The following is a 460,671-nucleotide window of genomic DNA, read 5'->3' on the forward strand; positions in this document are numbered from 1 at the left end:
AATATGTAAAACAGACGATAGACCAGACGATGCAGTCAAGTGCTGACATCTGTTGTCAATAAATTCTATTTCGTACGGTTTTGAGTTATTTTCTATGTGAGACTTCTTTTATGCGGTCCCTGTTGACCGCATAAAAAAAAATTATTTTTTAATTGTGTTGCGAAAACTATTATTTACAGCCATTCGTGAAGTTTCGTGAGATTTTTTTTATGCGTTTTTTTTAATGCGGTCCCTATCCCCCGCATAAAAACAGGTTTGACTGTAATTAGTAACTCAGTCCTAGGAAAGAATGAATACTTTCTGTTAATATATTTATATTATTAACTGTTTAAACACTTAAGTTCTTAAATTATTTTGACTTCAAAACAAAATTTAGTTAGTCTGTTATTGATTTGTGTATTGGATTTTTATTAAAAATAGCTATATTTTTTCCTATTTTAAAAATAATTTTTTGATTTTAAACTTATCTAAATAAATAACTCTGAATTAAATTTACAAATCTTTAATACGACAGTTTCGGGAAGAGTAGGAAATGAGAAGATGTTTATTTCAATTTTTAATCAATTTAGTAATGTGTTGTGTACATTATAAAACAATGAATAACTATATAAAGTTCCTGATTATAATAAAAGAAACTATAGTAATTAATAAATTTAAAAAAAACTAAAAGTTTTATTATTTCTTCTACAAATTATGATTAGACTGATTATAAAATAAATTTAATTACTAACTAATTACATACTTAATAATTAACAATTTTTATTGAGTTACTAAAAGTTTGAAAAGTAAACTTAAGAATTCTGTTGATTTAAAAATATTCAAAATATAATTCCATTAATAACTTCTGAATTATAAGGCAGAAACTGTGGGTGCCACATTCAGTAACTATGAAATATAGTAGCAGAAACGAGAACAAAAAAAGTTAATTTGAAATAAAATATTTAAATCTTTTTAATATACAGATATGACTCTCTTAAAAAAAATTGAGAAAACATGATTGTTTCTTTTTTCCTCATGTTAATGGAGATATTTGTGGATTACTATTCAACAAAAGACATTTATATGAGTGAGTGCTTGCAGTGAGATCTACAGGTTTTGTTATATACCAGGCATGGGCAAACGCGGCTCTTGCCGAAAGTGCTATCCTTCCCTGCCTTACCACACTATCCGCTACGACAGTACAGAACTGCGGCTCCCATACATTTTGAGAAACCTACATTTCGGCTCCCACTGAACTCTTGCTTGCCCACCTCTGTTATATACAGTATTTTAGTGATTATATTACATCTACAGTATATTAAAAAATCTTAATTCCTTAAAAATTTTTCCTTGCTGTTTATGTTACTAGGTTTTATAGAAACTGGATAGGACAGACAACGTTTTTTGTTTTCTGATATAAAATCTCTGTTGATGGAATTTTGTTTACAGTATTTTCTAATTGTAAAAAAATTTTAAATTAAGCATATTTTTTCTTTCAAACTTTTTATTAAACATCAAGCCTGAACTTTAAAACTAAACAAATCACTAAATGCTGGATTATTTCAGACTGTATCTTGGTCAATTGATAAAAAAAAAACGTTTGGGGCTAAAATTAGATGATGCCTATCTCTAAACCAAAATGTTTTGTATCAATTAATAATTGGCCAAGAAACAGTAAAGTAATCCAACATTTAGAGATTTCTTTTTATTAAATATAACATATTAATGATGCATTAAAACTAAATATATTCCTTTTATTTTTAATATACAACATATAAGCTATTGGCCTGTAATTGTATAATTGTCGGCTAACTAATAAATAAACCCTGATTTTATCAATTCGTGTTATCAAATTTTGCAGATATTTTTTTATCATCACAGTAATAAATAATTAATGAGAGTAGACAGTGTAGTAATTCAGGAACACAATAAATTTTACTTTGATAAATCTTTTCTGTCATTTGACTATTTTCACTAATATAACTTGAAAATAAGATAATAGAATAAATTAGAATACTTATTAAAATTAAATGTAAAACTTTTTTGACTTCTTGAATTATACTGTGTGTAAATTGAATTTATATTTAAGACTGTATTTACACATATATAGTGTACACTTCTTTCCAAAAGTATTACTCAAATATTGGGGGGTGGCATGTACTCTGAATAACTCAAACACATGTATTAACTTTAAAACAATTTATTGTTACCAATATTTGTATGTACAGTACATACCAATCATAAGTGTAAGAAGTGCCTCTATTCCTTTGATGATGATGATAAATTACTGTTCAGAAGAGATTTGTGTTACATGGTGTTATCGTTACTTCAGCCCATTGAATTAGAAATTGATGTTACTTTAAAATTTTTGGATATCATGTCTGTAGTTATTGACACCCTATCAGACACAATCCATTTACACATTTGAGACATTTCCAAAAAATTTCACTTCCATTTGTGATACGGCTATCGTAAATGTGCCTTAAAAGGTCAGTTTATTGATGTATAAAGAGATTGCAACGTACACTCATTCCTCCTGGTATTATCATCATTCCATATTCTTCTTTCTGCAGTTTCCTCTTCATACATTCCCAAATTCCTTCAGAACATTAGATGTAAAAGCAGGTCCGGTCGTCAAAACTGAAGTGATCGTAATCAGTTCTGGAAAATTTGTTATATCATCCTGCCATTATATTGCACCTGCATGAAAATTCTTTCTGGTAATTTCACCTTTAGGAGCATTTTTCATTTAAAAATCACTTATGTAGTGTTGCCATCAGGCCAGTTTTTAAATTCATGGTCTGGATTAATTATTGATTTGTTCAGTTTTCGTAGAAATTGTGAAATTATGATGAAACAAAATAAATTTATAAAAAAATTTTTATATACTTATTTTTATGTAACTTTTCTTAATTATTTTATATAATTTATTAATATATGTATCTATTACTCATGTTAGTTTTCAAATTTCTCTATTTATATGATATATTGCAAGGGTGACCAACAAGTCGATTGCCAAGCCAGTTTTGGTCGATCGCTAGCGATGTCTTGACTTAATGTATTATATTTGTAACCGAACACAACTGTATGCATGCAGTTATGACTCGACTCATAAGCAGTGAGTGCACTTCGTACTGAAACAGTGTATAAACATAGTATGTATTTCACACTTCCCCCTCCCCACTTAGACTATGCCTATGACAACAAGTCAATCGCGACACATTTTTACGATAAAAAGTAGATCTTATGTGCACAAAAGTTGGCCACCCCTGATATATTGTATCAGATACAATGTGTCGACTTCAGACTGTTGTTATTTATTTTTGGATATGCTGCTACATGTGACTATTGTATTACTTTAATATTTATATCATGTACATGTTTACCTTTTAATAAAAAAAAATATTTATTTTCTACTCACAATAGAATAAACTCAATTTTTTTTTATTTCTAAGTATAACATCCTAATTTTAAAATGTCTGGGCCAGCCATTTTGAAAAGGTGGCAACACTACACTTATGCTACTAACTTGTTTCCATCAGCAGTGATGACTAGCATGATGATATAATTATTTTGTAGTGCTTCTTGAAAATTTCTTAAGAAATTTAATTTTAAGAAAATTATTAAAGAACTGACAACATGCCTTACTGCTATAGTGACCTTATATCTGAAGAATGGCTGACAACACTGCTGTGGTGTCTTTAAACAGCATCAGCAATGCTAGTTGCATGTGCATTCATTCTATTATTGGTGTCATTACTTTGATAAACAGAATTAAGCATTGCAAGTCTTGTATTTTATTTTACTTAGTCTCTATCCAATTGTTACATGAAAAGTAATTTGCATTTATTATTATAATTATTGTTATCTTATCACTACAGATAAATGTTGGGAATATTTCAAACTAGCAGAAACAAAGAATATACCACTAGTAATCTTGTACTAAACAGCTTTTGTGCAAAGGATTAGTGACTGTAGGCCTTTACAGATATTTTGTTTATGGTTATCAAAAATTACATGATGAATCAAACTGGTTTAATGCTGAATTTAAGAAATGTTTTATTAGTCAGTTGATAAATTCATTTCACAACTGACTTTACAGGAAATTGTTTCAAAGTTGGCTGCTGTTGAAAGGTTTTCATTTAAATAAATAACAAGTCAGTTTATAAGGCAAAGTATAATCTAGAAAATTTAGCCTTCCATCAAATGTAATGTAATATTATGGATAATGATGAATTATTATAAAAATCTACATACATCAAGGAACACCGGAGATGTAACAACACTTTCTGGAACATTGGGCAACATTGTTGTTGACTCCCCCGATACGCCGAGGCTCTTCGCATTTGCCAAGACACACAAACAAGGTCGGCAATTACGACCGGTGGTGGATAAAGCTAGAGCCCCTACTCGTAAACTCGAAAGGGCCGCACACTCATTGATAGCCCCCCTAATGGAGGGCTACTCGTTCAACATCGCTAACTCTGTGGACCTCATTTCTATCCTTAAGGATCTTCCCTCTCCTCCAATATTCATCACCGTTTTGGATTTTAAATCTTTGTATTCATCACTGGAGCTCCCCCCAGCGTTTTGCGCTCTTAGGGACCTCCTCCTCGGTATTGTTGGAGACCGCACTTTGCACAAACAAGTACTGGAGATGGCCCATATGCTGTGCTATGACTCGTTCTTCATGTTCAATGGAGCTGTTTACGCACAGAAAAGAGGGGTCCCTATGGGGAGCCCGGTAGCTGGAGACTTGTGCGAGATGGTCATCAGACAATTGGAACATAAGGTCCTGCCGCACTATCTTCCTGACATCATGTTATACAAAAGGTATATCGACGACATCATCATATTATGGAGAAATATACCTGATGTGTCGGCATTCGTGGAAGCGGTTAATGACAACCCTTATGGCTTGACTGTGGAATTAGAACAAGCTAACAGCACTGGGGTCCATTTCTTAGATCTAAACATCAGCATTGAAGGCCCATATATACACACTTCGGTCTACCGTAAACCTGGTATGCCCTCTCTCTACATCCCTGTTGGGTCATGTGACCCATTCCAATACAAGTCCGCCGCTTTCAACACCTTAATTAAGAGGGCGTTTTCGCATTCGTCCACTCCAGCAGCACTGGCCACCGAATTGGAGCATGTCAGACGCGTAGCAACCATCCACGGATACCACAAGCTCGTTAACAGATTGGTTAATCATCACCGTCGCACAGCACGTATCTCCGACATCCGATCCCGTCTTGCCAATCAACCTGAAGATGAGTCACGGATCCCCGTCACGTATAATCCGTATGTGGCGACGTTATATAAGAAGATTACCTGCAAGCGCCGTATTAAGATCGCATACAGAAGACGTCCCACCATCTTGGACATACTCCGTAACGGGAAGGATCCCCCCGACCCCAACAGGCTTCCGGGCGTTTATTCCATTCCTCTTAAGGATCACAGGTTTGACAGAAACCTTGTTTACATTGGCTCAACCAAGAGATCTTTGGGGATCAGATTACGTGAGCACAATGCTGATATTCTGCATGAGAGAAATTCTACGGCACTCTCAACTTACGCTACCGATCCGGACATCGAAGCGGCCCTCAACCAAGCCAGGCTTATCATTGCATCGCCTCACCCTGAACATCTGAGGTGGTTGGAGGCTATCTCCATTTACAAACACAGCCGCACCGCCACCTGCATTAATTATAAAGAGGAACTCAATTTGTCCACCGCCTGGCAGACCCTCATCGACACGGACCTTTAATCGCCATCTGCTTGCACCATATGCGCATGTCTGACCAGCTGCATCGTGAAGCATTCGATTTCGGTTTAAAAATAACTCATTCTTTTATTCGATCTGCGTTCCTCGTTTTTTACCGTCTGAAGAAGAACTACAAAGTTCGAAAACGTTAACGGAAATTTTTTCGTTTTGCGTCTAACACCGGTAAAAGGTTCCAGAAAGTGTAATTATTATAAATGGAAAAAAAAGAAGTGATAAAAGTAAATGAATTTAAATTAAAAAATGGATAAGTTCAGCATTTTTATTGGATCTATTAATGTATAATCAGCTTGCTGTACGGTAGATTCCAATGTTAATCTGTCTCTGTAATCTAAACAAACACTTTGGTAGATCTCACAGCAAAATTGCTGTGAGATACGTCTACCAGAGTGTTTGTTTGAATTACAGAGACGGATTAACATTGGAGTCTATTAATCTTGGATTAGTGTTGCCATGAAAGCTGTACATCTGAGACAGTTTGAGTTAACTGATGCTAAACTAACTTTTAATATTTCATTGAAACATGACATAACTGCTGTAATGAGTGATGGAGCTTCTGCTATGCAAAAATTTAGACAACTTTCCTTGGAATAATCATGAATTGCATTTAGCAGTCTTGAAAGTACTTTATGTTAAAAGAATAATGTTCCTAATGAGCCATCATTGCATAATAAAACGTTGAAAATACAGACACAATTACCTTATAATGAAGACAGTGAATCTGATGTTGAAACTATAAAGATTGTTGATGTTCAATTACGATCAAAATTAGAGAACGTGAGTACAAAAAATTCTCCATAAAGAATGATATACTACAGACATTTGATAGAACAAGAAAATAAAGAATTAAAACTGATTTTGTATTGTAAGACCAGATGGAATAGTATGGAGTTGTAAGGTTTAGATTTGTGAGAATAGGAGGTCCAATTAAAAAAGCTCTGATTGAATTAAACATACATGTTATATGGAATAAAGATTACTTGAAAAGTATTGAAATATTATTATCAACATTAGAATTGCAGTAGAAAATTAAGCAGAGATGATTTGATGTTATTAACTGCTGAAGGTACTATTAAATTTTTAAAATTCTTTAAAGATCTTTTCTAAAATAAAACTGCAGTAAGTCCTCACTCATATACAGACTAACATTTTTGATCCTTCCTCTGGATCTTTATCAGGTCAACAATTTTAGAACTGGAATGCTTTTAGAAAAGGTTTTAATTCCAAAACCTAGGACTTGTTGGAGTTTTATTTTAGAAGGTTCGTTAAAGAATTTTAGTACCATCACTCCAGTCTAAAGGAATTTTGAGTATTAAATTTTTATTTAAAAAATTAGATAATGTGAATAATGAATACATAATGAATTTTTGTTGTAGTGAAAGAAGAAATGCTTAAAAATTGAAACAAGACCGTTGTCTTTCTCATAAAATTTCTCCATAACCCTGAATTGATGCAAAAACATACAATCTTTTTTTTTTTCCAATTAAGATCAAAACCAGAAATGTAAATAGCTAAAAAAATTTCATAACAGACTTTTTAACAGCAATACTGACTCTTTAGAAGAAGTTAGAAACCTTGTAAACCCGAAAATGAAGAACTGCCCCTTAAAAACAATTGAAATTAGAAATCAAAAGAGTGCTTGAAGAATTTAAAGTGAAACCAGATGATGATAAATTTCAAATGTTGACAAAAGAATTCATATTTTGAATCTAGTGGATAAATGTCATCCAATCTATCACAACTTCTAGAGAGACTGTATGCTATCAAGCCAACATTCACTAAAAAAGAAATGATTTTGTGAGAAAAAAAAAAGATATTCTATAATTGATATTTTATCTGTTTATATATTGAATTCCTATTTTATTTGGTTAGGTCGTCCATTAAAAGAATTTAATTTTATTGCAGTGCTATTTAAAATTATTTATGAAAGCATCTGTTAAATAAATAATAAAGTAGTACACGTTTATAATATATTATTATTCTGATGATTAATGTAAATTAATCATCAGAATAATAATATATTATTATTATTAATGATTATAAATTTATATTAATATCCTTATGTGCTTGGAAAAAGTAATTTAATTTAATGACAACAATTTTAAAATTTTTTATTAAATAGATTTTTTGTTTGGAAAATGGTAGAAAAGAATTATGTACTTTTTTGTCATTTTATGTTAAATCATTTATAACAATAAGATATTATTTTGAATTTTGTATTCGTATTTATAATTTATTTTCTTCTATACATAAAATCTAATAATTGCAGTACTGATTCAATCAGATTCTTTTTAAATGATACAATACAATCAAAATGCAACCATTATTTACAGTGTATGTGTATTTATGGCTTCAACGACATCCATGTAACATCAGTACATTGATAATCTTTTTCATTTTGTGAGCCAGAGTATTAATTTAACTAGTATTTTAGTAAATTCTTTTTTATTTAACTATATAAAAAATACAATGTTAGGCCTGTAGTTTTTAAAAATAAATATTTAAAAAAAATAATATAAAATGCTTAATTTAAAATTGTTAATAAAAATTTAAACAGGATTCAACAGATGATAAGTTATAAAATTTTAAAACATCAGGAAATGTTTTCAGCTTTGCCATAAATAGCATAGTAGAAAGTTTTATTTCGGGTACCGACGATAAGAAAATTTAAAAAATTAATAATAATAAAAAAGGCATCTAAACATAATTATTTATCCGTATGAAAATAATAATAGTATACTTAATTGTTTTTAGACTAAATACATTTGATTGATATGATGTGATAGATTTGCAATATATTAATTGTTTATGCTAGTTAATAGATTTCAATGATTTAATCTCTTGCGGTTATTATTAAAAATATAGAAATATAGCTTGTTATTTATTTGACATTGGTAGTATAAAAATTTCGCATGGTTTTAGCTTATAATAGCTAGACCTACAGTAATGCATTTAATTTGATAACGGATGATGATGATGATATTACTGATTTTGCTGTTAAGCGGAGTGAGTAATGATTAATAAATTTTCAATTAATTCAATTAAATATTTAAATTCAAAATTTGTTATTTTTTAAATGATTCGGGTGTACTATAGATTACTCCCTATGGAATTTCACGACTTTGATTATATATTTGAACTCAGGGGACCGAGACGAGTTCAACAGTACCCTATTTTTGGACCGGAGACGAAAAATAAAAAAGTTATCATACTTTTTCACTTACCATACTTTTTTAATGCTCTCTTGAAGACGGCACCATAGTTGCTAGTACTGCCATCTTGCGGTAAAGTCTGCAAACCATGACGTTGGACTACGGTCATCTCCCGGAGGGTTAAACACGCGATACGAGAGCAGAGAGAGCAACGTGACTTCTGATCATCGCACGATCGCCATTTCGGTTAATGTTACTTATGGCAGCGAACATGGCGGCCCGACTGACCTCTCGTATGGACACCACCACACGCCGCCATGTGCTAAACTAGTGATCGATTCACGGTAGTTCTTGAACAAAGTAAAAAAAGGGGGAAACGTCTACTAAAGGCAATTTTAACGGCAAGCGACGGGACTCCCGATTGCGATAGCGAGGCCGACTTAGTGGAGAGCGACGCGACTTCCTATCATCGCGCGATCGCCGAAAAAAGTATGATAACTTTTTATTTTTCATCTCCGGTCCAAAAGTAGAGTATCGTTGAACTCTTCTCGGTCCCCTGAGTTCAGATATATACCCAAACACACGAAATTCCATAGGGAGTAATCTATAGTATACCCAGAATGAATATAAACATCCAAACCCAATAGATATACAGGGTGTTCGGAAATTCCCGTTACAAACTTCTAGGACTTGTAGAGGGGAGTGAATACATAATATTTTGATTAGGAACCCATGTCCAGAAACGTACCATTTCCATTCTACGGCGGTTTCAATTCAGATGTTTAACTCTTCCACTTCTGCTTGAGGAATTTGAATTAGCCATGATGCAGTGCAATTATTAGGTAACTATTCGAAAGGAGGCATAACAAAACATCCATTTATCACTTAAGCACATTTGTTTTTATTAACACTTAAACTTTACATGTTTACATTATTCCAAAACAAAAAAGAACTCAGCATACTATATGTACAGAACAGTACTGATGCATTACAACAGCGGCTCGATGTGGCGACCACCAACATTCTTACAGACATTGTACCTACGAAGCATGTTCTGGTGCACTCTGAGACTTTTCTCTTTCCCACAGCAGAAGTGGAAGAGTTAAACATCTGAATTAAACTGTACGTTTCCAGACATTGGTTCCTAATCAAAATATTATGTACTGTACTCGCTTCTCTCTACAAGTCCTAGAAGTTTGTAACGGGAATTTCCGAACACCCTGTATATTAAAGCCATAACATTTGTCAGTAGAACATTGTTAATAATTGATATTATAAAATAATTATATTGTTAGAAATATTAATTTTTATATCTTGAAAGAATATGAATTGGTCTAATATAATAAATAAAATTGAACACATGGCATAATTATATCTTAATGTCACATCTCATTAAAAATGCACAATATATAAACATATTTCATTATCATTAATTATCTAAAACTTTATTGCTTCTTAGTTAAATGTCTTTATATTTTATGGATACAGTTCTCATTGGAATTTGATTCCTCTTAATGGAGGCATAATTGTGGTACTTGAGTTAACTGGAATGAAACATCTATATGGTATAGATAGATTAAATTAAATACTAAAAATTTAAAAATATTGTAAAATACAAGTATTTTACAATAGAGCAAAGTGCAAAAAGCTTTATCACTTTTGAATTCTAAAATATCAATAAACTATAAATAAAGTTCATAATGATGGAACAGTTCCATAAGTGATAAAGAAATGGGTTGCAACAAACTCTTTCTTGTAGACTATTACTGGGGCGGAGTTTTATTTGCCTTGTAGTTGACCTCTGTTGAAACTGCTGTAAGAATTTAGATAATGATAAAAAATTACAAATATTGTAAAAAACATGTAAAGGGCAATGTCACACTGGATCCAACTCCAACAGTAAACTACAAACTTTCGCTCCAACAGTAGCCTGTAAGAAAAGGTCTGTTATGAGTCGTTACTTCATCAGTTGTGGAACTATTTCATTATTATTAAGGCTAAGATATTTTAGCACTAAAATTATATAAATATGCATGCAAAATAGACACTTAAAAGTTCAAAATATGTAAATTATAGGCACTTTTACCGAAAATAAGCTTATAAAAAGTTTCAATATTAATCAAATCAGGAGCTATGGAGAAATTAATCTTAGTTTCATAGAGGTTACCAGCATCAATCTGAACTGAAGAGTAAAGGAAATTATTTGGAATACATCTAAAATTATTTTGAACAAACCGAGCAGCAAGACATTGCAACTTTTGTATCCCCAATTGCAAATGAATTTTTCATTTACTAAAACATATAAGTAAATAAAGGATAACTGAAAACTGCCATTCTTTAAAGATAATCTGGATTGGACATTGAATTCAAATTTAAGAGGCAGCTGTATCATTCATGTACGTACATAGGCAAGTCATCTTAAAAATATTTATTGCTAAATATATTTACAATATGAAATGCATAAAACTTTGTTGGAAAATAGATACAAAATAGATACTGTCTATTTGTATTGTTTTTAAAATGTTAGTTAACTAGTTTTTTTCTAGCCAATCACAACAGCAAATTTAAGAGAAAGTAAGTGATTTTTAAAAAAATATGGTAAAATATGCAAACTTTAGGCACTAATGAACAAAATAGGCATTTTTAGGTACTGTTACTTTTTGATATATCAGTCAGCATCCTCTGATATACATTTTAATACAAATGATCCTAAAATTGAATCAAAGGAACAAAATAGGCATTTAGAGCAATATCCTACCTTTAGTTATTATAAATTTGTTTTTATAGTATTTTGAACTTTTAGAAGAAAATTCATATTAAATTTTTAATAAGAATTTTCCACTAGACTCTTAAAATTACAGTAGAGCATCGTTTATCCGAATCAATTTGGGACTGGGGTTGTTCGGATAACCGATCATGTATGAAAAAATATATTAACCTATCCAATGTTGAAATTTTTCTCCGTTGCGTGTCGCTTTGCGTTGAATTTTCGTCGATTTTAAGCCTAACGAAAATTTTTATAATAATAATCGAGGCTATTGTATCGTTAAAAATTATTTCTTTATTTTGTACAAAATATATTGAAAAATATAAAAACAAAAAAATTATACTTTAGAAGTTAATCTAGTATCAAAAACGTTTGATTCAGCACGACACAGTCTGACTGGAAAGCTTTCGGTTGACCAGTTTTCAGATAAACGATGCTCTACTGTAGCATCAAAATACAGAATGTTATGTTAACATTGATTGGATAATTAATTTTTACATATATATAAAACAAATTTAAAACTTCAAAATTTCTTTTAATCAACTTTACAATCAATTACTTTATTAGATGTTAATTAAGAAGGTATGAATAAAATTAATCTGAAATCACTTGGATTGTCATAATTTTCTGATTCTTAAAATGAAAATCAATCATAATACTCAATAGCCTAAACTCCAGCAAAAAATCCTTTACTTACACAGACATATTCATCCATATTCCATTGGACATCATTAGGCTGTAGAATTGGAAAATGGAGCTGTGATGTTTGAAAATTTGAATGCAACATGTCATTGCAATGGCTCCATTTTCCAATTCTACAGCCTGATGATGTCCAATGGAATGTGGATGAAAATGTTTGTGTATTTTGCTGGAGATTAGACTATTGAGTAGGGTGATTGAATACGATATATCCAGCATTTAACTGTTGTCTTTAAAAAAAAAAAATTAAATTTTTAAAATTTAAAACTGAAGGAAAAATTTTTTGATAAAATTATAATTATAATGACTTTCTCATAATTAATCTATTCAAAAATCATTGGCTTTTACTTACCATTATTAGTGATAATTTAGATGAACAGATCTGCTCATAGTTTGGTGGTGGTAATAGTCTAGTTCTGCTTATTTTGAATACTGCTTGATAAAAAAAATTATTATTATTAAACATGATGCTTTATTAATGTAGAATGCACTGAACATTTGTTAATTATAATTTTACATTATCCAGATTAATCAGAAAGCATATTATCTGAAAAGAAACATTTTCAGATAATTATTAAGGTTCACTACTTGAACCTCAAATAATATTTTGTAGTTCACAAACTCCTAGAAGACTCCCACTATTTACCAATGCTGATTTGTATTTCCACTAAAAAGTGTGATAAGAACAAACAGATACATGCACACTCATAACTTTTTGAAAATTACACAATGTATTCCCTCTTATTTTTTTCAATTTCACTATATTAGAATGATGTAAGGAACAATCATGACCTTCCAGGAATGTACTACTATGTCCCAGTCAAGAGTTACAAACATCTGTTTTGAGAGTCTACCAGCAGTGTTCAGTGGTAGGCTCTTGGTTTTATCTGAACACTTCAATGGTTAAGCAATGCATTGCTGTTAAAATAGCAAATTCTTCTTCTTTTTAGCGTTGTCCCACAGATGTAGGGTCCGCTATTCGGATCTTCGAACACCACTTTGTTCGATCCAGGGCATCGTCTGGATTCAGGTGCAGAGCCTTTAGGTCTGCGTCGATAGCATCTTGCCATCATTGTTTCAGTCTTCCGTGTGGCCGTAGGCCATTCAAAATAGCAAATAAAAGTAGAATTTTTTAATATCAGGATTCATTTTTAACTTTTATATTATTTAGAGTTAAAATTATTATTTTATGATAGAATTTTAAAATTGTACTTATAGTAAAATTATTATTTTATATAAACGTTAATTACAAATAAAAATTAGCACATGAAATGGACAATGACTTTGTTGTTGTGTTATTGACAACTATCAGCACTACATCTTCTAAACCTAAATTCTCTCTCAGTACAATTGTTTCATCCTGTTACCTTCAGTCAATTTATGCTTCATTAACAAATACTAATGAATGGATGATGAGAGGATAAAAGGAAACAGAAAATTAATAGATTGAAATAAGATGAGGTATTAGTAACAAGAAAATTAAAAATAGAACTATAAAATATATTTAATGAATAAAATACTTCAGTTATGAATAATCACTGTTTTTTTCCTGCAACTTTTTAAGATAAAAGTTCCTTATCCAACCACAGGTACTGCCTAAATCTGATAAAAGAATTCATTTATCAATATTTTAATGTATTAGAATTAATCTCATAAATTTAATTCATGTACTATAATCTGTTTTATGCTAAGTATCGATATTGTTTAATGATATCAATGAATTTGTTTTAAATTTGTAGTAAACTTTTGGATTAATACTTCTTAAATATCAATATTTTTAAGATGTTTTTTTTTTATACTATTTTCAGTTTGTATTTAATTTTATATAATTTTAATGCTATGAAATATATTGTGATATCTTATATTTTTCTTGAAAGTTTATATATCTGTTTATATTTTTTTTAGGGGACATAACACAAAAAGGTTATGAAAAGAAGAGAGCAAGGTTACTTGCTCCTTATCTCCCATCATATGGTGCAGGTCTGTAATAGAATTAAGAGAATAAAATATATTTATTTCATAAAACATTTTTTATATATTATTATGAAAGTTATAATATTGCTTTGGATTGGATGTTGGTTTAAATATGGATGAAAGCAATTATTCAGCTCTGTTTAATCTTGTAGATTATAGATATTTTAACTTATGGTTTAACTCTAATCCACATGATAAATTTAAGATTTATATTATCTTATAATGTAAATATAATTTAAAAATAATTTATTATTAATAATTATATAACATTTCCCGGTTTATTTTTATTGCAGTTATATTGAAATGATTTTTTTCAATAATTTATATTATTGCAATGAATTACTTAACACTGCTAGGCATTGTAGGAATTCATAATGTTAAGGTGCTGCAATAAACCATAAATTTGTGTAACTGTTCTAACAGCTTTATCAGAAATTGTCGTCTCCACTCTTATTTGTGTCAGTGTGTACCAATGAATAACAACGTTTTGTATTTCAATTTTGTTTTGGTGTTTCTTCTGTTTTTAAAATTATTTTAAAAAGAAAGTTGCATCTTTTAGTTTCTGATAAATAGCAGCTAGATTCAAGATAATTACCTAGAAGTTCTGTACCCTTCTATAAGATTACTAATGTTTCAGCTGGGGATATAGAAGTGGATGAGCACTTGTTTTATAATTTCGCAGAAATATAATTAGCAATTTACTGTATTTCTTTGCGACTTATTGATACATTATGTGATTGATTAGTGCTATAATGCCTTTACACTTAGCGTTCTAGTTGCTTATTCTATACAAAAATTTTATAAGTAGATGTTATATGTTGTTCTTGACCAGATTAACGGACTTGTTCCCGCAGATTTGTGACAATCTGTAACAAAATGGATAAGTTTATTGTGATGAACCAAACTCCAGCACAGTGAACATGAACTGTTGGCTTCCAACTGACATTTTAACTTTGACATTGAAGTTTCTCCTGACCTATCAAGTTCAAAAGCTGACAAAGGAAGTCTGATTTCTTTTTTAAAGAAAATGACAATTTGGACAGTTATTTATCATATGGATTTTTGTGGAACACTGATTAGGATAACCTTCACTTTATGTGTATAGTTTTTGGGGAAACACTCAACAATCAGGCTATAGTATCCAACAAGCTGAAGTGGCATATTACCAGTAAGCACACTGGTAAATCAGAAAGAATTTATTTTATTCTTTGCATTTATTAGAGGGAGACAAGAAAACAGCTGCTAGCAGTACATGACTAATGAACACCCTTGACTGACCACTGAAACAACTGATTGCCAATAACTGAACTCCAAGGACAACTGACCACCAAAAGTTTCTAGTCATAGTTTGTTAATTATCTTTGGAAAATCAGCAAGGTTTTATAATGCTTGGTTTGCTATATGGATTAATGTTGACACAAAGACAAGTAAAATACAAAACTTAACTAATTTTCAAATTTACTGGCAACTTTTTATTCTGATTAGTATTTGAAAATTAAGTATTGTTATTTCTTTATTCCTGACTGACAAAAATAAGTAAGTTTTTAGAAAATTTGAATAGGGATCTTTGGTGAAAATGTTCGTTACACTTGAATATGTTGGAAACTCAAGTAAAGCATGTTTATTACCCTTAATTATGTTGGCTATTCATGAATATAAGCCAACAATGAGCCACTGTTAGTTTTGCCACTTTGTTCAGTACCGTGACTATACTAATATTATTGAATATTTGCATGGATAGCACAAAATTTTGTCATGGAATAAATGAAACTATTTTTTAAATTATTTTTTACATGTCATTTTTAAATCTCTTTCAAATAAATTGCTTTATTAGTCATTTATAATTTTCATAGAAATTATGGAATCACACATTGGAAATTATTCAGTAACTAACTGAATAAATTCCAGCATTCTGTAAACATTGGAAGAGTGAAAAACACTAAACCTGCAACTGAAAATTTTTTGTCGGTTACTAGAAGTCAGTTTTCATGATTGTCAGTTGTTCTGGTAGTTAGTCTGTAATGGTCATTTAACTGGCGATAAATCTGTGGCAGTCAATTGTCCTGATTCAGCTGTTAGAATGGTAAAATGTTACCATAGCTGACATAGCATAGTCTTGAAGCACTTTTAAAATTGCAGAACTGATAGCCAAAAATATGAAACTTTACAACAGTACTCTCACAAATGTCCAAGACACCAAGAGGCTAGGAACACAAACCATGTCAAAGTGATTAATTTCAGCCAGGCATCAAGAAAAATACATAAGAAGATTGTCTTAACCCATTTGTTTCTGAACCCATGTTTAGTGGAACATTATTACAAAATGTTTTAATTTTTAATGTCAGTTGGTTTACGTATGGACAGTTGAATTAGAATTGTTAGAACATCAAATATTGTCGATGTGACGATGGATTGAAAATCCAGAAAAGTACTTAATCTGAATAGATATACTGACCCTTTTTTAACCCTTTCAAGTTTATTTCTAATGTTTCTGTAATATTCAGAAACAATTATTGTTTTTGGTGATTGGCTATTCTATTCAATTGTTTTTACTACATTTGTTACAATGGTTAGACACAGAAGACAACTCTTACTCCTTTATTGAAATTGAAATGCATTTCAGATTTTTTAGTCCCTCTTTAGTCAATTTTACAATTGTTATTCTGACATTTGATAATCTATATTACATTTATTGCTTTAAAACAATAATAAGTAATGTTTACAACAAGAGATTAATAAATATCCTACCTTACAATAAAATTTAAAATCTTGTAAAATATTGTATATAAATATACAATATTTTACAAGGGTTTTATATTTCGTATTTATGTTAATACTCCATTTTTGTTTCTGCTCTATATTTTGAACTGTGTTGTATTTTTACTCATTCTTTTAATATTTATTCTATTTGTATGTGGTCTATTCTATTTGTATCTGAAGATGGCCATTCAAAATGGTTAAAAACATTCATAATTAAAATTTATTTGATGGAAATTTATGATTGTTTTATTATCTGTCATATTAATTTAAAATTATGTTAACCTCTATGACTAATTCTTAACACATTTTGATTAAAATGTGTTAAGAATACATGTGTGACCAGAGGGTCGGCACCTCTTTAATGCCTCTTCAGGAATGACACCACCAGGTCTTGATTGATTCAGAATCTGCAATGGCAATTTGATTTGAAAGTGTGTCATGTGAATGGATTCGAGATGGAGTGAGAACAGCACAGCGGAAGTGACTCACGCAGAGACCACGTTAACGAAACAATGTTTATTGGTAAAGGACGAAAAACTCATTATATTACAATACATAAATCCTCAATAGTGAAGGCAATAGCCAATATAGGGTTTGATAGGCCTAATTTTATGGTACTTGAGAGAGAGAGAGAGAGTTTACATAAGATTCGCTTGGCGATAAATACTTGAAGTTTGGTTGATTTGCTTGTAAGACAAAGTTAGTCCAGTTAGGCAATCAAGTATTTCGATTCGGCGACAACGTAAATCAAAAGGGCACTTAATCAGTTCAATGGATGACAAAGTTACTCCAAAGGGAGGCACAGAATGCACATGAAGGGTTACGGAGCCAGAGATCACAGCAACTGTAGGATGGGGCGACGACTCATTTTCTGGCCGACAACGTTGATCCCAGTCTGTTATCACCTGGCTAAGAGGTCAACAGATCATGGGAATGCGTCGCTTTCATTGTCAGGAAAGTGTAAGTGGAGATTTTCTCGGGTAGCTGAGGACAACAATTGTGAAGCATATATGGCGTCGTCGTCGATTAAAATAATTTTTTTTTTTTCTTCTTTCTTTTGTTAAAGTTCGGATTCTCACACACGTATTTATTTCAGTGTTGAATAAAAAAGTTTGTTAAAATGTTTGCAACAATTTCAAGTTTTGAAATACTTGTAATAAATTTTGTAATAGCATGAATTGTATCTTTGCAAGTTTAAAAATAGACAGGTTTTATTTCCAGATTAGATCTGTTGGAATTATTTGTTAGACTAAACATGCATAAAAGATAGATAAACTTCAGTTTATATATTTTGAATGTTGTTTTACAACTTTGTGGTTGAGCATTTTGTTATATCATTAATGAATAAGAAATTAGAAATTGCTTAAATCTAAAGTTTAAATTAAAGTAAAAAAAACACCATATTTATTTGAATAATACATGCTCTCGAGTAATCCACACACCCATTTTGAAGTTAATGGTTTAAAATAAAGGAAGAAACTTGACCAATTTAAACTGTTATATATTTAAAAAATTTTACTAATTTACGGTTGTAACACAATTGTAACCGCTTGCTGTTTTCCAGCATTCAATGTGGCAGCACCCAGTTTAAAAGTCTACATTATATTTAAAGATAAAGATACATTATCTGCAATTTGTAATAATGTATTTTATAATGAATTAACTTACTAATTAAATTAGAGTAAGAGTTATTTTTGTTGTTTAATTCAAATTGAAGGTATAAAACTGCTAATAGACTTATAGCTTAAACAAAGAGATAACATAGACATAAATATTATTTATTGTTCATCTCAGTTCTATATTTAATGTACTTTATTACTTTCTTGGCTATTATATATAACAGAGAGAAAGTATGGCAATCAGTCAAAAAATTACCCCCCAAGATTTTTACATTTTTGGACTTAGGACACCTTGAAATGTTGAGAAATGCAAACAATTTTGGGGTTTTTTCTGAATGTAAAGATGTTTGTTCATGTTGTGTGGGGGGCACAATTTCATTCACCTTTGAAGCTGAATAACTTGTGTTTTTGTCAGAAATTTCTGAAATTTTGCAGGGAGGTTTGTTTATCAGGAGGATTGATTCTATTAAATTTTGGTGATTAAAGGTCAAGGGGGTGGGAGATAAAGGAGGTCCTATGTATCTCCAGTAGGTCAGACTTAAAGATGGTTTTACTTGTTATTAGCATTTAAGACTTTTTATAAAACCCATCTCTACCCTCAAAATTAAGCTTTTTGCCATTTTACAATAGTTAAAAATATGGTAACAGATGGTGCCAAAAAATGTTGTCATGAAAGTTAAGCAATTTGTTACTGGATTTTTTTTAAATCTATTTTCACAAAATTAGTCACACAGAAACATTTAATTCTATTGCTTCTATCAACTGCAGATGGTCATTACATTAAGTAAAGAGATCCAGTTAATAAGTAAAATATATCACTAGTAAAATAAGCAAAATGCTTAGTAATTGGAAGCACCCTGGACTTGTGGGTTGCATCATTAAATTTGTTGCAAATAAACCGCACGCTTGACTTTATGTTAATTTTTTGGAAAGTACACAGATTATTCGAAGCCATACAAACTTCTGAATTATTGGGTTAATTCAGGTTGTTTTAACAACCTGAAATTAACCCAATAATGTGTGCAAATATAAATATCTTATAAACCTGACTTTTAGATTAAAGCCATATGATTGCCAGATTATATCAGGCTATATTAATTAGTGCTATTAATGATTAAATGTTAAGTAATTTGGTCAAGAGGTAGGTGTTAGGCCCCATTTCTTGATAAATTTAATGATTATATAATAATTAAACTAATATTTAATAATTAATTTAGAAAGTTCTGGAAGAAGTGGAACGCTAACCCTTAACTCCCACATACTAAATTAGGCCAAATTATTTCATGTTTAAACATTAATAGTAGCATTAACAGATCCTGATATAATTCAGCCATTATTTGGCTTTAATCTAAAAACATGTGATCACATTGTGTTCCAGCAGCATCAGCATACCGCAATGTGTCGTAGTAGTTTCCTGTTTATGCTACAGTAGCAAATAGAGAGTTCAGACAATTTGATTACATGTGTGTAATAATTAAGAATAATGTCCAAGATCAAGTATTTCTGCTGGAACTCTTAGAACAACAATAAAATTACAGTTTCTATCTGTTGAATGACATTTGCACTTATTATTGATGCAGTCTCTCATAGGAAGTAAACCCTGCTTACTTCCTTAATGAGGTTAAGATGGCATATTGCTGTATGCATGTGCGAAAAAAATGCCAACTACACATTGTAGTATGTTGACAATGCTGGAATGCATTGCATTTATTTTTTTAACAATTGGCATTTTTCAAAATGCTAAAACATGTTGTGAATGCTTATAAGCATCCATGATGTGAAATTTCTAGTTGTGACTGTTTTTGTAAAGCTACAATTCACTCTGGTTGTTTTTCCATTCATTGAGTATTTTTGATCTTTGAACCTAATACATTTATATACATTTATACAGATATGTTACTAATATTTGATTATTTAAGTTTTTCATGTCAGTTTATATATCTTTTTCTACGTGAGAACTGTACATTTAGAATAAATGTCAAACTAGGTTAAATAATAATTATGGCATGTTTTCCGGCTTTTTAATTTATTGAATTTTTACCCTATCATTCATATTTGTTTGAAATAATAAACATTTTAATTAACAGTTAAATCTTTACACATTGTACCTTTATTAGCAAGTAAAATTGTGGCAATGTATTATCAGAATTTAACAGATTGCACTAAATAAATTATTCTTTACAGATTAATAATGATTTTAATTGCCATTGATGATTATTATTCACTTGCAATTAATAATAATAATTTACTGCTGTACATAAGCATTACTGATATTAAATATGATCTATTTGTTTTTAAAACCTTAAATATATTTTATATATATATATATATATATATAAAGAAATGGAAGTGTTTGAACTTTGTTGTCAAGTGAACAATGACAACAAAGTTCAAACACTTTCATTTCTTTATAAGGACATAGTATACAATTAACAACTTCAAAACTAATGAAAATCACAAAAATAAATACAAGAACTGAATTAAATAGATACACTAAATAACTGAACATTTGAACACTTCAGAACTGTCCTAAGTTCAAATGATTCCAAAATAGAATAACTATTTTAATACATTCATGTTTTTGAATATCCATTTTGAAAGATGCTGTAGCCTTTGCTCATTGGCTGAGAGTCACAACTTTGGGAGTCCGTAGTTTATTTAGTTTTTTATAAAAAGATATGCAGTAATACTAAAATAGTATGTTTGTAATGTTAATTTGTGTGACAGTTTTTCAAACAGGTGTGGGGTTCGGAGATGTTAACATGTTTTATTGTGCACGTTTTGGGTAGGGTCCTGCCACCAGGTGTGTTTTACCGAACACACTGCCGATTGAGATGAAATAAATGATTAAGGCGCGAGGGTAAGAGTCACTCCGAAGTCCAGGAATGAGCCTCTCAGGAGGAAGAATACAGAGTCAGATATAATCAATTAAAAGGGAATTTATTAGCAAAAAAAAAATGAAAGTTCGGAACAAAGTTATTGAATCCGATTTTTGGAAATTTGCCTATCTTTATCTATACAACGAGTTGGGTACCTAACGGGGGGTATTCGAAGTACGCGACTCACAACATACCAGGTAAACAAGATGTCTTCTCTCATCTGTTCAGACACTCTGTCAGTCTCTTGGTCCTGTTTCACTCTCTCTCTCTCTCTCTCTCTGTCTTTCTGTATGTCTTTCTTTTTCTGTCCCTCTGGTTTTCCTCTGTCCTGGTTCTGTCTGATCGCCTCTGGTCAACTCTCTTATCTGTTGTCCTGAGTGTTTTTCTGGTTGGGCTGGAGCTCTCCTTTTAAATACTTTTAGCATGAGAAGGTTTGTCATCCGGTGATGATTTATTGCAGTGTCGTCATCGGGTGATGATTTATTGGTGGTGGTGTCATTGTAGCTGAGATGATTGTTTTATTTTATTTGGTAATGACATCGAACTTTTGTAGAGTCATCGTCGAGTTGATGTGACTCATCTTTGTTTTGTGACAGTTCTCATCATTATTCATTGATTGCTTTGACTAAGTTCTTCATTTAATGTTTAAACATTGTAGAAGTCCGAAAGAGGGGGAATACGATGTTTCCCATTTTTATGTTTTTAATCCTTTATAAATTAGTTTAATTACTTAATTGCTTCTTCCTCTTTTCCTTGGCATGTTGTGAGATTTGGATAATAAAACATTTTATTCTAATTTGTTTATTTAAATTGTTTTAAGTTGATATTAAAATTTGGAAAAGGGGGAGTCCCTAGATCGGTAAAATAGGAGAATTTCCTCTTACAACTTCGGTTGTTGTTTAAGATACTGTTAAAGTTCTAACAAAGTTTACGTTAGAACTTTAACTTAGTTCTCTGAAAAATTGATTAAAATAGAAATAATAATAGTAAATAATAAATATTGATAGTGATTAATAACTTACTGTTACTATTAACATCTTCAAATAAACATAAATCAATTGCTTAAAACAAAATGAACACTAAAACTGGAACTGTATGAAATAAAGTACACGAGAAACTTTTCTCTTTCCAGCAAATATATAAATATAGAAACAAACATTTTTGGTCTGATATATAGACCTACATCAGGTTCACTAACATTCTTAATTAAAATTCTTTTTTGGAATATCAAATTACAAATTCAAATTAATTTTTCAAATATACAAAAATATTTTTTTAAAACGTTACTATATATATACAAAATACAAATATAAGAAAAAAATTTTCTTGCGTACTTTATTTCATTTGCTTAATTGAAGCATTAGATGGATATAACAAATATGTAAATATTTTTGGCTAATCGGCTGTCTTTAGGAGTCGGAGAACAATTCAACCAAACAGCATTGCTGTGGATATGGAAATGTATCAAAGATAACAAATGAACATTAATAAATTTAAAGTTATACCTAAAGACAGTCTATTGAAAAAGGAGTCAGCATTTATTCACTTTCGCTGTTTTGGAATACAATTTTTGACGATTGACCTTTCATTGTAGGCTACTTGGCCATCAAAATTTAAAAAATTGTCTTAAAAACAGTGAAAAAATATCCACATTTAGCTGTTAAACCTCACAAAAAGTAGACAGTTCTGTTCTGGTGCTAATCCTTTTGTTGGCACACTATCTTTAAAAATAACATTAAGAAATACAATTAAATTTTTTAATAAAATTTAATTGTACTATTTAATATAGTAAACACATTGTATTGCATTAAAAAGACTACTTGTTCAGGATATTTCATCTAAATCATTATTATAACATTCCAGGGTCTATACCAGGCATGGGCAAATGCGGCTCTTGCTGAAATTGTTAATTTCTGTTTTTTATTATTAATTTTACAATTTTATTTTTATAATTTTGTGAAAATATTTTTATTAAAAAAATTTGATATTTGTTTTATATTATATAATAAAATCGCGTGCCTTACCATACTATCCGCCACGACAGTACAGAACTGCGGCTCCCATGCATTTTGCAAAACCTACATTTCAGCTCCCACTGAACTCTTGCTTGCCCACCCCTGGTCTATACAGTTCCATTGGCCCAACCTTTAGATAATAGTCACAGAATGTTTTATATTGGGACCACAATAAGAAGCCTAGCAATTCACATAGCACAATTATCAACATTCCATACAATTAATTTAAAAAGATGTAGAATTGGCAAAAATGGTTTGGATAATAGTTTTGACCCTCGCATATGGAATACCAAGTTATTAAAATCAATCACAGATCCAAAATTAACCATTATTTGGGAAACATTATTAATCTTAAAAACATGAACCAGTTAATCAACCAACACTAATGATTTCAGGAAATTAGTTTTGTTTACATAGATTACTCAAAGATTAATTATTATAATTATTCAGTTTATTACCATATGTTTATCCAAAAATTTAAGTAACTCATTTTTGTCACTAATTACAATCATTATTAGAGAAATTGTTGTACTTAATTATTTTTGATATTTTAATTTCCCTGTAATTTTCAAACTAAAGTTCAAAAGTAATGAGAGATTTAAAATATTCAAATTTGTTTGAATATTTTAAATCCCTTTGTTCTTGCATGTACTTTGTGTTCTATTTAGAAGCTGTCCTGAAGAAGACATTTTATAATGTCAAAGACATTAGAAGGAGAAAAATATATGATTCCTATGTTGAATGTTTGTTTTGATCTGCTTACCTCAAATACAGAAAACTGATTTCTGTTACGAAAAACTTTAAATGCGATGTACGCCGTTTTACAGATTGAATGACTGTGCTAAATTAGACCAGACAAAGTTTTGAATAACCCGTTTAACATATTTTTGAATGACACATCTGTCTATCTGGAACACAGTACCCTAAGTGACAAAATGATTTTGGCTACTGAATAGAATTGTTTTTTGTGAATTAATAGTAAATTTTAAGTATAATTTTGCAATATGTTGATTTGTTAGGTATTCGTAAAGAATGTTTACATAAAGTATTCTTAAAGCTATTTTAAAGTTAAAAGTAACAGATTTATGCTTACTTTGCAGCAAATACTCAAGATTTTAATTGGTTTGGAGGTAATAACTTGTTTAATGAATAATCAATAATTTTAATCAGTGATGAGGTGTTATAACAGAACTGGCAGTTTTGCATGCTACTGTGATAAGACATTTGTGTTTCCAAGTTTCTTAAGAATTATCCTCAATTTGTGGAGTGAAATTGTTTTAAAGTAACATATGACAGTTGTACTCTATAGCCTTTAATTCATAATTTATAGCAGTAACATTAATACATATCTATCTTAAGTCGCTTAAAACTTGTTTAGCACAGTTTGTAGTTGGTTAGCAATTAAGTCTAAAGTATGTTTTTTGATATAGAATAAAAATTCAGCCAGCAATTACAACTCTTGTGTTCAGAAGATACTATACACTAAAATAAATGCAACTATAGTCATAAATCAAATTCCATAAAAATATCAGTTAAAACACATGCTTCAGATACATGATATGAAGTAATAGTTAAATGTGATATTTTTTGTATAGGTGCTGCTAGTCCATCCACTCGTGCCAAGCGTCAAGCACATCGTAGACTCACAAGAAACGAAAGCAGGTATCATTCAGGTAAATTATTTTCGGTATTTTTTATATTGATGTAATGAATATCTAATATTTTAAATTTATCTTTAAATAGTAATTCAACTTTCAAACTCTTAAGCAGTCTGATGAAGTAAACAATACAAATGTGTTTCTTACCTATTAGCTTAACTTCAGTGCATTGTAGTTAAGCTAATGAAGTAACATACTAGTTGTTACTTAAAAAGAACTTATTTTTCAATAATCACTTTTACTGTTTCTCTTCATAAAAAAAACAAAATTATAAAATGCATTTTCAAATTCATGGTGTGTCTTAGAATCAAAGAAATGCAATTTATCCTTCCACTTGGTATGTGGAAATACAGTCGACTCCGCATAAGTCGTCACCCGGATAACTCGACACCATCGGTTAAGTAGTCAGATTTCTGTGGTCCCGGCCGACTTACATTGGCATTAATGTTAAAAACTCCGGTTTACTCGACACCGTTTAACTCGTCATTACTGGATAAGTCGACATACTTTTACTGTCCCACACTCCGATAAGTCGTCACCCCTCCTGAAAAAATGAATTCACTCCACACCTGTGGTGTGAACTCATTTTTTTTTCAGGAGGGGGAGTCGATTTATTATATTAATATATAATTAATATATTTAATAATATAATAATATATTAATATTATTAATACATATATACATATTAATAAAAATGCCTTAACATTTTATGTATAAAATAACAGATAAACAAAAAGAAAATATACAAACTACATCAACATCACACCAGAATCCAATTTTGCATTTTCTCACGCTAGAAGCATTAAGAATCCTTAGACGTTACTTGCCAACTATTGACAATTGCGAAGATGATGTTTTCAAGGTGTTCGTGATTGTTGAAAAAGAAAGTCGAGACAGTTAAGTGCTCAAAACAAACAACACTAAATGAATTTTTCAGTTTTTTATCCACAGAGTAATTGTAAATGGAAGACACAGTGTATTGTAAGCCTATACTACTGTATAACACACTACTGTATTTTCCTAATTGTAGTTTTGTGGTTTTTTTTCCAACTTCGCTTTAGTCGTCACGTCGGATAACTTGACACATTTCCACTTCCCCTTGGGGTGTCGACTGATGCAGACTCGACTATGGTAGATTTTATTCCACTTTTAGTCATTTTTTTAAAAAACTTATTTTCTTTTCACTGTTATTTTCTAAACATCCAAATTAATAAAGTTTTTAATTATTAAATTCATTACTAAATGGTGCTGTCATCTGGAGGCAAATTGTTCTGATTGTTAAAGTAATTTTTGACTGTATTATAATTAAAAACAAAGTTATTGAATTACAGATTGTTTTTGATTTTTATATAAATGTTTATATTTGATTTGAATATAAATAGTGTCTTCAGAAATATTAATTTCTTTTGCATGTTTATGGTGATAGGGTATGTTCAATTCTGTATTTTATTTTATTCTAGCTCTAGATGGTTATATATTACAACATATGCAACCAACTCAATAATTAATTTTCATTGTCAAATGACCAGCCAGATTCTTTATTAGGCTACTTAAGGCTAATTAATTATTAAGTAATTTGGTCAAATCAGATAGGTGGTTAAACCATCATCTTATGTTTAAATTTAATAATTAGAAATAAATTTAATTTAGAATATTCTGAAGAAAAGGTTGGCTTAGAGTGGGACTTGAACCCACATCTGCATACCATGTAGGTGTGTTACCAGTTTTGCTACCTCAACCTCAATCTTTGCTTCCAGACCAAGTAATTTAGATATCTTGTGTTATTAAATTTAACATGAGATGGCAGCTTACCACCTACTTTAACCAAATTACTTAATAATTAATTATCCTTAAGAAATCCAATAAAAAATCTTACTGACTGGTTGCTTGATACTTAGTTATATATTATAGATATCAATTTTTGTAATTAATATTTTTTCAAAACAATGTAAATTTGAATATGAATATGTATATAAAGTGGTGCCTTGTACTTGAATTTAATTCATTCAGGAGGGTGTTTGAACTCTAAGTAGTTTGAAGTCCAAATAAATTTTTCACATTAGAAATAATGGAAAGTGAATTAATGTGTTTTCAAACCCTAAACAATACCATTTTGATAAAATTAAACAGCAGATACATATACAAATAAACACTCACTAAACCCGATAACAGTTTAATTTAAATTATTATAATTATTAATTTTAATAAGAGATGGCACCTAACGCCTACCTCAAGTGCCAAATTTATTTATAATCTTTAATCATATATATCCAAAAGTTAGCCTGATTATTACGGCAGTTGGTGATGTATTAGCAGATACATAATTTAAGGTAAAAATAACCTAATTAAATGCCCTATATAATAAATTAAAACATGGAAACAATAAATATTGTATAATAAAATAAGGCATAATTGCATTTCTTCGGGTCGTTATGCATCTGTTTGGCTTTCTCTCAAATAATTATCTTGGAGATATCATCAGCTGCCAATAACTCTCATTTATCCACACTTGGAGGATTTCCATCTTCACAATAATGTATGATCTTTTGGAGGTCAACATTGTCACATGTTTAGCCACATTTCTTGCTTCTATTGCTTCCTTGTTCTTAAGAATGATGCACACTACAAATTTGGCATCTTAAACATGGCTGCCAGATCTGTCACGCATGTATTGATTTCATGATTTGCAATAAGCTTCTGTTTTTACCTGAATTATCAATACTACAACCTTCCTCTTAGGCTTTATTGCTTTCACTCTCTTCTTGGATTTATATATATATTCTTTTGTAAATCACGAGTAGCTTAACGGAGTTCCATGATGACGGGTAAGTTGATAAATCGTAAAAATAGTTAAATAGTTCAAGTAGCATTTGTTTTCCTGACAGAGGTAGGAACTACTCCAATATTATTTTTGTTGGTGTGCGTGTTTTAGCTGGCAGCACTGGTGTGACCGTGAGAGGGTACTTAAGGACGCACCAGGATTTGAACGAATTTTAACATGGAATAGGTTAATGTATTTTTTCATACACAATTGGTTATCTGAACAACCCCAGTCCTGAATTGATTTGGATAATCATGCTCTACTGTATATCCAAAACACATCAAAAATAAAGTGAAAGAAGGACTGAAAACACATCAGTTTGAATATAAAAGTATCATTCAAACTCCAGGTTGGCTTTCTCTCAAATTTGGCATTTGAATTCTGGAATGTTTAAAGTTAGAGTTGTTCAAGTATAAGATATTACCGTGTATTTTTCATATGTTTACCGAAAACATAACACAATTAATGTAAATAGTTTTGTTACAAAATTTTTATTTGTTAATATTATTTCAAAGTTTTACATCTCAAATGACTGAATGCATAAGGGTAATTATATTATCTAATCTGCATGTACTTGAGGGTGTAAGTAGCCAAGATATTAAATTTTAAAATAAAATTTCATAATATCATAATAAATAATTTTATTTAGATAGTGACTGTTAAATATTTTTTAAAGATGAAGATTTCCTTACTCTGAAAATGATTTTATTTTTAATTTTAAAATATAGAAGTTCGTCAAGAAGCTGTTCAACAAGCTTTGGCAGCAATGCAAAATAGACCAAAACCATCACTTCCAATGCCTTCCAAACGAATTTCTGTGATGGCAACTTCTCCTTCGCGTGAAAGACATGCTTCAGGTAATACTGACTGCCTTTTTTTCATTTTTCTTCTTCAGATATTAAATTTTTTATGAATTAATATAATTAAAAGGTAAAAATTTTTTAAAATCAAATTAAGAGAAATTGGCATTAATTTATAGGAATTGCATTAAAATTGATTTTGTTTTGACATTTTAAATTAAAAATTGTATTATTGTAGGCAAAACTTTTTCTCTAAACGGTGAAATAGTGACTCCATATAATTTATTCACACTCAACAACAACCATTAATTGTGGAGCCAATTTTTATTGTCAAAATGTTTTCAAGAAGTTTTATCTACCCAGAATGTAAAATCGTTTAAATATTAAACAGCTTTACATTCTAATACTCATTTAAATTTTTTTATTCTATAAACAATTTTTAAATTCATATTCTATCTTAATTGAAAATTCTATATCTCTATTATTATTTAAACACATCTTAAAATTCCTAAAGAACAGATCAAGCTCTTTAAAGAATTTGCAAAAAAATACAGGATGGCTTATAGCAGTGGTTCTCAATCCGTGGTTCGTGGAACACGGGTGCTCTGTGAAGCCACTTCAAGTGTTCCGCAAAAAAAACAAATATACAATTAAAAATTGTTGCAAAAGAAAAATCAGTACAATGTAAAATAATTTTTGTATGGGAATGTAATTAGCAAATGCCAGTGTTGTCATCTACTAGACCCGAGTGCACTTGATTTCAAAAAGATTTGTCACCCCTGCTTTAAAGCTAATGTATTGTAACCTCTCCGCAGAAAAAAATGTCAAAGTTTAGTGTTCTGCGGAAAACAATGTGAAAGTTTAGTGTTTCCCGATTTCAAAAAGATTGAGAACCACTGGCTTATAGAATGATGAAAAGTAGAAAAAGAAGTTTGACAAAATGCAAGTTTCAAGAACCATTAAAGTAACAGATACAGATTCATGAAACTGTTTTCATGACATATAGAGAGCATTAAACTAAAAGTATCATATATAAAATACCTGCTGATATAGACAGAACAAATAACATGAAATGGTATGTATGAAGTACAAATCTCAGTGGTAGACTGAATGAACATGTGGAGATTATTACAAAAGGAAAGACAAATACAGCAGAAAAATTGTTCTTAAATAAAAAAAAAATATGAAGCTATACAGGAAAAGGCAGAAGTCATTATGACTGATTGAAAAAAATGTCCATTTACATGTTGCAGAATTTGGTATCCCTTCCAGTTTGACATAGTTTTAAACAGAAGATGAGTGCCGCAATCTTCACTAGTGGGTTGGGTTCAGATTCACTAAGACACTAAAATACTTTTTTGTTTTGCTTTTGTTTTATTTTCTAAATATATAATGCATTATACCTGACTTTCAAAACTATTTCATTATCTGTTTTTCAAAGAATTAAGTTGTCTTGTAAATATGTTTTAAAAATGTCTCAAAAATGTAAATATTTAACATTGAAGGACATAATCAACATAATAAAATTAAATGAGAAAGAAAAATTAAGAGTATATAATTTAACAACTAAAATAAGCATAAAAAAATCTTGAGTGAATCTTTAGAAACAAGGATGAAATCTTGGACAAAAAATGTAAATCGAGACATTGAAAAAGTTTTCTAAAACTAAGGGATTAGCAATAGATGTCATCACATATGAATGGTTTTGTCATGTGAGAGCGACATTCTTTTAGCTAAAACTTTAATTCATGAAAAAGCCCTAGAAGTTGCAAAAATGTAGGATTTGAAGAATTGTCTGTGTTCAAATTCAGTTGTGTATTTTTATTAAAAATTTTCAGTGCATTTTATTCTTAACAGTTCATTATAGCAAGTTCATTAACTTGTTTGTTTTTCATTATTCTGTTTTTATTCATATTTTAATATAAAATGTACAATATTATTGCAACATTTTCTTTACTATCAACTGCCTATTAAATAAATTATATTTCTTATACAATTCATAATAAAGAGTGCTATGCGAATTTATTCATTGCATTACTGCTTACAAACATACCTTTAAATAACCTTGTTAAATATTTGTTAATGAAATAACTGAAATTTGTAGTGTTTAATATCTGAAGTTTCAATATTTGAATTATATTCACGAGTACATTAGATTTGGTTAATGGAATATGACTTTATGTATAAATACATGTTTATGCATATGAAGTTGTAATGTTGATTCAAGTTATAAATCATTTCAAAACATTATTATTTTCTTTAATTTCTGAATAATTTTGTTTTATAATAGAATTGATGCTTGAAGTAAATATTTATTGAACTATTCTTACTTTAAATTTTACATTACAGTTAACATCAATATGGCAATTAGCTGTAAAACATGAATATATTTATTTGATTTTTGATATAAAGTATGATTTATAATATCAATTTAATTTTCTGACAGATACTTCTTCAGATGAAGATAGTGTTCTAAATGAAGGAAGTACACCTGAACAAGAAAGATGTTTTCGACCTTTGCAACAGTATTCCTTAACTCCACAGTCAGACACTTCTAGTACTTCATCTGCACGTGAAACTCCTTCTCCACAACAAAGACATATGAGGTATAATGGAAGATCAGGAAGATTTGAAGATCAATTACCTGATTACAGAGATAATACAGATGTGGTCACTAATCTTGCTGATGTCATGCAAAATCTTACACCAAGTAATTTATCAAAATATTTATTTATTAATTTTTTTATTTGCTTATTTGAGTGCCTTTGTAATTTTGTTTTATGATATATGGTATATTAATTATATGCTATAAAAATTTATTGTTAAACAACTGCATTTTTAATATATTATAAATATGTTTTAAAAAATTACTAACTATACCTTGTAATTGTATACAGTTTATGTCTGATTCACTTTTGCATCTCTCATAGATCATAATTTGAAGAGGTTTGAGTCATGACTCAGCCCAATTTCTTTGACACATATGGTCTGGACATTGACTATAACACTAAATGATTAAACTATGATCTAAAATTTAAATATATAAACAAAAATTATGAAGGAATATAAAATGTGATGAGAAAAATCAAATTATAACCATAGGCTGTAGGGAGTCAAAAGGTTAAGTTAGACTAATCCTACCCCACCCTTGATGACCACCTATTTTCCACTTTTTAACCTTTGAAGTTGCTCTGCTTTTAGGTGTTTAAATATGTTTGACATTCATCTTTCACTATGTTCGGTAATAATTATTTTCAAGTACTTACTTTCATGTCTCCAAATCATCTTATCATGTATATCTGAATAAGGAACTAAAAAAAACAACAAAAATTATTTAAAAAGAAAACATGGACATTATTCAGCAAATGGAGAAAAGTGAAACTCAAATCAGTTAGACTTAAGTTCTTCTGTTTTTAAAGCAATAACTTTTCTGTTTTTTCTTAAACATTAAAATTTTCAATACAAAAATTTCATAAAATAAAACATTTTTAAATGTAAATTTACTAGCCTTACTGTCCTTAATGCGTAGTTTATTCTAGAATTGTCAACATAGACTTATCAGATTGATAGTGCTATTACACTGGTGTATTGGCTATTAACAAAAAGAGGAGTTCTTAATCAGAAATCTTTATTTCTGATCCTGTAATAGTTTTTCCTGTACACATAATATGCATGTTTTGTGCAAATTGGCCCATCTTTAGCAGTTTTACTACAACGATGTTCTAGAAATGTATATTTACTAAAATTACAGTTTAAAAAGCCCAACAATGAAATATTAAAACTTACAGATTTCTTGTATTTGATTACTTCAAAATATGCATAAATCACACTTAGAAGAATTGTTAATTTTACATTGCACAAATACATGTTTTTATATTAAAATAATAAAAGGTTAAAATTATGTTTCTAAAAATACAAGAAAAATTTTCCAAATTGATTAAATTTACATGACGATATCTGTTCTCTTGAACTTATAAATTACCTGACACTTATTTCCATCGTCTATTTATACTCCTTGGCTTATTGCTTTCGCCATCAATTATGCTCTGTGGATTTCACGTCCTAGGTTATTGTTAATTCTATTGCTTTGTTTTTTTATGTAGATATGTTCAAATAATGGCATTTAAAATTATCGCTGTCTTTTTTCTTTATTTTAATTGTGTTTAAATTTATTTCACATCCGTTACTATTACGATGTTCCACCACTGCAGAATTTGCATAATTTCCCTTTATCGATCGTATATGTTCTTTTATGCATGTTCATAATTTCCGTTTTGTTTCACCTATGTACGTTTTTATTGGATTACAATTACAATCAAAAGAATAAATCACCTCTTTTTCTTCCATTATATCCGTTTTTTTTTTGTCTGATCTATGATATAAATATTTCTTGAATAAATCATTCTCTTCCAGTATTAAATTTATTTTTCCACTTAAGACTGTTTTTACTCTTTCAAATAATTTTGGTATATAAACTAAATTTATACATTTTTTATCTTTATCAAATGTTTTACTTCTGTATTCATTACTATTTATCCAGTATAGCCATTTTTCGAGATATATGCCAGTATAGCCATAAACGAATATAATAGGTGAAACAAAACAGAAATTATGAACACGCATAAAAGAACATATACGATCGATAAAGGGAAATTATGCAAATTCTGCAGTGGTGGAACATCGTAATAGTAACGGATGTGAAATAAATTTAAACACAATTAAAATAAAGAAAAAAGACAGCGATAATTTTAAATGTCATTATTTGAACATATCTACATAAAAAAACAAAGCAATAGAATTAACAATAACCTAGGACGTGAAATCCAAAGAGCATAATTGATGGCGAAAGCAATAAGCAAAGAAGTATAGACGAAGGAAATAAGTGTCAGGTAATTTATAAGTTCGTGAGAACAGAGATCATCATGTAAGTTTAATCAATTTGGAAAAAATTTTTGTATTTTTAAAAATATAATTTTAACCTTTCATTATTTTAATATAGAAACATGTATTTGTGCAATGTAAAATTAACAATTCTTCTAAGTGTGATTTACGCATGTTTTGAAGTAATTGAATACAAGAAATCTGTAAGTTTTAATATTTCATTGTTGGGCTTTTTAAATTGTAATTTTAGTAAATATACATTTCTAGAACATCGTTGTAGTAAAACTGCTGAAGATGGGCCAATTTGCCCGAAACATGCATATTACGTGTACAGGAAAAACTACTACAGGTGAAAAGATAAAGATTTTTTGATTTTCTAATTAAGAACTCCTCTTTTTGTAAATAGCCAATACACCAGTGTAATAGCCCTATTAATCCGATAAGTCCATGTTGACAATTTTAGAATAAAATACGTGTTAAGGATAGTAAGGCAAGTAAATTTACATAATTCTTTTAATAAATCAACATTTGTTAAATGTTTTGTGTTCATTATTGAAAATCTTGGAATTGAATCTGATATATTTACATATGTTTACATTATATTTCTGCTTCATTTTACACTGGAAATCTCACAAATTTTAGTATAAACTGAGTTATATCTGTGTTTGATTTTTTTATAATGATAAATAAGATTTTTTTTAATTAAAAGTTTTTTAAAATGAGCCATTATCATCATAACTTCCATCTTTCTTGTCATTGTCTCTGAATCTTTTCTTTGTTTTCTGTTTCTGGTTATCTCTTAATTTTCATTCCTTTTATTTTTAATATAATTTTTTCCAGTCATTTTTACATTTGTTATTTTTTCAATGAAATAATAAGTGCAGTTGTAATATATTTTATGGTTAATTTATTAACTCATTAAAATAAGAAAACAAACGAGAGATAAAAATTAAATACACTAAACTTTTAATGGTATCATAATATGATAGATAGGCATCTCAAAGCCTGATGTTTTTAATAATAAACCAAACAATCACTATATTGAATCGGGCTACTTTAACACTACTAAACACTGTCATAGATTTGATTTAATGTAACTATTTGTCTTCAGCTAACTTTGTAATTTAATGAGTAAAAGGAAACTGACGTCTATCTATAAAAAATTTAACCTTTATTTATTGTCTTTTAATAAGCTCATTATTACAGATCTTAAATCAATCAAGAATATACATTACAGTTTTCACTTAAAAATTAATGCTATAAAAATACATATGATTTATTAATGTAATGTATGTCTATACAGGGTGGGCCAGCGAAAACGAAACGGCAGAGTGTTCGTGTTCGTCCAAGCAAAGCGCTCGGACAGGTCGATTTTACTCTCGAGGGGACATCTTTTGCAATAAAGTTTTTGCGATTCTGAATATTAACTAAACAAACATTTTTTTCGAAATAAATGTTTGTTTAGTTAATAGAAAATAAATGAGTTTTTAAAATTTTTTGTTGTCTTTTGTATTCAGAATCGCAAAAACTTTATTGCAAAAGATGTCCCCTCGAGCAAAAGATCGACCTGTCCGAGCGCTTTGCTTGGACGAACACGAACACTCTGCCGTTTCGTTTTCGCTGGCCCACCCTGTATATCTAATTCTTTGTTTTTTCAGTATTTTTATAAACATGAAATAGTGAAAAACTTGAGTATGAAATTTTTTGATAATTATTTTTAAACAGTCAACATGCTGTATTAGAATCCATCAGTTATTGGGTTGTTCGGAAAGAAATTTCATTTTTTTACCACCAGAGGAATTAGTTGTATTTTTATTCGCCAACTTCATTTTAAACTGTATTGTCATTATATATTTTGACAGCTGACATTTCAAGGCTTATTTGTAAAAAATTTTGTTTGATTCTGTGCAATTGTTTTCTTTCTTTTGGTGTCTCCTTAAATATGGAAAATTAAAATCAGCATTTTTGGCATATTTTGCTTTTTTATTACCAGAAAGATAAGAATACTGTTCAAGGAAGAAAAAAATTGCGTGATGTGTGTGGAGATGTGTTGACAGAATGACAGTGCCAAAACTGGTTTACAAAGTTTCTTCCTGGCAATTTTGATATTGAAGATGCACCATGTTCTGGATGGCCAGTTGAAGCTGATGAAGACAAAATAAAGGTATTGATTGAAGTAAACCACTGAATAACAACACAAGCAATCACTAAGAGATTAAATTTGTCTAATTGACCATTTATGATCACTTGAAACAATATTATTTTGTTCCAAAGTTCGATATATGGGTTCCACATGTTCTTAAAGAAAGAATCTGTGATTTACTTCTCAAATGTCAAAAAAACTATCCATTTTTGAAGCGAATCATAACTGGTGATGAAAAATTGATTATTTATAACAATTTCTAACACAAGCGATCATGGAGTAGAAGAGATGAGCCAGCTCAAATCACTTCAAAAGCTGATATTCATAAAAAAAAGTGATGCTCTTTGTTTGGTGGGATTTTAAGGGAATTGCTTTTTTCGAGCTTCTACCAGACAATTCCACAATTGATTCAAAAGTGTACTGCCATCAACTGGAAAAATTGAGTGATACCATCAAACAGTAAAGGCCAGAATTGATCATCATAAAAGATATAGTGTTTCACCATGATAATGCCAGACCCCACACAAGTTTGGAAACTTGTCACAAACTGTTATAGCTTGGACGGATGTGCTACCACACCCGTCATATTTGCCATATCCGGCACCCTTGGATTATTACTTCTTCTGGTTGTTACAAAATTTTTTAAATGGTAAAACATTTACTTCAAATGAGGATGTCAAAAATCACTTGGATCATTTTTTTTTGTAAGCAAAGAACAAAACTTTTATGAGTGTGGAATCATGCTACTACCAGAAAGATGGCAACAGGTTTTGGACCAAAGTGGTCAATATATAATTCAATAAAATATTTATTTATTATAAGAATATTGTGTTTATTTTTCTATGGAAAATACGAAATTACTTTTCAAACAACCCAATAAAATTTTCACGATATTAATGCATTTAAGGAATAAAAATCTAAATAATAAAATTTATATACATTAAACGGGAATGTTAAAAATTGAAGTTTATTTTTTCAGTAATAATTTTACATTTAAATTTTTAGATCCCAGTCAACAACCAGATGTCACTAGCAATACAACTACATCATCTAGAAGAAATGGCACTGATCATATCAATCGCTACAATCCAGCCCATATGTCATCTGTAAGAGTTACACAACATTCCTCAGCAGGATTAGAATATAACACAGGTAATCATAAATAATAATTGAAAGAAGACACATTTTATGAGAATTTAGTTATGTTGTAATATTTTACTTTCAAATATCAGACTATGCCATAGCATTTTGTCTAGAAAACAAAAGAAAAAGTCTCTTATAAAAATCCTGTTCTATCATCATTAATATTATTTAGTTTTTAAAATATTTAAATACCACAGAAATATTAAATTCATAGTTTTGTTAAATTTATCTCGAGATTTTTTTTTTTTCAATGACGGTATAGTATAATTAAAAAGTAATAGTTAATTATAGTTAATATTGGTGCTTAGTATATAAAATACAACACTTCATTATAAACGTTTGGAATACATACTGTTTACATTATTTGTAAATATATATTTAAAAAAATATCTTTTAGTGTCAGTGGGCGATTTATAATAAATAAATAAACTTTGAATACTTTTATTATATTCAAAGTGGTTGTTATTAAAATTATCAGAAAGATACGAATATAACTTCTGAAAAAAGAGAATGTTTTTTAAACAAAAAAATTATGATATCGATAATTCACATCATATTATTTTGTTGAATAAAAATGGAAAAATGTTATTTTAAAATTTTTACATAAAATTTTTGTAAAGTAATGTCACATTTGAATTGTTAGACATATTTTTTACGAAACACAAAAAATATTATCAGAAAATTTTTTTTTTAATTTTGTACTCAAATCATTTGTTTTGTTGCTATTAGCGAGGTTGAGGCGGAAGTTTTAATCGCAAAAACGTGTACGTCGGATGTTCAGCACTGCTTTCCTGTAAGCCTAGAAGTTTGACAATGGCATTTGGAATGTCGAGCATGATTCCACTGACTTTCCAAACACCATTGTCAAACTTCTAGGCTTACAGGAAAGCAGTGCTGAACGTCCGACGTACACGTTTTTGCGTTTAAAACTTCAGCCTTAACCTTGCTATTATATTATCATATGCAAAGATGCCTTTAGTTTTAAAGTGAAAATAGAACTTTCAAGCTGATACTTTGTAATATAAATAGTTTAACTATAGGATAAGAGTTTGATTGAAATTATTTGAAAAAATGAATATTTTTATTTAATTATGATCTATATGTATTTTAATGGTTTTTTTTTGTTTGTTTTTCTCCTCCATTTGAATGTATTTTTTTTCTTAGTTTTAACAGAAATATAATCAATTTTATTATTATTATGGTAGTGTTTACGAAGTGTATCTAACATAGCATATGTATTGGTGTCTAACACTATGCTGGACTAAGTTCAAGGCATAACTGCAGAACACTATGATACTAGTATTCTCTGACAATTTTGTGCAGCACAGCATGAGAAATTTGCAGGAATATGGTATTCAATTAAGAAATAATGAATCATCTGTTAATTTCTATTGCATGTCTCACCATTTTTTACTCATTGTATAAACTTCAGAAATTTACTGATAAATTTCAAGAAGGTTTGCATTTGGGTCATTCAAAACTGGCTGATGGCAGATGGTCAAGGCAATTAAGATGTCAGCTTTTTGGTCTAGGAGACAAGGAATCAAATGTGGGCAAGCAATTCCAGGTATTTTTTTGGGATTCTGTCTTGGATATATCAGGCTTCATCCCTCACCACCTGGCCACTTCATTGTATGTTTGACCAAACCATGTTGGGTATGATTAAAAAAGCTTCCCAGAAGGTGGAACAACCAACAAGCAAAAGTGAAAAATAAAAAAAGTAATGCACAAGATGATTTTTTAAAATCATTTTATTCATATTCTAACACTGTTATGAATGTCTGAGAAACGTAAAAATTGCAGATGCATGTCAGATGTTTCTTACTAGCTTTGAGAATCAAATAACATACTGACAAAACTTGATTCATTCATTTCACATGCGTAGCCAGTTTGCACAACTGGAAATAATCTCCAAACATGACTTGTAACCTTCAAACCTCAGATAGGGTAACTAAGTGCTAATTAGTTTTTAAGTTTTAAAACTATTAAAAAATTAAATTATTATTAATCTTTTCTACTAATATATTAACATCTGTAAGCTTGATAATTTTATTAAAGACAAATGATTGACAGATTAGATTGAGCTACATTGCTGCTACTATTAATAACTTTTCTTTGACAGTTAAGTACTTTTCTTCCAGAACCTTCTAAATTAATGAATAAATATTAATTTAATTATAACTAGTAAATTTAATAAGAGATGGCATCTAATTAGGTCAAATTACTTAGCATTTAATTATTAAAAGAAGCAGTAATTTAGTCCAATCTAATGTGGCAATTGTTTGGCTTTGAAACTTTATACTTTTTTCCACTATTTCAAAGTTTTGAAATAATAGCGAGGTTGAGGCCGAAGTTTTAAACGCGAAAACGTGTACGCCGGACGTTCAGCGGTGCTTTCCTGTAAGCCTAGAAGTTTGGCAACGGCATTTGGAAAGTCAGTGCAATCATGCTCGACATTCCAAAGGCCATTGCCAAATTTCTAGGCTTACAGGAAAGTGGCGCCGAATGTCCAACGTACATGTTTTCGCATTTAAAACTTCGGCCTCAATCTCGCTAATTTTTTATATTTTATTTTAAATTTTAAAATTGTAATATTGAAATAATTTAGATATAATCATTTCAAATAATTAATTTGACATTAGAATTATACAAATTATTACATTTAAAAAAATATTTTTAGGAACTGGGAAATGGAAGGTTTCAGCTAAAATTCAGCAGTTGCTCAATACCCTAAAGGTGCAATTATTTAACAAATTTTTATATAAATAAAATAAAACATTATAATTAACAAATTTTATATTTGAATCATAGAGACCAAAAAGACGTCCTCTTCCGGAATTCTACGTTGATGATGAAACAGATTTAGAAAGTGAGTAAAGGAAATGTATAATTATTTATTTATATATACAAGTAAATTTAAAAGTATATTTATTTTAAAATTAATCAATTATAAATAGTGTTTACAGTATACTTATTTATAAAAGAGGAATGCTTATCATTAAAATTTTAATTTATTTCCATTATAGCTAAAATAATTAATTCCAGATTATAGTTGATAATCATGTTGTAATTTCAGACTCTTCCAACATCCTAGAAATGACTGATTTCAAAAAGTTCAAATGGTTTATATGTATTAATTATTATTATTATTACATTCTTAAAATATCTCAATTTTTAATACTTTATTATTAATTTTGTAATTCTAGAATTTTCCTTTTAAATTTTGTTTTTTACATTCCATAAACAACTAAGCAACTACGTTCTTATTTATATAGCATTCTTAAGGATGAGCATTCTTGTTTGAAGACACTCAAATGTTTGTATTAAGTTTAAAATAAACTCTAGTAAAGCAATTTTAACTTAAATTTTTGTTACTATTTTTCTCATATATAAAACCTAAAAACTGACTTTCTATTTTATTAAAAAGCCATCTGAATGATATACTGTATCCCACAGATTTCTCAGAATCACACGTACATTCTCAGATTTTGAATTAGATAATAAAGCATTATTTTTGAATTTTGTATGGAGCAGCTTTGCCGTATTCTTTATACTTCACCTATTAAAAAAATGTAATATTGTACAAAATAAAATTTATATTAAATCAGGGTTTACAAATTCTGGAAAGTCAGGGAAAATAAGGAAAATTAAGCATATTCAAATAAAATATTATAATCGGTTCTTATTTTTATTTATTGCTACATTTCATACTTAAATTTTGGTAAATCTTTGGATAAAATGTGTTACTGCCTTTCTTTCTCACAGAGCTCAGTTTAACTTACCACAGAAGGCCTATTTCAAATTTACCACATTGGGCCTTTATTTTTGACTCTTGAATTGTTTGTGTGGCAATGTGAACATTTTGAGGATGTCACATTATAGGAATGTTTTTGTTGAATTGTTTCAATAAATCTGATTCTGTCAGGTTGTAAAGGTAAAATGATTTCTTCATCTGTAAAGTTGACGAATGAAATACAGCAGTATCTCAGTACTCGAATAATTTGGTATCCAAATACAAATTCTGGGAAAAAGTTGCTTGGTACTTGACTAAACAAATGCAGCCCACTTAAAACACATTTTCTATTAATTAAATATTTTTATTTTGTCGTCCATAAAAATTGTTTATGATAAAAATAAAAAATACGAAAATGTTGCTGATACTTCTGGTTGAGATCAACAAAACAGCTGAGATGATGACAATACTTTTTAAAAAGAAAAGGTTCTTGTTTAACTAAAATTAATATTAACACATAATACAATACTTTTAATTGTGATTGTTAGTTAATTATTGGATTGGAAATAAATTATCAATTGCTTTAATAAACATATTTCTCTTAGTAACAAAAAACAATATTATACTTTTGCTAACATCTGGAGCGTAACCCTATGTTTTGCATTAGTCTTTTGTTTCATATAGCACAGATTTGCATAACATGTCACTTTTTCGGAACATAACTACCATGTTATACAAGATATACCTGTATTTTAAAAGTTTCTATTTTCTACTGGTATCATATTGCATACTAGAAGAAAGTGTAATGATATTCATATGAGAATGAGAGGAGGAGAAGGAAAATTATTAGGCCAGGAGTTAAGTAAATATGCATCTTACTTGAACACCCTACCACCCACAAAAATAAATATTAAAAATATGCCTGTGACATGTATTGGAAAAATTATAAAAAATTAGGTTGGGAAGAAAATTGGAAGTTTTGTTAAATCTACAAAAAGTTAAGGAAATAAGAAATTTAGGATTTGAAAGTCAGGGAAATGGGATATGATTTTAATGTGGGAATCATCTCTTAAGTATACAATCTTCAACTTTCATATTGTGAAAAAGAAAATGAATTTTCACTTAGATGAAAATCACGTAAAATAAATTGTTCAAATGTATAATAAAGATAAAAAAACAGTGGATATAATTTTATTTCATTTGATTATAAATAATGTAATTATTTATTTAATTTGCATTTTAAATCAATAAGAGGCTACTATGGTGGATTTCCTTTGATTTTCCTGTAGTGGCAGCCAATCAGTTAGACCCCAATTCACCAAGACCAGAAGGAAATGTTATGACACCATTGGTTGGAGAGCAATTATTGGTAAGTTTATGTTTAATTACTTTAATCATTATATAAAAATTTATTTAAGTATTTGTAATTTAACAAATTATTTTTTATGTAAATTAATTATATGTTGAATTTGAAATTTAAATTTGTGTACCATTATACATAGAATAATGGGCATGTTCTTAAAGTTAAATGAGTTACTCATAAAGTCCTAGTTCAGCTTAATCTGCATGCTCTATTCTGATGAAGTTTCAAATGAAACCCTAATGAAATTCAAAGGAATGAGTTAATTTACTTTGTGAAGAAAATGTTATCTGGTGATATTGATGTTTCTAAATTGACTTGAATATACTAATTGTGGATTAAAAGCTGAATGTCCACATAAAGCAATCCAAGAAAACTATTTATTTCAGATAAGACTGAACTAGCAACAATCATTACTTTGATTTTAGAAACAACCATTTTGTTATAAACATATCAGTTGAAATGTTTGGCAAAAGTAAGAATAACAATGACAGCACTCTTCTTCACTCATTCAACTTCATATATATAAAAATTGGATACGTTTATAAAGCTAATTAGACTATTTGAAAAAAAAAAAACAAAACACATTTTACTATATACTAATGAGTGAATAAATTTGCCTCTAACAATGGGTAAAATTAACAACTTGAAGAAATGAAACAGTTAAAAAAAATAATACTGTTGCATTTAGCTGCTTAACTAGAGATTAGCTTTACAGTGCACACACTGAAACTGGTTTCTAATTGGCCAACATTGCTCGTGACGTCATTTCGCTACACTCTCGCTGCGTAAAGAAACACGGCCATTCTGTGTGCATTTATTAAAAATTTTTCAGTTTTTAAACATTAAAAATTTTGAGTTTCACATTTTCTGCTTGTAAAACGAGACTGCATAGGAATTGTTCATAATCTTTAAAAGTTCAACTTCAGTAGCCTTTGTAAATAATTTTTTTTAATTAAGAAGGAAAAGTTGTTTTGTCAGATCTTGGATAGAAACGGAAAAACAATGGAAATAAGGAAATGGTCAGGGTTAAATCTGTCTAGTATTAGAATGTTATAAATTATTTAATATATCTACATTGGTAAATTTATATTAGAAATTCCAATTTGGGAATTAAAAGTATAAATATCAGGAAAGTCATATATATGATGTCCATTCTAAAAAGTAAATCATTGTGTTTAATTATCTGAGCATTGATACTTCTTTCGGTGATGTTTTCTCTTGCTTTTCTTTGTGCATTTGTTATTTAATGCTGTTTGTTTGTTTAGGAGAGTCTGATTACTCTTATTAGACTAACAACTGATAGTTTATTTTACAGATCTGTTTTTTCACAGTTTACATTTTCGCCCAGTACAATATACTTTTCTCCTTGTCAAAATAAACTCCCCTCTTGTCTGTCAACTATTTGATTTGACTATCAAGTCAGGTCAGTTTGGGGCTTTTTGACTTGGGCACGTTTCTTCAAGTTACAACAGGATGACAGCATTTGCATTTTTCATAGTTTAAACTTAAGCTATAAAATATATAAACAATGAAATTAAGAATTTATAAATTATATCAAAATTTAAGGCTGTTTAACAGATCAGTATATTTAAATTGCATTTTTTTTTTTGTTTTGTAGTTTTTAATATATGTTTTTAATTTGTTTGAGTTGTTGAAATATTTAATTTCCAATGTTCTAAATGTCAGTTAAATGTTTAAATCCATTATTTCACATAGAAAAAGATTAAAAATACATGATTATATCTTACTTATCAAAACTTAAATAACATAATTATTAAGTTATTTAATTTCTTAGTCTATAATTTCCTTATATATTTTTTATAAAAATTGGGTTAATGTGTACCTAGGTAGCCAAGATGGCGGACCTTCCGGAAATCTCGATCCGGGTTACTTAGTTACGTCAAGATGGCGGCCATCTTGACTGCGATTTACGATGGAGCACATGTGATCACGGGATTCGCTCCGCGATTTATTAAATACTAAATCCCGATTTTAGAATTTAAGGATTTTGTTAAAATAATTACTATTTCAAAATAATAAAAAAATAAATAAAAATAAACGATAATTATATAATGTTATTACTTACGTCATTGTGCATGCTGCTGTTCCTCTCTTTTTTTCCGACGCTTGGTTTGGACAGGAATTGATACCGTTTGACTACTCGTCTTTCTGTTCTTCTTTCTTTCGTTCCTACTTTTATCGTTATCATTATCAGTAATATTGCATTCCTTTCTTTTCTTCACCTTTTCTTCGACCACCTTTTTTACTTTTTTCTGAATATTAGAAACTGGGGCTGCAGGGACTGTCTCGGGTTCTTTTTTTAGCGTGATTTCGGAACGATCGTTTTCTTGACAGATAAAACAGCTCTCGTCTTCTCGACATATTCCCCCTACAACCCATTTCGTACTTTTTAGTTTGCGGTCTTTTTCATATTTTCGTTTACATATGACAGTCTCGTCGATTTCGACGGTTTTCTTCGGACCTCCGATTTTAAACGACGTCATATTGTGCAGAACAACTAGCATAATAAAATGTATATGGTTGGACCAGTCGACAGCAGCCTTATTCGAAATGCCTACAGCAATACCAGAGGTGGTCGAAGAGCATTCCAATGCAATGTAATGCCATATAAAAGAAAAGATTCTACTTCACGATATTTTTCCACATTTACCTTTAAAGGTTCCTTCGAATGCAGAACTATTTCTTCGACATTTTTTGCATCTCATCACACACGAATCTCGGTCGTGTCGATAAAAAATTTGGCACGAATTCGAACAATTCTTACAAACACTTCCTCAATATGATGTAATCCTAGACTCACCGCAAATTTAAAAATTTTATCAATTCTGGGGTCCATACCTAATTCGGAAAATTCCGATTCGAGCACTCGATAGAAATCATGGGCGGTGCACGCTGCCCAAAACTCTTGGGAAGAAATATCGAAAGAACTCATAACTAACCAATTAATATTAAACGAAAAACTTCGAAAAGAAAAAAAAAATTACGTCTAAAGTCAAAAATCACTCCAATCGACACAATTATCACACCTGTTACCACTTTCCGCCGATAACTCTACACGAAATGCGTCGTTACTATTAATTTGCATATCACAACGCGATAGTCTGCAGCTCCATCCATCTTGACGTCACTAAGTAACCTGGATCGAGATTACCGGAAAGTCTGCCATCTTGGCTACCTAGGTACACATTAACCAAAATTTGTATTTTGTAGAATGAATCAACATGAAATTTGTTTTATTTCTTAGGTTCCTTCTGGTCTCCCTCGGACTCTAGAAGCAGCTATTCAACGGTATGGTTCAGCAACATTTAAAGCACCAATTGCTACTGTATTAGATACAAATGGAAAGATTAGTAATCCTCTAACTTATGGTATGTTCACAATTTTTAAGATATAATAAATTGTGCTTTATTAATAAATATTAATATTAAACATTTAAATTTAAATTGTAAAATGAACAATAGTTAAATCAGTAAAAATAAAATAAAATTTGATTTTTACTGATTGAATTGTTTATTTTACATGAAAATTTAGGAATATTTAAATTTGTAGAAGCACAACAAAGATGACGATAAACTATTAATGATAATCTTAGCAGCAATGATGATAGATAATCTATAAAATATGTATTTCAAAATTAAATTTTAAGTTTTAAAACATTTGTAGGTAGACTAAATTTTTAATGCTTTTATATATAGAAAAACTAAAATATCGTATTTCCCTGATTAAACCTCAGGATTCAAATAACTCCGGGGAATAAAGATGTTAAAAATAAACCCCAGTCTCAAATAAATTCCAGGTTGAAAAGCATGGGATACAGGTTGAAGTACTGCAAAGTATAGGATAATGTAGTTTAGAGTGACAGGTAAGAAATTTAACTAAAATTCTACCTCTTCAAATTAACTAGTCAGACAGCACTTTCTATTCCAAGCTTCACGGGAACAATTTTGGAAATAAAATTATAAATATTGTAGAATATTGAGGGTGGAAAAGCTGCAATCAAGTTCTTAAGTTGAGAGATTATCACCATAAGGGTAATTAGGAAAAAACTGAGGGTAATTAGAATTGGAAACTGAGTTTGAACCGGAAGATGGTAGTAAAGATCCCAATTTTGATGATGACATCAAAACAAACAAATGACAGTATAACAACTGAATTGGAAGATGCTGAATTGGGTTAACTATGAAAATAGTAATTATTTAAAATGTTGTAGCTGTAATCCCTAAATACATTCAGTAAATGTTTTGATAGTTCTGTAAATATACAAATAGTTAAGGTATTTCTTTTAATTTTTATCCACTTGTCTCCTGTGTCAAAATAATAAACCATGGCTTAAAAAAACCCTAGGACTTCAAAAAAATTCTGGGGAGTATATACATTTTAAAAATAAACCCTCGGAGTTTAATTGAGGAAATATGGTGTGAATTTTAAGCGATTTGGCAAAATTTTATCTTAAAAATTATTTCTGTTTAGCAATATATTGTACAGGTATCTCTTGCTTAATGCAGGATTTGATTAATGTGCAAAATTAATTACAGCAATCCCTTTATATATGCGGCAGAAGTTTTAATTAACGTGGCTTTACCAGCCATATTTACTTAACATGGTATCTGAATTTGATTTTGATATAAGTAGTATTATCAAGGGATTAATTAACTGCATTAATCAAGGTATACCTGTATTTTTATAAAATTCATTAATCCATTCTGAACATCTTTGTAGCATACAACAAAAAAGTCTTTTTCTTATATTCTTCAATATAAGTAATTCTTCATTATAAGTAAAATCATATTATAAACTTTTAATGCAATTTTGCTGTCAGATTGGATGATTCTTTGACTTTTTATTAGAATTACATAATTATACTATACAAGTCATCATCTTCAGCAATATTGTAATGTGTATGTGATACAGAGTCTTTATTTTTTGTAATACCATAACAGGCCAGACAGTTATGCAGTTATGAAGTATTTATAGAAAATTAGATGTAATAATTTTACTATTATTATTCCAAAACAAAATTATTTTTAATACCTTTTATTTGTTTATTACAATATTAAAAAATAACATCACTATGTGAAATAGCTTGAAATCATTCCCCCCTACCAACATGACCTTAAGTAAAAATAGTTTAATAATATGACCAAAAAAAAAAAAAAACTATAAAAATATGAAAGGATTTTATAAATATGATGATAAAAAATAAAGATACAATAAAAGTGAAAAGAAAATATAAAACAGTAATAAAAAAATTTACACATAATACATAGATGTTTAAGAAGTTTATTGAAATGAATCTTAATGTTCAATCATGAAATAAAGAAGACAAATTATGAGATTGGACCCCACTCACTGGAAACAATATAAATGAATTTAGTCAAAGAACACTCATTAAAAACTTTCTATAAATTTAAAATAATGTTGAAATAAACTTAGATTCTAAAAGTAAGATCCTTGTGCATACATACAGGGTATATAGAAAAGTCCCTTTAACTGGAAAATTCTTGCGAACGGAGAGAGCTACAGCTATACAAGTGAGGTAACGGTATAGTAAAGCGACTATGCCCGACCTAATGCAAACCACAGGAGCGCCCCTAGTGGCTAAATTTGGAAGATAGGCAGTGCAAATTAAAAACGAAAACAGATAGAGCAAACTTTCCAATTAGAAAGTTTTAGAGCATCAATTAATTAGTACGAAACGACACGTGGTTCACACGGATAACATAAATTGTCGCCTGTATACCCAAAAATTTCCGAAAGCGATGCACGCCATTTTGTGTGACGTTTGAAAGGAATAGCCACAGGTATGAAGAAATACACATGATTTATTGCATAAAATACATACTTATTTCAATACAGTTTGATAACATCACACAAAAAACAATGGAAAGGCAAACTGTCACATAGTGATGACAAGTTTTTGAACATACTCGACATTAACTTGTTATCACTGTGTGACAGTTTGCCTTTCCATTGTTTTTTGTGTGATGTTATCAAACTGTATTGAAATAAGTATGTATTTTATGCAATAAATCATGTGTATTTCTTCATACCTGTGGCTATTCCTTTCAAATGTCACACAAAATGGCGTGCATCGCTTTCGGAAATTTTTGGGTATACAGGCGACAATTTATCTTATCCGTGTGAACTACATGTCATTTCCTACTAATTAATTGATGCTCTAAAACTTTCTAATTGGAAAGTTTGCTCTATCTGTTTTCGTTTTTAATTTGCACTGCCTATCTTCCAAATTTAGCCACTAGGGGCGCTCCTGTGGTTTGCATTAGGTCGGGCATAGTCGCTTTACTATACCATTACCTCACTTGCATAGCTGTAGCTCTCTTCGTTCGCAAGAATTTTCCGGTTAAAGGGACTTTCCTATGCACCCTGTATACCTTTCTGTATGCATAATCTTGTTCAGACTGACTTTGCATAAAATACTGATGTTGATATTTTCAATTTGTGTCTGAGAATGCTTTCCTTCAGTTTGCATATAGTTCTGGGATTGGTCTCATACATTTTCCCTTTTAAATATCCTTTCTAAAATTTACCTCATTAATGTTTTATAAAAATTCCCTATAAAATTTACATTATTCGTTACTGTTTTATTATCTCGGTTGGACAGATTTTTAAGTTGACACCCTGTACATTGTGTGTATGTAAAACAAATAATTTTTAAAATTAATTTTCTATTTGCTTCAGAAATATTTTCATGAGAAGTATGGAACTTACAATATATTAAAGGAATTTACATTTATGGAGTCTTGATTTGAAACTATAGAAAAAAAAAATTTATATCGCATTCGTATTCAGTATTTCAGTGAAAGGACATAATTATTATTAATTTAGTTGTGTCCCTGAGTGTGGATGCTAGATAAATGAATAATATTGTAACATTTCAGAAGACTTTTGTCTTTTTGAATTAAATGCATTTACATTTATGAAATTTTTTCCTTTATATTAAAATTGAGATGTATAACATTAAAATTTTTAAAAATTTTAATACTGTACATCTCAAATTTAATTTATTCTACTTCATGTTACAGTTTAGTAAGATTATTTCATTTTTAAGAGTATTTTATAATGTATTTAAAATTTAACAATGATAAATTTTTGAAATATTTAAAATTATTTTATAACTTAGAAAAAGCTGTGTTTATACTTGTAAAAATGTTTAGTTCTAAAATACATTTATTATACTGTGTTTATTATTATTTTTTTATCAATTATTTTAATATAGTTAAAATATAAGAATATTTATTTGAATATAAGTTTCATCTTAAGTTTTAATCATTATGGTATTTTTCATTTACATCTATTGTAATCTATTTCTTAATCACATAAATACAAAACTACTAGTCTTAGTTCTTCAGAATATAATGTTTTTGTGCAGTTATTTTCATTTTTGTATAATAATAATATAAGAAAATTTTCAAATTATATTTTCTAATTAATATTTTCTGTATTTTTGTAGATAATTTAATTATTTAATAATAATTATTTTTATTTACTTTCAATAATGATATAAATTATTCTAAGTAACAGTTTCAAATAAAAGTTGTAAATAAACAAAATTATTAATAAGCATGTTCAAAAAGTTTAAGGAATCAAAAAATTAAAATGTGTTGGGATACAGAAAAATTTATTTCATATTTTTTAAAATAATCATCTGAGCTTTAATATATTTTTGCCAGTTTAAATAATAATAAACAAATTGCTTTACATCGTAACACATTTTGATGTTTTGATTTCAGAATTTTTTAAACGCCCCTCGTAAATTTTAAAGTTTGTGCTCTTTTTTGACATTTTAGTTAGAACTAAAATTATTACCGTATATTTCTGCGGATAAGACGATAGTTGAATCATAAAGAAAGACTCCGAAAGTCCGGGGTCGTCTTATAGGACAGATACAAAAAATTAGATTGAAATTTATATAAATTAAAACCATTATAAAAAAAATGGACAAACCATAATTATTTACTAGTAGAGAGTAGGGCATGTCCACAAAATAGAATAGCCCATATGACGTTTTAGCCCGTGAATAGTCGAGGTCATTACCCGAATCAGTGCGAACGTTTGCAACAATAGCGAGGCGGAGAATAAAATTTGTTCACTTGAAAAATTACGGAATAGACATAATTCTGTATACGTTATACAGTATTATTATCCAGAAGATAATCGCTGATCTAAACAAAATTCATAGGCCGGGGGGTCGTCTTATAAGATAGATATATGCTAAAACTATAAAACTTTTACGAAAATTTATACCTTGTCTCATCTGCAGAAATATACGGTAAATATATTTATGCAATTTTAATTTGTTTTTTTAAGCTAAAAATTCTAATACATAATTAAAAATTTTATATATTTTATAAAATTTTTATAAGTTTACTTGTGAAATTATAGGCAAGCTCTTAAATCGAACAATGAAGATTGCATACAATTTGCTCAATAAGATGGGACAAAAAGGGGAATGTGGTTTAAAATCTGGAGACAGAGTAAGTGAAATATTTAAATTATTTGGATAAACTTTCAATATCGTTATGATATTGTGGTTTTATACTGCAGAATTTCTTACAGGTTTTTCTACAATAGAGACAGACACTTAAATAATCTACTGTAATTTTATCAACAACAAATTTTTTCAATAAAAGTATTAAGGAATTTAACTTTAAATTATAATTTTTAAACAGCATAACAGTTGAAAACTTATTTCTGAATTATTTTTTAAAGAATATACCATTATTATTAATATTTCCAATAATATATGATAAACTTTCAGTAAATTTTATCTTAAAAATTTTAGAAAAATTTTTTGATTTTGAAGCTAGTTTGTGATTGATTTTTGATTTAAAACCATTAAAGATATTTTTCTAAGAATTTCAAAATATAGTATTTTGTCTAAGTGTATATACAGTCAACTCGCCATAAAACGAACACTGATAAAGCAAATATTACCATTACTCTGACAAAATGCCATTGTCATAACGTTGGTTTTCATGTAATAAAGCAAACAAAAAAATTTTTCAAAATTTCTTAAATCAAACTGTAAATTATCTTTAAAACTCCACAAGAAGTAACTCTATTTTCAATAATGGTTGCCGTTTACATTTTTTGACATGAACAACAAAAAGTGGTATTTGTAATAAATGTTCCATTTTGATTAGATAGATTTTCTTCTTCTAGTAAGCAAAAATGGGTTCGACCTCTAATTATAGAGTAATTGAAACATCTGGTTTTAGCAGATCATTCTGCTGTACTCAGAAAATAGGGGTTAACCTGTCCCGTGGTATTCCCAAAATATCTTGGGTCACGAAACATAATGACCTTGACTGGTGGACTAGAGATATCTCGTTTCTGCATCGACACTAGATGTTGCTAGTCGTCATAACTTTTATATTAAAACAAACTTCCAAAATATAATTTTTTTTTGTTTTTACATTTTTTAATGTGTCTATTTTCTTCGTGCAAAATAAAAAAATAATTTTGGACGATACAGTAGCCATGATTATTTTTTCTAAAACGTGTAATTTTTGTTAGGCTTAACTTCAACAAAAATTCAATGTGAAACTCATCAGAGAAAAATTTCAACATGGGATAGGTTAAAGTAGTAATTCTCAAACTTTTTCAAGCCATTGCCCCTTGATTCCATAAAGTTATATCCAATGTTCCTTAACTCATTTTCTCTTGTGTGAGAAAGGCTTGGAAATATTCTTATGAAAACTTTTTTATGAACCTCACACTTTGTGTCTTCACCATACATTGTTCTCAACATGCAATGTTTCTTCTTGTTCGTTTTAACAGGAAAGGGAAAGGTGGTCAGTGATCCCAATCTTTATCTATGGTCACTGTTCAGTACCCTGCCTCAAACCCCCTGCTGCTCCCTTTTTTTCACATAGATTTACTTACCACCCACAGGGTGGCAGTGGCACCCACTTTGGGAACCATTGGGTTAGAGTTTAACAATGCCCACCCCCTTAAATGGATGTGATCTCATGCAAACACTTCCTAGTTTGCATATTCGGGAATACATACGGTGATGTCAGGTTTGGCTACTTTGTGCCAAATTTGGCTCTGTTTTTATTCTTTTCATGCCAAAAAATATTTTCTACGTTTCGAAACAATCGTCAACAGAAAAATTACAAATGCCTTTTAGCTTTTTGTTTAACCACTCTGATATATTGCATCACGCTTAGATGGTGAATACTGTTTCCTCATTTTGTTTGATTTGAAAACCATTTAGAACATTAATTTGTTTTTATAAATAAATTTTATTTTATTTTACTTTATTTAGTAAATATATTTAAAATATTATAATTTAGAGAATTTGATCAACACTAAGCTTTAATTCCCTAAGTTATATAACATTGACTTTGACCCTGAAAATCATTAATACAAATTTTTGATAAAGCAAACTACCTACTGTTCACCTCGCAATTCATATTAATGACTGTATTAGATTTAAATATTATATTTCCTTATGTAATATAAAACAACAAAAAATTTTTTGTACCTATTTTAGTTAATTAGTATGAAATGATATATGAATTAACTATAAATAATTTATAAAAATATTTATTTTTAAATAAAATAATAATTGTTTTTTTCTTTACTTAGGTTGCAGTAGTATATCCTAATAATGATCCAGTTGCCTTTTTATGTACTTTTTATGGTTGCTTGACAGCTGGTATAGTGCCAGTGCCAATTGAAGTTCCATTAACAAGAAGAGTATGTCAATTTTAAAATTTATATTATAAAATCAGAGGAAATAAGTAGTTACATGTTTAATTATTAGATTATCAGTGTAAATTATCTTGCAGAATAGAGTTAAATAAATGCCAAAACAGTATAAACAGTTAAACAAATGCTAAACAAAACATTATGGTTTTATTGTTTTATTATTCATTAAGCATAACATTTAATTTTACATTTATGTTAAGGTAATTTGAAAATAATCAGCATTAAAGTTATTAAATATATTTAACTAGAAATGTATACACTAATAAAATCTGTTTCTTTTTGGACATTTTTTTTGTTTGATTGATATTAATAAAGTAAAAAGATACATAGGTAATAATGAAAAAAGTTTGTACAATTAGATTAAAATTTCAAAACCTGTGGAATAGGAGAACAAAAACATTGGAACACAAAGTAATGATGATTTGATTGATCATTATTACAGCATTTGTTCATAATTCATATTTTTTATAATATGTATTTTAAATTAAGACTTATATTTAATAGGATTTTTATATTAAATCACAATAAATGTTGAAACATATTAGTTTTTTTTTCTTAAATGCAAACAAACTGTTTTACTAAGATCTTAAATTTATTTTGAAACTACAAAATGTTTTTAGATTTTATGATAGTTTTTATATTTCAACACATTTGAATGCTTCTGTGAGACCGAGAATTTTAGAGGGGAATTTTTAAATGAAAGGAAACTTTCCTGTTTGTTTTGTTGTTCGAAATTGTTGTAAACACCCCCCTTAGAAAAACTCCTTGTGGAGTATCGGAGCAGAGGTCTCCTCCAACTATCAACAGTTCGGTGGGAAACTTGACACTTAGTTGTCAAGAATTGCAAGTCATTGTCAACAACGAATCGCTTTCCCCACACTAATGCTATAAAAGCGCCAGCTACTGGAAGCTCAGCGCGCGTCTGCACACAGAAGTTATTTTTGTACTTGTGCCAGTCTATCTCCATGCAAAGGACTTGGATCCCGTTGGAGAAGACATTCAACGACTGCAGACTTTTCCATATCGTCGGCATCCATCATACTCTGGTGTATACCGTCCATTCTCGCCTAGAGGTATTGTTTGTTAGCACTCTGTGAACTATCTCTCTCCCCAGAAACGGGATAAGACGTAGCTAACAGCTGCCCTTTATATAATTTGCATTTAACTTACATTTAACTGCATTTAATCGAGTAGTCTTGTAAACGATTTTGTATGTTAACCTTAGCTAACCAATAAATGTTTTATTTGTTAACCTGTTTACCTGTCGATCTCTTTTTCCGAAAAGACTCTTGTCCACATACTGATGCACTCCCCCACTCACTTTTGCCCTCCTAAGCCATTCAACAGACGCAGAGATCAGGCTTTACCAGCTCGTGCAGATTAAGTGGCCAAAAAGGATTAACCCCTGACCCCCTGCTTATCTCACACTTCTATAGGGAATCTTCAGTTATGTTGTAATTATGATTTAAAAAAGCACAAATTATGACAACAAATGTATATCAGACATTGATTTTCCATTGAACTAATATATATATAGGAGATACATTCTAGACCAACTAAAGGGGACACACTACTGAAATTTCAAACTTTTTTACTAATTGATCTAAAGCAATGAAATAATCATATGTTGTTAAGCTTAATGTGGTTTAACAATTTTTATATTGAATTAAAGATTTAGGTAATTATTAAAAAAAAATTTTTAATTTTTTTGTTTTGCCCTAAGGAAATCTATTTCTAAAAAATGCTAACTAGAATATTAGATTTAGGTATTCTTGAAACCGTGTTTTCTTATATGTTGAGCATCAAACACAAGATCGTGTTATTTATTAAACACTTGACACTTTTCCACTTCTGTTAGTTGAGACGAGATTTTATTTCACTTCGTTTCGGGCATTTCGCCCCTCTTCAGTCAACTAATAAAACAATATACAACATTTCAAATATAACATTTCAAATAATATAACACACACCAATAGATACCACAAAAATCAATTTAAAACGTACCGTTAATTCCTTGAACTCAAGGGTGCGCGTGCACAGCACAATTTGGACCTCAAAGTTACAGCAACAAATGTACATGTTCTACATATGGCTAATTAAATTGTAAAATTGCTTTTAAAATATATAACCATACAGGCTTATTTTATACATATCGGTATATTAAGCATATTCGGTATCTTACTTTTTAAAATCGAACGCAATAAATCTTTAATCTTCTTTTTACTAACTTTTTTCTTTTCTTCATTGTTGTTTTATCTTGACATAAAGCAATAAACGTTTGGACCTGGTGTTAACTAAAAAACTCACTTTTCATCTAGCACTAGCTCGTTATTACGCAGTTGTTTGTTGACCATTTGCATATTCTGCTGGTTATGACGATCTGAATTTACATAATTAACTGTATAGCCAGAAGTAGCCAAGTTAGGCTGGATCTGTTTTTTATTTTTTATATGACTATAATATTCTTAGAATATTAGATATTTATCTATTAAATTAAACTTTAATGTTGTAGGAAAAGGGTAAAATAAGTGGTTTTGGTGTACGAGATAAATATATTTAATACTGCTTAAATTACTTTTAATATCAATTATTTCAGACTCTGTATACTTATAAATTTATTAATATAAAAAAAATGATTGAGTATTACATAAAATAAAGTATATGGCCCATTTCCATACATATTAATGCTGATATGTGCCAAATTTCACAAATCTACATCCAGCAATTCTTAAATTATAGATTTCCCAAAACTGTAAAATCAACAAAAACCACAATTTGAGAAAAACAAGTTTAACGTTTTGAAACAGAATTATGCATATAAAATTGTTAATTCTGTTTTAGAAAGCTCCTGCTTCATATACTATGCCCTCTGTAGCTTCATTTTTATCATTTGTTTTCAATCTTTTCATTTTTTTATCCTTTCTATCTTTTTTTGCCTTCTCACTTGAGAATCTAGTAGCATCAGATAATTTCCTTTTCAATGTAAAAGTTGCTGCTTCCAGATGATAATTTCCAATAGGAATACTTAATTTAGCAAGGGTGTTTATAAATGCAGTAGGACCCCTATTAAACTGCATAACGGCCAAGGAAGTTGCTGTAGAAATTGTTTTTAAAGATGCAAAAGTAATTTTAGGACATTTTTGCCAAATAAGTGAATGAAGACTTTCATTGTTGTTTTGGGTCTTATTTCTAGTACATCTTTTTAAAAGTTCTTGATCAGTCAATCGTTTGTATATAGGCAAAAGAGCTCGACCAATTTCTTTTGGAAGTGTGGGTGTGTGTTTTCGTTTTTGAGATGGATCTTCGAGAGCTCGTTTAAAATGACACCAAGACTGGACGCCGGTGGGACAAAATGTATGATGTGGCTCTTCATCTGTTGAAATCATATGAAAAAGGGATGCAAAAGCAGCATTTCTCATTTTTTCAACATCTGGTGCATTATTTTTTAATGCTTGTCCATAATAATTCTGTATTTTTTCTATTTTTTTATTTGTGAGATGACCTTTACCTCCTAAATTTATTCCAGTCAATTTACTCGTTTCTTTTAATTTTCTTAGTGCTGAACCCATTTGTTTTGAAACATGATTTATACATTCTTCTTTGTTAATTAAATAATTTTCACCATAAATATTATTTTCCTGTAACTTATGATATGTTTTGGAGTCACCATCAGAAAGAACAGTCAGATATCGAAGACCATATTTTTCTATTGAGCGTCCAAATAGTTGTAATGCTGCTTCCACTTCCATGGCACCTGATGATCCATTATAATTTATTTGACAGTCATGATTTTCAAATTTTTTAGGATTTGACTTTTTTAAGCAGCAACCATGACAATATTTGCTCATGACAGCAAAATCAAGAACAAGACCTGTCAAAATATCAATAACAGCACCAATCCCAAATAATGATGAATGATTTCGCTTGTGCCATGTGCCATCATAACTAATAGCAATATTAACTATATCATCATCATTAGCCTCATCCAGTTTTTTATATTCAGTTTTTATTATCTTAGCAACTTCCTGAAAATGTTCTTCTAAAACTTCAGATACTGCATTATCAACTGTCTTAGAGATTGATTGAAAAGTTTTCAGATGGAAAGGTCTTGGAATATTCATCCCAGAAAAAAAATTTGCTAATCTAGTATACCCAAAACCATTATTTTTTTGCTGATATTACAGCCAAAGTATTAATATCAGAAGTTTTATTTACTTTATTAAAAACTGATGAATTTACTTTAGTAATTATTTCATTACAATTATGGCAAAAGACATCAAAAACTGAAGCAATACCTTTACTTTTTTCTATTATTTTTAAATTCTGCTGATAACATTTTGGGCATGCAAGTGATTTCGTTAAATTTTCAATCGCTTCTAAACTAATAATTCTATATCCAGGGCATTGATTTTCCAAACACGTGGCCGTCTCCTCGAAATATTTTTGTTTTTGATACGAAGTCGATCCTATATTTTCATCAAAATTATCTGGTGCTTTAAATTCTTCGGAAAATGTAGAATTTTCTAAATTCTCTTGACCATCATTTGCAATATTCATGTTATTCTCGGAGTCTGTTTGTTTTGGTCGTCTTCCTCCACTCTGACCTCGCGGTTTTCCTTTCCTTCTCAGTCCAAATGCTTGCTTTGTCGATCTTTTTGTACATGGCATAATTATTTAAATAAAAGAACCTTTAAAAAATGTCGATTTTACACAGATAAATAACTAGTAAACGCTCAAAAAATAACACAACACTCTACTAGTCAATAGCGACAAAACACACTCACTGCGCAAGCGCATCGGTAATAACCAATAGGCAGTCACGAAAATATCCTCTGACCAATCACAGCGAGTATAAGATTGAAAGTTTAGCCAATAAAAGAGCTTATAACTATGAACAGACCGCTCCTTTGTCTAAACGAAGTTGAGAGCGGGAAAGACAAAGAGACAAGCTTTCGAACGACATATGACATGAGCTGCCATCTTGAAAATATCGACTATGACTGCCGTTCAAAATTTGACTAAAATGACAATTTTAGAAAAAATAGCAGACGACATATCATAGTAAATTATTTTATTTTTATTAATTTTGACCTTATTATTTCGTATTTTTGGAAAATTTTAATAGATTTTGGTGCACAAAACTATGTATAATCGGAAAATTGGAAAATCCAAAAATCGATATTTTGGTCGATTTTAGTGAAATTTCTGCCCGTGTATCCCCTAAAAAAAATTTAAAATTATGGTTTCTTGAAAGTACATAAAAAGCTTAATTTTTAAGACTAAAATAGACGCTCTATTTTATTTGTATCTTATTTTAAAGAATACAGTAGAGCATCGATTATCCAAATATCAATCAATTAAACATCGGTTAACTGAAAGCGTTCCAGTCAACAAATTTAAATTTCTGCTAGTTCTGTGGCGCTGCAATATTTGGCTATGTTTTGGGCTACTCTAATATTATTTTTGTTGGTGTGCGTGTTTTAGCTAGCAGCACTGGTGCGACCATGAGAGGGTATTTAAGGATGCACCAGGATTTGAACAAATTTCAACATGGAATAGGTTAATATATTTTTCGTACATAATCGGTTATCCAAAAAATCGATTATCCGAACAATCCCAGTCCCGAATTGTTTCGGATAATCAATGCTCTACTGTATTAGGAGTTATATTGCTGAGTTAAATAAGTTTTATTATTATGAATCAGTAAAGTTTTATATAACTTTACATAAGTCGAATATTGTATTATAATGTTTGATAATCTACTAATTTAGTTATAAAGTGTTGTATAGTATCATGCTAGTGCCATGTTATCAGAATGATACATATATTATGTATATCTGTAGAAAATAAGTCTTTCATTAAAGTGTAAAAAAATGAATAAGTATTTATTAATTTTAATTTAAAAATTTTTATAAATATTTAGGATGCTGGATCCCAACAAATTGGCTTTCTGTTAGGAAGTTGTGGTGTTTGTTATGCATTAACTTCAGAAGCTTGTTATAAAGGTTTACCAAAGACTGCTACAGGTGAAATTCATACATTTAAAGGTAATTTTAATACTGTTTATTTGATAAATGTAATATTTTAAAACTTAAACTAAATATAATAATTAATTACTTTATTAGGCTGGCCAAAACTAAATTGGTTTGTAACTGAGCATCTTAGTAAACCTCCCAAAGATTGGCAACCACCAGTTAGAATTAGTGAAGAAGCTGCAGCTTATATTGAAGTGAGTTTTTTTAAATGTAATATTGAACACTATTCTAAAACAATAAATATAATTTATTAGAGTGTTTCTTTATTTTCCTATTATATTATGCACAAAAGCAATACAACTTGAAAATTATACAAATTAATAGGAAGAGTATTAAATTGGAAAGAAGACTAATTCTTGCTCAAAAACTTTTATAATTGAATTTTTAATAAGTATAAAAACACTACCAAACATAATTTTTACCTTCAAAGAAATAAAGGTAATTCCCTATCAATTCCAATGTTCACATTTCAAAAATCACCAAGAAAATGTCACATTACTTCATAGTTTTTCCTGTATGTCATGTAACTTTCCTAAAAGAAATGGTGCACTTCATGCCAAGATTTTTATTTAAAATAACAATAAAAATAACATACTCTGTCTTGCGGCATTAAAATCAACACTTTATTCACACTTCGCAAGTACTTTCAATAGTTTATGACTAGCCTCTTTAGGCTGATTTGTTTTATATTTAAATTGAACAAGATTTTTTGTATTTTTGAATAAGTGAAAATGTCCAAAATGATTCCAACAGAGAAAATGAAATTGTTCCTAAAACAAAACTTCAGGGGTGACAGAAGAGTATATATTAAATATATCAACATCAGATAAAGAATATGCAATGAAAGTGTGTGGATTGTCCTTCATGGCTGTTAATTCATGTACCAAAATTCCAAAAATAATGTTAAAAGAGAAGGAAGTTGTCAAAAGAAATAGTTCTGTTGAAACAATGGCAATTTCCATGCCAGTGAGAAACAAGAAAAGGAGAAGCAATACAGGAACTTTGAATTCATCAGTCAAAGCCATGAAAGAACATAAATACATTGTGTTGAGAATTTTTTTTTTGTTTTACTATAGTAGAAGAAAAACCTTTTCAAAATGTTTGTTTTTAGTTATTTGATTTTATAAGTGTAATAATGAAATTAAATTAAAGCACTGATTATACATTTTGAAAAATCTATTTAACTTTTGCAAATTCTTCCATCTATTTAGATGAAATCATCTCTGTGTGCACATGTGTGTGAATTCCTTATAACTTCTGTAATTTTTGTCCAATCCAAATGAAATTTTGTTTACATTAGTTTTATATTCTGAAAGAAAGTATAGGCTACTTATTCTGTGGAAATATTAGCTATAGAATAAACATTTTATCAATTTTAGATTGGTGATCACACTTACGTTGCAGTGACATTAGTGACCACGTGATGTTCATGCTTGATGATGGAATTTTCCTTAAGTTGTATTTTAAAATATTTTGACAAACTTGTGTTTTTTAAACTTACTTTGAAAAATTTAAATTTTAAGAAAAGATATCTGATCGTAACATTTCTATAATAAATTTTTAAAAAAATCTTTCTATAGTGACCATGTGACATTCTATTATCCAATCAGAAGTAATGATCTGATGAGTCCTTTATTTAGAAAGTGTTATCACTAATCTATCTAATGTACATCTTTGTTTAATCAAAGTGGAATTAAAAAGACACTATTTTGTCGAAAAAAAGTTTTAAGAAGAAAGCATAAGAGTAAAATTGGTTAAGTAAATTCTGGATCAAAAAGAATAAGGGTGACTGAGATCCCTGAAGGCCACGAAGTCCAACGTTGAGTGAGAATAGCTTTGTCAAGGGCTACAGAAACAGCATCACAATGTCAAGCTTGACTTTTAAGTTCTTCTCAATTCTTCAACCTCTAGTTTCGCATAAAAAATATTCTTTCATGCTTGATGGGGGAATTTCTAGTAAATAAATAAATAATCTGAAATATAAATATTTATATGCTAAAGATTAAATGAAAATTTCATTTGCTGGTAATTGATTACAGTTTGGTAAATATAGAATAATTTATGTGATAATTATAAATCACTAGTTGTTTCTATAAATATATTTATTTCTAAAACAATTTACTATATAGCTTTAAATTTGAAATTACTTATATATTATTTTTTATATTTATTTAGTATTCAGTTGATAAAGATGGTTCTATGAAAGGTGTAACTGTTTCCAGAACAGCAATGATTAATCATTCTCGTTCTCTTACTGCTGCTTGTAATTATACAGAAGGTAAATATAAAGATGTAAAAGTTGTTTTGACTTGTTTAATATAAATTTTGTTTGTCATAATATAGAAAAAATCTTTGTGATATATAGTAGTCATAAAGTAATTGTCACACCTTTTTAACATATTTATAAGTTCTATTTCTTTTAGAATATACAAAGTTTGTTCTTACCATCTTTTTATATTTTACAGTTTAATAGTATTTTATTACACTCTTGTTTTATAATTTACAGAATATACATCTTTCGCTATATTGGCTTTTAATTTTTATTATTTTAATAGTACTTTACCATACTTTCCCTTTTATAATGAACAGTTCCACTATTATAACCACATGTAACTTCTACTATCCAGATTAATGTAAAATAAAGAGGACCAATGAGGGGTATATTGTCTGAAATGTATATCCTCCAGAATTAATAAAACCTGTATATAACTTTTTGTTGTATGTTCCTGTATGAGTTGTTCTCTCAAAGAACCTTATGCTTACTCCTAACAGTATAATCTACTTATTGAATCTACTTAATTACTGATATTATCAGAATTAGCATGCCTCAAAACATGTAAACTAAAATGTACTAATAAAACTATTGTATTAAGTATTTATTGTATTATTGTAATAAAAATTTTGGTTACAGTTATCATTAACTTTAAGTGAATTAGCATTTTCAAGCTCTCTTTTCATGCTAGAAGCCTCACCATGTAACTGATAATGTGTAATCATTATAAATCTTACCCAGGGTTTTAAATTTTAAATGTTAATCATTTTAATGTAATTTGCTTGTAGTACATTGATTTAAATTGCTTGTGTTACTTGTTTAATTTACAGTCTAGCTATTGTTAACAAGCTTGGTCAAGCTGATCTGATAGCATGCTCCACAAAAGTGAATCAAATATTAATTTTGTTTAAAATAAATTTTATATAAATTCTTGGAATCAAGTAGTTGTCGCGCATGCACGTGGACATGCACAATAAATGGATTGAACGGAACATGCGTGTGCATATTTGACAGATGGACAAAAGTCCTAACATAAGCATTTCACCACTATATGGAGTGTGCTAAAAACAATACTGCAAAAAACATCAGGCAGATAACCTTGGGTGAATTACTATTTATTAATAACTAATTTTATACAATAAATTTTCAAGTTATACATTTTTGATTGTTTTAACATAACTTTTTAATGTCAGAGTCAATAAAACAAATTACACTAATTGTTATCTTCTTTACTAACACTACTTAATATTATCAGTTGTTGTTGTTATTAGTGTATGGAAGTTATGAAATGATTACAATAAGTGGATTATACTGTAATTAAATAATTTACTGTAATAATAAATAGAATCAGTTTATAGTTCCCCCCTTAACTTTTTGAGAAGTAATTTATCTGTTTGCACTTATTTGAAACAATATTATAAAAAAAAAAATAAATTTTATCATTATTTGAAGTCTAAGACCACCTATTAACAATTGATAATATTTATAATGTACAGAAAAGTTAATTAATTTAATTTATAATTTTTAAAATCAGATAGATAGGTCACTATCTTTTATTATCTGTAGACCACATTTATTGGTTTAATCATTCTTATTACAGCCCAAAAATAACCCAGTTAGTTAGACATAATTGATTAATTAAGAAACTCAGGCTTTTGCACACGTTGTATGTTTTAATAATTTTGCAATATAATTTTATTTATTTCGTAAACTTATTGTGCTTTAGATACATTGAAGATAAATTATTTGTTTAATACTTTATTACTTTTTAGGAGAAGTAATGGTATGTGTTTTGGATTTTAAGAGAGAAGTTGGACTTTGGCATAGTATTCTAACTGTAAGTATTGACTATTTATAAATATTTTAAATTTATTTATATTAAAATTACAATAAATTTTAGTATAATAAAATAATTACAATCTCATAATATTCTCAAATTAAAGGCTATTCTTAACTAATTATGTTTATTTCCTGCTATAATCTCTATTGCTACAACTTAACTTACTAAAAAAATTTTAAGTTCTTTTAGTATGAAAGCATTAAATATCAAAATGTTTTGTTCTCATTTTCAGTTCTACAATTGAACATTAAGAAAAAACTCAAAAGTAGTGTAAATCTAAAGTATCAAATTTATTTTAAAATAAATTTAAAAAGATTTACAATATATTACTAATGCTTCTGACCCATGAGGAATTCTGGATGAATTTAATTCTTAAGATTATCCAAAATTCTTTTTTGTTTACAAACATTCTTATTTAACACTTCAAAGTTTAAAATAGATAAAAGATATATAAATAGAAACAAACATAAATACAAATGAAAGAAATTCTAATAGGTTTGCCCATTTTGGGAGTGTTACAGAAATTATGGAATTTGTAGAGCATGAATTTTTGAAAAGTATAACGAGAAACTGTCAAAAATTTAATTATGTATATGATCTTAAGGTGATTTAGAAGAAAAAATTCAGTATGAACACTTTGTAAGAGTCAACAACTCTAAAACAACAACAACAATAATAATAATATGAATTTACGTTTACAAATAGACCAAATGGTTGATAAGGATGTTTATTTTTTGTTAAAATTTGTAGAAAATCTACAATAATCCTCAGTATAATGGCTCTTCAACTAAATCTTTTAAAAATAAAATTGCAACTTTTTAAAGTGATACTGTAAGAGCGTTATTATTTACAATAGACAGATGAGAGCAACAAGAGAGGTTGGATTTTATAAGATAATCTATTTGGCTAAAAACTGCCTTGATTATTTAAACAGTCTGATTGCTAAACTTAAGAGTCTAGATAGAGAGCAGTAGAAGATTGCAATATACGAGTATGAACAAAGAAGTACTAGGATTCAGACTTTATGTGTACTTCATAAGACTAAATGCAGAAAAGCTGATTTAAAAAAAGTATATTATTTAAAATGTCTGAAAAACAAAGACTATTTGTTTTCTCTGATAAGCTTTCTTAACTTTTGCCAAACAAAGATGTCGGTATAATACGCCCTGTTAATAAAATAAGTCCGAGTAGAGATTTTAAATAATACACTATAAGATAAGGACACAGAGGCATATGATTTAATAAAAAAAAGTTTCTTTTCAGCAAATTTGTGACTGCAGTAACTTTTCAGTTCACATTATATTTATTAATAAAAAAAAATGAAAGAGATGATGATGATGCTCAATCAATTAGGAGATACAGATCCTGTTTGGTCTTCTGATTGGTAGGGACAGAAGTTTTACATTAGTAGCATGTGTAGGAGTCTGCATTAAAGATTACCAGGCATAAAAAGCATCAGTAAGGCTAGAATTTGCATGACATTAACGGAGGCAATATTAAAAGATGAAAATAAAATGAGATGAAATGTCCATAGTTGTATCAAAGTCTAAGAACAAACTTTATGGTTACTGATGAAATGATAATTGTGTAACCTTAGAGCAAGTTTTAATTAACTTGCAACCATGTATTGTAGCAGCAATTTTTCCACACCTACTAGGTCATCACAAGCGTTTTTCAAGAAATTCATTTACTTAGCTGTTCTTTCATTATATTCTTATGCTACATGTTATCCATCTAAATGTGTAAAAGTTTTGGTTGAAGAAAATTTTTTTCTGCTTTATCACAGGCCTCCGAAACCACTGCAGAAAATTGCTATCTTATGCATGCGATTGCGTATAATTTTTCTTTATTGGAACACAGGGTTCCTATGTACCTGGAAAGTCGGGGATTTTCATTAGTATTCAGAAAAAGTCATGGAATGTCAGGGAATTTGCTTTGTTGGCTGCCCTGTTGATTTTTTGCTGACAATATGCTTGACTAAGTTCATCTGCAGGTAGCAAGAAGTAATGTGATGCAATAGAACTTATGAAAAGGGATGCAGAATATTTTCAGGACCCAAAAATTCTCTCAAGCTTACACAAAATTTTTCAAAAAATTTACAAAATACACAAAATGATAAATAATTTACATGGTAATAATATAATTTTTTATTTTAATAATTTTGATTGAGTAACAAAACACTTTCTGATTTTTTTTCCAGTTTATTAATATTTTATAAAGCTCAGGAAATTTATTAAGAAATAAATTTAATAAATATATACTTTTGTACTTGGATTATATAGAATTTGTTAATGAATAATAAAAAATAATTGTTTTTTTTCAAAGCAATTTAGATTTATGGTTGTGATTAATAACATAACAGATTTTAATAATAGATAAATAATAGAATTAATAACAGAATTTTAATAAAACATTTTATTTTTAATTTTAATAATTTGGCAGATATAAGAAAAATATTAATACTGTCTATCAATGTTGTTATTTTTTTTACTTAAAATACTACTACAAGTACTTTCAACAAATTACAGATTGTCTTCTTCAGGTATAGAATAATGGAATCTTAATGGGACTTTACAATTTAAAATATATGTTAATGTGTTCCAAATGGCAAATAAATGTATATTTTAATACATTAATATATATTTTAAATTGTAAGGTTCCATTAAGATTCTATTATTCTATGCCTGAAGAAGACAATCTATAATTTGTCGAAGGTAGTTGTAAAAATATTCCAAGTAAAAAATATATAATTGTTAATTAGAAAAAATAACTAATTAAAATGGTGGAGAAGCAAAACATATGTGCGTAGTAAGTCAAATGCTGTTTTATTTTGTCAATGGACCATACTGTAAGGGATGTGAGGGTCAGGGAATTTGTACAAAGTTAGTCATAGAAAGTCATGGAAAAAGGGGGGTGTGTTCATCTGTCGAGGCTGCTGGCGTTTTTTCTTGTGCTCCTGGTCATCCATACTAAGCCTAAGATACAAACGTTTTTGACTTTCTATTAACGTTATAAGTGTAAATTTGTAACTTACTAAGATTAATACTTCAATAATTACATCATTAACAAACATGCAACGCTCTCCACCTAAGCGGGGAAGACCTCCAATAAATTGTGCCAAACCGGATACCAAGAAAGACCAACCTCTTCCGTCAAACTCTAGGACGATAATGGACTTTAACTTCAACTCTGAAAAAAACCTTCATGAAGAACCTAGCGACGAAATGAATTCCAACTTAAATTCATCGCAAATAAGTGTAAATAACATTTCAGGTGAGTCTACCAAGTCTGACTATTATCCTTCTACTAAACCGGACAACCTTCCAGACACCTCTACTTCAGTGTTATGGAACAAAATATCGGAACTGATTAATTCTGCTAATGACAAACTCTTTAGACAAATGGTTAAGATAAAACAAGATCTAGAAATTATTCATGAAAATATCCATGAAACGAAGGATCATCAGATAAAAATGGAGGAACAAATAACAAACTTAAAACAACAGGTAGATAAGTTACAAACTAACAATGATTGCATTCAATTCAAAATGGACTCGTTAATTAACGAACATCGCTATAATAACATTATCATGTATAATTATCCAAACCATAAAACTACTTCAAGAGCAGAAATACATAATTTTATTACTTCTTCCTTAAATCTACAAAATATAGCTCAAGAAGATATACTAGAGGTAATTCAACTGTCTAAAATGCCCAACATAACATTAAGAATCACTCTCCGCAATAATCAAATTAGAGACCGTATTTTTACTACTATTATACGGAAAAAACAACAAAATTTGTTAGAAGAATGGAATAATTTACAAATATCACCGGACTTAACTAATAATTCAAGAGCTAGACGGAAATTCTTACTACCAACTTTTTACGAACTACGTAAACAATATCCTCAGGTTAAACTGCGGAATGATGTTTTACTAATCAACCATGAAAAGCTGACCTATAATTTAACCACTGGAAAACTGGTACAGGCAGACACTTTCCTTCCATCGTCAAGAACAGATACAACTAAATGACAAATTAACAAACAAGACAAATTTCGAGTTCGCAAATCACATTCTAACAGCCAATGCCTTATTGTTATTAATTGGAATAGTCAGGGCCTCAAACATAAAATACCTCAAATTGATGCTTTTACATCTAAATATGAACCAGACATCTTGGCTATCACTGAAACCTGGTTAACCTCAGAATTGGTCTACAAGTCAAAATTTTTCGAGAAATTTATAATCGAATCAGTAATGGCAAATAAACCTATTGGACCAGGCCGTCCAAATGGAGGCCTCTGTTTACTATTAAAAAAAGGTGTCTGTAAAATACTACAAACAAAAAAATCTAAGAATTTTATTTTGCTTCTTATTCAAATCAATAAACCTATGCTTGCAAATATCAAAAATAATCTAATAAATTTAATACTTGCTTATATTCCACCAGACGATATAACAACTTTGAATGAAATATGTAAACACATCGAGACTTGGCAATACATGACTCCTTACTCCATAATATTGGGTGATTTCAATGCAAGAATAGCCAACAGAATGGACTCCAAATATAAAGGTACTAATCCATTGATACAAAATATTCGCTTCTCGAAAGATAAACACCTAAACAGACTGGGGCAAAAATTAATAGAAACAATAACGAATCTTAAAATGTATATAATCAATGGTCGCATTGAAACTGATATACCAGCAGAATTTACTTGTTTAACACATACAGGAAAATCAACGATTGACTTCACGATTTGTTTGGAATTATTGCTAGATTGCTGCATGGACTTCAACGTTATTAACTTTGATATCTCCGATCACTTCCCCACAATGGTAAAATTTCTATTATTCTCGACAAAAAACTCTGACAAATTACCATCCAAAAATCAACGTGTACAATACAAAACTTGCAGGTACTCTAAAGAAATTGAAAACCGATTTGGCGACATCCCGACTGTAATAGAAAACAATAGCGAAGATTTATACAGGTTAATGATTAATATAATGAATGACTACATTGTTCTGAATAATGGTAAAAGAAAACTTAACCATGGATTTAGAAAGGGCTGGTTTGACTTTGACTGTTATAAAAAGAGAATGGAAAAAAAGGCTAAACTAAAAATATTCAGATTAAACTCTAACGACATCAATTTTAACAACTATAAAGATGCCAAACGAGCTTATAACAACCTAATTAAGACAAAAAAGAAAAATTACTTCAAGAAGCTTGAATTAAACTTAATTAAATATAACAAAGACAACAAATTATTTTGGACTACAGTAAGAAGATATCGATTTAAACCTAGCATAAGCGAAAATTCACCAATCATTGACTTCGACACTTGGAAAAATTTCTACCAATGATTTTCAATGATTCACTTAGATCCACCAACAATATTAAACACACAGGCATACAACGAACACCTGGATGCTGACTTTTCAATTGATGATTTAAACGAAGCAATTCAAAAAATAAAAACCAATTCAACCCCAGGTCATGATAACATTCCTAATAAATTTCTAAAAATGCTACCTAATAGTTCCAGATTAAAACTACTTAATATTTTTAATAATATGTATAAAGCAACTTCCTTTCCTGACTCTTGGAACACAGTTATTCTTACTATGCTATATAAAAGGGGTGACAAGTCTTCCCCTAACAACTATAGACCTATAGCACTGCTGTCTACAATAAGAAAATGTTTTACTTCAATGTTAACAACCAAATTCCAACAATGGACTAAAGTCAACGATTTAGAAGCTAAATTCCAATATGCCTTTTCAAAAAATAAAGGAACTGAATCAGCCATCTTTATTCTACTAATGATAATTCAGCTTTATCTTACAAAAAAACATAGGAAAGTTTATGCTGCATTCATCGACATAAAAAAAGCCTTCGATTCAGTCTACACTCCATTACTGATAAATAACTTAAAAGCCTGTGGTGCTAGTGCTAAATTTACATCTGCCATAAATAAGCTTTACTCAAATTATTCCGTTAAAATTAAACAAGGCAATACGATTTCTCCTTCATTAATTCTTTCTCGTGGAGTGCTCCAGGGTGACCCCTTGTCACCTTACCTATTTAATTTCTATTTATTGGGCATCGACCATCTTTTTAACAATCCTTCCGAAGGCATTGAAATAAAAAATCGAACATTTCACTACATCCTCTTTGCCGACGATCTAGTTATACTAGCCCCAAATAAAATATCACTTCAACGCAAGATTAATCAACTCAACCTTTATCTTAATTCAATCTACTTGGAAATAAACCCGACTAAAACTAATATAGTAATTTTTCGTAAGAACAACAAATTATCTAATAAAGACACAAAAATTTATCATGAAAATACTCCACTGCAAATAGTCAACGAAGTCACATATCTAGGAGTTGTGTTTGATTGGAATTTGACCTTTAAAACCCAAATATCAAAATTAAGTACTAAAGTTAAACAAGCAATTGATAATCTATTATTTCTATGTGCAACAATGAAAACGTCAAATTTGAATATCCATTTTAAACTCTACAACACCATTGTAAATCCTATTATTTACTATGCAAGTCCAGTATGGGGACTGGATTATTTATACAACCTCGAAACTCTGCATATTTACTTCCTCCGAAAGTTATTCCATCTTGAAAATACAATATCTGGATACGCTATCCGTCACGAGACAAGTCACACTTGAACCTTTCCCCATTTATTAAAACGTATTATAAAATTTTACTACAGACTTAAATACAAAAGTGACGATAACACAGAATTTTTATATCAAGAAATGGTAAAGCAGTGCAATAACGAGAAAAACAGGCAGCTCTGGCATTATAAATTTCGAAGAATTCTAAACTCTTTTGGTATATCAGAACTACTGTTCACCGACACGATCCAAGATTGGAAATTCGCCTGTAATCTTCTGCTAAATTCGGCTATATCCCAATCTATTATTAGAGACCAACTCTCTCTAAATCAAAGCAACTACCATCCTTGGTATATTAACATATTCAATATTCCCTCTTTTCAACCCTATATGTGGCAACCAACCGATCTAAACGTAAAACGTCTGATAATGCAGCTACGTCTCAACAAATACTCTCTTTGTTAATAGTACATATATAAATTTTTCGAACACTTACTGCCAATTATGCCAATCTGATGACTTTTCTATGCTCCATCTACTCCAAAATTGCCAAGCACTAACCAAACTGCGTGAACAATATGACATTATAAGAATATGCAACGATGGATCACTTCTTGACTTTAAAATTAATCTAAATTCCATCAGCAGAAAGGATGCCTACAAAATTTATAACTACTTTGTTAAAATCACTGAAAAAATTCTTGATAACACCTAATAATTTGTTGTTGTTCGTTTAGGCAAATCCTTTATAATATTTTATCTTAAAGGTATTAACAGTGTTTTGTAATAAATCATGTTGGATAATAATCGTTACATAAATATGTAATGCGTATTTATAATATGTAAACTAATTCTTTAAGTAACACTTGTACTTGTACTACCCCCTTATAGGGAAATTTTCTCTTTGCAAATAAAGTTATTATTATTATTATAATAGATAAATAATAGAATTAATAACAGAATTTTAATAAAACATTTTATTTTTAATTTTAATAATTTGGCAGATATAAGAAAAATATTAATACTGTCTATTAATGTTGTTATTTTTTTACTTAAAATACTACTAGAAGTACTTTCAACAAATTACAGATTATCTTCTTCAGGTATAGAATAATGGAATCTTAATGGGACCTTACAATTTAAAATATATGTTAATGTGTTCCAAATGGCAAATAAATGTATATTTTAATACATTAATATATATTTTAAATTGTAAGGTTCCATTAAGATTCTATTATTCTATGCCTGAAGAAGACAATCTATAATTTGTCGAAAGTAGTTGTAAAAATATTTCAAGTAAAAAATATATAATTGTTAATTAGAAAAAATAACTAATTAAAATGGTGGAGAAGCAAAACATATGTGCGTAGTAAGTCAAATGCTGTTTTATTTTGTCAATGGGCCATACTGTAAGGGATGTGAGGGTCAGGGAATTTGTACAAAGTTAGTCATAGAAAGTCATGGAAATTAAAACAAAAATCTAAGTAGGAACCCTGAACACAATCACATGCATAAGGTGCTTTGATGTCATTTTCAGTAATCTGACATTGTGGAGTCCTCTTACAATTGTTGCAAGACGTTAGTAAGACATCATGGATATTTATCAGCTGTGCATGAAGTAACAATATGGTGGTCTGCAAATTGCTACCTTGAAGACTTATCTCCATAAGATAATATGGGACACTGTGACCTTCAACAATTTAAATGTTTTCACAGCTTTATTTTATGCCTGAAAAATATAGAAAAATTATTTTCTGGTCTCTCTGAGAAACACCTCAACCCTCCCATTATTTATTTCCAGCTGAAATCATTTCACACTAGCACATGATATAAAGTTTTAAGAGCTAGCTTCCTATGGAACCTTGGTCAATGACATTATTCTGTAAACAAAACAGTATCTCATATTTTGTTGAAATTTGGCACATGCAGAAAAGATTTTTCAGAGTTGTCTCATTCAAGGAACAGCAATTATGTGCAGGATAATCGTGTGAAAAAAATAACTGCATGTGATTGTGGATTAATAAAAAAAATTAAATTAAATAAAGGCTTGGATCTAGATCCATAGATGTGAATCATATAGAAGTTTGTAACAAATTATAAGATATCAGCATATAAAATAACTTACAAGTTTATCTAAAGATTTCAACTATGTATTCAGTTGTGTTGTATAAATCTCAGGTTTTATTTGTGAGTTTTTGGGTTTAATTTGTTATGATGGTAATGTAATACTTTTCCAAAAAATGAAGAAACATAATTATATTACATTTCTTCCTTTATATTATTTTTTAAAGGCACTTAAATTTAAGATGCTTATATTTGAAGTTTTTTTCTTATATATTTTTACAGAAAATTCAAAAATATATAGTGACAAATATAATTAGCATATATTAAAATAATAAATTGTTTCCATTGCAGAGTGTTTTAAATGGAATGCATGTTATATTTATTCCATATTCTTTAATGAAAATCAATCCTGCATCTTGGATGCTTATGATAACCAAATTTAAAGGTAAGAACTCTAGTTAAGAACATTGTAATTGTAAAAATAATTATTTAGAGTTGGTTTACAGTCCAACAGCAGCATGGCACTGCGACAGCTAAGTTCATGAGAGTTGCATTAAATTCACTATTGTTCACTTTGCTAGACATTCAAGTATAAATGTTTTTGATCAAACATGGCCAACTTGGCAATAGTTGAGTTTGGTGACAGAAATTACGTGTATAACATTTCATGTAAAATTTATTTCAAGAATAATCATAATTTTCTTGTAAGTTAAAGTAATATTTAATATATAAGATGCACACAATTACTACATTTTAGTCATAATTAATATAGTAACTAATATTTGTTATTTTGGTACATTTCTTAATTTTTTTAAATTTAAAACTTTGTAATTCTTTTCTAATTTTAATTTTGCACTGTTTTATTTTTAATATATGAAGTTTAATTGGAAGAAATCTAAAAATCTGTAGATATTTGTGACTTTTAAGTATTTTGAAGTAAATATTTATATTTAATCAAGATAGGAAATTCAGATCAGAAAAGATGAATGTTCATTACTGTTTCCGCTTTATATCCATCCATGTCGAGTACAGAATTTGTGATGAGTATATTAAAAATATTAGTTCGTAAATTTTTATTGCAATATTGTAGTTAGTATTATCTGTTATACTTGGAAAAAATAATTTCATAAATTAATAAAATTTGTTTTTAAATACGATTGAAATTATTGAATAAAAAGATAGAAAGCTAATGATGTCCGAACTTCAAAGTCCAAAAATTCCATAATCTGGTATACCTCTGCTCCCAGTGATGATGGATTAAAAGTATTCTGTGTATTATTTTCAAAATAAGTTTTGTTGCCGAGTTGACTGTTGCTGAGTTTTCATGCACTGTTTCTAGTTTAGTGACATGAAGTTGAACATTCAACTTCATTTCACTAAACTGTGTCAAGAACAATACATTTTAATCTACAGAATTTAATCTTTATACTCTTGAGTGTAAATTGCACAAGTATAATGAATCTTTAAGATAAACTGCCAACTAAATTAACTAGCTGATTTTGGTGGTTAAAATTTATTCTGTAGGTTACCAGATAAGATGATTGATAACAGTTCTTATTCTTATGTGAATGACTTCTGTTTGAACAATTTAAACAGAGTTTATCATAATCCTGACAGAAAATTTTTAAAATGATTAGATTGTATAATAATACTAAGTTTCAAGAATAGTTTGATTTGTTTATTATTGGAGACAAGTGAAGTGTTTTTTTTACATAACATAATAATAAAATCATTTCAGCAATGAGTTGTTCAAAGCTGTCGAATGAAGTACATATTAGACATTTGTTATTGTTTTGAATTTAATTGACAATATTATTAATACATTGTTATTGTATAGATTATTTTAAGTGTTATGAAAGAAAGGCTTTAAAATATACAGTCGACTCCATTTAATGTAATCACAGATATTGTATTCAGTTGGTTAATGTTATCAGAATTAGGTCCCAAAACATAAAAGATATAATTAATATTACTAACATGATTAATAATAATTATAATTAATAAATCTTCAAGTTACACAGGTTTTTGTTTTAATGTTTTTTTCCCCTTTAAATATAATCAATGAAACCAGAATTTCCATTAAGTGTAATCTTATTTATTTATTTTGAATAAAAGAAAAATAGAACTGTAAATAATTTTATGTAATATTCAGTTCATTTAAAAATTTAATTATTTTTCTTCTTTTTTCAGCTAGTGTTGCAGTTTGTAAGTCTCGTGATTTGCATTGGGGTTTATTGGCAACTAAAGATCATAAAGATGTTAATTTGAGCTCTCTTCGTTTATTACTGGTGGCAGATGGATCAAATCCATGTAAGTTTAGTTTAAATTAAATATTGCGCAAATTAATTTGTTTTATTTGAAATGAGCTGAATTATAAATATAATTATACAATAATATCAGTGTGCAGAGTATATTACAGTTAATACTATATTTTTAAAAATTTGTTGACCTCATAACAATAAGAGGTTAACAAATTTTGATAACTCTGGGATGATAAAACTGACAAAAATGCATTGGTCTCGAGATAACTTAGGCTGACAATGTCGGCAGAAATGTTTGGGCCTCAAGATAACTTAAGCAGTGCCAGATTTAATGTTACATAATGCACATGCTAAAATAAACAGGAATAATGAAAAATAAATCATTATTAATAATCAGGTTATTCTTATTTCAGCATTACTCAAAAGTAATTGGCTACCACTTATTGTTTATGATCAACAAAGGACATAACTGAAAATATGCAATCTTTATTAGAATATTTTTGTAATTACTATAAAATTTCCTTAGCATTTTCCAGTTTTAATGGCACTTTTTCAGAAAGATAAAACAAAATTTAAAATTAATATCTATTTTATTAAATCTTACTCTGCCTAAAGTCATACATTTTGTTATCGGAGCTTAAAACATTTTAAATCGTGATGGTTACTAAATAAGAGAATCCTCTTATGTAGTCACAGTTTGGATCTATTTTCTATGTAGATTTTAATATATAAAAAGTTTTTCTAAAAGTTCTACTTTATCTTGCAATTATAGAGAGAAAATGAAATCATTTGAAATTTTTATTTGATCAGCAAATCTTATATAAATTTAAATTTTCTGTTTTTGTTTTTAATTAGCGAGGTTGAGGCTGAAGTTTTAAACGCGAAAATGTATACGTCGGACGTTCGGCGCTGCTTTCCTGTAAGCCTAGAAGTTTGACAATGGCATTTGAAATGTCGAGCATGATTCCACTGACTTTCCAAATGCCATTGTCAAACTTCTAGGCTTACAGGAAAGTGGCACCAAACGTCCGACGTACACGTTTTCACATTTAAAATTTTGGCCTCATCCTCGCTATTATTAAAATATCTTGGTGTATTTATTAATTGAGAAGATGGGAAAAGAAAGAATAAAACTGAATCTTCAAGTCAAAAAAAGGAAAAAGTATAAGTAATTATCCTTGATACATCAAAATGTATTAATAAATAAAAAAAAACAGTAAATTTAAATTTTTATAAGATTTTTATTTATTTACTGTTCTTATAATTACAGTAAAACTTGTCTAAAATAGAACTGAATAAAATGGAAACCTGCCTAAAATGGAAAAAATTCTTTGGAATGGAGCAGTTTTCTATGTTGAATCTTAAATATTACTAAAAGCTGGAAATCTGTTCAATATGGAAACAGAAGAGGCTTTTGGGTACAAAGAATGTAGCATAACCTGGATAAAGCAGAAAGTCAATATTTCACTGGTTAGGCAGATAAGTAAAACTGTCTCCAAGTATAACCATTACCACAGAACGTGACAAACTGTATTACGAGAACAATTTTGAATGCTGTTAGAAAAATGAAGGGCACGTGACAAGAGGATATACAGGCACAATGTTTTTGTTAATACTAGTCTTTGTTTTTCTATAAGACTTGGCCAGCATAGCCCTGTATACAAAGTCAGATGCACTTTGCATATATGCCAGCCAAGTCTTACAGAAAAATGGTGGTGAAGCTGTGCAGGACATTGGAGAAATTGGACTTTCTCCTCCAATGCCACTCTTAGTCTTTGTTGGAATTAACTAGGAGCGGAATCAAATATTTTTAATAATCAAGAATTTTCGAGAACCAAACGAGTTCTTGAGAACAAGAAATGAATGTAATTTGTGAAAACAATGAGACTAAGATAACATGGTGTTACCTATTTGATCTGTATAGAATAGTACCAAGAATAACTAAATAGTACCAAGTATTTGAAAATAAGTTGATAATTACAGAGATTGGAGAAGTCAGATCACAGAATTACTTGGTCCGTGTTGTTGTAATGCAATTAGAATTTCTGACAGCAAATCAAGACAGTAGTTTTTGAAATTTGAATTGTTTTGTTTGCTATGACTCATATTCAAGTATATAGCACAAGTTCTTAGGAACAATGAGAACTTTTTGCAATCGAGTAGTTCTCAATTCTTACATTTGAATACTCCCATTTTTAGTTGGAATCACTTTGGATTCATTTGGATTAAGCTTAGTAATAAAATTTCTTTATACAGTACATGTAAAAGTGATTTTTACTTTTACTATAAAAAAATAAACATATCTGGTGTAGTTTAAAGATAAAAAGGAAAAAATACTGAAACCTGTTTAAAATGGAAACTTGCTAAAATGAATAAAATAATTTGGTACCATGCCATTCTGGTTTATTCAGGTTTTACTGTAATATAGTAGATGAATTAAAATTAAATAGAGCGTTTAGTTGTATCTTTTTATTATTTTAATTTTGATGTAATCACTGAACAGAATCAAATTTATTTAAAATTAAATTAAGATTTAAAAATTAAAGCTAAGAACAGTTATTATCTATTAGTATTAAAGTATAATATGGAAACTTAACATGTCATATTAATGATTATAATTTTAGATGTTCCTGTCATGTTATATACAATTACGAGAGATTTCATACGAGAATGATATAAATTCAAATGTTATGTAATAGTTAAATTCTCATTTTATCATTAAATATATTAAGCAAATTAATAACAAATTCACTTCACAACAAATATATAAAACAAAAGGGAACAAATTTCAAGTGAACAGTTTGCTTTCATTAAGAAAATTAATGTATCCAAATGGTAATTACTAAATTATGAAGTAATTAAAATGAGAACAGAATAATTTTGAATTTTAAGCAGTTTGTTATAAAAATTCAAAAATAATCAGAATGTGAAGAATATTTATTAATTAGATTGCATTCAGATTGGATAAACAGATTTTATTGTATAAATATATAGCAGTTTTGTTGTTTAGTATGTATTGTATGTCATTTTATGACTAGTGTTTGTAGTTTTGCATGTTACTTTCCTGACTGTTCTAGAATATAACATAGAGAAATTATGAAAATTAGTTGGTTTCTTGCATTTCATAACATATATTATTATTATGTTATTATGCATATAATGTACCTACACACACACACATCTGTGAAAAAGTTTAGTGCAGAATTATGATTTACAGAAAAGCTGTACTGGAAAGAGAAATAATAGATATTTTTACTTTATTGAATACAATATTTCTATAGCTTATATATATACCGTATTTTACGGACTATAAGTCGCACTTTTTTCTTTGAAAAATTGCCTCCAAAATTCAGGTGCATCTTATAGTCCGTAGCGTCTTATAGGTATTTTTTTAAAAAAAATTGCTTAAAAATTAAGGTGCGTCTTATAGTCTGTAGCATCTTATAGTTCGTAAAATACGGTATATATTTTTTAATGTAAACTAAATGAAATGGATTAAACAAAAAATTTAAAAGTACTCTGAAGCCTGAAACATTAACATAAAAAAAAATCAACATCTTCCTGTGACACAAGGTGTGAAAACAAATATATGTAATAGCATTTTAGTTCATCAGGAAGTCATTAAAGTAGTCAGTATTTAGTAAGATATTCTTTCCTTTTGATGGCATCAGCAATCATCCTGACAACTTTTGATTTCATTTTACAGGGAAAAAACAAATGTTAAACAAAAATAACAAATTCAGTGAAATGTGAAAGCGTTTTTTGTAGGGCAACAAGTACACATACACTTGTTGTCCAGTATGCATGAACTGTAGAATTTACATTTCTTTTTGAATCATTCTTTTGTAAATATTCTTAAATGTAATCATTATTCATTAAATTAATTAATCAATAATTGCTAATATTTTTCAATAATAGTAGCAAATCTATCTGATGATTACTTTTATTAACTGAGTGGTTAAAAATTACCATTACTAATTATATTTAATATATTACAATTAGATGATTCTTATATTAATAATAATAATATATGTCATTGGAAAATTATTTGATATATAATTTAAAAAACTTTTTTAGGGTCATTATCTTCTTGTGATCAGTTTGTTAGTGTTTTTCATAGTCGTGGGCTTTCACCGGATGCCGTGTGTCCTTGTGCAAGTTCGTCTGAAGCTTTAACAGTTGCTATCAGAAGGTAATTGATGTTTTGGTTAAATTTAAGTTAGTAAGTTAAACCAATATTTATATTTTTTAAATAGAATAAAAGTATATTCTATTATTATTTTTTTCTTTTCCTACAAAATTTCGTTAGGCCTGGAAGAACAGGTACAGGTGCTAGTGGAAGAGGGGTTTTATCTATGTCAGCTCTTAGTTTTGGAGTTATACGTGTCGATCAAGAAAACAGTTTAACGTCTTTAACATTACAAGACTGTGGCCAAATTATGCCTGGAGGTAAACCATTATTAATAAACAAATTATAAGCCAAATATCTTCTCATATTTTTAGGTCATTTCTAAAAGTTTTGAAAATTAATTATTGCTAGTTTCAAACTGTAACTATGTATTAGCCATTAATGATTAGTTTTGAATATCTGGAAGGAAAGAATTATGATTTCATTTCAGCTGTAGAGAATTAATTAAGACAGTTAGTTACTTAGATGCTATAACTTATCTGCTCATTATACCAATTGTTCAAATTATTCTTTGAATTATTTTCTTTTAGAGATTTTAACTGAATTTAATCATTTCTAATTAATTTGAAAATGAGATGACACCAATGGCTAATTTCTAGTTCCAAATTATAATGATGAATTTTTAAAATCATGACATTATGACTTTAAAAAATTAGTGATATTTAGTTGTATTTAAATTATTATTGTTTATGAAATTTATTTATCATTTATTGATGAAAATAATTTTTTTTATTAGCTGTGGTAGCAGTTGTAAAAATCAATGGCCCGCCATATCTATGCAAAACAGATGAGGTGGGTGAAATATGTGTTAGTAGCAATGCAACAGGTTCTTCTTATTGGGGATTACAGGGTCTCACAAACACAGTTTTTAAGGTAATGTTAAACATTTTATTAAAAACCAAGATGTTATAATTTAATATTAACAATCAATAATTATAAAAATTATTGTACAAAATTATCATGTTTTTTAATTATAATATAAAATAAAATGTATTAGTTTTGTTATTGTTTCATTTAATAATAATAATTTTTTATTTAATTAAATAATTATACACTCAAACCTGTTTTTGTGCGGTTTATTTTTGTGCGATTTGTTTTGTGTGATTTTTTGTGTGCGGTATATGAATTTCAATCAAATTGGTATACTGCACAAAAATAATTGCGCACATAAAAAATCGCACAAAAATAGACCACACAAAAACAGGTTTGAGTGTAATTAATTATTCAATTAATTATAATTATTTAACACGTGTGCATAGTATGTCGTTTTAATTTATTTAATGTTATAATAATTTCTTATTATTTATTTTGTATGTATTTCAAGGTACTCATCATATTATATTACTGTCTTTCATGTGTTTCTACAAATATCAGTTTTGTAATAAATATTAAAATTTTATTGTTTCAGACACAGCCACTTTATCCAGATGGACATCCCTTTAGTGATCAAGTCTTTATTCGTTCAGGATTATTAGGCTTTATGGGACCTGTAAGTTTATAAATTTTATAATTTATTATTAATTTTCTCTTCTTTTATACAAAGTAAATAAATAAAAATAAAATACTATAAATTTATTTTGAGTTATTCGGAATATACAAACAATTTATAATACCAATAAATTTTCATTATTTGTCATATGTTTCTTCAAATTTATTAATGAAAAAACAATTTACATGATCAGTGTAACTTATATATAGTATTATGCACTTATTTCAAATATTTTAATATTTGTATTTATTAGTTATTATTTATAACAGAAATGCCATCATATTTTTCATATAAAAATGAATTGAGGAACTTTGTGGTTAAATCGCACATCCAACAAAACTACAAAAATGAATTATTAGTGAGGTTGCGGCCGAAGTTTTTCTCTCTAAAGCATGAATGTCGAGTGCCGCTATCTTGTAAGAGGCACTCAACATTTGACATTCACATTTTAGAGATGAAAACTTTGGTTGCAACCTTGCTATTAACAAATTTGGATTGGTATGTCATCAATCCATCTTCTAAGAAACTTTCACAGTTCAATTAATTAGTGCATGTCCCATAAGTTGTACAGCGATATTCATAAAACATTGCATATTAAAGTGTTGGTGAATTGAACCCAGTCCTTGTTTTTCTTTAAAACTTTCTAATGTGGATATACCATTTTTCCACCAAGTCCCTTAATTGCTAGAATGAAAATTTACATACTAATTATTACATTAAAAGAGGGTATAAAATTCTACTTGTAAAGTTTTTCTCAACAAAAAATTCTTTTTATTTTTTAATGGAATTGCAAGTTCCAAATGAAAATCATTTCAAAAATCTTTCTAATTTGACTTGTATTAATTTAATTGAAAATACAGTAAACTCCCGATTATCCGGGCTAATAGTGGGGAGAGGTGGCACGGATGATCGAAAAACATGGATAATCCAAACTATAATTACAGTATTTATTTCTAAAATACTACATATTATACATTTCTAAGGCAGACAATTATTTTAATATTAATAATGCTCATTATTATTAAGAAAATCTGTGATTTTGGTTTGTTTGCAAGAATCCTTTTAATAATTTAAACATCTAAATACGAACATGTGCACACTTATAGGATATGTAAACATGAAAGTGAGCAACTATTTAAAAAATACATACACATAATTATTTTTTTAAAATTAAATTCATGCATGGATAATCCACAAACTGGATAATCCGCACACGGATAATCGGGAGTTTACTGTATTTGACATATTACAACTTTTGCCAATGTGTATATTCTCATTGGTATCACTTGTAACATTTTTCTTCATTTGTATATTTAAGTTAATAAAATCAACATTGATTTAATAATTTACTGTAAGAATTAAATATTTTTCTATTTGTTGTCTACATCTTCATTCAACTTAGTTTACTACATAAGCTATGCAATTTCATCCCAAAAATCAGACATTTCAGAATTTATGTATTCTATGTATTCATTATTAATGTGTTCTATCATGCAAGTTGAACATTTTATCATGTCCTGCTTAAGTAGTTGGTTGAAATTTGCATTTGTCCATTAAAGGTCGTAGCATCTTTCTAATTTTAATTTTTATTATATTAATTTATTTTTTGTTAAAGCTATAAATAAAAAGAATGATTTTTGAAAACGTATACAAAATTTATATGTAACTTCTTTCTAGAATAATTTGGAAATTCTGTTTGTTAGAACAAATCCTTAGTCATATTAAATATTTAAGTTTGAATTTGTTTATTTTACAGGTAGCATTAAATGCCCTTATTGTTAAGAAAATATATATTTCTTTTTCTTTTTCAAAAACAATAACAGTAATTCATAAATAATTGAAATTAGTATTATCATTAGCTGTATTGTGATGTAGATGTATTATTAATTACTCATTGGAAGTGAGGACAATTGGAATAAGAAAACTTGAATTTCTTGAGTATTTATTTTTTTCATTTAATGATTTTTAAGCTCTATAACAATGAAATCTATATTTTTACAATATATTTATATAAGCCAAATGATTTCTGGATTACATCAGGCAGTAGTTTGGCATTAATCTAAGAATCAGGTTTTTGAATGTTTATTTTTGTAGATTTATAAAGATAAACAGCACCTTTTTAATAGTGAACTAAATGTAGTTTCATGTAAAACTTTGCAAATGTGAAATTTACTATTAATTTATTATTTTTCATATTATATAACTTTCTGATTTGAGTTTAATATGAAAATAAATTTAAAAAATTGTTTTCTTTCTTAGGGAGGTCTTATGTTTGTTTGTGGCACATTAGACGGATTAATGCAAGTGAGTGGTCGAAAACATAACACAGATGATATAATAGCAACCGTCCTTGCTGTGGAACCAATGAAATTTATTTATAGAGGAAGGTAATTAGAAGAATTTTTATTCATTGTAATTTATGATGCATTTATTTACAGAAAATCTAATAAATACATTTTTTTAAAATTATAACGTTATTGAAAAACTTGAAGCAAAACTTATTAGTTTCTATTTTTAATATCCAGCAAAATATAATTGTATTTATTTAGTGAGAAACTTTCTGATTATTTGAACATTAATCATGTTTTGATTTATCTATTAATTTAGTTTGTTATTTTAATGGTAGTATTATATGAATGAAAAGTTGTTTATATTATTTAGAATTTATTCAAATATAAAAATTAAAAATTTTTCTTTGTTTCTACAGAAAAATGTTGAAAATTATACGTTAATAAACATGATGATCAAATTTTACTTAGCCAGATGTATTAATAATTTGAATTAATCCCTGGAAATGCAATATACAAACATATAGGATTTATTATGCTGTATAATGAACAAATTTCAAACTTTTCTGATAAAATTTTCTTTATTTCAAATTCGTGTTGTGGCAGACTATATTCAAAATATTGGTTTTACGGAAAGGTTGAAGACACTATCTTCATTAATTACGAATGGTTTTGAAGTGACACTAGATGGGTTACCAGATTCTATAATTTCTCAGCAATTGGACTACTTTTGATGAAAATTTACACTTACGTCAATGTTTTAATTTTATTTTTCTTATTAAAAACAGTTTGAGTTTTTATTCCCTATATACAGATTTATGACATTAAAAGCTAATGCCTGTTAATTAGAAACCAAAGTTTGAGGCTTAGCATTCCTTTACTTCTTGATAAGCATTTGTGTGAGCCTTGGCTAATTTCTGTTAACAATGCCTTGAGTACAACAGATTGCAGTGCCATTATAAACAGCATACAACGAATGTGTGAATAAATTAAACAAATGTCATGCATGTTTGGTTTTTCCATGCTTTATTAAATAAGTTTTTTAAATGCATTTTATACTTGTAGTCATGACTGATCATCTGTTGTTGTTCATGTATAGAATTCTTCTTACATTAAACACTCAAAATATTCACACCCCTCAAATTTATTAATTGGAAAATTTCCCATATTAATATGTATGCATAAAAACTTAATTCTAAACTTACTTTTTTACTCTATTTGAAAATTATTTTCATTCAGTTTCAGAATCTTGAAATAAATTAGAACTGAAATAAAATAACAGCAAAGCATGTGAATAATTTATAAGAATGCTACTAGAGTAAATAAATAAATATTTCAATAGCAAATGACTTACTTTAGGTAATATTTAATAATTTAAAAATACATTAATTAAATTCTATTAACATTAATAAGCCAGAAATTAATTTCTAAAATGAATTTTTCTGGTTTAAAGATATAAATTTTGCATTGTTGTAATTTCTAAGATTGAAAAATTCCTTCAGAAATGTTTAAGAAGTATTGTTCTGACTTACACAAGACTGAACTGTGTTTTTTATACATGAATGAACAATAAATAGATGTTTTACTATGGAAAAAGCATCCAAAATTAAAATTGTAACACAAGTTTGTTGTCTGTTTGTGAACTATTACTGACATGCAGTAACATTGAAAGCATACATGACATCATTAGTCACTGATCATGATGTGCATCTGTATTTAGTGAATTGAAGAGTTAGCAGCAAAGTTTGTACTTCATGCAATTAGTTACATATGATATATGTTGGAATTCATGAGTATTGGAACAGTGGGAAGCAAGAAGTAAACTGTATGTATATACATTTCAGAAACACAGGATTTTTAGATAATACAGTCAAACCTGTTTTTATGTGGTGGATAGGGACCGCATAAAAAAACGCATAAAAAAAATTGTGTGAAACTTCACGAGTTGCTATAAAAAATAGTTTTCGCAACACAATTAAAAAAATATTTTTTTATGCGGTCAATAGGGACCGCATAAAAAAAGTCTCACATAGAAAATAGCTCAAAACCTTACGAAATAACTAGGAATTGCTTTTTTAAATGAAATCATGACAAGGCTTGGCAACTACTTGGAATCTCGCCAAACCTTTTGGAATCTGATTTAGAAAATACGTAAATAATACATCACCTTCAATTTACGCTTTGAAATGAATCTTATCTTAATGGTCCAGGAATGTGAAAGCACTTTGAAAGTTTAATTAACGTAATTAAAACAGACGTAGAATTTATTGACAACAGATGTCAGCACTTGACTGCATCGTCTTGTCTATTGTCTGTTTTACATATTTTTGTCCAGGTGGTGTTTTGTTGACTTAAAAAATAAATTATTTCATTTTTCGCATATTCATGCAATAATATTACTATAATAAGTTCATTTATGCTATAATAAGCTTATTTAGCTATAATAAGTCAACGTGAGACATGACAAATCGCACGAGACTAGTCGCCAACTATACCGCACAAAAAAAAAAGTGCAAATAAAAAATTGCACAAAAAAGACCGCATAAAAACAGGTTTGACTGTATATAAATTTTTAAAGTCTCACTGGTTTAACTATTGTTACTTAAAGTCTCACTTATGTTTAACTATTAAACATTTGTGTACTTTTTAGAAAAATGTTTCCCCCCTCAAACTTTGGCTTTTAAATGTTTTTGGGAGGGTCTTTAGGCATGGTTTATGCTATAGTTGCTATTGGGGGTTTCGGCTTTATTGTATGGGCTAATATAGTCAATAATTTTTTATTTTCAAAATTCTTAATACTAGTTTCTAACTTTTAAGTTTCATGTGAAAAGAATTTGAAGTATTCAGATGTTTAGATAACTGTATTCTTCATAAAATAAACATGTTTTGAAGCGTTAAAAACTTCATATTTGAAAAATTGCATTATTTTACTTATATAGTTAGGAATTTAGTATTATAAATTAGCAAAAATTAAAGATAACACTCAGGCTTATTTTAAAAAACAAAATGGTAGTACTGAAGAGAGAGTTATTGTATTTTTAGGTTTTTTTTTTTACTTTATATATTAATTATTCTATAAAAAAATTTAAATGTGCGAGTTCAATAGCACTTACAACAGATTTACAGATTCCTGTAGAAATTTGTATTATTTTTTTTATTAATTACTAGTATTTTCAGTTTTAAACGATTAAGAAGTATATTTAATAAGTTAATTTTTCAATTTCTTTCCTTATAGGAAAGAAAATAATTGAATTGTGTAATACAGTTTTTACGACTATAATTTTTTTATAATTACAAGCTAAATATTATTAATTTATGATTCTATTTTACTATTTTAAATTATGTGAATGAAAATAAAGAATTCCTATTATTACAGAATTGCAGTATTTTCTATTAGAGTTCTTAGAGATGAAAGAATATGTGTAATTGCTGAACAAAGACCCGACTGTACAGAGGAAGAAGTATAAATAAATTTTATTAAAGAAGACTGTTTGAATATTTTAAAATAAAAAATGTTTAATATATAATTTATAATTTCAGAGCTTTCAATGGATGAGCAGAGTTTTACAAGCAGTCGATAGTATACATCAAGTTGGTATCTACTGTTTAGCTCTGGTTCCACCTAATTATTTACCAAAAGTATGTATATATCTAACAATTAATGGGCAGTTTTATACTATTATTAAACTTAATTTGAAATGTTATAGAATAATTACTAATACTTAAACTGGTTTATTTTAGTAGAACACTATTGATATTATAACAGATCATAGACAGAACTATACATTTATTTAGGAATATAAGAGTTGGTTGATATTGGAAGATTTTACAGAAATTTTGTATAATGAATTATACTAAATTAGAACAATTTCCATTAAATGTATTATCAGTAAGTTAACATATTTCATGATAAAATGTTATTGAAATATGCAATATATTTTGTTATGTCTATGAACATAAAACTATTATCGTGTGCTGGGATCTAACAGTGTAGTTTACATCAATAGTATGTAAGAGATACTCGAAAGGCACTCGAAGAATTTTGTTGGTCAGAAGAAAAACTTCAAAGTTAATAAAATGTTATATAAAAACAGGAAAATGTACTGTACCTCAGACTGTACTACATATTTGATAATTAGAATTGAAAAATAATAATAATAATCATTATTAGGATGTACCAAATTTTTATTTTAAAAAAGAGGACGATTTCTAGAACAATGTGTTACGTCAGTACCAAAAAAAAATTTTTTTTAATGTCATTTGCACCATAAATACTTCAAGTATAAATTTTATATTTAACATGACTTGTATATTCTTTAGAGAATTCAGAATGTGATGATTTTATCTTATAAATATTTTGGTCATGAAGTTTTCTTTTGTTTCAGTTGCTGTAAAAATATTTTAAATTTGAGATATAAAATTACTTTCGTAATAACCATTTATTATTGGGCTAATTTTTGTTTACTATTATTCCTACATTAAGGCAATGATTACTATAAAACAATGTTAAATACTGTTTTATAGCAGCTATAGCAAATATTTGTACTAAATAAAAGCTGAATTATCTTTTAGACGTCTTGATATTGTTATCTATAAGTAATTAAGAAATAAAATAACGAAAAAAAATCATTCTGAACATTGTAAGTTCTGATAGAGAAAAAGTGGCTGAGCAAGAATTCAATGATTATCTGGATTCAAAAATCTTTCTTGTTGCTTAAGAAGCAAAAATTAGTTAAATTATAGATAGATATTACAGAAGGGATTAAATTTGTAAATTAGATAATTATTGTTGAACATTTTTTTAGTTGAGTTATTAGAGATAAAATTTGTGTGTCAGGTGGCACCATGTATGTTGTATGATTGAATATATTTAATAATTTTTGTTATGAATATTAGCTGATAATTTTAATTTCACTTCATTGACAAAAATTTTATCAAGTATAACCATTCTAAATACAATTATTAGGCATATTCAGAAATGTCTGATATAGTCTTGTGAATCATAATCATTTTGTTATTTTATAAATGTAAATTATTTATAAATTTAAGTACCCTGTTTAATTTATCTTTATTTAATAGTATAGTAAAAATTGCAATACCTCTCTGGAAATTCTGTGTCAATTTTTTATTTTATTACTTTTAGTTCATTGTTGAATAACATAAAATAAATTTATACTTTTTACTAGCATTCAATTATTAATTTAAATAATTATTTTATAATATTTTAAATTCAGATAATAAATAATTAAAATATTTTGTTGTTTGTTTATAAAGTTTAATTATTTATATAAACAGACCCCATTAGGAGGAATACATCTTTCTGAAACCAAGCATAGGTTTTTGGAAGGCAGTCTTCATCCAGCCAATGTATTAATGTGTCCACATACTTGTGTTACAAACCTGCCAAAACCAAGGGAAGTGCATCCAGGTAAAAATATGAATTAATTAACAAGATATTAATAATTTTACAATAGTGATAAATTATGTTAAAATTTGATATTGGTTATAAAAATTTGGAAGTGTTTCAGGGATGAAATAAGTTATGTAAACGAAACATGCTGTATACACCCACAACTGCCATAAATGATCGGGCTAAATTTGGATATAGTGATTATAAATTAGAAATGAATTTGGCACTAGAGTGAGGCGTTAAGTGACATCTCGTATTAAAATTAATAATTATAATATTTAATTAATTAATTTAGAATAAACTGGAAGAAAAGAATCGACTCAAAGCGAGACTCGAACCCACAATTCCCGTTTACGTGATATTTACGGCAGTTATGGGTGTATATTTGCTTAATATCAGGTTTCGTGTGATGTGTATATTTGTACAAACATGCTGTATTTACAGTTGTTGTTTGTTATTTAACTAATTATTAATTTTATATTATTTTAATTATTTTGAGTTTTGTATTAAACTTATAATACATTAAAACTAAATAAAAGTAAACTATTTTATTGTAGGTATACAAGTATTTCGATGCAATGTTGAAAATTAAAAAAAAAAAAAACTTTAAAAAATATCCTACTGTAATGAATGGCACAAAATAAATATTTTGCAAAAGATTGCTCAGTTTCAACAAATAGATTCTGCTTTACACTTTTTAATTGTGTTGTAAAATTTACAATTTCAAAGTCTTCAATTTAACTTTCTTCAATTGACTTAATATTAAAAACTTAGAGATGAAATTAGTTGATTAAAGTGGTATTCTATTTAAAATGTCTATTTGGATTTATTTTAAAGTGGAAAATAAAGACTGTTTGTTTTTTTCTGATAAGCTTTCTTAACTTTTGCTGAACAAAGACGTCTGTATAATATGTCCTGTTAATAAAATAAGTCTGAGTAGGCATTTTAAATACTATACTATAAGGACACAGAGACATATGATTTAATAAAATGGTATTCATTGCACAATTCATTCAAATTTTTGGAAATAGTAGAAACAGTTTTAACAATGTTCGGTTAACATATAATTGTAAGCAATTGTTCTCATTAATAAATTTTATTAAATCAAATAGCAGAAATCACTTCAATACAGCTTTGATTGCTGCACATATTACATTAAAAGTGAGCTTTTATTAATTTAGCACCAAGCCAATGATGATTGAAAATTTTAAGTTTGGTAACTTTTTATTTATATTTCTGTGCGCTTATGTATTTACATTAAAAATTATTGTAGTTAGAAAGTATTTTTATAATTTATTCTTATTGTGACATTTGAAGTGAATTTATTAAATTTCATAGTTTGTTTTGAAATACTTGTGGGAAAAAATTTGCCAATTCTGTCGTTTAGTAATTCTTCTTCATGAAATCATTACCATTTTGAATTAAAATGATAAATATGGTTAAATTATCATCTTGAAATATATTAACTGTTGTATAATACAAAAAAAAAGATATTTTAAGATTAATTCCAAATGATTGCTAGATTATATCAGGCTCTATATTAATGCTACTGTTTACTACTGTTAAATAATTTGGCCTAGAGGTAGGCATTAGCTGCCTACCTCAAGGTCAAATTACTAATAATAGCATTAATTATAGCCTGATATAATCTAGCATTAATCTTTTTGTAAATGGATATTTATTTATTATTTGTAAATGTGTAAATTAAAAATTACTTGTTTCAGAAGTTGGACCAGCCTCAGTTATGGTAGGAAATATGGTACAAGGAGTTCGTTTAGCTTCTGCCCAGGGACGAGATGTTGGCATTGTTGATGACGATAGTGATACAGCCAGAAAATATCAGTTTATTTCTGAAATACTTAAATGGCGTGCAACAACGACAGGAGACCATACTGTTTTTACACTGTTAAATTCAAAGGTACTCAAAGCTTTTTTTTTAAATAAATTAAAACGTATTATTTCTAAATGATGTGCTGGATTATTTATCAGGTTAAATTAAGGCTAATTTTATAATTAGCCTTATGTATATCTAGGCTCTATACTTTCCAGTTTTTCCTGCGAAAAACTGGAAAGTTCTATGAAGAGGATATCATGAAGCTTCCCCGTAGATAGAAACATGTCATTAATAACAATGGTGCATACGTAATAGAATAAAAGTATATTTTTAGTTTTAAAACAGTTTCTTTTATTTCTCTCAAAAAGCACTATATACTTTCCAAACAAACCAATACTTTCATTAGCAATTGTTTGTGAATAAATATATAGATAGTCAAATTTCAGGCTTGGTTGTTTATCTATTAACAATTAACATAAAATAAATTTTTAGAAAGGTAGGAAGTTAGACTGTATCTTGTGCTAATATTAATAATTACAATAATTTTTGAATTAAATCATTAATTTTAATCATTATAAATATTTTACATATTTATGATAATATATATAAAATATTTCTTTTAACAGGGTAATAATGCTGCCTCATTAACTTGTTCTCAGTTACATAAAAGAGCAGAGAGAGTAGGTTGTTTATTATTAGAAAAAGGAAAATTAAATACAGGAGATCATGTAGCCTTGATTTATCCTCCTGGTATTGATCTGATCTGTGCCTTCTATGGTTGCCTATATGTTGGTATGTATTATTTTATGAAAATTTTTTATTGCTTTTTTTGATGATGATGTATGAACATTTGAATTAAAATTAACTTTTGTCTATATAAATTTAAATCACTTTATTTCAATTCTGTTAAGATTATATTAATTTTTTTAACTAATATAAATTGTCTGTCTCTTTTTTTTCAAGACCTATATCTTACTATAAACTAAATGAGATTATTTTATTTTAATTACATACAGGAAATGTCTGAGGATAAAAGATTTCCATCCCCAAAAGAAAAAAAATAGCCTAAACAAAAAAAAAATAAATTTAAAAAATACAAACAAAATACAATAATAATTATGAATATTTTTACAAAGTATTTTTTATATTTTGAATAATTAAGGTGAAGCATATACTCTATAATCAAACTAATAACTACACGATAAAAAATAATCTGAGTTATATTTAATCGACGAAAAGAAACATAAATACTAAATTAATAAAAATTTTAAAAAAATTAAATATACATGGAATGAAAAAATTGTATGATTAGATTTGAATTCTGATTTGTTTTGTGTATTCCAATTACTTTTACTAGTTAAATTACAAAGACACTTGTTGATTCTTCCTTTATAAAATTTAAATAGATATTAATTTTAATTATAGGTGTTGTTCCTGTAACAATAAGACCACCTCATCCACAGAATCTCCAAACAACACTACCAACAGTAAGAATGATTGTTGATGTGAGTAGATCTGTTCTAATTCTTTCAACTGCACCTGTGATTAAGTTGCTCAAGTCAAAAGAAGCAGGAAATGTGGTGGATATTAAATCATGGCCTTTAACTATGGAAACTGATGATTTGCCTAAAAAGAAACTTGCAAGCATTTATCGAGCACCTACTCCAGAAATGATTGCTTATTTAGACTTCAGTGTCAGTACAACAGGGATGTTAGCAGGAATAAAAGTAAGTAATAAGTTGAAACTTTAAAATAAATACTATATTATTTACTTAGTATTTATTTAAGTAAAATATTCAGTTATTTTAAAGGTTTGAAACTATTAATTTAATGTTGATGTCACAAATTTCTCTAACACAAAAAATATTTGTCACTGTTTGTATTAATTATTATGATGCGTATATATAAATAAAACAAAAAAGGACTCAAAAGTGAAACTTAAAAAAATGCTAAGGCTTTATTTCTGGTTAAAGCTGTATGAAAATATTGAAAAAGTAAATTACATAAATTGTTCTCCATCAAGTTGAATTAGTAATAGTAGTTTTTTTTTTTATATATTGTATATAAACTCTTTCCATCCTATGGGCACTAAGAGAGCCTTTTTATCAGGTCCAGAATGGGGTGGTGCCATAATTTCTGGGTTGGACTACTACTTGAAAAATTCCTGGGAATTTTTAACCTGACCAGATTTGTTTCCAGATCTCTAGATCAGTAGGATGACTCAGTCATCCAGCTGCAATTTTAGTAGCCAGGGATTCAATTTATACGTAAAGGAGAAAAGGCTTTGATTATTTTCTTGTGATTAGAATTAATTTATAATTATAGATCTCTCCCATTCATTTTCTGTGCATCAATCCACACATTAATTATTTTTATTATTGAATATTAGATACTAATACTTGAACTTGTATTTTGAAAGCTAATAATTTTATGAAATTTTGTAGTTTAAAAAAACAATTTACAAAAGTAATTAAAAAAAACAAAAAAGCTTTATTTTTTTGTCCGTATCACACCTTGGGAATAACAGTCTTACAGCAAAGTTGATGTTTTCTTGTAGACTCTTGTCCATCTCAATATGTAAAACACATAAAATAACTTTTCCTTTGGTGACGGCATAATTAAAAATTACATATAAATGGTAATAAAAATAATCAGGACATTTGTGGATTTTTTAAAGTGTAAATGTCATCCTGTCTATTTTTATTAAGATTTTAAAGCTTTTCATTTTATTACTTTGAGAATAGACTTCCTTTATAAAATGCTTAGGATGAATAGGATGTTAATCCTATTGTTCAACTATCAGACATATTTTTAAGAATGTACAAAATTTAGGATTAATATTTTTGAGCAGAAACTTCAAAAGTATTAAGTGTTTAGCCAATAAATAATTTTGATTTCTAGAATTTAAGTTGTCTCATATATGCTGATATATCTAGTGGAAAAATTTATCTTTAAAATTACTGTCACTAAAGCTTATTTATTATATCCTTTAAGATTATTAAAGATTTTAATACTATAAATAAAATTGTGTGGGTGTCTTATCAATTGATGAATAATGAAAAGTATTTTTCATTTATTTTTAAAACTATTATGCCATTTATTATTTTATGCAAAAAATCATAAATTATATTTAATTCGAAACAGGTATCTCATACTGCTGCAACTTCTTTGTGTCGGAGTATGAAATTAGCATGCGAATTATATCCTTCAAGACATATAGCTTTATGTTTGGATCCTTACTGTGGCTTAGGATTTGTTTTGTGGTGCTTAAATAGGTAAATTTGTTTTTAATCTCTTTAAAAACAGAAAAATTAATTTGACATAATTTCTACATAATAATTGTATAATCTTGTTCATTTTTTGCTATAATTAAAAATTAACTTATTTTCTGTCGTATAAGATGCATTCTTACTTTAGTAAAAATTTTTAGAAATAAAAAATATTTTCAATAACTTAGGATATGAAAATCTAATGCACATTACAGAAAGTAAGTCATCCGGATGGACTTTTTAGTGAGAGCTCTTGACTTGATATTAGTGAATGCTCGAAAATGATTAGACTGACAATGACTATTTTATATTGCCTTTGTAATGTTTATTCTAACAAAAATTTGAGATAAATTTGGCTGAAATTATTAGTTAGCGATTTCTTCATTGCAGCAAGAGAAACAAATGACATAAGTAGATTGATTGTATTATGAATATATAGTTTTTTTCAGATTGATGGCCATTTATTTTATATATACAGTGGGTGATCAGTTAATGAACAAATCGGATAACGAACACTTTCACGAAAGACTAAACACATCACAGAACAAACACAAGAAGAAGCGATGTAAAATAATGTCAAATACCGATTGGTCTTCCCTTGTCTTCAGGCAACAATTCAAAACTTTTTGGAATGCAGATGTTGACATCGATGCTCAAGCCGGTATATACTGATTGGATAGTATTCCTTCGAACTTTGAAACTCTCCCGTGTGATTCCAGCCTTTTATTTTTCTGACAGAAACAATTCTTTTATAGTATTCATGAGACTGTCGGGCGGGCTCTCGTTAAGTTTTGTGTTGGTTTTTATTTTCGAAAGGTGAGAGTATAATAGCAAAGATAGAGAGTGGGCAGATGTCTGATGTTGTTGGGCAGTATGGCTTGAACAGGTCTACAGTGGGCCACAGTTCAATCTTATCTAAAAAAGATACAGTATAATCAAGAAGACTCAAACAGATTAAGGAGTAACAAAAATCACATCTGAGAAATAAAGAACATTGAAGAGCTCATAATGGAATTTGAAACGGATCTGACGACAGAAAAACGCCAAGAACTCTCGAATGAAGAACACCAAGAAGCTCGGCGAAATATGTTTTCTTCTGAAAAAGAGGATTAATGCCAATATCTGCTATTAATTTAAATATCTTCTGAAGAAGTGAAAGGATGTCAGAACAACGGTCTTAGAATGGCATCCAAACCAGGTTGAGGTTAATAGGCTTGGGGATGTCTACAATTACAGTGCTGTTAATTAATTCTGAAAAATCCTGAAGAAGAGAGAAAAGCAATTGACATTAGACAGATTCTTTAACCCCACAAATGGAAAAAACATGACTGATAAAAATGCAAGACTGTGTATATATGTATTTTTATTGTTACATATAAATAAACATAGTTAGAAAGTATATATATATTCTATTTTTTTGAGTTTCCAGAATGAATTAATCAAATTTCCATAAAAACCTATGGTAAATCAATAATTGGTTAACGAACAAAGTCTTGAAATGGATTATGTTTGTTAACTGATCACTCACTGTATAAGAATTATTTTCTCATTTGTGTTCTTCACATAGTAACTTATAATTGTGTATAGAAATATACACAATCTGGTTGTTCTTAGACCACTATACCAAAGTTAGGATAATTAGGTTTTCATCACATGCTCCAAGTTTCATTTTTCTTAGAACTAATGTAATCTGTCCATTTTATTATATACAGAGTTATTTTTTTTTTTTTTTTTTTTGTGCATCTTATAAGATGGGAAATTTATCCTGGCAGAAATATGCATTTCTGTTCATTAATATAAAGTTATATATACAGTGAAAATTCAATTTATTGGATTAATGCTTTCATGGAAACATTTTTTAATTTCTGTGGTCTTAAAATATAGAAATGAAATGCACATTAATCATTCCTAAATTGTTTTTCCAATCTACTAGTCAGAACTTTTAGTCCTGAAGAATGAAGAATGTTAATCTCAGATTGCTCTTTCTTAAAAGTGATCACATCACACACAAATATTGGTATGCATTGATAATAGTAACATCAGTTAATGTTTTTGGAATGTGATGTAGCAAGTAGTAGTTCAAACTGTGTGCATTTAGCTGTGTGATCTTGCATGCATCTTACCTGTCAGACAATGGCTCTGTAGCTTATGACACTTGTCATAAGCTACAGAGTAAGGGGTGGTGGTGGCGAAGCAAGGCCAAGCAAACATCATAAATATTGAAAGTTTATTGCTCAGTTTGAGAAAGAAAAATTCTATTAAATAAATAAAGTTTAAGATCAATGACTTTTAAAAAATAAATAATGCAGATTGTATTGAACTTGATGGTGAAAAAATATTATTGGTGTACATTTTTTGATTTAGTAAATATATGTAGGTAAATATGATTGTTATATAATATATACTCTGGCCGTACTTCACGAAGGAGTGCTTGTTTACTGAATGTGTGTAGGTCTAAAGGCAATGAATGGCATGATCTATTGTCATTCATACTGATTATTTTCAGAGGCAGGTGGGCAAATAATAGGGTATGCTGAAATGCAATGCTGTACACAGAAATGATATCTGAGTAAATAGTAAAACAGATGTGTGACATGACTTACATTTTCTTGGAAAGAGAAGTGCATAGGCAATCACAACTGAATTGAACCAAAGGATGTACACTTTTAAAATATTTCTGATGAGATGAAAATGTTTCTTCAAACAGTTGGCTACCTGAAATTAAGCATTTTATATAGATGATAATATTGAGCCAGAAATACATGAAGTAATATTTGAAAGTATTTCCATTGTGATGGTCACTCTTTAAACTTAGAGAAATTGATGAAGAGGATTTACTAGAATTGTATCATGAGTTCAAAGTTATAAAGCATTACACAAATATTGTTGCGGTGTATAAGATGGTATTCATGAGAAAAGTATAGGACAAATTTCTTTTTTCAACCTCTTTTCAAATAATATGATGTTCCTGGGTCAAGCAGGTTTTTCAAAGCTAAACAAATAGAATTACTTTGCAGTTAAGCAATTTTTAAACAGGGTTAAATGAAATAAGAGTTTTTAGAAAAAGAAATGAAATCATTAAATAAAATTTTAAAAAATGTCTAAAAATAAAGTAAGATGATAAATGTATATGTAAAAACAAAACAACAGCAAACAAACAATATTATTTTACTCTGTACTGACCTTAATTGTGGGATTTCATTCTACAAAATCATTCTATATAGTTACTGTGATTAGTTACCAAGGAATTTAAACCGAGAGAGAAATTAATTTCTGAACTTTTTAAATCCCTTATTAAAATTTATAATATGAATAAATTTCTAACATTCATCATCTTTTATGAAGAATATTTTTAAGATTTTATTTTGAAAAAATTAATTTTATTGTTAATATAAAATATTATATTCCAGTGTATATTCTGGTCATCATTCTATTTTAATACCACCATCAGAAGTAGAGATAAATCCAGCATTATGGTTGTCCACTGTCAGTCAATATAAAGGTACACTTGTCATAATTATTTTCAAATGTGTTATATATGTTTTAGTATTGCTGTCATTTCAAAATCGTGGTACTCTATATTAATCTAAATAAGATTTTAAATAAAATTAATGATTGCATATTAGTAATATTTTTCATTAAAATCAAATAAAATAAAAACATTCAATTTAAGTCACACTGTCAAAAAGTATTTATAATAAAATATTGTCCTTAAATTATAAAGAATATTTATCACAAATACAATGTTTTCAATAGACTTTACTTTTTTCGGGCATTAAGAATAATATAAGTAACCCATTTTCTCTTTAAAGCATATGGTTTTGTGCATAAACTATTAAAAACTCAAAAAAAATGAGCAGTCTGTTTTCTTACTTGATTCATTTTTAATACCAAGCTTACTGTACTACAGTTACGGATATACCAAATGAAGCAAGCTTATTTAAGAAGATATCGTGATCAATCTTGTCGAATACTTGTTTCAAGTCTCATAAATGAACAAAAAGTTTTCTTCTTTTTCTGACTCAATCTATTTAAAATAAACACATTATAATCAGTATTTCTTCCTGATCTAAAAGTACCAAGATACATTGACAAAACTTTATATTCGGGAATCCATTTTTTAAAGTCTATCTGAGAATATTGCACTAAAGATTTTATGGGTTACATTCACCAATGAGATTGGTTGATAATTAAGTGTATTACTTTGATCTCCTCTCTTATATATCATCTTAAGCACATCCTGATTCCAGGAATCAGGAATAGCATTGATGTCTTAATTTTATTGAATATGTTAAACATTTTGACTAAAGTTTTCTCTTTATAACTCTTTAAACCTTTATACATTTCATTTATTCTTCATCAGGACCTGGAGCCTTTCCTGATTTAAGTTTCAAAATTGCTTCATTCAATTTTTTAAATTCAATCTGGATCAAGTATAGGATCAAAAACTTGAATTGTTTAATCCACCAAGCTCAAAGTACCTGCTACAGCATGTTTTCAAGAACTAAGTTCACATTTTACAGTATTATATCTTGAGAAACGTTTCCTTCCTTTCCATATCAATTGACTTACTCCAAAATTGTCAGGTGAACTTCAACAGCAAATGACTTCTCTCTTATTTTGGCCCAAAATAGTTTCTTTGCAGAACCTAACAATAAGAATTTTCATTTCTGTTGAAACATTTCCTTAATGCCTTTTTTTACATTCAAGATCAAGCCAATTTTTCCCACTTACTTATAAGTTAGTACTACTGCCTTGCAATAACTTCCATCATTTTCAGTTGTATTTATATAGTTCTGTTTATTTCTGAATTTATTATATTCTAATATTAATTTCATTTTTTACTTTCAATTTTCAAAGCATCTCATTCACTCTCTCTTTTTAATTTTTACATAAGTCATTAAATAAACTAATTCTATGATATTTTTTATTTAAAAGTAACTACATCTTTATCAATAGATGTTGAATCTCTCTTCAGTTCTGCTAAAACTAAATTATTCTTTCTTGTTTTATTTTCTAGTCTGTCTCTTTCATACAAAACCAACTTTAATTTCTCTTTCAAGTTCTCTCTGTCTTCTATACCAATTTGAATGGCTTTCTCAACTTTTTTAAATTCATATCTCATGATCTTGAAAACCTTTACTTAGTTCATCAGTTTTTTTCTAGTGACGACAGAAAATTTTTCTATTAAATGTGTTTTTTCATTCAACAAATCAATCACTCAATTGTTTTTTGTGGTAAACTTTGAAAGTAGTCTTTTAATTGAGATGGTTTGGGCATTGTTTCACTGGGTGATTGCTCTCTCTCTTATCAATGTAGTCACTGAAATGATGAGGTGTTCTCATTTGAGAATGGGAAAGTGGACCTGTATTCATTTCTATTCCACTTATTATTAATAAGTAGTATATTACAACTCCATGCATATAACCAGATAAAGATATCACACCTATATTGAATATTTTCAGGAAAAGTTGACCTAGAAAGACACTCACCGCTTCTTTATTTTGTATTAATATAAATATGTTAAAATAGTTTATTAGAGTGTTAATGTAACAAATATCTTTTGTATAAAATGCAAACATAACATTGAACATTGAAAATATTTTTATACTTTCAGCAATTTTTTTTTTTTTTACTAGATTGAGAATATTCTAAATAAAATATTTTTTTATATATATATTTTAGTGCGGGACACTTTTTGTTCCTATGGAGTAATGGATCTTTGTACTAAAGGATTGGGTTCATCAATAGGGCATTTAAAGGTAGTTTTAAATTTAACTATATATAAAATTAAAAATCATATCATATTTATTAATTATTTTAATGCCTATATTACATATACAAATATATGGAATTTTTTAATCTGAAAATAGTAATTTTTAAATTTGAATTGTGAATAATAAATTAACAAATGATGAGTACTCTGTACACTCAGTACTCATCACTTGTTAATTATACAGGTACTCTTCACTTTATGACCGAGTTCTGTTCTGACGACTACGTTGATAAGCGAGGAGCGTGCGCTGGGAATATAGGATTATTGTAAAATTATACAAATTATGCAACAAACTTCAAATTTATTCATGAAAAGACTATTATAGTACTATAATAGGCTAATAGCGTACTATTAGCCTATTTATAGTACTATAAGACAATTATACTAGCCTATTTGCCACTGATCAACACTCAAGCTGAGAAAGGGGATTCCCCGAATTGCAGGTCGTAAGCGCAAGTGGTCGTTAAGCAGATAGGTCATAAAGTGAGGAGTACCTGTACACAATAATCATCAAATGCTCATACAGGGTTGTCCATAAATTATGCCCTCATTTGTTTTTTTTTTTTTGTTTGAAGTTTTTACTCCCCCTTCTCATTTTCCAGTTTTCATGTCTTCAGATGTCCAACAAAACAACCTCCCTCAAAATTTTTATCATTTACGAATAATATGAAATGTATAAACTGCGTAAAATTTAATGAAATAAAATGATGGATGTCCATTAAAGTTCAATCCCTCTTCCCTTGTCCAACTTTTCATAACCCCCTCCCTCTCTTCCAGTGTGGATTCCTTTATAGACAACCATATCATAAAACTATACAAATGTCTGATTAGAAGTAACTTACAATTGTGAAATTAATTTGAGGCTGTTTTAAATTGTTAAAAAAATAATAAAAATTTCTGTGAACTTTCCTAAATCTTATTTCTTCTAAAATTTTCTTGTATTTCTAATACAGATTTCTTTATTGGAGTATATTTTAATAATAATCATCATCAACTGTTTGCATAAAACCGGATAGTCTGCAACTTATTCAGAGATAACTCTTGAACAAGTTGCAGTTTATAAGGTGTACCTCAGTCACAGTTTTAAAAATTAATCTCTTCCAATTTGTAAGCTGGTACTTATGTATATGAAATCACATTTTCCAGCAGTGACTATTTAATAAACAAACTTTTTTGGCCACAGTTAGGGCCTGCATTGGGTTTCAGCATTTACTAAATCAAACATCTATAGACCCCAAACTTTAAATTAGTATAGACATTTGACTTGGTAAATGCTGAAACCTGGCACAAGCCCTTAAATGTGGCCAAAAACATTCGTTTATTAAATAGTTACTTCTGGAAAATGTGTGGATAGTGTGATTTTGTATGTTTTAATTAATGTTTTCAAAACATCTTTTGGTTTTATCTTCAAATATAATCTGAAACTTTTAGAATATATTTCAGGATAAAACAAATTAAGAAGTCATTTAATTTGATTTCTTGACTTGTCCAACTGTTTTCATTATGATTTTTACAAAAATGAAATGGTTGTTTAGAATTGTTTGTGTAATCAAATTATAGTAGAGCATTGATTATCTGAATATCGATCAACTGAAACATCGACTGAAACCTGCAATATTTGGCTATGTCTTGGGCTACTCCAATATTATTTTTGTTGGTGTGCGTGTTTTAGCTGGCATCACTGGCGCGACCATGAGAGGGTACTTAAGGACGCACCAGGATTTGAACAAATTTCAACATGGTTAATATATTTTTTCGTACATAATCGGTTATTCGAAAAATTGATTATCCAAACAACCCGTCCCGAATTGTTTTGGATAATCAATGCTCTACTGTATTAAGTTCAATATATTTTAAAATCCATAAAATATATTTTGTAATTATAAACTGCAAAATATGTATTGAATGATTCATTTATAAATTATTTTATTTTTTCGGTTTAAATTATTAAGATGAAAAATACTTTTCAATATTTGGTTTTTAGACAAACTGACTGCTGTTTAATGTATTTTAATTCAATTCTATTATAGCAAAGAGGAATTAATTTGAGTTGCGTAAGGACTTGTGTAGTGGTATCGGAAGAAAGACCCCGAGTTGCTCTTACTACCTCTTTCTCTAAATTATTCTCCAGTTTAGGGTTATCGCCAAGAGCAGTTAGTACTAGTTTTGGATGTCGAGTCAATGTTGCAATTTGTTTACAAGTAAGTAATGTCATTATTTAATTTTTGAACCTTTTAACATGCAATTCTTGCATTAACTATACAATTGTAAACCAATTCATATTATATTTATAAATTTCATACTTTAGTTTTGAAATATATTATATCACAATAATTATATACATTTTGAAAATAATCAATTGATAACTTCATAAATTAATTAATAACTATTTAAAATATAGAATAATTATAAACAATATAAAAAATAATCATTTAAAATTTGACCTGGATCAGAAATATTTTTAACTTGTTCTACTTGATTATTACAACTGTTATTTTAAGAAATCAAATAATTTTCATTTGTTCCATAATTGTTTACAAACTTACGAGTAGTGGAATATTTGATAAGCTAAAAATACATAAATTATGTATATATATTTTTGTTGTATTCATTATATAGAAATAGCATATTTTATATAGACTTACGAAAAATTTTCAGCACAAAAGATCTAAAAATACTTCTTCTTTATCAATAAAATCACTCCAAAAAGTCATATTAACCATAAATTTATAAAAATAGTTTAAGAAATTCAAGATTTATTGAGGTTTTCAGACTAAACTATCTCATCAGATTTAATACTTCATTCTTAACATTTTTGAATATTGAAGATAACGAAAATTGAACAAAAAACTTTGAAATAGTACCAAACAAAAACGTTTTCAAAAATTATTATATTTAGGGTTTAAACAATTCTCAAAAAACTTTTTGATTCTCTTTGTTTAACACAGAAATGTTAAGATTGGTACAGTACATTAATTCTGATGACAAGACAGTTTAGTCTTGTCATCAGAATCTTGACTTCTTGGAATGTTTTAGCAATTTATGGTTGATATAGTTCACTTTTTGTTACACAAAGATATAAATTTTGTAATAAATCATTTAATAATAATAATTTCTAAATATAAAATGGAATTTTTTTTAATGAATAAAGAAATTAGATAATGCATAAAAAATTTTTTTAAATTTTTATGTAATAATTATAAACTTAAACATAAAAGCTATTGATTAAATTAAATTAAAAGCACAAAATTTGATGATTAAGTAACAAGATTACAGCAAGAATCATTCATATGCAAATGAGAAATGATTGAGAGATTCATTATTAATATTTAACTGGTGTAATTTTTTAGCATAAATTTTTTTATAGAAAGAATATGCAAATTAATGTATTTTTGTTGTGTTAATTAAAATCTTTTACATTCGTCGGTAATATAAATAATCTCGTGCATCACTGCAAATCAGGTTATGTCGTGTACTGCAACAGCTGCCCAAGACTACATTATAGAACTAATTGGCTGCCAGAATACTGGAAGCCAATCAACTTTTCAATGTAGTAAATAACTAAGTCAGTTTTTTTGAAGTTTCTAAAGTTACAAAAACAATGGGTTAATTTAAAGGAACAGATTGTTTTCTGCTATGATGTAAGAAGAAGAAACTGTTTTTTAGATTCTTCAAATTAAAGTTGAACTCAGAGTAAAGATAAGTTTTAAATTTTCATATTAAATAGACATAATCAAAGTAAGTTCAGATATAATTATAATCAATAGAAAGTTATGTTAAACCATTAAATTTTTTGGTTAATGTTACCTTAGGATCCAAAATGGCGGCCAGGGAAATTTTTCCCTACGTTGGAGACTGCGACGGGGAAAAAATTTTTCCCTCCATTCAAGATGGCCGCGGTTCCGGCTGCCATCTTGAATTTCTCTGCAGACTCCATGGATTTTTTCACCAAAATAAACAATAAAAAACAACAAAAAGAGGAGTTTTTTACTCACTTTTTGATTGTTCGATATTCTGAGTATGATCTCCTGTTTGGGGTCGACGAAATTTTTCGAATCGTTGACAGTTCTATGTTCGACCACTACTCCTTCTATGTCGTCAATATGCATATATCCTTTCCATTCATCCGTTATTATCGTACTGCCGGAATTCACATATTTATAAACGATCCAATTCACAGTGTTTTCTGATCTGTCATTCACCTGACATATGAAGCAATTCTTATCTTCATCGCAATGAATGCAAACAGACTCGGTCGGCTGTATGCCTAATTTTACAGCAAAATTCGATGCGTTATCGATACGGGGAGGCAAACCTAGCTCCGAAAAGTCGTCTTCCATCAACTTGTAGAAATCACGGGAAGTGCATCTCGACCAAAATTCGTCGTTGCAACTCAAATCGGCAAAACTAGTCATTATCGAACAATTGGCAATAAACTAAACGAGGGGAGGTAAGGATAGGGAAAAAACACGCTTTTTCCTTAATTTCTGATTACTTGGTTCTCTAACTTTTAGGATTAAATTGTTATAAAAGAAATAACAGTACTTACTAAAACTGGAGGAAATAATAATAAAAATATTTAACGATAGCAATTTGTGTGCGAATGAAATATTGTTACAAAAAAAAAAAACACAGCAATTAATCCAATACGCAATTTGTCGCAACACAGCAGTAAACGATTCCAACTGGAAACTAGTCGATTTGCATAAAATTGCCCAGAAATGACCAGAAATCACGTCACAGATCATGCATTTGCATATTCGTTCGTAACACACCTACGAATTTCCTGCCGATTTTACTCTTGCACGACGTCACGAAAAGGCTCCCTCTACTTTCGCAAATTTACACACTACCGTCTTCGTTTCGAGGTTACAGGATACTCGGCAACGTCGAACGCAGGGTAGAAACCAAACGGGAAAAATTTTCCACGTCGTCGACGTCGCAACTCTAGGAAAAAATTTTTTCCTGTCGCAGTCTCTGAAGTAGGGAAAAATTTCCCTGGCCGCCATTTTGGATCCTAAGGTAACATTAACCAATTTTTTAAAATCTTATTTTATTTTGGAATTTCCTTGTATTATTAATATGTAAATGTAATCATAATATGACAAGTAGAATAATAATATATGGTAAAACCTGAATAAAATGAAAAAACCTTTGGAACAGAGCAATTTTTTGTTAGGTTTCTGGCTTTTACTAAAGTTTATCCTACACGAAAACAAAGGTTTTGGGTACAGCACAAAGAATTTAACCTGATCTGAATAGAACAGAAAATTAAAATTTTACTTGTACATAAATAAGTATAATTGCCTCCTAATATCACAATCATTGATGAGCAGGACAAATTGTATTTCAAGACTTATTTCAGACCTTTTCAGAGAAACAAAAGTTGTATGACAAAGGGACATATGGTATTTTTATTTATTACAAAATAAGTTGCACCTTATTGGAAACCTTCACTCTGTTAAGCCTTTCTGAATCAACACTGGATTTGATGCTAACCTCTTCCTAAATGCAATTCACAGTGCTTTTTAAAACATTGGAAATGCAACATTTCTTAATTAACCCCTTAAACTTTAACTTAACAAGGTTTTACTGTACTTACTATTATGAATATTAGTTAAATAAAATCATTAGAATTACATAATTGAATTAGTGAGAGAGAAACTAGTGTTTGTTAATTATGATGTATTATATCCAATTCTAAATGCACCCTATTTTCAGAGATACTGAAATCTGAAAGAGTTTTACATTTGAGTAAATACAGTATATTTATTTGTTGCATGTATTTTTTTACAGGGTGCTTCTAGTCCAGATCCCACAATGGTATATATAGATATGAGAGCTTTAAGGAATGACAGAGTTACACTTGTCGAAAGAGGTGCTCCTCACAGCTTATGCTTAATGGAATCGGGTAAACTCTTGCCAGGTGTTAAAGTTGTTATTGCAAATCCTGAAACACGAGGCCAGTGTGGTGATTCTCATTTAGGAGAGGTTTGTACCAAAATATTATAAATTTATTGTCGTATAAAATAATAACGAATTCGATAATTAATATTCTATTAAGATAATCTAATATATATAAATTTATTAGGTATTTGTACTGCATCAAGGTTTGATTGAATTTAATTTTATTCTGAAATTTATAGTTATAATACAGTAAATTGTCATTCGAAAGATTTTTTAGAATGAACTTTTTTACTCTTACATTTGTAATATTATTTATGTAAATATTAAAATTAAAGAACTACATTCTGTATTAATTTTCCAAAATTAACTTAAAACATACACAAAATATATCCTACTACTGGCAAAACTTATGGAATCACTACATAATGAGGACATTTTTAGTGTTTTAAGCATATAACAAATGGAGAATAAAAAGCAATTGATACAAAATAATTTTCTAACAATAGTCAGACATTTTGGTTATATTATTCATAATATAAACAATCAAAATATTATTACATAAACTAAACACAATTTTTTTAACATAACATAGAAGAAAAATTATGAAATCATCTTATATTTAACATATTTAAAACATTACTTGCTATATTAGTCTGCTTCATTTTAATTAACATCCCTTCATTTTGCAAATAATTAGTCTGAATAAAAGTGAATGCATGTAGACACTCAAATGTTTCATTCTTCTGTTAATGTAACAAAATCACGACACCTTGATAGAAAAATTTCTCACAAGTTGACAACATTGGAGCTCAGATCTGTCAATCCCTTCTCCCTACTCCAGTTCAATGTTAATTAGTAGGAAAAAGTGAATGTGAGTTTTCCTAGTTCAGAGCTCTTATTCAAATAATTTCTATTTTTACATCTAGAGTAATTTCTGCAAACACTTCTGTTTTAATTCTTCAGCTATTTATGTACAGAAAACTCCACGAAGAAAAAATAAGATAGTAGCTGTGCAGGCGATAAAAATTTTTTTTACTCTGGTGGGGCTACTTTAGCGGTTGACTAAACTCACTATAATCAGTCTTTAATGTTGTTATATATTATTTATTTTCATTCTTTTGTGCAACTATATTGTATTTTAACTAAAATCTGTAATTAATAATCCATCAATAAGTTTTTGAATTTCTCTATTTTCTACGTTTTTACTCTTCCCAAATATAAATACAAAAGTTTACAATTTTAGATGAATTTTTAATTATCTAACTGATGAATCAATTTATTTCCTTTGATTATTAATCTGGATATAGGCAGTATACTTGCAGAACCAATTAACCATTTACATTGAGGGTTAGAGTAAGTGGTGTTTGATAATGAAGTGTTCCTGAAGTGAACACTTCATTATCAAACACAGCACTTCAGGAACAAAAAATTTCCAAATTACATTATGCTACTAGTTGAGTATTTAGTTATTAGAATATTTAATTAAATTTCAAGAAGTCTAGAAAAGTTGAAAGTAAATTTTAAATCTGAAATTTTAATGCAATAAAATTATCTAATCAAAAATAATCAACAAACAACGTTATACCTATCATAGATGGAAGATAGATCAACTTAATTATTGTGCTTCCAATGTTGTATTGTATGTTGTGGAGAAAAAATTAGTTAAAAAGATTTAAATGTAAAGAACATGCAAATACCCCAAAAAATATAGGAATGTTTCACATTATTTTCAAAATTCTCTTACGTTCATTTTCTTATTATATTTCATTTATTATTTTTAATCCAGAATAGGCAGGTTATATAACCAAGAAAAAATCGAACATGTCTCTCTTATTTTATAAAATACAGATGATAAATTCTTCTAGATTTTCATAATCTTTTTTGTTATTTTTTAATAGTTATTGAATAATAATATTTATAACGAACAAAGGGACTATTTTACAATATTATATAATTTATTAATATTTTTTTAACGTAGATTTGGGTACAATCTCCTCATAATGCCAGTGGGTATTTTACTATATATGGAGATGATTCTCTCCATAACGATCATTTTGGTGCACGTCTTATTACTGGCGATTCGACGCAAACATATGCACGTACGGGTTATCTTGGTTTTCTAAGAAGAACTGAATGTGTTCAAGCCGACGGAGGTATGAATCAGGACTTTGGTATGTTGATTTGTTTTCGGGTTTGTTTATTTTTAATTTTACTGTATTTATAAAAGGGTAACAGAATTCATATTATTAAGTACTTATATTTTTTGACTCATTATTAAATAAAAGAAAACATAATCACTATAATCCATATAGTTAATTTCTTAATATAAATAATTTTACTAAAAGTCTTCAGATTAAAATTTAACACAGTAAATTATTTAATATTTGCATTTGAATTTGTTGATTTGAACTATTAATTCGGTGTGTTGTTTGTTCTTAACATTAACAGTTAACAGATTTGAAATAATTTTAATCAAATTTTCATATAAAGTAAATTCCACTTATTGTAATAACAGATAATGTTATGAGTTGATTAATGTTATCAAAATTAGCAGTTTCAAAAGCATATTAATTTATAATTCATTATAAAAACTTTGCTTATTGTAATTAGAATTTGGTTATCATCATTATCTTCAAATAAATAGACCTTTTTGTGCAGTCTAAACATGTGATCGATAATATGCATTTGTAAACAGTTACACTCAGTTTTAACCAATACTTTAAGTTAATCATTTCATTAATGGGATGGCTCTAACAAAGAGTTACTAGATTAATCATTTTAATTGTCTCGCAATACAATAGTCTAAATTGTTGGAATTGTGCTAGCTATTATTGAAGCAGGTAGCAGACAAACAATACTGGATGAAATACTTATTAATTAATAATAATTATTAGAGAGGTTGTGGTACATGTATTCAGTCCAAAACGTGAACGGTGGATGGACGAGCGCCGCCATCTGGCAGTTCTATACGGTCGATAATGACATTTGCTAGAGTAGACAATTGGCTTAACTTCTTCATTTTTTGTGTTTGGGGTTAAAATTATGACATATTTTATTAAATTAATGATTATTTAAGCTTTTCCGAAACAGATGATTTTAATCCAGAAATTATTTAATTATTCAATTTTTTAGCAAGTGATGTGGAAGTGCCTATAGAATTTACATATATTTGTCTTCATAATAGTTTATCTTAAGGTAGATTTGTTCTTCCATGGCATCTTCTACCATCAACAGTGTAATACGTTTGTAAATTTTTTAAAAATTAATTTTCCGAGCTGCTTTCGAATTTACATAAGCCACTACTTCCCTCGACAAAAGTATGAGGTAGTCCTATTGTCCAATTGTACTGTAGGAGACACAATGCTAATTAAAAATAATTATTTAGTGTTATTAAACATCCTATAAATCCTTTTAAACAGTTTAATTTGTTTATTTACCTTTGTTGGTAACCCTCGATGTTAAATGTATCTGCCATTTTTTCAACAAATTTCCCATGAGTCAGTGCGCAACGTTAACTGAGTCAGGAGATGTTGCGAATGAGTGCCGCAAGGTCTTTTACTTGGACTTAAAATATCAAACGTGTACTTCTGCTTGCCGTACAAGTTTAATGTTTGTACTTGCGCCTCAACCTCTCTATTATAATTAATAAGTCTTCTAATTATACATTAAAAAAGCATGTTAAAACAATTTTAAAATATCAATAAAATCTGAATTTTCTATAATTGTAATCTTTTACAATTTAATTAATTAATTTACTTTACGTAATGTTATCATTTGATAAAATATGTTCTTAAACTTCATCCTTTTCACACACATCAATGACCATGAAAAGAACAGTTTAAATTATGTTATCAGTTGATTATCATCAGTTTAGATGAGTTCCAAGGTGATAACAATAAGCAGAGTCTATTGTACATAAAAAATATTCTGAAACAGGATTTGAATTATAATTCCCACACATTAATCTAGCATGTGGGAATTATTTAATATTTAAAAAGTTGTTTATTTGAGATTTATTAATCATTATTAATAGACAATAGATGTCATCACACTAGTCTGTAGTTCTATTTTACACAACATAAAATTATTTAATTAGCACAATTTTAATTCAAAGATTTTTCAATCAAGTTTTTTTTACACCACTTTTAACAACAACTAGCATTTAACTACATTGCTGACAGTTGTTATTTCAAATCACTTTACTGCAAGTAATAATAATTAAAACATTAACTCTTAACTAATCCTTAACCAGTGCTTTAAACATTAAATGTTTTAAGAGTGATAACAATAACTGATAATATGCAATCATTATCACTTCTAATCAGCCACATATTAAGTCTAATGATGCAAAAAAGACAGCTTAAAAAATTTACTTGAAGGTAGTGATAACTGTAACTAAAATTCTGAATATAATAAATAAGTCAAAATAAACTTTTTTGAGACTTGCTAATTTTTATTACATTATAAGCAACTGACGATATCCGTGATTACAATAAGTGAATTCTACTGTATACAATGATAGAATTGTTTTAACTCATGAGTCCATAGCTATCAACTTTTATTTTTTAAATCTTTGTCAGTTTTGGTCCTGCAGTGTTGAGTATCATATTTTTTGAATATTAAATTTTGAAATAAAGAAAAGCAAAATAATAGTCTTTTAATTAATTAATTGAAATGCCAAAGTTTCTTTTAAAATTGTTTATTTGTAAATAATAATATGAAAATGCCATATAGAATGCTTTAAATCATTAGAAACTGTGCAAGAACTATGTTCTACAATAATTATATATAAATCACTATGATTAGTAAATATCTTCTTGTTGAATTTTTCGATTATTACTGTAAATCCCTGCTAAGGTTTTCCAAGTTTACAAAAGTCCAAGTTAGTAGGGTGTTTTCCCTGATGATGTGAAAACAAGAATGTGGATATTATGATCAGCTCTGTACAGAAGTTTTACTGAGCTTTAGTAGATCGTACTGCTAAAATTATTATTATTATTATTAATAAGAAATGAGCTCAAAAGATTTCATGACAGTACAGTATATGGTAATGTATTGTACAGTCTTTAGTAACTTACAGACTACAGTAATGTAATGCATGGTATTGCAGACTTCTAGATATTGAAAACACTTTATAATTATAATTTTTCTACTGTCAATAAATTTTAAATTACTGTGACTTTGTGTAACTCAGACAAATTTTTGAAAAATTTGAGTTACACAAAATCCGAGTTGGTGAGGTCCAAGTTAGCAGGAGTTTACTGTAATTGATTGTTTTTACACTAACTATTTAAGACAATATAATTACAATATTTAATACAATATTTTGACATTACATTTTTTTAATACAGAATTACATGATGCAGTATTTGTAGTTGGCTCTTTAGATGAAATGATCATGTTAAGAGGCATGAGGTATCATCCAATAGATATTGAAAATAGTGTTCTTCGATGTCATAAGAAAGTGTCAGAATGGTGAGAAATAATTCTTAATTAATTTCATTTTAAATGGAAATTTTATTTTAATTTTATATTTAATTTCTAGTGCTGTGTTTACTTGGACTAATCTATTGGTGGTAGTAGTAGAATTAGATGGAAATGAAAATGAAGCTTTGGATTTAGTTCCCCTTGTCACCAATGTTATCTTAGAAGAACATCAACTAATAGTTGGTGTTGTAGTTGTTGTTGATCCAGGTGTAGTACCCATAAATTCCAGAGGAGAAAAGCAGAGAATGCATCTCAGAGATGGTTTTTTAGCTGATCAATTGGACCCAATGTACGTTGCATATAATATGTAATCTGTTATGGACAAAATCCCCATTGAGAATGGCTGCAGCTAGCTAAAGGTACCAGTTTTCAAAGTACCATACATGCCTTTCTGAGGGATGAAATACGTGGGGTTAGCTGTTAATAATTTTCCTTCCAAAGTGAAAGAAACGAGAGCTACGATAATTCCATCATCTTATGTTTCACATCATTGACATTTTTTTGTCCTCTTGTCAATCACACTGTACTCGGTATCAATAGAAGATCTGTTAAAGAAGATACAGGAAAACAAACGTGGCTAATTGGGATAAAACACATTGAGAAGTTGCTGTTATCAAAAACAAGAAAAAAAAGATGTTAACATGGCACTATGTTAAATGGTTGAAGGCTTCCAAATGTGTACCATCTAAAATTGTTAGCTGTTGTCAAATACCATCAGTCCAGTTTTAAGTAGTGTGCCAAGAACTTCATTGGAAAGACAGTTCATATTCAATCTACATTTTCTAAGTCATGTACAGCTATCAAAATATGGCTGCAATCCAAGGAAAGTACTTTCAAAATTAGATAAATATTAAATTGAAGGAAAAATAGATATAAAATATTACTGCCATAAAAAAATTATAGAAAGCATTAATCAATTTAGATAATGTTATTTCTTTTCACGTAATAAGAAAAATTAATACTAAATTTCATTGAATAATCAGTCATTTAAAGAAATGACTTACAGAGATTAACAACATATCACATTGTCTCAATTAATTTATAAAGATACCTGGACAGAATTTTAAGGAATCTGTCTTCTGTTTAGTTTTAATTAACAACATTTTTTGTGCGCATCTTTTTTTAACTTTTCTGAATTTTACGAGATTTATTAGTGCAAAAAGTTTTTATAAAATTAGTTCCTAACTTAAATTCTGTTACAGATCTTTCGCAGATTGTGAAAGAAGAGAATACCTTATTTATATTATTTTACTTTATTGATTATTGTGATAGCAATGTAATCATTGTGATGGGCATTGCTAATGTAAATTAATATTTTAACACATGTATCATATATTCTAATGATTAACATATAAGTAATATAATATTTTTCTCTTACATTTTTTTCTGATTATTTTAATAAATGTTTCTTTTTCCCCCCTTTAAATCACGCTTACATTTTATAAAATAGTTCCTTAAAATACAGTTTTTAAAAAGAATGTCTGAAGTTTAGTTATACGATTAGAAATGCTGATTTATTTATTTAAAAGAAAAAAACTTTTTTGACGATTACGACGACAGAACGATGCACTCATCAAATGGTATCGGTAGATATAACAGCATTTCAAGAGTTGTAGCTAATAGTTGTTTACTAGTGTCAGAACCTTAAGCTCTCTTTTACTCTCTCTCTATTTCTCTCTAACTCACTTTCATATTACGGATATTTAAAAATCAGTTTAGATGACGTTCTCGAATTTATTTGGAGTTTAATTAAATTTTTCAAATTCTTTTAAGGTAATTCGAATTTTTATTATAAGTTGGAAGATGGAATATTGTGCTCAATCAGAATTTTATGATTGAAATAAAATACTTTCATATCAAAAGAGAAAGATGTAAGTTATATTAGAAAGTCTAATACTAAAACTTGTCAGGGTTGTAATCTCTTTGTTCTGGGCAGCTGTTGACAGTTTTATAATGTATAATAATAATACGACGATGCACTTGTTTACCTTCGACAAACAGCAATTTCTTTGCAGATATTTTTCCAACATTGATTTCTTAATAATTTGACAGAATCCAGTTTTTCTTACTTAATGTTTTTGGCAAACAATAATCTGTTGAAATTTTGTAGAATGATAAAGCTAGGAACTGTGATAAAAGAGCTCAATTATAAGCATAAATTTTTACTATAAATATTAATTGAGGTCTCTCTACCTTTACTAATTGTACTTTTATTTTGATTGTGAAAAACTTATGTATTTCTAATGTGTATTTGTAAATTGTCATAAGTAAAAAAGAGAGACCAAACTTAAGATTTTTATAACAAATTAAGTTTAAATGTAAAAATTTTTAGAAATGTTAACAAATTCACACCGTGTAAATTTAAGCAAAATAAGTAAATATCCTATTGACGTGCTATATATTTAAGTATATTTTATTTGAACATCAATATACGAATTTTATTTTATTATACACATTACCATATTTTTAATGAATCTTAAAAATTGTTTTAATAAAGCTATTCTTTTTGTTAAATTGTGAAAGGAAGCATTGTTCTTTGTCAGATCTAATGTTTAATTTGTTCATTAACGAGTATAATGATAAAAGTAGCTATAAAATTCAGAAAATTTTACCATCTTTTCGTAAAAATATCCTATTGTATTGTAAGTTCGAAATAGTTTCTTGAAAATATTTCTTATAAGTAGTAACTGTCTCTATCCATCACTGAGTTTCATACTGTAATAACAATATTATATAAAAAATCAGCTGTGACCAAGTAAGAGATCTCTCATAAAAATCTCTTGAAATTTTAATTTTTTATTAGTAATAAAACAAAAAAAATCTGCTAAAGTAAATGTTATTTATTTTGAATTTTTAGTTAATTTTTTAAATTAAAAATTGAGTGCCTGCACATAATTGCTTCCAACAGATTACTGGCCAACTAATCTCTTTCCCAATGCCTTGTTTTGCTACATTGGGGTTGTAAATAGTGTCAATTTGTACAAAAATTTGTGTTAATGTCAACATTTCAGATAATCCATGACAAAATTGAGCCATGGAGTTAATATGTACAGATGGTAGAATAATAATGTTTATATTTGTGGTGTCTTTGGTACTAACATTTGAGAATTATATCTGATGGAATTGCTCCGAAAGTATGGACATAATCTCTCTCTTCATCACAAAACTGTGTGGATGTGATTTCATATTTTTTTTCCAGCCTTGTTAAATTTTTTTGTTTCTTTTTGTATCTGTTGCCGGTTAAGAAAAAAAAATGGACGATATATTTAAAAAAATGTATCATCATAGCAGTGTGTGATAATGACAAGTGATGTTGTGTCTAACCAAAGAACAAAATTTTCCCTTAATCTGTTGATAATATTAAATGAATCGCAATGAGAATGACTGAAATTTTGCTGAATGTCTCTAATAAATTTATATCATAAAAAGTATGTATTGAAATGTTGTCATTATTCATATATATTATTTACATTTTGTAGTAAAATATATAGAGCCAAATGTTCCAAATACTAATATAAGATTGATTATGATAACATGAACCGAAATCATTTATATTGTATTTTATACCTTAAAATAGACTGAATTTAGATTACATATAACTAGACAATTGATTCAGATTAATAATAAAAATTAGCATTTATGGATAGTCTGATATTGTTCATATGCAAAGAATAATACAATACAGTAGCGGATGAGGAAACTGCATCACCCGTAAAATCCTATAAAGATTTATTTAATTTTTGAATGAAAAGTATCATTTTGCTACAGACATCCAAGGAGAACCATACAAAATTTCATCATCCATAACATCATGAACATGATAATGCCTTTTATTGACTGAAAAAATTTACTGCATCAATGTTTCTAGTGATTTCGCCTTTTATGTTTGAATACTGAAGGTTTATCTCGTGAAATAGCAATGTGTACAGTACATTGCAGTTGTGTGTTTGTTACAAAGGACACATGAATATAGCAGTATTGAAAGAAAAGTTGGATCAAGAGATAAATGTGTGTGCCATGCCAGGATACATTTGTATTGCCGGTTCTTCTGGAAGTGGGAAGAGCAAACTAAATGCAGGTAACTGCGTGACCTCATCTGTGTAGCATGGGTTTTTAAAGCCTACCGTCCACGTAAGCCTTTACTAACGAGTAAAATACAGACATGATTTATCTAGATTAAAAACCGTGTGGACTGAAGCCTTGATGCGTGGGATTCTGTTGGTTTTTCAGATGAATTCAAATTTAACCTTTGCGGATCTAAGGGCAAAGCATAAAAATGGCAAGATCTATAGCAGGGATTGCTTGGTGCATACAGTAAAGTTACTGCGAGTCAAATGATATGGGGATGTGTATCCGGTAAAGGTGTCGGCAGACCATATTTTATAAATGGGTCTCCGAATGTAGTGCTACAAAAACATGTTATCTGCCAAACTAATTTCGTTAATCAAGGAACAATTTCGTGACACAAAATCCTGCATCATTCGGGATTACTGTGCGTGTCACCGTGCCGTCGTGGTAATCTATATGTAGTGTAATATACCCTTTATGGTTTGTTAGCATTATTGTCACTTAAACTGGCATGCAAGTAGTTGTTTAGGTAAAGCAAATTTTACAATAAACTCTGATCAGATGCCTACGCTAGCCAGGTTACAGTCAATCTCATCGCGTTGAGAACTGTTGGAACGTATTAAGAATCTGTTATAACGAGCTTGGTATAAAATACTTTTGAAGATATTCATCCATTTTATTTTAGTTCTTATGCTGTGAATCCGTTTTTTGTCAATAACTGAATGGAAAGTTCTTGCGATAGTGATTAGCAGTAGTGGTGAGGCTGTGACATTATGTTGGATAATGACACTCAGCGGGCAATCCCGCTCACTTTATCTCGAAACAGAATGGAATTGTGAATGTGTGGTGTGGTTAGCTAGCAAATCTCAAATGTCTATAGTCTCGTTATAGTCGCCATCAGAAACAGATATAATGTACTGTTAGGCCAATAAAAAAGCAATAGAACCAATACGGCGATGAAGGGTAATGACGCTCACAAAGCCAAGTACAGCAGTCAATACCTTTAGGTGATATTTCACACGTTTCTTACTAAATGACGAAAATAGAGCAGACGTAATAAAAACTCACTAATTTAACAGCTACTCCAGAAAATCATACAACTAGAGGCGTTAAAAACGAAAATCTGAGAAGACCCAAAAATACAAACATTGGTAACAGACTGCAGAGGTGTAGAAACTCCAAATAATTATGAAAATGACTATTGTTCTACGTAAATCTCAAGTGAAATTATGAGTGCCAATGGCCAACCATTCAGCGGCTGGGCATTGGAAAATGATATTTAAAAAACTTTTATTAAACTTGTAAGTAAAACTAAATTGTAAAGAACACTAAACTCGTATTTTACTCGCAAAGTTCTGATGTTAGTATAAACTTGTTTGTGTTATTTTAATTTTCTCTTCTATTCAAGGCATTACCCTACTTTCCCCTAATAAATAGCTTTCTGTTATAGTTTCGTATCAAATTTCATGCTTAGGCTATATTTTTGGGGGGAATTACAGCTACAGGTGCAGTAACTTATTCCGTTACGGCACAAAGGTACCTTCAGGTGCTACGTAGTGTTGTAGTTTTTCAACTGCAGCAAAGATGCCCGGATGAGAGAAATTTCGTACAAGATGGGGCACTGTCTCGTATCGCACGATCAGTGTAGCCGCTTTTACCACAGCATTTCACTGAAGAATAGGTAGTGGCTTTTTCTCCGTGGCACGGCCGCCACGATCGCCTGATCTTGTATCGTGGGATTACAGCGTGGAAGGAACGTTTATCCAGAGTAGTTGGAGTCGAATACACTGTACTGAATACAATAGCGAGGTTGAGGCCGAAGTTTTAAACTTGTACGTCGGACGTTCAGCGGCGCTTTCCTGTACGCCTAGAAGTTTGACAATGGCGTTTGGAATGTCGAGCATGATTCCACTGACTTTCCAAACGCCATTGTCGAACTTCTAGGCTTACGGGAAGGCGGCGCTGAACGTCCGACGTACACGTTTTCGCGTTTAAAACTTCGGCCTCAACCTCGCTAATATTTTTCCGTATAACTTTGTTGAACGACGCCGTATTTTCCCCTACAGATAGATTTTAGAACTAAAGTATTTTGCAAAATCCTCTCCCCATCCCTTATAGATGTATATGTACAAATTTCGATGGCATTCCTTTTATTAGTTACAGCTATAGATTGATAATAGGGAAACTTTATAATCACACTGTATATTTAAGAAAAATCAAGCTGCATTTTCTTAAAAATATTGCATTATTATGCCTAGCGAGGATTGCATTCGAATATTTTACAAGGATTTTCACAATTCTACAACCTAATCTACGTTGTACTTCGTTCCTTGTACGAGATCTCGTTGGTAGAAGTTACGTATTGTTTTAAATTTGCATATAGATACGCTCGATTATACGAAGTTGGTTACTGGGCGTGCGTGGTAGTATAATTTGATTGCTTTTTAATTTATTTTTCCGTGGAGTTTACTGTTTTTTCCAATCTTACAAATTACAGTTATTGATATCTGTTGGCGTATTTGCACACTGTAGACTTTATTTCGCTATTGCGTGAGGAATAAAAGGAATTGGACTTGTACGAGAGGATTTCTTCCAATGTGAAATTCGCTGTGAAAATTGGTCTTTTGCGTTACGGTAGCGTGTGTGAGAAGTGCAGTGGGAAACAATACGTGAAGCCAGGAGTGGATCTGGAACATCCTGTTTATCCTTGTAAGTTTTATTTGCCTATTTTTTATTTATTCGTAGTTTAAGTTTAGCCCACGCGACTGTCCCATTTCGAATTAACCGAATTCCTTAACGGGTAAATCTCTACATTTCGGGCCGGGTCAAAAGTACGGTTATGAACTATTCGAGTTTGAATTAACGAGGATTTCCCTGTAGTTTTAAGGGTGTGGAGGGGGGCTCGTCCCAACCGTGCGGAGCCTTGACGACGCGTAACATGGAGAATAGGCAATAGTACTGGTACACGGGAAAACTGACCTTCGGAGGCAAACGTCTCGTGAAGGGTCGCGTATACAGGTATTTTGCTGGTACGGAGAGGCTCTACAATTCTGGGGTGGGAAACCCCTCATTTCAGAGTTCGTCTTACTATCACGTGATCTCGGCGAGAAAGCGCGGAAGGATCGTTACCTTCTTCTAGGTTGTACGTAGACCGGAAGTGGCTCGTGACACGGGAGATGATGTAGGATCGTAAACTATAACCGTGAATCCTTTTTATGAGTAGGTTATCGCGCACCTGTCGAAGTTGATTTGTAAAAGAAGCGGGGTTAACAAATTTAAGAAGAAAAAGCACATTTTGACATTGATTAATGATAGTAGCATGTTCGTACCCTAGATAATTGAAGATTTTAGAACCGACCAGTCTGGTTGATGGGCTTGCTAAGAGAGGCCGTCTTAGTGCTCACAGGGCGGAAAGAATTCAAAAAAAAAGGTAAATGTGTAGTTAGGTAAACCTGATGGCGGCACTCTTAGTCGCCATCTTGTTTGTGAACACTTCGTCCACAAACAAGATGGCGAACAGCGCAAATACTAACAAAACCGTATTTTAAAGAAAAATTTGCACTCACAATTAAAGGCAACGCCCTATTCGAGCGTTACGGACGTGAAGAAAACTCGGAAAACTCCGTGGCCATCCTGTCCGGACCAACGACCGAATTCCAGGTGTTCCGGGAACTGAACCGTTTGACCACTAGTGGACCCTTATGATAATTTTTACTTTCCCGGCTGTTACACAGAGGGAAAGTATGGCGATCTGGCGAAAAATGATTCCCCCATATTTTTACATTCTTGGACATACGGTACATTGAACGTCCAGAAATGCAAAAAAATTCGGGGATAATTTCTGTATGTATAGATGTTAGTGTATGTGTGGGGGGCATGATTTTGTTCACCCTCTTTGAAGCTTGATAACTCCTGTGCTTTTTGTCCAAAATTTCTGAAATTTTTCAGGGAGGTTTGTGTATTGCGGATTGATGCTATTAAATTTTGGTAGTTAAAGGTCGAGGGGAAGGGAGATAATGGGGGGGTCGTGTGTATCTCCAGTAGGGTCGGACTTATTGGCGATTTAACTCGTTATTAGCATTTACAGTTTTTTATAAAACTTCAACCATTTTACCCGGAGGACGAAATGTTTATGCCAAGAAGTGGCAACACTTTCGATTTAATAGAGCATTTTATAGGCCTTATTAGCCGATACGTCCAACGGAAGAAGCTTTCGAGCACGGTAAGTTTAAATGTTTTAGTTCGTCATTCGAAAATGACTTATTTAATGAAAAGTATTTGCAGGTTTAAAGGCTTTTGTAATTATATATAATTAGTTTAATAATTTAACAAAGTTAATTAATTAAAAGTTGGTAGGAATAAACCATACTAAAGATAAGATGAATGAAGACGCGCGAATAAATTTTGTCTTTTTCCGCTTCCATTTTCCCCCGGTTTAACGTCTTCCGCGGTCCTTTACGTTTTGAATGGAGACGGCTAATGTCAGTTCCAAGAACCTATCTACAGTGTTAAGTGGACACTTTCTGCGCGCACGTGTGTGTACATACAGCGAAAAAATTATATATATATATATATATATATAGTTCGGTACTGTTGTACTGTAATAAGTTTTCTTGGAGATTTCCACACCCGTCAATACAAAACGGGTGAGTGTGGTAAGAGATGTGTGCCTAAATATCATTTTGGTTACAGAAAAATAGAATATTGGGCAATTTTTAAAAACGTTTGGAAGGTGTTTGTAAAAACATGTGGCACTAAGAGGACAAACATCTGCTTTTCGCACCAGTGAATCCATGTTTGTTTTGCCGAGTGTTCTACTTAATGCTAGTAAGTGTATAATTTCTACTCTTAGTTTTAATGAGAAATTATCTAAAATTTTCGTTGAAAAATACAGTGTCGGTTTTTACCTTCCTGTTGGTTTCGCGTGCGTTTGTTCTATGCTATTGCCTATTATTATTGTCGTAAATCCCGATTGAAATTTCAAAAGTTCGCTCTTCGTTAGTCAGAATAACATTTTATAACGGTTAATGACCATTATATAGCTTTTAATGTGTTGTGCGCCTGGCGTTGACAAATTAGGTGATACTTATTGATACACTTATCTATTTATCGGATGAACGTTAGAACATAAAAAATGACTGTAATTGAGAAACATCTTACAAAAGGAAGTTATCGAAGTTTGTGGTTTCGGATCGTCTCTTTCGATAGCGTGCCAAGTACTCAACAGCTAAGTATCCAGATACTGTAACGTGTCTATATAAAACACAAGCCCTTTATTAATGTGTGATGTGAGGGATGGCCGAACGATCCAGGTGAAAGTCTACCGATCTGGGGGACCCGGGATCGAATCCCCAGGAAATTTTTCGCGGGGTCGTCCGGATACGTCGGCTCCTGCCTCTCACCACCCTGCTGCCTTATTGTGGGCTGCCGAAGCCATAAAAGAGGCCCTCTTAGTATCCACAGGGTGGAAAGAATTTACAAAATAGTGTGTGGCCTGAAAAATTTTCACGCGAAGTTTAATCAATAAGAATATTTCCACCTAGTATTGATGCTATTCGAGTAGTTAAAAATATCTGCTAAAGATGCCATTTTAGTACACTAAACATCATTTCTAAGACATTTTTTATAAAAAAGCATTTGTATCTTCGTTTTAGAAAAAGGCTAACAATTCATTCTTAAGTTGTAAAAATAGACGTAGCACTTTACTCCGAAGAACCATCTTACCACAGCTTGCAAAAGCGAAGATTAGTACTGAGCTTCCGTAGATAATCAATAGTTTTAAGTGTTTTTTTAACGATCTCGACTCGATTTAATTTAACGTATTTAGAACTTGGTCTGGTGTAGGTTTTCGTGTTGTCCCTGATGTTTTTGAAACTAAGGATTCTCTGTGAAAAGAACATTGAATTTCTTTGCGAGGGCAACAAGGGTAGTTCGTTGCAAAATACAAGTTACGTTTTGTCTGCGTTGTAAACTGCGAATTTACGCTAAAGTTAATCCAATCATAGTTTCGGCTAGAACGCCATAGATTAGAGCAGGGATGGGCAACGTTTTTCTACGTAAGGGCCGCATTTCAAAACTTTTGAATTGACGCGGGCCGCACACGAGAAAAGAGGGGAAACTGTCGGTAAATCACAATTCTTTATTGATATATAATTATAAATTAGCATATGTATACTTAATATAGCTTCTGGCACTGATTTTAAACGTAATATATCGGAAATATTTAGCCAAATATCAGTCACCGCTAGTTTTAAATTAGTTTCCATGTGTCCGTTAGCCGGTTTCTTGTTTTAATTTTTACTAAATTCATTGTGAAAAAACTTTTCACAAATATAAGTTGTAGGAAATAACGTTTGAATTTTTGTCGAATAGGGGGCCGCGGTTGCCCATCCCTGGATTAGAGTACTCGTCGCATTGTTTTAATCAAAGATATTAGTTTATTATTTAGAAAATAAATCAGTGGTTCTCAACGGAGATACTAAACAATTTTTTACATTTTCCCCCCTTTCTACGGTGGAAGGGGGAAAATGTAAAAAATTGGGGTCGGGAACTGCCAGGAAGAGCATTGGTGCTATAAGGGAATTGCATTAATTTAAAAATTAGAATATAAACATTTGCTATTTTATACAAATTAATTCTACGTTACAGAAATCCTAATTGAAAATCCAATGACAAGAAAGACTGGGTTGGAGATCTACTAGAGATGGAAGTCCCATAATAGGTCCATTTGGAGAAATGTGACTAATGCAGATCCGAAGCTACAATAATAATGTGTTGTGGATCCGTAGAGAAATTCGACACTCCCATCGAGATTCAACAGGGCCGTCCAGAGCTCTTACGGGGCAAGGGAAAATCTCCAGCTTTCCCCTCGACTGCCCCGAGATTCGGGCACAATACAGACAATTTCTGGATTAGTACGAAAAATTGAAAATAAATTCCCCAGCTTTGGGATGGGCAAACAATTCTTTATTTTCCCGGCTGTTTATAAATAAGATATGTTATTAATAAGATGTTATAAATAAACTAGGGTAGGGGTCATTTTTGATCGATCGCCAAAGATTTTTTTCATTTTTGGATTCGGGGATTTGGATTTTTGAAACGTCGAGAAATGGGGGGAGGGAGAAATTTGAGGGTTTTCTCTGTATGTATGGATGTTAGTATATATGGTACGATTTTATTCACCTTGTTTGAAGCTTAACTCTTGTGTTTTTGTCGAAAATTTGTGAAATTTTGCAGGGATGTTTGTTTTTTAGGAGTTGATGCTATTCAATTTTGACGAGTAACGGTCGAGGGGGTAGGGAGATAATGGGGTCGTGTGTATCCCCAGTAGGGTCAGACTTAATGACGATTTCCCACGTTATTAGCATTTACAATTTTTATAAAACTCGCCCCTACCCTTAAAATTAAGCTTTGACATTTTATAATAGTTATAAAAAGTTTAATAAAATATATGGCCCCACCAAACGTTGCCCAGAAAGTTAAGCACTCGTTGCTAGATTTTTTTCCCTTTAACCGGAATACTGTAAAAAGAAAAAAAAAATAGGGCAGAGTGCCAAAGGAGCGGGATGGGTTAAATATGCTATTTTCCTCTAACTACTCTGGGCTGAAATATGAGTTTATGTGCCATAAAATACAGTGTACTTTTTGGACTGAAATTTGAAAAATTGTAGACCTATAAATTCCCACTCGTCTGTCTGTCTTTCCTTAATTTCGAGAACGGAGTTAGATACGTGAAAGCCGACACCAGATATGGAAATAATAGGGGCAGGAGGTCTCGCTTAACTATATACGAACTTCCAGTTTGCACCGAAAATTAAGTAATTTCAATTAAAAAATTTCCCCCAGAAGGAGTTAGACTTTATTTCTAACGGAAAAGTATGATGTGAACGGAACGGAAAAGTACAGGGAAAAATCACTAATAATTTGAGATGGAGAGCATATATTTTAAATTAAAAACTTATTAAAAATTGCAGCGCAGTACGATATTACAATAAATAATTGCTCGTAAAGATTCGAGATGTGCCGAAATTTGTGGTTGTTTGCAGTTACGTTATTGAATGAAAGTCGCGGCCAATTTTTAGATGGGTCTAAAAATATGTTCGATTTTCCGCAAAAACGAAAAAAACTGCATCTGCGTCTTGCACGTCGCTTTCTCTTAACAATTCCATTGTTACGTAACACTTCCATTGTTGACACTTCCATTGTTGATGGAAGTGTTAAGCCTTATTCCTGTTCCTCCCCCATGGGGAGGAATTTCGAAAAATCCCTTCTTAGTGTGCATTCTCGTGACGTACCCTAACTGTGTACCAAATTTCAACTTTCAACTCCCAACCGTTTGGGCTCTGCGCTGATTATCATCATCAACTCGTCTCGATTATATATATAGATAGATTGTGATAACTGATATTTAAAGTGATTTATAACTGATGTTTAAAGTCGACATTTAGTTCGTTTGTACCGTACCTGTGCACAAACGATACCGCTCCCTCTTAAATACGAATTCGTTACATGGTCTGGCTCTTCGTAAAGCAAGCCACTTTCCAGTTACACGTATATATATTTTTTCATTTGTGCATTTTTTCAGACTGTCCCTTCAAACCATATAAGAGATGTTTTGTTTGTTAAGTTATGACATCGCAACACTTGGGCGAGCTGCCTAGGGGGTGCCTTCAGGGAGGTCTTTTTAAGGGAAACTGGCCCCTATTTAGGCGTTACAGACGTGGAGGAAACCCGGAAATCTCCACGTGGCCAGCCCGTCCGAGCGAGGCGCGAACTCACGACCGAACGCCCAGTGTTCAGGGTATAAAGACTGTATATAACGAAGTGATGATAACTGTGTGTAAATGAACGTTGTGCTACATTACATCTTTGTTTTGCACCGTGATATGGTGGTAAAATGGCTGATGTACGACCTTAGTACTATGGTGCAAAGCAACGTGTTTACGGGTACGTCCTACCTAGATCAGGAGTCGGTAACCCTTTTTTCGTAAAGAGCCATTTTTAGAATTATACGGGGGCGCAAAAGTAGGTATACAGTTGAGAATCTGAGAAATACAAATGTTTGGTGTTCATTATTATTATCTTTTATTAGTTCGTATTCATTATTTGTGATTTAATATGTACATAAAATTGTTTTTTCTTCCTACTTTCTCCCTGTGTGTTTTTTCCATAACAACAACTGTGTACTTACTTTTGCATTCCCCCTTCCCTGTGTTTACCAACATAATACTTTCGTAATTCAATTTAACGAGTTGCGGCTCCATTTTTGAAAATTGAGCCTAAAATGTGTTTGTTTGTGCTTTGCTTAAGGGTGCTGTAATAAAATACACTGCAATTCAATTGTTTATTATCAATGTTACAACAGTCGTAATATAATTTAAAAATCACTTAATTTATGTGTAAGAATGTACTAAAATAAAAAATAACATTTTTCTTTGGTCAAACAGTATGCTGGGATAGGAAATATTTTATAATATACTTAACTTGTACGAATAATGAAATTAAAATAGAAAACTTCATAAAAAAATAAGAATAAATACTTTCTAGTGACATTTTTGTTGCTGAATTTCTCGAGAAAGTTTGTCAAAATTCGATACAAATTTTGAACTCCACATTTTCTTGATTTTTAAATCTGCTAGTTCTAGTTGAACAACTGCTTGATCAATATTATCAAAGGTGAACTATTCAAATCTGGAGTTTTGATTTCGAGTGGTCTCGATGAAAACGATAAGGTTGCCTTTTCCTTTCTAAACTCTCTCAATCTCTCGCCAAATTCCGATTTTATTTTTACCACTATTTGCGCGAAATATGTTAAATCTGTTGATATTTCTTCGACATAAAGACACATTACAGTAGTAAGGAAAATGTAGCAAACAATCAATCTTTGTTCAAAAGCAATTACTACTACTAAAAGCAAAAAAGCCGTATTTCCCTTCCCTCACAGTTTCTTATTTAGTGTGTTTGAATGGGAAGTCGTGTCTACCATAAAATAAAATTTTTTGTAATTATTAAGCTTGATGTATTCAAGATCTTTTTGGTTAGAAATGACTTTTCTCTTCAATGCAAGCAGCAAATGGCATTAACGCTGCTCCTCTGGAAAGCCACCTTACTCTATTGTGTAAAAGATCAGAATATGGGCGATTGACTTTAAGTTCTTCTCCTCTTCCAGTTTCATATGGAGATACTAGCCTTTTCAACGCTTTCTTCAACTAGACTGTACTCATTGGTCAGTGGAAGTGATGTAGTTCTCAAGTCCCATCACGTGATGGTGGGGGAGTGGTGTGATCGGAGGCTCGTAAATGGGAATCGACATTCGAACGTGGTCCAGATCGATATTAATGGATACGCCCAGGTTGTGGCAGGCACTGGCATAGTGGGGGGCATTGCAACCAGAAATGGAGAGTTGTCTCCTGCTCCTTGCAGTGAGGGCAAGTCGGTGAGTCGGTTAACTGACGAGAATATAAAAAGGCGTTAAGTGGGGCTGTCTCCATATGCAGCTGGGCCAGCAAAGTTTCCATATGCCGATTTGAGACATAATGATAGTACCATGGGGTAAAGGGATGGAGATGGTCCTGGCCCTTACCCTTCAGTTTGGCCGACCAGGAGTCCGTCAGTAGGCAGATCACTATCTGCCTACTGTCCCTATGGACAATGTGGGCCATGTCTTGCGGCAGCAGAGTCTGCCAGATGGAACCGTTAGGTGTATGGTAAGGTACTGCTTTATCGGCTGCTTCATTGATGGGAAATTCTGTGTGGCCGGGAGTCCACCCCACCACACAGGGCACCCTCTGGGTACCAATACTCGTTGCCTGGTCTATAACTAACACTGGAGATGTAAATGACATGTTTGCCACAGCATGAAGGACCGATAGACTGTCTGAGAAAATAGCTGTTGGCCGGTTGGACTGTGCAGTGAGTTGGGTAGCCCACAGAAGCCCTGGGCCTCTGCCCCAAATACACTACTAGCCTCGTGAATTGTCGAAAACTTTGGTTGTCTTCCCACTTGGGAGCACAACCCCTATGGCAGCGCGTGCCCTGGTTTTGGATCTGCTCCCAGCCTGGCCATTTGGTTGTTGCTGTGCACTGGAACTGCGCTCTCATTGCTTCTGGCAGGAAGCCTGACATGTTGTGGTAATCATCGACACTCAGCTGGTTATGGACACTGGGCAAGTCTGCTGGCACGCTCCTTTGCTGGTAAAGATGGTTTAGTGGAATACCTGTGCAGTGGATCTCCGCTAAAGCCCAGTGAATGTAAGGCATCTGGTGTTGTTGCCACCTGTAGAACAACAAGCTGTCAACCGAGCAAAAAGCTGTAGAGGGGGCTGTAAATCCCTCTTGAAATGTGGACCACTGCATGAGAGAGAGCCCACATGCGGATCCTAGGGCGTAGAGGGATGTAATCCGTTTCCGCATATAGGGAGACGAGAGGGGGTTGTCTTTGGCATGCCCAGGGCAGTCCTCGGAGCCATGTGAAAAGGCTTCTCTATATGGATTAGGGTAGAGGGTGGTGCCCATGCCAATAGGAGAGCCCCGAAATCAGCCATTGGGTTTAGTACAGCCTTGAGGTGAAGAATGCTCGCCCTGCGGGTGCTGTTCTGACTGGAGGTGAAATACTTTAAGTAGGAGTTGGCGCATGTCAGTATGGATATGGATCACAGGTAGTCTGCATGGTCTGTCTACGTAAAGGACTGGTCGAAGTGAACCCCGAAAATACACAATGAGGTTCATTTAGGAATGCTCCCTGTATTCAGGGTTAATTTGACATATGGGTGCCTCCGCCTGGGGGGAAGGTCATTCACGGCACTTTTCTTCACAGAGAAAGACAAACTCCAGTTTGCCGCCCAATGATCTAGGGAGTCCAACGCTTTTTGTGCATTGCAGTCGCATGAGACTGGTTGGTGCTAGTTGCTATTATGTACAGGTCATCTGCGTACAGGATAGTCATGATTGAGGTTGGAAGCGCTGTCCACAAGTCTGCCATATACCATGTGAAGAGAAGTGGAGCGAGAACACTCCCCTGCGGAACACCCTGGCTGAATTCATGAAGGGAGGAAAGCTTTCTCTCCAGTGCACCCAAAAGACGTGCTGCAGGAGAAAGGAGGAAAGCCAGCGAAGGGACTGTCCTCTGATTCCCAACACCTCCAGCTTTGCCAGTAGCCCTTGTTGGCACATGGAATCATATGCACCTTCCAAGTCTAAGGGGATGACATAAGTCCACTTATCTGTGACAAGGACGGTGGAACCCTCAGCAACATACATAAAAGGTACTCTACTGCAGCGATCAATGAAAAGTTGGCAAGAGAGCTGAACTCTAAGTACAGTAGGTAGGTCAACCCACGCCTTCGTGCCTGATGTTGGCCTTACCCCAGTGAGTTGTTGTAGGTTACTGACGCAGATACTGACCGGACACGGGAGGTTTCCCCACTTCAAGTCCATTTTTGGACAAGGAGATGGTTGCTGCTCCTGTGGGTGTCCTCGTGGCGACGCGAGACACTATGTACTTGACTGTCCTCTTACAGAGGATTTCCGCCGAGGGGCTGGCCAAGTCGACTGGTCCAAGCCGCCTGAACAAGTACTTCAAATGCTAGCAGCAAGTAAAGGAAACCTAATGAAACTAAAGGATTTGATGGTTAAAGTTACAGATCTATTTGATCTATGAGCTCAGTGGACGCACTGGGCAGGGTGTCTCCTTCTTCTAGGGAGGAGTACCCTATTTCTAATGTCTGAACGTTTATTCTATGTGAGCTATATGACAGAGCAAAAATTTTAAATGCAGCATAGGCTACATATATACAAAAGTTATGCAAAGTTAGTGAGTTGGGGCCAAGAGGACAGATGGCAGCCCAGGAGATGCCCTCGGCGCCCCAACTAAAAACAAAAGAGTCAGTGACTACCTTCGGGTAAGAGACCAAGGCCATGATTAAGGCATAGTCTCTAAAACCCTGTAGTGCCTTGTGGTGGAGCAGGGGAAAGAGTTACCTTATGAGGTTGATAAGTCCACTTGTGTTGTGCAGGGGCCACTGCAATGTAACGATGCAGCACGACTAGGGCCGTCTCCATGCTCCAGTACGGCAGGAAACCAAAGTGATGCCTGTGGAAGGAGTTTTTTCCAGACCAGCTGGAACTGGAGACAATGCAGAACCATCCTTTCAAACATTTTTGCAATATGTGAAGAGAGAAATTGGGCGATACAAACTAGCAGTCATCGTTGGTTGCCCCAGCTTGGTGATTGGCACAATTGTGGCAATTTTCCAGTTGGGGGCATACCCGTTTCCCGTATCTTGTTAAGGCGGTCTTGTAAGATTTGAATCCCTTCTGGTGGTAGCATCTTTAAGGCCTGGGTTGCTATGTGATCAGGGCCAGGCATAGTGGGTTTAATCCAGAAAAGTGCTTGTGAAAGGTCCTGTAATGTAAAGGGCAGATTGTTGCAGCTAGCCTGTGGTCAGCTGTGTTCCAGGAGGGGCGCAAAACACCCATGCGGGCGGAGTATCCAAAAAATGTCGACAGTTCTTCCACATTTTAGCATGGCGTAACGAGTACCATAGGCATCGTGAGGACAAAGTGGTCCTTCATGCTCTCCGGCAGTGTGTGCAGATGCCAGAAGATCCTGTAAATCGTGGACATGGTTAGGGGCCTGGTGCAAGTACAGCTCCACCACTCACGTCTAGTTATGAATACTACGACGGAGCTCCGCGCTCAGCTTTTTGTATATGCCCCACCAAGTGAGTGACGTGAGTTTCCGGGCTACATTGAAGGCCTGCCACTTTTTTGCCCGTAGGTGCCTACAGGAGAGTCCACCATGGTGACAGCCCTTTAGGAGGGATGAGGGAGCTCTCAGTGGCATCAGAGATTGACTTTCGGACTGTCTCGAGGAGATTGCCATAAGTGGGGGTGGGGTCGAGGCTAAGACCAGCGGTTTGTATACCAGGTCCAATCCATACAGTACTGAATGCGGGGAGTTGCAGGACCAGGAGGGGCACCCAACATCACCATGGTCATTACGATGGGGGCATGGTCGCTTGTCAGGGTGTCATTGAGCATTCCCCACACTATCAAACCCAGAAGGTCAGGCGAGAAAAATGTTATGTCAATTACCAACTTGCCACCATAATAAAAGTTTGTCGGGTCCCCTGTGCTGAGGCAGCCATAATCCACTGTTGTGAGCCAAATGAAAAGCATGTTGCCCGCACCATCCGTGTGTGCGCAACCCGCATCCCAATGGGAGTGGTGTGCATTCCAGTCACCCCCTATCAAGCGCAGCCTGTAATTATGTTGGGAAGCTTCATTAATGGCCTCTTCAGATATCTGACTGTGCAGGGCATATATGTTAATTACCGAAAGGGCCTACATGTGACATAAACCAAAGACTCTTGATTCTCCAAGCCCCTGGCTGTAACCCCGTGGGTCTGATGGCTGGCTGGCCACCGGTTTGCAATTGCCATGATGAGGCCCCCGTCTAGCCAGACAGACGGTCCGAGCAAAAAAACGTGATGTTTGGTAACTCAAAAATAGTGTATGGCCCCAGCCAAGTTTCTTGCAATAGTAGAATATCGGTGTCTGGAAACCATTCCGCCATGAGGATCAGGTCGCATTTTGCCCGTACTCCCCGCACATTCCACTGAATGATACGTAGGTTATGCTGGCCCTGCGACCACCTAGCCATGGAGGTGTTGGGCAGAGGACGGGCGCCGATGGATTTTAACCAATTCCACTGGAGTGAGGGGAGATAGTTCCTCCAGAGACTGATCGTGGGATGAACCTGGGGCCCCTTGGGCCTCCTCCCCTGAAAGGGGCTCAACTGTGTCTGAAAGTGTGAAAGCGGCTCTCTGGTGGCAAGTTGGCTCTTTTATCTTTTTTACCTGCGGGGGGCTGCCTGGGTATCAGCCTTATGGGATGGGCATTTGCATGCTGCCAACATCTGTTCTAAGGCGCGGTCCAACATCCCAGACTGTGAAGTGTGAACCTGGTCCATTGGACAGATGGCCTGTTGAATGGTGCACAGTTCCTCCCGAAGGGATTCCACTGCCTCTTCAAGGATAGACAGTGATTGGGCAAGGTCCATTGGAATCCCCGCAAATCGTCAGGCCAGCCTGCCAGCTTCTGTTCGCTGCACTGAGGGCGTCGACAGCAGGCCTGTGGTGGTGGAAGGGTGTCGGCAGACGCCACCTGTGCATACATTTTGGGATGGTCCCGATGAGTGAGCTTGGCTTCCAAATAAGAGCAGCAGTGCTGAGTACATAATTTAAGGAGGCTGGCTTCTCAGTGATATAACGGGCATTGTGGGGAGGTGATGCTATGATCTCCCCACAGCGGATGCAGCCTTAGTGCAGAGGGCCGGGTTGTGATCCTCCCCGCACTGATGGCAGCAACGGCACCCCCAACATGTCTTCTCGGAGTGGCCAAAAGACAACCGGTTGTGCTTTTTGTGGTACCGGTGTTGCACTTTTTTGTGCAGCAAATAAAATTGATTGATTGCCCATAAGACAGGCAGTGGGCACATTGGTGCGGCCATAGGACATAGCGTTCACATGAGAAACGTTGATGATAAAGCTTAACTGAGGGGATCGGAGTGGCTCTCGCCACTGACCCGAGCCACAGTCTATTTTTCAGTGGCTCTTGCCACTGAAAAATAGACTGTGTGGCTCGGGTGGTGGAAGTTGCCTTCAACACACGTGAAGCAACGGACCTCTATAACCAGGTGGTTGGCCACCATTAAGGCCTCGAGAATCTCCTGCACAAAAATGGAGGGATCAACTCCAGAAAGGAGGTACAACGTTTGGGTGCTGTCCAGGGCAAGACAACCCTGGACCAGGATCCCAGCCAAGTCAGTGAGTTGGAGAGCTGTCTTGACCATTCCGATATCCCGGGACTTTAAGATGAGGAAGCCTCCCCTAGCATACCGGACGTCTGTTAGAGTCGATGGTTGGGGTAAGTGCTGTTGGAGTGCTTGGTATAGCTCTACTGGGCAAAGATGGAGAAGGTTGCGCCCCTCCAGAAAGACCATATATAGGTGGTCCAACAGGATGTCCAAACTAATTAGACTGAGTTTATCCAGTTCAGCAAGCTGGAGAAAGACCCGAAGGCCTTCTGCATCGAGGTGAGGCACTGCCACTGTCGGTGCCAACACCTCACCTGGAAGCGAAACTACCTCCACCCTGGGCTTAATGCTACTAAACTAAGTCCTACCTGTGTACCAGTGACCCAATCAACCAGGGAAAATACAAAAACTGCAGTGCACAATGCTATACACGCACACTCTACCCAAAGAATCTTGCAGTGAAAAGTCACTTGCACCTCTCGCCATCCTGACGACACTCCATCAACACGAGTTGCTTCGTTAAGTTCATTTTACATTGAAGTTTTTCTACTGCCTTTCTTCTTTCTTCTCCCTCTTGATAAGTGTTTGCAAATGCTTCATGTTTATTTAAAAACTGCCTTTGTACCTTTTCACTTTTTGTTGTTAGAAAACTTTTCTTGACATATTAAACATGCTGGAAACCCTGCTAAATTTGCAACAACTGTACAGGATTCAGTCTATTCACTTCTTCTAAATTCTTCATTTTCTTCTACTTTTCTATCTTTCCAGCCATACTAACTATTACCCTCAATACTAGAAGCTTTTATTTGCTATTTTTCTTTTGCACACTATAATATTTAGTGAACTAAACACGGGTAAATAAGAACAGTATAAAACTGCCATATACCAAGACGACAAGATTGTTCGTGTCACCATCTTTAAATTAAATCAGGCAGGAAAAACTGCATTGGAGTATTCGTGATGGTTCGTATCTCCGATTTTAAATTTGCCTTAGTTGCAAGATTTTATTTTTGACGAAACCACCCGAAGATGCTCACGAAATATTACAATATAACACCCCCTTAGCAAAGGTAGAATTTAGTGCTTAAGTTAGTTTGGCATGTTTTTCTCAAGGTGATATTCAATTAAGTTTTGTTCTTACTCTGATAGTGAAGTGATTAGTGACGATTTACAGTCGTCTTTGGTGTCTTTTGTATTGTGATTGCATCCTTTTTTTTGTATGAATTAATGTAATATATTGAACAGATGTTACGGATACTGTGGCCTTAGCTTATGAAAAAAAGCACGTAAGTGTCCACTTTTCGGTTGTAGCCTATGGTAAATTTGACAAATGTCTTATACTGTGGGTATAGATTGAAACTAGAAATTCGAGCCAAAAATCACGAAGTCGACGAGAATCAGTCACAGGCGAAACAATTGAAATTCAGAAGATAGTCAATAGTTTATTCTTGCAATTTTTACAATAATACATTTTATTTTTTAAATACTAAAAGAAAATTTAAAGCAAAAACCTTTGAGGAAAAATTAATTGCAACATTTTAAAAAAATTAATAAACAATTTTTAGGCCAATAACAACAAATATATTTGCATTACAAAATTAATTATTGTTATGAAAGCTGCGTGACTATAGACGATTAATTTAATAAATAAAATGGTCTCGTTCTCAAAAATCCAGACTTCTTTAAAACCCAAAGACTGAAACAAATGATAACTTTGATAATATTTCATAATTTGCCATTAAATATATTTGATGCAAAAAAATAAATTCGGTATTTTCTTGAATAAAAAAAAAACAAATTTAAACACTGCAATGAAAGTATTCGAAAGGCAAGAAGAGAAATGAATTAAATATAAGTTGTCATTGGTAGTCTGGATTTTTGAGAATCAATTGTATAAGAATTTCTTTTCATTTGGACTGATGTCCAATATTTACATTATGGTCAACAGAATTCCATGAGAAATCCTTGTTCCCTATGAAAAATGACTTCAAAAATGGACCAGATTGGAAGAATTCTGAATTTAATGTTACATAATCTTTTAATATAAAAGATAAATTTAGATTAATGAAAAATGACTTCTTTTTTTTTCAGAATTAGAACAATTTCATCAGAACAGTAACTTTATTGAATACTATTATAAACATAATTTCACAACATATGAGCTATGCAAGTTATGTAGGTAGTTACCTGTAGTTAAATTTTTTTTTATCCAGGTTCACTTACCCGCTTCTTTATGGCACAACCGTACGCTTTGATCGTGAGTATTGGTTATGTCCGACCGCTCTCTTTTAAGTTCTACAAATTTGTTTTGTAATCTGACGTTCTACACAGTGTATTTTCAAATATACTTACATCACAAGAGCAATATTTGATCACAGTAAGAAATACACATCACAATTTACAATGACAGACAAATGCAACAAAAAAGTACATTAATACATATTAAGCATCTTTCTCTGTACACTGATAAAACATTTATTATAATATATTGGCCATAAAAAAAAAACAAAAAGCTTAATCACAATAATTAAGATGGCAAGTGGACGTCTGGCATTTGGCACCTTATTGATGAAGTTTTTTTTTTTAATTTATAATTAATAAAGCTATTGATATACATTTATTTTATAAACTACAAAATATGGGTTAAAATAGAGATAGTCTTTGTTGCACTTTAGCCACTAAAAGTAGTGACTTGGTAACAAATTAAAACTGCTCGTTCCTTTTTCGTCTCTTACCTGTTTTGTTCTAAATGGATATCCAATTTCAATGTACTGGAATATTTTTTGTGCGTACCATCTTTCGAGGAACAATATACTTTTATGCATAATTCCTAGTTCTTAATGACCTTGAGCAGTCTCCTCATTACTTTTCCAATAAATATATGTGGAAGATTTTGTTTTTAAGAAACTATGTTGTCGTTTATTTACTTACTTAGTTTTTTGGACATTGACGGAAGACACTATAAATTATTATTTGGAAATTGTTGTATATAGCTGCCCTAATTGATTTTCGGTTCTTATTTTTAAAAAAAAACAATTTTTTTTTTAAGCAGGAAATCTCTAAATTATGATTATAGTTATTTACAGATACCAGAAACACCTGTTCTGGTGTCGAATCGATAGTATAAGAATGAATAAAATATAATTCTATGGTAATTAAATATACATATTACACAATTTAGATATTTTGAAAGTAATTCTTCAGCAGCTGCCAGAAGTTACTCAACTAGTTTTAGCTGTCGACAATGAGTTTCTATTCGGATTGAGAATCGTAACCGGTAATTTGATCCTATTATTTAGCGGTATCATGCTAAAGGATGATTTCTACCCGGTTCGGTTTCATTTGCTTGACCGTCGTAATATTCGACGTGGAGATTGTCGCCGTGTAACAATCCTTTCTTTTCTTCGCCCGGACCGGTTCCTCCGGAGTATAAAGTATCGTAAACTGGATTAGCAAAATTGGTTGCCTATAGATAATTAAGCATATTTTTTTCATTATATGATGATTAACTGTTTACATTTAAATATTTACTTTATGAAAATACTTTATTACAAAATTGGCAATTTCTAAAATATCAAACAAGAAAGATTATTGCATGTTCAAAAATAAAAATCTCCATGGAAATAGTTTAGTGATAGATTCTAAGTTAAATAAAAGCTTAAAACCTGCTTCATTTTAAAACATAACCTGCCAAAAAGAATTATATATATATTACTTTACAAAGTTGGAGTTGGTAGTGTTGTGGAATTTAAAAGTAATTTCGTATATTTTTTTTTTATGTCAACAGACTGAGGTAAGTAAATGTTGCCCAAGTAGACCCTAATGTAATAAAGTGGATAAGGCAGAGGTTCCAAAGTGTGCGCTGCAGCACCACGAAATAATATAAAATTTTCATAATTTTACTTTAGTTGTCATGTCTTATCGCATTGAATTGAAATCTAGCAGACCTGGTGCAAACCATTAACTCAGTAATAACTGTTTGCAGAAGCATCTACAAATGTTTACCAAATGGTGTTCTGCAATAATTTTCTTAATTGTTTTAGTAGTTTGTCAAACTTTCTTGGTACTTAGTGTTCATATATAAATAGCTGTCGGTTTCACGCGATTTCAGTGTTTAGTTTTCTGAAATTGTATAAGTGTTGTGACAGTGAAGCAGGCACACCGTCAACTGATGGAAAGATTATGAAGAAGAGTTTCAATATTTACAATCATGACAGTTATCTGAACTTTGGTTTTACATCGACAGAAGTCAATGGTGAAGAGAGGCTGCACTGTACTGTGTATGAAAGTTTTGGCACTAGAGTGCATTCTACCAAGTAAGTTGAAATGCTGTTCAGAAAGCGATCATCATAGCATGGTCATTAAATCTTGTGACTACTTTACGAAAAAGGTGAGTTAAATCAAGAAAAAGGTACTTTTTATAAGCAGGCATCTTACAAGGTGGCATATAGAACTGCAAAATGTAAGAAGCCTCATAATCATTCTACAGTCTGCTGGGAAGCAGCTTTCAAAAGTGCCTTTGTCCAATAACACCATCGATCACAGAATACAGCACATAATGAGGACCTCAATGATGAGTTAATTGAAAAAATAAAAGGGAAGGAATTTGGGTTGCAGCTGGATGAGGCCACAGATAATAATGATGATGCTCACTCGACTCGCTATGTGTGTTTTATAGATAGTAGCTTCCTAGGCATGGTGTTATAAGTCTGAAAATGTCTAAAAATATACGTAATACTTCGTGAAAATTGACAAACAGAAAACAACTATTATCATCAAATGACCATACCAGAAAAAAATATATAGAAAAGGATTTTTTTTTTACCTTGTCAGGGTCAAGAGAAAATGAAGAGTTCAGTGCTTCGGTAGCTTCGTCGTATTCTTCTCTCATATACATGGGATTGCTAATTTCTAAATTAGCACTATCTTGCATTCTAACATGCATAAATGGTCGGCTGTTGAACAATTTGATTATTAGTTAAATACTATAAAATAAAGTTTTTCAATTAAAGCAATCATTGTTTCTTACCATTTTCGTTTACGGTGTATGATGATACCAACCGTCATCAGAATGATCAAAATTAATACTATCACGATAGGAATGACAAGAGCGGCAATCACTAAAAATAAATATTTATGAAATTAATTGAATTGATAATTTTTTTCAATAATTATATTATCGGAAGTTTATGATTAAATTTTTTCATAAAACGATATATCATATTTTATATAAATGTTTGGGCCAAGTGATTAATAGGGCATTATGAATAATGATTAAAATGATCACACAGCCTGATAAATACTGACTACTTTATGCATAATGTCTGGTCAATCTAATAAAGCTACATTTCTTTGGTTTTCAAAAATGTCCATTTTTTTGTTAAGAATTATTTACTGTGAATTATTTCAAAGCATTTTAAAAAAACCCCTATATTATATGGCTTATGTTAATGTAATATAACTCTATTAATCAACACACATTACATAATAATAGTCACGAATACTGCTAACATCTGTTGGGCAAAGTATCGACCAATCAGTGTGATAAATTGTGATAAAGAATGTGAAATTTATTACAATGCTCGACGTTTGTCATTATTCATAATGAGGGGCATTTGTTTATAATGTCCATATCAACCACTTAATCCATAACATATACTGAGATGCCACTTTCTTAGGTACACCTACTTAGTAGCATGTTGAGCATTCTTTAGCCTTCAAAACATCTGGATTCAACGAGATGCTGGATATGTAGAGGAATGATGTACTGTACAGTCATGAGTGTCATGATGCTGTAGATTTGACAGAGGTATGGGCTGGCAGTGAACAGTTGTTTTCGACTCGTCTCAAAAGTGTTCAATAAGATTTAGATCCAGGAACTGAGCAGGTCGATGTAGTGAAGTCATGAATGGTTCCATGAAGATGACAATGACTAGATTTGGGCTTAGTGCATTATCCTGCTGAAAGTAACCATCTGACTGAGAATAAACTGTCAACATTAAAGAATGCACTTGGTCTGCAATGATGCTTGATTACTTTGTGGTATTCAGATGTGACTCTATTGATATCAAGAGACCCAACATGTGCCAGAGAACATTCCCTATACCATTACACCACCTGCAACAGCTTGCACAATTGTCACCAGACAGGTAGGGACCAAGAATTAGTGTTGTTTCTGACCAATTCTGAGCTTTCCATCATCATGATGCAAACAAGAACTTTAACTTGTCAGATCAAACAACTTTTTCCAATTCTTGATGGTCTCACTCTGGTATTGTTGTGCCCAGTGTCGTGGAGTCCAAGTAACCAGAGTTGATGTTTTTGGGTGGAGTCAGAATTGATAAAATTATTTTGACTCGAGGTTGGAGTTGCCAGAGTTTACTATTGGTAAAATTTGAAATAAGAAAAATACTTTTTAATTAGTATCTAAAGAAATTTCTCAGAAAACAGATACTTTGATGAATTAAAGTTACACAATATTTTGCTATAAATATCTATCTCGTGCTCTATACTTTCTGAAAATAACTTTTATTAATTTGGCCAAGTGGATAAAACCACTGAACACTTGTAGTTAGTTATGGGATGGTGTCAGGAAAGTAAATGCTTAAGCTTGATGCTTCAAGCAATACCATATCTTTATGAAAGAGAAGCACCCAAGGAAAACTTTGTCTTTAATTAGGGTGCCATAACTTGGTGCCACTTTTTTTTTACATCCATCCTTGTATTTTTTTTTTTTTTTTTTTTTTTTTTACTATAGTAAAACATCCATAGATATCTAATTTGACTAAATATTTTTTCACTGCACTTCTATTGCTTTTGAGTTGTTTATGACTATTATAGCTTTGGTAACATAATTTGGTCTTAAAACAGTCAGATACTGATCTTACATTTTGCAGTTAATGGAAAAACAAATTAATAGGATTGTTTCAGCTTTCACTGGTTTAAGTTCTCGGGCCACGATAGCAGCCGTCTTTCAAAATGATCGATTTTTCCAAATTTCATATTTTAAAATTCTACAATGTACTGTACTTCAGTTTAGTCAACCATCAATAGGAAATTAACTATCTCACAGACCAATTTATTATGTCATTCAAATTGTTTTTTGTGTTTTCAATTTTTTTCTTGAAAGTAATTAAATTTAAATGAATTTTTCATAATAGCCACTTTTTATTTGTTAATTAAGATGTGGTGTATCTTATAAAAGGAATTGCAGTGTGGCACATTAAAGGGTAAAGTCGGAGTCACATGTTGCAAATTTGTCACAGTTGGCTTTTTTGTTTATCAACTTTGCCACACCGGTTTTACCCATAGGAGGCATGCTCTCTTGATTTTTGTTGAAGGCAATGGTACCCAAATTGCCATTTGGCTATTGTAGCCCATTCGTGACAAGATGCTGCTTATGATCCCATTGCAATATTTTATTCTGCTAACTAAGGTCGAAGTGATTTGTGCAAGCAAACAGAATACAATCTCATAATTTTAACAATCTTCTTCCAACCTCTCATCAACAAATGATATTTTTTCGAATGGATGTTTTCTCTTTGTTAACCATTCTCAATATACCCTTGAAACTGTGGTATGTAAAATGTTCAATAGTGATACCATTTTAGAAAATACTTTGTCCAACATTTTGAATGTGGCTTAATAATGGATGAAAATTTATTAGATCCTTTCTTTTCTCTATTATTGATATGGTTGTGTGCATGATTAATGAAAGGTTGGTCTGTCGCATTTATATCAAAAACTATGTTAGTATGATTTGCAAAGTAGTAGGCATCCAGTTTCTGTGAAAGCAAGAGTGTATCTAATAGTGGCATCTCAGTGTATATCTTTTCAATTTCTATTATGATATTCTAAGTTCACAGAGTTTTTCATTCCTTTGTCGTAAATTATTTTGTAAAGTACATTTTTACAAAATGTAAATTAATTCAAGTAACAAATTAATATCGTATAATAAGATGATGGCACTAGAGGCAGGAATTAGGTTCCATCTCTCACTAAATTTGGCAAGAGATGGCACCTAATACCTGCCTCTAGTGTAAAATTTCTTAGCATTTAATTAATAATTGTGGTAGTAATATAGCTAGATTATAATTTGGTTTCATCATCTGAATATGTCAGTGTTGACTGCAAAATTTCGTAAAAAATCAATTAATCTTAACTATACAAAAACTATATATAACATTAGTTTCAACAAACAGGTTGTTGAGAAAAAAATGGTGTGTGTGTGGATTTCTGAAAGATTAACTGAAAATAGACCTTTTCAGGGAGATGATGACTATTTCAAGTTACATAACAATGTTCAGTCCTCTTCTAAATGCAAATTTCTATTTTATTTTTTAATGTTTGAAAAAAATACAGTAAGAGTAAGACCTCATTTAGCGCTAAATGAAACAGCATTAAACGACGTCATTTTAACACACAGTAAATAGGGAAAGGGAAACGTGCAAACAAAAATAAACAAATTTTACTTTAAGTTATTTTTATATTAATTTGCATAATAATGTGTGTTATATAACACACAAACATATGCACATAGAAATATAAAATTTCATTTCAGTGATGAAAGCTCTTCTGAAATTCTTTTTTTTTTTTTTTTTTTTTTGTGATGAAGTCTCCTAATGTCATTTGTTGCTTTCTTTTTCTCTTGTTAAGCAAATGTTGATAGCAAAAGATTGCATCCAAAATGCCAAAATCCTTTCAAACCCTGGATCATTCACACACAAATCAATAAAGTTTTATGCAGCACTCCAAAATCATATTGATAGCGTGGACACTGTTTCGTTGCTAATGAACATGATGTACAAAAACAAATGTCTCAACAAACATAATTTTTTTAACACTACGACAAATTGCCACCTTTAGCTGATTGGTTTGCATTCAGGAATAATCGTATTATATACGAATAAATGAAATGCTGCAATAATTTGAATCGTCGTAAATTTTGAGCTTTCTTTAGGCTTTGAGCAGACTGCATTATATCAAATCAGAATAATTCAGGAAGCACTAAACGAGGTCTTATTGTATTAAACAAGCAACTTCCAATTTACTAGTTAAGAAAATCTTTAATGTTTTAAAATGCATTGGATAGTTTTTTCTTTCAGAATCTATCACACAAGTATTTCTCTATTTTGAAAATCATAAGAGAAACATACTTCTTATGTATAAATATGGGACTTTTTCTGAGACAAATGTTACATAAACTTTTTATCAACAATTGGTAATCCTTAGAAAAAGTTTAATTCTACAAACTACACTGTTATCATGGGTTGTTCATGAATTATGTAATGCTGATGTGGGTGGGTGCATGGGTAATTGTTACAATGCATTACAAGGAGATGACAGTGTTCACAAAAACGTGTAATATTAGGATCTTTATCCTTGGATAACAAAATTATTCATTTTTGTTTCTGAAGTGTTGCATAGTAAACTGTACTGTCTATAATGCTTTGTCACATATGTAATTAATAAAATAATGTAATGTTTGGTTCCCAATGCTGTGTATTATTTGTTAGTACACAATGACATTAAGGTAAAATATTGAATAGTCATAGTAAAGTATATAAATACCTGGTTATCATAGTATGGGCTTATGTACTTCAAGGTAAAATATCAAATAATTCCTTAATACAGTTAACATATATTCTCAATCAATCCCTATATGTAAATTTTGGGGTAGGATGATAGTTGAAAAGTATAAAAATAGCATTGCATAATTTATGGATAATCCCTGTTGTTTTTCTAATCAAACTTTTAAGTTAAAAATTGTAAAACTGTTCTATAGTTTTTATATACTATACTAGAAATGGTTTTTTTTCTTCAAATATTCTTAACTAGTCCTTATGCAGTCTTCATCAGAAGTAAAACTTAAGCATTCAAATCTGCCGAGATATTAAAACAAATGATTTTACGTAGAGGGGGAGAACTTAACTTGTACTTTTTCATTTGTGTTGAAGTCATTAATTTGGAAATAAAATTTAAAATTATATTTGAACTGAATGAAAAATACAACTTACAGCCTGGATGTTCATCTGTTTGATAATCTATAGCAGAAGGAGAGAGAGCAACATTTGTTTCACATCTTATTCCTACAAAGCCTTTTGGACACCTAAATAAATAAAATTTATATTTAAATATATAATAAAACTTCCTTATTTTTTTTAATATAATAAAAACATTTCTAAGTTAGCATTTTTTCAAAATAAATTATAGTAGTCTTGTTTTACATAGGATGTTATATTTGGATTTGTGTTTTAGTGAATGGCAAATAGTTAGATTCAGTGCACTTAGGAGTGGGTTAACCTGACTTTTATGCTATTTCAGAAGCTGGAGAAGCATGAGTCACTGAACTCAGCTTCTCCAGCTTCTGATATTTTGAATGTGGAAAACTATTAAATGTTATTCACTGTAATAAATACCTTTGTTTGCATGTACTTTTCCTTAAATAGTGTACTTGAAACAATATACATTAAAACTTTGAATTATCCGATATCAAAATTACAAAGTATCGTGTAATTTGAAATCTAGTCCCCGGCCAGGAGAATATGATTTTGCATATGTAACCTGCAAAAATATTCTTTGAAATCTTCCATCATATATGTTTAAAAGAAAGTTTCCATGCCCAAGTGACAGTCTGTTTCACCAATTATGTTTCTTGAAAAACTGTCATGAAGCATTTATAAACCCTCTTTTTGTGACACACAGTTGCTGCCAGAAAACTGAAAATTGAGTATTTAAGACTCAATATATGGACTTTGGCACCTCACACACATACAGGTAATAGATATGGGACTTGCTTGGATCTGGCTACAAAATCTAGCAAATAATAGACTATATTTTCAGAGAGAGCTAGAAGAATGAAAATGTGGACTTTTTAGTTCTGGCCCTAGGCTCTTCAATTAAAAATAATTTTAAAAACCATATTACATAAGCACTGAAACAATAATCAGTCTGAAATCAATAATGACATCTCTTTTACATTTTAATACTTCTTATAAAATCTGGTGACTGATACAATGAACTGCAGGCATCAAACACAACAAAGCTTTATTAGTCATGGATGAATATCTAAAAAATTGAATCTCAATAGCATATATCTAAGCACGTTACATCAAATGCTGTCATTCTAGCTTTACAGAATTTGTGAAGCTGTAAGTATTCTGTTAAAGAAAAATTTAAATTTTTGTTATGCCAAGTTCTACTGCCAGAGTGCAACCTGTACTTACGATGTTGGCAATGCCGCCACGTGTTCTCATTCTTGTCCTTGTCTCCATGCCGTACCCGGTATGTACTGTTGAATAAATACTTCTTTGCCTCCCAGTTTGAGGTGCCTTTTATCAGGTTATGGGCCCAGGTCATTGGTTTATCAATGGGAACATTGATAAACCAAAAGTTGATAAAGACCGGTGATGGATCATATCTTAAAGCTTATGGATCAGGCAAAGTTGAATTTTTAGCTAACAATGGCAAATCAAACGTTCCATAAAGTCTCGATAAACTTCAGACTTGGAACACACAGGACATTAATCTATTCTCAATTAGCTCAGCATTAGATAGAGGCTTCAGTATGATTTACAACAAGAGAGGTTGTAGACTTGTTTGAGACAATAAAGTGTTTGCCATTGGAACAAAGGAAGAGAAGCTATACTATAAGTAATTTGAAAAATACCTGAAAAACTCAGTTTTTGTTGGGACATGCAGAAAGAAAGAAAACAAGAAAATTCCATGAATGATTAGCTCATCAAAACATTAAATGAGTTTATTCCACATTTCTTTAAATTTTTCAGAGTATAAAGATGACCCTGACCTCTTCTGAAAACCCTGTATGAAATGAAAACATCATCAAATTCCTTTCAAGTTAAGTACTTCAAGAGCAAATGCACCGATTGAATTACTACACATCAATCTATGTGGACCTATGGAGACAGAATCCATAGGAGGAGCTCGCTATTTCCCGCTTGTAAAAGACCTAAGACACTTCAGAATTGTATACTACTTAAAAGGAAAGAATGAAGCCAAAGAGATAATCCAAAAGTGCATCAAATACATTATTTTGACTTTGTACTTTAATTTTTAATAAGGACAGACAATGGTAAAAAAGAAGTTAACCATCTAATCAAAGAAACCAAAGAAGGAATTGTTCATCAGCTATATAGTAAATACTTGCTGCAACAAAATAGAATAAAAAGAAAAATGTGAATACTTGTTGAAGCAGCCAGAACAGTGATCCATGCAAATAGGTTATCGAAGTTGTTTTGGGCAGACTCAGTACACACAGCTGTACATGTTATAAACCTAACTGGAAGTAGTAGTGTTGAAGGAAAAACACCGTATGAAGTATGGTATTGTATGACAAAAGTATAGATATAAGTCAATAACACGTGATTGGAGAAACTGCATATGTCCATATACCTAAGGAAAGGTGTTTAAAATGGGATGCTAAGTGTAAAAAAAAAGGTCTGTAGGCTATGGATACAACAACAAAGGCTTTAGAATCTATTTTCCTGATGATGATGTCCGGATTGTTTGCAACGTATAATTTAATGATGAAAAACAAATTGAAAATTCACAATCAGATAAAACACCAACTGAAGAAAACTCAATCAACTTTAGAAGAAGCATGCAAAGAAATGCAACAAGAAAATAGTGTGTGTCAAACAGGAAGCAAAATATGTGACTTAAGAAGTAAGAATGAAATTGAATTTCCATCGAAGTACAACTATCATGTGATGATCGCAGACTGTGAACAGTTATCTGCCTCAGAAACCTTAACTGAACCAAAATGGAAGAAGGCAATGGAAGAGGAAATCTACATAACACAGCCTGAAGGATTTATTAAGTCAAATCAAGCAAACAAGGTATACTTGCTAAAGAAAAGTCTATATGGCTTGAAACAAGCCCCAGAAAATGGAATGAAAAACTTTAGGAATTCCTTAAATCTAAGAATCTTACATGCAACTCTGATTCCGTAGCTATACTTATGAATATGAAATCTGAAATAATAGTTGTCCTATACGTTGATGATTGATTGGTGATTGGTGACAACCTTAAAAGAATGAAAGAATTGATGGATGAATTAGAGATAATCAGCTGGCTTTCCCCATGTTATCTTGGAATGGAAATAGAACAACACAGAGATGGTTCCATTTTTATCTGCCAGTTCCAGTACATTGAAAAACTACTCAGTCTATTCAATATGGATGAATCAAAACCTACCTTTTACTCCAGCTGAACATTCAAAGGATGACATAACTGATACGAAGGATGCCAAAGGTAAACCATATAGAGAACTAATAGGTGGCCTCCTATATTTGTCCACTATTAGTAGACCGGATATATAATGTTTGCTGTAAATTACCTAAGGGGCCATCCATAAATTATGTAAGGGTGATTTCGGCCATTCTAGACTCCCACCCACCCCTGTGTAAGAAACCGTAACATTTTCTTTGATTCCCCCTTCCCTATCTTACGTAATACTTAGGCATGATTTTATAGAAAGATTTTAACAAGAAATTTTTTTATGAAACCCTAAAAATCTTAGGTCCAAAATGTATAATTATTAATTAGTTAATATGTACTATTATTTATAAATTTTTTAAAAAATTGTTCATTCGAATTCATCAAGAACTTTATTTTTTAATTATTAACAATCTTTTTATTATTAATTGTCATCATATTCATTTTTATATAAATTTTAATTTTCACAAAAGGACGCAAAAAACATTGACAGATCGACTAGTGCACGTGTAAACAGAAACGTCATACAAAATAAAACGAGAGAATAGAGAGAAACCACATTCCATTGCCATATTGATTACATTGTGGTTAAGGCCAAGAAAATAAAACTACATGCTGCTAAAATGTGCTAGGTGCACCTTGGACTAAATCATAAAGCTTGTAAAACTCTATACAATGGGGCAATACAACCGATGCTACTTTATACGGCCTCTAGCTGGGGTCATTTAACTAGTAAAAATTCAGTAGCAAGTAAATTACTCTCTTCAAAGACAGTTTGCCATCAGAATTTCAAAGTGCTGCAGAACTGTTTGTACTAATGCTTCTCTGATACTAGCAGAGCTCCTTCCTTTGCCACTATGTATTGTAGAAAAGGTTCTAAACTACTACATCAGAACTACAAACATCAAGGCTCAACAATGATCTCTACTCCTATCTACGGCTGTTCATATGCTACCACATTGCAATTACCCTACTATCTCCTGATCATCACCCTGTAAACAAGGTATATTTGGTGTCATCTGCTTCCTCCATGGATAACCATACAGACAATATCTACACAGATGGGTCCAAAAGCCCCCTTCATGTCAGCTCAAGTATCTTTATCTTCCTCCAAACTGATATATTTTGCCCAAAATATGTTAAAAGGTACAGATACCCCCCACATACCTCCATCTGTCAAGCTGAATAAGATGGTAGACAGCATCTTATTCAGTGGGCCACTTCACTACCAAACAAAACTCTGAGAATCACTGTAAATGTTGATAGACAGTCTGTCCTAAAAGCTCTATTAAATCCCAATTGCAATAGCAATAAAATCATATCCAGCACAATATTAAAAATCTTTTAAATAAGATAACTTTTATATTTTTTCCTGGCCATACTGGCATACTTTGAAATGAAAAATCTGACTTTGAGGCTGAATCAGCTGCAAAGGACAGTGATTTGAACTACACTCACATCCCTCTCTCACGTAGCAGCCTTAAAAATTATATTCATGATAATACTATGCAAAAGTGGAACGAACAATGGTTGAGCAGTAAAACTGGTAGAATAGCAAGACTTTATTTTCCTAGTGTTGAATGCAGGTTCTCATCACCACGTAGAGATTAAACGTTTGCTACTGCTCAACTACTTACTGAGCAGGATAATTTTAGAAGCTACCGGGCAGAAACTGCCTCTTGCTTTTGCTCTACAGAAAACCTAGACACCGTCGACCAAATGATCTATCATTGTCCAATTTACAATCAAGATAGACTTATTCTGAAATTAGAAATATTTACGCTTGGTTTCAGGTGGCCGTGTCCACTCGATAAGCTTGTTCAGAAGCCACTGTTTGGTGCTTTTTACAATTATGTTCAAAAAACATGGCCACCCAAAACCACGTGTTCTCATTCTTGTCCTTGTCTCCATGCTGTACATACTGTTGAATAAATACTTCTCTTTGTCTCCCAGTTTTTATTCTGATATATTTACTTTGTAAACTCTCAATCAAAATATTTTTACTGTGAAATCATATTAAAAATTAAAGTTTTTCTGACTACATTGCTTTGGTAACATATAATAAGACAGATGAGTTGACTGTTTTACTAATTTAAAGTTACTGGTATAAGTAACTTTTTATAGTTAAATTCAATTACTAAAAAATTATTTGAGAATCAAAACCTATTGATGAATATAGATTACATTAAAAGTAATTTCTTCTTTTCAACTGAATTTATATAAAATAGTTTTAAAATGACGACAAAAAAATTGACCGTCCCCGACTGAGTTAAGATATAAAATAAAACAAAAATTCTATATTTCCTGTATATTTTATCCATGTTATACATTCCTTAATGATCATAACATTCTGGAAACTTTAATTGTAAGTTGTCACTAAATAAAAACAGCAAAATTTCAAGCATTCTGTCAATGTAAATTCTAAGTTTTTACAAGATTAACTAGAGTAAAATAATTTTGAAACTTAAAAATGCACACTGTGCTTATATAATTAAATAATGCTAAACTACATATTTGCCTTATAATCTTGATTTTTGAAATATTATAAACTATAACCCCAAAAAGAAACTATCATTATTTTGCTTATATAACATTTGAACTATTAATGATATTCCTGAGTACATTAGAACGTATGATAAGTATAAATACTATTTAAAATATCAAATTTTCAATATTTTAAATACACATAAGATGATAAAATTTTGTTATTGAGTAGTGTTGGAGTTAATGAAGATTTTACTCATTATTAGCATTTACAAATTTTTTTTATAAAACTCATCACTACCCTCAAAATTATATTAATTATTATAAAATGACAAAAAGCTTAGTTTTTACAATAAAATCTCATAATACATGGAGCCACAGATAATTTTAATTTGGTGCTAGTATGTCTTAGTGCATTTGCCAGGAAAGTTATGTAACTCGTTACTGGATTTTCTTTAGTTAAGACATAAGTTCTAAACAGCTACTCATTAAAATTATTCTTTCTTTTTTAATTAATTCATTTTTAAATAAACCATAATTACTAATGAGATGTGTGCAGCTTTTCAAATCTTGGAATCAGACTAGGACACCGTCAATTCCTATTCTGTGTTGATTTTTAGTGATGGTTATGATTAAAAAAACTTTGTAAAAAATGCAAATATTCTTTTTATCTGTAGTTTGATATTAATCACATAGGTAACCTTTGCTTTACATAGAAAATTAACGACGACAAAAACATTGCATTATATAATAAATGCATAATGATATCCTCATTATCCGGTGAAATAAACCAGATATAAACCTCTTTTTAAACAGAGTTAACATAAATCCATATGACCTTACCCTAAAAATGGAACAACATAGCAACAAATCCATCCATTTTTTGGATTGCAATTTGAAAAAATAGTGGGAATTTATAGGTCTTCAGTCATCTGTCTGTCTCTCCTTAATCTCAAATTAAGTTAGATACGTGAAATCTGAGAATAGATATGGAAAGCTTAGGGGCAGGAGGTCCCAATTAACTGTGCATTAACTTCTGAAGCAAACCAGAAGTCATGCTATTGCAATTAAAATATTTTCCCCTGTAAGGAGTTAGTCATACCGTCATCTATTGCTAACAGGAAAAGTATGATGTACAGGGGCAGGACACCACTAATTTGAGACAGAGCATATATTTTAAATTTAAAAAATATGATTAAAAATGGCAACTGGACATCGTGGTGATGTCACAATAAATAATTGCTCATTGAATATTAAAATCAAATTTAAAGAAAGGACATACATACCAATGTATATTATAAACCAGAATACATTCCTTTATTTGTTCTGGCTCATTCAAATGTTACATTTAGATATAAAGTAGCTGCTTTTAGATTGTTAGTAGGATGTTTAACCTTTGCATCAATATTGAGGATATGATCATAGAGCTTAAGCACATAAAGAGAATAGCAATAGCACATGAGAACTCAATAAAACTTACAAAAAATTTAGCAAAAAATGAGACAAGATATCACCTCGAGACAAAAAATATGTCCCAGCTAAGTCTAGAAACATAATAATAGAAAATGAGAAGAGGAGAAACCAATATAAGAAATTACATATAAGGTAATAATGATCTGGATACAAAAGGAACAAATGCTACAAAATGACAAAGATACTATATTGTTTATTTAGTCTTTCAAAACTTGAGAAAAAACCAACTGAAAAAATGAAATTTTATATCCATTCCATTGAAAATCTAAGTTAAAATTCAGTTAAGATTAATGAAAAACTTCAGATCTTTTTTCAATATTCATAATAAATGATCAGGAATAAAAAATACTTTGTTTGCCCTTTTTAAGTCTTGTATTAAAGAATCTCTGATTTAATACAGATATTGGAAGAAAAAAAAAAGACATAAGACTAGTGAAAAACCTCATGTTTTATAACTGAATTTTAACTTAACTTCCAGGTGCTCTGGCCTGTTCAATAGTATACCATTAAAAGATGACAGATTTGACAAGGATTTAATTTACAATGGACCCATAAACAGATCTCTTAACAGCTGGATGAGAGAGAGAGAGAGAGAGACAACAATGCTATCCATGTATGCCTTGGAACCAAGAACTGAAGCTAAACAGGAGCAAGCAGAATTAATTAAAAAATGTTTTAGTAAAGAAGAAACTAAATTTTGAGAGATGTTAGAGAAATTTAAAACAGCCTTGAAAAAGGAGTGCATTAATATACAGGATGCAGATTTGTTATTGTGTACTTGAAAAGTTTTTTATGATAACCCAGGGAAAAAGATTATAACAACTCAATTGAATGTTGGTGTGTTAATATATAAAACTGTGTAAAATATATTAGTGGTGGTTTAATTTGGTAAAGTTTATTTTGAAATTTATGAACTTTAGTTTTAATTTTTAATTGAATTCGAACGTTCAATGCTATAGATTAGGAATTATAAATGGAACACATTTCTAACTGACCTGAAGCAGGGCAGTCAAGCTGTTCCAAAACATCTGTTGTCATTAATTTTCTATTAGAATAAAGCAAAGGCTACCTATGATTAATATTTGTATTTCAAAGATATGATGATGCAAACTGAATTAGGATTCATTGAGCCTTAGCACTTAACAGTGGATAGTTAATAAATGATTTGATAATAATAAACTTATTTAGGAATCCTGTTACAAGGGAAAACTATAGAGTCACAACAAACAGACAGGAGTCAAATTCTAACTTATTGGTTTCTGTCTTTGCTAATCATCTTGCAGGGTACAATATTTGGTAAAGAAATTATACAGTCTTATTATCATAATAGGATCCATTTCAAATAGATTCCTGTAAAATTCCTCCTTCGATTTGCAGTATGACAGTGTAGAAATTCCAAAATGTATTCTAAACTTTTCACTGCCCAAACACGAACAAATCAAGTGACACTGAAAATTGTTCTTGACATAATTTACACGAACTATATTTAATGTCCGAATAATATCTGTCCATCAAGATGTAAAAAACAGTGAGGTTTTACATGCATTTAAGATTAATCTTGTGTGGAATTTGAAAGTTAATAATGGGCTTGATGGAGGAAAATTTAGTTTAGTTGCATACACCATGGATAGTATTTTGAATTTAATCATCTCTTCCTTTCTTGGTACAATACATTATTAAACATGTTTTCTGTTATATAACAAAACCATAATTCCAGTCATCATCCAAAAGATCAAATAACACATGTGAAATCCAAAATTTAGCTAATAACAAACTAAATTTGTTAAATCAATTATTATCGTAGTTCCTTTTTATCTTATATAATCTTTTGAGCTCATCCAAAGTAGAATTAATCAGAATGTTATTACTAAAAACAATTCTTTTATAAAATTCTATGATCTTTAAGGCTAGAACCGTTTTTAATGATAGTCTATTTGTCTTGACACACAGCATAACTAGGAACTGTTCTGTCCAGATAATTATTAATCGAATTTTCTCAAATGAATTAACCAGTTATGCCCTTCCAATATGGGGAATTAACACATTGTGTTTAATACAATTGAGAAAAACAACTGGAATTACTTTTTACTGTGGTCTGTAAATAGATGAAATTATTTATTTTGACAGCTTTATTCTTAACACATTGAAAATGGTTTTTAAATGATAATGTAGCAGTAAATTGTATTCCCAAATAAGAAGTTTCATCAACAACCAGTAACTTATTATTTTGTATGTAAAGTCATGGTCTTGTTTAGCCAGTTGACTACCTTTTTGAAATATTAAAATTTGCATTTTGTTGGGATTAACTTTTTATCTGGTTTAGCTTTCTTTGAAAGCCAATTTTAATCAGAGAAATTAGAACCACATCATTTGCATATTGGATTGTGAATTATTTGATTTCCCAATATGAAACCATCCTCCTCTCTGATAAACTGTTTAATTTTATGATTTATGACACACATAAATAAGTAGTGATAATGGATTGCCCTGTAAAATATTGTAGTAAATGTCAAATGATGGATATATATTCTTTCCTTAATTATCATCAAGTAATGGCCAGAGAGAGATTTAATCGCACTTATGAAATTGGCTTCTATACCACACATTTTTAATTTATTACTTTGCATCTCTGTAGATATTGAATCAAAAGCTTTTTCAAAATCCAGAAGTGCAGCATAAACTTGGCATCTTTTCTTTGATAAATGAATTTGGACAATCAACAATAGCATAAAAATTGCAAGTTCCATTCCACTCTACTTAGCAAAAGCAAACCAAAATGGAGAGTTCAAATAGTTCTCTCTTGTCCACTGTTCAAATCTGTTTGCCAATATAGCTGTAAAGCATTTCCTAAAAATTGGCAGAAATGGTAATCGGTCTATCATTACTAGGATCAGACTTATCTTCCCTTTCATAAATCATCTGGAAATATATCAAATTCCACAGATCAGGAAAGACACCACTATTATAGATATAATTATAACTAAGAGCAAGGAGGTTCATTACTTCTTCTGGCAACTGTTTTAAAAAACTAACCAGAATCAAATCATGACCCACTGCTGTTTTCTCTCTCAACTTCACCAATAGTCTCGACTATTTCCACTCCTTGAATAGGCAGCTTCGGCACTTCACTTTTCACCTCATCCAAACTCTCCGGGTCAATTTCATACAAATTAGTCTGCATCCCCATCAACCTCTCCACAAAAAATTCATACCATCAGTCGAAAGAAATGAAATCAACTTTCTCCACTATATTTCTAGGGTGATGTTTTTTTTTAATTCAATGAATTAAAATAACTTTTTTGCTTTTATTAAATTAATATAGCTTTCCTTGCAAGAACTATATTCTAACACTCTCGATCTGTTTTTATGAAATACAGTTATTGCATTTTTCTTTTAATCTTTTGGCTTTATAACAGTCATACCATTCAAGATATCTTAGTGAAATTTTTAATAATTTCATAATAAACAAATCCAAATAGAGTAAAATATTACACTATTTTACTATAAATAAAATCAGCACCTTCTAATGATACTACATTCTGAATTGATCTTATTCTATTATGTAACTTGAACACAAACTATATGGTGTATTTTCTCGGACACATGGCCAATTTCATCACTAAGTTTTCTTCAGTTGATACGTGTATTAAGTTTTGTACACGTTTCGGGCTGTTGACGCCCCTCTTCAGCCAACTTTAAATCACAGATTTTTGCAAACATAAAATTGTTTTAAAACCTCTCTGTACATTAATTAATTTTTTATCATCTAGTCGATCTTTTTTCATCGAGGCCAGAGATTCTGTTGTACAAACGAATTCTTATTGGTTTTGTTGCGTATGACTCTATTCATTTACATAGTGATGTGGTAGATGGGCCACCTCGTGGCAATCTTCTGTTTATAGGCATTAATTTTTATTTTATTATTTCATAAACACTACTTATTCTATTGCCAATTTCTTGTTCAAAAGGTATTATTGTATTTATATTTCTTCGTAATTGACTGATGGAAAATCAAGGAAAAGTGAACAAAGGATGAATTATTTAAACATCATTGCATTGTCAACAAAATTGGATGATGATAGGACAGATTGACATTAGAAACCCCAAATTTAGTACAACAGTACAATAAAAATTCCGAACGGATAATGTAATCAATTACTGAAGCTCTGTATGAGAGATATGGATATAACAACCTTGGAAATCACCAACAAAATGCCCATTTAAGATCAATTTTGTTCAAAATTACAACCTGTTTAACAGTAATCTTCCTTTGTTATTAGCTCCAAAGTCATGATTAAATTTTTTATTATAGACAGAAGAACATTACGCAACTCATAGCTGAATTTTTTTAAAGTAATTCATGTTGGTTCACATTACGTACTTGTAAATTAAGTATAAGGAAATCAAATATATTCCGTGTGTATACATATTTTTAGAGGTTGAAACATCAATCAATTAAATATTTTTATTGTATTAGGATATTGCCTATTACAATAGAGTGTATAAATTTAGTATAAACATTTGATTTCACCATTGTATTATCCCATTATTTCATACATAACATCATAACAATAATCTAAATTAGTAAACTGTTGTCTTTGTACTTATTAAGATATACATTTTTGCTATTATTGACACAAATCATTTAAATTTATATATAATATACCAATACAATAAATTTTTGGAAATACTTGTATAAATTATATATAGTTGTAGTTTTTGCAGTGTGAAAAAAGAGATACGTAGTGTTTTCATTGGTAACTTTATCTAATACACGGAGGTTTTATTTATCTCATACCTCTTGAGCTTCTTTACATAGACAAAACAAGTAAATTTTGTAACATATATCATTACATCTAAAGTAACAATGGTTAGATAATTCATAATGATAAATGGAATTATTAATTATCTCCTTATTTAGTCTTAATTGAATGAAGAACTTTTATTAAAAAATAAATTTGAGAACATATAAAATAATTTTAGAACACCCATATATTAATGGATATACCATTTGGGATTTTTCCAGCTATTAAGATCATTTAATATCTTGAATCAAGGATATTTCAAAAGCATTTTGCATCAATTGTGAGCTAAGTAAATCACTTATCTCAGTTTATTCCACAAAAGGATCTGTTGAAAATATTTGATGTGTGACCTACCCAATTTTTACAATGAGTATCAGTATGCATTTTTTTTGTATAATAGTCTTAATAGCTTGGCTGGTAATAGTTCACAATTAGAGGTTGGAACATTATTTTTTTTTTCAAGCATTTTGATGATGGAATTATAAATGCTCTAACATTTACTGTAAATTTATGGAGCTGTCTTATTCTGACTCCAGTACCATCTGAATTCATCATTATATATTACTGATAGGGCCTTCCTTGTGTGATGCCTGACGACACTGGTAGTAAGAAAGTACTCGGCACATCAATATATCTAATATATCTGAATTTGACATTATAAACGATAACTTGCTTCAGAAATTATGTAGTGCGTGCACACAACATTCATTCTGGAAAGACGAGAATGGAAATGCGACGTACCTTTCCGACTGAATGACACAGAATTTCATCTAATTCATTTAGACTACAGACCAAAACAAGCTGTAATATTCTTCAGTAATGCTAGATCAGATGACATATAAGTAAGTAGTATGCAGTTCAGATAAGCTGCCCACTTTTATGGCATCATACATATTCATAGCAATCTACACTTAGAAAGTTCAAGTGTGAGTGAGATACATTTTTACGTGTACCAGTTATACTGTGGAAACTGGAAACACAGTAATGTAAGTGCTTTATTACACATTTATAAATGATTTTTCTGAGTGTTTTATATATGAAGATTATCTTACTAATATGTTGTATTGTTGATATATAAGTATATATAATGACTCCTATTCTATTAAGAAAATAATAAATATAAACAAAGTCCTATTAAACTGCCGTAAATACTGATGATCTAACTTTTTTTTAGAAATATAATAATTGATATCAATGTCAGGTAAATAAATGTTATATTAAAAGGAAATTTTAAATATGTTAATTTGTCATATCAATAATCGTTGAATATTATACATACCGTAAATTGTATTTTTGAATCAAGTGTTCAGTCTTGAATGTAATTTTTATTGAAAAATTTTTCACTTAATTGTGCATGGGCAATTATGTGGAAGTTTCATCCATTTCAATCAGTATGTTACAGGATAACAAACTAGATACAATACGTAATATTGTACTTTTAGTAATACAGAAATAACAAAAAATTCTCGATTGACTATTTATGAGGAAGGTTGGCTCGGTTCGGTTTGACAGGATACGACAACATAACACGATTTGTGCACCTCTGGTCTAGTATACATGCCAAAATAGTCAAATCTACAAAGCAAAATTTTCGGGGTTATATGATTTGTTTGGGGTTATATGGTTGGTTATATGATTGCAGCTAGAAAATGCTACAGGAAAGCTAGATTTAGTGTTGCAAATTCAGCAGAAAATCTATCTCTGCAATATAAGCAATGTTTTGGAAACAGTAATAGGATGTTTGTTTCCTTTTCTTATGAACTGTTTTAGTAATAATAATTGTTTTTTTTTTTTTAGTGTCACTCTCTAATCAATAAAACTGTATTCTATAAACCTCAGCAGCAACTCAGCAGAACAACAGCAAAACACTTCAAACATTTTTGGCCTAAACCAAAAATGTAAGAGCTTTGCTGCTGTTATGTTGAGGTGACTGTAAGGTTTATTGAGACATTATATGATCACTATCCAGTTCAAAGCCTGAAGAGTTTTATTTACTGTATTCTGTTAAGTTGAAATACATACAACTCGAAGATGTTAGATATGTTTATTTTATGGCATGCAGCATTTGCCTTAAAAAAGTCATTGTCACGTATGCCAATGGTTGTCTATCCTGCACTGTTTTCCACAAGTATTCCATCCAATAGCAGACAAGATTAGAATTACCAATATTTCCTAATTCTTCTGAAATTTTCATCTATGTATTATTATATTATTATAATAATCTCTCCAAGACCGATCATATAAAAAGGGATTTGCTTTTCTTGCCAGCTGAATGAGATTTCAGTGTTTGTAAATGGGTCATTGCTAAGCAACAATCTACAGAAATCTATATAATGGAAACTAGCCTTTATGGTACTAAAGTACTAAAGAAAAAAAATTTTACGTAATTGCCCATGGGTATTTAAGTGAGCATTTACGGTAAGTAGAAGATTATTGATTATGATTTTTCTGGTCATTTGTAATATATTTTATCCAACTTAAATATGACATGAAAATAAAACTTACACGCAAGTGGGTAATTCATCTTCATTTAATGCAGGTATGCAAGTTGCAAGATTAAAGCAGAAGTTATTGCATAATGAGTTAATTTGGCATCTTTTTCCTTTCCAGCCTTTATTACATCTAAATACAAACACACAGTTAATATCTTATCAATTTAAATATTTCAAAATAAACAAAATCAACTTCCATGTTTTTATAATGTGATGTAATACTCATATAATTGTGTTATTTAAAGAAAAATAAGTTTTTTTTTTTTTTTTTTTAAATTAATTGAAAAAGACTAATATTCTGACACTATATTACGCAATTTGGAGAATCTAATTTATTCTTTTACTTTTTGCATGTTAGAAAATTTAATAGAAGTGAATGTAGAAAGTTGAACTCAGGAATATCAATAATAGTTTTTGCTATTTTTCATTATTATGAAATTTCTACAATCAAATAAATTGTTAATGTTGTGGTAAAAGTTTATACAGCTTATTTTTAATATCATAAATTATTACTAGTAACTTGTTTTTTTTTTTAAATCAATTAAAATTTTGTTTGTAGAAATAATATAATTAGTTCATCATTTATAGTTTTAATATGAATGATTCCAGTTTTCCAATACTTGAATTAGTTCAAATAATAAATGATTAATTTCTAAGTTTTTATAGTTACAAATGTAATCACAGATTAAAATCTTTTGAAAACTATGCAATGCTAATTATAAAAACATGCAACACAACATGTGCATCTGAAGACAAATGATATGTTTATCATTAAGTAAATTCAATAATACTTCATTGAAAGTAATGTGTAACTAATTTAAGTAAATGCAAGGAGAAGTCAATAACATTAGACAAAAAACAAAAAAAAATCAAGCAAGAAAATTTTAAAACATTTAGGCAATTGTCCCAGCACTCTGCCCTGTTTCTGAAAAATGCTGTGTAAATATATATTGATTGCTGTTGACTCACTGTAGTACATATTTTCCACCCCAGTGTTCTTTTAAAAGCCACAAAGGCAATAATTACTTGGTTAATAGAGAGTTGAAAAGTGCCTAACTTCTAGAAACATATTGCATAAACAGTGATTCCAACAATTGGCAAATATAACATGTTTCTGAATCTATCTATTGTTTGAAAAACATTTGATTATTGAAATGTTCTTATAGCATGGATCTGACACAAGTAATTACACATTTTTGTCGACTTTTAAAAGAACACTTGGATGGTAACCATTTTTTGAGCAATGAAGACATTGTTGGAGCCTTTGCAATACATGTTCATAAGTGATTTGTACAACATTTTTCAGGAGCTGATAGAGTTGAGACAAGTGCCTAAACATTTATAGATACTATTGTTCTATGATATAAATTTTCTTGCTTAATTTTTTTATCTGTAACCTAATTATTGGCCTCTTAATTATATTAAGCCTTTGAAAAATTAATATCTAATTATTGTATAAATTCAATATCAAACTATTCATATTTTTCAATATGAATATGAAATTTATTTCAGACATCATCTTGAAAATCCAGGACAAACAACACTTTATATAGTTTTAAGAGCTAATTAATTTGTCCTGGATTTTCAAGAATATTTCTCAAAAATAAAATTTATATCCCTGGCTAATTTTTTATGTTCTCATGTGATAATACAATTACCTTTTTGTGTTTATTCAATAATGAAATATTTAGTGTATCTAACAACTAATCACTTTGTAAATGTATACATGGGAGGTCACAGAAAGAAATACATTTGTAATCTCCAGTATTTATTGTACTGTACACTCCTAAAAACGAATTTTTAGAGCAGTCGATCACTGTCACTTCAAGAACTAAAAACAAAATAAAATGCATCGTTGTTTAAAGTAGATAAATTTTTCTTCTTCCAGAAAATTTCAAGTTAAAATTCCATTACAGTACTAGTGGAAGTTGGTAAATTCTAAATATAATTGTCTGTCTGTGGTGAAACTGAAGTACACCGTTCATTCAACAGCCCAGACAGTTCAATACAATGCGCAGTTGGTTCAATTGTACTTCAGTTTCACCATAGAGACAATTATAACAACTATTTTGTGTATTTACATCATTGCAGAATAGGCATGAGTAAACTATATAAGAGAACAGAAAACATGAAAAGAATATTCTAAGATAATTGAAGATATTGAATAAATGGTCAAATATCACCTGAATAGTTTACAACAAAAGATATGAACCATCTTTACATAGTTTTATTTACTTTAAATTTAATGGCAATCCCATTGTGGACTTCTGATATGACTTCATGTAAACCATTATTAAAAATCCTAAAATTTTAAATGTGTATTATAATATTTTAGTTGTTTTGAAAGACAACTAAAATATTATAATACACATCTCAGCACATGCTTTCAATATTGACATCATATAAAACACTCCAAATTTGTTAACTTGAACTACTACTATGTCAGAAGACAATAGCCACTGTTAGTATAAATCATTAAGCAAAAGTACTATAAAAATGTAAAATCTTTTTCAGATTACAATTATATCTCTTTTGGGAAAAATACTTAGAAAGAATAACAATGCAATTTAGAAAGATTTCACTTTCTTGATGTACAGATTTTTAAGATAAGTGTTCTTTCCTGTAGTTATTTATATATCTAAAACTTAATTGAAACTGATGTATTTTATTGAAATTACTAGAATATTTGAGTTCAACATTACAATCCAAAGCTTTTGGAAATTGTGGATTACAAACATAAATGAAGACTATCAACGATTGCCCTGCAAGTAGAATAATTCTAGTTAACTAGTAATAAAAATTCTCAAATGATTTAAGATCTTTGTCAATTTTTTTTTATTTAATTCTTAATGCAATGGCAAATTTTTTTCTTCTAAATTGAAATATAGGCCAGATGCTCACTTGATTGGGATACTTTGACTATTCTTAACAAAACAGAATTATATCAAGTAATTAAGAATCAAGCTTAGGTGAAAAATTTTTACTGTTTTCAGATTTTCTATTACTTTTAATAAAAAGGTACTGGATTTTGAATTGTTAATATTTGGACAGTTCTCAATAAAAACTACACAATCTTTTTATTTTGCAAAATGATTAACTTGAAAAATTTTTCAACTTTCTCACTGAATTTCTACATCTCTTATCAGATGCCACTATTCAATAATGATTGTCTACTTTTGTTCTTAAATTTGTTTAAGTTTCTCTGAATTATTTAACATTTACGATACTTGATTAATTCATTAATAAAATTTTTTATAATTGTAATCTGGTTTTTATATAAATAACTTTATTATAGCTCAAACGTAATCCAGCTCTAGTTTTTTGAATAATTAAAAATTTGAGTTAGTTGTCTGAATCTACCTTTATATTATATCTTTATCAAAATTAAACTAAATTATAATGTTATCTATGTAAATATACCTATTAACAAACAAATTTAAATTTTCAAAAAAATCTCATGTTATACTGTAGCTTTATTTATGTATTCATATATTCAAAACTCTACTAGTCTGTCTATTGATTACTTTATTAGAATATCATCTGAATTATCTCTTTTTAAATTTTCCATGACACTAAGACCAGTCATAAATATCTGAATCTATCATTAGCTCAGTCTGTTTTTCAATGTACCAAAATTCTAGCAGCTGCTCCTCCTTTCTAATAACTATCATAGTGATATAGCTTATCCTTATAATTTCCAGTGTTGAGAGAGATATTAGAGATAAATTGTTTGACGGGTTGATCTTCCTAGATAGCTGATCTGGATCTAGGAAAGGGCAGAAAAAGAAAAATAGCCAATTAATTCGATATACAGGGTGGGCCAGTGAAAACGAAACGGCAGAGTGTTTGTGTTCGTCCAAGCAAAGCGCTCGGACAGGTCGATTTTACTCTCGAGGGGACATCTTTTGCAATAAAGTTTTTGCGATTCTGAATATTAACTAAACAAACATTTTTTTCGAAATAAATGCTTGTTTAGTTAATACAAAATAAATGAGTTTTTAAAATTTTTTGTTGTCTGTTGTATTCAGAATCGCAAAAACTTTATTGCAAAAGATGTCCCCTCGAGAGTAAAATCGACCTGTCCGAGCGCTTTGCTTGGACGAACACGAACACACTGCCGTTTCGTTTTCGCTGGCCCACCCTGTATATATTATATATATATATATGGGGCTCCCATAAGTTATTATTATTATTGGCCACAAGAAGACAAAGAACTTCAAAAAATCCAGTAGAATTCATTGAAAATGTCTAAAATTTATTACATTCTAGAATCTGATCATATTTATAAAGGTTTGTTTTATATTTGTCATAGTGTAAAATTAGTTCTATATAAATAAATAAATATCACTTCTTAAAAACAATAATGAATAATTTAATCAATCAAATAATCCATTGATTTCAATTACTTTCAAAATCTTCAACTTCATGAAATTTCTGTTTGCCAAAAAAAGTGGCCAATCATAATGTTCAAGGGATGTTTCACGGAAAAAAAGATATAATAGGAATAAGAGATTGTTTTTGTTTAAAACAGTTTAATCTTTGATATATCAGTTGTAATCGATATTCTTGCTTTTCTTTTTAATCCCTGCTTATATAAAGTTTTAGGAAGATTTCAAAAAATATAAAATAACTGTGTGATAAATTATGATAAAAATATAATATTCTTTTTAACATCATTATTATTCTATATATAAATCATATTCTTAAATCCAAAGAAAATACTGTATAATGTGTAGCAAAAAAATAATTGTGATATTATTAGTACTTGATCTCACATCTGTTTCAATTTTGTTTTAGCATTTCTATTTTTGCTTTATATAACAAAGATTGAACAACAAAAACACAATTATGATAATAGATAAGACAGAGAGAGAATACTCTGAAACTTTGATATTTGAAATACAAATCTATTATAAAATAATTCAGGACTTCAACTTAGTATATCCATTTTCTTAAATCACGAATCACAGGTAGGCCTCCTACAACACGGTACCTTTACAACGCGGTTTAGGGTATTCAGTAACAAATTATCTTTTACATAATAGAAAAATTGCAACGGATTACGTAAGTGCAGTGGAACTTGATGAAACAAGCTCAGATCTTGAAATAAGGCCAGTCAAACATTCTTGAACAACTATAATAAGTGGCGACGAGGACTGAATTTGTGAGCATAACATTATGTTTCTTTTTGATTTTGACTTGAAATCATAATCTTTTTAGTTTTTATATGATGATGAATTTTATTTAAGCTTTTTATGTACATAAATTTAAAAAATGATGAAAATGTTAGACCATAAAAGGCAGTTTTTCTCTTTTTAGAACTGAATCCCAGTTTTTGTATTAAGTTGGTGTCTCCTATAACGCGGTATTTTCAAGGAACGTATCTACCGCGTTGTAGGAGGCCTATCTGTATTTATTTGTCGGGAATTCTCTATTATTTTTGTTTTCCTATCTCTTTAAAAAATACATGAAATTGGAAGGGTTTTTATTTTAAATGTATCACATTCCTGTCTCATCTCTTTCATAGTTGACCTTTCTGCTGTTTTAAATGTCCAATTAGATCTTGATACAAATTATTCTAGAATTTTCTATCTATTTATTCATTTTTTCCTTAAAGTTTATTGATATTGTTAAAATTTGTTGTCATTGTTGCTAATATTTACATCCCACAAATAGAGATAGATGAGAACAAGTTTTTTTGTAGCCATTAATCTATCATTTCACTCTTACCCTTAAAGAAGTGGGTATGTGTGATATGCAATGATTAATATATGATCTTAAATATCATATTATTACATGGAATAAATACATAATTTTATCTTTTGTATCAGGAGCAGATTATACATTTGGACATTTAGACGAACTCTACGGACCAGGCTTGTCAGAATGTCAAAGACATCGGTTTCATTTTATTAATTGCAAATTAACATCGAAATGTTTAATCATCTCCTTTTTAAATAAAATGCTTGTATTTATACATGATCAATTTTGAGATGATTTATAAAAAAAATTTCTAGTCCAATATGCTCATCAATCTGCCCCTGCATAAATCTAAGATATTCTGAAAATTTTTAAAACATACAACCATTCAGTTTATTGAACCTAATAAATATCGTACAGTGATCGTTAATGCTTTACTTATAAATATTTCAAAGGATTTTACTTACGTGCATCGAGGCAAAGAATCGGGACCTTGTGTTAAATTACATCTACCACCATTAAAACAATAGTCAGTGCAAGAATTCCATTTTGAAACTTGAATTTCACATAATTGTCCCACCCAACCATTTTTACAACTACAAAAGACAAGAAAATAGAAGTAGGAAATTTATAGTTTAAAAGTAATAAGAATTTGCTGAAAGTGAATAAAGATTTTAATAAATTGGCAGAAGTTTGAGTAGAAAGCCTTCAAATTCTTCAAAAGATCAAAGCTTATAAGTTAAGTTTTTTTTATATTTTAGTAATAATTAAAACTATAAAATTTTTTTGTTTTTAAAAAAGTAATACTACTGTATAAAAAGTTAATTCTGAATGCTCATAATTTTCGAACAGAACAAGAACGACATGTCCATATTTTTAAAATTCAATTTTGAATCTATAATTGGGTTCATGTTGTAAATTCACTCTTTGTATGCGTATTAAAATCTCAAAAATAAGGAAATAATAGTTTATGCCATTCAAAATAATTATAAGATTTAATCTATTAACAATACAACATTCATTTCAGATATTTTTTTATATGTTATATCTATCGTGTGTCTAAATAGTACATACACATGACAAAAATAAACAACAAATATTTAAAATTTAAATTATAATAATTAGTTATCCCAGTCAGTGCTTCAATATTACCTTAAAATAGAGGTAATCATTTTATAACACTAAAAATTATAAATATGAAAGCAAATTAATTAATCTCTCATTCAGAGCAAGCAATTCAATTAACTATAACTTTAATCAAATATTTATGTACTATTTGTAACCTTTTGTTACAGAAGAAATGTGCTTTTTTTCTTCTAAAGGAGTGACTACAGGATGAGCTGTCATACTTTATTCAGTTAATTTCTCTAAAATTATCTAACATATGTTTAGTTAGTTTTTAATTTTTAAGGTCGCATCATTTCTAATGAATCATTTGATAAAAATATAATTTTCATGCATACAAATTCTATGGAAGGATGTCTAAAAATTTAAACCTTTTAACAATTACTATTCTATATTTCTTAATTCTTGTCAAAAATTAAGAATTCTTAATCTTGGAATATAAATAATTCACAAACTCTTCACTCACTTGTAAAGTTTGGAATACTGCTGAATTCTATTTAAAGATTACAACCTTGTTAAAAAGATGACATTTAAAGCATAAACATTGATTATATAATTTCTCAAATATAGTATAGAGCTATCAGAATTTACCTGATTGGAATAAATTTCAGCAATTTATAGAACTACAGAACAGAAAACTATGTTAATGGAATTTCCAGAATGTAGATAGAAGAGCTTTAAATTATAATTATTATAAAAAAAAAGAAGTAATATGACAGAGTAATTTAGTTGCAAAAAAATTGAATGTCAAAATGCTTTTGCAGAGTTCTTGCAAAGAACTTCAACCTGCTTGTGTGTGTAACTGTGAAACACTTGTTTTCATATTATATTGTCTAACAAACAAACAACCCTAAATGTAAGTGTGTTTTTCTTTAATGCTCATTGATAAAATATTCGTTATCAAAACGTCGGTCTTCTTATGAAATTTGAAAACAAGTCTCAATGTAACATAGATAATTGCAGATGTAAACTCATCATTTCATAATTAATTTTAAAAATTTCACTTTGAACTTATTCTCTTCAGTATCATATGAAATAAATATCAGTACTTTCCTCTAACACGAACTTACTATTCTTCAAATCATAAAATCTTATAACTAAAATGATTTTTGTTTCTTTTCTTAAATAAATAATAAATAAGTAAAAATTCCTAAACAAATTATTCTTACTTGCAAATAGGATTTCCTTCATGTAAAACACAGGTACCACCATTTTTGCAGAAATGACTGTGACAAGATGTAGCTATGAGTGTCTCACAATAAGTTCCAGTAAAATCTCTTGTGCAATGACATCTGTAAATTGTACCACTTTCTGTTTTCAGTGGAGTACATTTTCCTTCATTCTGACAATTACATAACTTTTGTTCACACCTTCGTCCTCTAAATCCCGGTGGACACTGACACAGTAACTTATCGTCATTTTTAGGTTGACAAGTACCTAAATTAAAAAACAATTTAAATTTGTGTATGAAACATTAACAAAACATTTCTAATAAAAAAAATGTGTGTTAACAGAAACAAATTTCATTGATATTTAAATACTAAAATTACACTTCTTTAACTATTATAAACTATTATTCATCAGCAATTAAGAATGTAATAGTTAACAACAATTTTCAATACTCAATTCGATTTTCATTTAATAGCTGTAATTCTAATAATAAACACAAATGTTTACCAAGAGTCCACTAAGATTAGAATCTGTGTTGTGACAATTATATGGAGTCAATAAAGACAGATATTTATGAAGATGATGGACAGATTAATTCTAAGATCTTTTCTTAAATAAATAATAAATTAAGTGATCTAGATTGGAATTTTTTTTATCACACTGTTAGATTCCATTTAAATTTACATCATTACATTGATGCTTATTAATTACCTCATAAAGACCATTTTCAATATTATTGTTCAGAAATATAGTAAAATATGCATTTAAAAGAAAATTAATGCATAGTTATTATAACACAAAAGAATAAACTATGTACTGTACTAATTATATCTTATGATATCTGCTATGTACAGTAACTTTCCTGTAAAGGTAATAAATACAAAAATTTATTTTTTTAATTACTTAAATGTTTCAAAACAATACACATTCACATAGTAAGAGCTGAATATAGTTTATTATTATTATGATACATCTAGAAGTTTAATGTAATAATAATAATAGATATTTACCTCCATTTAAGCAATGATTTAAACATCTATTTATTTCACATTTTTCTCCTGTGAATCCAAGAGGACAGTTACAAGAAGGTACATCAACATTTAATGTACAATTGCCACGTACGCAATACTTATCACAATTGGATAATTCACAATAACTACCTGAATAACCTGGTTGGCACTCACAACTATTTTGTCCCTCCTCATTTTTAATACAATATCCTCTGTTTTCACATCTAGAAAAATATATAAATTATTAATTATTCCAAGCCATACTATATAAAACACGACAGAACATCAAAAATTACTTTTAGATTTTTTAAAGGAATATGATAAAAATGGATGAATATTACTTTTCTTGAATTCAAATATTAACCAGATCCTGAATACTTAATTAATATAACCAACGTTTCAAATATTTTTTTCAATATTCAAATATAAACTATTATTAATTATATTAAGTCTTACTTTAATGGTGGACATTGATCACATCTTGGACCAGTAAAACCCGATGGACAGTCACAATAGTGACTTCCATAAACAAACTTGCATGTTCCTCCATTCATGCAGTCTTCCTGATTACAATTTTGGAATGGTGTTTCACATCTTTCTCCAGTCCATTCTGCTGGACAGCTAAATTAAAATTCATAAACATACCATTACAAAAGTATATTATTTTGCTTTATTTAAATATACTTTTATACTATAAATTTTTAAGTTTTTAAAGTACTGGTACTGATAATTTTTTATTTTTAGTTAGTACTATTTAATTTCTTAAACTTCTGAAAATAGCAAGAATATGAAGGACTGATTGCTTCTGATAAATAAAAGTTTATATGAAATGAAATTTATATATTATTTTCGTCTTAAAAACTTTCTTTTAATCATCTATTGTTCTCGTTTCATCATTGTTATATACTGAAGATTGATAAAAGATAGGTTCTAAATCCTTTAAAATAAACACATTTTTAAAATATTTATATTTTAAAATTGGTCTTATTAGTTTTATAAGCATCAGTACCCTAATAATTATTACTAGGAACATTACACAACTTTGTTGTACTGCAAAAGAATTGAGACAGAGCCAGAAAAAGATAGTCATGGATAGATGATCCTTGCATCTGCTTCCATGGAGGAGGTAGTCCAAGAACAAAACGATTGGCATTGATTGCTTTGTGTTTTGCTCATTTTTTGCACCCATTTTTCATTAGGTGCACACAATGCTGGTTTTCCTTCCTCTAAATTCTGTTAGGCATGGTCAGTTGCATCATGGAGCATGGATGTTGTCACTTTGAGATAAAGTGGGGTCAAAATCATGGAATCCCCATTTTTTGTTAGATTTTTGGATCCCTCATTGCAATTAATGGAAAATGGAAAATTTTATCAAAATTGGTCCATCAAATTTTTAGAATGAATGTATTAATAATTCTGAAAGCAACATGGAAAAGGCTTCACTAATACACCGTCTCAAAAACTGATAACTTCTCAATTTTTTTTATATAGGTAGTACATATTTTATTAAATTTAAATAGTGTGTTCATAAAGGTCTTCTATAATTTAGTTAGTTTATTAAATAAAAAGACAGTCTCTTCCAAAAATCTTGGTTGATCATCATTTATTTCTTAAAACATTCCAGAATAAAACCTTCGGACGACCCTGAATAATCTTTTTTAAAATTAGTTAGTTTAATCACAGTTTTAAAGTTCAAGACAAAATAAATATAGATTTATATTTAATGCATTTTATAGATTGTTTTAAATTTCTAATTATCTAATCAGTATGAAACATCTGATTTATCTACTTATACTGACTCACCTAATAGTTTTGTAAAGTATAGTGATTAATAAGTGCCTTTTTTCCAATTGCATATATTTTAACATGTTACACAAATAGGAATATATTCAGGAAGTGTCATTTTTTTAAAAATGCTTTCACAATTTACTTCTCTGTTTATTGCACTATTAAAATATATTTCTTGTCACAAATGACTTCATCTAAAACCAGAATAAACAAATAGTAATGTATGTTTTACTTGTTTATTCTAGTTATAGATTTTTTGACCTCAGAAAAGGTAAAAAAAATCCAAAAATTTATAAAGAAAAACATTTTTTTTTGTATTGTTATCACCAAACAAAAATACTAATTGGCATATTGGTACTCGTTTACTTCTGAAATAGGTTTAATGTAAAAAATTTTTACAATTAATTTTATCTTATAGTTTTTATTTCATTGTTTGCTTGCATTGAGAGAGGTCTTCCTTTTGGCAATTTGTCATCTTGTCTGTACAAGATTTTAAACAAAAAAAAGGAAATAATTAACATTTGTTACTTACTTGCATTTCAATGGGGGCTTTTTACCAGGAGATGTGTTTTGAAGTAGATCAGTATAACAAAAACCATTGTTTTTGCAATAACTTGAACAACGAAATATCTGACATGTAGTTCCTTCATATTCAGGTGTGCATCTTTAAAATTTAATAAAAATTAAATTAACATAATTTATAAAATTAATAGTAATTTAAAAATTTTGTAAATAATTAATACAACAATAATCATTATGATTTTAAAAAATTTTTGAGACTAATAATTTTATACAAACCTACAGAAAGATTTTTCATCTTGACCAAGAATACAGGTTCCACCATTTAGACATGTTATTAAGCAATTTGCTAATTATTGAAATTAAAATAAAATATTTAAAAATAAACATTATACAATTAAAAATTAAATGCATACAACTAACCAACTAACTAATTATTTAATATCGGTATTTAATAAGTTAAAAATAACAATATTATAATGTTACAAACTTACTAAAACTTCACAATGATTTAATAATTATTGGTGTTTATGCCACCTACTTTTTAAATTAAATTATTCTTGATCTTACCTACACCAGTTGAAGGAGTTGGAGCAACAACGGTACAAGCTGTTTTATTATCGCTTGTTCTTGTTTCAACCATTCCATCTGGACATAAACAAACAGCATTTTCTAGTGTTTTAGCTATGCATAATGCACCATTTCCACAAAAATTTTCTTTACATGGATTAATATCTGAAAATATAATGTTGTTACATTAAATATTTACATAATACTGTTAAAAATTCATTTTGTTGCTGTTTGTTAAAATTTTATAATTATTTTCATAATGGTCTGAAAAAAGTAAAACCATGATATTTTTATTGAATAAATCAATTCCTATTCTTTTCCACAATAAAAAAAAAGAAAATCACTGTCAATTAATTATACTCATTAATATAACAATGGATACTTACAATTCCTTATTTGTTTATTTTCATGAATAATAAGAATATCACTGGCTTTATTTAATCCTTTTACTAAGTAAGTAATATTTCCATGTCCAAATTTATGTAACTTTATAATAGCATTACTGGGAAATGTTGTAATATACAAGAAATCTTCAAATACATCAATATTAAATGGTCTTTCTTCATCTAAAGTATAAATATATTTGATTAATATTATATAAAAATATTGAAACAATTTTTTTTTTTTAATTTCTAACAAGCACTTTTTACAATTAGTTACAAAGATGTATTCCAATTATTTTTGTGGTAAAACTAATTTAACAAACAATGTTGTGAGAAAATAGCGAGGTTGGGGCCAAAGTTTTAAACGCAAAAACATGCACGTTGAATGTTCAGTGCCACTTTCCTGTAAGCCTAGAAGTATGACAATGGTGTTTGGAAAGTCAGTGGAATTATGCTCCACATTCCAAATGCCATTGTCAAACTTCTAGGCTTACAGGAAAGCAGTGCTGATGTCGTCCGACGTACACGTTTTCACGTTCAAAACTTCGGCCTCAACCTTGCTAATATAAAATGCTATAAATATTAAATTTGAATTTATACAGCTTATAAATATGTTTTTTACAAACTTCAGAAATATTTCTGATAAAAATTAGATATAGTGATGCCTCATAATTTGAATTTAATTCATTCCAGGAGACAGAATGCTGAATCTGTCAAAGTCCAAATCAATTTTCCCCATTATAAATAATGGAAAGTCAATTAATCCATTCCCACACTGTATGCAATACCCATTTTGATAAACTTAAATTATGTATATTTACTGTTTTAAGATAAAAATAAATTATTATTAGGAAATTTAATTGGGTTAAAACAAGAAACAAAATTGGTATTATATGGCAGCAGCAAATGTTTCTGCTGCCATGTAGTGTTGTTGTGCATTTTGCAATATGGTTTCAATTCTTTGTTCAAATTTCAGTTCTTGCAAAGGAATCAGATTTTTCTCATCAAACAGTTCGATGTCATTGATAATAAGCTCAGTCATATGATAAACATCATCATTTGGTTTGCAAATTCTGCCCACTGTTGTAGTAGTTAGACATCATTTCATCATAAAGATGTATCATAGGTTTTTTCTTCAATGCTTTTCAAAGTGAAAAAGTCATATCTAACTCATATTATTCCAGAGGTCGCTCCTGAAAAATTTAAAAATATCAACACCATTTCATCAGTTAAAATTTTTTTCACCACTTCAAATTACTTATTGCCACTAGCTTTACTTACTAATTAATGCAGGTGCTGGTAGCCTTATCAGTGTTGGGAAACAAAAGTAACATGTTAAACTGTCACTTACAAGAAGATGGCCAAACATTTGAGTCTCTAATTCGAATAAAACTTGGTGAGAACATAGCCTTAAACACAAATAGCTCTTGTCCAAATAATAGGACCCATTTTTCAAGCGTTTCAAAAAGTGGGACTCTTAAAGTTGTGTTTAGCTTATAAGTCTTTGAAAGTTTCATATCTGATAGCCAAGTGCATAAGATGCTAGGCCTGAGCTAGATGATGTAGGTACAGATCACCAAGTGGTGATTTTGACAGTGCAGTGAGACTCCTGTATCCATGCTGCTTTCACTATCTGTAAGATATGTGGTGGTTATATTTTGTACAGAAAAATATTTAAGAGTACTAGATGTATAGTGTTTGTAACTCAAAAAGTAGCTTAAAATGAAAATTTAGTACGTGAGTCAGTCAAAAGCCACCCAATCTGGCAATTGTATTGGCTAGTAAACCTTTTATTTACAAGATTTTTGGATGTAGATAGTCAACGATTGAGTAAGTAGTGAAAACCTTTAGGGTGCATCCACACATTTGCAATTCCCCAAATGCCAAATATTTGCCTTTTCCTTATCGCTAACCATTATCACTTCATCGAGTGCATACACACATGCATTCAATTACTTGCCAAGAATCAATTCATTGCAAAAGCAACAGATTTTTCACTTAAGATCTAGAAAATGGCAATTCTCAAACAATAATTTGTGCTGCTGCTTTTATAGTTATGAGTAGTTTGTATCTGTTAATGAGAAAAAAAGCCAAAAAGAAGAATATGGTGTATGGTATCACTTTGCCAAAGCAGAAAAATATGAATATGAAAAAGAGAGAAATTTAAAAAAAAAATAACATAATAAAACCATATTGCAAAAATGACCAGAAAAAACTACATAGAAAATAAGATAAAAAGATATAAACCATATCAAAACTAAAAGACAAGATCTACTTTTAAAAGACTAAAATAGAAACACCGATGACCAAATCCACAGATTTGCTATTTGCCAAATGCTGAGAATTGTGGATGGACAACTATCAGCCTCCTTTGATTCAGCACAATTTACCGACAAGAATCGAAAAATGCCAAACATTCATCATGAGTAAACCATCCACACTACTCTGTATTAGCCAAATGTTTGCTCGACACTCAGCAAACAGTGAATGTGTTGATTAATGCACATCCACCACTGAAAATTTTCTACTGACTCATGCTATGACCAACAGAGTTTTGCGTAAATGCTGCACTGCCTCCACTGTGTGAAACTCAGCACGACAATCAACGACAGCAATGCACACAGCTAACACAGTAGAAAATTCTCTTCAATGATGGCATTAAAGTCCATGTTGACTTTTTTCCCAAATTGAAACATTGGCTGCTGGTGTTGCATTTCAGTGTAAATAAAACAATTTATTCAGATTAATATTTGTAATTAATTAAAATATACTTGATCCAAAATATGTTATCCATTGAATTATCTTGGCAGTATTTTCATATTTTGAAATTTTAACAAAAATTTGATGTAAAAATGATGCAAGTTTGACAACATTCTTGACTCATTTCCATATTTGTTACATAAAGTGACTGCTGGCTCTTCAAAATGATCATGGGAAATCACTAGTCCTCTAGCCCTTATTTTTCTCATCACATTTTGTTTAGCCAATAGGTGGTACTGTAATGAACTCTTGTGATTGGGTAATCATTAATGATGTATCCACATCTATTTTGTCACAAACCTCGTAAACGCATCGTAATTGCATCCAAAATACGGCAGATAGCATGTAACGTATACTCAGATCTCAAAATTAGTGAGAAAAGTGAGGTTTTTTAAAAATAGTGGTGAATAGCAAGTTGCTACGAGCCCTGTATTTAATAAGCATATTTGGAACTATTTGTATTTGGAATATTTTTTAACAATTGTAGTAGAAGCATTTCAAAATTAAAAAGGAAAAAATATTAGCAAGATAGTTTCTTGACTAAGTTTGATGTTATCAATCACACAATATTACAGTAGAGTGTTGATTATCCGAATCGACTGGGATTGTTCGGAAAATCTATTTTTCAGATAACCGATTATGTACGAAAAAATACATTCTTAATATAGCATATTAATATATCCTATGTTGAAATTTTTCTCTGTTGCATGTCACTTCACATTGAATTTTTGTTGATGTTAAGCCTAACGAAAATTTTCATAATAATAATCGTGGCTATTGTATCGTTAAAAATTATTTCTTTATTTTGTACAAACAAAATAAGTAATTGGAAAATATAAAAACAAAAAATTATACTTTAGAAGTTAATCTAGTATCAAAACCATTCGATTCAGCATGACACAGTCCAACTGGAACACTTTCGGTTAACCTACGTTTCGGTTGATCGGCGCTCTACTGTAGTTTGTCAGGCAGAAAATTTTAGCTGATTTTTCATGTAGATTTTTCTAAAGTTGTCCCAATTTAGAGATTTTCTTGCATATAAATTACTTCTTCCATTCTTATTCTTTTGTCACAAAAACTTTTGTGAACATTTTAGGTTTAATAAAATTTTACTTCATTCATTTTCACAATCTCACAAATATTTTAATTTGTAAAATAAACAAATGACTGCTTTTATTATAATTACCATTATTAAATTTTGTATTAAAAAAAAATTTGATTAAATGTTACCAACCAGATACAAAGGATCTAACAATGTGTCTTTGTTTTCCATCCATATTTACAGTTTCAACGGTGTGTGCCTTTGGATCTGTCCAATACAGTCTTTTTGCAGCAAAATCAATAGCTAATCCAGTTGGCCATTGCACATCTTCATTGACTAACACAGAACGTTCACTACCATCAAGTTTAGCTCTTTCAATTTTTGCAGATCCCCAATCTGACCAATAAATGTACCTAGAAACATTAAATGAGAAATGAATAGATCAAATCACTTAATAATTATCAGAATGTTTATTTTATTAATATTATGTAATAGGGTGTAAGTGGGGAGTATGTATATGGTACAGTGCTTGGATACCAAAAAAAAATTCAATTTTGCTGCTTTAAATTTTATACTTTTCCCATTCCTATTACTTTAAGAATATAATATATATATATATAATAAAATAGGTGCATACATAACATCTTTGTATAATAATTATTATTAAGAATTATTAATACATTTTAATAAAAATTGTAAAAGTGTATTATGTAGGTTAAGTGAAATTAAATATCTGATATTTAATGCTAAAACAAAATTTAACTGTTCTTTAGAGTAAAAGAGAGAAACTAAAATGAAATTTACTAGTTACTATTTTTATCATACAACTAAGCACTGATACACTATTGCTTAGTAGTGTCAGTGCAGGGATATGAACTACCCCAGGTGGTAGTAAAATTGGAAAATTGGAAAATCTGAATTATTTGTAAAAGTTATTAAACCATTTTTTAAAGATCATAATAATGAATTTACGGAAAGAACCATTCATTATCCAATTATAATAAGTATGAGTTCTATAAAAAGTGTAAGAAAAGATAGTTCTAGAAGAGATGACAAAGGATAGTAATCTCACTTTGCCCAAGAAAATAAAAAAGCTTGTCTTGATGCTTCAGTCAATTTAAATTTCTTATATTTCTAAAAAGGATAATGGTATGTGTGTCTATAGTATATATACTGAATCTTTATATTATTTTGGTTGAAATTAGTATTTGGTATTCAGCTTCGAAAACAACAATAAAGACTAAATGATAAAATCTAATAAATAAAAACCCTTACCCAAAATTTGGATCAACAACAATGTCATGAGGTTGATCTAAATCTGTTGTAATTAAAGTACGTTTAAGTTTGCCATCTAACGTTGCTATTGATATCGTATCTGTCCCGGCATCAACCCAATAAATGTGTTTTCCTATCCAATTAACGGCAATTCCTCTTGGTTCTTTTAATCCTGTAATCTTAACAAAAAGCAAGTTTATTATAAGAAATATGAATTACCTTACAATTATGAATATTTTTAATTCAAAATAATTACCATCCAGGTGGTCTACACCTGGTCTATATAACTATATTGGTCACTTTATGAATGACTTATATGATTGTCTTCTAAATTGATTGGTCTGGAAGCAAAGATTGGACAGAAAGATTGGTCTGGAAGCAAAGATTGTAGCATAACTGGCAATGCATTTTCAAAATAAGCAGGCATTGTGAGTTTAAGTCCCACTTCAAATTAATCTTTTCTTCCAGAATATTCTAAATTAATTTATTTCTAATTATTAAGCTCAGTACAAAATTGCAACTTGACTTGCATGCTTTTAGTCTAAATTATATAATATCTTTATAATTAATTAGCCATATTATTGCTTGAGTAAAATCTGGCAGTATTGTACATTTGTTACTAAAGGTTGGATTTGGTTTATACATACATGAAAAATTATATTTTTAATTGACAAAGTGAGAAATTCCAAATATATTTCAGGGACAAGTGGCTTCATAAAAATTAAACACAAAAGCAAAATAATTTTTTCTTCTAGGGCAGGGGTAGCAAACCTTTCCGAGCCCACGTGCCATATAGTAAGTACACTTAGCTTTAAAGATGTTTGTGTGTGCCAAAGTTTTAGACTTCAAATAACGATAATTAAAGAAATTAAACGAATATGGTTTAATTAGAATGTACAAAAAGCCTATTGAAAAAAGAATGATTGAAAAAGACAGATGATCAATCGAAATCATATGATACGCTACGTGCCAGATGATTTCTCTATACGTGCCACTTTGGGCACGTGTGCCATAGGTTCACCATCCCTGTTCTAGGGGGTTAATTAAATCAAATTTCTGTCAATTCACAAATAGTAATACTTTCAAAAATGTAAACTAAATAGGAATAATGATAACATCTGTGAATTATGTAGTTTCTCAGGAGGAACCAAATAGGATATTTTGGCTGCTGCTGTTGCCAAACACTAATACTCTTGCCTCTTCAGCTAACAAATACATAATTAGCCTAATATTAAGAACCACATGAAACAAAAGGCTTGGCATAAAATGGAAAGAAGCACCTCCTACTCAATATTGAAAAAGTTTTTATTCTCTACAAAACTTTACTTAACTTTACTCTGTACATTTCATTAAATAATTTAAATAATCTTCTAACAGCAAGGTGTTAAGTACTATAGATAAAACTCACAAACCTTATTGTGCTTTGCACTTAGTTGTGAAAACTGTTAAATCACTAACATTTTCAGTCCACACCTAGAACTTTCCCCTGGACTACAATAACATAGAAAACAATGTAGGTGTACCTGATTACATATCAAAAGAAAAATTTTTTAAAAAAATTTGAATACATCAGATTTATATGCATTTGAAAATAGAATGCTAATACCAGAAAGATTTGATTTTTTTTTTAGGCAGCTCTACATGAAGAGGGTTGTAGGTGTGGACCAAAAATATTAGTGATGTAATAGTTTTCACAACTCAGTGCAAAGAACAATAAGGTTTGTGAGTTTTATATATAGTATTTAAGTGTGATATAAGTAAGTTAAAATGAACAATTATTTATTGTGACATCAAAAATTGTAGCCTGACATTATGACAATCATATATTTATATTTTAAATTAAGTAAATTAAATGTTCTCCACCTCAAATTAGTAGTGGCTTGCCTCTCTACATCATAATTTTCTGTTAGCAATGGAGTCATGCTGGTCATCTAACTCCATACAGGGGAAAATTTTTGAATTGAAATAATGTGACTTCTGGTTTGTATTGGAAGTTCATATATAGTTAATTGGGATAAGCTATCTAAGTGCCTCCTGCACTTAGATAAGCTTTCAATACCTGGTATTGAATTTCATTTAACTCTTTTCTCGAGATTAAGGGAAGATGGATGGATGGACGGATGGACACATGACAGTGGGAGTTTATAGGTCTACAATTTTTTCAAACTGCAGCCCAGTTATTGTTTAGTGTTGGCAGTAGCAGGAGACATCACCGGATGTCTGTCAAGAGTCAAAGATGTGAAGGAGATGGGACTCTTGCACATGTTTAATTTTGTGGGACTCCATGGGAATGAACAGGTTAGAAACAAAATTAGTACATATATTCCTATTCCTGTTTTGTACTTTGATTCATGGGAAGAGAAATGGGATTGAAATAAAATTCACAAATTTGATTGTAGTATAGTTCTTCCAACATAGCCTGGTATTTGTCTAAACAGACAAAACCACTTTTTAGCCAGTTGTAGGAGGAGACATGATAAATGAGTGAGTTATCTTCCAGGAAAAAGCCATTAGGAAACACCCCTTTTAATATTATGTTGTTGTAAGATTATTTGTTTTGTGAAGCTACAGTATATTGGGTTGTTCAGAAAGTTCATAGCAATTTTTCATAGCTGACAGTTGAGACACTGATTGATGCAAAAATGATAATATTCATTGGTTTGTACAATTCTAATGATAAATGACCTTGAGACGCGTCTGTTACAAAAAAAAGCATTAAGATTACTCAAATATCGTTTAATTTGTCTCGTTGCAAAAATGGATGCGAACAACGTGCATTATCGACACTTGTTTTCTTTTTTTTATCATAAAGGCAAAAATACTGTACAAACAGCAAAAAAGATATGTGATGTTTATGGTAGGAGTGCTGTATCAGAATTAACTGTTCGAAAGTGGTTTGCAAAATTTAAAGCGGGTAATTTCAGCCTTGAAGATGCTCCCTGCTCAGGAAGACTTCTCGTTATTGAAGAAGACCAGATCAAAGCATTATTGGATGAAAACTCTCATTACACAACTCAAGAGATTGCAGACATAGTGAAGTCATCAAACAGTACTGTATTTCAACATCTAAAGAAGCTCAGATACGTGAATCAACGGATATCTCAGAACTTAACAGAAAAGAACTTACTGGATCGCATCTCCATTTGTGATTCTCTTGAAAGATGAAATGAAAAGGACCCTTTTCTGAAGCACTTAGTGACAAGTGATGAAAAGTGGATCGTTTATAACATCAGTTGAAAATGATTGTGGGGTAAGAAAAATGAACCACCATTATAAACTCCAAAGGCTGGTCTTTATCCAAAGAAGGTCATGCTCATTGTCTGGTGGGATTGGAAAGGAATCTTGTACTATGAGCTGCTTCCACAGAATCAAACAATTGATTTTGATCAGTTTATCCAATTGGGAACAATATTTAATGTGACAATTAAAGAAAAACATCTGGAACTAGCCAAACGAAAAGGCATTGTGTTTCACCAAGATAATGCCAGACTGCACATATCTTTACAAACACGCCAAAAATTATTGGAAATAGGCTGGGATGTTTTACCCCACCCCCCTTACTCACCCGACCTTGCCCTGTCGGACTACCATTTGTTCCATTCTCTACAAAATTTCCTTCATGATAAAAACTTTGATACTTTGGAAGCTTGCAAAAACCACGTGGATCAGTTTTTCGCGGGAAAAATCGGAAAGTTCTACGAAGAGGGTATCATGAAGCTGCCACATAGATGGCAACATGTCATTAAAAACAATGATGCATACATAATGGAATAAAAGTATATTTTTAGTTTTAAAACAGCAATTTTTAAGAGAAATAAAAGAAACTATGAACTTTCCAAACAAACCAATATTTTAGAAAAAATGGATAAAGTACAATTTTTCAATAAAATATAATTTATAACATTAAGATTATTTTTAAAGTTTAATCTAATTCACAAAACAACACCTTTACTTGTTGCTGAGATATTTTTATTGAGAGAACTAATGTTTTTGGCCTACTTAATAGGCCATCCTCAGGCTTAACTTTCGAAAATGGAACATTAGCATTCCATTAAAAGAATACATTTGTTTAAAAATTCAAAGCATCAGTAACGGAAAAAACAAAAAAGGAAGAACATGGTAATATATACAAATAGAAATAGTGAGAATAAGAAGTAAAAAAATAAAAAAAATAAAATAAAAATGAATCTACTGGTGATACTTTTTCATAAATAGAGTAGCAAATTATTGAGGAATAATTGATGAAAAATGTAAATAAAAGCTAAGGTAAGCCTACGAGTTTGTGATACATTTCTTGACTACAAATTTCCAAGCTGTTGGTAGGCTGTCTGCGTCCCTTGCATTTATGCATGTCTCTTCCAACTTGCTTTTGTAAATTTCAATTTTTTCAGCAGTACTTGCTAACATTGGAGAGCTCAAGGGTTTGACAATAACTGCTTCCTCCCATTTAATTATTGAGCCTTGGGTCTGCACGAACTGCGAAAGCACTGTTGCGTTGGAGCCTTTCCTGATGTCATACTTGTGTTCTTTAAGTCTTATCCCTAAATTTCTTGTTGTGACTCCAATGTAGTCTTTTTTGATTCCTAGTTCCGTGTTCTCGTAAGGGATTTTGTACACTCCTGCTTTTTCTTCCTTTTTAATGTGATCTTTATCATTTCTTAAGATTGTATATAGGTTCGGAGCTCTTTTTAGAACCATTCTGGTCTCCTTGCGGTTTGCAATTTCTTTCATAAAGCCTTTTGAATTCTTGTTGTAAGTAAATTATGAAAAGAAATTGCAAACCGCAAGGAGACCAGAATGGTTCTAAAAAGAGCTCCGAATCTATATACAATCTTAAAAAATGATAAAGATCACATTAAAAAGGAAGAAAAAGCAGGAGTGTACAAAATCCCTTACGAGAACACGGAACTAGGAATCGAAAAAGACTACATTGGAGTCACAACAAGAAATTTAGGGATAAGACTTAAAGAACACAAGTATGACGTCAGGAAAGGCTCAATGCAACAGTGCTTTTGCAGTTTCTGTAAAAATATACAGTAATTAGGAATATGAAACAAAAAAAAATCCAAATTTCTTATCTTTTTTTTCCTCTTTCAACTAAAGAATGAAGATATTTTGGCCCAAATAGTTCAGCTTTGAGGAAGTATTCAGTTCAAATTCATAATTTGTGACTGAATAATGCTGAATACTGGTATTTTCCCATATTTAATATATACTCAATTAATAAAAATTAATATTTATTTCAAATAATTACTTACTATTTCTTTGACTGAAGAAGCAGCATCTCGTTTTACATGGTGATTTAGTTGTGATGTATCCTTATTTTTAGAAACAGAGTAATAATATATTCCTTTCAAATGGAAGTTTGTCCAAAATATAATTGGATTTGAATTTTCAAAATATACATCAATAAAGTTAATGCGATTTGTTTGAGAATTGTCTTGAAGTATATCTTCCAAATCTGTTACTTTATAAGGATTCAGACGACGCAATTCATTTTCACTTGCGACAAATAAATATGGTGTTCCCCCTGAAAATAACAAGAAATTAAATTTAATATTCAATAATAATTTCATATGATGATTTTAATATATAATATACAAAATTTATCTAAAAACATTTACTTTTCAGCAAACTTGGTTGAACAGCATGGAACTAGTATTTAATTAAGCTAAATGATAAAACTTGCACTAAATTGTTTGAAAATACTTAGTATAGGATTGCAGTTTAATTATTGTAAATTTAATAATTACATAAATGAATTGAATTAAAAATTTAAACTGAATTAATGGGAAAAAGATTGTTGATTTGAGTCCTGCTCTTCATCAACTTCTGCTTACCCTGCAGATGAAGTATAATTAGCAAGCTAGTATAATCTAATTTTGAATTAAATTAAAAATTTAATACAAGATGGCTATTTAACTGCATGCTTTTGGTCTGCCTGATTAGTTTAATAAATATTATATAACAAAGTTCTAGCCCAAAAGTTAATCAGGTGTTATAAACTAATTTGATTATTAGATGTGGAAAAATTGTCTACATATAATACAACTTTCTCTAATTATTAAACATTCTCTCTTATTCAGTTTAACCAAGTTTCAATATAAAAACTGAAGCCAACAACACACATGATGAACCATAGGGTTCTGTCTAATTTAGACAGTTTTATAGCAGAAGAATTTTTTCTATCATTTGCAGATAGAACCAAATTTTCAACACAAGATCCCTTGTCTCTAGGTCCTTACTGCTTATAAAATTATCATTATTATTCTGTTAACATTAATCTGTTGTTTAAATAAAATTAAGTAAAAAAAAAGAGAGAGAAATGTAGATAGAACTCTCTGGTTCTCATTCCATAATTTATTGTCACAAATACATTTCTGACAGACTTCTCTCCTATCTTTCAAAGATTGTGGCTTTTATTCAATCATTCCATTCCAGAACTTTAAAGAAAGTGAACGATCTTTTCTTTGTTTGTGTGTATTCAATATTTCGTGTTTTTATGTTAGAATAATAATTTCAGGAATACAAAAGTGATTTATTAATTTTCTTTAGTATGTCACAGATAGTTAAATTATTGATTAGATAGTATTCAAATCCCTAGTTTATACAGGTACTAATAACTACAAATACTATCTGATGTATGGATTATTTTATTGTTTATATGGTATATAAACAAAAATACACTAGATACTTTCTTATGCAACACATAAATGTTGTACATTCATTATGTATATTCAATAGGTATTCATAGGAATAATTCATCTTTATAAATGACACTTTATAATTAATGTAAAGTTACCACTAAATATATTCATTAATCTTACAATAAAATGTTTGTAACAACATTTGTTTATGAAAAATGGATGCTGGAATTTAAAGGCTTGCATTTATTTCAAAATAAATCAAAATTTTATTGGGCTGCAATTTAAAAAAATTGTAGACAAATTCCCATTGTCCACCTGTCCTTTAATCTTGAAAATGGAGTTAGATGAAAGTTGAGACCAGATATGGAAAGTTTAGGGGCAGGAGGCTCTGATTAACTATATATGAATTTCCAATGCAAATCAGAAGTTACATTATTTCAATTAAAACTTTCCCCTTGAATTGAGTTAGATGACCGGCACAACTCCATTGCTATCTAATGGAAAAGTCTGATGTACAGTACAGAAACAAGACACTACAATACTAATTTGAGGTGGGGTGCATATATTTTAATTTAATTAATTTAAAATATGATTTAAAAATTGCAGCCTGGCATTGTGATGATGTCACAATAAATAATTGCTCATTTAAGATTAATTTTTATAACATACCTTCTACTTGACAACTGCCATTTTGTTTTAATGCAAAACCTTCAACACAATTACAAGAAAAATTTTCAGCCTTTTTAACTGAGCATATTTGAGAGCAAACTCCAAATCGACATGGGCCATTATCTATAATAAACAGAAAATATTATACATTAAATCAAATTTATTACATAAAAAGTTTAATACAACATGACATGCAATTGCTGTGTTTAAAATGTATTTCCATATATACAATTCAAAGAATTTTGAAAAGTATGGTCCTCCATTTATGTTATGTTTTTTTTAATCCTTTCATTATATTTTATACATAATACAAATGTGATTTTATAAAAGCAAGTTACTATCTAACCATAAACTAGGGTTACTTTAAAAAAAATAACAATTTAAATGATCTCAAAATAAAATCCTTCTGCTGCAATACACTTCTGGAATTGCTTTTTTTCAGCTTTGAAAAGCCAGTCCATATCCCCCTTCTCTTTGACTTGAAATTACATTTTGGGATTATATCAATGCACCACAAACAGAAGTATTCCTGCCAAATTTCAAAAAATTTGGTTCATAGGGTCTTGATATATAAAGCAAAGAACAGGCCAACACACACATCCACACTGAATTTTGTTCATGTGTTATTTTGGAATTGGGAAGTTTAAAATCTTACGTCAGGAAATGCAAAAACCAACAGGGTCAAAATTTGGCTGATTTACACTTTCTCCTACTTTAACAGCTGAAAAACTAAAACTTTTTTTTTATCATTTCAACAATTTGGAAAAAACAGGTGCAGAAACTGAACAAAAATTACAGATGCAATTTTCAGAGTAATGAATACCAGTTTGCACAATCACAGAATATTGATCACAACTCTTAGTGTTAACCTGTAACAGCATTACTAATTAATGGAATAAAATTTCTTTTCTCTTCTGTTGCTGAAATACACACTGATCAAAAAATACAGAAACTTTTAATGGATTCAACTTTGTATAACATGTAGATGTATTGATTGCAAATCATAAATTTTAATTTATAAAAATGCAATTACCACAATCTTTTTCATCAGAATTGTCTCCACAGTCGTCGAATTGATCACACTGAAATGAAGAGTCAATACAGACGCCATTGGCACAGCTAAATTTTTTCCCACCACAATGATTGCGCATAGCACCTAGAAAACAACACACGATTAAATATAAGTAAAATAATTTTAGTGAATAATCAATAAAATATGCAACATTATTGTCATAAATTGAGAATATTAAACTCAATTATAACCAGTAACTTAAATTTTTCTCTGATAAATGGAGTTTAAATTTCAAATGAAAATATAGAATAATTAAGTAAGATTTCTTTTGAAAATTTACTATACCCAAATAATAATTATTGATTACACAACAAATATATTACTAAAATACTGGGTAATTAGAACTTATAATAATAATAATGAAATCATTTTTTATTAAGAAAATACTGATTTATCTTTAATCAACAAGATTAAAATTCTGGTCTAAGACTTGAGACAAAATGTCAGTCATTATTATAATTTAAAGATTCAGAATTTATTCTTTATTTCAGTAAATTCAAAACTGCAATTTTTAACCCACCATTATTGGAATCACAGATTAACACTTTTGTTTTATGGATAATTCAAATATCACAAAGGATGTATTCTATTTTTATATGATTTTAAGCTCTTGTAAAAAGTTGAAAGTAAATTGTATTGTTTATAATATATCTTTGCCACCAAACCATTCTCGAATGGCAAAAAGTAGGCATTTGTTTTGAGCAGATAAACTATGCATGTATTCACCATTTAAATACTTTGCACAGGCAACTTGAGAGATTTGATAAATCGTTCCCTGATTTAGGGAGAAAAGTGACATTCTGATGCTTGGTTTCAGATATTCTGACAGTTTTAAATAAGTAATAATTATCACTGCTTACCTATGAGAGATAATAGCCCCAAGTATGTTGGCTATGCATGTATCTGATATATTATTATTATTATTGTTGCAGCGTAAACTGGAGTTAGGAGCTATATTTTCCTATTACAAATCTGATTTCATATCACCTTAGAATTAGCGGAGGAATTAACTAGATGATAATTAGAAATATTAAGACTTTGTACTATGCACTCTTCTGAATTTTACTTTGGCTTGCATGAATTTGATCAGGGTATTCAGATTGAAATATGACAGATATTCTGATGATATCTTCATTTGATGCTTGTGGTTCCACCAGGGCATTAGTTTTGGCAACTTGATGGATGTTTTCTCAATACCAAAGAATCCAAAACAAGAACATTTGAATTCAAATAATTTAAACCAAATTCTATGGATAACACAATTCTAAGTTAATTTATACATATACTAATTATCTAACTATTTAAATAGTTGTATTTAATTGAAAAAAAGGAGAGTCTGTTAAAACTAAACATTGAAATAAGAAAGCAATTTAAGTTTTGGTAGTCAATACTAGAAAATTTTAATTATATAATCGATTAGAAATGTTTTACAGCACAAAAAAGGAATATAAGAGCATTATTGCTCTTATTTTTCTTTTTATTGGTACCAATTTTCAATAAAAATTTTGTTTATCATTTTAAGATTGATTGATTGATCTTAAATTTTGAAAAACTTTGATTATAACCCTTAAATAATGCTTTAATCAGGTACAATTCTGAAAAATTCGTAATTAGAGAAATGCAGTTTCACATATTTTTGCTTAAGATAATCACTATTAAAAACATTATTCAGGTTTTTTCTACATAAAATTAATTTTATTTTATTTCAGCTTTATTACTATATCATAATCTAAGACAAAATATTCTTAAATACTCACAAAATTTTTCATCCTCATCAGAGTTGTCTCCACAATTATCTTTACCATCACAAAGTCTGGACTGAGGAAGACATACATTATTTTTACAACGAAATTTACCAGGAGGACAAGTTAATCTACCTAAAAAAATTAAATAAATAAAATTTTTCAATTACTTGAAAATTATGAAATAATTATTTTTACATAATAAATTTCTCAACACATTTTTTCTTGACTGAATTAAAGTAAATACACATATATAGTAAATTTAGTAGTACTTTATGTATGTAGATAACACATTTAATATTGTAGAATATTTTAACATGTTAGTATTATATATGAGCCATTAATAGACTAAATCAATTAAGGACTTTAGTACTTTTACCTTTTTTACATAGGAATTTTAAAAAACAAGCTATAGTCTTGGAATAATTGTTAAGTAATAACTATTTATCTATAACAGTTTGTCATTAATGTGTATTATTTTATCAATTTTAATTTTTAAAAAATGGTATGCATTTTACGTGTATGTTCAGTCATGTTACTTCAAATAAATGAAAAATGAAACAGAAAATAACTTACTGCACAATGAAGATTCTTCATCTGATCCATCGCCACAATCATTTTCTCCATCGCACCTCCAGACGAAAGAAATACACTGTCCATTTTTACAAGTAAATTCGTTTAAGGGACATGAATGATCTAAAATAAAATTACATTTTTATGAAGCAAGTTTATAAAAAGTGAAACATTATTTATACATGGAAAAAATTTTTACCACATTCTTCATCAGATCCGTCAGCACAATCTGTATCACCATCACATTTCCATTCTTTTAAGATGCAAAAGTTAGTTGAGTTACAACGGAATTCATTTGGTTTACATGTGATGTCTAAAATATCAGATAAAAATACAGATGAATTGTAACATTTTTTAAATTTACAGTTTTGACTTATAAATTTTTAAAATAAATAAATAAAAATTAATGATAATTTTACATATACAGAATCTATAATTACAATAAAAAACATGCAAATAAATATAAAGATATATAATTATTGATTTCCAATACAAATAATATAATTAAACTGCTTGATTGAAGTAAAGATAAAAAGTAAACAAATACCTCATTTGGTTGAATGCAAATGTTTATTTTACATTCTTTACTTCAGTTAAGCAATTTGTCTATATCCAATTTGTTCATATCAGTACATAAATTATCAGGCTAAATTGCAATAATTTATAATTAACATCATCATTCATAAATAGTTTGCAAGATCTGCTAATAACATAGCATCAAAGTGAATTATGTAATATGTTCTTACCACCTATTCTTATTCTATCTTAAATACTTTGCAAAGTTTCTTTTGTATATATATATATCTGTGAATTATTGGTTTTATAATGTTTCAAATTCCACAATAATTATGCTTGGTATATTTCTATATTTCTCAACAAAATCAATTACCTATTTGCCTCCATACACAGCAAGCTTGTTCATCTTTCATCTCATCCTCAAAATATTCCTATCCCTGTTACTAAGTTATACAGTGGTGACAGCCTTCACTTCAGCAGAAAACAACTGCATGTTCCTTCAAGTAATGAAAAATGTTAAAGTCCAGATCTAAATTGTACAAGATATGAGACGATGAAGAACCTCTTATTGAATGTCTACAGCATATTATATGTAATCTAATGTGATGGTTGAGAATGATGTCTCAACTAGACAAGTCCAGGATGTTTTCTCCTAGTGGAGCCTTCCAAATGTGTTATTATTTACCATTAATGCCATTTCTTATTGTATGTCCTCACAAAAAGTCCAATAGGACTTCGTAGTAAGACTATTTTTCTAATCTTGTCATCATTCTGAGATGCTGTCACAGCTGTGCCATATTCATGTCATTCTAACAGTAATGACCCAGATTGGTGACATTGTCAATTACTCCAATGTAGATAGAGATAGATTGTTCAATTTCAAATCAAACAACTGTTGAGAATATATATATATATATGACAGTTAACTTTTGATAATCTCATTTTTATTTATTTACAAAGCACAAAATTACAGTACAGGTATCCCCCACACAACAAGACTTCCAGTTTTGCTCTAACACAGTTTTTTAGAAATTCTCCATACAAAATTTCACAATTTTTAAGTGTAAATGTTGTTGTTCAATATTTTTTAAAATTCAAGTAAGCATGCATGTTGTCTCAAATTTGCCCAAGAATTTTAGAATATTGAAATTTTCAAATTATTTTGTGCTTTTCTTCATTTATTTTTAATGAAAACCGACAGGAAAGTTAGTGCAACTTTTTTCTTTCTTGTCCTATCAACCAGGTATCATTGCTTTCAGACTTTAGCTCTAAAGACTGTCGCTGTGTTTTCATTTTATAGATTAATCTTCATGTTTAATAAGTTTATTTAAACTCTTCTAGTGTTTTACTAAAACTGTAGATATCTTGGTATTCAAATTCTGGAAAAAAGTCACTTGATACTTGAATGAACAAACATGATCTTCTAGAACAGGGCTTCTTATACATTTTTTATTCACGACCCCATTTATGATTGTGATTTTTTTGCGACCCAAAAAAAATATATATATATAAAATAAAGATTGATATATCAAATATTTTGCAATATACGTAATACAGTAGAACCTCTATTATCCAGATTTTCAATTATCCGGATTGTTCAAAATAAACAAAAATTCTACGAATTTGCTGATTTGCACTTGGCGAATTGCAACACTGTTTATGTACTGTACAGTACGTACGTGATGGAATGCATGGAACAAAATTTTGAAAAGACCATTAGTAAATTCCAGTAACAGTAGAAAGTGGTATAGGAGACATTGCGGAAGCAATAGCACAAATTTCAATATGTGCCGAATGTGACAAAGAAGATGTAACCGAGTGGTTAAATTGCGATGCGAACGATCCTGGATTCCAGATTTTGAATGATGAGGAAATAATTAAAGAAATATCTGCCTCAGATGAACAAGATCCAGAAGACGAAGAGATTTGCGAAGTAAAAGATTTGGTCCTACACATTCTGAAGCTTTTCGGTGCTTAGATGTCGCCATGAAGTGGTTTGAGAGCTAAGAAGAGTGTAACTCGGGACAACTTATATGTCTTAAAAGTATTCGCGATTTAGCAGCTTCAAAAAGAACAGCTAGCTTTAAACAAAAATCATTAATTGAATTTCTTAATAAAAAATAATTTAATATTGAAGCTATATGTAAATCTAGACAAATAAAAATTATTCATACTATATGCACTGTCAACTATTATTTTTTTCGATTATCCAGATTTTTCCTTATCCAGACTATCTTCATCCCCAATTAGTCCGGATAATAGAGGTTCTACTATACAATGAAAATATACATATATATTGAAGATATATACAAATTTGCAAAAACAATAATGGTGTACTACCACAGTTCACTCTTGTGTTACAATGGAACAGAAACAACCAACTGAATACACTGAATTGACCGGTCATTATGAATACTGCTAAATTATTGAAATTTATTACAATGCCCGATTTTGTTGGTCATTATTCATAATGCCCATATTAATCACTTTGTCCATAACATTCATATAAAAAGATTTGTGAAGTTTTTATCTTAGCCTAATCAATCTTTTCTATTCTTACTGACTGTTTTTTAATGTAAAATTAATCAGTTAAACAGTCCTTTCAAACTAAGAGGCTGTTCCAACCCACTGGGAAAAATGATGATGCACATTTCATAAAATTGGTAGACTGCTGTTTATTGGGCTTGATAAAATGATGATGATAATCAAAATTAAGGTTTTATTTCTCTTGACTATTCTTTAATTCAGCATGTTATTATTCACATGAATTTTTAATAAAAATGTAAATAGTTCATGAAAATGACAAATATTTTATTTAGCTAAATTTAAAATTATATTTGAACTTCAAATAGTTCATAAACACAAATGCTGATCTCATTTCGAAAATATATTTTTCTGGTCTTTTTAGACAATAAAAACACACACAGTTTTAATTACATAAGTAACCAAATATTAGTTTGAAAAATATAATCATTAATGATTATATTTTTCAATTTTGAAATATGAAAAAAATTTCTTACTGCAATGTAACTCGTCAGTGCGATCCTCACAATTAAATTCTCCATTACATCGCCAAGAAGCTTTTATACACCGTCCGTTATCGCATCTAAACTCACTTTCAGAGCAGTTTCGTGGTACTGAAAATATTAAATTTAAAACAAAATGCTTTTAGTCTTAAATCTCAAGATTTCACAATTCAAGCAATTTACCTTAATTACTACAAAAATATTATTTTCTAAAAAAGAGCATAAAAAAAGAAACTATATATTAATCTAATTTTACTTTAACCCAATAGTTTTTAAATTTTATTATTGCAAAAGTTTATTTTCTAGACCTCTGTAGAATGTTCAAAATTTTTCTGACAGACGGCATCTAGAAATTTCTTGTGGGGTATGAAGAGAGTCTGTGTGGGAATAAAAAGTTTTTTAATTTGTCAAGTTTGCCAATGCTTTCTCATGACCAAATTCACATGTATGTGCTTTATGATTACCAATTTAGTATAACAGCAGCTGAATCTTACCATGTGGTGCAATTGTTTGGCAAGAAACTTATCTACAATCTGATTTAATTTACTGAACCAAAGCTTGGTAATATGAAGTTGAAGATAAGCCATGTTCAAGAAGACCTTCTGTCCTATTGGATGCTATTAGTCCTATAACCACCTGAGAAAAGAGTTAGTTGTGGCCAGTCCACCATAGTTTGTCACTTAACACTTAACTACATTAAAAAGGTGTACAAGATCTATCTTCATGAGAACAGAAAACCACATATGTATAGATTCTCATGGCAGAAGTTCTTCACTCTCCTGAATAGCCCAGATATTGCACCATCTGAAATTCTAATGTCAGATAATGCAAAGTCTGGATTAGATTATCTATACCATAAAAAGTTTTATTTACAATGTTGTAGTAACTGGAAGAATTATAATAATAATAATAATAATAATAATAACCAACTAATTCAACAGTAGAGCAGTAGCAATATTTGAATAACTTCTGAAAAAAATTATATTTAGCTTTAAATTAGAGTTCATGAAAGAGACGGCCTATACAATTACATCTGAAATCCACCAAGTCAGAAAATATAAAGACAATTTTTTTTATAGATGTTTGTTTTTATCATCAATTAATTATACAAAATTCTAAATTAAAAATAATCCTCATGTTTAAAAATATGATGTAAAAATATTGTAAGTTTCAATTCAGTCAAGTCTCAAATATAACAATTCATAGATAAAAATTTAGAATACAGAATGATGCATAAGTAAACTTTTTTCATACATTAAAACCAATTAATACGATACTTTAATTTTTTCTTTTTATCTTTTCTTTTTATATCTATAGTGAAAAAACAATTGTAAGAAAGAACTGTATTTTTTCACTGTTTACAGTTCTAAAATAAATAAATGCAGCAGACCATTTGGTTTTTAATTTTTTTATTGGGCTACATTCACACTAAAAAAATCCAGATTATTTGGTAATTCTAATAAATTGGGTATGTAGGTTATCATAAAATTTAAAACAAGTAACAATATAGTAAATTAGATGTTAATACCTTTCTTATAATGTAGGATGAACTTTATCGTAAAACCTTGTTTATGAAAATTTACATATTATACAATATTCTTTGAGAATCTGTAGACAAATATGACTCACTAACCAGCACAGTAATCAGTAGTAATGATATAAAAATTTATATATTGATTTTAATGGTTGCTTCATATTATACAAGTATAATGAATCAATTAATAAATTTAGAAAAAAAGATTATTTTAAATATTAAAAATTATTATACTATTTAATATTCAAAAGACTTTTAGCTGCATATCTAATTATCACTATGTAATGTAATAATAAACTGATCAATGGCACTAAACATTTTAAAGGTTAACAAAGATGCCTTGGAACATCCTACGCTACCTTGCTCAATATGCCAAGGATGCTCGTGTGTTCTCGAAGTTTGTTTACATTGCTACTTAGGAAAATTTTATCTGTTGTTTATAAGAAAGAAAGTGGAAGTATATTCTTTGAAATGTACAATAATCTGTTTATTTTGTATTAGTATTCGGTATATTGGGGTGCTGATAGACATCTGAGCATCACTCCCATTCTTTTCAGAAAAAGAGTGTCAAAGGAATTTTTGCTTCTTTTTTACATGCATACTGTTGTTAAAAAAAAAAATTTTAGCATATTAAAGGAAACAGGTTTTTATACTGGCTTATTGAATCTGTATGCTGGAACTATCATGTAATAATAAAAATTCACACCATTCTTACATTTTTGGCTGCATTCAGAGGTATGCTTTAGGTCAGCGATTCTCAACCTTCTAAGCTCCGTGACTCCCAAGTAGTAAATATAAATAAACTTAATATTTTGCAACCCCCACCCAAAGGAATAACAACAGTAAGCTTTACTATTACTAATTGAATTTTGACTGTAATTATAAATGTAAACAAATGCAACTATCACATTAATTTCTTTTCTTTACATGTGTACTTATAAACTTATAAACATTTAACTTATAATAATTTCTTCATAAAATGATTTCTTCTCATAAAATGATCTCATTATTGTTTCGCAACCCCCCTTTAATATCACCGTAACCCCCGATTGAGAAACATTGCTTTAGGTTAAGCTGATATGAAACTGAACATCTATAGAGAGTTCAAAATTTGGAAGATTATAAATTTTCTTTGGTGTCATTGTTTTTGAAATTAATATCAATATTTATATAAATATACTAGATACAGTTTTAATAAAATAAATAAATAAATACAAAAAATATTAAAAACACTTCTAATAAATAATAATAATATATTATTTATTATATTAATTTTTAAAAGAAAGACTAATTACCACAATTTTCTTCGTCTGAATTATCTTCACAATCGTTATCAAAATCACAGTGCCATCGTCCCGGAATGCAGCGATTATTTTTGCATTTGAAGTATGTTGATTGACAAGTGGTATAATCATTACAAGATGCAGGTTCATCATCTTTATCTGTACAGTCATAATCACCATCACATTTCCATGAAAGTGGAATGCAACGACCAGACTTGCATCGAAAATAGTTTGATGGACATGTTCGATTAGCTGTTATAAAATTAAATTCTCAATAAATAAATTTTAAAAAATATATATCTTGTTAATGAGTTTTTTAATAACTATAATATCAATCAGTTCTTTATTGTATGAACCTTAGTTTGTTATACAAGGAGTAATTTGTTTCAAAAACAAAATCATTACAAAATAATATTTAACAAGTTTGTAATATTTTGATATTTTACTTAATAATTTAGTACAAGTAATAATCAGTTTTTGAGAAGCACAATATATTAATGATATCTTTCGAAGCCTTAAACCTTGTTAAATACTTGTCCCTAGTATCTCTAAATTTTACACAATGAAGAAATACGTGTTCTCAAGTTTCATATGCTTGCATAGTACAGTTACTGCATATTTTTTCAGGATCTATTGCTAGTCTGCTATTATATCAGGTCAGTCCATAAGTTCATGCGTATTTTTATCTACAAAAAAAGCAGCAAAAAATTTTAATTAAATTTTATTTCAATCTATAATGTATTCACCGTTATTTTGTACAATTTCTTGCCATCTTGATGGTAGCTTTTTAATCCCGTCTTCGTAAAATGATTTCGGTTTTGAATCAAAATATTCAGAAATAGCCTTTTTTACATTGCTCTCATCCTCAAAAGTTTTCCCTTTTAAAAATTCTGCAAACTGCGAAAAAGATGATAATCACTGGGAGCAATATCTGGCGAATATGCTGGATGAGGTAAAATTTTCCAGTTGTAGCTATCAAGTTTCTGTACAGTTATTTTGAAGCGTGTGGTCTGGCATTGTTATGCTGCAAGAGAACCTGCTTTCTGTTCACTAACAATGGTCGATTTTTTTTCAATTTTTCATTTAAACGCTCTAATTGCTCACAATACATTTGAGCTGTATTTGTTTGATCAGGTTCTAACAGCTCAAAGTGAATTACACCTGACATATCCCACCAAACAGACAAAAGAATTTTTTTTGGATGCAACCCACCTTTTGCAGTCGGTTTTGGCTGCTTGTTGCAATCCATCCATTGACTTTTTCTCGTCACATTATTATAGAGGATCCATTTTTCATCTCCAGTAACCAGCTTACCAAGAAAAGGTTCTAAAGCATATAAATAAACAACAACTAACCCGTTATATATAAAGACCAACAACTGTCAAATTATCGGGCTAGCAAATGGCTATAATAATAATAATAATTTAAGTTAATTTGGTACTAGAGTTAGGCGTTAGGCGCCATCTCTTGCTAAATTTAATAATTAGACTTTTAATAAGCCTAAATTTATTTAAAATTATTTAAACTGGAAGAAAAGAATTGGCCCGAAGCGGGATTCGAACCCGCAACTTCTGCTATCCGTGCAGACACGTTACCAGTTACGCTACCCGGACCTTCGATCCGATCCTCCCCTTCCAGTTGATAAGATTACCGTACGACCAGCTTTATATATAACAGGTTAGTTGTTGTTTATTTATATGTATACGCCTTGCCGGGGTTTGCGATGGCCGGTTGAGTGCCTTTGGGAGGACGTGGGCAATTAATGTGTCCCCAGCCGGCATTGTAATAGCCGTCGATGGTCGTACGGTAATCTTATATCAACTGGAAGGGGAGGATCGGACCGAAGGTCCGGGTAGCGTAACTGGTAACGTGTCTGCACGGATAGCAGAAGTTGCGGGTTCGAATCCCGCTTCGGGCCAATTCTTTTCTTCCAGTTAAGCCTAAATTTATTTAAAATTATTTAATTAAAATTCTAATTATTAAATTTAGCAAGAGATGGCACCTAACGCCTAACTCTAGTACCAAATTAACTTAAATTATTAATATTACTAGCCATTTGCTAGCCCGATAATTCGGCAGTTGTTGGTCTTGGTTCTAAAGCAATACGGGATAAACGAGACGTGCAAATGTTTACACGTTGTTGTCGGTTAGCTATTGACAGTTCATGTGGTATCCATTTTCCTAGCTTTGAAACTTTTCTGATTTGTTGTAGATGTGTATGAACAGTTCCATGGGATGAATTTAAACGTTCCACAATTTCATCAACTGTTAAAGATGGTTCTGCTTCAACTAGTGCAGAGAGAGCATCATCATCAAAGTCAATGGGTCTTCCAGTACAAGTCTTATCCTCCACACTAAAATCATTGTTTCTAAATCTTTCAAACCACTTCTGCACAGTCCTTGCACTAATTACGATTTGATTATTTACAGTACAGTAGAACCTCTATTATCCGGACTAACTGGGGATGAAGGTAGTCCGGATAAGGAAAAATCCAGATAATCGAAAAAATAATAATTGACAGTGCATATAGCAGACATAGGCAAATGTGGCTCTTTTTGAGTTATATGCAGCTCTTGCTGAGTGTTAATTTCTGTATTTTATTATTGTTTTCATAAAATTATAAAAATAAAATTGTAAAAAGATGTTTGTTTTATATTATATTTATATTATATAATAAAATCGCGCGCTTTACCATACTATCCGCCACGACAGTACAAAACTGCGGCTCCCATGCATTTTGGCTCCCACTGAACTCTTGCTTGCCCACCCCTGGCATATAGTATGAATAATTTTTATTTGTCTAGATTTACATATAGCTTCAATATTAAATTATTTTTTATTAAGAAATTCAATTAATGATTTTTGTTTAAAGCTAGCTGTTCTTTTTGAAGCTGCTAAATCGCAAATACTTTTAAGACATATAAGTTGTCCTGAGTTACACTCTTCTTAGCTCTCAAACCACTTCATGGTGACATCTAAGCACTGAAAAGCTTCAGAATGTGTAGGACCAATATCTCTTACTTCGCAAATCTCTTCGTCTTCTCGATCTTGTTTATCTGAGGAAGATATTTCTTTAATTATTTTCTCATCATTCAAAATTTGGAATCCAGGATCGTTTGCATCGCAATTTAACCACTCTGTTACATCTTCTTCGTCACATTCGGCACATATTGAAATTTGTGCTATTGCTTCCACAATGTCTCCTATACCACTTTCTACTGTTACTGGAATTTACTAATGGTCTTTTCAAAATTTTGTTCCATGCATTCCATCACGTACGTACATAAACAGTGTCGCAATTTGCCAAGTGCAAATCAGCAAATTCGTACAAGTTTTATTTATGTTGAACAATCCGGATAATTGAAAATCCGGTTAATAGAGGTCCGGATAATGAAGGTTCTACTGTATTTATTTTTTTTTGGCTGCATTTGTAGCATTCTCACCACTTAAAAATAAAAAGTATAAAACATGTCTTTTGTATTCCTCCGTTACTTCCATTTTAACAAAAATAAACAACTGAAATGTTCACAATTCTGAACAGTATTATATGAATGAGATTCAATTTAACACTTCAGTGTAAAAATTATCACATTAGACTGACATTTTTAACAGCAAAACAAGATTTTTCTCAAGGTCGTAAAAATGCGCATGGACTTATGGACTGACCTGATACATTAAGATATAATTTTGACCACATCTCAAATGAAGAATTAATCGTTAATATAATAATTTATGAGCATAAGCAAATAATCTTCACACATCAACATAGTTTTAATGCTGTAATATAACTGAAAGTGTTTATTCTTTTCTAACAGAGACCAATCTTCTTGTATACTTTGTTCACAGCACAGTTTTATAATTAATGGTTGATAACTTTCAATCAAATGAGGATCCTGAGATAGCCACAGAAAAGAAAAACCAAGTCAATTTAACAGATTTTGCAGTGCCGACAGCAAACTGTATGTCCAATCCTTTGTCGTTGAACACAATCTGTAAAGTTTATCACATGCTAGTTTATTGTCTAATTTTAAGAGACGTAATAACTATAATATAGGTATTATCTATACTTGGTCTCAATGTAACCTACCACAACAGTCTATGAACAAATCAGTAGTGGTAGTGGTGTTGTCTATGTTATATTATTCCATAATTTTCCATGAAGATTTGGTGTTAACAGCTTTTTAAATGACATGTACTGTACATGTTCTGTGGTTTCTAAAACTTGTTTACCGACAAAACAGAAGAATACCATGCACATATTGTTGAAAAAGCTATTTAGAGTATTTAATTTCACAAAATAGTAAAACAAAAAAAAAGTTAATGCATACAAACAATTAGTAATAATGAAAAAATTGTCTTTCATTGTAATCTACAAAATACTGAAAAACTTTGAATTCAAAATAAAAAATACATAATGGTGATCTTCTGTAACTAACAATTGTTAGTAACTTTTGAAGTTTTTACATATTAATTTCAGAAATTATGAAGTCAATTTTAGTTAATAGTAGAGTCAATTATCAAAAAAATCTATGTAGAGTGTCTATTGGGTTGCAACAAAAAATTCATGACCACAACACCAATTTAATAACCTTAACTTATCTTTAGGGTTTATAGGTAAGAAATTTGCTTATTTTTGGTTGTTTTATTTTTATTTATTGGTATTTTGAATTTTATTGACAGATGCTCCCAAACTTTAATTATTACATTTTAATTTTAAACCTTAACTTAAATTTAAATTATTATTTTATAATTTTGTTTGTGATTTTATGCTTATTGTATCCAAACGTTTTGTTTTTTGGGAGATGGTATTGCTTCCCACATCAAGGAGTGTTCAGTATGCATAATAAATAAATAAATAAATCTTTACAGAAGAATGAAAGATGATTTTTTTTGCAAACATAAGACAATTGTGTAATGTTTCGGTTATATAAAAAATTATGTATATTTACAGTAATTATTTCAAAATAAAATTAACTATATTTTGTGATTTGTGGATGATGATGATTATTTTGTCAAATTCTTAAATGATAAGAAGATTTTTCACTTTATTTATATAATTAAAAAACAAAGCAGAAAAGATATCAAGAAAAATACAGGGTGTCCGGAAAAGAACTGATGGATTAGGAAAAATATTATTTAAGAAAAACAGATGATGAACTATGGTTTTCAGTAATCATAAGTAAAATGTAAAAGTTTTTCCCTGGCATTATAAAAACACATGGCCCTTTTTTGTTACAAAAGGAACTTTTAAAGGAAGGTTTTCCTAACCCAATGGATAGGTGAGATAGATCAATTCAGTTTCCATCCCTTTCCCTTCACATAAGCTCTTTCAAATTTTTCTTGTGGAGTTATGTGAAGGACTTTATTTATTTTTATAAAACACATGTTACAGATATTGAAACATTAAAAAGATTGCATAGTAAATGCAAACGAAACTATCACACAAGATGTTACACAATTTTTTTCTACGTGTTATGTATTGTGAGAATAGTACATGATACATATATTGGGATTTCTTAAAAGTATGAAATCTTTTTGACTTTTGACAAATAGTGTGGCTGTGTGTATTTTCCTAAACTAAATGAGTTTATATAATCCATTAGTTATTTTTCATACACTATGTATAACAGTATTTTTGATACAAAATATTTAACTTACCACAACTACTTGGTTCATCTGATTTATCATGACAGTCATCTTCACCATCACAAACCCAAACTTGTGGAATGCAGACAGAGTTCATACATCGAAACTGATTACTCAGACATGTTTTAGGTGCTGAAATAAAAGATTAATTCTAATGAAAAATTTATAAAACTGCTTATATAAATCATATAACATTTTTTAGTATCTACATTTAAAATATCTTCAAAAACAAAAAAAAATTTAATTATAGTTTTACTGGCATTTTTTAACCATTAAGATATACAGGTCACCAAAATATAACTCTTAAATATTTGTCCTTTTACATTATTGTTTTCTTCTATATATGAATTTATAATGTAAAAGGTTTAAGTCAAGTACATATAACATATTAATACTATAACCTCTTCAAGGCAACAATATTGTTAGGAACAAACAACTAGCTTTCTTCAAATAACAGTACAGATGTTATTGTGAGATATCAGAGCAAATTTTGACTAAATTAAGAAAGTTTTTAGCCTAATTCTCCATTGCAATCCTTAAGAAAACATGGAAAATGAATTGAATGACACCCTTTTCATCAACAACTGTTCAAGAATTATAACAATCTTGTGCTAAATGATAACAATCTATTGTTAAAGGAGGAGAAAGTCAACCCTCAAACAAGTAAACAGAATGAATCTTACAAGTCTCAAACCAAATATGGTAATAGCAGCTCCATATAAAGACATCTTAACGTCATCAATGGCTCACCTCTGACCGCACACCTGCAGATTCATCGCTAAACATCCAATCACCTGATGAGTTTTCCCAGGCTAAATTGGATAAAAAGGAAAATGGAACTCGAGTCAGGGTGGACATTTCCTACAGCATAGAAGAGCTCTACCTGCCACTCTGTTCCTAGCAGAAATTTCTAGAACGGTGATCCTATGACAGAAGGAAAAAACCAAGTCTCTGGTCCTGTCATATCTGTTCTCTCAAGGATCCTCCGCACAAATGATATGCTACGAGCAAACATTGTCCTGAGCCTTGACTGACAAGTTCTCACCGGAAGAGACAGAAATATGATAGTTATCTACTGGTTGTAAATTCTCTCTTGCCTAACTTAGGTAGATAGCTTAGAAGGCAGTATCCATAAACTCGTGAGCGGCATACGTCGTAGGTTAGGCACGCCACTTTATAGTTACTCCCCATATTTAGTCATGTGTCATGTAGTTCTTTTGTATATTTTAGATTTTAGTTACAATATACTCTTGTTGTATTTGTTAAACTGGCAACCTATCTTTCTTGAGAACGAACACCTATCGACTTACTTTCGCTCTTCCCACTCAACGAACGATTTATTGCCCTCCTAGCCATTCGACGACAAAGTGAGCAGGTTTAACCAACTTGTCGCTGACTAAGTGGTCTAAAGGGACTCCCTTCAACCCCAGTTCTCACATTATAGATTTTCTTACTGTATTTTCACAGATTGTCTAGCATGTTAGTCTATCTGGGAAGACCAGGAAATCAGATATTTCCACATGGTAAAACTGGCATGCTGGTTTAAGTGAGGTTATACATCCCTCTCTAGAGGGCACATTAAAAAAATGAAAGTTATGTCAGATAAAACAAATGAATTTTTATTCTAAAACTGTGAAACTGTCAGCATTACATCATAAACTACGATTATATGTTTAATTTTCTTCATTCTGTCTTCTTTCTAACAACATAAAATACTCTTGGAATTCCAAAAGTGCTTTTTTATATTTATTTTACAGTAATTTAATTCAAAAACCCAAAAGTGTACATGGTAAATTTAAGAAACTTGCAGTAAATTATCTCAACTTACATTGATTAACATCAGCTTTGTCTGAAATTTGAGAGGATGGTGTTATTTTTAAGGTCAGGGTGGATAATCAATGTAGCCCACACTGACTAATTACCACTACTACTACTGTCAATAAGTTGCTAATTGTTTTATTGTCTTGTAAATAAAAACTCTCTTCCTCATTTTAAGTAAGTCAAATTACAATGATGATATATTAATGCACTCCAAAGAATGTTTTTAGTCATTAAACAAATGTTAAAAAAAGTTTTATTAGATCAACTAAAATATAAAATTAATCAGTAGTTTAACTGGCATGCCAGTAACCCAGAGTTTCTGGCATGCTGGTCTCCCCTGTTTATATGTGACATTCCAGTTGTTCTGAAAAAATATGGTAAGATTAATCATTTACATTCTTACTGTAGATTGAAAATAAATCAAAATTTTATTCAAATTTAAAGAGGTGTTCTGATCAAAAAAGAGCAAGAATGACAGACGGATTCTGTGGCATTTGCAGATTCCCTGACTTTTTCTGCTAAAAATCTTATTCCCTGACTTTCCAGGTCTGTAATGACGCTGAATAGAGAAATTCATAAGCAAAGATGTCAGCAGAGTGCCTTTACATCACTATCTTTTGAGTTTCAAAAAGTTAACAATATGACTGTTGTAACTAAAAACTTGTGTGAAGTTTTGAATATGATGCTGTTTTGAAAAACATCTGCTTAAAATTTCAACAATTTGCACTGATATTAATCTGGAGAGGAAAGAAATCCATCATAGATTGATGACACTTACATATGGAAGGAACATGGACTGACTCATATGGAATTGAAAAGTGCCTTTTGTAACAAAACCTGAATTCCAAAAGAAGCCAAGATGCACAATTAACCATTGTTGAATACAAACACTGTATTGAATTTGTACTGAAGTAAAGTAAGAAGAATACTGCTCAAAGTTTGCTAAATTTTTAACACTAAGGCCGCGACTCCACTAGCCGTAAAAGGGCCGTAAAACCCCTCACCGTAAAAGCTTTTAATCACGTGACCATGATATTTTACGACCTGCTCAGGCGTAAAATATCATGGTCACGTGATTAAAAGCTTTTACGGTGAGGGGTTTTACGGCCCTTTTACGGCTAGTGGAGTCGCGGCCTAACTGTTAAACATGAAAGAAATCAATTACAGAATGTTATCGTGTAGAGCCATTTTACAAAGACTGGCGCTGGGAATATAGTTAAAATGAACATCAATAAAGTGAATTCTCATGTTAAAACAAATTTTGCCTTTGTCCTGGCAAACTGTCATTGTTACAATGCTAATTTTCATGATAAAGCAAACAAAAAATTTACAGTTCAGTTTAACAAATTTTGATAAAGTATCTTTATAACCCCCAAGAAATAACCCTATTTTCAATAAAGGTTGCTTTTTACACTTATTACAGTATCATTTTTTTGTTGTTCGTGTCAAAATGTTCTATTTTGAATAGAATAGATTTTTCTTCTCCTAGTAAGAAAACATGGGTACCTCCAATTGCAGAGCAATTCAAACATCTGGTTTTAGTAGATCATTCTACTGTACTTAGAAAATAGAGGTTAAACTTTAAGGACATCCATTCCTTTAAATAAATATGGTCCCATGCAAACACGTGCAAGTTTGCATATCAGCAGTGCATACAGTGATACCAAGTTTGGCCAATTTCTGCCAAATTTGGCTCCTTTTTCACTTTTTCAACACCAAAAAATATTTTCTACTTTTTCAAACAATCTTCAACAAAAAAAAATCATAGTTTTCCTTTAGCTTTGTTTTGTTTAACCACTCTTATATACTGCTCCACACTTAAATGGCAAATACCTTCTCCTCATTTTGTTTGATTTGAAAATCATTTAGATCATTAATTTATTTAACTTTATTTAGTAAATTAATTCAAAATATTATAATTTAGAGATTTCAATTGTCTATTAATCCTTAGCTCCATAAATTAAACAACCTTGACATTGACCCCAAAAATCAGTCAGTCACTTTATCAAAAATTCGTATTATCTACTGCTCCCCTAGTGATTCATATTAATGTGAGTCAACTGTAAAATATGGTTAACGTTATCAAGAAGAGAGTTGTATCAATGAGATAAACATTCAGCAATTCACAAAAAAAAAAATGTTATATTGTTCATATAGTGGGATCAGAGGGTTCTATATACAGAGTTGCTTCCACCTAGTAAAATCGTTATTGCAGAGGAGTCCTTTGAACAGCTACAAACATTAAGTGATGATGTTATCAAGGAAAAGTGTCTACTGGCAAATAGGAAAGATGTTTTCTTATGTAATGATGTCCTCAAAGATATACGAGGACATAGCAAAAATTGGTTTCACTGAGAAATACCACATCATCCAGCGTATTTGCCTGATTTAGTACCTTCAGAATACTACTTGTTTCAATTACTTCAAAATTGGGAGGAAAACCTTCAGATAATGAAAGAGTACTTTGCCTCAAAAATTCAAGAATTTTTTCATAAGATATAAACAAGCTTTCTGCCAGATGAAATTATCCGTTGTTTACTACAACTGTTTAACATGTAGGAAATTAATTAATGAATTGGGCTTAAGAAGAACAAATCAACTTCTCACTAAAAAATCTGACGTTATTTTCTGATCAATCTAATAAAAATTAACAGCAGCATCAATGTATTGTTCATATTCAAAAATAATGCTTCTATAAAAAATCTGCAATCATTATTTAGTATTTTATCAAACTGTTCAAAATTGAAGCAAGCAAATCAATAAGTATCTGTCGTAATTTTTAAAAAATTTGATTATATCATACATTTAAAATCATTTTCTCAATTTAATTAATAAAAGTATCGGAAACATTTCTTATTTTAATAGTTTTTGATACTTACGACATTCAATTTCATCTTCGCCACCGGGGCAATCGTCTTTTCCATCACAGCGATTTGCTAAACTTATACAATGAGATGAAGTTGTTCCATTTCTTGGGCATTTGAATTGACTAAGTAAACAGGTATGCTTATCTATGTAATGATTACAACAATATATAATTACATGTTTTAACTTGAAATCTGGATTTAAGTAAAATATTAAATTTCTTACCACAGTCTATTTCATCAGATTGATCACCACATTGTGAAACACCATCACATAATTGTTTTGGCTGAATACACAGATTGTTAGTACATTGAAATTGTCCTGGGCTACAAAGGAATGCAGGACAATCTGATGGTTCATCTGAATTATCACCACAATCATTTTGATTATCACATCTCCACCAAATTGGTATACATTTAAATGTAGAATGACATACAAATTGTGAGCTGTTATAATAAATTAATAAACATATAAATTATGAACAAAATTATTTAATATTGAATTGATTATATACAAGGTGTCCCATAAATTTGTAAATAGTTTAAAAATTCATAAAAGTTGAAAGAATTGGTGTATTTGAATGTAGTTTTCGTAAAAAGTTATTCTCACGAAGGGGGATTATTCCGGGTAGCGAAAAAGAAAATAGTTCAAATTTTTGTCGATAGGGCGCACTGAATGCAAGAAACTAGTTGGAATTGTCAAATCTGAGTCTTATAAAATGTTATGATTAACAGCTCATTTCAGAATTTTCCTGTTGACACTGGTGAATAAAGCACTATTGGTGAAGTTGCTGGACCTCCAATAAACATGGTGCACCACTGCATGGGAGATTACACAAACTTCCCGTTTCTTCAAAACATCGTACTAGGGAAACCAATCTGACAGGAGTGACTAGACCTGAACCTTTCTTCATTCTCTTCTGTGTCCTAAACCTTCATAGAGTTTCAGCTGGCAATTCATGGCTGAGATAAAACACTTCACCAATAGTGCTTCATCCACCAACATCATAATGAAAACCATATGTCAGCGCCAGTAACAGGAAAATTCAGAAATGAGCTGTTAATCGTAACCCTGCATTTTATAAGACTCAGATTTGCACAATTTCACTGATTTTCTTGAGTTCAGCTCCCCTATTGACAAAAATTTGAACTATTTTCTTTTTCTCTACCCAAAAAAATCCCCCTTCTTGAGAAGAACTTTTACGCAAACTGCATTCAAATATACCAATTCTTTCAGCTTTGTAAATAGTTTAAAAATTCATAAAACTTATGGGACACCCTGTATATATAATACTTTACAATTTATGAGAATAGATTAATTAAACAAAATTTAATTCAAAGAATATACAAAAATTCTAATTAAACCAACAGGTCATTTTTTTCTAATTTTTTTTCTTTTGCATCATCACTTTACTTATTAAGCAGATAAACATTGTAGAAATGTTTTATATGATTTAGTTTTCCAAATTAAAAGAGCACTGACAACAAAATGTTTTTTATAATTTGTACTGTACAAAAATGTTTTCTCCAGCTTCATGAATCACCTTAAATTGTTACTGGATACTAGAATTTTCTGAAAATGAGTATTTGATTATTAGATCTGATAAATCTTGAAATGATTTTTAAATGATAATTTCTGTAAGAGTATGTAAGATAACTTCTAATGTCTAGACAATCTTCACCCGTGACTACCGGTACATATAAAGTCCAATACAGCCTCTTCAACCTTAAAATTCCCGGTACACAAGACGAAAGTTAACAAATAAACTAACGTTTTTGATTCTCCACCGAGATCTTCGTCAGGTTCGTTGACGGTTTTGATAATGGAATGCGAAGAGAATAGAATGGAATGCAAAGAGAATCTATTCTCTTCGCATTCCATTATCAAAACCGTCAACGAACCTGACGAAGATCTCGGTGGAGAATCGAAAACGTTAGTTTATTTGTTAACTTTCGTCTTGTGTACCGGGAATTTTAAGGTTGAAGAGGCTGTATTGAACTTCTAATGTCTTTTTTTAAAAGAGAAAACTCAATTGTTTGTCATCTTACACAAAACTTTAATTATTATAATCTGGCATATCTGTTTAATTCCAACAATTCACTTCCATTACAATAGGTGATATTCATTTCATTGTTTTCATTTTACAAAATTGAATGAGAATAAAATTCTTTTTCACATTCGCTTTTGCTAGTAAGATAGTAATTTATATAAATCTTGTTAATAAATAAAATGATTTGTGCAATTTAATATAAATGAACCTATTCAAATATATTAAAATTACCACAGAAATTTTATTGAATTTATTTCCATTAAAAAGTATTTGTGAGCATTGGATATTAAGGTACCTGATTTTTTGAGTGATAAACAGTTTTGTACCAAATATCTGGCTAAGAAACAGATACCTAATGTTCAGTATTAGTTATTGTTAAGGTGTAAATGATTTTTCCTTTGTAGAATCCAGAAAAATTATTCTAGTAATTACCAATATAAATATTCTTAACTAGTTGACAAAATTTGTAACTTTTTCATGACTTTCTATGATTTCAGAACTTTCCTGATTATTGGACACTATAGAATGTTTCATCACTGCAATTAAAATATGGAACGTCAAAAGGCAATGTTTCTGCCCTATTTTGTGTTATATTGATATTACATATTTAAATGGTTTAAATGTTAATATTTTGATTTAATTTCTTTAATATCAGTTTGATATTATTTGTCTTTAAAAAATTTTGCATTTAGAATTTTGATAATAAATCTTTGCTAAGGAATCAGAAGATGTAACAATATAGTTGCTCATTAACAGTAACAAAACATAATGATTGTTAGTGAGCAATTACTTGTTTGTTTGAAAACTATAAATTAAACAAAAAACTAAACTATAAAGTTTAATTACTAATAAAAGTGATATTTTTAGCTTTAAACAAACCTTGTGCAGTTGTTTTTACAGGATATTCCATCTGATTGCAAAACATAATTTTCAGGACATGCACATAAAGAACCACCTCCAGGTTTTAATAAACATAACGTAGTGCATCCTCCATTATTCTCACATGGATTAGCATTTCTCACTGTAATATAATTTTAATGACATTTAAGAAAGCTGAACAGATCTGAAATTTATATGCATAATAATTTAATACAAATGATAAATTGTTTATTGTTATTTTTGTTTACTTTAATCAATTTCTTTCCTAAATAGTTTAATATGTAATTGAAATATGATAAATAGTAGAAAACTGATTATCTGGAGAAAGTTCATATCAGCCTTTATAGTTACTCAATTTAATTCATTTATTAACTTAGGGAATTCCTATTATCCTGCAGAGAGTACAAAGGAAGATTTAATATGCTAGAATTAGATTTGTTTTCATTTATATGAATAATCTTTCATTCTATAGTATTAATAAATCAGATAAAATGTAAATTTCTTTGCTAATGTCAGAAAAATATAAGATCTTATTAAATAATTTTATTGTTAAACAAGATACTGACATGGTTGCTGTCTATATGGATGTAGCACTTGGATGTCCATAGGACGATGAGCTGTAGTTGTAACAGTTGTGAAATTATGACAATGGTACTTGTGACACTTTTCAATACTTTTTGTTTCCCAATCAGTCCAAAATAATTGGTCCTCAAAAACTGTCAATGCAAAAATATGATGTACAGCATCTATAGGACCTGTTAAAAATTGAAATAAATATTAGTTATCTATATCATCTATATCATCATCTATATCATCATCATCATCATCATCGTGAGAGCTAGTCAATAAATGCTGTATTTTTGTGGATTGTCCAGCATGTAGGTCTGTCTGAGGAGACCATGAAATCAAATATTTCCATATGATAACAACTGGCATGCCAGTTTATCCAGGGAATGCCAGCATGCTGGTTTAGGTGAGGTTATAAATCCCTCTCTAGAATTAAGAAAACAAGTTACCTCACATAAAAACTAATGATTTTTTATTCTAAAACTGTGACTGTGAAACTGTCAGTATTACATCAAGAACTACAATTATATGTTTAATTTCTTCATTTTGTCTTCTTTCCAACAATTAAAATACTGGTGAAATGAGGAAAGTGCTTTTTTTTATGTTTATTTTATTGTAATTCAATTTAAAAATGGAAAAATAAACATATTAAATATCAGAAACAGTAGTAAATTATCTCCATTTACACTGATTAACATCTCCTTTGTGTGAAATTTGAGAGAAAGGTGTTATTTAAGGTCAGGTTATATAGTCAGTGTAGCCAACACTGACTAACTTCTACTAAGACTAGTGTCAATAAGCTGTTAATTGTTTTATTGCACTATAAATGGAAACTCTCTTCCTGAGTTTTAGTTGGTCAAATTATAATGTTATTACAGTAGAGAGTCATTTATCGGAAAGCCTCTAAAGTATAATTTTTTGTTTTTATATTTTTCAATATATTTATTTTGTTTGTGCAAAATAAAGAGATAATTTTTAACAATACAATAGCGTTGATTATTATTATAAAAATTTTCGTTAGGCTTAAAATCGATGAAAAATTCAACACAAAGTGACACACAACGGAGAAAAATTTCAACATCAAATAGGTTAATATATTTTTCGTACATAATTGGTTAACCGAAAAAATCAGTTATCCGAACAACCCCAGTTCCCAATTAATTCGGATAAATGACTCTCTACTGTATTTTATTCTAATTTGAAGAGTGTTTTCTTTAACATTTAATTAACAACTAATTTTGTTACATTTGATTAATTTTATTTTTTAGTCACAGTTTAACAGGCATGCCAGTAATCCCAGGGTTTTTGGCATGCTGGTCATTCCATGAAAATACAGTAAGATAAATATAAATTTTTGAATATTCAGATCTCTGATAAATAAAACAGTTTATATACAAACTTTTTTGTAATGCATCTTTTTTATTCTGTATACGTACCATCATTTCATTTTTGTTAGATATTAACAGGAAATAGTTATTCACTTGGTATATTATAGAGAAAGATCATACTTGCCTATCAACACAGCCTTACCGTTAAGAATAATAATAAATAAAATATAATACCTTTACTTATAACAATTCTCCTATTTTGACCATTCATATCAGCAACTGCTATATAATCCTCACGAGCATCTGCCCAGAAAATCTCTCTAGTTACATAGTCAATGGTTAGCGCATTAGGCCATCCTAAAGATTCATTAATCATCATTTGAAATTCACTTCCATCCATGCCAGCTCTTCCAATGTACGGTTTTTCTCCCCAATCAGTCCAATACATGTATCTGAAATGAAATTGTTATATAAATAATACTGTAAACATTTATAATTAAACTTACTACTTAATTTTAACTAAAGAGATATGATGATGATATTTTAAAATTTTAATTAAATATAAATGTATAACTAATTTCATGAACATTTTAAAGAGAATAAACTTAAGAATTTGTCTCAAGACTTTTTTGAATTTAGTGAAAAATCCTTTTTCTTAATCTTGATTTGAGTGAGATTTTCATTTAAAATTTAGCTGATTCTACTTATAAATGATAACGTAATATCAAATTTATTACACAATAATAAAGATATCAATTTCGAATATCATTATTAACAAAGAAATATTCACATCAATCAATGATTAAATTCTAATCAATAATATCTATTATCTATAAAAATAAATTTTTCTATAAGATATAATAGCAAATGCTTCAGCATTTTCACACTTATTTTGCATCTTATGATATGCTTTTCACTGTAAATTGCTTAATATATCAGCTATCTCTAGATCCTTTCCATATATTGAATTTAATCTGTTGCAAAGTTATGAAAAATATTTCAATTTTAGAAGAAAAAGTACAAAACAAAAGTTTTTTGTCAATTTCATAATTCAGAAAGTGAGTTATTTATAAAACAGATTGATTTCAAATATTATTAAAAAAGTCAGAGAAAGCTTTGAATTACATTTTCAAATAAAGTTAACTGATTAAAATGTCAGAATCAGAAGTAATTGTTTTGAAAAAACTGAGCATCAAGAAAGGGCTTAGCTTCTTAGGCAAGGATATATACATGTACTGTACCTACAACATTTAATAAAGGTTTTTATTAAGTTGTTAAAGATAGAACAGACAGTATTATATTGATGTTTCATTAATATTTTTCTTGAAAATTATGTTAAATAAAAATTAAAAAGCAAGGATAGCATTTATATTGTTTTATCTTCATTTTCATTTTTTGTTTAAAATTGTTACATATTGTCATGTTTACTAATTTTTAACAAATCTTACTGTTATCATTTGATATCATTTCATATTACATAGACACTTCAAATTGTTTCATCAGATGATGACACTAAAATCATTCCATGTCATTTGGTCATTTGAAGATGATGAAAATCATTTTAGAAACATCTATTGTTAACAGCTGTATATAATAATAATGTGGTATCTTTAATATTTTATTCAACATTTCAAAATAAAAAGTGAGGTTTTTATTTTTTAAAAGTTAAAATCTTATAAATAATTGCATTCCATGCAACAAAGTTTTATAATTCATATAATTTTCAATTCAGAACAAAGAAAAAATAATGAAATACAGTATCTTGTATTAATGTATTAATTCATACTTAAAAACTTTTAAAATTTACTTTATTAGGAATGAATAAATATGGACATTTTTGGCTTTAAAATACACAGAAATTCTTTTTATGTAAATATTTACCCTTGATAAGGATCTAAAGCAATTGCTCTTGGTTCTTGAAGACCTTCTCTGATTAAAACTTTACGAAAACGTCCATTTAATTTAGAAACTTCAATCGTGTCTTTCCCTTTATCACACCAGTATAAATTTCGTCCTACCCAATCAACGGCAAGCCCATCAGGACTTTGAACAGTACTGGCATGGAGTATCTAAAAGAAAAGGAAAAATATTCCTTGGTTATAAAATGAAAAAATAATTATTTTTCTTTTCAATATTTAATCAAAACAGTATTAATCAATTCAGTCCCTGATATACTGTATTTTAAAAATTTATGAATAAAACTGATTATGCATATATTTTATGAATTAGAAAATGTAATATAAAATACTGAGATGTTAAAGTACGGTATTTTGTTTTATACTTTAAATTATTTACAAAAGGTAAATCACTTTTGAATGAATTTGAATATATTACCAGTTCAGACACCATTATTTTCTAGTAATTATCACATTCACAGACTCCAAAAATACTAGCCAGTCAACAACTTTATTTTACCCAGATGCATTTCAGAAATTACAATACAGGTATACCTCGCCTTACGTCGGTAATTGGTTCCAGGAGAGGCGACGTAAGTCGAATTTACTTGTGTAGTTACGACGTAAGTCAAAACTACGGTGAAAAACGCCAATAATGAGCACTTAAAGACAGCTAAATAAGACGACAACAGAAACATAGTTCATGTTTCGTTCCCTAGGATTTATGATGATTATATTAACATTTACTGTAAATGTACATATCTTAATATGATTTTATGTGCTTTTAACGCTTTTCTAGTGATATTACGACTTCAATATTTGTGGCGTATAGATGTAAAGTCGAATAAAATGACTTAAACTTGATTTTTATTTTTCCATGTACTTTTTTGACAAACGACGTAACTTGAAACAACGTAACTCAAGATATACCTGTATTGCCCTCTTTAGTGGGCTTTCTTTCATACAAGCTAAACAAGGCACAAACACTTTTCAATACTCACACAATTTTTCAATATTCCAATCATTTTTTACTAATTTCCATAATAAATAATTGTTTTCTCATTTCCTTGCTACAGTATTTTCCTCCATTGTCACTCTGGATAGCTTTGATTTTTAGTCTGGTCTGATTCTCTAGGTAGGCTTTGACATCTCTTAGCGTTTCAAACAGTTCATCTTTGGTCTATAGAAAACGTACCTTAGTCCATCAAGTATAATCATCAATAAATGTTACAAAGTAAGGTGATCTGCCAAGAGAGCTATTCCACATGGGTCCACATACATCTCATCTGTATGGATGATTTCAAGTGGTCAGTTCATTCATTTGACAAAGGGATGGGGGAAAGGGCAGGCGTGACATTTTTCCCACAATGCATGTCTCACACATATCAAGCAGATCTTCCTTGTCAAATCTGAGGCTGGTGACCCCTCCTTGATCCAACAATTTTCTTAATACAGTAACATGGAAATGACCAAATCTTTTGTGCCAGATTCATAATCGATTGATTGGAGATTTTTCTTGGAAGATGTGGATTCAATTGTTTTGAGGTAGTACATAGTAGAGATTGCCTACGAGATTGGCAACTGTGGCTGTTGTCCCCTCTGAGTCGATGATTCATGCTTTGAATTTATCAAATATTACTTTATAGCCTTTGTTGGTTATTTTGGAGACTGATAAGAGGTTTGTGCAAAGTGATGGCAGTGTGTTTAGTAGGTCAAACGATTGTTTCTGTTTGCTAGTACCAACATAGATTTGGGCCATACCAACTGCATTCATGGATATGGTTTGATCATTGGTGAGATTCAATTTTGTGTTAAAGGTAGTTCACAAGTCTGAAAATTTTTTTTGGTTGGAACCTGTGTGTGATGTGGCTCTGCTGTCGAGACACCAAGCATCACATGGCATTCCAGTATGAAAAGTAGACTTGTATGAAAAACATTCTGCTGTCGGGTTTGCTAGATCTCAGTTGATTTTCTTGCCTCTTTTTTTATGACAGACTCCTTCTCTGTGGCCAGGTTTCTTGCAAAAATTGCATTGCAGTTTTGATCCTTGATAACAGATGGCATCACTGTTGACAAGTGCATCACTGTTTTGTGATTCGCAGAAAGATCGCTCTTCATATTCCTCGAAGATCTTGACTTTTAGGGTTTTGAGTTTTGGAACGTTGTCTCTCACTTCGATCACAGTGCTAAAGGTGTTGAAACTATTTGGCAAACTCTATATTAACAAAACAGAGAGAAGTTCCTTGTTCATTGAAATTTCCAAATTGGCAAGCTTGTCTGCAATGTCTAAGAATTTGGCGATATGGTCGTACAGGTTTCCTCCTTCAAGCAGCTTTGTGAGAATTAACATCTTTATTAGGAAGGCCTTATTTGCTGGTCCATGAGACTGGTAAATGAATCTGAGTTTTCCCCGAATTTCTCTCGACGTTCAAGAATTTCATACATGTTTTAGTTCAGATGGACTTAGCATTAGTATCAAGCTCGATCTTGCCTTATGGTCATTTTTCGTCCAGGTGTCATGTTCCAGTCAAGATTCAGGACTATTGGCAATTATGGCAGGACAAGGTATTGCTCCATTAGTATATTCCCACATGCCATCCCTTTTGATTACAGCTTTGGCTTGAAGACACCACGTATCATAATTTTCACGATTTAATAGTTCGACTTTAAATGAATTCATTCTTATAAATACAAGGATTGATCAACGAAGTATGAAAGACAAAGGATATGAACCAAGTTGTGGTCTAGTTGTTTTTCAGCTCTGCTGGGGTAATGGTGTCTGGGCCCATAAACTGTTGTTAATCAGGAATCACTGGAGAGACAGACAGACGATACACATTACAGTGGTTAAAGTATCTTTGTTTAATCAAAAAGTGATACACAAATAAGTCTCTACATAACTGAAGGATGAACATCTGACTGATCTGCAGTTGGGAAACAACAAAGGAAGACAAAAGGTAATAAAACCTTTTGTTTGCTTTTGGGAAGGTTCCTTTAGTGGACCAAATTGGTTTGCATTGAGAGTACCAACAAATACTTCATAATAAATAAAAATATAAAATTATTTTTATATGTTCAGAGTAAAATAATTTAATTGAATGACAAGATTATTTCAAAAACTGGAAAATTTTTTGAAATTTTATTATAATATCATAAAGATTTACTTAAATTATTTAATAAATTAATGTAATTCAACTTAACTTCAGTAAAAATAAAAAAGAAAAACAATGTTTAATTTTTAAAATTACCTCATGATTAGATTTATTTAGACACATGCGAGTTAAACTACTTCCTAATGCTGTAACATCTGACCAGTATAAACATTTTTCCTCCCAATCATAATCTAATGCCACTGCATTTGTTAAGTTTCGAGCAAGTAATTCAGAATCGTGTCCATGAAGATCCATATGACGAATATAATAACGATTAGAAAAAATCAGTGTAGGTTTTACAGCTGAAAATAATAACAAGATAAATCATTCACTAAGATATGTAAAGAAATTTTTATATTTATTTTATTCAAAACTAAAATTAAATATTTATAATAAGCTCTGTTCTCTGCTACTGGTTTTGTTTGTAAGTTACCTGTATGACTACACATTAAAAAACTATAAAATAAACCGTTACTATCTATCTAACAACAAGGTTTATTTTTAACAATCTATTAATTGTTAAATGCTTTCAATCACAAAGTATTGAAGACTATTAAAGATGTATATTATTGAAGAAAATATTCATATAACTGACACTAATTATTATTATTTATATTTTTCAAGATAAAAGAAACAAATGAATAACTTTTTAAAAATATGCTGTAATATAAAATCTCTCTTACTGCTATTAGTTTTGCAAGAAATGCCACCATCAGTTGAAACATAACCACTAGCACAAGAGCAAACAAATGATCCGTATGAATTACGACAATGCTGGCTGCATGGATGCTTTTCAGTACATTCATCAATATCTGTAAATATTTTAAATATTTAAAATAATCTTTATTAAAAAGATAACTTAATTAATTAAAAGAAGTATTAAAAATATTATTTGTCCAATTTACTGGTATTATCATAATAATCATGTAAAATTATTAATTACACATAAGATATATTAAATAACTATAAAAACTTAAAACCATTAAGACTATAGCCAAACATTGCTAATCAGTAGTAACAATAATGATTAAATAATTTAAACTAATTAAATTAAGAAAATATGTGCATCAAAGTGGAATTATATCAAATTTTTACTTAAAATTTGTTACTAATTACTAGTGCTGAATATTGTAGAAATTTTCATAACTGTACCTTTGTTTCTACCTTTTGGTACCTTTGTTTCTACCTTATCAAAAAAATTTGTATTAATTTACATTTTCCTTTTATAATTTACACAAAGCTAAACTGTTGTTGAATATTAAAACCAATAAATTGTTATATTGTACATAAATGTATGACTTAATGAGTGATTTGCATTGGAGTTCCATTTGAGAGACAGTTGCATAAACAAGAATACACAATGAGATTGTACTTTGTCAATACTAACTGCCTATTTTAGGAGAGATCAGGTGACAGGATGGGATAGTTCTGTGGTGATTTTGCTACACATGCAAATACTTATGCTGTATGAGTTTTATCAATTATAATACATCATTTTTCTCAGAAAGAGTATTTTGTAAACAAGTGAATCCTTTGTAGCTTAGGCGATAATTGGAAAAGTAAGGGAAGACTGGAGAGATGATCTATGGATTTATAATATTCAGTCACACAAATTTAATTTTTATATCTAATTGCAAGTTTGATAAAGCACTGAAAAGAGGTTTAAAAAAAACCAATAGAAAATAAGTTTTGACATGGAAAGTACTACCCCATTCTGTCACCCTAGCTTCTCTAAAATTTGCACAGTTAATATCTACCAAGTGAAACTTCTTACTTTGCTGACTGAAGAAATCCATTAAAATTTCAGATGATTTGTTCTCATATGCATAATCACTAATTTATACAATTTAAATTTATGTCACATATTAAAAAAACCAATTTATTGACATAAATAACAACAGTTAAATAATAATTGTAATTAAAACATATATCCTCTTAATGAAAAATGTTTTTAGCACTTTTCAAATCTTACCAGTTTAAAGATATTTTTATTTACCTATAAGAAATAGCTTAACTTTGTATAGAATCAGTCTTTAATCCAAATGAATATTAATGTGATTGTAATAAACTATATTTCCAGTCAAAAAATTCATTGCTTTATTTAAATATTTAAAAAATGACTAAACAACAATAAGTGTTGTATTTTAAATACTGTTATTAATTATTTTATTATACAGTAGCATATAATTTTATAAACAAACAAATCATTAAAGCATTATTAGTAAATAAACTTGTGTTTATATCTACAATATCTAAAGTATTTATCTATACATGTATATGAAAATTACATTATTATTGAAAAATTGTTAACAGAACTGTATAATATACATTATACTAATAATAAACAGGAGTAAAATCAAATGTAAACATTAAATATATATAAAATTTAAATTTTTATGTTTTTCAATTTTTAAACTGCACTGGAGAACACCGGGATGTGTAAAATACTGCACACTTAGAACCTATAACCGGTGTGATATAAAAAAAATTAAAATTAAAAGATGTTAATCACCACAAACGTTCTAATTTTTTTATATCACACCGGTTATAGGTTCTAAGTGTGCAGTATTTTCAATTTTTGTTTTATATTTTTCTTTACTGCTATACCTAACACTGGGGGCAATCATTTAATGTTTAATATTCTAATTTTTAAGTTATATTCCTTTTTATATTATACACAAGCCTGTAATTGGGGTTTCCTGTAGGTTGATTTAGTAAATAAATTTCATTTACAGAGAATTATTTAATGTATGAGTATTCACAAGTTTTGAAAGGTTAAAAGTAAGTAAAACAGAGTTACCTTCACAAATACGTCCACCATCTTGAGATTTATAACCTTCAGAGCAAGTACATTTGTAGCCAATAGGTAAATCTTCACATTTTTGAGCACAGCTGGATCTTATCAAACATTCATTTATATCTATGAATAATAATTTTATTTCAGAAATAAATCCTTCTTAAAATATATTGTGCCCATAAATTAAAGAAAAAAATTTTTATTATTTACTGCAAGAATTATCAAGATTTTATCATATAACATTAATTAATACAAAAAAATTTATATACATAAAGCATTCACATTCTATGAAACACAATTTTGACAATTTCGTTTCTTGCCTCATTGCAATAAATAATAATAAATTAAACTGAAGTTTTATAACTCTATTGACATTTCACTAGGTTCTTTTATGATACATTACACAAACTATAAAAAATTCCTGATATTTGGCATTTCTAAATATATAACTTCAAATATCTAAAAATTATCAATCTAAGAATTCATTGTTATGATTTCTAAATGAAGCTGTAATAAGGCTAATTTTATCAATTATAAACAAAATAATTTGACTATAGGTAGGCAGCTAACAGAATTGGATAGATGTTTATGTTGCTATGATTTCTTACCAGCAACGACAGAAATTTATTTTCTTCTTTTAAAATATATAAAGCTTCGTTAATATGAATTTTATGCTGAGGAACTAGTAATAAAACTTCTTATTTTCAAAACAAAAGAAAAAATTTCAATTTTTGTGTATTTTTTATCAATTGGATACATAAACAATGGAATTCTATATTCTTTACAGATTAATAAACGAGTCCAAATTTTTCTTCAAAATAGCATAAAGAGACAATTTAGCTGAGAAACTAAAGCCATGTTATAATTCTGAAATCAACATCCAAAAGGGTAATTTTCAGCAGTGGAAGTATTATAATTATGAAGGTATTTCAATGGTTGGTCAGGCAAACTTCTATGTTCGTACCTACACATTTGTGAGATTTCCAAAGGGGGAAGAAAAGGTGGGAACAATTTCAAAATCATGTCAAAATGAATGAGAAATAAGGGACAGTATGAGGGAGTGAGGCAAAACACCCTTATAGATGAAACTCATTGATTTGATAAAACTGAGGCTTACAATTTCATACAAAGGATGCTCCACTCAGTCTATGATCTAAGAATTTTATTATTTTCTGATGAAGACCCTTGATGAGTCAAGTTGGACTAGAATGTTATCACTATCAAGTCTAGAGATGGGATGAATGATGGTCAATCTGAGGATAAGTGACAATGCTTGCAGTTCAACAAAGACAGATATGACAATGTTAACAGAACTCAAGCACAGAAAAGATCAAATGGACTTGTGGAGAGTTTGAGAGAAGAAAGTCCATGATGTTAGGAGAGATAAATCTGACTTTATAAACCCCAAATTTCATGAACAAAGGATTTTTATCCTTGAATTTTGTCTTCTGATTGGTCCCTACTCTTTCCATCATCTTCCAATTGATTCTTTTCTTGTCGCCAAGTGAAATTAAATCAGATCATGTCATGAAAAAGATTGATCTTCAGTATTCACAGAAATTGCACTCTCCTACAACTGAGGGGTGTTGATCGAACTGAAACTTTCACACACATGTTAGACAATATTTTCTCTCCTGCTATGCAAGAATTTTAACAACTATAAAAATACACTCTCTCTTTGTTAAAAGATCCTCTTCCCCATTTTTCCCAAACTTTTGTTTGATAAAAACTGTAACATGTGCTTGAGTCTCACTTGAGACTTACATTATTTACATTTGCATTGCTTCTATTTTATACATTTTCTTGTCTATAATAAAAAATATTTTTAACACATTTAGAGAGGAGTTTGGATTCTGTCTGGGGCCTCACAATTTTTCTAGATAAATTCTCTCTAAATATCAAACATGTTGAAAATAATTGAGTATGCTTCGGATTCTTTAAAGAAAAATGAAATCATCCAATAACCTCCTTTTTAAAATATACAAAAATTTAGAAATTTATTTGAGATGCAAAGGATATTATTGGAAGAATTGTTTTCAGTCTACCCTCACACTATAAGCATATTAATATGAAATCTGATTCTGCAATGTCATTTTAAATTTGAGTTATTTCTTATGTCTCAATTTGTGTAAAACATTATGTAAATAATTTCTTACATATATTATTAAGAAATGGATTTAAACATTATTACATTTTTTTTAAAGACTTTCAAAATTTGTCTTGTTCTTTAATTTATGGAAAATAGTATATATAATTGAGTTTTTAAAAATTAAGGTCTAAAGCATAATAAAATTAAATTTTTAAAACTTACTGCATTCTGATTCATCAGAGTAATCACCACAATTGTTTTCTCCATTGCACAGAAGATCCATATCAACACATACACCATTTTTGCATTCAAATTTACTGTCAGGACAGAGAGAAGTAGTATGAACATTATGAACTGTAAAAATTAAAATACAAAAATATATAAATAAGATAAAAAAAAATTCAAATGAAGATCATATAAAAAAATAAAGTTATATAATTAAAATGAATTAATTAAACACAATTAATAATTTATTTGAATCATTTTATTTATGAATTTATGATTAAAACTATATGCAAAAATTATTATTTTTTGCATTTTTATATTATTCATTACCATATAAAGTTATTAATGTTAAGTTAGTGAGGTATCACTCGTATGTATTACTGCCTATCAAATTTGCAGGATTTAATGAACATATAACAAAATGATAACTCTGTATATTAATTATTCAATAAGAAAACATTAAATTATTATTTCCTATAATAAATCTGAACTGTTGACATTTAGCACAGAATATTCTTAATATACATAGTTGATATGCAGAATATTCTGTAAATGAAAATTCAATATGAAAGAGAAAATCTAATGATGGGGAATCTGACTTCTAAATCTACAAGAAATTTTTCTTACTCATTGTCATTGGCCCAATCCATCCTCTATATACAGGGTATATCAGTACAGTGGTTACAAACTTTTAGGAGAGAGAGAGTACACCTAGATGATGGGAAATCACAAAGCAATACATGGTCCGAAATGCTTTCCTGGTGTGGTAGTGACGACACAAAATACAAAAAAGGAAGGACATGAACAAGATGAGAAAACATGTTAGTGAAGATCCTTATTAATCCGTCAAAGATCTTTACGAAGAATCGTCTCGAGTTGGGTTTCGTGACTCGAGAATGTCCGTAAGATGGTTCGAGGAAAGCTACACCTCCACACTCAACAAGTAAATATATACAGTTTATTTACACAACAAATATTTACAAGATGTACAATGTTCGACACCAATACATACACTATGCTACAAAGATGTAGTATCTCAAGTCGGCTTATTTATTGGGGACTGTTAAACTTCGGGAAATTCAGGTCGCCTTTCCGGAGTTGGCTCAACTATACGGCCTGTCCAGTCTCCGCACTCACCCGTCCCTGAGATCGTTGTCAGAGGAGAACACTCTCTCTATGCTCAGCGGGCTGTCCAAGTGCCTGAGACTACCGTATTATCAGTCTCTTGCCCTTCTCCTCGTTTTTTCGCCACCCTTCCAATTTAAGGGATCCTGCTGCGACCACCTGCGACCAATCAGTTCCTTCCCTTTTTTTTGAGAGCTTCCAAAGACGTCCGCCCTATTTCCCGCCGACGTAGCTCACATTTGCGTCCGTCCCTTGTTTACATTTTTTTCCCAAGCCGGCCGGCACGTAGCACACACATTGACCCCTAAACGAAACCGCTACTCCTTTGATCTTTCCGGCCGTTTATGGCCCCAACGCCAGGTGGGTCCAATTATCTCTGTCGCATGGCTTTTCGACTTAGGACGCTAAAACGACCTTTACAATGTTTATTATTCTCTAGTACAGCAAAAATGCCTCGGGACGTCTTTGGCTGGTGTAGCGACATCTATTGCGTACACCAGCCAAAGACATCCCAGCATTTTTGTTGTACTAAGAATAATAAACATGTTTTCTCACCCTGTTCTTGTCCTTCCTTTCTTGTATTTTGTGTCGTCACTACCACGCCAGGAAAGCATTTCCGACCACAAATTGCTGTGTGATTTCTCATCAGCTAAGTGTACTCTATCTCTCCTAAAAGTTTGTAACCACTGTACTGATACCCTGTATATAGATCAACACTAATATTTGATAATTAAAAGAATGTCATATTTGATATAACACCATTTTTTGGGAAAAAATGTAATGCACCTCAAAGACTGCCAGATGGATAGAATTAAATATCCTTATGTTGCATATTGAAATTTTTTCGTAAATAAATATAAGCAAAGTTAGATTTATAATTTTTACTTCAAAAAATAATTTTGGCAGACAATATTGAAATGTAAATCTATTATTATTAAACTACTACAGAAAATAACATAATTTTGTTTATTTCTTTTAACATTAACATAATAAGTAAATAATAAAACAGTTAGCTTTATTTTTTTTGTAGCTTATTCTATCAGATTTTACATATCACCTAATATGCATGTAAAGGGACTGTCCATAACTAACATTTACAGCTTTTGAGAAACTTTTGAGCCTTCCCTCCGTGTTGTGTATAGTGACATACTTTTGGCAATCTATGTGCCCTTTAATTACTTGTAAAATAGTTCACCAACCCCCTAACTTTTGTCAATTTTTTTCTAATAGTGTAGTCACATGATTAATAATTAGGCTTCTAAGAACAAATTTGTATGCCACTAAAAAAAGTCCATGGAGACATGCTTGACCCCTCAAAACTGTACTGTACATGTAATTAATGAAATATCCCAAATTTGAAATAAATGTATATATAGAAAAATTTAAATATATATATATATATATCTTCCATGAAATAATCAGAAAAATTATATTATAATAATTACTACTACTACAAAAACATATTTGTTCTCAATAAAACACATATCACTTTTATCCAAAAATTCAAACTCTGTTCTGTAATCATTTTCATTCTGTTGATTCAACAAATACCACCAAATACCAACAAAAATGCATCATCTCTCCTATATCAAAGTTGAAATCCTCAGGAGAATAATAATTAAATTAAATTAAATTTTAAAATTGTTCTGTCTTTCTAAATTGTTTATTGTAGTAGTATGTTTAAAATTTAAATTATTTTATATTCTTAGATTTTTTTTTATCTATATAAATTACAACATTGCCAAACAATCTGCCAGATTTATTAAGCTATATTTTAAAGCTACTTTATTAATCAGAATCAAGGAAAAATCTGGAGGTAGGCATCTCTTGATAAATTTAATAATTAGAAATTAATTAATTTTTTATCAAGAAATTAAATTAAATTTATATAACTTTAATAATCCAGAAAAAAATAATTTAATGTTAAACATTTTTTTCATATTCAACTGGCAAGAAAAAAATAACAGAATATTAGATAAAATTTTAACTGTTTCTTTTTTCTATTCTCATAATCAGTGACAAAATCTCAAAACTTAATGAATATACAAGAAATTTTTTTTAATTTATGTATTAAAAATATTCTTACCACAAGTACTATTATCCTCATCTGAATTATCACCACAGTCATTAATTCCATTACATAGCCACATTTTTGGAATGCATCTCTTGCTTTTGCATTTAAAATGATCATCTTTGCAAGAATGATGTTCTGTAAATATACATTATCTATGTTAAAGGGATAAAAATTACAAGAATCAAAAATGATAAAGTTAATTCAAATGAAACAACCAACCAACATTTCATTAATATTAATAAAGTTTTTATTTTTTCATATAATTAAGATGGTTTATTAAAATATTGTGGACAATATTTAATAAGCTACAATATTTCATTACATTTCAATATCAATCTATAAATCTCATTTTGTTACAAAGTTTAGAAGAAATTTAATTTCCTTGAAGCATTTGTTAAGATTTTAAAACCCATAAATAAATATATGAACTGATGCTGTAATTTAACTGAGATATAAAATTAATAATATTTTGTATTTATTTTTTTATTTAATAAATAAATGATCTTACCACAATATTCAGGTTCATCTGAATTATCTCCACAATCATTGTCACCATCACAATAGAAGCTTTCTATAATGCATACAAAGTTGAGGCACTGAAATTCATTGGGTTTGCACATGCTTACAGCTGAAATATTAAAAATAAGTATGCAATTTATTTTTAAAAAAGTTAAAATTAATCATTTGATAGCAAACAATTATTATTATGTATACACTTAATATTTATAAGAAGAAAAGAATAAAACAAAATAAATAATCAATATCATTTGTGAATGTTAGCAAAATAGTTATTGTGTGTTTGAGTATTCAAAAGATAATGTCAATAATAAATTTTAATTTGTCTTCAAAAATGATTTTGAGATAGAATGTAATTTATATGTATGACATGTATAAAAATCAAAACAAATTTTTTTTTATAATTTTATTGTGGAAGATTCAAACATCCTGTAACAACAAACTGGGTAACAGAATGCACCAAACTCATTTTCACGGATCTTTAAGAGATGTTGTTACATAGAGTTGTTTGAAAAATAATTTAAGATAAAATAGATTAGAATTAAAAATAAGTATAAAAGATAAATGAAATATTTTAACATCCAAATGTTCCATTGAGATGCAAGTACTAAAATGCTGTATATCAGGGGTGCCAACTTTTGTATACATAAGATCTACTTTTTATCTTAAAAATGTGTCGCAATCGACTTGTCATAGGCGTAGTGTAAGTGGGGAGGGGGAGATGTGAAATACATACTATGTTTATACACTGTGTTTCAGTACGTTGTGCATTGCTTATGAGTCGAGTCATAACTGCATGCATACTGTTGTGTTCGGTTACAAATATAATACATTAAGTCAAGACATCGCGAGTGATCGACCAAAACTGGCTTGGCGATCGACCGGTCGATCACAATCGACTTGTTGGCCCCCCCTGCTGTATATAAAAGAAATTACTTGAGCAGTATACTGTAGAAAAATCATTGTGACATTTAAATTTTTTTCATAAAAACAGTGAAAGATGTTAAATACTTAAGTTTCTAGTATTCTACAGTACTTTAGAAATATAGGAAACATGTAATTAGTGGTCCAGAATGTGTTATTCAGTTATAATGTGACCTTAATCTATCAAAACCATTAATGCCAAAAGTTGGTGGATGACTTGTAATAAATATTCAATAATTTTTTCAGTTCTAATTTTAGTTGATTACTATTTAAGTTAATACAACACAAACATTCAAGTAAATCAATTTTAACTCTCAATTTCTAATAATAACGACTAAATATTGAAAATTAATAATTATCTACAAAAATGCTATTTTCGTCTTACTTTTTCTTTTTTTTGAAACTTTCCTATTTAATGAGCTAAATTTCTTATATACTTACGACATCCATGTGCAGGATGTTCATCAGATGCTTCTTGATCGCCACAATCATTTTCTCCATCACAGACCCATGTTTGAGGTATACACTGACCAGTAGAATTACAGCGAAACTCATTATCTCTACACGGTCTAGTAGCTATAAAAATATAATGATTTTAATTTTATTTGTAAAACAAATTTTATGAATTTCAAATATTTATTCACTAAAATTTAAAAATAGTAAATATTGGAAATATAATTAAATACCGATGAAATTTAAAAATATTTTAAAATGTATCAAACTAAAATTCTTGAATAGTAAATGTAGTATAAAATATTACAAATTAATATAATATTACAATTATTTTAATTTTTTTTTTTTTTTTTTTTTTTTTTAATAATAATAATCTTTATTCACAAAAAGGGAATTATCCCTGTTGCAGGGGGTTGTACAAAATTGACTTGTAAATTTTCGTATTATTAAAACATTAACTAGGTTATTAAAATTTAACAGTCGTTATACATTGGTTTTATATTATTTCGTTATTAACATAAATAAAAACAGTTATTTTAACAAACACAGTAATATAATTATACAATAATGGTGAATGTTGATATATTTTGACATACTGGCATAAATTTACAACATTTTTGTAATCTTAATGAAATAATTATACAGAGAATAGAGATCATTTTTATTTAGGTTATTGAGAGAATTTCTATAATCTTGGGATGAATCACTTTGGAGTATTCGAGGAATGTTGAAAGAATCACGTACATTAGAGAGATTTTGACATTTCTGAAGTAAGTGTTCAATTGAGAAGTTATCGAATTTGCACCATGGGCAATGATTGTTTGATAGGTCAATATAGAAATTATTGATATAAAGGGAATATTTATTTAGACGTAATTGTGAAATTAGCCTTTTCACGTTGAAGTTAATTGATTTTATCATATAAGGTTGTACAGAAGGTATTTGTAAAATTTTTAAGTACCAGGGATGATAGGTATTGTGATTTAGGCTATTTTGATCCATATTTATAGATTGAGCGATAGCTGATTCCATTAACATAGTATATCCAAATTTCCAGTCCTGAATATTATCTTTGAATAGATGATCTGATACTCCAAAAGAATTTAGTATTTTATTTAGTTTAGTTTGCCAGAGTTGTATTGTAGTTGATTTTTTACTGCCTTTGATTATTTCGTGGTGCAGAAAGGTAATATTACTGTCAGATTTGAATTTTAAATGATAGTAGAATTTAATGATATGTTTTAAGAACAATGGATAAGAGCAGATACGGTTAGTTTCGTGGCGAATTGCGTAGCCTGGGACAGTTCTTTCTAAGTGAAAAAGTTTGCGGAGAAAGTAGATGTGAAATTTTTACACATCCACAAGAGCCGAATTACCGGGCTAGAGTTGGCTATAATAAATAAATAATTAATAAGACAATTTGGCACTAGAGCTTGGCGTTAGGCGCCATCTCTTACTAAACTTAATAATTATAATTAAATTAAATAAATAATTTTAATAATTTGGAACTGGAGGAAAAGAAATTGGCCCGAAGCGGGACTCGAACCCGCAACTTCTGCTATCCGTGCAGACACGTTACCAGTTACGCTACCCGGACCTTCGGTCCGATCGCCTCCTCCAGTATATATAAGCTAACACGACGACCATCTATACTGGAGGACCATATATACTGGAGGAGGCGATCAGACCGAAGGTTCGGGTAGCGTAACTGGTAACGTGTCTGCACGGATAGCAGAAGTTGCGGGTTCGAGTCCCGCTTCGGGCCAATTTCTTTTCCTCCAGTTCCAAATTATTAAAATTATTTATTTAATTTAATTATAATTATTAAGTTTAGTAAGAGATGGCGCCTAACGCCGAGCTCTAGTGCCAAATTGTCTTATTAATTATTTATTTATTATAGCCAACTCTAGCCCGATAATTCGGCTCTTGTGGATGTGTAGCTTTGTAACGGGTTAGTCGTTATTTATTTATATTTTTGTGAAATTTTTCTAATTTATATATATAATCGAGACCCCATATTGGGGATGCGTAATATATGATTGGGTTAATGATTGCGTTATACAGTTTCATATGAATAGATAAATCGGAGGTTTTTAAGTTAGAATATAAGTTTAGCAGATTATCTATAGCCAGTTTTACCTTATTGTTCAAATACGAAATATGTGCTTTAAATGTATGATTCCAATCGAATATAACACCTAGGAAATTGACTTCATTTACCATTTGCAGAGATTGCTTGTCTAGATATATCGTTGTTTCTTTTTTGGAGATTTTACTATTCTTACGGAATATAACGACTTTCGTTTTGGTAGGATTAATTGTTAGTTGGATTGAGTTGAGGTAAGAATTTAAGCGATTAATTTTTCTTTGTAGTGATATTTTTGTCGGAGCGAAGATTGCAAGGTCATCAGCAAATAACACATAATGAAAGGTCCTGTCACCAAGTTCTATTCCATCTGAGCAATTCTGAAATATGTGATCAATTTCGAGTAAATAAAAATTGAATAGGTATGGCGAAAGAGGGTCACCTTGGAGTATTCCACGTGTTAATGTTAGCGATGGTGAGATGGCTTTGCCCTGTTTAATTTTTGCGTTATAGGTTGAGAATAGCTTAGATATTGTGTTTGCAAATTGATTACCTGCTCCGTTAATTTTTAATTTATATACCAGTAGCGGAACAAAAACAGAGTCAAATGCTTTTTGGATATCAATGAATGCAACTTTGCTTTTTTCTCAGATGAAGTTGTATTATGGATGATAGTAGGAAAATAGCAGATTCTGTTCCTTTATTTTTGAAGAAGGCATATTGAAATTTTGCTTCGAAGTCAGTTATTTTAGTCCAGTATTGGAATTTTGTAGCTAATAAAGATGTAAAGCATTTTCTTAGTGTTGACAGTAATGCTATTGGTCTATAATTAGTTGGAGAAATTTTATCACCTTTTTTATGTATCATTGATAAAATTACTGAATTCCAGGAGTCCGGGTAATTAGTTGTTTTGTACATAGAATTGAAGAGTTGTAGCAGTTTCATTCTTGCTTGATTTGACAATGTTTTTAGGAACTTAGTTGGAATGTGATCATTTCCTGGTGATGTATTAATGCGAGTTTTATTTATGGTATCATCGAGTTCCTTGATTGTAAATTTAGAATTAAGACATTCGTTGTTGGAGTTGTAGTTGGACATTAAATTAGGTATAGTTTGGGTAACAGGAAAGCATTGATAAAATTTTTTCCAGGCTTCGAAACTTATCATTGAGTTATTGTCACATAAGTCAAATTTAAATCGAAATTTTTATATTAGAGTCCAGAAAGTTTTGCTATCATTGCTGTTTTTTAGTGTTATTTTAATTTAATTAAATCCTATAAATTTCTAAAATCCTTAAATAAGACATATTATTTTTATTTAAACTAATCATAAAATATTTTAAATAAATTATGGTAATAACTTACTACAAATTTTGGATTCATCTGTATGGTCAGGACAGTCTGGATGACCATCACATTGCCATATTGAAGGTATACAGTCACCATTTCCACATTTAAATTGATCATCATGGCACCCATAAGCTTAAAAATTTAATTAATTATAAATATTTGTTAAATTTTTATAGTCAGCAAATGACAACAATTTCAAATATTTTTAATATGAATATATGAAAAAAGTCCATAAACTTATATTTAAAAAAAAAAAATCTATAAAGAATTTATTTTTATGAATTTCAAAATTATATGAAATACAGTGAATTCTTTATTGGAAAAAAAACAAAACAGCAGTATCATACATAATACTCTATAGAAAAATGCAAAATGATGCATTAAACTGAAACAAAACGTTTTTTCAGATGATTGTTAGCAACACAAAATGCTAATTACTCAGATATCGCCTTGCATACTTAATTTGTATACACTTGAGATTAAATGTTTTTGGAAATATATTAATAATTAATAAATTTAAAACAAAAATTACAAGATTTTTCTTGACTATAATTATTAAATAAAAAAACAGATACTTATGAGTTAAGAGGACGCCAGTCAAAAATTGCAATTTTTCCAAATAATGCAAGTTTTTATTTTTCAAATTTAAAACAATTGTTAAATCAAACAATAAATTAACGATTTACAAAAGGGTAGTTTTAATATTTAACAAATTTCAAAAACTGCTTACTTCTTACGATTACAGATAATGATTAATGTTATCTATGGTGCCAAAATGGCAGCTCATCTCCGATCCCAGTAAACAGAAGAAACAGTGAGGATGCACGTTCTAACCTAACCTAACCTAACCTATTCTAATAAATTTTCATAATTATTATCAACCAAATTATTAGAATAGGTTAGGTTAGGTTAGAATGTGCGTCACCACTGTTTCTTGTTTGCTGGAATCACAGACGTGATATCAATAATCATCCTTCTTGCTGTTTTTTTCATTTTTTACAGCTTAAACAGTAATTTTTCTTCTTTTTAGAGTTAAATTTACTAGTCTATTGTTATTTACATAATTTCATTCAAAAACACGATTTTGATTGCAATTTCCAACTGGCGTCCTCTTAACCCATAAGTACCAAAAAATATTATTACTATGATTTTGTTAGTGATACAGACAAACCTCAGATTTCTAACTTAATTCATTCCTAAAAGTAGTTCAAAAACAGATTTGTTCTCAAACTGAAACAAATTTTCCCCATAAGAAACAATATAAAATGGATTAATCTATTCCAAACCCCCGAAGTCTTTTTTTCTTTTTACTCTTTAGCTGCATAAAAATGCCTACAAATGCAATATAATATTTTATATATAATATAATATATTTATATATTGATATATATTAAAAACAAAATGTTTCCTCACCACCAACTAAAACTGAAACTACACTTTCCAAAAAAGTACTATAATAGACTCAACTCTGACTGCCTGAATGAAATATAACCGATCAAGACCAACAACAAGTACCACCAATTTATTCAAACTTTCCAAAATATTATTGCATTGATTGAAATTTTAATTTTAGTTTTAATTAACTGGCAAGTACCAGTATACTGGTACTTGTATTACAATACTAGTACAAACTACCTAGTACTAGTATAATGGTACCTTACCTACCTAGTATAATGGTACCTTACCTACCTAGTATAATGGTAGTTTGTACTAGTAGTTTGTACTAGTACAAACTACCATTATACAATACTAGTACAAACTACCTAGTATTAATAAATATTAAACAAAATAATATTATAATACATAATATTACACTGATAAATTTTTGTTATTTAATTTGAATTAAGCAGCTTTAAACATGGATTCGTGAATGTCATTTATATTATGCAAATGTCAATTAACATGATTTTTATTAATTGATTTGATTTATTTTAAATTGCAACATGTAGCGAAAAACAGTAGTAGTATCTTACTTGCATGCACATTGAAATTTAATTTGGATAACGTCATCAATGGTTTGTGTTGCAATGTCTAATAACATAAGGAAATCTCTGTGTCAATAACTTCTGAATCGGTAGTCCTGTTGACTTTCTTTAACTCAAGAAGTATAGGGAGGTGACCGTCTGTTTCTCTCAAATCTGTGGCCAGCTCTTGTCAAGCTTGTCTGGGAACCAAGTTATCGTATGGCAACCGGGGCAAATATGGGATTCAAAATTTTGTTTGTAAACCAAATTGTTTGAAACCTGAGGTTTGACTGTATTACCCAGAAGATATTTGTCAGAATATTGTCCAAAAGGAGATTATTTTGCATTAAGTTTGTATATATGTGTTTGAGAATTTAAAAATAAAAATAAAAAAATCTGTCTGCATATTTCATTTATCAATATGGAGTCATTAAACTTAAATTATAAAAACTTTTAAAAACAGTATATGTAAAATAGTATCTATTAAAATATTATATTATATTAGAATAATTTCAAATTTTAAAAAAATAGTTTAAAAATTATTTTTAAAATTGTCATGCTTTAATATACTAATTTATATTAATTTTCAAAAAATTTTCCTAATTTCAAAAATCATATATTAAATTATGTATTCTACTTATTTTTAATAAAAAGATTTATTTTTATTGATATAGATTGTGAGTTATCTTAACTTTTTAATTTTTGGATGTTTTTCCCCCTTAGTTTAGGTCTAGATCTTCACTCCAACAAGTCTTTAAAATTTACTCTTTGTATAGAACAAAAACAAAATAATGAATTGACAGTCCACGTTCGATATTTCATTAAAGTTCCTCAATTAATATTATGAAAAAAACTAAAGATGCTTTGATTTTTTTCAATTACAATTTAAACTTAAAATTTAGTTATAACTTGTAGTTTATAATTAGTATCTATTTATGTTTAAGCATATTTAATATTCATTTAGTATTCAGGCAAAAATTAATTTGAAAATTTAATTATTTACCATTATTCAAATCATTGATGTAGCAACACAAAATATTTTAATCAATTATTTCATTCAGAATAAATAATTTAAGTTGAATATAGAGGAGATAATCATAGATCAATAAAATTGATGGATTGATAGTTTTACTTGAATATTTCTTAATTCAAAACTTAAATGATAACCTTGTTATAAATTATCATAGGAAATAAATGTATTTAGCTTAATAGTAATTCAATTTAATTTAATGAAATTTAAAAAGTTAGATTTAAATTAGAACTTCTTTTATTTTGTTTAAGTAAAAATTAGAAAATATTTCAGTAACCTTTTAATACTATCTATCTATAAAATTTTATGAGATTCAGTCTGGTCAGAATCATTCCAAGATATCAGAGTAAAATTATTTTGTATGTCACTGTGAAACTAATGTTTGGTTCATATCTGGAAGCAATTATATAAAAACTAATATATAAAAGTAAAGAATTTTTATAATTACCGCAGTTTCTTTCATCAGAACTAACAGTTCCATTCCTTCCATCTTCACAATCATCATCTCTATCACATTGCCATATTTTAGGAATGCAAAGACCACCATCGCACTTGAATGAATTTGAAGGACAAGATAACGCAGGTGCTTCTGAAAATAGATTATTCTTTTAAAAACATTTCATTATTATTCATGAAAAAAATTAATAAATTATTAATAGTTTTCTAAAATTTTTAAGAATTTATTTTAATAATTAATTGTATTACCTCAATTTAAATTTTATAGAAAATTCTAAAATGATTGCATAAAACATAATTAAGCTTAAATTTTTTTTTTTTTTTTTGTATTCTTTAAAAATGCAGTAAGTGATTAAAAAACTTAGTTCCATTGTTTTTTATTTTAAAATAATTTTCAACTTGTTTAATACAAAAGATATCAAAATCTGATTTAAAAATTGCATAAAATTTATTGTAATAAACTTTTATTTTAAAAATATTTATTAATTGACTATGGGATCATGTGATGCCTTTGGTATAAATAGTGCTATGCTTAGAGCAGGCCAGTGATATGCAAACACACTTTCTGAACATCCTCCTCTCCTTTAAAGTGGCAAAATTTCTACCATGATATATACAAAACCTGGTTACAGCCGACTAATTAGATGTACATTTGTAAATGAAATTAAAAACAATTATTGCATTTATCTTATTTAGTGACTTTCTTCCAGCTCTCAAATTCTAATATCTGAACATTAGAGATTTAATAAGTTTAACTGTAGTTATCAATTTTATTTCTTAAAGTTATGTGATCAAATATAAAATCTTGAATTTTAGCTCATTATTTTATTCTGTACAGCATCTCAAACAATTGTTATTATAAACATTTAATATAATGAAGATTTTATATATATATATGTTATGGACAGTGATTAATATGGTCATTATGAATAATGACCAACAAAATTGGCATTGTAATAAATTTCAAAAATTTATCAAATTGACCGGTCATTATGAATACTGCTACCACCTAGTCGGGCAAAGTGATAATAATACGTTGAGGAGTGATCATCCAACATACGCTAGCCAATCAGAACTTACATCTTAGTTGTGCATGCATACTGCATTTAGTACCAAATTTTAAATTTACGTGACCAGTAGTTAATTTTTTTTCTTTCACAAAAGTAACGATCATGGAGGAATCATTAAGTGACATGAACAACCGATTAAACGAGTTAATAGCAGAAAAAGGTGAAAACAATTAAATTTTTACAAAATCAGCATATTTGTTAATGATAGAAAAAGTGAGAGTCAAAAATGGAAGTTACCTCTAACTTACCGGAAGAATATCAGTTAATAGTACTTTGAAATAATTCACAAAACATAAATATTTCTAAATGAAATAAGTGGAGGTTTTTTAAGCAAATTTTAAATTCAGTACTAAACACGATACGCACACACAACTGAGTGCCGATTAGCTAGTGTACGTTGGATGATCATTCCTCAATTTATTATCATCACTTTGCCCGACTAGGTGATAGTAGTATTCATAATGACCGGTCAATTTGATAAATTAATCAATATTTATCACACTGCACGCCCTTTCTGGTCATTATTCATAATGCCATATTAATCACTTTGTCCATAACATATATATATATATATATATATTTTTTCCATATTTACGTGGACAATAACAGTTAATCATAAACAAACTGAATTAAAAAAAAAAAACACTCTACAACATTTCATGTAGAGTTGTGGTCACCACAGTATGTGATATTACTCCTAGATATAGTTGTAAAGGACTTTTTAAATAAAAAAGGTAGACTACAATTTTAGACACTTACGATACTATCTACTTTCTAAGACAAAGGAGTCATGGGCATTACTAATTCTAAGCTTTACATGCAAAAAAATATATGCAGCACTGCTCCATAAATCAAATCATTCACTTATCTTCCCAGCTTTTAATAATTATAGAATCTTTCAATAAACCTGACCTTCTTATCTAGTCCTCAATGCATCAATACTGTAGCACTTTGCTTATAGTCAGTGCTCCTTAACATGCTGTCATAGCATTCTATATATCAATCCTATCTAATAAGTCTTCTTCTCCCTTGATAAGTTTGATTATGTATAAACTTGCCATATCCATTTCTATTACCTTCTTTTTGTCTGAATTTAGTAGTTGCAAGATAGGTGGAGACCCTTAACTATTAGAATAATCTTTTTATTACACAGAATCAGCATATACATCTGACAAGCAGAGGTTATGAGGTAATAACAACACAGATTTCAATAAACTTGTTTATATGTATAATTAGTATAAACCTTTATTGATCAAAGGGAGAAAGCATGTTTCTCAAAGATTTTCAAGAAATTTGAAGTTAAAAAAAATCCTGAGAGATTTATAAGTTTTGTGGAATCTCTCACCAAGGATCTTGTGGCTTAATGATGACGTGCCTGACATATTTGCAAGATTGATAATTCATGTCTCAATGAGGTTTATTTTTCAAATCAATGCAATTTTTGAATAAAATAATTGTAAATTACATGGGTTTATACATTTTGTCTATTTATTTTCTATTAAAAATGTGCATGTTTTCTTCCTTAAAAATTCACTCTTGGTTAAAAGTAAGTTTAATGAAAGATTTTTTTACACAAAAAATGTAAGATAAATAATGTATGAATAATTTGATTTTTTAAGCAACTGTACTTAATAATTTTTTGAATTTATTTAACTAATTCCCAATATCACACTGAACTGTTATATTTGATAACACACTGTCATCTTTCAATGTTACTTCTCTGTGTTTCTTATTGTTTATATCTTAAATATATTCCTTTTTCATAACTAACAAAACAAGTAAACAGTAAAAATAAATTAAGTTATAATGTATGAAAATAAAATATTAAACTATAAAATAATTAATTATTCAAATATTATCATCTCTATGACTCAGAGTTAGCATGGATGACTTAAATGCCAAACATCTCTTTGTATATACAACATACTTTCAACAACTGGAGAGATTGTGTGAATTTTTAAAGTTAAAGATGCTTATATAACTTTACACTAATAATACTTGCTGTGAAAATTATAATAGAATGATTCAAACAATATAGAAACATTATATCTAACTTACAGTAAGATTTGCATAAAAATAACAACACTCATATAATTAATTTTTTTTATAATTTATGATTTTATTATTCTTACATTATAACTTTACTTTTATTTATTTAAAAGTCAAATTATTCTTATATTTCCAAATGTAAAAACTTTAACTAAATTTATTTTTAACCAAAAATGATTTTTCAAGGAAAAACAAAAAATGCACAGTTTTAATAGAAAATAAATAAACCCATAAAATTTATAGTTATTTTGTGTAAAAATAGCATTGATTTAAAAAAAAATTATTCATCATACAAAATATAGGTGTCACAAAGCCATATGGTCTTTGGTGAGAGGTTTAACAAAACTTATGAATAAGTCACTCAGCATTTTTTTTTTAACTTCAATTTTCTTGAAAATGTTTCATAAGTGCATTTTCTCTCATTGCTGAATAAAGGTTCATACCAGGACTTATCCCACTATTGAAATCCCAAAAACCACACTGTAACCTCCCTCCAATTGTCAGACTCAAATAAAGTTCATAAAGTTCCTTTAAAAAACAAAGTAATACTTTATATAAATATATGTGCTAAAGAAAGATCCTTCAAATGAAATAAAATTCAATTATTCTGAATTGATTCTTTATGACTAAAGATGTCTTAAATTAATTAAAAATGAAAGTGCTTTTTGCAAACTATTTCTTAAGTGATACAGATGTCATTGATATTTGTATTAATTTATTAAAAAGTGTTTTAAATTATGGTCTTGTAGTATTGTGACTTATTTATCTTCATCTTTAATGTTATTTATTATTTATATTTCATATTAAAAAATATATTAATTTATATGAATATAATATTGTTTTAGTATTATAAACTGATTTAAAGTTATATAAATTTGTATAATTTCCATTTAATTATTATGCCTTTGTGTCCTTTCTATTGTATACTTTTGTATACTGTATTTTTTATATATTAACAGGACTTATTATACTGGAAACTAAATATCTGCATCCATAGTTTCCAGTATAATAAGTCCTGTTAATATATAAAAAGTACTAGTATACAAAATAAATTTTAAATTGTATAATTTCCATTTAAAATTCATTAATTTTTATATTTACAGTATAACAATAAATAAATATATTTAAAAAAATACTTGCTTGTTCCACAATTTTCTTCATCTGAATTATCCCAACAATCATTTTGGCCATCACATCTCCAAGCAGGGTGAATGCATGCAGTAGTATATAAACAATTAATTAATGTTTGTTTTGGATCTTTTACGTGAGGATGTAGAGAGCAATCAGGTCGAGCTGTAAAATTTAATTACAATTATAAAAGCTACAATTTAAGCACAATAATAAATATAAATTCAGAGAAATTTTAATAATAAGTTATGAAATCCTAGCTCAAGGGTTCAACGAAAGAACTCAATTCTAGAAAATAATAATCAAACATTATATCCGGTTAAGGTATTTGTTTTTAATTTAAGTATTAAATAAAAATATATTCAGATATATTAATTTAAATCAAATATATTAAGTTACTCTTTAAGTATATAATAATTTTTATAATCATATAAATTGACTTGATTTGTCTGCTATATTGTCTACTGAACCTGCCATTTTTCCATTTGATTTGTGCAGTTGTCAGTCACTCACAACTATATTTGTTGTGGCAGTTGCTTGCAGGCTGCTAATAGAAGCTGAAGACTTACACATGCTCTCTGTCATGTGCTAAGTTCAGCAAAATCAACATGGACGTGTTGACAGCAATTATATTTGGACATACAGATGGTTAAGGCAGTTAAAGCCTTAGGCTTGGATTCATGTCATTAGTTACATTATATTCTCACAACGTAGTTAAATATGACAAATTTACAACATATCATATCTGCAATTCATGAAGCTCATCATAACTGGATTTATTATTTACAACAAAATATCAGTGATCTAATTTCAAGTATATACTGTTTTATCCAATAGGAATACAGTCCAGAAATTTTCAAGTGGTGAGAGTTTGTGACAAAATGGAAGAAAGAAAAAGAAGACATCATTTTACTTCTTCCAAAATACAGGTGTTGATAGATGGAGTTGAAAAACGGAAAAGTAATAATAGAAGGGAGGATAGATCCAACTCTTACTTCTTGCAAAAAAGGTAATAATTGAAGATTAGACCTAACTTGTAAAGAAGTGAATAATGTTTGTAATGTACTGTATTCTACAGAAGCACAGATGAAATTTGACGTAAATGGAGAAAGATTACAAAAGTGTTTCAAAAAAAAAAAAAAACCGTTAGTAATGTTTCTATATCCCTCATTACAACAGTTCTGTTTATAATTTTAACATGATTAAGAGAATAGAATGCCATACATGTATTGTTTCCCTTGACATTCGATAGTATCAGATTAATTCTGTTAACAAAATGTCTTCGGTTGACAGATGAAATAAACACTAAATTTTCTATTAACTATTTAATTCGTTGATTGAGAAAGCTAAATACTCATCAGCCATCTTGAATTGTCTTGACTTACAACAACCCACTCCATGTCATGATATAAAGATGTCTATTCACGACATTTTCGGTTATGGCAATTTTTTTGAATATCAAATTTTGTCATAATGCTACTTAAGATGAACATTTGTCACAAGTTGTGCTACAATGCTTTCATGAATCCAGGCCTTTGCCTACTGCTTTGGATCAAATCCTGGTGGCAAAAAAATTTGTTTGTCATCTGATGATTCAAACAAATCTTCAACTATAGCAACAGTTGCATTGGCATTGACACTGCCAATTACTCAATCATTTTCCTGCTGAATCTGCCAGAATTCTATTTGATCCACTCCTTTCCATACTTAACATTTTCATCCCACAAGCTTATCATACAACATCAATGAAGGGCTGCTATAAAGTAGATATAGCAAACAAATCAAATTGACCTATAGTATTTTTGGTTCCTAATTATATATATAATTTCAGTTTGTTTTCTGAATGACTGCATCAAAACAAAACATAAAATAAAATATTTACATATTTTTAATGTATGAACTGATATATTGCATATATTTTGATGATTGCATAAACTGAAAATAAATGTTAGTGTATATTTTTTAAAAATTCTTACGGCATTCCATTTCATCACTAGAATCAGGACAATCTGGATCTCTGTCACATCTGTATTGTTTGCTTATACAAGGTCCTTGCTTACAACGAAATTGATCTTCTGCACAAGTGCAATTAGCTTCATCACTATAATCACCACAACTGTTTTGCCCGTTACATATTCGAGATTCCGGCACACAGCGACCATTAGAGCAATGAAAAAATCCTGCATTGCATTCTCTATTTGCTATAATTATTTAAAATTTTACTGTACTAGCAATATTATAAAAATAAATCAAATTGTATTATACAATTTGATAAATTAATAAATTATAAAACATTTGGTAAAAATACATACCACAATATTTGGGATTCTCATCACTTTTATCTGGACAATGTGATATATCATCACATGTTAACTCAAATGGGATACAAACACCTGTTCCACATTCAAATTCCATTTGAGAACAATTAGCATTTTTTACTAATAAATAGAAATGTAAAAATAAAGATGTAAATTTTTATTCTGTGAATCATTTATCATTAAATATTATTATTATTATTTAAGAATTACACACTTAAATAATTAATATTGAAGCAAACTACACAAAAATTTTCAATTTGTAATCAAGTACATGCACTAAACTAAATATGACTTTTCAAAGATATTTTACTTAAATTATATGTTCTAACATATGAATTTAATCAATAACATAATTAATATACAAATTAAAGTCAAATTTATACGTTAAAAATTAAGCTTCTTATAAGGAAAAACTTTTAATATCCAAATTCTACTAAAATTAGAAAACTTTTCTTTTAAGTATCAATTTTTTCACCATAAGAAGCATAGATATTTTTTCTATATAAAATTTGCCCATTTAACAAAATTTCTTTCTTAAAACACTGAAATCCTTGTTCACAACCAGATAATAAATTCACTTAAGAAGTTTTTCAACTGCATACTAACAAAAATTTTATACATTTAATTGCATATAAAAAAGAATGTACAAAATTTCATGTGTTATTATGCACACGACTTTGAACTACTTGGAAAACAAATTTTATAATTTTTTGCATGATTATTTGGCAACTATGCTCACAGCAAACAGCAAGTCCCACAAGTGTTCTCAATACATGGATGATACTGTTAAGTTTTCAGCAAGTTTTAGGCATGGTATTGTTGATCTGTTATTTTATTTGTGGGAATCATAAGATGTATTTTTGCCCCTCTCACAAATAACTGAAGAAGCAGGCTAATTAGACAAATATCTAAATAAGTAGATATTATACAAGTAAATTAACTGTAATGTTACTGTTAAATAAATAAGGGTTATTCAAAGAAATGCTATATTATTTTCACTTCTGTTTAAGAAGTTTTTTTAAATTGATTCCTTGAAAACTTAACTGAATTCTACTATAATTTAAATATTTGAAATACTATGGTTACTTCTGAGTAAATATTAAAGTCATGAAAGTTTTCTATTATTAAAAAGATAAGCTATTTTTAAAAAATCTAATCTACAAATAAATCTGAAGGAAAGATTTAGATTTCCTGTACAATATGTGCAGAATTCATTCCAAATACCGTATTTTACGGACTATAAGACGCACTTTTTTCTTCGAAAAATTGCCTCCAAAATTCAGGTGCATCTTATAGTTCATAGCGTCTTATAGGTATTTTTTAAAAAAAAATTGCTTAAAAATTAAGGTGCGTCTTATAGTCCGTAGCATCTTATAGTCCGTAAAATACTGTAATTGATTGTTCAATAATGTAATAATTAAATAATCACATTTCTACTTAATATATCTTAAAATTTCTACTCATTTACTTTGAGACTAAACAGTTGAAAGATAAAATTAAGTATTTTAAAATAAATTTACACAAATAAATGATTTAATCTTACTTTTTAACCTTTCCAAAATACAATTATTTGTAAGATTATAACAATAAATATTCAATCTCAAAATAATTTTTTAACATAATTAATTTAAATTTTTATTTATTATGATTATTATTGTTATAATTCTATAAAGAATAATATTTTATGAAAATATCATTATTAATTATAATTTATCCGTAAAAAGTATACAATAATAAAACTACTTTTCCTGAATAAACTTTCCCTAAAAATGTAATGAAATAAATAAATAAATTTTTACCAGCACATCTTTTTCCATCAGATGATAATATTCTTCCAGGAAAACAAGAACACTTCACACTTCCATTATAGGCAACAGAACAAATATCTTCACACCCTCCATTTAATGAATAACAGGGATTCAAGGTACCTAAAATGTGCATAAAATTATTCAAATATTTTCTCTAATAATTAAAATTTATTAACATTTTACAACATAAAATATTACTTTATTTTCAAAATTTATATAATGTTTAATTATAAAATATAAAAATGCTTTCCTTAAACAATTGCCGAAAATCAAATTTATACTGCATCTATTTTGGAATAAAATTAAATACATGCAATACAAATACATGAAGTAATATATCATCTTAATCTAAAATAAATTGGATGTGCTTATTGATTCACCAAGTAACCAGAAAATTACAAAATAATACTTACAATCATTTGTATCATTTGCAACAGCAATTATTCCCATTGGTCTTGCAATATTTTTACGTAAAATTACGACATCACTTCCAGTATACTTATTGGCTCTCAAAACAGCATGAACAAGCCAATCAGTCCAAAATAAATAATCTCCATATATAGCTAAATCAAATGGATGTTGAGGATCTTCAGTTAATAGTACCTGAAAACAAGAAATTCATTTCCCAAAATCCTTTATCTAAGTATGAAAAGATAAGCATTTTAAAAAAAATGTATCAAACTATTTACATTATAAAGATGGCTATAGTTTTCACTTATATATTTAATATACAGGGTGTAAACAAATACACTGCAGCAACTATATCTTGCTTCTGTTATGTTTTAGATAAATACAAGTGCAAGAAAGTACAGGTAATTGGTAGTGAGCTATTCAAATTATATTATGACCAGTAAATATCCACACAAGGTACACAATCGGCCATCACAAAGTTGCAGGTTTGAGTCCCACTTTGGGCCGATTCTTTTCTTCCAGTTTAATCTAAATTATTTAATTAAATATTGTAATTATTAATTTTAATACGTAATGGTGTCTAATGTCTCCCTCTAGTGCCAAATTCATTTATGATTTATAATTATTTATTCCAAATTATAGCCTAATGATTTATGGCAGTGGTTGGTGTGTTGTTGCCTCGCATTGGGCTATTAGAGTTGTTTATATATATTTATTAATAAATTATTTTATAACAACAGATTTTTAAAATAAATTTATATTTCCATGCAATAGAGTGAAATTTGTGTAAATGACAAAATTTCCCATTTTGTCTACTCCATGCACACACTGTATAGTCTTTTTGCTTGGGCTTTTCCACTGTGCCCAATCATGATGCCAGTAAAGCACACATCATTTTTAGACAGATTTTAGCAAAACCATGCAACTCAGTCATGCACAAGAACGGTTTTTTTGACAGACCCTTAGCTGCTTGCAAACTAGAAGCAATCACTATCTGTACATTCAACATTACTGGCATGAATGTGTTGACTGGTTTAAGATTTGGCATACTGGAGGTTTTGTGCAGACAAAATGGTAACTAACACCTACATGTCTTGTTGCATTAGTATGCTTCTTCAAGAATAAAAATGATCATTCCATAGTTTTTAGAGGATTAATCATGAGTATATAATTTACATATGACTTCTGTGGAAACTACAGAAGTCATAGTAGTTAGCATTTCTGACAATACAACAGTTTTCTCCAGTCTCCTCACTTACTGGATTTATCTCCTTGCAATATCTTTTTATTCACCAAAATAAAGCTGAAGCTCGAGGGACAGTGTTTTGAAGAGATCCAGCCTGAATCATACTTTGGAATTTTTAAAATAATGACTTTCAAAAAGTGTTTGAGGTTTGGCAGAAGTAGTTTAAATGCAGGCAGAGACTACTTTGGAAAGGTTGGTGGCTAGATTTAAATTAGTTAAGTATTAAAATCTTTACAAACCAAATCTGATATCTTTTTTACCATATCACTTATAAAATTATTATTAGTAATAATGAAATGTTAATACATATGTATTAATAATAGAATAATTCTAAAAGCTTTACAACAATTATTACAAAATACTCTGAATTAACAGAATGCATTTCAAAATGCATTCTGAAAATAAAAAAGTCTTTTTCAAAGTCTAATTTGATGTCCTGTGGTGGTGTAATAAGTCTAGCAGTAAAGAAAGGCCAATTTTAGTGCTCACAAGTCAATACAAAGACTAGACAAGAAGCGTACCATAGCATATATTTTATATTAAATTAATTGAAAATATGATTAAAAATTGCAGCCCAGAATTGTAACAATGTCACAATAAATAATTGTTCATATTAAAAATAAATTTACTTACGTGGCGGTCAGTTCCATCCAGATTACAGCGTTCAATTTTATCTAATTTTGCATCTGACCAATATATTTTTTGAGACTGATGATCAATTGTAAGAGCATTTGGCATTTTGATATCTGTTGTAATTATAGATTCTAAATCATAACCACTAAAATAAGCTCTTTGAATACTAGGATAACGAGTATTCCAATTTGTCCAGTATACTCGCCTGTAGCAAATGAAAAAAAAATTTAGGGTAAATATTTTAATCACTCATATATAATTAGAAATTCACCATTCACCAATTCACTTTATGGTTGTCACCATTGACTCCATAATTATTAAATTACCATAAACAATGTTAACACTTATCGGGAGTCCTAAATTATAATCAATTACAACAGGATTAAATGTTTTTTGAGACTTTTTCATGTCTCATTTTCATATCCATCATCAAATTTTCCAAATTTAAACAGGCATTCCAATCTGCATTCTATAGCCATTATACATTTTTTACAAATGTTCAAATTACTTGTACTTTTTGTATAAACTTAAAATACGTTTAGAAGATTTAATATTCCTAAATCATTTCCAAAATCTTTTGGGCTTCACAATGTATCTACAATTAATATATAAGGCCATGCAACAGGTGAATGGGAAACATATGGTTACCTTTGAAAATTTACTAGCAGAACTGTCTTAAACTTGTTTTAACGTGAAAAGCGGTCAAAAAGATGCAAACCATTTAGTAAACCATTTTAAAGCTTTGTATCAGTTCAGAACTGATACAAAGACATGTTTATTAAACATGTCTACAGAAATAGTTTACGAACACAAAATCTTTTAAATGCATTTTAAATTCATACAAAAAGTAATTTGAACATTTGTAAAATTATGTATAATGATTATGGAATGAGGGTTGAATGCCTACTTAAATAGGAAACTTCAAAGATGGATTTGAAGATAAGAGGTAAAAAAAAGTTTCAAAAAATATTTAATTCTGTTCTAATTAATTAGGACTCCTAATTAGTGTTTTAGCATTGTTTACAGTAATTTAAATAAATTATTTATTTATTTCTTATTTCAAAATAATGTAAATAAAAACAGCTTTTCACTGAAAATATTAATAATAATTTCAGTTGACTACTCACAATTTGTCTTAATTCTAAACCTTAATCTGAAAATTTAACACTAAAGTTTCATTTGTGACTTTCATTAATTTATATAATTAATAGTAGAAATAAAATTTTTATCTGTATAATCTGTAATAAAGAATTTAGCAATTAGAGAATTACTTACGAAGTACAACTGTCCACAGCAATACCTCTTGGTTTATCATCAGAACTTAATTTTATTATGTTTTCTGGATGCGACGAAGAATTGTCTAAACGAATGCGATTGATAGATGCATCACTATGACTAGTCCAATATAATTCACGATGAAGAGGCTCAAATGACAATCCTTCTACTGATCCCTGTTCTGAAATATTTCATTATTTTATTAATTTTATTGATTAAAAATTCAAAAATAATTAAAAGATGATCATTTATAACTGTAGATAGTTTTATTTAAAAACTTAACGATTAAAAACATATTTTCTCAAAAGATGATAATATAAACAGGAAAAAAAAATCGTTCAGTATATCAAACAACAATAAATTTTATAACATATTTTCATATTCAGATTATAGAAATCAGAGTTTATTTCTGGAATTATAGATACAAAGAAAGTTCTCATGTGAATTCTTTACACATGCATGCTGTTATATTTTTCCAACCTAATCAGCTAACTACTCCTTTTTTAAATTCTGATAAATTCTATTAGATTACATTAAAACAATTATTCTTAATTTGGGGTGCACAGATCTCAAAAGTTTAAGATATTGTTTCTGAAAGTGTGAGACTTTTGAACATAATAATGTGTTATAAAATTAGGATTAAATCCATTAGAAATTAGATAAAAACACTATTAGAATTTTTTAAAATAATTTTTTGTTAAAATTTTGAACTTAAGTATTTCTATTGCAATAAGTTTAACTTAGCTCTATTAAACATTTAGTTAATTTAATATTACAATGTACTTACTTTCAACTATCACTGTATGATTTGTTCCATTAAAAAACACAGCATTTATGCTTCCTCTTTGAATGTCGGAGTAAAATATTATTTGGTTTACATAATCAAATGATAAACCAATTACATTTCGCATATATTCTTTATTTGAAATACTTGGATATGGAGCATTTAAATTTTTTTCATCAAAAATATGAATACTGTCAATCTTTAAAACTCGTGAAAAAACAAGAAACGCATCATATGCTAAAATGGAATGAAAAAAATATATATTACTTTAGAAATCTTACAGAAAGTGTTTGGATATTTACGAACATAAAAAGTAAAAATTTTAAATCGTATATTATTTCTATTTTAGTAATTTCTTTTTTTTTTCACACTCGAGAATCTTGATTCCAGTAATAACACTTTAATGGAAAACTAACATTAAGTTCAGCAATAACCATTAAAGTGTTATTACTTGACTCTTAAGGTTCTCAAGTGTGAAGTATACATTCCAGTAATTCTGTAAGAAGTTGTTTTAATGTAATTATTTAAAAAGTTAGTTAATAAAAATAGAAATATATGAAGTTGCTGTAATTTCCTGTAAATAAGCTGTGGGTTATCTGTATTTTCAAGTCATTTTGAAAGTAAGTGCTGATTATGCACCATTACAGGTTATATACTGATTTTAAATTGCGATTATAAGCTCATCCAACAGCTTTTCCTTTATCTAAACTTATTAAGAACATCTTTAAAAAATGTAAAACATCCTTTATGAGTCACAAACATTCATTTGCTGTTATGACTTTTCCAGAAACTGCCAAAGACATATACATTATTGCCTTTTTCTTTACATTTTGTATATCAATCCACATTTTAATTGATATTATTAGACATTCTTACTAAAACTTATAATTTTCAAAAATTTCCCCTTTCTATATAATGACTTTCAGAGCTACTTAGAAGTTGAATTGATTGTTGATTTTAGTATACAGTAAAACCTGATTTTGTGGCTACCTCAATATATTTTAATTTATTTACTTATTTAATAGTACAAGGGAGTCCTTGTATGTATGGGTATATTGCAACAAAAAAAAGACATTACAATCATCAATATCAATTCCAGTACAAAATACATCATTATTAAAAGTAAAGCACATAATAATAATCCTGTTTAAAAAATAAAAAAGCAATACAATATTAATAACAATAACAAACAAAACAGACAATAATAATTATAACCAAAATAAGAACAACACACAAAAATGGCAGCACATAGTCTACAAACAAAAATTCTATAAAAATTATATACAAAAAAATTATACAATTTCCTGGAAGAATTAAATAAATTAATAATTATAATACTCCCAAAAACACTGCCAACTTTCAAACACTGAAACATCCACCAAAATACTATATCCACACCTCTTAGTGGTTAAAAATAATAATAATAATAATATCTTAAACTAAACAAATTAATTTCCATTGGCTATTTATCTTATTAATAAAATTATAAATACAGTGATATTTATTATAGTCTTGTAACAATTGCTTATATGACTATTGCTATTATTGATAAATAATCTGAACCAAAACACTTTTGTCTGACAGATGTCAGAGCCTTATGTGAGAATCCAAATTCATTGATAAAACAAAGAAAATAATTTTAAATTGTTACTATGGCATATTATTTTTTTGTTTTCTTTGTTCTTGATACAAATTTCTGGATTTTTCCACTGGAGGACGCCTATATTTCCTTTCCCACCATTTGTTTCCTCTCCCTGCAGAACTCGAATCTGAGTCAGAGGGGAAGTAAAGACAAAATTCTCCAATTGGCAAGAAAAGTAACATGACCAGATGAAATAAAAAGACGGGGCAAGAGGACAGAGGGGTCGTTCGTTGTCTGTTGTTCCAGCCGTCGGCCGAACCTGAAATCTTCTGCATCCTCGGGACGTCCCGCATCCGCCGACAAGCCTGTCTTCGACGCTGTCAGCCACCCCTCAAAGGACCCATTGATGACCAATTGCTGAGGTATGATGACCCATAATTTTGTAAGCTCTCTCTCGAATTAGCAATCCCCCTCGTATTATTACGTAGGGCCAATATATTCGATGTTAGAGTTTGTATTCGTCTTCTCTTGTTTGTTAATAAACTTTGTTTGATGTTTAAGTGGTGTCATTTATTCGAATACCGCCTCCGTCTTATCGACGAACCCATCCTCCTCCTCCACTCGACCAGACAATTAATTGCTTGATCCCGATACTTCGGGATATCAGGCAATAACCGCCATCCGACAGTGGGGTGGGTCTTGCTGACCTGTTGGCCGGAAAAAGGGAGGTACGAATTTGTCCTTCCTCCCAGTACCCACACTTACATTTAGATGAAAAGCATCAAAATTAACATGAGAGGAACAGAATTCACAATAATCTAAACATGGAGCTGTCATTCTTTTAAATAGCTTGCATCGCACAATAACACTATATAATACAAAATGGTCTATCTACATTTAAAAAGGTTACTGAGCCACATTCATTGAAAATATCCAAATACAACTTATTATATTTATAATTAGTAGCTCTATCTTTAAACTCATTTAAATAATTATTTGCTAATCTCATTAAAATATCAGAGACATCCGTTTCATTCAACATTATAGGATAATCTTGATAGCCAAAATTTTACAACAAGGACACAATTCAACCTTCCCACGCTACTCTTTGAGAAATTAAATATAACTTAGCGGATTCTGTGAATTTATTGACTGACTGTGTATGTAACCACCTTAAATTATTTTCTATTACATTAAAATAAAGAGGGACTCTTTGGAACTCCAAATATATAATGTACGAGGGAATTCATCTTTTTAAAAAATGTAATGTTTAATAAAATTAATTTGCAAATTGTCAACATTTCATCTCCAATCAAAGCCCCCACCCATATAGCACTTCTGACTGAATAAGTGACTCGAATAATTTTAATTTATCTTTCCAGCATAAAAATCTACCAGACACACTTGCCTTAATAATCTTATCTGTTCCAATATTAACTTTACTATGAATATACTTTAAATGCTTTAAAAAACGTCCATTGAACTGGAAAAATACACCCAAATACTTGTACTCATCAACAACTTCTATTTTGTAGTTTTGTATAAACCAATTTTCATTTTTAGAATGTTTTCCTCCATTTTGGAATACCATTATTTTAGATTTATCAATGTTAACAGAAAGTTTTAACTCCTGTAATGCACATCCCAAAAAATTAATCGTTCTCTGCCGACCTATAGGTGAGTCTGCCATAACAACCAAATTGTCTGCATATGTCAAGATTTTCACCTCCGTTCCCAGATCAATGCCCACTAATTCAGAATCACTAAATTTTCTGACAAGTAAATTTAGATATAAATTAAACAATATTGGGTTCAATACAAAACCCTGTTTCACTCCTTTAAACTTGAAAAAAAAGATCAGATGTACTTGCTTTACCAGACACACATGCCTCTGTATTAGTATATAACTGAATCAAACAATTTATAACTCAAACCAATCTTCAAAAGCTGTCTCCACAAAAGGTCTCTATCTAAAGCAGTGATTCCCAAACTTTTTCAATCCATCGCCCCCTTTGTTCCATAAAGTTGTACCCAATGCCCCCTAATCCATTTTCTCTTGTGTGAGAAAGGATTGGAAATATTCTTAGGAAAACTTTTCTATGAACCTCACTCTTTGTGCCCTTACCATACATTGTTCTCAACATCTGGAAACCATTAAACGCAATGTTTCCTCTTATCCGTTTAACAGAGGAAAAGGAACGGCTGTCAGTGACCCCAACTTTTGCCTTTGGTCACCGTTCAGTACCCTGCCTCCAGCGCACCCCTAGATTTATTCACGCCCACAGGAGGGCAATAGCGCCCATTTTGTGAATCACTGATCTAAAAAGTCAAATGCCGATGTCAAGTCAACGAAAAAAGCATTAAGTTTACCTCGTTTCTTCTTTAAAGATTTTTTAATTAAAGCATATAAAACAAAAATATTATCCAATGTTGAGAAACCAGACCAGAAACCAACCTGGAAATGCAAAAGTACCTTGTATTTATTCAACCAAGTTACCAAATATGTACATAAAATTTTACAAAAAACTTTAGAAACTGTCAGTAGCAATGAAATTGCTTATAATTATCAGGTAAGTCTCTAAGCCATCACTTCTTAAATATAGGAATAATCTTACATATATGTCAATCCAATGGGATATTTCCTAATTGGTATACATTATTAAACAAATCTACCATATATCTAATCAAGCATGGAAATTACTTATATAGTTCCACCAGTATACCATCAATACATGGAGCAGTACCATTTTTCATACTAACTAAAATCTTTTCTATTCTGTTATCTCCAAATCCAGCACATCATCCTGCCAATTCACACACCAGTTATATACAGAAATATCCAGTAAATATTTTCTAGAGTGAAATTTCCTTGAAAAATAAGCCACCCAATCAAGATCTGGAAGCTCCTTATATTTAGCTTTAACAAAAAAAATTTAATAAATTGCCAGAACTGCTTACTGTCACCAGATGCCAAACTTTTATTAATCCTCTGTAAAAAAGCTTTTTCTTAGCTCTACATAAATTGCAAGTCACATTATGTTCTTTAACAAAATTACTCACTGCTACACTATTCCCAATCTTTGCTTGTCTCATCCTGTTCAACACCTGATTTCTTCTAATAATTCTCAACCTACAATCTCTATCAAATCACAAAAAATTGGAAATTTCAACTGACCTTTGGCACCGATCTGAAAATGACGATTTAATTAAATAAACCAGGACCTCAAACATTAACATCGGCTGACTCTGAATCACACACAATAACTTATTATACTAAAACTACACTAACAGGGAAATGATTACTATATATGCTTTATCTGACACAGAAAAACTTTTAACAATAGATAACCGAGTCAGCTTAACCAAGGCTAAATCAATTACCTAACATCCTATTTTGCCCACATAAGTATAATAACCTTTAGACACAGATGATCCTCTACCATTTAAAATTATATATCCCGTATCTTCATAAAAATCCAACACCAATCTTCTGCAATTATTTATCAATGTATCTTGTGATAGCCTCGACATCCAACCCTGATCAAGATCCTCATTACAATCGTAAATCCATTCCTGTAGCTCTACACCAATGCGAGCATTAAAATCACCATTCAAAACATCTATCTTATAACAGCAAACCAATCTGACTATTTCTGCCCATAGAATAGGTCTTACACACATAGAACAAAAAGAAATTACTAGATGGCCTACTTCCATAATGATCTAATGTCTGTCTTCTCTACAATATTCACTTTCAAAGAATTGACTATCAAAAGCATCTAGTCACCAATAAAACAACCTCTATCAATCTCTCGATAACCTGCTTTCATGAAAAACAAGAGAGTTGTCCATGTTATGAAAATCGGAAATTACAGTCCTACCATCCCACCATTAAGAAAATGATATCAAAAGTACACAAAAAATTCCAAAAAAGAAATTAGATTTATTTATAATACCTTCACAATTCCATGAAAGTACCAACATACCTACTGCCAGTGAACTTGAAATTTGCTCTTCCATTTTCTTAGAAACTAAATTTTTATCTTGAGGAAACCATGTTTTATGTTTTCTTTCTTGCGTAGACACAATGCAGTGACAGTTGATTTAAAACACTGGTCAAATTTTCATCCTTTATTCAGTTGGAACGATTATATTGGAAGAAACTATATTATATTTATAAATTGTTATCAACTTTCACTGCATTCCTATTATTTAAATAAGTAATTGAAGCTCCCTCCCATCATCTTTATCTCTCTAACAAAATTTGTAATTATTTTCCTTATATCTCTAGTTAGAGGAGGAAGGTCATCCATTAGAAATATTCTGGACCTCTTTAATTTAAATTCCTCTCTTTTAATCTTATATTTATTGCCATAGTCTGAAAAACTCTATGACACTGCTCTAAATTGACGTGATCAACACTTGATTTATTTCAAAAAAACTCCAATGCTATATCTCTAACCTGCAAGTTATCATTTTCAGTCTCAGGTAGTCCAGAAATTATTAAATTGTTGCAACTTAGAAAACACTCAAACCGTTCCTGACTTAATGTAAACTCAGCAAGTTTATTCTACGGGTCTATTCCTTTGACCAACAAAACCTTACCCATATTGTATACAAATTTTTTCTCTAGATCCTCAAGTCTAGTTTCTAAATTAACAATAACTTCATCCAAATTTTCTACCCACGTGAAAATTTTATCAATTTTAGCAACCATTCCTTCCCATTTAGTATTCTGCTTTAAATTTAGATGAATTAATAATGATATCCCAGTCTCCCTGAAGAAAAATATCATGAACACAGAATGAACTTTGAGAGAGTTTGTCTTCAGGAGGGTCACAATTGGCCACCCAAAACACAAGACTTGTTCGCCTGTGACAAATTACTAAAAGCCATGACAAAATTCATACGAGATAGTAAAGCACTAATACCACCAATTATAGAAAACCGAGATAATGATCAGAACGACGACGAGAATCAAGATGACCACAACAACTAGGAACAAGAAGATCAAGACGACAATGATGAACAATAAAACACTCGACGAAAACGACAAAGACAACAATGCCAACCATGACTTTGACAAAATGAAAACATCACAACTATAACAACGCCCACAACAACAAACACAAATGAACAAAACCACGAAAACCATGACAACTAAGAAAACGAAGATCAAGATATCAGATACAACAACCAAATGAGCAGAGTAACACACGATGATGACGACGACGTTACTAACTGGACCTACTTGTGTAAATAATGTACATAGTGTAAATTGTAATGTGATTGTTGGCAAACCAGCCACTAACATAGTCAATTAACTATGTTATTTATGTAATTTCTATTTGTAATTGACTCCAATATACTTTAATTGTTTTCTTTTAATAAAAGCGAGGCAGACGCCCATGGGGTCCCTTGGGCTTAAGGTTGCTTATTTCACACTTTCCTTTCCTCCTTTATTTCCTCTTTCTCTAATTCTACTTTCTATTACTTCTTCCTTCCTTATCATACAGGGCAAAGTCTGTTGCTTACACAGACAGCCCTTCTTATCTTTAAATATAAATAAATAAATAAGTCTCCCTGAAGAAACACCAAAATCCTCGTCTCCCCCAATGAATCTGGGTGGTAAAATCTTAAATCTACTATCTGACTGACTCACTGGTGAATAGGTCTTCCTTTTAGACACGAGGAATAATACCAATAATCTTACCTAGAAAAATTAAATAAATTATTAATTATAATACGCCCAAAAGTGCTGACCAGAATTGCTGCCCAGTTACCTCAATATGAATCAAACTAGGTCTCAGTGTCCAAGATACAATAAATGTCACTTTAGGACATTCCTTGTTTATGAGGTCAACAAAATAGAAAAATTCAGCACTCCTAAACAGAACATATTGTTTAAGGCACTTGAAATGGAATTGAGCTTCGTTGTTATAGTTTTGGAACAGTTTGCAAAGTTCCCTCAAATAGATAATGTTCAAATAAAATAATTATTATTTATACTGGACAAATTATAATTGTTTTTTTTCTTTCTTTCTCCAGAATTTAGTAAGAATAAAACACAATTATATATGATATTTGTTCAAAAATGTTATGTTCAAAACCTGATTGTATTTTATCATCAGTGACAATTGGTCTACGTCACTGATATGTCAATTGCAACACTCGATAAAGGAAAATATCAACGAGCCTGACATAAAAGAGTTTAATTATTAACACATTTTTCTTACACTCGGACACTTCTACATATGTAATTAAGAATCTAGTTTTTCAAATATTGCTTAACTTTGTTTAAAAAATTGCACATGAATGATCAATATATTTGACTTTATATACATTTGTGTGTAATTATTTGCATTGAAAAAAATAATCCAGAGATACTTCAATTTCCATCTCATTATCCAACACTGAGTTAGTATTGTAAGAATATTTTTATTGCATTATGATGTTCCAAAAGCATATACTATGCAGAAATTTAATATCTAATAAACACATAAAAAATCTAAATTACCTTATAATTTCAAAAACAAAACTTGAATAATTTAATATAATAGTTGTTATAAAATTATATTATTAAAAGGTTTTTGATATACAAATCGAAACAAGTCAAATCTGAGTCTCAACAAATGGGGGGGAAGTGTTCTATTTATTTGAAAATAAATTACAAAAGATGTTCATAATACAGATGTAATTCAGTTTTATTTCATCTTAAAGTTTATCATGGAAACTTGTGAAAGAACTTTCTCAGAGAGCCAGTTAAGATTAAAATAGCCTGAATTTGTGTACACCAAATTCTTGTAACTAGCTGACATGAAATAGCTTTTGCATTGCAATATTGATCAATATTGCAATGCAAAAGCTATTTCAATATATCACAGATTCAATATTATAAAAGCTAATTGATGATACTGACATAAAAGTATTGCTTAAGTGTCACATGACTGAAAAAATGTAGAGATTCAAATGAAATGAAAAATTGCTGATCTTGTGACATGAATATTTCACATCAATGGCAGTTCTCATTACGTACCAAAATAATATGTAATAAACTTTTTGAAATATCTGTAAATCAAAAGCACAAGTATATGTAGCTAAAATATAGTTTTTCATAATGAAACATTTTTCATAGGATAATTAAAGACATAAAAATTATTATTCGTAAATAAAATGATTCTCTCTCATTCTTAAATACACCATTAAAAATAAATAATTTAAAAAGCAGTAATTTTAATAAACAGTCATTTCTATCTATAAATAACTATTCTTTTAAACATTTATATTTATTGCTAGCATTAAATAGGAAAACCTAAAGACGAAAAAATATATAATTTCTTACGTTCACAGGTATGATTATCTTCAGAAATTTTCCCATGAGAACATGCACAAACATAATCTTTTCCTCCTTTAAACAAGCAAAGTTCCTGCTGGCAGCCGCCATTATTTTTGATGCATGGATTATCAACTGAAAAAAAAATGTTCCGATAAAATTCCATACAAAAATATTCTTGTTAATGCTTTCAGTCTCCATAAAATTGAAATTATTTACTACTGATGTTCTATTAAATAATTTCATTTATATATATCCTTTATTCATAATGCACAAATATTTCATTTATTTATAAATATTTATTTACAAATAAATTATATTGCTAAATAAATTACTTTACTTAATATTTTTGAGTATATTTTATTTGATATATATTTTAGTATTAGTTAACATAATGACATCCCACCGTGCATTTTGGTTCTCTGTTGTCTGGGTGAATTAATGTTTAACTCTAAAGATTTACAGGATTATTTGTATCAAAGTGTAATTAATATTTCATCTTACTATTTTATTTTTAATGTTTCGGGCTTAAACTTTGACAACAGAAACTAAGGCAACTTATGGGATTTTTGAATATTTTAAGAACTATTATTTATTTTTTATAATTTTTATCTAGTCAAGTCAGTTGAGCTCTACAATAGCCACTTTGATGACTAATTCCAATGTCATTTAAATTTATTTGTTGCAAAATGCTCAGTCAATAAACAACATATGTTCTTTTCTTTACGTGCTACTAAATGATACATAAGACCTTGTTATTGTCACAAAGAATTGGAACGTGGAAATGAAACTGATATTGATTACACCATTAATGCAAGTGGCTGGTCTCAGTATGCATTTGGCAGCAAATTGTACTTCAATTTCTTTGATTTTTCTGATTGCAAAGTCACTTCTGTAAGCAGGTGCATCGTCTTAGTGAAAGATAACTTGTTTTTTGCTAATTCTGGTCACTTTTCACAAATTTTTTTGTCTAATTGGTCCAAAAAGTTAGCATAGTATTCTCCCATTATTGTTTTACTCTTTGAAGGTAAACCATTAGAATAATTCCTTTTTCATCCCAGAAAACCAATGTCATGATTTTTCTAATAGACAAAACTGCCCTCTTTGGTGCAGAACATCCAAGTTCTGTCCATTGTTTTGACTTCTTCTTTGCTTCTGGTTTTTAGTGATAAGCCCAAGTCTCCTTTGTAGTAACAAATCTGTGCACAAAATCTGTATTTTTCTGAAACGGTCCAGATATTCTTGAGAAATTTAAGCAAGAAAGCATTTTTGTTCAATTGTCAACAAACATGGAACCCCTCGTGTGCCATGTTTCTCATATGCAATGCGAATTCACCTGAAATGTTTTCAGCTTTAGCAATATCAGATATTTTTAATCATCAATTTTGCAAAAACATATCATGGACTTTGTTAATGATTTCTGATGTTAATGCACCTTTTGGATGTCCACTGCAAGGGTAGTCTTTCAGACTTTCATGACCACATTTGAATTAAGTAGTTTAATTGGAAACTGTTAAAAATGAAAGAGCAAGACCCCTAAAGTATTTTTCATGTCTGTATGATTTTTGTTGCCAATAAACCTTTTTTTAACTTTATAGATGATATTAATGTTGATTCATAAACTCCATAAGGTTTAGATACACGGACACTTGGCAATGTTTATCAAAAAATTTTATTTCAGTCACATCCGTGTATCTAAACCTTATGGAGTTTATGAATCAACAAAAATTACCGGCACGGTTTCAAAATACGTCTAGATGTTATCAATGTTAGCCCTTCTAAAAATGCCTGACATTTCTTCCACCTTTCTCAGATTATGATAATTCTCATACAAAGTTTTTGGGAGTCAAAGATAAACAAGAGTCTTTACTTGAACTTGATAATACCTCCACAAGGTCACTTTTCCTACTTGGTGGGGAAACTTTTCGCTATGATTTTTATAAGAATCTCGAATATAAATTAATATACAACACAGAGACAATGTTATTCACTTTTTACATTAAAAATTACTTTTGCCTACTTTATTTTAAGCTTCTTCAGTTACAAGATATTTAAACAGAACAATCAGGACAAGTTTCAAGAACATTCTAGAGCTATTTAATTTAATCTTTAAAATACAATTTTTGAAAAGTATTGGAAAATGCTCTTTTTTAAATAATTTAAAAAATAAAATAAAATAAATAATAACTAAAATATAAAATCTTAATAATAACTTGTTTGTTTAAATAAATATATAAAATCTTAATTCAAAATTACATTTGTTACCTTTCATTTTTCTTTTATGAAATATCTGTATATCTTTTAAGGAATCACCAAGATTCTTCCTCATGACAATTGTACTATTGGTATCATTTTTATTCATTCTCAATATAGATCCTTGCATTCTATGAAAACAAAACAATATTGTATACATTTTACTTAATAAATTATATGACTTATCTGCTATACTGAATGAATTTTGTACTTGTTTAAACTACAAGATTCACTCAACAAACTATACAAACTATGTATGTTTTCAGTTTTGGCCAAATCTTCTCACAATAGAAGCTATTTGTTGCCTATCAGAGATATGATGTATAAAAAAGCTACATTCTCTATTGGAAATATTATATATATATATATATATATATATACATATAGTTAAAATACTACAGGGTATCACCATTCTAGAGTAAATATCACTTATGTGTTTCATTTCAGGTTAAGAATGCATACATTTGAGTAGGTACGAGGGCTGTTCGGAAAGTTCGCGGCCTCAAATAGAACAACAAACAAAATAATGTTAAAACTTCTTTTATTTTTCAATGTAGTCTCCTTTGTTAGCAATAGACTTATTCCAGCAATGTTCTAGCTTTTTTATGTCATCACAATAGGTCAATTTGTCAAAGTGTGCAAAATACTCGTTCACTTCAGAGATGACTTCATCATTTGAGTGGAATCTCTTTCCAGCCAAGAAATTTTTTTGGTTTGGAAAAAGGTGGAAGTCACTGGGGGCCAAATCAGGTGAGTACAGTGGATGTGGAACTAATTGGAAGCGAAGTTCGTTTATCTTTTGTTCGGTAATTCTGGCGGAATATGCAGGTGCATTATCGTGGTGGAACAGAACCTTTTTCTTCTTCAGGTGTGACCTCTTTTCTTTGATTTCTTTCTTCAGTTTTTCCGAAAGTTCACAGTAACAGACAGCATTGATGGTCTTTCCTCTTTCTAGGTAGTCAATAAAGATGATGCCTTTAGCATCCTAAAAAAACCGAGGCCATCACTTTCCCCACTGATGGAACTGTCTTTGCCTTCTTTGGTGGTGGCAAACTGTGGTGTTTCCATTGCTTCGACTGTTTTTTTTGTTTCAGGAGTGTAGTAGTGGATCCACGTTTCGTCAGTAGTCATAAACCGACGCAAGAAATCCTGTGGGTTTATCTGGTAAAAGTCCAAACACTCCTTTGACATCAAATTGCAAACACGTTTTTGCTCGGCAGTCAGCAGATGCGGCACCCATCTTACTGAGACCTTCGTCATACCCAAATTTTCAGTTAGGATGTGGTGCACTCGGTCGACAGAGATGCCTGTTGTCTCAGCTATCTCACGCATTTTCAAACTGCGATCTGCTAACACCAAATCATGGACTTTGTCAATATTTTCTTCAGTGACAGCAATTGACGGCTGTCCGCTGCGAGGGTCATCTTCCACTCTCTCTCTGCCAGATTTAAAAAGGACTGTCCATTTTTTCACAGTGGTGTATGAAGGAGCAGACTCTCCCAAAACTTCATCCATGTCAGCTTTGATTTGAGATGGGGTCAACCCTTTTTTCGTCAGGTATTTTATGACTCACGAGTCTCAGTCTTCTCCATTTTTAACGAAGCCTGTGCACACTGACTATCTGCTAAGCTGTTGTGGCAAAACTTTACGATAAATCAAGCGGAAATTGGTATTGTATCTTTAGCAAAGATGGCCGAATTATCCCCATCAAAAATTAAATTGATCGCAGCGCTGCATATAGGCAAGGCCGCAAACTTTCCGAACAGCCTCGTATGTAAGAAAACTATCTAAAAGACTTGAGAAAATCAATTTATAATAAATTGATTTTTTCTTTTTATCTAAATACATATCATCTACTTGTATGTCTTTAACTGCTGGGAAATATTCTTCACATACAAACCAACACAAAAAAAGCAGTCCTTTTTTCTAGTATAAAGAAGAACTGTTTATTATTCATGTTTGTACAATTGCATCTTCATGTAAACTGTCAGACTGTTCAAATTTCAATTCAACCGTATACATACCGTAACTGTACAGTTGCAGTAAAAATGTATGTCCCATCAATTAAAATCAATTATTTTAAGCTATTTTGTCATTGTCTTTAGTAAAAATAATAATTTTTTAAAGAAAAACTTAATGATTTTTCTTATCATTTGATAAATCTTCTTAACACAGTGTATTTCATTCTGCAATATACTTTAGTTAATTTTAAACTCAGCCATAACATTTTCTTGGATATAAGTGAATTGAAACTCAAAAATTATATCTTGAATACAGATTGACGAAATTCACTAAATAAATCTGTGGTGCATTATAGTGTGATAAGTATTTTTTTTATTACAAGTTATTTGAATATACCAATTTTGCTGAATAGTGTACAGTTGAACCTATCTCAAATCTCACAAAAACGAAAAAAAAATTTGAGATAAGTTTTGAGATATACAGATTCCTGTACAGTTAACAGTAATAGGTTTAATTGGAGGTATAATATTTTATTAATGCAATAACAAGTACTGTACAGTACACCTGTATTAGGTATAAATAAAACATTTTTGACATACCTTAACAGAAAAAGTTGGTCAATAGTTTCTGATGTCTTTCTTTCTTCAACCAATAAGATGCAAGCCAAACTCGTAGCCAATCAGAGAAAAGCAGCGTTAATTGCAACTATATACTATATGCAAGAGATGTTTCTCAACTACAATTTGCTATCAAAATGTAGTTGCAGTGCTTTCAATTTGTAATTGACGCTTCAGTCCATAATTTAAGATATAGAGGTTTTGAGAGAAAATTATTTGAGATAAACATGGAAAATATATTGAATTTAAGCTGAAAATGCAAGAGAAAAAATATATTTTGAGATAAAGAGGTTTCTGAGATAAACACATTTGAATATACAGTTGAACCTGTCTATCCCATTTTCAAACATTGAAAAAATTGGATAAGTTAAGTTCTTACTGTTGCCACAACGTATCTTAATATCTTAATCTTGAAAGATCTTAATCTTACGTATCTTATCTTATCTTAATGTATCTTAATCTTAAAAGTTTATATTTCAACAGAGCAAATTATTAAGAGACAACACATTTTTTATGAAAAAAATGTTGTAATAAAATTAATTTTATAGTTTGATAAAGCTTGCATAATTTTAAGTGAAAATCATTTTTTCCATTTCTTCTCCCATTATTTTTTGACAGATTATAGCAACAATTGAATTTATAAATAATTTTTTAAGTTTCACTTCACTTACAATATGTTCAAGAAAATAAATTATTTCCAATGTTCCAATATTTCCAACCTACTTTAAAATTGACAAACTATTTTTTCTCCCATTATTTCTGTTGAGTTTCAGCTAGTATCTAATGTAATAAAACTAAATTGGTCTCAACTCTGACAAAATGTTTGAGTGTAAACAGTTTTCTGACAGAAAAATGGAAGAGTACATTTGAAAAGGAATGTTAAATACATTACCATAAAAATTTTGAGTCTCAGTAAAGTTAATTAGTTTAAGCCCTATGAGATGACAAGTCATAGAATACTACATCATCTGTTGAATAATTAAAAATAAGCAGACAGTTCTTGAATCAAAGTTTTTTTAATAAACTTTTCTATATTATTTTAAATTGCAACATTTTCTTTTGTCTTATCATAAATTAATTTTTATAAATATTTTTATAGTTTTTGTACGTAAGTATTAATAACTTTTATATAAAATTTTAGTATTGTTTATATGGAAGGCATTACAAAGCAACACAAAATGTCAAAGTTGGACTGCCAAATATATAAACAGAATATTAAATTTAAAAATAAATTGGTGGACTATCACTGGTGTGTTAAAACGACAGATAAGAAATGGAAGCAAAAAGGTTTTCTTTGTATATATTTAATATTTTTATATTTATTAAATTATTATTACATTTTATTAATAAAATTTGTTAAATAAAAATTTAACAATTATTAAAAAACCTATCAATTCTAACTTTCTGTATCAAACTGATACAATTCTCCAATTCAATTCTCCCTTAACAGGGAGCATATATTTGTAAATATTGAAATATTGATAATGAGCAATATCATTAAAACCTCATAAAATAAGTAACGATAAATATCCATGCATGCAATTTATTTTAAATTACAAATAATATATCATTTACTTACGAATCAATCCAATACATGTATTCTCCATGAATTGTCAAAGACAGTGGACTTGTCAATGAATCACCTTTTACCACAACTTTTCTGTGAGTTCCATCCAAATCGGACTGTTCAATGACATTCATTTGTGTATCACACCAATATAATTTATCTAAATCATAGTCTATTGCCAGGTCATTAACCATTTGAATGGATGATGAAATTATCACTTTTCGATCAGAGCCATCTAATCTAGCTCTTTCAATTTTTGGTAAAATTCCCCAATCACTCCAGAAAAGAAATCTGTTTAAATATAAAAATATTAAAAAATTGAAAATTATTATATTGAGATATTTTATTATTATACATGATTTCAGTATTATATATTTCAATTTCAAGTTCTCAATATTATATTGGGTTGTTCGGAAAGTAATTTCGTTTTTTTATTACTAGAGGAATTAGACTTATTTTTATCAGCCAATTTTATTTTAAACCACATTTTCATTATACACTTCGACAGCTGACATTTTAAGGCTTATTTGTAAAAAATTTTGTTTGATTCTGTACAATTGTTTTTTTTTCGGTGACCCATCAAATATGGAAAATCGAAAGCATCATTTTCGGCATATTTTGCTTTTTTATAACTAAAAAATCAAAATGCTGTTCAAACAAGAAAAAACTTGTGGTACATGTTTGGAGAAGATGTGTTGAGAGAAAGACGGTGCCAAAACTGGTTTACAAAATTGCATTCTGGCAATTTTAATATCAAAGATACACTACATTCTGGATGGCCACTTGAAGCCAATGAAAACAAAATAAAGGTATCGATTGAAGCAATATGCCGTATAACAGCATGTGAAATCACTAAGAGATTAAATCTGTTAAATTGAACCGTTTATTATTACTTAAAACGAATTGGTTTCATTTCAAAGCTCGATATATGGGTTCCACATGTTATTAACGAGAGATGCTCTCTATGGTTGGATTTTAAAGAAATTTTTTTTGGAGCTTTTACTAGACAATTTAACAATTGATTTGAAAGTGTACTGCCATCGAGTAAACAAATTGAGTAATATCATCAAACAGAAAAGGCCAGAATTGATCAACAAACAAAGTGTAGTGTTTTACCATGATAATGCCAAATTTCACACAAGTTTGGTAACTCGTCAGAAACTGTTATAGCTTAGATGGGATGTGTTATCACACCAACCATATTCGCCAGATCGGGCACACTCAGATTACTACTTGTTCCGGTCTATACAAATTTTTTTTTAACTGTAAGACATTTACTTGAAATGACAATGTCAAAAATCACTTGGATCAGTTTTTTGTATACAACGATCAAAACATTTGTTTAAAAATTCAAAGCATGAGTAGGCCGAAAACATTAGTTCTTTCAATAAAACTATCTCAGCAACAAGTAAAGGTGTTGTGTTGTGAATTAGACTAATTATTTGCTGAGCAAGTATCTGCTTTAACGATCAAAACTTTTATAAATGTGAAATCATGCTACCACCAGAAACAATGACAACAGGTATTTGACCAAAATGGTCAATATATAATTCAATAAAATATTTATTTATTATAAGAATATTGCGTTTATTTTTCTATGGAAAAAACGAAATTACTTTCCGAACAACCCAATATTTTGAGAATTAAACAATAAAAAAATAAACGATATACAGATTTTGTGCTTTCTACTTATTCTAAAATAATGTTGTAACATTATTTTAAAGTAATAAACTCAGTTACTACTAATTAATTAATAATCATTTACTTGTAAGAGTCAATATATTTATGGATATGAAATACAGATACTTATAACATTTGTATGTAAATGCATAACATTCATATATACTTTATCTATTCAAGTTGAAAAAGCAATATGTCATATTCTATAAATATATATAAATATTTTTATATGAAATGACAAATAAGTTAGATTAACTACTCCAGTAGAGTTTCTGTAATCCAACATATATCAGACCAGTGGGTGTCAGATTACTGTATTTTTGGATGTATGCAGTGGTGATATTCAGCGGGTTCGCACAGGTTCGGCCGAACCCGTTGTTAAAATTTTCAGTTTTCCGAACCTTGTTAAACACATGGAACATTTCTCAGTGGTTTTGTTTTTTTTTTTAAATATATTAAAATATATGTATTATACTCTGTAATACTACTAAACTAGAGCCTTATACCCCATTCGCACTGAGCATTTCAATCTAGATTGTGAGCAAGGTCGAAGACTATGTCTTGGTGCGATCTCTCCCGACCGTTTCAATCTTGACCGAAACAAGGTTTAATCACGATTGATTCAAGAAAGTTCTTGAGACTAGATCCAGTCATAAGAGAGATCCCACAATCCCACGCGTGCGAGATAATACAAGATGGCTGTGGAACACGTGTCGGGCTATGGACAGCGAAATAAAAAGGATATTGTATTTTGAGAGATGATGACATCTGTCTATTATCAACAGTGCCATTCGAAGTGAAAAATTTCTCTGCCTAAAAGAAAAAAGAAGAGAAAAAAAAAGTTGACAGCACTAATATACTACTAATATACTATTGTTACCTGGTCTTTGCCCAGGGCTTCTTACATTCCAAATACGCCACTGATTATTAGATATATCGCAAGAAAAGGTATTGTATTTATTTCTAGCCAAAACTTCCATTTCGTTTGTCAGTGATTGTCAGGGAAAAATTTTCTGCTAGCGAACCCTTTGTTAACTATTTCGAATATCACCACTGGATGTATGTATGTATATACTGTACAGTAACAAAAATGCACTTGATTCACAGATAAGTTTATTGTACTAATCACTATGTATTGTTTTGCTGATTACACTTGCTATAAACAATTATTGACTGATATTATACATGTACAGTACATCAGCCTCTCTCTGTCTCATACATCAACAAGAAGTAACACGAAAATTTTCTGTGTTGCCTGCAGAATGTCAGATTACTGGACATTTTTCACTGGGAAGAAATAGACTATCAACACTTTATTGTATTTTATTATCATTGTTTTATTATTGAATATTTTATTTTATTATGGATTATTTTAAACATGAAAAAAGGTAAAAATTTTCTTCTGTCAAACAGGTCATATATATTTTTTATATAAATTCTTATACACAGCTCTATTAACTATTCAAATAAAAATTCCTGCTTAGAAAATAGTATCCTTGAAATGTTTTTATTTAAAAATAAATGTTCTTTTAAATGGAAAGATAAATATTTATTTATGTTATATAAAAATTTAAATTATTTCTTCCTTTGTATCATCATTATGCCTCAAATATATCAGACTCTGTTATTAACTTCCCATCTGTTCTAATACCAATTAGTCCCTATTCCATTTCAAACTCTTAAATTTTTCCTAATAAGTATCTCGAAATTTCTTCAACCTACCTTTACTTCTTTTAAACACTATATTAAAATTCAATTATATCTCTTAATTCTATCTCAATTCTCCTCATAATATAACCATATAAATTAAAATTAATGGCCCTTAAGCATGCACAATACTGCTATTTCTGAATCTTCACAAGGAAAACCAATAATAATAATTAAAAATGCAAAATAAAAAAAAAATTGTTTAAGTTAAAAACTAAAAATCAGGAGAATAATTTGATTGAAACTGAGAAGGAAGGATAACAGTACGAAAAGGGGAAAATCTAGAGGAAGAAAGAACAAAACAAGAGAGCGTATGATTGAAACAGAGATACAACAAAATAACTAATTCAAAAACAAGAATATCAAGAAATGAAAATCAATTTCATAATATACTGTTTGATTTCTAATAATTTTAATATTTTTATGTTATCAATAAAGTGTCATAGTAAGAAAATATTTTTTTTCAATTTGCATGAAACGTACAAGGTTCAATAAAACAAAAAGTTTTTTCCGCTTAGTCTGAAAATTAGTAAAATATACATTTTTCTTTTTTTAATGTTTGAGTAATTTTTTACAAGATGTAAAATTACCTAGACTTACAAATTTAAGATTTGACTCTTAATTTTAAAACAAACAAATCATTTTAATTCTCAGATTTTACAGTTTATGGTAAATTATATAAATAAATCACTTACACTACCTCTATTCGAACTACTTCTGACTGTCAATGCTCATTCAATGTTATCCCACATAAACATATTAGTTTATCTTTTTAACATAAAACATAAAAGCTAATGAGAAAAATATTTACACAAAAATTAGAATGAGAATTGAAGAGAATTTCAATTTTGAATATCATTCATTTTATCAAGTCTTTTAATTAACACTCCAAATTTAAAATGATACTAAAAGAAAACAAAACAATCATAATTTTACATATATTTTATCAAACTTTATAATAAATGTAATATAGTATTTAAGAAATAATTTTACTTTTACGAATAAATAAATAACTTCTATTTACCCTTGGAATGGATGTACTACTATTGCTTTTGGTTTATCCATGTTCCCAGAAATAACAACAAATCTATTACTTCCATTCAAATGTGCAACTTCTATTATATCATAAGAAGGATCAATCCAATACATATTTCCTAATAAAAAGTAAAAAATTCTAGTGTTAGAATTTTCAGTTACATATTTTCAATTTCAATAATTTGAACTATTTAAATTTACGTTATAAATTAACAAATATCTTCATACAAAATTCTTTAATAATATAAAACAATTTTATGTGTTTATAATGAAATAATTTAATTTTTAATTCCTGAATGGGGAGAATCATGTTATTAATAAAATAATTTTTTCTAACTAAATGTTCTCAAATAAGGTTTAAATATTTCAATTATAAACATTCATTTCATTTTTCAATTTATCATATTTCTTCTTCTTTTACAGAAGATTTAATTTTATAAATGCCAAAACCTTGCTCCAAGCCATATTCTTTCTAAACACTCTCAAAAGCTGGAACAGTTGATTAAAAACACTTCACATCTCTTGTACTTACTCCAGCACATAAAATTTAATGAATGCACAAATGTTTTCAGCCACTTAAAGGAGCCTTCATCAGTTGAGAGAGCCATTTTTGTACATCAAACAAGATACAGAATATTAAATAATTTGTATCTTGTTTGATGTACAAAAATGAACCTTGATAAAAATTTCAAATTATTATACTAAATTTTAAACGTTTTTTTTTTCTATTAAATTCTAGAATATTTTGTTTTAATAATTAATCCCATAAAAATTAAACTCGGTAAACCGTGGATCTGACAATAGGTTCCTTAAAACTGTGGCATTAAGCAAAATGTCATACAGGAAAATTAATTTTACTGCAAGCTAACTGATATAAACAAAATATAATTCAATAAATATTATTCTAATTGGATCATGCTTGCAATCTCAGTATTTATTTCCCACCCGATATAATCAATTTTACTGCTTATAAATAAAATTTAATAATAATAATTTAAGTACAGCGAAACCTCGCTTAACGAGCACAATTCATTCCAAAATCTTACTCGTAATATGAAACACTCATTAAGCGAAATAATTTTTCCCATATAAATTAATGTAAATTACAATAATGCGTTAAATGACAAAAAAACAACACTCAAATATTTTTTGTATAACATTTATTCAAAAAAACATTATACAATGTACATTGTTAAGGAGCGTGAATCATCATCATCTTTTCTACTAGTGTGGAATGAACCAACCTGAAATGGAATTCGATTTGCAGAAAACAAAATCAAAATTTAATTTGGAATTGGTCATTAAATTTAATACGAGATGAAAGCACAACTGCCTATGTCTAGTCAAATTATTTAATTTCTAACATTTAATTATAGCCTTTACATAGCTCAAGAATTTGGCATATCATTTGGCATGTTTATTATATAATGGGCTATGGTTGTTGATGTTTATATATATATATATATATATCTGAACACAAGTTTGGAAAAATGTGTGATCACAAGCAACACTAAGATGCTAGCAGAATGAGTGCTAAACACAGACTGATGGAGCATGCACACAATCAGGGACTTCCCCTCTCCTCGTCACTCATTAATTGAGTCATTTTTTACAATTTGTTTTGCTTGTTATGAGAGGTGCTCATTAAGTGAGGTTCCACTGTACTTACAAATGTACTTTTATCTTTCCTCAATGACATTACAACGAAATGACATTAGGTGAGGACTTGTTGTACATTGTATAAAATATATAAAAAATGATTAAATAAATTTAGTTTCTATAATATAATATTGAATTACAAAGACAAATTAATATAAAATTTATAGTTAGTTCTTTTTATTATGCTTTTTATTAATCAATATTTGTTGACTATTAATGACAACTGATAGTCATGAACTATGTATAATTTCTTTAATTTTATTTAATAAAATGTTGGTAACACCAATAACTATTTCAATATAAAAAATGTTTTCCTACTTTCCATTATTACTCTTCAAAATGCTAAAATAACAAACAATATATTAATTTAAACCTCAAAGAACTATTTCTGTATTTTTTGAATACATGATACATTTGTGTTTTAATATCACATTAGTACAAAAACTTTTTAGATATTTGAATTAGCAGAGTACAAATTTCATTTGAATTCACAATATGTTGAACTATCAATGCACATAAATGAAGTCAAAACAAGTTGAAAATGCAACAAAATTCACTCACATGAAGACAACGACAACTATATCATCATTTGCTCTTTCACAGTTGTCAAACCAGTAAGTATTTTTGAATCAAAATCAAGATACCATCAACTCTCAGACATATTCTGATTTCAGAGATTTAGAATATATTTATCTACATACCTTTAAGAGAAGAGAAACAATGAATATGCTTATTAAACAGAATTAACTAATTTCTATTCATTTTAGTATTTAACGTCGTCCGAATAATTATCACGAAAACAACTAAGCAATTGAATAAGCATGATTCGTTACTGTAGGCTGTATCTAGGTTCGACTCTTAATTAATTTAATTATTAAAATTTTAAAAATAAGTAAAATAATATTTATTTTTAATTTATTTATAATAAAACAATTTATTCAATTTAAAAAGAAATTAGTACAAACATACCTGCTAACCAATCAATAGCTATTCCTTCAATAGCATCTAGATCATGTATCACTACTTCTCTATTTGTCATGTCACGTTTAATTCTCGTAATTGAACCAGCATCACTATCAACCCAATATATAAAATCTATCAGTACAAAAGAAATAAAATAAAAAATTACTTTTACAAAATTATTTTAATTACTCTAAATAATCAAAAATATTAAAATATTACACTCTTGCTAATCCAACTGCACTAATCCAAACCAATTTTGTTCACTTTGTAGCTAAATTTTCTAACCGACCATAACAAGGAAAGTATGGATTAATATTTAATCTGCAACATCTGTTTTTCATTAAAAACAGCAAATTTGTAAAATTTATATGTACCAAATACACTATAAGAACTTTTTAAATATATATACATATGCGCGTTTGCTGTAGTCCTTTTTAAGTTCCTATATATTTTATATCCACTAACCTTGTTAATTCAATAATTAGTTCAGATTAGTGAGAGTGCACTATATTAAAGTAAACAATAAATTAGCAAACTTTCATTTTATGAAATTATTTCAGTATTTCTTTCAAAATTCAAACATTAACTATAATGCTTTCTAATCTTCAATTCATTTTCAGGAGTTAAACACATTAAATTTTGTTAATTTAAAAAATTAAACTTTTACTTCATTTGAAAAATTTAAATTTAAAAATACCATCTAACAAAATTCAATCATAATAATTTTGCATTTTCTGCTTCAAATTTCATTAAAGATATTATTTTTAACATATTGAAAGTTTAAATCTTTAATTTATTGGAGTTTATGATTATGTTTCTGAAAATGAGTTGAAAACTGCATCTTTTAGCTCCAATAAAGTATATAAGTTTTGTTCATTAATTTCCTTTTTTAGTATCATTTTTTCTGTTATACATATTTGTTTGAACTGTAATGTTTTTTCTCTGATTACAAAATTCATTAAAACTTTACATATTTATATAAAATAATGTAGCAAAATTGTTATTTTAAAAATAAATATAAATATATAATTATCTGTCAAATTTTAAATGTGTAAGCATTGTTTTCTATTTTCTCTACTTTTTTTTTTTCATTAATGTCTAAATAGCAGCATTTGAAATTTTTCAATATGTAAGAATTAATTCTAAATAATCACTATTCACTGTTATAAGAATATAAATATGTAATAACCCGATTTTCAATTAAGACCAAACAATCTGCTGAATTATATTACGCTGTAATATGGCTATTATTTTATAATTAAATCTCACATAATTTTGTCTAGATCTCTTGATAAATTAATTTTTAATATTTAATTTAGAAAGTTCTCGAAGAAACAGTAAAGAATTGGCTCAGAGCAGGACTAGAACCCACCAATACCACATATTGTGCAGAAGCATTGCCAGTTATGCTACTCGATCTTCATCTGATATTTGCCTCCAGAACTATTAATAATTTAGATATAACCCTCCTGGTTACTCACGGTGCCAACTGGTGATGAATTAAGCATCCACATAATAGGCCCTCCATTGCAATCAGTCGTCTAAAGCTTTACCCCAGTACAATTTATATATATATATATATATCCAATAATCTGATTTTCAATTAAGGCCAATGCCTACCTCTAGGCAATATTACTTAAAATTTAATTATTAAATAGTAGTCATATATTAGCCCAACATAATCCAGTAGATCATTGGTCACTATCGTAGGTATTTTCATCTGTTCCTTTGATAATTAACAGATGAAATATTTATTTAATTTTCTACTAGAGCATAATTTTTTAATAATTCATATATAAAAAATGTTATCTATTAAATGGAAAACATTTTCTTTAATAAACTTTATATAGTAACATACATAGTTTTAATTTATATCCATCGTCAAGAATACTTAGAGTCATAGTCATTTATAATACATTATAAAGATATTCTACATTGTATGATAATAAGAAAATAAGAAAAATTTTATTGCTATAAAACTAAAAAATTTTAGTATATATATATATATATATACTAAAATTTATTTGACAAGATATATATATATATATATATATACATAAAACGTAACAAATTAATGTTGAGTAACATAAAAAACACCAATAGGGTGTTGAATTTAAAAGTATTCCTAGAAAACAACAGTAACTGAGAGATTCTTTTTTACTACAGAATTTGAAATAACTGCTTTTTGGGATCTGTAAAGTATTACAGAAACCAATACAGAATCCAAATTACCCAGTCCAAAGTATTGAACAACAATGCTTCTTCTGTTTTTTAAATTTGTAGAATAGTTCGAGTATGAATATTTCATCTTCTGTTAAGAATTATTAAATTTTATTATTTTAATAGAGAAATTTATTAAAAGGTTGTCTTATATTTGTAATATGTGAAAGAAATGAAGTTCTTAAAATTTAAAATAAATATTGATAATAAAAATAAACAGAACATATAAAAATAAAATAAAATACGAAAGTTAATTTAATATTGTAATAAATTATTTTTATAAGTCAGAAAGAAAGGAACCATTATTACATTTGGAAGAAATGAGAAAAGATGTAGAAATAGTTTGGGTTGAAGCTAAGATTACAGAAGAATTAAGGAAGAAAATTAATATGCAGAATGTCTTGGATCTATGAAACAGCTTTAAAGAAGACTAGTAAGCATTTGGGAAGTCTCCCAACAGTATAGAAATGGCTGTTGAATAATAATAATAAAAAAATAGGAATAGGAGTCGATAATGATATGGGCACAGATCTTTACTAATTCGGGTGGTGCCATTAGTTTTTAGATTTTAAAAAATTTTATATGAAAATATGTTGATTATTGTTCATAAAAACACAATTACGTAATCAAAATATTTTTTAAACTTAAAAGCATTCCAGAATTAGTATTTGTTTCAGATTTTACTCCAATAAAGAAATTTTTGTACATTGTAATGTGGAATGTTATTGAACTACATAAAATTTCAGATTTGAAAGAAACAGTTATTTAACTTACCATCATAAAAATCAATGGCAGTGGCCATCAATACTTTTGAAATAGGTGCAAGTACATTTTCATTTGTATCATTTGGATCAAGTGATATTCCTTTCACTACCCAATTAAGTGAAATCATCAAAAATAATTCTGTTCCTGTGAAAGATAAAAGAGAAATAATAAATAAGTTAAATATGAAAATATAATCTACTTTCAATAATATGTAAAATTTCATTTTATTGATACTGTAACTTTTATTTTCATGCATATTTAAAATATACTTGTATTTAAATATGACAAAACAGAAAAGTCAATCAGAAATAAAACAATAGACATAAACTAATAATTCCAGTTGAAAACAAACAGCATATAGCAAATTGCTTTAAAAAATATTATTATATGGGTTGCCCAAATGAAAGTGAGATTTTTGTATTAGCGTCATTGTTTCAATACCCAGAGCTTTGTGTTTGTGCCAGTAGATGGCATTGTATATCAGGAAGCAAGCTGTTATTATCAGAAAGTGTTAGTGTGCTGTTTGCATGTGCCAAAGACAATCATGACAGATTTTTCAACCATACACTGCACTTCATTACACAAACTGACAATAGTCACTTACACCTATAGAGTGTAAGTGACCCAGTATCTTGTCAAATAAAGTTATTCTATAGCATGACAATGAATGCCTGCATGTGGCAACAGTATGCCAGAATTTGCTGAAGTGTTTCTGTTGAAAGGTCTTTGACCATCCTCTCCTACAACCCCAATCGGTTGTCCTGTAACTACCACATCTTCGGGCCACTGAAACGAGCTCTTAAGTCCTGCTGGTTTGCTAATTATGCTAGAAGTCCAAGACACTGTTGAAGATTGGTTCCACAGCCAAACAAATATTCTTCACTCAGGGTATCCAAAATCTAGTGACATGTTGAAACACTTGCTTGAACCAACAAGGTGACTATGTATAGTGGATATATAGCCCATGTGTCATTACTTCCTGTATGTTCACATATTCCAACCAATATACTATTGCAGAAAAAAAACCAAAAGTCTCACTTTCATTTTATTGACCCTTATACATAATAAAAAAACAATAATATGACAAAAAACAGATAACATTTCGAATGATCCTAATTCTAATCAAAATCATAAAAAAACTAAAAATAGATACCATCATCATTAAGCCTTAAGATTAATTATAATGTTAATTTCAAATGCTGTTATCATAATAATTTCAAAATATCAATTCTACAAGAACATATCATCTCAAAGAACATTCTTTTAGAAAACAAACTGTGATTATATTAAATTTCTATCTTTTGCTTGCCTATACCTAATTGGGTATACTAGACTTGCTTCATTGAGAAGTATCTGTATACCATTTTCTGTTGCAAATGTTGCTAATGCTGTGGTGGAACACCATTTTGGATAGAATAACAGTGCTCTTTGCCATGTTAAGAGATCAAGCCATTGCTCCGATTAGGAACTGGAACAATATGAAACATTGGAGAAACTTGAAATTTACAAAGCCATTTTTCAGAACATTACAATAAATTACAGAGATGTCAAGACATTCTCTAAAGAATAGAGGTCTGTCTTTAAAGTATGTCTATAATTTTAAGTCTTATCTTTAAAAGCTATCTGATTACATCATTGTTGATGTCTGCACTTTCCACCGATAAAATAATTATTCCATTTTTGTTAAAAGATATGTTTGAATTTTCATATATATGTTGAACTGCTATTTTAACCTGATGATGATAATTTAAAAATCATTGAAACTGTTTGTTTTTCTTATTATTTAGTAAATTGCTGGATATTACTAGTATTGTTTCATTATTTATACTTAATTAAATCCAATTTTTCAAGTGTTGAATATTTATCATAACAATTAAATGTTACAGCTCAAAAATGCAAATATAGTAGAGCGTCGTTTATCCAAATCAATTGGGAACTGGGGTTGTTCAGATAACTGATATTTTCGGATAACCAATTATGTATGAAAAAATATATTAACCTGTCCGATGTTGAAATTTTTCTCCGTTGCGTGTCGCTTCGTATTGAATTTTTCTCCATTGCGTGTCAATTCGTGTTGAATTTTTGTCGATTTTAAGCCTAACGAAAATTTTTATAATAATAATTGAGGCTATTGTATCGTTAAAAATTATTTCTTCATTTTGTACAAACAAAATAAATATATTGAAAAATATATAAACAAAAAAATTATACTTTAGAAGTTAATCTAGTATCAAAAACATTTGATTCAGCATGATACAGTCCGACTGGAAAGCTTTCGGATAACAGACGTTTCGGTTAACCAGCTTTCAGATAAACGACACTCTACTGTACTGAATTAAATGCAACAAATATAACAAAAAAACTAAATTGAGTATTTTATTAATTGCTTGGATTATACCGAATTTCATATTGATTATTGAATTATTAAATTACTGTTTAATGACTCATCATTTCAGGAAACTGTATCAATCATTGTTATCACTGTATTTTGATTATACTTAACACTATATCATTATAGCACTCTTACATGAGAAAAGAAAATCAATTAAAAAAATAAATCAGTTAAAAAAATATTAAAAATTTTATGTTTCTACGTAAAGATACTCTCGATTATCAATTAATTGTAAATACAAGCAAATACAATATTACTTAAACTAAAAAATAAAATTTTTAATATAAATTTTTAAAAATTTTGAAATACAAAACTTAAGTCACTATTCAATTTGAATAAATCATTACAATCAATCCTTTGTATTCAGGAAATAATTCTTCCATCATCAGTTTTGATAGCATATGAAACATATAAATGAATCATTTTTAGCAATGCAAGATTTTATTATATATGATAATCGTTCGAAAAAAAATCAACATATGATTCATTTCATTGTTTTTAATTTTTAAATAATATTAAACTTACCTATACATTTCGTATGATCATCTAGTGAAACAAAAAATCCAATTGTACATTTACAAACATGACTAGTCTTGGATATTGGAAGACATAAATGATCACAGTTTCCATTTTTATAAGAGCAGCTATTTTCACCTTTAGGAGAAACATTTTGAGTTATTTTACATTAATAAATTCACCATATAAACATTAAATAAAAATAAATTTAGATAATTCTTACTAATTAAACTTTAGAATAAAAAAATTTTTGAAAAAGATACTACACAGATAGTATTACAATAATGTTGAAGCAATATTAAAACAGTATAAGGTTAATATTAAAGTCAACTAAATATGTTTTGAATAAGAAGAGGAAAATAAAGATTATTTAAGCAAAAGTTTTTTTATACCAAAAACAAAAGCATGTCTATTAGCATAACTAAAAAATTATTAATAACCAAAAACAGAAAAAAAATTTTATTCATTACAATATCAAAGATAAAAATATAGGTTAAATATATGAATATGAATATTTAAAAAAAATGTCTGTGTATGAGAGAGAGAGAGAGAGAAAAAGAGAGAGATTTAATTAAAAAGAAAATGTAATTTTTCACAGAAAAATAACTTATCAGGAAACATGTGCCCGCCATTTGATGAGCCGCTCTGTGACGAAAACAAGCATAAGCAATGACGTCGTCGAGCAGTGCATACTCAGTAAGTAATCCTACAATTTTTTGTTTATCGCATAGTTTATATGGATTATTCCCAAAAAATTATAAGTAATTTGGAAATGTTGAGTCAAATTAGTCTAGAATTGATTAATTTTATGGGAAAAAACTTTTCAAACAGCTGTAGTCCCTAAACTGCACACGTGCCGGGCTGTGATTGGCTCATGTATTTAAGTGACTTGTACAACATGCAATTCATATAACATGAAACGTATCTACTGCGTTATAGGGGGGGTCTACTGTATAATTTAAAAAAAAAGCTCAAAAAGAAACAATTATATTTTATTAGCAGCTTTGAATTAATTTTGTATTTTATTATTTTTTAATTTGTATAGTTAAATTTAAAATAAAGTATAAAACATAGAAAACTTTATCATCATGAGAAATATAGTTTTTCTAAGTTAACTTTTGATATATATGCTGAAAGATTATGCATCTTGATATGATAAGCTGTATTATTTTGGACACAATATGGCATTTCTACATGTATCATCAGTGAATAATTTATCATTTAATGTTTTCTTTCATTAATATATTTTTCAAATCATGAATCTTAAAAATTCATCTGATTTTTTTTTTTGGATTTTCTTACTAAATATTTCAAAATAAAATTAATTAAAATTTTAAAATAGAATTAAGAAATTATATTCAAAACATTTCAAAAGTTTACTTTAAAATATAATGAACTTCATACAGTATATGGTAAACAGCTGAGCTTCCATATAATGACCTTCTTAAGGGTGTCCGAAAAGATACTGCACGTCGAGAAATTTGTAACGACATTGAAGTTATATGTTTGGTAGTGTACAAGACATGTAACTTTTACATTTGGTACCAGTTGACCAGTTGACTGTAACGTATTGTATACAACTTATAGGTCTCGTATGCAATACTGTACATATATGATAACGCTGTTAAAAATTTCTCAATGCTCAGTAACTTTTTTGGACACACTGTATATTATGAATTTCTCTTTATAACAAAATTTTGAAAGTCAGATGAATAAAAAAAATAATTTTCATATTGGTAAATATTAAAAAACTTATTTCGTGTTCACTTGTTTCTGCAATTTCTGTCTCCAAATGGCTGCTATAAGTACAGTACAAATATTATAGTGTACTTATAACATGATAAATAATCTGTATCCAAGGATTGTCTCAAATACTGATTTTTTTTTGGTACATTCAAATCTATAAAAAATATTTTCCATCATCAAGAAACACATTATAAAAAGAAATTTTGATTCACATAAAATTAGGATTGTTTGTTTAAATTTAAATATAAACAAAAATTACTGACTATTTTTCATAAATACTTAAGAATATTTATTTCAATCATAACATTATTTTATCAATTTTTTTAAAAAACATTATACCTTCTATTCGATTTTTTTCATATAAAATGCATACATGTTACCTTATTTTGTTATGAATTATATAAATATTTATGGAAATATTCTTGAATATTTTCATAAAGAATAAAACATACAATATACTGTGTTTTCTTTTCACTAATGATACATTTTCAATTTAACAAACTTTCTATACAACAGATTATTGACATTTCCAAAGGCAATTCATTATATGAAAGCTTGACTGTATATAATAATGGTATAAAAAAATGAAACAACAATTTAAAAACTTTTTCTTAAAAAAGAATAACTCAAATACATCAGAAAGGTAATCAAAGAAAACAAACTGCTTACATAAAATCTAGGAGAAAAAAAACCGAAAAACCAAATCTTTCACTTTCTCCTAGACTTCAAACAAGCAGTTTGTTTTCTTTGCTTAATTAAAGAAACAGTTTTATTTAAATTATGAAATTTACAAAGATTTTATTATTTTCAAAATCAAATAATAAAATACAACATGAGAAGAATATTTGTTTTTAATATTTAGTTTTATAATTACACTCTTCACCCAAGCAAACTCTTACCTGTTTGAAGTGCTGCATCATAGACCCTTAAAGCAAGAACTTCATCCGTGTTGTTTCTCAAAATAATATGATCACTACCATTTAATTTGTTGATCATATGAATTGATTCGTCTCCATGTGTCGCATATAGTAATTTGTCATGATATAGAGTAAGAGCGCAAGGTTTGTCAAGATATTCTGATGAAATATTCAATGTAGTGACTATAAAAGTTTCTAAATCAGCATATTGAATTGTTTTTGTTCCAAAGTTAACCCAATAAAGTTTATTAGGTTGTGATTCAAAATCAATTGCTAAACCTGTATGATAAAAAATAAGTAAGATTTTTAATGTGATTATTTTAATTTAAAAATAAATTATATTTATACAAAAATCATTAGCTACAGATTTTTCACTAAATAATTAAACTCTACAAAACAAAAATTATATCACACTCATTACAAAATTACCTCACAATCATAAAATTGGCATTCCCCCATCAAGCCAATGGCCACTCTACAAATGACAAAAATTCTAAAGGTTTTGAGATTTGCAATTTTCAACCTCAATTTTCTTGTTTAATTTTAAGTACTGCACTTTACTGCTTGGCACATGTCAGTCATTGGGGACTATAATCTCACAGAGTTTGATCAAAATTGGTGACCCCAACATCATGCCGTCCCCCCTCAGAGTACAAAATCATCAAGATTTAAAATCAAATTTCCACAAAAAGAAAGAAATAATAAAATGTCGAGATTATTAAGGTCAGGAAAAACAGTGATAGACACACTGGAAATTGTAAATGAATTATAAAACACTTAAGTTGATGCTTCTGAAATTATAAAAAATGTCCACTTAAGCTTAACTGTACACTTTCCATAATTCATTTAGAAGTCAGAAAGTGAACACTCAAGCCATCACTCAAGTCAACTCAAAATGTTATCGTCTGGTTGTGAAAAAGAAGACATTTACAACTTTGATTTTACGAACCAAACTCAGCTCATGGCTTGCATAACATATTGGCTTCATTGGATTTCTCCAGTACAAGCATTACATTTTTTCCTAGACTTGTTAAAGAAGAAAACTTTTTGAGTCTTTAAAATAATGAAAGTGAAATGTCAAACTTTAAATGTATATATAAATTTTTTTAATCATTCATTTCATTTACAGACATTTAATATTAATATGTAACTCTAGATGTTCCTATGTTGTTCTCTCATTAGTATTCTATTCTTTGACATATACACTTCTCAAGACTGAAATTGCAACACTACAAAGAAATACACAAAGCCACATGCAAATTGCAAGACCAGTAGAGGTGACAAAGATATGCAAATGATTAAATTTGTGTATGCATCAGGTCATGTGGTAACCAGTTTCAGGCTATAAAGACCAGCAACCGGCTCAGGCCGTAAATGTTATCTGCAATGGTTTGCAGCAGCCAACTTCCTAAAAAGCATAGAAAATACCTTGAAGATTACAACAAGCCAAATACCACTAATTAATGGCTGGGGAATGGGAACATATCCTCGAGCTATGTGGCCTCAGTTTATCAATGTGTACGGTTGCCACAACATTAGTACCATCCAACAATGTGTGACACAATGAACACAGACATGCCGAAGAGTAAGTGGATCACACTAGCACATGGCAAAGTGCACAAGCCAGCAGATTCACCAAATGGCCTATCAAAATCTGTTTGCCACAGCATGTGACATATGAAGCCATCTATCACCATCAACAAGTGCATCAGTGTCCACCCAAACCATTCACAAGTTGCATGAAGTCAGGTTGCACGTATGGCAACAGAACAGAGATGCCATTAACTGCTTGACTCAGGGCTGGTATCATAGTCATCGCAATTGGAGTAATGAATGGCATCAGGAATTGTTTACAGATAAATCCTGCTTCTGTCTGGCGAAATGATGGCCCTGGATGGGTGTGGCAATATCCCAGGGAACAGTACATGCCAGCCCTTTATACAGAACATCACACTGGACTTATACCAGGCATCATGTTCAATCAGCGGACAGCCCTGGAGCACATTCTGGTACTCTGATAGCAGACCATTATGTCACGCAAATTGGGGGGGGCCTATGGTTTGGCCACTGGAGCAGGCCACACCCGACACAGTATTCCAGCAAGACAATGCCCAACTGCACATTGCATGGTAAAGTCTCATTCAGCCAGAATGGAATTCACATCCTTCCATGGCCAGCAGCCTTGTCAGATCTTTCTTCCATCAAACACCTGTGGGACCTCATCCAACATGAAGTGCACTAGGGATCACCACCACATACCATTGACAACATGCAAGCTGCAGTGGATGCACCTTGTGAAGGAATACCTCAGGCAACCATTAATCACCTCATTGATAGTATGCCTCGCCATATAGTGGCTTGTATAGCTGTTGGTAAGGACCATATTTGTTACTGAATAAACAGGTGTCTGTAAAATGATGAAAAGAATCTTTGTTCTTTTAATCATTTGCATATGTGTCACTTCTACCAGTCCTGTAATGTGCATGTAGCTATGCACATTTCTTCACGGTGCTGCAATTTCACTTTTGAGAGTGTATATATAATCCATTACTTCATAAATGACTAATAAAATAATCAAATAATCAGAACTAATCTAAGATGGGAAACTTCACAGAAAACTCCTTTTAAATTCTCACATCTTCATTATTCATTATAAATTTATATATGCATTATATCATTAAAGTATTTAAATATTTTAACGATATAATGCATCCTATGAAAAAAAAAATCAAAATTGAATTTTTATAATAGATTAAAATCTGTTATCACATTTATACAAATTTAATCATTGTTTTAATTTAAATATACATTTAGTTTTATTCGTTTCATCATCAATAATCATAAATTTTATAATACATACTCATTGGTGAGATTAAATTAGAATTATTTTCTTGTGAAGTTAATACTCTTCTATTGCTTCCATCCATATTTGCAATATTTATAGTATAGTCATTTGAACCATGATCTGCCCAGAGGATTAAGCTGAAAAATGAATAAATAAAAAATAAGAAGAAGGAAAAATAATACAAATATACATAAATGTTCAAATAAAATAGCCTAGATCAGAAGTAAGCAATATTTTATTTTGTAAGAACTTCTCAAAATTTGAAAAAACTGATACTGACAGCCAAAGGATAAATGAAAAATGATTGAAAAACTATTAATTATACTTATAATTTATATTTTAAAGTAAAAATATAATATATATAGCAGTAATCATTTCTTAAAAAAAGTTAAGTAACTAAAACATACTTGACATGAGATGTTATTTAGTAAATATTTCTTTTTTAATTTAAATGAAGTAATAACAAACTTCTAAGATCTGCCTACAGCAGGGCTTCTTAAACTATGGGTCATGGCCCCATTTGGGGTCGCATAGCGAAATCTTGGGGTCGCGAGATTTTAATGCATAATATTGAAAATAATTTGTGAGTTTGAAAATGGTGCACTTTGTGTCATAGGTTTCGTGAGTTGCACTTTGTGTCAAACATTGCACCAAGATTTAGTTTGTTATGCAGTAAAAAGCAGGCACATTCATCTCATTAAAAAGCAATTTTCCTTTAATTTTTGTATACTTAACCATTTAGTGGCTGTGCTCAAATATATTAAAACAAACTAAGACAGCCAAAATGCCCGAGCTTGAATGTATACCAGCAACGACATATTTTGCCCAATATTCTCTTTTATTTATGTTATTGCAAGAAATGCAGTTTTGATGAAAAATAGGTTATATAATTTTTGTAACTATAATAAATACAATTTTACAACTTTTTGTGCAATTTTTTAATTTTATATTTTTGTATATTTTTAAACAAATTCTAAAACTATATTTTTTCATATGTATATATATTGTTACCTTATCAATAAATCATCACAAAATATTTATATATCTTTATTTTATATATTTTTTTCGGAGAGGGGGGTCGCGAAAAAATCACAATCATAAATGCAGTCATGAATAAAAAAAGTTTAAAAAGCCCTGGCCTACAGCAATCTGTAGTAGCATCTTTGTACTATTATAGATTGCTGTAATCTATCATCATTACCAGTTGTGTTGCTATGTTATGTTTTTTTTGTTTTTTTTAATCTTTTCATCATCACTGATTTCTTTTTATTTATTTTCATTTTGTGATCAATTTTGCATATTTAATCATTGCAGTATAGAATTCTCTTATTACTGCCTTATTTAAAACTAATTTTATTACAGTTGAACATATTCCAAACTATACTTTCATGTTTTGTTTCTCTTCACTTTCCTTCAATCACATCACTAACTATACATCTACTGGACATGATCTTTTAAAACACAAGTACAGATTTTACACTGGTAATGACTACAAACAATGTAAAGAAATTTCCCTTGATGCAGAAGTAAGTTCACAAAAATTGATTCTGCGAAATTAAAAAAGAGTAGCTATTGACAAAGAAAATAGTGTGCTACACATTTTGTTGTGATTGGTCTGTAGAGTATATATATATATATATACCTAGTAATAAGCATTTCATTAAGATGTAATACTTTACTGGCTACTGGTCTACCTTAGTAATTGAGATCTACATGCAGGAGAGTGAACATTCTTAAGCTGAATATCATTCTCAAAAAAGCTACACAATGCTCTGTAGTCACAGGTCACCAACCCTTGGCCTAGACCAACAATTTATTACCTGTGATTACAGATCCCAGAATTCTGCAATACCATGATATAATGCAAATGTGTGTCAAAGTTTAAAAATTTTACATTTTAATCTAGCACTTTTCATAAATGTATAAATAATTGTTATACCATTTTACTAAAATGCACTAAATTAAGTTTAAAATTGATAATTTTCAAATTGAAAATTATAAAAACTATCTTTAATTCCAAAATATGCATGAATCAATCTTCAAATGTTCAAGAACGATTTAAAAAGTTTAGACTTGTGTGACATATATAGGATAATTCATTTTAATCAATCCACTGGAATACACCTATCCCTCGATTTACAGGGAAGATAGGTTCCTGAGAAAAACGTGTAAATCGAATTTGTATCTTTTTGAATGTAAAACCGTGTAAATCGAAAAGTATGCAAAAAACGCATAATTTCGTTGTTTATTAATTATGAATTTTTTTCAATTTTTTAAAGGTACATAAATCAAACAAAAATATTGAAAGGCAGAGAAAAATATATATTCTTTTATTAATTAAATACAAAGTACAAAGGAACAAAAAATAAAATCTGAAAGATTCATAAAAATGTAATGTAATTGAGTAATGTAATGTAATGTAAAAAATGTAATTAAAAATAATGTAATCGTTTACTTATCAATATGAAAAATTAAAATTTTCTGGTTTAAAACTATGTGCAATGAATGCAACTTCATGCGTATGGGGGAGTACCCTATATCGGTTTATCGGTTACTATTTGACGGATTGAAATAAAACTGTCACCTAGTATCCTAAATATCAACTATAACATATAATTAAGGTGGATTGGAATATAGATGTAGATTAGAGTTAAAAATTGTTCCTTTTGATCATAGCCAGTTTATTTTCTACATTTATTTTTTAAACCGTGTAGAAGCGAAAACGTGTAAAAGAAGTACCGTGTAAAACGAAGGATAGGTGTACTCTCAAGAAAATATGAATCCTACAAAAAAATTCATTAATCCAAAAGGACTGAACTTTAAGAATGTTACAAGATGGGGCTATTGGTTTCATCATAAATGGTGCTACAATCGATGAGAATGGGATCAGCTTAGATATCTTAAATGGAAACTCTCACTTTTAATGTATATTATACTGTAATTATATTTACAAACCCAAATTTTTATCTAAAACATTTTTTTTGAAAGATGCACTTATCAGAAGTTGTGAACATTTGAACTTTTACATAACCACCATATCACTCCCATGTTTGACTATGGATATCTGTGAAGTTCAATAAATAAATAAAGAAAAATGCTAAAAAAACATTAGGAAGCTATTAGTATTTGGTGGAATCATTATTTTTCTTCAATTAATAAACTAATATTAGCACCACAACAGGTTAAAACCATCAAGCTTGTGATAAAGAGAAGATGCTGATCTTGATTCCTTCAAATAATAATAGTAATAAATTTTTAGGAGTTTTCTTCCTTTTTCAGTAAACTTCACAGATCCACAGATTCATGAACGCACAATGTGCAGCTGCATAACATTCATAACTTCTAAGTGTCTCTTTTGAAAAACTGTTTTAGATAAAAGTTTTTGTTTTCAATGTAAAATTATAATATGCAATAAAAAAATGAGTTTCATTTAATAAAATGAAGGTGACTCTGTTTTCATTGATTATAGCACCATCTACGATAAAACCAATAGCCCCATCTTGTGGCCTTCTTGAAGTCCAACACTTTTGATTTAATGAATTTTTTTGTAAGATGCATATTTTTTGAGTTACTCCAATGAATATGAATTTTAAAAGAATTTTAAAAAGAAATGAATTTTAAAAAAAGTCTTTTTGAAGTAACACAATAAAAATAACCATTAAACATTTTACTTAAAATATGCTTAAAAATAATAAATAAGTAAACTTCTCAGGTCTCAAAATTTTCTGGTGCATTTGAACAGAAATTATTCTTAGAAAAAAAGTTTATCAACACCTTTAAATTATTCAAGCTTAGTAAAAGTTTAATTAGTTAACTTTATTTAAAGTTTATACTAAAATTACTAACATTATTTGAAGTTTGTAAAACATTTCTTTTAATATTACTTACAACCATAATTTAATAAACACATTTTATACAAAAAAGAAATAATAATCTTTTTATATGTTTTCTTTATATGTTACATCAAAACATAAACAGATATAATATAAATAACAACATATTATATAAAACATATAAACAAATTCTTTATAACATAATTATGTAATCTTAAACTATCTATACTTGATCTATATACTGTATATTTCCATGGAAATACGATAGTTGAATCATAAAAAAAAGGCCCCAAAATCTGGGGTCGTCTTATAAGACAGATACAAAAAAATTAGATTGAAATTTGTATAAATTAAAACCATTATAAAAAAAACAGACAAACTGTAATTATTTACTAGTAGAGAGTAGGGTATGTCCACAAAATAGAATAACCCATACGACATTTTTGTGAATAGTCAAGGTCATTACCCGAATGCCCGAATCAGTGCAAACGTTTGCAACAATAGCGAGACAGAAAATAAAATTTGTTCATTCGAAAAATTACAAATAGGACATAATTCCGTATATGCTATACAATATTATTATCCAGATGATGATTGCTGATCTAAACTAAATTCACAGGCCATTGATAGTTTGGGGGTAGTCTTATTGGACAGATATATGCTAAAACTATAAAACTTTGCCGAAAATTTATACCTCGTCTTATCTGAAGGTCGTCTTATCCGCGGAAATATACAGTATTTATATTATGCTAAATTTAATAAAATGTCAGTTATAAACAATAAGTTACTTAAATAGATTATTAATCAAAATTATCAGTTTCTGCCTTCATATATTATAAATGCAAAAAGAGGAAAACAAATTATTATTTTTAGAGAATTTTAAGACAAGTCAATGAATAACATTTTAATATAAAAATATTAATAGCATACATAATTATACTTACCCTTGAAAAGGATGAACAACTAAAGATCGAATATCATAAATATCGGTATTAATGATGTCTGTTAAATATTCTCCATTTAAACTGCAGGCATATATATGAGATTTTGTTGCTTCCTGAGATGTCACAAAAATATTTCGAGATACCCAGTCAATTGAAAATCCATATGGTTTTACAATAACTGAAAGTAAAATTTTTCACATTATTTAAATCAATATTAAATTTGAAACATATAGTGTAATGATGTATATTCATACATAAAATGTTGAATTCTTTTACTATTATTTTTCAGCCATTTGCATATTCATTGTATTGATTTTTATTAATTATTAATCTTATTCTGCTATTTTAATTTTTTGACTCAGCTTGAAATGATTCAAAATCATTTCCTAAATAATGTCTTCAAAATAGATAAATCTGTATCTGTTAAGATTTGAATTTCATAAATCTTACATTTCGTTTAACCTTATTAAACTGGTGTTAAATTTTATGGGAAAAAAAAACTATTTTATGAAAGCAACAGATAAACAGAAAATTAATCTTTAAATATGTGTTTATTAAAAATCAAATAGTTGTTGTAGAAAAAATTAGTTTTCTATAGGAATATGGTGTGTGTGTGTGTGTGTGTGTGTGTGTGTGTATGTGTGTGTGTGTGTGTGTATATAAATATATATACAGGGTGGGCCAGCGAAAACGAAACGGCAGAGTGTTCGTGTTCGTCCAAGCAAAGCGCTCGGACAGGTCAATTTTACTCTCGAGGGGACATCTTTTGCAATAAAGTTTTTGCGATTCTGAATACAACAGACAACAAAAAATTTTAAAAACTCATTTATTTTGTATTAACTAAACAAACATTTATTTCGAAAAAATTGTTTGTTTAGTTAATATTCAAAATCAAAAAAACTTTATTGCATAAGATGTCCCCTCGACAGTAAAATCGACCTGTCCGAGCGCTTTGCTTGGACGAACACGAACACTCTGCCGTTTCGTTTTCGCTGGCCCACCCTGTATAGTCAAACAAGTAGTACTGTATCCTAATTTAGTTTTCAGTCATCCAATTGTACAGATAATCAAAACAGAATGGAGCATAAAATTCTATGATAAAGATTGAAAAATTTTAAGTTTCATAATTGGTATGATACTACTAACCATTATAAAATAACTGATATTTATTTGTATTTTTTTTAAATTAAGATTACCATATTTTCCAGCATACAAAATGACTGGGCATATAAGATGACTCCCAACTTTTACAGTTAAAATATAGAGTTTGGGATATACTCGCCCTGTAAGACAACACCCGGCATATAAGACGACCCCCGACTTTTGAAAAGATTTTCCTGGGTTAAAAAGTCGTCTTCTATGCCGGAAAATACAGTAAATATAATTATTTTCTATTTAATGATAATGCAAGGGTCATTCAAAAACTTCTCAGAATGAAGTGTAGATGGTAGTTTTACAACTGAAAGTTTTGGAGCAGTGAAATGTTTCATGTGGCATATGAACAAATGTAAAATTTGAAGTTCTTCTATCCACTACTTTTTTATTGACATACGTTTAAATAAAACTCGTTTTGTGTTTTTTACAAAATGGAAAAATTGAACTTTTTTGTAGTTATTAAATATTTTGTTAAAAAGTTTATCAACAAGAGAGATTCATACAAACAGGAAAATATTTCACAGGAATCTATTCCTTCATTTTCAACAGTTTCCAAATGGACTATTGAATTTAAACATGGTGTGAAAACCAGGAAAATGATCTTTACAGTGAACATCCAGAAAGTGCACCAGAAATCATTAACTAAGTCCATGATACTGTTTTCATAGATCAGAAATTAAAATAATTTTACATTGCTAAAGCTGTAAATCTCTCTGATGAATCAACAATCATATCTTGATTGAAGAATTTACATACAAGAAGACTAGCCACAAGATAGGTGTCGTGTTTGTTAATAAAAATGCATTCCATCTCAAATTTCTTAAGAGTGTCTGAATCATTTCAAGAAAAATGCAACTGATTTTCTGCAAAGATTTGTTACCACAGATAAGACTTGGGCCCACCATTACACACCAGAAACAAAGGAGCAGCCAAAACAATGGACAGAATTTGTATGCTCAGTACCAAAGGCAGCAATTGAAATATTAACTCTTCTTTATCCCAATCAGCTTAAATGCTCCCTTTAGCTGTAAAATAGTGTTCACAGCCCTAGTAAAGTGGGCTTTCACCCACTGTTCAAACAGATTAGCCACTTCAAAAACTCAAATTAATAAACAATAATAATCAAAAATTTTCTGTTAATCATTTTGATTTGATTTTTAATTATAATGTTTTGCAGACAACAGTAGATCCAGAAATCTTTAGAGAGGAGTTAGAAAAAAAACCATATGCCTTACAAAAATTTTTACTACCTGAGGTACTGTACCTGGCTTTACTTGAGAAAAATCCCTCAAAAGGAGATACAGCTATGTCCTGCACACCCCCTAAATCTGCCCCTGGTTATAGTTATTTTAAAATAAATATATAATTTAAGCTTAGAAAATAATCCAAATAATTAATATTTAATTTTGGGATTACAAATTTTTGACACTGTTAAAAATTAATAAATCACTATAAAATCGTTATAATAAATAAATGATTGCTTTTTTTTTTATTCAGACAATTTTTATGTTACTGTTTTAAAATATCATAAAACTGAAATATTCATTGAATTTATAAAATAATTTTTTTAATTAATATCAATAAATTAGTATTTTATTTTCTACTTACTAATATCAATAATAGTATCCATAATTATGCCTGTCAAAGCAGCTCTTTTAATTTCATTCAAATGTGTATCTGCCCAGTATATCTGATGTTCTCTTGCATCAAAATCTATTTCAGTTGCATTAATAACCTATTTTTCAAAAAACAAAAAAATCATTTGTCTTGTAATTAATCTTATATTCTTATAAAATTTTTTATGAAATTTTAATTCCTTAAGACAAACCTTAGGTAAACTGAAAGGAGGAATAATATGATAATAGGGCATATCAAGATCAACTCCTCTAATTTCATTTGGACGAGAAAATAGAAGAACTCTCTCATTTTCTGAAAGTAAAATATATATTCAGTTTTAACGATTAAGCATGCTGACTATTGTAATTCAAAATAATTATTATTAAAAGTACAGTTTGATAATTTCTCAAAATTTCAGCTGTACCAATGAATATATTCAATAGATATATTAAAAATTCTATGAAATATAAAAAAGTTACAATAAAAATTATGTTAAATAAGCCTTATTATAAACACTAATATTCAATGGTTTTACAATAATTTTAATTTAAAACAAGAGAATAAAATTATGTAATACAATATAAGTCAATATAAGCTAAATGTGCTAAAAGTTAAAAATAATAGTGCAGCTCTGGCTGAATTACGGAAAATAAAAATTACAACAATAAAAAATTTATTAATATCTAAATAAAATTCAAAACCAAATATACTTCAACTTAGGCAAAACTGTAACAATTTATAAATATTGGATGAAATTAAATCAAATTAAAATAATTCATCAAAGATCTTCTAAATTAAAATGTACATATCTTCAATACCCAACTCGTACCACCTTATATAAGCAGCCTTGTTTAAAAGAATCTAACTAACGTTTTCGATCGTGTTTAACGACCTTCTTCAGGTTAGAACATCGAAAAAATCGAACAAAAGAACGTTTAGCAGTAACGACCGCTCGTTTGGAACGTTTTAAGAAGAACATTTTAAGAATTTAAATAGGATGGCATGCGCCATCTCTACGTCGATGAGTATTAAATAATACAATACAGGAGAATAATGTAAAGATATATAACAAACAGTGAACAATAATAATAAAAATATATGCCTTGTGGGGATATTGAAAATAAAATACTAACAGAATATGGTGCGTGCTGAACATCTCATATACCTAGGGAAGGGTAGGGGCTGTGCGGAGACTGACCTGCGGGTTCATCGTAAGCTTCTGCAAATCCGCCTTTCTGGCGTTTACGTGTCGCCTGAGCGCCAGGCCGTAGATATTTTACTAGCCTCTCGGAAGTTTATGGATTGCCCTTTCTGGCTAGCTTTGTAGATATGCCATGCCTCTGTATACCGTAGGTGCTTTATGTTACGAACTGTTTGTATTAGTCTTGCTTGGGCCCATTTGGCTTGGACTTCCTGGGGATCTGCTAGGACATAAGTCGCCAGCGCTGTGCAAGGCTGTTCGTTTCTTATGTTTCTCTGATGTTCCGCTAGCCTTTCCTTGAGTGATCTTCTGGTGGCACCAATGTAAAATAATTTATTCTGCCTCCGTGCGTCCGTAATCGGGATTTTGTAAACTCCCGGGAGGGAATTAGTGTCCGGGGGTCTTTATCAGCTCTTAACAGTTGGTATATAGTGGGACTCCTTTTGTATATTATTCTTTTGTTTGTAGCATTTCCTATGCGTCTATATATGCTGCTCAGTGCCGCTCTATAGTCCATCAACGTAAACTCCTCTGTGTTTAGGAGGTTTCTCTTCTTAGTGTGTGTCGTGGTGAGGCTAGTGATGGCTTTGTGACTGATCCCGTGCTTCTTAGCTAGCTTCATGATGTAATTCATCTCCTTATTTTCGTCTTGGGTGCTACTGCAGTGTGTGTGTGCTCGAGCGGCGAGCGCTCTGAATGCTGCGAGTTTATACGCTGGCGGGTCGTGCGAGTTCCATGGGATGAATATCGGGTTGTAAGTGGGCTTTCTGTAGACTTTAGTGTGGAAAACTCCTTGGCTATCCAGCTGTATAGATAAATCTAGGAAATGTATAAATTTATCATTTTCTTGTTCGAGTTCGATCTCGAGGCCGAATTTGTTTTCGTTTATGTTCGTTATGAATTGGAGTATGTTGGGTTTTACTTTCCAGAAAACCACTACGTCATCGACGTACCTAGCGTAAATTAGGATTTGCGAAGCATATTTAGGCAGGAGTGCATTCTCCATCGTTCTTAAGACCATCTCGCATAATGTACCTGCCAGGGGGCTACCCATGGCTACACCTTTCTGTTGCGTGTAAGTGACGCCTTTAAAGCTAAAGATGGATGAGAATGTGGTTAAGTGCGTCATCTCTAGTATATGTTTTCTTTTCTTTTCTGGGGACTTGATCACGCTTAGGAGGAAGTCTCTTAGGTGGCAGAAACATGGTTCCAGCTTGACGGAGGGATATAGAGCCTTGAAGTCCAATACGGTCATATATTTAACTTCTTGCGGATTCACGCTAGCCATTCTTTGTAGGAGGTCTATGGGTTGTTTTATGCTGTACGGACTCTGGGGTAAATATTTATTAACGAAGCCGTTAACCAATCTTTCTAGTAAAATTGTGGGTGCGCTCCCTTTATCTACCACTGGCCTTAATGCCTTATCTTCTTTATGGGTTTTAGCAAATCCAAATAGCCTTGGTGTCGAGGGAGAGTGGACGACGATATTAGTCATACCCAGTTCTTTAGCAAGCGGTGTGCATGCAAATCTTTTAATCCTTGCTTGCAGCTTCTCTAGTGCGCTTGGGTGGGTTGTAATACACTGCATATCATGTAGATACTTTAACATAAGGTCATCATAAGTGCTCCTATTCATGACCACTAAGTCTTGATTTGTCTGCCCTTGTTAGCACGATGTTGTTAGCTTTCAGCCACTCTTTACTTTTCTTGATATACTGCCATGTGGGGTCGTTGTCTTTTATACTATTTGCATGCTTGATTTTGAGTGCGGTTTCCCATCTGAACGTTTCTTTCTTAATCTCGCTGAGTCCTTCTAATGCTTGCTCGATTTCCGGCATGATTTTATCTAGTGTGAGTATCGGTTTCGGTGCGTATTTAGGGCTGTATTTACAAGCTTCTTTCAGGTACGTAGGAAGTGTGATATCATCCCAGCATATAATAGTATGGTTTATCTGCTTTTTAGGGTGAGTATCTTGGTGCTTTCTTATCCATTCCATTTTATTCCCATACTTCATCTTTAGTCTGTTTTTCACTTGCGTAGCTAGGCTTACAACGCGGCCGTTAACTTCCGTTAGGACGTGCGGATCAAGCTCGTACAGTTCGTTTTCTAGTTCAATAAGCGTATTGATTAGATAAAATCTTCGGCGTCGTGTAGAGCGGATAGCTTTTCGTAGGCATATTGTTCTTAGTTTAGGGATTAAAGAGGCACATTCGTGCGGTAAACGTATTCTCCAGATCGACATAGGGAAGACGTTGTATCTTCTGCATTCTGTCAGGAATTCAAGCTTTGTGTCATTTCTGCAGATCTTCAGTACTAACTTTCGGTACTTTTTGGCCAGCGATGCCATATTGTAGCTCATCTTTGACTGCGTGACTTATCAATACCCAACTCGTACCACCTTATATAAGCAGCCTTGTTTAAAAGAATCTAACTAACGTTTTCGATCGTGTTTAACGACCTTCTTCAGGATAGAACATCGAAAAAATCGAACAAAAGAACGTTCAGCAGTAACGACCGCTCGTTTGGAACGTTTTAAGAAGAACATTTAAATAGGATGGCATGCGCCATCTCTACGTCGATGAGTATTAAATAATACAATACAGGAGAATAATGTAAAGATATATAACAAACAGTGAACAATAATAATAAAAATATATGCCTCGTGGGGATATTGAAAATAAAATACTAACAGAATATGGTGCGTGCTGAACATCTCATATACCTAGGGAAGGGTAGGGGCTGTGCAAAGACTGACCTGCGGGTTCATCGTAAGGCGGATTTGCAGAAGCTTACGATGAACCCGCAGGTCAGTCTCCGCACAGCCCCTACCCTTCCCTAGGTATATGAGATGTTCAGCACGCACCATATTCTGTTAGTATTTTATTTTCAATATCCCCACGAGGCATATATTTTTATTATTATTGTTCACTGTTTGTTATATATCTTTACATTATTCTCCTGTATTGTATTATTTAATACTCATCGACGTAGAGATGGCGCATGCCATCCTATTTAAATTCTTAAAATGTTCTTCTTAAAACGTTCCAAACGAGCGGTCGTTACTGCTGAACGTTCTTTTGTTCGATTTTTTCGATGTTCTAACCTGAAGAAGGTCGTTAAACACGATCGAAAACGTTAGTTAGATTCTTTTAAACAAGGCTGCTTATATAAGGTGGTACGAGTTGGGTATTGATAAGTCACGCAGTCAAAGATGAGGTACATATCTTCTTGAAATTTCTTGAAACATGTAACATAATACAAATATAAATTATTTTATAAAATATTCAAAATTATTGTACTTAATATAACAAAGTTTATTTTATTTTATTACTCTTAACTATTTGCACATCATTGCTATAAATATTATATATATATTATATTAAATATATTTAATATTTTTAGTACTAATGTGCTATTTGCAGTAATTGCTATTGGTGTGTTTCTTTGCTGAGCTAATGTAAAGGTGTACTTAACAAACTGTTGTTTGAAATAGATGATGAGAATGTATATAGGAAATATCAACAGATCATTTCTTGTTGGATCCGATTCTAGTATTATTATTTATAAGTGAAACTGAGCAAAATCCTGGACCAGTAAAGAGAACTTCAATGATGATAAGTCATGGGATGTTGAGAACTTCAAGAAAGAAAGTTCATTCACCAAGTAAGGCCGAGACTCCACTAGCGTAAAAACAGGTGTAAAACCCCTTGCCATAAAAGCCTTTAATCACGTGACCATGATATTTTACGCTTGAGCAGGTCGTAAAACCAGCGTAAAAGCGAGTTAAGCAGTGTTCAACTTTCGACGCGAATACGGCCATATAATGGTAACATCCACCAACCAGAAGTCAGTGAAATCTAGATCACTGTGACATGGTGCGAAAATGGTGGAAAACGAGCTTTTGTGTATGTTCTCTCGTGACTACTCTAGAATAGATCTGGAAAGATTTATTGAAAACATCCGAAAGTATTCATGTATCTATGACAAGAGGTATCCCAATTATAATAATGGATTCCTAAAACACGTGATATGGACGGCCAAAGAAAAATCCTTCAATTTCAAGAAGTATATAATAAAAAAGCTAAACTTATAAGTGTTGTATATTATCTTAATAATACAATAATAAAAGTTAGTATATGAAAGTAAAGATATTATTTTTACTACATTTGTAATTATAGTACAGAAAAAAAACTCGTAGAATATAATCATTGTCTTTATATCGATATATCACGTATACAACTGTACAAGCATAACTTTGACAGCACTGTCGCTGTAAAAAGTTTGCTAGCCAGACCTCCACTGCAATCTGAGTGCAAACGCAAATAGGTCACGTGATTAAAAGTTTTTACGGCAAGGAGTTTTATGCCCGTTTTTGCGCTAGTGGAGTCTCGGCCTAAACTTAGTCTTAAAATGCTGAAATTTGATGCTATTTCAACGAGGATGCATATGAGAACATGTCTAACAGTTTTTATATGTATTTTGAGAAAAACTTTAATTTATTGGTTCATTTAAACAAGTTAGTAAACTAAATGCAATAACAAATTCAATAGCAGAATTTTATCAATGATTAAAAGCAGTCAAAACTATACAGGACAATAGTAAAGTTGTTGCTTGATAGAATTAATGTCTGGCAACAAACAACAATGTTTGAATTGGATTCATTGGTTAATGCCCAAAAAAAGAGTAACATTATTGAATCTGAACTCAATTTTAAAAATGCAGAAGTCAGAAATGAGATAATTAAGTTAATGAACTTGATTTTGCAATAATAAAATGAGAAATAGAATCAATCATTAACAGATGTTAAAACCTGAAGAAAAAAAAGCAGTATATCTCGTATGATTCCAGCAATATATTTAATTAACCAAAAATGTTTTCAACCACTTCCATAGGCCTTCTTCAGTTGGAACATCAAACTTAAATAAAAAATGAACAAAAAGTACATTCAAAAAACATTAAATGTAACAGAAATAATTTAAATTAAATGGGAAGAACATTCTAAATCAGTAGAACATTCATACAATTCAAATATAACAGATATAAAAAATAAAAAAATACATATTATAATCAAAAACATAAAAACATAAATACAAACAAACATAAATGAAACAAAAATAAAAATGGCAATAACAGTAGACAATTATCAGGAGACAAGTTAAAGCTAATATATAAATTTCCATGTAATCAATAACATGTCAGCATCTCTATGATGGATACAAAAGTGTTTCTATTAGCTTTAAAAATTTCTAATAACTTCAATAACTTGATGGAGTTAAAGCTCGTGGATGGCCTAATGATCTTAGCATCATCCCATTTTATCCATACATCCTGCTGGGAGGCATAAACCACTAAGACCATAATGTTAAGTTTTTTTTAATGTTATATTTGTGTTCCTTAATTCTTTGTAGTAGTGTGTGTCCAGTAGCTCCTGCATATATTAATTGTGTGTTGAAGCAGAGCTATCTCAAAAGCAATGGGTTTGCATATATCTAATTTATAATAAATAAATAATTAAAACATTAAAAAATACTCACTTAAACAAGTTTTGCCATCTTTAGCTAATTGTGTAACATGAGGGCAATGACATCGATGAGTATTGTTAAAACTTAAAACACAGAGATGAGAGCATCCACCATTATTAATAGCACATGGGTTAACTTTATTTCCTTAAAAATAATTTTATTAACAAATTTACTAAAATTGAATAAAATTAAATATTAAAATTCTCACATAAATATTAAGAAGTACATAAAATATCATGTTCATTAACAGGAAAAAAAAAAATTTTAAAATTCTATTATCATTTTCAGTTCTCATGAACAGGGCTGGATTAACCACAGAAAACAAACTGCACATCCATTTATTGGGAGGCATTTGCAGGCTCTATAGGAAAAGAGAATGTGATGAACAGTGAGAGAGAGAGAAAGAGATATTTTACTTTTAAAATTTAGTTGTAGTGAGAGTGTGGCAACGGCATATATTAAATTTCACGAACAAGGTCACTTTCTTTCGAAATCAGGCTCTGCTCATGAGAATATAAAAAATAATAAGATTTGAACAAAATCAAAATTAAACATTTAACAATAACTTAATAAATAAGATTTAGGATGCAATTTTCTTAGTAAATTTCCTTTTAAAACAAAACTTTTGTGTGTGTTGTATTTTGATATTAGAAAATAATATTTAATAAATAAAATTTTCTTACCTCTGGGCTGTCTAGAAGGATGAAATACTTGAATATCAAAAGGTTGAGTAATAGCTCGTTGAACAATTCTTACATCAGTTCCATTCCATTTATTAGCCTATTAATTATCAGACTGTTAATTTTTTACATCTTCAACACACAATATAATAATTAAAAATATTCTAATATTCATTTTAACTAAATTTAAAATTAATTGTGTTATATTCTGAAGACAAAGCTCAGGTTCTTCAAACAGTTAAAAATTTATTCTTTTAAATCAAGCTTATTTTCGGATTATAACAGCAGAAATAAGAAAATTTCAAAAATATATAAATTGAAATGAATAATCCAATTATTTTCAGTTTTTTGCTAGTAATTCTAAAAATAAAATAAAATCAAATTATCGAGCTTTTATTTATTTTAGTTCAATATTTATTCTAATCTAAAAATTACTAATAAAACTGAAAAAAAAAAAGCCAATTAATAAAATAAATCTTTCTATTGTTTAAATAATTTTATAATTTGAAATATTTATTTTAACTAAACAAATAACAACATTAAAACAACCCAATACATTATAAACTACAAGCCAACCAATACTGTATGCTATCGAGCTAGATATCGGCTATAATACTAATAAATTATAAAACAATTTGGTACTAGAGGGAGACATTAGGCACCATCTCTTAATAAATTTAATAATGTTTGGTATACTGGCACAATGAAGTGGCGCTTAATCAACACTGGGCGAGTTTTCCATCTTTATTTAGTTAGACTAAATAAAGATGGAAAACTCGCCCAGTGTTAATTAAGCGCCACTTCATTGTGCCAGTATACCAAACATAAACAACAACACGGTTTTGATTGTACCAAATTTAATAATTATAATTTTTAATTAAATAATTTAGACTACTGAAAGAAAAGAATTGGCCCAGAGTGGGACTCTAACCCACAACTCCTGCTTACTGTGCAGAGGCCAGTTGCCAATTATGCTACCTGGACCTTTTCTTCCAGTAATCTAAAATATTTAAACTATTTAATTAAAAATTATAATTATTAAATTTATTAAGAGATGGCACCTAACGTCTCCCTCTAGTACCAAATTGTTTCGTAAATTATTAGTATTATAGCCGATATCTAGCTCGATAACATAAGGCATTGGTTGTCTCGTAATTTATCTTAACTATTAATCAAACAAAAATTTTATTTCATTTACTACTGATTCGATGTCATAAACGTACATATTTTATGCAGATGGAATTATATTGGAATATTTCAATGTTTTATTGCTTGTAACTCCTGCTAGCATTCCCTAAAAACTGATAGAAGCTTTTGATACATTTAAATAACAGTATTTTATATGTTCTTGATTTTATACTTACTATTTATTAAAATTCATAATTTTGTCATAAAATTTACATAAAAACTGTATTTTTTGTAATTCTAATATTGTTTGTTACAAGTTATCTATGTTCTAAAAAGGATCAACATCCTGAGACAAAATTTATACAAAGAATATATCATCAAGATATTCCTCAAATAATCATTATTACCAAATGCATTACTGATATCAAATTTTAATTATTATCAAAATAAAAAAACTTTGTATATCATCATTACAAAACACCTTCTAGAAAAACTATTTTATAAAGCTTAAAAAGAAAGTTGTTCCAAACTCTTAAAAACGGCAAATTTATAAAAACACTCAGAGAATATAACTAATCAATTTATTCAAAATGAAATATGATAATTAAAAATAATTTTTCAATTTTTGATATTTTTTTTTTATTAAAGTAATTTTTTATAAAGTACAGTGGCACCTCGATATTCATCACATTTTGATGACTTTTTCCTCCCCCCATATTCGTCATTATTCCCGATACCGCAGTGACGCTACAGTCGCACGCCGCTCCCATCAGCTAGCTGTGTTAGCTTAATGTTGCCAATTTAGCTAACTTTTTGCTATATTTAACGAATTTATGAACAATCTAGCTATGCAAATTAGCTAAATTATAATGGCCTAACTACTTTTATAATGCTATCCAGCTATAAAAAAATCAAACAATTTTAATGGAAACAAAATGATTTGAATATTTTTATTAAAATGTACAGCTATAAATTTGAATTTTGAGTTGGCAACACTATGTCAGCTAGCTTAGTTAATCAGTCTGCTTTGTGCAGTCATCGTGTGTGTTCTTGGTTTCTCGCATTGATTATTTTCAAAATCTCAACTTTCAATGGCTCCAACAAAGCACATTGTTGTTGTTCTGACAGCTTTCCTTTTCTTCAGAGATAAAAAAAAACTTATGCTAAGTCTGAAAATGAAGAAAGTAGAGAGGTTGCAGATGAAGTTTTGATCTCTTAAAATGTGAACGTCAAAAGTTGAGCACTGCCACCTTGTAAGCCTAGAAGTTTGACTGTGGCATTTGGAACATCATTGGAATAATGCTCGACGTTCAAAATGCCACTGTCAAACTTCTAGGCTTACAAGATGGCGGTACTCAATGTTCGACGTTTTAGAGATCAAAACTTCGACTGCAATCTCTCTAATGTTTTCAACTTAGCAAAAACATTTAATATGTCGAGATCATAATTGGAATTACCGAATGTTTTAATTGATGTTGTCGTCTTCTAAATAATAATAACCTTACTCTTCTTCCCCTTTCTACCACTACACTGTATTTATTTAGTACAATAATTATAAAGACTTACAAACAACAAAATTTTTATTCTTGTATCTTTTTTTTAGGATGGGAACGAATGAATTGAATATAAGTTATTTATTATGAGAAAAATTGTTTCTATATTCGTTAGATCCTTAGGAACAAATTAATGACGAATATAGAGGTACCAATGTATTTGAAAAGTATTAAAATATTATTTCCTATAAAAATTAATTTTGACTAAAATGAAGGTAAACATCGTAGTTTTTGCAGTAAAAACAAAACTTTAAAAATTTAAGCATTGTGCTTAATACTTATGATTAATAAAGGACATAATTTCTTAAGGATTTTATAACATATTAAGAACAATTAGTAAATGTCTGAGATAGATGAGGATGTGTGCATGCAAGAGGAAAGTAAAAAAAATTTGGAATTTGAAAATTTTTGAAAAGTTTTAAAATGTTCTAGATGTTTTTAATGTTTAGGCTCAAGAAATGTCTAACAATGAAAATTCTTTGAATGAATTTCTGTAGTTCATTACAGAAATTCAGACCTCTCAATAAAATATATTTCTAATGATAATCAATTGACATTACTTCAATTTCTCTCCTACAGCCTAAAAAACTAACTATTGTTAACATTGAATTCATTTTACTCTCTTGCCACATGTTCCCACCTATTTCAAAAACATGTACTAATTGTCTTTACTAATTTTCACTCAGTCAAAAATTCCAATGTTTGGTATTATATGCATCTTAAAGTATTCTATTATTTACCACAATTTTGTCAAAATCATTCTCATAATGTTTTAAAAATCCTTATGAAATAACATCCTTTTAAACATCAATAAATTACTTTATTTGATGGCATAAATTGTTCTTTAAAAAAGAAAAAAATTGATTAAGATTAACGATTAAATTTAAAAAGAATTTCATTAATATTCACTCTGATAACAGAATTGGTTCTCCAGTCCGTCCAATATACATAATTATCAAAAAGTGCAATTGCAAATGGATGAGATAATGTTTCATGTCCACGAAGTATTTCATGATGATCGGTTCCATCATATTTTGTACTATGAATAGAATCTGATCTGAAATGATAAAATAACTTAATCATGAACTTAATAAATTTAAGATCCTCTTCTATACTAAATAAATCTGAACATACTAATTATAATTAAATTTCCTTCCAAATTAACTTCTTTTCTTAATACCCTGATATTTTTTTTATAAGTACAGGATCCATACAGGTAATTCCATCTGTGATTCCCTGACATTCCCTGACCAATTATGACATTGTTCCTGGACTATTAAGGTGTCTGCATTTCCCCTTTCCATTATGTAACATTCAGCCAACTCTATTTAAGCCCATTTTGCACACACAATTATATAAATATTTTATTAAAATCAATTAATTTGCTTTAAAAAAAAAACAAAAAACTTCACATAAAATTGATTGTGTAAAATTTTTAAATCTCATTTCTAGTCATTTCTATATCATATAAAAAATTTCATGTTTTTATTTAAATTAATTCGTAAATTTTATTTAAATAAGAAAGACTCGTGTTGAGTCATGAAATCGAATTTTCTTAAAGTGAGGAGGCGAAAAATTCAAAATAATTTAAACAGAATAAATTGCACATTCCACAAGAAGGAGAAATTGGTTATCATGTGCTATTTTTGGTCCAGCACAAACCCATTCAAGGTCATTACATTTCTTCCAATCCCTCCTTGAAACTTATATAATGGAAGTGGTGGAGTTTTGATGAAAAAAACTGGTTATTGTTGATTGTGTTTTTGAAAACCTGACTTTAACTGATCTGATCTGAATCTGATCTGAAATGATAAAATAATATTTTGGTATACCTCCGAAAAATGTAGACTTATGAAATTCCACAAGCCATCTGAAGATAAAAATTTACAGTTAGAGAGAAGTCATATCACAGATTATCAATCTATAAAAATTGGCAGAAATATTATCTCCACATATTGTATGTAGTTAGCAGTAAAAAATATAATGAATAATAATACATGAATTGCATAAAGTCTATCACACAATCCAAAATGTCCTGTACACAATATTGTTAAACTGACTGACAGTTCTTTACCTCCCCGATGGCATCAACTGAATGCAAAGGATTACCAAATGTTGCTGGATTTTTTGACCTGCATGACAAGTTGCAGACTATTATGAGATCTTAGTTAAAAGATAACTTTTATAATTTTAATTACAATATAACTTAATACAATTTTGTTTAGCACCATCTGTTATGAGACTTTGTTATAAAAAACTTTTTACATTTTTAATTACTATAAAAAAGCAAAAAGCCTAATTTTGAGGGTAATAATGTGTCTTATAAAAAATTTTAAATGTTAATAACGAGTAAAATCATCATTAAGTCTGACCCTACTGGAGATACACATGACTTCCTTTATCTCCCCCCATCCCCTCGACCTTTAACCACCAAAATTTAATAGCACTAATGTCCCTCATATACAAGCCACCATGCCAAATTTTGTTACTTAATCTTTATCCCATCCTGAGATATTAAGTAAAATAGATGCAAACACACAAAATTTTTTTGTGATTTTTTGTTTACGTTTTTGGATTCAGGAAGTCTCAAAACACGGAGATTTGTAAATACTTGAAGGGTCAATTTTGACATGATTCCAATACTTTCTCAGCTTGTTATGTACACTGAGAAAGCAAAAAGTCAGGCAAATTGTGTATATGACACAATTGCAATCATTTAAGGCATGAATCTGTCTTTGTGTTATTAGTGGAAGGATAAGATGTAAATGAATAAAGTCTTGGGAGTTATCACATTCCAAGTCAATATCTATCAGTTCAGGAGGCAGTGACCTCAAAGTATTCGCATCAGATTTGATGTGATCGGTTTTCTTACACTCTTTGAACAATCTGCATCATTCAGCACTAGTCATTTCGGAATTTTCTGATACCTTTTGAATTTTTCTTTCCAATGATATACATTTCTTACATTTTTGTTCATGTTTCCTTTTCAATTTCTTTGACATTATGAAAATTTTCTTCAACTTGCAACTTATCAGCTTATAGCTTTACAAATTCTATTTTATCAGTTATTATTGCTAAATAATATTGTAGAGTCTGTCATTCTGTACAAATCAATACCAATTTCAACATCCTATCTCTTCACAATCCAAAGTTTCACTGCCCAAACACTGCACAACATCGCCATTTTCAGTGTTCATAAGCAACCACTACTCCTTCCCCACATATCCTCACTATCCACCATTTTAAATACAGACATAAACCTTCTATAAAACAAAATTTGAATTGTTAGATCATCATTTATAGTTTATGAGATAGAAACAAGAAATCTTGCCTTTTTTTTTTTTTGGTTGCTCCAGTTTCTGTAGATCTCCCCTATACCAAACTGAATTTAAAAAGTATTCAGATCAAAAAGGATTGAGAGCAACAGAGAGATTCCACAGTATTTGTGAATTCCCTGACGTTTTTTGCTAAAAATCTTATTCCAGTAGTCTGTATAGACCCTGTATGTAGAATATATAATAAATTAAATATCTAAATAAGGAAGTTATTATTTCTTACATGGATGTTTAATTCATTTACCACAAATACTGATGTTAAAAATTAAAGAATTAATAAATACTGTATCTACAATTCTATATATTAGATTTCAAGATTCTTAATGTATATATTGTTCACTCAGAAGAATTATAATTTTAAATGTAAAAAAGTTTTATTCTGTTTATTGTATTCTTTTATCTAAAGATGACCAAAAGATAGTTAAAAATGTTTCTAATTAAATGTTTGTTGGTACTTCAACTTCAGGAATATACTTATTTATTTGTTTTTATTTTATTAGGATGGTGCCAAGTTTTGTAAACATTCATTATAATGCATGTTCTACTAAATTTAAAAATGCCTCAAAAATATATGTTCATACTCTGATTATATTGTGGCGGTACCCACCATGATGTATTTATTTCGTGAATGTTTACATGTGATGTTTCTTTTATACTAAAATTATTATTATTCATGTTTATTATTAATGTGCTGTCTGTGTAAATATTTATAATTATAATATTTCTCTATATTTTTGTTTTTCGTGTATTTAAATGTAACACAAGGACACTACAGGTGATGTATATATAGAGGATGTAAAGGAGCATGGGATATCTTTTTCATGTGTGAGAGGTAAACAAAGGAACTGCTTGAGGGACAGAGAGACCAACTGAGAGGGGAAAGGATAGACCAGGTTTGAAATTTCTAAAACATTATCTCTACAAAAGCAAGAAGTTGGACCAGACACCACCAGTCGTATATTGTGGATATCACCAATGCTCCCTTGCTGGCTGTATACCAAATTTTTGTATAATTAAATGTCTTTTGTTTTTAGTGTTGACTGTTTTATCGTGCTCAAAACTCAACACTCCACAATATATTTCTGATTCTTATTTTCTGCAATAAACACAACATTTGGTTTGTATAAAAGCATTTTATTAAATAATATTAAAAATTTCTCTTTATTAATTTAGCTAAATTTACTCCAAACATTTTCAATTCTTCCAGTAAATTTCATCAATATTTTTTAACAGAACTTCTTCATATTACATACATAAAATTATTCATTTTCTTTAGGAAACTTTAAATTTATATTAAATATTCAGTCATTTAATAATAGCTGTTTTGTGTTTCTTCCTAATTTTACAAAAACTGTAACATTCCCATAATACATTCGAATTTTATGTTTCAACGAGTTTTACTAATGACTACAGTCATTAGCTTTACCAATATATATCTTTCAACAGAAATCATCTTAATGATTCAAGTTAATTTTATTATTTTTGCTATTATTACCATATAAACTTATTATTCAGGGGCATTAATGATCCTATTAGTAAGTACTGGTATAAATCTTTGGAACCACTGATAATAATTGTTAGTTCAATCATATATGTTGTATTCGGTAAACTTGAATGTAAAACGCTTTATAGCACAACTTCGTTTAAATAAAAATTCGCTGTATGTTAACAACACTTACATAAGCTTATCAACAAAATGTTTCTTATGTAACTCCGATGATTCAACACCTTATCATTTAATATTAAAATGTCCAAAATTAAATGATATTCGTGAACACTATGACATAACTCGAACTTATAAATGCAACTCGCTAATAGAATTGTTAAAAAACTTCAACAAAATGGGTAAAAAAGTCTTATATAAAATTTATAACTATTTTTGTAAAATAATCGACATTTATAAAAACAAAACAAACTAACACTAATGAAGTATTAAAACATGTTATTATTAATGAAATAGAACAATAAAATTGTAAGATTCAAATTAAAAATGTTTGGAATGTATTCGCGGAAAAATAGGTGTAAATTAAAATCAAAAGTATTGTAAAGTAAAAAACAAGTAAACAATGTAAATGTAACCCCCTTGTAATAGGGAAGAAATTTCCAATAGACAATAAATGATGATGATGATGATGATGATGATGATGATGATGATGATGATAATAATTGTTAGTCTTCTCATTACAACTAAATGAAAACATATTAAAAAAATTAAAAGATTAAATTGTCTATTTTGATCTCAAAGCTTAACTATTTTGACAGTTATGTTTATAATCAATTTAAACTAAGTAAGCCTAACTTTTGATGAAGAAAATAAAAACATTTCTTTTCAAAACAATGAATTTATGTTTGTAAACTGATTGGTTTTTCACTGTTTTGTAACCAAATAAATCTAAAAAAATTATATATATAAACTAAGTAAAAGTTAATTAAATAACAAACCTAGCATCAATCCAATAAATTCTTAATAGCATGTAATCAAGGGTCAAGCCATTAGGCCAAGCACCTTCATTTATATCATCTACACGAAATATAACTTTCCTTTCTTCACCACTCATTGATGCCTGTTCAATTCTAGGAGCTTCTCTTTCCCAATCAGTCCAAAATAATATTCTGAAAAATATTTTATTAAATATAATCTAATTTTAGAAAATTAAAATCTTACAAAGCTATTGATATTTTCCTGAATTTAACAATTAATTATAATATAATATTAATATAATTATAATATTTTTATTGCATATAGTAATAAATTTTCTTATTAAGATTACTTTTTATTGAACAAATTTAGTAAACTTTGTAAATTAATTTATTAACTTTGTTAAGTAAGAAGGTAACAGCAATAGACCAGATTGGTATATAGTAGTCTATTAAAGACTGAAAATTTGCAAAGAAGATAGCTCTAAGAACTGTTTCAGAAGAGATTTGGTGACAGAATTGCCATAGTATTCCCCAATAAATTAAGAGGGATTTTATGATCTTATCAATGTGAGGTTTAAAAGTCAGTCTATTGTCAAAAACTATTCCCAGATCACTATATGAGTCAACATATTCAATCATTTGCTTATTGATATTAAAAAAAAGGGGGATTATGGATCAATGAAAAACACATCACCACTGTTTTCTGAATATCAATTTTTTAATTTATCTTACTAAAAGCAGATGATAAAGTATTGAGATATGTTTGTAATATTAAGGAGTCATGGTTTAAAAGCTTTACATCATCACCATACGCAATTATTTTGGATTTAATATTGAAAAAAAAGCATATCAATATAAACTGAAAAGACAAGCGAGCTTAAGATTGAACCCTGAAGGATACTGCATATAAGAAAAAATTCAAAGAACTCAAAATTGCTCATTTTTATCTTACATTTACGACGCAGAAAACAGTTATTAATCCATAAATGAATAGCAGGGTTGATATCAAAATTTTTTTGTAAAGCCTGTAAAAGAGTATAAGGCAGAACAGAGTAAAATGTCTGTGTAATATCTGAATATGCTACATAGGTTGCTTAATCCTTCAAAACTAATTTGGTAAAACATAAATAGTTAGGCCACCATCTCCTGATAAATTCTAATAATTCTAATTAAAAAAATCAGATTATTAATGTTAGCATATCTGTATCACTTGTTGATTAAAATGATTAATGCTTAAAGTTTCGGTAGAGTCCCAGAAATTCAACTCTCGATAACTCAACATTCCATAAAACTTGTCATATCATAAAAAAAGTAATTAATTTTTACCTTTACAACTTAACACTAGGATCAAATAAGTTATCATTATTCACTGACAACAGATGATAACAGCATCAATTACATGTGTTTACAAAGAATATAATATTTTTCCCAAGATACCACTGCAAGACACCAGAAGACAAATATCACTAACTCAAAAGTAGCCACTGAACAGCCAATATTTTTTTAAATTAAAATTTAAATACAAGTAGTTATTATTGGTATGTAGTTAATATGTATATGAATTTGTACTTAAAATACATTTATGAAAATTCTGCTATTTACTCTAGCATCACAAACTTATGCCATCAACGATCATAATACTATGTGCAAGCATAGAGCATAAAACAAAGACCTGATTGTTGGGGTGTGGGAGATTGGCAGAAATAAGAAGTTAAAATATTCACTTTTAATTTAAGCCGCACCATAATTTTCCATCTTAAAACTCTAAATAAAAAAGTGTGGCTTAAATTTGAAGAAATAAGGTAAATGATTGATAATTATATCCATGATTAATAAACAGATTCTACCATATATAAGCCATCTTTTCTCAAATACAAAAAATATTTTCTAAACCTGCTATTTTTGTAACTTAAAATTTTTTTGATTCTGTTTTGATATCTTTTACTACACAAAGATATCTTCTCTTTAACATGTTTTTTTCAGTTTAAAATAAAGGATAAAACTGTTATTTATTAAATCTGAAAAATATACAATGGTTGAAGAAAATTAGATACTTAACTGAAATTTATACTGAATAAAAAATTATTAATTAATAATTAAAATGACTGAAAATAAATAAATAAACTAACCCAAAACGAGGATCTAAAGTGATAGCTCTAGGACTTTCCATATTTCCTGCTATTAATGTTCTGCGAAAACTTCCATTTAATTTAGCAACTTCAATTTGATCCAAATTACTTTCAACCCAGTAAAGATTTTCTCCTATCCAATCAACAGCTAAACCTTCAGCTGTTGCCAAGCCTGTTTGGACTACTACTTCAATATTTGTTAATGCTGTAAATAAAAATCCTTAAAATTATTATAACATCATGATAAAAATAGAATATCCTTTGTCATTATCACTTTATATTTATTTAATATTACTTAAAAACTATTTCAAGCATTATGTAGTATAAACTATTCAACACTTCACAGATATACAAACATTTTATACGTACTTATTAATTTGCACAATGTATCAATATTATGATTATAATTTTATCATATTGCATTTTAAAGTATATTTTTCATCTACAAATGTTTTGGAAAACCAATTTGAAGACATAATTCACTGAATACTGAATATATAGATTTATTCTTAAATTGTTACTTTTGACATTAGAATTGTATAAAAATCAATCAAAAAATTTCTTAACTTCACATTATCCAACACCAGAATGTAATCAATTACATACCTCAAAGCCTGTTACCAGTGGGCAATTAACATCAAAAACGAAAAAATAAATTTCACCAATGTTTTCAAACCTTCAACAGTTCAAATCTTCTCCAGGCAGTGACGAATTTCCATTAGAATGTCATTAAATATGAATATCAATCAAAATTTGAATACATGTTACCCGATGAAGTTTTACTAGGCATGCACACTATATATGTAGCAATTAACAAGAATTTATAGCTCTTTGTCCACTAGCACTTGCCATGCTACAGACAGATTTAATTCCTCTTTGTGGTTGATACAGGTGTTGCCATGTTTGTAGATATATAAGGCTTCCAACCACTTTAGATGTTCAGTGTATGGTGTGGTGAGGATGATTCTTGCCAGGTTAAAACTCGGCTCTATCTCAGGATCACTGGCGTAAATGGCCAGAACTGTGGTGGTCCTGGCATGTTGTATGTCTGCAATGTGCTTTTATTCTAATCCCCAAGGAGTGCTTCGTAGAGCTGATGTAAATGAGCTCTCTATCGCATCTGTGATCTTTTATTGGGATGTTGTAGCCTCCTGGAAGTCTATTCCAGTTGAGAATGTCCTTTCCATTGCAAAGGATGTCAGAAAATTTCCAACAATGTCCAATAGAAATTTGTTGCCACCTGAAGAAGAACCGTTGAAAGTTCAAAAACATTTGTGAAATTTATTTTTTCGTTTTTGATGTTAATTACACATTCAGTAACAGGCTTTGAGGTACATAAAATTTCTTATTCTATAAATACAATATAAAGACTTAAAATTACTATTTTTTATTCATTAAATACAAAAATAAAATTAATAAAACTAACTACAATACTTACAGCCAGAAATTAAAGAACCTCTGTAAATTTTATCGTCAATAACATCAGTCCAGAAAATTAAATCACCATCTTTTGACTGATAAAAATCAAGAGCAATTGTATTTTTCAGTCCTGAAATTAAAGTTTTAACTGACATAGTATGAAGATCAACACTTCTTAGCTCATGTCTGTTAGAAAATATAATTTGAGGAGTTGTAGTATCTGAAACAGAAATGATTAAAATAAATTACTAACATACTAAAATTCTAGAATGTTTAAGCATGCACTATAAATAAAATAAAGGATAAAAATAATATGTAAAATTGTCACCATCTTTCCTTCAAATTCATAAATAAATACAAATAAAAAACACAGAAAAATTCAAATATTAATATATAGTGATTCAATTATTACTGTTCAGTGTTATATTTAATAAAAAATTATGTTTTTTTTTTTTTGTGTAATTTGTATGTATTAATAGATCATAAAATTTGCAAAACTTAAGACTGGAAACCAAAGAACAGAGACAATTTGCAAAAGAATGCTGTCAGATAGTAATAATTTTATTTACATGTAAAAACTAAAAAGTAAGATGTCACCCGAAGTAACATTTTCAACAGACAGTTTAAGATAGTAAGTAAACCGATACAAAACATAACTTTTTTCTTTTATAATAAATTATTGTATCTTTTCAGTCACAAAAATCTTCTTCATATAATCAGCATTGTGTTATATAACATTTTTACTAGGAAGACCCCAGACAAATAATTGTGTCCAAATTAGAAGTTTTGTAGACTATCCCATTCAATAATTTAAGATAACTCCAGAATCAAAAATTATATAAAATTTGATGCATCATATATAATCCACGCAAGTTCATATCTCTGGTTGAACGTAGAAAGCTAAATACTGAAAGCATAAAGGTCTACAGAATTGTGGTTAAGTAAGAAAGCATGCTATTATGTATTTATTATTTGATAATAAGCCGAAACGTATAGAGATATTACAAAAGCAAAATTAAAAACTAGAGGAACAGAAAAAATTAAGATTTATGTATTTAAACTCTGATTCATATCATCGTTACATGCAAATTTTTAAAATTAGAAATCAACAAGACTTAATAATATCACAGAAATAAATTAATAAATATTTATATCTTGAAAACCGTTTTAAATGTTTTTTAACGAATAAAATGTCAACTTTACGATTACTTATCATTTGAATTAAAAACTTAAATTTTTACATTACATACAGATAAAATAATAAAAGATGTAACACAACACCATACGTATTAAGGAAAATCAGTGGAAAAAAAACATCAGTTTTATTCATAACATTTTAATGATGAAAATATTTTACTTTTTAAACTGTTTTTAATTGATTTATCTTGATATATAATAAACATATTAAAAATAAACATATGTTTTATTTTATTATTTTAACAAAATGTTATGCACACTGAACAGCAATATATGTTAATGATTATAAATACAGTGTACACCGATATAACATGCTCCCTTATAATGCAAATTCATATAACGCAATGAAAATTTTGCAACTAGAACTCATATAACGCGATAAACAGTCCTCTATAATGCATAAGAATAATGCATAAATTTAATGTTTTCACATACTTTCAGATTTTTTGTTTAGAAAAGCGATAATATACACTTACCAGTTGTTTATATATGAACAGTGAAGCCAACAGTTTAAAAAAAAAATTTTTTTGTTGTAAATTAATCTTTGACCTCTGATACAAAACAGTTACAAAACCAATTTTTAAACATTTCGCATGTAATCCATGCTTTGTTATTAGCTTTCCAGTGTTCACTAGATTTGTCTGTTGTCACAGGAAGCGTTGATTTGTCTGTTTATCATTATGCATGGATTTAATGTGCGATTAATTAACATTGGCTTAGTTATATGTTCTCCAGCTGCATTAGAACACAAAAGTAAAGTTATCCTGTCTTTTAATACCTTGAAACCAGAAACAGAAGTCTCATCTTTCACAATATATGTTCTGTCAGGCATTTTTTTCCAATACAAAGCAAATTCATCAACATTATAGACTTGTTCTGCTATATAATTGTCTTCCTCTATAATTTTGGAAAAATGTTTGGGAAATCTTTGACCCTTTGCAATAATAGTTAAAATTAGAGACATGTTTGAACTAGCATAAATTGGTCTGATAATGTATGTCCCCTATAACGCGATTTCCTACAACACAGAACGTATCTCCAAGTTGTACAGGAGTTTACTGTATTCAATTAGTAATTTATTAATCTGTATTATAACAATTCAAAAAATATAATATCGTATTATTATACTTTAATTTCTAATTCAAGAATATAAAGATAAATGATAAAAGTAGTTTATTTTATAAAAAACCTTTCAACTTCTAGAAAAAACCACACGTACTTAATTTTATTACAATTGAAAAATAATTTACAGATAATTTTGTCTTTTATAATCTGTTCACCTTTAATTCCATCCTTTTAAATTTCAAATATATTTCTAATAGATTACATAACTGTCACTGCAAAATTTTAATTTATCATTGGAAAACTAAACAAATAAATGGAAATTCAAAGTTATTACATAATGCTAAAGATTAGGAAGAATTTTATTATTACGTAATAAAATTCCTAATCCTTTTATTTTAAATTTATTTATCAATGTGATTTAGATTTCAAAATCACAACAAAATTATATAAAGTAAATTAAAATTTTATTAACATAAAACAAAAATTAGCATAAATATATATTTATTTTTATAATTATTTATAATTAATATCAAACATACCAGTGCTTTTGCAAGTGAACTGATCAGACTCTAGTTCATATCCGTCTTCGCATTCACATTTATGATAATGTTTTAATTGAACACATTTTTGACTGCAAACACCCCATTGTTCACAAGGCATGACATCTATAAATGTAAAATATGTAATAACTGAAAACTGCATAACTTTTATATTTTCTAAAATAATAAAAATTATTAATCATACATTTTTCCTGTTAAATTAATTACATAAAAAAAATATCAAAAACAAAGCAAATATTTAATTTTCATTTCATTATCAAAAAATTCACATAATAGTAGTAAATCTTATTCTGAGTAATTATTTTGATTTATTAAGATTTGAGACTTTATGTTGTTTCTAAAGTATACTATTTAATTATAACATAAAATTTTAAAAGATTGAATTATTCTGAAAATATTTAAAACTGTTAAGTAAATAAACTACAAATTTCTAAGAAAACTTTTTCTGTTTATTCTTCTTTATATTTCAGGAGAGAAGTTGCATATGTTGTCTTTAAGTTTAATTTTTTAATAAATATTTGTGAAAAATAAGCTCATGAAAAAATTCAGAAAATTTTACTAATTTACTACACAGTTTCTAGCCTTGATGTTTATATATGTCTAATACATATACTACTCTGTTTATGTTTAATAAAATTATAATATTTACTAATATATATATATATATGAAATCCGCAAATTTTCAAGAAAAAATGTAATGGAAATTTTTTTGAAAAATTGTAAACATTTGCCAATAGAAAAACTATCGAATAACTTCAGATCAGACGTCACTCCGATTGTCAGCAATCAGATGGGAAAGTTGACACACAGGTGTCAGAAAATTTGCTGTCATCATCAACATGGAGGATCACATGATCCCTTTCCCACAACAATCAAATAAAAGCACGAGCCCCCGGAAGCTCAGTGCGATCCAAAGGAAGTTAAACTTGACAATGTGATACATTTGTCTCCCAGCTCAACAAAAGAAGAAGACTCCAGTAGAAGACAGATCACAGCTTCGAACTTCCATACAGCTCACCATATTGACTAGGACTACAATTCCTACGAACTTATCCATGCATACCATTCATTTCCTCATAGAGGTATTTTTGTTAGTGATTTTTGAACTCTCTCTCCCAGCAACGGGAACAGGCTTAGCTAAGAGCTGCCCTTTTATATATATTTAGTATTTAATTGCATTTAACCAAGTTTAGCCTTGTATACCTCCTGTATGTTAATTTTAGATATTAATAAATGCTTTGTTTATTTTTTAAACCTGTCTCCTGCCACTGCAAACCACCTATCGACTTGCTCAACCCCCTCGCCACTCGATAAAAAGCCATCCAAAAGACAAAGTGGGAGAGTTTTACCAACTCAATGTGTAAGTGGCAATTAGGGTACTGACTCTGTGCCCTCGTATTCTCACATATAGCTTATGGTTACGTTATTGTCAAGAAGAATCTATAAACAGATCCCAAATTAGAACAGTGAATCATAACTGGATGATTATATAATTATACTAATCATTTATATGTTTAGAGAAATTAATTTGAAATTTAAAGCAAGTTTGATATTTTTATAGAAAGTTTTATTTCTTTTATACCGTGTTTTATTAATACAAAATCAACTCTGAAAATAACTAATCTGAATAACCTTACATAATAAAACAGAAGAATAATTTTAAATATTTCATAGTAAAAACTTGGAAAATTTTTAACTGATTTATATTGTGTATATAAAATGAATACGTATTAATTTATATATTCCAAGAATTTTTATATCTTTACTATGCAATTAATATAAATGTTTTAAACTTAGCAACATCATATTAAAATCTTTTAAGATAATCATTACTGAATGTTTAACTTTTGAATAATCTTTATATTATTGCATATCAAGTATGAAAAACTTATAAATATGCAAATATTTTATTACCTGAGCACTTTTTTCCATCTATATTTAGTCTTAGTCCTTCAGGGCAATAACATAAATGTCCATTAGGTGTATTTTGACAAAAATATTCACAGTCATTAAACAGCAGGCATTGATCATCAGCTATAAAATATATAATTTAAATATAATTACAATATTTTAAATGATCGTTAAATTATAACACAAACACATACTTCATAAACACATATCATATGTTTATCATATATACAAACACTACACAGAAAAACCAAACATCCAGCAATTAAATTATTATTTCAAACTTAAATTTATCTCTGTATACTAGTACATTTATCAATTAACAGGACTTATTATACTGGAAAATTATGGATGCAGATATTTAGTCTTACAGATCAGAAATAATATTTTTTTATTTAGTTCACCTGTGAACTACATCAATCAACATACAATCAATAAAAATGTAGAAAAGCATTAATTAATTGAGAAAAAATTATTACAGGTGTTAAAAATAAAATAAGAAATTAATTACAGAATAAATTGTTTTTTTATAAATTATTTATTTATAATGATGGTAAATTATTTGACTTGATGCTATTTGTTCATACAGAATAAACATTCCTGTTAGTAGTGCATTGTTATGAGTAACTTATAATAGGATCTACGTTTTCTTTGTGTTTTGCATTCCAAAAATTATTCCATTAATTAGAAAATAAAATTTATAGCATTTTTAGTTTCAAATAAAATATTTTCAAAAATAACTGCAAGGATTCCCTTCTATTATTCAAGTTATTTCTTTTAATCAAATTGTAAACATGTATTTCAAAAATAATAGAATATAATTTTATTGAGTCAACAACTGACAATATATATCTTATCTTTTTAACAATTTTTATATAATATTCTGATTTCTTGACTATTCAATGTAATAGTTTTTATTCATACATTTTCTATCTTGACACATTGTTAAAAGACTATATGAGCAATGTTCATAACTGGAATAGCCAAGTGTGAGAGAGAACCCAATATAACCAAATCAAACTACCCCTGAGAATTTCTATAATTCTAACTCAAATTCAAATCCAGGTTCTAAAAGCAGCAAGCAGATTGATACCTTTACCATCTTGACTAGTTAAGTCATCATATGTCAAATTTATTGCTTTATATTTTATATCTCCATAACTAAATTATATTATCTAAACATCTTTGAAAAAATATAACATCCATTTTCCAAATAATAAACTATTACAAAAACCTACTGATTATTAACCTAGAAAAAGTATATCTGAAATGTATTATTTCATTATCTGTGAATTTATTTAAACATAAAATACATAAATAATAAAGAATAAATAAGTATAGAAATATTGATAGATGAGACTAAGTCCATTGCATTGTTAGATGAGATGCATTTAGTCATAAAAAAAAAAGTTTATCTTATTATATTTGTTGGACTCCTTTACTACTAAAAAAGAAAAAGTTTATTATTTATTTATTTTTCTTTATATTTTATTCTTTAACCATTACATATTTCATTATAGTTTTATTGTACTTCTCAAATGGTTAAAAGTACCAGTTACTTCATAGTTTTTATCTGTTTAAAAAACTTTTTAACGTAAGCTGTCAACGGTTTGATTTAAAAGTTAATAAGCACATACAGTTATGCAATTTGAGCTATCAGAATATAGTTGATCTGAAGAAAGTAATAAAAATCCTAAACAGAGTATAATCAAATTAAATATTTTGATTTTTTTGTATTTCCCTCTCTCTCTGTCTCTCTAATCTCAAATATTAATAACATATTATATGATTTAAATTAGTAAGTAAAATAAAAAATGTTTTTCTTTATCATGACTTCAAAACTTCTTGATGCTATTTTTTTTAATAAGTACAAAGGAATAATTTCATTATATTTTTTACTATATCTGATTGGTCTAAGTGATATAATTTTTCACGTATTTTCATTCAACATTATTATTATGTAAGAAATCTTAAAATTCTTATTATATATTGTTTGTGTTCAATTCAAATATCTTACCACATAAATCTCCTTCATCACTTTTATCTTCACAGTCTGGTGTACCATCACAATATTTTGAAATCTGTATGCAACGTGTACCATTGTCACAAGTTTGATTAGGATATATACAAGATGACTTCACACTCATATCTGAATGAAAAATAAATCAATATCTGGATTAAAACAAACATACAAAATCTTTTGAAGCAATAAACTTATTTTAAAAATGTAACTAAAAATAAACAATTAAACATTTTCTTTTTTTATTGATGCATATCACTAATAATGATAAATTCTTCTATATGTAATTAATACAGATCAATTCTTTATTTGTTCCTAATTGTCTTACCCTGGAAATTATCAGTTTTCATTATATAACTAATATATTCAGTAGGAATGTCTAATAATATTAATTAAAACATGAATTAACATATAGAAAACAGGAGAGAACTGAAGATAAAGCATACATACATATCTTTAGTCTTGAGTAAAATTGCAATGGTAGATTAATATGAATGGCATTTAAAGGTTTAAAATATTTTATTTTTCTTAAAAATAATCTTAGTTAATTTAGACAAAAAAAAAAAAATCTGTTGAATAAGTTCATAATTACAATTTAAAATCAACAGATAAAATGTAACAACACATATCCCATATCAACTTTCAAAGAGACTTTTAAAAGCAAATAATATATTAAATTAAAAACCTTCAGTCTTAGTATGTCAAAATTACTTCAACAAATAATAGACATTTTGAAACTGAATATACCTCATCTTCAAAAGGAAATATTAAAAAAAATTATTTATTTTAAATGTCTAATTTTAAGAAATTCAAAACCTTAAGCATCAGATCAGTTAATAAAATTCAAATTGTTTATATATCTAAACAAACATTAATAGTTCACATATACATTTTACTATATCACTATTAATAAACAAATAAATTACAGAATATAAAAATTAAAAACTCTTTCAGAAAAAAATTTATTAATATTAATAAACTGTTCTATATAAGTATTACATATTAGTTTTGAGTTTAAATTATTTCACAAGCTGTAATTAACATATTAAGACGATTTTCTTTTGTAAAGTTATATCAATTAACGCAACTGCAACTGGCTATGACAGAGAAAAGAAAACAGCCATATATTTTCAACAGTTATGTTTAGTATAAATATTTCAACCATTTTTAGTAGTCATCTTCAGGTAACCACAAACAGAACAACCATTAAAAGAATGTATAAAATATAATTCAAAATAGAGAAAATAAAATACTGTACATTACAACATTTAAATACCTATCTTAAAAACCGAATAAAAAACATTTTGAAGCTGATATTTACTCACCATATATACAATACATATTTAGATATTAATTTAACATTAAAAATTTTGATGCTATTCTGTTTTGTTGTCTGTGAGTGACAGGACACTGCTGATGACCATCTCATGTGACATGCAACAAGAGGACAAATGGTGCATATGCAATGCCATTTTCAATGATTACAGGAACAGTTAGATAAATAAATAACCAGAAATTAACTTATTAACAGACTTATTAACATTTGTTTTGTTATTTATCCGATCTTTTTACAACTTGCATATTAAAGTACAGGAGACTGACTGTGCAGAGCACTTTTCAAACATGCTGTAAGAAACAACCTGTGTTTGACTAAAAAATAAACAACTCCATTTCTGATAAATACAATAGATCAAAGGGAAAAAAATGCATTGTCTCTTGGTGTTACACTAATTTATTGACAAGTAGAAAAAAGCAAATATAAACAAATACAAGCATTTTTAACAAAGTTATCAGTCTTTTTCGGGTAAAACTCTATGTACATTGTAGAATAATTGTATTTGAACTTAAAACAGTACATGAATTTTTGAATACACCTGCAACCTTATAGATGAGTGAAACAAATTAACTCTAACAACTGAACAATAATAACCACAAATTCAACTTTATCAACAGTAAAATAGACTTCATTCCAATAAACTGCCTTTGATTTAAAATTAAAAAGCAAATTTGCAATTTATGAAGTCAAAGTTATTATATTTAATCTGGAGATTTTTTCAGGAATGACCATAACCACTGTAATAGTTAAATGAAGAAAAATGCAGAAAAAAGAAAAAAAAAACATTGTTTTAAATCTTATTTTTCTCATTTCAGTTACCTCCCTCATCACAGACATAAAAGTAGGAAAAAGAAATAATTTGCATAAAACTCCAAATTAATGTAACAATGCATTTATTAGCGAAACTACTTATAATTTTGATGGCTCTCAAACAGCAAAAAACATCATGAAAACACATTAAAAATTCTAAAAAGAATTTTAAAATTGTAGGTGCCGGGAGGCGGACGGAGTCTCGTTCCTCCTTTTTGTTGGCTAACAGGTCCGTGAGACCTGCCCACGTCAAGATGGCGGTTCTGAAGGGTTACGCGTTCCGCATTTTTAGGCGAGTGGAGGAAGTGGATGGGTCCGATGATAGAGCGACGGTGACGATACCCGAATAAAAGACATAGCCAACAGATAATAACAACAACAAAAATGTATTTAAGCTAACGATATAATTACAGAAGAGGCGCGCGATGGTCGCCTCTTTTCGAATCCACGGAGGGAGAGTTTACAAAAATTCGGGTCATACCTCGTGATCTGGGTCGGTCCTCGTAGTCAACGTATTCTGTCGATTTCGGGCGATCTCCCTTGATATTGCGCACACACACAGTCAAAGTGACAAAACATAACCGGCCCCCGTCTTCCCTCGTCGCCCTTTTATCCTCTCGGTCACGTTATTCAGTTTCACCAACCAGTTTTTTTCGACTGTTGTTCCTCCTGATTCATATTTTCTCCGTGGGAACCAAGCAATAAAATATTTTATTATTAACGGCTTGGTTCCGGCGGGTTCGAATTTTCACACCACCTTGGGCTTTTTAAAATTGTAGCTGTCCCTGAAGGGCAGGTTCGAATTTTTAAACCGTCTTAAAGAACTTTGATCTGGTCCTCATAGGAGGGCATGGGTTCGAACCCCACTCCTGACACCAATTTGTGGGTGCCGGGAGGGGGACTGAGTCTCGTTCCTCCTTTTCTCGGCTCACAAGTCCGTTAGACCTGCCCACGTCAAGATGGCGGTTCGGATGAGTTACGCGTTACGCGAGTGGAGGAAGTGGATGGGTCCGACGATGATTTTAGTCTCTCATGCGTTGTTGGGTCCTGAAGACGGTTCTGTAGGAGTTGAATCTCCGTTTGATTGATAATCTGGTCGATTTGTGGAATGACCAATTGGTGTGCCAACTGTAGTGATAGAGTTGACTGTCCTCAGAAATGTGATGAGGATAACTCCTGGCAAATAGTCTGTCCACGCCTTTGGGAGATTGGTAAATCCGGTGTTATTTAATTTGGTTGGGCGTAGATATAATGGAGCCTTTTGATGCCGATTTAGGCACTCAATAGCTAAGGTGAGAGGCTCGGGAGTGGAATAAATCCATGCTCCTGGTTGATCTAACTTGTTAAAAATCGGCGTATAGATACTGATGATCAGCCGATTGCATAGGTCTTTGACCTGTAGTTCCTCTCCGCAAAGTAACGCATATTTGCAGCTTCGTTGAGGAGAATTCAACGAACAGATGGCGAAGGGGAGATGTATTAGCGTGTCGTGATTAAGTAGCTTAACGCTAAATTTATTTGATAAGCTATCTTCATCCACCTTCTCGGGTACCTTCCCATTGGTGCCCTCATTCGTTTGGCGGCCAGAGCTTAAGGGGAAGAGGTCCAACTAGTAGCGGGAGAAATAAACTGAGGTACCTGGCTACGATTACTAGTGGGCGACGGCATAACCCAAGGTTGATTTACTACTGCTGCTGGGTCTAGGCTTCGAAGTGCATATGGAGGTGTAATCTCTTTTTCTCCTTCCGGTTCTGGTTTGGCAACTTCACTTTCGAGCTCAAACTCTGCTTCCTCACGTTCCCTTTCTGATTCCGTCGGTTCGTCCGGTAGTGGAGGGAGTACGGAGGCCAGAATAGCCTCGTCCCAAGGGTTGGGTAAGTCGCTTGGTGGTGGCGGGGCCCTTAATATGTCTTCACCGGGTGATGCAACAAGTGGCTGACTGCTTGGGTCTATGTTATCCAGTTGTATTCGGGGTCGCTTAGCCTTTCGATGAGCAGCAGTCCTTCTCGCGCTCCGGATTTGTACATTACGTCTTTCCTTCCCTTCGGGGGGAGGTATTCGTTCTTCGCGGGGATGTCCGACAGGATTCCCTCTCTTTTACTGCGAGTCTTACGCCGCTTTCTCTCTCTGCGCAGACGTCTAGGTGTGCAAAAATGTATCGTTTTTCCATTTGGTAGGATGACTTGATCATGAGCAAGATCTAAAATGAACTGTGCAGTTTCGATGAGGTCTCGGCCAAGATTCCTTCACACGGAGTTGTAACCTCGGCTCGTACGACGGCACATGGCATGGCATATTTCTTTCCTTGTAATTTAAATGTAGGTGTCGCTGAGCCTATAGTGGTAATCGGCTCCCCTAAGCCGATTCTTAACTTCTGTCGGCGCCCGAATTTTATGGGAGCTTTCCCTTTCAATTTATTTGCCACATTGTTTGATATGAGCGTACGTTCTGCGCTGGTATTAACTTGCATTTTTACTGGAATATTGTTAATATAAACTAATATGATAGGTTCGTGCCTTGAGATAGTTCTAGTTATTCCTATCCTGCCTTTCCACCTCGTCTCATTCTCATCAAACGAATCTGTTTGGGGTGAAGAAAGGTTCCTACCCGATTCGGTATAGCGTCGCTTTAGCTTAGATACCAAATAAGGGGATCTAGTAGAGTAATTATATCGAGGTCGTTGATCTTGGATGCTTTGAATAATGCCTGTCCATTCGCGTCGATTTTTTTCCTTAGGTTAAGAGCTATTTTGATCAATTTCGCTTTCGCGTCTCCTTGGAGATTCATTTCGTTGACACATAGGAGAAGCATTACTATTAGTATCTCTGCGACCACGGGGGTTCCAGTTCCTATAGTTTTGATCATTGGGTCGGCCGGGTCTACGGCTAGTATTAACTGGGCGGTATTCTCCTCGTCGGAAAGGCGGGTTATTATGATTCCCTTGATTATTTTCCCGATTATCTCGCCCTCTTGGAGGGGTTCTAACATTATTTGTCGATGAGGTTCGGGTTAGTCTTTCCACTCTGGCTGTAAGTTCCTGCATAGCTGACATTAATTGAGCTATCTCATCCTGTGAGGGGGAGTCTGTCACCCGCTTGCTGTCCCGGACTGTTCGCAATATTCCCCGCAGATGGGAGGTGAGCTGTTCAATCGTCTCCTCACTGATCGCGGCTTTGAGCGCCTCATCGAAGGTCTCAGCCTCGCGACTCATTACTCTTCTATGAATCCTTATATCGATCCCATTGAGGAATTGTGCTTTTAACCGTTCGTCTAGCTCCTTTCTTTGAATGCGCTGAATAATAGCGGCTTCCGCAGCGTCTGCTCAAAGCTCCGGCGTAATCTCGATCTACATCGCGAGCGCTTGAAGCCGGGCAGCATATGCTTGTATGTCCTCGTCCCGCCTTTGTACACAGGTATATAATCTACTAAGCCTAAACGAAAAAGGTTCCCGCTCGAACCGCGCGATCATTAAGCACTTGAATTCGTCAAAGTCGTCGACCTCTTTGATTCGTCGGTCTTTCCGGACGAATTCCCGAGCTATACCGGTAAGTTTGAGTTTGGCGATGGCCAGCATTTGAGCCTTTGACCATGCCGCTACTTTCGTCACATCCGCTAATGTGTCAAAAAAATCTGTAACTCTAATGCCTCCCGTTTCTCCGGAAAATACGGGCAGTAGTGGAATGATTCCGCCCAACCCTCCTAGAGTGAGGGGATTCGGATTCGCGTGAGCTGGTCCTGCCGCGGATTGTGGATTGCCCTCCATTTTTCCTAATAGGCTCGATTAGATTGGAACTACCTCCGATACTATTCCTAGTCTTTCTACCTATGATTTAGGTCCCTACTTCGACTGGAATGGTCCTTTTTATTCGACTATGGTCCTTTCCACCCTATCGATATTTCGAAGAAGTCGAACCCCACTCCTGAAAAACCAATTTGTGGGTGTCGGGAGGCGGACGAAGTCTCGTTCCTCCTTTTTTCGGCTCACAGGTCCGTTAGACCTGCCCACGTCAAGATGGCGGTTCTGAAGTGTTACGCGTTACGCGTTTTTAGGCGAGTGGAGGAAGTGGATGGGTCCAACGATAGAGCAGCGGTGACGATACCCAAATAAAAGACATAGCCAACAAATAATAACAACAACAAAAATTTATTTAAGCTAACGATATAATTACAGAAGAGGCGCGTGACGATCGCCTCTTTTCGGATTCACGGAGAGAGAGTTTACATAAATTCGGGTCATACCTTGTGATCCAGGTCGGTCCTCGTAGTCAACGTATTCCGTCGATTTTGGGCGGTTCCCCTCGATATTGCGCACACACACAGTCAAAGTGACAAAACGTAACCGGCCCCCCTTTCTTCCCTCATCGCCCTTTTATCCTCTCGGTCACGTTATTCAGTTTCACCAACCAGTTTTTTTTCGACTGTTGTTCCTCTTGATTCATATTTTCTCCGTGGGACCCAAGCAATAAAATATTTTATTATTAACGGCTTGGTTCCGGCGGTTCAAATTTTCACAATACGATAGTCTCGATTATTATTATAAAAATTTTCGTTAAGCTTAAAATCAACGAAAATTCAACACGAAGCGACACGCAACGAAGAAAAATTCAACACGAAGCGACACGCAACAGAGAAAAATTTGAACATCGAACAGGTTAATATATTTATTCGTACATAATCGGTAATCAGAACAAATCACTAATCTGAACAACCCCAGTCCCCAATTGATTCCGATTTTCGGTTCTCTACTGTAATAATATCAATGAAAAAAATCTCCAGATTAAATATAAACATTTGATACTTTGGAAATGCCTTAAAAAAAAAAAAAATCATTAAGACTACGTTTACCAGTAAGTATTACTAAGAATACCAAAAACACAATATAGATAGAATAATAATAAAATCTATTATTCAGTATAAGAAGAATAGAATTAAAATATTAAAGAAAAAAGCTAAAAATTTGATTATAATAATGAATTATTATGAGGAATATAAATATAGAGATAAGTTTTATGAAAAATTAATTATCCAAACAAGAATATCCTGAAGCAATAGATGAGTAAATTAATATTAAAATGAAAGTAATGTATAAATACTATATGAAGTTAAAAAAGTTTTACAAAGATGATTACATTTTAATTACCATACTAAGTTCAGCACTTAATATATAATAGTTCTAACAATTTTTTTGGAGTTTAAATAAAGGCATTCATACACTCAGTGTGGTTTCCTAATTTACAGAATATATGGTATCTGTCTACTGAGAATTTACTAATGTCTATTTTGTTATTTTTCATGACTTTTCCTTTAGGTCAAAAGTGTAAAAATTTTTAATTTTCCATTAAGATTAAGTGTATAAATACACAGTAAAACAAAACAGGCAAATCAACTTCTAAGGTTATCCAAAGTTTCTTTAACATATTAAGTCTAGTTTGCAACATTAAAATATATATAATAATAAAAAATTTAATTTAAATTTGTATGTATTTATTCATAAAATTTGATTACTTTAAACATTTAAGTTAGTTTTACATTTAAATACAAAAAATATACTTCAAATCTACTTAAATAATCCATCAAGAGTTTCATAAAGTAATCGAAAATTTTAATTACCACAATCTTTTTCATCAGAATTATCATTACAATCATTATAACCATCACATTTAACATGACTTGGCAAACACTGCTCTCCATTTTCACAAAAAAATTCCTTTGGACTGCAGGTAACATTTCCTATAAAAAAACAAACATTTTCAAGAATAAAGATTTGTTTGAAATTTAATATATTTGATAAATAACAATTCACTTAATAATAAAAAAAATGAAGATAATTTAATAATAGAATAATAAAAAAATATATACATAATGATGTTATATATTTGTAAGTTTGAGAAAAGTTTACAAAATGTTTCAAAACCAACTCCTTTATAGTAATTATTTTTCTTGGCTAATTTATCATATACTGTATTACTTCTTAGAATCCATTACAAAATGAAAAATAAAAAATAAATAAATAAACAGTATTATGATCCTCAGCAAATAAATTTTAATTATAAATATTTTGAGCATTTTGGATGGCCATCCTAAGATAATTCTGTACAAAATAAAATAGCTGTTAAAAGTACATATACAAATAGATTTGTTTGTATGCATTCTTTTAACAGCTGTTCTTTTTGCTTATGGGATTACTTGAGGATAGTAATTTAAAATGCTTTAAAATATTCATAATTAAAATGTATTTGCTGAAAATTTGTGGTTATTTTATTGTCTCCTATTATATCCAATTTCAGATGAGAAATTATTTTCACTCATAGTTATAAATGCAATTTTAATAAATATTTTTTATGTTAATGTATTCCTTAAAGAATGCATTTACAAACTTCTTTCTTTTTAACTATTACTTTTATATTTATTATTTTATTGATATAGTGATTAATACAATAACACTAATCATCACATATACTATTGCTTTGAAACTCTTTGGTTAATGGGGCAACAGTCAATCCATTAAATCTGATTCTGTTTACATCTTAATATTTGATTTATTTTAGTTTAAATCATATGTAAAGTTAATTAGAATGCAAACTTACCCTTTTCTTTAAGTTTGTATAACAGTTATAAAAGTCGATTTGGAAGTTAATCAATGATTGTTAATACAGGTATCATATCGAAAATGATTAGCATATTTTCATGTCAGTATAACTGCAAAAGTTAAAATTTAACTTCTAGTTGTAAATTATACATATAACTTCTTATTTTATGTTATTTGGTTGTAAATTATGAATGAGAATTATAATAAAAGTTAAAAGTCCATTTTTTAATTTATTTTCAATCTACTTTGCTACTTTGCATAGTACTGCATCTCAGTCATGTCATTCAGCATCATTTGGTTATGTAAATTACATTTTTTGGTAGGCATGACGAACCTCAAAGTTAGATATTGTAATGTTTTTTTTTTCAAAGTTTGCAGTAATTGTTACTTTTTATCATTTTGTTATTCTTTGATTTAAAATGGATTTTAGAATATTGCAATTATCAACTGACAAAGAAATTGAGATACTTTATTTCTTAAAAATTGGAATCTTACATGGTGAGTTAGGAAATAATCCCAGCACAATTATTGATCGGAATGATTATATGCCTTATGTTTGAACTAATTTTTTAATCTCTCTCATCATTGTAAAAATAGGTGGTGCAAATAAAGTTGTTGAAGTGGACGAAGAAAGTCAATATACACATATAAAACAAAATGCCGGATGTGTTCTTCCACAGCAGTGGGCATTTGGTGGAAATTGCCAAGAGTCAAAATTGTGTTTTTTACTCACAATGCATGATCGTTCAGCTAAAACATTGATAGATGCAATACGAAATAACATGAAAGAAGGAAGTATATTTTCAGACTGTTGGAAAGCCTACAAAAATTATGAGTTAAAAGAAGCCAAACACAAACATTTGCAAGTAAATCACAAGTATAACTTTGTAGACTCAGTGAGAGGATAACATATTCAAAACATAAAAAGTAATTGTAGTAAGTTTATTACTTTGTGTCGTGGTCGAAATTGCAAGACGGGCGATCCCCACCTCTTTAATTGTAACGTATTTCTGTAAATATTAAATATTGTGTGTATGTAGTATAGTTGATTATCTGTAGTAAAATGCTCCTTGTAACAGAAAAGGAAGAATGTATCGTGACAAACCACTTTTTATAGTAAAGATTATTGTATGTGTCGGTGGGAGGTGTAAAGGACTGCTTTTGACAGAGCAGGGGTAAAAGCAACACGACCTTGTATAATTGACCCCACCTGGCATCGTGTCTGTAAACAGTCGGGAAGACAAATGATGTAGCGTCTCTGTTTATGGGACTTATGTGTGGCCGGCAATATGTTTACAACATGTTAGTCTACTAGAAAAGAGGTAAACAAAAGGCAGACGTTTCGGTAAGCTGTTTAGTCGGGAGCAGGGGCGACATTTTTGGAAGCTGCTGAGGAAAGGAAGAATCCTGATTGGTAGTCGTAAGTGGCCATCCAAAAACTCCTTAAATAGTAAGAGTAGCGAGAGAAACGGGAGAAGGGCAAGAGACTAATAATACAGTAGTCTCAGACACTTGGGTAACCCGCTGAACGTAGAGAGAGAGTGTCCTCCTCTGATAACAATCTCAGGGACGGGTAAGTGCAGAGACTGAACAGGCCGTACAGTTGAGCCAACTCCACAAACCGACCGAAGCTTCCCCAGAGTATAATATTGTAGTTTCCAAAGGCTAAGCTGATACGTAAGACACCACCTGTTGTTGCCTTGTAAATATTATGTTTATAAACTTGTGTATTCTACCTACTGTAAATAAACTGTAAATTAGTGTACAATCTGAGTGTGGAGGAGTACTTTCATCGAACCGAAATTAACTATCGGATCGTGACACATACGAAACTCAACTCAACGAAACGGAGTTTGGGAGATATCATCACGAGATCGTCACCTGGATTTCCACTCTTTGTAAATTGTTCCTTATTTCATTAAAATTTTAAATATGTATGAAATACGAAATAAAACATCGATTTCACTAAAAATAGTAGTGAAAATAACTGGCATCTCATTAACCAAAGAGTACCAAACTATGTTTTGTGAATATGATTGGTAGGATCTAGCTACTTATATTAACTGCATCTCTCGCTTCACTTTTTATATGACTGTCAATTGTCAATAAACTGTATCTATAGGAAGTACTCAGAAGTTTAATGCTTATTCAAATAAATAAACAAAGAAACTCTTTGATAGGCAAGTGTCACTTTGTTGTATACTTATGATATATATAATACACTACTTAGAAATATTATATTCTTTAACTACGATTCTGAGTTAAAGTAAAGGCTAGTGCACACAAGCTATGCATGCTATAATATATAGTGCTATAATGCTTCAGCATTATTTCATAATAAATTATAATGGCTGATGTGCATCAGCCTTTATTAATTCGCCTATTAATTATTTGATCTTATTTATGAATTTTTGTTGCAGATACTACTATATGAAAATCTTTATATCTGCAATACAATCTAGGCATATTTCTTGTAAAAACAATTATTTTCAAATATCATAAAATTAACTGCTAAAATAACTAAATATTTATTATTATTATGTTGGGTTAAGTGAGATATACCCGGTTAACACCGATGGCTGTGTACTATGCCGGACCAAAGTCAAGGCATAGTAACCAAAACAGAAATTAAAGAAGTGTATCAGTGTGTGTGTCTGTATTCAGGAATTTTCTCACAATATGACATGTATTCAATATAGTGGCCTTCTGTAGTGTGATGTATGTGTTTCTATTCAATTCTAATGTGCCCAGGCTTTTGTGTAGTGTGTGTGGTATGACACCTGTAGAGGAGAGAACAGGTACAATAAGCACCCTATCCATCCTCCACAGATGCCTTATTTCCTGGGCGAGTTCTGTGTACTTGCTAATTTTTTCAGTGCATGCGTTTTGTATATTGTGAGTGTTTGGAATGGATATGTCTATAATGTATGTGATTTTATTGTGTTTGTCAATGAGTGTGATGTCTAGTCTGTTGTGGTAAATTGTTTTATCTGTGATTATGGCTCTGTCATAGTACATTTTGTGCGTGTTGTTTTCCAATACTGTCTGTGGAATGTATTTGTAGTATGGTTCGTGGATGTCTACTAATTTGTGTTTCTTTGCAAGCTCTTGGTGTATTATATTTGCTACTTGGTTATGTCTGTGTAAATAATCTGTCTGTGCCAAGAGCTTGCAACCAGAGGTGATGTGTTGTATAGTTTCTGGCATGATGTGACATTTTCTGCATGTGTCATTTGTGAGTGTTGCATCTTTGAGTATGTGTTTTCTGTAGTTTTTAGTATTTATGACCTGATCCTGTATGGCAATCATGAATCCTTCCGTCTCCCCAAAGAGGCATTCCCGAGCTAACCAGCTGTTTGACGCAATTTTGTCAACAAAATCCTGGGCCAGATCGTAAGGATGCCTGCCATGGAGTGCCTTTCGAGCCCACAATTGCTTAATGGTGTCTATGCTTTTTATATGTTGTGTTGTGTCCATATGATGTGAGTGTAAGTTTAATGGTGTGTTATTTGAGTCTGCTAGAGTTACTGATTTATGTAATTGTGATGTTTCTTGTTTTTTGTAGAAAAACTCTCGCAGTGACTGTATTTGTTTGTAGTGAAGGTTAACTATGTCAATCAGGCCATGTCCGCCATCTTTACGTGGAAGGGTTAATCTTTCTGTGGCAGATTTAGGATGATGTTGTTTATGCTTAGTAAGTGTTGTTCTTGTTTTCCTTTGGAGTTGCTCAAGATCTGTGTGAGTCCAATGTATAACTCCAAAAGAATATGTGAGTACTGGAATGACATATGTGTTTATTGCTTTAACTGTGTGTTTTGCATTTAATTGTGTTCTGAGAATAGCATTTAACCTACTTTGGTATTCTTTAATTAATCTTTGCTTTATTTGTGTATGTTCTGTTAGTTTGGCCTGTTGGAATCCTAAATACTTGTAGAACTCGCCCTCTTCCATGGATTCAATAATGTCTCCATTTCCAAGTGCAAAATCTTCTTTCTTCAGGATTCCTTCTTCTATGTGAACTGTTTTGCATTTATCTAGGCCAAATTCCATTTGTATGTCCTTGGTGTATGAATGTGTGATTTGTAGAAGTTGATGAAGTTGTTTTTGTGTGGATGCATAAAGTTTTATGTCATCCATGTACATGAGATGTGACAGTGTAAACTGTGTTGTTTTTTTGTGTCTGATATTGTAACCATATTGCGTATTGTTTAACATGTTGGATAATGGGTTCAGGGCTAAGCAGAACCAGAGAGGACTCAAGGAATCTCCTTGAAAAATTCCTCGCCTAATAAAAATTTGGTTTGTTTGTATGGAAGTGTACTAACCCTGAGATGTAGTGTTGTTCTCCAGTGCTGCATAGTGTTTTGAAAGAATGCAATGAGTGATGGCTGTATTTTGTACATGTGTAGAATATGTAGCAGCCAACTGTGTGGAACACTGTCGAATGCTTTTCTGTAGTCTATATATGCCATGTGTATGTTTCTGTGTTGTCTGTGTGCTTGCCATAGAATGACTGAATCTATGAGTAACTGTTCTTTGCATCCCCTGTGGTTTCTACGACAACCTTTTTGTTGTTCTGTTAGAATGTTGTGTTCTTCAACGTGTTTGTATATTTTGTTTGCAATACAAGATGTCAATAATTTGTAGAGTGTTGGAAGACATGTAATTGGTCTGTATTGTGTGGGGTCTGTGGTATTGTTGTTTTTAGGTTTCATGTAGGTGATGCCCTGAGTAAGAAAATTTGGCATGTCTTGTGGATTGATGATGATGTGTGTTAGATGTTTAGCTAGTTCCTGGTGCAGTGATGTAAACTTTTTGTACCAGAAATTGTGAATGTTGTCTACACCAGGTGTCTTCCAGTTGTGTGTTCTGTTAACAGTGTATTGGAAATCATGTATGTTTATTTCAACACAGAGCATAGTTGGTATGTTGTGCAAGTTTCTGTTCTCCTCGTCGATCCAGCCTGCTTCAGCATTGTGCGTGACAGCACTGGACCAAAGAGAAGACCAGTAGGTTGTGAGTTCTTCTTCTGTTGGTGTGCCACTGTGCTGTGTATCAGTGTTTGCTTTGTTATTAATTTGTCTGTAAAAGAGTTTTTCATTGTTTGTAAATAATTTATTTTGTTGTTTTCGTAGTGTACATGTTTTGTATCATTTGAGTCTATGTGCTTTGGCAGCAAGTTTTTGTTTTAGTGTATCAATGTATTCTGTAATGCGTGTGTTGTGATGTTCATGTTTTGTGTGTGTTTTTATTTTCTTGAAAATGTTTTTGAGCTGTTTCCTTAATTTGGGTGTTATGTTGTTTTTAGTGTATTGTGTCAGCCTGCCTAATTGCTGTCTAATGTCATTTATTTGTGTTTCTATTCTTCTCTGCCAGGCAGGCTTGTGATAGAATTGTGTTTCCTGTGTATTTGTCTGTGATTGTACTTTCAGTCCATGGTGTGTCACTACTGTGACTGCCCCAGCATAAACTAATGTATGAATGTCTGCGAGTGTAGAAATTGAATGAATGTAGTGTGGTAGTAAGTGAGTGTTTACATAATTTAGTGTTTTTCCTACTTCCTTCGACGTGTTGATTTTTGGTATTCGTGGTCTTTGTGTGGGATCTGTGCCTGTATATTTAGTGAGTGTTTCCTGAAATATAAGTGAGAGCGTATTAACTAAATCCATGTCTATGTTATCAGTGATGAATGAGGAAGTGTCTGTAGTATCATTAGTGCTAATTGTTGTATGTGTGTTATTATCAATGCTTGTTACTGGATTATCCTGACAGGTTACATGATCTTCATTAATGTTAGATGTTTCTGTCTGTTGATGTATTTGATCAGCAACCTGTTGTTTGAAAAGTTCAAGTGTTGTTTGTGAGATAAGGTTGTTGTGTATAATTGTTCTTTTTTGATCAACAACCCTTTGTTCGGTGAAAGTGAGATGAGGATACTGTTGTGTGAATCTATGGTGTAGTTGTTGTCTGTATGCTGTCATGTTTGTTTCGAGTTTTGTGATCGTGTAGTAAGTACGGATGATAAACTCGTTCATTTCTACCGTCCATTTCATCCGTTGGCGTGGTTTTCCAGCCTTTGTGGTCTGTGGATGTATTGCCACAGAAACACCAAGGCTGGGTTGGTTCCTCACATCTGTTGAGGGCATTGCAGTAGCCATGCTTGGGCCAGTGCTGCTTTCGCCACTGGTAACCAGGGGAGACTGTGGCCTATTTTTCGAACGTGAGCCTCTGCCTAACTCACGAACGCAGACCTTGTTAACCCGGGCGACGTCCGAGTCGGTATCACATTTGGATCTGGTTACTACCATAATACGTATCTCCACAGAATGTGGGTGTCTGGTCACTCTTAGCTTCATTTCTCCCCATAGACCTTACTGGCATGGGTGTCCCTACCAGAAGCTTGTGCTCCAGCCTGCATTGCCCTATGGATCAGTAAAATTACTGGGCTCTCCCATCACGACCAGGTGGTGACCATGGGAGAGTTATTATTATTATTGTTATTATTATTATTATTATTATTATTATTATTATTATTATTATATATTTTTTAATATGTTTGGGCAAGTTTAGCAGATTCCAAACAGTGCACTGTAACACCAAAGGATGCTGCAGCAAAATTAGCCATTATTTTAATTACTAGTTAATTATGAGTGCTGAAGTGTTCATGCAGTCCATGTTTTGTATGCCTGCCTAAATTGTGTGTCTTGAAATCCATCTCACTAAAACTTTTTAAGTAAATACAAGCCTTTTTTAATTTTTTTCAAAATTATATTATGTTCTTTCAGAATTATGTTATGTTATGTACATAGAAACAGTCTCTTAGATATTTTTACTTCTATTTTATGGTTAATTTTATAAGTTAAAATTTATAATCAATTCATGTTTGGCACATGAAAATAATTATATTATACATTTTATATAATATAAATATAGTATTTATTCTTTGCCTAATTTTTCTTTTTCTTTGTTTATATTATTTAATTATAATACCAACACATCAATTATTCTTAGATGGAAAGAGTACTATCTAGCCTGGGCTTACTGCTTCCAAAAAAATGTAGTAAACGGTATTTATACTGTATGTATATGTAGCCTTATTAAAGCCTAGTAATACAGCAAATTAATTGTCAGTACTCCAAATAGCTTTCACAAAATTAATATTTCAAAGATATGATATTTGATTATGGTGCCAAGTTTTACGTAATTCTTCATGAAATATTTTCAAATCACTTTTACATTGAACTAAAAACATAATTATCTACATTAACCCCTTCCTGTCCGCAATCGAACTCAGTTCGATCGGTTTACATAGCGTTACACAGAAAATGGTGTTTTAGACCCTCGGAGAAAAAAAATCGGCGAAAAAAAAATGTTTTTTTGGACTTTCGGATGTATTTTCAGTCCCCAAATTTTTTGAAAAATTTTTTCCCGCGCGAAAAAATTTTATTGCGATTTTAATTAACCCTTAATGACGGGCAATTAACGCTTAATTGTTTTTTTATGGGATTTTTTTATAGAACTTTATTTATCCTTCTAAACTTCTAGCGCACCGATTTTACTTCGGTAAAGTTATTTAAAGCTATTTTCTGATGTAAAAAACAACATCCAATAGTTTTTTAATTTTTTTAATTAATAGATTTTTTTATAATTACGTTTAATTAAGTCGGGGGGGTCGGAAATTTCAATTAAAATCGTAATTAAAAAAAAAAGTTTTGAAATATCCAGCCATCTAGTATTCACCCTACTTTTTACCCTTCTCCTCCCGAGAGTTTCATGAGAATGTCCCGCGAAACACGACACCAGCTGTTCTCAAGGTCATCCAGCTGTGTAAACAATGACTCATCAGTGTCAAGTTTCGCGCTAAGGCGAGAAAAAGGAAATTGTACTTTGAAGCTGTTTTCTTCAAAATTAACACATTTCTTTCGTTTTTTTTTAGTTTTGACTATTTTTAATTATAATTTAATTATTAATTATGATTTTTTTTAAAATTCGCGCGGACAAGAAGGGGTTAAGACTTTGGAAATCTTATATAATTAATTATATATTATGGTATACAAGAAGTTATAAGTCTAGAACAACATATCTAACAATTTAATTTATATTTACCACAATTCTGTTCATCTGCTTTATTCAAACAGTCATATTTGAGATCACAAACCCACAAATGAGGAATGCAATTGCCATCTCCACAGTAAAATTCATCACTATGACACAGTGAAATAGTAGTAACATAGGCTGAAAATATAACGAGGTGGTTAAATTTCTTGATCATATTTTCATTTTACTGTTTTATTATTAAAAAGATGTATGTTATTAAGTAATAGTAATTCAATTTTTATATAATACATACATACATAAGGTATTTATTTATGAATTAATTAATAGTTTATAAACATGTATGTACATGTTTAAAATTTTCAATTAATTTTCTTAAAGATCTATATTTTATATAAAAATGAAATAATAAATTAATAAACTTACTGCAATTTTCTTCATCAGATCCATCTAGACAATCCCAAATACCATTACATTTATGAGATGCATCTAAACATTTAAAATTATTATCACAAGAAAACTGATGAGTTCCATTACAAGAGTAGTCACAATTTCTTTCATCAGAACTATCTTTACAATCATCATCTCCATCGCATACATATTCATGTGGAATACAACGCTGATTATCACAACGAAATTCCATAACTTCACATTTCCTATAAACTAAAATATTACACAGTAAATTCAATAATTCAAACAACCAACTATAATTAACCATAATTAATATAATTCTATTACAAATAGTTAACAAAGAATTTAACTGTGTATTATGTTATTATTTAATATAGCAAAACTAAGAATTTAATTCTGTTCTAGATTAACTAATATATTAATGTATTAAAGTTTTGTTAAGTATACAGTAAAAGCATACTGTTCTAAACAATTAGGAGATTTTGTGAAAACAAATTTATATTACAAGAAATTAGTAAAGTATGGTCTTATATGGATTCATAATTGGTGAATGTTAGGTTAACTCTTGGATGCACAAGGGTAATTCTGACTATTAATACACACAGATATTTTTATCATTAAATTCACTGTGGAACAAAAGTAATAGAATTAAAATTACAAGCAATTTTCTACATCCTACCTTTAGCAAAAATTATTGAGATGAAACAAAACTAGAAGATTCAAGTATAGACATAAAGAAAGCAGAAAATGTTGTGTGTATACAATATGCAAGTTAAGTAAAAGTAACTAAAACTAAACCTTTTGACTCTGCATGACAAAATGAAAATCATAACAAGAGGCTGACATCTATTGCTTCATAGTCCAGATGCTTATATGTACAATAACTTTAAGTAAATACCATGAGTTCTAAAAGAAATGCATCAAAAAGATCAAAAAAGTCATGACTTTAGACAAAAAAGTGCAGCTTCTAGATTAGTGTTGAGATCTCTCAAACATATGAACTACTGTCATATATTATGTCAATGAAAGCATCAAATGGTACTGTACATAAAAAAAGAAAAAAAAAAAACAAGAATTAGATCAGAGAGTCAATGCAAACTGGTGAAATTAGTACTGCTAAATATAAAAGTTATGTGCATAATTACATAATGTGTCTAAAACAAAGAATATATTATTTATTTTGATCAAAGTCAATAGAAGAAAAGCCTGAATTTTAGTAAGATATTTGTCAGGACCCTCATCATTTACAAAAGATTTAATCAACAGGACTTTCTCAACCATCAGAATTACAAACTTTGCTTTTGTTGTCAGTAAAGGCTGGTGCCAGAACATGTTATTCACTATGCAACAAACATCAGGGAAGTCCACATCAGCAGACCAAGACTCTGCTAAGGCCTTCTTTGTGCATCTGAAGCTCATTAATGAGAACAGACATAAACCTGAATAGGTTCACAACGACAGCACTGTTTTGGGAAATGCCTTAGCACACCTATACAGCCAATAAAAAAAAGACATCAAAGGCTCCAAGGTAACAAGAAATTGTGCTATGCTGAAACTTTGCAGCAAGCCACATGAAAAGTCTGGTCTAATTTACCAAGCAAAAAATCAAAGTATTTAAAGGATGTAACAAGAATATGCTGCCTGTGTATTGGATGTGGAACAAGAAAATTTGAACAAAAGCTTCTTTTTGGACTGGTTCCACTATTGCTTCATTCCCAAAGTCAAAGAAAAGGTGTTTCCATTTAAAGTCCTCCTTGTGCTAGACAATGCTCCAGAACATCAAAGATCTAAAAATAAATTATATGTTCATAAATATAAAACATATAAAATAAACAACTTACAAAAATATTAAATTCCCATTAGAAAAGTATTAAACACTGAAAAATGTAATAAATTGTACTAAATAGTTAAAAATCAAGCATTAAAAGTTTCAACTTTCATTCTAACCTACACTACTTGAAACAATTAGAAGATAATACAATCAAAATATTAACGTATCTTTCAAAAAAGACTACACATCAGAATCATCTATATTGAAACATAAAACATTAAATAAAATTCAAAAGAGAATATAACTTTTTGATAATTTTTTTTTCATTATTTATACAATTTGGTAATTTTTATCTCATATGCCATATAGAAATGTAATAATTTATGCTGCAATAAATCTAGATAAAGTCGAGTGTAAACATGTAATGTATCACTGCAATAATTTATGTTCATAATTATATGAATATGTAAATTTGTAAATATGTGAAATTATGTCCATATAAATGATTAATATAAATTATTTATATTATATTTCTATTTTTCAGTTAACTTTTAATGTGTTTTAATACTTAATATATTAAGAAATTAATTTTAGAACATATTTTATTAAATCATAATTATGAATATTTAAAGAATATATTAAGATTAAATATGAATGAGCTTAGGAAATGCTATATATGCAAAAATTCAAGTAAAATGAAGAATTATTGCCTTTTGATAATATTAATTTTTAATTATTTACAATTAAAAATATCAGAAAATTGGGGAAAAAACATTATCATTTTATTTAGAATCTAATAATCTTGAATTAATTATTAGTTAAGCTATCTTTGTCAAATTTTTCCTGTAGAGAAGTCAAAATATCATTAAACTTTAAATTCAATTCAAATATTCTCTTTCAAAAAAATTAAATAAATAAATAAATAAATCACTAAACTTTAAATACTTTGCTTTAAAGATCGTTAACTTTAACCCACAAATTAAAATACAATATTAACAAAAGAATTATTTTACTGTAGTAAGCTAAAGAATTTTCGAACTTATTCTAAGGTATATAATTTAAGTATAAATATTTTTTGTTTGAAAAAGTTTTCAAACAAAAAATATGTATAATGTATAAATGAATACAAATGAACTAAGCAAAAGATATCATAAATCATTTACCACACTGATCATGTTCATCAGAAGTATCTCCTTCACCACAATCTAAATCAGAATCGCAAGTCCAGCTTAATGGAATGCATCGATTACTTACTTTGCAAGTAAAATGATTGGAACCACAAGTAACATCTATAACAAACAAAATAAATTTTAAAATAAACATATAAATATGTTAAAATTCAGTAAAATCATTATTAAATTTATATTTTTAAGAATTAAAATTTTTGTATTTTAATTACAATTTACAATATTATCTTTATAATAAGCTAAGAATATCATTATATATATTTTCAATTTAACACTGGTAACCTCTGGTAATAATGACAGAAATTATGACAAAACTAAATACAGGGTGGTAATATCTTATCTGAAATTTCAAAAATCGAAGGTTTTTCATGAAGCATTTTTTCACAGATTTGAGGTTTAACTTGCATTAATATCAGTGAAGTATCATTACAAAACAGTTTATAAGAATTAATTGTTCATTTTTAATAAGAAAACTTTTTGGAACATTTTATTTTTCCATCTTCAGATGTAAAAAAAAAAAAATTAAAGAGAATTTTCATCAAAGTATAATAGTCTCCTAATTCAGATTTTTTTCAATCTGTTTAATTTTTTTTATTTATAACTATAAATAAATTAATGAAATATTTCAAAATAAAAAACTGACACTAAATTTTTAGTAATAATGGCACCTTAAAAATTTAAGATACAGGAATGAAAATTTAATTTTTATCTAAACTGTTGAATAAAGATTTCAACATCAAGAATAATATCCTTCAGTATTACTATTAATAATAATATAACAAATATGTAAATTTAATATTAAAGAGCTTTTATCGTATAATTCAAGCTTTACTTTGTACTTGTTATAAAAAACAAAATTTATAATAATGAAAATAATTACTTACTTTTACATTTCACAATTGGTTCTTCATCAGAGCCATCAACACAATCTTTTTCACCATCACAAACCCAATGGATTGAGATACATCTGTTTTTGTCACATTTATATTGATCTCCATGACAAGTCACTTTTTCTAAAAATATAATTATTGATAATATTATATTAATAATGAAGATAATAATCATCATAAGTCTAACATTATATTTAAAATTAGGACCTCAAACTAAATATCTTATTTTACAAGTTTAATTATTTTAATAATTAAAATTTTGTTTCAAGTATATTTTTTAAAAATATATTAACAATTTATTTTATTAAATATATATAAAAAGTAATTCTTCGTACTGTAAATTTTTTTTAATATAAAATAGTAAATAATGCAAAATTTATTTTTCAATGCTTTTTACTGTATCTTAAATCTTATAAACAGCACTGCCACAAGCAAGCATGCAGAAGTGCACAACACACACAGACAGGCTCTATTATCATGAGTGTGCCAAAAGACATATCTGATTAAGTGCTTGATTTGAATTGTAAAATGAAAAACAGAAACAAATTTTTATGTTGAAAAAGTTAAGAGTTGTTATTATTAAGTTAAAAGTTGTTATATTAAAAAAAATTAAAGAGTTCTGCTACTCGAACCATCGAAACTTGCAATTTTACTTTTTCAACATAATATTTCATTCCTTTATTTTATATTTTCAACACTTCTCATACATGTGATTATGCAATTTGCATTGCAAATTTAATTTGTGAGAAGTGGTCCTCATTCTGCAAAGAATAAACTTGTATGGACTATAGGGACTAGTATATAACAATGTTGCCAGATGTTTCTACCATCCAAACTCAATTCAAACGAGTTTTGGTGATGATCTAAAAGTAGAAATTCGTAGTATATTTGCAACGTCTGGTAATAATGATATAAATTATGACAAAACTAAATACAGGATGGTAATCTGTTATCTAAAATTTCAAAAATCAAAAGTTTTTCATGAAGTATTTTTTCACAAATTTGAGGTTTAACTTGCATTAATGTCACCAATGTCAACTTCAGTTATGGACACAGTTATGGACAATAAATAAATAAATAAATAAATAAATAAATAAATGTTAAACAATGGTCTTGGTATCCATTAGGTTCTGACAATAAGAAAAATATTATAATTGATGGTCAACAACAATTACTCCCATTTTAATGGTTGCTATTATCTGCAAAAACATGGTGTACCAATGAGTTCTCTTTTATCTGTTAAACTTACAAAAATTGTTTTGAGAACCTTCGAATAAAAGGTGGTTTATGGCAGCTTTGATTCATACATTTTTCATGTTATGTATAAGGTATGTGGATTGTATCCTGTTAGTATGGCAGCTTTGATTCATACATTTTTCATGTTATGTATAAGGTATGTGAATTGTATCCTGTTAGTATGGAATGATTCAAATGAACTATGATAAAATAATCAGAAAAGTAACAATTTAGAAATTGCAAAATAATACGACTTATGCTATAATATTTGAAATTATTTTTAATATAAAAAGTTATTATCTTTAAATTATTTGTAATTTTCCAATGTTGTTAGAAATAAAATTTTTAAGAATTATTACCACAAACTCCATTTGGAGAGGAATCTTCGTCGGATCCATCTCCGCAATCATTATCACCATCACATAAATATCGTTTGTCAATGCATCTCAGATTTTTGACACACTCAAACTCATCACTGTGACAGCGTGGAGGAGTTGTATAATTAAGAGAACCTAAAAAATATTTGAATAATTTCAGTAATTAGTACTTTTAATTCACTACTTTAAAATAATTATTGTTTATTAATTCAGTCACATTCTTTATTGCACATTTCTATTTTCAAATATTAATAAATAATTCTCTGTAATCTTTAAAATCTAAGTTCAATTTAATTAAAATTTCTGTTCATTATCTTGATAACTACTACACATATTTTTTTTTTAGAATTCAAAAACAATAGTTTGAATAGAGTAAAAAAACATTCAAAAATGATAATTTTAAATGATTATAAATGTACTTTTATCTTCTCTCAACATGTCATAACAAAGCAACATTAGATGAAGGCTTGCTGTAATATGTAATGCCATATATAGCTGTAGTAGTTTTATGAATTACTAAAAATTTTATTATAATTTTTCATATTATTATCTACTCTTAAATATAACTACAAATCTTGAATATTAACAATAAAAGGGCAAAAACTGACTGCATTCTGAAATCCAAATTAAAAGATATTTTTATAAATAAATAAAATAACCTTCAGAAGATTAAAAGTAATTTTTCAAGTCAATTAAACAAAGTAAAATCAAATTTTTTTGAAGTAATAATAACATGTTTTTAAAATAAAAACACTAAATACCTTCGCATGAAAATCCGTCTCCAGAAGAAACATTGCCATCACTACAAGCACAAACACTTTTTCCTCCGGGAATTGATAAACAAAGTTCTTCACAGCCACCGTTATTGTTTGAGCAATCATTATTGCCTATAAATAATATTTAGGAGTTTTAGTAAAATTAGCAAATTTAATATAACAACACAGTGTTTTTCAACTTTTTTCTGCAAGCGGCATCCTCAACTTGGTTTTTTGTCTTGCAGCACCCCTAATTCTTTATCAATGTTGAATTATTGTACTTCTTATATGTAACTTATTATTAGCAACCCAGTTGAAAACCATTGCATAGTTTGCATAAATTTTCTTTTTAACATAACTGTTGAATAAATATTGATTTTTGTGCATGTATGGTAATATTATACATTTTTCTACTATTAGTTGTGTTCATTTTTGCAGTAAATATAAATCTGATAATTATACTTACTTTTTGGATACCAGCTTAACGACAGAAATAAAAATCTTATGTAAATTTATTTTTTAAGTGGAGCATTTACATTTAGTTTTATTTCTACTTTAGGATAATAAATTTTTACGTCTCAATAAGTAATAATAATATTTCATCAGCCTTGAGATTCTATATATGACAGTTATACAAATATTTAGTAAAAATTAAATAAAATTTAATATTTAATTCTGAACTTCATTAAAACATTTATATACTTGAATGTCATATTTAACAATTAGAAACGATATGAAAATTTTATTTATTATTATATTTAAAATAAAACTATGAAAGGAAGGAATAAAATAAAAATGCTTAAATTTTGAAGTAAAAATATAAAATACAAAAATATCAAATGTTACATATTGTTACTTCAGAAATATCAAGTCAATTTCATTCCTATTTAAATAATTAATTTTTCAATTTAATTATATCATCATTTATTATTATTATTATTATTATTAAAAATATAAATGTTTTAAATGTGATTAATCATACCTGTTTGAGAACTTCTATCAAATAATTTAATTTCAAAGACAGGAGGGTTTTCTTTAACCAATGTAGTTATGGTTTTCTCTGGTATTGAAAACCTTTGTATAAATCCTTGTTGAAATTCTGTCCAAAATAAAAACTGATCATGATGAACCAAACCATAAGGATGTTGTAATTCTTCTCCTTGTAATAAAATCTGAAATAATTGTAAATTTACAAATTCACTTACAAAATTAAGAAAAAACATCAAATCATATAAAATCTGATGTTCCAAATTAAATTATTGAATTTCACAAATAAAACATTGAATATACTTTAACAATTTCAAGGACAATAGTCATCTCAAGGGCTTTACATCTAAATTCTCAAAATGTTGTACGTCATTCAATTTTTAACCAATCAAGTTTTTTTTTTTAAATACTCCTCTTACTATGCGGAATAAGATTCACCCGAAAAATGAAAACTGATTATTCTGACCAAAGGTACCTTTTTATAGATTGCATTCATATTTATTACTCACATGTAATATGATCTACATCCGACTTATAAAAGTTCCGCTTTACTAAAGCGCAGTAGTATTAAACTTGTATATATTTTTCATAAAATTAGTAACTAAATGTCTCAGTATAACTAAATTGAAATATCATTTATATTATTTCATTATGTACTGTACATTGATGTTTGTGAAAGTTGCAACACCAAGAAAGGAGTTGTTTTTAAATTCTGTATTACATAAAACAAAATACTAACTTTTTAGATTAAAAAATTTTATATATACCTCTCTATTAGTTCCATCTAAATTTATTCTTTCAATGCGATGTAGGAAAGAATCACACCAGTATAATTTTTTATCTGCATAATCTAAACTTAAGCCATTGGGCCATTGTAAATTAGATACAAAAACTTCTCTGTGTGTTCCGTCCATATATGCTCGTTCAATTTTTCCTTCAAATTGGTTTTCTGTATTAGAATGGGGTTCAGTAGACCAGTCAGACCAATACATGTATCTGAAAATAAATATGTATACTTTCTTAGGACGTAACTTAATTCATGTTTCAATAATATAATTTTAATTATTAACAGATAAAAGTTAAATGTCATAACTTTATATTAAGTTTTGAAAACATTTCAATAATTCTTAAAATACTTACATTACAATTAAGAATAAAATATATATTAGACATACATTAATCAAAGAAAGTAATCAATCTTCAAAATTTACAAAATGAAACAATTTCAAATATTGAAATAATTAATACATAGAAATATGACATATTTGTATAATTTTGTGTATATTTGATATTTAACTTTAAGAACTATACTTTTGTATAGTCAAAATAGCTGTAAACTTAAAATTTTGCTAATCTCCCATTACATTATCCATCATGGCTGATGACATTCAGCCCAAAAGGGTCGCAAAATGCAAAGTGTATCATCAGCACACATTGTGGCTACACTTTGTTGTTTTGTGCTTGATGATTCATTTGGTAAGATTACAAATCAGCAGCTATTTCAACAAGCCCTTTTCTACAATTTCATGGCCGTCTGCTTAAAAATTACATTGTTGCTTAAGTTTCGCATGCAAGTGTATATCTTGTATTATAAAAATATATTCTTCATATACAGTATGTTGTTAATTCATTCCTATTAAATTATTTATTAAGTAAAAATAGCCACTTAATAGAGTATCAAAAATTAGAACTTTAACTTAAAGTAAATCTAACTTAGGACAAAATGAAAATAAATTTTAAGCAGCCTGAAGAACTTAGTTTGAAAAAATTTACTGACAACTGAAGTAAATTTAAACATAAACTTAATAGATGCATAGTAATTTTTAGAAAATAAGCTTGACACTATAAAAACAGTATTTTGATTACAGATAAAGAATTTATATATTGTAATTTTAAATTCAACAATTAAAATAAAAATTAAATTTAAGATTATGATAGATATCTAATGAAAACTACAATCCACTTAAAAGTATTATTATATATAATTGTTGTATAACTTTTACTAGATCATAAAAAAAATAATGTAGCTATAAAATAATATAAACCACTACTACTACTCCGATCGTACTACTCCTACACGTACTACTACTCCGATCTTTAAACAAGTAGTACAATTTTAATTCCAGCTTTTGTTGTTCTTTTCGAATTAAAACTGGTTTCTTTTTTGTCCTGAAGAAAGTTGTTTAAAGACAACTTAAAACATTTGAAATTTAAAATTATATTGCATGTTAAAGGTCTGAGTAGTAGTATTGTGGTTTATTATAAGTGTAATTTTCATAAGTGTAAAACAATATCAATATAAATTTATATTATTCGGTAACTGTCTGTTGCTATTATTAAGTATGAGATTTTCAATACAGTATCTTAAGATTTCAGAAAGTTGTAATCACAATTAAAATAAACCAGAAATTCAAAGGAATGAAAATTGTTTTTACTTTTTAATAATTACAAATAATAATTAAATATAATAATAATATATAATTTACTAATCTTAATATGGATGTCATAGAAGAAGCATCATCATTTTGTTTTTAAATAATTTTTAAATGAAACAATATATTTATATTTTTTTTATCAATAGTTTATTCGATCTTTCCAATTATGTGCTACATGTCTTTCAAATAAAAACTGACATAACTTCAAAAGAAAAAAATGGTGGCAAAAGAAAATGGTAACACTTCTTTTATGACAACTTGCATTATCTATTTTTTATATTAAAAGACAATCACAACTCATACTATACAAAAATTAATATTCTATAATTTAGTTTCCTCACCCTCGTTTTGGATCAACTACAATAGCTCGAGGATGTGACATATTTAAATGAACAATTCTTTTCCGAATTGTTGAATTACTCAATCGAGCAACAAAAATTGCCAAAAGTCCTTCATCTGTCCAATACAGATTACGTCCCATCCAGTCTACAGCTAATCCTACACAATTGTTTAATCCTGAAAAAATTTTTAAATGAATTTCCTTATTTTATGTTAAAAAGATTTCATTTGAATTACTTCAAATACAAAAAATTTTTAAATACTAAAATTAAAAATGACACACAAATTTATAAATTAAATAAATTAGTTTTCATATTATATCAACTACATGCATAACTTATTCTGAAGAGGCTGAAAGTGATCTGGCATTGCATTTATTAACAATATTTTCTCCTAGCTTCCTTAAAATTATTCATTTTTTCAATTTTGTTTAGTTTATTAATATCATCAATATTTCTATCTGTATATATAATTGAGATGAGTTGATGATGATAATAATAATAAACGCAAAGCCCAAACAGCTAGGAGTTGAAAGTTGAAATTTGTACACAGTTAGGGTGCGACTATACAGACACGAATTTAGAGCGAGCAAGAGGTTGCGAGCGATTTAGTTTTCGCAAAGGAAAACCATGCACAAGCGAGAAGCGAGAAATAACACTGGCGAGAGTGAATTTCTGGTTCTAGCACCTATCTGACAGGTTTTGATATTTATCGCGTCTTGCCTCTTCTCACCACATATTCTCGCTCACTTGGAAAATTCGCTCTCTCACATCTGCATAGTCGCACCCTTAGGGTATGTCACGAGAACATACACTAATAAGGAATTTTTTGAAATTTTGCCCATGGTGGAGAGGGAAAGAATTAAGGCTTATCCTAAAGAACGCAACTTCTACTGTACTATTTTTGATACAATTTTTTGTTTTTAACTGCATTTTAGTAGAGTACCACATTTAGTAGGGTACCACGTGAAGATGAAAGAAGTGTATTCCTTAACAATAGAGGTGTTAACAATGAAAGTGTTAAGAATGGAAGTGTTAACAATAGGAGTGTTAACAATGGAAGTGTAAAGAGAAAGCGACATGCAAGATTTACAGGTGCAGATGCAGTTTTTTGTGTTTTTGTGGGAAATCAAACATATTTTTAGACCCATCTAAAATTCTCTAATTAGTCTGGAAACAGGGGGACCTAATTCTTGCATTCTGTGAAAACAGGTAAGATTGGCTAATCTTAATCTTCGCTACCATTACTTTTTGCCCAAGCAACGCCAGGCTTATCTGCTAGTTCATAATAAACGTTTGCCAAATTATATCAATTCTAAAAAACAGTTTCTATTTAAGATTAGAAATATTATTAAACTTTTTCTGTTGATTATGTTTCTATATCATCAAGAAGGTTTTGTTCCTTTATGTAATTATTTCTTTTTCTAACTTCAAAATAAACAAAACTTGGCATTATTTCTAAATATAAATTTAACATATCTGTTTACAAAGCCAGTGAAACCATTCATTAATCTAGAAATGTTTTCAGCCTTTATTAGGTCATTTAGTAAAGAACAAAATAGATTTGGATCTATCTAGCATTAAATGAGAAAATGATGATATACAATAATAGTACATGATTATTTAAGTCTTTTCCTTTCCATCAAAACAACTATGGTAAACATATTAGCTAATGACATAACTAAGCATTTTAATTTAGCAGTTAATACATAAAAAAGTGTAACTAACTATTGTAATTTAATCTTATTAAACCCTTGCTTGCACTACAATTTTTATAAGCAGCTAATATGGGTGTCTACAAATTCACCAGTTCTGAGGATTTAGCAGAAATGGTAATAAAATCGGTTGAGGACTCAGTGGTGGCTAACTATAAAGTTAATAATAAAGTTAATTTACCAATATGTGGATGATGACCTGCTTACAATATGGTCTAATGGTAAAATCAGTTTAAATGATACAGGAATCCAACTAAAGCTAGAGCAAATTAATTCAACAATATTTAATTATTTAGATGTAATTATTTTTAAATCTGAAAGTAAATATGCTAATAGAGACTTCCACAACTGAGAAGTTATTGATTCAGATGTCTTATGACTTCACACCACATAAATTGGAACCTTTTCATAAGTTAATTAAAAGGACTTTCTCTCATCTGTCATCTATAAAGCTTAGGAATGAGGAATTAAATGAAGCTCAAGATAGTGATAAGTCCCATATTTTTCCAATAAATGGTTTAACTAATTCACAGTTTTCCAATAAACAATTTAACTAATTCTTACATACACAAGAAGATTAAGAAAACAGTACAACATGCTGATAATACTAGTAGTAGTAGTTCTTTACCAGTAAAAGGAAAACACACAGTATCAATAGCTAAAAGATTTATGACAAATTCTAATTTAAGAGTGTGTTAAACATTTTCATACTGTAATGCAATTTCTTACATTAGACAAAGATAAGATCAGTATCATAAAGATAAGACATTGAAATCAATTAATATTGATCTTTCAAAATATTTTGTATATTGTAAAAACAATAATAATGTAAGAAAATATCACTGATCAAATCTATTGATATAACTAACATATACTGATATACAAATTTAATTAATTGTAAAAAATTTTTTATTTTAAATATTTTTTTATAAAAACTTACTTTCTTCTAAACTTTTAACAAAATAGGTAAGTTGAAATATAATATTAAATAGTAAAACATTTTTTGGAAAAGGCCCAAATTAGCAATAGTACCTTTAATAAAATTTGACTTGATTGATTGGAGTCTAATAATACAGATGACCATTCAAAATATTTAACAAAGGGTTCGCTAACAAAAAAATTTTCGTCAAGACTCGCACACATCTAACAACTAACTGGCTACCTTGGAACCGACTCATGCTCCAAGCAGTTTTCTCGGAAACTATGAACGGTCTAAGGCTCTAGTTTAGTAGTGTTACAGAGTATAATACGTATATTTTAATATATTTTTTAAAAGAAACAAAACCACTGAGAAATGTTACGTGTGTTTAACAAGGTTTGGAAAATTTTAACAACGGGCTTGGCCGAACCTGTGCGGACCCGCTGAATATCATCACTGCAGATGACTAACAATTAAAATGTCAGTCTAATTACAGAAATATATAAAAAATATATATGTACTGTACATATATATATTATAAATATATTTTTTTTTGTGCTGAAATCAAAAGATGTCTTACTGATTATTGTACATTATATAAATATAATCTATGATTTTATTTTAAAATATCTATGAATTTAATTAAAAATAATAATAAAACCAAAATACAAAAATTACCTTCATCTAAATAAATTTCCCTTTCTGATCCATCAATTTTTTGTTTTTCAATAATAAATCTTTGCACATCCGAATAATAAATATAGCGTGATTGAGCATCAAAATCCAAAGCTACTGGACGTTTCAATCCCATTACTGGTACCATAACTTCTTCTTGTTTACCACCTGAACCCATTGTTATGCCTTTAATTCCACCTGGTCTTCCTCTGCTATATACAAGAAACTGTCCTTGCTTGGCAGCTATAAAGTAAAATTTAGATATATTAGACGTATCTTAATTTTATATTAGGTTAATGCATATATAGTCATAAAAGCAAATAATTATTGTAATAAATAAAAATTATCAATCTATCCAAATATAATCACAATAATCTTTTAACATTTATGTTTGCTTGTATTTATGTTTTTAAGTTTTGATTATAATATGTATTTATTTATTTCTTATATCCCTTATATTTGAATTGTATGAATGTTTCATTGATTTAGAATGTTCCTCCCATTCTTTCTAATTTAAATTATTTATGTTGCATTCAATATGTTTTTTGAATGTTCTTTTTGTTCTTTTTCATTTAAGTTTGATGTTCCACTGAATAAGATCTATGGAAGTATGTCAAAAATGTTCTCGGTTGATTAAACATATTGCTGGAGTTATACAAGGTGTACTGCTTTTTTTGTTTGATTACTTTTCCAGTTTTGTCAAATTATATATCTCATTGAAATTTGGGTTAATGTGTACCTAGGTAGCCAAGATGGCCGACCTGCCGGTAATCTCGATCCAAGTTACTTAGTGACGTCAAGATGGAGGGAGCTGCGAACTATTGCGTTGTGATATGCAAATTAATAGTAACAACGCATTTCGTGTAGAGTTATCGGCGGAAAGTGGTAACAGGTGTGATAATTGCGTCGATTTGATTAATTTTTGACTTTAGACGTAATTTTTTCTTCTTTTCGAAGTTTTTCATTTAGTATTAATTGGATAGTTATGAGTTTTTTCAATATTTATTCCCAAGAGTTTTGTGCAGCGTGTACCACCCATGATTTCTATCGAGTGCTCGAATCTGAATTTTCCGAATTAGGTATGGACCCCAGAATCGATAAAGGTTTTAAGTTTGCGGTGAGTCTAGGATTACAGCATATTGAGGAAGTGTTTGTAAGAATTGTTCCAATTCATGTCAAATTTTTTTATCGACACGACCGAGATTCATGTTTGATGAGATGCAAAAAATGTCGAAGAAATAGTTCTGCATTCAAAGGAACCTTTAAAGGTAAATGTGGAAAAATATCGTGGAGTAGAATCTTTTCTTTTATATGGCATTACATTGCATTGGAATGCTCTTCGACCACCTCGGGTATTGCTGTAGGCATTTCAAATAAGGCTGCTGTCGACTGGTCCAACCATATACGTTTTGTTATGCTAGTTGCTCTGCACAATATGACGTCGTTTAAAATCGGAGGTCCGAAGAAAACCGTCGAAATCGACGAGACTGTCATATGTAAACGAAAATATGAAAAAGGCCGCAGACTAAAAAGTACGAAATGGGTTGTAGGGGGAATATGTCGAGAAGACAAGAGCTGTTTTATCTGTTAAGTAAACGATCGTTCTGAAATCACGCTAAAAATAGAACCCGAGACAGTCCCTGCAGCCAGTTTCTAATATTCAGAAAAAAGTAAAAAACATGGTCGAAGGAAAGAAAGAAATGCAATATTACTGATGATGATACCGATAAAAGTAGGAACGAAAGAAAGAAGAACAGAAAGACAAGTAGTCAAACAGTATCAATTCCTGTCCAAATCAAGCGTCGGAAAAAAAGAGGGGAACAGCAGCATGCACAATGACGTAAGTAATAACATTATATTTTTATTTATTTTTTAATATTTCGAAATAGTAATTATTTTAACAAAATCCTTAAATTCTAAAATCGGGATTTAGTATTTAATAAATCGTGGAGCAAATCACGTGATCACATCTGCTCCATCGTAAATCGCAGTCAAGATGGCCGCCATCTTGATGTCACTAAGTAACCTGGATCGAGATTACCAGCAGGTCGGCCATCTTGGCTACCTAGGTACACATTAACCGAAATTTGTACAGCTATTCTTGATTCTATTTAAAGAAATTCTGCCATTATCATCTATATTGATTTCTATTAGTATTTGATTCTATTATTTCATTATCATTATACATATAGCTTAATTTACAACTCTGACGTTATTCTTGTTAGGTTTTCTTGGTTTCATAATTATTTTATTGTAAAAATTATTCTATGTATAGTCCCTATTTTTTCGTCCCTATGGACAAACGTCTATTTTTTCGACTATGGCAAACAACTATTTTTTCGTCCCTATAAACAAAAATAAAGTTTGATAACTTTGTATGCACAACAAGAGCAAAGGACATTGTGATTCTTGATGATTGTAATTAAAAAAAAACCCACACACAAATGGAAAACAGGAAACTTACATAACTCAAAAACAAAAAATAAGGTTTTGCAAACAACTGCCTCTTAAACATTCACAAATTTAGATGGAGCATGTTGTGGAAAAAGACATTCTCAAACATGCTCTACGGCTGCTGATAAACTTTCTGGCAATAAATTTTTTATTTTTGCAAGAGAGATTTTGATAAATTTGAAACTTAAATGAATGAATTAAAAATCCTCTAATATAAACAATTTATCATCAAAAGTTTTGATCATAGTAATAAAACATGCTGTAGAAAGAATCAAATTTGTGAATACTCAAATCAGGAGGTAGTCATTTTGTCAGATCTGCCTTTCCATATAAATTAAAAGTTTATAGTTTGTGTCTTATACAAATTTTTAAAAATGTTATTCTAACATTTTTAAAAATTAATAAACAAAAATCAGAAAGCAAATTTTGTTCACCCATTTAACCAACATTCTTCAAGAAGCGGCCGGATGGCCGAGCGGTCAAGGTTAGCAGCCTACCACCCTGGGGGACCCGGGATCGAATCCGGACGGGTCGAGAAATCCCCAGGAATTTTTTGGGGGTGGTCCGTCCGGATATGTCGGTCCCCGTCCCTCACCACCCGGCCGCCCCATTGTGGGCCTGGCCGAACCCATAATGGGCCTACTAAAAAGAGGCCCTCTTAGTGCCCGCAGGGCGGAAAGAGTTACAAAAAAAAAAAAAAAAAAAAACATTCTTCAAGAATCAGCTCTCAATAGTCTTATTTTTGCTATTTCTGTTAATCCAACTATCTTTGTTTCATTACTGACATGTTTGGCCTACACTAATGCTTATTGATGATTTAAAAATTATTAAAATAAACAAGAATCATTACCAATCTGATTTAAACACATTTATGCATTAGTCTATAAATCATAATTTCTTTTCTGTAATTACACTCCTTTTATAATTAACCTTAAATCAATTCGTAACGTCTTATAATGACAATCTCAAATTTTAAATTTGATTTTAATAATAAATTTATTTTTATATTTCATAACGCTAAAAGTGTCAAATAACTTATTATTAAACACAGATGTTACGTGTTCTTTCTGAAATGTCTCATCTTCTCCTGTTGTTTGAAAAATATGAAAACAGATATAATTGATTAAAATTTGTTCTAATATTTCAGAGAGATTATAACTGATTAAACTTTGCTAGCTCTTTCTACTTTTTGTTGTTGTGGCCAATACAATTCATTTGATAGTTTTAACAAATTTAAACTGTTAACTAAATTGTAGAATTTGCTTTTGATCAATTCAAGTTTTAAATTAACAGCAAACTATTTTAAATTTATTAAAAATTATATCCATTTATTATTTTTACTATTAACATTAAATATATTTTAGAGGGCAAATTCAATAACTTATATTCCATTGAATAGACAATCTCTTTTAACTATTTTTCAACTTTCTTTAAAGAACCAACAATTAATTTGATAATCTCAAAATTTTTCCATATACCGTATTTTACGGACTATAAGACGCTACGGACTATAAGACGCACCTGAATTTTGGAGGCAATTTTTCAAAGAAAAAAGTGCGTCTTATAGTCTGTAAAATACAGTAATTTTAATTAGTCTTAAAAACATATACAGTGGGTGATTGGTCAATGAACTTAATCCATACCAAGACCATATTCGCTACCTGAATTGTTCGTTAACAGATTATCTATTTACCATACATTTTTATGGGAATTTGATTAATTTGTTCTGGATACCCTAAAAATAAAAAATTATATACTTTCTTACTATATATACACAGTCTTTTCCATTTGTGGGGGTTAAAGAATCTGTCCAATGTCTATTTCTTTTCTCTCTTCTTCAGGATTTTTTCAAAAGTAATTAATAGCATTGTCATTGTAGAGATCCCCAAGCCTATTAACCTCAATCTGTTTTGGATGCCATTTGGATGACTGTTGTTCTAACATCCTCCCACTTCTTCAAAAGATCTTTAATAGTAGATGTCAGCATTGCTCCTCTTTCGTCTTTCTCTTTTTCAGAAGAACATTTCGCTGGGTTTCTTGGTGTTCTTCATTTAAGAGTTCTTGGATCATCAGATAAGTTTCCATTATGAGCTCTTCAATGTTCTTTACTTCTCAGATGTGATTTTCATTAGTCCTTTAGCTGCTTGAATCTTCTTGATTATATCTTTCTTAGCTAATATTGTGCCTACTGTAGACCTGTTCAAGCCATACTGCCTAGCAACCTCAGACATATTCTGCCCACTCTCTACCTTGGCTATTATCTCTTGCTTGGTTTCTGCTGTGAGCACAGTTCTTGAAACTCCACTCATTTTAAACTCCATAATATTATCAGTTTCTTTTTTAAATAAAAAGTTCAGGAAAGTACTTACAAAAATTCAGAGAACAGAAATCAACTAGCGCATAAAAAGTTATGTAAATGTGAGGCCCGGATGAAATTTGAAATTTGGTGTTAAAACATTAACGAATATCCAATGAAACAGTTAGACTCTCACCTTTCAAAAATAAAAACCAATGCAAAACTTAACGAGTGCCCACCCAACAGTCTCGCAAAGACTACAAAAAAATTATTTGTCAAAGGTAAACAAAAGGCTGGAATTACAAGGGGGCATTCCAAAGTTCGAAGGAATACTATCCAATCAGTATTGGGTTGAGCGTCAATGTTGACGTCTCCCAAGCTCCGAAAGGTTTTGAATTGTCACCTGGAGACAAGGGAAGACCAATCTTCTTGTTTGTTCTGTGAGGAGTTCATTATCCGAACATGCATTTGTTATCCAAACAAAAATCTTTCATGAATGTGTTCATTGTCCAATTTGTTCACAGTCCAAACTGTTCGTTAACCAATCACCCACTGTATTACATATTTTTATATTTTTTTCTAATTTTTTTTTGCATTATAGCTTTATTTCAAAGGAAATATCTTAGTATACAACATGATTTCTTTTAAATTTGTATAAGTAGTGAAATAAATTCTTAAATAAGAAAATTTCAACTTATCATACCTACGCATTTTCTCTCAAGAATCAATTTATATCCAGCTTTACATTTACACCGAGCAATAGGAATTTCATTTTTATAAAATACTACGCATATGTGTTCACAATTACCATTCATTACACTGCAAGGATGTGGAACTGAAAAGAAAGAAATTTTCATTATCTTCTTGATTAAAATGCAATAGAAAATACAAATGTAAACAAATGTAACTTAATTTTATTTCACATCTCAAATTTTTCATTGTTAGACTTTCCAAAGTCGAAAGAACTATATCCTCCATATATCAATTTTATAAATATCCACAAAATTCATACATAAAATTTTATAAATACATAGTGTATTGAATAATAATAATAATAAAATATAAAAACATTTTTGCATTTTAGTTAAATCACCAGAATATCATTCCAATAACTACATAATTACTAGATCAGAATTACTAGATTTATTCTCATATTAGGTAACACACTATTAGCTATAGTAAACCTACAACTTTTATAACCTAACTTGTTCCTGGAAAACCATCATTAATCAAATTGTAATTTCCATAAGCTCAATATCATAAATTGATATTCTATTCATAAAAATAAATTTTGAATTATGTAATATTACATCAAAGAAAGAGAAGACCACATCAAGAGAGGGGGAAAAAAACATGGTGTTTAAATATGGCATTTCATGCAAATTTCATGCAATAATAGAAAATTTATAGCAGACATAAAAGTGAATATTGTGAAGCAAATAGACAAAGTAAAAATCTAGCGTAATAGCTGAACTTTATAAGACAACAAGTAATTATTTATTGTGACATCTTCACAATGCCAGAGTTAAAATTCCTCATAGTCCTCTGGCAGCTTTCTTGAGTTAGCCTGGTTTATGAACAGCATTTTTTAGTTTTAATTTTTCATGACAATAATTTTGCCTAGAATTTGCAAATTAAATATATAAATCTTTATTTTATTATTTATTTCTGGTTTTAAAGTTATATGAAAATATTGAAAAATAATTATATAAATCATCCTCATCAAGTTGGGTTACTGATATAAATTCTAGTAGTCAGATATTTGATTTGTATACAAAGGAGAGAAGGAGAAAAAGACTTTGAATGTTTTGTTTTCCCCCTTCTAATCATTGGTTAGTAAGAATTCTTAATAACCAATGGTTAGAAGGAAACAATTGAAATAATAGAAATAATAATAAACAACAGAAATCTCTATTGGTTTATTCAGTATACTAGTATGTTAGTATACTGAATATACTATTAGTATGTTTTTATATTCACATAATAAAGGAAAAAAAAGTCTCTTTTGCTTAGCATCATGTCCACACTGTCTTGTAACAAGCTTGATTGCATGATATGCAAGATGTTAAAGAGGAGAATTGCATGGTTGACTATGTACTTAAAATTGATGCAATTGGCACATAAATAAGAACTACATTCATTGAATAAACAGGATTCTTAAATTAAAAATGCTTGGGTGCAATATGCACTCTCTTCCTTTGCTCCCGTAACATCTCTGGTAGATTATCTCCTATTTTTGGGTGATCAATATAACTATCTAACCTATCTATAATAATTAGGTTAGATAGTAACCAGATGGTAGGCTATATGCCAACCATCTGGTTTTGAACTGCAAACTGCAAACCTGGGTTTGAACTAAAAATGAAAAATTTCTTTCAAAAATAAGCAGATAACACTGAAAATTAATCAATCAAATGTGATAACTGGCTATAAGAATGATGCTTAGCCTTAAAAATATATATTTCTTAAAAATTAGAAATATAGAAATTTTTTCAGTTTGAATAAAAATTTCCAATTGAAAACACAGATACAAAAAGCTAGCATATTCCAACTAAACTGAATGTGTAGCCTTTATTATTTAGAATTATCATTATTTAAAGATATGACAACCTTATCAATGTCATTTTTATGTTTATTACTTTTTAAATTAAAAATTATTAAATTATATATTTCCAACGGCATAATTATTTACCAATTACTCTGTTTATTAGAGAATTAACAATTAACTAATGGAGGAGCTAATTAATACTATTAACAATTAACAAATGATTAATCAGTACATCATAAGAATAACAAAATATAAAATCATCATAAAATATTTACATACCTTTAGGTTGTCTTTGTCTGTGATAAACATGTATAGAAAATGGACGTGTAAGATTGGATTTTATAACTCTTATATCAGTATGATTATACTTATGAACTGCTAATATTTTATTTCCATTCCAGCTGGTAACATATAAATATTGTTCAAATACTGTGATTCCATATAAAATTCGCATCTGTAAATATTTACTCCAATTATATAACTCACTTATTAATTATATTAAATGTTGTTAACAATAAATTTATAACATTAAAAACAATTATAATATAAAAATTTCAAAATCAATTTTATTAATTATCTACTGTATTCAATTCCATACCAAATTTTAATTAAAGTTTGCAGGTCTCAACAACTAATTCAGGATTTATTTCTAATAACAAAATGTATTAAAAAATATTTGAGTTTCAGTTTTATTTTGTGTTCTGTTATCATTTTAATTAATTAGATCATAATATTATAAAGTGTATTCTCTAAATCTAATTGTGTTTTTTGTTTTGTTATCAATTTGTGTTTAATATTGCTTGTGATGATGATAATAATAACAACAGATTTATACTAACATATAATGTTAATTTATATTATTTTTTAATTCATATAAATTAATAAAATAAATGTCAATTTCCAGTAAAATAAATATATCTTTTGAGAACACAATTAACATTTTGTGTTTGCATTTGAAAAATATATAGTGTGTTTTTAATAGAAAAATAATTTAACAATCTATGATATTGAAAACAATTAAGAAGTTGAAATGTAAATATGTAACCATTATACTGAAAAAAAATTTTTACATTTTTTAACTAACTTACAGGCATTCCTCTGATAACAGTCCTTCGATTTGAACCATCATAATTAACTCTTTCCACAAAATCTAAATAAGTATCCACCCAGTATACATGTTCATTAGGAAAGTCTACAGTCACTCCATAAGGATAAACTATTTTGTGTTCTACAAGTTTAACACGTTCTGATCCATCCATGTAAGCTTTTTCTAATAGTGGTGCAGTACTTCCCCATTCCGTAAAAAACAGGAAACTAGAAATAATCATACAATTACAATATAAAGTAAAATATAAAAAGTTACTTATTTTATATTTTATAAACAAATCCTATCAAAATTTAACATGTGAACAATTATTTTGATAAAATATTTATAATATACAAAATAACACATTACATAAATATTTACCCTTTTGTTGGATCCAGAGCTATTCCACGTGGTTTACTAAGTGCAACATCAATAACGACTATACATACTTCTAATGTTGAATTACACATAAAAATCATTTCACGATTATCATCCAAGAAATACCAATTTCCAGATATCCAATCTAATGCTAATTGATTTACAGCTGTAAAAAGAAAATTATATATAACAATTACATTAAAAGCTATTTTAATATAATAACTTTAAAATATTTAAATTTAAAAATATTAAAATAACTGAAAATTATTGATATGAAAACACAATAAGAAAAAGACTAAAAGTATCAATATAATACTTAATATTCAGCTGATATATTTGATGAAATGATTTTAGCTACATAGATGAATAAATATTATCATTCAAAAACTAATACTAATTATATTAATGATATAAACATTACAGCATGAACAAAATTAGTATAAAATGTGTTCACTGTAAATTAAGTTTCTCAATACCAGTTCAGTGAAATTTATAAACTTATTGAAGAACTGATCTGAAAATGATTGACTAACAAAATATGCTTAAATAGAAGTTCATTGTTTGAATTAGTAGTTAAAGCCATCTGACGATGAGCTTATAGCAGCTTGAAAACTGTTTTGTACAATTAAATAAACAAAAAGACCTCTATAAAATTAAGTAGAGAGTTTCCTCAATGTATTTTGAAGATTAGCTAAATTAAATTTTAATCTTCTTTAACTTTTGAAAAGTTAAAGAAGATAAAAGATTGATTTTACTAATGTTTGAAAAATTACTTTTTCTATATTTATATTAACTTTAATTCTAAACAGCCACTTTTGTTTTCAAAAATATTTAAATAAATAAAACAATCTATTTTCTGAAAATTGTTTATTTAACATAATAGTTTATAATTAACAAATATTATATTAAGGATAGCAGATTCTCAATTATCTGCATTAACAATAAAAATAAAAGTACAAGTCATTCAAAATCAAAACAAAAATAAAAAGTTTGAATAAGTAGTAAATCTGTATATCAAAATTACATTATTTAATTTTAAAAATATTTTTATTACTATAATAGCCATGCTAATTATAGTACCATTTAATAGACGAAATCTAAAGGTTACAAATTTATAATAAATTGTAATCACTTAATTGATACATATTCATGACATTTTAATGTATGAATTCTGAACTTTATGTTAATTGAAAGTAAGATGTACAGGATCTCAGCGTTTAATTCATAAAATAGACTATTTCAATGAAAATGTTGCTAACTTCTGATAAAAAGCATAGACAAAAAACATCACTATCAGAAACATTTCCAATATACAGTAGAGCGTCGATAAGTGGAACCAATTGGGGACTTGGGTCCTTCCAGTTAATGATTTGTTCCAGTTTCCGACTTTGTACGAAAAAATACATTAACCTGTCCGATGTTCAAATTTTTCTCCGTTGCGTATCGCTTCCTGTTGAATTTTTCTCCGTTGCGTGTCGCTTCGTGTTGAATTTTCGTCGATTTTAAGCCTAACGAAAATTTTTATAATAATCATCGAGGCTATTGTATCGTTAAAAATTATTTCTGCATTTTGTACAAACAAAATAAATATATTAAAGAATATAAAAAACATGAAAATTATACTTTAGAAGTAAATTTAGTATCAAAAACATTTGATTCAGCACGACACAGTCCGACTGAAAATCGTTCCACTTTCCGGCCATTCCACTTACCGACGTTCCACTTATCGACGCTCTACTGTAATTAGTAGTATAAATAAAAACTGTTCACAATAAAAATTTAAAAAATGAAAATGTTGCTGATACTTCTGATCAAGATCAACAAAAAAGTTGAGATGACGATACTTTGTAAAAAAAAACATCTTTGTTTAACTAAAATTAATATTAATACTTAATATTATTTTATTGTGATTGTTAATTAATTATTGATTGCTTTAATAAACATATTTCTCTTAGTAATGAAAAAGAATAGCATACTTTTGCCAACTTTTGGAAAGTAACTCTATGTTTTGCTTTAGTCCTTTGTTTTGTATAGCATGGGTTCACATAACATGGCACTTACCGTGTTATAATAAGGAATAACTGTACTATAATATTAGTAATCAATTGATAGAAACATAACTATTTGCAATGCCAAATCTTCTAATCATTAAGTAATTAAAATTTAATACATAACAAATTACTTTTTTGCAATTAAAAATCAGAAATTGTGAACATAATTGATTCTAATTAAAATTGATTCTAATATTCTTCAAAAGGAAAAAAAATATTCTAAAAGATAAATTTTACGATGAACTTTTTTTTATAGTTAATACTAAAAGTTAAATAAACAAGTTTTAAAAAAATTTAATTTAATAAGAGATGGCACCTAATGCCTACCTCTAGTAACAAATTACTTGAAATTTAACTATAAATAGTAGAAGAAAAAGAGCCCGATGCATTACAGCAATCATTTGGCATTGATTAAAAGTTATTACTAAAACAGTTAATACAAATTTAAAAATAAAAGATTTAATTAAATTAAACTTCATTTAAAAACTTGTAAACATAGAAAATTAATACTTACATGATAATGAAAAGAGATTTGTTTGAGGTAGTGACCATGTAATATGAGGTTCATAAACTTTCCCACAACGAACAGATATCATTGAATTATTATGATTTAACTGGTAATAAAATACATTGAAAAACTTTAATTTTCATAAATTATATTATTTTATATTTACATGATTTTAACATAAACATGAATTACGTATGATTTAAGTATAAACTAATTGCATACCATTACAATAAATAAAATCATAAATAAAATATTTTATCTCAGTTTTATGATTAAAAGTGCTTTATATATTTATTTTTTGAATTTTTTATCTGCAAATATAATTATAATTATATATTGCCATAATAAAATTTTCATAAACTTATAAATAAAATAATTTCAGTTTAATGATGTGTTATGCTTTAATATTAATTAATATTAGTGAAACTTTTATCAATCTTAAAGACTGAATATTTCATTATTTTAAATGAAACCAAGCTTTCTACATTATCTGATAATTGTGAATCTTTCAGTTTCAACTTATAAAATAAAATCAGAATAATTATAAACTTTAAAATATATCACAAACCCAAAAAGCAAATACTTGACATATTTTAGAAGTCATTGATTTATTTGGACAAAATATTTTAAGGCATTTATCATCTCAACTTCAGATTCCAGCAGTCTGTTCTGCAAACAGCATAAATTATAAAATACAGTAGAGTATCGATTATCCGACTGAATTGGGGACTGGGGTTGGTCGGATAACTGAAAAGACAGATAACCGAAAAGTATGAAAAAATACATTATTAGTATAGTATATCAGTATATCGCTATTAACCTATTTTGCGTTGAATTTTCATCGATGTTAAGCCTAACAAAATTTTTTTAAAATAATAATCGTCGCTATTGTATTGTTAAAAATTATTTCTTTATTTTGCACAAAATAAATACAAATATAAAGACAAAAAAGAAAATTAAGCCTGGTTTAAATACTGGCCTCCCTTTCATGGTCGAGCCAGTGTTGCCAGCTAAAACACGCAAAAATTTAACAAAAATAGTATTAAAGTAGCCAAGACATAGCCAAATATTGTAGTGTCACATCACTAACGGACATTTGAATTTGCGGACTAGAACACTGTCGGTTAACCAATGTGACGGTTGATCGGGGGTCGGCTAATCGATGCTCTACTGTAGAGGTAAACAAGATAACCTAAAATGAATAACAAATATATTAATGAATCACAAAATACTCAACCTAGATATTACAATATAAAATGAAATAAAGGAATTACTTGTCTATGGACTGATAATGGTATTGGATTGACTTTAAGAATGAGAGCCAAGAGTCAAAGTTAGGCTCTTCTCTTTTGTTTATAATCAAATCTAAATATGTGGATATCATTAACTCCTCTGTAATCAGGTTCAGATAGGTTCGTAGTATTTATGATTATAAAAGTATATTTATATCATTGTATTTCTCTCTTTGTGCATTTCTGTATGTGCTCAGTAGTTAAATTTAAAACCCTTCCTATTAAATGTTTCATAGCTGTTTTAGTTGTTAAATGTTGTTCATTGTTGTTCTTCATTCAATTAATATTTTTCTCTTGTGTGTTCTTGCTAAAAGGTGAAGTAGAATAATCAGTGTCATGTGTAAGGGGAGGTACAGCAAGTCAATTCATTTCTAGTTGTAAGACAGAGTTCAGTTAGAAACTAAAGATAAAATGAAAGAAATCTCAAAAATGTTTTATCTAAATAAATAATGATTCCTAAGATCTCTCAAGCATTTATTTGTTTTTTTTTGGTTTATGATTTACTTCGGTAAATGTCTTATATTATTGTATTATTAAAATATTTTCGAAATAAAGAAAAACTAACCCAACAATAACTTCCATTTCGATGATTAAAATCCATTGCAAGGCTTTCCTTAGCAACTGCAGAGTAACTTCCTTCAACATTTGATCCGTTCAAATATATGTGTTGTATATCAACAGAATTAGCAAAAAGTAACGTGGCTGGTTGATCTTTTGGTTCTAGAAAAAAATATAATTAAAATAATTATCTATAAAAATATTCTTAACATCAATTCAGTTAATCTGATTTAAGCTTATTTAATAATAATATTTTACAGAGTTAAATTATCAGAAGTTTAATCATTATGAATAAGTTATATTAAAATTTTTAAGTAAATGTAAATTTCAAACTAAATTTCATAATAAAGATTAATGTACAGTAAAAAACTTGATTATTAAATGTTAAATTTTAAAAATATTCATTACTTTAATATTCTATATTAAAATAATGACATAAGTTTTGCAAATTGATTTTTTAAACTGAGAAAATAATTATGTAAATCATAAAAAAGTCTCTTGTGGCATGGAAATAGAATAGTGCTGTCATAACTCGTGTGTCAGAAAAGCAACTAAAAAGGCATCATTGGGTCAATCAAATGGTAAGCAGTTTATGATCAATTATGAAAAGAAAACAAACTACTTTTAATAAAAGAGCTAATGCTGTATCCTTCCAGGAGGGAACCAGTGATACCTTTAAGCAAAAGCACTGAAAAAATCTTGCAGATTTACCATCAAGTAAACAAAACAGTTTCAAAATTTAAGTTCTGAAAAACACTACTTATCATATCTACTATAGTTGATAGTTTATAACATTCACATACAAACTATCCAAATGTAGAAAGTTCTTTGAACTTTGCAAGGGAGCTACTGAGACAAACATTGATATAATTTTCATGTAAGAATATTGTTGATCAATGGAAAATCAGAAGAAAAAATAATTTCAGCAGATGTTCATTTTCACTGGACATAACTCAAATAATCTAAACAAAATTTTCACTTAGAGCCAACATGAAACAAATCTGGGAACATTCCAGTGGTTAAAAATGTCAAATTGATCAAATTTTAATAAACAGTAAACAGATGAAGTATTCCAAAATTATTAAGCTGTGGCTTTATGCCTGTAATCATTTAATTATAATTATAGAATACATTAATATTTTGTTACTTTTAAATGCATTTCTCCTAACCCTTTTTTCTATCTCTGTCCATTGGTGCATGCTTCCTGTAGTGGTGTCTGTCATAGGAGAACAACTGTTTTTCTCTTTCTCCTATTTATATATTATTGTCTTCTGGTTATTCTGGTTTGGAAACAATGACCAGAAAAGATTGACAGACAAGAAGTGAAGGCATTCCTAGGTCATTCTCCACTTGACTCATGGTTCAGGTACAGTAAACCACCCTATAACACTAGTTCATATAACATGGCAAAAAAATTGTGATCGGTTTTGTATAATATGCTAAAAGACACTCGTATAACATGGTAAAACGTCATCGCCGACTCGTGTCGCGACAAGATTGGTCGAATCTGGACCAATAGTGGACTAGCAGCCGAACTACTTGCCGCCGTCCAGCGCCACGCGTATATACAAAGAGTTTAGGCGGAAAAGTATTGATAAATTTTTATACAGTTCTTGTGAAAACAACATTTACAGTATTATTCAATGGCCATAAAAATTATATTTCTATTAATGATGTCTCCAAGGTTCAGCGAATTCTTCGCAGAAAGAATAACTTATCAGGAAACGCATCCGCCATTCGATGAGTCACCCTGCAACGAAAACAAGCTTAGGCAATGGCGTCTTCGAATGGTGCGCACTTGGTAAGTAATCCAACAATTTTTTTGTTTATAGCATAATTTATATGGATTATTCCCAAAAAATTATACGTGATTTGGAAATGTTGAGTCAATTATTCTAGAATTGATTAATTTTATGGAAGAAAACCTTTCAAACAGCCGTAGCCCCTAAACTGCACACGTGCCGGGCTGTGATTTGCTCATATATTTAAGGGACTTGTACAACACAGATTCATATAACACGGAACGTATCTACCGTGTTATAAGAGGGGGTCTACTGTATTTTTATTTCCTTTGGAGGGTTTCAAGCTGACAGGGTAGGGTGGTCCGAAGCCTACATGTCCTTACATTGTCTAACCATATAGATGACTATAAATGAACTTAGTATAATTCCTAGAAAAGTTAATTTATTTCATTGTTACTCAGCTGACAGTATGATCAGTTTGAAATCAAGTAAAAACATAATGAAATAAGGATTGGATTAATGGGATAACGTAATGCAATATGAGTCATATTTGGTAAGAGGAAGTACTGAAAATATCCCAGAGTAAGTCTGTGACTGAATTTGTCTTCAAAAACTTGAAAATATTAGAAACCCCAACAGTAAACTGGAATGATATATATAGACTCTCACCTAAACATCAAATTTCCAGCAACAGACTCAAATTCAACATTCGAAACATTGATGACATTTTGATTATATGGAGAATATTTTGATTTTATGGATGTTGGGGATGTGTTAAAAGTGTTCAATAGTAACAACTATGGATTAACACTAAAATTAGATCAAGAAAACCACACGGACGTTATTTCTTGGACATCAAGATTTGTGTAGCAGATAATAAGTTCAACACAACAGTGTACTGCAAACCCACTTACATCACCCTATTCATATGGGCCAACTCTGCTGACCCTTGGTCATATAAGACATCCACATTCCATGCACTTGTGGCTAGAACCCACTCACATTGTACATAGCTAATAATGAGCTAGAACAACTGAAACATATCGCATCCAAGTATGGATACAACCACTCATTTATCAATAATATAATGTCCACATGTCAGGCCAGGTCAATCAACACCAACACTAACATTAACAGCACAGAATAGAAACGGGTAGTCCTAAGTTACGAACCATCCCTCCATCACATACACAGGAGGATTGCCAAGGGTTTAAACATACTCATAGCGTACAAAAGGGAAACCCACCATGTTCTGCCTTTTGTTTAATGCAAAGGATCACACTGAGGACACATGAGCACCTGGAGTTTACTGCATCCCACTACAGAATGATAGATTCAACAGGGCACTAACATACATTGGTTCCACATACAGATCATTACAAGTCCAGTTACGAGATGACAAGTATGACGTGGCAAAAGGAAACACCAATATAGCTCTGGCCCGATGTGCCACCAAACCGGGAATTTCCTCCTTATGGAACAAAGCTACCCTAATACATAGGGTATTGGACAGACAACACAACAGCATTATAGGCCGCAGAAATCTACAGGGCTGACATAAGAGGTGCATGCATCAACACAGATTACATTCCTGTACCAAATACACAGAAGTATTATTTACTCTTAAAAGAATATACATTGCTTAACATATATCACAGCCATTGTTCAAACTGATTTTTAAAAATTAAAAAATAAATAAAAAATACATGTAGAATGCATCTACATTCTATAAATAGAACAGTTATTTTCATTTCACTTTTCCTGATGAAGGCCAATTATGGAGTGGCCGAAAACGTTCCAATGATGAATTTGAGTATGTTGCTGGAAATTTGACATTTAGATGAGAATCTATGAAAATATTAGGACTGTAAAAAATTCTTCTTGACAACATTGATCCTAGAATCTGCAACCTCAAATGATAAAGATCTCGAAAAATTTCCTATTACAGTAGTAACAGGAACTGAACTAAGAAGAAAAACAAGGAACAGACAATGAGTTTTGTGAAAACATTGTCACTTCAGCCTCTCAACAATAGCATTTTTGCCAATTCCTGGTAGATGAGTTCCTCTGATTATTTTTCTCTGGTTTTTAACTATCTGCTAACATTTTTGTCTTTTCTAGCTTTTACAATATAAGATCATTTTAATTAAGAATGGGCAATAGATAATTATTCTGGGTCTGTGCATATTGTATGATCAGAAATTTTGGTAACTTGTGAGGTAAATTCTGATGTCTGTATCACAAAAACAAATTATTGTGATAATATTGACCTTTATGAACATCCAGTATTGAAGGATTGCTTCCAAAATGATCATCATTTTAAAGGTTAGTATTCTCATTCCCATCAGTATCAAATATTATAGTGTCAATTTTGATTAATAAATTTTCTTTCAATAAAAGTAACTTGGCCTCAAAGCGTTAATTTTTAAAATAATATTTTGTTTGAAAATTGTCAATCTCACAAAGCATATACACGGTGTACAACAATTTCCAATTTTTAATTTCCCTGAGATTTCCAGGTTTTCCAGAATGAAAACCTGCATTTTTCCCTAACTCACTGAAAACAACCCACTGCATAAATTATAAAAACAGTTCCCAATTTATTTGATGTTGCCAAATGAAACTTACAGTTATAAGGCTATTCAATTCTCTTTAATATAAAATATGATTAATTTTTTCATTTTGATTAATAAATTCATGTATTGTTGCCTAAAAATGTGCAGAAGATTGTATATCACATACAGTTTCAACAATTTTATCAAAATATGGAAATTCAAATTGACACTGTCAACCTTATAATGTAAACCCAACACAATTTTTCCAAATTCTGCAATTCACAGTGAGTAACTATCACAAAATAATCATACTCTCTATTAATTATAGAATAAAAATCTTTTATGCAGTTCTTCCAAATATGCATTAATATCCCAAATCTCCTTATTAGCTTCTGCAAGAATCATCATCATCATCATCATCATCATCATTCTTTTTATTGCCTTATTTCTTCCTGTTTATAAGCTACCATAGCTTCCTTGTATCTATGGGCTACAAGTCATGATGCATGGATAAACTGTTTTAATATATCCAATTTCCCCAATCCACTAGATGACATGACTACATCATGTAATTTCCTGTAAGCTACAAACGTCTTTTTTTTTTAGTTTTCCATTAAACATACTTTGTGAAAAAATAATTATTTCATATGACATTACCATGGGGCATTATTAAAATCATCTTCACAAATGTTTCAAATTCTTTCAATTCACTATATTGATGTGACAGACTAAGCCAGAAAGAATCAAACCTGTCATGCTGTCTGGAGTAGTATTTAACCATAATCACTATTTCCTGGGGATGACAAAATGTCTTTGTGTTGCCTAGCAATTTTAATCAGTATAGAATTATTTATCCAGTTATTAGCCATAAGAGTTTCTACAACACTTAAAAATAAGCTATTTACAATTGAAAAAAGCTACATACATGTTTTTTCATATAACAATTTAAAGCTCCATAATTCAAATTTTGTACTTTCTTGAAATATTGGAGTAAATATTAGTAATTATTATACTTAAATTTAATTAGCATGCATAATGTAATCTTAAATCATCATTCATATCATGTGACACAACAATGTGCACATTCAAATCGTTTCTGTTGTTTCCTTTCCATTATATGCTGAAATAGTAATTTTTTTTTTTGTTTTTCAGGTTTAATACCAAATTCCCTACAATTTCCAAGACGTTTCCCTAATCTGATAAATTCCCTGAAATTGCCAGGTTTTTAACCGCCTGAAGGTATACTCTGACCATAGAAAAATGCACACACAAAATTAAGATTGTGCCTCAGAACTAAAGGAATAAGGAACAATGGGACAACTATATACAACCTGTAAAAATAATAAAATTTTTAAGTTATCATAAAAAATTTCAGATAAACATAAATGCTGTACAGTCAAACCTGTTTTTGTGCGGTCTTTTTCTGTGTGATTTTTTTATTTGTGCGATTTTTTTTATTTGTGGGATTTGTTTTGTGCTGTATATGAAAATTTCAATCAAATTGGAACATAATTGACTCCTGTAAAATTTTTTAAAACTCTATTGGATGTTTTCTATGACATCAGCAGGTTTTTTCATTTTTTATTCAGTAAAATTTTTTTCTCATACGTTTTTTCTGGTCCCTCTTATTTTAATAGCATAAAAGTCATAAATATTATGTTATATTTGAACAGATGCTGTAAGTTAGCTCCCCTCCAGCTTTAGACTGCAGGTGTGAAATTTCATGCCTTGTTAAATGAAATAACACTTCCTGCAGCTATATTTATCAAATAAAATCATTTTTTAACGATTATTTTTAACTTTTTAATGTTAGATTGGTATTTAAGCGGAAATAATTAATTAATATAAAAAATAAAATTCTTAGAAGATTTTTTTCCCATTAGGGATTGCAGAAAAAGGCCCAAGGAGGTAAAAAAGCAATTCCTAGTTATTTTGTACCGTTTTGAGTTATTTTCTACGTGAGACTTTTTTTTGATTGTGTTGCGAAAACTATTTTTTATAGCCACTCGTGAAGTTTCGCGATTTTTTTTATACGTTTTCTTTTATGCAATCCCTATCCACCGCACAAAAACAGGTTTGACTGTATTATCTGATAATGTAAATAGATAGATTAATACAAATAGCTTCAAAAATTGAAACAATTGTAAATAAGTATAAATATGTAATGAAGATAAGATAAATTAAGGTTTTATTGTACAGTACAAAATTAATTTCTCACTACATAAATATGTAATCTAATAAACATAAATAAATTCTTGGGTATTAAAAATATCTGCCAGAAGGTATTAAAAAAATTATATTAATTAAATTAAAACAAAAGAATAATTGAATATTTCACTGTTAAACAAACTAAAAAGCATGTTATATTATGCATATATATGATGAAATATAAATATTAACTTACTAATTAGAAATATATATATATAATATCCACAATTATAAAGTTATTACAGATTGTAGTGATTTAAATTATTGAATAAGATATTGAAATTATATTTTAATCGGTCAATATCAGTTTAATAAATATCATCATAAAGATTACTATTGTTTTCTTAATTAAGAGTTATTTTAAATTTCACATTTATACCATATTAATGAGAAAGAGTATTTTGTACTAATTTAAAATGAACAAATTATTGAAAACGAAAATACTTAATAAAGAAGTGTTAGTTTTGTATTAAAAAAAAATGATCATTAGACATTCAAATTATGATTACAACTATTGGCAGTTTACATTTGAGCAATAATATGACTAATTAATGATAAAAGTAAACTGCAATAAATTACCTTATTAATTTAATTATTCAGAATGTTTATGTATATTTATCAGAATTGGTATTGTTGTCAGTTCTGTTGTGATCAGACAAATGTAATTTTAGGTTTGCTTATCTTTCAGAATTGTAAAGGATCTGTCAACAGAAATGCATAGTTATCTCACTGCAAAAAATATTTGAATTTTAGTATACAACTTGGAAAACAACACAACTTTCCTTAAAAGAAGTACAGAAATATGTTCAAATAGACAATATTCTGTACATCTTCCATTAAACTTCTTTACCGATACTAAAAATTTTTTAAAATCCAAAAAAAGTCAGATTGTAATACCAATGCTGATTCCACTAAAAAGTCTAAATTCTGATACAATTCCCAAGTCTGATTCTTTTCAAAAACATGACTGGATATAGTCTCAAAGCTGGCAACTTAAGAGCGCTAGCTTTTACGATTGCCAGGTCATTTTCATTCAAATAAATCAAACAGCTTGCATAAATGCACTAAAAGATGCAAATTTATTGTTGCCATTTTTTACCCTGAAATACTATACGTTAAATTATTGTGTTAGAAATCAATGGCAATGAATAATATACCGAACAATTTATCTTAAAAACCTAACTTATTTAAAACTCAACAGCAATTACATTATCAATTTCTTGTTTGACGTCATCAATTAAGAGTTTTCAATGTAGATGAAACATCAAAATATATAAGGCATCATTCATTATGGTATCATTAAATAATCGAAGCATAGTAAAAGAATTTCAATGGTAAAATTTTGACAGCAGTTTGGGCAGAACTGTAATTTACTTCTAATTGCTATTATTGTCAACAGAACATTAACAAAAAGTTTAATTTATGTCAAATATAACCCTAAATAAGATTTTGATTTCCAAAATATTTTCCATATGCCAAATAACCTTTAAAATTGCCAAACCTGACTACACTGGTTACCTGTTAGTTTTAATAGCCTGTGTAACTGTTATTTCTTACCACAGTTTCATGTAAAAATAGAATTGGAAAGGCTTGATTGTTAATGATTATAATTTAAACAAATTTAATTATTACCTGAAACAAAAAATTAATTTGTTAAAAGTTAATGTTAGAGAATCATTTTAAGAATCAGAAATTATGATTCTGATACCAATGTGAAGTAATTGTCCCATTTCAGACAATTTACTTACCATTGATTGCTATACAATATTTTCCTTTCTCTAAATAATATCCATTTACACAGCTGCAATTGGGTGAACCTTGCACATTTTCACATAGTTGATCACATGTTCCTTCAATATGGCATTCATTTGTATCTACAATATGCAATGAGATATTTTACAATTATATTCTTAAAAATAATCTAATATTAATAAACTTAATATAATGTATAATAAAAGATAACAATACAGTATTCTGTAATAAATAAATAATGAAATATCAGTTACTACAAATAAATTATAAATGAAAATTTAAAATATATACATAAATACTAGAAAGCATATAGAGTACATTCATAAATATAATTTACTGTTACTACAGTTTTATTTATATTTAAATGTTTTAAAACTAATTGCAATTCTTACTGTAATATTTAATTATGTGTTTTTTTAATAAAATTTAAAACTTGAAAATATTAATAATAATAATTTAACATGAATTACTACTCTATTATCATTACAAGATTAAATTTATCTTAACAACCAATCAATAAAATACATTCAGTGGACCAAACTTAGATAAACAGAGCAAAAAAGATGAGTAGATGAGATATATTAAATGTTTCATATAAAGTATGTTGCAAATATAGACTGCAAGTGTACATGTAACAAATTATAGAAATGATATAATAATATATAACCTATGATCTTTTCCATGTGTTATTAGTTTACTGTAATTTTAAATTTATTTAATTTCAAATGTTCACAGTTTTATTCATGTTCATTTTTGATTTCATTAATTTCTAATAATGAACTAAGTGCTTGTAAGCCTTCTACTTAGATTATTGTTTACTTAAAAAATTTTACTGTAATATATTGTTTTGGAGAATTATATTAATATGGGTTTGAATTTTGGACACTAATAAACTTGAATTGTATATAGAGATTCAAAATATTACAAAGAATTCTAGAAAACTTTTAAAACACTTCAAAACACTTATATTCTTAAAAATTATGTTAGTAGAGGTTATGTTAGTAGTTGTTATGTTAGTAAAAGTTATGTTAGTAGAGGTGTTATGCAAGATATGTTAAATTTAAAAAAACGATTTTTTTAAATTTTTAACATATACAAATGCGCATTTATAAAATTAACTCGGATATTAGCCCTTTCAAAACCTTTTTATTTCCAGTAAAATGTAATAATATTTACTTGCACGAATGAACATTTTCTTATCTCTATTGAGATCTGCTTCAGGTTCGATAATATTCTACCAATGGAATGCCCAAAGTTAATTTTTGAACTTTGGGCATTCCATTATGACAGATGATCATTTGATTTTAAATTATGTTTCAAATTATGATATTTATTCCATCAAATAATAACTTCTTCATGCCATATTTGGTCATTCCTGACTTCAGCAAGCACCCAGCACAGGTTAATTAAGGATTAGTGGTGCGCCAAGGTGTATCTTGGGGAAGTTAGTATCAGAGTTGCATCCCCCGTTACCAGCTCTGGATAGAGGTGTTATGCAAGGGAAATAATGCATTCTGAAAGATCTTTTAAAGGAAACTGGCACCTATTCAGGTGTTACAGACATGGAGAAAACCTGGAAAACTCCATGTAGCCAGCCCGTCCAAGCGAAGCAAACCCAAAACCAAACTCCTAGTGTTTAGTAACAGAATTGCTCGGCCACTGGTGGGCTCAAATAATAACAAAATTCTAATTTCTCATTAAAATTCCATCTAGATTCACATAAGATAAAAATTTTTATTGTTGAAAGTTTACATATTGTATATTTTAAATAAAATCTCACTTACTATACAGATTTAAATTTTAATTTATGTAATCTTTTCAATTTAATTTTGAATGAAAAATTTAAATTCTTAAACTTGATCAATGAAAACAAAATTAAATATATATTTTAAAATTATAATGTAATGATTTTGAAAGTATATTTTTGAAAATTTTGATTTTCTTCATTGAATATGATTCTAAATAATACATTTCTGTTTTACATTTTTCACAATTATACATTAAAATTTTCTGTGAAATTTCCAAAGACTTATAAGCTAAACACTAAATTTTCAGAGGCCCATTTTTCAGAAATGCCTGAGAAGTGGGTTCTATTATTTGGACAAGCAGCTGTTTGTATTTAAGGTTACATGCCCATTAAGTTTTATTCAAATCAAAGACCCAACATCTGTCCCCTCCTTGTGAGAATGAACTAACAACTTAAAATGACTCTTTATTCTTTCACATGACTGAGATTTCAACAAAAGAAGACAACTGTTGTCACATATTGTACTAGTATGTGGCAAGCCCATACGAAAAAGAAACAAAAAAAATAGGACTTGGTCAATTTTTAAAGTATGACAACTTAACCTCTTAACAGTGGAACAGTCGGACGCCGCGCTACCAGTTACTTGTGAAGATAAACCGTGGGAAATTTTTTAAGAATTTTCCCACGCGTTTCTCTCGTTTCCATTTAGGAAAAAAAAAATTTAAACAGTTACATCTTGTAAAGAAAAAATCGTTCTTTATTGTCACATAATTTTTTTATATATGAATTTTTTTCGCGGTATTTTTTTGCTAAAATTTTTTTTTTCAAATTTATATTAAATTCTTTTTTGATTTTCCATCCGTTACGATTTTTTCAATAGTTTTGAATCTATTTTCAATTTTATATAATTTTTTAAAGTTTTAGGCATTTAAGTCATGACGATTTTTTTCAACCTGCGAATCAAATTCAAGAAAATGTAACTGACAGTTAACGAATTTCATCCACAACAATAGAAGACGTAAAGGTTGTTATGATTACAACTACATCGCCTGGCGGCCTTTCCCCCCAGACTGAAATGTGGGTGAAGTTCGTCTCGTGTTCTACTTTCTGTAGAAGTGACGTAATCATTGTAAATAAAAGAAAATTTCAGTATATCTTTTATTTAAAATTTTAAAATTCGTTGTTCAAATTTACACCGAAATATTAAAGCGGATTAAAATATTAGCATTTTGTAAATAAACTTACTTGACATATAATAAATTTAAATAAATTAATCTTTAAGAAACAACAAAACAATAAAGAAATGTAAAAATATTTTTATATTCATTCTTCACATTTATAACATATGTTTTCGTCATTGACCGATATTTAATTTTAAAAACAATTTTCATCATTGGCATGCATCAGAAATGAAGACATAACTTCCCTAAAACACTTCACTGAGAGAGTCCGCTTCACTCTGAAAAAGCTGACAGTTTTATGTCAGAAATCCAATGTGTGACCTACTTTCACTAACATAGTAAAACAAACTAACAAGGGAACTGTCGGAGTGTCATCTAATAGATTTTAATAAAATTTAGTTAATAATTACGTTAAAAGTATACAAACTCTATGACAAATTTCTAGTATTCACTAAAAGTGTTAATCAGAGTTATTAGCAATCAAATGTCATACTATTTTATAGTACTTAACCCTTTCCCTGCCGTCTGCCATGCCCCCTTATTTTGTAAAACGGCCAAGGTCAAAATAGGTAAATCAGGCAATATTATTTAAAAATTCACCAAAAATTAAATTATTATTTGATTCATATGAAAAAAATCACATATATTTATCAATATAGTTAGTTTTAAATACGACATTTTTCAATAAAGTTTGTTTGAAAAATTTATGAGAAAAAAAAATAATATATGATAATTGACATTCAAACTTGAAAATTTGTTACTTTTTGTCAAAATTAACATTGTCTGGTTACTTTATTCTTATTGTCACTGAGCCAGAATGACGTAGAATATTGTTCTGTACAGTTTGATATTACATTTATGCACGTACGTTTATTCGTTGTGAAATTATCGCACATTATATCAAACATTTGTTTGAAATCTGAACTTTATTCTGCTTTCATCTAACATAATTAACTAATATACTTTATTCATTTCATATCAAACAAGACTATATATTTTTGTAATAAACATACGATTACCAATAGCAATAGATGTAACATTTGCTAATATTTTAGATTTAAAAAAAAATTAAAAATTAAAAATTAAAAAAAATATATAAAATATCAGAACTGAAGGTCATAACTTAAATATTTACGATATATTAACATATTATAGCTGAATAAACTTATTATAGCATAAATCAACTTATTATAGCAATATTATTGCATGAATATGCTAAAAATAAAATAAAAAATTATCAGAAAATGAAAAATTAAGAAAAAATAACCGATAATTAAAATTTTTTAAGTCGACAAAACACCACCTGGACAAAAATATGTAGAATGAACGATAAACAAGACGATGCCGTCAAGTGCTGACATCTGTTGTCGATAAATTTTATAAAAATCGATTGTTAACAGGGTAACGATCAATCGGTACCCTGGCCGTTTTGCTAAACGAATAGGGTAACGATAGATCGGTACCCTGGCCGGGAAAGGGTTAAACACAAATATGCAAATTTTTAGAAGCAAAAGGGTCGCAAAGGAAGACGGCGATATTACATTTAGAATAAATTCTGGAATTTTCAAAAATGGGAGAAAATTAATAAATTTTAGTTTAATTACGTTAAAAGTATACAAACTCTATATTAAATTTGTAATGTTTACTAAAAGTGTTAATCAGGATTAATAGCAATCAAATGTCGTACTATTTTATAGTAGTTTAACACAAATATGAAAATTTTTAGTAGTGAAAGGGTTGCGGAGGAAGATACAGTAATACCTCGATTTTCGTTGACTTTGGTTTTCGTCGATTTTTTGCAAAAAATTTGCCTCGGATTTCGTTGACGTGCCACATGATCTCGTTGCTAATTTTGCGAAAACAAAGAGCGACCCACGTATTTTTCTGCTCACAAGTCCTCGTGGCGGTGTTTTTTGCTGTACGAGCATTACTCCGCGCGTCTAGCCAAACAATTTCATTGCTTCCATTCTTTTTAGTTCCATCGAGGGACCAAAGAAAGTTTCCAGAGCCAGTAGCCCTTCGAACAAAACCAGGAACACGATCGAGTTGAAGGAAATCATTAAAAAAATACGTGACTGGCATTAAAATTGCTGAAATCGGTCGCATGTACTTTTCGGGAAGTTGTCATCCACGATAAGTTTCGTTGTGGCGAAAAAGGAAGCAAAAAGGAGGCTAATGTAGCGAAAAGCGTAAATGTGCTAATGAAACAGAGACCGCAAACAATTGAAGAGGCCGAACAGTTATTATTAATTTCGATCAATCAAAAACAGTTAGATGGTGATTCTGTTTCGGAGACCATTGTATTAGTTTTTTATACTCATTTTATATTAATTCCTTAATTTTTTTAGTATTAAACACTACGAAAACAGAGGTATCACTGTATTACATTTACAGAGTAGAAGAAGAAATAACTCAAATAAATATTATAAAAGATTAGATATATATACTACTTTAACAATGAAATTTAATATAAAAGTATTGATAGAATAAATATAAAGAAAACAATCGAAACGTAATAAATAAATACATTTTAATAGATATATTTAAAAGTTATTATATTCACAAATTATTAGATGGACAACTATTTACATGATATTTTTCAACAAAGCAAAATAAACAAAGAATCTGTTGGCATCGTGCACATTTAAAATATCGAAGATTTTCGCAATTACTCTCGACACAATTTAAACTGTCAGTGTTTAAATAAGAAAAACAAACTTGTTTTACATTTAAGAATTGACACTTTTCATTTACGAGTCCAGAAGCGAACCATGCATGTTTAATCAAATTATTAAATATTGGCGCAGATAATTGATGATGAAGAATCGAATGTAATTTTATAATGCCATTTCTAGTTGTCCAAAACAATTTCACCGAAGAATCATTAGAGAATAATTGTATAGCATTTAAAATTTCTTTAGCTAAAAGTTTTAATTGTCTATGAAATCCGACATCTAAAGGTTGGCATATAGACGTACACTTTGGTGGAATAATTAATATTTCGCATGAATTTTGATTTGTAGATGTTTGAAATACTGTATTATAAATATTAATATTTGTCTGTCCACTCCACGAGTCAATCATTAATAAAAGGGTTTTCTGTTATATTTGGAGATAATACGTCTTTTACATAGTTTGTAATAATTGCTGTAGATAATTTGCCAGATGAGCTAGCTGTAACAGTTACGTTTGGGGCATTGAACAGCGATGCTTGAACTCTACGTCCAAAGGTTCCATGAGGCTCTTGTAAGCAAATAAATACATTACCTACAACTTGTCCGTTAGCATTAATTAAATATTGAACAGTGTAGGAATGCGTTACTTTATTACTTGGAGAATGTGCAAATCCAATAGTGTTTTTTTCTCCTTTATATGAAAGTGTTCTTGGTGAAATCATTTCATATGAAAAACCACACTGATCCGTATTGAATATGAAGTTACGTGAATAAGACGGCAATAAATTTTTTACTGTTGTTTGAAATTGCGCAGCTTTTACTAATATATCCTTTTCGTTCACTATTTCTGTTTTATTTACAAGTTTTGTAATTTTTCGAGATACTAATCTATATTCTTTTTTAAATTTTGCAACCCAAGAATCACTAGTGGTAAACTTAATTGAACCATTCAGTTGAAGACATTTCTGTAATGCCCATATTTTTAATTGATTTCCTTTAACAATTTTATAGCTGCCTCGAGCTTCGTCAAACATTTGTTTAGTATATTCTTTAATGATTTTTAACGTTTCAATTCTATGCATTCGAGATTTAAATTGTTTTTCCCATTTATGTAAATCACTAAAACGTTTTAATTCTTTAGCTCCTTTCCGCTGTAATGTGTGTAATTTCCATTTTGGGTGTTTCTTATGCAAGTTAAGAATTTCTTCTTTTCGTTTTGTTGAGATTATATTTTTATCGAATTTTTCATCATCTGAATATCCCGATTCACAGTCAGTGTCTGCGTTATCAGTTTCTTTCTCTAGAAGCAGACGTGTTATTTTATTATCTGAAATAGGCCTATCTATAATCAAATTATTATTTTCCATCTGACAAAACTCTTCATCATCTCTACTTACATAACTACTTAAAATATCGCTAAATGCATTAAAAAGCAGTTTGGCTACCTGTTTATCAACGTCTGAAATATTAGGCCTACAAATATTTTCTGTAGGCCAAACATTATCACAAACGTTTAAATTCTGCTATAATGTTTTGAATATTTACATTTAATTCTCCCATTTTCGAAAATTCCAGAATTTATTCTAAATGTAATATCGCCGTCTTCCTCCGCGACCTCTTCACTACTAAAAATTTGCATATTTGTGTTAACACTTTTAGTAAACATTACAAATTTAATATAGAGTTTGTATATTTTTAACGTAATTAAACTAAATTTTATTAATTCTTCTCCCATTTTCGAAAATTTCAGAATTTATTCTAAATGTAATATCGCCGTCTTCCTCCGCAACCCTTTCACTTCTAAAAATTTGCATATTTGTGTTTAAGTACTATAAAATAGTACGACATTTGATTGCTAATAACTCTAATTAACACTTTTAGTGAATACTAGAAATTTGTCATAGAGTTTGTATACTTTTAACGTAATTATTAACTATACATCCACAAGAGCCGAATTATCGGGCTAGAGTTGGCTATAATAAATAAATAATTAATAAGACAATTTGGCACTAGAGCTTGGCGTTAGGCGCCATCTCTTACTAAACTTAATAATTATAATTAAATTAAATAAATAATTTTAATAATTTGGAACTGGAGGAAAAGAAATCGGCCCGAAGCGGGACTCGAACCCGCAACTTCTGCTATCCGTGCAGACACGTTACCAGTTACGCTACCCGGACCTTCGGTCCGATCGCCTCCTCCAGTATATATAAGCTAACACGACGACCATCGACGGTCATTACAATGCCGGCTGGGGACACATCAAGTGCCCACGTCCTCCCAAGGCACTCAACCGGCCATCGCAACCCCGGCAAGGCGTATAAATATAAATAAATAACGACTAACCCGTTACAAAGCTATACATCCACAAGAGCCAAATTATCGGGCTAGAGATGGCTATAATAAATAAATAATTAATAAGACAATTTGGCACTAGAGCTTGGCATTAGGCACCATCTCTTACTAAACTTAATAATTATAATTAAATTAAATAAATAATTTTAATAATTTGGAACTGGAGGAAAAGAAATCGGCCCGAAGCGGGACTCGAACCCGCAACTTCTGCTCTCCGTGCAGACATGTTACCAGTTACGCTACCCGGACCTTCAGTCCGATCGCCTCCTCCAGTATATATAAGCTAACATGACGACCATCGACGGTCATTACAATGCCGTCTTTCTTCACTAAGAACAAAGTACTTTTATTTTGAAAAAATAAGTTTTTACCAAGATAAAACAGTCGAAATGGGAACCAGGCTGAGAATGACAATGAGTATATGAGCTCTGTTCGAGGGATATTAGCTTATTCGTCCCATCTTTGATATAATTCGTTTTTTTCTGTATTTACACTCAATTTACGTAAAAATTATTCTATTGTCCTGTTTATAATTAATAGCTGAACTTTGTTTCTGTTTACTGAATGGAATTTCACAGTAAAATATTCGGAAACTAAATTATAAAAGCCAAACAAATTAAATAGCTTAATTTTTACAATATCCACTTAAAATGGATAAAAGCATTATTGCATATTTATTATTTATTCGTGCATATCGACGTCTTTCGAAGAAATAATCATTTATTGTAGTGTTTTTATAAGCTGAAAATTATTCTCTTGTCTTTGATGAAATTTGTTACAATTTACTAATTTGTACAGAAACATTAAATTTTAAACAATGACATTAGTTAAAATTTATTATTTTGTACACAAACATTAAATCTTAGACATATTTCTTCGTATTTCTTGGTGATCACGTGACCGAAAGCTATTTTTATCTTGGCGGGAATTTTCCCGCAGTGATCTTCGTCTATCTGCGTCTAATCTGCATATTAGTGATGGTACATTACTAATCTTTATTAAACAGATCTAGACATTTTATATTATTTAAATTTGACTGGATTAGTAAAATAATTATATAAAAATTTTCAGTATTTTGCAGGAAACTTCAATCCAGATGATGTAAGAGTCATCCATGGTTCGCGGAAGAATTTGCGCAATGAACTTTTTTATATCTAATTTGCATAATTATAATGGAAAATTATTAATCTTTATTAAACAGATTTAGTTATTGTGTATTAATTAAATTCATCAGTTTTTGTGGAAGAATTCTTTAAAACTTTTAGTGTTTATTTAGAAACTCTTTGTCACCTGATGACATTGGACAAGAGCATTTTCGTTTTGTCTATTGTATATGATCAGTTCGCGCCAGATTTCGTACAGGGCGGTTTAATGTTTCTGTGTTTCTCGTTTTTTCGAAGTTCACTGCGATAATTTTTTATTACGTGGATTCATACATTTTGCGTTGTTTTTAACAGATAAAAGGTGGAAATTTTATGCTGAATATAGAACTTGTTTTTCAGAATATGCTACTTTACAAAAAGAAAAGTTGAAAATAATTTATTTTTCGACAATTTGGGATAACTGACTTTTGGATATAACATATGGATATAAATGAAAGTATGTATTATTGGGCTACTAATTTATTTGTGTTTATGTGTATTGTTGTACTGCAACTTACTTTGTTTTACTATGTTAGAGAAAGTAGGTCACACATTGGATCGCTGACATTTATACAGAAAAATTTATACTTAAAGAATTTTGTTTTGATAATTATTGCCTAGGGTTTATGTCAAAAATATTTTTCAGTTATATTTGTAATTACAGTTAATTCGAATAGTAATGGCGCTTAAATATTTATAGGATTAATTGAAGTTTTCGAATTTTGTTTGAGGAAACTGAGGAAGGCAAGAGTATCAACAGTTGTATAATGAACTGAATTTAACTAAATTAGGTGACTTTGTATGTTTCGATGTAGTTTTGTAATATTACGATATACGAACTTTCGATTTTGTAAATTGTATTATACTAAAAAATAAAGTTTTTTGTTATTCTCCTACTTAATGATGTATTTATAATGTTTCTGAACTAAATAATACTTATTAAATTGAAATCCAAGCTTTACAAAGTACTATAAATATTAGAGAAGACCGTTTTACTATAAACTACTACGTTTTAGTACAGCTTACTCTAATGTTGATTCTACGAAAAGTAGGTCAGACAAGGACCGTTAGACTAATGACGTAGGCTGTTTACTTTTTCCGGTTGCATCGGTGCTCTCCCAATAGCGTCATTTACAGAAGTCACACCTACTTTTTTCTGACACGAGCCAATTAAGAATATTAATTTTTTTAACCAATCAGATGACGGCGAGAAATTTAAATTCGATTTATGTCGATAGATGGCCATCTAAAATTTCATATTTATTTTAATTTTCTCTCTTTTATTGTAATTTCTCGAGAACTAAAGGATATTCCAAAACAAAGTTGGAGAACCCAACTACTCATGAAAATTCTACGACTTCACGAAATGGTCCAGGTATTTTATAAGAATTTTTTAACGACTATAGTCGTCCCTCACCACTGCCACTCGATCGCCTTGGACGACTATTCTCGTCCCTCACTGTTAAGAGGTTAAGTTTACAACGAGTTTACCTTTCATTTTATATGTTGTTCAAATATATTACACATGTAATAAATTGAAACTTTCTGTTAAGAATTACATATACAAATTCAGTTTTACAGTGTTAATTTGTGCCATGGCACACTTTTGTTATGACTATATTTACTCTAAAACTCAATTCAAAAGTAGTTTTTCTTATATATTTTTCTCAATTAGGTTTTCTCTCTGAAAAATATATAAATTAGGTTTGACTCTGTTTTTAAAAAAATATACTTACCAATACAATCAGTTTTATTCCTATCACTGCAGAAGCAAAGTGGTCCTTGAGGACTTGGCCTACAACCATTATCACAATTTGCTGATGCACATGCATTAACATTTTCTGTTAAAAAGAATAGTTACTACATTAAAAATTTCCTAAAAATCAATTTAATTGAAAAATAATATACTAAAAATATTGAATATTAAAAATATAAAATAGTATTGTAAAATTAATAATAAACCTTATATAATACAATGATGATAGCATTATTATTATTTTAAATAATTACTGTTAATTGGATAAATATCTCAAATGTAGAATAAAAAACATCAGCAACACAGATTATAGATGAGTAGAACATTTGACAATCATAAAATTAATGAAACTGAATTTTATAAACCTTTACATACTACTGGCTGAGAATCACAGTATTCTATCTCTACTTTTTTAAGTTTGATAAATTACATCTGAAAGGCTAACAAAAGTTTCAAGAAAATAGATGTGAATTAAATTTTTTCTTTAATAAAAAGTAATAAACATTACAGATGGATACTAGTCCAATCTTCTCTGCTTGCCATGTCCAATCACCAGGAACAACTATTTCCATTGCAGAGACAACCTTTCTTTAGAGGCTATGCCTCTGCACAAATATGCAAAACAGTTTAAAATGTCCACAGGTGACAATCCCAACACAATTAAAAATATAATTTTTTTTTGTAGTTGTTTGTAGTTTTAATAGTTGTTCCTGGTGATTGGACATGGCAAGCAGAGAAGATTGGACTAGTATCCATCTGTAATGTTTATTACTTTTTATTAAATTGTAATTCTGCCAGCCCATTTCTACAAAAAATAAATTTTTTCTTGTTTTAGGGACATCAATGATAGAGAAGAGTGAATATGGATTTGAGTAAAGACAAGAGTTAGGGAAGAATGTAGTATTAAAATCTGAAAATATGCAAAAATGGAGACAGAACAAAGTTGTTCTCAGCCAGCAATATATTGTGATACAATACAAAAATCATTCAACATTCAAATACGTCACAAACTGGATATTAATATCAAATCATCAAAAACTCTACTAACAAGCACTAATTTTTTAGTTTAACACTTATTTAGTTTTAGCTGTCTTCTAGATTTTCCACATTAATATACATGAAAAAATGTAAGTATAAAATAATACAATTCAAAATAACAAACTTTCTATAAATAATTCTAATAAAATTTGTAATGAAATTCTATCATTCAAATTTGTTGGAAACAAATGTCATAATGATTCCATTTTAAGTGATATGCTTAGAGTTATTAATCTAGAAGTTAAGCATTACATAAAATACATTTACTTAACATTCCATTTTCAAGAATGCAATCTGAGCATTAACCAAGGTGGTGTGTGGGTGTGTGCATATGCATTAATTGTTTCACTATAAATTTATATATTTTAAATCTATAGTCAGACAAATGATATAACTAGGAGTTCTGTTATAGGAATTTCAATCATAAATAATATAGTTATTTCGTATGAAGGCATATCCATAAATTAATACTTACGACAAAATAATCCTTCATCTGAATAGTCAGGACAGTTTGGAATGCCATCACATAATTCAGATATTTTTTTACATGTTATTCCATCTTTACAGCGAAAATAATTTTTAGGACACGTATTATCTTTATGACCTATGTTAAAAGAAAAATACAACAAATTAATATCAAATCAAAAATTGTATCTTTGGAATTTAACTAAGATTAATATACATGACAAGATTAAATATATTAAAGCATACAATAAATGTCAGCTGACTACAAAATTTAGTTTATAAAGTAAATATTAAAGATGTATTTGTATACAGCAAAAATTCAAATGTATCTGCTATATGAGAATTTTATATGAAACTTATTGATAATACTTTATTCATTTATATACATTCACTTTTCATTATTATATTGTACCAGACAAAACTGTTTTAAATAATGAATAAAAAATTGTTTAAATTACCTAAATATTTTTGATTTAAATAAACAAAAAAAATACTCAACCAAACAATTGCCTTAAAAATTTGGCTATAAATTTGCTATTATTAATGATTAGATATTAAGTAATTTGGTACTAAAAGTAGACATTAGGCACCATCTCTATCTAAATTGATAATTATAATTTTTAATAATTTATTGAATAATTTAGAACTGTCTGGAAGAGAAGAACTAGTCTAAAGTGGGGAAAATGAACACAACCTCTGCTTACCATGTAGTGCACTTGCCAGTTATGCCACCCAGACCTCCAAGCAAATCTTTGCTTCCAAATGTATTTAAACTTTAGGTTATATCTAAAGATTAAATACATCTGGAAGCAAAGATTTGCTCAAAGGTTCAGGAGGAGTAACTGGCAAGCATACCAAACAGTAAGTGGAGGTTGCAGGTTCAAACCCTGCTCAAGCCTAGTTCTTTTCTTCCAGATGGTTCTAAATTATTTAATAAATTATTAAAATTATAATTATTATTTTAGACAAGAAATGACACCCAACATATAGTACTAAATTACTTAATATCTATCTAATCATTAATAATAGCAGATTCAAATGGTTGGTTTTTCTTTTGTAAATATATGTCCATCAAAATATTATTAATATAACTTAAATATACTTGTCAGTTTTATTTATAGTTTACTAATTGTAATTTTTGTAATCAGGCAGAATATATTGTATCATGCTGTTCTTATAATCTGTGATGGATTCAAATGTTTGTAATTTGTTTTTACCTACATCATAGCAAAGAGTGCCAGTATGCATAAATAAATAACAGTATAGTAAAATGTAAAGTTTCCTATAATGAGAAAATTGTTTTAAAATTTATATATCACTGTTGTTTTTTATGATATGTTATTGTAAAACTATTGTCATAATAAAAATACTTACATCTTCGAGGATCTTCATCTGATGTATCAGGAACAAAATATTCTCCAAGACCACAGTCTACCTCTCCATCACAAACCCAACCATGAGGAATACATTGATGAGTAACTGCACAATGAAAGTGTCCTGGTGAACATGTTCGTGGTGCTAAAAAAACAATACAATTTTTTTAATTTGTGAGAATAAAGTTATAATTTAATTTGTTATTTCATTCAAATACCAATATCCAACATAAAGTTAATTCTTCAAATTAAACTGATTTTAACTTCTAATTAATGGTTATGTTAATCTAATGGTTAACTTTTTAATAAAAAAAAATTATAGTACAGTTATACACTGAAATTGCATTGCTTCTTTTTCTCAATAGAAAAATTTAAATAATTCAGTCTTAAGCAATTTTCATTGTTGATTAATCAACTCACTGTTTACATTCTACAATCCTGCCAAGAGTCTTCTATCCAAACGGATAAAAGGAGTAGAGACATCCATCTTTGATTAAAAAATATAAGAGGGTTGCTCAATACAATAAGTGAAATGACAAGATTAACACATTGAAGTCAATTCCCATAGATTTTATGGGCATTGGCATACTCCACTAATTTACAATGCTCAGAATTTTTCTGAGTAACGTATTTCCTTTGTTCAGACAAACTTGATTGCCAAATTTTTGAGCTCTGACTTTTCTGGATCTTCGATAAAGCTTTTAGTTGCTAATAAATCTGCTAGATGGCAGTAATCTGCCTTGTATCCATGGCAATAATTTGTAATGGTGGACAATCACAAAACTGTCATTGTGCATTTTGTGAAGTTTATTTTATTTTTATCATTTTTTACATTTTGTTTGTATCATCAAAATAAACAACGTATCTGAAAATGATCAGAAAATAATTTGTTATCTAGATAATAATTCTGGTTCAAAATTTGATGAAGAAATTGATAATACTAGAGTTGAGGCTAATTTGTTAACAAACCTCATTGATTTTTTTGGTATTGGAATGTTATAGCCACAACCTGATCCTTAAATATGACTTCCTGGAGAAAATTGATGCCTTCGTAGACTATAGGAACCAACTCATCCATTCTGAAGCCATTGAATTACCATTACTGCTAATTATGTTTGCATTAATAATTTCAAGTGACACTCACAACTTCCAGTTTTTACAGCACTGCCATATTATCATACATGATTCTTGGCAATCAATGTCTGATGTTGTTAATGGATGCCACTTTTGTCTGATGTTAGAAAGATAACTGTTTTTTACTTGCAATTTGTGCTACCTAATAGTCAACAACTTAAAATGTGAGTCACAAACAGTAATCCTTTTCCACAAAGAATTACTGTTAATAATCCTTTAACAAAGTAGAAGGATGCCAACATAGTCATTCTTCATTCTCCATGGTCAGCTGCAGTCAGTACAAGGAAAGTAAACCATGAAAATGGTATCTCAACATCAACAGGTTTGAGAGCAGCATGTTTGGTTTTCACTAAAAACTAAGTTTCATGACTAAAATGACTCGAGAATTACAATTTAAATATATGGATTTTTTGCTCACGAAATATTCCAGTTCTCTAAAGCAAATCCATCCGACTAGTTTTTGGCATGTTTAGAAATCTCCCACTAATTCTCAGTAAAAAGATCATTTTCCTCAAGCTTAAAAACTGAACTGCACATAAACCTGTATGAATGAAGACTGTCTTCTTGTTTCAACACTCTCGTGTTTCATTGTAGCCACTGAAGACTTTTCATCCAGTTTATCAACAAATACTCCCACAGATGAGAAATTTTTGGCATAAAAACAAACCACTTGAATCCGGATGTTCCACTTAATAATTAATTACAGGTAGTTTTAGGAGTAGCAAGCCAGTTAGTTATCTCTTTAAATAAATAAATTTCAAAAATTGCCCTATTCTATTGTACATACATGCATACATTATTTAACTTCTCATACATATTTAAAATCATTAATTATCAAATACATTTTTAATTCTTGCCATATTTTATTTTTAAAAATATCAACTCCTATCTGAGACAATATAACCTATAAAACATTTTTTTATATCATTATTTCTATTGTGTACTTTTTTTATTTTTATTATAAAACTATAAATAAAACTGTTAAAATGCTTACGACAGTCTTCCGGTTCATCTGATCCATCTGAACAGTCTGGCACATAATTACATTTCCATCTTAATGGTATGCATTTCTCACGATCAGCACACAAAAACTGGTCATCTAAACATACTAGAAAAAAAATCATATATATATATATATATAATTATAACAAAATATATAAATAAATAAATATATATATATATATATATATATGTATTTTTAAATTTTCCTCATTATATAATAATTCAATCATAAATATAATTAATGACATCAACTGATATATTTTATTAGGCCTATATTTCTTTCATTATTTCTTGTCATGAACTTAAAAGCAAATAATAAATAAAACAGAAAAGAAAAATTAATTTTGATTTATTTTAAAATCTAAAAATTCATTTTTAAATTAGTTAAATGATTCATTACAATAAATGCACTTTTTCATAATAGGGGCTATCAATAAATGACGTCCACACTGGAAGGGAGGAAAGGGCTTAAATGACTTACTTATGCAAAGTTAAGCTTACTCCTGTTATATATGTGTTTGTCTTGGACATAATTATCATAATAGTGAAGTATTCAACATTTTTGTAAGTATGTTCTTTTTAAAATGTGTCAATGCATTGGGAAAAAAGAGCAATCTTCCCTAGTTTTAAAACCAAAACGGACCTAGGCATGTATAAAATACAGTGTAAATGCAGATAGATAAAACAATAATTTCTAAAGTTTCTGCCAAAATCAAATAAAAAAAACAAATAAAGTAAATCATGTTTCTTCTTTTTACATACTGAAAATTTACTGTCAGAATGTAACCAATGGGAGGAAGTCTCATACTGATGTCCACTCTAATCACAAGAGCCTATCTCAATTCGAAAAACAGCAGATACTCTTCGCTCGTACATGTATAGATGTTGTACAATTTAATGTACTTATTTGAAATTATTTATTGTTTACTGGTTTTTAATGTATTTTACTTTGTTCAATATTAAGATCTTTTTCATCTTATCAACTGTATCAGTATAACTGCTAAGTGTATCATTAGGTCTAAATCACATATCTTTTCCTCAAAATTTATAAACTTGTCAATCTAAATTACATTATTATTTAACTAAAATAATTCCTAAAATTCATCATATAACCATCTTTAACCAACTACAGGTATTATTATAAAGCCTAATTTTTTTCATTTTGTCAAATAATCCAGATTCTGTCCTTATTAATTTTTAAATTCTTTATCCTTTTCTAGTTCCTCTCCTAATTTACCTCTATTCTTAGTAATCAAAAATACATCATCTACACAACTGCAAATAACAAATGATATATTATTGATTATTGAAATTCCCTTCACTGACTAGTAACTTGTACCAGTATATAACCTGCAGAAAATTCCTAGAATGGAAATAAAATATTCACATAACCTGCATAATCTCATCTCTAAAGTGGCTATTGAAAGCATGACGGTGATACGCAATTAGGTCCTATCTCAAATAATAAAATGTTCTTTTTCTGTTTCATCTCCATTAGCAATTTATTGTAAATATAGTATATATAAACAACTAAGCTTAAATAGTTTATTATCCTCAAATTATTAAATACCATATCATTCAAGATATATTTTGATTAACGACTGTATTAATAATTAAATTAATTTGTCATACAGGTAAAATAACTTGCTTTAAACATCAACATATAAGGTTTCTAACAGTCATTGTCAGGCTATACATTAGAAAACTGAACAAAACGCAGAATAAATATTTTTATATATAATGATGCTCTTTACAGGATAAATTGCTATCTTATACTAATAATAATTACTATCATTTTTAATTAAATTTAATTAGTAATCAATTATTAAACTTAATTCAAAAATTATTGTAATTCATATTAACACAAAATAGCAGTCTAACCTCCTACTTTTATGACAGATTGTGAAAGTGGAATGAATCTGATGTCATGAACAGAAATAGAGCATTCCTTAAGGGAATTGCTAAAGCATAAAGATTGGAAAATGAGACTTGTGATAATTGATCCAAGAAGTTTTCTGATAAACATCACTTTAAAAACTATGGGTAACTACATCTAATTATTTATATATCTATAAATAATGTACTCTATCAGCTCAAAATTCAATAATTCATAATACCAATCGTGTCTAATGATGGACAAGAAGTGCCCAAAAGTGCTCTTCAAGCAAAACTATAACATTACGCACAATAAACCAATCACAACTTTAACCTATTATGCCAGAGCAAAGGGTTATAGTAAATCTAGGAAAAGCTAAAATAATTTAAAAAGTCTTTAATGAAAAACATCTATGAGCAATAGAAATCCTTGAAATTTATAAAGCCTCCATACAGGGAGAATGTGTCAATTCCTAGAACTATGAAACACTATCTGAGGTGTGACAGATGTTCTACAACAACCTGCTGGTTAGATTCTAACTAATAAATAATTATTATATAATTTACAGGGGACATTATTGTGTAATGCATCATAACTGAATTTTAATTTTAAATTTTTATTTTCAAGCCAATATCATAGAATGAAACCTGACTGTTGCATAATTGAAAAGTCCAAAAACATTATGAAGATGCATTCCATTTTAAATGATAAAAGGTTTTACATTGACCTAATGCAGACTTGTAAACTAAATCAAAAACATTTGCTGGAAAAGTGCTCTTAGTTGTTACAGTTAAGTATTGAAATATGTATTTTTCAAAAAGATTCAAAAAATAAATTTGAGGATAGAAAACATCAGAAACTGGAAATTTAAAAATTAGAATAAAACCAGAAAATATTTATAGAACACCTGAAGACCCTAAAAAGTGGGTCGAAAATGCTAGTGATACATTCCAAGTTTTTTACTTGCAAAGCTGTACAAGGTTAGTGAGACGTATTTGTATTATTGCTTTGATCATTGGATGGAGTTGATAATATTGATAAAAGTAAAATATTAATTATATCAATATGCAAAATGGAAAACAGTCCCTTTGATTTGAATAGGCTACTTAAGTAGCTTAAATAACACATTAAAATCAAAGGTGCAACTTTGTTTTTTGTATCTTCTTGGGATAGAATTAAATATCAAACAGTGATTTTCCTGTATGTCAGTTTTTTTGAAGTTACAGAACACATAATATGTTACATATAAGGATTTACATTAAGAAGTTTGTATATTCTTTTACAGTCTTTCACAGTACTTGCTAAATTATTACAGATTAACCATTATTACAATAATTAAAATAATTATTATACAATGAATATTTATTTTACAAAATTAATGACACTAAAGAACATTTAAAAAGTGGATATTCTCAAATTCAGAATTTCTCATCAGTTTTCTAAGTTGTGGCTCATCACCTTCCTTTAATTTAGCTGCAGACAGCAAAGGAAACATAATATATAGATACTTAAAACTTTGGGAAGAACTTTTGAAATTATTTCATTATGCATAATTTAGTATATAGAGGTAATAGGATTTTTTCTGGTGCCACCAAAGTGTTGTGTCGCACGTTTTTCTTTCCTGGTACAAGATTTTGCCTTCACAATCATTCTGCTGTGTTAGAGTTAGTCTACAGCTCTGCTTTTCTATCAGAGGAACAACTAAAACTGTACAAATTAATATGCATATTAATTAAAATAAATGTGATTAATTTTAATATACAATACATTTGGAAGTCTATATACCCTTATCATAAACCTTTATAATTTTCTTGACAAGTCCATATTTATTCCTATAAACCTTTAATGTTTGGAGGAGAGAGTTATGAGTGTGTGACCTTATTTGCATGCACATGGAATCATTATTGTAGAGTGTTAGAGTTGGATAGGTGTTCACAGGTTCAGTGTTAGAGTTGGATAGGTGGACACAGGTTCATTTTCTGTTAAGGAGAGGTTGGTTGTATGTATATAAATGAACATCCTTATACAGGACAAAACAATTGCAAGATGCCTTTTGCAAACAATTTAATAAGAGTCTACAGATGAAAAGGATATTGCTTTCCTGATTAAAGATTTGCATTTCCTGTCATAAATGCCTAAGACCACTGAGAAGTGGATGAAAGAAGATGCAGTTGGAAACATTTGCTGCTTTGTAGTACCAAATGAGCAATCCCAATAAGGTCTGTTTGCAAATGATCAGCTTAATCAAACATCAACATACGTAAAAGAACAAAAAAGGAATAATAATTTTAAATCATTAAACATTGATCAAATTTAAAACATTATAATGTACAATTTTTTATAAAATTTAAACATAAAGACAGAATAAAATAAATAATAAAAACGTAGATCAAATGAAAACAAAAAAAGATGTCTGGAAGAAAATAATGTCGGGATATTTCATACATATAGTGACCTTCATACTTAAGAAACCATTCTAACTTCCTTTGAGTTTGTAGATTTGGCTCTTGGTGAGGAGTTCTAGCTGTTTAAATCATAGTTATATGCTGGTCTTATAATCCTTGCTCCTTTAAGGTTAACTTCCATGCCCTAAACCAGGGATGGGCAACCTTTTTCTATGTAAGGGCCACATTTTAAGACTTTTGAACTGATGCGGGCCGCATACAAGAGAAAGAGAAAAAAAAATGTTGATAAATCAGAATTATTTATTCATATATAATTATAAATTAGCATAGGTATACTTAATTTAGCTTCTGGAATTGATGTAAACATAATATATTGGAAATATTTGGTTAAATATTCATCACTGCTAGTTTTAAATTAGTTTCAATGTATCTGTTAGCCGGTTTCTTGTTTTAATTTTTACTAAATTCATTGCGGGAAAAACTATTCACGTACATAAGTTGTAGAAAATAACGTTTGAATTTTTGCTGCATACTTCCTTAAGCTGGGAAATTGATATATTTATTCACATTTTATGCATCGTGGGCCACAAAATATGTGAATGCGGGCTGCAGGTTGCCCATCCCTGCCCTAAACCATGGCATAGAAAGGGGGACAGTGACATTATTATCATTTCTGGATTGTCATCTCATGCTCTCTGACTTTTGCTTTTAAGAGTGAGAGATGGTTCCAATGTACTCCAGCTCAACATTGATCTTTAAGTATTCAAAATAAATATGATGCTAGTGTGAGAACCTGGAGAACATTTAAAAAGATAAAAAGAATTATAAATTTTGACATAAATCGAAGAAAAAATTTTAAGTAAAATAAAGGCAAAATTTCATCAACTTCCCCATCTCTCTTTCATTTCCTCTGTTTCAGAAGATGTTGAAGTTCCTGCAGAAATGAAAGTTTTGCCAGGAATGACTGAATCAGAAACAATTCTAATTGGTCGTCAAATTTCTAATAAAAAGGGAAGTCACCCTTAATCCAGGCTGCTTTTTAGTCACCCTAAACAGTCAAAGCTTTAGTCGTGTGATAGTCCAGTGTCAGAAGATCTAGTAGTTCCTGTCCACCCTCTTTTTGACAATAAGATGAACACGCTACGTTAACAAGAACAAGGTTCTCACGACATCCCAGGTAGTATACTTATCTACGTAAGCTCTCTCATTCAGCGGCCATATCCTAAGGTATTAGCCAATTGCTAGAGTTGTTATATTCCGAGTCGTATTTAGCTTTTATTACATGCCAAATATGTACATTTGATATATTCTATGTATATACTTTGTATGCTTAATCCAGGTTATATATATATATGAATAAATAGTTAGCTTATCAAAGGGAAATTGTCCAGTTTCCATCTTGTGAATCGACACGTCTCCTTCTCCACTTGACGATACAGCACACCCCTTTGTACTCAATATTATCCCTCAATATTGCCACTCAGATCAAGTAAAGCCTTCCCACGTGCACGAGAAATAAAAAATAGTTTATTTGCAAGTTAGATTGTAAATGAAAATAATTATTCTAACTGGTATCACGACTGACATAGACAGAGATCTCACAATCTTTAGTCTTCCTTAAGTTTAAGTATAAATTCATAGTCATCCTGTACAATGAGCATGGTCTCAAAGATCCCATTGTCACACTCGAATTTCAAAGATGCATTTGTTACTGGTTTTCTACACATTCAATAAATTTAACAAGAAATTAAATTATTTTTCAAATGCATTTTCTCTAATTTTACTGTAAATTTGAAGATTTAAAGAATTGTTATTATTATGAAAAATGAAATAAATTAAGTATCAATTATCACACAAAAATATATTAGTTTAATATTATTTTAATAATGAAACAAAATTCAGAATAAGTTAAACGTTTTATTGTATTGTTACTATAAATATGATAGATATATATATCTGATTTTTCAACTTTTAATAAATAAAAACACAAAATATCCACAGCTTGTGATAAAAATAAGCATTTTATTAAACATTATTAAAAACAAACATTTATTATAATCAACATAATTGAACTGAAAACAAGATTATTATAAACAAATCAGAAAGTAAAATTATTGTCAGTTTTAACTGAACATAAACAATACATTATTAATAAATATAACTGTCACTATTTCCATATTTAATTGTATAATAATCATTTTGAAAATATTTAAAACAAATAAGAATAAATAAATATTAAACAGAAATATGAAATGCATGTTAAGTATGAGAGTAAGTCAATAATTAATGCCATTTTGACTTATTTATTATGCACAGAAAATTACATATTATTAGTCAAATAGTTTAATATTCAACTTAATTATCTAATAAATTGATCTGATCAATTCAACAATGAAATTTTTTTATATAATAAAATATACATATTTAATAGCTAATACATGTCAATCTTCTTGATATCTTTCTTGCAGGATATCTTCAGAAAATAATTATAAAAAAAAATAGTTGAAAGATATATTATATAAAGATTCTAAGGTTATCTGAAGAAAGTTCATAAACCTTTCTATCTTATTCATCTGTAAATTGTTCTTCAATCCAGCATTATTTGACAAATCATTTCAAGTCAATTTTAATACAAATCATCTAGTCACTGATATCAATCCATAATTATGGATTATCTAACAAATATACAATGTAGAAGAAGATATCAATCTATATCATTAAATGCAAATATCAAGCTTATCATCGTATGTGTCACTGCAATCAAAAGTGCCGTTATTAATTGACTTATCCTTGTAAAATAGTAAAAAGGATATTCAGTAAGTACATTTTAAAGTATAATAAAATAATAGCAGCAAATCATTAAATTTGATTTACAGATAATAAAGAACTAAATATAAATAAATTTAGAATATAAAATGAATTCCATTTTATTAAAAGTATAAAAAAAACTATTAACTATATTTCTGAAAGGTGATAATACAATCTAATTAAGCCAAAGTAAACATCTTTATAATTTGTTCTGTTCGGATTATTTTAAAGATAACAGACTAGAATGAAAGACATGGATTGAAAATAAAGAAATTTTTTAATATCAATCAATCAATCAATCACTTTATTGTAGTAAGGTTACCTTGTTACAGGGGGATCTAGTAGTTAATATTACAATTTAATTTTAAATTTGCTGAAGATTAGTTACATAGTTCTTGGATATACAAAGAATCTTTGAACGTTATCGCTTTAGTTACAGTTTGAACATCTTTTTATACGTAAACAACTTAAGTTATACAATACTTGTTATGATGCTATAATTGATTTTACAACATCTTATTTATATAGGAGAAAAAATTGTAGATCTTATACATACTAATTATCGATAAATTGTCAAGACAGGATCTAAAATTTCGTTCGTGAGTAGATGCAAAAATTTCTTTTATTTGAAATTTACATTGAGCATCTTCAATAGCTATGCACACTGTTAGTAAGTGATATAGAGAAAAAGGCCGAGATTTACACAATAACATTCCCTAGCGAAGTCAATGTATACGTTGTCTATCAATATTGAACTATAATTAAGCCGCATCTGAAGTAGCGTACGCTTTACATTTAGGTTAGAATTTACCGTAGCAATGCAATGTGAAGGTTCGAATATAAGAATAACGAGATTCGATTAAAATTTTATTTTATTTGCCAACCGATTTTCGACAGTTAGGGTTAAATCAAACACAGAAACAAAAAAACGGAAAAACACCGACAAATTTTCTCGTAAAAATTAATCATAAACTATCGTTCCCACGGTAATACTTCCTTGTAGAAGATGAGTTAACTGTTGAAAAATAATTATATCATGTAATTCACCATTGGTCAAAAGGGACTTCCACCCTTGACGTACTTCACAAAATCTCGAACCCAAGATCCCGAAATAAAAGGAAAAACGAACGATGACGCAGAGAGAGAAAAGAGTTTCGACAACTGTCAAGTGTGTGTGTGCCGTGGATTATCATCTCCCGCCGTTGAAGCCGTCCATTCCATCTATCTACAGTCCATTGACTCTTATTTTCAAGCGAACTCTCGTTCCTCGGACTTTGTGCAAATCTCAGGATCACAAATCTCCGGATCACTAAGGTATTTATCCTGCTCGCGATGTTTTGTAAACTCTCTCTCTCCGATCACTCGAGACGCGGTTTAATAATTCGATTCGATGATATAAATACTTCCAAATACGTTAATTGATGTATTCCCTATTAATCACAAAATAAACGGGTATTTTGTTTAATATTAGAAGAGTGTGCGTTTCTTCCTCCATTACCCTCATCATCGGCATCTTATGCTTCCGAAAAACGCGTATCTATCCGCGAGAAGTTTGATAGATTGGTGTCAGTTCCTGACGTAAACCGGATCTTACGATCCCAAATCCGTAACTAATCATTGACCGCTCGAGCCTTAATCATCCTTTCGACAACCGAGGTCGGACCTCAAGGTCTTGTGCCGTTAAGAGGTAGAGAAGATAGGAATCATCCTCCATCTCCTACCCTCGGTTAACCTCACAGTACGCTTTACATTTAGGTTAGAATTTACCGTAGCAATGCACGATTGAGATGGAATATGTAACATATTCAGATACCAGTGGTGATAAGTTGAATTTAATATAGCGACTTGATCTTTAGCAATAGATTGTGACAAAGCATTGTTCATCATTAAGGAGTAAGCATATTTACAGTTGATTTCGTTTGAGTTAAGCAACAAGTATGAAATACCATAAGACTGAATTATCTCATTGAATCTTTGATACCATGTACGATAATTATTGACTGAAATTTTACTTTGATTTGCCATTTCGAGAAACAGAAATTTTATATTATCATCTTCAGTGTTTAGTATCCGGAAGTAAAATTTTAGTAACCGATTAAGAAATAGAGGAAAAAGTTGATATCGGTTTATTTCTGATCTAATTGCATATCCAGGAACCGTCCGCTCAATATGAAGGAGTTTGCGTAAAAATATAATGTGATATTTCTCCAATTCTGAATAAAAATCCAAAGCCCAAATGGGACTAGCATAATAGAGTGCTGGAACTACAAATGAATGGAACATCTTCAAGTGAATTTTTAAATTCGAAATCCTTAATCTTGATGCTAGATATATAACATTATTAATGAGTTGGTTAATTTTGATATTGAGTTGGTCTAGATGTGGGTGGAATCCACCGTCCCAGTTGAAAGTAATTCCTAAGTATTTGATTTGGTTAACCACATCAATCGGTTGATTATTTAAATAGAAACTTTTTTCTTGGTTTGATATTTTTACATTTTTTCTAATTATGAGAATTTTAGATTTTTCAGTGTTAATAGTTAAACAGATGGTACTTAAGTAATCATTGACTAAATTGATTTTACGTTGCAAAGTAGATCGGGTTGGAGCTAGTAACACAAGATCGTCAGCATATAGGATGTAATGATAAGTGCGGCCATTAATGTAAATTCCTTCATTGTCATTGGAAAATAGATGGTCAATTTCACTGATATATAAGTTAAATAAATAAGGTGACCGAGGTTCGCCTCGGAGTAATCCCCGGTGAATTTTTATATCCGGATAAATTTGATTATTATGAACTATATTAATAGTATAAGATGAAAATAAACAGTTAATTACATTACAGAATTTGGTACCGGCCCCTAACCTTCTTAGCCTATCAATCAGGATGGAAATATGCACTGAGTCATATGCTTTGGAAATGTCAATAAAGGCAGTAAAAATCTTTCTGCGCTTACGCTGGAGATAATTTTGAATTATTAACAATAATAGAAAAATAGCTGACTCGGTTCCTTTTGATTTAGTGAAAGCATACTGATATTGTGAATTTAAACCTTGTTTTAAAGACCAGCTTTGAAATCGAGAGGTTAATATTGAAGTGAAACATTTTCTTAAAACGGATAATAAAGCAATAGGGCGGTAATTTTTGGGATCTGTTCGGGTTCCTTTTTTATAAATCATTAGAATTTTTGCTGTACTCCAAGACTTTGGGTATTTTGAGTGGTTATAAAAGTGATTAAATAGGTCAAGAAGAACCTGCTTGCCAGATGGCGGAAGTAATTTAATGAATTTATTTGTGATTTGATCCGGTCCGGGGGATGATTTCGGTTTTAGCTTCCGGATCGACACTTCAAGCTCCTCGGCAGTAACCTGTAAATCGAATATTTCGTTTACTGAATTTGTCAACTTCGATCATTGGAGAAGTACTTTTTTCTGTAAATCTATTATAAAAAGTGATCCAGTCAGAAAATTCAATATGAACTGATTGTTCTATATTCGGCCGTCTAAATTTCTGTATCGTTGACCAGAATATGTCATTATTTTTATTTTCTATTATTTTTTGTTGTAACTTTTTGAAGTAATTTAGTTTTTTGGTTTTTAATAGGTTGAAATAAGTAATTTTAAATTGCCGGTATTGTTTAAAGGAATCGGTTGTAGATAGTCTTCTAAACTGGTGTAATGCTTTAGTTTTTTTATTTTTTAACTTGATACAGTCAATGTCGTACCATGGGTTTTTTGGACCACGAATTTTCGGATTTTTGATCTTCCGAACTTGAATAAATTCTTTTAGAATGCCTTCGAATTTAGAATAATACTCTTCACCGTCTAGCAATCCTTTAGATATTAAAGTATTCATTTTACTGCTAATTTGAGCTTGAAAACATTCGTAATTATAAACAGTTGTCTGGTAGTATGTATTTACTTGCCTACTGTTGAAGTTGGCTTTTAGCCCGAATATAGATCTGACTGGAAAATGGTCCGATGAGTCAGAGTTTAGAACTTGGAGTTCGGAACATAAGTCCACAAGCAGTTCTGAGCAGATTATTAGATCAATAGTTGACGTACCGGAAGTAGTAACACAAGTATATTCTGAGGGGAAATCCTTTTCAATTCTTCCGTTGAGAATGAATAATTGTGTTTGTTTCATTAGCTTGAGGAGATGATTTCCCAATTTATTATATTTATCATCTTTAGATTTACGGATATTTTGTATTTTTAAATTCGGACCTTTATAGTATAAGTCCATGGTTTGTGCGATACGGGCATTAAAATCTCCCACTATGATTACATACGGAGATATGTTTTTCAACTTTTCGTATTGACGAAATACTTCATCTAAGATCAGCAACTGTTCGGGAGGGATATATATTACCATAATTATCAGTACTTTATTTTTCAGATTATCGATGATTGAATTGGAAATTAGTAGATGAACAATAATGTAATTATTGCTTTGCTGAATGAGTATAATATCACCTAGCCTTTTTTTAATTATTAAATTAAGACCGCCTGAAGGTCGTCCCGGACCCGTAGGTTTTTGAGCCATTTGCGTAACAATGTAATAGTTTTCTTTATCTTGAATCTGGGAATCAGGTGGAGAAGTCAACCAAGTCTCCGTAATGGCTAGAATGTCTGTATTTTTTAATAGGTAAACAAATTCTCTGGTGAGGATTTTCTTTGTAAGCCCTTGAGAGTTCCAATTGACAATAACAAAGTGGGAGAAATTTTTTAATATAATGAATACAAACCAATAAAAAAATAACAAATTTTAGAAGTTTATAGTTTTATTTAATTAACTGCTTATATATGTTCAGTAATTTGTCGGTGTGATAGGACATACAAGCGTTTAAATTAAAATATAGTAGTAAACGTTTATCCTACTGTACACACATATACAAACATTATTGCTTGCTTTTAAACATTTAAGACAAAAATTAAATTTAAAAGTCTATTTGACATAATGAAATCAATTCTACATTTTTTACTTTTACCTTCTTTATATGATGCTAAATATAACTGATAAAGTATATTTTATTTTATCAACTTTCCTAATTTTTATATTGTTTTATAATAATTTACCATTTTTACTATAAAAGAAAATGAAATATTGAAATAACTAATCAATTTAAATCCAAACAAAGATTCAAATTAGACGCAATAAATAACAACAGTTTTGCAGTTTTAATGAAATCATGAAAGCTTAAACGTTGTTTCTGATAATATTCTAAGTAAATGTGTTATAGACATGATGTTACATGTATGAAGGATCACACTATCGAGGAAACTATTATCAAAAGCAACTTTAAGCAGAAGAGACAATAAATGAACAGTATCAGTCAATAATTAATGATGTGACAGCAGCACAAGTCTATGTAATTGCACAATTATAATTATTTGATTTAACTGATTATTATTAAAAAAATTAATATGAAATGATATACAGGATGTCCTGTATATCATTTCATATTAATCTAATTCATATTATTTGTATTAATTTTTTATAATAATGAGTTAAATCAAATAACTATAATTGTGCAATTGTGCATCTGTTCAGAGGCAAAAACAGATCTTTCCAGCATTGCATTAATGTATGTATGTGGTGCATACTTGTTCCAGAATCAAAATAACCAACACTTAAGTATCTATACATAGACAAACAATTAATTCATTTAAAAAATGCCACAAAAATAATAAATTAATGCATTCAGTAAAATATATTCAATAGTTTAACAAAGGGACATGAAATAATCACATGGTAATTCAGTGGCAATATATAGTTTTCAAACATCAAATCAAAATGCAAATCACAAAAGTGATCTTAATGAATCATATTGTGACAAGATGCCAATGTCTTAACTCATGAGCAATATTGCAAACTAGTTATTCTATATGAAAAAATGAGACAAAACACAAGCGAAGCAGCATGTAAGTTTCAAGAGCATTTTTACCAGTTGAACTAAGATCAACATGTACGATAATTCCAAGTGTTATTTAACACTTGATGCAGACACGAGCTTCAGTAGCAATACAAAGATGTAGATAGTCCAACTGACTATCTACATCTTTGTATTGCTACTGAAGGCAGTCATGTTCTGAGCATGTTCTCTAACAAAATAAATGTCACTTTCTGCAATCCTTTACAGTGAGAGATTAGTTGTATGTTACACTAAATTGTCTTAAATTGATTCTCTTCAGTTATTTTAGTGCTGGAACAACACATGCACCACATTTTTCACTCATACAATGCTGTAAAGCTGTATTTTGCTCCTGAACAGATTTTAATTGGATATCCTGTATAATATAGTTACATCACAACAAAACACATAATTCTATGGTTTTATGTAGTGTGGTGTATATAATTACAAAAATATAATGTAAATTCTAAAAGTTAAAGGAACTGGTAACATTTAAACTGGAAAAACCAATTGAAAAAAACATGTAGCCAGTGAACTTCAGTAACAAATAACAATTGCAACAGTTTGATCTGTGTCTGTTTTATTGTGTCTTTTTTACATTTGTTCAAGGAGAGTTGCAAACAAGCTTTTGTGTTTTCTCACATCTTTTATTTATTTTATTTTTAAATTTATATACAAGTATTTGAAGATCCACTTCTTTATATAGTTTCAGCAATTACTTGTCTGGCCATAAAGAGTGATCAAGACAGGAGAGAGGAAAATCAAAATTTACAAAATGTCGTGCTACATGGTTTGTGGACATTCCCTTAGTGTTTTGTAAACACAAGTCTATTAATCAAAAAATATTTGAGATGTTAAAATAAATTGATTCTGAGATTATTATTACACTTATCATAAAAAAAATTGCAAAATTTATATTAAAAAGCAATATCCAGAAATTTTATGATACTTATTTAATTTTAAGTGTTCATTGTCTTCATATTCATATGCAATAAAAATAAATAATTATAGTAAATAATTAAAATTTAACTACAATAATACACATTTTTATTCTTCAAACTATTGCACAGTACATATTAGCTGTATAATAAAGTGATATAAAGAATGTTGTTCTTATATATCAGAGGTGGGCAAGCAAGAGTTCAGTGGGAGCCGAAATGTAGGTTTTGCAAAATGCATGGGAGCCGCAGTTCTGTACTGTCGTGGCGGATAGTATGGTAAGGCTGGGAAGGATAGCACTTTCAGCAAGAGCCGCATGTAACTCAAAAAGAGCCGCATGTGGCTCTCGGAGCCACATTTGCCCATGCCTGTTATATATGATTAAATTCAGTTAGATATAAAAAGACAATAAAAACTTATAAACCATATAAATATTTTATGTCGGTAATTTTTAATCCAAAATGGCTGTGGCTGTCCATATAATTTGAATTTTTGGTTATACAAAGTACCATCAGTCAACATTACCTCAGATAATCAGGGTTATACTTTAAGCCAAACAATCATCATAATTAGTCGGGCTATTATTATGCTGTAATTAATCATTAAAAGCTAAGTAATTTGGTGCTAGAGGTAGACGTTAGGCACCATCTCTTATCTAAATTAATAATTATAATAATTTAATAATTTATTCTACTTTAATTCATGAAATTATCTGGAAAGTATCATTAAAATCTAAATAAATATTAAAACTAGTTCAAAATCATTACATTGAATAACATTCTAAGTGAAGAATTATTTTTGATCTACTATCTAGCTCTCAAAATAAAATTATTCATGCATTTTTGAATCTAGAGTTAAGATGTTTTTTTCACAAAAAAATAAGTATTTTTGTTTCATCCATAGAAAACAAATAATTCATTATCATTTCTTAGCATTTCTTTATTTGATTCTCCTAGTATATAAATCTCTTTCATTCAGAAATAAGTTTCTCTTAATTGTGTAAAATTCATTTAGCTTGAGAAATATCATAAAACAGAATAAAGACACCAAGCTTTTATTCTTATTTTGTTTTGCAAAAGATTATCTTTATTGTAAACTCTGTAAAAATTAATTTGTCTGATATTTTCTTTATTTTTATTTTTTCATATATAATAATAATACCGTATTTTACGGACTATAAGACGCTACGGACTATAAGACGCACCTGAATTTTGGAGGCAATTTTTCGAAGAAAAAAGTGCGTCTTATAGTCCGTAAAATACAGTATATAGATTTATGCTCAAACTTCAAATATATATAAAATATGAAAGCATATAAAAAAATATTTGAAAAAACATAAGTTTAACAATATTTTTTATTAATTTGAATATCAATACATTTTTTATTCTTTCCTATTTGAAATATGAATTTTTTATATATAAAACACACACTATTTCCTTATACATAAAAAAACTGTAAAAAGGATACATTATTATTAATTTACACACTACAAACTACAATCTGCAATTAGTAAAGGAAAGTGAAATTTAAAAAATCTTTGATTTACAGTATATGTTTATAACTTTACAGATTATATATTAATAATATATTGAAGAAAAGATTGGCCCAGAGCCAGATTACTGAATATTCTAAAATTAAATTTAATTAATTTATTTATTTATAATTAATAAGAGATGGTAGCCTAACTGCTCACCTCCTGCCATATTATTTAGCAATTATTTAGCTTTAATAGCCTGATAAAAGAATAAGTCTGTTTGTCTGATATTTTAATAAATAACCCAAGAAAAAAAAGCTGTAGAGAATGGATAAGATACTTATCATCACTGCAGCCTTTTCTTATACAGACATCATACCATACACTGCACAAAAATCTACAAACATTAGATCTTAGTAATATCAATACACATCACATTACAGAGAGCTGCTGTACTAAACACATGCCACAAAGGAAATTCTTAAGTATAGATACATAAATGCAAATAGAACATACCCATAGCAACAAGTTTTCTGTAGTTATGCATTGACTTTGATCCTACATACCACAAGGCACTGGTATTAATCAAGTAAATACAAAGTACCAACACCAAAATAATAACCATAATAATAAATTCTGAACTAAATTTGAAAAAAATAAATATAAAAAATTTTAATGTCAACAATATCCACATTGAAATGGGTTCAAAAGTTAGTTATTCAGCTTCTAAACAGAACTTTTTAAATAATTCTCTGAGTTATTAAATAGGAACGGATAATTAGTGAAAAGTCATCAGCTCTTCAGACAGAAGTTTAAGTAGAAGTGTATAATAATATCAATTAAAGCATGGACAAACATACATAAAATAAAGGGAATTAAAGGCATGGCTTGTATATATAGATTTTCACATAATCCAGAAATGTTCTGGGATTTTACACCTAAACTTCTAAACATAAAAAAGACTTCTTTGAATATTCCAGACTTCAAGATCTGTAATATTTACAATTGATTTGATCCATTACTTAACATTTAGCAATAATGCACATTTTTCACTACTACCCTGAGTCTTTTTTCTGTCTAATGGCAGTCTTTTTTCATTTCACAAATTCATAATGCTATTCCCTTATTGTCAGTTTCTACTAATAGTCTAGATCAGATTTCAGCTGTATTTTACCCAATACCAACACTAATCAGCTACAATTCTCTCTTGCATTTTTACCGATTTAACAACCCATGTTTTTAATTCTAGATTGAAGTTCATCCACAGGGATGAACTTCACTCTAATTGCTATTCCCAAAAATAATCGAAAATCATTTCATTCTATTGCTATTTTTTCTGCAATGATGAAGATTTTTGAGCATTGTTTACATGTCTTAATTTATTCTAAAGTATGTGTGCAAATTTCACCCTACCAGCATTGCTCTATTTTTAATCACTCCATGTGCTCCAATTTATTACAAAACAAGCCATTATTCTTGATCATTTTGAGTGTAAATCACCACCATCTTATATTATTTATCTCAATATTAAACTAGCATTTGATTCTGTGTTACCTTCTTGGCTGTTAGATATTTTATTAAATTATTTTGATATCCATCCTTCGATTGTAAATTGGCTCAATTCTTTCTTCTGCTAAAATCATTTAGTATTAAATTTGAAGATTTTTCTTGTTTAATCCATTTTCTCCAATATGCAGCATTTCTCAAGGCTCTATCCTGTTTATCTGCTACCATGATTTCCCATTACCATGGCTAACCTTCCTTCTATTATTATTTTATATACCAACATTAAATTGAATAATTTGAATCCTGGTCTTTTCCAAGATGGCAGAGTTAATAAAGTCATTTACAGTCATCTGTTGTTTTTATCAATCTCAACTTTGTCACTCTTATTTTATCATCTCTTTTAGAAAACCACATAGAATTTGATTATACCACTTTGTCATTTAAAATACTAATAAAATACTTCAAAACTCTTATTTATTTCATCATTAATTTATAGACATCTTGACCATTACAATGGAATTAACAAAATTTTATACAACTCATACAAAATTCTGTTTTAAAACTACCTTCTTCTGTCTGTGCCTTCTCCTAAAGGAGGTTGGCACCCAGCAAATACCACTGTTCTCTTTTGTGGCTTTTATGAATAATTTCTTCCGTATCCAGTTCAACCCTTGAGATCGTCCATCCAGCCTTGTTGTCTTCTTCCCCTTGATCTTTTTCCATCAATTTTGCCTTCTAATGTGAGTTTGGGGATTTCATTTTTTTTATATATTATTAAGACTACTACGACATATAAATACATGAGATAAATATGAATATATTAATAAATATAAAAATATGAGATCTCATATTTAATTCAAACTGAAGAAATGTACAATAAATAGTACATGTTACAGTAAAACCTCGTTATTTCGACATTGGATAAGTTGAAGTATCGCATAATTCAAAGTCAAGTCTAGTCCCCTGCCAAAAGAATAAGATTTTGCATATATTTTAGTTTGGATAATTTAAAATATGCATACAATGAAAGTCAAAGTCATTATCTGGTCCAGTGACCCACAGAAACATTGTTTAATTTGAAATCTTCCATCATATTGTGTGTTTATAAGAAAGTTTCCATGCCCAAGTGGCAGTTTCAGTTTCACCAATTATACATCGTAGATTTTTTGAACGTCCATTCAAGGTCATTCAGACATTGTACATCAACTAACTGACACCTAAATGTGAATTCCAGCACAATTCCAGAAAACAAAGAAATTTTTAATGTTTAATGTTTATTATGTGCTGGAATTCACATTTAGATGTCAGTTAATTAATTATATAATTCCAGTTTAAGGGTGCCATTTTTTGTTTGGCATTGTACGGGTACATGTTGCCAATGAAGAGAAAGGTATTTTATTTTTATTTTTATAAAAGAAATTTATTCGGCATTTAATTATTTTGGGCATTTTTGCAAAAATCTACTGTTTCAATAATTCCAAAGTCCATTAAATACACATGTGTATTCAGGATAGAATGCATACATAGTCTTAGCCATTAATAGAGATTGTTTTCATTACATCAGATGATTTTCGTAATCTCAAACTCAAGACAGTAAATTCTTAATAGAACTAGCCATCGGTCCTCTAGATGAAATTCACACACAATTTTTATTGAAGCACTTAAGCTTCATTCATATGTTATTTTCAGGTCTTCCTTTGAATGTAGTTTTGTTTTCATTAAGTACATGCCAACTGGTGATTTTTTTCAAAATAGCTTAAATTACTAAGTAATAACTCATAATATTAAATTATTTGTAACTAAACTGGTAAAATTATATAAGATATAAAGTTATAATTTTATTCAGGAATTACAAAAAACATTCAATTTGAAAAAAGTTTGGATAATTGAAAGTCATGTTTTTTTGATCCCTTGAGTTTTGAAATATGCTTTTTTTTTTTTTACTGTATATTTACATTTTTAAAACTTTTTACAATATAAAAATATATATTTTGAAGTTTCTTTTTTCCACTTAAATTACATAGTTTCTTCTATATTTTTTAAAATAATAATTACGACAAAAGTTGTCTTCAATTATGTTACATTCAAACACCAGAAACAAAACAGTCTTTCTTTGCAGAGATAACCTTTTATTACAGGCATTGCCTCTGCAAAAATATGTAAAACAGTATTTTTTTTTAAATTGCAACGGTACATTTTTTTAAATTATAAAAATACCATCTAACTTTTTAACTGAAATTATGTATTTTTTTTAATTATTGGCCTATCATCAGTGAACATTTTAACTGTTTTACATATTTTTGTAGATGCATAGCCTCTAATAAAAAGGTTGTCTGTGCAAAGAAAGACTTTTGTTCCTGGTGTTTGAACATGACAGAATTGAGCACACTTAGTTTCTTCTATATTTTTTAAAACTGTAAAAATACCATCTGCCTTTTTAATTAGAATTATTATTAAATATCTTTCCTTTCACTAACAATGATGTCTTTTTTAATTTAATTGAAATTATGCAAGTAATTTTACCATACCAATACAGAGATGAGTTTTATAGTATTCAAAGTTTACAGTTTCAGGCATTCCAGATATAACACTGATTCTGCTATGCCATACAAATCTCCAGAATAGATGGCAAATAAGTGTTAATTAACTTTGAATTTTGATTTTCTCATGTATACATAAATCCTAATTGACTTAATATATTATGAATATCACAAAGCCAGTTATATTCCATGCATGAAAAGCTAGAGCTTCTTTAAATAAGTTTCACAAAAACCTTTCACTCTTTCTCTAGCAGTTTAAGTCCATTAGATAGGAGAACGAATGTTTTCGGCCATTTTAAATGACCACCTTCACGTTCTATAATATTGAAACGTCAGTTAACAAATATTTCAAATGATGTCATTGTTTAAAAAAGTTCTTCTTTCTTATGATGTCATAACTATGACATCATAACAAAGAAAAATAGTTAACTATGACTATATTAACTATGACATCATAAGACAGAAGAAACTTTTGTAAACAATGACGTCATTTAAATATTTGTTAACTGACGTTCCAATGTTATACAACCTGAAGGCGGCCCTTTAAAATGGTCGAAAACATTTGTTCTCCTATCTAATGGACTTAAGAAACTGCTAGAGAAAGAGTGAAAGATTTTTGTGAAACTTATATTGTAAGGCTGTATCTTTATTAATTGATGAATATAATAATTTCTTGTAACACAATTTCAGTAATCTATTTTCAGACATTCTAAGAATTTGCATTCAGTATCATGAGATTAACTTAACATAAATCATACATAAATAAACAAAATCATACATAATATGATTAAGTTAGAAACAGGATAGCCTGTTCTAACATAACCATAAATCCAAGAGTAGATCCAGAAATTTATAAGTATTTAAAAAAAAAAACCAAAATTATTTTCTCCAAGAAGACATTAGAAAAAGATAATATGTCACATTAACAGATAGTGGTATACAAAAATAATTTATTTTGCGAGTACTTTCGACAGTATATAACTATCCTCTTCACGCAGAATCATTCAGAGAGAACAAAACATTTGAAATTCAGGAAAAAGAACCCCAACTTTAACCAACGTTTTTACAGTTTTTTCAAATTATTTGAAAAATCTGTAAAATTACTCGTAAAATAAAAAATTACTAAAAGATAACTAATAATGATGATAACATAAAGGAAAATGAAAATTTTTCTTTATACAGTAGAGTGTCGTTTATCCGAAGCATATGGGGACTGGGGTTGTTCGAATAACTGATTTTTCAGATAACCGATTATGTATGAAAAAATATATTAACCTGTCCGATGTTGAAATTTTTCTCCGTTGTGTGTCACTTCATGTTGAATTTTTCTCCATTGCATGTCGCTTAGTGTTGAATTTTTGTCAATTTTAGGTCTAACGAAAATTTTTATAATAATAATCGAGGCTATTGTATCGTTAAAAATTATTTCTTCATTTTGTACAAACAAAATAAATATATTGAAAAATATAAAAACAAAAATTATACTTTAGAAGTAAATCTAGTATCAAAAAAGTTCGATTCCAGCACAACACAGTCCGACTGGAAAGTGTTCGGATAAACGACTCTCTACTGTATCATCATCATCAGTTATTCTATCCATAAATACAATTATATGAATAGACTAAATTATCAATGTACAATTTACCATACTTAAGTACAGTTTTCTTACCAGCACGTCTTGCTTTTTTTCATTTCTTGCCTAAGTTTAAATCTTGTTTTAAAAGTTGCAAATATATATATATATATATGTCTTGAACCTATATTATATATATATATTGTAAAACTGACTGTAAATTAAAAATAAATATTGATGTAGGATTTGATAAATTTTTTAAGTGAATTATGGACAACAAAAATTGGAAGAAAATAAAATAAAATTTTCAAACTGTTAAAAAAGAACATAATGAGAAAAGCAATTGCAGAATAGTTTAACCTTTATCCAACTGGAATAAGCAAGCTTAAAAAAACAAAAAAATCAAAACATCTTAATCCTTTCAACATTAGGTTTGGTTCTTGCTCGGTAATGCTTGGTAGCAGGCTTTGCCTGGAAAGTTAATAATTTCAAGGTTATCAGATATGAGAAATTCTTGAGAGAATAGGTATTATCAAAAGTAGCAAACACATCAAGCATGAAAAATTCTCATTTTTGCCAGCAAAAGGGTTAATTCCAGAGAACTGGTACAGTACCTTCAAAATGAGAAAATATATTCACAATCAGAAAAATTTGCTGATTTAGAATAATTTTAATATATTTTTAAAAATAACTCTTTTATTGGTCATGTTTTTCGAAATTAGAATGGAGATGATGGAGTGGAGCCACTATACCCTATATATCAGCACAGTACATCCACAGAGACACATCATGATTAGATTCTACATTTGGTAGTGTTTATTGGGTTTTGGGTGAAGAGGATGGAGGGGCCAACCCTAAAATATCATTAAAATGCATTAACAACTATTAAACTGTTTCAAAAACACTTGCATTACAAATGCAACAAACATAGAGGTCCTCACACATATACTGTTAAACATCATACTGTTTAGAAAACAAAGATATATATCAGTATCAAACACCAACCAACCTTGTCGGGAGAGAGAAGAGAAAAAAGCAAAAATTTACCTTTCATTCATTGTATGGTTTTCATTATGTATTTATCACAAACACAAAGCCAAAGATATCCTGTGTAAGAATGTCAATTTATTAGGCTGCAATCTGAAAAAATTGTAGACCTGTAAATGCCCACTGTTGTCCACCTGTCCTTCCTTAATCTCAAGAACTGAGTTAGATTGATGAAAGCCGAGACCAGATATGGAAAGCTTAAGGGTAGAAGGCCCTGATTAACTATATACAAATTTCTAATTCAAATCAGAAGTCACAAAATTTCAATTTAAAAATTTCCCCTGAAAGGAATCAGATAGATGACTGGCACAACTCGATTGCTAAAGGAAAAGTATGATGTACAGGAGCAAGAATACTAATTTAAAGGTGGAGAGCATATATTTTAAATTAAATAAATTTTAAAATATGATTAAAAATCTCAGCCTGGAATTGTGATGATGTCACAATAAATATTTGCTCATTTTTATGATAAATATTTTTTAGCCAGAATACGATTTTTAAAAGTTTCGCATACAAAAAATAAAAAAGAATTAAAATTATACAGCCAAATGATTACCAGATTATATTGAGCTATTTTACTGCTACTATTAATAATTAAATGCTAAGTAATTCGGCACTATCACATTTTAGATGTTGATGCTTGTTGAAATTTTTTTAATAACTTTTATCATAGCTTAAAGCAAAACCTTACCAATTATAAAAGTAATTTAGAAGAACTTGAAGGACTGATGTTTTTAACTAGTAAAAGTTTTTATTTTTTAAACAAAAATGTAAGCCTACTTTTTGTTTAAACAAGAAATACAAGGATAACAAACACAAAGAATAATTGTCTTGTAGTTACTTCTATTAATAATGTATATTAATTTTGTTTTTTATGCATCAAGACATTTTATGGTTCTCTTTATGACCAATTTTATATAATTTTTTTTTTATCACAGTTTTCACATTATTTATTCAAAATATGAAAAAACCATAATTCATATTAAGTGCATTAACATTATTATAAAATCAAAGTGTTGAAAATTCTGTGTGGAGTACATTGTCAACATGTTAAAAAAATATACACATGATATTCAATTACAGAAACATTACAGTATTCACAAAGTCACAAACGAAAACCTTTTAACAGTGTTGTATTGGACAGAGAACCAACTAACGTTTTTGCCCTCCACCAAGGCCTTCTTCAGGTTGAGAACTAAATGTCAACCCCCTCCAGGCCGCCAGAACGATGTTGCCCGAGATATAAACATAGTACGTAGAAGTTAAAAGTACAACACTGTTAAAAGGTTTTCATTTGTGACTTTGTGTTACCCACTACAGTGTTAATAGTAGACGACGTTTATTGCGTTATTACAGTATTCAATGTTTATTGCATTTTATATTAATTATAACAGGAGAGAAAAGTAAACTGGAAAAAAAATATTGGAATCATAATAAAAACTTAAAAATGGAATTAAAAACATTAAATTTACAATTTTAAGAACAAAAACTATTTCCAAATTCAAATCTAATTAACCCAAACTATTTAATCAATAAGTTTAATTTTTTGTTATTTTCAGTCTATATCTGATTAATCAATCAGACAAATTTGATTAATCAAATGAATTCTTATAACCCAGAACAGCCTTAACAGTTTGATACATTATAATCAAATTATATTAAAAAACTTGGCTATTTTAAACTTCTTTATATTCGTACGTCAATTGCCAAAATGATTCGGCATAAAGTCACGATGAATTATTACTATTATGATTGAAAGCTAATTAGAATTATTTGTTTATGCATCATTGTTTTAAATTTTTAACTTTTTCCAGACTATTTTAAGTTATTGTTTCTTAAAAATAATGCGAAAATGAAGTATTTTTAGAAAACTCTGAATTACCATATCATAGTAATTGCATTCATTATTATTAATTATTTTAATATTTCGTGAAATATTAAAATGTTATTAATATAAGAATAAATCAATATTTACAGACAAAAAATTTTAATTTCAATCATTTGCACAAAACAAAAAAGTGTTCATATGTATGTAATTTCATTAGATATTAGAATTTATTAACATTTCCTCACCAATAGCAATAAAATGAGACAAGAAGAAATAATGTTAATTATGTGTAAAGTGTAAGGATTTATATTTCTAAGTAATAAAACACACACGTACATACCTATACATAGGCTATATATTGTACTTTTTACTAATTATGGTAATTATTTCATTATCTTGAAATATTTTATAATTCTTAAATAAAAATGAATAATGTAATTGCATAAAGTTATTTTCAAAATTACTAAAAACATTAAATATACCGAAAAATTATTTGTGAAAGTGAAAAGTTTCAAATAATGTTATTAATTATAATTAAAAATGGAATTCATAAAAAACAGTGTATCTAGCTAAATCTAACTCTTAGAATTTCTCTAAAATATTTAATTATGAAACAAATTTATAAATAATTACTAGTAATTATTTTTTTTAAATTGTAGAATGACTTAATATGCAGCAAAATAAAGGTAATTAATAGAAGATCAAATGACACATTAACATGACACATCCAACCAATTTGTCAGGTGTCCTTGACACATTAACATGTTGGAAACAACCAATCATTTTATGTTCTGAATTCATGTTTTACTTAACTTCAACTTATTAAGGAAAGTAATTTTAAATAAAGATCTTTGTATGTAATAAAAATGTTAAACTAAAAGAATTCGATCAAAATGTAAAATGACGAAAATTCATTCCAACGATATAAATTATCATAGATCATTTTCATTTCATTTTCATAAATATTAATCGAGTAATATTTTAACTTTCAATTATGTATTTCAAAATAAAGTAATATAGCAATGAATTTGTTGGAAAATATATTTACTTTATTTTATAATTAATAATATTCGATAAAAATTAAATCAAATCTCATAATGATTCATTGAATTTTATTTCAGTTAGTACGGAATTTGAAAGTAAGGTTAGGTAACTACAGAATATGTGACAAATAACACTGAGTTAGAATTTGGTATTTAAGCTTGTTTCCCATTTTACAAATTAATTGTAAAATCTAAATTTAGAATCAGTTTTCATAAATATTAGAGAAGTATTGTTCAAGTGCTAATTCTTATTAAAATTTAATTACTTAAAAAGAATGAAGAGATGAAAAATATGAGAAGTAGGAATATGCAATACGTGCATCATATAAATAAATATAGAAGGACTGTTTAACTTGTAAAATATTTGTTTTTTCCTAAATGAAGATTCATTCAAAAAGAACTACAACTTCATTTAATTCTATGTAAATTCCATATATAAATTTATATATAGCGATTAGAAAAAGTTGGAAATTACTAGTGAGGTTGAGGCCGAAGTTTTAAATGCGAAAACGTGTACGTCGGACGTTCAGCGCCGCTTTCCTACAAGCCTAGAAGTTTGACAATGGTGTTTGGAATGTCGAGCATGATTCCACTGACTTTCCAAATGCCATTGTCAAACTTCTACGCTTACAGGAAAGCGGCGCTGAATGTCCGACATACACGTTTTCGCATTTAAAACTTCAGCCTCAACCTCGCTATTAACAAAATTTTTACTTATATTAAATTCGAAATGAAGAAGGAATTTATTTCTGATTTGCAACATAATACAATAAAAAATATAACAGACAAAAATTTCAAAATATCTTAAAATAGTCTTTAGAAAAATTGAAAGTTTTGCCTAAATATTTTTTTTTTTATTTTATAGGTTTTATGAAAACTATGAAATAAAAATATAATTAATAAAACAACTGTACCATTTTGGTTGGAAAAAGTACGACATAAAAAATTAAATTTTATTTTATGATTTTTAAATATAATAACTAAAATTGATTCATGTAATCTACATAACTTTATTATATGTTATGTTAAATATGAAGAATAACAATTGTAATAAAATTAATACACAACTAACCATCAACTGTACTAATTGGGCAAATTACAAGCAACAAATATTAAAATTGAAAATTACAGTAGAACATCGATTATCCGAATACAGATCGACCAAAACGTCGGTTAACCGAAAGCGTTCCAGTCGGCAAATTCAAATTTCCACTAGTGCTGTGGCGCTGCAGCACTCTTTCCCTTCCTGACAACCTAAACTGTAGGCCTATTTTAATGTACCACTTTACATAAGATATGTATTTATAAAACATATGATATAAAATATATACAATACAGTTTTGTGCTTAATATATATATTTTTAAAAATGATCAGTTATGCGAAAAATCTCTTAACCGAACAATCCCAGTCCCGAATTGTTTCAAATAATCGATGCTCTATTGTACGTTGCTTGTAATCTGTCCAATTCGTACGGTTCATGGTTGATTGTGTATTAATTTATACTTATCAGGTTAATATAATGTTGTGTTGTCATAATAAAATTATTTTCTATTTAAAATTATACACCATGTAACAAGCCTTGGCTTTTCCCAATATAACAAACTTTATGTAACTTACATATTAAGTATACTATTTCAATTGTAAATGACAATTACAAATTTTACATATTATATTTTAATTTTGAATAGGTTTTGCCTATACTGTATTTATAATAATAAAATTACTTTTGATATCTGCTGTACTATAAATAAGATCATTTTAATTTGTGTAATAATGCACAAATTTAAAATGTAAAAAGTTAATGTTTTTAAGAAATTAACTGCATTAAATAGTGAATGCTTTTTTTTTATAAACAAATTTTAAAAATCATTTAAATAAACCATTAATACTGCACTCTTAGAACCTATAACCGGAGTGACCTATAACCGGTGTATAACCTATAACCTAAGTTCAGTAGAGAGTGCAGTATTTTACACATCCTGGTGTTTTACAGTGTAATGTAGTATAAACCATTAATATTGAATTTATTTAAAAACTGTTTACAATTAGATTAAATTTTCCAGTAATTATAATTAGAATATTACATTTAAAGAAAAATATGTTACTTAATTTTTTTATAACTTTTCATATTGAAATTTCTAAAATTCTTAATCTGACAGAATGTCAAAGGATATTTTTAATCTTTTAAAACTATCCTATAAAATTTCAAGTTTCTATTCCAAAGTATTTTTGAGATATTTACTGAACACAATCACATCAAAATCAATAACAATCAGATAGCAGATAAAATTTTTTTCTTCTTTCTCTTTAAATATTTCATAATGTATCGAAAATTTAAACTATTTTAACTTACAATTATAACAAAATAACATCTTAGCAAATGACAAAAAACATACTTTAATATTCTCAACAGATTTAGATCACGGCGTATCTTTTATTCACTAAAAACATCTGGCCTCAAAAGCAAGCTGTTTATCATTCGAGTTGTCTAAATTATTTATGTAATAAATATTTCTTACGATAACCGATATTTAGGGTAAGGAAGATTTCTTAGGAAGATCGTAACGCAAGAAAAAAAAAAATGAAACTTAATTTAATTACGATCGCATTTTTTCGTAATTACTCTAATTTTTTAAATTAAATTTACGCACTTTACAAGCGATAATTTCCATACAGTACATAACAAGGGAGTTTCATTTGTAACTCATCCCAAAATAAATAACCAAAGATAATATTTTCAGAACTAACATACAAACAAACTAATTTCAAACATCAGCTGAAATGAAAACACATCTATTACTCATCATAACAACAGTTGCAGATCATTATCCTGGGCATGTTATTTAACAAGCACAGGATAATGATCTGTTAACTGTAGTGTTAACACTGTGCTTTGAACTTTGAGTGTTGTACAATGTATTTGTATATCTGATTAGTTTGAATCATGTATAATCTGAATCAGTGTATTATTTATAAAGATTTAATACAAAGTATGATCTTTTCTTTGTTGAATCTATTAAGTACTTTAATATTTTTGTCATACAGAAACCTGTCAGTTTTTCTGATCATCCTTATAGTTATTATGTTTGCACGAGTAAATTATAAATGTATATTAAATGAATAATAATATATAAATTTGGCTCTTACTTTTGGAAGATTCGGTGGAACTCTCGGTCTTCAACAATCCACCACATGTGAAAAGAAGAAGGAAAAGAAATAGGAGTTTGTACATTTCAGTTTACTTATGTGGCCACTTTGGATACCATTTCGAGACTTTCCTTGACAAATACTTGTGCAATAATCGAGACCACACCAGACTTTCTATCGGAAACTTTTCAACACCATTCGATTAACCCTAACCTTGAAAGATACTTGTTTATTGATGACGTCATTCACTTTGCAGTGTATGTTTGCCAATCACGATCCGTGTTTGAACACTTGTCTATTATGCTTGCGCAACAATAATACGGAAATTCGTTGTAGCCATGTCAATTCGAGTAATTTCCTTCCAATTTTTTTTCTTTTTTTTAATGTAATATAGATAAATTATCGATCGTTTCTGTCTCTTTATTAATTTTAAATATTAAAATCAGCAAATATTTTTATTTTTTTTTTTATTCATAAAATATCGTGGTTTATTTCGAGAATTCTACGTTATTTATTTAAAAAAGGTTTGGCATAAGTTAAAAAATAGTCAAACTTATTCGTTTCCGTGTTTAAATATCAAATTTAAAACTTCTCGTCTTCATACACCGAGTTTCATTTCTACATTCGTATAGGCGTATTCCGTTACCATTCAGAAAAGCGAGGTTGACGCCGAGGTTTTAAACGAGAAAACGTGTACGTCGGACGTTCGGTGCCGCTTTCCTGTAAGTCTACAAGTTTGACAATAGTGTTTGGAAAGTCAGTAAAATCATGCTCGACATTCCAAACGCCATTGTCAAACTTCTAGGCTTGCGGGAAAGCGGCGCCGAACGTCCGACGTACACGTTTTCGCGTTGAAAACTTCGGCTTCAACCTCGCTAATATTAAGATTATGAGAGGAAAAAGGGCAGAAATCGAATTCGTATCGGATCCGTGTTATTTTGTTAAAGATGCGATTTATGTCCGTATTTACCATTCCAATAAATTTCTTCTTTTATATATCCTACAACAAAGGTATTTCACTAAAAATAAATCATTGTATTAAAAATACTAAAATGCGAAAACGAATTTAATTTCAAACTAAATGGGTTTATGTGTTAATATTAATTTAATACATAATAAAGTACAGTATTGTCAATATATAGAAATAACCTAACTAATTTAAATTTACGAATGTCAAACTAAAAATGTCTTGATTTCTGTAAAATGTCATCTGATACGTGCGATGCAATGTGTATTTACATAAGAATTCTAAATAAATATGTAATGAACTGAAGTATAAATATTAAAATCATAAAAATCAATTTTTTGATTTCGAATTATCACAAATACAAATATAATTAAATTGTTTGACTTTTTATTATGTAAATAAATTGTCCGAAGAAAGTCATGCATCTTAGATTTTTGATTCTTATGTAGTTTAGAAACCTTTTTGTATACCTTTGTATTTGCTTTTTTGTTTATTTATCCCGTCTAATCCATATTTTTAGAGAATGCCTCGGACAATGAAACGAACCTTTCATGGAAACAATACTATAGTTGACTATAAAAAAAGATGGCTTCCTCCGTGCGTCTGTTCATTCTAAAAACAATCTTAAAATCGAAAATTTGTTTCTAATTCTCACTCACTCTTATTTTTAATATAAAAAATAGAAATCAGTTAGTTTTAAAACAAATCAGTAAAGTTTATTACCGTAAACTTTATTTAAAACTTTGCTTATATTTCTAAATCTGTGGCGTACTTTATACGAAGGTGTGTGTGTGTTGGATCTCCCCAGAGGCTTTAGGAATAAAATTTAAACTAAAAAAATTTGTCTTAAACAGCAAATCTAAAATTACATTTTATCACTGAATTGTTTCATTTTTTATTGAGCGGGGCTCTCTTAGCGACGACTTTGATGTCTGTGCTACGGTTAACTCCTCTGAAACTGCTTAACCGATTTAAATAATTTAAATTTAATCCATATCTGTTTAGGTAATGACGCAAATAACATCTTAAAATTCGACCTGTGACCGGAGATATACAAGATCAAAGTTCACATTGTTAAGTCTATGGGCAAAGTTGGCATCAAATTTCAATCGATCTTTTTGATAACACTGAAATATGTTGATTTCTCTCAGGGTTTTCTTCTTTGATTTATAATAGACAAATTAAAACTTTGCTGATTCATAATTCGTAACATATTTAACCCTCGGGGTGCCTGGTGAAGAAATTTCCACCGAGCGCCTGATGGGGTCCCACAGACCCCAAAATAAAACACTACATTATATGGCTTGTAAAGATAATTTTAATGTTATGTTAATATATATATATATATATATATATATATATATATATATATATACATACAATAGGTTTATTAAGACATATTTAGAATAAAACAATCATTGATTTACGTGAAATATTTATTTACACGACTACATAATAAAAAACATCAACTTTTTTTGTTGTAACAAAAATATTAACTTTGTTTCTTTAGAAATCATGATGTAATCTCATTATAATTTAAGTATTTTGGCTTCATTTTAATGGCACTTAATATAATTATCTGTTAAAGCATAAAAATTAAGCTTCTTCACTTAAAATTTGAAATTGAGAATTCAGGCATTTTTCCCATAGGAATTTCTCATGTCCCATGCAAATAAATCTGGATCATTTTTTACAGACGCTCAGTAGCTGCTTAAACGTTTATCTACTGACAACGTAAACGTGTTATAAATTAAGCAAACACAAAAAATATTACTTACACTTTTGCAACGCGGAGCGCCTGGTGGGGTCTGTGAGACCCGGCACTTATTCAAACACGCCTTGTTCGCAGGATATCGCGCGATGAATTAAAAATTTTGCGGGGATCGCAAGCGCATGAAGAGAACTGAAGCTACTAATAACCTTAAGTCGATAACGCAAATATTAAAATAGTTATGAACTTTTGAAAATGAGTCGGGCCTCTCAGACCCCACCAGGCACCCCGAGGGGTAACACTGTAACATGGATGCTGAAAATTAGCTAAAAAAATTACGGGTCTCACATAAATATAGCAAATGCTAAGCGTTCGCATTCAGCCTGTGTTACTATAATTTCATGTTATTAAAATTTATAAGTAGGTCTGCCCACACGGGCACGCCTAGTTATAATATAAAAGAAAAGTGTTCGGTTATCAATTGCATACGTATACTATGTAATTGTGATTGTTTTAGAACAGTGATTCCCATCACCACCGACCCTTTGTCTCTGTAAACTTATACCCAACGTCCCCCAACCGTACCCCAACGCTCCCTAACCCATTTTCCCTTGTGTGAGAAAGGCTTGGAAATATTCTTAAAAACACTTTTCTATGAACCTCGCATTTTGTGTCCTTACCGTGCATTGTTTTCAGCGTCGGGAAACCATTAAACGCAATGTTTCTTCTTGCCAGTTTTAATGGAGAAAAGGAAAAGGTTGTCAGTGACCCCAACCCTCGTCTATGGTCACTCAGTTCAGATCCTGTACCTGCTTCTAGCGCCCCTGCCATCCACTTGCTTCTCTTGCCCAAATAGATTTATTAACCGCAGCTTTACTAACTAGATTTCTTGAAAGTTTTCTCCAACTTAAAAAATAATAGACTTTAATAATTTATAGTGCGATAATGTAGCTTTTTGGACATTGAATTTGTAATATGTAGTAACATTTTAATGAAAACAAGCAATTATTTATTGCGACATTGTCACAATACCGAACTGTAATTTTTAATCATATATTTTTTAATTTATTAGGTTGGGGAAAAAGAAATCCATTATTTTGTTGCTAGATGGCTGTAGTGATATATATCTCGTAAAGTATTGATCAAACAAGTTCAGACTTGTGCTCACTGGAAAAGTGACATTTTATACTAAAAAAAATTCTGTTACAGTTTTTTGATTGGTCGATTTAGTTGTGAGTTATAAGGTGTAAAAGATGGAAGTTACCAAAGAGAAAATTTGGTATGTTTTACAATTTTGCTTTGATAAAGGCGAAAATGCAATCCAGGCGGCTGAAATTGTGAATGATGTTTATGGTCCCGATACTGTCACAGCCAATTATGCACAATTTTAGTTTCGTCGATTCTATTCTGGTAATTTCGATGTTAAAGATGCACCTCGCATAGGTAGGCCCGTCATTAAAAATGTCAATAGAATCATGGAAATGATTGAAATGGGCAAGCATGTTAGCAGTTGTAGCATCACCCAGGAGCTAAAGATTGACCACAAAACAGTTTTAAACTATCTGCTTAAAGCTGGATTCAAAAAGAAGCTTGATGTTTGGGTGCCACACGAATTGACGCAAAAAACATGATGGATCGAATTTTCATCTGCAAAGCCTTGGCCAAATGGAACAAAATCGACCCATTTCTTAAATGGATGGTGACTGGGGATGAGAAATGAGTCACATATGACAATATTGTGTGAAAACGAGCGTGGTCAAAGCGCAGTGAAGCGGCTCAAAATGGTGGCCAAACCAGGAATAATGGCCAGGAAGGATTTGCTGTGCATTTGGTGGGACTGTAAAGGAATCATCTACTATGAGCTGCTTCCATATGGTCAAACATTAAATTCGGACCTCTACTGTCAACAATTAAACCATTGGAAGCTAGCAATTGATCAGAAGCGGCCAGAATTGGCCAACAGGAGAAGTGTTGTTTTTCATCAGGACAACGCCACGTCACACACGTCTATAGGGACTTGCCAGAAACTCTGGGAGCTTAGTTGGGAAGTTTTGATGCATCCACCTTATAGTGCGGACCTGGCACCAAGCAATTACCATCTTTTTTTATCATTGCAAAACTTCCTTAGTGATAAAAAATTGGCGTCAAGAGAAGATCACGAAAATCGCTTAGTTGAGTTTTTTGCCAATAGGGACCAGGGCTTCTATGAGAGAGGCATTATGAAGTTACCTTTAAAATGTCAACAAATTATAAAACAAAACGGTGCATATTTGACCTAAATCGGACAATCCGAACCACGTTAAATAAAGTCTTAAAATAAACATAAAAATAATGGATTTCTTTTTCCCCAACCTAATATTTAATTTAAAATATATATGCTCTCGGTCTCAAATTAGCAGTCTTTTGCCCTGTACAGTATACTTTTCATGTTAGCAAAAGAGTCATGCCGGTCATCTATCTAACTCCTTTCAGGGGAAAATTTTTGAATTGAAATAAAGTGACTTACGGTTTGCATAGAAAGTTCGTATATACTTTATAAAAACGAAGAGAAAAAAAACGAAACCAACAATTTTAGATTTTTAGTTTTATTGTTTTTAAGCTACAACGAACAAATAGTTCGTTTATAGTTAATTGGTGCATAATGCCCCTAATCTTTCTGTGAGGTTTCCGACTGGGGGCTGACTATGTCAAGAGGGTCGAGCGGTCGCGAAGGCTCGTATGTGGGTGATCGGCACTGAGACAGACTCTACGGTTACAAGAAACCGTTTATTTGACACGAAAGAAGCTTACAAGATTTCCGCGATCTTGGAAGTTCTAGGTCGGCAGCAGTCTCTGGGTCTTCCTCTCCTTTCCCATATAGTCCCATTTTGAAGGAGTGTTCCTAGGTCGCGAATGGCCAGTTCCCTCGACGACTCCGCGACTCCAGGACGATGCGGTCGACTTCCGTTGATGGAAAGATGTCGATCCGAGGTCAGGAGACGGAAACGAAGATGGGCACGAGACACACACACAACAATAGATCCGTCACTTGGAACTTTCGGGAGAAGAAGCCCTCGCGTCCTTGAATTCTCAGGTTTTATCTGTTTTCCTCCGATTCCACTTTCCGATTGGTTTCTCCTCGTCATCTGGTGACAATTCGAAACCTTTCGGGGGCGCGGGAGAGGTCAAAATCGAAGTTTAATTCGATTCCCATTCGGAGATAGACAATCTACGTTTCTCCATTGTTCTATTGTTTAAAAGTTCGCGTCGTTTTCATTAAGAAAAACTATTTATAACTTCTATTTTTTTTTCTCTAAAAAATAATTTTTTCCTAAAAAGAAATGATTTTAACGCGAATTTCAGCGAGGTTCGGACCTATCCAGAGCCTCACATTTCCATATTTGGTCTCGGCTCTCATCTATCTAACTCCGTTTTCGAGATTAAAAAAGAACAGCCAGACAAAGGTGGGAATTTATAGGTCTACAATGTGTTCAAATTGCAGCCCAACAATTATAGCACAACGAAAAAAGAATGTTTTGCCAAATGCAAATCTCTTCTTGTGCTTCGTGAACACAAAGAAACACAATAGAAAATTAAAAATCTGTGAATTCCGTGTTTTTAGATATTTGAATAAATTTATTTATTTTCATTTTTTCCTGTAATTCTTTTAATTTCCTGTAATTTTTTTAAATTCTTTCCGCCCTGTAGGCACTAAGAGGGCCTTTTTTTTAGTAGGCCCATTATGGGTTCGGGCAGGCCCACAATGGGGCGACCGGGTGGTGAGGGGCGGGGCCCAACATATCCGAACGGACCACCCCCCGAAAAATTCCTGGGGATTTCTCGACCCGTTCGAATTCGAACCTGGGTCACCCAAATCGGTAGACTGCCACCTTGACCGCTCGGCTATCCGGCCTTGCAAAACTAGTGTTAATTCCGTATAACTTCACAGTTGTTATACAAGCAATTGAATAATCGTATATTTATGCCGATCGAATGGTAGGAATGGTAGCAAAAGTTTCTCTTTTCCTTATCAGTAATATTTATTTCGTGTATATTATTTCGCTTTCTTGAAAGTTTTATTTTTTCAATTATACTCTATGAGTATTTTTTAAAATATTTGTATAGTCTTATTAATATTACGTTAAAAACTAAGTTCCATTCGAAGTTAGTTTTAAAACCGTTACACCTTTATTAGTTGAGTGATGTTAAATACTGTACATATTACGCTTTATGTAAAATAATAACTACTACAGTACAACATTACATAAGAGTAATACGTATGATAATTACATAAGCTTAATACGTAATACATATGATACTTATAATTCAATATCATTATATCATCAATATAATAAGTATCATTATAATTATAAACAAATGAGAATGTTTTCACAATTCGGTTCTTTATTTAGGAGAAATTTGGTATTTTGTTTCTTGTAACAAAATCGGTGCAAAAAGTTCCGTCCAGGAAAAGAAGTGCCGTAACGATCCGTCCAGCCCCAACCTACCCCTGCGGTACACCAGCGGTTCATCATCCGATGAAAACCTCTTCTAGATGTGTTTCTTTAAATGTCCAAGAAAAGTCTCATGTCGCTCATATCAAAGTCGAGTAGTTTAGACATTATTATGGGAGAGTTTGAATTACCCGCTATATTGCTCTGACTAGCGAATTTCCTCAATGTATTCATCTGCAGGCGATAAAGAAAGCCGTGTCTTTTTTTATACACATTGTGAATTTAGATAAGCCTACAATAAGAATAGCTGGGTATCGAAGAACAAATTAATTAATACTTTCGCCATCTAAAAGATCCAATCAGACTGTCAAGTCCAAATCCTGAACATTTAGAATTCCCAGTTACTCGTTATGTATAAATATTGTTTCTGTTTAGAAACAGTATCTATACATAATCATTATTTGAGAAGAACAAGCTGGAGTGTAACTTACACAAACAGTAGGTTTATATTATTGTATATATATTACTATTAGTTGTTCTCCTCAAAAATGAAATAATCATTAATATACTTGCAGGGATAAATTGTCACGTAATGAAAATACAGTAGAATCTCTACAATCCGGCATTAAACGGAGCGGCGGGTGTCAGATTACTGGATTTTGGATTTAAAAAATTGAACTACACAAATCATTCTATTTATTAATACAACTTAGCAAAATTAGATATAAGATACTGCACAAAGAATTAAAAAAAGAAAGTATTATATGTATAAACTGACAAATTTAATTTTAAAATTGAAAAATCACAGATTCTCTTGTGCATTGCCCAAGGATTGTCGGATTACTTGACGTGTCGGACTACTGTATTATTTAAATATAAGTATTTATTTCATGTTTAACTTCATCAAACTTCAATTGTGAAATACGCTACTTATTGTATATGATATTACATGCGATTCAAGTTGAAAAAAACTAATACGCTTTAATTACGCAAGGCCGCTATTTTGATCTTACGTAAATTGTAAAAAAATACGCGATGACTCAATTTCTCCGGCAAACAATCGTTAACCATTGACGATTCATTTCTATTTGATTATTATTGTTTTTTTTTAAATTAGAATTCATATCGAGGATGTTTCACATTGCAATTAATTGACGCACGACACATAACATGAATACCAAATTTCTTTTTTTATCGCGTTCGGTCGTGTTTCTTAACGTATTGTTTAACAGGAATGTTATTTACAAATTTCAAAATTATATCTTGTAAAACTGTATTAAAGATTTTAAAAAATGATTTTAAGAACAATTCACGTATTAATAAAATAAATTTTATTTTTTAAATTAAATTAATGGCGACGAAGATGTATATATATATATTCCATTTATTATAAAAGCAAATTACTAAAATATAATTATATTAATAAATTTTTATACGCATAAATGATTTTTACATATTTATTTATTTATTATTTATAACATTAAATATTGTAATTTTTATCAAATGAAATTCCTTAGATAAGGTCACGTGACGTGAAGGAATCGGTTTGCTTTGGCGAAACGTGGGTTGCCGAACGTGGAAATGACTTCATTGGGTGACTAGTGCGTTTTTAAGGAAATTTGAATGATTTTATTTCCAAGTATGAATAAAACTTCTTTGACTCGAAATAATTAACCGAACAAAATGGCTAGATTTTTAAGTAAATTGAGACAAGCGATGGTAAGTCGAGAAATACTCGGAGTACAGAAAGGTGTTTTAAAAAAGGGTTAATGTTACCTATGGTTCCAAAATGGCGGCTCGTCTCTGATTCCAGCAAATAGAAGAAAGGAAACAGTGGGGACGCACGTTATAATCTAACCTAACCTTTTAATAATTTTGTTGGTAATAATTTTGGCAATTTATTAGAATACGTTAGGTTAGAACGTGCGTCTCCACTGTTTCCTTTCTTCTATTTGCTGGAATCAGACGAGCCGCCATTTTGGAATCATAGGTAACATTAACCTAAAAATAAAACTATACATATTTAAGTACGAATGCACTTCCGAATGAGGAGGTGGGACCTTATCAGAACTGTAGATCATGCCTGGTAGGTGTAGAAATGTTAAAGGAACAGATGGTCTGCGTGTGACCTTTTGCGGGATTATATAGCTCCCACAAAAGATCGTGGAGGAATTATGGAATTTTGAAGAGTAAAATTGGGGTTTGGAACCTCCAATTTTAGTCTTCAAAATTTACATACAAGTAAAATTGAAGTTCAGCAAGATCCCTCATTCAGAACTGCAATTTTATCCATATGTAAACACATCAACGAATGATGTAAAACAGTGTGTGCTTCTCAAACTTTTTTTGGATCACTGCCCCTCTCGACTGTGACTGTTAGTAGTAACGCCTCTGTGTATGTTGGGGCCCTCCTGTCGTTCCTAATACTCCCTTGGATGATTTGAATGCCCCTCCAAGGGACGACGTTGCCCACTTTGAGAAGCACCGACCCAAAAGTTGCTTCTGCTCGATATGCTGTGTGCATATTAACTGTTTACGTATAAGTAGGTGACCAGACAACCCTGATTTTGCCCATTTTTAATATTTTATTGTAGAATATATCTTTGAATAGGGCAGTGATGTTAATTAATATCACAAATTTATCTGTCAATAAATAAATTTTAAAAAACCAAAGTTTGATCGGTTTTAGGTTCCATCTTCACTAATTCTGAAATGTCTCTCTGGTTGGATTGTAAATGATGATGTCTGCCTAATTTAAAATGCCAAACTGTAATTTAAACCCGGAAAGTACAGTTTTATTCTACTTATGAGGAGAATGGTGATTTTATAAGTTTATGAATTTTGTATTGAATCAATTTATTAATGTATTTATGAATTGATTTTATTATAATTGAGATATTTTTGACAAATAGAAGCAAAATTAATTTTTAAAGGATTTGTTTGAATATAATGGTTAATAATAATGTATTTGTATTGCAGTGTTTTAAGCGTAATAATTTAAATGTTTAAATTATTATGTAAAAGTTAAAAATTATTTAAAATATTAAATATTAAGGAATATTTAAATTTGAGATGTCATTTGAGTATAAATTAAAATGTCCAATAAAAGTAGACCAACAGTAAATAATTTAAAGAAATTTTTGATTTTGGATTATAATCTTTTGCTAAACTTATTGGGTTGCAATTAGAAAATAATGTAGACCTATAAATTCCCACTGTCGTCCGTCTGTCTTTCCTTAATCTTGAGAATGGAGTTAGATTGATGAAATCCGAGACCAGATGTGGGAACCTAGGGCTGGAGGCCCCGACTAATTAACTATATACGAATGTCCGATGCAAACTGGAAGTCACGTTATTTCAATTCAAAACTTTTCCCCCAAAAGCAGTTAATAGATGACCAGCATGACTCTATTGTTAAAGGAAAAGTATGATATACAGGGGACAAGACACTACTAATTTGAGGTGGAGAGCATTCTGATGATGTCAGAATAAATAATTGCTCATAAAATTATAGTTTATTATGTAGGGTGTTCTGTAAGTCTGATTTCATAGAAGTTAGGTTGATGTTTGTTTATTATTTTACAAGTGAAGCATGGCTCTGAGTAAGGAAGAACAAATTCAAATTATTTTAATGTGGACTTGCAGTCAGCATGAAGTTACCAAAAAATTTAACAAGCTGTATTCAGACTTCCCACCAATCACATACAACAGTCTACATGTATCCATTCAAAACTAGTTATATGTAAATAAGCACTTCACATAGAACCAATATCCAGTAAGAAAATATAAAAGTGCATGTATCCTTTTCAGTTTTGGCAACTGTACGCTGAGTGAGGGTCCTTGTCACCAAAATGTCTTGAATTTCTTCCTTCTTACTCAGTGTAATATATCACCTGTAAAAGAATGTATAAACATCAACAAAACTCCTATTAGACTTATGGGACATGCTGTGTACTTATAACATGAACAATGTTAACATCTATTTCAAATTATTGAATATTAAACATAAGAAATTTTTCTGAAATTTCATATATTTATTTGTAAATACATTAAGATAAACAGAATTGAATTTTTGAACAATTTTGCATGTAAAAGTTTTAATTCATTAAAGCTTATTATCTAAAATTTATCATTTCAGAGCATAATTAAGACAATATTTAAATTATATTAATGCTAATTTATAAGTTATCTAATTTTAATAATAATTTACAACTCATTTTGAACTTAAAATACTGTACGATTAATTTTTATATGTTAATTTAGGTTTTTAAGTTATCGCAGAAAACATTTTCTACAAATGGAGAACAGGTTTTAACAAAATTACTTCATGATAAGTTTCCGAAGGCTGCTACTATAAAAGTATCTGATATTTCAGGTGAGATTAAATTTTATTGCTTTGATAGAGACTAATTCAAGTCTATATCAATGTTTTTTTTAAACCTCTCTAACTGCAAAAAATTATAAGAAATACATTTTGCTCATGATCCACACACAGAATAAAATGAAAACAACAAAGTTTTTATCAAAAACAATTTTAATGTTTAATAATATAACATCGAGAAAAGATTTAAAATAAAGAACGCCAAAATTAAAGTAAGGAAATTTAAACTGCACTTTTAGTAGATAAATTTAAATTTTAGTAATTCCTAGGTATTATGAGCCCACCAGTGGCCGAGCGGTTCTGTCGCTAAACACTGGGAGTTCGGTCGCGGGTTTGCACTGCACTCGGATGGACTGGCCATGTGGAGTTTTTCGGGTTTTCTCCACGTTTGTAACACCTGAATATGGGCCAGTTTCCCTTACAAGACCTCCCAGAAGGCATTTCTCCTCATGTAACATCGCGCACCAGAGAAGGCAATGGGGGAACCACTCTGGTTGTAACTTCCCCCAGGATACACCTTGGTACCTTACTAACCACTTATTAACCTGCACCAGGTGCTTGCCGACATCAGGATTTCTGATATGGCACGCAGAGAGAGAGAGTTATTATGATGAAAGAATAAACATAACTTAATTATATTGGTATAAACATTTTGCTGAAATAAATTGATAGTTATAAAAAAACCAACTTTATTGGAATATTTAATATACATGTCGTGAACATTTTTGTGTCTTTAAAAGTTCAAAATTGTTCGATTAAATATATTTGTAGTGAGATTCATTGGGTACAGAATACAATTATTTTGCAAAAACACAAAACAAAACTTTTAGATTCGTTAAATATTTCTCTATATAGCTTAATGAACTGTGATTTCTTTTTAATTAATATTAGAAATTTATATTGTTTATAGCACATGCAAAAAACATTGCTCTAATGTAAAGTATGGATTGCATTTTTTAATATTCAACAAATGGTTTATATTAAGCATTTTATATTAAATATATACGATATTCATATTTATGTACATGATATTGAAACAACAATTTTTTTAAATATATCGTACGGAAACTAATGGTAATTTAGTTCTAATGTGAAAGTCGTTTTTGTACTATAAAAGCTTAATTACTGATGATCACATCTTGGGCTATGCAATGTTTGTTCAATTAATTAGTTTATTTAGTCTTGGCTACTCAAGTTACAGTATAAATACATGATAAATTATAATGAATTTGCAATACAAAATATCTTGTATAAATTTGAATATAGTGTTAAAAATTGCATTTTATTTAAATATATTGATGGACATATGAAAAACACCCTCTTATATCTAGAAGGCAAAAATAGTTTAAATAATGATTTATATATATCAAATAAAAATTGAAATGGTTTAATATTAAATCTATAAGAGTACAAGTTTTATAAGAACTTTTCATTAAATTACTAATTATACAATTTATAGGTGGATGCGGTTCCATGTTTGAAATAAGTATAGAAAGTAAAGAATTTCATGGTAAAAGCAGAGTTCAACAACATATGATGGTTAATCAGGTAAAATAAAATTTATCATTTTAAAATAATTTGAAATCAGTATTTAAATTTTACTATATTTTGGAAAATAATTTTATAGAAAATCTGTGATTAAACAAATTAAATAAGCTTAAAAATTTCATTTATATCATATCAATACATGTATATACAGGTTCACTACCAATTTTAAAGTTAGAAGGATTGTCAGATCTGATGCTGATCTGACAATCCTTTTAACTTAGACAGAAGGTACTTAAAACTCTTATGATTGTCAGACTTGCTTACTACATGGCCACAGATGGCATTATGTATAGTGTATAGTACATTCACTTGTGTTATCTATATTGTAGTTATGATTATCCCTTTGTTCTATGTGATTTTTAGCTTATTTTATTTACTCTTAACTATAGCTAGGGTCAAATGTCAGTGATATCAAATATAAACACAAGTACACTTTAATAAGTAAGATCTAACCAGGGAATAAGAAACAGAATAAACAGAGCATATTAATATCTATTTTTAGCACTTTCATATCATTTTGTTTGTTTAATTAATTTGCTAATTTTAATTTTCTATGCAAGCACTCTCTTCAAAAACACTTTAATTTTTAAATTAATTCTGTTGCATTTGATATGCTTATGTTTGTTCACTTTATTTTAAATTCGTGTACTTCACTGGGGAAGGCCTAAGATGTTAGGTTGAAAACATTCTGATTTATTAAATTTACTGCTGGAGTAATAAGGTGTTTTGTTTATACTGTTTCACTTTAATACAGAGTATAAGCTTAATTGAAATTTCTAGAAGTCCATTGTGATTTAGAAACATTGAAGGCATCTAAACTGTACTAGTCTATCAGTAAAAATATAAAACTGCAATGTAATAATGACATTTATAACATTTTAAATATGTTCTTAAGTAATTTGATACAAGATCTGTTCAAAAAATAACCCAACTTTATTTTTTTTTAATTTTTATTCTTCAAGTTACATATTATTGGTCCTTGTCCCCTTTGAAGTATTCCCCTCCCCTATTCATACACTTATCCCAGCAGTGTTTCCACTTTGCAAAGCAATCCTGGTAAGCTTGTTTCAGAATGTCCTTCAGTGCTTGTGACAAATTTGTTTTAATGTCATCAACTGTGTCCTTTCAGCACTTATTTTAATTTTGGAAACAAGAAAAAATTGCAAGGAGCCATGTCTGGTGAGGACAGTCACAAAACTGATGAATTGACAAGGCTGAGTGAGCAGGTGCATTGTCATGGTGAAGAAACCAAGAGTTGTCTTGCCACAACTCTGGTCTCTTTTTGTGAATTTTTTCATGTAACTGTTTCAAAACCCCTGCATATTACTAACAGTTGACTGTTTGACTTTGAGACAAAAAATTCAAAGTGCACAACTCCATTGAAGTTGAAAAAAACAGTGATCACCACCTTGACATTGGATTGAGACTGTCATGCTTTTTTTTTTGGGCATGGAGATCCTTTGCCAACCCACAGTGATGATTGAACTTTTGTCTCAATGTCATAGCCTTAAACCCAACTCTCATCACCCATTATGATCCTTTGCACGAATGTTTTGTCATTGTTGGCTTGTTGAAGGAGTTCCAGGCAAATATTCGCTTGATTTTCCTTCTGCTGTTCAGTCGTCAAACGAGGAACAAATTTTTCTGCAACTCATTGCTTGTTCAAATTTTTCCATTAAAATGTCATGGCATGGCCCTATTGAGATTCGAATTTCTTCTGCAAGTTCTCTAACAGTCAGACAACAATTTGCAGGTACCAGATCCTTGATTTTCTGAACGTAAGTGTCATCAGTTGAGATTAAAGTCGTTTTCAACTGATTGACGACCACTTTTTTGTGTAAACCATTCGTAACACTGCATACGACCTAGTGCATTGTTTCCATAAGCTTGATTCAAAAGTTGAAATGTTTCCATAAAGGTTTTTTCAAGTTTCATGCAAAACTTCACATTGCATCATTGCTCCTGTAGATTGCACATTGCAAAAATAGCCACGAATACTGAAACATCTTTACTCAAAAAACAGTAACAAGGGAATGAAGAGAAATATCAACAATCCGAAAAAACCAACTTACTTGGTAAGTTATCACAAATGTAGTGTTGCCAACCTCTTGACGCTAAAACACACTGTTTCCACCCAATTCAAAAAGTTTGCAAAATGGCACAGTGCTGTAAACAGATAAGGCAACTTTTACAAGAGCTTGTTAGGTAAACTACAATAATTATGTGGGATATAACAAACTTGCATGTCATTAGGTAGGCTGATTTCCAACATAAGTTTTTTGTAAACATTGTGCCACAATAATAAATGATATGCTAGTAGAGATGCATATTCTTCCAGCATGCAGATGGTGGTTGTTCAAGAAATTCAAATCTTTCAGAACTTCTGGAAGACATTACACTAGTTTTAAGAGCAAAGTTGTGGATGGAGTACCTAGTATTATGCACATCCAGTCAGATTCTGGCTTTATGAACGTGATGGAGAATACTAGATTGGAAGATGTGATCCAGTACAGTGGCCACCTTGATCTCCTTTTTATAAACTTCTTTTTCTTGTCTTACTTGGAGGATAGGACGTATTGCTAGACTGACCATAATTTCTCAATGCCAAAAAGAATGTTATTTTTATTACAATATGATATCAACTTTAATATTTAGGTTGTTGTAGGAAGTTTTCCAGGGTCAAACTGAGCATATTTTTCAGATGAATTGATTTTGTTTCATAAGATCTATTCACTTGCAATTTTATCATAAAACTTGTAACTTGCAGTTTTGCTTTATAATTAGCATTGCTTTCATTAAGTCAATAATTAACCTCGGCTTCTCTTTTGACCACAGGAAATTCATGTTATGAATAGAATTTTTCTGGCAAACGAGAACTAATTCTATCAAATTATTATAACATTGAAATTCAAGATCTTTTTCACATATTTCGTTAATATTTTAATCCATCTCTTAGATACATTGATTTTTTTTTTCTTGTTTTATTTCTCTAAGTGTTAGTTATAACTAAGGTTAGGCATTTTTGGTGCTGCACCAATTTTTTATTTGAATTGGGTGTGAAAGAAGACAGAAATGTCATTAGTTAAGTTATAGGCCCCTTAAATACTTCTGAAATTTTCACCAAATTCATACCCCAGTATCATTTCAGCTTCTTCAGTTTCAGAATTTTTATGTATCAACTAATAAAACAATCACTGGATTGGGCCAATAAATAAGGAACTACTTTCATTACTAAATTTTTGTGTTCGATTATTTGCAAATTTTAGAGTGTCTTCGTATTTGCATTAATTTGCCCCTTTAAAATTTACTGCACTGTTTTGCCTTTCTTTTTTGCACCCAATTGCTTAACACTAGTTATAACTTATTATTGTCTCTGTTAGCACCATTGATTGAATAATTGAATTTCATCTGTTTCTGTTTAGGTAATATGTTCTTTAAATTCACTGAAACTATTTTTTATTTATTATTATCCAGGTATCTTCCTCAACAGTTGGTATCTGTTCAAATTTTCGCAGGCGAGTTCATGAAGAGCCAATGTCAGAATTGACAATTTTGAGTAATCAACATTAGAAATTTTACATAACTTTTTGTTCTTAATTGCCTAATTAAGAATAAAATGCAGGGTAATTTTCTCAGTAGGAAATCAAAACATTCCTCAATAACTTTTTATTGCTTTATGGTTTTTTTACAGAGCCATTTTCAACGTTGCTATAAGAAAACCTTGTTTTTTAAGATACAAGGTAAGTACATGTAAATTTTCATAGGAAACCAAAAAGCAATAAAGTAGTTATTGAGGAATGCTTGGGTTCCCTATGAGAGAATCACTCTGCATGTATATGTATATATATTTTGTTCTTAGACAGTTTTGTTAAATCAGTTTATTTTATTGAAACCTAGGGCCTCATTAAGAACAAAATGTGTACACAATATCAACAAATATGAACAAATATGTGTATACAATGTGTACAAATTGTAAGAGGTGCTGAGTTAAATGTATAGTTTATTATGTAATAGTTGTTATCTATCTATACCAGGGGTGGCCAACATTTGGCCCGCGGGCTGGATCCGGCCCACGTAATGGGTTTATCCGGCCCGCGATTAACTTTTCAAGATTAGCTACTTAACTTTCAATAATTAGTGGAATGGATTTGCAATACTTCATGTTTTAAAAAAATTCCATTGTAGAGATTTACAACTTTTGCATTCGTTTGTTATAAATTTACACTGTTTGAAGAACGAAAGACCCCACACTCACTGAAACTCATCTGCCATTCCGCCATGCCACTCTGTTTATGCTGACGTGTGACACTGCCTGCCTGTTGACCTTTTTCTTTAGCTCGTACGTTTCTTCACATTGTAAAATGACATTGCGCATGCGTCAGGAACTTCTGTTATTTAACATGATTTAATTTTAATATTTCTTCCAGCCCGTGAAAGAATTTTCTTTCCAATCCGTCCCGGGGGCAAAAACTGTTGGCCACCTCCGATGTATACTGTTTATCAGTACTATTGCAGTATGGCTGTATGGCGGGATACTGGGTCAGAACAGAGGTACAAAGCATTCTGTAAACATTAACATGAAAGAAGAAATTTTGAGTTGAAAAAAATTTGCAAATTTCTTTCTTCATTTAGTTTAGCAACAAATACAAAAGAAGTATTTGAGTTGAATTAATTTATTTTAATTAAATTTTAAAAAAATGCAATATCATACATATACCAGTATACATATAATAATGCATTTTTTGCACTTCTATTCTGACTCAGTATCTATTCTGCCATTTGGTCACACTGCAACAGCACTGATAAACAGTGAGGTTCTAAATCAAGCATTTTCATGATATGAGATGCAGAGGCTGAACATGCAAGACTTCTCTGAGTGGATGGCGGCACTATACTGTTTAACATTGCTATTGTAGTAGGCCCATTGTATGCAACTACCTTAATAGAATCATTTTTATTTTATATGCTGTTTTGATTTAAAAAATAATAATTTATATAATTACTACGTAATAAAAATTGAGACTTTTTAAAATTTTATTTCTCTTTGGGGTGCTGCAGTTTTGCAGTACTTATCACAAACCACTGCAGTATACACGTATATGTAAAGTTTGTTCAAAATTTGTAATGTGATTACTCAAAAACTGAAATGTCAATTTTGACATTGGCCTTTCTTGAGCTCATCCAAATATTTATGGCCTTTATCAACACAGAATAAACATTTTCTAACAAATCCAAAGTTCAGAATACTGTGTTTAATATAGAAAGTATAGAGAGCTAAGCTTTTTGATTTTTTAAAAAACAGGGCAAAAGTATAAATTTGACTAAAACTGTAGATTCCAGGATAGAGCAAAAAAAAAATAGTGCTGTTCCACTCAAAATAGTACATCTGATCAGCCTATATATTGTAGAGGCAGCTATCTAAGACAACTTAATTGCTTGAATAATGCATGGAGCACAAGAGTTTGCCAAAATGCCGAAATACTTTTAAGGGTCTATCAGTCAATTATTAAGAGATGTGAGATGTGCATTGCAGAAGGAGGATGGCATTTTCAGCACTTTCTGTAGTTTTTTTTGTTTCTATGTTCTTTATTCTAAAAACCAACTGTTTTTTTTCAGTTTTCTGTACTTTCTGTAAAAAAATAAACAAAAAGGTTCTTGCAAGGTTTTTCACACTGTAATGGTAGAGACACTGTCATTTCAGTCCCCAATATCTCTAACAGTGTATTTGCTCTCCTGTAACTGTAGAACATTTTTTACTTAATTTAAATTGTGGAACCAACAGTTTCATTTTGCAATATTCTGTATTAATATTTATCTTCATCAACATCCTTGCAGATTTTGTGAAATCTTACAATTTATTAAAAAGTAAATGGTTTATGTTTAATTTACAAATTATATAGGCTACACATAAATCAATTTGTAGATGTTGGTCACACTTGTATCTTGCATAGAACAAAGCTTAGTTTCTTTTTTCTCTGTTGCTATAAACCAAATTTGTAACAGTGTTAAAACTAACATACAAATGATATACAAAAGAGCTTATAAAATAAAATGATTATATTAATTATTTATGAAAAATACATTCAATTTTGTTTTTACATTCTTTTGATAATTAAATCTCTACTGTAATTTTAAAATACTTGAATGGAGAAATAACTTCACACCAAATGAGACTGGAAAGTAATACTGATAAGAAACCTCATTCGACAATAGAGCCTTTTTTTTATTTCAGTACTGTTTAAACATTTTTTTTAATCATTAAAGACAAATGTTAAACAGTACTGGAAACGAAAAAAGGCTCTATGTTGAATGAGGTTTCTTATCAGTAATACTTGTTTACGAATATCTAATTTACATAATTTTTAATAATAGGCCACGTTTGTTTATGTAGCGAGTGTGTAGCGAAATGACGTCACAAACAGTGTTGGCAAATTAGAAAGCACTTTCAGTGTGTTCGCCGTAAAGGGCTTCTCGAGCACTGCATAAAGAAACGTGGGGATAATAATATAATGTGTAATGTTGATTTTTAATTATAAAATTACAATATTACTAATCATATTGATGAATATTAATATAAGTGAAAATAAAATAAATGATTTTTAAATGAATTTATTGAACTAAAACTTTTATTTTTATCTATTTGAAGATTTTTTTGTACTTAAGTAGTTGTTTTAAAATTATGATTAATTTGATAAGTATTATATTAATTATAATTATAAAACAATCACTTAAATATATAAAAAATCTGTAAATAGATAAAGATTAAAATTTTAATTCAATAAATTACTGTTAAAAAATCATTTAATTTGAATTCATAATAAACCAAGAATGTTATTAATTATTTATTATTTATTTATTAAATTTTTTAGGCATTAAAAAATGAAATCAAAGATATGCACGGATTAAGAATATTTACTTCAGTACCTGAATCTTGATAGGAATGAATTTTATATTATCAATATTTTATAGAGAATTATTTGAGTAGCGTATTTATTTGAAAAACAACTTGATCATTTAAATGTAATTTGAAAAGTATCATTTAAGAAATGATGTTAATTCTTTCAGTTTTAATTTTATTATAAATAGTATAAATTTTATAGATGTAAAGAATATATCTCAATACAAAATATACATGAAATAAATACTTATAAAACTAAACTTTTGGAAGTGTTTTGATAGTATTACAGTGGAACCTCACTTAACGAGCACCTCGCACAACAAGTATTTTGCATAACGAGTGAAACAAATTGTAAAAGTTTGCCTCGCCTAACGAGCAATGTTTTGCATAACGAGTGATGAGGAGAGGGAAGTTCCGAATTGTGCGCATGCAGTGTGCACCATCAGTCTGCGTTTAGCACTTGTTCCGCTAGCATCTTAGTATTGCTTGTGATCACATATTTTTTTCAAACTTGTGTTCACACATATTACTTATAAACATCAACAACCATAGCCCGTTTATATAATAAACATGCCAATATGCCAAATTCTTGGGTCATTAAATTTAATGACCGATTCCAAATTAAATTTTAGAAATGTCTGAATTAAAAATTAACTATTTATAATTATTAAATATAATACGAGATGGAAACATAACTGCCTACCTCTAGTCAAATTAATTAATTTCTAATATTTAATTAACCTTTACATAAGCCAAGAATTTGACATTTTGTTTGGAGTGTTTATCAGACATATTATCTGTGGATTTTTTTCTTTTTTTGTTTCTGCAAATAGAATTCTCATTCCAGGATAGTTCAGTCTGCATTGGATGAAAAGATAATAATGATTCACGCTCCTTAACAGTGTATGTTTTACAATTTTTTTTGAATAAGTGTTATACATAAAACATTTGAGCATTTTTCGGTCGTGGAACACTTTATTGTATTTTACATTAGTTTCTATGGGAAAAATTGTTTCGTTTAACGAGTGTTTCGCATTACGAGTAAGATTCTAGAATGAATCGTGCTCGTTAAGCAAGGTTCCGCTGTATATAGTTTATTATAATTGACTACAATATTTCAAGATTTTGGCAAATGACTTACAATTGGCTATTTTCTAATTTTGATGATCATTCTTAATTTTTATTTATTAAAAGAAATTTCTTGTAATGTTTCTCAAATGAGAGATCCAGCTTTATTTTTTTTTATTAAAGTTTAAAAAAAAAATAATGAAACACAATTAATTTTCTATTTTATTTAATATTAAATATAAACTTATTTGAGAAATCTTATAATAATATATTTTGCAAAATTTTATTTCAAAAACATTCAAAATTATACAATTAAACTCCTAAATTTTTGAAAAGATTAATATGAAAAACTTTATTGCACTTAATGATGAATACATCACAACTTATGATATAAATTCTTGCAAAACTGCAATCCTTGAATTTGAATTATAAAATATAATTTAATACAATAGAAAAATATTTTTTAATTATATTGTTATACATTTGAACAAAAATTTAGAGTAACCGAAACAAGTCAATCCTCTAAACATTGGCCACTAATGGGAACATAAGAAGTGGCCATTGTTGGGAGGTGAACTGAAAATATACAGGTTCTATAAACTGAAGGATAACACACACTTAATTTATTACTTTTAACATTGTAGAAAATCATAAAATCTTTTATGATTTTCTCAAATATACAAAGAACTCCCTAAAAATACATGTAGATTTATTAAAAAAGAAAAAGATACCATATTGATCTTTTATTATAGGCTATGGCCTATAATAAAAGATCAATACACCTTTTTATTTACATATTAAAATACAGTATGTAAAAGGGGGTCAGTGTTCTCTGCCAATTGTGATAATTAAAAAATTTTGTCAAATTCTTAAACACTTGCATTGTAGTTAGTTCTTTGTGTTGAAATTTTACCACTGCTGACAGAGGATGCTGTATCATCTTTACATATTTCAACATAAGTCTTAACCTACAATAAAAGACCTGTATTTTTAGGAGTTCCTTGCATGTCAGAGGATTTTTGTACGAAAAGTATTTTTGCAGTCGTCTACAATGTTAAACATAGTTGTTGATGTTTTTAGAGAAATATTTATTTTTTACATTTATAACCAAGTTATTAATTACATGAAAAGTCATTCTATCAATAATGATTAATTTTGTACAGTAGTTTATTATTTTCTGTGTGGTTTACATAGTTTAGAATCAAACACATTTTGATTTTAACAATAAATGATATTTATAACATTTTATTATTCTGATAGAACAACAAAAATAGAACAGTAGCTAATCATTATTCTATAATATTTATTTTATATAATAAAATAATTTCCAACAGAGTATATCCTGTAAAAAATTTCTAGAACAGAAATAAAACTATACATCTATGAAAGAAATTAAATTAAAATGAGTAGCTGCTAAACCATATCCGTTCTTCATATAAATAGCAGTTGGTTTATAAATACCTGGCTTTAAGTATATAAGTATACCAATTTCTGTGTAGAAAACAAAAGTGATTATGACACTCTCAGAATAATAATGGTATCAGGCAGTCAAACAAGGTCTTGTTCATGGATTAGGCAGAGGTTCATATTTAAAAAATCTACCAGTTTCCCTTAGCCATCAGTGTTGAATGCAGCACTGGCCCAAATATGATTACTGCATCATACAATCACTGTTACACTCAGATGCAATAGATAACACACACCAAGTAAGCCAAAGTGGTAAACTATTGACAACCAAGGGTGGAAAATCACACTAACAGATGAAATGGATTAAAAAAAAATAAATAAATTTATCATCTTTACTTGTTATCAGTTACAAAACTTGAAACAGACATAACAGTATATAGACAATGATTATAAGACAAACTAAAACAAAAACAACCACCATCTCACTGTTACAAAACAAAAATTTGATCAGAAAATAACAGTTATATGCATCATAATCATCAATGAAAACATAGATGCAAGGATTACAATTGACAATACTATAAACACAAATTGACCAATGCATACTTATTCCAAGAAACACTCATTAATGGTTTAGATCCCACACATCAACCATGAATTTTCTAAAAATTTAAATACATCAAAACAATCAGAGGAAAACAATTTTACATTACCTAAATACAATATACACATATTACCAAAGTACATTCATTCAGATTCAATACTCTCAGACGTAAATACATTAGTTCGGGGGTGTCCAATTCGCGGGCTGCATGCGGCCCAATAAACGTGTAAAGAAAACCGACAAATTTTTACATTTTATTTTTATTTATTCATTTCGACGGCACTAACTCAAAAAAGAAGTTTCACAAAGCCGTAAACCTTTATACATATTTTATTTTTAAGTGGAAAGGAAGTATTTTCAAATACTTGGAAATGTGTGAATAAGGAAGGAATACTAAATAAAGCTGGAGTTGTGACTCAAAGGATTATAGACCCAAATTCAGGGAAAGGAGAGAAAGACCAAAAGATGAAAAGTAATGAGAAAGGTTAAATAGACCTTTTGTTATGCAAATTTTGACCCTTAATTTTCCAACCTTCCTCACTTCTTTATCTTTTGTCCTTTCTCTCCTTTCTCCGAATTTGGGTCTATAATCCTTTGAGTCTCAACTCCAGCTTTATTTAGTATTCTTTCAGCATTGCAAGATTTGACTACTTTGTGCCAAATTTGCTATCTTTTTTTAGTTTGGCATAAAAAATATCATTTGCCACAGTGGCTACTTTTTGGACTACATATTATTTATAAATATATTAGTTGAATAAGAATGCACTTTAAAATGGTGTTTGGTTGTTCGATTTTTATTAATTAGAGAACCAAATAAAACAAATATTTTTGTTTTTCAAATAAATTCATTTATTTTAAAGGAGACAGACAAAAATTTATCTATTTCTAAGTAAAAATTGAAAGTGTCTGTATAAGTAATTTTTTTAAATATCCTTTTTCATGATTGATCAAGTTTTAATACTTATTACTATAATCTAGACATATTAATGCATGATTGGGCCACAAGTACTTGTACAATATACTTGTGGCCCAGAGAAACAAAAAGGTTGGACACCCCTGCATTAGTTTATTGTAATGGTAGCATACCTTGACTTTAAGGTACAGTGTACAATCCCAGATGCACTCAAATAAAAGACAAAATAACCTAACTGATAAAAAAAAGAAAAGTCATGTGACATTTTGTATTTCTAAATTAATTAAATAGACTGACACAATACACTATATTCAGCACAAAAATTAAAAAGAGAGATTAGAAAATTAAAAACTATATGCAATGACATTGATTGTCACTAATTATTGACGCATCTATGAATGAAGTTTGCATGTGTTCATTGAAAACTTAAAATAATGTTTTCTTATTCAGAAATAATAATGTTTTTTGGAATTTTTTTTATGTATTACATTATATTGAGGTTGTAGTGAGACTCATCCTGGTCCTATGTCTCAGAATGTCCCTTTAAGTGACTCAGTACAGCAGCTTGTGACAGTCATTGGGAAGAAACAACATTCACCAAGTGAGCTTTTTTCCTAAAACTTCTAAACATGAAGAGTATTTTCCAAGATCACAGCAAGCTACAGCAATCAGTTCAGTGTTGAATTATAGTTTACTTTGAAGGTAAGTTTGAAAACATACTCTCTCATTTGATAAGTTTAGAACAAAAGCACAGTGGCGTAGCGAGGGAGGTGCAAGGGGGTGTATCATGCACCGGGCACCACTCACAGAGGGGCGCCAAAATGGTCTCCAAGACAAACTATATGTGTTTCTGAAGGGGGAGAGGGGTGCCAGTTATGTTTGCTATGCCACTTCAAAAGCGTAATAGTTTGTCATCTGAACTTAGAAAATAAAACAAGTAACATAATACACACTAAAACAAAAGTTTGCAATGAAGTCACAGAGGCTCAAAAAACTTCATGATATAAAACATATTCACTACAAGGACAACAAAATAAGTTTTGTGTGTTTGAAAATCATTTTTCTACAGTCAACTATTTACAATACACAATTGCACACAATAGAAAAATAACACAGATTATTAGTCTGCTCTTTGGTCCAATTAAAAATTTAATTATTACTAGTAACCAAAAAATAGCCTGATACTTCTGATACTTTATTCAGTCAAAAAAAAAAACTGGACCCTTTTTTCCTATCCCAATGTCAATATTCAGGATCACGCTACTACCTGGGAACGAACCCTTACTTCAGAAAGTCCAGAGTATGTGCTTAAACAGAGCCATTAGAACAACCAGAAAACTCATCTTCTCTACATTATTACAACTGATACGTATAAAAAATGCTCTATACAACCGCAGCAGTGACGACTTAAAAAAAGAAAATGCCAGACTCGTTGACATTCAGGCAAAGCTTTCCACTTCCTACAAGAAGAAATACCTTAAGAAATTACAGTGGATCAGAAAAATTCAATCACCACACAAGCCAACCACGCCATCTTTCCCTTTTATTACATGGGACAACATGAAACCTCCTTCATACGTCACTGAAGTACTGCGATTGGGCCCCAAATATGCTCCGCATCTCATCATTGACAAAATCGACAACATCTTGGAAATTGAAGCTCTCCTAGCAGGTTCCCCTGCCGTCGAGAAAGAATTCTACTGATGGAAAATTCCCCATACTCCCAAAAACCATAAGACATTGAGGGACCAAACACAAATAAGAAACAAGGTGGAGCAAACTCACTCCTGGATGTGCAAAAATAGTATAACCCTCATCAGAGCTGATAAAAGCAACTCCTTAGTCCTCTTGAAAAGAGACTCCTACAACTCCATGTTGCAGAATCACATCCAAGCCACTCAATGTAACGTCGCCGACTCCAATGCCATCAATAACCTCCAAGCCAAGATGAAATGCTTTGCCACCTCGAAACTAGTGAAACATATAGGGTTCCTCAACATTGTTACACCAGCACCAAATACCCCCAGAATGTTTGCCTTCGTGAAAACTCATAAACCCGGAAAAGAGCTCAGACCGATGGTGGACAAGGCCAGAGCACCTACGTTCCTATTAGAAAAAGCTATGCACAATTTACTTATTCCTCACCTTCATGGGTATCCGCACATCATTACCAACCCAGCGGATCTTGTCAATTTACTCAAATGGTTATCAACACTTCCTAAATTTATAACTGTTCTAGACTTCAAATCTTTATATCCTTCTATCAAACTCCCACTGGTCTTTTGCACAATAAGAGATACACTCATGCACATCACTCAAGACAGCACATTACAACCTTATATCCTAGAAATGGCACACCTGATCTGCTATAACTCTTCTTTAAATTCAACGGAACTACTTACCAACAACAACAGGGTGTATCTATGGGAAGTCCAGTCACAGGGGATCTCTGCGAGCTTGTGGTCAGAAAACTAGAAACTGAAGTCATTTCTTCTCAACGCTCACATATCCTCCTTTACCAAAGGTATATTGACGATATCCTTATATTATGGAATGACATCCCAAATATCCGAGCCTTGGTTGACACCTTCAATGACAACCCATATGGATTGACAGTCAAACTGGACCAAGCCCACCATACCCAAGCACACTTCTTGGACATTTACATCACTATAGAGGGATCTTCCATCAATAGGCAAGTCTATCACAAACCATCTACCAAACCTCTATATATACCCGCATTCTCCTGCAATCCTCCGCAGTACAAGATGGCAGCCTTTAAGGCATTACTTAAAAGGGCACTCACCCATTCCTCCTCACAGTCTGCCTTCAACTCTGAAATGTGTCACATCAAGAATAGCTAAACAGCACGGATATCACAACATTGCATGCAAAAACAACTTCAAGGCACTACGACTTCTATCCACCCACACCTCTCCTTCCAATGGTTCCCCACCTAAATAAGTACCAATCACTTACAATCCGGCACTGAAGTCCATATACTACCAAATAGCGAAGAAAAAAGATATCCGCCTAGCTTTTAGGAGATGCCCAACTATTTTCGAGTGGCTTAGGAATGGAAAAGACACTCCGGATAGAAACAGACTTCCAGGAATATACTCTGTACCCATCGCCGACCACAGAGATAACAGCGAAGCCATCTACATCGGATCCACCAAACGCAACATACTAACGAGGATTAACAAACACAAAGCGGACATATTACATCATAGACAAAATACCGCCCTAGCAGTCTATTCATCCAACCCAGAGATAGAGCCTCTATTCACTTGTGCCGGAATTATTCACTCCACGTTTCAACAAGCTCACCTCAAATGGCTCGAAGCTGTGTACATATTACTCAAACCCGCAGCAATACGCACTGTATCAATTTTAAAAAGGAAATCAACTTATCATCAGCTTGGGAAGCCTTTCTTAACAAATCCCTGAAGTAGCACTATACTCTCAATACGCAAGTCTAATATGATGACATTGATTACACGCGACAGCGTTCCAGCATGCAGTTTTTTCTAAATCAACAGTCAACTTCAACAGGATATTTAAATTTTTAGAACACAGAATTCCGTTACGCCTGAGGAAGAACCTGACGAGGTTCGAAAACATTTGCGATTTACTGAGAGAAGAAGCACACTGGTCAAAGGCACTTCAGTTGTTTATTTTAATTTTTAATTTTGCTCCGGTGTTTATCCTTAATACTTTAAAAAACTGGAATTACTTCCTAAAGCACATCATTTAGTATTTTTCAAAACATTCCCCCCCTGCAATGCAAGTATCCCACACTTCACAAGATTTCTTTATTCCCTTCGTATAAAAATGGCTTGGCTGCTTGCAAACCCATTCCATGACCTCCACATACATGTCATTGTCCAATTTAGAGATTTGCCCACTAAGTGCATCCTTCATCCTCCCAAAGATATGGTAGTTGCAGGGTGATAAATCAACTATATGACAGGTATTTGAAGACTTCCTATCTCGTCATCTTCAAGGTGCCTAAGATGTGTTTGGCCACATGGAGCATAGCATTGTCTTGAAGAAAAATTACACACTTACTCAGAAATCCTGGCTTTTGGACTTGTACAGATGATCTTATACAGTTGATTTTCCAAGATCTCTGCATAAGATTGCAAGCTGCAAGGTGATCTTCAGCGTGAACATTTAGCCAAAGATCATCATATGAATTTTGGCTAAAAACCAGTTATTCTACCTTTCTGCATCTTGGGATCCAGTATGATGTTTCCACTCCTTGGTTCACTGCTTGCATTGGGACACATACTTAGTGCATACGATTACGTTCCATCCATAGTCACAATTTGGTCCCCTAAGGCCTCTCCCTCATGGGAATAATGCTGAAGATGTTGGAGGCACATTGTCATTTGTTCTTTTTGGTGCTCAGTAAGAAGGTACATTTAGGTACATTTTGCACACACTTTTCTATAGTTAAACACATCATGCATTACTGAATATGCTGAGCCATGACTAATCTGCAAACAGTCAACAACTTCAGTGACAGTGATTGGACCAGTTACTCTGAACCAAGGTGTTTTCAGCAGCAATGTTATGTTAATGTTGATGATGGCCAACTTTGATTTGCCATTATGTGAGTTGTCCAGTACCGGCTATTATCCTGAACAAAACCTCTTGGCCTATTCAAAGACTCACACTTTTGACAAATATATTATTGTCATAAACAGCTACCAATCAACGATGAGTTTCATTGGGTTTAACCGATGGCCGAATGCTGTCCTTCCTTAGATAGGCTTGCACTGGTGGATGCATTTTCTGGAATAGCTTCCCCGTGCATCTGTAGTAGCAGAGCTACCAATATATGCAAAATATTAATAGCTAACACTCCAATATACCTACCAAATTCTCTTTTCCCAGCACAAATACTTTATTTTTAACATAATAACTCCAGTTTCTTTTTGACCTGAACAAAGTATTATTATATCTGAGATATTTAAATGTAGCATGTCTATATATGAACCATTCACGGCATTAAAGCTTATATTTCCAGAAAAATATTGAGTTCTCTCATGAGAGAACTCATGCAATGAACTGCTGCATGAGTTCTCTCATGCAATAAGTTGAACCATGTTTGTTCCAAGGAGATTTATCTTAATTTTTGTCTAAGTAAAAAAAATTAGTAGACAAAAAGAACTGTTGTGACTATGTGCAATAACACAGAAAGGGATGAGACTAAGAACAATACACTTTATTGTTCGTTTGGAAACAGATACATTGTTAACGGTGAAATATCGGTAAAAGCGCGCACGAAAACAGTCCATCAACTCCGGTCGCGTGACTCAGTAACTCCTCTTTTCCCTGTTGAGGGGTGCCCTCGTCATCACATCCCTCACAAGAACATTCTTCCAGTACTTGCTAATTTGCAATTTTTATCATTGATACACAAACAATAAAAATTGATTATTGGTCATATTGTCATTTAATTATTGGGAACAAACAATATTACTACATATTTTATACAAAGCCTGCTTTCTAATCAAAATGTCATTCCTGTGAATATCTGTTTTGTCCGTAAGAAATTAATATGTCTCGCAAACTAAAGAATTTCAACACAGAATTCCTTGAAGAACTAAACTGAAGGTCATTCCAATGGCAGAGAGGAAAACTTTTCTGCCATAATCTGATGTCATATGTAAATCTAATCTGTATAAATTACCATCATTGCCATTTTAAAACCAATCAGTTTGAACAGTATTTCATTGTATTATGCTAAATTTGTCTTATTGTCAGGGCCGTACAGGATCATGACTCTCTATACCTCCTGATTTGACATAGTTTATCACATTTTTTTCCTCTTTATGCACTTGCAATTACGTAAGTTTATTTAGTAGACTTCGTAATTAAAAGTTTCTTTATAGCTTCTAGCTCGGGTCTGGACTGTAGGGATATAACTCTGCATTCCTCCTCTTGACAGCCCTCTTTGTTATTGTATTCTTCATTCCGATTTGTTTTTGAATGTCTATTGTTACAAACTATATAAATAATAATAAGCTTACATTAATAAATGTTTATAAATATGGTAAACGTGATTCTTTTTTAAAAACAATATAAAATAAGCAAACAGACCAAATACAAAATTAAATTCTTTATTTAAAAGGAAAAATTTTTTAATTTCATATTTGTTTATGTGATAAGGAAATAACTTATCTAAAACGATAGAATAGGAAACGAAGGTACGGCAACTTCCTTTACTTTCGATCACGGCATTAAAGAAAAACATTTTATAATGTTTATTTACTATCGGATGTTTTCGTTGCTAAATATCTATTGCACATTAATAAACTGTTATGCGATATTTTATTTATTTTTTAAAATTTAACAATAATGTACTATACATTTGGAAGTATACATATTCTGCCAAAGTGCCGTTATTATTGATTCCTATTTTTAACCAGAAAATAGACGTGTGTGTAAAATTATTGAATTCTGAAATATATTTTGAATAAAAATTCTTTTATAATTTTTCTTACATATGGCATCTGAGAAAGGTCTGGCCACGATGCTCTGTTGGCCTACAAGCTAATGTACTTTATATTGATAAACATGTTTGTACTAAATTAAATAAACAAAAAATATTATTGATGAGTACAAAAGTCTGACTGATCAACTAGATATTACTAGGTCTTAAGTTCTAGATGCCATAAGAGGTTACATCATAGGGAGGCATTTATAGACAAGTGGGCCACAAAAGAAAATAACTCTGGAAAAGTGAAAAATAATTGTAAACCCGGATAACAAGGGAGATTGACACAATTGTGAGCAGATTCTGTTCGACCGTTCAATTGTAGACAAGTATGCAAATAGCAGCAGACTTTTCTAATAAAATTACAAGATTCCAATCTCTTGGTTTAAATCATCACAATATGAATGCGATGGTAAGGAAAGTCAAGACAAATCATAGGATAAGTGCTTCGAAGATTGTTACTGAACTGGAAAATAGCACCAATAAGAAGGTATTGCATAATATCAAGGTTAAGGGTGTAAGGTTATATATCTTGGTCGCTTTTACAACTGAAATTTGCAGAATTTTTTATTCAATTCCAGGGGAGGGCAAGTGCCCCGTTTTCCCCGCTTGGAAGATGTCTGCACAGTGGAGGAGGATCGTTGCTTGTTTTAAGGTATACAATTGCAACACAAATGGGTTCTCTACGGCGTAATGGATTGGTACACTCACATAACGGACAAATTTTCCTTCAATATGTCAACGTTCGAAGACTATTTCCAACTATTACGTCATGTGGGACAGCTATCCAGCTTGTTGTGGTCGTCATACATCTCCCATTACCTCGAAACACCACCACAAACCTTACATTAATCCATCGAGTACACACAGGATTTTCGTAAGAAAATATGAAATCACATTTCGAACAGATTTAAAATCGGTGTCACAAGGAGTGGAATATCCTCATTAACACAGTTAACTCAATCAATTCCACACAACATTTTGTCCCATCAATTTTTGTTGGGACAAAATGTTTTCATTTGATTTTTTTTGTAGTTCTTGTAGTGTTTTCATTGTTTGATACTTTTTGGTTAACAGGACACCAGCCGATATGTACGGGAATGGATAAGATTCAAGCCGTGAATGAGGAGTTTCACACCACTCCAGAATTGTTGATCCTTCGGGTGATATTCATCTCAGAAGGTCAGTTTTTAACACGTATCAACCGCCTATTCTATGCAAAGCATGTAGAATAGTGTCTCGGTACTGGCTATCATTCACACCTCAACCCCTAATACTATATAACATGAAGTGCTACTCGAAGCTGACAGTCGCATGGGCTAAATTGATAAACCTGAGTCTTCTAGCTTAAGGAAAGGAATTAATATCAATGGAATTCAAATAGAAATTCCGGTTCAAATAGAAATTACTATATTGTATATGTTATGTGTCTTGCCTGATATATTACTCTATTAGAAATTTTATTTACATTTCTCAGTTTTCCACAAAAACCTCAGTCGTACAAATAGGTTTTACGTTAGCCGCACGTAAGTGATTTAGTTCTTCCGTAATTCAAATTTTTCTTTTATTAAAAGGAAAGATTTAAGAATATATAATTTATTTTCACAGCAAAAAAACAAAAATTATAAATATGTACAGCTCATTTACAACAAACGAAAGAGATTTCTTTCATAATACAAACTCGACTTTAAAGATAACCGCTTACGACGTAGCTGGTCGACAAAACGACTCATAATAAAACTAAATGTTTGTGGCATACGGTGCAAATTTTAAGTCCGTTGTCCGAAATAAAATTCAGAAATCCGAAACTCTTCCTTTTCTCTCCCAATCTCCGTATCTTGTGGGTTCGGGTCCGGTGGGACCTCCTATCTCTCCGGTCACCGGATTGGTATGGTTGGGAAAGGGTGCAAACGGATCGCACTCGCCGTTCTTCTTGTGTTTGGCAATCTGTTGGTCGAGTTTTCCCAGCGGTGTTTTCACTTTTTGGATGACTTTCGGCAAAGGCGTCGTGGAGTTATTCGTTCCGGTCACGTTGGTACCGATGGGTCTTTGCCAAACAACTGCACCGATCGCTGCCTGACGTTCTAAAACAACAAAAATCAATCATGTTAAAGATTCTAATTATATTGAATACATTACTTTCTTAGGGTGCGACTATGCATAAGCGAGTGAGCAAGAAGATCAAACCCTGACAGATACGTACGAGAACCAGAAATTCGTTGTCGCCAGCGATATTTATCGCGTCTCGCCTCTTCTCGCTCGCTCGCTTCTGCATAATCGCACCCATTACACGTGTATCGATACACACACAAAACAAAACACTCCTTAAGTAGTTTAATTTTAAGATCGCTATCGTATTTTAAAAATCGGTAAACGTAAGTAAACTCACCAATAGCGCATCGACACAGAGAACCAACTTGTCTAGCGACGTTCGAGGTACTTAACATTTTAAAAAACGACGAAAAGTGGCGGAACGTAAACAAAACGAGAGCGGAATAAACAGCGTGACCCACGCCTTCCTCTTTTATACGACGAAACTCGATCAGCGCCCCCTTCCGATAAAAGTAGCGATACGATTGTCGTCCAAAGGTTAGTTTTTAATCTGAATTAACACCGAGATGGAGTTTATCTATCGTTTAAATAATATTTAATTAATTTTTAATAAAATTCCACTCTACCCGAAATTAAATAAAGGCGATGTTTACATTTAACGAAATTAAAACCGGAAAGACCTTGAGTTGTTGATAACCGCGCCGTCTTAAAAATAAAGTCTCGGACGCGATATTGTATGAATTTTTTATATAAGTAATGAATACGCATCGACGTTGTTATCGTTTTTAAGTCGGCTTTTGTTTGTAAGGAAGAGCGTAACTTCCTTTTACATCGAAACAAACTTATCCGCTTAATAATATCGTCCAAGTTTTTAAAATGAGTTTCGATCGCGGTTGCGCGCCCGAATGCTCCGAAATTCTTTCCGCGTTTACTTGTTAAATTAAATAACACATCGATAAAATCAATATTAAAATGAATATAAAGAATTTATTCGGAAGATTCGATTCCGCTCCGTCTTTTAATTAGTTATTGCCATTGGCAGTGTACCACTAAAACAACGTTCAAAGTCTCCTCTACGTCACCTAATCATTTTTATCTACCTTTAGAATAGATAAAATTCGTATACCAGATAAATATGTCACTCGTCCTTACAATTTTATTCGTATAATATTAAAAATTTCCTCGTTTAATGGCCTATATACGGTAGATTAAATAAAATAACGCGTTTTCCCTCTCGTTTTCACCCGTCTAAAACGGGTTATCTTTTCTCTTTGTTTCGTACAAAAACCATTTCGATATGACAATTTCAAAATATTTACGATTGTGTGTAATAAAATACGTCGGAAGAAATATTTTTTTGGCGACTTTTGATTCGAGTACAAAGTCTAAAATTTGATAAAAATGTGTAGTTTTCACCACAACAGAAATGATATTTGTGTGAGAGTTACGTGTTTTATATGGCCATTATTAGGGAAAAATGACCGTTCTTAAACAATAAATTAAATCTTTAATTACATTTTTACTGTTATTTTATTAAAATGTAACGATTTTTAATATGTTTAGACCTTTTTTTCCCGGCGATAAACGTCGGTAATAAGTTACGCCAAGGGAAAGTTTTTTGATAAAGTGAAACACTCTCTCCTATTATATGTTTGAGTCATACAAAAGTTAATTATAATATAATAATAATAATAATAATAATACAGCGTTATTTTCCGCTAAATACTCTGATTATATCGCCATTAATTAAAAACAATCTTTGTCTTGTATTATTATAAATTTTCTTCTCTATATTAATATAAATTAATACGACAAATATATTAAAATATAGAATATTTCCCCCTCCAAAATAGATCATTTCGAATGGAAAGATCTTGGACTCCGGTATAAACCAACCCGGAAATAAATTATTAAAATATTATTAAAAACCGAAACGCATACGAGAAATTGAAAAATGGCGGGGGGGGTTAAGTAGGTGTAAGAATGAAAATTACGCGAAGGACATCGGAGAAGATTACTTTCTTAGAAAGTAGAACAAAGGGGACAAAGTTCTCGGTTTGCAATGGAATTTTAAAATTCTATATAGCCTATTATTAATACTTATACGGGGTTTAATTCGGCTTATGGTTGTGGGTTGTCGCTGCTTCCGGGATTTGTTTATGATAATCGAAAACATTATCATATTAATAAAAATATTTTGTACACGTGATGTGTTCGTGTATTTTCCTCGTGCCTATTTAAGCGGTATTTTATTACCGAGTTGTCAAGTTTAATTTATTGTAAAAAGATTGTAAAGGCGCGTGTATATGAATTCTATATATAAAACTATTATATATAGTATAAACCGCAATGATAACTTATTAAACAAAAAATATACGGTGTGTATATTTATATATTTCAGAAATTTCATGTATTTCGTGGGTTTATATTCAATATATCGGTGCACGTGAAATGGGCTTATCAGTTAAAGATAAATAAATAAAAGATTAAAAATACTCTACTATACAGATATTTTCGGAAAAATTTAATTTAAAAAAGAACTATTTATTGGCAGAATTCATAAACGTTCACGGAAGGTAAAGAAGCAGCTAACTAAGGTAACATTAACCAATTTGAGTAGTGTTTCCACAATACCTCGTCCGGTGGTAAACTTTTACGGACACGACAATACGAAGACGAGCTTTTAGAATTAAACAATACTCGATAGCAGTGGCGTAGCTAGGGGGTGCGATAGGTGCGGTCCGCACCGGGCCCCTGAAAAACGATAGCCCATGGGGGCCCCAAAATCACGAAAAAAGACCCGAAAAATTTTTTCGGGGCTCACAAATCTGGTTCCGCACCGGGTCCGGAGAATCCTAGCCACGCCACTGCTCGATAGTATATTTTGCTGTTGTATTTTAAAAACTGTCGGCTAGAAAATCATGAAAACGTCATACTTTAATGGTATTTTACTTCGTTTGACGAAGGAAAATGTCACTAACGTATCGTAAAGGTTCTAATCCAATTGCTTCTTAGAAAGGCTATCGTTTTAAAAAGAACAACGAAGAGGAAAAAAATGTCTGAGCGATACGTGACTAAAGTATCGTCCACACACGCTTCAATAAAAATAAGTAGGTTAACCGAGTAAGTCAGGTAGCCTAAGAATGAAAGGACAATAGTAAAAAAAAACGAATAATAAGAGTGACCGATTAAAAGAAATATTGTTTATATTAGTCATAAAATACAGGTCTAATGTTACGGCTTATTACGGAACTTTTTAATCGAATCGACAACCCGACTAACCTTTTTTTCTTCCACGTTATCACTATTTAATACCGAATAAATTACGTTAATTTAGAATGTTTTTTGAGCTGAAATTTTGGCAACGTAGATCAAGATAACCCGTCTTTATTAATATTCTCATCATATTTTTTAATTAATAGATTTTATAATCTATATATTACACTAAGGAGGGTTTTTTAGAGGAATTCCTCCTAGATTTCTCGCTGGATTTGAACGAATTGGGTGTCGACAGATAAGGGCAGATCTGTAGATGTGCAATAAGCCTTTTGTTTTCGGAGATATCGGGTTCGAAAGTTTCGAAATTTCCCTATTCTTTTGTATGGGGATCGATGAGAAACGTTTTGCAATAATTCCTTGTTGGGTTCACCGAGGCCATCTGTGTATATAGTTTACGAATTAGCGCAAAGTCTGGCCCCCCAGCTCCGTCGGACGTGAATTGTCTGGACTATATGTGTGTCCATTGGCCATTGTTAATAATTTCCTACACATTTTTTTCTTTTTTCAGTATAATCCAACGAAACAAACTTAATTAGAAAGCTTATTATATCCTGTTGATACTGTGCTACAGATGTCAGTTTTACAGTTCATTGTACGCGTAATTTTTAATTATAAAATATTGCAATTTTGACGGGGTTGTATCACGTGTGTCATTCACTATGAAACTCTCCGGGTAGGAGAGAACTATATATCACAATGACAGGAATTTTTCGGTGCATCGACTGTTCATTAATATGCTGTGTGCAACAATAGGTGTCTTCTTGTACGAAATATTAACCGTTGGCGCTCCTGGGAAAATGTTCACGAAAGAATAATTTGGCTGTAAACTATGGTGTCTAATATCTGATGGATATTTATTCCCGTTTGAACCATACGCTGGAGTCGAGAACACCGAATCTTCAGAATATGGCCTTGGTGCCGGAGTAGTAACGAACCTCCTCTAGGTGATTGAGAATCCAGAGTCTTTTTTGGTAATTTCTTTATTTCCATAATCTGATGTGTGTTCTCACCGAGAAAGATACTTTGCCACTGGACACGCGAGAGAGAGAATCGATTACGTGATGGTCGTATTCTGAATATGGTTAAAGAAATGAAGGACTCCTTTAACACTAAAAATAATGTTAATGCTGTGAGATGAAATGATAAGTCCGCGATCACCGTTCTAACAAACAACAGTTTAGTTACACCCCTTTTGAGCGTGTCTCAATACAGTCGTAATGAAAGAAAACAAATCAAATTATTACAATCCTTGGCTATCGATGAATGCAACGAGCACAGCAGAGAGAGGTTGATTTGCACCACAATCTAGTTGCTAACTCTCGAATGAACGTCAAAGGAAAGAAATGGGGCGGCACTTTTCGCCACAATGATAAACAACGCAGTAGTGAATGGTTGGAAGCAAACTCATACCTAGATTTCAACTTAATCGCTCAAAATTCGACTTTTACTCTTCCTGAAGGACCCGATGCTCTGCCCTATTAAATCAAAGCGTCCTCACAAGCCCACAGTAATTTGCTTTTATTAGTAAACACGACAAATACTGCATGTAAATTGCAAACCGTAAACAAGATTTTATTACTGCAGTGTGGAGAGTAATACGATTTCGTCTTTCGCTTCCGCAGTTCCGTTTCCCCATAAAAAAGGGGGGAAACGTCTTCTATCTGTTGAATCCATTCCGCGAAACCAATTCTAGGCTGTACCTCACTCGGAACGCTTCCAACAATTCCAGTTCTAGGAGCCGAATTGGGTTGCCCGTCTCTAGTAATGTCGGACAATGTTTTTTTTTTTTTTTTTTAAATGCATTTCTGATTTGCGTATAAATAAATATTAAATTGGTGAAATGATAACAGTAAATTTCCGATTTTGCGGTAACGAAAGTCAAACTCAAAGAATAAATCTACGGAAAGATTAAATTTTAAGACACTCGAGGCATTACTATAGTAAACCTGTCTAAAACGGAAGCGGCGGTACCGACCGGAACTGTCCGTTTCGACAGGTTTCCAGTTTTATAGAGGTTTATTTTAATGCATAAACGAAAAAAAAGCGATACAAATTTATATTTAGAACTGCTTCTCTCGCAATGTGTTTTTTGTGTTTCAGAGACGTGTCGAAACACAAAAAACACTTACAAAACACCAAAACGGTGTACGGATGAGGGAAAAAGAAGAAGAAAAAATGCATAAAAATTCAATATTCTTGGAATATGTTTTAATTATCATCTCGAATTCAGTGATGATACGCCGAAAAATCTCACTTTACGATTGGTTTCCGCCTTGTAATGTATTTTCCGTGGCAAATCGCATTGTTTATTTTCCGTTTAGGCAGGTTTTCATTTTATGGAGAGTTTAGACATTATTTTCCATATAAAAAAATTTGGCATTTACCAATGCTATATCTACGGACCGCAATCGGATTCGATACGGTTAATTACGGACTTTGAACTATCACTTTGGACTTAAAACGTACGAAAAGTATCTTAGTTAAAATCAATAATCGCTTAAAAAACAAAAAAATAATAATAAATAAATCGTTTAATATCGTCATTCCGACCTTCGATCCTTTATCCGGTGCGAAACATTGACATCCGCTGCACCCCACGTTATTAAATCAACCCAGTTTCGAGATTGAAAGAAATTCCTATTCTTTAGAACAGTAGAAGTGAAAGAACCCTTCGCTTCACTTCGAAATTATTGCGTAAGGAAAGAAGAATTAACGGCTAATTTAACCTTGATAAAAAAAAGAGAGAAGTAAATATACATGTATTTATATATATATATATATATATATATATATAATACTGATTAATGATGTTAATTAAAATAAATTAAAATTAAATAGTGCAATAATACTTTGCGTAACGAAACGCACTTTTCCTGGTTTGACGGCTCTTCTAATTAATTTCGTTTATTTCATTGTAAAGTATCGAATTTCTTTCTGTAAATTCTTCTTGTCCAAGGACTTAAAAGCTTCCGTAAGTAAGACACTGACGTTTTGTCATCCGGTGTAGTTACTGTATTTAGGAGGTCGAATTCGGGAGTTCGTTGACCCCGAGATTAGTCGTTGGGGATGACGCGTAACTTTTTAAACTATTGTTTTTCGATATTCCTTTGGAAAATATTTTTACTTTTAATCCGTAAACACTTACTACGTACTGTACTTGAAATTTCTATTGTTTCGTTTACACATTTGTTATCTACAGAATGTTTTTTAGGCCTACAAACTTCAATTTTCCTTCTCTTTGTAATTATTAAAAACTTTCCAAAGCAAACCACAGCTTTTAATACCGAATAATTCATTTATAAATCATTTACAGTTTATTTATAACTATTATCTCCTATTAGAACAATGGTATTATCTCTCTTTTTTTTTTATCGTTTTAATCGCGGTTTTAACTTACAAAGACGAAAAACTAATTATGAAATATCGTCAAAGTAAAACTGAAAATAAAAGAATATTTATTGTAAATAATAACGATGTCGTCATTGGATGAAATACGAAAGTTATGGCGAAGTTTCAAATCAGAAAGTGTGTTCTTGTTTCCAAGCGATGAGACTGGCTTTAATTATGAAGAACGGCTTTTATACGTACACCCTAATTAATGAGGAACGCTACGCATAAAAGTGTACGACATATTTGTTTACATTATATATATATTGTACCTCGTATATTATATTACACTCGAAAAACTACGTAGTGTGTGATAAATGTTTATACACTTGTACTTCACTGTGACTATTAAATTTCGTATATAGGCCTATATATAGAGCGTTTCTTTACTCATCGAACGCTGTCGTAATAGCAGAAATCGTTTCTAAATTATTATTATTACTTTGTTAGTGTCTTAGGTGCCGGGAATTATCGGTCAATAAATGAATCACGAGGGTTGAGGAGGCGATCACGTGCTGGTAGACGATTCTACATGTGAACAGAGCGTGGTGTCAAAGGCGTAAACAAGGTCATCGCGTGTTTCTCTTTAATATATCGAGTGGCTGCCAGGGTACTTTGTTCTTCCACAACATACCAGATCTAGTAACAATTAAAATACGTAGATTTTTATTAACAGTAAGCTATATAATTCGAAGAATATAAAAGTACGCGAGACCTTAGCGAAAATCGTTTACGTGAGAATAACCACGCGTCTGTTAACGACTAGGTCACTCGATCCGTTAATAAACTAGTTTTATAAGGTTTAAACTTAGCCTAACTTTATTCTGGTTTCGTGTATCTGGATTTTTTTAGTCCCGAAAAAGAATAAAATCGGACTGCGCCATCCGACCTCTAGCGAGACCTTCGCGATAACACCACTCTCCGTCTCGTCTTCGATATCGATGCTTTATCCAAGGTCGATGACAATTAAAATTCGAAACGCAATGAAATACGTTAATAGCGAGGTTGAGGCCGAAGTTTTAAACGCGAAAACGTGTACGTCGGATGTTCGGCGCCGCTTTCCTGTAAGCCTAGAAGTTTGACAATTGCGTTTGGAAAGTCAGTGGAATCGTACTCGACATTCCAAAGGCCATTGTCAAACTTCTAGGCTTACAGGAAAGCGGCGCCGAACGACCGACGTACACGTTTTCGCGTTTAAAACTTCGGCCTCAACCTCGCTATTGTTTACGAACAATCCAACGCTACACTCGGCCGCCGCGCCGACATTTGATGGGAATGCGATTGGAGCCGAACGATTCACGCTCGGTCGACCGAAGGAAAATAAAACTCGGAAACGGAGACAATGTAGTTGTTTTTTTTTTTTTTTGAATTTTCGGTGCACGAGACGTTCGACACGTACGCAGTCGGGGATTGTCTCCGACGAGTGGAAAAACGGCGAAAGGTCACTGACTTCTACGGCCTTGTTAATTAGTTCTAATGGCGTATCGGACTCCGGCTTATCTCCGATTTCGTACGAGTCGTATACAATACTGCGTCGTTTCGTTCATTTTGTTTTTCCAGGGCCATCTCTTACGTTTAATTTGCATTGTCACCGATTTCTGTACGACTTAATTTGATATCTCCGATGGCCCTTAAGGCGTTATGTTTTCTCGTCGACCGTGAAAAATTCCTAAACTAAAGTTATCAAAGTTAAAATATTTATGAGATTTCTAAAGTTATTTTTAAATGGGATTGGTTCAAATAATTTTGAGTGAATATGGAAAAACTTATCATTAAAAAAGTACAAATTGAAAATAACAGAATAAGTAACTTCACCGCAGTGTTATGCGCTCTGCGAGGAAGCACACATTACTAGAATTAAACGACTTATTTTCTAATCATTATATGTTAGCATAGTTGTAAAAATGTAATGATGTTACCTAATTGTATATTTAAAATATTCAAATGGTGAGATGTCTGGCGCGTGGACTATCCGTTGACATAACAAATATCGAACAATAAGATGTAAATTTATAAATAATACACAATTTACCAATGAATCGTGGTTTATAGTCTATATCGACTGTTCATATACTGTACTTTTCAATAAACGAACGAACAAAAGTATTGTGCACGCATAAGCACTTGCCACAGTGGGCACATTTCATAAATCTAATTTGACCACAATCTACAGCATCATCGACAAGACTGTTGTTGTCTGTAAATGTGAAGCGCGCTGAGGAATTTCTCTCTACAGTCAGAAGCCCAGAAGAACAGCGCGAGTAACGGATTATATGTTTGAAAATAACAACAACGCTTTTACGTGTGTTCCGATTGTCAACCTTGTGTACCCCTTTGGCGTTGAGGAATATCTCTAGGTCTGCAAGAATTTCTCTGGCAAGGTGTTTTAACTGCCGATGAAAGATGATGTCGAGAGGCTGCACCGGAGAAATACAGTTCTCTGTTAAGATTTTTAAATTTCTGGTGTATCGGCAGCTTGACCGAAGAATTTTGACGATGAATCCATGCTTGCGTGTCCGCCCATGAACTTTACATTTGGAACTTTTTGTCTTTCCAAAAAGAATTCATTTACAGACCTTCATTTTGCCCGACTGTTGCAAGTGACAGTGGAAAGCGTGAAACTATCAACTTGAACTGTGAAACTTGGGGAGCTTCGGGCTAAAAATGCAAGCGGAGACCTTGCATTTTTAACCCAAAGCTCCCCCAAGTTCTCATAACCGTAAGAAAACGTTGCCAAGATATCACCAGCCCTATTAATAACACTGTTGTGTAGCTATGTTGCCAGATTTTTTAGTGATTGAGAGTACCCAAAAATTGATTTTTCATACCTAACTTACACTTTCAACTTTAAAGGATTAAGTGCTTGTAGGCAGTATTGGAAAGCATAATGGTCAACATTGAACATATGATCGGCATCAAAGGTTCTTGATATAAATTTCGTGTCATCTTGAAAGGTTCTTGATATAAATTTCTGCCCGCATAATATTCTTTGCTGATTGCAGCCAGTGGCACATCCTATGGGAAAAAAGACAATTGTCAGGGCCCCAAACCAGTCTTTTGTAAGGAAATATTTCCCTAAAAATATTCTCTGGAAGAAAAATGTCTGAAGTCAACAATGTACAGTACATGAAGCTCCTTAATTTTAATTCACCCTGGCCTCCATAAAGCTATATAACTCGCGCGTTATGATCCATAGAATGAAACGGTTCGGGGATTGAATTATTGTATGAAACACTATCTTTGTGCGAAAATTAATCGAAATCGGTGGGGGACATAGGTATGGTACCCTTGTTTAACTAAATTAAATGATAATTATTAATATAAACTAGATATTTATGTAAATATTTTAGAATTCTTCTTTACATGAAACTGTATCAATCTTCTTATTTATTTCTCCCAATGAAGTGTAATATATCAATAAATGACAGAAGGTTTTCTTTACATCTGTTTAATTCTTCTTTTTCATTTGCCGAGATAATTTACTTTAGAATTATGTCGGTTGTTGTGGAATTTTCCTTTGTCCTTTTAAAAGCATAAATTTGTGGACCTCGGGGGGGAGTACAAGGTCGAAAACGTGTCATATAATATTGGACTAGAAAGTGTTAAAACAAATTTTGGTTGACGTTTCAGACCCTGGTTGAGGCCTCACATATGGTTACGGCAACGCTTCTGAATGTAATATAGAAGTTAAGGCGCACGTATTCAGCCCAAAACGTGAACGGCGGACGGACGAGCGCCGCCATCTGGCAATTCTATACGGTCAATAATGGCGTTTGCTACGTCTAGAATGGCGAGTAGAAGATCAGTTAAACTTCATTTTTTTGTGTTTGGGGTTAAAATTATAACGTATCTTTTTTTTTTTAATTAAAATAATGATTATTTAAACATTTACGAATAATATTGGGTTAATATTACCCTAGGTATCGAAGATGGCGGTGCTTCCGGTCGCCATTTTGACGGCCATTTATGAATGCGTAATTATCGAAAATAGTGAACGCGATGTATTAGTTACAAAACATCGTTTTTATAATTTAAGTTATTAAAAAAATAAATAATAATATGAAATAATAATTTTACTTACATTATTGTGCATCAGTTTCTCGTTTCCGACGTTTGGTTTCTACTGGAGGAGACTCCACATTACAAATTGACGTTCTTTTTTTCTTATTTTTATCCGGTTTCTCAGAATTCTTGCCTTTTTTCCTGTTACCTTTAATTCTTTCTTATTAATTTTAGTTACTGGAACGGCGGGCACAGACTCAGGTTCCTTCCTACTACCCATTTTCTACTTTTTAGTTTACGGCCTTTTTCGTATTTACGTTTGCATATAACTGTTTCGTCTATTTCTACGATTTTATTCGGACCTCCGATTTTGAATGATGTCATATTATGCAAAGCAACTAGCATCACAAAACGTATATCGTTAAACCAGTCAACTGCAGCCTTGTTAGAAATACCTGCAGCAATAGCCGAGGTAGTTGAAGAGCATTCCAATCCCAGATAATGCCATATAAACGACAATATTTTAGTCCAAGAAATTTTACTTCAATTATCTTTGGTTAATGTTACCTTAGGCAGCCAAGATGGCGGCTCGTCTCGGGTTCCAGCCAAGAAACAGTGGGACGCACGTTCTAATCTAACCTATTCTAATAATTTGGTTGATAATAATTATGGTAATTTATTAGAATAGACTAGGTTAGAACGTGCGTCCCACTGTTTCCTGGCTTGAATCAGAGACGGCGCCATCTTGGCAACCTAAGGTAACATTAACCCATTCGAGTAATTGATAAAAATTATGGGAGGTGCATCCGGCCCAAAATTCTTCAGAATTAATATTAATATCACTCATTTAAAAAAAATTAATATCAACAAAATCCTAATTAATTAATGTTACAGTTATCAAATAATTAAATTAGAATTACAATATTTTAAATTAATAATAACTAAATCCAATAAGTCTTTAACACAAGTAATACGTTAAATCAGCGATATCATTTCACTAGTTACTTTGTTCTTAAAAATTTGCATATTAGGTCTTAGGGCTTTGGTTGACGTTGGGCGTCAGTTACTCGGACTATTGCGCCCCGTGGTGGTGAAAGATGGCGATACTACAGTATTATTTTCCTCAGTATTTATAAGTCTGCTTATAAACGGTGAAAAAAGTGATCATGCTTTGTATACAAATCTCAATGGGTGTAAAATTTAGACAATCGCTTATGTTGAAGATATTGTAACGTCTGATATTATTGTTAAGTTTTTTTGCGGACGGGGTCAAAATGGTAACATTTATCCAAACGATGTCTCGTAGTGTCTTATTCTGTCGGGCAGAATCTGCAACGATCAGTATTCATCAGGTTACGTTTGTGAAGAAAGGAATTAGTGATAAGAGAAATGGTTCTGGCCCGATGTATTAGGATGGTTGTGTATCGGTCCGTCTAATCCATGACCGGGATGTGGCGGCCGATGGTGAGCCAGTGATAGTCTGAGTGGCTAGGAAAATTATGCCAATCAGTGTCTATTTGCTTTTTGATATCGGTGTTTATGATGCTGATGTAATCCTTCGGTGTGATATAACGGGTTTTCTTGGTGTCATTAGGAAGGCTCTTAGCAAGTTTGTTCGCTTGTTCATTTAAAGTTATTCCTTTGTGTGCTGGGGTCCATACGAGACGCGTCCGTAGATTACCTTTATTGCGACTGTTGTGATTTATGATGGTGTAAATGATGGATGAAGACTTATCCTGGTAAGCGTTGATAGCGGTAAGGATAGCTTGGGAGTCCGTGCACACAGTAATGTTGCTGTTATTCTCAGTAGCGTGTTGCAACGCACATAGGATAGCGAAACTCTCCGCCGTGAAAATGGTGGCCTCGGAATGCAGGGTGTAGTGGGCTTTGATGCTATTGGAGTAGTCGGTGAACGCTGCCGTGACATTCGTGTCGGTTTTGAAACCGTCGGTGGCTAGGAAAGTAGAGGGGTCTTGTGCCGTTGCCCACTCGTGGAAAGTGGATTGGATAACAGGGTTTGGCAGGGAGGAGTCCTGGAATGGAAGATCGCCGATATGTATGTCGAAAACGGTGGCGTCCGGGAGTATAGAGTTTTGAGCCGGGTGCTTATTGATAGGGATGTTATGCATGTTAGTCCAGTTCCAGATGTAATGGGTAATGGGACTTTTCACAAGGGTGGCGCCTTCGTTGCTGTGGATCAGATGTATAATTTTCCGGGAAAAGTTGTCCCTCGGTGCCTTCTGGAGATAGGAACTATAATGTTTTATAAGATACTTCCTGTAGCGGCATTCTATAGTAGTGGTGTTGGTCGCTCTGCGGGTAAGGATGTTGTTTGCGGTCATAGGGAGACCGTAACTGAGTTTAATAAATTGTATCTGTAAAGATTCTAGGATTGCCATTTGGGTTTTTGTTATGGTTGCGATGCTGGGGATGACGTACATGAGAAGGCTGCCGATGGTGCTGTTGGCGATGCACAAAAGATCCTTTGGTTGGCCACCGTGTTTTTTGTTGCAATAAATTTTAAAGATGTTTAGTAACTTTCTGCTCTTGTCCCGAATGTATTGTATGTGGGCGTTCCAGGTTAAACGTGCAGTAATGTAGACACCAAGAAGTTTAATTTTGGAGACCTCTGGGATTGGTTGATTATTGAGAATGAAAACTTGGTTGCCACGTATATTGATGGGTATGCGCATAATTGCGCACTTCCGTGGCTGGCACTGTACAGAGTTTTTATGAGCCCATCTGCCAAAATTGTTGAGAAATTGGACCGTGTTATAATGTAAATGAATCGGGTCAGTACCATGCGTGACAGCTGTAACATCGTCTGAGTATACATAGATTTTAGTATTTTCATTTTCAAGATGAAAGATGTCATTCATGAAGATAGCAAACAGGAAGGGGGATATCACACTACCCTGAGGAATTCCTAAACATTGGGTACTACTATGGGAGAGGTAGCCTTGTCCATTTGATTTGTGTCTGCCTGTTGGACAAGAAGTCTTGAAGCCAGAGAATTGAGTTGCCTTTTAGACCTTTTTCTAGTGGCATTCCATATAATTAGAGAGTGGTTGACTTTATCATAGGCACTACAAATATCGAGAGTAGTAATGTTGATGTAATAGCCTTTATTCCGGGGCCGGATGGCCGAGCGGTCAAGGTTAGCAGCCTGCCGCCCTGGGGGACCCGGGATCGAATCCGGACGGGTCGAAAAATCCCCTGGAATTTTTCGGGAGGTGTCTGGATATGTTGGTCCTCGTCCCTCACCACCCGGCCGCCCCATTGTGGGCCTGGCCGAACCCATAATGGGCTTGCTATAAGAGGCCCTCTTAGTGCCCACTGGGCGGAAAGAGTTAAAAAAAAAAAAAAAAAAAGCCTTTATTCCGGAGGGTATATATTTGTAACATGAGGTGCGTAAGTAAGTCCCGAGTGCCTTTGCCGGGTAGGCCTCCAAAGTGCTTATAATTAAACCAATTATTGTGAGTGGCTATGCGCTGCCATCTGTTTAGTATCATCCGTTCCATTGTTTTCATGATCGTGGAAGTGAGCGCTATTGGCCTATAGTTCTCGATCATAGTCGGATCTTTACCATGTTTGTGGATGGGGAGGATTATGGTGTTTTTCATTTTCGGAGGTATGTTGCCCGTCGACCATATGGTGTTGTAGACCGCCAAAAGGTGACTTTTGGTCTGGTAATCAAAACCCTTTAGCATGTTTGTCATGATGCCATCGGCCCCGGGAGTCGTGTTTCGTCCTTTTTTAATTGATATATCCAGTTCTCTGTTAGTGAAGGGGAGGTTGTAGGGATCTTGCTGATATGTAGTATTATTAGGACGACTGATGATTGGCTGCTGATCTCGTAGTTCAGGGATGAAGAAGTTGAGGAATTTGGCTGCTTGATCTTTCGGAGTTATTAGTGTGCAGTTGTCATGCCGTAGGATGAAGTGGCTTGATGGGGAGTTGTTATTGTTGCGAAGGCGGCGGAGAATGCTCCATATGTTATTCTTGTAATGGGGAGAGGACGCCATGCATTCCCAAAAAGCACGCTTCTGGGTGATGATGCAGCGTTGTAATTCCGCTGTGGCTTTTTTTGCTTGGATCCAATTGTCACGATTGATGTGTCTTTGATATCGATGATAAGACTTACGCTTGGAGGCAAGTGCTCGTTGGCAATCGGAGTTCCACCACGGGGGTTTAGGTGGTCGACTGCTCACTCTGCGATTCTTCCGCATGGCGAACAAGGTCACCGTAGTCATTTGTTGAACGAGGTCATCGTAGGTCTATTCGTTATGTGCTGCCCAGGTGATAAAGGTATTCATGGCGTTTACGTCATTCGTGTTATCACTCCTGTCAGTCTGTTGACAGCTCTTGGTCTTGGCAGGATTGGGTGCGTGGAAGTTTGGGTTATTGTTGTTTGCATATTACAACGCGATATATCACAGCTCCCTCTATCAAAACGTCACTTGAAAATCTGATTCGTGATTACCGGAAGCTCCGCCATCTTCGATACCTAGAGCAACATTATCCTTATATTGTAAAGAAACAAACAATTTTAATCCAAAAATTATTTAATTATTCAATTTTTTAGCGAGTGGTGTGGAGTGCATATAGAATTTACATATATTTGTGTTCAAAATAGCTTGAAAATGTGTTTGTGCTTTGTTTGGCTTCCTCAGTAGACATTCTTTCATAAAAGCTAAACAAAGCACAAACACATTTTTAATACCCCAAAACAATTTTTCAATATTCAAACTGTCGTTTATTATTTTCATAATAAAATCATTTTTTCTTATTTTTTTTAATTATTGTTTAAATTGTTTAAAAATGAACCCAATTATATATTCAATTATTGCAGAAGCTGTGTTCTTTCCTTTAACCATACACATTAGAGAGGTTGAGGCGCACGTATTCAGCCCAAAATGTGAACGGCGGACGGACGAGCGCCGCCATCTGGCAATTCTATACGGTCGATAATGGCGTTCGCTACGTCTAGAATGGCGAGTAGAAGATCGGTTAAACTTCTTCATTTTTTTGTGTTTGTGGTTAAAATTATGGCGTATTTTATTAAAATAATGATTATTTAAGCATTTACGAATAATATTGTAAAGAAACAGACGATTTTAATCCAGAAATTATTCAATTTTTTAGCAAGTGATGCGCAGTGCCTATAGAATTTACATATATTTGTCTTCATAATAGCTTATCTTAAGGTAGGTTTGTTCTTCCACGGCATCTTCTACCATCAACAGGGTAATACGTTTGTAAGTTTTCTAAAAATTAATTTTCCGAGCTGCTTTCGAATTTACATAAGCCACTACTTCCCTCGACAAAACTATGAGGTAGTCCTATCGTCCGATCATACGGTAGGAGAATTAAAAATAATTATTTAGTGTTATTAAACATCCTATAAATACTTTTAAACACTTTAATTTGTTTATTTGCCTTTGCTGGTAACCCTCGATGTTAAATGTATCCGCCATTTTTTCAACAAATTTCCCGTGAGTCAATGCGCGACGTTCACTGAGTCACATGATGTAGCGAACGAGCGCCGCAAGGTCTTTTACTTGGACTTAAAACGTCAAACGTGTACTTCTGCTTGCCGTACAAGTTTAACGTTTGTACTTGCGCCTCGACTTCTCTATTAATTAATGACTGTGGCTGCAAGAACTGTGCATAATTTTCTTGATTGTTTCTTCCATCATTCATGAATAGTGATGATGAATTCATAGGTTGTTGCTCACCTCATTCACGAATGCCTTCGATGAATGTGGCGTGAAAGAACGAATTGAAGTAAGGAAGGCAAAACTTTGCATAATGTGTATGGTTAAAAAAAGAATACTGCGATAATTGAACATTTAATTAGGTTAACTTTTTAAAGAATTTAAAGAATAGCGTTTTTTTAAAGTAAGGAAAAAATGATTTTATTATGGAAATAGAAAAAAACGGTTCGAATATTGAAAAATTTTGTGAGTGTGTTTGTGGTATGTTGGCTTGTATGAAAGAATGGTAACTGGAGCGAGAAATATTGTAATTTCCGGAATTCATTAGGGTAAAGAATAAAGTTGTTGATTGGCTAATAGTTTTGGAGTTTGCGGATGGGATAATTCCTAGAAAATAGCTGTGTCTAAACCGGGCAATACGAACCCGGTTTAGACATTGTTATTCATAAATTAAGATGAGAATTAAGATTCATTAATTCTATTGTAATGAATATGTTCTTGAAAATAAATAAATAAAAAAATTGAAATTTTGAAAGATGGTAAATTCGGATCAATACGCGTATAGCTTTCGTTTCCTTTTCTGAGACTTCTTCCAGCACTATCGTCGATGAATGAATTTTCCGATGAGCGTAAAGAAAATTCCGGCTACTACATTCAAGAATGCGTAACCATTAAAGGGTATACGGCCAATTATTGGGCATATAAGTCCAGATATATGTTTTGAGATGGTATTCGCATTCTTCACCGGAGGCTCGCCCTCCGGTGTTTAAAAACAAAACTATTCTATCTGGGCCGTTTGATTCCATCTTGTGTGTTATCAGCAGTAAAGATGAAGAGCAGTAGAAAAAGCAAAGCTTTTTGTTGCATTCCAAATTGCAATTTCAAAGCCTTACGGGAGCTTAATATAAGTTTTCGTCTATTCCCACATGAAAAACAGATGATTATTCGGAAATCGGTCGGTTATATTTATGAGCTTCTCTGAATTCCGAAAAAGTGGATTAGACTTAAGAATTGGCAGTTTCCCGATTGTCCAGCTTTATATGAAAAAGTTATGCTGTCAATTTTAAAAAAATATTTTCTTAAAGTTTAAAATGCCAGTAATTTTGTGTGGGACACATGGTCGGATTTAAGCATTTCGAAGCCCTAAGCAACAATTTACATAGCTTTTTACTTGTAAATCCAGCCCTGATAAGTCAAAGCTGATGTTTTTAACACAAAGGGCACAAATATGTATAGAACGATCTCTCTCATTTGTTTCGATACCACATAATGACGTGTCCCGCTAGCAAAATTGTTCTCCTTCTATAAAATTTCTCGATAAACAGCTACAAGCAGCATATATCATTATATCGGACATCAATATATGATTAATTTTACATGACTAGTTACAGCGACCCAGATAAAGTAGCCATTTTGTAAAAATGCAGCGCCCTCTATAGTTTATGAAAAACGCGAATATCGAGTAGATTTCTGGACACCGAGGGGAAGATTGCCAAGATACTCGAAAAGTGCTTGTGGTCGCCATTCAGATTTCGTTTTACGGCACATACGGTCGTATATTTTTTGCATGACGGTACGTTGTAGAAAAGTAATTTAATTTAATTAACTAAACTGCTTGAAGTAACTTTAGAAATCACAAATTTAATCACTCACCATCGGGGAAGAAATCTTGCATAAATTCATTCATTAAATTACAGTCTCGCTTGCCGAAATCGTAGGTTATCAAGCAAGACAGCCACGAATCGTGGTCATCGGAACAATACTAAAGTGCATTTACACACACACAAATCACGATTAAATTCAACATTTGGTTATCTTTACTTGTTTTATTGTGAACAAGTTGAAATTCAAACAAGTTTTATAATTCCAAATATAAAAATAAAATATAATGAATTAAGATGATCTTAAATGAAATTTCACATGTTATAATTATAGAAATGTTCAACAATTGCTGTCAGAAGTTGAAGAACAAGTACATAACTTATTTTTCCTACATGAGATCTTTCTTGTGGGAAGGAAAAAAGAACGATTTCCCATTAAAGAATTATTTCGTAGAATTAACAGTGGAAAAGGCAGATTTATTTGGGAAGGAAAGCGGAGACAAGACAAGATTGAACGCGATATTTTCTACAGAAGATGGTCATCAAACCACTTTAGAGATAGGAGATCCCGGTTATGGTAAATCTACTTTATGCAAGAAAATTGTATACGATTGGGCATCCGCGAATTATCTGCGACTTTCATTTAACATTTATTGTCTTTTTAAGACAATTAAATGATAGAAATGTGATAAAGATGCCTTACTCAATGAAACGCATGGACACTCCTCAATGGATAACGATTGGAAATTTCGAGATAAAGAAGAACATTTCAGTTATTCTGATGGGTTAGATGAAATTGTAAGATTCTGAAATTTATAAGGGAGGAATCTGGAAGGACTTACACGTCAAGCGCCTCGTTCTCTGTAATTCGACACAATGAAACAACTCGAACACTCGCTTCCCACGAATCCAACCCTTGGGTCCTCGTCCTGGGAAGTGGAAATGCCAATTTTAAAGAGTAAAACACTATAAATTGACGGCCGAAGGGGCTCTGGATTAAAAGGAATTTTACTCATTAGCATCAATAATTGACGGCCGGATGGCCGAGCGGTAAAGGTGGCAGCCTACCGCTCTGGGGGACCCGGGATCGAATCCGAACGGGTCGAATAATCCCCAGGAATTTTTCGGGGGGTGGTCCGTTCGGATATGTCGGGCCCCGTCCCTCACCACCCGGTCGCCCCATTGTGGGCCTGGCCGAACCCATAATGGGCCTACTAAAAGAGGCCCTCTTAGTGCCCGCAGGGCGGAAAGAGTTAAAAAAAAAAAAAAAAGCATCAATAATTGTTTTCCGATGAATTTTTCTGTTAAATCTCAGGAAAAAATTTAGTGTGGTAAGACATTATCTGCACACAAATCTCGCTCCTATTTCAGTATTCTCAAGATTATTAAAGATCTTTGTGCTCATCGTATATTTCATCATATTTACAACACGGCAGCTAGTGTTTTTTATTGTTTTGTTTATCGAGGACAGTAAGAGAGGGCCGTTTTAATCCTACCCATTTTTGGTTTCTCGAGATCCACAATATGAACTGCCGGACTGTATGGGACGGGACTTGATACATTAAGTACAGATCGTCCTGGGTTCTTCAACAGCCCAAATTTGATCTCAGAGCGGTAGACCGAAGTCTTAAGTGCTCAAACATCCGGCCGTCACCTTTTTATACTAGGCCTTGAAAGTATAAAAGAAATTGCGACAAAAACAGGCATTAAATTAACCTACCGAAGGCCCCCACTATATATACTTTATTGCACAATGCGAAAGACAAGCAGGACGATCGCAAAGCTCTGGGAGTATACAGTATCCTGGTTAGGGATGAGTAATATGGTGTACATAGGCTCCACTAAACGATCCATCCAACAGATAGTTCGCGAGCACAAATATGGCATAGACCAGTGATTCTCAACCTTTTTTCGTCACGGTACACTTTAATAATTTAAAAATTTGGCGGCACACACGGTTACTTCGGTAAGTACCGCGAGACAAACGGTGACGTCATAACAGGGATTTTTAAATGCAGTTGATTATTTAGGTACGTTTTCTAAACGCCTTGGTAACTACCGGCAGTTACCGGTAACACCGGTTACAATTTCCAAACGCGCCCTTGGTAGGTAGAACTAATTGAACGTCTGACGCCGCTTATGTATGGGTATTTGCAATGCCGGCACACTAAAGTGCCGCGGCACAGTGGTTGAGAATCATTGCTTTAAGCTCTGTTTTGTGCCTGAAAATTGTTGCACATACCGGTACATTAATTTGGCTGAACGTTAGAATATCGTTAAGCAGTATCAGCAGTGAAGGAAGTTTGGGGCAATGGGTTTATGAGTTTATGGGAGATGAAATGGAGGGGCGCAGCGGGTTTCGTGGTAGTTAAGTGTGTCCTTGTAAATATCGCGTTTATAGAAAAATTATTAGAATTATTTTAGTTTATTAAGGTAACGCGACACGTGAGCGATCTGTCAAGGAGGATGCATCCCGGAAAGACTTTTATGTGAAACTGGCCTAAATTTAAGGGTTACTAACGCAAAGAAAACCCAGAAAATTCCAAGTGGCCAATCCGTTGGCCAAGCGCGAATCCACGACCGACTACCGGTATTCGGTGGTTTTGTCCACTCGGTTACTGGAGGGTACTTATTGAACTGCAATTTGAAAAAATTGTAGACCTATAAATTACCACTGTCGTCCATCCGTCTCTATCCTTCCTTAATCTCGAAAACAGAGTTGGATAGATGAATGTTGAGACGAGATACGGAAATCGTAAGAACAAGAGGACCAGATTAACTATATGTGGGGAACGTCACCCTCCACATCTTAACAGTCGTAACGAACCCGAGGTGGTAAGAGTTAAGCCTTGTCCTGTCGAATCTGATATTAAAATGAATCCCAAAAAATGCTCCCTAATTTCTATTTGCTTTGATTTATTATTTAATAAAACAAACCTTACTACAACAGTAAGTTGGTCTTTGTGACTTACATCAGGAGTCGAATCTAAAATAATAGAAAAATATTTACTAGCTTTTAACATAGATATAATTTCATGTTTTATTTTCTCTCCCAGAAGGGAAATTAGTTCGTTTTGAATATGAACACCTAAATAATGAGGCATATTTGATGGAGTTTTTCTAATCCTGTTAATATGATCGGATATCGTATCATTAAAGTTTGCAATTGTTTCAATGAATTTTAAAAAGTTTCCATTTTGTTGCTCATATATCTTGTTATTTTCACCCCTAAAACTCAAATTTTGACCGGCTAAAAATTTAACAACATAAATTATAATTTTTAAAACAGAAACCCATCTATCTTTTTCCATGTTTATTAATTTCTCATTTAGTGAATCAGTTGTCGTTTTAGAAGAAATTGATTATTTTAGATCAATCCAAGATTTTGTATTACAAATGTGACCTTTTGATTTTTCATGTCGTTCTATAACCTGACTTAAATGTCTCCAATCATTATAACCCTCAACTAAACCACTAGAAAAAGTTTTAAATATTTTGCAAGGAAAACAATATACACAGTCTTTTGATTTAGAATACACCAGCCAAACTCTTGGAATTATTTCCCCATTACACAGTTTTTTTTTATAATAAATAGACGAGAAACCTCTATTGTATTTATTTAAAGGAAACGTTATATCAGCTTCTGTCAGTTGGGTAGGCCCTAACTCTATCAGAGTTAATTTAATTTTATCCAATAAAACACCAGGCCAATAGTTAGGATCCTCATGAACATGAAGATTTTCATTTTCAAAACTTACTTCTTCAGGACTTTGTTCTTTTAATAAAACACCTGCTTCCATTGTAGTTTTGGTATTCGACGAGTCCTCCTTTTTTTCCCCGCTACTGACCACTATGAATTCGGTCTCCGTCACATTTACATCTCGAGCTTGGGAACTTGATGGTGCCTCCTGTGATGTTGTTGAGATTAAAAACGTTTCGAGTGAACCACTAGCCTTTTTAACTAATTCTTCTTTTTCACGCTTTCTTTTTCTGTACTGTGCGCCAGAAAGCCTTTTTCGATTATCAGACATCTACCAAAAAAAAAAAAAAAAAAATGAATCCAAGTTATGATTCGTCGAAAAAATTTTGTTTTCGAAGATTTAAAGAAGCATAAATTAATTAAGCTTTGTTTTTCGAAAAATACCAACTTTTGAAAGGAAACTTTACAAAATTTTTTATTTTGTCTGAAAATTTCAACATTTTTAATCAAAACAAAAAAATATTAAGATTATGCTAATCTTTAATTAAACTATATTTTACTAATAAAAAAAAGAAAAATGTTTTACTATTGTTATTAAGTTATAAATTTGTTACACAATATAAATTTAATTTAACAAAATATTATTTAAATTTTATTTAACCGCGCAAAAGCAAAATATAATCAAATTAATGTATGTACTCACCTTTAATTTTTACTGTCTCTCTAACCACGATATCAAACAAAAACTTTTTAAGCTGTTGCGATTTACACGATTACACGTTTAAAATTAAAATAAAAGAAATTATCCCGGTGCGTGCATTTCTATGCTTTGACCACAGACGAGTATTTTCCTGTAAAATCTTCCTCGCGACCGACGTGAAAAATAGCTTAAGACCAGTTAAAACAAGAAACTGTTATACTTGCCACTTGTTGTGGCCTGAATAAGTTGTGTATATAAAATTTGAATTTCAAATATAATTAATAATATTTAGAATAGTACATATATTCAAATAATATTAGAATAGTAATATTTTAATGATAATATTTAGAATAATATTTATGTATTATATTAATTTAATGATAAATTAATTTTTCCCCTTTTTTTAAGGCGGCTCGCGCCGCCCCCTAGGCTTGCCGCCCGGGTGCCCCGCACCCTCTGCACCCCCGGGTCGGAACGGCCCTGGTCTCATTCGTTTTAATCGCGCGCAGTGACGAGAAGCAAAGTAATAGCAGTAAAAACACTACATATATATGAACATTCGATTTGTATCGCAAGTCACGTTATTTCAATTAAAAAAATGTTCCCCTGAAAGGAGTTAGATTCATAACTTGCACGATTCTATTGCTAACAGGAAAAGTGGGCTGTACTGGGGCAAAATACACTATACTCCACGCAGGCAAGTGCAATGTGTTACCTGTCACAGTAATGGCACGTCTATTTTGTGCTATATCATCGTCTCAGTAATTCAGTGACTATAATATATATATATTTAAACTTCAATCCTTTTTTGTAAGAACTATATTTAGTTGATTATTTTGTTAAATTTTTTCCCAATAGATAGCTCTACGTGTAAAGTCAGCAATCAGATGCAGACAGAAATTAATTCATGTATAGAAATCCAATCGATATTTTGAGATGAGATGTGTGATATTATCTAAGTTAGAAACATTTGAACGTAAGTGCCGAGTTTCATAGCAATTCGTCGAACGGTCTAAACGTGCATAGCAAACAAACAAACAAACAAGCGAACAAATATCCCCATTTATGAAAATACTTGCAGGTAAGCCCGGCGTTGTCCGGGTAAAAAATAAGAACAAACATTAGGATTATTAGATTATTCCGTACTTCTAATCCTTCTATTAAATCATATTGTAGTATTTGATTTATATAACTACAAAGGATATCTTACGTAAGGGTTCACTGCACCAAGTGACCAATCTAACACATTTTAAAAGTTCTTTAAATTGTTCGCCGGTAACCTCGTATTATGTAAATAGATGACTGACACGACTCTATTACTAACAGGAAAAGTATAATGAGCAGGAGCAAGACACCACTAAAAGAATTGAGAACATCGTAACGAAATGTTGCAGTCGGGCATTTTGACGACGTCACAATAAATAATCGCTGGTTAGAATTAGTTTGGTTTATTTAGTTACTGTAACGCAACACGCGAGCGATCTGCCGATCCCGGGAAGACTTTTATGTAAAGCTGGCCCCTATTTAGGTGTTACTAACGCGAAGAAAACCCGGAAAACTGCACGTGGCCAGCACGTTGACCTTACCAAAACCCACGACAAACTAATTACTGGTGTTCGAAAGCAGCTTTTGTGTGTAAAGCAAAATGGACGCTTGTGTGTATAATACGATATTATAAAAAAAGTGGAGGTGACTGTTGATAAAAATATTTTGGAAAGATTAAATTCTTTATTGCAGTTCTTGAACTAAAACATTACTTTCGATTGTGACTGGAATTAAAGGATAGATTACGGCATCCGTGTTTAGCTCGAGCGGAAAGCGTTTCTAAACTTTAATGCAACGACAGGTAACTATAGCTGCTCGTGACGTCATTTTCCCTACACTCTAGCTACATAAAGAAACGCGGCCTATCGTTCATAAATGAAAAAATCTGAGTAGTAAGTGCTATATGCTAACTGTTGCAATAATTAAGTGAATGTATCAATAATATACTTTTTTTTTTTAAATTATATCATTTCGTAAGAATTATATTGTTTATGATTTTGTTAGTTTTCTTGCCAATAGATGGCGGTATGTGTAAATTAACAAATTGAATGTTGATAGAAATTGATTTACAGAAATTTAATAAATATTTTGGAGTGGGATGTACGACATGATTTAAGTTAGGAGTACGTAAGCGTAACTGCCGAGTTTCGTAGCAATTGGTCGAACGGCCTAGGAGTGTATAGCGAACAAACAAACAAACATCCTCATTCATATTAGATTTCATTCATATAACGCATCTTAAAAATGTTTTTAAATGTGTTAGATGGGTCAGTCGGTGTGATAACCCTTTACATAAAATGACCCTGGCAAGAAGTCCTATTGTGATGACAAGGCATTTAGATCTACTAGTCTAATGTCTTTCATGTTAACTTGTTGTGAGACCCAGAAACATCCCCCAAAAAAAGGGATATATACAAATTTGTTAAGTTAAACCCCAAGATTATAACTTTTATAAGTGTCCACTCGGCAACACCATACTTTGACGTTGATGCTCAAAGAGTAACGGGAAAAAAAATTTTAGGTAAAGAAAATTTAGAAAGAAAAATATTAAAAATTTAAGACGCAGTTTAGAAAGCAAAACGAAAATAGAAAGAAAAAAATATCAAAATGAGCGTAGGTGTCATAGTCAACGATTAAACATTTTGATTTTCCAAATTGAAGCTCTGGATATCAAGGAAATTATATTAGCTACTTTTCTGTTTATTGAGGGTCTTTGACAAAACCTCTTTCGAGGCTTTTGAGCATGGTTTTAGTCCTGTTCTTGTTCATTACATTCGACTTTATACTTCATCGCTGCAGTATACCTTTTCAGAACTTCCGAGATCATCTGTGGTAAGAGCTGCTCTCAAGGTGATGATCTCTCATCTTTGTTGTGATTTCTTGTCATGGATGGTCTCTTGAGAAATCTTAATAGTTCTGGGTATATGCTTAGAAATATGTTGGGAGGTCTGACAGAGTTGGGATATTTCTCAACACTGTCAGACCTCCTTCAAAAGAACCTGTCTCATGCAGACAGTCCAGAAGCTAGGAATAAATCATTGGTGCTAAAGAGGCAAGCTGAAAAAATTCTGACATTTTTGTTTTCCAGCCACTACAAGTTTATTAGTTACAGTCTGTGTAAAACATGTAACAGTAGCCTACATTTATGTGATAAATAATGTATTTTTATTATATGATAAATGAATGTTTCGCAGAGTTAAAATTATAAAACAGAATCATTCAGTGAAAAAGTAGCACACGAGTAGAAAGAATGATTTTTCATCCACAGGATTTAATCTGTTGTATAGATAGATCCAAAACCAATAGTACAGAACAGTAGTGCAATTGGAGGAGGAGTGAGGGGGCAAGTGCCCCCTCACTCCTCCTCCAATTGCAAATTTTCTTTAGGGGCACTTGCCCCTAAAGAAAATTTCAAAAAACTGAAAAAGAAAAAAATGAAGAAATAGTTATTTTTATTTTATAATGCTTAAGAAGCAGTACTTGAAATTAATTTTTATTACTATAACAAAATGGGAGAAAAATTGCCAGTTTTTTAGGTTTCTGATTGCACTAGTGGTACATAAGCTGGTATTTGTGAGGGACTTTCAGTTTTTTTGTCCAATTGGGCAAGTTTTCTACTGTATTTCAAGCTAAGTTATTGGCTATTATTTGGTGTATTTGCATTTTTTTATGTAGATGTTTCGTTAATAAGACTATCTACATTGTCTTTTACAGTTATGGCTGCTTTGAAGGCACTGACTTTTGTCAGTTTACTTCAGCACTTGTTTGAAAGTGCTATGTGTTTCACAATGAACTGGCTGTCTGTAGTATTTTTTTCTTGTGGGTGCAAGGTATGAGGAAGTAGTTGGCAATGTAAGGATCAATCTACTGGCCAATAAGTAAGTTCCTGATCCTTTTCCAGTCATTTGAA

The 460,671-nt window shown here is 30.0% G+C and overlaps 6 protein-coding genes and 2 long non-coding RNA genes across 17 annotated transcripts; 3 read left to right on the top strand and 5 right to left on the bottom strand.

The window, feature by feature from the left end:
- The first annotated feature begins 4,207 nt into the window (after positions 1 to 4,207).
- On the top strand, positions 4,208 to 5,752 carry LOC136972906 (uncharacterized). The gene has a single exon (XM_067267569.1). It carries the CDS (start codon positions 4,208 to 4,210, stop codon positions 5,750 to 5,752), a length of 1,545 nt encoding a protein of 514 aa, XP_067123670.1.
- Positions 5,753 to 10,036: 4,284 nt separating this feature from the next.
- LOC136972903 (uncharacterized) lies at positions 10,037 to 21,995 on the bottom strand. The gene is made up of 3 exons (XR_010880409.1): positions 21,812 to 21,995; positions 12,738 to 12,817; positions 10,037 to 10,139 (listed from the first exon to the last, which is right to left on the bottom strand). It is a non-coding gene; the product is annotated as an uncharacterized lncRNA (long non-coding RNA).
- DIP2 (disco-interacting protein 2) lies at positions 14,291 to 113,143 on the top strand. 5 transcript variants are annotated; one of them, XM_067267548.1, is made up of 36 exons: positions 14,291 to 14,365; positions 25,228 to 25,305; positions 28,840 to 28,968; positions 31,358 to 31,621; positions 36,941 to 37,087; positions 39,759 to 39,814; positions 39,890 to 39,947; positions 42,098 to 42,180; positions 45,440 to 45,563; positions 50,599 to 50,690; positions 52,810 to 52,920; positions 58,856 to 58,979; positions 59,058 to 59,161; positions 61,143 to 61,245; positions 63,012 to 63,076; positions 72,154 to 72,247; positions 73,993 to 74,112; positions 78,141 to 78,255; positions 78,373 to 78,512; positions 78,989 to 79,125; positions 79,661 to 79,741; positions 82,001 to 82,128; positions 85,406 to 85,490; positions 85,570 to 85,668; positions 87,325 to 87,457; positions 89,164 to 89,357; positions 89,900 to 90,065; positions 90,699 to 91,000; positions 92,418 to 92,548; positions 95,953 to 96,044; positions 98,228 to 98,304; positions 100,349 to 100,519; positions 104,115 to 104,309; positions 106,204 to 106,396; positions 109,577 to 109,700; positions 109,771 to 113,143. In XM_067267548.1, exons 3-36 carry the CDS (start codon positions 28,878 to 28,880, stop codon positions 110,021 to 110,023), a joined length of 4,452 nt encoding a protein of 1,483 aa, XP_067123649.1. In that variant the 5' UTR covers positions 14,291 to 14,365; positions 25,228 to 25,305; positions 28,840 to 28,877; the 3' UTR covers positions 110,024 to 113,143. The 5 variants fall into 5 exon arrangements, with proteins under 5 accessions (XP_067123649.1, XP_067123652.1, XP_067123650.1 ...); XM_067267551.1 differs by having other exon boundaries at positions 106,204 to 106,378; XM_067267549.1 differs by having other exon boundaries at positions 89,167 to 89,357.
- Positions 113,144 to 131,019: 17,876 nt separating this feature from the next.
- LRP1 (LDL receptor protein 1) lies at positions 131,020 to 402,107 on the bottom strand. 6 transcript variants are annotated; one of them, XM_067267545.1, is made up of 92 exons: positions 401,841 to 402,107; positions 373,728 to 373,841; positions 371,601 to 371,744; positions 370,237 to 370,365; positions 368,704 to 368,808; positions 357,864 to 357,989; positions 349,618 to 349,772; positions 347,767 to 347,866; positions 345,205 to 345,367; positions 344,825 to 345,050; positions 344,016 to 344,190; positions 341,892 to 342,023; positions 336,442 to 336,681; positions 333,133 to 333,307; positions 331,124 to 331,352; positions 330,352 to 330,541; positions 329,376 to 329,501; positions 328,597 to 328,749; positions 326,996 to 327,124; positions 326,088 to 326,213; positions 323,169 to 323,405; positions 322,794 to 322,922; positions 313,709 to 313,828; positions 305,950 to 306,081; positions 303,939 to 304,058; positions 302,004 to 302,129; positions 299,222 to 299,422; positions 297,784 to 297,988; positions 295,676 to 295,846; positions 290,808 to 290,955; positions 287,221 to 287,317; positions 286,550 to 286,681; positions 280,025 to 280,125; positions 279,805 to 279,931; positions 277,042 to 277,219; positions 272,280 to 272,401; positions 269,402 to 269,698; positions 266,766 to 266,894; positions 263,858 to 263,992; positions 260,870 to 260,995; positions 258,231 to 258,360; positions 253,832 to 254,110; positions 249,686 to 249,804; positions 247,430 to 247,555; positions 238,509 to 238,742; positions 237,722 to 237,902; positions 236,447 to 236,651; positions 234,570 to 234,759; positions 234,148 to 234,276; positions 232,343 to 232,468; positions 232,007 to 232,231; positions 230,043 to 230,195; positions 225,776 to 225,916; positions 222,349 to 222,465; positions 218,887 to 219,021; positions 217,514 to 217,633; positions 217,021 to 217,140; positions 213,804 to 213,935; positions 211,496 to 211,615; positions 209,379 to 209,507; positions 208,792 to 208,997; positions 205,530 to 205,717; positions 203,883 to 204,100; positions 202,320 to 202,508; positions 201,754 to 201,895; positions 199,050 to 199,270; positions 198,839 to 198,970; positions 194,151 to 194,270; positions 188,504 to 188,743; positions 185,669 to 185,785; positions 182,332 to 182,445; positions 182,136 to 182,255; positions 181,575 to 181,694; positions 179,779 to 179,901; positions 178,746 to 178,868; positions 176,688 to 176,959; positions 171,430 to 171,608; positions 170,347 to 170,567; positions 166,356 to 166,535; positions 165,970 to 166,134; positions 165,679 to 165,748; positions 165,413 to 165,544; positions 163,549 to 163,713; positions 163,243 to 163,316; positions 163,093 to 163,140; positions 162,082 to 162,349; positions 160,255 to 160,383; positions 154,101 to 154,217; positions 139,614 to 139,705; positions 134,627 to 134,717; positions 134,423 to 134,555; positions 131,020 to 133,063 (listed from the first exon to the last, which is right to left on the bottom strand). In XM_067267545.1, the coding sequence occupies exons 1-92, from the start codon at positions 401,923 to 401,925 to the stop codon at positions 132,902 to 132,904; spliced, it is 14,037 nt and encodes a 4,678-aa protein (XP_067123646.1). In that variant the 5' UTR covers positions 401,926 to 402,107; the 3' UTR covers positions 131,020 to 132,901. The 6 variants fall into 6 exon arrangements, with proteins under 6 accessions (XP_067123646.1, XP_067123644.1, XP_067123645.1 ...); XM_067267543.1 differs by having other exon boundaries at positions 163,093 to 163,316; positions 305,953 to 306,081; XM_067267544.1 differs by having other exon boundaries at positions 134,423 to 134,552; positions 163,093 to 163,316.
- Positions 402,108 to 410,484: 8,377 nt separating this feature from the next.
- Positions 410,485 to 422,038, top strand: LOC136972910 (bolA-like protein 3). The gene is made up of 4 exons (XM_067267574.1): positions 410,485 to 410,670; positions 413,215 to 413,326; positions 414,792 to 414,880; positions 421,750 to 422,038. The coding sequence occupies exons 1-4, from the start codon at positions 410,635 to 410,637 to the stop codon at positions 421,813 to 421,815; spliced, it is 303 nt and encodes a 100-aa protein (XP_067123675.1). The 5' UTR covers positions 410,485 to 410,634; the 3' UTR covers positions 421,816 to 422,038.
- Positions 422,039 to 433,858: 11,820 nt separating this feature from the next.
- On the bottom strand, positions 433,859 to 434,811 carry LOC136972891 (succinate dehydrogenase assembly factor 4, mitochondrial-like). Its single transcript, XM_067267540.1, has 2 exons — positions 434,668 to 434,811; positions 433,859 to 434,362 (listed from the first exon to the last, which is right to left on the bottom strand). The coding sequence occupies exons 1-2, from the start codon at positions 434,723 to 434,725 to the stop codon at positions 434,073 to 434,075; spliced, it is 348 nt and encodes a 115-aa protein (XP_067123641.1). The 5' UTR covers positions 434,726 to 434,811; the 3' UTR covers positions 433,859 to 434,072.
- An 11,620-nt stretch (positions 434,812 to 446,431) lies between these two features.
- LOC136972907 (uncharacterized) lies at positions 446,432 to 449,251 on the bottom strand. The gene is made up of 2 exons (XM_067267570.1): positions 448,585 to 449,251; positions 446,432 to 447,981 (listed from the first exon to the last, which is right to left on the bottom strand). Exons 1-2 carry the CDS (start codon positions 449,249 to 449,251, stop codon positions 446,432 to 446,434), a joined length of 2,217 nt encoding a protein of 738 aa, XP_067123671.1.
- A 6,592-nt stretch (positions 449,252 to 455,843) lies between these two features.
- Positions 455,844 to 456,594, bottom strand: LOC136972911 (uncharacterized). Its single transcript, XR_010880411.1, has 2 exons — positions 456,465 to 456,594; positions 455,844 to 456,347 (listed from the first exon to the last, which is right to left on the bottom strand). It is a non-coding gene; the product is annotated as an uncharacterized lncRNA (long non-coding RNA).
- Positions 456,595 to 460,671: the final 4,077 nt, after the last annotated feature.

Source organism: Centruroides vittatus, unplaced genomic scaffold (genome assembly GCF_030686945.1).
Source record: "Centruroides vittatus isolate TY-2023 unplaced genomic scaffold, ASM3068694v2 contig_3060, whole genome shotgun sequence".
In the NCBI taxonomy this organism is placed as follows: Eukaryota; Metazoa; Arthropoda; class Arachnida; order Scorpiones; family Buthidae; genus Centruroides; species Centruroides vittatus.

Coding starts and splice junctions, on each gene's coding strand:
- LOC136972906 (XM_067267569.1), top strand. CDS start 4,208: ATGATGAATTATTATAAAAATCTACATACATCAAGGAACACCGGAGAT.
- DIP2 (XM_067267548.1), top strand. CDS start 28,878: ATGCAAAATAGACCAAAACCATCACTTCCAATGCCTTCCAAACGAATT. Junction 28,969..31,357: donor GCGTGAAAGACATGCTTCAG/GTAATACTGACT, acceptor ATTTTCTGACAG/ATACTTCTTCAGATGAAGAT. Junction 106,397..109,576: donor AGGTATGAATCAGGACTTTG/GTATGTTGATTT, acceptor TTTTTAATACAG/AATTACATGATGCAGTATTT.
- LRP1 (XM_067267542.1), bottom strand. CDS start 401,925: ATGTACAAACTCCTATTTCTTTTCCTTCTTCTTTTCACATGTGGTGGA. Junction 165,749..165,969: donor AACTCCTTCAACTGGTGTAG/GTAAGATCAAGA, acceptor TTCAATAATTAG/CAAATTGCTTAATAACATGT. Junction 162,350..163,092: donor AAATCATTGCTTAAATGGAG/GTAAATATCTAT, acceptor TTTTTAATTTAG/GTACTTGTCAACCTAAAAAT.
- LOC136972910 (XM_067267574.1), top strand. CDS start 410,635: ATGGCTAGATTTTTAAGTAAATTGAGACAAGCGATG. Junction 413,327..414,791: donor AAAAGTATCTGATATTTCAG/GTGAGATTAAAT, acceptor TACAATTTATAG/GTGGATGCGGTTCCATGTTT. Junction 414,881..421,749: donor AACATATGATGGTTAATCAG/GTAAAATAAAAT, acceptor TAAATTTTTTAG/GCATTAAAAAATGAAATCAA.
- LOC136972891 (XM_067267540.1), bottom strand. CDS start 434,725: ATGTTAAGTACCTCGAACGTCGCTAGACAAGTTGGTTCTCTGTGTCGA. Junction 434,363..434,667: donor TCTGTGTCGATGCGCTATTG/GTGAGTTTACTT, acceptor TTGTTGTTTTAG/AACGTCAGGCAGCGATCGGT.
- LOC136972907 (XM_067267570.1), bottom strand. CDS start 449,251: ATGACTACGGTGACCTTGTTCGCCATGCGGAAGAATCGCAGAGTGAGC. Junction 447,982..448,584: donor CCTCCCCATCCACAAACATG/GTAAAGATCCGA, acceptor CTTGTCCAACAG/GCAGACACAAATCAAATGGA.